Below are 576716 nucleotides of genomic sequence, written 5' to 3' on the forward strand. Positions count from 1 at the left end.
ATGGAGGCCATAGTGAATAGTGACTTTAGAACATGTGACTGCTCACCCTCACTTCTGGCACACACTGAAAGCAGTGTGGAAGCTGCCAAAAGTGACATCAGGCGAATTCAGTGCTGGACTGTCAGAATGCGTGTCTGACGATCCGGCAATGAGTTTACCTGAGATCATTTCTGGTGGTTCTCACTCATGGTACCCTGTGTCAGCCGTAAGCTGAGACCTTAGGTGGACGTGTCAGGTCTGCAGTGCAAAGGAAAACACTGTGGAAAAGAAGCGCAATAGGGTCTTACCCCAGAACAATGGGGGGGAGTCAAGGAGGGTGATCTTACTCACCTATAGGGGTTGTGAAAGTCACAACGCCTATAACAGCATATTAAGAAATCCAAGCCACGGCAGCGGACCCAAAAATGGCAGATAACAGAGAGTAGTAGATAGGGATATCAAACCGCGCCACTGACTCAGCCGATCCAGGAGATTATGGATTGATGTTGCTTTTATTCATTACACAGATCAAGTCAACGCGTTTCAGGAGTCACAGCTCCCTTCATCAGGACAGACTGGCAAGCAAAACAAATCTGTTTTGCTTGCCAGTCTGTCCTGATGAAGGGAGCTGTGACTCCTGAAACGCGTTGACTTGATCTGTGTAATGAATAAAAGCAACATCAATCCATAATCTCCTGGATCGGCTGAGTCAGTGGCGCGGTTTGATATCCCTATCTACTACTCTCTGAGGTCTGCAGTGCAGTCAGTCCTACCGTCTGGCACTGAGCACTCCGCCCTTCAGCCAGAGCATTTTTATTTAGTTTGATCCTAACTGCCTATTTGTTGTAGGTTTTTTTAAACCAGATAGAGGCGTATTAGGATAGAATCCTGACAAAGAGAGGTACGCCTTGATGTTGGCTGTCAGGCTTACACGAATTAGCCAATTTGTAAACCAAGTATCTCATTTTTTACAATAGCAGCAATGCACTGCCAAAATTCAGATATTTCATGTTTACAGATTTTAGCTTTTATGTTCACTGTGCTTGCCAATCACATTACTGCAAGTAGAAAAGATGGCTACAGATTTACTGTGACTGACAGGCAATCACCGCATGTTTAGTGGCTGAAAATCAGGTACCAGAAATGTGGGCAGGGAATTAGAACCTAGGCAAATACCAAAATACTCAACGAGTAAAGGAATATTCCGAATACCTCAATATTCGTGCCAGTAATGAATAGAACCGAATATATTCACTCTTCTCTACTCAGTAGTAAACTGTCATCTTCAGAAAACATCCTGGCAGTTAGGTTAAAATGGGGGAAAAGGTAAGGACAATATCTACAGAGTATACATCACTTCAGGGTAACTAGATTTAACTGTGCTGAATTCTGTTATATGGTTTGCAGAGTCCTTGTGTAGAAATAGTATTTATCAATATAAGGTCACTGTTTGGTGGTATCTTGCTATACCTTACCACAATGCTTATTTTCAAAACTCTTTGTTTTTCTGGCCTACAATAACTGGATAGTGCCATTGACACAACTAGTTCCAGCTACATGGTAAGCCCTTTTTTATACTTCCTCACACCTAAAAACCCTAGATTTTTTTAAGGAACCCACACCCTTGCCTACCTTCATATAGAGAGAGAGCTTTGGGTTTGGTAGTTGACTGTCATAATCCTGAACGGTCCATGATGGTTGGTTCTTCTTTGTTTCAACCTTATGCTCCTTCGGTATATCCTCATATAGTGGGTTACTTTTAATTGTAGATTTCAAGATTTCTGGAGTAAAGTGATCAACAAGTGTTTTGTCAAGTACTGTTGAGCTGTTCATTGTTGATGGCTGTGGAGGTTCTTTGACATTAGCGGTATCTCTCTGCTTTAAAATAAATATTAATGAATGCATGTCACTCTTGATATGGAATATTCTGTTGCAGTATCATATACATTAATACATGTAAAACATGGTTATCATTTCAAGTTATACTATGTTAATATGGTTTGCCTATATTTACAATAATAATATTTTTAAGATGTCCAATGGATAACTAAGGGTAGCTGTGTGTATATAATCCCCAAAAATATATCAGATCTGATTCTTTTTCAGCTTGTTTATCATAAAATCACATTTAGTAGTATAGTTTTATAGTCTCATCCCAATAAAAACAGGCCAAAAACATGCACATTATTTGGGTGTATATTTAGCCAAAACAATGGTCTGGGCTTTAAAATAATAACTCAGCTGTATAATTGAAGTTTTTTACTTGCATATTCAGTATATATCCATAACTATACTAAAATATTGAACTTACTTTGTTAGATCTATAAAAACAACTGTGGAATCATTGAGGTCTTATTTAATTATAATTTGCTTTATATATTTTTTTGTTGTTTATTTTTTATTTTAATTTGAATTGTGTCAGTACTAGAGATGGGTGGATCAATTCTCGGGACTCCGGTCCATCAGCTACAGCTGCAGTCTCTGGCTGCTTGAAATGAAGTTTGCGATTCTCTTACTTTCCAGGATTCCTAACACGGCTGTTGATTACCCAGGCTGGCACGACGTCGTCATTGTGACATAACACAAAGATGACGTTTCTCAAGCCTGCGTAATGAAGAGCCCAGGTAGAGATGCCAGAAGTTAAGAGTCTCTAACCAGGCTGTGTTTATTCTCCTTTATTGCTGGATCCTAGCTTCCCAGACATGTAGGTTTAAAAACAAGATAGAGGCATTTGAGTTAGGGTCCCGGTATATAGAGATATACCTTGTCACTGGTTACCGGGCTCACATACATTGACCAATACATAAGTTAAGTACTGTATCTTTTTTTTCAAATATTACCAAAGCAGTAATGCAATACCAGAGTTCCCTTATTCATTTTTAGCATTTTAGAGTGCAGCTGTATGTGTTTTGTAGAGGTTAAGTGTCTCCCATCTGGTGACCAAAGACTACAGACATGGGCAATGGTCCGAAGTCCTGCGAATCAATCCACCCATCTCTAGTCATTTCAAAAGTGGAATGTTTAATGCAATGGTTGAGGTTGCATTTGGAAACATATGGAAGTACACAGTCATATAGAGTATGGTTCCATACCTTTCAGCCATGCTTTTGAGGATTTAAAGGGAACCTGTCAGGTCCAATATGCACCCACAACTACGACCAGTTCTGGGTGCATATTGCTAATCCCTGCCTAATGGTCCCTGTATACACTAACATAGATAAAGAGATCTTTAGAAAAGTATTTCTAAAGATCTTTTATCGTATGCTAATGAGCGAGGGGACTAGTCCCCTGGGCGTTAGTTCCCCTGACTAGTCTGCTCCATTAGCATGTTAGTACGCCCATGTGGGTGTGCTAACATGCTAAGAATGTTAGCACACCTTATTGTATTTAATTTCAAATAAAGGATTTTTTGGTGTTTATGTTTATTTACTTTCACTTACAGTTTAGTGATGGGGGTGTCTCATTGACTCCTGCCATCACTAAGCTACGACTTAGTGGCATCTATGGTCTGCCATTAACTCCTTATTACCCCGATTGCCACTGCACCAGGGTAATCGGGATAAGCCAGGTAGAGTCCCGGGACTGTCGCATCTAATGGATTCGGCATTTTTGGATGGCTGCTGGCTAATATTTTTAGGCTAGGGGCTCCCCATAACGTGGGGATCCCCATCCTGAGAATACTAGCCCTCAGCTGTGTGGCTTTATCTTGGCTGGTATCAAAATTGGGGGGACCGCACGCCTTTTTTTAAATGATTTATTTATTTTACTGCATGATATAGACCCACCCACCGGCGGCTGTGATTGGTTGCATATATGAGATATCGGTCACTCAGCGTGGGGGCACTGTCTGACTGCAACCAATCATAGGTGCCGGTGGGCGAGGGAAGTAGTGAATATGAGATCAGTGGCATTTTCAGAAGCAGGATAGGCTGCGGAAGCAGTGTGACAGCTGTACAGCGCCGCACCAGTGATCGGTGGGTATGAAGAAGGAGAGAGGGAGATCGGTGTGAGAGAGAGAGATCGGTGTGGGGGGGGAGATTGGTGAGAGAGAGATTGGTGAGAGAGAGATTGGTGACAGAGAGAAAGATCGGTGAGAAAGAGACCGGTGAGAGAGAGAGATCAGAGAGAGAGTGAGACGGGGAGAAACCTGCGACACCTCGATCATTTCAATGGGTGGAAAATGCAACCAATACTCACTGAAGAAGTGACATGCTTTTTTTTTAGGCATCGATTTTGACAAATATTTGACAAACAAAACGCTGCCTAAAAAAAGCAACGTGCACATGGAATTTTCTGACTTTTCATAAAGTTCTCTGGGGAAGCACAACGCATGTATTTTGTTAATGACACAGTGCAGTTTTAAACGCAGCCAAAACGCAGGAAAAAGCACACGTGCGCACATGGCCTAAAGATCTCTTTATCTATGCTAGTGTATACAGGGACGGTTAGGCAGGGATTAGTAATATGCACCCAGAACTGCTCGTGGGTCTGGGTGCATATTGTGCCTTACAGGTTCCCTTTAAACATGTCATTAACTGGATTTTTGTAACAATTCCTATATTTAAAATTATAGAATTGTATTTTGCATTATGATATGACAGGATCAACATATACCGTACATAAAAATGTTAAAAAATATATGGCTCTGTCACATTGGTGTTGTAAACTTTTAGTGGGTTAAATGATGGACATAAAGGCAAAATTCCAATGAACCTCGGTGTGAATTGCATATTTCTATGACAGAACACAAAAATGGAAAGCACAGTGCAGTTATGATCAAAGCCTATAAAGCAAAATATACTATTATTTAGTAGTTCATCTGTTTTATTTATAATATACTAAATTGTACTTCTTACAACATGATGTACAGTTCTTATTCGCATGAGACTTATGGGACAACATTGTTATGAGTAATGATAACCTTTATTTTTACTTGGAGCGAATAATTTTTTTTTCTTACAAATGTAATGCAGTATATACTGTATATAAAAATGTGATATATGAGAAATACGTCCTTTTCCACAAGAGCTGCATAATTTTTTCTAGAATATATTTCTTAATCTTTTGTAACTTGGAAAAAATGTAATGTATATAAATACGAGCACATAAAATGTCTCGCTCTGACAGATTTCATGCCTGTAGCACCAGTAGATGATTAGGCTTAGTGATGACCTTTCATTTCACTGCCACATTTATGTATATAGCCACACTATATTCATTTCTTATTGTACTCACCTGTAGATAAACCCTGTTGTGCCATTGTCTTGCATGTAAAGCAGCAGAATTTGTGAATAAATTGTTCACATCCAAACGTAGGAATTTGTCTGGGTGGTTGTTGTTTGGCAGAACAGAGAGATCCATGTTTCCAGCTCATCGCATGAGGTACGCCATATAACCAGGCTACAGCTGCTGCAGAATACAGTCTGCATTCATTATTCATATGGGTTGTCATGGACAAGTTACACTGTAAACCATTGCTAGTCTAGATTCCACCCTGGATTAGTTTGTTTCCTAACACTAAGCGGTACTTTGCATGCTGCGACATCGCTAGCCGATGATAGCGATGCCGAGCGCGATTGTACCCACCCCCGTCGCACATGCGATATCTTGTGAAAGCTGCCGCTACGGCAGCTTCACACACACTTACCTGCCCTGCGACGTCGCTCTGGCCGGCGACCCGCCTCCTTCCTAAGGGGGCGGGTCGTGCGGCGTCACACGGCAGGCGGCCAATAGAAGCGGAGGGGCGGAGATGTGTGGGACGTAAACATCCCGCCCACCTCCTTCCTTCCTCATAGCTGGTGGAGGCAAGTAAGGAGATGTTCCTCGCTCCTGCGGCTTCATACACAGCGATGTGTGGTGCCGCAGGAACGAGGAACAACATTGTACCTGTCCCTACAGCAAAATTATGAAAATGACCGACACTACACAGATCACCGATTTACGATGCTTTTGCGATCGTTTATCGGTGCATCTAGGCTTTACACGTTGCGACATCGTTACTGGCGCCGAATGTGCGTCACTTTCGATTTGACCCCAACGACATCGCAGTAGCGATGTCGCAACATGCAAAGTACCCCTTAATGTTTCTAATAATGTTAATTTCATGTCACAATTAGTGGATAATTTAAGTAACGTGAACAAGTAAACCACAACTATAACTGGAAATTGGGTCGACTCTAGAGACTGATAAATTGAAATTTTCCAAAGTGTTCTTCAACACCAATTCTTTACCCAAACTCCAATCCTCAGGGCCCCAACAGGTCATGTTTTAAGAATTTTCTTAGTATTCCAAAGGGACAGAAAATGTGGCAATTTCGGATGTCCTGATAATAATTCCATGAACTGTTTGGGGTCCTGAGGACTACAGTTTGGGAAAAACGTATCTGTACTGTTCCCCAGGGATGTGCAAGCAGGCAATGAGTACACAAATGCAAATTAAATTAGGTCAAATCCCCTGAAATGTGCTGGTCCTGTTATATTTGAACAACTTGTGATCCAATTTGAGCAGGTAACATTTCACACATTGCTGAAAAGATAGCAAGCTCATACAGTATAACATCAGGTGTTGACATGTGGGCATCTCCATAATGCCTTGCAGCTAATATATTAAATGAAGAACAGCCTATCGGGGGGGACTATCAAAACCACTGTAAAAGATGTGAGCAGGGAAAGCAGTGGTCATATTAGGGTTTTATAACCTATGGATCAAGATGCACAGGTCATCATTACAGATAAAAGTAACAAGGCCTAAATCAAAGTGTGCTGTCCTATGTCAGGTCTGAATATCATAGATGGTAATAGTAGTTTCCGTCTGTGAATAATAATACATGGACTCAAGGGATATGGAGGTGCAGGACCTGCATTGTCAGTGAATTGATTGTTTGATCCATGGTGTCCTATGATGTGACAGATATGACGGATAGTATCATGCAGCATAGAAATTGGAGCATGTTTTACTTTTAAATCTGCCATTGGTACAGTAGGTGATGAAGGCTGCTTGTGACTTATTGAATGTCATGCTGAACAAAGGGCTGGTAAGACATAGTACAGCGTATTCCCCACTAGGTGGCATCAGAGTAGTGAAGGAGAGTCAAAGTAACACTGTAACAAAAAGGAGGCTGAAGTACAGCAGAGTAACTTCAACAGGTAGTTCACAGGTGAACCACCAGGGGGCAATAGAGTAGTCAAGCCCTCAGCTGTCTGCTTTACCTCAACTGGTTATGAAAAATAGAGAGGATTCCATTCAGTTCTTCAATTTGGCATGGGGTTTTTGATCACCAGCCAAGGTAAAGCAGACAGCTGGGGGTTGTATTTTAAAGCTAGGAAGGTCATTTGTTATTTGTCTCTTTCAAGCTTAAAAATAGCAGCCCGCAGCTACCCCAGAAGTGTTGCATCTATAAGATGCACCAATTCTGGTGCTTTGCCTGGCTCTTTCAAATTGCTTGTAGACGGAGTCACCTTGTGCTCTTTCTTGCCCAATTTTCAGGAGTATACGCTTTCTGCAGGCGGATACCCAGATGTAGTAAACTGGGAATATCAGCCTACAACTGTTGAGCTTTAAGCCTGCTTTACACGAGACGACCGATTGTGCGATAGCACGATCGATCGTACCCGCCCCCGTCGTTTTTGCATCACAGGCAATCAGTTGCCCGTGGCACACAAACTCGTTTAACCCCTGTCACACGTACTTACCTTCCGGACGACCTCGCTGTGGGCGACGAACGTCCACTTCCTGGAGTGGGAGGGACGTTTGATGTCACAGCGACGTCACATGGCAGCTGGCCAATAGAAGTGGAGGGGCGGAGATGAGCGGAATGTAAACATCCCACCCACCTCCTTCCATTAAGCCATCGGGTGCCGCGGGAGGCAGGTAAGCTGCTGTTCATCGTTCCCGTGGTGTCACACGGAGCAACGTGTGATGCCACGGAAACTAACAAGCGCCGCCATTTTAATTAAACAATTTTATGAAACCTAGCGACGAGTACACGACTCACGATTTGTGAGCAATATTGCATCACTAGGATGTGTTACACGAGACAACGTCGTGTACGATGCCGGATGTGCGTCACGAAAACCGTGACCCCGACGATGCATCGCACGATCATTTGTCTCGTGTAAAGCCCGCATTACGCTACATAGACACTACCGTTCTATTTTTGTAGTCCGCAAAAAACGACCCTGTTTTTTCACGGATGCATCGTGTGGCAACTGCATCCGTCCTGTTCCGTTCTGCATACGGTCTGTGTGTCATCTGTGTGACTTCCGTTTTTTTTTGCAGACTTAAAAAAACGGAAGGAGAGTTACATGCAGTCCAGGATATCTGGAGAGATGCTGGTCTGCATATAACGTCTATGGGGAACAGAATCTGGGGAAAAGGGGTAGGAGCAAGCACTACATAACTCACCGATCACCGGGCGGCTGTCACACTGCTCCCACAGCAGCTCTTTGATCTTCCCGAGCCAGCCGCTCATTAGGCTCATACATATTCAATCCTCCTCCTCTGTCATTGGTTACAGTCAGATGTGCCCCCACACTGAGTGACTATGTCTGACTACAGCCAATCACAGCTGCCGGTGGATGGGTCTATATCGTACATTACAATAAATAAATAAATAATTAAAAAAACAGCATGCACTCCCCCCAATTTTGATACCAGCCAAGATAAAGCCTCACAGCTGTTGGCTGGTATTCTCAGGCTGGGGAGACCCACGTTATTGGGAGCCCCTGATGTGCCCACCGAGGCCGTGGGGTTTTACTCGTTACCGGGCCGTGGCTTCTTTGCTCTTTGGGGATGTCACGGCGGCAAGCCCTGATTCCGTGATCCCGGTGGTGGTTTTTAGATTGGGGGTTATTTCCAGGGGAGAATAAAGTAGTAGTCTGTTGTGACACCACCTGTAGTACTCGGCCAGGGATAGCCGACGCTGCTGGATGGGCCTCGGGTGCAGATGGTGATGCAGCTTGGTTGGTATAGCTCTTCACAGGTAGACATTATAAAACATAATTTTCACACAATTAACTTTGGGGTACCACAGGGCTCTGTCCTGGGCCTGGTGTTGTTCAACATCTTTATCAATGATTTAGATGAAGGTATTAAGGGTAAACTGATTAAATTTGCTGATGACACAAAGCTAGGAGGAATAGCTAATACTAGAGAAGAGACAGAGGATTCAACAAGATCTAAACAAGCTGGAACAATGGGCAGCAACTAATAGAATGGTTTTTAACAGGGAGATATGCAAAGTCATACATCTTGGCAAGAATAATGAAAAGAGCATATACAGCATGGGAGGAATAGAGCTATCCAAAAGCATGTGTGAAAAAGACTTAGGTATACTAATAGATCACAGACTGAACATGAGTCAACAGTGTGACGCAGCAGCAAAAAAGGCGAACACCATTCTAGCATGTATTAGCAGAAGCATACAGTCTAGATCACGTGAAGTCATTATCCCCCTTTACTCCTCTTTGGTCAGACCTCATCTGGAATATTGTGTCCAGTTGTGGCACCACATTTTAAAAAAGACATCAACAAACTGGAGCAAGTTCAGAGAAGGGTGACCAGAATGGTGACTGGTCTGCAAACCATGTCCTATGAGGAACGATTACAGGATTTAGGATAGTTTAGCTTGCAAAAGAGAAGACTGATAGGAGACTTAATAGCTGTCAACAAATATCTTAAAGGCTGTCACAATGTAGAGGGATCAGTTTTATTCTCATTTTCACAAGGAAAGACTAGAAGCAATGGAATGAAACTGATGGGGGAAGAGACACAGATTAGATATTAGAAAAAAACTTTTGACAGTGAGAGTGATCAATGAGTGGAACAGGCTGCCACGAGAGGTTGTGAGTTCTCCTTCAATGGAAGTCTTTAAAAAGAGGTTGGACGGACATCTGTCTGGGATGATTTAGTGAATCCTGCTTTGAGCAAGGGGTTGAATTAGATGACCCAGGAGGTCCATTCCAACTCTAATATTCTATGATTCTAAGACCACGGTGCCAAGGTGCTTTGCACCACTCCTTTTATGTGCAATATTAGCAGCAACAAATAAAACTGTGTGGGGAACCTGCCACAAAGAAACCAGCCAACGTAGGCTCTGGGCGGGCCACAGTGCGTTCCTGATCACGCTTCATTACTTCTGCCATGCCAGACGGGTTTTAACTCCTATGGTCCATGAATTCTGCTAGAGGGCACTGTAACCAGTGCAACTATTTACAAGGGTAGTCCTGGTCACCCGTAGTCCAGTGACACTGTTGTCCATTTTCAACACACTCGAAACAAAACATTATTTGGAAACATATTAACTATTTTCAATAGGAACATGGTTACTTCTTGTCTTGGGCAGCTTCCCAGCTCAGGGCAGTCCATGTATCTTTGTACGCTGTAGCTCAGACCCAGTGTCTGTGTCCCCTGGTTGCAGGATGCCATGTTTTTCTTGCTGACTGGGGCAGATTCCTGGTCTGGTGTGCACTCCGGTGCAGCTTCCTCCAAGTGCTGAGTTTTAATATTCAGGATGTACCACATTCAGGGCGTACCAACCCCTTTCACCCTTATGTCTGGTGTAGATGACGGAGTCGTCCGGGTACAAATCCCGCTGGCGTAGCATCTTGTGGACGCTGCAGGACATCACGCCTTGGGCTACTTCATGGGAAGGCAGGACTCCTGGGTCATTTGGTAAGTTTGTTTCTCTTCTGCAGCTGAAGGGACGGGCACGGCTTTTCTCGCCGTACTGTAATCCAGCCCACAAAGGGCAGACGCACCCAGCCCTTTTGATTGCACATGGTGCCTGTTCTTTTTCAATGGCCGCCAGCACATAGTCTTTTTATATAGTCTTTTAAGGTGCACAGTACCTGTTGGAGTGGGCATGAAATCCTGTTTGTGACACCAAGCTGACGCGCCCACCAGGGCTGTGGGAATTTACTTGTTACCAGGCCGCGGCTTCTTTGCTCTTTGGGGATGTCACGGCAGCAGGGCCAAATTCTGTAACCCTGGCGGTGGGCGTTAGCTGGGGTATTATTTACAGGGGAGAATAAAGTAGTAGTCTGTTGTGACGCCACCTGTGGTACTCGGCCATGGATAGCCGACGCTGCGGGATGAGACCTCTGGAGCAGATGGTGATTCAACTTGGTTGGTGTAGCTCTCCACAGGTAGAGCTGGGCCCCAGGGTGGTTGGGGGTAGTAGTCTATGATGGTGGGGGTGCAGGACAGGAGGCGCAAGAGAATTACGGAGTGACACAGGGATGCAGTCTCAAAGTATTTACTCGCTGTAGCAGATTCCAAGGTTACACGACTAGTCAGTGACTGCCTTTGGAGTGCTTGGTTTCACTGTGATGGGCTCCAGTCAATCCCGGGTACTTCGGAGGTCAAGACCAGTGCACCTTTCTTATGTTCCTTCCCTGGTCATCTTCGGTGGTTGGTTCCCTGGCTAACTTCTCTCCTGCTTGTCCAGCACCTATGGACACAGTACCCTGAGCTGGTGCCCACGGACCCTATGGGTGGCTTGAATCTCTATCCCTTGGCCCTATGTGGACACCTTCCAGGGGATTTGTGTGCGGGTTTGGCTTTGGCCCTTGAAGTGACCTAGGCCTCCGGTTTTACTAGATGAGCACTTTGGTTCTTCTCCTCTAGTCTAGGGACCGGATCCCTATCTGCGGCCAAGTCCCTCCACTCCAATACGTCGTATGTGGAACGAGACCACAGGGGTATTGTGCACTTCCCGTGGGCTCTAGGACCCATTTTCTCCTGTGCCTTGAGCTGCACCAGATCCAGACGACAGGTCTTCACTCCTCCACTGCTCCTCCTTGACTCCCTGACTCATGACTCTGTCCTCTCACTAACTAGACTCCACCCCCAGGCTCTGTTGTATTAGGGGAGGGAAGTACCATCACCAGTGGTGGCTATACATAGCTTAAATGGCACCAAGCCCTAACCCTCACCCGGTGGGGATCTGCTAATTGAGAGTGTTGTGTGTTTTTTGTGCATACCGGTTGATGACCTCTTCCTTACCCAGGATGGGGCACCACATCTCTGGTTGAGATGCAGTACCTTTGTGGCGACTGAAGCCTCAAGGGTGCCACACCCCCCCAGCCTTAAAATATCAGCCAGCAGCCAGCCGGAATTGCCGCATCCATTAGATGCGACAGTCCCGGGACTCAACCCAGCTCATCCCGTTGCCCTGGTGCGGTGGCAAATGGCGTAATATTTGGGGTTGATACAAGATGTGTAATGTCACCTGGTATCAATCCCTGGGGTTAGTGATGTCACGGCATCTAACCCAGTCAGTAATAAAAAAATAGACAACAACAAATTTTGATTTGAAAGAACACTCCCCAACACATTGCCTCTTTCAACAATTTATTGGAAAGAAAAAACAAATCCAGGTCTGGCGTAATCCAATAAGTGGGTCCAACGACGATCCATACTCACTGTCCCCGTCAATGGAGAACATACTGATCCCCATTGGCTGGGAGAGCAGTGCAGTGACCTGAGCTAACATAATGAGGTCAGCCCAGGTCACTGCAGGGCATGACAAGCGCTTCAGGAGGTTAGCTAAGTACATTACTTGTGGTGATGGAAGCCGCTGGACTCCTAACATCAGTGCTCGTCACTGAGTTCAATGACTCAATGACTGCCGTGTTCACAAGTATCGCGAGCGGCCCGTGACATCACCGCTAGTCACAGTCTCGGACCGCCCTCGAGAGGATGCGGCGGGCATAGAAGTCAGTGACAAGCGCTGACGTCAAGAGTGGAGGACTTCATCACCGCAGGTAATGAACTTTACTAACCTCCTGACGGCAACGCTCATCATCGCCGTGGCTGCTCACACACTGCAGTACGGGCAGATGCTGACACTGCAGTGCGGGCAGCTGCTTACACACTGCAGTGTGAGCAGCCATGGGGCTGGTGCGGGAGCGGCGGGACACAGACTGCAAGGGCACCCGATGGAAGTCACACGGAAGTGCTTCCGTGTGGCTTCCGGGGATTTTGTGCACCCATTGACTTGTATTGAGTCACGGTCCGTTATTACAGAACAGAATAGGAAATGTTCTATAATACTGGAATAAGGCATCCAATGTGATTTTTTGTAGAATTGGATGCACACGGAAGTGTTTCTATGCGCCATCCGATCCTACACAAAAGACATTGAAAAGATGGTCCTGTCAGTAGGTCCGCAAAAAAACAGGAACTGACCAGGACAGACGGAACGGTCATGTGAATGAGCCCTTACATACAACTTTTTGATCTTTTTTTCCTATTTTTTATAGGTCAGAAGAAAAACTACATTATTGTTGAGATTTTATGTTTATACGGTGTTCATCATAGAGGATATACAATATGACAGTTTATAGCTCAGGTTGTTTCGGCAATGGCAATCTCAATAATGTATGTTTTTTTGTCTACTTTTTTAACACAAAAGTTAATTTTTTAAGGGCAAAACAGTTTTTGGCAATTTTTTTGTGCTTCTTAGCATATTTATTTTTGAAAAATTTTACAGATTATAATGACGTTTTTTTTTTCATTTTCAGAGTTTGCTCATATGTACATATATAAAATCACAATGATTCTCATCCAAAAAAGTAAAGAGATTGAAATCCATTTGGTATTCCATATGTCATACGAGTGTTATGCGAGTGTGAAATTTTCTTCTCAGCTAGCATCCGTATTACATCCGTATGACATCCGTATACAATGTCATTTTTTCTCAGCAACTATTATTCAACAAACTTTTACAGGGCCATTTAGCATACAGTGTCCTATGCTACAGAATTGTAATGTATCTGTAAAAAATGAACAGCATATGGATGGTCTGTGTGATGTCCAGTTTTTTTTCTCACACCCATTAACTTGCATTGGTGAGTCTCATCCAATATACATGACCATACGCAGCTTGCTGCAATTTTTGCTTGATTAAACCTGAGGAATAACTCGCAGTATAAGGCCAGAGACACACTAGCGAGAGACTTGCGCGAGTCTCGCATCTCATCATCCGGTAACTGTTACCCCAGACGATACGCATCAGGCTTTCCCTTCTGCCCATATTTTCATTTTGGCATATCTCAGCAGGGTGTTGCTTGCTTGCCAGACCGGTATGTTAACACTCTGTGTATTTCGGAGCCAAAGTTGCAAGAGACTAGCGCAAGTCTTGCATCGCATCACTTGGTAACTGCTACCCCTGACGAAGTCACAGCAGTGTGGCGATACACGTGGGGCATTCCCTTCTCCCCCATATTTTTGTTTTGGCATCTCTCAGCAGAGTGTTGCTTGCTTGTATGTTAAAAATCTGTGCATTTGTCTTCTGGTTCCAGTACATATTTGTGGTCTTACTCGAGACCTGAGACAGCATGATTATTTGTACATGATTTCATGGTGTTGTGTTTAAATCTTGTAGCTAACATCCTGCTATAGGTTTTCAGTATCTGCTTTATACTTCAGGAGCATTGGTTATTTCTGGCACTTGTTGATATTTTTCACATTATTTATCTTGTATTTTTCCTAATCCTATTATCATGGATGCCTAGGAATTGAGTGTGTGTTTTTTCCCTACAGGAACACACTTTGTTTTAGTTTTTTTCTGTGCTTGTAAGTGTTTTTATGTATATATATATATATATATATATATATATGTATCAACTGTTTCGTATTTCCCTGTTTTTTGCAGTTTTTGAATAAAATTATCTTTATTGATATTTCGGTGATCTCAAAAAGCTCTTTCTTGAGCACCACTTTTTTTCCTTTTCTTTATTGTTCTTGTGTGCAACAAAGTATTTTAGGGCCTCTCATTTAGGGCCAATTTTTTTTTTCATTTGGGCCGAACTTTGTCTAACACCAGCCATTTTAGTTGCATTAATCATTACGACTGGTCAATAGAGCAATGAACAAATAAATGGCCTGAATAAATATGTTCACAGTTTTCTTGGATAATTGAGCACTGTGCTATGTAGCCTTTCCAGTCAAGGGGTAAGTATTGGATTGAGCAATATGTTCATTAGCGCAATTCCTGATTGTCCCATCCAAAAATTAGATAAAAAAGGCCATGTGTAACTGGACCATTTGCTTGAAAAAAATACTGTGACTATGTGATGCCCTTGGACTAGTCAGGTCGTCACAGGGTACTGCACACTCTTTATCTCCCAGTGCAGGACTCAACCTCTCTTTGTTCTGGGTTTCCAACTTGCACTGCCTTAGCATCTAAAATCCCAATCACACCTCGCACCACACCCTGTCATGCACACCAGTGGGCTGCTAAGCTGGAATAGGGCCGCCCACCTAGGGGTCAGGCAAGGAGGTGGGAGGTGACAAGTCAGAGCAGTGATAGCCCTCGAGCAGTGAGGAGCTTGAGGAAGCTGGGAGTTGGAGCTCCCAGGAGAGAAGCAGATTGGGTTGCAGACAATGGTCTGGACCTGGAGGGGTTGGAGACCCGGTTGCGGGATATTGGGACTGGGTGCCTGGATAGTCGAGGAGGACAGTCGGCAGTTGCAGTCCAATAGCCAGTCTGGGGCCAAAAGCACGTCGGGGTCCTGGATCATAGGTTGGAGAGAGGCTTCAAGCAACACGGCAATTAACCTGTGGAGGATAGGGCCTTTATGGACTGTCCCCACGAAGCTCAGAGTTCGGGAGTACTAGCACAACGAGGGGGATAGGGCTTTCCAAACCAAGCAGCCCACTGAAATCCCAAGCGTGAGCTCCTGAGAGCAAGCTCCTTTATTACCCATAGTAGGGAGCGGGGCCCAGACAGCTTTAAGCTTATGGGCCACTTGAACACTTCTAAAATTCTGTGCACAGAGGCAGGCTCCGGACCATCAGGCAGTATTGCAGGGGACGGAACCTGGACGAGCTCCCCCAAGAGGGCAGCAGCACCCAGAGACTTGGACCCTCGAGCCACGAGTAGCAACACCCGGATCAGAGCGGTTCGACCGCTTCTGGGGCGGTACACGTCTGAAACAACTAAACTGCAAAAGTGGCAAAAAACTAACATAATAGTTTAGAATACAGTACAAAAGTGCCCAGGTCATGCTGTATAATGTAAAAAATGACCTTTATTATACTTGCCCTCAAAGTATAGTAGAAGATGGCCTAAGTGGCAAAAAATATACTTTTTGTATTATCTTCCTCATCTTTTTTTGTAAATGTTGCGCCTCCCTCTGCTGGAATGCCAAACGGCAACACAGGTGCTTAACCCATTTGCCCCTGTCCTGCGGACAATGCCCTTTGTCCCACGGACCTTGCCCCTTGTTTGATTTCAATGGACTTCACCCTTTGTCCTAAAGACTTTGCCCTCATTTTCACAAAGATGTTTATTTATCCCTGGTGCTTCAGGACATTGTAACCAGCACTGGCATCTGCAGAGAAAGAAGGAGATGGAGGAGACTTGTGGACAGAGAGGAGCAGCACTCTGACTGTTGCTTTTCCCTGCTGGAACAGGCAAGCGCATGGAACCAAGCCAATGATGACAAATCAGAAGCTATTGCTTGGTTGCAGTTTATGAATCATAGAATGGTAGAGTTGGAAGGGACCTCAAGGGCCATCGGGTCCAACCCCCTGCGAGTGCAGGTTTTCCTAAATCATCCCAGCTATATGTTTATCCAGTTTCCGCTTGAAGATTTCCATTAATGGAGAGCTGACTATCTCCCGTGGTAACATAACATAACTCACATCAAGAGCCATATGAAAATGAGCACCAAGCCTCCCTCAATTAGGCAGGAAAGGTGCCAGCACTACTCATAACAGGAATGAGAAACATGAGGACAAGAGTAAAGTGCAAATATTGACAATTTTTATTGAATACACAACAAGACATATATTACATTAAAATGATGCACTACCAGTACATCCTGGGGATGCCAACATAGGATAGACCAGTGTATATAGCTAGGAAAGGTCAAAAAGACAAACTAGTCACAGTCTATACATATGTGGCTACAACTAGCCTAAACAGGTCACAATAATTGGGAACATACCCAGTAACAAGGGAACTGTTGTAGGTCAAATCAAACCGTGGTTGCCCACCATAAAAGGGTGGGGAATCATGGTGATGTCGCTGGCTATGCTGCAAATAACCATAAAAGTACAGCAGGGAATAAACATGCAATAACCATATAACACAAGTGTGCAAATCGAAAGTATTCCCTTACCTAAAGTGCTGAAGTGCAGACTAAGCCAGTGCAGATCGGCCAGCCGTGGACGCAAACAGTTCCTATGGAGTGTGGGAAGGCATCCTCAGGTTTCAAAAGGTCTCCATCCAACGCGCGTTTCGCGGGGATAGCTTTTTCAAGGTGGAAAACCAAGGTTTTCCACCTTGAAAAAGCTATCCCCGCGAAACGCGCGTTGGATGGAGACCTTTTGAAACCTGAGGATGCCTTCCCACACTCCATAGGAACTGTTTGCGTCCACGGCTGGCCGATCTGCACTGGCTTAGTCTGCACTTCAGCACTTTAGGTAAGGGAATACTTCCGATTTGCACACTTGTGTTATATGGTTATTGCATGTTTATTCCCTGCTGTACTTTTATGGTTATTTGCAGCATAGCCAGCGACATCACCATGATTCCCCACCCTTTTATGGTGGGCAACCACGGTTTGATTTGACCTACAACAGTTCCCTTGTTACTGGGTATGTTCCCAATTATTGTGACCTGTTTAGGCTAGTTGTAGCCACATATGTATAGACTGTGACTAGTTTGTCTTTTTGACCTTTCCTAGCTATATACACTGGTCTATCCTATGTTGGCATCCCCAGGATGTACTGGTAGTGCATCATTTTAATGTAATATATGTCTTGTTGTGTATTCAATAAAAATTGTCAATATTTGCACTTTACTCTTGTCCTCATGTTTCTCATTATCTCCCGTGGTAGCGTGTTGCACTCTCTGACTGCCCTCAGTCAGAGTGCAGAGAGTTACATGCAAGGAAAGTTTTTCCTTTGCATGTAACTGTGTGTCCCCATCATATGGTATGGACCCTGGCCTATGGTTAATGTAGACTCTTAAGTGAATGCATGCTGAAAAAATACATCAGAAAATTACTTAGTAAAGTTCTGTCTGAGGACTGCCAAATTCAAAAAAGGAGGTGTGTAGGAGGTGGTCGAATCACCCCACTCCTAGGATGCATATATAATGCATATTAAAAGCTAATGTTTAATTGCTGCTGCTAGTGTGTATGGCTAAAGAGGTAGCAGAGCCGGAGCAGTGCAGCAATTGACGCCCTCTAGCGACCAACAGTTTTAAGTATTTTATTGCATATTGTATTTTACTGTATTTTAATATATAATGTGTATTCCACATATGACTAATGCATAACTATATAATGTAGAGCATAAGAATGTTAAATAGGAATGTTAGCAGATAAGTATTAGAGTAAGGAAGGGTTTTAGTATGCACAATATAGAGATATTTCCTGGTTGCTGAGGAACTGAGAGTAAGGATGGGAGGAGTGTCAGAGAGCACAGGATTGGATAGTCAAACAGGCAAGAAGGTAGTTCTACAGAGAGGATCCTGCGGATGAGCCTTGAACTAGGGTCCATTAGGGGACTCGGGAGGTCTCCTCTACTGTCCTGAGGCTAAGGCTTTCTTCATGTTGGGCAACCTAGATACCATCCAAGGCGGTAATAGGACATGGGAAGACAAGAATTGGGGAACGCAGAAGTTTAGATTCGGCTGCTGGAAGGGTAATATCCAGGGTGAGTGCTAGACAGGAAAGTACTCAACAGAAAAGAGGCAGCAGAACAGGATTGTAAGGCCATGTCTGTCCAGAAGATTGCAAGTCAAATCAAATGTTGTTGTGTTGCAAAGAATCTATCAGTGGTGTGTGTTGTCCTGCAATGTCTCTGATGTGGAACGGCAGTGGGGTGGTGGATATACCCCAGAAGTCTCAAGTAAGTATTGCACCCCACAGCTGGGGTGGAACACATGCACAAATTCAGACTAGTGAAGTTTAGTGGAGCCCAGTAAACTATCACTTGGCTCCTTCTTACATATGAAAAAAGTATACTTACTATTTAACTACTTACTGACCTGCCAATGTTTTAAAGTCTCATTTTGGGCCATATATGACACTTTCAAAAACAATTTTTTAATTTCATGGTTTTGCGTATTTTAATAATTTTGATTCGCAGTTCACAAAAAAAGCTTTACCGGGACTATTTCTCACATTCCTGAAGCATCAGCGAACAGGCAAATATCATTTTGTATTGTGCGCAGGCCTCCCAATAATACCCTGCTGCTATGAGATCCTACAGATTATCGATATCTTGCACAGTGGTGGTCAGTTTGCATAACAGACTCATTTTCATCTACAGAGTCACTGGGTAAATCTCTCTCTTCTGCATAGTATAAACTCTTATGGTCAGTGTCGTCCTCTCTCTCCTACAGAATATAAGCTCTAGCCAATGGGGTCCTCCCTTTCTGTCACCTATAAATTGTAAGCTCTTATAGTCAGCGGGGTCCTTCCTTTCCCACCTGTAAATAGTAAGATCTTATGTAGTGTTTCACTCTCACGCTTTCCTCTTCCCCACATGTATTTTTCAAGTTTTCCAGTATTGAAGTTTACACAAATTTATTTCCTGCTAATCTAATTTTTGGGGAACATTTGGCTAAGTTAATGCATTTGAATTTCAAATGACTCAATCATCTCTAAATGCACATATGCACAAACACACACAAACACGTATAAACACATACAACACACAAACACACACAAACATACACAAACATACACGCACAAACACATATTATGCTCACCTTACCTTCCGTTCCATCGCCGGCCTCCTGCGACTTACAGTTTGCCTGTACAGGATGTGTATCGGGCAACCATGCGACCGATCCACCACTGCCTAAATGACGTTTCAAGATGTCATAGCCATTAACACTAGCTTAATACTAGCCATTACCTTACTAAATGCACTCTAGGTTGGGACTTTGGGAAGCAAGTAGTCTCGGGACATACTTACACATGATAAGGAATGTTCTTAGCCTAGTTTCAGCTGTAAGTACCGGTCTATCATTAAGATGCCTAGGGCTTCAGCATGCTGTGGTGGTTAGAATCAAAGAACTGTATTAGGGAGAACAAGCAGTTGAGGTGACCAAAATGGTGAGTGCTGAGATGGGTATTATTTTTTGTTTGTTTCTTTAACTTTTGCTGGCCCTGTATGTGTCAGCAAAATGACAGTCAGCCGGCACCTATTTTCCTGAATTTATGCACGATGAACTAAATAAAATATCCATTTGGGAAAATTTAGATTTTTGTAAAATTTGAGCAGAATTCTATTCCACTTTAATAAATTTGCCCAACTCTAGTGACAGTATGTTTTAGAAAAAAAAAGGTGAGGAAAAAAAATAGGGAAAAATGTGAAAAACAAACTGGTATTTAACTATTTATTTACATTTACTCGAATATAGGCAAAAAATAAAAATCAGAATATAAATGTAACATAAAAATAGGGCCCCAAGTATCAAGACAAAAAGAGGCAAAAAATGCTTGAATAACAAAATGAGGAAACCCTTTAGAGTTCTTAAAACCATGGAAAAAAACACTATAAACATCGCTCTGATCAGCACAAGCGATCAGACTTTGCAGTCATAAATAGAGATGAGCGAACCGGTCCCGGTTCGGCTCGAGGTCGGTTCGCCGAACGGAGGTCCCGTTCGAGTTCGGCTCGTCGAACGTTCGACGAACCGAACTCGAACTGCATAGGAAACAATGGCAGGCAATCACAAACACAGAAAAACACCTAGAAAACACCCTCAAAGGTGTCCAAAAGGTGACAAACAACTCACAACACATGGGAAAGTGACAAGGACATATACTCATGCGAAAACAAAACAGCTGGACAAGGAAAAAGAGGAGGACACACAGATATAGGCATGGCACGCCCTTCTAAAATCATGTAAAACACCGCAAGGTGACTCCAAGCGTAGTCTCCCTTTTTTTCCAAAAATTGGGCCCCACACACACCCACCCATTCAGTGGCAGCAGTTGTGCCCCAGTTGTACAATTCACAGCTAGATTTGCATCAAGCACATTCAAAAATACGCCATAATTAACCGTCCCCAGGATGACACCGGGGTAGGTAGCAAAGTCTTTCCTGATCCCAGCTCTGTTCATCTTGGCTTCTTTTAAAAACAATGTAAGCAAGGGTTACTCCAAGTGGAGTCTCCCTTTTTTCCAAAAATTGGGCCCCACACACACCCACCCCTTCAGTGGCAGCAGTTGTGCCCCAGTTGGACACTTCACAGCTACATTTGCATCAAGCACATTCAAAAATACGCCATTCTTATCCGTCCCCAGGATGACACCGGGGTAGGTAGCAAAGTCTTACCTGATCCCAGCTCTGTTCATCTTGGCTTCTTTTAAAAACACAGCAAGCAAGGGTTACTCCAAGCGGAGTCTCCCTTTTTTCCAAAAATTGGGCCCCACACACACCCACCCATTCAGTGGCAGCAGTTGTGCCCCAGTTGTACAATTCACAGCTAGATTTGCATCAAGCACATTCAAAAATACGCCATAATTAACCGTCCCCAGGATGACACCGGGGTAGGTAGCAAAGTCTTTCCTGATCCCAGCTCTGTTCATCTTGGCTTCTTTTAAAAACACAGCAAGCAAGGGTTACTCCAAGCGGAGTCTCCCTTTTTTCCAAAAATTGGGCCCCACACACACCCACCCATTCAGTAGCAGCAGTTGTGCCCCAGTTGTACAATTCACAGCTAGATTTGCATCAAGCACATTCAAAAATACGCCATTCTTATCCATCCCCAGGATGACACCGGGGTAGGTAGCAAAGTCTTTCCTGATCCCAGCTCTGTTCATCTTGGCTTCTTTTAAAAACACAGCAAGCAAGGGTTACTCCAAGCGGAGTCTCCCTTTTTTCCAAAAATTGGGCCCCACACACACCCACCCATTCAGTGGCAGCAGTTGTGCCCCAGTTGGACACTTCACAGCTACATTTGCATCAAGCACATTCAAAAATACGCCATTCTTATCCGTCCCCAGGATGACACCGGGGTAGGTAGCAAAGTCTTTCCTGATCCCAGCTCTGTTCATCTTGGCTTCTTTTAAAAACACAGCAAGCAAGGGTTACTCCAAGCGGAGTCTCCCTTTTTTCCAAAAATTGGGCCCCACACACACCCACCCATTCAGTGGCAGCAGTTGTGCCCCAGTTGTACAATTCACAGCTAGATTTGCATCAAGCACATTCAAAAATACGCCATAATTAACCGTCCCCAGGATGACACCGGGGTAGGTAGCAAAGTCTTTCCTGATCCCAGCTCTGTTCATCTTGGCTTCTTTTAAAAACACAGCAAGCAAGGGTTACTCCAAGCGGAGTCTCCCTTTTTTCCAAAAATTGGGCCCCACACACACCCACCCATTCAGTGGCAGCAGTTGTGCCCCAGTTGTACAATTCACAGCTAGATTTGCATCAAGCACATTCAAAAATACGCCATAATTAACCGTCCCCAGGATGACACCGGGGTAGGTAGCAAAGTCTTTCCTGATCCCAGCTCTGTTCATCTTGGCTTCTTTTAAAAACACAGCAAGCAAGGGTTACTCCAAGCGGAGTCTCCCTTTTTTCCAAAAATTGGGCCCCACACACACCCACCCATTCAGTGGCAGCAGTTGTGCCCCAGTTGTACAATTCACAGCTAGATTTGCATCAAGCACATTCAAAAATACGCCATAATTAACCGTCCCCAGGATGACACCGGGGTAGGTAGCAAAGTCTTTCCTGATCCCAGCTCTGTTCATCTTGGCTTCTTTTAAAAACAATGTATGCAAGGGTTACTCCAAGTGGAGTCTCCCTTTTTTCCAAAAATTGGGCCCCACACACACCCACCCCTTCAGTGGCAGCAGTTGTGCCCCAGTTGGACACTTCACAGCTACATTTGCATCAAGCACATTCAAAAATACGCCATTCATATCCGTCCCCAGGATGACACCGGGGTAGGTAGCAAAGTCTTTCCTGATCCCAGCTCTGTTCATCTTGGCTTCTTTTAAAAACACAGCAAGCAAGGGTTACTCCAAGCTGAGTCTCCCTTTTTTCCAAAAATTGGGCCCCACACACACCCACCCATTCAGTGGCAGCAGTTGTGCCCCAGTTGGACAATTCACAGCTACATTTGCATCAAACACATTCAAAAATACGCCATTCTTATCCGTCCCCAGGATGACACCGGGGTAGGTAGCAAAGTCTTTCCTGATCCCAGCTCTGTTCATCTTGGCTTCTTTTAAAAACACAGCAAGCAAGGGTTACTCCAAGCGGAGTCTCCCTTTTTTCCAAAAATTGGGCCCCACACACACCCACCCATTCAGTGGCAGCAGTTGTGCCCCAGTTGTACAATTCACAGCTAGATTTGCATCAAGCACATTCAAAAATACGCCATAATTAACCGTCCTAAGGATGACACCGGGGTAGGTAGCAAAGTCTTTCCTGATCCCAGCTCTGTTCATCTTGGCTTCTTTTAAAAACACAGCAAGCAAGGGTTACTCCAAGCGGAGTCTCCCTTTTTTCCAAAAATTGGGCCCCACACACACCCACCCCTTCAGTGGCAGCACTTGTGCCCTAGTTGTACACTTCACAGCTAGATTTGCATCAAGCACATTCCAAATCCACAAGCATTTACTCTCCCCAGGATGACACAGGGGTTGTAAATTCCTTCTGGATCCATGACTTGTTCATTTTGATGAACGTCAGTCTGTCCACATTGTCACTGGACAGACGCGTGCGCTTATCTGTCAGCACACACCCAGCAGCACTGAAGACACGTTCAGAGACAACGCTGGCAGCTGGACACGACAAAATCTCCAAGGCGTAAGTTGCGAGCTCTGGCCATTTTTCTAGGTTTGAAGCCCAAAAGGAGCAAGGCTCCATTTGCAAAGTCATGGCATCGATGTTCATTTGGAGATACTCCTGTATCATCCTCTCCAGCCGTTGACTATGTGTCAGACTTGTTGTCTCTGGTGGCCTTGCAAAAGAGGGTCTAAAAAAATTATGAAAAGATTCCATAAAATTGCTGTTACCAGCACCAGATACGGTCCTACTGGTACGGGTAGACTGTTGAAGATGACGAGACCGTCCCATATTTGTCAAGTTACAACTGGGAGATTCCCTCCCTGCACCTGCACGGTTGTTTGGTGGAAAAGCCGAGATAAGATCGAGTAACAGCTTCTGCTGATACTCCTGCATACGTGCGTCCCTTTCTATGGCTGGAATTATGTCACAAAATTTGGACTTGTACCGGGGATCTAATAGTGTGGCAATCCAGTAGTCATCATCACTTCTAATTTTGACAATACGACTGTCATGTTGGAGGTAGTGCAACAAAAAGGCACTCATGTGTCTTGCGCAGCCATGCGGACCAAGTCCACGCTGTGTTTGTGGCATAGAGGTGCTACCCGTTCTTTCTTCCTCTGACATGTCCCCCCAACCTCTTTCAACTGAAATTTGACCAAGGTCTCCCTCATCCGCTGAGTCTTCCATGTCCATGGACAGTTCGTCCTCCATTTCTTCATGTTCTCCTGCACCTTCCTCAACATTTCGCCTGCTACTATGCGCCCTTGTCGATCCCTGTCCCCCATGGTCCCATGCCTGCTGCGTTGGTGATGATGAACGTCTGGACCTTGGTGATGTTGTTGTCCCTTGCTCATATGAATCCTCCTGTAGTTCCTCCCCTTCCTGTTGTCCCACCCCCTTACTCCGAATAGTGTTTAGCGTGTGCTCCAGCATGTAAATGACTGGAATCGTCATGCTGATAATGGCATTGTCAGCGCTAAACATATTCGTCGCCATGTCGAAACTGTGCAGAAGGGTGCATAGGTCCTTGATCTGAGACCACTCCATCAGGGTGATCTGCCCCACCTCTGCATCTCGTTGGCCCAGGCTATACGTCATGACGTATTGCACCAGGGCTCTGCGGTGCTGCCACAGTCGCTGTAACATGTGGAGAGTTGAATTCCAGCGTGTCGCCACATCGCATTTCAGGCGATGAACCTGCAGGCCGAAAGACTTCTGGAGCGATGCAAGTCGCTCAGCTGCGGCGCTTGAACGGCGGAAGTGAGCAGACAGTTTTCGTGCCCTGTTCAGAAGGCCATCTAGGCCGGGATAGTGTGTTAAAAATTGCTGGACGACAAGGTTCAACACGTGAGCCATACAAGGTACGTGTGTCACCTTGCCCAGGCGAAGGGCCGCACCCAGGTTTGCAGCATTGTCGCACACGGCCTTACCAGGCTGCAGGTTCAGTGGAGACAACCATTTATTAAACTCGGACCGCAGAGCTGACCACAACTCCTCAGCTGTGTGACTCTTATTCCCAAGACATGTCAAGCTAAAGACCGCCTGATGCTGTTGCGCTCTGCTGCCAGCATAGTAATGAGGGGTGCGTGATTCCTTCTGCGCAGTGAGAACGCTGGTGGCCTGACCAGGCAGGCTTGGGGCGGAGGTGGAGGACCCAGATGAGGTGGAGGAGGCAGAAGCAGTGGCGGAACTTGGACAGACAGAGGATTGACACACAAGTCGTGGGGACGGCAAGACTTGTGCAGCAGACCCTTCACCATCTATCACCATAGTTACCCAGTGCCCAGTCAGCGACATGTAACGTCCCTGTCCATGCTTACCGGTCCAAGTATCGGTGGTGAAATGCACCCGTTCACACACAGAGTTTCTCAAGGAAGCGGTGATGTTGTGTGCGACATGCTGGTGTAGCGCGGGCACACCTTTCTTAGAGAAGTAGTGGCGACTAGGCATCTGGTACTGGGGCACAGCGACAGACATAAGGTCTCTAAAATCCTGTGTGTCCACTAGGCGGAAAGGCAGCATTTCGGTAGCCAACAGCTTACAGAGGGATAGAGTCAACCTCTTAGCTTTGTCATGGGTCGCAGGAAGTGGCCTTTTATTTGACCACATCTGAGGGACAGAGATCTGGCTGCTGTGTGTAGACGGTGTTGAGTAGGGTGTCCCTGGAAAAATGCAGGTTTGTGAGGAAAGTGCAGGCGGAGACATGATGTTGCCTTCATCCAACGTTGGTGCTATCGATGTCTGAGAGAGCTGTACACACTCACTTGTTTCCCCTTCCAAACCAACTGACGACCTACCAAGCAAAGTGCCTGTTGCGGTTACAGTGGTGGAAGTTGTGCGTGGAAAAACAGGTGTGACAGCTGTCCCCACAGTCCTAGAAGATGAAGAGCGCGCGGATGCACTGGAAGGGGCAGGCCGTGGATGGTTCGCTCCGCTAGGCCGCATTGCAGCACAGTGAGCTTCCCACCGGGACTTATGATATTTATTCATGTGACGATTCATGGAAGAAGTTGTCAAACTGCTGAGGTTTTGACCTCTACTAAGAGAACCATGACAAAGTTTACAGATCACATAATTTGGGCGATCTTTTTCTATGTCAAAAAAGGACCAGGCTAGGCAAGGCTTAGAGGCCATGCGACCTGTTGATCCACCCCGAATAATGCTCAGAGGCAGAGTGGTGGCTGAGGATGCAGTTGTAGACGTGCTACCAGTGCTCCGACTCTGTCCAGGAAGGCGCAAGGTAACTTCGTCGTCGGTTGCATCCTCCTCCACCGCCTCTGTTGACCTCCTCGAGTGTCTGACTGGGGGTTGACAGTAGGTGGGATCTAGAACTTCATCATCAATTGTTGTGTTTGCACTCCCCTCCCCCTCAGACCGAGCCTCTTCTTGCCCTGACCGAATATTTAAGTTGTCATCCCAATCGGGTATCTGCGTCTCATCTTCATCAGTATGTTCCTCATTGTCTATAACCACAGGTGTTACAGTTTGTGACAAAGGGTCAACATTATGCTCAGAAACTTGGTCCTCACGGCCTGAATCAGAGTCACAAAGGTTCTGGGCATCACTGCAGACCATTTCCTGTTCTGTACTCACTGTAGCTTGGGAGCAGACCTCTGATTCCAAGGCTATAGTGTGACTGAACAGCTCTGCAGACTCAGCCATCTCAGTTCCACCATACTGTGCAGGGCTGATGGAGACTTCAGAGCTGGGAGAAATCAAGTGTGATTGGAATGACAACTCAGAGGACTGGTGTTTTTTGGATGCGGTACTTGAAGTGGCTGAGAGGGCACTAGTTGGACCACTTGAGATCCATTCAAGCATTTTCCTTTTTTGCCCATCATCTACCTTTCTTCCTGTTGTTCGTGTCCGTAAAAAAGGGAGCACATCGGATTGTCCACGGTAAGTAGTAGACATCTTACTTTTGCTGGTAGATGGTCTATCTTCAGCAGATGATAATGGAGCTTTGCCACCTTCCCCACAGACAAAACCTTTTTTGCCTTTTCCACCACGCCTCTTCCCCTTTCCACCAGCATCTGTCATTTTGCCACTCATGTTGATTGCGACAAGATTGTGGACTGAAAATGTGGTAGTAAAAATTGAGAGGTGGTGAAGATTGCAGTGGTGGTCTAGCTTTATTAACAGCAGAATAATAAAGAATAAATATCCCTGACAATGCAACTACGGCCCTTAAACTGGCAGCAAAAATTGCTAGTATAATGGCTTAGTTATATGAGTTGGAGTGTGCAACGCAGGCAGATGCGCTCTGCAAATGTCTTTGCACTAGTGGGACTATAGCAAAGTCCAATAGCCACAGATAGGATGCCACTAGGTACACTGAGTGTTTGCTAGTATAATGGCTTAGTTATGAGTTGGAGTGTGCAATGCAGGCAGATGCGCTCTGCAAATGTCTTTGCACTAGTGGGACTATAGCAAAGTCCAATAGCCACGTATAGGATGCCACTAGGTACACTGAGTGTTTGCTAGTATAATGGCTTAGTTATATGAGTTGGAGTGTGCAACGCAGGCAGATGCGCTCTGCAAATGTCTTTGCACTAGTGGGACTATAGCAAAGTCCAATAGCCACAGATAGGATGCCACTAGGTACACTGAGTGTTTGCTAGTATAATGGCTTAGTTATATGAGTTGGAGTGTGCAACGCAGGCAGATGCGCTCTGCAAATGTCTTTGCACTAGTGGGACTATAGCAAAGTCCAATAGCCACGTATAGGATGCCACTAGGTACACTGAGTGTTTGCTAGTATAATGGCTTAGTTATATGAGATGGAGTGTGCAACGCAGGCAGATGCGCTCTGCAAATGTCTTTGCACTAGTGGGACTATAGCAAAGTCCAATAGCCACAGATAGGATGCCACTAGGTACACTGAGTGTTTGCTAGTATAATGGCTTAGTTATGAGTTGGAGTGTGCAATGCAGGCAGATGCGCTCTGCAAATGTCTTTGCACTAGTGGGACTATAGCAAAGTCCAATAGCCACAGATAGGATGCCACTAGGTACACTGAGTGTTTGCTAGTATAATGGCTTAGTTATATGAGTTGGAGTGTGCAACGCAGGCAGATGCGCTCTGCAAATGTCTTTGCACTAGTGGGACTATAGCAAAGTCCAATAGCCACAGATAGGATGCCACTAGGTACACTGAGTGTTTGCTAGTATAATGGCTTAGTTATGAGTTGGAGTGTGCAATGCAGGCAGAAGCGCTCTGCAAATGTCTTTGCACTAGTGGGACTATAGCAAAGTCCAATAGCCACGTATAGGATGCCACCAGGTACACTGAGTGTTTGCTAGTATAATGGCTTAGTTATATGAGTTGGAGTGTGCAACGCAGGCAGATGCGCTCTGCAAATGTCTTTGCACTAGTGGGACTATAGCAAAGTCCAATAGCCACAGATAGGATGCCACTAGGTACACTGAGTGTTTGCTAGTATAATGGCTTAGTTATGAGTTGGAGTGTGCAATGCAGGCAGATGCGCTCTGCAAATGTCTTTGCACTAGTGGGACTATAGCAAAGTCCAATAGCCACAGATAGGATGCCACTAGGTAAACTGAGTGTTTGCTAGTATAATGGCTTAGTTATATGAGTTGGAGTGTGCAACGCAGGCAGATGCGCTCTGCAAATGTCTTTGCACTAGTGGGACTATAGCAAAGTCCAATAGCCACAGATAGGATGCCACTAGGTACACTGAGTGTTTGCTAGTATAATGGCTTAGTTATATGAGTTGGAGTGTGCAACGCAGGCAGATGCGCTCTGCAAATGTCTTTGCACTAGTGGGACTATAGCAAAGTCCAATAGCCACAGATAGGATGCCACTAGGTACACTGAGTGTTTGCTAGTATAATGGCTTAGTTATGAGTTGGAGTGTGCAATGCAGGCAGATGCGCTCTGCAAATGTCTTTGCACTAGTGGGACTATAGCAAAGTCCAATAGCCACAGAAAGGATGCCACCAGGTACACTGAGTGTTTGCTAGTATAATGGCTTAGTTATATGAGTTGGAGTGTGCAACGCAGGCAGATGCGCTCTGCAAATGTCTTTGCACTAGTGGGACTATAGCAAAGTCCAATAGCCACAGATAGGATGCCACTAGGTACACTGAGTGTTTGCTAGTATAATGGCTTAGTTATGAGTTGGAGTGTGCAATGCAGGCAGATGCGCTCTGCAAATATCTTTGCACTAGTGGGACTATAGCAAAGTCCAATAGCCACGTATAGGATGCCACTAGGTACACTGAGTGTTTGCTAGTATAATGGCTTAGTTATATGAGTTGGAGTGTGCAACGCAGGCAGATGCGCTCTGCAAATGTCTTTGCACTAGTGGGACTATAGCAAAGTCCAATAGCCACAGATAGGATGCCACTAGGTACACTGAGTGTTTGCTAGCATAATGGCTTAGTTATATGAGTTGGAGTGTGCAACGCAGGCAGATGCGCTCTGCAAATGTCTTTGCACTAGTGGGACTATAGCAAAGTCCAATAGCCACAGATAGGATGCCACTAGGTACACTGAGTGTTTGCTAGTATAATGGCTTAGTTATGAGTTGGAGTGTGCAATGCAGGCAGATGCGCTCTGCAAATGTCTTTGCACTAGTGGGACTATAGCAAAGTCCAATAGCCACGTATAGGATGCCACTAGGTACACTGAGTGTTTGCTAGTATAATGGCTTAGTTATATGAGTTGGAGTGTGCAACGCAGGCAGATGCGCTCTGCAAATGTCTTTGCACTAGTGGGACTATAGCAAAGTCCAATAGCCACGTATAGGATGCCACTAGGTACACTGAGTGTTTGCTAGTATAATGGCTTAGTTATATGAGTTGGAGTGTGCAACGCAGGCAGATGCGCTCTGCAAATGTCTTTGCACTAGTGGGACTATAGCAAAGTCCAATAGCCACAGATAGGATGCCACTAGGTACACTGAGTGTTTGCTAGTATAATGGCTTAGTTATGAGTTGGAGTGTGCAATGCAGGCAGATGCGCTCTGCAAATGTCTTTGCACTAGTGGGACTATAGCAAAGTCCAATAGCCACAGATAGGATGCCACTAGGTACACTGAGTGTTTGCTAGTATAATGGCTTAGTTATATGAGTTGGAGTGTGCAACGCAGGCAGATGCGCTCTGCAAATGTCTTTGCACTAGTGGGACTATAGCAAAGTCCAATAGCCACAGATAGGATGCCACTAGGTACACTGAGTGTTTGCTAGTATAATGGCTTAGTTATATGAGTTGGAGTGTGCAACGCAGGCAGATGCGCTCTGCAAATGTCTTTGCACTAGTGGGACTATAGCAAAGTCCAATAGCCACAGATAGGATGCCACTAGGTACACTGAGTGTTTGCTAGTATAATGGCTTAGTTATATGAGTTGGAGTGTGCAACGCAGGCAGATGCGCTCTGCAAATGTCTTTGCACTAGTGGGACTATAGCAAAGTCCAATAGCCACAGATAGGATGCCACTAGGTACACTGAGTGTTTGCTAGTATAAAGGCTTAGTTATGAGTTGGAGTGTGCAATGCAGGCAGATGCGCTCTGCAAATGTCTTTGCACTAGTGGGACTATAGCAAAGTCCAATAGCCACAGATAGGATGCCACTAGGTACACTGAGTGTTTGCTAGTATAATGGCTTAGTTATATGAGTTGGAGTGTGCAATGCAGGCAGATGCGCTCTGCAAATGTCTTTGCACTAGTGGGACTATAGCAAAGTCCAATAGCCACAGATAGGATGCCACTAGGTACACTGAGTGTTTGCTAGTATAATGGCTTAGTTATGAGTTGGAGTGTGCAACGCAGGCAGATGCGCTCTGCAAATGTCTTTGCACTAGTGGGACTATAGCAAAGTCCAATAGCCACGTATAGGATGCCACCAGGTACACTGAGTGTTTGCTAGTATAATGGCTTAGTTATATGAGTTGGAGTGTGCAATGCAGGCAGATGCGCTCTGCAAATGTCTTTGCACTAGTGGGACTATAGCAAAGTCCAATAGCCACAGATAGGATGCCACTAGGTACACTGAGTGTTTGCTAGTATAATGGCTTAGTTATGAGTTGGAGTGTGCAATGCAGGCAGAAGCGCTCTGCAAATGTCTTTGCACTAGTGGGACTATAGCAAAGTCCAATAGCCACGTATAGGATGCCACCAGGTACACTGAGTGTTTGCTAGTATAATGGCTTAGTTATATGAGTTGGAGTGTGCAACGCAGGCAGATGCGCTCTGCAAATGTCTTTGCACTAGTGGGACTATAGCAAAGTCCAATAGCCACAGATAGGATGCCACTAGGTACACTGAGTGTTTGCTAGTATAATGGCTTAGTTATGAGTTGGAGTGTGCAATGCAGGCAGATGCGCTCTGCAAATGTCTTTGCACTAGTGGGACTATAGCAAAGTCCAATAGCCACAGATAGGATGCCACTAGGTAAACTGAGTGTTTGCTAGTATAATGGCTTAGTTATATGAGTTGGAGTGTGCAACGCAGGCAGATGCGCTCTGCAAATGTCTTTGCACTAGTGGGACTATAGCAAAGTCCAATAGCCACAGATAGGATGCCACTAGGTACACTGAGTGTTTGCTAGTATAATGGCTTAGTTATATGAGTTGGAGTGTGCAACGCAGGCAGATGCGCTCTGCAAATGTCTTTGCACTAGTGGGACTATAGCAAAGTCCAATAGCCACAGATAGGATGCCACTAGGTACACTGAGTGTTTGCTAGTATAATGGCTTAGTTATGAGATGGAGTGTGCAATGCAGGCAGATGCGCTCTGCAAATATCTTTGCACTAGTGGGACTATAGCAAAGTCCAATAGCCACGTATAGGATGCCACTAGGTACACTGAGTGTTTGCTAGTATAATGGCTTAGTTATATGTGTTGGAGTGTGCAATGCAGGCAGATGCGCTCTGCAAATGTCTTTGCACTAGTGGGACTATAGCAAAGTCCAATAGCCACAGAAAGGATGCCACCAGGTACACTGAGTGTTTGCTAGTATAATGGCTTAGTTATATGAGTTGGAGTGTGCAACGCAGGCAGATGCGCTCTGCAAATGTCTTTGCACTAGTGGGACTATAGCAAAGTCCAATAGCCACAGATAGGATGCCACTAGGTACACTGAGTGTTTGCTAGTATAATGGCTTAGTTATGAGTTGGAGTGTGCAATGCAGGCAGATGCGCTCTGCAAATATCTTTGCACTAGTGGGACTATAGCAAAGTCCAATAGCCACGTATAGGATGCCACTAGGTACACTGAGTGTTTGCTAGTATAATGGCTTAGTTATATGAGTTGGAGTGTGCAACGCAGGCAGATGCGCTCTGCAAATGTCTTTGCACTAGTGGGACTATAGCAAAGTCCAATAGCCACAGATAGGATGCCACTAGGTACACTGAGTGTTTGCTAGTATAATGGCTTAGTTATGAGTTGGAGTGTGCAATGCAGGCAGATGCGCTCTGCAAATGTCTTTGCACTAGTGGGACTATAGCAAAGTCCAATAGCCACGTATAGGATGCCACTAGGTACACTGAGTGTTTGCTAGTATAATGGCTTAGTTATATGAGTTGGAGTGTGCAACGCAGGCAGATGCGCTCTGCAAATGTCTTTGCACTAGTGGGACTATAGCAAAGTCCAATAGCCACGTATAGGATGCCACTAGGTACACTGAGTGTTTGCTAGTATAATGGCTTAGTTATATGAGTTGGAGTGTGCAACGCAGGCAGATGCGCTCTGCAAATGTCTTTGCACTAGTGGGACTATAGCAAAGTCCAATAGCCACAGATAGGATGCCACTAGGTACACTGAGTGTTTGCTAGTATAATGGCTTAGTTATGAGTTGGAGTGTGCAATGCAGGCAGATGCGCTCTGCAAATGTCTTTGCACTAGTGGGACAATAGCAAAGTCCAATAGCCACAGATAGGATGCCACTAGGTACACTGAGTGTTTGCTAGTATAATGGCTTAGTTATATGAGTTGGAGTGTGCAACGCAGGCAGATGCGCTCTGCAAATGTCTTTGCACTAGTGGGACTATAGCAAAGTCCAATAGCCACAGATAGGATGCCACTAGGTACACTGAGTGTTTGCTAGTATAATGGCTTAGTTATATGAGTTGGAGTGTGCAACGCAGGCAGATGCGCTCTGCAAATGTCTTTGCACTAGTGGGACTATAGCAAAGTCCAATAGCCACAGATAGGATGCCACTAGGTACACTGAGTGTTTGCTAGTATAATGGCTTAGTTATATGAGTTGGAGTGTGCAACGCAGGCAGATACGCTCTGCAAATGTCTTTGCACTAGTGGGACTATAGCAAAGTCCAATAGCCACAGATAGGATGCCACTAGGTACACTGAGTGTTTGCTAGTATAATGGCTTAGTTATGAGTTGGAGTGTGCAATGCAGGCAGATGCGCTCTGCAAATATCTTTGCACTAGTGGGACTATAGCAAAGTCCAATAGCCATGTATAGGATGCCACTAGGTACACTGAGTGTTTGCTAGTATAATGGCTTAGTTATATGAGTTGGAGTGTGCAACGCAGGCAGATGCGCTCTGCAAATGTCTTTGCACTAGTGGGACTATAGCAAAGTCCAATAGCCACAGATAGGATGCCACTAGGTACACTGAGTGTTTGCTAGTATAATGGCTTAGTTATGAGTTGGAGTGTGCAATGCAGGCAGATGCGCTCTGCAAATATCTTTGCACTAGTGGGACTATAGCAAAGTCCAATATTATTATTATTATTATTATTATTATTATTTATTATTATAGCGCCATTTATTCCATGGCGCTTTACAAGTGAAAGAGGGTATACGTACAACAATCATTAACAGTACAAGACAGACTGGTATAGGAGGAGAGAGGACCCTGCCCGCGAGGGCTCACAGTCTACAGGGAATGGGTGATGGTACAATAGGTGAGGACAGAGCTGGTTGCGCAGTGGTCTACTGGGCTGAGGGCTATTGTAGGTTGTAGGCTTGTTGGAAGAGGTGGGTCTTGAGGTTCCTCTTGAAGCTTTCCACGGTAGTGGAGAGTCTGATGTGCTGAGGTAGAGCGTTCCAGAGTATGGGGGATGCACGGGAGAAATCTTGTACACGATTGTGGGAAGAGGAAATAAGAGAGGAGCAGAGAAGGAGATCTTGTGAGGATCTAAGGTTGCGTGCAGGTAGGTACTGGGAGACTAGGTCACAGATGTAGGGAGGAGACAGGTTGTGCATGGCTTTGTATGTCATGGTTAATGTTTTGAACTGGAGTCGTTGGGCGATGGGAAGCCAGTGAAGGGATTGGCAGAGTGGCGAGGCTGGGGAGAAGCGAGGGGAGAGGTGGAATAAGCGGGCCGCAGAGTTTAGGATAGATTGGAGGGGTGCAAGAGTGTTGGAAGGGAGGCCAGAGAGCAGGAGGTTGCAGTAGTCGAGGCGGGAGATGATGAGGGCATGCACTAATGTTTTTGAAGATTCTTGGTTAAGAAAAGCACGGATCCGGGAGATATTTTTGAGTTGTAATCGGCATGAGTTGAAGAGGGCTTGGATGTGTGGCTTGAAGGATAGAGCACGTATAGGATGCCACTAGGTACACTGAGTGTTTGCTAGTATAATGGCTTAGTTATATGAGTTGGAGTGTGCAACGCAGGCAGATGCGCTCTGCAAATGTCTTTGCACTAGTGGGACTATAGCAAAGTCCAATAGCCACAGATAGGATGCCACTAGGTACACTGAGTGTTTGCTAGTATAATGGCTTAGTTATATGAGTTGGAGTGTGCAACGCAGGCAGATGCGCTCTGCAAATGTCTTTGCACTAGTGGGACTATAGCAAAGTCCAATAGCCACAGATAGGATGCCACTAGGTACACTGAGTGTTTGCTAGTATAATGGCTTAGTTATGAGTTGGAGTGTGCAATGCAGGCAGATGCGCTCTGCAAATGTCTTTGCACTAGTGGGACTATAGCAAAGTCCAATAGCCACGTATAGGATGCCACTAGGTACACTGAGTGTTTGCTAGTATAATGGCTTAGTTATATGAGTTGGAGTGTGCAATGCAGGCAGATGCGCTCTGCAAATGTCTTTGCACTAGTGGGACTATAGGAAAGTCCAATAGCCACAGATAGGATGCCACTAGGTACACTGAGTGTTTGCTAGTATAATGGCTTAGTTATGAGTTGGAGTGTGCAATGCAGGCAGATGCGCTCTGCAAATGTCTTTGCACTAGTGGGACTATAGCAAAGTCCAATAGCCACGTATAGGATGCCACTAGGTACACTGAGTGTTTGCTAGTATAATGGCTTAGTTATATGAGTTGGAGTGTGCAACGCAGGCAGATGCGCTCTGCAAATGTCTTTGCACTAGTGGGACTATAGCAAAGTCCAATAGCCACAGATAGGATGCCACTAGGTACACTGAGTGTTTGCTAGTATAATGGCTTAGTTATATGAGTTGGAGTGTGCAACGCAGGCAGATGCGCTCTGCAAATGTCTTTGCACTAGTGGGACTATAGCAAAGTCCAATAGCCACAGATAGGATGCCACTAGGTACACTGAGTGTTTGCTAGTATAATGGCTTAGTTATGAGTTGGAGTGTGCAATGCAGGCAGATGCGCTCTGCAAATGTCTTTGCACTAGTGGGACTATAGCAAAGTCCAATAGCCACGTATAGGATGCCACTAGGTACACTGAGTGTTTGCTAGTATAATGGCTTAGTTATATGAGTTGGAGTGTGCAACGCAGGCAGATGCGCTCTGCAAATGTCTTTGCACTAGTGGGACTATAGCAAAGTCCAATAGCCACGTATAGGATGCCACTAGGTACACTGAGTGTTTGCTAGTATAATGGCTTAGTTATAATGAGTTGGAGTGTGCAACGCAGGCAGATGCGCTCTGCAAATGTCTTTGCACTAGTGGGACTATAGCAAAGTCCAATAGCCACGTATAGGATGCCACTAGGTACACTGAGTGTTTGCTAGTATAATGGCTTAGTTATAATGAGTTGGAGTATGCAGAGGACACGAGGGTACAGTGCCAGGATTTTGGGGCTCTGGGTAGAGGAATGGAAGCCTGCCTTTCTATCCCTCCTAATAGGGAAATGCAGGGAGGAAATCCCTGACCTTGGCTACACAGACGCTGGCGCTGTTTTCAGGACCTGTCACCTTAACTCTGACCCTGCCGGTTTGAGCCCTTAAAAGGACTGCTATAAAGTGCTCTCCCTAAGCTGTCTAACGCTGTGTATGCAGCGCATACAGCTGTATCGGCGATAGGACTCAGGAGGACGGAGCTGCGACAGTGATGTCTGACACCAAAGACGCAGAAGGCAGATAATGGCGTCCTGGAAGAAAATGTCCGGTTTTATAATGCAGGGACATGTGACATGGACATCCTATCACACATGCCGTTGCTTCTCTGGCTCAAAGTCCACTTAGCTGTGTGTGTGTCTGGGATTGGCTGACATGCTGGCCCGCCCCACAAGACGCGCGCGCTTAGGGAAGGAAGACAAGAAAAAAAAAAAAAAAATGGCGATCGCCATTATAGAAACAGCAGTGATCTGAAGGCGCTGTTCACGCACACTATACACTGAAATGTAATAATAGTGTGATTCACAGAGTGACTTACACTATTACAGCAGAAACCAAGCTAGGATTTAGCTGGTTTTTTGCTGCTAGAACCGTTCTCGAACGTTTCTAGAACTATCGAGCTTTTGCAAAAAGCTCGAGTTCTAGTTCGATCTAGAACAGGCCCCAAAATCACTCGAGCCTAGAACTGGAGAACCACGAACCACGAACCGCACTCAACTCTAGTCATAAAGTCTTCTAGGGGGATTAGTAAAATCAAGAAAAAAGATAAAAAAAAAATAAAAGACAAAAAAAACCTTAATGCTTATATTACATTCATTTTGCCCGCTTTGAAAATAAAACAAAATAATAATAATTATTAAAAAAAATACACTTATTTGATAGCCACTTTCAGAAATGCCTGATCTATCACAATGTACAATCAATAATTCTGATTGGTACACAGCGTAGAGATCAAAAAATTCCAAACGTCAAAAATTACGTTTTTTTTGGTCACAACAACATTGCATTAAAATGTAATAACAGGCAATCAAAAGATCACATCTATCCAAAAATATTATAATTAAAGATGCCAGCTCAACATGCAAAATAAGCCATCAGTAAGCCTCGGATTCCAACAAATAAGAACTCTCCGCGTCTCGCAAAATGGCAACAGAGCGCAATTCTTTTTTTTGACACACTTTTGAATTTTTTTTGCCACTTAGATAAAAGTAAAACTATACATGTTTGGTATCTATGAACTCATACTGACCTGGGGAATCATAATGACAGGTCAGATTTTAAAATAGTGAACGCGGTCGATAAAGAAAACAAAAACTACCGTGCAATTGCTGTTTTTTTTTTAAAATTTTACAGCAGTTGGATTTTTTCCCATTTTCCAGTACAATATGGGGCAGAATTAATGATTTTGTTCAAAAGTACAACTCACCCCACAAGAAAAGCTCTCATACGGCTATATTGACAGAAATATGAAGAAGTTATGGCTCTAGGAAGAAGGGAAGGAAAAAAATCAAAATGGAAAATAGCCTTGGGTTGAAGGGGTTAATTGTTACAAGAAAGATTGTTAGGATTATCCTCCAGTGTTTACCAGACTACCTGACCATCCACTGTCAGACACTGAAGAGAGGCAGGGATTGGAGTATATGGCAGGTAATACTGTAGCAGTGGAAGTGAAATTGAGGGAAGCTCTTCGAGGCCTTAACCATTAAGTGAAAAAAAAAATCAATGACCTGATTTGCTGTCACTTACACATTTTTATATTTATTTTGCATTTTTTTTAGAGTGTTTATTTACTAATTGTAACAAAATAATAATATTCTAGTAATTCTGAATGCTTTTCAATAGTGTTTCATTAATAAATTAACTATTAAGTATCTCAGAAGCTAGAGCCAATCTGGCAAAATCAAAGTCATATTCTTAATCAGTACCATAAACTTAATATAAAACTGTTCAGACATCGTTGGCATCAAAATCACTGTATACCAGTGTAATTTTTCCTAAGCATATGTGGCCCTGGGCCTAAGTTGCCAATTTTAGAGAGTGGTTTCTATAGTTAATCTAAGTAAAGCAACATATTATTTATTAAGAGTTAGACACTCCCCATGAAATGTACAGTAAAAATGTAAATATTTGTATTTTTTTTTTTAACCCCTTAAGGACGAAGCCAGTTTTGTACTTAATGACAGGCCATTTTTTGCAATTCTGACCAGTGTCACTTTATGAGGTCATAACTCTGGAACGCTTCAACGGATCCCGGTGATTCTGACATTGTTTTTTCGTGACATATTGTACTTCATGATAGTTATAAATTTAGAACGATATTTTTTGCTTTTATTTGTGAAAAAATCGGAAATTTGATGAAAATTTTGAAAATTTTGCAATTTTCAAACTTTTAATTTTTATGCCCTTAACCCAGAGAGTTATGTCACACAAAACAGTTAATAAATAACATTTCCCACATGTCTACTTTACATTAGCGCAATTTCTGAAACAAAATGTTTTGGGGTTAGGAAGTTAGAAAAGGTCAAAGTTCATCAGCAATTTCCCATTTTTTCAACAAAATTCACAAAACCATTTTTTTAGGGACCACATCACATTTGAAGTGACTTTGAGAGGCCTAAGTGTCAGAAAATACCAAAAGTGACACCATTCTCAAAACAGCACCCCTCAAAGTACTCAAAACCACATCCAAGAAGTTTATTAACCCTTCAGGTGCTTCACAGGAACTAAAGCAAAGTGGAATGAAAAAAAGCAAAAAATAAAATTTTACCTAAAATGTTGCTCTACCCCAAATTTATTCACTTTTAGAAGAAATAACACAACAAAATGAACCCCAAAACTTGTTACCCACTTTCTTATGAACGCGCCAATACCCCACATGGGGTCAGAAACCTTTGTTTGGACAAATGGGAGGGCTCGGAACAGAAGGAGCAATATTTGAATTTTGGAAAGCAAATTTGGCTGAAATAGATTGCGGGCACCATGTTGCATTTACATGTCCGCTAAGGTACCTAAACAGCAGAAACCCCTTACAAGTGACACCATTTTGGAAACTAGACCCCTTAAGGCTTCTATCTAGGGGTATAGTGAGCATTTTGGATCCACAGGTACTTCACACATTTTGATAACGTTACGTTGTCACATTGAAAATTTTCATTTTTTTCTCAAAAATGTTGCTTTAGCATCAATTTTTTCACTTTTTCAAGAGGTAATTCCAAAAATTTGACCCCAATGTTTGTTACCCACTTTTGTATGAGCGCGGTGATACCTCACTTGTGGTCTGAAACCTTTGTTTGGATAAATGGGAGGGCTTGGAACGGAAGGAGCAATATTTGAATTTTGGAAAGGAAATTTGGCTGAAAAAGATTGCGGGCACCATGTCGCATTTGGAGGACCCCTAAGGTACGTAAACAGCAAAAAAACACCACAAGTGACCCCATATTGGAAACTAGGCCCCTCAAGGAATTTATCTTGATGTTTGGTGAGTAAATTTACCACAAAATTGTTACTTCAACCAGGTAGCTTTTTTTTTCACAAGGGTAACAGGAAAAAAATCACCATGAAATTTATTGCGCAATTTCTCCTGAGTTTGTTGATATCTTGTATGTGGTGGAAATCAACTGTTTGGGCACACTACAGGGCTCAGAAGAGAAGGAGTGCAATTTGACTGCAAAATTGGCTGGAATCAATAGCGGACGCCATGTTGCATTAGGAGAACCCCTGAGGTGCCTAAGCAGTGGAGGTCCACCACAAGTGACCCCATTCTGGAAATAAGACCCCTCAAGGCTTTAATCTAGGTGTATATTGAGCATTTTGAATCCACGAATACTTCACAGAATTTGATAAGCTTAGGTTGCCATATTGAAATTTTCATTTTTTTCACAAAAATGTTGATTTAGCGACACATTTTTCACTTTTTCAAGAGGCAACAACAAAACGTGTACCCCACAGGTTGTTATCTAATTTCTTGTGAGCGCAGGGATACCCCACATGTGGCCAAAAACCTTTGTTTGGATAAATGGGAGGGCTTGGAATGGAAGGAGCACCATTTGAATTTTGGAAAAGTTGAAGTAAATTGCGCGCACCATGTCACATTAGCAGGGCCCCTTGGGCACCTATACATCAGAAACCCCCCACAAGTGACCTCATTTTGGAAACTGGAACCCTCAAGGATTTTATTCAGGAGTATAGTAAACATTTTGAATCCACAGGTACTTCACAAAACTGTTGCTGTAGCAATAAATTTCTCACTGTTAAGGGGGCTTTACACGCTGCGACATCGCTAATGCAGAGTCGTTAGGGTCACGGAATTGGTGACGCACATCCGGCCGCCTTAGCAATGTTGCTGCGTGTGACACCGATGAGCGATTTTGCATCGTTGCAAAAACGTGCAAAATCGCTCATCGGTGACATGGGGGTCCATTCTCGATTATCGTTACTGCAGCAGTAACGATGTAGTTCGTCGCTCCTGCGGCAGCACACATCGCTATGTGTGACGCCGCAGGAACGAGGAACCTCTCCTTACCTGCCTCCCGGCCGCTATGAGGAAGGAAGGAGGTGGGCGGGATGTTCCGGCCACTCATCTCCGCCCCTTCGCTTCTATTGGGCGGCCGCTCAGTGACGTCACTGTGACGCCACACGGACCGCCCCCTTAGAAAGGAGGCGGTTCGCCGGTCACAGCGATGTCGCCGGGCAGGTAAGTATGTGTGACGCATCTGCGCGATGTTGTGCGGCACGGGCAGCGATTTGCCCGTGTCGCACAACAGATGGGGGCGGGTACCCACGCTAGCGATATCGGGACCGATATCGCAGCGTGTAAAGTAGCCTTTAGGCTATGTGGCCATGATCCAGCGACACGGCGTCTAGTACCCAGTGTCAGCCTCCTGCAGAAATGTGAGTGTTGTCCACGGGAGAACGCAGCTGCCCATGCCCACGATTTGGGTTCAGGCTGCTGTGGAGCTCTATGCTACCTGCAAAGAACACTCATCTCCGCAGCATAAATTGACATGCTGAGGCTCGGGAAGCTGCGCCACAGGTCGGTTTATGCTGCGGAGAAAAGAAACACAGTGGGCACGGGATTTCTAAAAATCCTGCCACTGTGCTTCTACTGCACAACGCAGCGTTATGGACGCAGGGAAAACACTCTGCGCCCAAAACGTTGCAAACCCTGATTGTGGGCACACAGCGTAAAATGCTACAATGGATGAATGGATAGATGTCAAACATATATAACGTCCCACCCCCCTGCATATTCTAAGCTGGCGCCCTTTAGTGCCTTTCATGTGACACTAAAGGATGCCTAGCCTTGTATTTAGCCCAAAAAAAAAAGAATTAAAATAAATGACGTGGGGTCCCCCCTATTTTTGATAGCCAGCTAGGGTAAAGCAGACAGCTGTAGCCTGCAAACCACAGCTGACAGCTTCATCTTGTCTGGTGATCAATTTGGAGGGCTCCCCAAGCTGTTTTTTTTTTTTAATTATTTATAAATAAATAATTAAAAAAAAAAAACAAACGTGGGGTCCCCCCAAATTAGATCACCAGCCAAGGTGAAGCTGACAGCTGGGGTCTGGTATTCTCAGGATGGGAAGAGCCACGGTTATTGGACTCTTCCCAGCCTAAAAATAGCAGGCCGCAGCCGCCCCAGAAGTGGTGCATCCATTAGATGCGCCAATTCTGGCGCTTCGCCCCAGCTCATCCCGCGCCCTGGTGCGTTGGCTAACGGGGTAATGAATGGGGTTGATACCAGGTGTGTAATGTCACCTTGCATCAAGCCCAGCAATTAGTTATGTCACGGCGTCTATCAGATACCCGACATAACTAATTGACAGTAATAAAAAAAAAAATTGACAACAAAAAAAATTTTATTTGAAAAAACACTCCCCAAAACATTCCCTGATTGACCAATTTATTGAAAAGAAAAAAAAAAAAATCCACAATAATCCATTTGGACGTCCCACGTCGACTCTGGACCTTCTAGAATATGGGGGACACGTTCAGGGAACGTGTCCCCCATTTTCTAGGAGGGCAGACCCTCCATTTGAGGAGAGTGGGTGCAAAGAATCTGCACCCACCTTCCCTGGGTCACAGCTGCAGAGTGAGAGCAGCAGCCAGCGTCCTGAACACAGGAAGCTGTGAGCCGCGCTCTGCACATGTGACCGGCAACTGCTGAGAAGGAGCCGGAGGAGGGGGCCGCGGGGGATCAGCGCTCCGGTATGTATGACACCGGGGGACACCAGGGGGGGGTAGGGGGGGACCCGGCAGGGCCTAGGGAGCAGGTTTCTGTCGTATGTGTTATGGCACATACGACAGAAACCATAGGAACAGTGTAAATGCGGCCGGCGCGCTGCTGTGCTCGCCGGTGCGCGCGGCCATCTTGGATTTTCGGGAGGGGGTTGGGGGTCGGGGGGGCACTTTGGGGATACGGAGGGGACCGGAGGGAACCGGGAAAAAGATTTATCTCCCATCTGGCATGTTTGATCATGCCAGATGGGAGATAAATCATTTTTTACCGGCGCGGTCATTTACTATAACTTGATGATCGGTATACGGTGTATACCGGTCATCACGTGACTGGGGACCGGAAAAACCGGCCCGAATCATGATCTCCAGGGTCTCAGCTACCCCCGGCAGCTGAGACCCCGGAAATTTTCTGACTCTGGGGGGCGCTAGACCCTTTTTTCCGACCGCCGTTAAAAAGCGGCGGATCGGAAAAAGTACCCTTATTTACCGCCGTTAAAAGGTGTATCGGCGGTCGTAAAGGGGTTAAAGGGAGTCGGTCAGCAGGTTTTTGCTATCTCATCTCAGAGCAGCATTAAGAGCAGCATGATGTAGACAAGGAAATTCTGAATCTGAATCTATCATTTAGATTACTGGGTGCAGCCATGACACAATGTGCAGTTTTAGCTTTAGGGTACTTTCACACTTGCGTTCAGCGGAGTCCGTCACTATGGAGAATAGCGCAGTCCATTAACGCACTGCGCTATTCTCCATAGACTTGTATGGACAACGCACTGTAACACAAGTGTCAGCGTTGCATCCGCTGGACGACGCAGCGTCGTTATTTTGACGCTGCGTTGGGCGGAAGAAACGCAGTATGTAACTTTTTTTGAGCAGTGCAATCCATAGGATTTTTTTTTTTTTTTAAATCACAAACTTTATTTTGTCTCTCGGTGGCCGAACGTTCAGCTGAGCGCACGCCCCCTGCCGGCATGTGAGAGCACTCAGCTGAGTGACCGGCCGCCGGTATATGAGAGCGTTCAGCTGAGCGATCGGCTGCCGGCAAGTGAGAGCGCTCAGCTGAGCGACCGGCCGCCGGCATATGAGAGCGATCAGCTGAGCGACTGGCTGCCGGCATGTGAGGGCGCTCAGCTGATCATTCACAATAGTCTGCTGCTGGTAAAACTGTAAAGAAGAAAAATAAAAAAGCTTTCCGTTGTTTTGTACGATCCATAGCATTCGTTGTGCCACTATATGCAACGCATCCGTTGCATCCATCACACAACGTAATGCTACGGAAGTCGTTCAACGCAAGTGTGAAAGTAGCCTTAATCATGTAGCAAAGTCCACAGACCTGTCCTGCCTAAACCAAGATCTCTATAGAGATTGTGAGGTGTCAATCAGAGGAGGGGGTGAGCTGGAAAACATGTAACCAGCCAGCTAGCCACAGCAATGATAAGGGACCGACTTCTAAAACAAACATAGCAAATAAACAACAGATCGGACTGTGACAACACAGGTATGCCTGAACGTTCTGTCTTAACCCTTACAGCATGTTGGCTTCAGATTATGTAACAAAAATCTGCTGACAGATTCCCTTTAATTAAATGTTACGCAACAAACGTGGTGAGCGCGTTCCAACCAACAGATGTCTGATGCTCAACAAAAACACACTACAAACAAGGGGGACACAGGGAATACAATTAAAATGGTTGACCCTTGCTCTAGTTAGAGGGTAGATGGACACCTCCTACCTTTACCTGGCGCCTGTACCCTGCAGGCCTAGCCATATCCTATACAGGCTCCACACCAGTAGCCGAGCAGGAATACCTGAAGCCCTGAAAATTCTCTACTATAAACCTGGCTAGGGTGTGGAAGGTAAGGTACACTTGACCCATGGCTGCACTAGACAACAAGAGGGTAGGTGAGACAAACATTGGAAAAACAACCAAAATGGAGAAGATACAATATCCGGACAAATCCATGACAGCTCCTTCCACCAAGGTGGCTAGCATACAAGTGACTTTGTATAATCAGCAAGGTTTGCTGGGAAGCCTTGCTACTTAACACTAGAAGTCCCAGAAATGTCAAGCTCCTCCCTGAAGTCCCGAAAGAGAGTCAAATGACCCTTAGTCCAGACTGAATAGAACTAACTAGAAACTAAATGGCTAAACTCAATGGAAAACAACAACCTCCTGTGGTACGACAGTAATGGCCTTAATTACAGAACAAAAGACGGTGATTATAGGATGTTAGCTAAAATCCTTCAGGTCATTCGACCCGTCTCTGGGTTCCAAAGGTAGAAATGTTAAATGACCCCTCTCTGGGACTTCTAGTGTTAAACACCAAGGGGCGTGGCTACAGAGCAGCTACAGCTCATCTGCACTAGAGGACAGCTGCTAGCAGCAAATCTGCCATTAACTGTTTCTGCACCAAGAGAAATTAAACAACATTTAAATGAGTTCAGATAGAGATGAGTGGCTTCAGTGTAAAGCTGTCACTAGTCTCTAGTGACACCTTTAAACAACACAGGGAGACAACCATGGCAGTAAGCTTTTTTCAGTGGAAATCAGGCACATTCAAATTGTTTTTTATTTTCATAAATGTTTATTTTGTCAAATATTTCACATAGATTTTTTATGACCTTTTATTCAAAACACACAAGGCAGTATCAAATGGCAAGAGAAAGGAGTACAACAAAGCACTGTACAACTGCATTGATCAATTGACAGCTTTAAAAGTTATCTATCACTGGTGGCTAAAAACACAATCACTTTCTTATACTGTACATCATGAGTAAGTTGAAGAGAGAAGTTTAATTTCAGTGAAATAAATGTCCAGGCGTGATCTGTAATGAATTGACTATAACAGTGCAATAGTGATTCAGTGTAAACATATACAGTGTTTTTATTCAAGTTGTTGTGCGCAACGTTCTGTACTGTCCTGAGAAGAAAGCCGTTTGCATCTGATATGAGTAGAGAACTGGATTTTCATTTTGTCATTTAAGGTTCTTTTGGTCTAAAGAAAGTGTTTTCCTGTAAAACACATTGAAGGCACCTAAAATAACAGTCATTACAACAACATGGATTCCTGAAACTGAATAGTATAGTGAAGTCAACTGTAGAGTGGATGAAAAGTAAGCTATGAGCAGCACATTTTTGGATATACCATTGAATTAGCCAAATTAGCCGGCAGTTTTATGGCAGATAATATTTTTGATCACATCTCTTTTCTGCTTCTTAGTTGGTAGTATTCCCCATCATGTACTTCCAGCTGAAACTACCAATGTACATCACTAATACTCACACGTAAGCATATGTTGGCCTTTGACTCCCACTGTAAAAGGACTGTTTTTCAATATGCCTGTCACTCTTCCCTAAGACTTGGCTCGGAGTAGTACAGCGGAGTCACCACAAGGTAGCAGCAGAGTAGTCAGAGAGCCGAGTCAGCAACAGGAAGTCAAATCAATGTACGAAGAGTGAATGAAGCAATCAAAGGGTCAGGAGCTGAACAGTAACAGAGAAAGCCGAAGGGATAGACAGAGCTAAGTCAGGGACAGGAGCGTAAGTCAAGTACTGGGAAGTCCAAAATACAAACAAAGGTATGACGAGCGGGACAGAGTCGGGAGAGAGTAGACATACACATGTTAGGTGGGAAAGGGTGCAAGTCAGGACAGATCGCATACTTCAACAGAACCAGCTACACACACTATGAGACAGACTATCACTGGCGCTGAACCAGAGGTGCAGCACCCAAATAAAGCGTCCCGGAAACCAGAACGAGGCAGGGAGAAATTAACCACTGACATATGCTGGTTTCATAGAGGCCTGTGAAAAGATTCTAGGTGTGCCGTGGATTTCCCACGGGATAAGCCAAGAATGAAGAAAAAATAGTATTTGAACAGACTTTTCATATTCTTATGGTATGACTGCCACAATAATACTTCTATGGTATTCAGTAAAGTGTATAGCACCAATCCTGACTTGTTTGCAGTATTCAGGTGGAGACTTGAAATGAGGTTCACCACCCGAAAATAAATTATGGTGTAATGCTGGGGCTGATGTAGTTAGCCAACCTATAATCACGCCATTCACTATGCTCCAGATTTATCCAGTCTTTCATGCCTACACACATTTAACTTTGCCCTCTGATATGTTTTCTATAATGCAAGTTTTGAACATTTATGACAATTAGTCTGTCGTCCAGAGAGAAAACCGTATTCTTTCAGTTAATTTATGCACCAGTCTATTCAAAGCAAATCAATAGAAAAATCATTGGATGTCAGCATAACTTTAAGATTCTTTACACTAGGGCTTCTTCGCATGCTCACTCCACATTAAGATCGCAATGTATCGCCACTAAAATTGAAACTAATAATAGTGAATGTGATCACTTTTGAAAGCAGCAACATAACAGTGCAACATTGTAATCTTAATGGTGTGCGACCTAATCGTCATGCAGCCCTAGCCTTCTTCAGGCTGGAACTCACAATAAATTGATATTTCAACATCTGCCAAGGTATTTCCTCAGCTTCAAGTGATGCTGACATCCTTTTTTCTTTTGCAAAAATAAGCTGATTAGTACATATTCCATTACTGGGTCATCCATCTATAGTAAGAGAGAGAACCCAGGAACAAGTGTTCACTTTGTCAGCAGTGTCACAGTGCAGTTAAGCACTGGAAAATAAGATGTACATGATGGCCATCAAAATCAATGACCTGCAGTGTTATGCAGGAACATGGCAGATTTTCAAGTGAGAGGCTCTCTTAACAGTTGCTTTCTGTGTGGGCCAATAATGAAGGACTTGAACTGCAGTTGTCTTTTTGAAAAATATTGAAAAATTCTTATTTAATAGAAGTATTTTTGAATAACTGCTGTACATTCTAAGGCCTCGCTTCCACTTCCGATAAAAAATTGTATTGCACTCGCAGTGTCCATCTGCAAGGATTTTTCTCAGCTATAATCGGACTGAGGAAAAAAGTCACAGCATGGTGCGTATATCGCACAAGACTCTCCAATGCACGTCTATGGGTGCGAGAGAAAAATTGGAGGGCATACAGATGGTGCATGTGCAGTCTGATTTTTTTCTCACACCTATAGACTTACATTGGCCTAATAAGTAAGTAATTAAATAAATAATTTAAGAAAAAATATGCAGGGTCATCTTATTTTTGATAACCAGCAGAGGAAAAGCAGACAGTTGTGGGCTGATAGGCTCAGAAAGGCTATGGATAATGGGCCCTTCTCAGCCTAAAAATACCAGCCATCAGCCACTTAAGAAGTGGTGAATCACATTAGATGCAACAATAATAGCTCTTCACCTTGGCTCTTCCCAATTGCCCTGGTGCAGGGCATTAGGGGAATTGTTTTGGTGTTCATATCAGCTGTGTAGTGTCAGCTTGAAGCAAGAACATGGAGAAACAAATGTGTAATGAGTCTGGCACTGCAGCACAATGCTGTGCAGTGGAGTCGTACTTACAGACTTCAGCGATCAGCTGTTGAGAGGACTTCAGTGCCACCCCAGATGGTGCTCAGCTCACAGCGTGGTCAGAGTTCAAACAAATCCAAATAAAGGAAGAAAAGCGCGAAATGGCTGTCGTCTGCCTGCTGTTCCCGCACTCCCCTCTCTCCCCCACTTGATGATTTCTGTGTATACAGAATAAACATTGCATTTACCCCATGGTGAGCTGATGCTTTTCTTCCTTTATTTGGATTTGTAAGAACATGGAGGAACATTGTGGGAACCGCTAGACTACAGCAGAGCTTGGAACTTTGCTTTCAAATAAATTGGGGAACAAGGGACAGTCTCTTGTTTCTGTTTCTCTCTTTTAGGGTACGCTCACATGAGTGTATGACTAACACGAGAACAATGCAAGAAAATCTCACATTGCACTCTAGTCCAAGTAAGATAATTTTTGCAGCTCACATCTGCGAGTTTTTCGTCAGTCCTAATTTGACTGAGGAAAAATTCGCAGCATGCTGAGATTGTCTGCGAGTCTCGGATCACTCACATCCATACAAGTCTATCGGCGTGAGTGAAAGATTCGACTGCACTCAGATGATATCCGAGTGCAGTGCGATATATAATGGAGTAGATGAGAGATTACTCTCTCCCACTCACTCCTGATATTCGGCTCATGCTCATAACAGAGCAGGAGCCTAGGGTTATTAGCATGCCGCATGTGCTGCTCTCGAATCGGATGCCATATACTCCAGCATCAATGTCTTTTAGCTTTCCTTCCCTGCACTACATTGGATTCCTTGAACTACTTGGACCTGCATTTTTTTTTTTTTAATTTGTGAACCAGGGAAAGTGCTGGGCAGTTTTTTTTAAATAAATTACTTGTGTGTGTGTGTGTGTGTGTGTGTGTGTGTGTCTGATAGCTTACTCTCCATTACTAACACCAGGACTTGATGTTAGCCGACACTACATAGCTGACATCAATCCCAAAAACCATTACACAGATTGCAACCGCATCAGGGCAATCACTAAGAGCTGAGGAGAAGCACCAGAAGTGGTGTATCACATTAGATGCTTCACACTGCTATTATTAGGCTACGAAGGGCCCAATAATCATGGATCTTTCCAGCCTGATAATATCAACCCTCATCTGTCAGCTGGTTAGCAAAAATAGGGAGGCCTCCATGTTGTTATTTTTTACATTATTTATTTAATAGGTTAAACCATCCTAAACACTCTTTAATACCACATGAAAGGCACTAAAGTCTGCAAGTGTATAATATGTAGGGGAGTTGTGACATTATATACTGTAGCTAGAAAATATCTATCTATTGTTTAGATTGGAATGCTTTATTATTTCTGACAACTAGCTAGGATGTACATAAAGTATTCTGTATTGCATACAGATAGTATATGCATGTCATATGGATGCTAGGCGACAAACAAATCACACACTCGCATGGCATATGGAGACGTGCAGAACATGCGCATGACACCTGACCCACTTTTCTGGGTGAGTATCGTAGGGATTATTTATACGCTAGTGGGAGCGAGGCCTAAAAGGGATAATACAATGTCCTCAAACGACAAGCCAAAAAATAAAGATCACAGAATGTAAAAAGGTTACTTGTTTCTATGCAGTGGTAGGGTAGAGAAAATTGTCTGTCAATATATTGCAAATTGAAGATCTATTTAAATCATGTCTAAACTTTCATTTTTATTATTTAATGGGAGTTTAGTAAAATAAAAATTTAATATGTATGCACAGCTGGAAAATAATTGTTCTTTAAAATACTATTATATAATAAATTATATATCTTTTATATTGAAAGTCTGTAACCAAGTGTTTGGCATAAATCGCTCTACCTAATCATTGTGAAAACTGGATGGAACTAAATGATAAATGAACAGTAGCAAGAAAAGCTGAACGCAATATACACATCATGTTAAGTTTTTTGTCTGGGTGAATACTCTGCTAAAATTTTTAGCTGCACAGTTCTCTCTCTTGTCCTTCATAGCCTCTCTGATCAGTGTACAGTAGAAATAGAAGTAGAATAGGTTCTTTACTGAACAACCTAAGAGATTCTGTGGTGATAACAATGACAAGAATCTTTGTTGGGATCTGCAGGTTCTGTAATACAGATATATTTACAAAATTATGTACTTTAATTTGTTTTAAATCACAAGAATGTGATTTGCATAAATACAATCATGTGCCAACTAGATATGCGCAAGCTCGATCCATACAAAAGAATTGAGCGAAGCCAGATACATTTAGTCGGAATGTGGCCGGAAATACTCAAATCTCATTCTTGCAGTCACATGACCGCCTGCTCCCGTTGCTGGCACTGGAGATTGAGTCTCTTGACACTTTAGGAATGGACCATAAGCAAGTAAGCAGTGAATGTGAACTAAACAACATCAGGTCATGCTAAGATCACACAAGGACATTAATATAAATTTAGACATTTATTATAGATTGAAAGATGAAACCAGAAGACAAAAACAGCACACAGATGCTTCTGGTACAGCACCATAGTATGTGAGCAGCATGTTCTGCTACATCAGTACTCCGAAACTACAGTACACGGCGTATGCATTTTATACTGTGTTTGACATATTATTATAGCTGATATGAAAACTGCAGCCAGTTGTGAACAGCCACCAGTGGTGTAATATAGAGGTACAGACAGACGTTTCACCATTTCTTTTTTACGTAAAAATTGCCCTGATAAAAATAAAATGTTGAAATCTTTCAGGGAATTAATTTTAACATAATGGATATCCCACTTAACATGCCAGGACAGGTTTTCTTGTAAAAACAGCATAGTCATTCACACGAATGGACTTCTATGTGATAATTAAATAATTAACTCATTGATGAGCTTTACAATCTCCTTTTTATATAATGCCTCTATTAGATTTCAGTAGTGATCCTTTCCAAAAATTAACAAGTTTGCTTGGTGAAGACTCGTTTGTTGTAAGAGTTTGCAATCTTTTTCAATCTGTTAAAGGGAATCTGTCAGCAGGTTTTTGCTGTGTAATCTGAAGACATCATGTTGTAAGAGTTAACGTAGATTTTTTTGCCATGTGTCTCTTATCACAAAGTGTGTTTTTGTTCACCTGTAATGTTAGATAAGCTTTAGTAGCCTTATCATTAGTCTTTAAGGAGCACATGAGCTCAGGTCCAACTCCACCCGTTCGGTGATTAGCAGCTGCCATCTGTAGAAATGTACACTGAAAGCCTAATGTTAGTGGGGGTAGCTTTTTAAGATCTTCTGCTTTGCTAAAACTAAAATCTTTGATTGTGTAAGAACGAATGCACCCAGTAATCTAAGTAATACATTGTTGGATTCAGGATCTCTTTGCCTACATCATGCTACTCTCAGATGAGTTTTAGCCTGCTAACAGATTCCCTTTAAAGGATGGACATACTGCAATTAGCATAGGTCCCTTGTGCAAGAAAGGCATTTAAGCCTTATGGTATGTAATAGATAGGTGGAAGAAGCCTAGATATTAGATAGATAATGCCCTGTCTGCTCTAGCTATGATCAGAGTCAGTTGAGCTAGCACCGTCAGAAGTCAAAACCAGAAAACAAAAATGGAGGCAAATTTGTTTCAGGCATAGCACCGTATGATGTGAGCAGCATGTTCTACTACTTCAAAATCTTAAAAGTACAATATATAGTGTATAATTTATTGAGTTTAAAATATAATAGCATGTTAAGCTTAGGGGTAACAGATGTATGTAATGTTCCTAGCGCCAATGAAATGCATGGGTGCAATGGCCTGTCTGCTCTAGCTATTGTCAGTCAGTTGAGCTGGCACCTTCGGAAGTCAAAACCAAAAAACAAAAATAGAAGCAAATTTGTTTCAGGTATAGCACCATATGATGTGAGCAGCATGTTCTGCTACAAAACATGACTTTTCACAAAGGAAACCAGCACTAAACCTTTAATACCTATATAATAGCCACACCGTTATGCCCACAGAATATTTTGTTAAAAATTAAAGTGGACAAACCCTTCAACCTTATAATTTTACATTTGATGTAGAACCATGCCACAAATCCCATAAAACAATCAGAAAAAAATAGCACAGCATTCAGACCTATTCTTTTTGGTTAAATGATGGACACTATTGCAGAAATCTGAAAAATCCCAATATAGCCAATTGGATTCTTCAGGTACCAATGGTGTCCGTCATGAGATAGATGTTTCCTCTGCTTCGATTGCATGCATTTTCTGTTCTTAGTACTAGTAGTAAAATCCTTGTGTTTTACTTGATCATTTTTTATAACAAATTCAAGGAAACACCAGTGAATTGCAATGATTGATGTAACAAACAAACCTCAATGGAATGGAAAGAGCAAATTTTGTGTAATAATAATCAGATTTAGTTGTCCATTCACAAAAAGGTCCAGGTTGTGTCTTCTAGCAAAGTACACAACATTTTTATGTAATGCTGCACCGTTGTGATATAGAAACAACTAATTAGGACCATTTGTTGAAATGATAGGGTGGGCCATGTGAACAGTAATGTGGAGAAATAATAGCAGCAGAGCCTATTGGATTTGGAACAATTTCACAAATGATAATTGGGTAGTGCTTAGTACATTTTCCCAAGGGATCGTAATTTCATTTTGGACCAAAGAAGAACAGAACATTTTATAGGTATTAATTTTAAACCAAAACATAAAAAGTACAGAGCTGGAATAGAAATGTATAATAGTATATATGAAGCTGCAGAACAGTGACTGTCTACATTCTGAACACAGAAGATGTTACTGAATTGTACAAATGTAAGCTACTGTTATGTGTGAACACTGATGTATGACATGAAAAATAAAAATAAATTAAAATGATTAAATAATTTGAAATCTGTAAAAGTTTGGTTGTAATATGCTAGACATGTGTGTGTGTTTTAGATATAATATTCGGCATAATCCATGCAAAACCAAGGTCAACTCCTGTGTTGCATTTTCTGAGCATAAAAGTCCCTGCATGTTTCACAGCAGCGTTGGTACCACCTCATGTCTTGGCAGAGGTTTTTCTCTCGTATTACTTTACAATATACTGGCCACTGATCTTGAAGACATTTAAAGGTTAAAGCAGCTGAAAAAAAAACCCAAAAACAATAAATTAGATATCATTTTGAATCAGAAACTGTGATTTTTGTCTAAAATTGAGATAAAAAAAATAATGGGGCTTAATCAAGATGTTGTGCAGGACTTGTGGTGTAAAATATCTTAATAACTCATAATAACTTTGGGTAACTCATTTGCATTCCTGGCCAGGTACGCCAATATGGCTGGAGTAGGGGTGGACAAAGCTTGGCTACGCCCGCCCTTCAAATTCAAGAAAAGTTACTTCAGTGGTATAACTTACTCCAGAAGAAAACTCCATTCTCAACTCGATTCTCCATTAGACCACTGCGAAACCAGCTCTGTCCTCACCTATTGCACCATCACCCATTCCCTGTAGACTGTGAGCCCTCACGGGCAGGGTCCTCTCTCCTCCTATACCAGTCTGTTTTGTAATGTTAATGATTGTTGTACGTATACCCTCTTTCACTTGTAAAGTGCCATGGAATAAATGGCGCTATAATAATAAATAATAATAATAATTCTCTGTGAACAATGCCAGTGTTAATGAATGGTGGCCTAAAGGTACCGTCACACTAAGCAACATCGCTAGCAACATCGCTGCTGAGGCACAACTTGCTAGCGATGTTGCTTGTGTGACATCCAGCAACAACCTGGCCCCTGCTGTGAGGTCGTTGGTTGTTGCTGAATGTCCTGGACCATTTTTTAGTTGTTGCTCTCCCGCTGTGAAGCACACATCACTGTGTGTCACAGCGCGACAGAGCAACAACTAAATGTGCAGGCAGCAGTAGCCGGCTTCTGCGGACGCTGGTAACCACGGTAAACATCGGGTAACCAAGAAGCCCTTACCTTGGTTACCCGATATTTACCTTCACTACCAGCATCCGCCGCTCTCAGCTGTCAGTGCCGGCTCCCTGCTCTCTGCACACGTAGCCGGAGTACACATCGGGTAATTAACCCAATGTGTACTGTGGTTATGTGTGCAGGGAGCAGGGAGCCGGCACTGGCAGTGTGAGAGCGGCGGACGCTGGTAACGAAGGTAAATATCAGGTAACCAAGGGAAGGGCTTCTTGGTTACCCGATGTTTACCGTGGTTACCAGCGTCCACAGAAGCCGTCTCCCTGCTGCCTGCACACGAAGCAGAGTACACATCGTGTAATTAACCCGATGTGTACTGTGGCTAGGTGTGCAGGGAGCCAGCGCTAAGCGGTGTGCGCTGGTAACCAAGGTAAATATCAGGTTGTTATATAACAAGCCATGTCTTTTTCTTTATAGTATGGTAAATATCAGGTTGGTTACCCGATATTTACCTTAGTTACCAAGCGCAGCATGCTTCCACGTGTAGCGACGCTCCAGCGATCCCTGCCAGGTCAGGTTGCTGGTGGGATCGCTTGAGCGTCGCTTAGTGTGACATCTCACCAGCGACCTCCTAGCAACTTACCAGCGATCCCTATCAGGTTGTATCATTGTTGGGATCGCTGGTAAGTTGTTTAATGTGACTGGGCCTTTAGTCTCTACCTGATTTAACTGCTTTTCATCTACCAAATTTATAACTACCATGGATAAAACTGTACAACAGAAAAGTAGTAGAACAGCCAGTGCTGAAGCAGGAGGCCTCTTTGGAGTTGATGGCCTTTGGCAATCGTCCCAATTGTCCACCCTAAAGTAAACGCTTATTTCATGATATTGCTCAAAGGGGTGGTGTAATTTTTTCCTTAGTTTTTCCATCCTTCGATGTCAGCTCATCCTATCATTGCAAAGAAGAATTCACTAACTGGGAGTTGAATTTAGATCAATCTAGACTGGGAGCCCTTGCGGGCAGGGTCCTCTCTCCTCCAGTACAAGTCTATGCCTCACCCATCCCCTGTGAGCCCTTGCGGACAGGGTTCTCTCAACTCCTGTACCAGTCTGTGCCTCACCCATCCCTTGTAGACTGTGAGCGACAAGGGAGCAGGGTCATCTCTCCTCCTGTACCAGTCTGTGCCTCACCCATCCCTTGTAGGCTGTGTGTCCTTGGGGGCAGGGTCCTTTCTCCTCCTGTACTAGTCTGTGCCGCACCTATCTCTTGTAGGCTAGATTCTCTCTCCTCCTGTACCAGCCTGTGCCTCACCTATGCCTTGTAGGCTGAGTCCCCTCTCTTCCTGTACCAGACTGTGCCTCACCTAACCTTTGTAGGCAGTAAGCCCTCAAAGGCAGGGTTCTCTCTCCTCCTGTACCAGTCTGTACTGCACCTATCCCTTGTAGGCTAGGTCGTCTTTCCTCCTGTAACAGTCTGTGCCTCACCTATCCCTTTGTAGGCTGGGTCTTCTCTCCTCCTGTATCAGTCTGTGCCTCACCTATCTTTTGTAGGCTGTAAGCCCTCGGGGGGCAGGGTCTTCTCTCCACCTATCCCAATTTGTGCCTCACCCATCACTTGTATACTGTGATCCCTTGCGGGAAGGGTCCTCTCTCCTCCTTTACCAGTCTGTGCCTCACCCATCCCTTGTAGACTGTGAGCCCTCGGGGGCAGAGCCCTCTCTCCTCCTGTACCAGTCTTTGCCTTGTATTGTTCATGATTGTTGTACTTGATTTTATTATGTATACCCCTTTTCCCATGTAAAGCATCAGGGAATAAATGGCACTATAATAATAAATAATAATATTAATAATAATAACTATTATTATTATAATACTGTGAGATGGGTTAGTTTTACCCAACAGATGATGTTTTGGTACAATAGCTTGATAATTTTTATAATTTTGGCTGCATCCATTGATATGAGAGGCTCAGTGAATATGGATTTGCTTATACTGAATTGAACTCAATAAGAAATAATTATTTAGTTCAGTCCTAGTGGTGTCTGAAGGTATCTGATAAAATTGTTACTGCAAGCTAGGAAAGTAGTTTAGTGCCCGACTCTCCCTGCAACTACATACCAGGCACTGTGGATTGATCAACAAGCATTTGATTGTTTGCTGATGGTTTCCTTTAAGAAACCAACTGATCATTGCCATAAGCCTTCAGTTTACCAAGAATAACACAGCCCTTCCAATGAAGCAGTCTATATAAAATAGCACCTCATAGGAAAACGTGCCAAAAATTAAAGCTACACTTTTAAAGTGAGCCCTATTCTGAATACATATATATTGTACCTACTACATAAAGGAGATAATACCAAGGCTGAGCAGGCACTTCTCTTATTACTAACTCCAGGTCCAAAAGTTACAAATCACTTCATAAACGCTCTGTACTGTCTAGACATAGAAAAGAAGGATCCTGACCTGGAATAGAGTTACAAGAACCTAAGATGCATTTATCTGGTAATTGTGTTGTATGCTTACCAAGACGAGGCGAGGTTATTGTGTTAACATTTACTTTTTCATTACAGGCTTGTAGATGACACGGTCTATATGCTGCTGGTTTTTCAGATGAAAAGCATTCATTTCCATGCCTTCCAGTAATTCTGTGCATGCATTGAATTACTCTTGACTGCATGCCTTTTCCACAAGTCACGGAACACTAAGTACAATAAAAAATAGAAAAATATAAGTTAGAGCCTTATTCCTAACCTGCCGTGTAACGTACTATAAATAAGATTAACATACATGTTCACTGTGAGACTTACAAGCAAGAAGTCTGAAAATGATTGCCAAATATTTATATTCATCTACAATTTAAAATATTACAAACTTTCTTCCTTCCCCACAGGTTTTTTTGTTATGCATTTGTCCTCCGTTTCACTTTTGTTTGCTAATTACTTGGGGTTTATATGCCTGATATCAATTTTTAAGTAGCATAAATCAATGATCAACAAAGCATGAAACACAGAAATGATCACTACTGCAAGAAGAATATAATTAATACATTCATTAGTTCATTCATATTCATTAGAGTTTAAATCGTAATTGTGAAGCCAGGAAATATTAAAATTTATTATTTGGATTTTTTTTTAACTTTTTATAACCTCATTTATTACTCCATACTGTAAAATATTAGTCCCAATGTGTTCTCATTAGGAAATACAAATGATTATTAAAGAGAACCTGTCATGTAAAAAAATCCTCTATTTTTCTGCAGATATGGGGTTAATCTGCAAGTTAATAACGCTCTGAAGCTTCTTGGTACCAGCACTAAGAGCCCCGCTGCTGGAACGAAATTAAAATTTTTCCTCCTGGCACTGACTGAAAGCCAGCTTTAAAAGGAACCAAAAAAAAGGTGTTTCTGCACCTAAGAATTACATACAATATCCATCATATTTTAGAAAAAGTATCAAATTTTATTCCATCATAATTGAAATACAACATTATATTACTTTATTGAATGCTGGTATACACAGAATTAAAATAACCCTACCCCATAAAACCAAAGAAAAACAACTGGTGCATTGTGGAACAAGGCATAATATCAAAGAGTACATGCATCATACACATATATAAGTTCCTGGGTATGAGTAGGCACGGACACATCCAGTGATAGCCCACTACTATGTAAAAGTGCCAAAAGGGTTCAGATTATTTTATGGATCTAAAACCTGCAACTTGCATTCCATATTGCGGCCAAATCTATAACCGTACAGATGAAATAAGGCTATTTCCCACCTGGCAAAATTGAAATAATGCAATCCTTCTTGTTGGAAGGAAGAAAGGGGACTTTTCCAAATATTAATAAAATTGTATCATTACATAGAGCATGTCCCATCATTTAACAATATTGCATATTTTGTCGATTGGTATTTGCAGGTGAGCCACAACACCTAGCACCTCAATGTACATTGGCACATAATAAAACAATCATAATAATAGTGCTTCCCATATCACATATATAATTGTAAGTGACTAGGTACAATTGTAAAAAGGTGAGAACACCTCCGGAGATATCCCACAAGATTTTAAATTAAAGGCAAAAACACCTCCAATGAAATTTGGCACGGATCAAAGAGCCATGAATCATATACCCAGGTAGCAAGCCACAACGCCCAGCACCTCGACGCGCGTTTCGCCTCTCGCTTCGTCAGGAGGTGCTGGGGTAGCCGTGGGGTCACTCATATATAGTAGAAGCCCACCTGATGTCTTAATGCGGCGCACGCCGCACAGCGGAGACCGCATCGCCCACTTCATCAATAGTCAGTGCCAAATCCAAAATACATAATATATGTATATATTTGATCACGTCAAAGAAACCAACAAGGCATGGACAAAAATCAGCAGAACAAGGCAAGGCCACCTGGCGGAGAGGGAACTCAGGAGATCTTTCCTATAAGAGTAGGTTTGCCTTTGATTGTTGCCAGCACTTGTGCCCCCACCTAATATGGCCACTCGGCCACACTGACGTCAGAGCGCTCTGCGCATCGGAGACTGCCTCGCCCCCTCTGCCGGCGCCCAATTGTGGGTTGCTTTCTGCATATGCGCAGAGCACCTTCCGGGACGCCGGCGGAAGTGGGCGATGCGGTCTCCGCTGTGCGGCGTGCGCCGCATTAAGACATCAGGTGGGCTTCTACTATATATGAGTGACCCCACGGCTACCCCAGCACCTCCTGACGAAGCGAGAGGCGAAACGCGCGTCGAGGTGCTGGGCGTTGTGGCTTGCTACCTGGGTATATGATTCATGGCTCTTTGATCCGTGCCAAATTTCATTGGAGGTGTTTTTGCCTTTAATTTAAAATCTTGTGGGATATCTCCGGAGGTGTTCTCACCTTTTTACAATTGTACCTAGTCACTTACAATTATATATGTGATATGGGAAGCACTATTATTATGATTGTTTTATTATGTGCCAATGTACATTGAGGTGCTAGGTGTTGTGGCTCACCTGCAAATACCAATCGACAAAATATGCAATATTGTTAAATGATGGGACATGCTCTATGTAATGATACAATTTTATTAATATTTGGAAAAGTCCCCTTTCTTCCTTCCAACAAGAAGGATTGCATTATTTCAATTTTGCCAGGTGGGAAATAGCCTTATTTCATCTGTACGGTTATAGATTTGGCCGCAATATGGAATGCAAGTTGCAGGTTTTAGATCCATAAAATAATCTGAACCCTTTTGGCACTTTTACATAGTAGTGGGCTATCACTGGATGTGTCCGTGCCTACTCATACCCAGGAACTTATATATGTGTATGATGCATGTACTCTTTGATATTATGCCTTGTTCCACAATGCACCAGTTGTTTTTCTTTGGTTTTATGGGGTAGGGTTATTTTAATTCTGTGTATACCAGCATTCAATAAAGTAATATAATGTTGTATTTCAATTATGATGGAATAAAATTTGATACTTTTTCTAAAATATGATGGATATTGTATGTAATTCTTAGGTGCAGAAACACCTTTTTTTTGGTTTCATATATGAGTCATATGGTGGAATCTGCGTTGCTCAATGTGTAAACAGATATGGATCTTTGGTTCTTCTTTTTGGTTAATACTGTGTTCTCTTTTTTGGATCTAGATCTTAAAATGGACTATAAAAGTCGTGATGGTTGCTGGGCCTCACAGATCGGTGAGATATTTGGTGGCGGCACCGGACAGAGCAGTACTCAGTTTTCATTGCCAAATCGTGAGTTACAGACAAAAATTAAGGATCTGTTGAGGAGGCGGATGAGGGCATGGTGGAATAAAGCATCTCTGGAACAATATTTATCTCGAGGGATTACACCTAGGGGACTCAGAATTCAGGTTTTTCCATCATTTGAAATCTCAGATGATGTTTTTAAGAAAAGGTGGGAGGAAGCCTGTAGTCTTTGTTCTCGCACAATGCTTGAACTTTTGATCGGTCTAGACAAAAAGAAAATAGAATCCCTTGAAATCGAAATTGAACAAGTGAATAGTGAAATTAGATCTAAGATGTCCAAGGAGGCGATTGATGCTCTGGAGAAGGACATACACAAAGAAAGTGCAGAATGGGAGAATGACATAAAACAATTTAAAATCAAGAAGTTCCAGCGGGACATCACGGATCATGAAACTAATAATGTGTTCAGATGGCATCAGGCGAGGAGATTCGGCTCAAGACCTAGATCAAGATCCCAACAGAGAAACAGTTCTCTTTCTTCTGATGACCGCTCAAGGAGCCCACATCCCAATCTTGACCATATACCATCTAATGACCCCCCTGAGAGACCTGGTATGGGAGGAGTAATGACACGCAACTCTTCTAAGAAGAAGGCAAACTACCCGATGGGAGGCTTGAAGGATCCTGCTCCCAAGGATAACCTCAAGGTAATAAACCTTTCAGATAGATTACTCACTCAAGAACAACTTGAAGTGTTACAATTGGGACTCTCCTTTTCACCAGTGGCCAAATTTGACTGCTTTATGGCTATTAAGGATGTCCAACTGTTCAGCCGTAAGCTCCTATACAAAAAATATTTCGCAAGAAATAGGGATGGGGGAGATCTGGCTGGTCTATCTGAACAAGATAGAGAGATAGTCAGCCTTTTGGAATCTTTACTGGCTGAACAAGTTGAACCAACTGGGGTAAAATTTCCACAAACAGTCAAAAAGCGATCCACGGCCTTTCCCCCTTTGTCGTCCTGCCCCACGGTAGAACTCTTCACTAGATTAGTTGTCCAGGATTTGCGGAAACTTCCTGAGATACGATCATATGACAACTTGAATCCAAACCAACGAAAAGCAATTAACGAACTATCTAGGATGAGGGACATTGTGGTGAAACAGGCCGACAAAGGGGGCAACATCGTGGTTTGGCCTACTGCTAAATATGAGCATGAGGCATTCAGGCAACTGAACAACCGATTATGCTATCGGAAATTGGACAGTAATCCGACTGTTTCATTCTTAAATGAATTAGAGGGGATTTTGAAAAAAGCCCTTGAGGATAACATCATACCACAATCAGTTTTTGACGGATTAATTAACAGGTTGCCAACAACACCGACCATATACTTTCTACCAAAGGTACACAAGGACATTGAGAATCCGCCAGGCAGACCCATCGTTTCGGGCATCAATGGTCTATGTGAACCCATATGTGTTTTCCTGGATTATTACTTGAAGCCCTTAATGATGGATCTGCCCTCATATATAAGAGACTCCACTGACTTTCTGGTCCGCCTGCAGGAGTTACATCTGGACAGTGATACTATAATGTTCACTGCAGACGTGGAGTCTTTATATACGTCCATCTCTCATAGAGATGGGCTAAGGGCAGCAGAATTTTTTCTATGTACTACATCCCTTGACAGGTCGTTGATTGATCTCCTCCTCGCCCTGCTCAGATTCATCCTCACCCACAATTACTTCCTTTTCAGGGGGCGCTACTATCTCCAGGAGAGGGGCACTGCTATGGGGGCGTCTTGTGCGCCCTCGTATGCGTGCCTCTTCCTGGGGTATTGGGAGCGCCTGATACAATTCCCTGAGGAGGATTGTGGAACAGTACTAATGTGGGTGAGGTTTATAGACGATGTCTTTGCGATCTGGCAGGGTGAGCGGGAAAAGCTTGATTCATTCATGCTGGCATTGAATGACAATGCTTTCAACATAAATCTGACTTACCATTGCAGCATGGATTCTATTGAGTTCCTGGACGTAAGGGTTGTGAAGGATGAGGGCGGTCTAATAAGAACGGACATCTACAGAAAGAGCACGGCTGTGAATTCTCTCCTGAGCGCCAAGTCATCCCACCCGCCACAGGTCATCAACTCAATTCCAACAGGTCAGTTCCTTAGGGCCCGACGCATATGCTCAAATGTTGACCTGTTTGAGGGGCAAGCCCTGGATTTGAAAAAACGATTTAAGAACAGGCATTATACTAATAGGGCAATTCAACAGGGATATGACAGGGCTAGGGCGACCCCTAGAGATGACCTCCTGGTTCCATCAAAAAAGAACAAAGTGGATGACCAAGTGAGATTAATTACACCTTACCACTCTCAATGGCGCAAAATGAAGGAAGTTGTAGAGAGGTATTGGCCCATTTTACTGTCTGATAAAGATTTGAAATCTGTCTTATCAGATAGACCACAAATCACCCCTCGAAGATCTAAGACACTGGGGGATATGATAGTGAGGAGCCATTACACACCACCACCTTCGAATTTTCTGGAGAGGACTGGGGGTCCTAGATGGGGCTCTTTCAGTTGTGGAGATTGTGGGGCTTGCTCACAAATGGAGAGGACCTTCACCTTTCACAATTCTGCAAACAACAGAGAGTTTAAAATTGTCCATAATATCAACTGTAGGACAACGTATGTGGTGTACTGGGCAAAATGTCCCTGTGGACTCATTTACGTGGGGCTTACCTCTCGTGAATTTAGAGTGAGGATCTTGGAGCATATTAGGGATATAAAGAGGGCTGCTGGAGTGGTGAAACCGGAGGAACTTGAGTTATTGAAGAATATCCCGAAGCATTTTAGGGAGAGTCACAATTGCAATTGGCGGCTTCTCAAGTTTCGGGGGATCGATAGAGTATATCTGAGTCCCAGGGGGGGTGACCCTAAGAGAATCCTGGCGCAGAGGGAGGTCAGGTGGATCACGGTTTTGGAGACGGAAAAACCAAGGGGGTTAAATGATTCCATCTCCTTTAAGCCTTTCCTATAAGATCTCCTGAGTTCCCTCTCCGCCAGGTGGCCTTGCCTTGTTCTGCTGATTTTTGTCCATGCCTTGTTGGTTTCTTTGACGTGATCAAATATATACATATATTATGTATTTTGGATTTGGCACTGACTATTGATTTTGTCACCGGATTGCTTGCCACCTTATATCTTGCTTTTTAATATTGTTGTCTTGGTCACTCTAATTATGTTTTCTGTATATTTTTTGTCTTTCTTCTTTTTATGTTGAATGACCCGCATGCTGTATAGGGACGGAATGAAGTCATAATTGCATGAGAAGGTTTTTGTGGATCATGAGAATCATACCTTGAGGATGTATACATCGGGAAGCAAAAATCATCATCCCATTACATCTATATTGTGAACATTTTTACACATGTCAATGTGGTGGGTGAATACCTACTAATATAAGAGTTCTGGCATTTGTGTATTATACCCCCTCTTACCTATCACTGGAAATATTTTGATGTGGTTCAGGGGTTTGCCCACTAGAGGCTAGGTGTTTACAAACATGCTTTCCAGATAATCTATATTGAACTTGTTGTGGTTCTCAGGCTCCTCCTTCTTCTATGTGTTCAGATTGTATACAATTGGTAACCAAATTCGCCGCCCTAAGAGTTACTCCATACGTGTAGGTTTGCCTTTGATTGTTGCCAGCACTTGTGCCCCCACCTAATATGGCCACTCGGCCACACTGACGTCAGAGCGCGCTCTGCGCATCGGAGACTGCCTCGCCCCCTCTGCCGGCGCCCAATTGTGGGTTGCTTTCTGCATATGCGCAGAGCACCTTCCGGGACGCCGGCGGAAGTGGGCGATGCGGTCTCCGCTGTGCGGCGTGCGCCGCATTAAGACATCAGGTGGGCTTCTACTATATATGAGTGACCCCACGGCTACCCCAGCACCTCCTGACGAAGCGAGAGGCGAAACGCGCGTCGAGGTGCTGGGCGTTGTGGCTTGCTACCTGGGTATATGATTCATGGCTCTTTGATCCGTGCCAAATTTCATTGGAGGTGTTTTTGCCTTTAATTTAAAATCTTGTGGGATATCTCCGGAGGTGTTCTCACCTTTTTACAATTGTACCTAGTCACTTACAATTATATATGTGATATGGGAAGCACTATTATTATGATTGTTTTATTATGTGCCAATGTACATTGAGGTGCTAGGTGTTGTGGCTCACCTGCAAATACCAATCGACAAAATATGCAATATTGTTAAATGATGGGACATGCTCTATGTAATGATACAATTTTATTAATATTTGGAAAAGTCCCCTTTCTTCCTTCCAACAAGAAGGATTGCATTATTTCAATTTTGCCAGGTGGGAAATAGCCTTATTTCATCTGTACGGTTATAGATTTGGCCGCAATATGGAATGCAAGTTGCAGGTTTTAGATCCATAAAATAATCTGAACCCTTTTGGCACTTTTACATAGTAGTGGGCTATCACTGGATGTGTCCGTGCCTACTCATACCCAGGAACTTATATATGTGTATGATGCATGTACTCTTTGATATTATGCCTTGTTCCACAATGCACCAGTTGTTTTTCTTTGGTTTTATGGGGTAGGGTTATTTTAATTCTGTGTATACCAGCATTCAATAAAGTAATATAATGTTGTATTTCAATTATGATGGAATAAAATTTGATACTTTTTCTAAAATATGATGGATATTGTATGTAATTCTTAGGTGCAGAAACACCTTTTTTTTGGTTTCATATATGAGTCATATGGTGGAATCTGCGTTGCTCAATGTGTAAACAGATATGGATCTTTGGTTCTTCTTTTTGGTTAATACAGCTTTAAAAGGAACCTGTCACCAAATTTGGTGACTATTAGCTGCAGCAATCACCAGTGGGCTCTTATATACAGCATTCTAACATGTTGTATATAAGAGCCCAGGCCGCTGCGTAAAACGTAAAAATCACTTTATAATACTTACCTAAGCAGTCGGTATGGTGCAAATGGGTCAGATGGGTGTCTCCGTTCTCCGGGTGCGGCGCCTCCTCTTTTGGCCATTTTCATCCTCCTTCTTCTGAAGCCGGGTGCATGTGGCGTCCTACATCATGCACACGTGCCGGCATTGAGGACCTGCACAGACGCACTATAATACTTTGATCTGCCCTGCTCAGGGCAGATCAAAGTACGCCTGCACAGGACCTCAATGCTGGTGCGTGTGCATGATGTAGGACGCGTCATGCACCCCGGCATCAGAAGAAGGAAGACAAAGATGATCAGAAAACAGTGTAAGGAGCAAAAAAAATCAAATCAGCAGAACTGTTTTTTTTGGCCACAACAACAGGTAAAAAATGTAATATCAAGTGATCAAAACATCATATGTTTCCAAAATTATATCAAGAAACATATTGGCTCAGGTTGGAAAAGCATAAGCTTTTACAAAGCTCCCTAACCGGAAAATTTAAAACGTTACTGTTCTCTGAAAGTGGCAACAAAAGAAAAAATTGTATTTATTTATTGTTTTTTTACAAATTTCTGATTTTTTTTCATAAAGTATTGACCACCACTGTACAAGTTATGATAATCCATAAAAAAATCATAGTTGAAGAACATTATAGAAACATTGCAACAACACAAAATTATGTTATCCAGCTCAATGATGCTTCTATAGTGTGGGAAATGGATCTGGGGAAGTATTTTGTTTGCGAACAAGATGAATCTCAAAATCTTGAAATCAGAAGTTCATCTCAAACTAGATCCTCTGTAGATTGATTTACTCATCTCTACCTACCACAGTACTACTAAACTGATTATCTCTACTTACTCTAAGGTATGGATTGCCAGAAGGAATTACTATTCTGATGGTATTTCTTGGAAATGTAGGTATTGTATGTTCTAATTTTTTTTTTTTATTAAAATGTAAACTCTTACAGCCCCAAGCACTTTTTTTTGCTCTTTTGTTTTTTTCCTCCTTTTGTTCCAAGAGCCCTAACTTTTTTATTTTTCTGTCATCGCAAACAATTGATGGCTTGTTATTTTGCTAGAAGAATTGCAGTTTTAAATCACACAATTCAATTTAACCAATGTATTCAATTTAATACAATATGCTGTAAAACAAGAAAAAAATCAAAGTGCGGTGAAATTGTGGAAAAAACGCAATTTTGTCATTGTTTTTAGGGTGTTTGCTTTTACTTTACTCATTCTGCAGTTCAAATGAACTGGTAAAAAGATTCTCTATAAATATTGAAATTTGTAAAAAAAATAATTTTGTTTGTATCACCATTTTCTGAGTGCGTAACTTTTTTTTCTCCATTGACAGAGCTATGTGACTAATTGTTTTTTTTATCCTGAGCTGAAGTTTTTACTGACATCCTTTTGGGGTACATTTTTTGGGAAATTTGCACAAAGCGAATTATAAATAGTTTAAATTCACACAGACCTGAGTGTCATAAAATTTGACTGTATTCTATTTGGATGAATTTGGATCAATCATCTCTAGTCACTGGATTAATATTTGTTGTCACCTTTGCTATTTTCTCACCAAACAAAAGAGTAATTAATAGGGATGATCGAGTACCTCAAATATTCACAAATATTTTCCGAATAGGTCTCAGCTATTCAAGAATATTCGATGAGCAATGTAAGTCTATGAGAAACCCGAATAACAACTATTCGGAACTATTCGGGCTTCCCATAGACTTACATTGCGCATTTAATATTCACACAGCGGCGACCTATTCAGAAAATGTTCACGAACCCGAATATTTGAGGTATTAGATCATCCCTAGTAATTAATTATGGGATCTGGGCTTACTTTAGACCAATCTCCTGTTCTCCATATGTAGCACTTCGAGTAGTCTTCACAATCTTCCATATCGCGGGGTCTGGTGGACATTAGACATTTCTTACGAGGGTTTGTACATCTCACAGTCCGATGTCGTACACCTTTACCACATTTCAAGGAGCACTGAAAAAGATGAATCATTTTAAAGTTTTGTCTTTAACGTATGTCAGTTTTTTTTGCAGATAAAATGTAATAATTCTGTTACATAGTTACTTAGGTTGAAAAAAGTTCAACCTTTCTCCACGAATTATACATTTGTAATCAAGTCATTTATAACCAACAATGTTGTGTGTACTGAGGAAATCATCCAGCCCTTTTTAAGATTGTATTTTCATTTTGGAGCATGCAAATACGTATAGAACTGCTTTCTATTTGAAGAATATATACTCTAATAATGTCCATTAACCACTAATAGTTTTACTCATATCGTATGGCACATTCATGGTACCATATACAATGTAATTTGATGTATTTGATTTGATTTTTGGCTAATTACACATCCCAGAATCCATATATGTGTCATTATTTCATCCTATTTCTCAGGATAGAGTGTGGGATTATCCTAAATAATATAAGCATGGTGGAATACTGCAATAATAAATAGTATTTTAGAGTGCAGACATTTTGGAAGTAAGGTTCAAAGACCCACATTGACTATGATTCACCCAAACCATATCAATTTTTTAGAATTATACTGAATATAGTAGTAATGATTCTGTTCCACTCTATTGATCTCCTTCATGTGTATTACTACACCTCAGACCATACTCCGGCCTCCCACACTGTCATACAGTCCTGTCCCTCACAGCGCTGGTTTGAAGGAGGCTTGTATCCAGGACAGTCTTTTTCACGGACTGCGATCAGTGTTCCATTTCTGAGTTGTTGTGTACACGCAGTCTGCCGGGTCTGAGTCCCTTTACCGCATGTCCTTGAACATGGACTCCAATCAGTCATCATCCATCTAAATAGGAAATAATTTTAGAAGTAAAAAAACTTTATTAGAAAAAAGGTATTTTGTAGATGAATATACAGAATATTAAAAAAGTTTATAGTTCTCTATATAGTTATAGTTTATACAGGTAAAATAGAGCTTTGTACCATTACAGTATTAGCCAGTACATAGAAAAAAATTGTTTAAAAGAACTGAGAGTCCTTAGTGGTTGATACCTTTTAGTAGCTGTTAAAAGGTATCAACCACTGAGGACTCTCAGTTCTTTTAAACAATTTTTTTCTATAGTTCTCCATAGTATTTTGGGGGATATTTTTTAACTAATGTTGAAAGTAGTAACAGTACAAACAATTGTTACTTATATATGTTGTTATGTTTCCTGTGTTTCTGTTATAATGTGTACTTTATTAAATTTTAAGGGGTTTACAATAACAGGGGAGGGGGTTGTTATAATGTATTTGGAACAAATTAATAAAAGTCAATACAAAGGAAAAGTAGATGATGAGTCTATGTCAATCAGACTAAGGAAACTTACTATCAAAGGAGCTACTGTCATAAGGACACATAGTGTACTTCTCTCAGCTAAGGAGCAGCAATGATATGAGATGGAATAAATCTTTTTGCTGACTTCTCAGTGACTGAGATTTTCAATCATTTTTATTGTATTTTAAATTTGAACAAATAAAACAGAATTAATTTCATTAATAAATTTGTTCGACTACATTATGAATAAGTATACTTACATTAACCATTTAGTATATGTAGGGGGTAAGGAAGGAGGGGTTAGGGAGGATAAATTAGGGAAGAACAACTTTATTGGGGCAAACCTGGGAAAGATCAAGGAAAAAAGGTGGGAAGGGTAAGTAGTAAAAGGGAGAATTAACCTTAAGTAACGAAGGAGGGGAAAACAAAATAAATTATAAGAGTAAAGAAAAGAAGGAAAAGAGAAAAGATAGAAAAAGAGAGAGAGGGTTGGGTAGGGAGGAACAGAGGTTTTTGTATCTTTGGAGTAGAGTCTCTTTGAGAAAATCTATATATTTATAAGACTGTGAGAGAGTAGTAGAAGTCAACCTATATATTTGGGATTCAATAGTTATCCAGTATCTATTAAATTGTCTAACCATACTCCCCATCTTTTATGGTGAGAGCCGAATGAGTTATTAAATATAGCATGTTTCCTTTCAAATTTGTGATGTAGTATCAGCTTGTTGGTAATTTCCATTATATTTGGTATATTGTCACTATTCCAATTCCAGTGACTGAGCATGTATACTTATTCTGCTGAGCCATGAAGCTGGAGAAACCCTTGCCTTCCACTCATTCTCAGTGGGTGAACAGATTTATTTCATCTCATGTTAGTGCATCTTCCTGGATGAGAAAGGTATGTGTGCTTATGACAGCAGCACTTTTGACAGTTCAGATGTCTCAGGCTCAGCAATCATCCATCCAAACATGTGACTTGAATGACAGCAGACTGAATTAAATCAAAAGTTTAGCACATTCTCACAGAACAATTTATAATTTTTTGGCTTTACATTGAAAAGTGTGCACAATATTAAGGGTCCACTTACTCAGAACAGTATGATGTCCAAACCTCCTTTTTAAGGCTTCTATTAGCTAAGGGTACGTGTCCATGAACAGTGTTTGCAGCGTTTTGGAAGCAGCGTGTTTTCTCTGCATCCAAAATGCTGCGTTGCACAGTACAAGCACAGTGGATGTTATTTCTAGAAATCCCATGCCCACTGTGCGTGTACGGCTTGCAGTGAAAACTTACCTAGTGCGGCTTTCTGAGCTGCAAGCATGCCAATTCTTTGCTGTGGATTTGCATGCGTCCTCCGTAGGGAGAACACAAGCGAGAGATCACAGCACCTCGACTCCTGATCAGTGGCACGAGCAGCTGTGGTCTCCTGATTTCTCCTGTAGAGGAGACTCGTGGCCCCACAGGTCAGGACCCGCCACGTCCAGGACGCAGCTCATCCTGATCGTGGGTACATATAACATTTGAAAGCTGATAAAAAATATATTGATAAATTTAGTATTTTTTCCTGTAATGAACTTATGCTGATTTGCCACAATATTTATCCTTGAGAACTCTTGTTAAAATGTAGTTTTGCTTGACATACTAACCCAAAGTTTGTTCCTGCCAAGCAGAAATAAGTTACAACCTGAAAACATCCATCATATCTATCTGGAGCAGTGGTCTGCAGTAACACATCTGGAGGGAGGTGCCTGCTCTTATACAATGGAGGCCTCACAGACACCTGCTTCCCACACCAAAATCTTATGTTCTGATCCCTGTGGCTAGTTATCCTGACTTGATTGTAACATCTGCATAACACATTGAGGCTGCAGCAAACTCTGGATGATATTCTTAAATCCCTGTTCAGTTTTCACATCATAATCTCAAGCTGTTATATAGCTGTGTAGTGTAAAATCCACAATATCTACGGTTGTATAATTATCCTCTGTTTTATGGGAATATATATCTATAATAAACTCTGAAATATATATACATATATATATATATATATATATATATATATATGAGTCCAACAATGTAGACCAGCTCACTCCTGTGAATCACCTGTATCCTCAGCTCACCTGGTTAACTCCGTTGTGCCCGGATCAGGACGTAGGAGTCCATCCATACAAATGTGAACAACAACAAGGCAGAATCCAGCAATAACGTGAGCAATCCAGGATGCTGTTAAAAATTTTTTCCTTCTTTTTATTCATAAATTCATTAAAATATAATGGTCCAAGCAATTCAGAACAGCATTATCGCAGGAAAATAGCGCAGATAGGACTATCCTGTCCTATCTGCGCTATTTTCCTGCGATAATGCTGTTCTGAATTGCTTGGACCATTATATTTTAATGAATTTATGAATAAAAGGAAGGAGGGGATTTTTTAACAGCATCCTGGATTGCTCACGTTATTGCTGGATTCTGCCTTGTTGTTGTTCATATATATATATATATATATATGCTGTGACACTGCAATTATAACACTGAGAAGGAGAAGTTGTGCAACTATGGAAATGAAACTATTGTTACACATGATAATGATATTCAATAATTAAAAATGTGTAAGAGAGTGGAAGAATTACTGGCCTCCTTTGAAGATGTTATTAATATGAAGTGTTGTATCAATGTGTTTCCTATATGCTGGATTGTTTATGTGATTACACTGTGGAAATTACTACTAACTGAATTAGTTTTATGTAATACCCGACTGTCACTGATAACAGTGGGTTTTAGGAGATGCAGTGAGGCCAGTGTAGTAAGGGTTAAATTCAAACTCTGCTGTTATGCAGTGAATAGTGATGAATGAACTCGTGGATATTCAGGCTTGGCCAACCAGCATGGACTAAAAAAAATTGGCCTCGGCAGCCGAACTTGACCCCAAACTTTACCCCGGACTCGGAACCCTATATAAGTCTAAGGGACCTTAACTTATGTGTTATGAAATTGTGTTAGTAAGAGCTCAGGGGGCTGCAAAAGAGAGAAAGTAAGGAATAAAGCATAGTTATACTCACTGACCTTCCCCGGGGCTGTAACACTTCTACCGGGTCCAATCATTAGCTATCATGCATATTCACTACTTCCCCGCCCAACTTCAGTCCCAGCATCTGTGATTGGTTGCAGTTAGACCGCACCCCCACTCTGTGAGCTTTTTAACCAACATCTTTTATAATTGAACATTTTTCTGTTCAGAAAGGTTATACAGTCTTATACTCACTAGGTATTTTAGATTTTTCCATATAATAATTCTATTGCTTTGTGAGTGGGTTGGAACCGTTCTACCATCGCGGCACTTCATTTTGTGCCCGATTTAATTGTTGTTAATAAACATTTTTGTGTTATTTATGTTCATTTTTCATGGATTTTCAATAAAAATTGATGTTTTGTATTAGGGGTGTACCTTTTCTTACATAGTTTTGCTTTTTTCTCTAAGATTGCATATAAATCCAAGATGCTTTTCTTATCTAATTATGATATATAGCATGATTAACAAAGAAGTCAAGATTTAATTTCATGACTTTGAAATGTTTAGTTTTGGATTGATCATTATGGAGCTATTATTTTCTGAAGGAGTCTAGATTCAAATATCTTGCAACTTCCTTATTAACTGAATATAAGTTGTCTACAGACTGATAAATGAAATAGAGCAGCCTTAGAGATGGCTGATCTTGCAGATGTTAGGATTCGGCGGGTCCAGACAGACTAAAAAAAAGTCTGGTTTGGGATCAGACTTGACCTGAACTTGACCCCAGACGCCGAACCCCATAAAATTCTAAAGGGCCCAAACTTAAAGAGAGCCAACCACCAGGATTTTGCTATATCAATTAAAGGCAGTGCCATACTGGCACTAAGATGCTGAATCCAGGCAGACCAGTTGTAGAAAGATCTTATGCTTGGTTGATGAAATATCTTTAATCAAAGTTGCAGAAATACACTACACTTTGATTGACATGTGCAATCGGGGTGGGTCTTTGTGGCTTGGGTGCTCGGCGTTTATTTATCCTTGGGGGTCCTCATGGCTTGCCCCCTTTTCTTTATTTGCATTTCGCATCATGCCACCATTAATGTTGTTGGCAGTGTGTGCGCATTGCCACAGTGATTACGAAATGGTACTACTACTAGTACTAAAATGGCACCAGAGTCCTCGCATGTGGTACCAGAATCTCCAGCGCAATTTTAATGAAGACATTGCAGTGAAGACTATGAAAGGCATCAGCGCGTGCGCAGATGTGAAAAAAAAATGCGCATGTGCCAATGCCTGTTATGGTCTTCACCACTGTGTCTTCAATAAACTGGTGTTGGAGACCGCAGTGCGTAAATGGACGGACTCCAGCGCCAGAAGAGGATGAATAAACGCTGAAGACCCGACCCACAAAGGCCTTCCGCTGTTGCACATGGCAATCAAAGTGCAGTGCATTTCTGCAAGTTTGATGAAAGATATTTCATCAACCAAGCATCCAATATTTCTACAACAGGAATGCCTGTTATAACTTTTTAAGAGTTATATAATGCTATTAATAAGGGCTAGGGGGCTGCAACAAAAGGAAGCAAAACTGGAATTAAAGCAGGAGAATTATACTTATTGAGTTTCTGTACAGCTGTCACACTGCTTCTGGGTTTGCTTATTAAATCTCTTTAATATTAGCTGCTTCCCCTGCCCGCCCTCTGTGCAGCATCTGTGATTGATTGGCCAGCATGACAGCACCTGCTATAGGTTGCCCTCTCACTAAATGTCTGAGTCCTGAAGTGGAGTGTAAAAATAAATAAATAATTGGAAAACATAGCTTAAGGTCCCCATATTTTGATACTCAGTGCAGATAAAGCAGACAGCTGGAGGCTGCAGCCCACAGCTGTGTGCATTATCTTGGCTGTGTATCAAAATAGAAGGTATCCCATGTGGCTTTTTTAAATTACTTCAATAAATTATTTTGAAAAATGGCGTGCAGTCCCCCAAAAAAATGTTGATACCCAGACAAGATAAATCAGACAGAAGGGGGCTGGTAATCTCTGGCTGTGGAGACTCACAGGTATTGAGCCCTTCCCAACCTTAAACTAGCAGCCCACAGCTGCCCAGAATTGCTGCATCCATTAGATGTGCCAATCCTGGCTCTTTACCTGGCTCATCCCGATTACTCTGGTGCAGTGGCAATTGGGGCAAATCACAGCGGTTAATAACAGCTGTGATTTGTTAAAAAAATAACAGCTACCATGAAGCCCAAGGTTAGTTATGGGGAGGGATCTATGAGGTTTTTATTTTATCAACTAAAGGATATTTCTCTGAGTTTTATGTTTATTTCTTTTTACTTACACGATTAGCACCAGGATAGTAGAATATTACAAAAAGATCTGGATAAGATGTCAGAATGGGCAGATACTTGGCAAATAAGATTTAATGTTGATAAATGTAAAGTAATGCACCTAGGATGGAGTAATCCTATAACTGCGTATACATTAAATGGAAGTAAACTCGGGACTACAGAACAGGAGAAGGACTTGGGTATTCTCAATACAAATAAGCTGAGCAGCAGCACTCAATGTCAAGCAGCAGCTGCAAACGCAAACAAGATTCTAGGGTGTATAAGAAGAAAGATTAGATCCTATGATCCCAACGTATTGTTACCCCTCTATAAATCACTTGTAAGGCCACATCTGGAATATGGGATCCAGTTTTGGGCTCCACATTTTAAAAAGGACATTCAGAAGTTAGAGTCAATTCAAAGGCAGGCAACTAGACTACTACAAGGAATGGAAGGCCTCCCATATGATGACAGGTTGAAAAAGTTACATATGTTTAGCTTAGAAAAAAGACGTCTCAGAGGAGATCTCATTTATATGTATAAATACATGTGTGGTCAATATAAAGGACTGGCACATGATTTATTTCTTCCAAAGACAATACTAAGGACCAGGGGGCACTTACTGCGAGTGGAAGAAAAGCGATTCCGACAGCTAAATAGGAAAGGGTTCTTTACAGTTAGAGCAGTCAGACTGTGGAATGCCCTACCACAAGAGGTAGTAATGGCAGATACTATAACAGCTTTTAAAAAAGGGCTGGATGATTTCCTCAGTACACAAAACATTGTTGGTTATAAATGACTTAGTGACCAAATGTAGAACTGGTGGAGGAAGGTTGAACTAGATGGACCTAGGTCTTTTTTCAAACTTAGTAACTATGTAACTATGATAGCAATCAGAATGAGCTGGTTAAGTGCCAGGATTGGCGCATCTAATGGACGTGATTGTGTGCTGCAATTTTTGGGCTGAGGAGGGCCCAATAACCTCTACAGCTTGAGAATACCAGCCCCCAGCTGTCCGCTTTATCTTGGCTGGGTATCAAAATCGGGGGACACACCAAGCACTGATTTTATACATTATTTATTTCTATTAAAAAAAAGACTCTTGGGGTCCCTCGTATTTTGATACACAGCCAAGATAACAGTCACAGCTGGGGGCTGCAGCCTCCAGCTGTCTGCTTTATCTGCGCTGGGTATCAAAATACAGGGGACCCTACGCCATTTTTTCAAATGATTTATTTTTACACTCCAATTTGGGAACCAGACAGCTAGTGTGAAGGCAACCAATCACAGATGCTGGCACAGAGGGTGGGGGTGCAGTCTGACTGCAACCAATGACAGATACTTTCACAGAGGGTGAACGGGGAAGCAGTCAATATTCAAAAGGTTTAATTAGTGGACCGAGAAGCATTGTGACAGCCATGCAAAAACTCCGTAAGTATAGTAATCCCTGTTTTGCTTCCTTTTGCAGTCCCCTAGCCCTACCAACGCCATTTTGCAATTTTTTAACTCTTATGCCTGCTTTACACGAGTCGATCTATCGTACGATAGCACGAGCGATCGTACCTGCCCCCGTCGTTTTTGCGTCACGAGCAAATCGCTGCCCGTGGCGCACAAACTCGTTTAACCCCCGTCACATGCACCTACCTTCTGGACGACCTCGCTGTGGGCGACGAACGTCCACTTCCTGAAGTGGGAGGGACGTTCGGCGTCACAGCGAGGTCACATGGCAGCCGGCCAATAGAAGCGGAGGGGCGGAGATGAGCGGGATGTAAACATCCCACCCACCTCCTTCCTTCCACATAGCCGGTGGGTGCCGCGGGACGCAGGTAAGCTGTGTTCATCGTTCCCGTGGTGTCACACGGAGCAACATGTGCTGCCATGGAAACGATGAATAACCGGAGCCATTTTAAATAAACAATATTTTGAAACTGAGCGACGAGTACACGACTCACGATTTATGAGCGATACTGCATCGCTCAGAGGTGTTACACGAGACGACGTTGCGAACGATTCCGGATGTGCGTCATGAAAACCGTGACCCCGATGACGCATCGCACGATAGCTCGTCTTGTGTAAAGCACCCTTTAACTTCATGTTCCTAGACTTATATGGGGTTCAGGGCCTGGGGTTAAGTTCAGGTCAAGTCCGGCCCTAGATCGGACTTTTATTTTTTTTTTTTAAGTATGGCTGGACCCTTTGAACCCTGCTTTAATCATCATTATGCATCCTTTTTTATTTTTATCTGGGTGGCCAAACTCAAACAGTAACATGGACTTCCCTGAAAAGTCTGTGTTCGGGGTCTGTGCATGGACATCAAACATTACAGTTCACGTTTGCCCATCACTAAACAGTATCATATGAGTTCCATTTGCAATAACAGTTTTTGATCAAAAACCCTATCTATTAGAGGATGTAAAAGGCGACATGGACATACAGTTAGGTCCAGAAATATTTGGACAGTGACACAAGTTTTATTTTAGCTGTTTACAAAAACATGTTCAGAAATACAATTATATATATATATATAATATGGGCTGAAAGTGCACACTCCCAGCTGCAATATGAGAGTTTTCACATCCAAATCGGAGAAAGGGTTTAGGAATCATAGCTCTGTAATGCATAGCCTCCTCTTTTTCAAGGGACCAAAAGTAATTGGACAAGGGACTCTAAGGGCTGCAATTAACTCTGAAGGCGTCTCCCTTGTTAACCTGTAATAAATGAAGTAGTTAAAAGGTCTGGGGTTGATTACAGGTGTGTGGTTTTGCATTTGGAAGCTGTTGCTGTGACCAGACAACATGCGGTCTAAGGAACTCTCAATTGAGGTGAAGCAGAACATCCTGAGGCTGGAAAAAAAGAAAAAATCCGTCAGAGAGATAGCAGACATGCTTGGAGTAGCAAAATCAACAGTCGGGTACATTCTGAGAAAAAAGGAATTGACTGGTGAGCTTGGGAACTCAAAAAGGCCTGGGCGTCCACGGATGACAACAGTGGTGGATGATCGCCGCATACTTTCTTTGGTGAAGAAGAACCCGTTCACAACATCAACTGAAGTCCAGAACACTCTCAGTGAAGTAGGTGTATCTGTCTCTAAGTCAACAGTAAAGAGAAGACTCCATGAAAGTAAATACAAAGGGTTCACATCTAGATGCAAACCATTCATCAATTCCAAAAATAGACAGGCCAGAGTTAAATTTGCTGAAAAACACCTCATGAAGCCAGCTCAGTTCTGGAAAAGTATTCTATGGACAGATGAGATAAAGATCAACCTGTACCAGAATGATGGGAAGAAAAAGTTCGGAGAAGAAAGGGAATGGCACATGATTCAAGGCACACCACATCCTCTGTAAAACATGGTGGAGGCAACGTGATAGCATGGGCATGCATGGCTTTCAATGGCACTGGGTCACTTGTGTTTATTGATGACATAACAGCAGACAAGAGTAGCCGGATGAATTCTGAAGTGTACAGGGATATACTTTCAGCCCAGATTCAGCCAAATGCCGCAAAGTTGATCGGACAGCGCTTCATAGTACAGATGGACAATGACCTCAAGCATACAGCCAAAGCTACCCAGGAGTTCATGAGTGCAAAAAAGTGGAACATTCTGCAATGGCCAAGTCAATCACCAGATCTTAACCCAATTGAGCATGCATTTCACTTGCTCAAATCCAGACTTAAGACGGAAAGACCCACAAACAAGCAAGACCTGAAGGCTGCGGCTGTAAAGGCCTGGCAAAGCATTAAGAAGGAGAAAACCCAGCGTTTGGTGATGTCCATGGGTTCTAGACTTAAGGCAATGATTGCCTCCAATGGATTCGCAACAAAATATTTAAAATAAAAATAGTTTGTTTGGGTTTGGTTTATTTGTCCAATTACTTTTGACCTCCTAAAATGTGGAGTGTTTGTAAAGAAATGTGTACAATTCCTACAATTTCTATCAGATATTTTTGTTCAAACCTTCAAATTAAACGTTACAATCTGCACTTGAATTCTGTTGTAGAGGTTTCATTTCAAATCCAATGTGGTGGCATGCAGAGCCCAACTCGCGAAAATTGTGTCACTGTCCAAATATTTCTGGACCTAACTGTATTAATTTAGTTTTATTGTGTTCACATCCCTATGCAGAAATGCCCAAAGTTGTATGGAGATTAGCACAATGGAGCCATCCACCCATGTCCCAAAGATTTCTCTCTGTCATCTTTAAGCTCTGTACAAAATAGAGATTGCAACATGAACCTTAATATGGTGTTGACTTTTCTTGCAGAATACACAGTATGTCAGAAGAGAGAAAAGGAGAGGTTATAAATATATTTACCTTGTTTGACATGGTTGTTCGTTGCATTTTCTTATTTGAGCTTCCGGCTTCATCAAATCTTTACAGCTTACATTATCTACAATAGTTATATTTTTATTCATAATTTTCGTACATGACACAGTTGTTCTTCTTTCACCTAGTATGTAAAATAAATGCATAAATGCTCAACCAATATTGCATTTAATTTAATGACAGATATTTTGTAGTATTTTTATTACATTTTTCAAAAAACTTAAAATCAGTAGCACAACAGAGGAAAACATTATATTACAGTTATATATCTGATATTATTGAATATATTTATAGCCATAGCAATAGAAATCTCAAGGTCCCTTTAACCCTGACCCATCATAAAATTAATTGCACATAAAAGATCTAAAAAGGAATTTACTTGAGCTAAGAACACAACAAATAAAAAAGGGAGGATTTGAGAATTCTAGTAGAGCAGAGAGGAGGGTAACAAAAAATATAAGAAAACAAAAAAAAAATATTGGAATAAGGTAGCTATGGTCCACCAAGCCGGCAGGGTTGAACGCAACTATAAGTAATGACAAATGTTAGTATCAAGAGAGTAATCAGAAGCTTGTGTAGAGGAAATCTGTTGAAATTTGTCTTGTCAAACTAAAAGAATAGAGGAGGGTTTTTTTGACTCACCAGATATGAAGTGAGGTGCCTATCAAGTTTAGTGAAAGAAAGCTTATTACTTGTCTGGCTGTGAGATATTGTTCCTTAACTGGCAAAATACAAATGGTTAAAATTTGGAGTAGTTTTAGTATACCATCAATATATTTATTATCCAAAGTCTCTGATGGATACTTATACATTTTTGGTCCACATGTCTTTATTAACCTTATGATAAGTGCACCAAAAGTGAAGCATGTCCCGAAGGGCATAGGAACTTCAAGACAAATCAAAGAGTAGCCCAGGATGACATGGAGTAGGCTAGGATGGCATGAGAAATACTGCAAGGTATAACAAGGCATTTGTTAAAAATATACAGCACTTTCAGGTCCACAGTTGGGAGCATTGTGAATCAGCCAGGTTAAAACCCAAGTTCCGCTCTCATTTGTTCACAAAGAAATATTGGGAGTAGAATGGAGCATGGGTCTGACTCCCCAAAAATGTCTTTATATTAGACTTGGAGATTGAATAGACCTGACTCATTGTTCAAATGCTGTGAGCATTAGATGTTTGGGGGATGAGTAGACAAAAGAAAAGGTGCTTCAGTTAATTGAAAACTTCAAATAACAGTGAGCACAAATGCTCCCATAAAAAAGTGAAAGTTTTATTACCATAAGTGGTTAGACTGTATTATCGAGCCCTGGATGAAAAAGCAGAGGAATTCTCCATACTAAGAGGTAAAAAATGATTTGGACATAAAAATCTTAGTTGAAGGTAGATGGAGTAAAACCTAGATACATATTTAACCTCACACCGAATTCTTTGGGAATGTCAAAAGAAGGTATTTTAAAGCCAAGGTTGTGGGGCGAGCTGCATAATTTGTTATGGTAGATAGTATTTGGTGATATTTGGAACTCTCTCTTTGTTAGGATTAATGTTTATAGATAGTTGTCTTTTTAACCCTAAGAGGTTAATGGGTAACTCTTTGGATAGTGGAAAAGAAAATTCTGTTTAGTGAAGGACAGTAATTATGAAATTAAGGCTGAAAGTGACAACACCCCATCATAGCATAGCAGTATGACTAGAAAAAGAGTATCAAACCTAAATTCTATTGATATCAATTGATACTTCATTGAATTGAACCTGGCACTAGTGGAGCAATTGGCCTACCTGTCTGATATATTTGGAGCCTGTCTCAATGTGACAAAGGCAGCTTGATCCTTCCCTACTAGGTCTCCCAAAGCTTCCCAGTGTATGGATAGAATTGTATGTTGGCTAGAAGCTTAACATCTATGTTAATAAGCAAGACAATTAATGGAGGGTGGCCATGATCTGTACTTTCTTCTAATGAGTCTTTTGAGTGTCTGTTCTCAGAAAATGTGGTAACCCCGGCAGTCAGACTCCAAGCAATCAGCTAATTATCACTTTGGTCAATACTAGATGTATAAATCCTCCTACAGATACAGGTGCATCTCAGTAAATTAGAATATTATCAAAAAGTTAATTTATTTAGGTAATTTATTTAGGTAATTCAATACAAAAAGGGAAACACATATTATATAGAGTCACACACAGAGTGATCTATTTCAAGTGTTTATTTCTGTTAATTTTGATGATTATGGCTTACAGCCAATGAAAACCTAAAAGTCATTATCTCAGAAAATTAGAATATTATATAAGACCAACGCTACTGACGTTATATATTGGTGATGAGTGGCTTGACACATGAAATGCGACAGTTGTAGTCCATGTCCTGGATATGTCTGTGTGTGGTGGCTCTTGAAGCACTGACTCCACAAGCGTCCACTCCTTGTGAATCTTCTACAAATTTTTGAATGGCTTTTTCTTAACAATCCTATCAAGGCTGTGGTTATCCCGATTGCTTGTGGACCTTTTTCTACCACACTTTTTCCTTCCACTCAACTTTCCATTAATATGCTTGGATACAGCACTCTGTGAACAGACAACTTCTTTAGCAATGATCTTCTGTGGCTTACCCTCCTTGTGGAGTGTGTCAATAACTGCCTTAAGGACATGACATCTGTCAAGTCAGCAGTCTTTCCCATAATTGTGTAGCCTACCAAACCAGACTAAGGGACCATTTTAAATTCTTAAGGCCGCTTTACATGCTACGATATATCTAACGATATGTCGTCGGGGTCACGTAGCTAGTGACGCACATCCGGCCTCGTTTGACATATTGTAGCGTGTAACACAAATGAGCGTCCTTCTGTGCTCTGGTTACTCATCGTTCCCGAGGCAGCACACGTCGCTCCGTGTGACATCCCGGGAACGATGAACTGCAGCTTACCTGTGGCCACCGGCAATGCGGAAGGAAGGAGTTGGGTGGGATATTTACGTCCTGCTCATCTCCGCCTCTCCGCTTCTATTGGCCGGCTGCTGTGTGACATTGCTGTGACGCCGAACGTCCCTCCCCCTTCAGGAAGAGGATGTTTGCCGCCCACAGCGAGGTAGTTCTGGAGGTAAGTACGTGTGACGGGGGCTACCGAGTTTGTGCGACACGGGCAACAAATTGTCCGCATCACACAAACAATGGGGGTGGGTGCGATCGCACATGCGAACGCATGATACATTGATACTTGTAAAGCGGCCTTTAGGAAGCCTTTGTAGGTATTTTGTGGTAATTATTTTAATTTTCTAAGATAATGCCTTTTGGGTTTTTATTAACTGTAAGGGGTACTTTGCACACTGCGACATCGCAAGCTGATGCTGCGATGTCGAGCGCGATAGACCCGCCCCCGTCGCAGCAGCGAGATTTTGTGATTGCTGGCATAGCGAACATTATCGCTACGCCAGATTCACATGCACTCACCTGCCCTGCGACATCGGTCTGGCCGGCGAACCGCCTCCTTCCTAAGGGGGCGGGTCGTGCGGCATCACAGCGACGTCACAGGCAGGCGGCCAATAGCAGCGGAGGGGTGGTGAAAAGCAGGATGTAAACATCCCGCCCACCTCATTCCTTCCGCATTGCAGCCGGGAAGCAGGTAGGAGATGTTCCTCGCTCCTGTGGCTTCACACACAGCGATGTGTGCTGCCGCAGGAACGAGGAACTACATCGGACCTGTCGCTGCACCGGCATTATGGAAATGTCGGACCATACACTGATGATACGATAACGATGCTTTTGCGCTTGTTAATCGTATCAAAAAGGATTTGCACACTACGATATCGACTGCGACGCCGGATGTGCGTCACTTTCGATTTGACCCCACCGACATCGCACCTGCGATGTCGTAGTGTGCGATGGCCGCCTCAGCCATAATCATCAACATTAACAGAAATAAACACTTGCAATGGATCTCTCTGGGTGTAATGACTCTATATAATACATGTGTTTCCTTTTTTGTATTGAATTACTGAAACAAATTAACTTTTTGATGATATTCTAATTTATTTAGATGCACCTGTATATATCCAATTCTATCACTCACAATGGCACACACTGCCTATTTTCAAATACTTTGTATGCGCCTTCATATAGTACATTTTAGTGCTCATGCTGTTATTTACCTCCACCACAAACAGCATCACAGTCCTCCCAGCCTGAGTGTGTCCACATATACAAAGGTTCATTCACTTTTGCACTTTGGTTCTCTGGAACTGGGTTCAATGGTATTGTATATTCATAATGGAGCCCATAACTCTGGTCATGAAAGAGTAGCACCTGAAAAATAGACAGGATCAGGTCAATACAAAAAAAGAAAGAAAAACTAGTAAAGGATATGGAACATTGGCACGTGCTGCAAAGTACAGTGTTCTGATGTGTGGAAAATATGCTGGCATTTGCAGATGTCATTTTTTTCTTTCAGGAAAGGCTTTGAGACTACTGTGTATCTGAATGCATTTTATTGGGAGGTGGATATTTTTATTAAGTCAGAGTGTAATTTGGATCATAAAATCTCAGTCATTTCTAGGAAAGCAGTTGTTACTTTTGTACATATTTGCAAGTTAGCAGGTGGACATTAAAGAGTGGAATTTGCAAACAACCGTCCTCAAACACAGACCATTAAAAATAGGCTGTCACTGTTACTGTCAACAGTATTTTTCCATATGTTCTACATATTTTGTAGTCTAAATGAAACTTGGAAAAGTCCGACTTGCAGAAAGCAATGTGTATGAAATGCTTTCATTTTTCGCTTCACTCTATTTTCCTGGACACAATTCATTTTGGGCTTCACTGTCTAGAAACTAATATTGTCTACATGATATGCATGATCAACAAGTGAGTTAAATTCAATGCAGGTGTTTCTGTATTTTGGACTGGAATGGATTACAGCAAATACAGAGTATTTTATCAAGAAATTCTCTCAAGACTGAAAAGCGTTCTACTCCAGTGTTAACTCATTCTTCAACTTTTTTGCACATCTCATCACATCCAGTGGCACAAAAATGTTCACTGTAGTTACTACATTAATAGTTGAGTTAACACCTTAAATGTGTGGCCTGGTATGGTCCTTTAAGGGAAACTGTCACCAGGTTTTTCCCACTAAATCTGAGAGCAGCATAACGTAGGGAGGGAGATCCTGATTCCAGGTATATGTCCCTTATTGGGCTGCTTACTATAGTTCTAATAAAATCACTATTTTAGGCTATGTTCACACTAGAAAAATGATTTTTCTTAAGAAATTTCTTAAGAGTGGAGGATTAGGGCACCTGCGTTTTTGCCACGTTTTCGGTGCGTTTTTGGTGCGTTTTTACCGCTGGTTGCTCCCTGCGTTATTGTGCCAATTATCTATGGCAAATAACACAATTAGCTGCAGAAAAGAAGTGACATGCTCATTCTTTTTCTTAAGAAAATCTACTGAAAGAATTTTCTTAAGAAAAAAACACAGTGTGCGCACAGCTAATTTTTTTTGCCATAGGTTTTGCTGGGGAATGTCTGCAGAAAGGTTACAAGAATTTCTCAAGAAATTTCTGCAGCAAAAACGGACCAAAAACGCAGGTCAAAAACGCAGTGTGTGAACATAGCCTTAGTGATTAGTGCAGGAGATCATCACTAGAGGACTAGTAAACCTACTTCCATATAGTCATCCATATTCATGAACTCTGAATAATTCTGCCCTACCACTGTTTGGTAACTTTCTGCCTATGCACAGAGTAAACAGAAAGCTTCCAATCAGTGGTGTGGGTGGGGTTATACAGAACTCAGCATTTAGAATTAGTACTTCTGCAGCAGATAAAACTGATTTTATCAAAACTACAAGAAGCAGCTCAGTAACTGACACGTCGCTTGTCTCAAGGTTCCTACTCTTATATTATGCTGCTCTCATATCATATCATAGCACAAATCTAGTGACAGATTCCCTTTAAAGAGACTATGCCATCATGAAAATGCTGTCAGATTTATTGGCATCATACTATAGACCAGGAAAAGGTAAGGTAATTGATGTAAATATACTGGTGGTATCAGTAAATAAATGACAAACGAAAAAGCAGTTTGCATCACCTACGGGTCAGAAAACATGCAAATGTGTAAAAACACAACTTCAGAAAGTCAGGGGCTCACGTCCAACTTAAGGTATCCATTTGAAATTGACATCTGTGGGGGGAATTTAGCAGCACAGTTCCTTAAAAAGCATTCATACCCCATGAACTTTCCACAATACGCCCATATTAATGTGTTTTATTGAGATTTTATATAACATACCAATACAAAGTAGCAAGTATTTGTGAAGTGTAAAGGAAATGATACAAGGCTTTCTAAATAATTCTAAAATATAAATCTGAAAATTGTGACATATTTCTATTCAGCTGTTCAAAGACGTCTCCATCCAATCTCACTGAGCTATTTTGCACAGAAGAATGGGCAACAAATGTAGTCTTTAGATGTACAGAGTTATTAGGCACATATCCCAAATGACTTGCAGCAAAAATTGCAGTGAAACGTGGTCCTTCAAAGTATTGACTTAGGGAAGCTCAATACAAATGCACGTCATCATGTTCACATTTATATTGTTTAAATATTGGTAAAACCATGTGTCATTTCCTTTACACTTCACAAATACTTTGTGTTGGTATATTATATAAAATCCCACTAAAATACATTTCAGTTTAAGGGTGTAACATGAAAAAATGTGGAAAAGTTTGGCGGTATCAATATATTTTCAAGGCACTGTTAGTGCCACCACAGGAAAACTTAACCAACCTTTCAGAATTAACAGCAGAATGCCTGTGTCTGACTTTATTTCCTCTCTCTTCCCTTCTCCATAGAATCTTATTAGCACCAACTGTTAAGTCTTTTAAAAGTAATAAGAAAATCTGTTTTCGCTGAATACAGATTTTTCATGTGAATTGAGAATTTTAAGAGTGAATAATCAGTCCAGGAAAAAAAAAGAAGCATACTGTATTTATCTCATAAGATTATTACAAAGTTTCTTATCTTCTCATTAATTATTATTATAATTATTTGTACTAATTATTTGTGAAATAATAAAAATAAATAAAATGACAGTTACTCTTTAACCAGTTCAGCACGGGACCATTTTTCTCCGTTTCTGACCAGGCACATTTTCAGGTTTTATCGTACATGAGCTTTTAACGAATCTAAAAAAATGTTCTCATTTGGATAATTAAATAATTTATGCCTCTTATGTTTGGGGCTAAATTTTTATGGATAAAATAAGAGGAGGGTGTATATAAGGCACCAGTAATCCTGTAAAAAAAAAAATATATAAAGCGTATGCAAAATCAGTATTGTGAAAAAATACCTTTATAACTTAATTAAAGTGCACAGAAAAACATTAAAAACATTTAAAAAAGGCAAAAAAATTGGGAAATTTTTTCGTTTAAGAAAAATCCCTATTAATATGGGAACATCATCGATCTCCCAAGTAACCTAATAATATATGGCTAGATATAACAATGTTAAGACAAGTTGGTCTAAGTAGGACAGGATAAAATGAGCAATATTAGCAATAGAAAATATCCACAATAAATAGTAATGCATTTATCAAAATGTATGAAGCACATGTTATAGGGAAACCTGTCCTGACCACATGGAACATTGTAACAAAAAAGAGACAGTTGCACTCTGTAGTGGTAAGATATGTGCCTTGCCTTGCCATTGGCTGTTGGATTCACATAAAACTGGCCATTTTTTGTGCTAAGTATCTCATTTTTTACATGTCTTTTCATAACAGTAATCCATGTCTATATTCCCATATTTATTGTTCCACGTATCGTAGCACTGCAGTGTGCAACTGTCTCCTTTTTGTTACTAGGTTCATATTCAGTTTGCACCTGTTCATATTCGAAAGGTAGGATGTACTATCAGTCTTTTTCTTAGATTACATGGTCATGCCTTCTGATCTAGCACTTCTGCTCTTCGGCCTCAGGCGATTTTAATTCTCAATTTTCAGGTTCCTGTCTGCCCATACATTGTAGGTTTTGAGAGGCATTAGTTTGATAGGGACCCAACAAAAAGAGATCGCTTTGTCGTTGGCTTGTTGGGCTCACATAAAACTGGCAATTTTTGTGTGCTAAGTATCTCAATTTTTACATGTTTTTCATAGCAGTAATGCATGTCTGTATTCCCATATTCATTGTTCCACATATCTTAGCCCTACAGAGTGCACCTTTTTGTTACTATATTACAAGTTCAGTTTAGTAAAGTGAAGAAGAGCCCTGACGGCCATCACCTGGCTCCATTCTATACAACCACAAGAGGTTTAAATTAATAAATTAAAATTGAAACTTAATCTTTTCCTGCAAACCTATCATTCTGATCAGCTTGTCCTTCTCTGTACCATGGTGTTCACAGATCGGACAACGTGTAAAACGTAACATGTTCCCTTTAAGCATTGCTCAATTCTCATTGGCTACCATTTTCCACATGAGATTGAGATTCCTGAAAATGTAACGGTTACGTGGTATTAACTTCGACAACCCTAGAAATCGCCTATAAATATTTACATCTATTAATACTTTCTCTGATTAAACAATTCCAGTTCTTCTTTTAGTCAGGTTGCCAGGAACAAGCCAAAAGTTTATTTGAAGCAGAATTGTTTGGTGTCTATATTCTATTCCAGCCAAACTCTGATGGAAGAAGATCCAGAAGCTGGAGCAAAATAAATAGTAATACTGGAATAGTTATGACATTTTCTGTGAATTTCAAAATGTTGTTTTTGCCTCAGAATGGACGAGTGTGTCCAGGAAATTCAGCTCAATCACATCTCTTATTTTGTTGACCTTTTTTTCCTTCATTTTTTTAAAAGTTTTATTTCGGTATTAAGACAAAGGCCTCCTCCACACAGTAGTACAAACTATGAGGTGATGCTGCAAGTTCACAAATGTTCTTCACATGTAAGGGGGTGTGGGACCTTTGCACCCGCCCCTGAAAATCTCCATTGGTGTGTAGAATAGTGTATATAATGTTGATGTGTTCAAATCCCACCAAGGACAACATCTGCAGGGAGTTTGTATGTTCTCCCCGTGTTTGCGTGGCTTTGCTCTGGGTACTCCAGTTTCCTCCCATACTCCAAAGACATACAAATAGGGACTCTAGATTGTGAGCCCCAATGGGAATAGTGTTGCCGATGTATGTAAAGAGCTATGGAATTCATAGAGCTAAATAAATGAATAAAATTATTAATTATTATGTGTTTATGCTGATGTTGCACATGTGGCCATCTAGTGGCAGGCTTCAAGTACTGCTCCTTGTCAAAATGTTAAAGGTTGCCTAGCAATAGGAGTAGCCAGACAGAGAATAGTTAAGAACAATGTGAGGGGTTAGGGAGAATATATATATATATATATATATATATATATATATGTATATATATATATATATATATATTGTGAGATGCCGAGGGGAGAAGTACTAGAGAACAGGTATGTTTCCCCTCGGTTCATTTCATATGTCTCCACGTACTGACTGTGGAGCGGTCGGCCCATGCAAATGGGCTGGGAAAAGCTGGGAACATTATATCTGGCTCAGCAATAAGGTAGTCACTGAAGCCTGTTTATTTCAGTGTAATTTTGGGCTCGGTTTTTCCTGGAGCAATCAGTAGGAATGGCAGTGGGACTGGTTGCTCCCTTCTCCACATTAAATCCAGGTTTTGATCCCTCACTGGATCAGCTGAAATAATCAGGAGGCATTCAGTGAAAAAGAACCTGCTGAGGATAGCAGGAGAGGCTCATGGCTGCTGGGGCTGAGACTTTATACCTCCACTGGATGTGCTGAGGAACCCACACAGTAAGAGAATACTGTTTTGTTTGTTACATAGGTTTATTTTGTAGTTAGCATTCTGTTGTTAGTTAGTGGCCAGACGGCCTTAGACATTTATTTTCCTGTTTTTGTATGTGTAACACTGAGGCATAAGTATACACAATAAACACGGCAGTGGCCGTATCTGTTTGGAACCTGCCAGTCTGCCGCTGTCATCTGTGAATCCATAGCCACTCGCTTGGACCAAAGCAAAGATCCCAGCTGAGCTATATCCCCTGTCTCACAATATATATATATATATATACTAGAAGGTGGCCCGATTCTACGCATCGGGTATTCTAGAATTTACGTATTGTGTAGTTAATGTATGATTTTTGTTATATATATATATATATATATATATATATATATATATATATATAGATGTTGTTGTGTGCAGTTACCAAGTGTTTGTGTAGGGGCTGTACATGTTCTGGGTGTAACGGGGGGTGAGAGCGGTGTTGTTTGTGTGTTGCGTTGTGTGTCGTTATTTGTGGAGCGCTGTGTCTGTATCGTTGTGTATGTGCGTTGCGCGGTTTGTGTGGGTGTGTGTGTGTGTTTTGGGGGGAGGTATGTTTTGTGCAATGTGTGTGTTGTGCAGTATGTGCGTATATTTGTGTGTGCCGCGGTGTTTGTGTGTTGGGTGTTGTGTGTCTGCGGCGTTGTCTGTGTGTGTGGGTGTCTGTGTAGAACGATGTTTGTGGTTCCCAGTGTGTGTGTGTGGTGTGTTGTGCAGTGCGTGTGTGGCAGTGTGTGAGTGTGTTTTGGGGGGAGGTGTGCACCCTTCATCGTGGTCCACCCCCCATCGTGCTCCATCCCCCATGCTGCGCAGCCCCCATCGTGCTCCATCCCCCATGCTGCGCACCCCCCATCGTGCTCCATCCCCACTCCCCATTGTGCTCCATCCTCCATGCTGCGCATTCCCCATCGTGCTCCATCCCCCATGCTGCGCACTCCCCATCTTGCTCCATCCCCCATGCTGCGCACTCCCCATCGTGCTCCATCCCCCATGCTGCGCACTCCCCATCGTGCTCCATCCCCCATGCTGCGCACTCCCCATCGTGCTCCATCCCCCATGCTGCGCACACCCCATCGTGCTCCATCCCCCATGCTGCGCACTCCCCATCGTGCTCCATCCCCCATGCTGCGCACTCCCCATCGTGCTCCATCCCCCATGCTGCGCACTCCCCATCGTGCTCCATCCCCCATGCTGCGCACTCCCCATCGTGCTCCATCCCCCATGCTGCACACTCCCCATCGTGCTCCATCCCCCATGCTGCGCACTCCCCATCGTGCTCCATCCCCCATGCTGCGCACTCCCCATCGTGATCCATCCCCCATGCTGCGCACTCCCCATCGTGCTCCATCCCTCATGCTGCGCACTCCCCATCGTGCTCCATCCCTCATGCTGCGCACTCCCCATCGTGCTCCATCCCCCATGCTGCGCACTCCCCATCGTGCTCCATCCCCCATGCTGCGCACTCCCAAACGTGCTCCATCACCCATGCTGCACACTCCCCATCGTTCCCCATCCCCCATGCTGCGCACCCCCCATCGTTCTCCATCCCCCATGCTGCACACCCCCCATCGTTCTCCATCCCCCATGCTGCGCACCCACCACCGTGCTCCATCCCCCATGCTGCGCACTCCCCATCGTGCTCCATCCCCCATGCTGCGCACCCCCCATCGTGCTCCATCCCCCATGCTGTGCACCCCCCATCGTGCTCCACAGTCACACATCAGACAGTAAACACGCACACATCTGATCGCATACACTCACACACACACACACCACTTCTCCCTGTGCCCACCGGTGGGCGGTCCCAGCAGCTGTGCTGCACGCCGTGCTCCTCTGCCGACACTCACAGATCCAATCGCATACACTCACACACACACACACACACACACACTCACACACATCCGATCGCATACACTCACACACATCCGATCACATACACTCACACACAGACACTCACACACATCCGATCACATACACACACACACTGACGATATCGCACATATGTGCTGACACACTCACAACATCCGGAGATACCACATGCTTCCGGCCATTTGATCCTCCGGCAGGTCCTGGAAGATCACTGCACAGTATCACCGCCGAGAAGCAAGCGATATCACGGGATGTTGTGAGTATGTGGATGTGATCTGATGTGTGTGTGAGGTGTGTGTGAGAGTGAGTGTGATCTGATGTGTGTGTGTGTGTGTGTGTGTCTGTTCTTATGTGTGTGTGAGGTGTGTGTGTTCCGCCGCTGCAGAACGTGGATGCGATCTGATGTGTGTGTGAGGTGTGTGTGTTCCGCCGCTGCAGGACGTGGATACGATCTGATGTGAGTGTGAAAGTGTGAGTGTGAGTCTGAGTGGCGGCCAATCCGTGCGGGGGGGCGGATCCGAGCGAGGCGAGGCGAGCGGCCAATCCATGCGGGGGGAGGAGCCGAGGCGAGCGGCCAATCCGTGCGAGGGGGCGGGGCCATGGCGAGCCCAGCGGCCAATCAGCTTTGTGTCACCGTATGTCACCGTAAGGACACAATTTTGGAGCAAGACAGACAGACAGACAGACAGAATAATGCATTATATATATATATATATATATATATATATATATATATATATATATATAGGCAGAGATAAGGATTATGAAGACAGAGAATAGTGTAAAGTAAAAGTTCAGAGAGGATTGGTAGTATGCAAGTCAACAAATACATAGGTTCGAGAACGGGTATCCGTGGTGAGGCCCAAAACCAGAAACAAAACCTGTAATGTAGGAGGGAACAGCAGAGTGCTCTACCCCACTGAAGTGAGTACCAGACTCCAACCCAGGCATCCTGGGTCGCAACTGAATCCAGCGGTACAATAGTGCAATAATGGAGGGCTCAGATAGACTTGGGCGAACAGGTGTAATGCCTGCCTGGATCTAAAGACTCAGACGGGCTGTAATGGACAGGCTAGATGGAAGCCACTTACCAAGCAGGACCCCTAGAACCCTGAGACCATTTAACCCCTATTCAGGGATTTGGAATTACACAGGGCCCCGGTGATCACTATCGAACCGGGAAATGCAAAACAGGGACAGAATTGGCAGGCAAGGACGTAATCAGAAAAAAAAGCAGAGGTCAAATCCGGATCGGGCAGCAAGGTACATAAACAGCAGGCAGGAAGGTAGTCAGGAAACAAGCAGAAGTCAGAACACCATAATCACTAAACAGAACAGGGCGGGACAGGGCAGGACAGGAACCAGGAATACAGAACTACCTCTGGCAGTGGCCAGCAAACAGGAAAGGAAATAAGAAGAGTGTAGTGTCTTCCCATTAGTTGTAGCTGAATGATGGTATCTTCAGCTGGAAGACACACGTCACCTACAGTCAGCCAGTGGTATTCCAGATCCCAAGGAAACCCAGCTCAGTGGATGAGCGGAGCCTGTGACAACCAGCGCCACTGGCATCGACTTCTCTCCCATCACCAGCACTATCCACGGAAGGAACACGGCGTTGCCTGGTGATCGAAGTAGAAGTCGCTGGAGCGGACTCAGGTGAGGATGTAACAACAGGTTGACATGGAGAAGCTAAGTGAACAAAAGTGCAGATCGGCAAGAACCATTAGTGAACATGGCCACAAGAGCTGGGCATGACCATGGCCGAGTGGGACTTTATGACTTTACTAAGTGGAACTAGATGTCAGAAAGGGAAGGAAAGGACAGTGTAAGAGCAGCAGTAATACCTAGAGCCAAGGAGCATTCTGCGGTAGAGGTGTCTTTTGAAGTAAAGTGCTCCATACCTACAGTGTTCAAGTGTTGTGTCCACAGTAATGATATACTGTTGTGCCCACAGTACTGAAGTACTGTGCGCAACTGTTAATAAAACACTGTTGAATAAGAAAACTAAATAATATCAATCATTAATGGGAGCATCCTGGATTATTTGAGGACCTGCATAAAGGTATGGCTTGCACACACAAAGTCCACCCACCAAACCTGGACTCCAGCCAAACATAACTATCCCTTTGCTCTATAAAAAGGACCAGGGCACAGGCCAAAGTGAGAGAAAGGCCACATCACAGCAAAGGGACTGAGTCTCTGCCGTGCCCCTGGCCTTCCCGCTACAGATATGCCATACCAGGAAGATATTTTTTGCTGAAGGAAAGAAAAATAGTGCAAAAAAACCTGTAGAAACAGTCTACCACCAAAAAGGATCTATGCACATGACACCCTATGTACTGTACACAAGATGTTAGTAGATTGCCTGTTGTTGGTCAAGTTATACATTAAGCTTGGGGTTTTGCCAATCATGTTCATTTGTGCACACAAGAAAATATAGCTGACTTGTCATTTAATCTTACAAATCAGCATGCAACTTAAAGGGGTTTTCTCCCTTCAAAAAATCTTGGTCTCTGGGTAGAGTTCTGTTCTTATAAAAAAAATCCAATTCTTTACTTGTGCCGCCCCCGTGCCAGCAGCCGGATCTGCTCGGGTCCAGGCCTTCTGGGGTGGTGGCTCGAGGGTCTCTGGACCCGGAGGTCTCGCAGACACGCCAAATAAATGGGAGGACGTAGATGTACGGGCTAGGCCGTAGCAAGTTCATGATGCCACCCACGGTGTGTGGTGAGTTGGGACACCACCGCTGCAATTATGGGGCACCCGGGGGAGATGTTGTGCAGCAAGTTGTTAACACCTCCATGGGCAGGGATGGTGGCCCAAGACCCGGTGGCTTGATGCAGGGGATGGCGACCGCAGGGGGTGCTGGTGTACTCACTGTTAGTAAAACACAAGTCTCTGGGAAACCAAGGTGTTGATGGCCGGTGCCGCGGCCGGTTGCGTTAAGGTCCCTTCACCCGGCTGGTGGTCTCGATCCTTTTCCTGCACTGCTTTGTGTAAGGTGGACTTTCCTAGTGTGAAACTCAGGAGCCCGCTCCCAGCTGGATGTGGCCTAAGGAGCTGTGCCCGCAGACCCTGGCCCGTGGGATCAATGGGCCCTGGCGGTGACCTCTTATCCCTAATCGGTGGGCTGTTGTCTTCTATGAGGGACTTTGGGTGGGACAGGACCTTTAGTCCTGGCCTCAATCGGTTAATTAACCAGTCCGCTTGGTTCCGGTTTCTGGCTTCAGGGTCCGAGTACCCCCCTTTGTGCTATGGTTTCCGGGTCGGTTCCCGTGTCGGTACTGGCGGGCTACAACCCTGTCCTGGTCCACCTCGGTTCTGCCGAGCTGTCTTCCCATCTCCTGCTGACAGAGACCACCGTCTGCCTCCTAGCCAGTGGCACCAGAGCTCCTACCCTGGTACCGTTCAACTTGAACTCCCTGCTGGAGCTACACTTAGCTCAGCCCACACTCCTCTCCAAACTGAACTCCAAACACTATCTGACTGAGCTGAACTGCTTGTTTTCCCACCCTGGGCCGCCTAGACCCCTGGGTGGGTGTCTCTCAACCGCCTGGTCACGCCCACTGGTGTGTCTATCTTTCCCTAGGGGGTGACTAGGGTTTCTGGTTGGCTGTGTGTTTCCTAGCAAGGGAACGATGTAATGCGGGGGCCTAACTGTGACTAGCTGGTTTTGCCAGGGCGTCACATACTCACCATCTCCTGGTCCAGTGCTAAGTGTCTGGTGCTCTTCCTTGTTTCTAGTATTGGCTGCAGCACTAATGTCAGGTTGACAGCGCAGCAGCCAATCAGTGAGCCGCTGAACTCACTGATTGACTGCCACACTGTTGACTTTATGTCAGCACCATAGACAGTACTGGACTCTGGGAGGGTCACTGGTTGACTGCTGAGCTGTTGACACTGTGATGTCCGCATCATGGGTGGACACTGACAGCTTAGGGCCCTTGTGCAACAAAAGTGTTTAGGCCGCTCTCCTTTTATGATGACAATGCTACAGATTATGTACGATACCTTGAAAATTTTTCATACCCTGTGGACTTTTCAGCATTTTTTCACATTACACTCAGAAGCTTAAATGTATTTCATTTGGATTTTTTGTGATAAATTAACACAAAATAGCAAATATATATGAAGTTTAAAGGGATTGATGCATGGTTTTCTAAATATTTTAAAAATATAAATCCTAAAATTGTGATGTGCATTTGTATTCAGCCCCCTGTAGTCTGATATCCTTAACTAAAATCCGTAGTGACTAATTGCCTTCAGAAATCACCTAAGAAGTAAATTGAGTACACCTATGTGTAATTTAGGAAAAAACAAAAATATGAAACGGAGCATGAGTTGGTATGCATGCAACTTGTAAGCGCATGTTCAAACTGGGCATAAGATACAGAAAACCCAAGATGAAAATAATATAGACCTATACCCTGCTGTAAATAAGTAAAAGCAATAGAGCATATAAACATAGGGTACTTAGTAAACACTATTTTTGACGAAAAAAGCATAAAGCCATCTCACTGCAACAAGGTGTACCCAAATCAGGACGGTACCTAACACTCCCTAGTATTAAATCCTTACCATGTGTCAAAACAGACCTCAGTCTGAATAAGGGCACAGGCTATATTATTTTTATCTTGGGTTTTCTCTATGTGTAATTTATTACATTTGTTCTATGTGACGCCCAAGGGCTGTGGGGTACTTGGTCCCGGCGTGTGGTGGGCAGGGGGAACAGTCGTGGTCGATGCCCGTTCCATGACCCTGGGGTTCGCTCCGATAAAAGGGGGTGAAAAATGGAAAAAAAATAAAAGAGTTTTCGACTACGCCACTTGCGGTGTGCAGCCAGGTTATTAAAGCCGCTGCAGGGTCCTGCTGGAGCTGGTGAAGTAATGCAGTTTAGGTGTTTTGGGTCCTCTGCAAGCAGGACTATGCCCCAGCAGTGGATGATGAGGGGGCTGTAGTAGGGAACAGTCAGTGCATGTCTACGTTGGTGAGAAGGAAACAGTCCACACTGGTATTGCAGTTTCAACTTACCTTTTTACTTTGGCTTAGTACCTGGACGTGCTGGTGCCGGTTTCAGGTGTTCCCGCTCCCCTTGTTCTCTGTGCCAGCTGACCTGGGGTAGCTGTCCTCCATACATACTTGTTGTATTGGGCTCCCATGACTTAGGGGTACTTTGCACACTACGACATCGCAAGCCGATGGTAGCGATGCCGAGCTCGATAGCCCCCGCCCCCGTCGCAGCTGCGATATCTTGTGATAGCTGCTGTAGCGAACATTATCGCTACGGCGGCTTCACATGCACTTACCTGCCCTGAGACGTCGCTCTGGCCGGCGAACCGCCTCCTTCCTAAGGGGCCGGGTCGTGCGGCGTCACAGCGACGTCACACGACATGCAGCCAATAGAAGCAGGGGGGCGGAGATGAGCGGGACGTAAACATCTGGCCCACCTCCTTCCTTCTTCATTGCAGTCGGGACGCAGGTAAGGAGATGTTCCTCGCTCCTGCGGCTTCACACACAGTGTGAGTGTGAGGAACGAGGAACCACATCGTAACATCGGTCCTTCCGAAATTATGGAAATGACCGACGCCACACCGATCATACGATTTCGACGCTTTTGCGCTCCTTAATCGTAGTAAATAGGATTCACATACTCCGATGTCGACAGTGACGCCGGATGTGCGTCACTTTCGATTTGATCCCACCAACATCGCACCTGCGATGTCATAGTGTGCAAAGTACCCCTTAGAGCTTCTGGGGAACCCCTCCGTTTCAGTCTTGATCCTATTGCAGGCAGCCTGGACTATTTAATGGTGGACTTCTGACCTGATCCCAGGTCCCCTCTTTGCTGCTGATGCTTCAGACTCTTTGGTTGGTGAGAGACCCTAGAGATCCCCTCACCTGGCAGATTTAACAGTTGACCATAAAGTGTCCCGCTGTCCTAGTGTTTGCACACGTCTTGTGATGAGTCCTGTGAGCCTATGTTCTGTACTTCCACAGGTGCCCCGCGATTCCTGAAATATTATACTTTGTAGGTTTTGTTCGCTGGCAGCAAATAAACCGAACCTCCACATGTCCAAACTTTGCCAGATGAGGTTTGGATACACTAATTGGCAGTTTGAGTTTTCCTTCCACATGCAGCCAGCCATAAGCAGATCACTTCTGGCGTAGGGTGAGCAGGTATTTTCAAATTGTTGTTTGGGGGTGCAAACTACAGGTGATTATGCTGTTGTTACCCCTAGTGTGAGCCGTTTAAACACTGCCATTGGCTCGCAGAGGGCTGAGCACCAAGCATACCTGAGCACAGCATTGCACGTGTTAAGTTTACTTGTGGTTAAGTTTGCCATTGAAGCATTCGAACTCCGAAGGCGATCCCTGTTTTTTAAGTTGTTGCTTGGTTTAAAAAATGAACCCCAGGTTCCCTCATCTCTATTCCCAAGCAAGGAAAGCACCAATTAGAGAAACAGGAGGAGGGTGAATCTGTCCACAGGACAACTATTAAGGCCCAGTCACACTAAACAACATCGCTAGCAACATCGCTAGCAACATCGCTGCTAACGAACAACTTTTGTGACGTAACAGCGATGTTGCTAGTGATGTTGCTGTGTGACATCCAGCAACAACCCGGCCCCTGCTGTGAGGTCGTTGGTTGTTGCTGAATGTCCTGGGCCATTTTTTTAGTTGTTGCTCTCCCGCTGTGAAGCACACATCGCTGTGTGTGACAGCGACAGAGCAACAACTAAATGTGCAGGCAGCAGGATCCGGCTTCTGTGGACTCTGGTAACCACAGTAAACATCGGGTAACCAAGAAGCCCTTACCTTGGTTACCCGATATTTACCTTCATTACCAGCATCCGCCGCTCTCAGCTGTCAGTGCCGGCTCCTGCTCTGTGCACATGTAGCTGCAGTACACATCGGGTAATTAACCCGATGTGTACTGTAGCTAGGAGAGCAGGGAGCCAGCGCTAAGCAGTGTGCGCGGCTCCCTGCTCTCTGCACATGTAGCTGCAGTACACATTGGGTAATTAACCCCATGTGTACTGTAGCTAGGAGTGCAGGGAGCCAGCGCTAAGCGGTGTGCACTGGTAACCAAGGTAAATATTGGGTTGGTTACCTGATATTTACCTTAGTTACCAAACGCAGCATCACTTCCACGTGGCGCTGCTGGCTGGGGGCTGGTCACTGGTTGCTGGTGAGCTCACCAGCAACTCGTGTAGCCACGCTCCAGCGATCCCTGCCAGGTCAGGTTGCTGGTGGGATCGCTGGAGCGTCGCAGTGTGACATCTCACCAGCAACCTCCTAGCAACTTACCAGCGATCCCAACAATGATCCAACCTGATAGGGATCGCTGGTAAGTTGTTTAGTGTGACTGGGCCTTTAGGCTGGAGTCACTTTAGCGTATGGCATCCAATTTGAGAACGACATGCTAATGATCTTCGGCTCCTGCTAGTGAGCCGACTGTCATGGAACTGTTATACAATCTTATGTTCATCATTTTGTGGGGATGCTTTTCATCAATAGGGACTAGGAAGCTGATAAGAGTTGATGGATAGATGGAGGGAGCTAAATACAGGGCAATCCTGGAGGAAATCATGCAAGAGGCTGCAAAAGTCTTGAGAATTGGGCATAGGTTCCCCTTCCAGCCGGACAAAGACCTTAAACACACTGCCAGAGCTACAATGGAATCATTTAGATCACAGCATATTCATGTGTGTGAATGGCCCAGCCAGACCTAAATCCCATTGAAAATCTGTGACAAAACTTAAAAATTGCTGTACACAGACTCTCTCCATCTAACCTCATTGAGCTAGAGCTAGTTTGCAAAGAAAAATGGGCAAAAACATTAGCTTCTAGATGTGCAAAGCTGGTAGATACATACCCCAAAAGACTAATAGCAGTAATTGCAGCAAAAGGTGGCCCTACTAAGTGTTGATTCAGGGGGGCTGAATACAAATGCACATCACGATTAGTATATATACAAAGACACACAATATACAGTCCCTTGAAAACGTATTCATACTCAGAACTTTCTTGCATTTTTTTAAGTTACAGCCACAAACTTAAATCTATTTTATTGGGTTTTAAGTGATATAGCAGCCTAAGTAGCAAGTATTTATAAAGTGAAAAGGACATTTTACTTGGTTTTCTAAATTTATTAAAATATTTAAATCTGATAATTATCAAATGCATTTGTATTCAGCCTCCTTGAGTTAACAATTTGTAGGACCAGTTTATATACAGTTAGGTCCAGAAATATTTGGACAGTGACACAATTTTCGCGAGTTGGACTCTGCATGCCACCACATTGGATTTGAAATGAAACCTCTACAACAGAATTCAAATTCAGATTGTAACGTTTAATTTGAAGTTTTGAACAAAAATATCTGATAGAAATTGTAGGAATTGTACACATTTCTTTACAAACACTCCACATTTTAGGAGGTCAAAAGTAATTGGACAAATAAACCAAACCCAAACAAAATATTTTTATTTTCAATATTTTGTGCGAATCCTTTGGAGGCAATCACTGCCTTAAGTCTGGAACCCATGGACATCACCAAACACTGGGTTTCCTCCTTCTTAATGCTTTGCCAGGCCCTTACAGCCGCAGCCTTCAGGTCTTGCTTGTTTGTGGGTCTTTCCATCGTAAGTCTGGATTTGAGCAAGTGAAATGCATGCTCAATTGGGTTAAGATCTGGTGATTGACTTGGCCATTGGAGAATGTTCCACTTTTTTGCACTCATGAACTCCTGGGTAGCTTTGGCTGTATGCTTGGGGTCATTGTCCATCTGTACTATGAAGCGCAGTACGATCAACTTTGCGGCATTTGGCTGAATCTGGGCTGAAAGTATATCCCGGTACACTTCAGAATTCATCCGGCTACTCTTGTCTGCTGTTATGTCATCAATAAACACAAGTGACCCAGTGCCATTGAAAGCCATGCATGCCCATGCCACCACGTTGCCTCCACCATGTTTTACAGAGGATGTGGTGTGCCTTGGATCATGTGCCGTTCCCTTTCTTCTCCAAACTGTTTTCTTCCCATCATTCTGGTACAGGTTGATCTTTGTCTCATCTGTCCATAGAATACTTTTCCAGAACTGAGCTGGCTTCATGAGGTGTTTTTCAGCAAATTTAACTCTGGCCTGTCTATTTTTGGAATTGATGAATGGTTTGCATCTAGATGTGAACCCTTTGTATTTACTTTCATGGAGTCTTCTCTTTACTGTTGACTTAGAGACAGATACACCTACTTCACTGAGAGTGTTCTGGACTTCAGTTGATGTTGTGAACGGGTTCTTCTTCACCAAAGAAAGTATGCGGCGATCATTCACCACTGTTGTCATCCGTGGACGCCAAGGCCTTTTTGAGTTCCCAAGCTCACCAGTCAATTCCTTTTTTCTCAGAATGTACCCGACTGTTGATTTTGCTACTCCAAGCATGTCTGCTATCTCTCTGATGGATTTTTTCTTTTTTTTCAGCCTCAGGATGTTCTGCTTCACCTCAATTGAGAGTTCCTTAGACCGCATGTTGTCTGGTCACAGCAACAGCTTCCAAATGCAAAACCACACACCTGTAATCAACCCCAGACCTTTTAACTACTTCATTGATTACAGGTTAACGAGGGAGACGCCTTCAGAGTTAATTGCTGCCCTTAGAGTCCCTTGTCCAATTATTTTTGGTCCCTTGAAAAAGAGGAGGCTATGCATTACAGAGCTATGATTCCTAAACCCTTTCTCCGATTTGGATGTGAAAACTCTCATATTGCAGCTGGGAGTGTGCACTTTTAGCCCATATTATATATATAATTGTATTTCTGAACATGTTTTTGTAAACAGCTAAAATAACAAAACTTGTGTCACTGTCCAAATATTTCTGGACCTAACTGTAAATATCTAGTCTCCAGTCACTATATACATTTCCGCTGCTATTACATAGTGTCCTCTCTTGTGTACAGCACCATACCTTACATATAGGATTGTCTTATTTTTTGTTATTTAGTGTCCTGTCTTTATTTCATAGCATCCTATCTTTTTATATATAAAATAAAATGACTGCTCATTGAACAAGGTAAAGCTTCTTTTTAAGTGGAGGAGCCTGATGGACTGGTCTTCTTGTCAGATGCTGCTCCATCAATAGTAATAAATAGAGGATACAGAGAATAACAAAAATAATGAGTATACGCTCTGTAAGGGATAGTGTTAAATATAATGGAACGCTTCAAGAGGAACCTCAAGACCCACCTCTTCCAACAAGCCTACAACCTACAATAGCCCTCAGTCCAGTAGACCACTGCGCAACCAGCTCTGTCCTCACCTATTGTACCATCACCCATTCCCTATAGACTGTGAGCCCTCGCGGGCAGGGTCCTCTCTCCTCCTATACCTGTCTGTTTTGTACTGTTAATGATTGTTGTACGTATACCCTCTTTCACTTGTAAAGCGCCATGGAATAAATGGCGCTATAATAATAAATAATAATAATAATAATAATATGAGATCAGATGTAATAGTAGTATGGTGCTGTACATATTCGAGGATGCTATATAATAACGAAAGGCACCATACTTAACTAGAGAGGATGCTATCTAACAAGTGACGGTGTTAAACATAATAAAAGAGGAAACTATGTAATTAAGGCTGACGTTATATATACCTTCCTTCCTTCCCAATAAAGCATGATGTCCTCTTTTATAGCTGACTCAGGACCCAGCAGCTAACTTCAGCTTGAGTGCCATGGCACATGGCGCTAGCTGCCAGCCTTTGATTGGCTGTTTGTGTGTATTGCAGAGCAGAGACCAGGTGGAACTCTGTGTAGTAATACATTTCAGCTGAATGTGTGTCCTTGGACTCAAATCCAACTGACATAGTCGCCAGTATCAGCGGACCCGCTATACATCTGGGCCCGATGCAGCTGCACTAGCTGCACCGTAGGTATGTCAGTCCCTGGTCAGCACTGTAGCTAGTACTGGAGCAGCGCTAGAGACTCAGTGCTGACTAAAAGCTGGTGAGTATAAAGTGGATTATTTTCCTATAACAAGAGAACATGAATACCTAAGTCCATATTAATGCAGTAATCTCATGAAGAGTCACACAACTTTGAATTATATTCCTAAAAAAGACCTTCATATTCAAGAAAATATTCGAAAACACTATATTAATTCAATGCAGCATATATATATTTTATTTTTTAAATTCATACAAAATTTCTTTTGGGATACAAAAAAGAGCAGACAGAACCACAGACTGTGCAATTAAAATTTAGTAAAAACCGCAGGGGGGCGTGTGTCTAACATACAAGGTCTGAGCACAACATGATTGTATAAATGTGGGCAACATATTTGTAGATAGAAAAAAGCATGATTGCAACCAAGGTTTTATGACAGTATACAATAGATAATCCCAAATATCTTTGAGTAAATATCTCTATTCAAAAAAGGGATTCTCTATTCAGGAAAAAATTCTGTACACTGTGCAATATGCACTATTGATCACAGAATAAGGTTTTGTAAATACCTCAATTAGTACAAAGAATAGCTGGTGATCTTCATACATAAAAAACAATTGTGGCACAGAATTTTAACCCATGATGTTCAAGTGCACCTATTGGCACATAGCAGCCATCAGCATTTATAAAGAGACAATTTGCAAATCAGACTATACATAATATATGCGCATGTGGAGCGCCCAGAATAATTGGAGGTACAATGACCTTACCCAAGAGCAAAGAAGCGCTTACAGACACTGTATACACACACCACCCTGCACCTCGACGCGTTTCGCTATCGCTTCATCGATGAAGCGATAGCGAAGCGCGTCGAGGTGCAGGGTGGTGTGTGTATACAGTGTCTGTAAGCGCTTCTTTGCTCTTGGGTAAGGTCATTGTACCTCCAATTATTCTGGGCGCTCCACATGCGCATATATTATGTATAGTCTGATTTGCAAATTGTCTCTTTATAAATGCTGATGGCTGCTATGTGCCAATAGGTGCACTTGAACATCATGGGTTAAAATTCTGTGCCACAATTGTTTTTTATGTATGAAGATCACCAGCTATTCTTTGTACTAATTGAGGTATTTACAAAACCTTATTCTGTGATCAATAGTGCATATTGCACAGTGTACAGAATTTTTTCCTGAATAGAGAATCCCTTTTTTGAATAGAGATATTTACTCAAAGATATTTGGGATTATCTATTGTATACTGTCATAAAAACTTGGTTGCAATCATGCTTTTTTCTATCTACAAATATGTTGCCCACATTTATACAATCATGTTGTGCTCAGACCTTGTATGTTAGACACACGCCCCCCTGCGGTTTTTACTAAATTTTAATTGCACAGTCTGTGGTTCTGTCTGCTCTTTTTTGTATCCCAAAAGAAATTTTGTATGAATTTAAAAAATAAAATATATATATGCTGCATTGAATTAATATAGCGTTTTCGAATATTTTCTTGAATATTTTCCTATAACAATCTGCACACACGGATCAAGATCCAACATGGTTAGATTGAAACGAACTGTAATATAACACTCCTGAAACTTTAATTTTGTACATGTGGATTAACTGAAAAAATGCTGTGGCATGATTGAGTGCATAATCGAAAATAATTCTGCTGCAAATTTGCACCAAGATCTGGATGTTAGACATGTAAGACATGTCAGAGTCATAGTAATATAGCCTGCAGAAAGACATGCCTATAATATAGTAAAAAAAGGTATAATAGGCTGAATCGTCTCTGTATATTCATAGGAAAAAAGTTTAATATAGAAAAACAATTCAATCAAAGGGGAAATTAATATAAATCAATTGAAGGAAACTATCCTCATATAGCATAAAAAAAAAATCAGCAAGTAACAATAAACAAAATAAATTAGCAATTAGTAATAGATGCCACTTTTCTTTGTATATGTACAGTAGAGTGATTGATTTTTGTCAGAAACCCAAAAGGTAGAAATATAAATCTCTATAAATATTGCACTGTAGGAAACAAAGTAATGTATGACTTCAATGACATTCACCAGAAGTGGACATTAGGTAGTTATACTGTATATTACATTTATTGCTTCTTACCAGTAGATGGAGCGGTGTTGTAGTTGGGCCTTTTGCAGATATCTTCTCCCAGAGTCCTCTCCGAATGTAGTTGACTGTAGTTCCAGCCATATAGAAGTTTCCAGGCTCTTCAATCTTCCAGTCATCATTAATGGACTGTTTCCCGGTGTCTCTTAAAGCTGTTTAAGATTGCATTGGTTATGGAAACAGACGGAGTAAAAAAGGACATATTTTCTATATAGTTTTTTGCATTACATACTAGTTGCACATAATAATTTGGCTCTGTACACTGGTATAATGACTTCTATTTAAAATGAAGCTATGAAGTATTAATTAGTAAACATATACCCATGTATAGTGAAGGAAATTATTTGATCTCTTACTGATTTTGTAAGTTTGCACACTGACAAAAACATGAACAGTCTATCATTTTAAGAATAGGTTAATTTTAACAGTGAGAAATAGAATATCCAAAATAAATCCGGAAAATCACATTGTATAAATTATATAAATGTATTTGCAATTTACAGAAAAATAAGTATTTGATCCCCTACCAAGCATTAAGAGTTCTGACTCCTACAGACCACTTAGATGCTCTTAATCAACTCGTTACCTGTATTAAAGATGGAAATCTGTCTGGGATGATTTAGTGAATCCTGCTTTGAGCAGGGGGTTGGACTAGATGACCCAGGAGGTGCATTCCAACTCTAATATTCTATGATTCTATAAGACAATTGTCTTAAATTGTCACCTGTATAAAGACTCCTGTCCACAGAACCAAATCAGTCAGACTCTAACCTCTACAACATGGGCGAAACCAAAGAGCTTTCTAAGGATGTCAGGGACAAAATCATGGACCTGTACAAGGCTGGAATGGGCAAAAAAACCATAAAGAAGATGTTGGGTGAGAAGGAGACAACTGATGGTGCAATAGGAAGAAAATGGAAGAAATACAAACTGAGTGTCAATTGACATCGATCTGGGCCACCATGCAAAATCTCACTTTGTGGGGTATCCAGGAACATGAGAAAGGTATGAGATCAGCCTAAAACTACACGGGGGGAACTTGTTAATGATTTCAAGGCATCTGGGACCACTGTCACAAAGAAAACTATTGGTAACACAATACACTGTAATGGCTTAAATCCTGCAGTGCCCTTAAAGTACCGCTTCTCAAGAAGGTACATGTGCAGGCCCGTGTGAAGTTTGCCAATGAACACCTAGATGATTCTGAGAGTGATTAAAAGAAGGTTTTGTGGGCAGATGAGACAAAAATTTAGCTCTTTGGCATTAACTCAACTCAGCGTGTTTTGAGGAAGAAAAATGCTGCCTATAACCCAAAGAACATCCTCCCCACTGTCAAACATGGAGGTGGAAACATTATATTTTGGGGGTGTTTCTCTGATAAGGGCACACAGTGGCCATAAAGTGGCCTAGCCAGTCTCCAGACCTTAATCCTATAGAAAACCTATGAAGAAAGCTGAAGCTCAGAGTTGCCAAGCAACAGCCTCAAAATCTTAATGATTTAGAGATGATCTGCAAAAAAGAATGGACTAAAATTCTCCTCACATGTGCTCAAACCTCATCATCAACTACAAAAAACATCTAACTGCTGTGCTTGCCAACAAGGGTTTTGCCACCACGTATTGTCTTGTTTGCTAGAGGGATCAAATACTTATTTCTCTCTGCAAAATGCAAATAAATTTATATAATTTATACAATGTGATTTTCTGGACTTTATTTTGGATATTCTATCTCTCACTGTTATAAATAACCTAACCTTAAAATTATTGACTTTTCATGTCTTTGACAGTGGGCAAACTTACAAAATCAGCAAAAGATCAAATACTTATTTCCTTCACTGTACACTGGCATTTATTGCTGATTATAATTCCAGTGTTTTTGAAGGCAAAAATTGTAGTAGAAACTCCAGTCAGGGGCTCTTGCCAGGACCCATAAATGTTATTGTAAGGTCCTGAATCAAGGAAATATACATAAAAATGCTGACATGAGATATGCTGCACTATGAAGCAGCACATTAATAAGGTTATCCTTTACATTTTACCAAATATTTTGGTAAAATTATTTTTTGCCGCATATTATCATTTCTATATGACAGGTTCAGTGCTGATTTCCTTTGTCTTGAAGTTCCTCCACCTACTTGTGAATGCAATGTAAAGCGATATCCCCTTCTGCTGCTATTTTGCCAATTAAATACAATGGATACTCATTATCTTGGTTTCAAAAGTACCATAAAGTTTACTAAAAGTCCTTAGCACAATTTTCACTAAAAGCCACAAATCTCAGGAGTAGTACAATATGAATAAACAATACTCTGCTTTGTGAAGCATTGCTATATGATATACTATATGAAACAATTGCTATTTCCTGTGATAAATCCAAACATCTTTAGTGGGAAAAATCGAAATGGGCTTCTTTTTATACATTTAATAAACATCTGTGCTTTAAAATGCAGTCTTATATCTCCAGTGCGTCAGGCAAGCCCTTCTGTAAACTCCCCCTCTGCAATACAAATATATTTAGACTACAGCCAAAATATAGCAGCTCTGTTCCATCTGCACTATACAGCCAATAGATGACCTTTTCTAAACGGAGTCTGTCAGCACTAAATGACTGATCAAACCAAGCGCAGGTACTTGCTGCAACCTTAAGGTTGCTAAACAGTTCAGTGAATCTTCCCACCTACTTGTTTTTCATGCATATCTACCTATCTATGGCACCTGTAAAGCCACATCTGTCACTTAAGGAAGAAGGGGACATGAAAAACAAGTAGATGGGAAGGTGCAATGAACTTTTTGGCCATGGGAAGTGTGGATTGAGTGCCTGTGCTTAGTTTGATCAGTCATATTGGCTTCATTCCCTGGCCAGCCCAACCTCCCACTGCTTAATTGACAATTCACCGGCTGGTCTATAGCCTGCAAGCTCTAAGTGATGATCAACTTGCTTTATTGGGACATGGTGGCTTAGTGGCTAGCATTGCAGTCTTGCAGCACTGTGGTCCTGGGTTCAAATCCCACCAAGGACAACATCTTCAAAGAGTTTGTATGTTCTCATCATGTTTGCATGGGTTTCCTGCCACATTCCAAAGACATACTGATGGGGAATTTAGATTGTGAGCCCCAATGATTACATTGATGATGTATGTAAAATGCTATGGCATATGTTAACGCTATATAAAGATTATTATCATCACAGAAACAGCAGCAACATTTTAATCCGTTGTGTAAGTCTGGGTCTTTTTCAAGCTAATACAAGAGTGCTCAGCCCTTCTATTATACCCCCCTGCAAAACCAATCAGAACAACTGTACATATCCACCAATAAACACAATTCTTATAGCAAACATGTCATAAAACATTATAATAGCATTACCAATATACCATAGACATATATGTTCATTTTCAAGTGTTATTTAGTAAAAAGTAGTACAAATTAAAAGATAAAAATAAGAATAGATTTGTGAGAGGACTGCAACATGGGTACAGTCCGTAAAAATAGGCATTTTTTGCCCTGTGTGTAAACATTTTTTAAGGTGTCTGATTTTTTCAGCTGAAGACACATTCACAGATTATTTTGTCCACAATTATCATTTTACAGTTTGCAGTGACTGCAGCTGATGTCTGCATATCAGAACCATGGGCTGTAGACATTTATCACTTACAAATAGGTTGATTTATTACGGTTTTACAATAGGTCAGTAAAAAATATTTTCTGTCCGTGATTTTTTAATAAACTGTCGAGAAAAAAAATCTAAAAAGTCAAGTTGGCAATCATGAGGAATGTGTATGTAAACAAACCTGCTGGGAATGCTCAGAAAAATGTCCCTGAGTAGTTAATACTGCAGTGCTTACCTTCTAGCTTAGTAATGGGAGGTGTCATTTTATTTCAAATAAGGTTTTTTTTGGTGTTTGTGTTTATTTACTTTCACTTACAGATTAGTAAAGGTGGTGTCTCATAGACGCTTTCCATTACTAATCTAGGTGTCATGATCCAGGATTCTCCACTCTAGAGTTTCCCAGACCTGACCTAGTCATATCAGGGGTTAACTCCCATCAGCCTCATTCTGGTTTCAGGAGACACTATATCTGGTCTCTGCAATTGCATCTGTGATGCCCTGGCCTATCAGGTCATCACAGGGTATTGTGCAATCTGCCCTTCTGCACAGTATCCACCCTCCTTGGTTACGGGTCCGGGTTCTTTGGTGTTGCTAACAGCTGAGCCAATCAAAATCCTAGGAAAACTTTACACTATACCCAACAGACACACCATTGGGGGGCCTGAAGGGAATAGGGCCACCGACATGGGGGGGTTGGTGAGGGGAAAGTGAAGAAAGTGACGGTTGAGCTGTGGAGAGTGAAATGAGAGGTGGTGGAGTGGTGACCCTTGTGAGGAGAGGTCACGGAGCAGGGCTCCTGTAGATACTAGGTGGCAGATGTTGGTCTGGGCCTGGTAGGAGCTGGAACCCCGGTCGCAGGGGATTGTGTCAAGGGCCACAGACTGCTGAGGAGGGCAGCCGGCGGTCTTGAGCTATCACCGGGCAGAGGCCAGGACACGACGGGCTATGTGGACCCTAGGCCGGGAAGTAGCTTCACGCGTCCTGGTAATTTACCCGACAGGGCTGAAGACTTCAAGTGTCATCACCAACCCGTTCAAAAATTGGGGTACTAGCGCACCGATGGGATAGGACTTTCCCAATACAGTCCTCAGAAATCCTACGCGTGAATCCTGAGAGCAAGCTCTCTCTGTTAGCCATACGGGTGAGCTGGACCTGAACAGTTTCAGACTCGAGGGTCCAAAGAGAAACACAAGTGGAAAGGAAAGGGTCACAGACTAACCGCAACACCAAGGGCACGGACCCAAGCGTGCTCCCTCCAAGCTGCAGTGGTGCTCAGAACTCTGGTTTACAAGCTGTCGGTGTGATTATTTCCAGACTGAGTGAGTACACTAGAAACCGTTCTCCTATCCCCAACGGCACCCCACACGCCAACTACCCAACGGTCCCCGGGACACCCAAACCCCCTACCCACGGAGGGGTTAAACATCCAGCTGCTTCAACATCATCACCGGGCTCCCCAAAAGCAGCGGTGGTCTCTCACATTACCACGCACCGTGGGTGGCGTCATGAACTTTCAATCCCCCTTTACATACTACCCTTTTTCTTTTGACATTCGAGTCTCCGCGCGGACCCCCCGGTCTGGAGACCCCTCGAGCCACCGCGGCTCCGGATCCGAGGGGCTCGGTCGCTGTCGCGGGGGCGGTACACATCCTGGTGCTGGCTATAGTTTTGCTCTGCAGCCTGTGAGTAGCTCTGATGAGAATTCCTGTTTGATCTGATTCCTTGTTACCGTGCCCTGACCTGTACCCCTCCCCGTTCGTCCATCTGTCCTAGTCCCTGACTTTCTGCTCCTGTCTGTTGTTTATGTTTCCTTCTGCATACCTGATCTCCCGGCTTCTGACTCGGTTCTGTTTTCTAACTTGGTTTTGATCATCCCTTTGCAGTGACTCAACTTTCATGGTTTTAGACTCTGACTGACTACTCTTTTGTCCCCTGGTGGTTCGCCTGTTTACTGCTTGCTGAAGTTACTCTGCTGTACTTCAGCTGCCTTTCTGTTACTGTGTTAATTTGTCTGTCCTTCTCTCTGCTGCTACCTAGTGGGGAATATGCTGTACTACATTCTTTGTAAAGTGTGACACTAGGGCTTAGAGGCAGTTGTGAACTGTTATTAACCCCTGCTATTACCCTGATTGCCACTGCACCAAGGCAGTCAGGAAGAGCTGGGAAAAGCATCGGGCTTGTCGCATCTAATGGATGCAGGCTGCTATTTTTAGGCTATGGAGCGGCCTAACAATAGGCCTCCCCAGCCTGAGAATACCATCCCTCAGCTGTCGGGCTGCATATCAATATCAAAATTGGGAGGGACCGCACATCGGTTTTTTAAATTATTTATTTAAATAATTTACAAAAAAAAAAAAGCTACATTGTGTTCCTCTATTTTGATACACAACCAAGATGACCACACAGTTGGGGGCTGCAGGCTGTAGCCATGGGCTTTATCTGTGCTGGGTGCCATAATACAGGGGGACCCTACGTATGTTTTTTTAATTTATCTATATTTACTGTATGATATAGACGCACACAGCGCTTGTGATTGGAAGCAGTCAGCTGACACGCTGACACTCAGGGTGGGGGCGCATCTGACTACAACTAATCACAGGCATGGTGGGCAGGGAAAGCGGTGAATACTCAATGAGGGTTAATTATCGGCCCCGGAAGTGAATGCTTTGCCCGGAAGCAGTGTACCACCATGATGGATGCTCGATAAGTAAAGCGCGCACTCCTATACCCCTGTCCCTTCTACCAACATTTTTAATTGCTGGATTCTGGTCCACATAGACTTATATGGAGACTGGGATCTGGACCGGTACCAGATTTTAAAAAACAGATAACATGGACCCGCCGCTCCCTGTAATCTGGGAGTCCGCTCATCAGTACTTATGAACCAAAGGTAGAGGTACAAGTACTGCATTTATATGCTGTAAATTACAATTTTCATGTAATTAAATAGAAAACATCATGGGCAGAGAATGTATTGAAGTTTAAACTCAGTTTTCAGAGTGATCATGTCTTTGGTGTTGGCTCCCTAGCTACATATTCATATATAATAGAATACTGTAGCTTTTACTTTCTTCCATTTGTGATGTCATTTAAATGATTGTCCCATTGGATTTGTTGTCTCACTTCTTTACTACACATAGAACCATAAAATGTCAGTGAAATTCAACTAAGTAAAAGGTTTATGTTGTAAATCTATTAACAGTAAAAAATAAAAAAATTTTGTACTTTTTTTGTCATCTAAAATGCCAATACATGGCACCCGCCAAAAATGATTAAGGTCCCATGCAGACATACATTTTTGATGTACGTGTTTTATTCGTGGTTTTCAGTAATAGAACATGTACTCATTATAATCTATAGAGTTGTTGACATCTCTGAGTTGTTTTACAAATTGCATGTCTACAAAAAAATCATAGACATGTCCATATTTAATCAGCTTAATAGATCGCCAGATGGACCTGCCCAGCAGTAGCCAACATTGACCGTGACACTTTCAACAGTATCGGTATCTTCCTCTCTGATCTCCGAAACTGTTAAAAATTGTAGAGAACACATTGTGCCGCCTGCCCTCACACTGAGGCCGCAGTTGAGTTGTACATCAGTGTTCAATGTGGGCACGATACAAGGTGATTATTAGTTTATATTTATTCTTTAAACTGACACAGGGGAGGCAACTTGGGGAATCATTATCAAAATAGGCACAATGAGGGTCAATATCAAAAGGAAGAACGCTGGGGGTCATTATCACCAATAGACACTCTGGGAGGTCGTAGTTACATTAGTGTTATTATCATAAAGAGACACACTAGGTGTCATTATAAGTAGGGATGGGCGATTCCGAACTACTGTTCGTGCACACGACCCCAAACACGAGCTTTCTGGGACATTCGTGTGACAGTTCGTGTTACAGTTCGGGTCCAGGGGCTATTAAAAAAAAAAGCATGTTATTAAAAAAATGATAATCATACTTACAGGTCCCGTGATGCGTTCTGCAGACTCTCTCCCCCAGCGCTTCTGCTTCCACTTCAGTCCAATCATTGCTGTTCCCCCTGGTAAGCACCTTTGCCTAAAAGGACCTGCCATGACCATGACGTTATACCCATGTGACCAGTCACATGTGAATGTTGGATTACCTCATTGGCTACAGACTGGTCATGTGAGTATGACGTCATCGAAGGTCCTGGTGTGCCATGATGCGAGTGTCATCGCATCTCGGCACACATTCTCCCGACGGCAGCAGGGCAGCAGCATGTATTTCTACAGCTGAGGCACTGCTGTCGGGAGAGAGGGGTGATGCAATGCGAGACGCAAGTGCAATAATCCCCTCACTGTCAGTCTGCTATATCGCTCTGCTGCCTCCTGTCTATGGGAGGGGCTGCACTCAGAGTGCATGAAAATGGCTTTTTTTTTTTCATTACGTACTCTTTCTGCAGCGATTTGAAGTGCACGTGTGCTGTTCAAATCGCTGCAGAAATTTCTGCAGGGACAAATGCTACGTGCGCTCATAGCCTTATTGTTTATTCCGGGCTGTGGTCCATAAGTTGTAAGAGAACTGTTTTTGTTGTAAAAAAAAATTCTTGAGACTTATAAAGAAAATTGTTATTCACCATCTTTGTGTCCCTGGGTTTTCGATAGTGCCATCGTATCTTAATAGTCATAACGACCGTCATTCAGTCGTTACGGACACTGTCTGTGCACAGTCATGAAGCTGACATGGCTCTACCTGTGCATTACGTCGGACTAAGGATTTTTTTTATAATAAAGGTTGAGTCTCTAAATGTTTTTTTGTTTTATTTCTAATAAAAAAAATTCTCTGTGTGTTTTTTTTTTTTACTGTTTCCTAGAAATTCATGGTGGTCATGTCTATTTTGGCATGACACCATGAATTTCGAGCTTAGTACCATCTGAGACTACAAAGCTGGTATTAACCACTTTATTACCCAGCGAGCCACCGCCATCATGGCAGCTGGACGAGCTGGGTAAAGCACCTGGAAATGGCGCTAATAGTGATGAGCGAGTACTAAAAAGCTCGGGTGCTCGAAGCTGGGGCCGAGCCTCCCAAGATACTCGTGTACTCGGGCCGAGCAACGAGCCCAATGTTATCCTATGGGAGACCCGAGTATTTTTGTGAAATGACCCCCCGGCAGCATGTAGAAACCCTAAAAATGTCACAAAAGTCTCAGAAGAGTGCTCAAATGACATGGCAACAGCATGGGGAAGACCCCTTGAAGCATTTATCACTCAAAAGTCACAGCTGTGAACAATTTTGTCCGCGTTTCACGCCATTTTTACGGACTCACCAGAAAACCTTCCAAAATGACCCCAAAATGATTTTTCATGGCAGAAATGTTAAGGGCACATACCCAATAGTGAGATAGAGCTGGTGTATGTTACTTTTTGAGATTAATACATGAAAGATTTTACGTGAAAACATTGTGTGGCACTCCGATGTCCCTGAGAAGAGACGTACATGAAGGCCTCTTGAGTCTAATGTGCCCATTTTGAGGAAGTGAGTCTTTGTAGTATTTTCCTTTGCCAGGGCAGTCCAAAATTGTGAGGTTCACCAATGCCCCTGCATACAGACGTGCATGAGGGCCTGTAAACCTGAAGTGCCCATTGTAAGGAAGTGGGTCTATTGTAGTATAGCCCTTAGGCAGGGCAGCCAAAAATTGGGAGGCTCCACATTGTCCCTGGATAGAGACGTGCATGATGGCCTGTAAACCTGAAGTGCCCATTGTCAGGAAGTGGGTGTATTATAGTATAGCCCTTAGGCAGGGCAGCCAAAAATTGGGAGGCTCCACGTTGTCCCTGGATAGAGACGTGCATGAGGGCCTGTAAACCTGAAGTGCCCATTGTCAGGAAGTGGGTGTATTATAGTATAGCCCTTAGGCAGGGCAGCCAAAAATTGGGAGGCTCCACATTGTCCCTGGATAGAGACGTGCATGATGGCCTGTAAACCTGAAGTGCCCATTGGAAGGAAGTGGGTCTATTGTAGTATAGCCCTTAGGCAGGGCAGCCAAAAATTGGGAGGCTCCACGTTGTCCCTGGGTAGAGACGTGCATGAGGGCCTCAAAACATTAAGTGTCCATTTTAAGGAAGTGGGTGTATTATAGTATAGCCCTTAGGCAGGGCAGCCAAAAATTGGGAGGCTCCACGTTGTCCCTGGGTAGAGACGTGCATGAGGGCCTCAAAACATTAAGTGTCCATTTTAAGGAAGTGGGTGTATTATAGTATAGCCCTTAGGCAGGGCAGCCAAAAATTGGGAGGCTCCACGTTGTCCCTGGGTAGAGACGTGCATGAGGGCCTCAAAACATTGTTCCCATTGCAAAGGAGCGGGTCTCCTGTCGTTGTAATGTCCATTCTGCAAAGAATGGGCGAAAAAATTTACCACTGGGGGTATACCTGAAACAAAGGCCTAAGTATTGCAATTTGTAACGGTCATCATCATGGTGGCGCATGAGGAGAAGGAGGAGCAGTCCAGCGATTATCCAAAGTCCAGAAGTGTGTACCCATGGGTGAGTGGAGGTACATGGCAAACTTTAAATTCCACTCTCATTTGCTGGTGGTGTGGTGAAGTCTGGCCCAATCCAACCCTTGTTCATCTTGATCAGAGTCAGCCTGTCAGCATTTTCAGTTGACAGGCGGGTGCGTTTATCTGTAATGATTCCACCTGCGGCACTAAAAACACGCTCTGACAAAACGCTAGCAGCAGGGCAGGCCAGGACTTCCAAGGCGTAGAGAGCCAATTCATGCCACGTGTCCAGCTTGGATACCCAATAATTGTAAGGCACAGAGGAATGTCGGAGTACAGTTGTTCGATCTGCAAGGTACTCCTTCAGCATCTGGGCAAACTTAGGATTTCTTGTGGCACTACCCCGCACCTCAGGGGCTGTGGTACGTGAGGGGCTGAGAAAACTGTCCCACATCTTAAAGACTGTTCCCCTACCTCTGGCGGATTGGACTTGTGACTCTCTCGGCTGTACGCCTCGGTTGTCCACTGATTCCTGACCTATGCCGCTAGCGTTTTGTGAGGGGAATGCTTTGCCTACTTCCGTGAGTATGGCCTTCCGGAACTGCTGCATTTTGGTTGACCTCTCCTCCACGGGAATAAGAGACAAAAAGTTCTCCTTGTAGCGTGGGTCTAACAGTGTTACCAACCAGTAATGATTGTCGGCCAAGATGTTCTTAACGCGAGGGTCACGAGACAGGCAGCTTACCATAAAGTCAGCCATGTGCGCCAGACTCTTAACAGCCAGGACTTCAGTAGCCTGACCAACAAGATGACTGAACATGCTGTCCTCCTCCTCCTCCTCCTCCTCCTCCTCATCTACCCTGTCCTCTGGCCAGCCACGCTGAACCGAGGATATGACTGGTGTGCATGTCATATCCTCAATTTGGCCGGAGAGTTGCTCCATGTCTTCATCCTCCTCCTCGTCATAGTCCTCCACTGCACGTTGTGATGAGACGAGGCTGGGCTGTGTGTTATCACCCACACCCACTACTGTTTCTTGCTGCAACTCATCGCGCTCCGCCTGCAATGCATCATGTTTGTTTTTCAGCAGAGACCGTTTTAGAAGGCAGAGTAGCGGTATGGTGACGCTAATAATGGCGTCATCACCACTCACCATCTTGGTGGAGTCCTCAAAGTTTTGGAGGATGGTACATAGGTCTGACATCCATCTCCACTCCTCAGGTGTTATGTGTGGAGTTTGACCCATTTCCCGACGGCTTAGGTGATGCAGGTACTCAACAACTGCCCTCTTCTGCTCACATATCCTGACCAACATGTGCAGAGTTGAATTCCAACGCGTGGGGACATCACACACCAGTCTGTGAGCCGGAAGATGCAAACTGCGCTGAAAGCCGGCAAGGCCGGCTGAAGCAGTAGGTGACTTTCGAAAATGTGCAGACAGGCGGCGAACTTTTACCAGCAGATCAGACAGCTCTGGGTATGACTTTAGAAACCGCTGAACCACGAGGTTGAGCACATGGGCCACGCATGGAACATGTGTCAGCTGGCCTCGCCTCAAAGCCGCCACCAGGTTCCGGCCATTGTCACACACGACCTTTCCTGGCTTTAGGTTCAGAGGTGTGAGCCAGTGATCTGCCTGCTGTTTCAGAGCTGTCCACAGCTCTTCTGCATTGTGGGGTTTGTCACCTATGCAGATTAGCTTCAGCACAGCCTGTTGCCGCTTCGCCGAGGCAGTGCTGCAGTGCTTCCAGCTTGTGACTGGTGTGGAGGGTACAGTGGATGAGGATGCGCAGGAGGAGGAGGAGGCTGAAGAGCATGACATTCCGGAGCTGTAGAGTGTGGGTGAAACACTGACTGAGGTAGGGCCTGCAAACCTTGGTGTGGGAAGGACGTGTTCCGTCCCTCGCTCAGACTGGGTCCCAGCTTCCACAATATTAACCCAGTGTGCCGTCAACGAGATGTAGCGGCCTTGCCCACAAGCACTTGTCCACGTGTCTGTGGTTAGGTGGACCTTGGGTGAAACAGCGTTGTTCAGGGCACGTGTGATGTTTTGTGACACGTGGTTATGCAACGCGGGGACGGCACACCGGGAGAAATAGTGGCGGCTGGGGACCGAGTAACGTGGGACAGCTGCCGCCATCAGGTCATGGAATGCTTCTGTCTCCACCAGCCTAAAAGGCAACATTTCCAGCGCAAGCAGTCGCGAAATGTTAGCATTTAGAACTGTGGCATGTGGGGTGTTGGCAGTGTATTTGCGCCTGCGTTCAAAGGTTTGCTGAATGGATAACTGAACGCTGCGCTGGGACAAGGACGTGCTTGATGATGGTGTTCTTTCTGCGTAGGCAACTGCAGGTGCAGGAGTGGAGGAGGCTTGTTCGCAGGCAGCATGGACAGGGGATTGGCTCGCATGCACAACCAGCGAAGACGTAGCAGTGACATCAGCAAGCACTGCTCCTCGACTCTGTTGTACTTCCCACAAAGTCGGGTGCTTGGCTGACATGTGCCTGATCATGCTGGTGGTGGTCAGGCTGCTAGTTTTGGTACCCCTGCTGATGCTGGCATGGCAGGTGTTGCAAATGGCCTTTTTTGAATCATCTGGATCCAACTTAAAAAACTGCCAGACTCGGGAAGACCTAACATTTGTACAGGCACCTTGTGTCGTCGTGTTGTTCCGAGGAACGGTTGCCTGACTTCTGCCTGGGGCCACCACCCTGCTTCTTACTGCCTGTTGTGATGCTACGCCTCCCTCCCCCTGTGCACTGCTGTCCTCGCTCTGCATATCCTCCTGCCAGGTTGGGTCAGTTACTGGATCATCCACCACGTCGTCTTCCTCTTCCGCACCCTGCTCCTCCTCCTGACTTCCTGACAATTGTGTCTCATCATCGTCCACCACTTGTTGAGACACGTTGCCAACTTCGTGAGAACGTGGCTGCTCAAATATTTGGCCATCTGTACAGACGATCTCCTCATGACCCACTTCAATATGAGCTGGCGAGAGGCCAGAATGTGTGAATGGAAACGTGAACAGCTCTTCCGAGTGTCCAAGTGTGGGATCATTAATGTCCGAGGAGGACGTGTACTCAGCCTGGTGGTAGGAAGGAGGATCAGGTTCAGAAATGTGCGGTGCAGTATCACGGCTACTGACACTTGACCGTGTGGAAGACAGAGTGTTTGTGGTGGTGCCAATCTGACTGGAAGCATTATCTGCTATCCAACTAACAACCTGTTGACACTGGTCTTGGTTCAAGAGCGGTGTACTGCTGCTGTCCCCAAGAATTTGGGACAGGACGTGCGAGCGACTAGATGTGGCCCTTTGTTGTGGCGAAATTAGAGCTTGCCCACGACCTCGGCCTCTGCCTGCACCACCATCACGTCCACTTCCTTGTTCCTTGCCAATGCCCTTGCGCATTTTGCAATGCTGTGCACTGCTGACGTGTATATTCACTACTTGTGCGTTATATCAAAGTTTGTGGAAATTGCACACAAGTGCACCTGTACGCTGCCACCAACAGGCACACACGTGCGGTTTTAAAAACCAAGCACGGACGCAATAAGAACCTAACAGGTTTTTTTGGGGAGCGACAATTACAGACAAGTCAGACACTATCTGGACTGTTTTACACTGTGTACACCAGCCCCAGATATGATGAAGGCTGGTATACGGTCACCACTACCCTGCCTGCCTGCCTGCCTGTATACTGGTACAATAGTCCTGACAAGGACTCTTTCGGTCACTAGCCTGTATTCAGACCTGGCTATACCCTGCCTGTATATAGCAACAATAGTCCTGAGAAGGACTCTGCTACTGTACTCCGACCTGGCTATACCCTGCCTGCCTGTATACAACTAGAATAGTCCTGAGAAGGACTTTTGGTCACACTGTTTGCAGCCCTGCAACTGAAAAAGCTATAAAGGGCCGCAAAGCTTTCCCTGAATCAGCGACACTCTCCCTGCACTGACAGTCTGGATAGCTGTGAGCAGAGCACAGCGCGCCAGCCGATATAAAGGCTCGGTCATGCTGTGCAGGCCGGCCAATCACTGCAATTCCACAACTAACAGGGCTGTGGCATTGCAGTGGTCTGCCAGCCAATCCCTGCATGAGGGCTGGCTCTCAAAAGAGCGCCAACATGCAGAAATGAAGACCACGAGTACAGCACGAGTATCGCGAGATTACTCGGTCCCCGCCGAGCAGCCCGAGTACAGCGATACTCGTGCGAGTACCGAGTAGTTACAAGCATGCTCGCTCATCACTAGGCGCTAAGAAACAATGCACCATTTCCAGGGGTGGCTGTGGGCTGCCGAGAATCCCAGCCCCCAGCTGCATGGCTTTACCTGACTGGCGATCAAAATACGGCGTGAGCCAATGTATTTTCTTTTTTTAATTATTTTTTTTAAATTAAAAAAAAATAATCGCCTTCCTTGTATTTTGATTGCCAGCCAAGGTAACGCCAGGCAGATGGGCGTGGCAGCCCATAGCCGTCTGCTTTATCTGCGCTGAGAATCAAAAATACTGTGTCATTTTTTTAATGATTTCTTTATTATTACAGTACTGTGATGTCAGGCAATCAAACTACAAGGATGCCCATTTTTTTTGTTATTTAAATAAATAATTAATTAAAAAAAAATGCGTGTGCTTCCGCTGCATTTTTTGTATTGCTAGCTAAGGGTAATCCAAGCAGCTACTGGCTGCTAACCCCCACTGCTTCATGTTACCTTCACTGGCAAATCCAGGGAAGCCTTTTTTTTGCCAAAAAAAAAAAAATGACGTGAGCTTCGCCATATTTTTGTATGCTAGCCAGGTACAGCAGGCAGGTATGGGCTGCCCCAAACCCCCAGCTGCCTATTTGTACCCGGCTGAGAAACAAAAATATAGGGAAGCCCTTTTGTTTAATTATTTCATGAATTTCATGAAATAATTAAAAAAAACAACATGGGCTTCATCCCATTTTTGTACCCTATCACGTACAACTAGGCAGCTGGGGATTGGAATCCACAGCGCAGGTTGGCCCAAGCTTTCTGGGCCCTCCCCGCTGAAAATTGCAGTCTACTGCTGCCCCAGAAAATTGTGCGTTCATAGAAGTGCCATCTTCTGGCGCTGTATCCATCTCTTCCAGCGGCACGCTGGGTAATAAGGGGTTAATACCAGCTTTGTTTTACCAGCTAGTATTAAGCCAGATATTCTTAATGTCAGGCAAGTTTCACCCAGCCATTAAGAATCTCCAATAAAGGATTAAGACAAAAAACACCACACAGAGAAAAAATACTTTATTAGAAATAAATACACAGACGCACTCAGGGACTCCATGTTTATTACTCCCTCTCACCCCTCCACGATCCTGGTTTTCTGTCTTCTTTCTTACTCAACACATGCAGCTCTGCTATATCAGATAGCACAGGGGAGGAAGAATGCTGCTGCTCGCCTGTGCTGTGTAATCACTCAATGAGTGAGCAGAAACTGCAGGTTGGTAAGTGGTGACGTCACCGCTGACACCGTTGCCATAATAATCTGACAGGCGGGTTACTATTGCAACGGTGATCTCCAATCACCTGATTCCCGGCACTGCAATTCACCAGCTGTGGCAACCAATCCCTGTTTGTGGGCTGACACTGTAAAGAGCGCCGACATGCAGGGACAGGGAGCCGACCATGTGCCCGAGCATCTCGCCGGTACACGGCACTCGCCGATTATACTGAGTACTGAGATGCTCAGGCGAGTCCCACATACTGGCGAGATGCACTGACAGGACCTAGCATGACGTCATAGCCATGTAACCAGTCTGTAGCCAATGAGATAATACACATGTGACTGGTCATATGCTATGACATCACGGAAGGTCCTTTGGTTACCGGGCGGCACAGCGATGATCGTACTCGGAAGGAGAAGTGGCGGGAGACAGAGTCTGCAGGACACGTCGCGGGACCTGTAAGTATAATGACAATGTTTATTATTAACTGTATTCTTTATTTTACAGCCCCCTCGCCCCATCCCATAACTGTAAAGTCCAAGTTCGGGGTTCGGACGCAAGTTCGCGTTATATCAGAACCCGAATGCGGACTTTACAAAATGTTCAAGCGAGTCTCCCAAACACCGAACATTGGGGGGGTTCTCCCATCCCTAATTATAAGGGAACCTAAGTTCATTATCATAAGGAAGTACACTATGGTTCCTTATCAAAGAGGTACACTTAGAGTAAAGGCCCCGTTACACGCGTAGATTTATCGTGCGATCGCATGTGCGATTGCACCCGCCCCCATCGTTTGTGCGTCATGGGCAATTTGTTGCCCGTGTCGCACAAAGTCATTAAACCCCTGTCACACGTACTTACCTCCCGAATGACTTCGCTGTGGGCGGCGAACATCCTCTTCCTGAAGGGGGAGGGACGTTCGTCGTCACAGCGACGTCATGCAGCGGCCGCCCAATAGAAGCGGAGGGGAGGAGATGAGCGGGACGTAACATCCCGCCCACCTCCTTCCTTCCTCATTGCCGGCGGGATGCAGGTAAGCTGTGTTCGTCATTCCCGAGGTGTCACACAGAGCGATGTGTGCTACCTCAGGAACGATGAACAACCTACATCCAGGAATTGTGACCGATATTTTGAAAATGAACGACGTGTCAACGATCAACGAAAAGGTGAGTATTTTTGATCATTAACAGTCGCTCTTACTTGTCACATGCTACGATATGTCAAACGATACCGGATGTGCGTCACAGAATCCGTGATCCCGATGACATATCGCCCGATATATCGTAGCGTGTAACGGGGCCTTAAGACTGAAGTTCCACTTGCGTATGACTCGCGGGAGTCTCGCATCGTATCACCCGGCTTGGCTGCACACTCTCCGGACACGAAGGTTTCAGCTGCATAGAAATACAAGAAGCCCAACACTCCTGTCAGGAGAGTGTGCTGTGGCCCCAGGTGATGCAATGCAAGATTCGTGCAAGTCATAAGCAATTAAAGCTCCAGCCTAAGGGGAAGGCACAGTGGGGACACATTATCATGATACACTCTTGGTGGGTCATTATGAAGGCGCACTGGGGTGTTAGTATCCATAAGCAGGAACATTGAATGTGGACAGCATCACATGGAGGCACAGTAGGGAGTGCAAGGGAGGTTATTATTATAAGTAAGCACACTGGGTGTGCCATAATCATAGGAAGGTACACTAGGGGAGTCATAATCATAAGGAGGCACACTGGAAGTCATTATCCAAAGAAGGGGTGACACACTGGAGGGAACTATTATCATATGAAAGCACAGTGTGTGGGGTCATTATCATAAGGGGACACACTGGCAGTCATTAGCAAAAGAAGGGGTGATTACTGTAAGTGTGGCGGTTAATAAAAAAAAAGCTGGGAAGCACACTCTGGGGTCCTTATCATATAGAGACACACTGTGGAGGGCATTATGATAATATGGTACAGTGGGAGTTAATATGATGATAAAGAAGGCACACTAGGGAGTCAATACTATTAGGAGGCACACTTTTGAGTCATTATCATAAGGAGGCACAGTGTGGAGTCCTTGTCAAAAGGAAGTTACATTGGAAGTAAATATCAAAAGAAAGGGAGACACACTCAGGGAGGACGACCTTATCATCCGAAGGCACACATATAAAAAGAAAGGATCATCAGGATCATCATTATCATCAGGAGACAAACTAGGAAGTCATTATCAGCCATGTAAACTATATAGGAACAAGATGATTTTTAATATTACCATTCTGAACTAGAAATGAGTGAATCTGACAAAATTCGAGTATGACAAATTTGCTAAAAATTGGCAGAAAAATTGATTTGCATCAAATGTATTTAATGCAAATTAAATTGCTAGTAATATATTATTAATATGAATATTATTATTATGTTCTGAGGTCTTTGCAGACCTCAGAGTACAATACATGGACAAGTTAAAAAAACGAAAAGAAAACAGAAAAAAACATTATATTCACCCTCCCTCTCATTTATCTTGGTATCAAAGCTCCCTGGTGGCCATTTCTCTGCCTTGTTTCATTTCTCCAGTTGCGGAATAATTTACGTTAACTTTTGGTGCCTTCAGTACTACCTAGGCCTAAAGCGGGCTTTACACGCTACAACATATCTAACGATGTGTCGGCGAGGTCACGTCGTAAGTGACGCACATCCGGCATCGTTAGTGGTGTTGTAGCGCGTGACAGCTACGTGCTATTGAACGTAAAACCGTTCATCGCATACACGTCTTTCATTTGCTAAAAATTGCACGTCGGGTTGTTCAATGTTCCCGAGGCAGCACACATCGCAGTGTGTGACACCCCGGGAACGATGAACAGATCTGACCTGCGTCCCGCGGCTCCCGCCGGTAATGTGGAAGGAAGGAGGTGGGCGGGATGTTTACGTCCCGCTCATCTCCGCCCCTCCGCTTCAATTGGCCGGCCGCATTGTGACGTCGCTGTGACGCCGAACGTCCCTCCCACTCCAGGAAGTGGATGTTCGCCGCCCACATCGAGGTCGTATGGAAGGGTAAGTACGTGTGACGGCAATTAATCGTTTGTGCGATACGGTCAACAAATTGAACGTGTTGCACATATGATGGGGGCGTATCACATCGCATACAATATCGTATGCTTAATTGTAAGGTGTAAAGCAGGCTTTAGATGCCATCATAGCAAAGCAGGGCAACGCACATCGATTTATGACACTTCCCAAGGTTCTGTCTATACTGGCGGCACAGAAGATTGAAGACAGAAGTGAAAACCAGAGCTAGAATGATGGAATGCACCATCAGAGAACTGGATGAGTATAATGTTTTGGTTTAAATTTTTTGGGGTTTTTTTTAACGCTATCCTGTACATAAAAAAAATGGCAAGACAGCCACCATTTTGCTTGATTCTGGCAAATACATTTACTCATTTCTACTCAGTACTCAAATAGCAAATATGCTACCAGCATTATGTCCTCCTTACACAAGCAGCTGTACTGCTAAAAATGATGGTTTAATGTCCTACTATACAAAGAGCATATTGGCTGATCAGAGACATATTTACACAATCAGTGACTGAGGGAAGAATTGTTTGCTGAATATTGACCTGTAAGAACCTTTACACATAAATATAATTGAAAATAGTCCCTTATTCTTCATATACAGCCAACATTTACTTAATAGATCAACATATGAGCATTGCTTCTAGAAGAGAATATCAATTATTATTTATAAAGCCGTGTTGAAGAGCCCTAATAGTAGAGCTTGTCAAAACCGAATATGTGCAGGATTGAAATGTGTTGTGAATGCATATAACATGGCAATACTTTTCTTACCTAGATAACTGTGTGCTGGAGTTTCTTCTACCACTTTAATTCTTCTTGCTCCTGCTGGTATCACCAATGCCTCCACATAACCTGCATATTACAGATGAAATTATAGACTAAGCAGCATTATATTGCTATTTTTTTTAGATTGTATATCCAGTATATATACACTTCTCAGCATTGAAATTGCAAGACAAAGAGAAAAAGTTTGTAAAATTATAAAAATCATGGTAATGATATACAAATGATACCCAATAGGAAACAACATTTTAAAAACATCTTCATTTATTCACTAATAAGTATAAGCGCCCCCGGAGAGATATACTCACCTACATACCTTGGCATGCTATCAATGGGGTTTTTGTTGTTTGAGGAATGTTCTGTCACGCTGAATACATTTGGGCATGTAAATCATCAAGATCTATCTACTCCTCATAGCTCACTTTGCAATTGTCTACCGATGACTCTTTAGTTGTGATCCTAGGGAGATAAGTCTGGAGATAACAGGAGGTAGAGGAAAGCTTGCCACGCCTAATGAAATGAGTTACCACACATCCATGGAGTGCAACGAGTAAAGCTGGGGTCACACTAAACGACAGTGACAACGACGTCGGCTGCCTGCTCTCCTAGCTACAGTACACATCGGGTTAATTACACAATGTGTACTGCAGCTACATGTGCAGAGAGCAGGGAGCCGCGCACACTGCTTAGCGCTGGCTCCTTGCTCTCCTAGCTACAGTACACATCGGGTTAATTACACGATGTGTACTGCAGCTACATGTGCAGAGAGCAGGGAGCCGCGCACACTGCTTAGCGCTGGCTCCTTGCTCTCCTAGCTACAGTACACATCGGGTTAATTACACGATGTGTACTGCAGCTACATGTGCAGAGAGCAGGAGCCGGCGCTGGCAGCGTGAGAGCGGCGGAGGCTGGTAACGAAGGTAAATATCGGGTAACCACCTTGGTTACCCGATGTTTACCTTGGTTACAGCTTACCGCAGCTGCCAGATGCCGGCTCCTGCTCCCTGCTCGCTTCATTTTGTCGCTCTCTCGCTGTCACACACAGCGATCTGTGCGTCACAGCGGGAGAGCGACAACCAAAAAATGAAGCTGGACATTCAGCAACAAGCGGCGACCTCACAGCAGGGGCCAGCTCGTTGCTGGATGTCACACACAGCGACAGCGACGGGACGTCGTTGCAACGTCACAGAAAATGGTGACGTAGCAGCGACGTCGTTGTCATTGTCGCTGTGTGTGACACCACCTTAAAAGTCTGCCAAATGGACTATAACATGAAGAAGAAAAAGAATAATCGGCACATCCAGAATAAAATGTATTCTTGCTTTATTTCCACATAGAATTAATAAAAGTCCATCCAAAAAATGAAGACCCTGACATTTTTCTGACGCAGAAGAGTGTCCTTAATCAAGGATGCTCTTTTGCGTCTGAAGACTATCACTCGCGACTGAAGACTATCACTCCACACCATAATCCCAGGAGTGGTACCACTGTCACTTTCCATCTTGAAGCCCTCTTAATGGCTTTGCCCAAATATTATCATCAGATGCAAAGAATGGAGTGTGTGTAGGATCCATTCTGTACTGCAAGTTGAAATTAGACATCATATGTCAAGCTTAAGGCATCAAATAGTGTGTACAAAAAGCATTAGAGAATGTTTCCATTATATTGGACAACGAGCCAGATGTCCAGCTACAGGTGTTTCATTGGCTGTCATAATGAAGAGCAAGATCGCAGTGGAGGCTGCATTCTTCAGCGATGAGTCCAGATTTAGTCTTCTGTGCAATGACAGTGATTGGTTTGGAGACCACATGAGCAACACTATGAAGAGAACTTCACAAGGGAAAATGCCAAGCCACACGTTGTTAGTACTTCTATGAGCAGCCTCCATGACCTGAATTTTTTTTCCATCGGCTGTAGCTTCTTTGGATTTGCTTACTACGTAACAAAAAGGAATTGGATTAGCACATACATATGGATGTGCCAATTCAATTATTTTTTGTTACGTCATTTACTGTTTGTCAAATGGCATGGATTGATGCAGACACTGATGTTAGCACTCTACTTTCATTCACACAGTGAGGCTCTTTTTTTTTTCTTCATTGGACTTGTTTACCAGTCTCTTATCAAGGACATCTGTGACATCTTTGGTCAGAAAATGCAAATGGAACCGCCAGCAGTGGATCTTGATGATTTGGGTGTTCAAGCCCATTCAGTGTGCCAGAATATTTTTTAGTAAACTATTAATAACCTCATTGATAGAATGCCAAAGTGTAAGTGCATGTATTTAACTACGTGTGATGTTCATACCTGATACTGAATACATTCAAATGTTTTAAACAATTTATTTCCATTTTTTCATAATTTGCATGTCGTTCATAGAATCATAGAATAGTAGAGTTGGAAAGGACCTCAAGGGCCATCGAGTCCAACCCCCTGTGAGTGCAGGTTATCTTGAATCATCCCAGCTATATGTTTATCAATCATCAAACTTGTAATTTTCCATGACTTTTCACTCTTGTTGCAATTTCAAAGTTTAGGAGTGTATAGATGAATAAGTAAATTAATATTTTATCTCATGTTAATTTTTTATGATAGGTTGTAGATTATATTTGATACTGAATATGTCCATATATCTTTGCCAAAGACATTTGGCATGTAAAGAGTAGAACATCAAGTGATCAAGTTTCACATTACTTAGAGAGTTTATTACATAATGGAAAGATTTAGGTAGACTAAATTACATAAAAGAAAAAAAGATTGTCTCAATCTCTGAGTATAAAAATAGCACAGTAAAATAAACCTTAAAACAAAGGATAAAACATTTTGGTACTCTACAGAACAAGCTTCAGAACAAGAGCTGACATGTTGTTGAAAAAATATAAACAATATGTCCGACCTATAAAGTGGAAAATGTATTAGATGTGTAACATATTTCATCATTGCTTCAATGCAGAGCCCAGAGTTATAGAGGTTATAATAAAAAACACCTGTGCTATTATGAGTACTAAGTAGATATTTCTATATTCTTTTTTAAAAATATATTTTGTGGGAGTTTTATTTAGTGGCATCTTGTAAATATATTTTTGCTGTCATTTTTCAATTCCTATGGTGAAACCTGTGAAAAACACCAGAGAAAGCACCATACGTAGAGCATTCTGCATTTTGATAAAGAAAAAACAAATAACAGCAAAAAACATTGAACAATTTGCGATTTGATTTCTGTGAAATGTCTAAAATAGATGCCGCCATTTTACACATTTGAGCAGATTGCATCAGTCAAAGAATGCTCACATTACTCTGGGTGTGGTGGTCAGGGCTACTCAATAATGCCTCGCAGCTATCACATCCCATGGTGTATCACAGATAGTCAGGAGGCACTATCATAGCCTGGATAAAAGCAGAGGCAGGGAATACAGCGGCTATTTTGATATGAATTTGGATAGTGAAAGGATGTCAGTGGTCACACTTTATGCATAGAGATAGGAGACAAAGCTATAAAATGGTAAATAAACATTACAAAAAGTGTGTGAATGCACAGCAGTGAAGAACAGTTAACAGGCATTCTCCAATAGTCACATATGTTAAGGTCTCTTAAGGCTGTGCTTGCATTACAAATGGACATGAAATTAGTTGGATATAGTCTTAGGAGTAGTATACACATCTTTTCAGGTAATTGAATTACTTACCATTTGCTGTGAATCAAACTTTTTTGAAAAATTTAATGGAGTTTGTGAATTTGAGTTTCAATAAATTCGCTCATCTCTAATGGAAAGCAATTTAATTGAGAGTCCGTCATGAAATTCTACATTTCCCTTTGGACTTCCCTTCACAGTTACAGTTCATCAATAGGTCAGCTTTTGTTTAAAAAAAAGGGTTGTGATGATAAGGGTTATGGATTTCATGGAAACTATGTTTTAAACAACTCCACTATTACAGATTGATTGCAATTTATTAAGACCAGTGGTCTGCATGGAGATTCACTGTTAGATCGAATATATCCCCTCATCTACAGGGTCACTGAACAGGGACAAAGTAAACACTAAAACCTAGCTTTTATTGAAAAATAACCTAAAATTACTACAAAAATGCACTAAATAATTCACCTCTAATGAAAGAAAAGGAGTGACTATAATTGAAAAGCAAGAGAATTTAGATCAGCATTAAGATTGTGATTGAAAACTGATCTATGATTATTGACACATCATGAGTAGAGATGAGCCACCCCCCTAGAGTTCGAGTATGGTTCGGTTCGTCGAACGGAGGCTCCGTTCGGCGAACACCTTCGAACCCCATTGAAAACAATGGCAGGCAAACACAAACACATAAAAACACAGTATACATGTACACATACAGTTAATAAACATTGCCATAACACTTACAGGTCATCGCGATGCGTCCTGCACTCTGTTTACCGCCGCTTTTCCTTCCGATAATCGCTGTGTCCTCCCGGTAACCAGCACTGATGATAGGACCTTCTGTGACGTCAAAATAGCATGTGACCAGTCACGTGTGTATTATCTCATTGCCTACAGACTGGTCACATGGCTAGAAGTCATGCTAGGTCCTGTCAGAGCATCTCTCCGGTACGCGGTGCTCGTTTGTTTATCTCCGTGTACCGGCGAGATGCTTGGGCACATGGTCGGCTTCTCCGTTCCTGCATGTGGGCTGACTCTGTAAAGAGCGCCCACATGCAGGAACGGACTGGCTGCCACTTCTGGCGCTGTATCCAACTCTTCCATCTGCCCTGGTGACAGGTGGCTCGCTGGGTAATAATGGGGTTAGGGCTAGCTGTATATTATCAACTGGCGCTAAGTTCTAAGAAATTCATGGCGTCATGCCAATATTAAACATGGCCACCATGGATTTCTAGTACAGATAAAAAAACAACACAACACAGAGAAAAATATTTTTATTAGAAATAAAATACAACACAATTAGTGACTCCATCTTTATTGAAATAAAGAATCCCCCTCTGCAGTAATCCTGGGTCAAGGGTCCCACACCGTCCAATCCAGATCCAATATCATCTGATCGGTTTGCTGGAAGGCAAAGCGATCAGATGATGTGTCAGTTTCAAGGGCCTGAATCACATGACATAGCAGCTGATTGTATAAACGGCTTTTATACAATCAGCTGATGCGTCAGTGCAAAAAAACCCCCAAAAACTACACACTTCTGTGCAGACTCCTGTCTGACAGCAGCAGCTGATAGTTTAGCCGGCCGGGCAGTAAAAAGCCTGCCTCACCGCTCGACTTTTAGTGTCAGCTGATTCCATCAGGTGACTGCATCAGCTGATCATCGCCAAGTCTGAGAGAGAGAAAAGAGAAGAGAGAGAGGGAGAGAGAAAAAAGAGAGAAAAGAGAGAGAAAAGAGAAGAGAGAGGGAGAGAGAGAATAGAGAGAGAGAGAGAATAGAGAGAGAGAATAGAGGAGAGAGAGAAGAGGAGAGAAGAGAGAGAGGAGAGAGAAGAGAGAGAGGAGAGAGAGAAGAAAGAGAAGAGAGAGAGAATAGCAAAGAAGAGGAGAGGAGAGAGGAGAGGAGAGAAGAGGAGAGAAGAGAGAGAACGAAGAGATAGAGAAGAGAGAGAAGAGAGAGGAGAGAGAGAAGAGGAGAGAAGAGAGAGAGAAGAGAGAGAAGAGAGAGAGAAGAGAGAGGATAGAGAGAGAGAAGAGGGAGAGAAAAGAGAGGGAGAGAAGAGAGAGGAGAGATAGAGAGAGGAAAGAGGAGAGAGAGGAGAGAGAAGAGTGAAGAGAGAGAAGAGAGAAAGAAGGGAGAGAGGAGAAAGGGAGAAAGAGAGAAAGAGAGAGAAGAGAGAGAACGAGAGAGAACAAGAGAGAAAGAGAGAAAGAGAGAGAGAGAACAAGAGATAGAGAGAACAAGAGAGAGAAAGAACAAGAGAGAGCAAGAGAGAAAGAGGGAGAGAGGAGAGAGAGGAGAGAGCAATGCAGCCTCATTCCGTGAACTGCTCCGATTTTAGAGGTGTGGCCCGCGGTTCACAGCTGATGTCCGGCTCCTCCCCTCAGTGCATAATTAAATTAAATTAAATTATAATTATAAATAAATAATAATTATAATTTAAAAATATATTAAATTCTTTACCAGGGAGGCCAGGACTTGAACTTATGAACTAATGCTCCCTAGGCAGTAGCTTTAACCATTGAGCCACTGCCTCTAATGAGAAACATAGGAAGATTTGGTTATCTTGACCTCTGCATTGCAGAGTGAAGTCTCCTCTGACAGTGCGGCTCACTTCAGGTGCTGCGTGGAGAGGACACAGAGCGCTCGTGTTCTACGGGGCTCCCTGTCATCTTCATGTAGCAGAGCTGAAAGCGTCGTGTGGATTACTTCGGACCTGGATTGTTCTTTGGGGATTAATAATGAGGTAAATGAGTTTTTTTTTGTCTTTTGTTCCAAATAAAGGATTTTTTATTGTGTGTGTTTCTTTACTTTCACTTACAGGTTAATCATGCAAGGTATCTCGGGGAGACGCCTGCCATGATTAACCCCGTTATTACCCCGATTGCCACCGCACCAGTGCAATTCGGGATGAGCTGGGTAGAGTCCCGGGACGGCCGCATCTAATGGATGCGGCAATTCCGGGCGGCTGCCTGCTCATATTGTTAGTGTGGTGGGCTCCCCATAGCGTGGTGCTCTCCATCCTGACAATACCAGCCTCCAGCCGTGTGGCTTTATCCTGGCTAGTATCAAAATTGGGGGAAACCAAATTTTTTTTTTTAAATTATTTATTTATTTTACTGTACGATATAGAGCCACCCACCAGCGGCTGTGATTGGTTGCAGTGAGACAGCTGTCACTCATCGTCGGGGCATGTCTGACTGCAACCAATTATGGGCGCCGGTGAGCGAGGAAGGCAGGGAATACCTGATTGAATAATGAGCAGCAGCCATTTTCAAAAAACGAAAAACCGCCGGAGCTTTGTGACAGCCATGCAGCGAGACGCCCGTGATCGGTGAGTAGGAAAGAGAGAGGGATTGTGCTGGGGACGCAGGACGCATGCAGATACGCAACGTGCGCACATACTGTGAAAAGCCACGCTTTTGGTGATCGAACCGTTCTCGAACATAACTCGAACTGCCGAACTTTAAGCAAATCGTTCGAGTTCGTCGAACGACTCGAACACCCCCCAAAATCACTCGAACTTGAAATTGGCGAAGTGTTCGACTCGAACATCGCTCAACTCTAATCATGAGTCAGCAAATAATAAAAAAAAATCATCTGCTAATGGGCAAAAAACATGTGCCCTTCACTAAATCAAGTGTCCATATTCTAAATCCGATGACAGAATTGTTGTAATACATCAGGAAACTTTGTTATGCATATATAGCACCCCTGAAGGTTTCAGGGTGCTACAAAGACCTGCATCCTCTCCTTGGGTGCAGGGCCTACCCTCAAAGGTCCCAGGGAACTCAGTGCCACTACCACCACAACACAGAAAATCTCAGCTAACGCACCCAACCAGTGACTGCTGGTCAGATACTAGGGGGTTGCGCTAGCTGTCTATTAGGCCAACCCAGGGAGACTAGGAAGACTGGTGGGTGGGGACAAGTCAGTCAAGTGCAGAGCTCCAGAAAGAGAGGAGCTGGAAGTAGAGTGCAGAGCTCCAAGGAGTGAGGAGGTAGGAGGGGAACCTGCCAGCTGGGTGTGTAGCGGTGACCCAGGAGCAAAGCGGACAGTTGCCAGTCAGGGGTGACCTGTACCTGAGGTTTGCCAAGGACACTGTCTAGAGGGTGCAGTGGACGCCAAGACAGTGCAGCAAATCCCTCTGGAACTGTGCACGGACGGGGCACAGGGCCTTAGATCAGGGAAGAGCTTCAAGCGCCTTGATAATTAACCTGCCATGTACCAGCCCTACAGGGTCCATGCTGCCAGCTGGATGGATAATTGGGGTTGTAAAACAGCCGGAGAACCAAAAATTTCAGGCTTGGGATCTCACCACAGACTTCAACACAAAGAGCAAAGGTAGAGCAACTGGATCACACAGTGGTACTGACAGTACCAGGACCGCAACGGGCGTCCCAGAGCTCTGAGTGAGTAAGGACTTGGTTTACTAACTGTGAGTGGTTCCTGTCTCCTTCACCATCCCCCTCATTCAGCAACATGATAACCAGCAGTGTGTGTTCCGGTTTTCCTGCATTATCAACCCTATCCAGCACCACGATAACCAACTGTGTGTGTCTCTGTTTCCTGGATTGGGCACCTAATCAAACACCAAGAGGTCTCATAGACTGTTCCTGCACTATCCACCTCATCCAACACCACGAGAGCACTGGGGCCTTCCCTACCTGCGGAGGGACTCATATCTAGCTGCTCCATTCGATCAGCCCCGGCCTCCTTACACAGCAGCGGCGGTATACCTGTTACTGCAACCCGCAGGTGGCGTCACGAATACTTCTCCTTTGTAAATACACCCTTCATTGAGTGTCCACTAAACCCGGGTCCGAGCAGCTTGCCTGCCTAGTGGGGGCACACATAAATGTCTCGTCTCCACCAGAGTCCGCTCCTGCGACTTCTACTTCAATGATGAGGCTCCGTATTCCTGCTGTGGGCAGTGCTGGTGATAGGGGAGGAGTAGGATCAGTGGTTCTGCTTTGCATAGGCTCCGCCCATCCACTAAGCAGGGTTTGACTGGGACCTTCAGTACCACTGGCTGACTGTGGTGGTGTGTGCCTTCCAGATGAAGTTACCACCATTCAGCCACAGCCAAAGGGAAGGCACCACACCCTTCTCATTCCTCCACACGTCTGTTGGTTACCACCAGATAAAGGCTTGGTATACTTACTGCTGTGTCTCTGGTTCACAATTGATCCCTGTTTTTTTTACCTCTGCCTGATCCTTAACTATTCACCTGCCTGCCTGCCAGTTGTGTACCTCACTGTCATCTCCGGATTTTAACCCTAGCCTGATTTAGTGACCACTCTTTTGCCCGTTGATTTTTCCCCTATTGTACCTGATGACCATTCTCCTCTAGGCAGTGACCACCTGGACCTTGTAGTAATTTCAGATCCCTGTATAGGGGTTAAAAGGTTTCGGGGTTCTCAGGGTCCTGCAGAGTGGGTGGCTTGCCTCTAATCTGTCTGTAACAGTCACCCTGTGTCTGCAGTCCCAGACAGACATCACAATAAGTTTACCCAAGTGATTTAAGCACTTGGAAATCATTGAAAAATATTGTACAGAACAAGTAATACTTCAACAATTACCTGATCTACATAAAAGTTTTTATTGTAAACTGTATAAGAAACTGTAACAAAAGCAGGAGGACAAAAAGAGTAAAGTGCAAATAAATGTTTTATTGTTAAGGAACACCTCTCCCCCTGATGAAATGATCTTATTATCTTGATCATGAAACGTATATGTCGGGGCTTCTCCTCCAGGGGGTCCTCCTCGCTGCTTCTTTGGCCTTTGTGTAACCTTTATGGGTATGTTTATCTAACTGTTTGGGTCTGGCTGCTTCAACTGGGGTTCCTCATCCTTATTGTTTTTTACTTGGTACTCATTAGCACCACCCTGTGGATATTCTATGTACCCTTTTGTAAACATGGTTTTGCAGCTATAATGTTATCCTGCCACTTGGAGTCTTTATATCCCTTTGTACCATTATCCCTGTGAATTGCATTTCTGTGATCCTTGTGATATCATGTCTCTACGTATGAAACATTAACTTAAGAGTATGCAATTCTACTATTATGATGTACTTAGTACTGGTCTGTACGACTCTTTGTGCACACTAATTGACTTGCAAACCCTTGTATTCACTTTTTCTGTACCCGGGGTGCTTGTATTTGAATTATTTTACATGACCTATGTAGGACCCAGACTGTCAGCCTCTACCCCTTTGTATTCTAACTTGTAAATCTGCATTTTTACAACTATTTTCTACACAACTGGCTCAAATTGCTGCTGATCTCCTTTATGCCAGCTGTTCCTTAACAATAAAACATTTATTTGCACTTTACTCTTTTTGTCCTCCTGCTTTTGCTATGCCTTGAGTGTGCTATACAGGGGCCATGTCTTGGTTATCCTGTGTATTTACTTTTTGGTCAATTTTTGTACTGTATAAGAAACTGTAATGGCGCAATAAAACTTCAAAACCAGAAGGTTGCGATTTGTTCTGAATGTGTCATCATGCATTAGTTTGTTAAATTCCGGCCTTTATTTTAGCTTCAGTTTTCAGTGTGCTAAACATCTGAGTCAAATCCTGGAAACCATTTCCATTACTATCAATTGCAACTACAAAATGTTTTTATTAAACCATGGTTTAATTGAAGTGGTGGAAGATAAACTTGAAGTGGATCGACCGGTGATGTGTTGTACATTGTTCTGACCAACTGTGTGTTTGAATCTGAGAGGCCATTATCTCATATATTAATGATTGCTGTCATCCCGACTGTTCCATAGGCACAAGAAATACATACGCTTTGTGTACACTAGCTGTAAGGCAAGCAGAAGTGCTACCACTTTCAGTTCAGCACAAGTTTTTCATTTATGTTCTGAGTATTTCATCATTTTCAAATTTAACTCCATAAAAACATGGGTCTTATTCATTCCAATCATATGAGCCAATGGATGGTTTTTCCTTACTATTGTGTAACAAGACAGCTTTCAAACTCGTTTTGCTGGAGTCTATGAATAACCTACATTCATCAGAAACGTGTACCATCTAACTCCATCATAAGATCAATTTCATCAGTTCAGAAACAGCCATCGCTTTCCATTGCTTAGTATGCAGCTAACTTGGTGAGTCAATGATGAAAGTGTGAAACTGTGGTGCCTTGTTGTAGCAAATTCCATTCCCAAAGTCTAGAAGCTTGTAGTTCTGTTTTTTCTTTAGATAATGACAGATCTATTACCAGGTAATCTAAATATGATTGGCTTAGCAAGTGCGGCTGACCCACTGATTGTTCTGGATCAGGAAATACATCATGCAAATCAACATCATGTCAATCTTCATCTTCTTCATAATCAGGAACAGAACCATGAGTTTTAATTGCCGTTCCGGCAGGCATTGAATTCTCTACATTTTGGAGGACTGGTTTAAGAGCAGACTCACAGTTAGGATATTCAATCTGCGACTTGTTTTTCTTGAGAAATTCCATATTTCCCACAGACCGCGAGTGATCTATGGAGTCTCATTCTCAGAACATGCTCATAACGAAGCAACTTAGGAATTGATGGGTGTCATGGGCCATTACTCCATTCCATTACATTGTCAATTTCAGATTTTCTTATTAATAAATAAATTTACCCCAGCCAGAGCCTAAGTCCAGTGTTTCGCCTAGTGAGCATGCTCAGCCTGATTGTGCCATTCCTGAGGCTAAGTCTTCAGTTCAGGCTACTGAGCATGCTCCTACACATAAGGGCACTTTACACGCTGCGATATCGCTATTGACATCGCTAGCGAGCATACCAGCCCCCGTCGGTTGTGTGTCACGGGCAAATCGCTGCCCGTGGTGCACAACATCGCTTACACTCGTCACACGGACTTACCTTCCCTGCGACGTCACTCTGGCCGGCAAACCGCCTCCTTTATAAGGGGGCAGTTCGTGCGGCGTCACAGCGACGTCACACGTCAGCCGTCCAATAGAAGCGGAGGGGCGGAGATGAGCGGGCAGAATATCCCGCCCACCTCCTTCCTTCCTCATTGCCGGTGGACGCAGGTAAGGTGATGTTCCTCGTTCCTGCGTTGTCACACATAGCAACCAGCGGCATGCACCACCAACGATATTATGAAAAGGAGCGACGTATCAACGATTAACGATTTTTGACATTTTTGTGATCGTTGATCATCGCTCCTAGCTGTCACACGCTGCGATGTCGCTAACGACGCCGGATGTGCGTTACTAACGACGTGACCTGGAAGATATATCATTAGCGATGCCGCCACGTGTAAAGCACCCTTTAGTGCAAAAAGCCTCTTTGCACAGGTACTTGGACATCGTGCCGTGTGTAAGTCCTGTGTTGTGCCTACCGAGCATTCTCAGTCTGATTTCTGAGACTGTTGTTCAGGCTACTGAGCATGCTCAGGCCCTTAGTGTATTAGAGGCTAGGTCTTTTAAGGACCTCACTGGGCATGTCCGTGAGCTGGCAGGCCCTGATAGGCCAGCATGCATCAGGTGTCCTGATGATGTGGCCACTCTGGACTGGCTCGCGGAGGCCTGCCCCTTTGACATGGCATTTCACCATTGGTCGTCAGACGATGACTGGTGAGGTGTTTGGGGCGTGGCTGCCATGAGGTCATCAGTGATGTGGCAGTTCTGGATTGGCCGCTGGTGAGGTCACTGATGACGTGGCACTCCGCTATTGGACCCTGGAGGTGCCATTGTGGTCCACCCTGGGTTTTTGGGTGGACCCAGGTTATTGGGGCTGGAGACAACATGGAGGTGCGCAGTCTTCTCCTATGCTCAGAAAGAGCACACCTCCATGTTTAGAGCCTCATTGCGGCATAAGCCTTTAGATTGGAAGTGGTAGGTAGAGATAGGTGCCCGATGCCGGCCACGTCAAGACACCAGTGGCTGGCCACAATAGGGTCAGGCGCTGTGCTTCCCTCCTACTGTCCAGTCCTGCTAGTGCAGCCCAGTGGAGTAAACTGGGCTGCGGCTGCTGCGCCACCTGTCCTCTTCGAATCGGCTTCCCAGTCAATGCTACTGGTGTGACCACCTGGCCTGACGTGTCCTGTACACAAGTGGCCAGTTGAGAGCCCCGGTTTCCAGAAACGCTAATCGGGGGACCGCTCGGTCTGACGTGTCCTACACATGTGGCCGACAGGGCGCTTCGCGGTGGTCTTCCGGTCAATGCTACCTGGGCACTACCCGGCCTGATGTGTTCCCTGCACACGTGCTTGGTGTAGTGCCACAGGCACGCCAAAACGCTAACTGGGTTGTCATCCGGTCTGACGTGTCTCTACACACGTGATCAGTTCCCAGGTCTCCTGTGCAGTTAACAGGGGTGCCTCACTGTTAGGGGTGTAGCCCACACCCCTGCACCTCGTGGTTCTGTATTCTCTGCCTAACCTTCGGGTTGCCAGCAGCTCCTTTTCCATCTGGGAACACAGTGGACCCCGACTGGCGATTGGGAATACACTACCTTATCCTAATCTGCCAGTTCCCCCCGTAACACCATCTGTCTCTGAAACTTCCTGATATTTAATAGTGAACATAGGTAGTATAAGTAAAAAAAACATCATTACAGCCATTTATTTGCCAAATGTTGAGAAGAGGCCCCATCTTGTGCAAAGTGCTACCATTGAACTTCACTCCCCAAAATCAGTGTCTTGTACAATTGCGGTTTCTTTTACCCCATCTGTCTTATCCTCTCTGTGTCTTTAACCTAGCGCGAGACTAGCGTTCCTCTGACATGTGGACTAGACAGGGTTGTGTTTAGGGAAAGATAGGGAGAGGAATATGATTGCCACACAATTGAAAGAACTCATTATCTTGACACCAAAATTATCATTATCTTGACAAAATGACACCAGAATCACTGCATGCACTTACCTGAATCTCTGACGCCATTTTATTGAAGACCCAGTGGAGACGAATATGAGTGGTGGCGGCTCATGCACAGATACACTTTTTTTCTCCATCAGAGAATTTGTCCCCACTGCTCATAGTTATCTCCATAGTTTCCTCAGTAAAATGGTGCAGAAGATTGTGGCATGCGCATGTGCTGATTCCGGCACCATTTTATTGAAGACAACATCACAATAGCAATGCACATGTGCTGCCAATATTAATAAAGGTAGTGGCAGTGTAAAATTTAAATAAAGAAAAGGGGGAATGATTACAGTTCACCCCCCTCACAAAGTCACGCTGTAATGCTCAAGCCACTGCACCAATGACATCACGTCTCAAGGTCGAATAAGGATTATTGTGCAATCAAGCCATGAATTTATTATCGAAAGCGGGCTTTACATGCTACAACATATCTAGCGATGTGACGGCGGGGTCAAGTCATAAGTGACAAACATCCGGCATCATTAGTGGTGTTGCAGCGTGTGACAACTACGTGCGACTGCAATTGAACGTAAAACCGTTCATCGCATACACGTCGTTCATTTCCTAAAAACTGCACGTCGGGTTGTTCAATGTTCCCGAGGCAGCACACATTGCAGTGTGTGACACCCCGGGAACGATGAACAGATCTTACCTGTGTCCCGCCTGCAATGCGGAAGGAAGGAGGTGAGTGGGATGTTTACGTCCCGCTCATCTCCGCCCCTCCGCTTTTATTGGCCGGCTATCGTGTGACGTCGGTGTGACGCCGAACGTCCCTCTCACTCCAGGAAGTGGATGTTCGCCGCCCACAGCGAGGTCGTATGGAAGGGTAAGTACGTGTGACAGCTTTTAATCGATTGTGCGACATGGTCAACAAATTGAACGTGCCACACATATGATGGGGGCGTGTCACATCGCATACGATATCGAATGCTTAATTGAAAGGTGTAAAGCAGGCTTAAAAGTATCATTTTAATTTGCATCCTAGGGCCATTATTGCACTGCCTCTAATTTATAGGGCAAAAAATGGTGGTTGGTTCCCTTTAAGTAGTTTGTCTGATCTGCTAAACTCTGCATGAAAAGGTGGAAATCAGCTGTTCTGAGTTTCCCATTTACCTCTGCTATAAAAACATTTCCAGCTCAAGGAGTTGCTGGTAATAGCTCTGCTATAGCTGGCCTCTAAAGAGAACCTGTGAGTTGTCGACCAGGAAGTCATTTTGGAAGCTGTAGCTGGAAGTTGCTGTATGGAAGTTGTGTTTGTGTTTTCCTTTTCTTAATCCCTTTTCAGTTTGTCTTATTGATTGATCCATTCCCCTTTACTCCTTCCTGTAGTTTGGAGTATTTTGTACGATTGCTGTTTCTTTTACCCCTGCCTGTATTATCCTCTCTGGGTCTTTATCCTAGAGTGGAACTAGTGTTCCTGCTGCCCTGCACATTAGACAGGGTTCTGTTCAGAGAAAGACAGGGATAGGAATGTGATCGCTGCACAGGGTGAAGGAACCTATCCAGTGATGTCAGGGATCAGGGAGCCCAAGGCTTAGTCACTTAGTCACACCCCTCTCAAGGTAAGCCTGGTTCTGGGACATTGGGCCCAGGTCCCTCTCTCCCCTCCATCACTATATCGTGACACCCAGTCTGTGGCTAGCCTTTAAAGGAGACCATGATTTTTTCTACAGCTGAAACCAGAAGTGTACATGCGCTATCTAGACACATCTGCATGTTTTTGCTCGCACCTACCTTTTCAACTTTGCCCATAAATTTTCAATAGGATTTAGAAAAGGGTTTGTAACGGCCACTCCAAAACATTGAATTTCTTATCCTTAACCCTAGAACGCATACCTGGGGCCTCGCAGGCCTGCTAGGTTACTTGTTTTCTATGGTAGATTTCTATGGTTGCGCCTTCTAGGGTTAAGCCACTTTGTAACCAGTTTGGCAGTATGCTTCGAGTCAGGGGTACTTTGCACACTGCGACATCGCTAGCTGATGATAGCGATGCCGAGCGCGATAGTACCCGCCCCCGTCGCACATGCGATATCTTGTGAAAGCTGCTGTAACGAACATTATCGCTACGGCAGCTTCACACGCACTTACCTGCCCTGCGACGCTCTGGCCGGCGACCCGCCTCCTTCCTAAGGGGGCGGATCGTGCGTTGTCACATGGCAGGCGGCCAATAGAAGCGTCCCTTCCGCATTGCCGGTGGACGGCGGGCGCAGGTAAGGAGATGTTTTTCGGTCCTGCGGCTTCACACACAGCGATGTGTGGAGCTCCAGGAACGACAAACAACATCGTACCTGCGGACGCACTGACATTATGAAAATGAGTGACGTGACACAGGTCACCGATTTTTGACTGTTTCACGCTCGTTCATCTTTTCTCCTAGGCTTTACACGTTGTGACGTCATTACCGGCGCCAGATGTGCGTCACTTTCGATTTGACCCCGATGATATCGCAGTAGCGATGTCGCAATGTGCAAAGTACCCCTTATTGTCCATTTGGAAGACCCATTTCCGCCCAGGCTGATGTTTTGAGATGTTTCTTCAGTATTGCCACATAATCTTCTTTCCTCATATTGCTATTTTGTGAAGTGTACCAATTCCTCCTGCAGTAAAACATCCCCACAACATGATGCTGCCACCCCCGTATTTCACAGTTGGGATGGTGTTCTTAAACTTTAAAGCTTCTCTCTTTTTCCTCCAAACTTAACATTCCTGAGGAATAGGACAGCACAGTCCTTGAAATGCATAGTGCAATAAAATAAATTATTCCTTCATTTATGGTCTGCAGTGCCCTGTTACATACCGTTTCCTATCTCTTTGCATATTTGCAATTGAAAAGGTGTATGGTGCAGCAGCAGAGCAGGAAGGATCTATCCACCTCCATCACAGGAGGGGATTGATTGCAAATACACCAGCTTCCCTGCCCGGCCAGTCACCTGACCACATCTATTGTTACTCACCCGACTACAGCAGCCTGAAGAGGAACTGACAAACCTTCCCTGTCACATGTGGAGACACTGCTCCACCAACAGCTATAGATCTCTCTGTGTGCCAGTGTCTGAGTCCAGGCGCTCACTGTAGTTGTAGTACCTCGCATTTACTTTATGCTCACCACTTTTAGCAGGTTGATACAGGAGCGCACCCTGTTTTTTTTATTTTTACATTCAATGAAGTATCATGGCACTGATAATAAAATGCACAATAAGTATATAAACAAGGCAGTGTCCACAGATAAATAATATAATTCCAAAACGCACAATACCTAGCTGTAGAGCCTCACCTTAAGGCCTGTTTCACACGTCAGTGATTCTGGGACGTTTGTGCTTTTTTTTAAACGTACCAGAATCACTGACATACGCAGACACATTATAATGAATGGATCTGCTCACACGTCAGTGATTTTTCACTGCACGTGTCTCCGTGCAGCGTACCCGCATGTCCGTGATTGCCGCACGGAGACATGTCCATTTTTTTCTGGAATCACTGATGTCCCACGGACCACGCAATGGTGTGGTCCGTGAAACACGTGCCAACAAAAAACGTGCTTTTAAAATAAAAATCATTTTTACTCACCCGGCTCCAGCGATGTCCTCTGCAGCCCGTGCAGCTTGCTGCTTCTGAGCCGGCTCAATTCTGTCGCACATATTCATGATGCATGACACAGCCGACCCGGAAGCAGCTGCTGCGGGGCTCAGCGCTTGTCGGATGCTGCACCGCGGGAGCGCTCAGCACCATGGACAGCGGGAGCGGGCGCAGGTGAATTAATCTCTAAGTGCAATCACGGGCCACGGAGAACGGAGCCCGGATTGCACTTAGATAACCCACGTGTGCCGTGAATCATGGCACACGGAGGGACATGTGCGTGTTTTTACACGCCAGTGAAAAACGTCAGTGTTTTTCACTGACGTGTGAAACGGGCCTTAGGGTAATGTGGCAGTGAGTTATTAGAGGGATGTTTTTCGTTGTCATTATGATTTAGAAAGAGAAAACACAGTAGTTTGACAATAAATGGCTTCACCCAACCACTAACCAGGAGTGGGAAAAAAGTTTTTGTGTTATCATTCACATTCTCTGAAAAAAGGCCAAGAAAGCAAAAAATCTGGTATGTAATCTTTTGAGCACAACTGTATACATGTTTGGTATCTAAAAACTCATACTGACCTGGGCAATAATAATGCTAGGTCAGTTTTACCATATAGCGAACATGGTAAATTAAAAAAACACTTGGAATTTTTTTTCTCATTTTTCCAGTACAATATGTGGGAGAATGAATAGTGTTTTTAAAATGTGCAACTCGTTCTGCAAACAACAAGCCCTCATATGGCTATATTGCCCAAAAAAATAAAAAAAAGTTAGAGCTTTTGGACAAAAGGGAGGAAAAAAACAAAAAAATAAAAATGACTGTGTGGGGAAGGGAATAAACAATAAAAAAAACAAGCATTAGCAATAAAAAATGTTAATAGAAATGTCCATATAAGTGTGCACTTAATGTATATTCATATAGCTGCTTAACAGGTAAAGTCAATAGATGCAGGCTTGCAAGGTGAATATCGCAATAACATCTTAGTTCATGGTATCAGAACTAAAATTTTAATTGCGATATTCACCTTGCAAGCCTGCATCTCTGGACTCTACCTGTTAAGCAGCTACATGAATGTACTTTAAATGACGCACATTTATATGAATGATTGCTAATGCTTGTAAGTTTATTGCTTGTAAGTTTGTTTAATGTTTGATATATAGGTGTTTTAATATACAGTTTTATTGTGAAACCTACTTTGTAGTGCATACTGTGTCTATTTCAAATAGTGCAAATTAAGATGTTTTATGTAGGATTTGCAGGTACGGGGTTTTTTTTGCGTATATCTTTTTGCAGCTTGTTGAGATAATAGCACTCTTGACATTACACTGGACTCACGCGAACGTATGGCATCTGATGCGAGAGCATCGGATGCGATATGCTAATGACCCCCAGCTCAGGCTCTGCTGCGAGCATGAGCCGAGTGTCATGCGGCTTGCGATCGGGTCACAGCTGCGAAGCTGAGGGTGGGTGCTGCAGAGGAAAGGGAGGGGTTAACCCCCCCTATCTCCTCCATTATCAGCCTGTGCTTATATCGCACTGCACTGGGATAGCATCCGAGTGCAGTCCGATGTTTCTCTCGCACCCATTCACTTAAATGGGTGCGAAAGATACGGCTCTCGCAGAATATCGCATCATGTGCGACTTTTCTCGCATCCAGAATCTGAATGCGAGAAATACTGACCACTGCTCTCCCTCATTGACTAGCATTGGTCAGAGTGCAATGCGAGATTTTCTCGCATTGCATTCATCCAATTTCAACGCTAGTGGGATCGTACCCTTATACCCATTATGGAAAAGACCATGTGGCCACAGCTGATATCAAATAAGCCCCCTCTCTGGCTTTATGCAGTCTTTTATCAATGTGTGAAAGGCAAACTTTATTTTAGCAATCTACACCAATCAAATTGCAAATTGTTTCAACTCACAAGGATTTGCAAATTTCATGTAGTTTAACCCTAAATCGATTTTCAGTGGATCGATGCGATCATCTCTAGTGTTAATATGTTCACATGGGTATCTGCGCTGCAGAAATACTGTAAATCACAATAATCTTTGTAATGTTATAGTTTTTTTTATATTTGGCTTGAGAAAATATTAGCTGTCTATCCATGTTGAAGTCATCCTTTTCAGGTGAGTATGCTCTGTAACTTGCTCAGAAATGTAAAAAATAATATATATGCATGTCATTGTAAAAAAAACATGTGCATATGTTCAGTTTTATGACGTTTTTTAACTGCTTGAGGTTTGTAAAGATGTAAAAAGGTTCTTAAGGCAACTTCCACCCGGAAGGTGCTCACTAGTTAATACATACAAGACAACGTAAGGCTAAGTTCACATGTTCGGTAGTCATCCCTTAGAATGGATCTGTTGGGAAACTGATTTCTGTTGCTTCCGTTTTTTTTTAACATGGGAGTCTATGGATCAGTTGTTTTCTTAATGGATACGTTACAAATGGGCCATCAATAGCAATCCATTAACGGATCCACTGTCCATAGACTCCACATGTTAAAAATGGATCCGGCTGACTTCCGTTATTCAACCACTGACTAAAAAGTTGTGTTTGCACAACTTTTTTGCAAATGGATCTCTAACAGATCCATGACTACAGAACATATGAATCTAACCTAAAAAGGGCACCGGCGCCATTAAATGCTACAAAAACACTCCAATGAAGATCCTTCAGGGAAAACATCATTACTGCTTTCCTACAGCGTCTTTGTATAGCAAAACGTAACAAGTATGCTGGTGTCTAAAAGACATCATGTGCACATACCCTAAGGGTGATTAAGGGTAAGTATATATGTATACATAATCCATAGGTAAATAAAATGATAATGCACTGTTTTATATTCAAAAAGCTTCTAGTTTACTATACCAGAATGCTCTGGAAGTCACACTTCACCGAGGGTAGATAGATTGATTAGATTTATAGCATAATGCTATCACATATGAGAGTAAAATAAAATTACCTGCTCCTTTTGTGTGATTGAAGTCCCCTTTAATTACTCTGCATGATTTGCCATTTCCATTGCAAACACCACAGTGATCTTCCCTAGACAAGGAGCCCAACACTCCATCGCAGCCAACTTTCTTTTAAACAAAAAAACACAAAATTTTACTAAATCTTTACATTATAGAATGTATATAAGCCTAGAATATAAAATATGCACTGTATATTGTGTATAAAAGAGATCACATATTGTTCGATATTTGTGACTCATAGACCGATTAATGAGCAGATGAGGCATTAATAAGCACTTTGGTAAAAATATGTTATAAATGTATTTGTGACATTTCTCTTTTCTTATCGAGAAGTGAATTGACTGAATAACACATTTCTAGCTCTGTCTCCTCAGAAGTGGTGGAGAAAGTGCCATGGAGTGATAAAGTTCATAGCTGTAAATGTACTGGTATGTAAACCAATGTGATTATTATATGTGCAGGATAGATTCTTATCCACTTGGAGTAGTTACTGCAAGCAAAGTCCCCCTAAAATTAACAAACGTAAAGAAAGCTGATATCACCATTACTATAGGATAGCAGGGAACTGGGGCTCCTAATCTATCCCTTATGCTAGGTAGGCCCATGCTATCCCTAATCTCAGGGATACTCTTGATGGTAGAGATACCTGAGTCTCCTTCCTGGCCCTATTCCTGACTAGTCTTGATCTGATTCCTCCTCTCCCCCAGGGAGAGATAGGACAAAAGCGTAATGAAACTCACAGATGAAGACAGACAAGGGTAAACAAAAACTCTGTCAAACAGAATATACACACACACACACACAATAAAACAATAAGAGATACAGGAGGAAAACAAGACCAGGAATGAAGCTACAAAACAACAGGGATAAACTCCACACCCGCACCAATTAAATAAGCACAATTTTCACCGGACAGTCTGGGATACCACACCTCACAGACCAACAAATAAAAAACTATAGCTGACATGGGTGGAAGGATTCAATCAGCATAAGTAGAAGGGCAGCAGATGTGATAGGCCTCCCTACAACATGTGATCAAAGGAGCAAGCAGATCAAGAGTGATTAACTCTCTGCAGCCTGCCAATGAATCAGCACACAGCAGGTCGATGCCCAAGTCTGCCTGTGTTGATCCAAGATATCAGAGAAACCAGTGTCAGAATCTGCAACCTGAGCTGAGGCCAACGCTACCATGATAGTTGGGGAAGTTTGTGCAATTTGTGTAATTTACCTTATACAATGAAAAAGCTTCAATTTTAAAACCAGATTTTCTCTTTAATTAACAATTTTGAGAAAGGAATGAATCTATCTTCAAGTAATTCTGTTTTATGTGGGAAATAGTATTGTAATGAAACATGTAATTCTCTGTAAAAATATTGTTTATTGAATGTACTTAAAAGTTACACCAAAGAAATACAGTGAAAAAAGGGCAAAGACTAGCAAAAATATATTAATATATTAAAAAGGAATGAACCCAGTAGAAACACATCTGTACGGAAATAATTCCTGCACCGAGTATGTCTAGCAGATATAACGACTTATGCAAAAATTTGTAAAAATGTTGAAAAAAAATTGAGCCTCTGACACACAATTTCTAAATGACATTTGGTCCCCAATTCATCAAAGCTTTTACACCAAAAGTGTGGCATAAAAGCGTTCAAAAGCTGCAAAATATTAGCACAGTTCGGAGTTGCACAAAAAATCTTCTAACTTTTGGTATTCTCATGTCAATTTCTCCAAGCTCTACCACAATGAACAGAGTTGGGGCAGGACGGAGGCCTAGCAGTGGTGTGATGCCAAAGCCTGTTTAAATCACGAAGAGCTGTGGCATTCCCTATGCATTCATTCCCTGGAGTAAGTTTTGTTGGGGCGCATGGAGGAACACGCCACTTGTCAGATGCTCCAAATTCATGAAAAGACAGATCTTCATGAATTATTAGTATCTGCCTCCACAATGCCCCCTCATCAAGACTGGTGATAAAATCACCAGCCTTGATGAATCGGGGATTTGGTTTGGAGCGCCTGAACACTATGAGAGTGATCAGTGGAGGTGAATTCCTAGCTTTCACACACGTTGAAAGAAATATTGTGTTTAATTGAGTTTTAAAATAGGGTTTAATACAATACAATTCCATCTTTTTTTTTTTTTTTTAAATGTCACCAGTTAGGTATTAGTAATGTGTGTTCCATGTGTGCTGTAGAATATGTACCAATCACAGTTTTCAACTGTTTCTGCTATATCCCGCACATCTCCAGTCCCTCTTCACCATCTTGTGACCGTGGTTCTGACTGGCTGGAAATTAGTCTAAAGGCCCCTTTACACACTGAGACTTTCAGCGATCCCACCAGCGATCCCAACCTGGCCGGGATCGCTACAAAGTCTCTGGTCAGTCTCTGGTGAGCTGTCAAACAGGCAAACCTGGCCAACGACACAATAGCGACACGGACCTGCAGAACGACCTAGCTAGTCAAACACTGGAAACGAGTGATGTGTCACAATATCTGTCAATCACTATTCTCTGTCAGTCGGTCTCTCCCTCTCGGTCTCTGTTCTCTCTCTGTCGGTCCGTCACTATCTCTGTCCCTCTCTCACAGTCTGTTGGTCATTTTCCCCTCCTCTCTCATACTCACCGATCCCCGGCGCAGCGCTGCACGGCATTCACACTGCTGCGGCGGCTTTTACTATTTTGAAAAAGCCGGCCGCTCATTAAACAATCTCGTATTCCCTGCTTTACCCGCCCACCAGCGCCTATGATTGGTTGCAGTGAGACAAGCCCCACGCTGAGTGACAGGTGTCTCACTGCACCCAATCACAGCAGCCGGTGGGCGGGTCTATACTGTGCAGTGAAATAAATAATTAAATAATTTAAAAAAACGGCGTGCGGTCCCCCCCAATTTTAATACCAGCCAGATAAAGCCATACGGCTGAAGGCTGGTATTCTCAGGATGGGGAGCGCCACGTTATGGGGAGCCCCCCAGCCTAACAATATCAGTCAGCAGCCGCCCAGAATTGCCGCATACATTATATGCGACAGTTCTGGGACTGTACCCGGCTCTTCCTGCTTTGCCCTGGTGCGTTGGCAAATCGGGGTAATAAGGAGTTATTGGCAGCCCATAGCTGCCAATAAGTCCTAGATTAATCATGTCAGGCGTCTCCCCGAGATACCTTACATGATTAATCTGTAAATTACAGTAAATAAACACACACACCCAAAAAAATCATTTATTAGAAATAAAAAACACAAACAAATTCCCTCATCACCAATTTAATCAGCCCCAAAAAGCCCTCCATGTCCGGCGTAATCCACGGACCTCCAGCGTTGCTTCCAGCTCAGCTACATGCAGGTGACAGGAGCAGCAGAAGACACCGCCGCTCCTGTCACCTCCACGCAGCTAATGAAGACAGCCGCGCGATCGGCTGAGCTGGCACTGAGGTTACCCGCTGTCACTGGATCCAGCGGTGGATCCAGCGGTGGATGCAGCGGTGGCCGCGGGTAACCTCAGTGACAGCTCAGCCGATCGCGCTACTCACCGCCGCTCCGGTCAGCTCCACACAGCAACTGAGGTGAGGAGCGCGATCAGCTGAGCTGTCACTGAGGTTACCCGCGTGGATTACGCCGGACATGGAGGGCTTTTTGGGGCTGATTAAATTGGTGATGAGGGAATTTGTTTGTGTTTTTTATTTGTAATAAATGATTTTTTTGGGTGTGTGTGTTTATTTACTGTAATTTACAGATTAATCATGGAAGGTTGCTCGGGGAGACACCTGACATGATTAATCTAGGACTTATTGGCAGCTATGGACTGCCAATAACTCCTTATTACCCCGATTTGCCAACGCACCAGGGCAAATCGGGAAGAGCCGGGTACAGTCCCAGAACTGTCGCATATAATGTATGCGGCAATTCTGGGCGGCGGCTGACTGATATTGTTAGGCTGGGGGGCTCCCCATAACGTGGAGCTCCCCATCCTGAGAATACCAGCCTTTAGCCGTATGTAGAGTTGAGCGCGGTTCGAGGTTCTCCAGTTCGCGGCTCGAGTGATTTTGGGGGCTGTTCTAGATAGAACTAGAACTCGAGCTTTTTGCTAAAGCTCGATAGTTCTAGATACGTTCGAGAACAATTCTAGCAGCAAAAAGACCAGCTAATTACTAGCTGGCTTTCCGCTGTAATAGTGTAAGTCACTCTGTGACTCACACTATTATGAAATTTCAGTGTATAGTGTGCGGGAACAGCGCATTCAGATCACTGCTGTATAGATAATGGCGATCGCCATTTTTTTTTTTTTTCCATGTCTTCCTTCCCTAAGCGCGCGCGTGTAGTGGGGTGGGCCAGCATGTCAGCCAATCCCAGACACACACACAGCTAAGTGTACTTTTAGCCAGAGAAGCAACGGCATGTGTGATAGGATGTCCATGTCACATGTCCCTGCATTATAAAAATGAGTATCTGCCCGTCCGGATGCCATTATCTCTTCTGCGTCCTTGGTGTCAGTCACCGCTGGCGCAGCACCTATCTCCGATACTGCTGTGTACGCTCTATACACAGCGCTGTACAGAATAGGGATAGCACTTTCTATCAGTCCTTTTAAGGGCTAATACCGGCAGGGTCAGAGCCATAGGTGACAGGTCCGTGAAAACAGAGTTTAACAGCTACACAAGATGACAGCATCTGTGTAGCTAAGGTCAGGGATTTCCTCACTGCATTTCCCCATTAGGAGGGATAGAAAGGCAGGCTTCCTTTCCTCTACCCAGAGACCCACAACCCTGCCACTGTACCCTCCTGCCCTTTGCACACTCAAACTCATTGTTACTAAGCCATTATACTAGCAAACACTGAGTGAACTTAGTGGCATCATAAAAGTGGCTGTTGGACTTCTGTATTGTCCCACTAGTGCAAAGATATTGCGGTGTCTGTGTGGCCCAATTTTTGGAAAAAAGGGAGACTCCGCTTGGAGTAACCCTTGCTTGCTGTGTTTTTTAAAAGGAGCCAAGATGAACAAGTCATGGTTCAGCAAAGACTTTGCTACCTACCCCGGTGTCATCCTGGGGACGGTTAAGAATGGCGTATTTTTGAATGTGCTTGATGAAAATCTAGCTGTGAAGTGTACAACTGGGGCACAACTGCTGCCACTGAAGGGGTGGGTGTGTGTGGGGCCCAATTTTTGGAAAACAGGGAGACTCCGCTTGGAGTAACCCTTGCTTACAGTGGTTTTAAAAATGAGCCAAGATGAACAGAGCTGGGATCAGGAAAGACTTTGCTACCTACCCCGGTGTCATCCTGGGGACGGTTAAGAATGGCATATTTTTGAATGTGCTTGATGCAAATCTAGCTGTGTAGTGTACAACTGGGGCAAAACTGCTGCCACTGATGGGGTGTGTGTGTGGCCCAATTTTTGGAAAAAAGGGAGACTCCGCTTGGAGTCACCTTGCGGTGTTTTACATGATTTTAGAAGGGCGTGCCATGCCTATATCTGTGTCTCCTCCTCTTTTTCCTTGTCCAGCTCTTTTGTTTTCGCATGAGTATATGTCCTTGTCACTTTCCCATGTGTTTGTGTTGTGTTGTGAGTTGTTTGTCACCTTTTGTACACCTTTGAGGGTGTTTTCTAGGTGTTTTTATGTGTTTGTGATTGTCTGCCATTGTTTCCTATGCGGTTCGAGTTCGGTTCGTCGAACGTTCGACGAACTGAACTCGAACGAGACCTCCGTTCGACGAACCGAACTCGAGCCGAACCACGACCGGTTCGCTCATCTCTAGCCGTATGGCTTTATCTGGCTGGTATTAAAATTGGGGGGGACCGCACGCCGTTTTTTTAAATTATTTAATTATTTATTTCACTGCACAGTATAGACACGCCCACCGGCTGCTGTGATTGGGTGCAGTGAGACACCTGTCACTCAGCGTGGGGTTTGTCTCACTGCAACCAATCATAGGCGCCGGTGTGCGGGGAAAGCAGGGAATACGAGATTGTTTAATGAGCGGCCGGCTTTTTCAAAATAATAAAAGCCACCGCAGCAGTGTGAATGCCGTGCAGCGCCATGCCGGGGATCGGTGAGTATGAGAGAGGAGGGGAAAATGACTGACAGACTGTGAGAGAGGGACAGAGATAGTGACGGACCGACAGAGAGAGAACAGAGACCGAGAGGGAGAGACCGACTGACAGAGAATAGTGATTGACAGATATTGTGACACATCACTCGTTTCCAGTGTTTTAAGTCCCCTTTACACACTGAAACTTTCTAGCGATCATGCTGCACAGCAGGAAACAAAGGACCAAAGAATGGTCCTGAACGATTTGTAGCGATCAGCAACTTCACAGCAGGGGCCAGGTCGCTGATGTGTTTCACACACTTCAATGTCGCTGGGGAGTTCGCTATTACGTCACAAAACCGGTGACGTTACAGCGATGTCGTTTGCGATGTTGCAGTGTGTAAAGCCACCTTAAGAGAGCCTCATTCTAAATCTCATAAATTTACAAAGAGACTTAACTTCTTGTTTACACAGCAAACACTGGAGTAAGTTGGCAGGTCACAACTGCGGTCACCTGGTCCAGAAGAGTGCTGAAGCAGCACTTGAAATGGTAGATGTTAAAAAGTTTGTCATTTATATTGCACACAGGATGCAAGTGTAGAGTTGCTTCAGGCGGCAGTCATGGGCAAGGAATTGAATCCAGACATCCCGAATAGCTACATAAAAGACAGTCATAGCTGGTTGTGTGGACTTGTATCATGTGGACTGTTCCTCAAGTAGGCCGCATGTTGCCGTTGGCTGGCCAGGACCAAATGGCAACTTGCTTTCACAAGAGATCACAAGTTCAGTTTTGGGTTCAGTCGATGGCCATGCTGAACTCATTGTGGCTGCCCTCGTCGGATCGCAGACGTTACTTAGTTTGAGGCCTGGCAAGTGCCAATGTTTGAAAAAATGTATACATCTTGAGCCATCCAGACACACTTACTAGCTTACGTTTAGTTTTGAGCATTGTGAGCTCACATTCCTACAGTTTCTGACAGGTGGTAAGCCATACAAAAAAAAAAATCTGAGCACATTTGCATTATAATCAAGAACTGTACATATCTGCCATATAACACAATGGGAATAGGAAAGGTAGAAAATATTTACTCCTTTCAAGTTTAAATTTACAAAAGAGCAAAAACTGTGAAACGTTTTGCATCCAACTATTTTATGAAATAGATCTTAATATTGGCTTTCATCGGTATACACTTGGCAACTCACTCTAATTTGTTTTAGAGATTTTATGCTACTTTTTGAAAATGTATTTTTCAACCCCTAACATTTTTGGCCCTAAAGGAGAATTTTTATTTTTATGTTTAGTTTCCAACTGTTGTAACTTTGTCCTATTTCCTATACAAAGCCTTGTTTTCTTGTTCATTTATGTTTTATGGCATTATTTTTACAGAATCTCTAATTTTTGCTTTTTTTTCCAAAACCTCATTCAGACATCAGTGATTTTTAGATATGGAAAAATTCAGATTTTCATCCTTTCTTTTAATCTGATTTTCATCAATATTTGGTCAGTGTATCAGATTGAGGAATGAAAAAAAAATGCAAAGCTTTTCCTATACATTGCAATGTTAATCATGGACAGGAATGGATGGCACACTGATGACATTTTGTGATGTCAGTGATTTTCCACACACCCGTATACATGTATGGAAAATGTAGTTCTATGAATTGAATAAAACATGGGCTCCATATTTCTTTTTGGACCCCTATGGCTGAAAAAAATATGGAAGTGTCAACAACACATAAACTATAATCAGTACACGTTGTATCTTTAAGATTCACAGAAAAGACAGACATGTAACTCATGTCTGAATGAGACCTTAAGAATGATACTACAAAATTCTCATAAAGACAACAAGACAACATTTTCACTAATCCCCAACATAGCATTTACGGTAATGATACTACCTCCTTTGGATCCACATGCATGGTGCTGAACCCATATTTTAGCCACCAAGTCAGGTACACAGACGGCATATCCCTCTAATATCAGTGATGTGAGCGAAGTCTGATTACTGCCATTTTATCATTTAAATGCTGCTGTCATAGCAAAATTCATATGGGCTGATTGCCACTACATGTGAGCACTAGCTCCCATTGCTTTCCTGCAACACGATTCCAGGGTGATGATGATTTGACATGGCAGCCTCGGGCAGCTAGCTGAGTCCTCCTGTGAAGCCTCGGGTGCATAGGAGAATGGCATTTTCTCTATAGACTACAAAACTGTAGGTCCCAGGATGGCAAGCTTAAGTCCAATAAAAGGACTTAACATGACAGTTAACAATAAAAACAAAATGACATTTAAAATATAAAAAAATAAGAAAATATGCATGTTTGAGCGTAAGTAATGTGTTTTATTCATGAAATGTACTGTCTTTATAGGTACATTTTTATTGATCTTGTAAAATGTTGTCAATGTAACAGCATTTGTGACAACCAAAAATGTAAACAAAAACTCCATGAAGCACTATGGAATTGTTTTTTTAATCTCCAAAGCTCTGTGTGTACAACAATCTTACAATAGCTGGCTATATAATGGCATAAAGAGGGCTTAGTTCTTCTCAATGGAGTCATTAATATACAAGTTGTGTGTGAAGGTTTTGATCCAAGGAAGCCATTTTTTTGTATTTTTCGTAGTTCTTCTCTTAGAGACAAATTATATTCAAATGTATTGTGCAGGGAAACTCTCTCCACTAGGTCCTGTATTTTGGGGGGGAAACACCTGTTTCCATCTTAACGCTATAAGATGTTTTATGGTTAGTAAAATATGGCAGATGATATGTCTAAATTTGTTTAGAATGTCTTCAAGACCTATTGGGAGCAGAATTAGCTGTGGAGTCAGCGGGATATTTAGATGAGTAATTTTTAATGTAAGGCTTTGTGTGTCCAACCTCAAATTATCAAAGATTGGGAAGTTCCAAAATATATGGGTTAGGCTACCTTTTTGCCCACAATTCCTCCAGGAGAGCGTGATTTTTTCTGCTTAAATCATGTTTAATTTTTGTGAAGTGAAACACAACTTAGAGAGTACCTCATAGTATGTTTCTTGAACAGTATCGCAGGGGGAGTTGATGTATACAGTATCTAGCATTTGTTTTTGAAAAAAAAAATTGTAATTCAATTCACAAAGAGTGCAAAAAAAACACCTAACACCATTTCACAAACTGCTGAAGCATCAGCGAGCAGGCTAAAGATTAGTAAACAAAAAAGAGATGGAGGTGAGAAGAGGTAAGATGCGGTTCACAGGGCTCCCATCCAGTGGCAACCAATTAGTGACTTGGCCAACGGATTGGATAAGGCAAATTGATCTGCAACTCTATTATTCACCCTCCCCATGTTCAGTGCTTTCTATTGCATCTATTGAGTCCAAAAATAAACTTTTCTTTACTAAACAACTTGGTGAGAAGTAATCCACAGGCAGGAATTTTACAGTTAAAAATGTCAGTACTTTACTTTTATTGCATGTTCCATAAGACCAGCAATACGAGGGCCGCACAGGTCAAGGTGTATCGCTAAGGCCCCTTCCAACTATTGCTAACTTCCAATTGGCATGCCACTGTATTTGAAAGTCTCCAGAGGAGCATACGTGTCCCACACTGGCCAATTTCTCCTCTATGACCCTCAGGTATGGCTACACTTCCATGTCTTATCAAATCCAAATACATTTTGCTGTAGGCTCCACTTGCTTGAGATAAGACATCCTTCTGCCAATTAAACCTTACTTCAGGTCCCCTTGCATGCGTTAAGGAATACTTCCCTCCCTTTGTCCTCTTTTCCTTAGAACACAATATTCAATATGGTCGCCCCCCTTCTTGGACACAAACACCCGTTTCAATGCAGGTCTGCAAGCAACAGGACTATAGGTTTGTTAACTTCTCAATATTCTCTCTCTCTCTATCTATCTAACAAGCAGGATACAACTTCCTATGCCATGTAACCACCATGAGCGGTTCCAAAAAGTTAATCTTGTCTGTAGCAAACCATTAAATAGATAAAACACATTTTTTACCATAGCAGTGCATTATATAACTATAAGATCTTAACCTCTTCACGACACATGACATACTGGGTACACCATGGATCATGTGAGGTTAATCCCTGCACATCTCAACTTATTTCAACAATTCCACCCGCGCCTATTAACCCCTTACATATCACTGCCAAAATCTGACAGCAAGATGTATCAGCGCGCTGCCATTAGCATAACTTACCCACCCCCATTGGAAGTCACATGATGTGATCACGTGACTTCCGGTGGTTGCCATGGCATCATGAGTCACTCTGCCGGCAGAGGGCAATGTGTGAAAGTAAAGCACCATATCTGCAGATCTCAGCTGTGTAGCTGCGATCTGGATATATGGAAGAGCGATCAGATTGCTGATGGTTATAGTCCCCTAGGGGACCTAGTAAAATACAAAAAAGTTAAGAAAAAATTTAACAAAATTTTAAAAAAATAACAAAAACCTAAAAGTTCAAATCAGTCCCCATTCAGCCCATTGAAAATGAAAGGGTTAAAAAAATAAAAAATATACACATACTTGGTATTGCCGAGTTCAGAAATGCCTGATCTATCAAAATATAAAATCAATTAATCTGATCAGTAAATGGCGTAGCAGCAAAAAAATTCCAAACTCCAAAATTATGTTTTTTTGGTTGCCAGAAATTTAGCGCAAAATGCAATAATAGGCGATCAAAACATAGCATCTGCGCAAAAATGGTACCGTTAAAAACGTCAGCTTGAGATGCCAAAAATAAGCTATTACTGAGCCATAGATCCCAAAAAAGTGAGAACACTATGGGTTTTGGAAAATGACACTAAAAGTGCACCACTTTTTTTGGACAAACTTGTGAATTTTTTTTAACCCCTTAGATAAAAGTAAACCTATACATGGTTGGTGTCTACAAACTGTACTACTACTTTTATCATATAGTGAACATGGTGAATAAAATATCCCAAAAACTATTGTGCAATCCCACTTTTTTCCAGTTTTTTTACACTTGAATTTTTTTTCCTGTTTTCCAGTACACTATATGGTAAAACTTATGATTTCATTTAAAAGTACAGCTCGTTCTGCAAAAAACTAGCCCTTATATGGCAAGATTGACAGAAAAATAAAAAAGCTACGGCTCTCGGAAGGAAGAAGTGGAGCAATACTACTGGGCACAAAAATGGGGCACAAAACTACTAGGCACAATACTACAAGGATGGGCACACTACTACAATCATGAAAACAATACTACTGGGCACAATACTACAAGGATGAGCACAATACTACAGGGCAAAAGGATGGGCACAATACCACAAGGATGAGCACAATACTACTAGGCACAATACCACAAGGATGGTCACAATATTACTGTGCAGAAGGTTGGGCACAATACTACAGAGCACAATACCACAAGGATGGGCACAATACTACTAGGCACAATACCACAAGGATGAGCACAATACTACTAGGCACAATGCTACAAGGATGAGCACCTTACTACAGGGCACACGGATGGGGACATTACTACAAGATTTTAGCTAAAATTACTATATGATGCTGATAATTGTAAAACAATATTACAAGAAGGTGATAAAATGTAAAAAAAAATTCAAAATAAAGCATGAACTTTTTTTGCCTTTAAAATTGCTTTTTTATAAATAACCTTAACTAAACAGATAAGTGCAGGTTTGTTATAATAAACAAGCAAAAAATGTTAAAAAAAGTGATCTAAAGGTGTGTAGAAAAAAAACATGGAATTATTAAAAATGTCACTTTGTCCTGCAAAGAATGCGGCCCCTCTCAATTTTTTTTTCTATATGCGGCCCATACACCCAGCTGACTTTGAAACCCCTCCTCTAAAAGGTCCGAATATACCAATAACAGTAGATATAATATTAAATGCAATAATTCAAATAATAAGTAAAAAGGTTTCATATCCAGGCACTTAATAGCATATAACATATGTAAAAAAATTTCAAAAGTACAAATTGGAGGGAAAAATGTCAAAAATACAAAATGGTGTTTTTGTTTTCCCTTTTTTTCCTTCTTTTTAACATATTTTACATACTATTAAGTGCCTGGATATGCAACCTTTTTTTACTTATCGATTTTTGCTTTTTGTATTTAATATTGTATGCACTGTCATTGGTATATTTGGACCATGTAGAGGGGCATCTTCTTTTTTACCTTGCTTATTTTAAGTTTTGAATTAATAACATTATTTTAATATAGGAAACGCTATTGCATCTGTTTTTATAATGTAGATGTGACGACATGGACTCTCATGGGTTAACGTTTCTTAAAATCCAGCCAGACAGCATGATAGATTGTCTATAGATGGGGGAGAAGTCCCTCATTGTTTTTACAAGACTCTTGTTGACTCAATGTAATTGTGTTGGCCACTGAAAGCTAGACTATTGTTCTCCAGACATTTCCAGTAACCATTGTATTGTAGTTGTGTATTGATAATGTAATTACCTTAGTAGCCATTGTCTAGTCAGTGGCTCCCAGTTTACATGTACACCCTCAGCCTTTCTAAGCACATCATTTGAATGAGCATTGTCCATGTAGCTTGAAATTCGTCCAATGGGAGAAGCAATCTTGTCCAACCAATGGATGAGGACGCAGTGTGTCCAGGGGGAGGGCTGTGGCTATAAGAGAGGACTTCTTTAAGCCACCAGGTTGTTGATGGTTGATGGATTCAGTCTAAGCTCTTTGGAGCTGACTGGAGGATCAGGACATCTTATGGCTTCAATCTAGGGACTCCGGATCCGGTTGGGGACCATATCCACAGCCTAGGGATTTCGACTCCGGCTGCCAGGATTGTAACATCAAACCAGGACTACCTAAGGAGGACACGCAGGTTGGGACAGTTCAGTCACCTGTTATAGACTTTGCAGACCTCAGACAGCTTGGAACCTGTGAGGCATGGACATTCTAATCCCTGGTGAGCCAGCGGAAGGGTGAGACTCTGTTGCCTGTTACATTTGTGTGTTTTGCTGGTTATGTGTTATGTGCCGTTAATTGTTTGAGGATCCAATAAAGTCTAATTATTGTGGTTCCCTCACCCTGTGTTGTCTGAGTAGTGTTACGCCCACGGTTAGGGAGGCCGGCGTTCAGTTGGGATGAGCCCTGAGCCACGCTGTCTTTCTAAAGGCGGCGGGTTTTAGTGGACGAGAGCGCCCACTGAGCCCCGTGTCTCCACAATTGGTGGCAGCAGTGGGATACTACTCAGCCTGGTTTACTCAGGGGAGCTGCAGTGGACTGGTGTTTTCGGACACCGTCCAGGGCTCAACAACCAGGGAGGCACATAAGCATACCCAGCAGGCCATAGGGGAGGCATTCAGGTTTCGGACACTGCCATGTCCAACCCCACCAGCTCAGCCATGGGACAAGGACCAGAGAGGAGTTACGACCGCTGCAGTAAATGGATGCTACAGGATCTGTGCCAGAGGCGAAAGATTATCTACTGGAACGCTGAGACTCGGTCAGCCTTGATCCAGAAATTAGTCCGTTGGGATGCCCAGAATGATGCAGAGGACGATGAGGATCCCGCCGATATTGACCCAGAGGATTTAAACTATGTGCCACATCATGGATCTAGTGACAATCGGAAATCAACTTTGTCCAAAATGGCCCAAGCCACAGCGTTGTTGGATGCATTGGGGCCTAGATCCTCAAGAGAAGAGAGGGCTTGGGTTATGGAATATGTTTATGGGATTCCAGCTGCCGTACTGCTAGCACCAGCCGGTCGAGAAGGATGGTCCCGCTACCCAGCAGAAGCTGCACCAAAACAAAGAGGCCGCATGCTTGGAGCCCATCTGCCAGTCCAACCAGTCAACATATGCCGAGATGAACCAACGAGACCTGAGGAATGCTACTCCCAAGAAACACCAATAGCTGAGGAAGTGGTTTATCCAGTCCACACCCTACGGCAGGCCGGACACCGTACACCAGCCAACCTCCATCCCCACATCCAGACGGTCAAGGTCGGTGATATACAGGCTCAGGGACTTCGAGACATTGGATCTTCCATCACTCTGGTAAGCCCAGTTATTGTTTCCCCAGAAGACCCTGTACCAGATTCCCAATTATCCATCTCCCTGGCTGAGGGCCAGCGCTCAGACATTCCTCTGGCATGTGTGCAGTTGGACCTAAGGACCGACCAGGGAGAGGTCGAGGTGGAGCTTGTGGACAGCCTCCCCACACCTGGTATTTTGGGGACCAACCAGGAAGTGATCGATGTGGGGATTGTGAACAGTCTCCCCATTCCTGACATTGTGGAGACTGACCAGAGCAAGGCTGATGTGGAGCTTATGGACACCGTCCCCACACCAGTTATTTCGGGAAAGGACCAGGGAGAGGTTGATGTGAGACTTGTGAACAGCCTCCCCACACCTGTCATTGTGGAGACTAACCGGAGCAAGGCTGATGTGGAGCATATGGACACCGTCCCCACACCAGTTATTTCGGGAAAGGACCAGGGAGAGGTTGATGTGAGGATTGTGAACAGCCTCCCCATTCCTGACATTGTGGAGACTGACCAGAGCAAGGCTGATTTGGAACTTATGGACACCATCCCCACACCTGTTCTTTCAGGGACTAGCCAGGAGGAAGTTGAAGTGGGGTTCATAGATGGCCCCACCAAGCCTGTTGTTTCGGATACCACTCAAAGGGAAGTGAAAGTGGGGCTTGTGAATTACCTGCTCACACCAGTCATTTTGGAGAATGACCTAGGACAAGGACTATGCAGTCAGTTTGAAGAAGCCATCACCCACCTCCAAGCCAAGCAGGACCCTGATGTGGATCTTTCTAACATCTTTTCCAGGGATGGTTTGCATTCCCGGTCTCCATCATCGACTTCTGAGCCAAGAACCGTGAGTAAGCCTAACCACACTGTGGCTATTGACTGGGGGAGGATTGATAGTGGGAGATTTGTGCAGGCCCAACTCATGGACCCCACCTTAGTGCTTGCCCACAATATGGCTGCTCAACTTGGGGGAGGTAATCCGGGGGAGGTGTATAGATGCAAGCCTCTGTTGCTGACCTCACCATTAAAAAGGACAATGCCGTCAAGAGGAGAAGGATGATCGGAAGCCTATCATGTCTGGCTAATATTAAGAAGGGGGAGGAATGTGACGACATGGACTCTCATGGGTTAACGTTTCTTAAAATCCAGCCAGACAGCATGATAGATTGTCTATAGATGGGGGAGAAGTCCCTCATTGTTTTTACAAGACTCTTGTTGACTCAATGTAATTGTGTTGGCCACTGAAAGCTAGACTATTGTTCTCCAGACATTTCCAGTAACCATTGTATTGTAGTTGTGTATTGATAATGTAATTACCTTAGTAGCCATTGTCTAGTCAGTGGCTCCCAGTTTACATGTACACCCTCAGCCTTTCTAAGCACATCATTTGAATGAGCATTGTCCATGTAGCTTGAAATTCGTCCAATGGGAGAAGCAATCTTGTCCAACCAATGGATGAGGACGCAGTGTGTCCAGGGGGAGGGCTGTGGCTATAAGAGAGGACTTCTTTAAGCCACCAGGTTGTTGATGGTTGATGGATTCAGTCTAAGCTCTTTGGAGCTGACTGGAGGATCAGGACATCTTATGGCTTCAATCTAGGGACTCCGGATCCGGTTGGGGACCATATCCACAGCCTAGGGATTTCGACTCCGGCTGCCAGGATTGTAACATCAAACCAGGACTACCTAAGGAGGACACGCAGGTTGGGACAGTTCAGTCACCTGTTACAGACTTTGCAGACCTCAGACAGCTTGGAACCTGTGAGGCATGGACATTCTAATCCCTGGTGAGCCAGCGGAAGGGTGAGACTCTGTTGCCTGTTACATTTGTGTGTTTTGCTGGTTATGTGTTATGTGCCGTTAATTGTTTGGGGATCCAATAAAGTCTAATTATTGTGGTTCCCTCACCCTGTGTTGTCTGAGTAGTGTTACGCCCACGGTTAGGGAGGCCGGCGTTCAGTTGGGATGAGCCCTGAGCCACGCTGTCTTTCTAAAGGCGGCGGGTTTTAGTGGACGAGAGCGCCCACTGAGCCCCGTGTCTCCACAGTAGAGATGGAAGTTGTATTCACATAACGCTTTAACAATTGCAGAAGTATTTTGCCCAATTTTCTACAAGGATTCCGGGTCTTAATTGTTCTAAAAATAAACTATTAATTTAGGATGATACTAAAAAAGGATGAGAAACTACAGCACACTGTTTACAGAATAATCAGCACCATTTCATATTTAATAATTAGTTTTACCTGGCATCTACCATTTGAGCACATGTCCATGCCATCAGGTCCACACGGTGTACCATCTAGCGCTTTTTCTGCAACTAGAACAGGTTGATCCTTTCCAAGGGCAGAGCAGAATAGTGCACAAGGTTTCTCTAAAGTAAAGAGGAGATAGTGTAAATACATGTAAACATGATGAGTCCGGGATATGAGCAAAATAAGATCTACTATAATGACCCTTAAACGGAAGTGATCAGCTTGGATATTACTTTTTATGAAGCAGAAGTTGAATAGTTTGATATATTGTTTTGTGAGAAAATAATTTTTATAGCTTGCATTTTATTCCTGAATATCTCTGCTCATTCTGAGTTTAGGACTAAAGCTGGGTTCACACATAGCGACAGCGACAACGACATCGCTGTTACGTCACCATTTTCTGTGACGTAACAGCGACCTTGTAAGTCGCTGTTATGATCGCTGCTTAGCTGTCAAACACAGCGACGCAGCAGCGATCATAACGTCGCTACATGTGCAGAGAGCAGGGAGCCGCGCACACTACTTAGCGCTGGCTCCTTGCTCTCCTAGCTACAGTACACATCGGGTTAATTAACCCGATGTGTACTGCAGCTACATGTCACAGTGCAGAGAGCAGGGAGCCGCGCACACTGTTTAGCGCTGGCTCCTTGCTCTCCTAGCTACAGCACACATCGGGTTAATTAACCCGATGTGTACTGCAGCTACATGTCACAGTGCAGAGAGCAGGGAGCCGCGCACACTGCTTAGCGTTGGCTCCTTGCTCTCCTAGCTACAGTACACATCGGGTTAATTACCCGATGCGTACTGCAGCTACATGTGCAGAGAGCAGGAGCCGGCACTAGCAGCAAGAGCGGCGGAGGCTGGTAACGAAGGTAAATATCGGGTAACCAGGGAAAGGTCTTCCCTTGGTTACCCGATGTTTACAGTGGTTACAGCTTTCCGCAGCTGCCAGACGCCGGCTCCTGCTCCCTGCTCGCTTCATTTCGTCGCTCTCTCGCTGTCACACACAGCGATGTGTGCTTCACAGCGGGAGAGCGACGAGGAAAAAATGAAGCAGGACATTCAGCAACGAGCAACGACCTCACAGCAGGGGCCAGCTCGTTGCTGGATGTCACGCACAGCGACAGCGACGGGACGTCGCTGCAACGTCACAGAAAATGGTGACGTAGCAGCGACGTCATTGTGGTCGTCGCTGTGTGTGACACCACCTTTAGTGATTGTCAGACTTTCTCATATCAGATACAGATCATTGTCAATCAGTAAATAAGACCACCTACTTGACTCCTAAATCCAAAATGAGATATATTGAATATTTTCTTGAAACCTCTATGTCATTCTAATCTGCTAATCTTGCTTATATATAAAATGTTGCTGGCTGATCAGACTTCATGCTTATGGCTTAATCTTGAAAATCAGATAAGATCAAACTTCCCAAACCACATATATAGGTAACAGTTTGAAATGAAAATCTATCAACACCTTTACATCTTTGATCTGTTGCTAAGAAATTAGCATTTTAATGTATATGCAAATTAGGAGTTAGAGAGGTTGTCCACAACTAATGTGACCCCCTTTCATTTGTCCTAACTCTTCCTAACTAACACTTTCCCAGTATACTTTTGCTACCTTCCCTGCTTCTGTAAGCTTATCTTTCTGTGGCACGAATATACGTTTATTGTAGCTTTGATCCTTCTGGTCTGCAGACCAGAATCAGCCAAACTGAGCAGAGCACGTCACTGATGGGGTAGGGGCTACCTCCCTGTCAGTAACAGCAGTCTGGGCACACATGCCCAGATCACCCTTCACTCTTCTCTCAGCCTGCTTTACAATACAATGATTTCATGTGACAAGCGCTGCAATGTTACGATCATTTGATAGTATATCACAATTTCAGGGTGATATTAATGATTGGCACATTGCAGCGCTTGTCACATGAAAGCACTGCTGTACAGTAGGCTGAGAAAAGTGTGATTTGTATATATCACGAAACAAGGAAAGAATTCACCGTTCCTAATAACAATGTAATTAATATCAGGGGGCGTTGAAATGCTAAGTAAATGATTAAGAGCAATGTAAAACAGCACTTAGCATATAAGAATAGCACTCACTCCAGGCAATAATAAAAAAAATTTGAACATTTCAGTATTTTGTATTATTGCCTGGAGTGAGTGCTATTCTTATATGCTAAGTGCTGTTTTTCGTTGCTCTGAAGTGTGATCTGGGCATGCGTGGCCACACTGGTGGAGATGCATTTACATTTCTAAGACCTGTATTCCCATATATGTGACCTGAGGTTTGATCTTACTGAGAGAGTCCCTTTAAGAGAATACATCTTCTATTCTGACAAGTCTGCTTGAGTAAATTCTTGCATTCCAAACTGCATATCAATGCTGGAAATATTTTTCCTCAAATTCTATTTTGTGCCATTTCTTCATTATGTGAATGTCAATGTCAATGAATAAATTGACATGTGAGTTTTACCATTCGCATGTTAATGGAATAGGCCCCCACACACTTTAACACTGTCCAATCAACATTGACAGTGCCAGACTATGTCATGGATAGACGCCATTAAAAAAAGCGATGTTGTAAAATATGCAAACACTTCAAGGAATAAAAAAACCCAAATGAATGTCACCACTAAGGGAAAGAAAATGTGATAGTTATTTTATGGGGCTTACAAATATTTACTAAAAGAGACATGCATGGAGATCTGAAGGTCATCTTTAAAAGTGCAGTTTGGATGATTTGGAATGTTTTTTCATATACACTTTATTCAATAAAAAGTACAGATGTAGCTCACATGTTAATGCATTTAACCTTAACGCTGCAAATGACCTCTAATTAGTTTACTATATACTGTAGATATTGTAAATGTAAATCCATTTAATTGTATGTACAAGGCTGTTACATGAAGCCCTCACAGTCCCCAGGGTACACTGACTAATGCACAATAAGAACATTGTAAATGGTATTTTATTTCAACCACTTTTAACATATCTATTGTTAGAACTTTTTTATAAACCAGATGGTCAAAAGAAAGGATAGTATTTTCTAGGATAGCCAGAGAACGTGGACCCTTACACACAGTCCAAAGGGCTCTAGTTTCCACTTTTTTACCTGAACAATGTCACTGACTTTGGTGGACAAAAATTGATAAAATGTAACATTTATTAAGGGATATTAACATTGTATATACATCTCCACCATATAAAAATATTTAAAGCCTATCAAAGCCAATTTATTGCAAAACATTTGGATACAGGAATAGGATGTATTGTGGAATAAACTCTCTTTTATAGAATACCAATAAACGGGACCAGCTATTAAACCGTGCACAATTCAATACCTAATCCAAATTAATTTTAAAAGGTATACTACCCAATTTGAAAAAAGTCCAGCTCACCCACACCTGGTCTCACCGTGCCTCAGTCTCGGATATTGGCCCTGCCCTGGCCACACAGCAATAGAAAGGAAGAGTAATCCAGCTGAGTGTTCACGGTGATTTATTAGTACAATACAGACAGTGCACAGAAGACGTTAACGGGTTTCTGGCTTGACGCCTTTAATCATAACCATGATAACCATGGTTATGATTAAGGGCGTCAAGCCAGAAACACGTTAACGTCTTCTGTGCATTGTCTGTATTGCACTAATAAATCACCGTGAACACTCAGCTGGATTACTCTTCCTGTCTATACTACCCAATATTGATGATAGGAAGGTACTTATATGTGCCATAGGAGCCCTGATTGAATAATATATAAGTTAACACGTCTTAATTCCTCACATAGTAGTGAATAGTGGACCTTTTAATACTCCAAGTCTGTATTACACTTGATGTCCTAAAAGAGTCCTAATACAAACATTTTTTATTGATTTTCTGGTATCCCAATTTCGGAGCATTGAATTAGACTGTTTTTATTTGCAATTATTGCCTTATAATTTTTTCAGACAGAACTAAAATTACTGTGTCGATTAATTACGCCTCGTTCCTTATTGAAGTATTGTTAAATTCCCAAACTGATTCTACTGAATATTTGGTATATTGTTTAACCAATGATATTTTCTAACTATTCCATGGCACTATCTCATTTAAAAGGCTACCAAATAGACCATTCTCTGTAATATAGCAGAGGATCAAAAAGGAGCCGACCCTTTATTATGCTCCACAACTAGGTCACAAAAACTCACTTGTAATAATAAATGTGCATCTACTGGAAAAAACCACATCAAAACCGCATTGCGTTTTGATGAGTTTTTTTTTGGCAGAATATGTAGATATGATGCAGAATTTGGTGTATAAATTTTAGCACCAGATCTGCATCTCCTGCGGAAAAAACGTAGTTTAGGTTTGGTTTTCTGCCAAGAGATGCATATTTGTTACAGAAATGTCTGCTCCAGATTTCTGCACAAAACTTGCTTCTCCTAGCAGAATACCACATATTACCGGCATCAAAATGGCATTATTTGTGTGGGTTTTCTGCCAGGTGATGCAGATTTGGTGCTGGAATTTATACACCAAATTCCTGCACCAAATCTGCATCTCCTGGCAAAAAAACCCCACATCAAAACCACATTGCATTTTGATGCATTTTTTTGCCATGATATGCAGTATTGGTGCAGGAAATCGGTGATTCATCTACATCTCTTGGCAAACAAACCCACAGTTTTCTGTCAGGAGATGTGGTCTCATTGAGTTCAATGAGTTTAGCTGAGGTGAGTTTACCTGCGGTCAAAGGTGTGGAAATATCTATGTGACCTCAGGTAAACTCAGATGTCACCGCTCACAGCTGTGGCTTAGTCTGTGTCTGCCTGAAGCCATAGCAGGCAGTCTCTAATGTGTCCGCTTGCTGAAACTTCAGTATGTTGCAGAGCTGGGATCATCGTGGGACGTTGTGGTGTGGATTATGTTGGCCCATGGGGTAAAAATAACACTACTTATTCCTATAATTATAATAATAATAATAGGAATTTCCCACCCTCCCTTCCCCAGAAATGATCTTTTTATAGCCGGCAGTATGGGGCAGAGACTCAAACTGCCCAATTAGTGATTTCTATTGTGGGTAAGGTCATGTCCAGGTCCAAACCGAACTTTATCTAAAGTCCGACTGAACCCATAGAACCAAACTTCCACGGGTCTGCTCATTAGGACAAAAGTGTCATTAAAGCTTTGAAAAATTGCAACTGCATCTGCCACTTTTGATATTTTCAGTACACTTTGGATTAGCTCCACTGAAATGGGCAGAGCTGGGGAGGAGCCGAGGTGAGATGGGTTTGATTCATGAAAAGTGGCAGCGTTTCTTACGTCAGAAATGCTACTCCAGTACCACTCGATGAATTCAGTGCCTCTTCTACTCCATCAAAATTGGCACCGTGTGAGTGTGTGCTATGCCAGTCTTGATCAGCCCTTATGTGTTGCTTAGTCCATTGCTATATGTGTAGATCCCAATTGGGATTTTTTAATAGCATAGAACTGTATCTTATACAATATACAATCTCCATTTTTATTGCAGGTTTCTTTCACTGCTATTTTCATAGACACAAAAACTGTATTGTAAGACAAATAAAACTCCTCTACGCTGTTAAGGTGAGGAAAGGTTCAGTATTGTGGGTAAGTGCTACTAAAAATACTGGAGGCTTAGCAATTACTATTGTTTTACAATGGTTAATGGTGATTGTGCTCATGAATGTAATTTCAACTTGTGTTGCACATTTTCCAGATGATTTTCTTTTCTTAAGCAGTCAGGTCTGAGTAAATACAACATGCACCATTCATTACACAGATCGGCAAACGGTCTGACCAGACTGCTGAGCTGAAAATCTCTATTATGTTCCATTACTTAGTTTATTACCCTTCAGTAATTCATCTAGGTCTGCTTAATATCATGTAAAGGGAATTCCGCTTGGTATATATGTGCACTAAAGTACCAGACAGAGGTAGTAAACACAACCTACATAGCGGGTGTGCGGAAGGGATCAACAGTATAACTGTTCATTTTATTAACGTGAGTTCTTATTCTATGTCTTTCTATAAATATATCTGCTAATTTTGTACAATTTTATAGCAAGCGAGGCTGTAATGTTTAGCTCTGGTGTTTAATTGGCTATGTAAAATTTTAAAAGTGAAATCTGGTTTAGGGGATTCATTATTTTTAAAAGGAGACCACACTGCATACAACCTCATTAATAATGGTGACGTTAGTAACTGTGAATCTCTTGCTCACCTTTCCTGGCTATAGCCATAGGCTTTGTGTCCATCTCTTATGGCAGGCTCCCTCTGTGCTAGTCTGCGGCAGATTACTATAGTATCCCATAAAGCCCTTTGATGCCATCATCTCAGGCATTTTAAGGACAGCTACCTTGTGCTTTCCAGGAATAAAGCTATTCTTTCACTTGGCTCTTCTCCAGCCATGGCTCATTTTCCTCTTACAGTAGCTGCTCCTGACTGCTATAACTACAAGCTCTGTTCTGCTAATCCTGGTGCTGTCCACACACCCATCTCTGCTAACAAGGTATCTGATAGCAATCGTGTCACTGCTATTTCTGGTTCTGGTCATACCTTCAACTCTGCAACAATGTACCGCATAATGAATTTGTCTATAATATTCTTGGTGCTGTTTACACCTTCAACTCTTTTGGATCAACATTCCTAATAACAAACTTGTGCCTCTTATTCCTTGTGCTAATACATCCTCAGCTCTGTTGTTTCAAATTACTCAATAATTCCCATTTCCTGATGCTGGCCACATAATCAACTCAGTGCAAACTTATGGGGCAGTGTCTATCTGCGATTGAGTTCTCATGCCATATCGGCCTGAGAAATGAATCGCAGCATGATACGTTTGGCAGCGAGTCTCGGCTCACATACCCCCATACAAGTCTATGGGTGCGTGTGAAACATCGCACTGCACTCGCATGTCATCTGACCGCAGTGCGATGTAGACAGAGACAGGTCGTAGAGGAGAGGGAGAAAGTGCTTCCGCTCTCTCGTTCGCAACTGTGATGCGATCGCAAGATCGGATCACAGTTGCATGACCCTCGGCTCACACTCACAGCAGAGATTCATTAGCATATCACTTCCGATGCTCCCGAATCGGAAGCTCTGCGCAAGTTGTACTGAGGCCTTAGGCGGCTGATTTTCTCTTCAGCATGTGGATAATATGTTGTAAAATCCAATGGACCGTCCTGGATGCTGGTGCTGTGTGTTGACCATCCCTGTGGTGGTTTTGTGTCAGTGGGGTGGTGGGACCTGGAGCCATGTTGTTGTGAGGCACCAGGTCCCATACCCTGCTGGTGCACTGTTGTTACGGCATTGGTGAGCGCATGGCTCCAAACCTTTAAGGTTTAAAATAAGTTAGGGACCCACTCAGAGGTTCGCCGTGATGTGGCAGTGGGCTTTATACAGTCTGATCAGAATGTTAAACCAAGAGCCTCATGTTTAAGAATATAAATTTTTGCCTGGCGGCATTAGATCAATGTATGATTTTTGGATGTGTGGTTCATGTCTTTTTCTACAGTTATTGCATATCGTCCCATTACTATAATACGCTGTGTTTGTTCGCCCAGAAAGATATACAGTGTATTGTTATTTATCTATGATTATCTGGTGTCTATAAACATCCAGAAGAACTGGATTAAAGGTAATGTAGTGAGTGCATTTAGAAAAAAAAATCAAGCTCTGATGTTTAGATTAAGGTTTTCTATAAATACCTTCATTAATGACAGCATGCCAGCGGTTCTTTTGCTTCAGGTAGGAAGATCGGAAGCTAAAGGTCTGACACTGCCAGTTTCTAAAATCAGGCACTCCAGGAGGACAACGTAGATTCTCACATATTTTGTATTGTATTTTTGGATCATTGCATTGCAGACCCTCAGTGCTTTGACTATAAGAGAAAAATATTACTATTTATCTATAAAACAGCAGGATCTAGTATATTATAGATCAGCATTATAGAGGAAAGACAAGTGAAGAGATGAATAATGTAAGTACAATCATTTTACCTAAGACATTTCCGCTGTCTGCTGCGAACTCCAGCTCCACATGTTCGGCTGCAAGAACTCCAAGAACTCCACTCTCCGGACAGGTGCTCAGAAGATGCGGTCATACTGCTGCATTCTCCAACTCTGCACCACTGTGTGTAAACATCACTCATTAATTTTATTATACCAGAGTTTTTTATTTCAATATTTTTTAAAAAAGTAAAGCAAATCTTTTTTGGGGGGGATTGTGAATGGAAATTTTCAGTGGTAAATTAATAGATTTCCCAATCCAAGACTTTCTGATGCACCAGCTGACGCTTTCTTTTCTAATAAAAATCATACATGTAACAATGGCAGTATCATAGCTAATAATTTTTATCCAAGACATGATAATTGCTAATTGAAAGGGGGTGCCTGAGAATTTAGGATGATCATCAATGCCTGATTGGTGGGGTTGTGACACCCGGTACCCTTGCCAATTAGCCGTTCCTACTACTGCTCAGAACTACTCAGTTGTAAACGGCCAGAACTACTCAGCTCCATCAGCTGTATAGTGGCCGCGGTTGGGTATTGCACATCTGCCCTTTTTATGAATAAATAGGCGGCAGATGTGCAGTACCAGTAGCGGTCAGTGTTCTGCCAACTGAGTTGTGCTGTGCAGTTCCAAAAATGAGTAGTTTCAGCCGGTGGCCATATAGGTAATCAATATTTAAGTCCCAGACAAGATCTTTAATGATTCATAATTTACCAATGCAATGTGTAACTCTTAAGGCCCCATCACACACGGAGATAAATCTTTAAATCAAAAAAGTCCCTGGAGCCTCTGTTAGGAGTCTCAACACAGAAACCAGCCAGATATCCCTCCGGGAAGGACCCAGCCACGGGGTGGCTCTTTTTAGGAGACCACCATAACCACCATTTTAAGTGTCCCTTTTAGTCAATATCCAACTTTTTGACAAGTTTAAAGATATGACAAGGGAAATACCAAGGCCAGGTATCCATCCACAGACAGCTGTTTTGGGGTATTGCCCCTCATCAGTGTGGAGTAGGATTCTGGCCAGGTTGGAGCAATGCCTAGTAGACCAACAAGACAAAACAATCACTGATCACTAATCCTACTCCACACTGATGAGTGTGTTAAGAAATCAGGGATAGATGGTGGTGGAAGTGTCATGGTTTGGGGAATGTTTTCTGCAGCAGGAGTTGGACCTCTCGTACAGCCACATGGCAGAGTGAATGCAAGTGTGTATCAGAACCTTCTTCAACAACACGTGGCTCCTTACTTGCGTTCATCACTCAATCAGTCAGCAATTGTCATGCAGGACAATGCACCCTGTCATACAGCAAAACTGGTAAAGCAGTTCCTTGAAACAGAAAACATTGAAACAATGAAATGGCCAGCACTAAGTCCAGATCTAAACTCAATAGAAAATTTCTGGAAAATCATTGCTGACAAAGTTATGGCCAAGAAAACCACAACAGTCAAAGAGCTGTGGAAAATACTGGAAGAAGAGTGGACCAAAATCACACCAGAGCAGTGTGAAAGACTAGTGATGTCCTGTGGCCGCAGATGTGCTAGTCATTCAAAGCAAAGACCTGTACACTTCCTACTGATTGGTGACTGTTGTTGCCTTCAGAAGATTTAATTATAATCTTTCTCTGTGCTACAGTCATTGCTGTTCTCTAATTATGATCATCATGCTTTGGGCAAAATAAAAGTTTTATATTGATAAACTTTGGATCTTTTGTAAAACACTGTTGTATGTCATGGTGTACCCCTTAAAAAAGCCTTCAAATGTTCATCAATGTAGAAATCATTGTTTTTGAAAAAAGCAAGTGATCATACATTGTCCTCTAAATTTGATCTCCAGTGTATTTTATTCAGGGCATTTAACTCCCTTACAATATTAAAAAGCAGTTACTTAATATGAAACATTTCTGCCTCACCGAGTCTACCTTTTATAAACTTTTATTTTGACTAAACAAACTTTCATGTAGATTGTATGTCATTATGAATGTTTGTGTTGGAAATCTTGAAAACAGTATGGCGGTCCAGCCGACATTTGGCTTTGTGTTTTGAGAAAAAGAGAGAATTACACATAGAATAAAATATATTTGCTGTCAGCATATTTCTATAGAGTGTTCTATTTTAATTGTCTATTTCATGTGAGAAAAATGCCCATATGGAATTAATGGAAACTTTGAACTCAATTCTGATAGCACAAAATAAACTCTGGAAAGAGACTGGAAACTGTTGACTGACACTGAACAGAGTCCCCATTATGGATGAATCTATTCTCCGTATATTGTAACTAATTGATGGTATAATAACTTTAAGTAAGAATATAATGTATTGGAAAATTTCTAAAACAGTCATGAAAACAGTGTATATATTGGTACAAATAACACCATATTAGTGTCTCATATTATTTTACATTTAGCTAAATATACAAATTTTCAATTATATTTCTCAAATAACATAAATAATACATTACACAATGTATAAAGAGGGAGAAAGGCCATTAGATAGTCTGAGCCAAGTGGAGTAGCTGATGACTTCACGTATTATTTTTTGCATATTCTGCCACTGAAGAGATTAATCATGAAGTCACTAAACTTATTCTCACAGGTATTAAGGCTCTGAAACAATGCACTTAAAGCTATTAGCCTGGAAGTGCATCTATACCTCCAGGTTTATCACATCCCAGGAGATATATACTGTATTTGTATTTTAGTGCTAGATGTTCCTAATAAGTGCTCTAACACTCAACTTTCCACATTCAGGAACACTAGCTCCACTTATTCCTGAACATTTATGAGGTGGCCCCCACTGATGGCATTCTTCTGAAGGGCCTATGTTTAGTTGGTACTAGTGATTAGTGATGAGCGAGTATGCTTGTTACTACTCGGTACTCGCACGAGTATCACTATACTCGGGCTACTCGGCGAGGACCGAGTAATCTCGCGATACTCGTGCTGTACTCGTGGTCTTCATCCCTGCATGTTGGCGCTCTTTTGAGAGCCAGCCCTCATGCAGGGATTGGCTGGCAGACCACTGCAATGCCACAGCCCTGTTAGTTGTGGAATTGCAGTGATTGGCCGGCCCGCACAGCGTGACCGAGCCTTTATACCGGCGGGCGCGCTGTGCTCTGCTCACAGCCATCCAGACAGTCAGTGCAGGGAGAGGGTTGCTGCTTCAGGGAAAGGTTTGCGGCCCTTTATAGTTAGTTCCGGAGCAGGGCTGCAAACAGTGTGACCAGAAGTCCTTCTCAGGACATACAATAAGTTGTATACAGGCAGGCAGGGAATAGCCAGGTCGGAGTACAGTAGCAGAGTCCTTCTCAGGACTATTGTTGCTATATACAGGCAGGGTATAGCCAGGTCGGAATACAGGCTAGTGACCAGAAGAGTCCTTGTCAGGACTATTGTAGCAGTATACAGGCAGGCAGGCAGGGTATATAGCCATTCCTAGTGGTGACCGTATACCAGCCTTCATCATATCTGGGGCTGGTGTACACAGTCTAAAACAGTCCAGATAGTGTCAGACTTCTCAGTAATTGCCGCTCCTAAAAACCTGTTAGGTTCTTATTGCGTCTGTGCTTGCATTTAAAAACCGCACGTGTGTGCCTGTCGGTGGCAGCGTACAGGTGCACTTGTGTGCGTTTTTCACAAACTATTATATAACGCACAAGTGTAGTGAATAATACACGTCAGTCAGCATTGGCTGATAGTGTCAGACTTCTCAGTAATTGTCGCTCCTAAAAACCTGTTAGGTTCTTATTGCGTCCGTGCTTGCATTTAAAAACCGCACGTGTGTGCCTGTCGGTGGCAGCGTACAGGTGCACTTGTGTGCGTTTTTCACAAACTATTATATAACGCACAAGTCTAGTGAATAATACACGTCAGTCAGCAGTGTCTGATAGTGTCAGACTTCTCAGTAATTGTCGCTCCTAAAAACCTGTTAGGTTCTTATTGCGTCCGTGCTTGCATTTAAAAACCGCACGTGTGTGCCTGTCGGTGGCAGCGTACAGGTGCACTTGTGTGCGTTTTTCACAAACTATTATATAACGCACAAGTGTAGTGTATAATACACGTCAGTCAGCAGTGGCTGATAGTGTCAGACTTCTCAGTAATTGTCGCTCCTAAAAACCTGTTAGGTTCTTATTGCGTCCGTGCTTGCATTTAAAAACCGCACGTGTGTGCCTGTCAGTGGCAGCGTACAGGTGCACTTGTGTGCGTTTTTCACAAACTATTATATAACGCACAAGTCTAGTGAATAATACACGTCAGTCAGCAGTGTCTGATAGTGTCAGACTTCTCAGTAATTGTCGCTCCTAAAAACCTGTTAGGTTCTTATTGCGTCCGTGCTTGCATTTAAAAACCGCACGTGTGTGCCTGTCGGTGGCAGCGTACAGGTGCACTTGTGTGCGTTTTTCACAAACTATTATATAACGCACAAGTGTAGTGTATAATACACGTCAGTCAGCAGTGTCTGATAGTGTCAGACTTCTCAGTAATTGTCGCTCCTAAAAACCTGTTAGGTTCTTATTGCGTCCGTGCTTGCATTTAAAAACCGCACGTGTGTGCCTGTCGGTAGCAGCGTCAGGCTCCATATTGTCCCTGGATAGAGATGTGCATGAGGGCCTCAAAACATTGTTCCCATTGCAAAGGAGTGGGTCTCCTGTCGTTGTAATGCCCATTCTGAAAGAATGGGCGGAAAAATTTACCACTGGGGGTATACCTGAAACAACGGAATAACTATTGTAACGGTCATCATGATGGCGCATGAGGAGAAGGAGGAGCAGTCCAGCGATTAGCCAAAGTCCAGAAGTGTGTTACCATGGGTGAGTGGAGGTACATGGCAAATTCCCGTTACAAACTTTAAATTCCGCTGTCATTTGCTGGTGGTGTGGTGAAGTCTGGCCCAATCCAACCCTTGTTTATCTTGATCAGAGTCAGCCTGTCAGCATTTACAGTTGACAGGCGGGTGCGTTTATCTGTAATGATTCCACCTGCGGCACTAAAAACACGCTCTGACAAAACGCTAGCGACAGGGCAGGCCAGGACTTCCAAGGTGTAGAGAGCCAATTCATGCCACGTATCCAGCTTGGATACCCATTAATTGTAAGGCACAGAGGAATGTCGGAGTACAGTTGTTTGATCTGCAAGGTACTCCTAGAGCATCTGGGCAAACTTAGGATTTCTTGTGGCACTACCCCGCACCTCAGGGGCTGTGTTATGTGAGGGACTGAGGAAACTGTCCCACATCTTAAAGACTGTTCCCCTACCTCTGGCGGATTGGACTTGTGCACCCTCTCGGCTGTACGCCTTGGTTGTCCACTGATTCCTGACCTATGCCGCTAGCGTTTTGTGAGGGGAATGCTTTGCCTACTTCCGTGACTATGGCCTTCTGGAACTGCTGCATTTTGCCTGACCTCTCCGCCTCGGGAATAAGAGACATAAAGTTCTCCTTTTAGCGTGGGTCTAACAGTGTTACCAACCAGTAATGATTGTCGGCCAAGATGTTCTTAACGCGAGGGTCACGAGACAGGCAGCTTACCATAAAGTCAGCCATGTGTGCCAGACTCTTAACAGCCATCACTTCAGTATCCTGACCAACACGATGACTGAACATGTTGTCCTCCTCCTCATCATCTACCCTGTCCTCTGGCCAGCCACGCTGAACCGAGGATATGACTGCATGTCATATCCTCAATTTGGCCAGAGAGTTGCTCCATGTCTTCATCCTCCTCCTCGTCATAGTCCTCCACTGCACGTTGTGATGAGACGAGGCTGGGCTGTGTGTTATCACCCACACCCACTTCTGTTTCTTGCTCAAACTCATCGCGCTCCGCCTGCAATGCATCATGGTTGTTTTTTGAGCAGAGACCATTTTAGAAGGCAGAGAAGCGGTATGGTGACGCTAATAATGTCGTCATCGCCGCTCACCATCTTGGTGGAGTCCTCAAAGTTTTGGCGGATGGTACATAGGTCGGACATCCATCTCCACTCCTCAGGTGTTATGTGTGGAGTTTGACCCATTTCCCGACGGCTTAGGTGATGCAGGTACTCAACAACTGCCCTCTTCTGCTCACATATCCTGACCAACATGTGCAGAGTTGAATTCCAATGCGTGGGGACATCACACACCAGTCTGTGAGCCGGAAGATGCAAATGGCGCTGAAAGCCGGTAAGGCCGGCTGAAGCAGTAGGTGACTTTCGAAAATGTGCAGACAGGCGGCGAACGTTTACCAGCAGATCAGACAGCTCTGGGTATGACTTTAGAAACCGCTGAACCACGAGGTTGAGCACATGGGCCACGCATGGAACATGTGTCAGCTGGCCTCGCCTCAAAGCCGCCACCAGGTTCCGGCCATTGTCACACACAACCTTTCCTGGCTTTAGGTTCAGAGGTGTGAGCCAGTGATCTGCCTGCTGTTTCAGAGCTGTCCACACCTCTTCTGCATTGTGGGGTTTGTCACCTATGCAGATTAGCTTCAGCACAGCCTGTTGCCGCTTCGCCGAGGCAGTGCTGCAGTGCTTCTGTGTCGCCCTGGACAAGCCAGGGGCCACAGAGCACAACACTTACACACCCCACACTCCCTGCAGGCATATCATAGTCAAAACACAAAATCCTTGTTGCCTTCCCCAGGGGCTGTTGTCCACACCAGGGGGTGGAGCCAGGCGGTTGGTCTCCACCCACCAAGGAGGAGGGAAAACACAGGCAGTGAGAGTTAAGCTAAGGAAGTGGAAGGAGGAAAGTAGTAGAGAGGAGAAAAGTGACAGCAAAGAGCCTGAAGTTGGTCCGGGTGTGTGGCCCGGACAGGACAGCAAGGTTGGCAGGATGTGGTGACCGTCTGCAGTGGAGGCCGATTGGAGTCTGCCGTAAGGACCGTGGACGGGTGGTGACCCGGCCGTACCGGACCGGTATACAAAGAGAAGCCAGCACCATTGGCAGGGGCCTTTCGGATCCCGGCAAGGCTTGGTGTCACCGTGAATTTGCCAAATCCGTTAGTGAAGGGGACCTCAGGGTTTCCAAACAGCCAAGTCCCGATAGAAGGCAACCGTCCAACCGTGAAGGGGAGACACCGCCACCGCCAAGGGCAACCGTCTCCCAGGGCCAGCGCCTGTGGGCAAAAGGGGCTCCTCCGGCCCATATTCAGGTCGGGGAGCGGGTTACCGGTGGGAAACCATCACTACCAACACTGAACTTAGGTGCAGGGAGAGACAGTCATCACTAACCTGCAGGGAGGAACAACCGCAGCCGTCCGAGGGACCCGTCCATCCAGCCACTTGTTTTACCGTGAACTGTGTCATCATCATTGGGCTGAGTGAGTACCTCTGTGCCGTGCGGCACAGCGCTGCCCCTGCGACCCTGCACCTCATCAGGCCCCGCAACCCGCCTGTCATCCATCTCTACCCCATCACCGGGCCCCGGGACAACCAACCCCCCTACCCACGGAGGGGAGAAATAACAACAAAGCTGCTCCCTGTCACAGGCTCCCGGGATCCCCGTCCAGAGCAGCGGTGGTGTCCACACAATCACCACAACCGTGGGTGGCATCACGGACAATATCCCCAAAACCCAAACGACCCCTTTTCACTCACGGGCGATGAGCGCCGCTCGAGTCCCCGGGATCCGGCTATCGCTCGAGCCACCGAGCAGCAGCAGCCGTAGAGCAGCGGCAGCCGGACCCGAGCAGTGGGAGAGCGCAGCGTCCCCTCCTCCGCCCGCGACACTTCCAGCTTGGGACTGGTGTGGAGGGTAAAGTGGATGAGGATGCGCAGGAGGAGGAGGAGGCTGAGGAGCATGACATTCCGGAGCTGTAGAGTGTGGGTGAAACCCTGACTGAGGTAGGGCCTGCAAAACTTGGTGTGTGAAGGACGTGTTCTGTCCCTCGCTCAGACTGGGTCCCAGCTTCCACAATATTAACCCAGTGTGATGTCAACGAGATGTAGCGGCCTTGCCCACATGCACTTGTCCACGTGTCTGTGGTTAGGTGGACTTTGGCTGAAACAGCGTTGTTCAGGGCACGTGTGATGTTTTGTGACACGTGGTTATGCAATGCGGGGACGGCACACCGGGAGAAATAGTGGCGGCTGGGGACCGAGTAACGTGGGACAGCTGCCACCATCAGGTCGCGGAATGCTTCTGTCTCAACCAGCGTAAAAGGCAACATTTCCAGCGCAAGCAGTCGCGAAATGTTAGCATTTAGAACTGTGGCATGTGGGGCGTTGGCAGTGTATTTGCGCCTGCGTTCAAAGGTTTGCTGAATGGATAACTGAACGCTGCGCTGGGACAAGGACGTGCTTGATGATGGTGTTATTTCTGCGTGGGCAACTGCAGGTGAAGGGCCGGAGGAGGCTTGTTCGCGGGCAGTATGGACAGGGGATTGGCTCGCATGCACAACAAGCGAAGACGTAGCAGTGACATCAGCAAGCACTGCTCCTTTGACTCTGTTGTACATCCCACAAAGTCGGGTGCTTGGCTGACATGTGCCTGATCATGCTGGTGGTGGTCAGGCTGCTAGTTTTGGTACCCCTGCTGATGCTGGCACGGCAGGTGTTGCAAATGGCCTTTTTAGAATCATCTGGAGCCAACTTAAAAAACTGCCAGACTCGGGAAGACCTAACATTTGTACAGGCACCTTGTGTCGTGTTGTTCCGGGGAACAGTTGCCTGACGTCTGCCTGGGGCCACCACCCTGCTTCTTACTGCCTGTTGGGATGCTACGCCTCCCTCCCCCTGTGCACTGCTGTCCTCGCTCTGCATATCCTCCTGCCAGGTTGGGTCAGTTACTGGATCATCCACCACGTCGTCTTCCTCTTCCGCACCCTGCTCCTCCTGACTTCCTGATAATTGTGTCTCATCATCGTCCACCCCTTGTTGAGACACGTTGCCAACTTCGTGAGAATGTGGCTGCTCAAATATTTGGGCATCTGTACATACAATCTCGTCATGGCCCACTTCAACAGGAGCTGGCGAGAGGCCAGAATGTGTGAATGGAAACGTGAACGAACAGCTCTTCCGAGTGTCCAAGTGTGGGATCAGTACTGACACTTGACCGTGTGGAAGACAGAGTGTTTGTGGTGGTGCCAATCTGACTGGAAGCATTATCCGCTATCCAACTAACAACCTGTTGACACTGGTCTTGGTTCAAGAGCGGTGTACTGCTGCGGTCCCCAAGAATTTGGGACAGGACGTGCGAGCGAGTAGATGTGGCCCTTTGTTGTGGCGAAATTAGAGCTTGCACACGACCTCGGTCTCTGCCTGCACCACCATCACGTCCACTTCCTTGTTCGTTGACAACGCCCTTGCGCATTTTGCAATGCTGTGCTGATGTGTATTCACTAGACTTGTGCGTTATATCCAAGTTTTTGCAAAACGCACACAAGTGCAGCGGAAAGCTGCCACCAACAGGCACACACGTGCGGTTTTTAAATGCAAGCACGGAGGCACTAAGAACCTAACAGCTCTCTATCCAGGGACAACGTGGAGCCTCCCAATTTTTGGCTGCCCTGCCAAAGGGCTATACTACAATAGACCCACTTCCTTACAATAGGCACTTCAGGTTTACAGGCCCTCATGTACGTCTCTATCCAGGGACAACGTGGAGCCTCCCAATTTTTGGCTGCCCTGCCAAAGGGCTATACTACAATAGACCAACTTCCTTACAATGGGCACTTCAGGTTTACAGGCCCTCATGCACATCTCTATCCAGGGACAACGTGGAGCCTCCCAATTTTTGGCTGCCCTGCCTAAGGGCTATACTACAATAGACCCACTTCCTTACAATGGGCACTTCAGGTTTACAGGCCCTCATGCACGTCTGTATGCAGGGGCATTGGTGAACCTCATAATTTTGGACTGCCCTGGCAAAGGAAAATACTACAAAGACTCACTTCCTCAAAATGGGCACATTAGACTCAGAGGCCTTTATGTACGTCTCTTCTCAGGGACATCGGAGTGCCACACAATGTTTTACGTAAAATCTTTCATGTATTAATCTCAAAAAGTAACATACATTAGCTCTATCTCACTATTGGGTATGTGCCCTTAACATTTCCGCCATGAAAATTCATGTTGGTGTCATTTTTGAAGGTTTTCTGGTGAGTCCGTAAAAATGGCGTAAAACGCGGACAAAATTGTTCACAGCTGTGACTTTTGAGTGGTAAATGCTTCAAGGGGTCTTCCCCATGCTGTTGGGAGACCCGAGTATTTTTGTGAAATGACCCCCGGCAGCATGTAGAAACCCTAAAAATGACACAAAAGTCTCAGAAGAGTGCTCAAATGACATGGCAACAGCATAGGGAAGACCCCTTGAAGCATTTATCACTCAAAAGTCACAGCTGTGAACAATTTTGTCCGCGTTTTACGCCATTTTTACGGACTCACCAGAAAACCTTCCAAAATGACACCAAAATGAATTTTCATGGCGGAAATGTTAAGGGCACATACCCAATAGTGAGATAGAGCTGGTGTATGTTACTTTTTGAGATTAATACATGAAAGATTTTACGTAAAACATTGTGTGGCACTCCGATGTCCAAAACGCACGTTTTGTGCTTTTTACTAGCGATGTCGGTCATTTTTTTTTCATTCTATCTCCCGTCGGACGGTCTCGCTCTGTCGGTCTCTCTCTGTCTTGTCTGTCCCCCTCTCACAGTCTGTCGGTCATTCTCCCCCCTCTCTCTTACTTACCGTTCCCCGATCACTGCCGCGGCGCTGCACAGCTGTGTTCACTAAACTCCGGTGGCTTTTCCTCTTTTGAAAAAGCCGGAGATGAAACAATCTCGTATTCCCTGCTTTCCTGCTTTTCGGCGCCTATGATTGGTTGCAGTGAGACACGCCCCCACGCTGAGTGACAGGTGTCTCACTGCACCCAAACACAGCAGCCTGTGTGTGTGTGTATACTGTGCAGTGAAATAAATAATTAAATAATTAAAAAAAACGGCGTGCGGTTCCCCCAATTTTAATACCAGCCAGATAAAGCCATACGGCTGAAGGCTGGTATTCTCAGGATGGGGAGCTCCACGTTATGGGGAGCCCCCCAGCCTAACAATATCAGTCAGCAGCCGCCCAGAATTGCCGCATACATTAGATGCGACAGTTCTGGGACTGTACCCGGCTCTTCCCGATTTACCCTAGTGCGTTGGCAAATCGGGGTAATAAGGAGTTAATGGCAGCCCATAGCTGCCACTAAATCCTAGATTAATCATGTCAGGCGTCTCCCCGAGATTCCTTCCATGATTAATCTGTAAATTACAGTTAAAAAACACACACACCCGGTGTGCGGCGGTGTATTCTGCAGCTCCTGTCACCTTCATGCAGCACAGCTGGACGCGACGCTGGAGGTCCGTGGATTACGCCGGACATGGAGGGTTTGTCGGGGTTAATAAATTGGTGATGAGGGACTTTGTTAGTGTTTTTTATTTCTAATAAAGGATTTTTCGGGTGTGTGTGTTTTTTAACTGTAATTTACAGATTAATCATGGAAGGAATCTCGGGGAGACGCCTGACATGATTAATCTAGGATTTAGTGGCAGCTATGGGCTGCCATTAACTTCTTATTACCCCGATTTGCCAACACACTAGGGTAAATCGGGAAGAGCCGGGTACAGTCCCAGAACTGTCGCATCTAATGTATGTGGCAATTCTGGGCGGCTGCTGACTGATATTGTTAGGGTTGGGGGCTCCCCATAACGTGGGGCTCCCCATCCTGAAAATACCAGCCTTCAGCTGTATGGCTTTATCTGGCTGGTATTAAAATTGGGGGGACCGCACGCCGGTTTTTTTAATTATTTATTTATTTATTTTACTGCACAGTATAGACATGCCCACCGGCTGCTGTGATTGGGTGCAGTGAGACACCTGTCACTCAGCGTGGGGGCGTGTCTCACTGCAACCAATCATAGGCGTCTGTGGGCGTAGAAAGCATGGAATATGAGATGGCTGTGTGCAGAGCACAGCGCGCCCGCCGGTATAAAGGCTCGGTCACGCTGTGCAGGCCGGCCAATCACTGCAATTCCACAACTAACAGGGCTGTGGCATTGCAGTGGTCTGCCAGCCAATCCCTGCATGAGGGCTGGCTCCCAAAAGAGCGCCAACATGCAGGGATGAAGACCACGAGTACAGCACGAGTATCGCGAAATTACTCGGTACCCGCCGAGTAGCCCGAGTACAGTGATACTCGTGCGAGTACCGAGTAGTAACAAGCATACTCGCTCATCACTAGTTGGTACATGTTGGATTCATTTTTAATCCAGCTTTTTTCCTTTTGATACACTCGTTACCACACCAATCATAGCACCTACTACAACCTCACAATGAAAACTGGTGGTTGTCATAAGCCAAGGAGAGTAGACTGATATTGATTGGAAATTAGGACATAGGATTGATCTTATTTCTCCCAATTTATTGCTTACCTGAATACCTCAGTGACAAGATCGGTAAAGATGTAAACATTATGCACATTCAGCATAACCCCAATATTAAGATGTTAACACTTTAGGACAGCCTATGGCTCTGTGCACACTACATCTGACCCATACATGTAACTCCTGGCACATAGAATAAATGTAATCATAGATCATTTATCTGAAAGAAGGGAAAATAGCTATTTTGGCCTTTGTCCAGCAGCAAAGCAATAGCATGCCTTCATTTTTACCTATACATGAAAGCACAGCAGACCAGGTGTAGAACTAGAAGAGCCAGGGTCCCATAGCCTACCTATCAATATATCCTCCCACCAGTTGTCAACACCAAGCCCTCTTGCTCTGCTGTCCACTATGAAACTTAGCTCCTGGTGTTTTACTGCTGGCCTCTACGATTCTACTCCCTTCCCACTCATTACCACCTGACCCACCTGCAGTGCTACTGCTCTGACAGCACTGTGGACGCATGGTGAGTGGCACTGCACAAGGCCCTAGTGGTGGCCTAGCCATTCTGCTTTATTTGTTCTTCTGGCTGGGACCTCCATACTGTGTTTCTAAACAGCTGTAAATTCACAGACATCCCATAAAAAAAGGGGTGTTTCTTAGTGATGAGTAAGTGCTACCATGCTCGGGAGCTTGGTACTTATAACGAGCAGTTGGATGGTTGGATGGAAACGACGTGAGTACTCAAGTATAATGGAAATCTATTGGGGACTCAAGCATTTTTTTGGAAATCTTCTGCAAAAATGCTTGCGTTTCCCATTGACCTTCATTATATACTAGAAGGTGGCCCGATTCTATGCATCGGGTATTCTAGAATTTACGTATTGTGTAGTTCATGTATGATTTTTGTTATATATATATATATATATATATATATATATAGATGTTGTTGTGTGTAGTTACCAAGTGTTTGTGTAGGGCGCTGTACATGTTCTGGGTGTTGTCTGGGTGTGGCGGGGGGTGAGAGCGGTGTTGTATGTGTGTTGCGTGTGTTGCGTTGTTTGTGGAGCGCTGTGTGTCTGTAGCGTTGTGTGTGTGTGTGTGTGTTGCGCGGTTTGTGTGGGTGTGGTGTGTTTTGGGGGGAGGTATGTTTTGTGCAATGTGTGTGTTGTGCGGTATGTGCGTATATTTATGTATGCCGCGGTGTTTGTTTGTTGGGTGTTGTGTGTGTGCGGCGTTGTCTGTGTGTGTGGGTGTCTGTGTATGGCGGTGTTTGTGGTTCCCAGTGTGTGTGGTGTGTTGTGTGTGTGTGTGTGTTGGGGGGAGGTGTGCACCTCCCATCGTGCTCCATCCCCCATGCTGCGCACCCCCCATCGTGCCCCATCCCCCATGCTGCGCACCCCCCCATCGTGCTCCATCCCCCATGCTGCCCACCCCCCATCGTGCTCCATCCCCTATGCTGCGCATTCCCCATCGTGCTCCATCCCCCATGCTGCGCACTCCCCATCGTGCTCCATCCCCCATGCTGCGCACTCCCCATCGTGCTCCATCCCCCATGCTGCGCACTCCCCATCGTGCTCCATCCCCCATGCTGCGCACTCCCCATCGTGCTACATCCCCTATGCTGCGCACTCCCCATCGTGCTACATCCCCCATGCTGCGCACCCCCCATCGTGCTCCATCCGCCATGCTGCGCACTCCCCATCATGCTACATCCCCCATGCTGCGCACTCGCCATCGTGCTACATCCCCCATGCTGCGCACTCCCCATCGTGCTACATCCCCCATGCTGCGCACCCCCCATCGTGCTACATCCCCCATCGTGCTACATCCCCCATGCTATAATAGTTCTCCTATTATACTCAGAGAGGAGTATAATAGGAGGACTATAATAGGAGGAGTAGTCCTGGGGGAAGAGGAGTATAATGCCGGCTCCCTGCACATGTGTACCGGGAGCCAGCCGGTGTACGCTGGTAACTATGATACACATCGGGTAACTAAGGGACCTTAGTTACCCGATGTGTATAATGGTTACCAGCGTTCACCGGCTCCGTCAAGATCCCAGCATCGCAAGGTTATGTCTGGCGCTGCTGGGATCGTGACGGAGCCAGTGTACACTGGTAACTATGATACACATCAGGTAACCAAGGGACCTTAAGTTACCCGATGTGTATAATGGTTACCAGCGTTCACCGGCTCCGTCACGATCCCAGCAGCGCAAGGGTATGTCTGGCGCTGCTGGGATCATGACGGAGCCGGTGTACACTGGTAACTATGATACATATCGGGTAACCAAGGGACCTTAGTTACCCGATGTGTATAATGGTTACCAGCGTTCACCGGCTCCGTCAAGATCCCAGCATCGCAAGGTTATGCCTGGCGCTGCTGGGATCGTGACGGAGCCGGTGTACACTGGTAACTATGATACACATCGGGTAACCAAGGGACCTTAGTTACCCGATGTGTATAATGGTTACTAGCGTTCACCGGCTCCGTCACGATCCCAGCAGCGCAAGGTTATGTCTGGCGATGCGTGCGGAGGGCCGGGGCGAGCAGCCAATCCATGCGGAAGGCGGGATCAGGCCGAGGCGAGCGACCAATCCGTGGGGGGGTGGAGCCGAGGCGAGGCGAGTGGCCAATCCGTGCGGGAGGCGGGGCTATGGCGAGCCCAGCGGCCAATCAGCTTTGTGTCACTGTAAGGACACAATTTTGGAGCAAGACAGACAGACAGACAGACAGACAGACAGAGACAGACAGAATAAGGCAATTATATATATAGATGGGAACTTAAGCTGCACCCATCCAAGCATTACCTGCTTGTTATGAGTACCGAACATGGTAGTGCTCACTCATCACTAGTGTTTATTTCTGCTGGCCGTATTCAGCATGCTGTCTGTGATTTAGTAGTGACTAGAAGGCAGCCAGCATTGGGTGATCTGAAGGACAGCCGAGTACTATTGGGTATACGGCCCTCATCCAATGACTGACATAGACTGATTGGAGCTTATTGTAGGGTGAAGAAAGGTAATATAATAGGCTTACTAGATGTCATATGCTGGACTGAAGCATTTTAGAAATCGTCCTCCATTCCTACAAATCCTCACACACATTAGTCAGTTATTATTCATGTAAAAATGCATGTCTCGACCGAAATCTGATCCTATGTCTCTATTACACGATCCCACTGTTGGTGCATTCTGGTCGACTGACTTGGGTATGTATACAGCTTTTTCTTCAACTCTTCCCAAAAGTATTTAATTGAGTTGAGGTCTGCGGACTGTGGGGACCAATCTGTGATGCCCTGGTCTATCAGGTCGTCACAGGGTATTGTTCAATCTGCCCTTCTGCACGGTATCCAATCCTCCTTACTTACGGGTCCTGGTCCTTTGGTGTTGCGAAGAGCTTAGCCAGTCAACCCTAGAAACACTTTACATCCTACCCACCAGACACACCATTGGGGGCCTGAAGGGAATAGGGCCGCCCACTTGGAAGGGTTGGTAGGGGAAGGTGCAAAAGTGAAAGGAGAACTGAGAAAGGAGTGGAAGGAGTAGGAGGTAGAGTGGTGACTCTCTGAGAGGGAGAGGTCACTGGGTTGGAGCAGGGCTCCTGGAGTACTAGGTAGCAGACGTTGGTCTGGGCCTGGTAGGAGCTGGAACCTCGGTCGCAGGGGATCGTGTCAAGGGGCATGGATTGCCGAGGAGGGCAGCCGGCGGCCTTGAGCCATCCCCGGGCAGGGGTCAGGGCACGACGGAGTACGCGGACCCTAGGCCGGGAAGTAGCTTCAAGCGTCCTGGTAATTTACCCGACGGGGGTGAAGCCTTCAAGATTCATCCATCACCCGCTCCAAAATTGGGGTACTAGCGCACCGATAGGATAGGACTTTCCCTGACACAGTCCATCAAGTGTGAACTCTGAGAGCAAGCTCACTCCGTTAGCCATACGGGTGAGCGGGACCCAACTAGTTCCACATTAAAGGGTCCAAACTGTGAACAAGGTGCCACGGAAAAGGTCACAGGCTAACAAGCAACACCAAGGACACAGACCCAAGCGTGCTCCCTCCTGGCTGCAGCGGTGCTCCGAATTCTGGTTTACAAGCTGTTGGTGACAGTATTCTTGGACTGAGTGAGTACGCGGAAATCCTTCCTTTTCCCAACAGCACTCCACATCTGTACTACCAACACTGGGCCCCGGGGCACAAACCCCCTACCCACGGAGGGGTTAAACACCTTGCTGCCGCACCATCGCCACCGGGTTTCCCCTTTCCCCAGCAGGAGCGGTGGTATACCACCTTACCACGCACTGTGGGTGGCGTAACTAACTTCTAACTACCCTGTACATACTCCCCTTTTCAAACTCGAGTGTCCGCACAAATCCCCGGGTCCAGAGACCCCTTGAGCCACCGCGGTTCCGGATCCGAGCGGCTTGGCTGCTGGCACAGGGGCGGTTCAAATCCAGTAACTCTACCAGGGTGCTGGGAGGAGAACAAGGTGTACAGGAAGGAGGAGCTATCGACGTAATCACACAGCTACAATACAAAGGGCTGTGTCAGGCAAACCCTGCGTGTGGGTATGGTTGCACAATAATAAAGTGAATTCAATTTTTTTTAAAAACATGAGCTAGAGGTTTAAAGCAGTGCATCGATGATCCAGGGCCAGGGCTCCTGATCTAAATGCCCAGAGAAGGCCCTGGCTGTGTGTTGAGTTATTTAGAGGACACATGAAGTTTACACTGTTATGCAAGCTGTACACTGAGTACTTTACATTGTATCAAAGTGTCATATCTTCAGTAGAGATGAGCGAACCGATCCCGGTTCGGCTCGAGGTCGGTTCGCCGAACGGGGGCCCCGTTCGAGTTCGGTTCGTCGAACGTTCGACGAACCAAACTCGAACGTATAGGCTATAATGGGAGGCAATCACAAACACATAAAAATGCATTATAAATGTACACAAACAGTTAATAAACATTGCCATAACACTTACCGGTCCTCGCGATCCCTTCTGCACTCTGTCTCCTGCCGCTATTCCATCCGATGATCGCTGAATCCTTCCGGTGACCTGCACTGCCAGCAGAGATGCAGGACCTATCGTGACGTCAAAATAGCCATGTGACCAGTCACGTGGCTATTATCTCATTGGCTACAGACTAGTCACATGACTATGACACGTCATGTAGGACCTGCGAGTGCATCTCTCCGGTACACGGTGCACATATGTGTATCGCCGTGTACTGGCGACATGCTCTAGCACACTGTCGACTCCCCGTTCCGTTAGGGACCGGCTGACACAGCCGGTCATTAACGGAGATCACCGTTGCCATAGCAACGCAGTTAGCGGTGACGTCACCGCTAACCGCGGCTCCGAGAGCACCGTTGCTATGGTAACGCGTCTGTCAGCGTTACCGCTGTTACCGCTGACAGCCAGCAGTGATCACTCACGGAGTGAAGGCTGCACGCTGCTTCCCGATTGTAGTGAGGATTGTACTGAGGATGAGGTTCCCCAGCCCATGATGGGCTGGTGCACCTCATCCTCACTACAATCGTCACTACTACTACACTATTGAGGATTGTAGTGAGGATGAGATGCCTCAGCCCATGATGGGCTGGTGCACCTCATCCTCACTACAATCGTCACTACTACTACACTAGAAAGAAAGAAGACAGAAGAGCAGGATCGTGGAGGGCTGACAGGGGGTAATAAAGATGGAGTCTCTAATGTGTCTGTGTATTTATTTCTATTAAAGTATTTTTTCTCTGTGTGGTGTTTTTTTAACCCTTTATTGGAGATTCTTAATGGCCGGGTCAAACGTGCCTGACATTAAGAATCTCTGGCTTAATACTGGCTAGTAAAACAAAGCCAGTATTAACTCATGATTACCCAACAAGCCACCCGGCTCCAGGGCTGTTGGAAGAGTTGGATACAGCGCCAGATGATGGCGCCTCTATGAGAGCGCCATTTTCTGGGGCGGCTGCGGACTGAAATTCGCAGCAGAGGCGCCCAGAAACCTCGGGCTAACCTGTGCCGCGGATTCCAATCCCCAGCTGCCTAGTTGTACCTGGCTGGACACAAAAATGGGGCGAAGCCCACGTCATTTGTTTTTTAATTATTTCATGAAATAAGTGAAATAATTAAAAAAAACGGGCTTCCCTGTTACGAGGGGGACCCAGGGAAGCGTGCCAAGATGGGAAATGGACTGCTTCCGCCGGTCAAGGTCCACTGTGCGGTGTAACGGACCGCCGCTATGGTGGGTGAAGAGTGAGCGGGTTGCTGCTAGCGATCGTCTGGAATGTCACAGACGATCTATGTACACCGATCTGCCCTAACCCGTGAGGGTTGTATGGCACAGATCTCACGACTCGGTGTACCTGTTGCACGGGGAAGCACAGAGGTGCCCACGCACGTGTGCCAGTGGAAGTCACGAGAATATGGCACGAGGGTAGCACAGAGGTGCCCACGCACGTGTGCTTTCAATAACCAGGTGAGTCCAATGGAGACTTGAGGAGCTCACCTGGGACAGGAACACGGCCTGTTGACGGGGGTACTGCCGGAGCAGCAAGGCAGGAACACGGCCTGCAAACGAGGTACTGCCGGAGCAGCAAGGGCCAAGCCCACAAGAGACAGTAATGCCTGAGCAGTGGCGTGGCAGCACGCTGCCAGACATCCAAACATAGAAGGACGGTCGCGCGCCGCCATGATGGCAGGGGGAGCTTTTAAGGAGGTGCAGCTCCACCCGAGGGCGGGCGCGAGGCGGAGATGACGGACTTGACCCAATCACGGTCCACGACGTCCCAGCCTGGCCAGTCAGGATTCACCACGTCACCAGCCTTGTCATCAAGCCGTGTGACGTCAGTGAGCGAATCAGAACCCACCACGCATTGCACATGCTCACCCTCCTGCCTCTGGGAAATAGAGGCGGGATCCTCGGTCTCACAATGTGGAGAGATAACGGGAATCTCACTGCTTCCCTGAGCAGTAAACCTCTGCACATTGCGCAGCCTCGCAGACCTTCGGGGCCGCTGAGCAGGAGAGTCTGCGGCAGGCCAGGAATGGGAGACAGCTTCACTAGTTGTAACAGGAGAACCACTAGGTGTCACCCTTCTGCTGCCTCTCTGAGAAGGTATCTCCTGCACACTGCGCAGTCTGGCAGACCTTCGGCGCTGCTGAGCAGGAGTGCTCGTGGCAGGCAAGGAATGGGAGACTGCCTCAGTCCTTGCCTCAGGAGAGCCACGAGATGTAACACTTCCCTATATTTTTGGTTCCCAGCCGGGTACAAATATGCAACTGGGGGTTGGAGGCAGCCCGTGGCTGCCTGCTGTACAAAAATATGGCGAAGCCCACGTCATTTTTTTGGTGGGCAAAAAACCTGCATATAGTCCTGGATGGAGTATGCTGAGCCTTGTAGTTCTGCAGCTGCTGTCTGCTCTTCTCCATATAGACAGACAGCAGCTGCAGAACTACAAGGCTCAGCATACTCCATCCAGGACTGTACGCAGAAGTTTTTTGCCCCCTGAAAAAATTATGTGGGCTGCGCCATATTTTTGTATGCTAGCCAGGTACAGCAGGCAGGTACGGCTGCCCCCAACCCCCAGTTGCCTATTTGTACCCGGCTGGGAACCAAAAATAAAGGGAAGCCCTTTTTTTATTATTTCATGAATTTCATGAAATAATTAGAAAACAAATGACGTAGGCTTCGCCCCATTTTTGTGTCCAGCCAGGTACAACTAGGCAGCTGGGGATTGGAATCCGCAGCACAGGTTGGCCTGAGCTTTCTGGGCCCCACTGCTGCGAATTGCAGTCTGCAGCCGCCTCAGAAAATGGCATTTTCATAGAAGCGCCATCTTCTGGCGCTGTATCCAACTCTTCCAGCACCTGCCTGCTATACCTGGCTAGCATACAAAAATATGGCGAAGCTCACGTCCTTTTTTTGTAGTTTTTTGGCAAAAAAAAATAAAAAATGCTTCCCTGGATTTTCCATTGCCAGTGAAGGTAACAACCAAGCAGTGGGGGTTAGCAGCCAGTAGCTGATTGGATTACCCTTAGCTAGCAATACAAAAAATGCAGCGGGAGCCCATATATATTTTTTTTAATTATTTATTTAAATAACTAAAAATAAAATGGGCTTCCCTGTATTTTGATTGCTGGACATCACAGTGCTGTAAAAATAAATCTTTAAAAAAATGACGTAGCGCTCTGCGGTATTTTTGATTCTCAGCGCAGATAAAGCAGACAGCTATGGGTTGCCACCCCCATCTGCCTGCCGTTACCTTGGTTGGCAATCAAAATACAGGGAAGCCCATTAATTTTTTCTATTTAAAAAATAGTTAAAAAAAAAATGACGTTGGGTCCCCCCATTTTTGATAGCCAGCTAGGGTAAAGCAGACGGCTGTAGCCTGAAAACCACAGCTGGCAGCTTTACCGTGGTTGGGGATCCAATGTGGAGGTCCCCTCAGGCTCTTTTTTATAATTATTTTATAAATATTAATAATTACACAATAAAAGTAGGGTCCCCCCCAAATTGGATCACCAGCCAAGGTATAGCGGACAGCTGTGGTCTGGTATTCTCAGGGTGGGAAGGTCCATAGTTATTGGGCCTTCACAGCCTAAAAATAGCAGGCCGCAGGCACCCCAGACGTGGCGCATCCACTAGATGCGCCAATCCTGGCGCTTCACCCCAGCTCATCCCGTGCCCTGGTGCAGTGGCAAACGGGGTAATAAATCGGGTTGATACTAGCTGTAAAGTAACCTGAGATCAAGCCCAGCAGTTTGTGATGTCATGGCGTCTATTAGATACTCAACATCATAAACTGTCAGTACTAACAAAAAAAAAAAATCGACAAAAGAAATTTATTTGAAAAAACAGTCCCCAAAACATTTCCTCTTTCACCAATTTATTGTAAGAAAAAAAATAAAGGGGTCCCACGACGACTCTGGACCGTCTAGAATATGGGGGGAGACACTCAGGGAACGTATCCCCCATTTTCTAGGAGTGCGGACCCTTCATGTGAGGAGTGTGGGTGCAATGAATCTGCACTCACTCTTCTCGGGTCCACAGCAGCAGAGTCCATGTCGTAATGGTTGCTACCAAAGCTGCAATGCCCTGCTCATGAGGTAAGGGCATGCCTAATCAGGAGAACTACTGTAGGTACTGTAGGTACTGTATATAGGTGCTTAGAGGTAATAATAGATAAAATTAGTGAGTAACCTCGGCACTCTAAATCTCCCAGACTAAGTCAGTAAGTCACAACGGATACTAATGCAAAATCACTCTTTATTGGTCCGTATTAGGAAAAAAAAATTTTTCATAAGCATATATGTTTTTGTCCAAAACAAGTTACAAATGACGTTTCGGCCTGAGCCTTCGTCAGATTGGACTTATCTGCATGTAATTATGAAAAATGACAATAATCAGTATCACATAAGAGTGAGAGAACAATAACATAAACTCGAACAATGTAGAGGTAAAATTGGGATGCAGCAAAAAAATTGCAACACAGCAAGAAATGAAACACATGATACAAATGTCATAATACAGTACAAGGACAATATAGTAATGACAAATATGGGGTCAGAGTAGACTTAGACAGCTCTGGTACGAAAGAGATGTCAATCATAAAGTAACATGTGCAGTAGGTGTAGAGCTACAGTATGCATGGCAGAGCTAATGGGTAGACCGACCATAGAAAAAGAATGGAGAAAAAGTGGAGAAAAAGTGGAGAAAAAGTGGAGAAAAAATGGAGAAAAGTGGAGAAAAAGTGGAGAAAAAGTGGAGAAAAAGTGGAGAAAAAAGTGGAGAAAAAGTGGAGAAAAAGTGGAGAAAAAAGTGGAGAAAAAGTGGAGAAAAAGTGGAGAAAAAGTGGAGAAAAAGTGGAGAAAAAATGGAGAAAAAATGGAGAAAAAGTGGAGAAAAAAGTGGAGAAAAAAGTGGAGAAAAAGTGGAGAAAAAGTGGAGAAAAAGTGGAGAAAAAGTGGAGAAAAAGTGGAGAAAAAATGGAGAAAAAATGGAGAAAAAATGGAGAAAAAAATGGAGAAAAAGTGGAGAAAAAATGGAGAAAAAGTGGAGCACCCTTTGGTGCCTTTCATGTGGCACTAAGGGGTGCTTAGCTTTGTATTTAGCCAAAAAAATGAAAAAAAAATGACGTAGGGTTCCCCCTAGTTTTGTAGCCAGCTAGGGTAAAGCAGACGGCTGCAGCCTGCAGACCACAGCTGGCAACCTCACCTTGGCTGGTAATCCAAAACTGAGGGCACCCCACGCTGTTATTTTAAATTAAATAAATAATTAAAAAAAAAACACGTAGGGGTCCCCCAAAATTGGATCACCAGCCAAGGTAAAGCAGACAGCTGGGGCCTGATATTCTCAGACTAGGGAGGTCCATGGTTATTGGACTCTCCCCAGCCTAAAAATAGCAGGCCGCAGCCGCCCCAGAAGTGGCGCATCCATTAGATGCGCCAATCCTGGTGCTTCGCCCCAGCTCATCCCGCGCCCTGGTGCGGTGGCAAACGGGGTAATATATGGGGTTAATACCAGATGTGTAATGTCACCTGGCATCAAGCCCTGGGGTTGGTGAGGTCAGGCGTCTATCAGATACCCGACATCACCAACCCAGTCAGTAATAAAAAAAAATAGACGACAAACACATTTTTATTTGAAAAAACACTCCCCAAAACATTCCCTCTTTAACCAATTTATTAGAATGAAAAACAAATCTAGGTCTGGTGTAATCCTAAGGGTTGCCATGACGATCCACACTGTCCCAGTCAATGAAGAGCAGGAGGTTCCCCATTGGCTGGGAGAGCAATGCAGTGACCTGAGCTAACATCAATGGGTCAGCCCAGGTCACTGCAGGGGATAACAAGTGCTGCTGTCAGCGAGGTACATTACCTGCGCTGATCTCCAGCACACTGACAGCCCCTGTCACTGAGTTCAATGACCGGCGCCTTCACACCAAGTATTGCGAGAGGTCCGTGACGTCACCGCTAGTCAGTCTCGGGTCGGAAGCGAGAGGTGATGTGACAAGCGGCGGCCATGGAGGACAGTGACAGCGCTGAGGTCGGGATGGCGGGACTTCATCACCGCAGGTAAGCTGAGCGGGACCATGTGTGTGTGTGTGTGTGTGTGTGTGTGTGTGTGTATGTATGTGTACATGCCGCGGGCAGGAGGGGGCGGAGCGAGCTGAGCGGGGAAGTGTGGGCTTCCTGCACGTAACTAAGATAAACATCGTGTTACTAACCAAAGCGCTTTGCTTGGATACCCGATGTTTATCTTGGTTACCAGCTTCTGGCAGGCTGCCAGCGATGGCTCCTGCACACTGTAGCTGTAAAAAGCCCTGCTTTTTGCTACTAGAACCGTTCTCAAACGTATCTAGAACTATCGAGCTTTTGCAAAAAGCTCGAGTTCTAGTTCGATCTCGAACAGCCCCAAAAATCACTCGAGCTTAGAACTGGAGAACCTCGAACCTAGAACCGCGCTCAACTCTAATCTTCAGTGTTGTCCTATGAAAAGATATACGTAGGCCCCTTTCACACCTCAGTGATTCTGGTACGTTTGTGCTTTTTTTTTATATGTACCAGAATCACTGACATACGCAGACCCATTTTATTTAATCAATGGATCTGCTCACACATCAGCGGTTTTTCACTGAACGTGTCTCCATGCAGCGTGCACCCTTGGCCGTGATTCTGCACGGAGACAAGTCGGTTTTTGTCTGGCATCACTGATGACCCACGGACCACACTATGGTGTGATCCGTGTGTGATCAGTGAAACACGTACGAGAAAATCACGGACATATTAAATATTAAAATATTTCAACTTACCTTGCCTGCGATTCGCTCTGCAGCCTCTGCTTTCGGCAGCTCCTGCCTGGCTCATGAATATTCATGAAAGCAGAAACTGCCGACCAGGAAGTAGGTGCTGAGAGCGGCGGGCAGACGCTGCAGAGCCAGAGACTTCAGCACCATGGACAGCAGCATTGAAGGCAGGTGAGTAATGTCCATATGCAATCACGGGATCACGGATCACTGATCACGGATTGCACATGGACAACCCACATGTGCCGTGAATCACGGAACACGGAGGGACATGTGCGTGTTTTACACATCAGTGAAGAACATCAGTGTTTTTCACTGACATGTGAAACGGGCCATAAAAATATATTTACAAAAATGTGAGAGGTGTCATGATCCAGGCCGGCTTTTCCTTGCCCTGGTCATGTCAGGTGTTAACTTTCCCTGCCTCGCTCTGGATCCCAGGACACTACATCTTGCAGCTGCACCTATGGTTCAGCTCCTGTGATATTTCTGCTTTGCAACGTGTATACTAGTTCTGGTGAATGTTACCGATCTGTCCTGCCTCCCTGCTACTGTGTCCTGACTTGTACAAATCCCCGTTGGTCTGGTCATCCTGGGCCCTGACTACGCATGCCTGTCTGCTGTTTTCCCCTGTCCTATCCGGTTTGCCTTCCTCCCTTATCTGTATTTGGCCTTCCTGGCTGCTGACCTGTATCCTCGCTCCTGACTCAAGCATTCATCTATCCCTTTTGGTTTGTATGCTTCTCTTCAGCTCCTGATTCTTTGCTAGCACCTGACCATGATTTGTCTCTCCAAGTGCTTCTGTCTTAGACCTGTTGCTGCTGACTCGGATTACTGACTACTATGATGACCCCTAGTGGTTGCTTACTAACTACATTACCTGTGGCTTCTGTAACTTCAGTAGTAGAGCCTCACAAGAGGAGTATATAATTTTCTGATCAATTGTAAGATAAAAACATATGTGACGCCCTGGCCTATCAGGTCGTCACAGGGTATTGTGCAATTTGCCCTTCTGTGCGATATCCACCTCCTTCTTGGTTACGGGTCCCCAACTAATGGTGTTGCCAACATCAGCCAATCAAAATCCTAGGAACACTCTGCACCACACCCACCAGACACACCAGTGGATGCCCTGAGTGGAATAGGGCCGCCCAATTGGGGGGTTGGCAAGGGGAGGTCAGGAGTGTCAGGAGTAAGTTAGTAGGAGAATGAAGGAGAGAGGAAGTGTAGGAGTGAAGGAGAGAGGAGGACAAGAGCCGGGCTCCTTGGAAGTTACTAGGTAGGAGACGGTGGTCTGGGCCTGGTAGGAGCTGGACCCCCAGTCACAGGGGAACGTGACAAGGTGCACGGAACTGTCGAGGAGGACAGCTGGCGGCCTTGTACCATCACCAGGCTGGGACCAGGGCACGACGGGGTATGTGGACCCTAGGTCAGGGAGTAGCTTCAGGCAACCTGACAATTGACCCGACAAGAACGGAGCCTTGAAGATCCGCTCTCCACCCAATCCAAAATCAGGGTACTAGCGCATCGGGGGGGGGATATGACTTTCCACTAAAATGGTCCAGGAAATCCCAAGCGTGAACCCTAGGAGCAAGCTCTCTCAGTTAGCCACACTGGGGAGCGGGACCTGGCTAGTTCTACACTACAGGAGCCAACTAGCAAGAGACCTTAGTGCCAAGAGGAAGGTCACAGATCATCAGGCAACACCAGTGGGAACGGGACCCAATTGTGCTCCTCTCAGTGGCAGCGGTGTCCAGAACTTTGGTTTACTAAGTTGTCTGTGTCAGCTTTATGGACTGAGTGAGTATGCAAGTGACCCTTTCACTCCCAACGGCACCCCCCAACATCATCACCGAGTCCCAGGGCATCCCCCTTACCCGTGGAGGGGTTAAACACCTAGCTGCCCACTCCATCGCCCCCCCTGGTACTCCCAGCTGCAGCATTGGTACTCCACCTTACCACACACCACGGGTGGTGTCACGTACTTTAAATATACAATCCCTCTGTAAATACCCCCTTCATTTGAGTGGCCGCACGACCCCCAGGTCCGGACGCCCCTCGAGCCACCGCGGATCCGGATCCGAGCAGCCCGGCTGCTGGGGCGGCACACATGCATATCTGAAGCTCAGTAAGATATGTACACATTGGGGTACATAGTGCTCTGCCCTGATTGCAGGTAATTATTATTCTGTCCTGCAGCAGCTTCTCTCTCCCATTAATTGAAAAATCACATAGATTTTGGCAAGTTGACCTTGTCTTGTGTTGCAGTATTTGTGGTTTATCGCAGCTACCTTATTTCATGAAGTGTTTTTTTGGGTCTGTTTTGGGGTCATAGCATTGAGGCTTAGTCACTATAAAGGGGCAGAGCTGTATATATCTTTAAAAGTGTTGGCCCTTTAGGGAAACTTTTTTGTCCAGTGGTCTAGAAAAAATTGCAGAGGAGATTGGCAACCCTGGCCACTAGGAGCTTTAATGGCTACTTTGGCTATAGTTCTACCTCTGCAGCAGATTTTACTATACAGAGGTCAAACATAAAATGTGAAATTTGCATTTTCTAAAGGAATGACAAAATAGTCACCTACCTTTTCGTTGCCACATTCTGTGCCATCCATTGGTGGATCCAGTCTTGTTCTGCACTCTTTTTCACTCTCCAACTTACACCAAAGTCCTGTACAAATAACATGCTAAAAAATATGTTAAAAATGGCAGGTACATATTTAAAGCGAATCTTTAAAAAAGATTGTACAAGTCATAAATATATTTTTCATATAAAACATGCTCAAAGCCATTACAAATTAAAAATAACTAGTGATGAGTGAGCGCGCTCAGCTTTGCTTGGTACTTGATCAAGCATCGGAGTACTCGAGATGCTCGATACTCAGTAAAGTATCATGTACTTGGGCACCATGCTTGAGTTTACCCCATCATAATTCTTGTTTATTTTTTCAGCCACTAAACATGTGGGGATTGCCTGCCAATCACGGTAATGCTGTGGCCATGTTGACTACTGGTATTACTGTGATTGGCTGGCCATATCGCATCATCGTGTCTATATAAAATCTGGTGACACCATGCTCCATGCACTGTACATGGAAATAGTGTAGGCAGAGGTTCTGCTGGAGAAGGAACAGTGTGTTATAGTGTGACGGTACCTATTGATGCAACATTAAATCAACAGTTTTTTTCAGGACTAATTCTATAATAACACTCCTCTAAACTGCATTTAATGTAGGGCAAGGTGATGGAGAAGGGATAGTGTATTAGATGTCTGTAGGCTGTCATTCTGGCCCTTCAGACTTTGCTGCTGTATGCAAATGTAGCATCCTTGGCTACAAGCACTTATTCACAAGTCGGTGGTAATGTGGACCTTCCCAGTAACTGAGTCGGTAAGGGCATGAGTGATGTTATGGGACATGTACTGGCACACCTGGAAAAATAGTAGCTGCTGGGAAACAAGTACCGAGGGCTGGCTTCTGACCTTCTAAAAATTACTAGTGGGGTCCGGGTGCTGGCTAGAGATGAGCGAACCTGAGGTTTGAGGTTCCAGTTCGAGTTCCAAAACCAACTTTCCATAAATCAAAGTTCAGGTTTAAAGTTCAAGTGAGTTACGAGTGCAAAACACTGAAGCGAGTAGTGCTGTGCTTGGGTATGAGTGATGATCAGCCCTGTGCGAGCCACTTGCAGTGTTTGAACGGCTCACATTTGGGGTAAAATCAGCGTGATCAGATATAGCGTGCACACAAACAAAAAAAAATTGAAAAACTCTGGCTACCTCCCCCGGATGTGTTTTGCTTACGGTTGGCTGCATGTGGGCGAAGTTACAAACTGTCCAATTACTGACTTCCATTGAGGTTTGGTTGAAGTCAGGGTCACAATCTAAACCTTATCTAGGGATCAAGTGCGCCCTGCAAACTGAACATGCAATGGTTTGCTCATCTCTGCTGCTGGCCATCTAAAAATTATGAGTGAGGGACGGCTGCAGGCCCTCTAAAAATCAAGTGAGGCTTTGCTGCTGGCTTCTAAATATAATGAGTTATGTCTGGCTGCTGGCCCTGTAAAACTTGTGAGTGAGATCTTATGAGAATCTTATCTTATGAGATTGCACGTAGGTCGTTCATTTGCTGTCACACGTGCGTTAGTAGTCTATGTTAAATTGATCAATTTTATGTGCGCTCCTTTAGATCATGTGTTCTGTGACGTATGCATTGGGCACCTTTTTTTTTTTTTTTTTTATTTATTGACTTGACAAGCGTGTGTAATGTGTAGGGATGCGTTTTTACTATGTCATCTGCCATTCAGCTCTGCTACATGGCCGCTGACAGCAGACACAGACAGCCATGTAGCAGAGCTGAATGGCCGATGACAGCAGACACAGAAAGAGCCGCACGATCAGAATGAACTCGGGTGAACTTCACCCGACTTCATTGTCATGCTGCGGCTCTGTCTGTGTCGCCTCCTGATTAGCCGTCACCAGTGAAGGACTCACCGGTGACCGCTAAACTCCTGAGTAACTGAATTGAGCAGCCTTCTCTCATATACTCACCGATCCCCGATCCCCGGCGCGGCGCTGCACGGCATTCACACTGCTCCGGCGGCTTTTACTATTTTGAAAAAGCCGGCCGCCCATTAAACAATCTCGTATTCCCTGCTTTCCCTGCCCACCGGTGCCTATGATTGGTTACAGTGAGACACGCCCCCACGCTGAGTGACCGGTGTCACACTGCACCCAATCACAGAAGCCGGTGGGCGTGTCTAAACTGTGTAGTGAAATAAATAATTAAATAATTAAAAAAAACGGCGTGCGGTCCCCCCCAATTTTAAAACCAGCCAGATAAAGCCATACGGCTGAAGGCTGGTATTCTCAGGATGGGGAGCTCCACGTTATGGGGAGCCCCCCAGCCTAACAATATCAGCCAACAGCCGCCCAGAATTGCCGCATACATTAGATGCGACAGTTCTGGGACTGTACCCGGCTCTTCCCGATTTGCCCTGGTGCGTTGGCAAATCGGGGTATTAAGGAGTTATTGGCAGCCCATAGCTGCCAATAAGTCCTAGACTAATCATGTCAGGCGTCTATAAGACACCTTCCATGATTAATCTGTAAATTACAGTAAATAAACACACACACACCCGAAAAAATACTTTATTAGAAATAAAAAACACAAACATATACCCTGGTTAACCACTTTAATCAGCCAAAAAAAGCCCTCCATGTCTGGCGTAATCCAGGATGATCCAGCGTCGCTTCCAGCGCTGCTGCATGGAGGTAACCGGAGCTGCAGAATACACCGCCGCTCCTGTCACTTCCACACAGCAACTGAAGACAGCCGCGCGATCGGCTGAGCTATCACTGAGGCTACCTCTGTCACTGGATCCAGCGGTTGCCCGCGGGTAACCTCAGTGACAGCTCAGCTGATCGCGCTACTCACCGCCGCTCCTTTCACCTCCACGCAGCAACTGAGGTGAGTAGCGCGATCAGCTGAGCTGTCACTGAGGTTACCCGCGGCCACCGCTGGATCCACCGCTGGATCCAGTGACAGCGGGTAGCCTCAGTGACAGCTCAGCTGATCGCGGCTGTTGGCTGATATTGTTAGGCTGGGGGGATCCCCATAACGTGGAGCTCCCCATCCTGAGAATACCAGCCTTCAGCCGTATGGCGTTATCTGGCTGGTTTTAAAATTGGGGGGGACCGCACGCCGTTTTTTTTAATTATTTAATTATTTATTTCACTACACAGTAAAGACACGCCCACCGGCTGCTGTGATTGGGTGCAGTGTGACACCTGTCACTCAGCGTGGGGGCGTGTCTCACTGTAACCAATCATAGGCGCCGGTGGGCGGGGATAGCAGGGAATACGAAATTGTTTAATGGGCGGCTGGCTTTTTCAAAATAGTAAAAGCCGCCGGAGCAGTGTGAACGCCGTGCAGCGCCGGGGATCGGGGATCGGTGAGTATATGAGAGAGGGGGATAGACTGACATGGACAGAGAGTGAGGGACAGAGATAGTGACCGACTGACAGAGATTAGTGAATGACAGACATTGTGAGGTGCTTCAGAACGGAGCTTTTCAGCTGCGCTCTGAAGCGGACCTTTTTTAAGCTGCGGTGCAGAGCGCACACCTGCGCACATAGCATCAGACACCAAAATCGTATGAGGGATGTCACACGTTACAATTGACTAAGTTCGTGCAACAAAACACTCAATTCTAGACAAAGATACGATGTGTTTGCGATTAACGGTTTTGCGTTCAATCCTGATCGCACGTAGATGTCACACGCAGATACCTCACAAACGATGCCGGATGTGCGTCACTTACAACTTGACCCCAACGACGGATTGTGAGATATATTGAAGCGTGTGTAGCGGGCTTTAGAGACCCATTCCTTCCGAATGGGGAAAAAATGTTTCTGAGGCCATCCTCTACATGTATTCCAGGGTGTATTTCAATCGCTCCTTTCAATTTTTGATAGGCCTTGCACTTAGTGCATAGGATCACAAGTCTAGGAGTCACACTCCTTACAAATTGGAAAAAGAATTGAGAAATCTCATGCACAAGATTCCTCTATTTTCTGACTAAATTGGAAAAATGCTGCATTTTTGAAAGAAGGAGCAAGTCAATGCTTTTTTTGCATTTTTTTCATCATTGAAAGCTAAGAGAGTGCAAGAATGGATATAGAATCCCTTTTGAAAGTTTAATCTCAATATCTACCCATCTAGCCTAATTGACAGCTCCTCTTTCCTTCCTGCTACTGATAATACCTTCCACTGCTCAGTACAAGCGGCCATTGTATGTCAAGATTGGTGAGTAGAGATTCAATACACTTGGACTTGTCTTATTTCTCACTTTATAGTGGACTCAAAATTCCTATTTTAATATCAGTATTATAAAGCCATTAAGGCAAGAATTTTAAAAAAATTATTACACTAGCCTCAAAAGGCCTAAGTGATCTCTTTAATAATATACCCAGTCCCTCTTGTAAATCTGGTGACAGTCCCATTTTAATGACTTCAGGATCCTATAAAAACAGTAAAGTTACATTTACACTGCTAAATTATTGTGAATGAGTGTGGTTTAAAATGCTTGTTTCATGATTATCTTGCTGTGTAAACAGGCTGTCAGACACCCGATGAGCAAGCCAAATTGTCGTTGATAAGGTGAAATGATCATTTTGCAGCACAAAAGATCATCGTTCTTGGCAGCACAGGTCTCACACTGCTGAGAACCAAGGCAATGAGTGCGGACTGACCTAGTACAGATTGCTCAGCGTGCATTGTTCGGTTTGCTCTGTCTGTATAAATAGGCATTTAAACAACCGCCAATCAGTAAAAGGTTACTAATTGGCGGTGGCATTGTGCCACCAGTCAGTCCATGTAAACGGTCCCTTAGGACAGGTTTCTGTTTCTTGTGTTGGCCACATATGGAACTAAAGAACTTTAGAGAAAAAATGGAATGGAAATCCATCTGAATACAATCTGTTACATTCGGTAATGGTGCTGTTTGTTCAGTCTTATTTACTGACATTATTTACTCAACAGTTAACTGAATTTTTGCCATTGTCTGACCTCAACTCAAGTGACACATGAATGACCCTGATTTTTTTCGTAGTTTGTTAAAGAGTTTACGGAATTTTTTCACATTTTATAGCATCTCTCTGCCAAGACATGTGCAATGCTTACAGCTGGAGTAAGTCAATCATATTTAGCTTGTATAAAATCAATAAACAATGAAAATTTCATCCAAAAAATAAGCCGCTGTTAGCAGCCAGGACACGTATACAAGCAGATCTGCACTTCAGGGTGAGAAAACAAGAGTCCAGTACACAAAAAGTGTTTACTTACAGAATTAATTGACCATCTGTTATTCTCATTGTTATGTAAAAATATATACATGACCTAACATTATTAATTATAATATGCAGTTGGACAAGATGGCTAAAATTACGGCAAAAAAAACAACATTTACCTCCAATTGCAAGTTAATGTTAAAGAGTTTTTCCAGTACTAGGATATTGACAACGTATCCCCAGTGGAAGTCATCAATATCATATTGGAGGGGTCTGACATATGGCACCTCCACCGATCCGCTGTAAATTGTGAACTGCTCTATCACACTGTTTAGTGGCCACTACCAGGTATTGCAGATCAGCTCCATTTAATTGGCCTATGCTAAGGATAGATCATCTCATTTAGGATTCTAAACCTTACATTTGAACCTACACTGTGAAAACCAGAATGCATTTGATGTTCCCTCATATAGTAAATTTAGAATCTTTCTCATGGCTGTCATCAAAAATCAGCACAGGGTAACCAGCAAAAATAATTCAATGCAAAATGTATATAATCTGTGAATTTCATTTGTTCTATAGATCTTTGTCAATAGTATACAGTCTGGTCACAGTAAAGTAAGGAAATCTGAAGATCGCCAATCTAAATAATGTGAAAATCTGTCTTCACAGAACACAGATTTTACCACTGAATATGTAGTTTACAGAGTCAAGGATCAGTCCAGAGGAAGAAGCAGATTTCTCTGATCACTGCAAATTTGCTTATTTTCATCTATACTATTGATTTATGAAATTAAAACAACAGTTTCTCTTTAGGGGGGGGCATTATATGCAAATTACTTAAGCAATTTCTAATACAGTGAACACTAAAGGGATTGTCCACTACTAGGGCAGGCCCTTCTGATTCCACGTTTCCCCCAAGTAAAATAAAAACGCCTATACTCACCTACATGGTTCCAGTGGTGTCCAGGTTCGCATTTCCTGGGCTTATGTGACATTGTGAAATCACATGAGCCCAACCTCAAATCTGCACCCAGCTTCTGTCTCCCTGCTTTCGGATACAGGAGCAGTTAACAGGATGTGAGTGGCAGTGCAGGGCTCACTTCCTGTTAATTAACTTGTTTCGTTTGTTGTTCTTCTGGCGGAAAGACAGAAGACAGCACTGAATGGACGCGGGTCTCACATGATGTCACAACATCACATAAGCTCAGGGAATGCGAGTCCGGACACTGCTGCAACTGTGCCGGCTGTGTAGGTGAGTATAAATCCAGATCCATAAATGTCTGATCTATTAAAATATGAAAATGATTAATTGCGTTTTTTTGGTTATCACAACTCCACAAAGAAAAGAAAATAAGAAGCAATCAAAACGTACAGTGAGGAAAATAAGTATTTGATACACTTCCAATCTTGCAAGTTTTCCCAATGGAGAGGTCTGTAATTTTTATCATAGGTACACTTCAACTGTGACAGACAGAATTCCCCCCTCAAATAATCCAGAAAATCACATTGTATAATTTTTTCGATAATTAATTTGCATTTTAATAAACTAAATTTTTGATACAATAGAACAACAGAATTTAACATTTGGTAAAGAAACCTTTGTTTGCAGTTGCAAAAGGGGTCAGACGTTTCCTGTAGTTCTTGACAAAGTTTGTACATTCTGCAACAGCAATTTTGGTTAACTCCTCCATACAAATCTTCTCCAGATCTTTCAGGTTTTGAACTATCACTGGGCAACATTGAGTTTCAGCTCCCAAAGGTTTTCTTTTGGGTTCAGGTTTGAATACTGGGTAGGTCACTCCAGGACCTTGAAATGCTTCTTATGGAACCAATCTTTACGTGCGCTGGCTGTGCATTTCAGGTCATTGTCATGCTGGAAGACTCAACTATGACCCATCTTCAATGCTCTTACTGAAGGAAGGAGCTTGTTGGCCAATATCTCACAAGAGATGACCCCCTCTATCCTCCCGTCAATATGGTGCAGCCGTCCTTTACCCATTGCAGAAAAGCATTCCCAAAGTATGATGTTTCCATCCTCATGCATTACGGTTTTGACAATGTTCTTGAGATTGTACTCATCCTTCTTCTTCCTCCAAACAGCAAGTGAAATTGATAGGAATTTTTTTTATTTTGGTTTCATCTGATCACATGACATTCTCCCATGCCTCCTCTGGTTCAGACAGATGGTCAATAGCAAATTTCAAATGGGCCTGGACATGTGCTGGCGTGAGCCACTTAAAAAAACCCCTTTGCAAGTTTTGTTGGTATTGGTGTAATCAAGCTGACCTGAAAGATCATATTTCCAGGTAATTTTTAATGCACATTGAATGCCTTACAAGAAAACCCGAAAAACAAAGGTGGAAATGCAATTTTTTTCTTTCACATTTTTGCCTCATTTGGAATTTTTTTTCCGTTTTGCAGAACATTGTATGACAAATACATGGTGTCGGTAAAAAGTGGATAAGAAAGGTATTAGTCCAGCTTCAAGAACAATCTTCTATTTAGTGTAAATACAAAACGGTTGACAGTTTAAAAACATTCATGCAGGTAACATAAGTAGATCAATGCTTGATGTTACTTATATTACCAGCATGAAGGTTTTAAAACTATCTTTTGACTTGTACTTACATGAAATAGAAGAAGACTGTTCATGGAGCTGGCACCTTATCTGCTATTGCCGCATCTGGGCAGAGACGTTGTCTGTGCTCCATGTGGCACCTGGATTCCACAATGGTGAGCTGGATCCTTCTATGTAAATCAAAAGTACAATTCATTCTGAAAAAAACCCTCATCCTATCACTATGTTGGTGGAAAAATAAAAAAAGTTATGGCTCTTGGAAGAAGAGGAGGAAAAACAAACTCAAAAAATGGCCTCAGGTTACAATATGTTCCACTTTGCTTATGCCATTGTAATATGAAGCTTAATTTAAGATACAAAAACACAAATCTCTGTGTTACATGTGATTGACTACAATGACCAAGCCAATTGTCACGGCCATGTCACAGGTAAAAAAAGGTAATAAAATTCATGCATTGATAGAAGAAACATCTCTCTATATATAATATCAAACTCTGTTTTGCGATTTATCAGTACCAGTAAGAGCATCATATGAGACACCATGACATTTTGTACTATACAGGACAAAGCCATTGTCCTAGATCTCTAAGGCTGGGTTTAAGCAATTGTAGTTTCTCCATCCAATCAGGCTCTGATCAGTTTGACCAAAGTGGGTCTCATTTTTCTCGGAAAGTGGAGAATAAAAAACAAAGTTTCTCCATCTTCTCCATTCTGTCAGTCCGTATGCGATCTGATTTTTTCATGGACTCATAGACTTGAATGCTCAAGTGCCAGTTGAATCTCAGCGCCAAATCGGGCATGCTGTAATTTCCTCCTTGAACCATTTGGTCCAAGGTAATAATTGGTGGTGTGCACTGCCTGAGTAACAATGGCTTGAGTATGATCTGATGTTTTCACAGACAGCAGTAGGGCCGAGAATTTGGTCGTGTGCACGAGCACTGAAGCGAAGTTCACAAGACTATAGTTTCGGCCCAAGTGGTGAATGTGAAAAAATGTACATAATATAGACAGCACTAAGACCGGTATTATTCAATGGGACAGTGCAGATGAGCATTTTTGTTTTCATGGAATGACTTTGTGCATGAAAAAAAATCTTATTCCATACTAACCACTGATTCTTATGTATACATTGTTCTTTTTTAACATAGGAAATTGTATTTAGCCTCTTAAATTTGTAATAACTGCTGCCATTTGTAAACAGATTGTAGAGAAATCTGGAGAAACAATCAAAGCGCAGTAGAGTCTTAGCCAATGATAGAAATAATGTGGTAAGAGGAGATGTTCACCTGATGAGGTTATGCGATGCACAATGCTATAATAGTTCTGCATATCAGCTGCTGCAGACTCATGGGTAAAAACAATGGATAACAATGGTGATGGATAAAAAAATGGATTATCTGCGCTGCTGATGAAGGGTTGAGTGAGAACTCCAGGAAACATGGATGAATTGCTGTGTACATTAATGTCAATGCATTTCAAAGTAATCTGATTACTTCATCAGGACAAACCACAAAGATCACTCTGCCCCTGATGGGGCTGCAGATGTCTTTAAATGATTGACAGCATGTCTGAGCATCAGTATTTGGTGCTTGTTCTAAAGAAGTGGGGTATACTTCGAAACGCGTAGATAAAGCACCTCTGCATTCATCCCACGTTTTGAACCTTCAATATATCACACAACCACACAAGATTTTTGCTCTTTCATTCATTTCTTTTATATTGGGTTAGACCTTATTGAGCTGTTTTCTCCATAGCATTGCATATTCTAATGGCAAGCACATCGTAGCACTTTTCAATTAAAGGGCAAGGCTCCAAACCATCTGCAGGAGCAGGACAGAGCATAGTGAAGTCTGTCTTCTGAGCCTGCATGCTCAGGCAGCCTCTCATTCATTTAAATGCATCTCTGCCACCATCAGTAGCAGAATTACGTCATTTTCTCATTGTGTCCGAATGCTTTGTGCAGATGAGTGGCAGATCAGATGTGACCGACAGGATATTTTTTTCCTGTGGATTTTTTTCCATAAAAGCAATTTTAAGGGGGAAAATCTTCATATATAACTCCGCATACCTGCAAGAGAGATTGACATAAAGAACCACAGGACAGTTTATGCTGCATAAAAAAAGAAGCACAGTACGCAGGAGATTTCTATAAATACCATCCAACGCTGTTGGAACTGTGTTTATTGCGCAGAAGATGCTGCGTTTATTGTGCAGTTAAAATATGAAGAGTAAAGAACTCACCAAAACTCATTGTGTAACTTAAACTTAAGGGAATTTGTCAGTAAGATCAACCCTTCGAACCATTTATATGGGCATGCAGGTCTTTGAATACTAAATTCATTGACACCTTTAAATTACCTGTGTGACATCAGGTGCCATGCAAGCATATTAGACAGTGTGCTATCAATCAAGCTGAAAAGGTTGCGGCTTTGAAAGTGCTAAGACACCTAACGCCTCATGATTTAAAACGCTGATTTTTTTATGAATGCAGCAACAACAAGGAGACATAAAAGTGTCAATGGATTTAGCTTTCAAAGACCTGCATGTCCATGAATCCTATCTTGACAGATTTACTTTAAAGGTAATCTGTCACAAGATATTTGCTTCCCCATCTGAGGGCAGCATAATGTAGAGAAATAGACCCTGATTCTAGCGATATGTCACTTTCTGAGCTGTTTGCTGTCATTTTGATAAAATCACTGTTTTCTTTGCTGCAGATCTAGCAGTTATAGAGAGCTCATGAATATGCTGGATTACCTGTCAGCATGCCAGGTAGTCCTGTAATGATAATCTACTGCTGATTAAACAGTAATATTATCAAAACTACACTAAGCAGCCCAGTAAGGGACCCATGTCTGGAATTTGGGTCTCTGTCTCTACTTTATGTTGCTCTCAGATTAGGTGGCAAGAAAACCTGGTGAAATATTCCTTTTAAGGATAGATACTAAATCAGAAATGTTGTGATCTGCTTTGTCCAAACTCATTATAATGGCAACTATTATGCTGATCTGTACAGGCCTTTGATAGCACAATGCACAACATGGCATTATGTAATGCATCACCCAAGGTACTGATTAGTCCCCAGGTGATACACGTCATGACACCACTACATATGTTATGACATCAGATACTAACTCAGTGCTGGAAACCCCGGTGCTGAGTAGAGATGAGCCACCCCCCTAGTGTTCGAGTTCAGTTTGGTTCGTCGAACGGCGGGTGTGTTCGTCGAATGTTCGACGAATGTTCGACAAACACCTTCGAACCCCATTGAAAACAATGGCAGACAAACACATACAAAAACCTAGAAAACACCTTCTAAGGTGTCCAAAAGGTGACAAACAACTCAGAAGACACTACAAACACATGGAAAAGTGACAAGTACATATACTCATGCTGAAACAAAAGAGTTGGATTTGTAAAAGGAGGAGAAGACACAGATATAAGGCATGTCATGCCCTTCTAAAATCATGTAAAACACAACAAGGTGACTCCAACCAGTCTCCATTTTTTCCAAAACTTGGACCACAGACACCACTTAAGTGGCATCAATTGTCCCACAGTTGGAAATTTAACATGTTGATTTACATGAAGCACAATTAAAAATCCACAAGCCTTTACTCTCTATAGGGTGACACAGGGGTAGAAAAGTCCTTGCGGATCCATGACTTGTTCATCTTGATGAACGTTAGTCTGTCCACATTGTCACTGGACAGACGTGTGCGCTTATCTGTCAGAACACACCCAGCAGCACTGAAGACATGTTCCGAGAGAACGCTGGCTGCGGGACACTACAAGATCTCTAAGGATCTACAACCTCATCATCACCCTGTGTGTTTGCACCCCCCTCATCCTCAGAGCCAACCTCTTCCTGCCCTGACCGAATACTTAAGTTTTCATTCCAATCAGGTATCTGAGTTTCATCGTCATCAGTATGTTCCTCATTGTCTCCACCAAGAGGAGTTACAGTTTGGGAATGAGGGTCTACATTATGCTCAGAACCTTCTTCATCTAGGCCTGAATCTGACTCAGAAAGCTTTTGGGCATCAGTGCAGATCATTTCCTTGTCTAGACTCACTGCAGCTTTGGAGCAGACCTCTGATTCCAAGGCTATAGTGTGACTGAACAGCTCTGCAGACTCAACCATCTCTGTTACCCCATACTCTGCAGGGCGCGTGGAGACTTGAGAGCTGGTAGAAAGCAAGTGCGATTGGGGTGACAGCTCAGAGGACTGGAGTCTTTGGGATGTTGAAGTTGAGGTGGAGGAGAGGCCACTTGATGGAGCACTTAAGATCCATTCATGCATTTGCTGTTTTTGTGCCTCATCTACCTTTGGTATCTACCTTTGGTAGCAATGGTCGTTTCCATAACAAAGGGATCATATCAGATTGTCCACGGAAAGTAGTAGGCATCTTACTTTGGCTGGAAGATGGTATTTCTTCAGCAGATGTTACTGTTGCTTTGCCACCTACCCCACGGACACAAACGTTTTTTCCATTTCCAACATGCCTGTTCCACTTTCCACCAGCATCTGACCTTTTGCCACTCATTTTGTTTGTGAACAAATTGGACACTGTTTGTTGCAGAAAAAATTTGGATTGTAGAAATGGAGAGGTGGTGTAGAATGCAGAGGTGGTGTAGCTTTCTTGACAGCAGAGGAACATCACTGTCTATCCCAGACAATGATACTATGCCCAAAATAATTGCCTGCACTTTTTGCAGTTAAAATAGTGTAGCAGAAATGGAGAGGTGGTGTAGAATGCAGAGGTGGTGTAGCTTTCTTGACAGCAGAGGAACGTCACTGACTATCCCAGACAATGATACTATGCCCCAAGGAATTGCCTGAGCGGATTTAGACAGACGCTGTGAAAAACCCTTGCACAGCACTGGCACAGACCTGCCTAGCAAAAATGGCTATGAACTGCTCTAATCTGAAGGGCTGAAATTAAAACTAGTCCCTACTCCTTAAACCGATGTCTCGATTGCACTTTATAGCGCCCACAGCAGCAGCGGGAGCGGTGACTGTCACACACCCGCAGCACTGAGAGAATGACGGCGATGGGGAAAATGGCTGGGTCTTATAGGGCAAGGACATGTGACATGCACAGCCAATGAAACAAGCCCTTGCTTGTCTGACAAAAATCCACTTTGCTGTGTGTGTGTCTGGGATTGGCTGACAGCCGGCCCGCCACACTGTACGCGCGGTTAGAAAAAAAAAATGGCGATCGCCATTCTTTCAGCACTCAGCAGCACTGATCTAAACCCCGTCCCCCCCGCACACTATACACTGAATTTTGATAATATCATTAGTAGCAGTGACTGACAGTATTACAGGTACGCTTTTGGTGATCGAACCTTTATCGAACAGTAACTCGAACTGTCGAACGTGAAGCAAATCATTCGAGTTTGTCGAACGACTCGAACACCGCCCAAAACAACTTGAATTCAAATTGGCGAACGGTTCGCTTTGAACACCGCTCATCTCTAGGGCTGAGTGGAGAATGAGGTCTCCTCGTGTAAAAGTAAATCTGCTTGTAGGGGTGGCAAGACAGGTGACTGACAAGGTGGGTATTTCTTCTTCACTCAATGTCAATTATGCTCTGAGGTCTTCTGAGATCCCAGAACATATTAAGGAACTTTTGATTTCCAACACATAACTTGAATTGAATTTCCAGGTCAAATTTGAGAAAAGCGCTGTTTTCAAATTCCAGCAGATTTGCTCATTTCTTTACTCATGCTGTTTCATTTTTGTTGGGACTAAATATTTTTTGCATTATTTAATTTTATTTTATTCTATTCTAATATTGAACTTATGTATTCACATCTAAATAATCCATAGACTTTGAAATTAACAATTAAACAGTATGCTTGATCTCTAAATACTAGACCTAAATGAACAATGCAGGGACCCACCCATTAAACATTATACCACATTATCTCAAGGAGAAACTGGTGCACAACAACCCAATTAATGAAATATAATATTTTATTAATTAAATATTCAGACATACAATTAAAAAAGCAAGGGGACCTGTGACAAGGACCGACCTCACACACAGAATAATCGATTCCACTTAATTATGTACATTTATTCCAAAATAAAAAGTGATATGTGCTGGGATGTCAAGAGAATGGTACTAGATAAGGGATATTATATATATATATATATATATATATATATATATATATATATATATATATATATCTCATACACTACCATATTTATCACAGAACATTATTAATGAAAAAAAGAAAAAAAAAAGGCCAGGGTAAATATGGATAATACTGCAAGGTAATACAGACTGCTCTGCTAATCAAAAGTATTACATTTTATACATGGCTAGATACAAGTATATCCAACCAATCACAATTATATATGTTATTGATAGGTAGAGCCCCAAGTATTGATGGATAAAGCGCAAAGTTCAATACCCCACATATTCCAAACCAGTAGCTATAAGTCAGGTGATGTAACATTCAATCTTGTGTTGCAAGCCACTGAAGATGTTGTTAGAATACAGGAGTATAAGCACATAGACTGTCCCTATGAAACTTAAATACTTTCTTAAATCACTTAAAACCACAACGTGATTACTAAAAGTGCACAGGATAGATTGCTAGCCCTCAATAGCTGCACCTATCTGTGCACTGCCTAACAGTGGGGGTTGGCACCCTAAAAATGCGATATGGCGCCCCCACTCTGCGACGACTTTCCCTGCTGCCCCTGAAGTCAGGTGCAGTGCCTGAGATAAGTGCAACAAACAAATTGGTGTGGCAGGTGGACAGTAGGGAGGAAAATTCAAAAACGTATCTCATTGATGTAAATAAAATGGTAATTTCAAGCCTCAACGCATTTCTCCCAGAAGTGGGTTCCTCAGGAGGTCAATAGTAAACTACAATGGTGGTTCAGAAAAAACCCTCTGTAGCCTAATGGCTGATCCAAAGAGGGGATCATGTTAATAAATAGCACATTGCAGATGCAAATAGTGCTGGTGTTCAAGGGAAAACACCCTATTCAATGAGATCACCTGGTAGTTTGTTGCACTTATCTCAGGCACTGCACCTCTTTCCGGCAGGGACTTCAGGGGCAGCAGGGAAAGTCGTCGCGGAGTGGGGGCGCCATATCGCATTTTTAGGGTGCAAACCCCTGCTGTAAGGCAGTGCACAGATAGGTGCAACTATTGAGGGCTAGCAATCTATCTTGTGCATTTTTAGTAATCACGGTGTGGTTTTAAGTGATTTAATAAAGTATTTAAGTTTTATAGAGACAGTCTATGTGCATGTATTTTGTTATTCCCTAGTTGTTATCACATATATGAGTCTTGTAAAACAGAAGTACAACCACAACAACTAACTCATGTGCAATGTATCATACCCACAGACAATCAGTGTACAAACCTGTGTGTAGTACGGTGTGTGGTTGCCCGCGTCCCAACGTGCGTTTCACCCACTTTCTTCAGGGGACGTATTACTTTAGATTTTGCAATTAATGTACAGAATTCTGTGTGTGAGGTCTGTCCTTGTCACAGGAGCCCTTGCTTTTTTAATTGTATGTCTCAATTTTTAATTAATAACATATCATATTTCATGAATTGGGTTGTTGTGCACTGGTTTCTCGTTGAGATGATGTGGTATAATTTGAAATGAATAAGTATAATTTTGCTAATAAATATATGAAACAACTTTAGAGTAAGTTTCATAGAAAGCTAATACATACATCAACATGTGTCAAATATATAAATACTTTAAATATTTAGATTATACAGAGGTACAGGGAATGTGTAAATTAGAAATCAAAGAATTAATTAGATAAATGTGATAAACTGAACTTTACAACTGAGTTCAATCGTGATATAAACTTCAGAAAGATCTGGAGAGACTCCCCAGAAAAAGATCTGGAGAGACTCCCCAGAAAAAGATCTAATTTGGAGCTGTTCCCAGTGCTTGGTATTCACTTTCTCATCACCTTTACTGATCCAGAAAATTATCTGTTTCAGCACAGTTTATGTCCCAACACTAAATTCTAATGACCTACCCGGCATTCTTTATATTATCTGCTTTGGTTAGATTTTATGACTCACAACTGAAAATATGTAATTATAATATAATTTTATTTAGTTAAATTATGCAAGAAATCTAGCATATCAGCATAGTTTTAGTCTGATGTAAATTTGCTTTTCTGGATTATATTGTTCATATGCACAAATGGGATTTATATAAAGACTTAGCAGATTGTGTTATTTCAATAATTTTCCAAGATCGCACTTAGAAAAGCATTGCCTTAAGAAATTACATTATAACAGATGTTACCTTTTCTGCACTTAAGTCAATACATCTGTGGAAAATAAGTATGTCTGCACTGTAGAGTAATCACAAGTGTTTGGTTGTATCAGATCAAGGAACTTTTCAAGACTTATCTTCCCGGAGCTATAAACTTTTTTTTAACGAAAACACAACTTCAGACACAAGTCTACTTACAACATTGCTCTCAGTGCTCACTTACAAGTTTCTTGATATCTGTATTTTCCTTATTTTATCTATCCCAGCTGTACTCAACTCATGGAAAGCATGATAGGCCATTACCCATCCCTCATTGCTTATAAAAGTTCTGTACGGTACAATATGCCAGAACACTGTCATCAGCAGAGTATTAAGAAAACATTTTGTTTGGGCTTGGTTGTGATTCAAATACAAGTTCAACATATGTAATGTATCTTGACCCTGTCTGTAATATAGCCCATAGACAAATGACCCTCATTTTTCTCATGACCACAAAGATCAGAAAACTCACTATGTAATTTATGAAATCACAAATATAAACAGTTACTCCAATGGTCACATGGTTGTCAGGATAACTTCCACTCCATTGGTAAACCATAAAAGACCCGATGAAGGTCTTACAGGAAGATGTTTAACCTGAAATAACCTGATGTACCCTTCCCTGTTTTATTATGAGGAACACTTCAATTTTGAACTATGGCCATACATACTAGAAGACAGGTGGCCATTCTCAAAAAGCCTTTTGACTTTAGGTCTTTTCGTAAACATATATTTGTACTATAGCCAGAATGTGAATATTTATGTCATTCCAGCTGGGTGGGGAGAAGGCAGCCAAACAGTTTGCTTGGGGTTGGCGTATCTGAGGTGGATAATAGCAATTAACCCAAACTTTCAACTCTTAGTCAGCTGCTACTTTCACTAAGATGAAAAGGCTGATATATGGGAATAATGACTGCCAGATCAGTAGAATCAACATTAATAAGTGCATTAATCAGAGATGTTATTGCAGTTTAATATTCAAAAAGATATTTTTTTGAATTTTATAAATTTCTATGTTATGTTTGTACAGAATTTACATGCAGTAACAAAAACCCCATACTTTTTCTACATTTTCACTTAACTAAAGAGAAAGAACAGAAGATGAAGAAGTAAGGGCTATATACAGGGTCGTAACGACCGCGGTCGGAGAGGTCGCTAGTGCGACTGGGCCTGTAGGGTTATAGGGGCCCGGCAACCGCTCTGCAGAGCCGGCTGCCAGGCCCCTATGTGTAGTGCCGTTGTGTAGGGGCCGACTGCGTGACCGTTAGGGGGCCGGCCTGTGAGTCAGGGGGGCCCGGTGTCAGCACGGGGGGCAGAGGGGCCCCTGACCTGGAGAGGCCCACCAGGCGTTCCTGACCTGCTGCAGAGCAGAAGCGCTCCTGCACGGCAGATGTAATCCATCCCTACCAGGACCTGCGATGATGTCATGTCCATGTGACTGTGTGGGAGGAGACACAGGATTGCCGGGGAGAAAGCAGGAGAAGATACTTTGGACACATGACTGGTAATGAGAAAAGAGAGAACATGAGGGGAAGGGGGGTGCAGGGTGAGTGGGATATGAGGGCTGCAGACTGTGACACAAGCATGTGAAGGGTGCAGAGTGTTTGAGAGGGGTAAGTTGGGGTACAGGCAGGGTGAGATATGTGGGTCAGGGTGTGTGAGATATGGGGGTGTAGTGTGTGCGTGTAATATGGGGGGGTGCAAGCTGTATGGGGAGCAGGGTATGTGACATATGGGGGTGTAGTGTGTGCGATCTGGGGGGTGCAGGCTGTGTGGGGAGCAGGGTGTGTGACATATGGGGGCAGGGGCGTAACTACTGCGGTCACAGGGGTCGGAAGGAGAAGAGAGGTACTTGTTATTTTATATTGCTTGATGCATGACACATATAGGCCCAGGGGAACCTGGCTGCATGACACATGGAGGCCCTGGGGGGCTGGCTGCATGACACATAGAGGCCCTGGGGGGGCTGGCTGCATGACACATAGAGGCCCTGGGGGGGCTGGCTGCATGACACATAGAGGCCCTGCGGGGGCTGGCTGCATGACACATAGAGGCTCTGGGGGGGCTGGCTGCATGACACATAGAGGCCCTGGGGGGGCTGGCTGCATGACACATAGAGGCCCTGGGGGAGCTGGCTGGCAGGCTGCATGACACATGGACGCCCTGGGGGGGGGCTGGCTGCATGACACATAGAGGCTCTGGGGGGGCTGGCTGCATGACACATAGAGGCCCTGGGGGGGCTGGCTGCATGACACATAGAGGCCCTGGGGGAGCTGGCTGGCAGGCTGCATGACACATGGACGCCCTGGGGGGGGCTGGCTGCATGACACAGAGGCCCTGGGGGGGCTGGCTGCATGACACATATAGGCCCAGGGGAAGCTGGCTGCATGACACATGGAGACCCTGGTGGGGCTGGCTGGCAGGCTGCATGACACATGGAGGCCCTGGGGGGGCTGGCTGCATGACACATAGAGGCCCTGGGGGGGCTGGCTGCATGACACAGAGGCCCTGGGGGGGCTGGCTGCATGACACATAGAGGCCCGGGGGGGGCTGGCTGCATGACACATAGAGGCCCTGGGGGGGCTGGCTGCATGTCACATAGAGGCCCTGGGGGGGGACTGGCTGCAGGACACATAGAGGCCCTGGGGGGGCTGGCTGCATGACACATAGAGGCCCTGGGGGGGCTGGCTGCATGGCACATAGAGGCCCTGGGGGGGCTGGCTGCATGAAACATAGAGGCCCTCGGGGGGCTGGCTGCATGACACATAGAGGCCCTGGGGGGGCTGGCTGCATGACACCTTGGGGGGCTGGCTACATGACACATGGAGGCCCTGGGGGGGCTGGCTGTATGACACTTTTGGGGGCTGGCTGCATGACACATGGAGGCCCTGGGGGGGCTGGCTGCATGACACATGGAGGCCCTGGCTGCATGACACATGGAGGCCCTGGGGGGCTGGCTGCATGACACATGGAGGCCCTTGGGGAGCTGGCTGCATGACACATGGAGGCCCTGGGGGGCTGGCTGCATGACACATAGAGGCCCTGGGGGGGGGTTGGCTGTATGAGACATATAGGCCCGAGGGAAGCTGGCTGCATGACACATGGAGGCCCTGGTGGGGCCGGCTGCATGATACATGGAGGTCTATGGGACTGCATAATAAACATGAAGGACACCTTATACATGGACTATAGGGGTGCATTGTACATGGAGGAGTATGGGGCTGCATAATACAAAATGAATGACACCTTATACATGGAATATAGGGGTGCATTGTACATGGAGGAGTATGGGGCTGCATAATACAATATGATGATTCATGGGGCTACATTATAATATATGGAGGACTATGGAGGCTACCTTACACATGGTCTGTGGGGGTGCATTATAAAACATGGAGGACTATGTAATGCAGTATAAAATATGGAGAACTATGGGAAATGCATTATAATACATGGAGGACTATGGAGGTGCATTCTAATATATGAAGGGTTATGTGGGACCCTTTATACTATATGGAAGGCTATGTGGGGGCCATTATTGTATTTGGAGAACTATATACAAGGTGAGACAAAGATACAAGTATGGGAGGGTAATGTTTTGGGCTGAGGGAAAAAGGCTCTTTCCCTCAGCACCCAGCTTTCCCATGCTCTGCTATAATTCTCTCAGCACCCAGCTTTCCCATGCTCTGATATGGGAAAGCTGGGTGCTGAGGGAAAGATGTATCAAAGTTATAGGGTATTTTTATGCACTCAGCTGAAGTATGGTTTCATTAGAGGTGCTAGTGTGAGGTCAATAGTCCCAGAATGTATTATATAATAGACACTGCACTCTCTTGTTGATAAAATGAAGACAAAAAGTTTCTTTCTTTGCAAAAAAAGTGATTATTTATTTGATGGCGACAAAAGATGGTGGATGTTTCGGCTCAACGGCCTTTATCATGTACAGTCGCTGCACAAGAGGGCTATTTCAGAAGATTAGAAGAAAATTATGGAGCAGGATGGAAGGAGTACCACCAAGAATAGTTTATGATACAAGATTTTCCAGAGGATGAAGTCTGGGAGTAAGTTAGATTTCCTTTGGCTGGAAGGAATTAGTGTACATGTATTCCAATGGAAAAGATTTCTAGCTTTTATCTTTATATATTCATGTGGATCACATAGAAGTTTGGGTGGTTGTAAGAGGACATGTAAATAAGCACTATCTGATAGAGGCTCCTGCAGACTTCTCTCATATGGAGGAAGAGTTTTTAGGCATTGGTGGGGTGGATATTTTCCTTCTGTACTGTACGCCACATTCCCAGGATCTGGCTGTCAGAGGGAAAGATGTATGACAGAGCATGGGAAAGCTGGGTACCGAGGACAAGATGGATATCAGATCATGGGAAAGCTGGGTGCTGTGGGTAAAAGCCAAGTGTCAGAGTCATTATCCCATACCCTAAAGGGGGCTTTACACGCTACGATATTCCAAGCAATTGCTAGCGATATCGAGCATGAAAGCACCCGCCCCCGTCGTGCATGCGATATCGTGTGATCGCTGCCGTAGCGAACATTATCGCTATGGCAGCGTCATACGCACATACCTGGTCAGCAATGCTGTGTGTGCCTTCCTCAAGGGGGAAGTGCGTTCGGCATCACAGCGGCGTCACCGCGACGTCACTAAGCGGCCTGCCAATAGAAGTGGAGGGGCGGAGATGAGCGGGACGTAACATCCCGCCCACCTCCTTCCTTCCGCATTGCCGGTGGAGGCAGGTAAGGAGATGTTTGTCGTTCCTGCGGTGCCACACGGAGCGATGTGTGCTGCCGCAGGAGCGACAAACAACATCGATAATCAACCATTACCGATTTTTGGTTTTAGGACGACCTCTCCATGGTGAACGATTTTCACCACTTTTGAGGTCGCTTAAGGTCGCTGGTAAGTGTCACACGCTGCGATATCATTAATGACGCCGGATGTGCATCACTAACAACGTGACCCCGACAATAATTCATTAACGATATCATAGCGTGTAAAGCCCCCTTAAGTGTCGGTGTACATGAAGGGGGGCCCCAGTCCAAATTTTGCACCAGGGCCCATCAAACTCTAGTTACGCCACTGGTTCTATAGCAAAATTTACAATGGATCCCTTTCATACAATGACTCCTACCATCACACACCCATCATTTGGAGTCAAGATTATCCACTGCTTGTTTGCCAATATACCAATGCATTACTGGAAAGAAGGGAAATAGAAGCTTTCTATGATTTGGTTTCTTCTTCACATGTGTTACGGTTGCAGGGTCATGGAACAGGGCTAACACTGACCGAAATTACTATAGCCATTGGGGAAAACATGATCTGGGCACATTCTGAAAGAATCCATAGTGGTTGCATGGGTTGTGCTATAGTATGTATTCCTTTGGTTAGACAGTGCTTAAAACAGTCCAGTGATACCACTATTCAATGGAAATGCATACACTTTTGTATATCTAAAGATATTGTTTTTATATATCTTGAGATCATCGCAAAGAAATACAAAGTCACAAACGTAAATTTTGTGAAGTGGTCGATCATCCCCAAGCAGTGCTCATAGCCATTATGATTTGAACCAATTATGAGGTAGTCAACCATCAAGACCTTGAGCAGCTGAGATGTTCTAATTACTTGTTCGGGTGGCTTGGTTAGTTCACACTGCCAGCATCATCGACATTCTTCTTTCACTCCCTGCTGTTATTGAGTCCAATATATGAGTCTCTGCAACAATCAAAAAGTTCTCTCCACCCCAAATTGTGCATCTCCTTCATGCTCCCCTTTTGACAGAATTGCTTGCATACCTTCCGGTATCACCACCTGCCTTGTGATCCCAAATTTTGAAGGCAGCTGTATTTTTTGAGTACAATAAATCATTGTGCATGGTGAGCCAAAATGTCATTCGGTTGAACTCAAATTAGCCCATGGGAGATGAAAGCTATAGTCAGATGATCTTGTTCAGCCATGGGTACCTTCTAGCAACTGCTAACTAGATCAAGAGAGGAGAAGTATTTAGCTTTTCCCAGAGCAGACAGCGACTCCTTGATCCTTGCAGGGGATTGGAGTCCGAATTCATACAGGCATTCCACTGGTGGTTGTATACACAGAATCTCAGTGTTCCATCTTTCTACCAGACCAACACAATTGGTGCAGCCCAGGGTCTCTGCATCTCTCAAATCACTCTATTTCTCAGCAACTGTGACAATAGGGCTTTCACCTCTTAGTACATATGAGGCTGGATCTGCCGGTACCTTTCCCAGATGGGAACAGTGTTCCCTTTTGGGATTTCATGTTGGATGGCCTTGCTGCAGTTGAAGTAGTCATCATGGTGGGCAAAACACCTCCTGATACAGCTTCAGTAGCTCTTCCACTCTTGTTGAGAGGAAAATTCTGCGAAGTTGGCTTCCATTTGCTCTAGAATGTCCTGGCCACCTCTCGCCTTGTCTCCCCAATGTTTATTATGAAAAATCATGGGTCTCCCTTCACTCGTGTCAGTTGTATGGCATCCAACCTGGTGAGATCTTCTGGCATTACGTAAACTCGGGCCACCTTTTTTTTTGTTAGCTGCAAGATTGTTCTACTCATGTTTAGGCATCTCACCAGCACATGTCTTTGATGCACAGTGGCCAGCATGCGAGCAACTAAGATTCCAGGTATCTATTTCCTTTATTCTGGAGGCTCAACCTGTACCTCCACTCCTTCCAGTGGTTCCACACCTCGGACCATCATAGTAGGTATGCTCTGTCCCAGGGAAGCATCAAAGCGAAGTTGGAGGGCACCACCACTTTTCGTAGAGTTTGGAGGCAGCGGGTAACTTTTGGATCTGGCTGACCTGGTACTGGTGATAAGGTGCTGGAAAGAGTTTATTTTTGTTCAAGATTCTGGTCACAAATATGTATCTTCATTGACACCACCCTTGCAATGTGGATAGGCAACTGGTTAGTAGTCATCATCAGTCATATGGTCGGCTCTTTTCTCAAATGGTCAGCATTTGTGAAATGTTGTTGGAAGTACTCTTCAGGCATGGTGGTCACCTCGGAGCCTGTATCTATCAAACACCGGATTCTCTGTCCATTAAATTCAGCCCATGTTGTGGGTCTCTTAGAAACTAAATCTTTGGAGTCTTCATACCTCTCTCTAGGAGTATGGAAACTCACAGTGTGCTCCTTGACTGTATGACACATTTATTTAACAATCGCCCTTTGGTTTGGGCTGCTTCTGGAGATATTTCCTCTTCCTCCACAAGCCCAACATTCATTTCCGCTCTGAACTCAAAGATCTAAGACTTTTTCTATTTACACAAACTGCATTTTCCTTTCTTATATTGTTTACAAATGTATTTTAATCAGTGTTAGTGAGCACTGCTCCTTTGCCTTGATAATCGAACCACCTCACCGGTGTGGCATATCAAGGTGCTGTTAAACAGCATGATTATTGCACAGGTGAGCCTTGTGCTGGCCACAATAAAAGCCCGCTGCAAAATATTCAGCTTTAAAGTATTGAGATTGGGGAGGGGGGAATGAGTCAGAATCTGGCTGTACAGTGAAGACTCTGATGAGGATGACAAGCATGCAGATGAGCTTCCTTGAGACGGATTCTGACAATTTGTGCAAAAATTCTTTCATTATGCAAACTGATTGTTGCAACAGTTGTTCGGATGGCTGATCTCAGATGATCATGGCTGGATGTTGACGTCATGGGCTGGTGTGATCACAAGTGGTCTATGGTTGTGAGGCCATTAGGATGTGTGACGCCCTGGACTAGCTAGGTAGTCACATACATACCAACACACACACCCCCACCCTAGGCAGATACACCAGCCAAACCAAAAACCCTTGTTGCCTCCCTCCAGGGTCTGATGTCCACACCAGGTGGGGCGGAGCCAGGCAGTTGACCCCACCCACCGAGGAGTTCACAGGCCTGGAGGCGGGAAAAGTGAGAGTTCAGTCTTGGAGGTGAAAGCGAGAGGCGTGAACACTTGAAGTGTCTGGGTTGGAGCCCAGACACTGACAGCAAGGTTGGCAGATGGTGGTGGCCGTCTGCAGGAGTTATTGGAACTCCGCAGAGCCGTAAGGACCGGGGTCGGGCGTCGGCCCGCCGGTACCGGACCGGGGAACGGAGTGAAGCTAAGCACACAGGCAGGGCCATCGGACCCCGACCAGGCTTGGAGCCGCCGTCAATAGTCAAATCCGAATGTGACAGGAACCCCAGGGGTTTCCTAACAACCAAGTCCCGATTTAAGGCAACCGTCCACCCAGAGAGGATATACAGCCACCGCCACAGGCTAGAGATCCAAGGGCCAGCGCCTACGGGCAAAACGGGCTCCTACGGCACCTATATGCTGGGGAGCGAACTACCGGTGGGCAACCACAGGAGTCAAGAACTTTCTAAAAGGTGCAGGGAAAGACAGCCACCATCAGCCGTCCGGGGAGAGCACAACAACAACAATGCAGCCGGCTGCGCGACCCGTCCATCCAACCGTTTGGTTTACCAGAGACTCTGTCGTTGTTTATCTGAGTGAGTACACCAGAGCCATCCGGCACCGCGCTGCCCCTGCACCCTGCACCCCAGCCATCCGGCCTCCCCATTACTACCACCTGGCCCCGGGATCACCAACCCCCCTACCCACGGAGGGGACAACATCTCAGCTGCACCCTACCATCTCTCCCGGGATCCCATTTATCAGCAGCGGTGGTGCCATCATCACCACGTCCCATGGGTGGCTTCACGAACAATCTCCCTAACCAAACCACCCCCTTTTCACTCACGGGTGAGGAGTGCTGCTCGAGTCCTCGGGTCCGGTCCACTGCTCGAGCCACCGAGCAGCAGCAGCAGAAGCCCCGGACCCGAGCGTGGTGAGCGCATCCCCTCCGCCCACGACAGATGTACTACAAAATTCTCTGAAACACCTTTTGTGATGGCTTATGGTAGAGAAGTGAATATTTAATTAATGGGCAGCAGCTCTGGTGGACATTCCTGCAGTCAGCATGCTAAGTACATGCTCCCTCAAAACTTGAGACATCAGTGGCATTGTGCTGTGTGATAAAACTTTACATTATAGTGGCCTTTTATTTTTGCCAGCCAAAGGCACACCTGTGCAATAATCATGCTGTCTAATTAGCATTTTGATATACCACACCTGTGAGGTGCATGGAGAAGTACTCACTAACAGATTTAGACAAATTTATGAACAATATTTGAAAGAAAACAGTCTCTTATGTACATAGAAAAAAGCCTTAGATCTTTGAGTTCAGCTCATGAAAAATGGGAGCAAAAACAAGTGTTGTGTTTATATTTTTGCTTTGTATATATATATATATATATATATATATATATATAAACTGATCAATTGCAGGCTTTAAGTCAGACATTCACCTGGTGAACTACTAGTAAAAAAAAGTGGTTTATTTATTCACGCTTACCATTTTAGCGCAAATGTATGGGACTTTTAATTTTGTTTACATGGATATGTTTCTTATATGTATGACAATTAAAATGAACATCTTACACATCCAGTTCTTTCATATCAGGCAGGCAGAGTGTCAAAAAGGACTATACTGGATTTCTACTGTAAGTACACTAGCCTTGACAGGTCTATTCAACCCCTTAACAACATACGCTGTACATGTATGGCGCAAGTCTATTTTGATAGTGGGTGTATGGAGCAGGCTTATGGGGTGACATTGCCCCATACTCTGAAGGTAATGGCTGTATGTAACAGACAGAATATGGATCTAACAGCCATGGGTGGAACCAGTGGTTGTTAACCTGTTGAACGCTGCTCTCAGTTTCTGACAGCGGCATGAACAGCATGCCTTTATGGTGATGCATCTTTGTATGCACTACTTGGTGCTCCTGTGATGTACTTATGATGTGCCCACAGGGTCTTGGGGGGCTTACTCGTCGCCTGGCCAGTGTAGATTTGGGATGTCACAGTGGCCTGGCCCGTGACCCCGACGTTGTCAATAAAGATGGGAATTTTGAGTTATTCGTGATGCCACCCTGTGGTGTGCGGCTATAATGGGAGCTGTCACTGCAGAGATTTTACCCTGGGGGCAGATGGTAGTGCAGCTAGGTACAGCTCTCCACAGGCAGAGCTCAGGCCCACAGGGAGGTTGGGAGTTGTAGTGTCCTGCTGCTGTGCAGCTAAGGCGCTGGAAGTATTGGACAACACAGGGGTTGCAATCAAAGTTCTTTACTCACTGAGATGTCACCGCCTTTAGACTGCCGGACTCTGCTGTAATGGGCTCTAGCCGATCCCTGATAGTTCGGAGGTCAGAACTGTTTTTTTTTTCTGTGAGTCCTTCCTCCCTGCGCTGGGTTGTGAGTCCATGCGACTTGAAGCTACGGTGGGACCCGAGTCCTTGGATTGGCTCTGTTCCTGTCCTGTATAACAGGCAGCAGGAATCCGTTACTTGGCCGCTCTTGGTCGCGACTTCTGGCTCTATATGCTACTGTGCCTTGGGCACATTGTGTGGGCCAGAAGACTTGAAATCCTCTGCCTGGCTAAATCTGCTAGCAGGACGTGCAATGCCCGCCAGCCTAGGGCTCCGCACCCTGTTCCGTGCTCTCGGTCCTGAGGGAGCGATGGCGCAGCTCTCCCCTCAGCGACCGTGTTCTCTTACATCTCACTTGTTCCCCGTCTCTCACTGTTCTGTCTGAGTGTGGGTGTGTCCTTACTCACCAGGTGTCACTCCTTCCCCTGTGTTGCTGAACTAGTTCATGGGAGGTCCCATACCTTGTGGTGACCATCCTAATGACCCTACCCTAACCCAGTCCCGGTGAGAGGCAACTAACTACGTGTTTTGGTGGATTGGTGGTTTACTGGCAATGACCTCCTCCTTACCCGGGATGAATACTGCACCTCTGGTGAGGTAATTGCATCATTTGTCCTTATATCTACCCCTTAATTGCATAGGAACCACACCTGATATGTATATATACCACTAAAAATGACTTGGGATGGTGCATTTCCTTAATAACAATACTTTATTAGATGCAAAATTTAAAAATATTTTTCATTAACATACATATGTGTAAACAAGGTCACAAAGAGTTCACACTGGACTTGCTCCAATACCACTGTTTTAGGTTTTATTGCTGCACTGACATGTCATTAGCGTTTATCATGACCGTTCTGCATAAATTGGTAGAATTTTCTCCTCCATGTGGATGCTTAAATGTACTATTTCCTGCTCCCTATTCCTCCCATGTGCTATGAAATTTGCACTGCATGCTAGTGATTCGTGGGGAGGTTGGTAAGCCTGGGAGATAATACTGTCAAGCGCAGCTTTTACTGACCTGTTTAATTCTTGATGTGGTTGTGCTGTCCTTAGTCCCGACGCGCGTTTCCCACTTCTTCAGGAGACGGTCATGATAAACGCTAATAACATGTCAGTGCAGCAATAGAACCTAAAACAGTGGTATTGGAGCAAGTCCAGTGTGAAATCTTTGTGACCTTGTTTACACATATTTATGTTAATGAAAAATATTTTAAAATTTTGTATCTAATAAAGTATTGTTATTAAGGAAATGCACCATCCCAAGTCATTTTTAGTGGTATATATACCTCTGGTGAGGTGCAGTACCCTGTGGCGACTGAAGCCTCAGCGGCGCCACACTTACAACATGCCAATGGGTTGCTATGACAGTTAAGTGTCTGTTGAAGATCTCTGTCCTTGTCATTACAGAGCGACCTTGAAACCCAGCCAGTGGTTGTGCTTCAAAGGAGACTGTGATTTTTACTACATGCAGCAATACTGGGGTTGCTGTGTATAGTACACGCAATCATTTGATTGCAGGTTCATGTCCTCTAAGGGGACTAATAAATACAGTGAAAAGTAAAACAAAAGTTTTAAAAAATGTGAAAAACATACACATCAATAGCGTATAGTTACATGTATAGAAGTTTTGTAATTCAATCTGGACTGTGATATAAGAGTTGGGTCGCCTCAGATTCTAAGCATTGTTCTCCACTCACTGATTATATTGCGTTATGAATCAATGCCATCAAATCAAAAATGATACCCATATGTATACAATCTAATTCTCATCACTTAACATCCATTACGTGAAAAATTCTGACAGTCTAGCCCTTGTCTCTAGCTCAAAACTGCCAGATAATCTGGAATCTCATAAAACCTAGAGCTGTGGAATGAGCAGCAATAACTAAGGTTAAGCTTCTCCTTGCACTTTTTTTTTAGTACATTTGGGTCAGGTCCACATTGAAGTTTTTGTTTCCATGCTTTGATGTTTTTTTTGCTGAAAGTCCTGTAGATAGAATTCATTCATTTCTATCGCATATATTCACATATTTTGACACCTTTTTTATAAGATCGTAAAGGCAAGAATCCTTTGACAGATTCCATTAATTTCAGTGGGATGCAGAGTGATGTGAAAAAGTATCAGAATGTTTAGGTCTGTATCAGTCGTGAAGAACTGCTGGTCCATTGACACAGTCTAATATTTTTTATGGGATTGAAGCCAATGTCCCAATTCAATTGGTTGAACTGTTTTATCTTGACTATTTATAACATCGATTAGAGATATATAAATAGATATATTATTTTTATTAGATAAAAAACGGTTAATGCGCGGTTTTTAAAATCAATGTCCAGTTATAGAGCCATTTTCAGGGCATGTGACCCAGGACTCAATTAAGTTTCCCCTTTCTATGCCCCCAATGTAATCTATACTGGAGAGTCCTTCCTGAATAAGGAGTAACAAGACTGCAGATCACCACAACATCCCCTATGTGTTTCATTGTAGAATATAAAGGTTGTGTGGCTGTATAGTACACATCTTATGATGCCACTTCCATAATAAGACCGTCAAGATCTGTTGATACAGTCAAAAATGACTGCAGGGACAATTTAAAATGGATCTGTCACCAAATTTAATCTACTCACCCTGACTGACACCTGCAGCTTGTACTGAGCAGTGTGAGATCTCAGCAGGGAGGAGGAACACTGAGACATGGTCAGGTGGTCTTTGTGGGTGCAGATTACACTTTCATAAAGTGTTATACAGCCATTCTGACATGGATTTTCAAAAGAATGATTAGCATATTTACATTATCTGCATTTTATATTTTGCTGTCTCTGTAGTTTTGCTATTTTTGAACTGTTATAAACAGTCTTCAGCCTTCAGCTGACATCTGTTTAAACTTTCTTGTATTACTTTATTTGGGGGGACTCTTTTTCACCATTGATTTATATGCAAAAGAACAGTTGTAAAATCTACAGACTATTGAGCTGTCCTGATTCAGATTAAACCATTGATCAGCCCCAGAAAAATCAGTTGATTCATCCAACATTAATGGAACAGGAGTGTTTATTTTGACAAATAAGGTGAAAGAAAGTAGAAAGGGTTGTGGAATTGTTGAATGCACATGTGGTGGAGTGCTCAGATGAAGTCCGCCAGGGATGACATAAACCTCATTGAATTAGCAAATCCGGCACATCCTGTACAGTTAAAGTATCTTCTTCTTTATCCAAAATATAGACAAAAATTGACGGCACCATGTTTTAAAATTTTGTCTATGTTTTCAATAAAGAAGAAGATACTTTTTGTTAACTATACAGGATGTGCCGGATTTGCTAGTTTTTGATGTTTTTGACAAATAAGATTTTTGTTTAATGTATAATGCTAAATGTTAAAATTGTAAAATGTTAAATGGAAAGGTACCACTAGGGGGCACTGGGACTCAGGTGGAGGAAGAGCTCCTGAGCGCAGGAAAACAAAGGCCCACTAGAGGTCGCTAAACATAAGTGCAGGGATAGTCAGTCAGGAAAGGTCTGAGCCGGGATGTCATGTATGTACCGAGGAATAAGCAAGCCAAAATCCAAGAACAAAACCGAGGTCAGATGCCGAGAGAACAAGTAAGCAGAGGGGTGGAAGCAGAGGTCGGGACATGGATCAGGACCAGGGTCAGGGAGACAGGGAAGACAGACCGGGCAGGAGGGACAGAGGTCAGGAAAAAAGGTACGCACTGAGGAGGGAGTGGAGGTGAGGACACAGAATGGGATCAGGATCAGGGGGGTAGGGAGGTTAGGCCGGACAGGAGAGACGGTGGTCAGGGAGAACACCCTGGGTAGCAATACTTGATCAGAGTACACTCAAAGGAACCAGTTGCACACTGCACAGCAGGAACTATTTCTGGCAGTGTCCTAGAGGTAACAACACCAAGATATGGCGGCGCAACCTCCAGAACGAGGCATGACCGAATAGGCCCCTCCTCTCGGCTCTAACCTCGGAGACAACATACATGCACTGGCTCTGCAAGGTCAGAGAAATGCAAAAATCATGACATTGAATATTTATACTTTTATCTACTGCATTAGGATGAGAAATGGAGCCCCCCATCTTACCACCGATCTTTACCAAATGAGTGCCCCAATCAATTCCAGCTATATGATTTATATGATTCTCATGCTTAACATTTTGAGCAGCAAATACTTTCCTTGTATTACTTTTTATAACCAGTATTTTTAACACTTCTCAACTGTTGGTATGTCTGTGCTTAAAAGTAACCAGCATGACATAAATACCATAACAAACTGCATATCATTTCAGAGTGCTTACTGAGCATATGTCTTATAAAAATATCTTTTTATTTTGTACTGTACCTGCATTTCTTGACAAAATGAAGCTGTAGGTCCAAACAAGATCTGACATTGTTCATCTGCTGTATACGTCATGCCTGGCAGTTTGGAGGGAATAATCACAGAGCTGATGCTTTGGGGATTTGTCTGCAGCAAACAGTTACTGGCTTTTGACCTGGCAACATACACAGACTTTAAAAAGTGGAACAAAAAGAGAGGTGCTTATGACTAAACTGCTATAAACATGCATATTACGGTACAAGTAAGGAAAGAGCGCACACCATCACAATTGGATTCTGACTTTACACTGGAGACCAAGTCACTGTTTATTGTCCACTCTGTGTTTAAGTGTCCAGATCCAAAATATTTGAGTAACCTTTCCCTCAATGATTGTGACTCTATTTATTAATCTCCAGATGTTGGACGACCATTACGAGTTTCCAGGGTCAGTTCCAGTTCCTGAAGATTAATGTTGTCATGTGAATGATTGATGCTGATGGAAAGCAGGTTAATGCGATGCCCTTCCACTAGCAAATGAATTGCATAGTTTTACTGCTACAATATACTCTTTGCCCGTTGCGTTTCAGGAAAAAACCTATACACAACACACACATCTGTCTATGTCTTTTTGCTGCAAATAAGAGGCATATGATATCAATCAGTGCACGTAAAGAAGCACACCGATACTGCTAGAAAAGCTTTCTAAGAACTGACGTGTGAACTAGAAATTAAGATTACTCCACGGAATTTAAGAAGGAGGCAGCAATCTTTGGCGTTAATCCAAGGGGTTCACATCAGACTCACTGCGAGACAAGTTGGCAAAAATAATAACGATGCCTGGCACCTAACATTATATTGTCTACTAAAGCAATGCACTGCAGATGATGAGCTCATGGCAACTCTTCTTTTAAAGGGAATGTATCATTTTGTTTTGTTTCATTAATTAGATTCAATTCTGGAGAAGAAAAGATTTATTATTTCTGTCTGTAATTTAGATATCTTTAGGGGTGCTTCACACACAGCGAGCTCGCTGCCGAGATCGCTGCTGAGTCACGCTTTTTGTGACGCAGCAGTGACCTCATTAGCGATCTCGCTGTGTGTGACACTGAGCAGCGATCTGGCCCCTGCTGCGAGATCACTGCTCGTTACACACAGCCCTGGTTCGTTTTCTTCAAAGCCGCTCTCCCGCTGTGACACACAGATCGCTGTGTGTGACAGCGAGAGAGCGACAAATGAAGCGAGCAGGGAGCAGGAGCCGGCGTCTGACAGCTGAGGTAAGCTTGTAACCAAGATAAACATCGGGTAACCAAGGTGGTTACCCGATATTTACCTTAGTTACCAGCCTCCGCAGCTCTCACGCTGCCTGTGCTGCCGGCTCCGGCTCTCTGCACATGTAGCTGCTGTACACATCGGGTTAATTAACCCGATGTGTATAGCAGCTAGGAGAGCAAGGAGCCAGCGCTAAGCAGTGTGCGCGGCTCCTTGCTCTCTGCACATGTAGCTGCATTACACATCGGGTTAATTAACCCAATGTGTACAGCAGCTAGGAGAGCAAGGAGCCAGCGCTCAGTGTGCGCGGCTCCCTGCTCTCTGCACACAGCGCTGGTAACTAATGTAAACATCGGGTAACCATACCCGATGTTTACCTTAGTTACCAGTCTCCGCAGCTTCCAGTCGGCGGCTCCGTGCAAGCGCAGCGTCGCTTGCACGTCGCTGCTGGCTGGGGGCTGTTCAGTGGTCGCTGGTGAGATCTGCCTGTTTGACAGCTCACCAGCGACCATGTAGCGATGCAGCAGCGATCCTGACCAGGTCAGATCGCTGGTCGGATCGCTGCTGCATCGCTAAGTGTGAAGGTACCCTTAAAGTAAGTTCACACAGTGCGTTTTTCGCGGCATTTTTGCGCGTTTTTCGGGTGCGTTTTTGCTCAGAAAACTGCATGAATTTGCTTCCCCAGCAAAGTCTATGAGTTTTCATTTTTGCTGCCTGCACACAGCGTTTTTTTTAGCTGCGTTTTTGTGGGCACCACAAAAACGCAGCATGTCAATTATTTTTGCATTTTTCACTGCTTTTTCCACCCATTGAGTTCAATGAGATGTTCAAAAAGGCAATGAAAGCCGCAAATTGCAAATATAGCTGCGTTTTAGTGCGTTTTTATGACTAAAAACGCAGCTATAAACGCAAGGGGTGGGTACTAACTGACATGTACAGGAAAAGGAGTCCTTCTGTCAGTAAACACAGAAGCGTGAATCCTCCCGGTACCGCCATCGCTGCTTCCATTTCCCGCCCGGTGCCATGTCTGCTCCCGTGCAGGAGGTGGAAGCGGCTGCTAAATCAAAAGTGAACAGTAGAAAAATGTCATACTCACCTGTCTGCAGACTCCCGGTGCCATGCTCCCAGCTCCTCTTCCCGGTACCGCCACCCCCGCTCTGGCTGTGTGCCGGCTCCCAGGCACGTACAATAGCTGCAGGACCTGGCGGTGATCACCTGATGTGGTCACCTGATGCATCAGCTGATCGTAAGTCTCGCAGTGACGGATTCCCCGGCGCTTGCAGTCAGTTCATGACAGCTGCAGACAGGCCGGGGTGATCTCCGGAGTTCAGGTGAAAGCACTGGAGATTAGCCCGGGATGTCTGCAGCTGTCATGAACTGAACCGCAAGTGCCGGGGAATCAATCAATCACTCGGCGCTCACTATAAAGTCCAGGCTGCACGCCGGAGCTCAGGTGAGAACTCCAGAGTGCAGTGCAGGTACCTGAATCCAGGCCTGGCATTACTGGAGTTTCCTCCAGTAGCCAGTCCGATGCTGCACAGACAAGTGTAGTTTTTTTTTTTTGTTTTGTTTTTTTCACTGATGCATCAGCTGATTGTATAAAAGCCGTTTATACAATCAGCTGCTGTGTCATGTGATTCAGGCCTTGAACCTGACACATCGTCTGATCGCTTTGCCTTCCAGCAAACCGATCAGATGATATTGGATCCTGATTGGACGGCGCGGGACTCTTGACCGAGGATTACTGCGGAGGGGGGGGTTCTTTATTTCAATAAAGATGGAGTCACTAATTTTGTTGTGTTCTATTTCTAATAAAAATATTTTTCTGTGTGCTGTGTTTTTTTTTATCTTTACTAGAAATTCATGGTGGCCATGTCTAATATTGGCGTGACACCATGAATTTTGGGCTTAGGGCCAGCTGATAATACACAGCTAGCCCTAACCCCATTATTACCCAGCGAGCCACCTGGCATCAGGGCAGCTGGAAGAGTTGGATACAGCGCCAGAAGATGGCGCTTCTATGAAAGCGCCATTTTCTGGGGAGGCTGCGGACTGCAATTCGCAGCGGGGGTGCCAAAAAAGCTTGGGCACCCTGCATTGTGGATTCCAATCCCCAGCTGCCTAGTTGTTGTTGGCTGGACACAAAAATTGGGCGAAGTTCACGTCATTTGTTTTTTAATTATTTCATGAAATAAGTGAAATAATTAAAAAAAAGGGCTTCCCTATATTTTTGGTTCCCAGTCAGGTACAAATAGGCAGCTGGGGGTTGGGGGCAGCCCGTAGGTGCCTGCTGTACCTGGCTAGCATACAAAAATATGCCAAAGCCCATGTCATTTTTTGGTGGGCAAAAAACTCCTGCATACAGTCCTGGAAGGAGGATGCTGAGCCTTATAGTTCGGCAGCTGCTGTCTGCTCTCCTGCATACACTATTGGATGGAGGATGCTGAGCCTTGTAGTTCTGCAGCTGCTGTCTGCTCTCCTGCATACACTATTGGATGGAGTATTCTGAGCTCTGTAGGTCTGCTCCCCCTGACTCTCCCTCCAGCATTCAGCCCTGGATGGAGCATGCTGAGCCTTGTAGTTCTGCAGCTGTCTGCTCTCCTGCATACACTAGTGGAGAATGAAGAACATATTGAAAAAGGAAATGACATCAGACCTTTTTTTCTTGTTTTTTTTCCAACAATCTTTAATGGCAATGTTCACTGATAAAAAAAACGCATAAAAACGCAGTGAGCAAAAACGCAGGAAAAAACGCACCAAAACGCGGCAAAAACGCATGCGTTTCTGCCTCTTTTTTTTGCCGCGGGTGCGTTTTTGTGCGTTGTTTGCGTAAAAAAACGCAGCGTCAAAATAACGCACTGTGTGAACTTAGCCTATCATAGTTATATAAGTTGAAAAAATAATAGATCCATCTAATTCAACCTTCCTCCACCAATTATATATTTTGGCATTAAATCATTTATAATCAATAATGTTGTATGTACTGAGGAAATCATCCAGTCCTATTTTAAAAGCTTTTATAGTATCAGCCATTACTACCTCTTGTGGTAGGGTATTCCACAATGTGACTGCTCTAACTGTAAAGAACCCTTTCCTATTTTGCTGCCGGAATCGCTTTTCTTCCATTCGGAGTGAGTGCCCCCTGGTCCTTAGTATTGTCTTTGGAAGAAATAAGTCTTTTTTCTAAGCTAAACAAATCCAACAATTTCAACCTGTCATCATATGGGAGGCCTTCCATTCCTTGTAGTAGTCTCGTTGTCCGCCTTTGAACTGTCTCTATCTTCTTAATATCCTTTTTAAAATGTGTAGCCCAAAACTGGATCCCATATTCCAGATGTGGCCTTACAAGTGACTTATAGAGGGGCAACAATATGTTGGAAACACAGTATTTAATCTCTTTTTATACACCCTAAAATCTTGTTTGCTTTTGCAGCTGATGCTTGACATTGAGTGCTGCTGCTCAGCTTACTAGTCAACAGAATCCCCTAGTCTTTCTCCTGCTCTGTAGTCACAAATTTAGTTCGATTTAATGTATATGCAGCTATAGAATTACTCCACCACAACCACTATGAAGGCTTAAAAAATGGCTGCTGCAGTCTTCAAGTGAAATGATCACAGAGTAAGAAAGGATGGGGTTAACACCGCATTGCCATGGAGAGAAAACCGAGACACACAAATTGTACCGGATGGTGATCTTTAAATTTGCTCCTTTCGGAGATAATATCTCTTTCTTCGGGAATATGATCACAGATGCACATCAAGCCACAGCAATCAAACACGTATATATAGAGATAATTACATTTTGAAATTCAAAAAAATTTGTGCAGGTAACGATCAGATCACATCACATGATAAATGCTATCCCACAATGAGAACTACACAGAAAATACAATGAATTAGATGTTGTGATTACATTGATCTTTACAGTTGCTTTAATGTATAATACTTATAATACTTATGGCAAAAAAGAGATATGAAAAAATAAAAATAAAAAATGAAAATAAAAAAATTAGAATTCAAAAATGTCATGAGTGAGTGATTCTTTTAGCTTAATGGCAGCAGAAGAGTGATTTAGTGGTGTGAGCCAATCATAGGAGAGAAGAAACATAAGTTATGTTATGTGAAGTTTAAGCTAAACCTGTAATATACATTGCTAGAGCGACTAGAGCTAGTGACTGACTGACAAAAGAGGAGAATCACCGGTGGAGTCTGTGGGACACAGGAGTCTATATGGTCGCTGAGGGGTCAACTTGATAGCTCCCTCAGGACCGGAGCTGTCAGGGTGTAGAGCCCTAGGGTGGCGTACACTTCCCGTTGCGCCATCAGAATCCGCCGAGCAGGGGGATTGCAGGTCTCTTTGCCCCCCCAAGTTCCTGGAGCACAGCAGCAGATAGAGCCAGGAGTTGTGATTATGGTCCAGCCCAGCACGGACTTGCACTGCCTGCTATAAGGGAAGAAAACTAACAACGGAAACAGGAGTTCCTGCGGGACTACAGGTCCCAGGAATTCCTCTTACATTGTACAGCAAGGGAAAGGCTCACACTTCACAACACTGGTTCTGGCCTCTGCAATATCCAGGATCGGCTGGTGCCCATCGTAGTGTAAATCGGCACTCCAAGGGTGAAGACAGATGCAGTGAGTAAAGAGAACTTTAAACCACAGCCTTTCTGTCGTCCCGTCTTACCGCGCCTTGGTGCCATCGGCTACTACCACCTCCATCATTCTTCCTGGGGCCTAGCTCTACCTGTGGAGAGCTGAAACATACTAGCTGCATTACCATCCATCCCGGAGGAGTGAGACATCCTGCAGCGGCGGCTCCCCTCATTGCCGCATACCACAGGTGGTGTCATGAGACAACTACCCTTACCATCGCCCCTTCCTTCACATCTCCCTTTCGTGAACACCTTGCGGCCATTAAGCCGGGCCAGGCCACCGTGACATCCCCAAAGACCACTTCATCACTGGTCCAGTGACGAGTAAAAGGAACCCTGGCCCCATATACGTGCGTGATTGCTGTGCTTTAAGGTTAGAGATGAGCGAACCGGTCGCGGTTCGGCTCGAGGTGGTTCGCCGAACGGAGGTCTCGTTCGAGTTCAGTTCGTCGAACGTTCGACGAACCGAACTCGAACGTATAGGCTATAATGGGAGGCAATCACAAACACATAAAAATGCATTATAAATGTACACAAACAGTTAATAAACATTGCCATAACACTTACCGGTCCTCGCGATCCCTTCTGCACTCTGTCTCCTGCCGCTATTCCATCCGATGATCGCTGAATCCTCCCGGTGACCTGCACTGCCAGCAGAGATGCAGGACCTATCGTGACGTCAAAATAGCCATGTGACCAGTCATGTGGCTATTATCTCATTGGCTACAGACTGGTCACATGACTATGACACGTCATGTAGGACCTGCGAGTGCATCTCTCCGGTACACGGTGCACATATGTGTATCGCCGTGTACCGGCGACATGCTCTAGCACACGGTCGACTCCCCGTTCCGTTAGGGACCGGCTGACACAGCCGGTCATTAACGGAGATCACCGTTGCCATAGCAACGCAGTTAGCGGTGACGTCACCGCTAACCGCGGCTCCGAGAGCACCGTTGCTATGGTAACGCGTCTGTCAGCGTTACCGCTAGGAGCCAGCAGTGATCACTCACGGAGTGAAGGCTGCACGCTGCTGCACGATTGTAGTGAGCATTGTAGTGAGGATGGAGGTTCCCCAGCCCCAAGTGATGAGCTGGTGAATCTCATCCTTCCTCACTACAATCGTCACTACTACTACACTAGAAAGAAAGAAGACAGAAGAGCAGGGTCGTGGAGGGCTGACAGGGGGTTATAAAGATGGAGTCTCTAATGTGTCTGTGTATTTATTTCTATTAAAGTATTTTTCCTCTGTGTGGTGTCTTTTTTTTAACCCTTTATTGGAGATTCTTAATGGCCGGGTCAAACGTGCCTGACATTAAGAATCTCTGGCTTAATACTGGCTAGTAAAACAAAGCCAGTATTAACTCATGATTACCCAACAAGCCACCCGGCTCCAGGGCTGTTGGAAGAGTTGGATACAGCGCCAGATGATGGCGCTTCTATGAGAGCGCCATTTTCTGGGACGGCTGCGGACTGAAATCCGCAGCAGAGGCGCCCACAAACCTCGGGCTAACCTGTGCTGCGTATTCCAATCCCCAGCTGCCTAGTTGTACCCGGCTGGGCACAAAAATAGGGCGAAGCCCACGTCATTTGTTTTTTAATTATTTCATGAAATAAGTGAAATAATTAAAAAAAACGGGCTTCCCTATATTTTTGGTTCCCAGCCGGGTACAAATAGGCAACTGGGGGTTGGAGGCAGCCCGTGGCTGCCAGCTGTACCTGGCTAGCATACAAAAATATGGCGAAGCCCACGTCATTTTTTTGGTGGGCAAAAAACTTCTGCATACAGTCCTGGATGGAGTATGCTGAGCCTTGTAGTTCTGCAGCTGCTGTCTGCTCTTCTCCATACAGACAGACAGCAGCTGCAGAACTACAAGGCTCAGCATACTCCATCCAGGACTGTATGCAGAATTTTTTTGCCCCCTGAAAAAATTATGTGGGCTTCGCCATATTTTTGTATGCTAGCCAGGTACAGCAGGCAGGTACGGCTGCTCCCAACCCCCAGTTGCCTATTTGTACCCGTCTGGGAACCAAAAATAAAGGGAAGCCCTTTTTTTATTATTTCATGAATTTCATGAAATAATTAGAAAACAAATGACGTAGGCTTTGCCCCATTTTTGTGTCCAGCCAGGTACAACTAGGCAGCTGGGGATTGGAATCCGCACCACCGGTTGGCCTGAGCTTTCTGGGCCCCACTGCTGCGAATTGCAGTCTGCAGCCACCTCAGAAAATGGCATTTTCATAGAAGCGCCATCTTCTGGCGCTGTATCCAACTCTTCCAGCACCTGCCTGCTATACCTGGCTAGCATACAAAAATATGGCGAAGCTCACGTCCTTTTTTTGTAGCAAAAAAAATAAAAAATGCTTCCCTGGATTTTCCATTGCCAGTGAAGGTAACACCAAGCAGTGGGGGTTAGCAGCCAGTAGCTGCTTGGATTACCCTTAGCTAGCAATACAAAAAATGCAGCGGGAGCCCATATATATTTTTTTTAATTATTTATTTAAATAACTAAAAATAAAATGGGCTTCCCTGTATTTTGATTGCTGGACATCACAGTGCTGTAAAAATAAATCTTTAAAAAAATGACGTAGCACTCCGCGGTATTTTTGATTCTCAGCGCAGATAAAGCAGACAGCTATGGGTTGCCACCCCCATCTGCCTGCCGTTACCTTGGTTGTCAATCAAAATACAGGGAAGCCCATTAATTTTTCTATTTAAAAAATAGTTAAAAAAAAAAAATGACGTTGGGTCCCCCCATTTTTGATAGCCAGCTAGGGTAAAGCAGACGGCTGTAGCCTGAAAACCACAGCTGGCAGCTTTACCGTGGTTGGGGATCCAATGTGGAGGTCCCCTCAGGCTCTTTTTTATAATTATTTTATAAATATTAATAATTACACAATAAAAGTAGGGTCCCCCCCAAATTGGATCACCAGCCAAGGTAAAGCGGACAGCTGTGGTCTGGTATTCTCAGGGTGGGAAGGTCCATAGTTATTGGGCCTTCACAGCCTAAAAATAGCAGGCCGCAGGCACCCCAGACGTGGCGCATCCACTAGATGCGCCAATCCTGGCGCTTCACCCCAGCTCATCCCGTGCCCTGGTGCAGTGGCAAACGGGGTAATAAATCGGGTTGATACTAGCTGTAAAGTCACCTGAGATCAAGTCCAGCAGTTTGTGATGTCATGGCGTCTATTAGATACCCAACATCATAAACTGTCAGTACTAACAAAAACAAAAAATCGACAAAAGAAATTTATTTGAAAAAACAGTCCCCAAAACATTTCCTCTTTCACCAATTTATTGTAAGAAAAAAAATAAAGGGGTCCCACGACGACTCTGGACCGTCTAGAATATGGGGGGGAGACACTCAGGGAACGTATGCCCCATTTTCTAGGAGTGCGGACCCTTCATGTGAGGAGTGTGGGTGCAATGAATCTGCACTCACTCTCCCCGGGTCCACAGCAGCAGAGTCCATGTCGTAATGGTTGCTACCAAAGCTGCAATGCCCTGCTCATGAGGTAAGGGCATGCCTAATCAGGAGAACTACTGTAGAGGAAGCTCTGCTCACTGGTATATAGGTGCTCAGAGGTAATAATAGATAAAATTAGTGAGTAACCTCGGCACTCTAAATCTCCCAGACTAAGTCAGTAAGTCCCAATGGATAGTAATGCAAAATCACTCTTTATTGGTCCGTATTAAGAACATTTTTTTTCATAAGCATATATGTTTTTGTCCAAAACAAGTTACAAATGACGTTTCGGCCTGAGCCTTCGTCAGATTGGACTTATCTGCATGTAATCATGAAAAATGACAATAATCAGTATCACATAAGAGTGAGAGAACAATAACATAAACTCGAACAATGTAGAGGTACAATTGGGATGCAGCAAAAAAATTGCAACACAGCAAGAAATGAAACACATGATACAAATGTCATAATACAGTACAAGGACAATATAGTAATGACAAATATGGGGTCAGAGTAGGCTTAGACAGCTCTGGTACGAAAGAGATGTCAATCATAAAGTAACATGTGCAGTAGGTGTAGAGCTACAGTATGCATGGCAGAGCTAATGGGTAGACTGACCATAGAAAAAGAACGGAGAAAAAGTGGAGAAAAACTGGAGAAAAAGTGGAGCATAAGAGGAGAAAAAGTGGAGAAAAAGTGGAGAAAAAGTGGAGAAAAAGTGGAGCATAAGAGGAGAAAAAGTGGAGAAAAAAGTGGAGAAAAAGTGGAGAAAAAGTGGAGAAAAAGTGGAGCATAAGAGCAGAAAAAGTGGAGAAAAAGTGGAGATAAAGTGGAGAAAAAGTGGAGAAAAAGTGGAGCATAAGAGGAGAAAAAGTGGAGATTAAGAGGAGAAAAAGTGGAGAAAAAGTGGAGCATAAGAGGAGAAAAAGTGGAGAAAAAGTGGAGCATAAGAGGAGAAAAAGTGGAGAAAAAGTGGAGAAAAAGTGGAGCATAAGAGGAGAAAAAGTGGAGAAAAAAGTGGAGAAAAAGTGGAGAAAAAGTGGAGCATAAGAGGAGAAAAAGTGGAGAAAAAGTGGAGAAAAAGTGGAGCATAAGAGGAGAAAATGTGGAGAAAAAGTGGAGCATAAGAGGAGAAAAAGTGGAGATTAAGAGGAGAAAAAGTGGAGAAAAAGTGGAGCATAAGAGGAGAAAAAGTGGAGAAAAAGTGGAGAAAAAGTGGAGAAAAAGTGGAGCATAAGAGGAGAAAAAGTGGAGATTAAGAGGAGAAAAAGTGGAGAAAAAGTGGAGCATAAGAGGAGAAAAAGTGGAGAAAAAGTGGAGCATAAGAGGAGAAAAAGTGGAGAAAAAGTGGAGAAAAAGTGGAGCATAAGAGGAGAAAAAGTGGAGAAAAAAGTGGAGAAAAAGTGGAGCATAAGAGGAGAAAAAGTGGAGAAAAAGTGGAGAAAAAAGTGGAGAAAAAGTGGAGCATAAGAGGAGAAAAAGTGGAGAAAAAGTGGAGAAAAAGTGGAGCATAAGAGGAGAAAAAGTGGAGAAAAAGTGGAGCATAAGAGGAGAAAAAGTGGAGAAAAAGTGGAGAAAAAGTGGAGAAAAAAATGGAGAAAAAGTGGAGAAAAAGTGGAGAAAAAGTGGAGAAAAAGTGGAGAAAAAGTGGAGCATAAGAGGAGAAAAAGTGGAGAAAAAGTGGAGCATAAGAGGCGAAAAAGTGGAGATTAAGAGGAGAAAAAGTGGAGAAAAAGTGGAGCATAAGAGGAGAAAAAGTGGAGAAAAAGTGGAGAAAAAGTGGAGAAAAAGTGGAGCATAAGAGGAGAAAAAGTGGAGATTAAGAGGAGAAAAAGTGGAGAAAAAGTGGAGCATAAGAGGAGAAAAAGTGGAGAAAAAGTGGAGCATAAGAGGAGAAAAAGTGGAGAAAAAGTGGAGAAAAAGTGGAGCATAAGAGGAGAAAAAGTGGAGAAAAAAGTGGAGAAAAAGTGGAGCATAAGAGGAGAAAAAGTGGAGAAAAAGTGGAGAAAAAAGTGGAGAAAAAGTGGAGCATAAGAGGAGAAAAAGTGGAGAAAAAGTGGAGAAAAAGTGGAGCATAAGAGGAGAAAAAGTGGAGAAAAAGTGGAGCATAAGAGGAGAAAAAGTGGAGAAAAAGTGGAGAAAAAGTGGAGAAAAAAATGGAGAAAAAGTGGAGAAAAAGTGGAGAAAAAGTGGAGAAAAAGTGGAGAATAAGAGGAGAAAAAGTGGAGAAAAAGTGGAGAAAAAAATGGAGAAAAAGTGGAACACCCTTTGGTACCTTTCATGTGGCACTAAGGGGTGCTTAGCTTTGTATTTAGCCAAAAAAATGAAAAAAAAATGACGTAGGGTTCCCCCTAGTTTTGTAGCCAGCTAGGGTAAAGCAGACGGCTGCAGCCTGCAGACCACAGCTGGCAACCTCACCTTGGCTGGTAATCCAAAACTGAGGGCACCCCACGCTGTTATTTTAAATTAAATAAATAATTAAAAAAAAAAACACGTAGGGGTCCCCCAAAATTGGATCACCAGCCAAGGTAAAGCAGACAGCTGGGGCCTGATATTCTCAGACTAGGGAGGTCCATGGTTATTGGACTCTCGCCAGCCTAAAAATAGCAGGCCGCAGCCGCCCCAGAAGTGGCGCATCCATTAGATGCGCCAATCCTGGTGCTTCGCCCCAGCTCATCCCGCGCCCTGGTGCGGTGGCAAACGGGGTAATATATGGGGTTAATACCAGATGTGTAATGTCACCTGGCATCAAGCCCTGGGGTTGGTGAGGTCAGGCGTCTATCAGATACCCGACATCACCAACCCAGTCAGTAATAAAAAAAAATAGACGACAAACACATTTTTATTTGAAAAAACACTCCCCAAAACATTCCCTCTTTAACCAATTTATTAGAATGAAAAACAAATCCAGGTCTGGTGTAATCCAAGGGGTTGCCATGACGATCCACACTGTCCCAGTCAATGAAGAGCAGAATGTTCCCCATTGGCTGGGAGAGCAATGCAGTGACCTGAGCTAACATCAATGGGTCAGCCCAGGTCACTGCAGGGGATGACAAGTGCTGCTGTCAGCGAGGTACATTACCTGCGCTGATCTCCAGCACTGCCGACAGCCCCTGTCACTGAGGTCAATGACCGGCGCCTTCACATCAAGTATCGCGAGAGGTCCGTGACGTCTCGGGTGGGAAGCGAGAGGTGATGTGACAAGCGGCGGCCATGGAGGACAGTGACAGCGCTGAGGTCTGGATGGCGGGACTTCATCACCGCAGGTAAGCCGAGCGGGGGGGGGAGGGGGGGTGCGTGTGTGAGAGTGTGTGTGTGTGTGTGTATATGTATGTATACATGCTGCGGGCAGGAGGGGGCGGAGCGAGCTGAGCGGGAAGTGTGGGCTTCCTGCACGTAACTAAGATAAACATCGGGTTACTAACCAAGCGCTTTGCTTGGATACCCGATGTTTATCTTGGTTACCAGCTTGTGGCAGGCTGCCAGCGATGGCTCCTGCACACTGTAGCTGGGGGGAGGGGGTGTGCGTGAGTGAGAGTGTGTGTGTGTGTGGATATGTATGTATACATGCCGCGGGCAGGAGGGGGCGGAGCGAGCTGAGCGGGGAAGTGTGGGCTTCCTGCACGTAACTAAGATAAACATCGGGTTACTAACCAAGCGCTTTGCTTGGATACCCGATGTTTATCTTGGTTACCAGCTTGTGGCAGGCTGCCAGCGATGGCTCCTGCACACTGTAGCTGTAAAAAGCCCTGCTTTTTGCTGCTAGAACCGTTCTCGAACGTTTCTAGAACTATCGAGCTTTTAGCAAAAAGCTCGAGTTCTAGTTCGATCTCGAACAGCCCAAAAATCACGCGAGCCTAGAACTGGAGAACCACGAACCACGAACCGCGCTCAACTCTATTTAAGGTACATCTCTGATCATATTCCTGAAGAAGGAGATATTCTCTCAGGAATGCATAGAAGTAATGATCACCATCCGGGACAATTTGCGTGTTCCGGTTTTCTCTCCACGGCAGTGTTTACCCTTTCCTTTCTTACTCTATGATCATTTTAACTAGACCAGACAGGCAGAAAATGCACAAACTTTATCAAGGTGGCAGAATCAGTTTGATAAACTTTTTGCACCTTGATAGACATGTTAAATAGTGATGAAGTAGCATGCCCGGCACTGCTCGATACTCGTTCATGCATTGGGGAGCTTGGCTACTCGTGGAGCTCGGCTGAATATTGTGAGTGGTCGGGTATTTTGTTGTGAAACAACGAACACAATGCACAGACTTGCTTCACTGTATGAAGTGTGCAAGCACCCTGGGGAGAGCCATGTGTCGTCTCTTAATTGCTCTCACTGGGGATATAACACAATTTCTGTGTTTTTTTTGTCAACCGGCTTTTTGAAGATTGATCACGTTTTCATTAAGATTTGTGGTTATGGACCAAAAATGTAAATGTTTTGTTCAAAGAGACATTTAACTATCACTTTTGCCTTGTGAGATGTTCTCCATCATCCTGGAAAAGGCACTGTTCATCACCAAACTGATCCTTGATCATTGGGAGAAGACACTCTTGGACAATGTTTAGAAACCATTCTTTATTACTGGCAGTGCTTTTAGGCAAAATTGAGAATAATCTACGCCATTGGATGAAAATTTATCCCCCACACAAATTGACTCAGCATTCTTTACTAGCATGACATAGGACTTATGGTAGTGCTCACCTTTTCTTTTCTGGACAATAATTTTTGCAGATGTCATAAACAGTCTGTAGGGGGCTCTAGCACCGAAAATATCTTTACCTCAGTCTTTTGCAGTTCAATCCCTGCACTCCCTGAAGGATGTCAATGTGTTTTTGATGGGTTTTTTTTTTTTTTTGTGAAAAGTAGCTTCTTTGCTGTCCTTTTTGTCACCAGGCCAGCATCCAAAAGCTATCAACTGACTGCATGCAGCTTCGTTGATACCTGCTTACTGCCAATTCTAAGCAAGCTATGCATTAGTGATAAATCAATACTGTAGATGAATCCTCTTTAATAGATGAGCCTGACATTTGCTAGACCTTTTTAGGCACCCTGAACATCTTAACAGCAATTGGACCTCTATGTTTGTAGTTCTTGATGATCCCATAAATGGTTGATTTAGGATTACTCCTAAAAGCAGCAGTGCCTTTGCTTATAAAGATTTTTGAAACAAAACAATGATGACTGTACATTTCCATGGAGGAAACCATGGGTAACCAAAGAAGACAATGCTTTCAATCACTATCCCCGTTTAAAGCAACCAGTCAGTTCTTAAACAGTAATTCGATGACCATGACAGAGTCATAGCAGGAAGGGTTTACTTTGTCTTAGCCGGGGGGGGCCTATATGTTAAGTAATTTTTCAATTTTAACTCTATTCATATTATGTCTAAGATTGTCATCTTATTTTCTGATGATAAAAATGAATGATATGATTTTTGCAATTTTAGTTATTTATTCTAAAATCAATATGTACTGAGAATCCTTTAGAATCTCATATTTTAGTCCGATTTAAGCTTTCTCATAATTTAAATCATGTGTTATTTCTGAATTTCTTTATTTCATAACTGAATTATGTATTTTCTCTGTTACCATATGGTTGTATGTAAATATTTGTATATATTTCTTTATCGTATTATACTGTATGGCACACCACTTATATTTCTCCTCTATTACAGCAACTTCATGACTAAGGGTACCGTTACACGTAGCGACGTTCCAGCGATCCCAACAACGATACGACTTAGTCAGGATCGCTGGTACGCCGCTACATGGTCGCTAGTTAGCTGGCAAACAGGCAGATCTAATTAACGACGCAGCAACGATACGGTGATCTGTATAATGACCTCGGCAGTCGTAGGGACCCTGTCACACAGCAGCTATTCTGACGACTCAGACCTCGATAGAGGCGTAGTGTTTCCACCCAGGCGTGCCAATAAGGTCACTCGTCGTTGTTATGGCGTAAAACACAGCGATGCATGCTGCCCAGCGGGACACCAATGATCAAAAAATGAACCGGGTATGATCGGCGATATCACAGCGGGGGAGGGGGAGGAGTAGTCGCTGCTATGTGTCACACATAGCGAGATCATTAGCGAGATCGCTGTTGCGTCACAAAGCCTGTGACGTTTCAGCAATCTCGCTAACAACATCGCTATGTGTAACGGGGCCTTAAGACCTGGGACAGATTGACTTATCTTCCTTTTGTTGCTTTTCCATATTCAATTTCCCTATTTATCTTAATACTACGACCTAATCCTCCTTCATCCCCTATCACTACTCGAGTGCAGACCAATACCTTTATTAAGAAATGGAGTTATAATTACACAGATCAAAGGCTGTGGGCATTGGATCTCTGCATGTGTGACGCCCCTGGACTATCAGGTCATCACAGGGTATTGCACAATTTACCCTCCCGTGCAGTATTCACCTCCCTCATGGTAATGGGTCCCTAACCAAATGGTGTGGCCTACAACAGCAAATCAAATCCTAGATACACCCTGCACCACACCCACCAGACACACCAGTGGATGGCTTGAGTGGAATAGAGTCGCCCACCTGGGGAGTCAGGGAGGGGAGGTGAGGAGTGTAGTCAGTCGGTTAGAGAGTTGGTTAGTGAGTGGTGGTGAGAGATTAGCCCTCGAGCTGTGATGAGGTCGGGAGCGGTGACTCCCATAAGGAAACTGTTTAGGTTGCAGATGGTGGTCTGGGTCTAGAGGAGTCTGACCGGTCGCAGGGGATCATGGCAAGGGGCTCGGGTCTGTTGAGCAGGACAGCCGGCGGCCTTGCACCATCACCGGTCCGGGACCGAGGCACGACGGGGTACGTGGACCCTAGGTCGGGGAGTAGCTGCATGCAACCCGATAATTTACCCATGGAGAACAGAGCCTTCAAGATTTGTTTCCAACTGCTCCAAAAATTGGGGCCTTAGCGCAACGAGGGGGATAGGACTTTCCACTCAAAAACGGTCCAGAAAATCCCAAGCGTGAGCCCTGAGAGCAAGCCCCAACACTTAGCCACAGTGGGGAGCGGGACCCGGCAAGTTTCACATTCCCGGGACCACCAGAGAAGTAAACTTAGTGCCAAGAGGCAGGTCACGAATCACCAGGCAGCACCATTGGGGATGGGACACGAACTAGCTCCCCTCAGTGGCAGCGGTGTCCAGAGATTTGGTTTACCTGGTTGTCGGTGTCTGCTTAATGGACTGAGTGAGTACAAAAGTGATCCCTGCACCCCACGGCCTTATCCTCCCACTGAGTCCCGGGCATTCCCCCTACCCGTGGAGGGTCACAACACCTGGCTGCCCGCCCCCGGTCATAACTCCGGGTACTCCCCAACGGCAGTGGCGGTATTCACTCCAGTTACCATGCACCACGGCCCCCTTCATTTGAGTGGCCGCACGAACCACGGGCCTGGAGACCCTCGAGCCACTGAGCACCTGGATCCGAGCAGCTCGGCTGCTTCCACGGGGTCGGCACACATTTACCCCCCCATCCCCTGCTATGAATAGGTAATGGAAGCAGGCTATCTGACAGACAGCAGAAATAGAGTCTATATACAGGATGATTAAAAAAGCAGCTGACAGTTGTTGGAAGGGCAAATATTGACTGTATACATCCTAATTACAAAAGAGGTGTAAATCAATGTAAGGTAAAGAATACTGCCCAGAAGTCAGACATCAAGACTCCATATCTGAGGCCTCACATGACAATGGAAGCACAATATTTTCTAATACATATCTATAAAATGCTAGTTTTACAGAATCCATGGATATATCCATGATCTGGGAGCATATTCACATCTGTTGTCAAAACTGCAAAATGTTTGTTAGCTGGCAACCCACAGGAGTGCAGTGTCTCCCAGAATTATGTAAATCAGGTAAAGGAAATGCAGATATGTTGTGCTGCTGGTAGATATTCAATGAAGATGTCCAGGGAGTTTAAAGTATTGTGGGAAGGGTGCAGTTAATCCCCAAAAGAGAATAAATTACACTCTTAGGGGTACTTTACATGCTGCGACATCGCTGCCAATATATCGTCAGGGTCACGTCGTTAGTGACGCACATCCGGCGCCGGTAGCGACATCACAGTGTGTAACACAATTGAGCGACGATCAACGAGCGCAAAAACGGGCAAAATCTTTGCTCGTTGACACGTCGTTCATTTCCATAATATCGGTCCTGCTGCAGGTACGATGTTTGTTGTTCCTGCGGCAGCACAAATCGCTATGTGTGACACCACTGGAACGACAAACATCTCCTTACCTCCGTCCACCGGAAAAGGAGGAAGGAAGGAGGTGGGCGGCATGTTCCGGCCGCTCATCTCCTCCCCTCCTTTTCTATTGGGTGGCGGTTCAGTGACACTGCTGTGACGTCGCTGTGACGCTGAACGAACTGCCCCCTTAGAAAGGAGGTGGTTCGCCGGTCACAGCAACATCACAGAGCAGGTACGTGCGTGTGACGCTGCCATAGCGATATTGATCGCTACGGCAGCGATCACCACATATCAGCCGTGCAACGGGGGCGGGGGCAATCGCGCTCGACATCGCTAGCAAATGCTAGCAATGTTGCAGCATGTAAAGTACCCCTTATTTCAATACCCTGAATTATCTGGATATCTGCATGTAATAGCTACCAGCAGCTTCGAATATCCGTATCCCCTTTAGCTGATTTATACATTGGATTCTTCAACCTGCAGAGCACTAAAAGCTGAAGCTATACATTGAGCCTTCAAAACAGTTATACTTTCTCACAGTTTCGTCAAGTGAGCAGGGCCACATCACGTAATAACTAATAAGGCTGTTGTGGACAACGGCCTATTGCATTTGTTTGTGTATAGCAATGCAACGGGGTAACATACAGGAATAAAAGTTACATATCCTGAAAGGGCTGCCCAAGGCCCATTTCAGGATACTATTATACCATAGTATGGTATGCAACTAAAGCCTATTTTTGGAGTAGGGCTTATATTATAAGCATACTCCAAAAAGGCTTGAAAAATCCTGCTAGAGCTTATTTTCGGAGTAGCTTTTATTTTCATGGAAACAGTGTACATATAGAGATAGAATCTTGGAGATCAGACTACCACTTTAAGGAAACATATAGTGCTTAGAATTAGGTACATTATCGTATACTGTAGGTTTCTCAAAATGTGTAGTAAGGGAGTCAGTCAATGTAAGACCAGCCCTTTGTATTTTATACTGTGGTAAGATCTACCTCTCAAATTATTTAATGTATAAATCTCCATAATAAACAAACTCTAAAATATTACCATATTTGTCACGGAAGTGTTTGTCTTTGAAAACATATGCCACACAAAATATAAAAATAACATAGTTTTAAGTCACTACTACAACAGAAGACTGATATTAAAGGCAACCAATCACCAGGATATTCGTATTTAAGGTAAAGCCAATGCTATACTGGCACTATCAGGCTGATTCTATACATACCTGTACTGGTCAGCTCGAATGTCTAGGTTTTGAAATCCAAAAAAGAAAAGTTTATAAAATTAGCTGCTTGTTGAGTGACAGCAGCAAAAGAGCAGATAATATATTCATAATTATCCCCTCCCCCTGTTAGAATTAGCATAAGTATTATACAAACGATTCACTTTGTCTGTTGCAGGACCTATGAGGTCATACCCATGTGACTTGGAATCCAGCTTTGGTGGCTGAGGTCCAGCCCCTTCTAATCACATTGGTATGATCTCACACAGGTCCTTCAACAAATAAAGTGAATCATTTGTAGTATTATTATTATTTATTATTATAGCGCCATCAGTTCCATGGCGCTTTACATGTGAAAGGGGTATACATAATAGGGCAAGTACAATAATCATAAACAATACAAGACACAGACAGGTACAGGAGGATAGAGGTTCCTGCCCGCGAGGGCTCACAGTCTACAAGGGATAGATGAGGATACAGTAGGTGAGGGTAGAGCTGATTGTGCGGCGCTGCATCAGACTGAGGGTTACGGCAGGTTGTAGGCTTGTCGGAAGAGGTGGGTCTTCAGGTTCCTTTTGAAGCTTGTCAAGGTAGGCGAGAGTCTGATGTGTTGTGGCAGAGCATTCCAGAGTATGGGGGAGGCACGGGAGAAATCTTGGATGCGATGGTGGGAAGAGTAGATGAGAGGGGAGCAGAGAAGGAGCTCTTGTGAGGATCGAAGGTTACGTGCAGGTAAGTACCGGTATACTAGGTCAGAGATGTAAGGAGGAGACAAGTTGTGGATGGCTTTGTAGGTCATGGTTAGGGTTTTGAAGTGGAGTCGTTGGGCAATGGGAAGCCAGTGAAGGGATTGGCAGAGAGGAGAGGTCGGGGAGTAGCGGGGGGACAGGTGGATTAGTCAGGCAGCATAGTTTAGAATAGATTGTAGGGGTGCGAGACTGTTAGAAGGGAGGCCACAGAGCAGGAGGTTGCAATAATCCAGGCGGGAGATAATAAGGGCATGTACTAATGTTTTTGCAGCTTCTTGGAAAAGGAGTGTTCGGATCCGTGAAATATTTTTAAGTTGGAGGTGGCAGGACGTGAAGAGGGCTTGGATGTGTGGCTTGAAAGAGAGATCAGAGTCTAGGAATACTCCCAGGCAGCGAGCACAAGGGACCGGGGAGAGTGGGCAGCCATTGACATTGATGGATATGTCAGGTGGGGGAGTTGAGTGATGGGGGGGAAAGACAATGAATTCTGTTTTGTCCATGTTCAATTTTAAGAATTGGGCAGAGAAAAAGGATGAAATAGCAGACCGACATTGTGGGATTCTGGTTAGTAGGGAGGTGATGTCAGGTCCAGAGAGGTAGATCTGCGTATCATCAGCGTAGAGATGATACCGAAAGCCGTGGGACTCTATGAGCTGTCCCAGGCCAAGGGTGTAAATGGAGAACAGCAGGGGTCCAAGAACTGAACCTTGGGGGACCCAGACAGGTAGGGGGCGAGATGAGGAAGGGGTGTGAGAGTGGGAGACGCTGAAAGTTCGGTCGGTTAAGTATGAGGAGATCCAAGATAGCGCCAAGTCTGTGATGCCCAGAGACGAGAATATTTGTAGTAGAAGGGAGTGGTCTACTGTGTCAAAGGCAGAGGACAGGTCCAGATGGAGGAGGACAGAGTAGTGTCGCTGCATAATGCTTATGCTAATTCTAACAGAGGGAGGGGATAACTATGAATATATGATCTGCTCCAGTGGAACTGCCACTCAACAAGCAGCTAATTTTATTAACTTTACTTTTTTGGATTTCAAAACTTAAACAACTGAGCTGACCACTACAGGTATGTAGAGAATCAAAATGATAGTAACAGTATAGCACTGGCTTTAAATTATATATGAAAATCCTGGTGACTGGCTCTCTTTAACCCCTTCACGACCATGGACGGAAAGATCCATCCTTGTGCCCTGGGCCTTAACGACCAAGGACGGATCTTTCCGTCATGGTGGAATCGCGGCACCGGAGCCTCCGGTGACTGCAATATGTTAACATAAATCGCAGATTCGGGGAGGAGGGGACCTGTTCCTGACCTCAGGAGGGGTGGTGCCTCCTCCCCGGACCTACGGAGGCTGTGATTGGCTGACGAACGGCGCTCAACCAATCACAGCCACTGTAATGTTCCAGCCATTTAAAATGACTGAAACATTGAAATCCAGCCCTGGCCAGTGAAGCTGTAGCACTGGCCATTGGCTGGAGCTGGGTGACCTCACTGGATCACCCTCCCCCAGCTCCAGTAGCTCTGATTGGAGAGATCGGCCTTGTGACCGATTTCTCCAATCACAGTGGACGTGTTACCGGTGACCGCCCCCATCAGCTTCACTTGTCGTCCCTGCAGCATGCCAGCACAGTGAGTGTACACAGTGCAATGGCAGGGCGACAAGCTCCGGTCCCATGCTGTTATGAGACCGGAGCATGTGATGTGCTGCGCGATCCCTGTCCTCCTCCATCTGTCATAGTGCCACCGCTCCCTCCGATCTGCTGCCCGGCCCCTACCCCTCGTGATCGGTGCCCGCCCCCTCCCCTCCGTGATGTGCTTCTCGCCCCCTCCCCTCCGTGATGTGCTGCTCGCCCCCTCCCCTACGTGATGTGCTGCACGCTCCTCCCACCTCTCACCCCCCTGGTCAGCTACCCCCCCCTCCCCTGTCACCCCCGTGTTGTGTGCTCCCTCCCCTGTCACCCCCGTGATGTGCGCTCCCTCCCCTGTCACCCCCGTGATGTGCGCTCCCTCCCCTGTCACCCCTGTGATGTGCGCTCCCTCCCCTGTCACCCCCGTGATGTGTGCTCCCTCCCCTGTCACCCCCGTGATGTGCGCTCCCTCCCCTGTCACCCCCGTGATGTGTGCTCCCTCCCCTGTCACCCCCGTGATGTGTGCTCCCTCACCTGTCACCGCCGTGATGTGTGCTCCCTCACCTGTCACCGCCGTGATGTGTGCTCCCACACCTGTCACCGCCGTGATGTGTGCTCCCTCCCCTGTCACCGCCGTGATGTGTGCTCCCTCCCCTGTCATCCCCGTGATGTGTGCTCCCTCCCCTGTCACCCCCGTGATGTGTGCTCCCTCCCCTGTCACCGCCGTGATGTGTGCTCCCTCCCCTGTCACCCCCGTGATGTGCGCTCCCTCCCCTGTCACCGCCGTGATGTGTGCTCCCTCCCCTGTCACCCCCGTGATGTGTGTTCCCTCCCTTGTCACCCCTGTGATGTGTGCTTCCTCCCCTGTCACCCCCGTGATGTGTGCTCCCTCCCCTGTCACCCCCGTGATCTGTGCTCCCTCCCCTGTCACCCCCGTGATCTGTGCTCCCTCACCTGTCACCCCCGTGATCTGCTGTCCACTCTCCCTCCACCTCTCACCCCCGTGATCTGCGCTCTGCTCACCTCTCACCCCGTGATCTGTGCTCTGTTCACCTGTCTCCCCCGTGATCTGCGCTGCGCTACCTCTCCCACCTCTCACCCTCCCCGATCTGCTGCCTCCTTCATCTCCTGTGATCCTGCTGCCTTGATCCATCCTGTAGGGTAACTATCCCCAATCTCACCTCCCACTCCCCTTTCCTGCCATCACCCCTTCCCCCCCATCCTCTGCCGCTCCTGCATCCACTGCGCCGTCTCCCATCCGCCCCCACCCTATCCCAGCCTCCGCCGTCTCACATTCACAGATGCTCCCTTTATATGCCGCTGCCCCCCCCATCTGCCGCCCCCCAATCTGCCGCTGTTCTGATCCATCCTGTAAGTATTGTTCGTGGCTCTTTTCTAACTATCCCCAATCGCATCTCCCACTCCCTCCCCTCCCCCACCTGCCTGCCGCCAAGTGCTGATCAGCTGCGTGATTGGCTGATCAGGTACGTAATTGTTGCTTTAGTTTTTGCTTTTTTTTGTGCACCCCAAATAAAAAAAACAAAACAAAACATGTACAACTAGGTACCTGATCAGCAATCGTCCTGCAGTTGTACTCGACTTTGGACAGGACTTCTTTTTTCCATCCCACCTAGTCCCCCCCCCTTTTTTTGCAGAACATTTGTGCGTGCACCCTATTTTTTTTTCTATGCCATGGGGGTCTTGTTTCCAAAATGGGGTCATATGTGGGGGAGCTCCAATGTTTTGGCACCTCAGGGAGTCTCCAAACACAACATGGAATACGCTAATTATCCCAGACAATTTTGCGTTTGAAACGTCAAATGACGCTCCTTGCATTCTGAGCCCTGCTGTGCGCCCGAACATTTCATTTCCACCACATATGAGATGTCTGTGTACTCAGGAGAAATTGCACAATACATTTTATGGTGCAATTTCTCCTGATACCCTTGTGGAAAAAAAAAGCTACCTGGTTGAAGTAACAATTTTGTGGTAAAATTTTTTTTTTATTATTTTCACGGCTCAACTCTATTAACTTTTGTGAAGCCCCCAGAGGTTCAAAGTGCTCAATAAACATCTAGATAAATGCCATGAGGTGTCTAGTTTCCAAAATGGGGTCACATATGGGGGAGCTCCACTGTTTCGGCACCTCAGGGGCTCTCCAAACGCAACATGGTGCGGCTAACGATTCTAGCTAATTTTCTGTTCAAAAAGTCAAATGGCGCTCCTTCCCTTCCGAGTCCTGCCGTGTGCCCAAACAGTGTTTTTTCGCCACATATGAGGTATCTGCGTGCTCAGAAGAAATTGCCCAACAAATTTTGGGGGTTCATTTAATCCTACTACCCTTGTGAATATGCAATATTTGAGGCTAAATTAACATTTTTGTTGCAAAAAGTAAAATGTTCATTTTTTCCTTCCACATTGCTTTATTTACTGTGAAGCACCTGAAGGGTTAATAACCTTCTTGAATGTGGTTTTGAGTAGCCTGAGGGGTGCCGTTTTTAGAATGGTGTACTTTTGGGTGTTTTGTGTCATGTAGACCTCTCAAAATCACTTCAAATGTGATGTGGGCCCTAAAAAATGTGGCTTTGTAAATTTTGTTGTAAAAATCAGAAATTGCTCATAAACTTTGAACCCCTATAACTTCCTTAATTTTTTTTTTCCCCCCAAATTGTTCTGATGTAAAGTAGACATGTGGGAAATGTTTTTTATTAATTATTTTGTGTCATATGTCTCGTTGGTTTTAGAGCATAAAAATTAAAAGTTTGAAAATTACAAAATTTTTGCGAAATTTCTGTTTTTTTCACAAAGAAACGCAAAAAATATCGGCCTAAATTTACCACTAACATGAAGCCCAAAATGACACGAGAAAATAATCTCAGAATCACCGGGATCCGTTGAAGCGTTCCAGAGTTATAACGTCATAAAGTGACACTGGTCAAAATTGCAAAAAATGGCCTGGTCTTTAAGGTCAAAATAGGCTTGGGGCTGAAGGGGTTAAATAATTATGCAGCAAGTTGTGTTTTAACTAGTGATGAGCAAATAGTAAGGGGTCAGATTCGTACTGAATACTTAGTACTATTCCAGTGTTCGTCACAAATAATGAACCTAATGCAAGTCAATGGGGAACCCGAGCATTTTCTTGAACATTTCCCAGAAAAATACTTAAATTCTCCATTAACTTGCATAAGGTTTGTTATTCGTGACAAATACTGGAATAGCAATAGGTATTAAGTACGAATAATCCGAACCCGATTATCTTACTATTCGCCGATCACTAATTATAACTAAGAATCAATTTGTTAGAATTAATTTGTTACCTGCTTTGGACTGTACTATATAAGACAATCTAATTAGGCCATGTCAGGTAAAAATCGTACAATTTATAATGTTATATTTATATTGCTCTCTGAGCATCACTAAGTTTGTGTTCTACGATGTAGTCAGTAACACTACTCATTATTACTTGTTACTCTACAATAACATTACAACAGACTTTCGAACACATTACTTAACATATTGTTTCATCATAAGTTAATTACCTTAGGAACTTTTCAAGGTCTTCCCGGCTACATCTGGACCATGAAACATCGCCAAGATTCTGCCCCTTGATCCATTCTCCTGACATAATATGAAGACCATCTGCACAGGATGGGTGGTCATTGTCATGGTTTATACCCATGCTGATTTCATAACATGTAAGAGAAAAGCAAACTCAAAAATTAAAAATAAATATCTCATAACAAAACCAGAACTTTTTCCTATATAGTTATTAGACATGAAAAGAAAACTTATTTAGACTCTTTGTAGAGTGTTTTATATGTTAAACCATCGAAAAGATTATTAATTGCAGTTGTGTTGCGAACATATTTATCTCATACCACTATATTGTCTGTAAAGACATTAAAAAGTGACTTATCAGAAAAAGCCATTCTTTGTGTGAGCATACATTATTATTAGCAATCACATGACATAAACTCGCCTATTACATCTGTGAGAGGAAACAGGCTCAAAAAGGCTATGTCAGACAGATTTGGCACAAGCCAATCTGTCTGGAAGATCCTAGAGGAACCTTTATCCTGGTCTTCATCCTAAACCCTGTAAAGGAATGTGATCTTACAATTGGGTCCACTGGATTACTTCCATGGAAGGACTGTTGATCGGAGGAGTGAACCAGAGGCAAGAGGGATCATCATGCAAAGTCAATACTGAGAAGTCGACAGGAACAAAATCAGAATTCAAGTGGGTGATTAAAATTCAAGCCAGGGTCAGACAATGGGAAATATAAAATAGCATAGAGGAGCAAAGTAACAAAGAGAACAGGTCTAGCTGAAGTAACTAATCAACTGAAGCATGAACAGCCCCTCCTCCCTATCTGCATCTCAGCTTCTATCTCTAACCAACTCCCTTGGCCTCTCACAGCTCTCATCCTCTGAGACACATGAAGATGGTAACACCCTTGACCTGGTCTTTTTCCGCTTCTGTTCAATCTCTCACTTTGATAACTCACCTCTTCCCCTCTCTGACCACAACATCCTCTCCTTCAAGCTCACAAACCCTCATCCGCCCCAGCATGCTCCCACCTATCACACTTTCAGAAACCTACAGGCCATTGACTCTCAGACACTTACAGACTCTCTACACTCATCACTATCCCCCATCTCCTCACTTTCCTGTCCTGATCTGGCTTTAAACCACTACAATGAAACACTCAGAAGCACCCTGGACCAAGTAGCACCCCTCACTCTCAGAACCTCCAAACACTGAGTAAAACAGCCTTGGCTCATATCACAAACTTGATTTCTCCAGCGATGCTCTAGGAGTGCCGAACGCCTATTGAGGAAAACCCGCACACCAGAAAACTTCATCCACTACAAGTTCATGTTAAGGACCTACAACTCTTCCCTTCACCTTGCTAAACAGACCTACTTAACCACCCTTATCTCCTCACTATCCAAAAATCCAAAAAAGCTCTTTGACACCTTTCACTCCCTCCTCAGTCCCAAAGCACAGACCCCTATCACAGACCTTCATGCTGATGACCTGGCCTCGTATTTCACAGAGAAAATAAAAAACATCCGCCGCGAGATCAGCTCCCAGCCACCAAGCTTTGTGAATCACATCCCTCCCCATATCCCATCCAGCTCACTTTCCACATTTGACCCAGTCACAGAAGAGGAAGTCTCCAGGCTCCTCTCTTCTTCTTGTCCTACCACTTTCCCTACTGATCCCTTTCGCTCACACCTACTCCAGTCCCTCTCTCCGGTTGTCACTACTCACCTAACTAACATCTTCAATCTCTCTCTCTCTTCTGGTATCTTCCCCTGTTCCCTCAAACACTCTGTCATTACTCCATTATTAAAATAACCTTCTCTTGATCCATCCTGCACAAGCAACTACAGACCAGTCTCCAATCTCCCCTTCATCTCCAAACATTTGGAGCGCCTGGTCTACTCTAGTCTCACCCGCTACCTTTCCACTCACTCTCTTCTAGATCCTTTACAGTCTGGCTTCCGCCCTTTACACTCAACAGAAACTGCCCTTGTCAAAGTGACCAATGACCTATTTACAGCAAAACGTAATGGTGACCACCTCTCTGCTTATCCTTCTTGACCTTTCTGCCGCCTTCGACACTGTTGACCACCATCTCCTTCTCTCTATGCTCAATTTTATTGGCCTAAAGGACACTGTGCTTTCCTGGTTCTCTTCCTATCTTTCTGGCCGCTCATTCAGTGTATCATTTGCTGGCTCCACATCTGCTCCTCTTCCTCTCACTGTTGGGGTCCCTCAAGGTTCAGTCCTCGGCCCTCTTCTTTTCTCCCTCTACACTGCCCCAATTGGAATGATCATCAGCAGATTTGGCTTTCAGTACCATCTTTATGCTGATGACACACAGCTATACACCTCATCCCCTGAGCTCACCCCCGCTGTACTACAGAACACCAGTGATTGCCTGACTGCAGTTTGCAATGTCATGTCTGCTCTCTATCTGAAACTAAACCTTTCCAAAACTAAATTTTCTTCTTTTCCCTCCATCTTCCAACCTTCCTAAACCTGACATCTCCCTCTCTGTGTGTGGCACAACGATAAGTCCTAGGCAGCAAGCCCGCTGCCTGGGTATTATACTTGACACTGATCTCTCCTTCACCTCTTACATACAATCTCTTGCCTGTTCCTGCCGCTTGCACCTCAAGAACATCTCTAGAATCTGCCCCTTTCTCACAATGGAAACAACAAAAACCCTCACTGTGGCCCTGATCCACACTCGCCTTGACTACTGTAACACTCTATTAATTGGTCTCCCCCTAACTAGACTCTCTCCTCTACAGTCCATCCTCAATGCAGCAGCCAGGGTCACTTATCTGGCTAACCGCTACTCGGATGCCTCTGCTCTGTGCCAGTCTTTGCACTGGCTGCCCATATATCACAGGATCCAATTCAAACTGCTTGTTCTCACCCACAAAGCTCTCCACAATGTGGCACCCCCCTACATCTCCACCCTCCTCTCTGTCTATCATCCCACCCATTCTCTATGCTCTGCAAATGACTTTCGACTAACATCCACACTAATTCGAACCTCCCACTCCCGAATCCAAAACTTCTTCCGAGCTGCACCAAACCTCTGGATCGCTCTACCCCCAGAAGTTAGGACGAATCACAACTTACTCAGCTTCAGACGCACCCTAAAAACGCATCTTTTTAGGGTGGCTTATCACAATCCCTAGCCAAACTAATTTCACCTAATCCCTCCAACTTCTCAGAAACTTACCCCACATCAAACTCCATGGCACCCAAATGCATCTCAAGGCTCTGGCCAACTGATCCAGGAAGCCATTATCTATCCCCCATTTTCTTGAGATGGCTGGATTGTCATTGTAAATAAGCACTTGTACCTTGCCCCCCTTCCCCATCTCATTGTAGATTGTAAGCTCTCACGAGCAGGGTTGTCTTTTTTTCCCTTTAAATATTGCATTTTTTATAACTGTTACTTGTTTGTATATGATCCTCCTGAATTGTAAAGCTCTGCGGAATATGTTGGCGCTATAGAAATAAAGATTATTATTATTAACTGACCGCTAAAGAATAGCTGCTAGGATTCATATAAAAGAGAGCCCTGCCCATGGATCCCAGCAGAGAGCTAATTAGATTACCAGCTCAATACAGCAAAATTGAATAGGCTAAAAGTACATATCCAGCTTCAAGATTGATTTAAGCAGTTTTTAAAAGTAATGAGTTCAGAAAGACGGTGGACGTTTCCTAGTTTTTTGTGGGGGCAATGAAGTGATGGAAGATAGAGATATAGATATTTTTTGCAAAAAGGTACTAAATATTGCAAATAGGGATGAGCGAACCTGAATAGTAAAGTTCAGGATTCATAATAGACACCGGATGTCAGGTGCTCGGACTTGAACACAGACGTTTACAATACGTCAGTGTCTGACATCGCTTTTTGGGTACTGTTCGTATGTTAATAAAGTTTGTTGAAAGGCTGTAGTGCAGCTAATCAACAAGCACTATTGCATGTGGAAGTTGCCTGTACGCTGCTGTGAACAAGAAGGTAAAAAAAAATGACTATTCTTTATAACCAGTGCAGGTAAAACAGACAACTACGGGCTTCAATTCTCAGCTTTCTGCCTTTACCTTGGCCAGTTATCAAAAAATATAGGGGAATCCACATCATTTATTTGTCAGCTTAACCCCTGCGCAACTGAGGATGAACTGATATGTCCTAAATCATGAAAGTGTAATTACCGCCGGCTGCTGCAGTGAGCCAGTGGTAATCCCTGCACATGTCTGCTGATTTGAACAGCCGACATATTTGGCTAACAGTCTCAGGTGGATCCGTTGATCCACTGGCATCTGTTAACCAATTAGATCACATTGTCAAAATGTGACAGCACAATTTAAATGTCTGTGGCAGGGAAATCGCCTTTCCTCGCCACCATGAGGCCCTGTGACGCAATCATGGGGAGTTGATGGTTGTCAACAGAAATGAATCAGAGATGAGACTGCTGATCCTTATACTCCTCTAGGGGGACTAGTAAAATAAAAAAGGTAGAAAAAAGTTTTAAAACATTTAAAAAAATGAAAAAACCTTAAACTTCAAATCATGCCCCATTCGCCCCATTGAAGGTTAAATGGTTAAAAAAAATATATATATATACATACACATTTGGTATTGCCGCATTTAGAAAACCACGATCCATCAAAATATGAAATCAATTAATCTGGTAAACGGCGTAGCGGTAAAAAATGGAAACCTCAAAATTACATTTTACAATAACAGGCGATCAAAATGTAGCATCTGCATAAAAAGGGTATAATTAAAAATATCAGATCGAGATGCAAAAAATAAGCTGTCACTGAGTCCAATATCGCCAAAAAATGAGAACGCTACGGGTTACAGAAATTGCGCAAAAAGTGTGTCACTTTTCTGGGACAAACTTCAGATTTTTTTCACCTCTTAGATAAAAGTAAACCTATACATGTTTGATATCTATGAACTCGTACTAATCTGACACATCACAATTACATATCAGTTTTACTGTATAGTGAACATGGTGAATAAAATACCCCCAAAACAATCGTAAAATTGCACTTTTTTGACAATTTTTCCATCCTTTGAATTTTTTTGCCATTTTCCAGTACACTATTTGGTAAAACTCATTGTTTAATTTAAAATTGCAACACGTCACAAAAAAACAAGCCCTCATATGGCAAGATTGACTGAAAAATAAAAAGTTATGGCTCTCGGAAAAAGGGGAGCAAAAAACAAAAACGAAAAAATGGAAAATCACCTGGGGGTGAAGGAGTTAAAGACTGGTGCCAGCAATTGACAGTGACATATTAGGGGTTAAACAGCAGAGCTCTATATTTTCTACAAAGACATAGAATTAGATATAAATATACTTGTAAGGAAGGTGACCTATATATTTTCTAAGTAAAACTCATGCCTCCTCCTTTCAAGACTTTGTTCTCTGAAAGGCTGACTTGTACTTATTCCATTCAGCCTGCACATTAATGCCCTAATTCATCATTTGTGGGGTGTTTTTATGTCAATTTCCTTTTTTGCCTTGTGGTATTAGTTTAAATTTTTGGTACCAAATTTTTCAAAATGCCATACACAATTCCTGAATTTGGTGTGAAGTCAAAAACAGTCTTTTTTTCTGTCTTCTCCAAAAGTTTAAAGGGAACCTGTCAGCAGAAATTTCGCCCAAAACCTAAAAGATTCCCCCTCTGCAGCTCCTGGGCTGCATTCTAGAAAGGTCCCTGTTATTATTGTGCCCCATGTGAGACCAAAATAAAGACTTTATAAAGTGGTACCTTTTTGTATTCAGCTACTGTAAATGTGACACGGGGGCGGGCTCTCTGGCGTCCCTTATTCTGCCTCCTGGTCCTGTATGCCGCCACTATCGCTCCTTTCCATAGCTGATGCACCGCCCACTGCTCCAGCCATCCCCGCGCATGCCCAGTGCCAGTCTCACGGGACTGAGCAGTGTGACCGCTGGTGACGTGTCCGCAGGCAAGTGATTATGGGCGAGGCTGTGATTGTTATCAGCAAGTACCCGCCCATAATCTCGTGAGCGCGCAAACCTCACCAGCGGTCACACTGTGCTCAGGGTAGTGCTAGACTGTATGGGCTGCTTTCAGGGATGACGTCCCTTTTGTCACGTGATAGTATTTTGAACACGCCCCTATCACGTGACAAAAGGGAAGTCATCCCTAGAAGCAGCCCATACAGTCTAGCACTACCCTGAGCACAGTGTGACCGCTGGTGAGGTTTGCGTGCTCACGAGATTATGGGCGGGTACTTGCTGATAACAATCACAGTCCCGCCCATAATCACTTGCCTGCGCACACGTCACCAGCGGTCACACTGCTCAGTCCCGTGAGACTGGCACTGGGCATGCGCGGGGATGGCTGGAGCAGTGGGCGGTGCATCAGCTATGGAAAGGAGCGATGGGGGCGGCATACAGGACCAGGAGCCAGAATAAGGGACGCCAGAAAGCCCGCCCCCGTGTCACATTTACAGAATCTGAATACAAAAAGGTACCACTTTATAAACTCTTTATTTTGGTCTCACATGGGGCACAATAATAACAGAATGCATAATTCTAGAATGCAGCCCAGGAGCTGCAGAGGGGGAATCTTTTAGGTTTTGGGCGAAATTTCTGCTGACAGGTTCCCTTTAAGCCTGACTTTATCTAGAAAGTTGTGCCCTTTGGGGGGACATTAGAGAATGTTCTGAGAACTTGTGTCAAGAACTTTTATTTAGAAAATTACCAGTCTGAATCTGTCCACCATTTTATTAAATAAAACGGGCAATTCTAGACTGATGATAGATCCTTTTTAGTTTTGTATAATTGGAGACTTGGGTCTTTAAAATAAATACAGAATTTTATTGCTCTTTTTTTCCTGTAAAAAGCCACGGGCAAATAAACTCATTACAAGTTGAACACATGGTTGTCAAGTCAACAAAAATATTTTTAACTTATAAAACCTTTGTAAGAAAGCTGCTGCCAGAAAATGTTGTGATCATCTCGCAAAAAAAAATTGATGCCAATTGTAATGGAGTTTAAAGATGAACTCTTCTCAGTTTGTCTAGCAGAACTCTGCCAAAAGGGCTTTCAGCTTTGCATCTTACAATACTAGACACTACATTGAGTTATTTATCACCTCATATCAACTAAACACATATGAATGAACCAGGTGTAATCAAAACACTTTTTTGGCTTTTGAAGTGAAAATAAACACTAGTGTAAAGCTATGCAGGCAGCTCAAGACCAAAATGATTTGTTCTTAAATGATGTATATAATGGAAACTGTATGTATAGTAATTTTGTATAGGAAACTGTCATTTTTCCACTGCTTTCAGTACAAATGTTTCCTGGAAAGAACTTTGCTAGAATGAAAAAAATAACTTCAATGCTATTTGCTTTCTCTTTATTGGTTTTTGAGGAATTTTAATTATTTCACCTAATATTAGACATTTTTAGTGTTACCAGGTATCTTTATGCTATATTAACCCATTGACCAATTACTGGCTTCAATATTAAAAAAAAAATGTGTTTCAACTTATATCATAGCTTCCCATTCCTACAGATTATAGCTACAGTAGCTACAACCTTCATAAAAAGTTGAAAAATAGTATTACAAATTAATGTTTCATAAAGTTTTTTTTTTTTACACTGATCATTAAAGGCCCCGTCACACACAGAGATAAATCTTTGTCAGATCTGTGGTTGCAGTGAAATCATGGACATACTGTTCCATTTGTACACAGCCACAAACCTGGCACTGATTGTCCACAATTTCACTGCAACCACAGATCTGCCACAGATTTATCTCTGTGTGTGACAGGGACATTAGAAAAACATGCTCCTTTCCAAGCAATAATTCAGCATACGTGTATTCTTCCTTGAAAAAGATTTTAAAGCTGTTTAAAATGATTGTCGACTACTTCTAAGGGGTACTTTGCACACTACGACATCGCAGGTGCGATGTCGGTGGGGTCATGTCGAAAGTGATGTACTTCCTGCGTCGCTCTCGACATCGTAGTGTGTAAATCCTAGATGATACGATTAACGAGCGCAAAATCGTCGTAATTGTATCATTGGTGTAGCGTCGGCGAATTCCATAATTACGCTGACGCGACAGTCCGATGTTGTTTCTCGCTCCTGCGGCAGCACACATCGCTGTGTGAAGTCGCAGGAGCGAGGAACATCTCCTACCTGCGTCACCATGGCTCCCGTCGGCTATGCGGAAGGAAGGAGGTGGGCGGGATGTTTACATCACACTCATCTCCTCCCCTCCGCCGCCCCTCCGATCCTATTGGCTGCCTGCCGTGTGACATCGCAGTGACGCCGCACGACCAGCCCCCTTAATAAGGAGGCGGTTCGCCGGCCAGAGCGACGTCGCACGGCAGGTGAGTGCATGTGAAGCTGCCATAGCGATAATATTGGTAACAATATGATAACAATGATATTGCAGCTGCGACGGGGGCAGGGACTATCGCGCTCGGCATCACATCATCGGCTTGCGATGTTGTAGTGTGCAAAGTACCCCTTTGTCTACAATCACACAGAGTGAATGCAGACCTTTGGATTTGGGCTGGACAGCCCCTTTAATATCCAAACATGCCCTGATAATAAAATATATTTCATAGCTGTGTTTTCCTGCCAACCACTGAAAAAATTTGGAGAGATGTAAATTAATTTTTAGAATGATTTAATCAAAATTAGTTAATTTTAGTAAACAGTAAGTAACTTACTTGTGACCCATTTCATGAGCAATAGTAAAGGCAAGGTTTAGTCCATTATCTTCAGCAATGATGCATTTTCTTTTGTCACTGCACATTCCATTTAGATAAGCAATGCCTGAAATTACATAATTGCTTGATAAGAAATGGTGCATTTTTAATCGTACAATCATATACAAAAGAAATAATTCAATTAAGCTCCCAAGGGATAGTACAGTGGCTGACTTGCAACTTAAGGGTTTGCTCACAATGCCATATACATCGGACGAGTGCTGTCTGATGTATTATCGGATAGCACTCGCTTCTATGTTATACTATGGGGCAGTACTGACCAGCAGTTTTTTACACAAGCAGATTCAACATGAGAAAAACATTGCTGCATGACTCTGGCAGCTTATATAAGACAGCGTGCATGCATTCAAGACAATGAGTGCATGAAAAACATTGGACTGCACTTGGGCATCATCCGAGTGCAGTATGATATACTCCGACACAGACAATGAAGAAGATGGAGACATTCAGCTCTCCCTCTTCTCACCTGTGCTCCGATTATCACATGCAATAGAACTGGATCACAGTAAACTAACACTTGGCTCATGCTCGCTACAGAGTTTGAAACGAGTGTCATCTACATAATTCATCCACATGTGAGAATCATCACCAGTATGAGCGAAATCCTCAAAACCCTTAAAACTATAGCCTTTATTTTCATTCGAAGGAATTAATTTTTACGCACTTTTTAACATTTTACATGAAGTATCTTTAACACGAATAAAAACAAATTTGGGCAATTTATCCCGGGGTTGCCAAATTCAACGATAATATCAAACACTCAGAAACAGAACAAAAAAAAATCTTATGTAAAGTGTATTCACTATTTATTTATAATGTAGACTTACAAAGAATTAATAGATAACTATGCATGTCCCCAGAAAATTGATTTAAATGGATACTATACTTTAAAGTACATTTTCAGAATTAACAGTAATATATCTGTAATGCAGTGGCTTGCAGTATTGATAGCCTGTGAACATTTCCACATTTTGTTGCCTTTAACCCAAAAACTTAAATATATATTATAGGAAATGTATGTGACATACCAACATAAAGTAGCAGGTACAATACAATGCTAATTAATTATTTAAAAATCATACAATGGCATTTTTTGGATTTTTTGGGGATTCTGTCTGGTATAGTTTAAGTGTACCTATAATAACAATTACAGACTTCTCCATTCTTTGTAGATGGAAAAGCTTGCAAAATCATCAGTGTATCAAGCACTTATTTTCCTCACTGTATTTCTAAAGTGTATTGGGAAGGATAAAAGACCAAAAGGATATAGTATCAGCGGTATCAACTAATTAAACCAAACAAAAAAAAACTCCTAATAAAAATGTATACTTTATTTCTATATCAATTAAAAAAGTTATATTCATTCAACCAGAGACACACAATGTGCATAAAGTGTTAAGGCCATGTCACACTAAGCAACATCGCTAGCAACATCGCTGCTAAGGAACGACTTTTGTGATGTAACAGCGATGTTGCTAGTGATGTCGCTGTGTGTGACATCCAGCAACAACCTGGCCCCTGCTGTGAGGTCGTTGGTTGTTGCTGAATGTCCTGGGCCATTTTTTAGTTGTTGCTGTCCCGCTGAGAAGCACACATCGCTGTGTGTGAAAGCGAGAGAGCAACAACTGAATGTGCAGGCAGCAGGAGCCGACTTTTGCAGACGCTGGTAACCAATGTAAATATCGGGTAACCAAGAAGCCCTTTCCTTGGTTACCCGATATTTACCTTCGTTACCAGCGTCCGCCGCTCTCACACTGTCAGTGCCGGCTCCCTGCTCTCTGCACACGTAGCCGGAGTACACATCCGGTAATTAACCCGATGTGTACTGTGGCTAGGAGTGCAGGGAACAGGGAGCTGGAACTGGCAGTGTGAGAGCGGCGGACGCTGGTAACGAAGGTAAATATCGGGTAACCAAGGTAAGGGCTTCTTGGTTACCCAATGTTTACCGTGGTTACCAGCGTCCGCAGAAGCTGGCTCCCTGCTGCCTGCACACGTAGCAGAGTACACATTGGGTAATTAACTCGATGTGTACTGTGGCTAGGTGTGCAGGGAGCCAGCGCTAAGCGGTGTGCTCTGGTAACCAAGGTAAATATCGGCTTGGTTACCAGATATTTACCTTAGCTACCAAGCGCAGCATGCTTCCACACGAGAGATCTGCCTGTGTGACAGCTCACCTGCAACCCGTGTAGCGATGCTCCAGCGATCTCTGCCAGGTCGTGTTGCTGGTGGGATCGCTGGAGCGTTGCTTAGTGTGACATCTCACCAGCGACCTCCTAGCAACTTACCAGCGATCCCTATCAGGTTGTATCGTTGTTGGGATCGCTGGTAAGTTGTTTAGTGTGACTGGGCCTTTAGATACACCAGATGGAAAGTGTAAGGGTAATTGCATCTAGGGGCTGTGCAGATCAATGATAAATAAACCTAATGGATTCAGATGCTGGACCCTAGGGGATATGACTCACCCTTAATTGGTCCCTGCCTAGCAATAGGGCTTTAAGCACCCAACTTTCTTGGTGCCCCCATTCCACGGTGGCTGTCCCAATTGTATCCCTTACTAACTTGAAGATAACCATCACCAAATTTACCAGCATAAAGTGCAAAGTGCAAAACCACATATACACATACAACAGACACAAATTAGTAGAGCGGTTGCTACCCAAAGAGTCAACTACAATAAATATTTACACTAGGTGACACCTAAGTTACCCAGGACTGGTATCATCAGTAATTCACTGGATCTATTGAAATTGAACAATATGAGATCAAGGCACTCTAGATTGTCCCTCATTAAATTCACTAGCAAAGAAAGAGATGCAAAATAACATACAGCTCACTGGTTGAATGTCTACAATCCAGGGATTACAGTTCAGGATAAAGCACCATACTCCATTATTCCAAGGATAACATGTCCCCAGAAACATCCCTAGAAAGATCCCTAGAAAGAGGCATGAATCATATCAGATGACTATAGATAGGTGGGTGAGAAAAAGGAATACACCCATTGAGTACTTTACGATTTGTTGGTAGGGCCTCCAGGTCTACTGTCGAGGCATGCATGTCAGCAAAGAATGACAATTCATATGTCAGCAACGCTCAGTTGTGTCTTTGACCCCCCCTTCTTCTAACGCGTTTTCCCCCGACAGACACCTGGCTATGTGCTCCTGTGATCTACATGCTATACCCCACGTTGTATTAATACCAGGTATATATTTCTTGAACTGTTTGGAAACCACGACGGGATGTGACTTTCTCCCCTATTGTCAGCTTTGATCCCCTGAGGAACTCCATGCACAAATGGGGGGAAACGCATTGGGAGAAGGGCGAGGTCAAAGACACAACTGAGCGTTGCTGACATATGACTTGTCATTCTTTGCTGACATGCATGGCTCGACAGTAGACCTGGAGGCGCTACCAACAAATCATAAAGTACTCAATGGGTGTATTCCTTTTTCTCACTCACCTATCTATAGTCATCTGATATGATTCATGCCTCTTTCTATGGATGTTTCTAGGGACATGTTATCCTTGGAATAATGGAGTATGGTGCTTTATCCTTTATATGTGAACTGTAATCCCTGGATTGTAGACATTCAACCAGTGAGCTGTATGCTATTTTGCATCTCTTTCTTTGCTAGTGAATTTAATGAGTGACAATCTAGAGTGCCTTGATCTCATATTGTTCAATTTCAATGAATCCAGTGAATTACTGATGATACCAGTCCTGGGTAACTCTAAGGTGTCACCTAGTGTAAATATTTATTGCCGTTGACTCTTTGGGTAGCAACCGCTCTACTAATTTGTGTCTGTTGTATGTGTATATGTGGTTTTGCACTTTGCACTTTATTCTGGTAAACCTGGTGATGGTTATCTTCAAGTTAGTAAGGAATACAATAGGGGCAGCCGCCGTGGAATGGGGGCACTAAGAAAGTTAGGGTGCTTAAAGCCCTATTGCTAGGCAGGGACCAATTAAGGGTGAGTCATATCCCCTAGGGTCCAGCATCTGAATCTGTTAGGTTTATTTACCATTGATCTGCACAGCCCCTAGATACAATTACCCTTACACATTCCATCTGGTGTATCTAACACTTTATGCACTTTGTGTGTCTCTGGTTGCATGAATATAACCTTTCTAATTGATATAGAAATAAAGTATACATTTTTATTAGGAGGGGTTTTTTTTGTTTGGTTTAATGTATTGGGAAGGATACATGGTTTTCTAAATGTTTTAAAAATTGAATTCTGAAAATTGTGACTTGCATTTGTAGTCAGCCCCCTGCAATCTGATACCCCTAAATAAAATTCAAAGTGACCAATTGTCTCCAGAAGTCACCTAATTAGTAAATTATTTCAGAACATGAGAGATCAAACATGAAAACCAAGCTACACTCCAGACAGTTCAGGGATAAAGTTGTGGCAAAGAGTTAAGCAGAGTTAGGTTATAAAAATAATGGCCCAAGCTCTGAACCTCTCACAGAGCACTGTTCAATCAATCATCCAAAAATGGAAAGAGTATGGCTCAACTGCAAACTAACCAAGTCATGGCCGTCCATCTAAACTGAATCTAACTAAACCCATATCTACAGTAAAAAATATTTCTCCCTTTCCCTTATTGATAGAGTGGCATGGAAAAGTTTGGGCACTCCTGGTCAAAATTACTGTTATTGTGAACAGTTAATCAAGTTGAAGATGAAATGATCTATTTAAGGCATTGAGGTAAAGATGACACATTTCCTTTGTATTTTAGGCAAACAAAGAAATTATTTTTATCTTTTACATTTTCGATTTAAAAAAAGAAAAAGGGGGGAAGCAAAAGTTTGGATAGCCTTGGAGATTTATATGCTCAGATAACTTTGACCAAGGATTCAAACCGTAATTAGGCATATGGCTTGTTTGCTATCATCGTTAGTAAAGGCTAGATGATGCAAATTTCACAACTTTATAAAAATCCAGCCTCTTCTAACCTTGTGCCAAAGCCAGCAGCCCTGGGCTCCTCTAAGCAGCTGGCTAGCACTTTGAAAATGAAAATGGTGAAGGCCAACAAAGCAGGAAAAGGCTACAAGAAGATAGCAAATGCATTTTCAAATTGCCCTTTCCACAGTTTGAAATGTAATTAAGAAATGGCAATTAATAGAAACAGTGAAAGCCAAGATAAGGTCTGGAAGACCAAGCAAATTTTTTGTGAGAGCTGCTCGTAGGATTGCTAGAGAGGCAAATCAGAACACCCACTTGACTGCAAAAGACCTTCAGGAAAATTTTACAGACTCTAGAGTTGTGGTATATTGTTCTACTCTTCAGAGACATCTGCACAAATATGGTCTTCATGGAAAAGTCATCAGAAAAAACCTCTTATTCATCCTCACCGTAAAATTCAGCATCAAAAGTATGCAAATGAACATATAAACAAGTATTTTTCATTTTACATTTTACACAGTGGACCATTTCCTCCTACTACAGATTCTCTCGTCTCTGGGCATCAGAGACTTGGCCCTATCTTGGAACTCTTCATACCTAACAGACCAGACATTCCGCATCTCCCACTCTCACACCACTTCATAATCTTGCCCCCTATCTGTTGGTGCTCTCCAAGGTTCTGTTCTTGGACCCCTCTTCTTTTCCATCTACATCTTTGGCCTGGTACAGCTCATAGAGTCTCATGGCTTTCAATATCACCTCTACGCTGATGATACTTAGATTTACCTCTCTGGACCTGACATCTCCTCCCTACTAACCAAAATCCCACAATGTCTCTCTGCTATTTCATTCTTCTCAAAACGATTTCTAAAGCTTAACATGGACAAAACTGAATTCATTGTCTTTCCTCCTCACTCAACTCCTCCAAGAAGCTTATCAATCAAAGTTGATGGCTACTCACACTCACCAGTGTCGCAAGCTCATTGCCTCGGAGTAACCCTCGACTCTGCTCTATCCTTCAAGCCACACGTTCAAGCCCTCTTCACTTCCTGCCGACTAGAACTCAAAAATATCTCCCGGATTCATGCATTCCTTAACCAAGAATCAACAAAAACACTAGTGCATGCCCCCATTATCTCCCGTCTTGACTACTGCAACCTCGTGCTCTCTGGCCTCCCTTCTAACACTCTTGCACCCCTCCAATCTATCCTAAACTCTGAGGCCCGACTAATCCACTTCTCTCCCCACTATTTCCCAGCCTCACCACTTTGTCAATCTCTTCACTGGCTTCCCATTGCACAAAGACTCCAGTTCAAACACTAACCATGACATACAAAGCCATCCACAACATGTCTCCTCCATACATCTGTGACCTAGTCTCTCAGTACCTACATGCATGCAATCACAGATCTTCACAAGATCTCCTTCTCCACTTCATTTTTATTTCTTCTTCTCTTCTTCCCACAATCGCATACAAGATTTCTCCCGCGCCTCCCCCATGCTCTGGAACGCTCTACCCCAGACTCTCAGCTACCATGGAAAGCTTCAAAAGGAACCTGAAGACCCACCTCTTGTGACAAGCCTACAATAACTCTCTAACCAGCACACCACTGCGCAACCAGCTCTGTCCTCACCTACTGTACCCACACCCATCCCCTGTAGACTGTGAGCCCTCACGGGCAGGGTCCTCTCTCCTCCTGTACCAGTCTGTGCTTTGTATTGCTCATGATTATTGTACTTGATATTAATGTATGCTCTATTCACTTGTAAAGCACCAAGGAATAAGTGGTGCTATAATAATAATAATAATAATAATAATAATTTTAGAAACAAATCCTGTGGACCTATAAGGTTAAAATAGAACTCTTTGGCCACAATGATCAAATGTATGTGTGGAGAAAAAAAGGACACAGAAAAGAAAAAAATAATATCTCACCAACCATTAAACATGGGGGTGTATCAATCATGCTTTGGGGCTGTGTTGCAGTCAATGGCAGTAGGAACATTTCACGGGTAGAATGGATTCAATGAACTTCAACAAATCTGTAAAAAAGCTGAAGTTGAAAAGTGGATGGCTGCTACAAATGGATAATGATCGCAAACACACATCAAAATCCACAATAGACTACCTCAAAAGATGCAAGCTGAAGGTTTTACAATGCTCCTCAAAGTCTTCTGATGTGTTCTGATCTGAACATCATTGAAAATCTGTGGTTAGACCTCAAAAGAGCAGTGCATGCAAGATGACCCAGGAATCCCAGAGAACTGGAAGACTTTTCTAAGGAAGAATGGATAAAAATCCCTCAAACAAGAAGTTAAATTTGCTTGGCTGGCTACAAAAAGAGTTTACAAGCTGTGATACTTACCAAACTGGTTACTACTAGGTACTGGCCATGAACGGTGGCCGAACGTTTGCATCACCCCATTTTCCTTTTTTGTTAATTTTAAAATGTAAAAATTGAAAATATTTGAAAATATATATATATATTTTTTTGCCTAAAATACAAAGCAAATGTGTCATCTTTAATTGTATGCCTTTTAGATACATATCATTTCATCTTCAACTTCCTCAACTGTTCACAACAGTAATTTTGACCAGGGGTGCCCAAGATTTTTAAATGCCACTGTAGTTCTGCTTTACATCACTTGTCTTATTTACTGCATTATTCTATGTCCTGTTGTGTAAAAACATGTGACACTTCAGATTTTGTGTTATACGGTACCTAATGAAGAGACTTGAGTAGTAGTCTTGAAAGCTTGCTATTTATTACAATTACCACTGAGGGCTCTCAAATTATACAATTTTTCTATACACTGGCTGAGATGGTACAAACATATATGTCCTGTATCAAAATTAAGAGACACATGCTACTTAACCCCTTCAGCCCCCGGGCACTTTCCGTTTTTGCGTTTTTGTTTTTTTCTCCTTTTCTTCCGAGAGCCGTAACTTTTTTATTATTCCATCAATCTTGCCATATGAGGGCTTATTTTTTGCGGGACGAGTTGTACTTTTAAATGAAACCATAGGTTTTACTATATATTGTACTGGAAAACAGCAAAAAAATTCCAAGTGTGGAAAACTTGCAAAAAAGTGTTATCACACAATAGTTTTTGGGATGTTTTATTCACCGTGTTCACTATATGATAAAACTGATGTATCTATGTGATGCCTCAGGTCGGTGCGAGTTTGTAGACACCAAACATGTATAGGTTTACTTGTATCTAAGGGGTTAAAGAAAATTTGCAAGTTTGTCCAATAAAAGTGGCGCACGTTTTGCGCCATTTTCCGAAACACGTAGCGTTAATATTTTTTGGGATCTATGGCTCAGTGATGGCTTATTTTTTGCATCTCGAGCTGACGTTTATAATGGTACTATTTTTGCGCAGATGCTACGTTTTGATCGCCTGTTATTGCATTTTGCGTAAAACTTTCGGCGACCAAAAAACGTAATTTTAGTGTTTGGAATTTTTTTGCCACTACGCCGTTTACCAATCAGATTAATTGATTTTATATTTTGATAGATCGGGCATTTCTGAATGCGGCGATACCAAATATGTGTATATTTATTTATTTTTTAACCCTTTAATTTTCAATGGGGGGAAAGGGGGGTGATTTGAACTTTTTAGGGGTTTTTTTTTATTATTTTTTAAAAAAAATTTTTTTTACTTTTTTTTTTTATTTTACTAGTCCCCCTAGGGGGCTATAGCGATCAGCAATCCGATCGCTATTATCTATCTGCTGATCACAGCAATACAGCTGTAAACAGCAGATTCAGTCACTTTGATTTTCCCTCTGCTCTCGGCCGAGGGAAAATGAAAGTGAAATATCATAGCTGCAGGCGTCATCACATGACCCTGTGCTACGATGGCAACCACCGATAGTCACGTGATAACACACGTGACTTCCGGTGGGGGCGGCGGCAAGTAAAAAACATGGCCGTGCGCATTTAGATCTTGCTGCCAGAAGCGATTCCACCCGCGGCTAGCAGGCACACATGTCAGCTGTTGAAAGCAGCTGATATGTGTGCCGATCCACGCCGCCTGCCCGCGGCAGGGGGCGGGGCTTAACGGGACACGATCCTGGATGGATAGATCCGCCCAAGGTCGTGAAGGGGTTAAAGGGAGCTAATCACCAGGATTTTTGTATATAAGCTAAAGCCAGTGCTATACTGGTGCTATCAGGCTGATTCTATACATGCCTGTAGTGGTCAGCTCGGATGTATAGGTTTTCAAATCCAGGAATGTAAACTTTAAAAAATGGTCAGCTTCTTGAATGACAATTGCATCTGAGCAGATAATCTCTGGGTGGGTATTCATATGGATTCCCACCCCCCTGCCTGTTGTTCCTCCCTCTCTCTGTTCTCTATGGTAAGTGGGATGCAAACAATTCACTTTTTTGAAGGACCTGTGTGAGGTCATACCCGTGTGACCTGGTATCCAGCTTTGTTGGCTGAGGCTCCACCCCTTTTGGTCACATGGGTATGACCTCACACAGGGCCTTTAAAAAAGTAGATTGTTTATATCATATGTCCATTGGTGTGCCTATGACTTAATCGCAGGACGTCGATGAGTTGCTATGACAGCTGGGAGTCTGCTAAAGACCTCTGTGCTTGTCAAGGTGATTCTCCTGGTAAATCCAGTGCTTGATTTTATATTTTGATAGATCGGGCATTTCTGAACGCGGCGATACCAAATATGTGTATATTTATTTATTTTTTAACCCTTTAATTTTCAATGGGGGGAAAGTGGGGTGATTTGAACTTTTAGGGTTTTTTTTTTATTATTTTTTAAAAAAAAATTTTTTTACTTTTTTTTTATTTTACTAGTCCCCCTAGGGGGCTATAGCGATCAGCAATCCGATCGCTATTATCTATCTGCTGATCACAGCAATACAGCTGTAAACAGCAGATTCAGTCACTTTGATTTTCCCTCTGCTCTCGGCCGAGGGAAAATGAAAGTGAAATATCATAGCTGCAGGCGTCATCACATGACCCTGTGCTACGATGGCAACCACCGATAGTCACGTGATAACACACGTGACTTCCGGTGGGGGCGGCGGCAAGTAAAAAACATGGCCGTGCGCATTTAGATCTTGCTGCCAGAAGCGATTCCACCCGCGGCTAGCAGGCACACATGTCAGCTGTTGAAAGCAGCTGATATGTGTGCCGATCCACGCCGCCTGCCCGCGGCATTGGGCGGGGCTTAACGGGACACGATCCTGGATGGATAGATCCGCCCAAGGTCGTGAAGGGGTTAAAGGGAGCTAATCACCAGGATTTTTGTATATAAGCTAAAGCCAGTGCTATACTGGTGCTATCAGGCTGATTCTATACATGCCTGTAGTGGTCAGCTCGGATGTATAGGTTTTCAAATCCAGGAATGTAAACTTTAAAAAATCGTCAGCTTCTTGATTGACAATTGCATCTGAGCAGATAATCTCTGGGTGGGTATTCATATGGATTCCCACCCCCCTGCCTGTTGTTCCTCCCTCTCTCTGTTCTCTATGGTAAGTGGGATGCAAACAATTCACTTTTTTGAAGAACCTGTGTGAGGTCATACCCGTGTGACCTGGTATCCAGCTTTGTTGGCTGAGGCTCCACCCCTTTTGGTCACATGGGTATGACCTCACACAGGGCCTTTAAAAAAGTAGATTGTTTATATCATATGTCCATTGGTGTGCCTATGACTTAATCGCAGGACGTCAATGAGTTGCTATGACAGCTGGGAGTCTGCTAAAGACCTCTGTGCTTGTCAAGGTGATTCTCCTGGTAAATCCAGTACTTGCATTCATAAGAGACCATGATTTTCCTTCATACATAGTAGTGCTGATGCACTTGTCTGTATAGTTCAAAAATATGATTTTTTCATTTACAAATTTAAAAATTCAAATGACCTACGTTTCACCCTACTAAAAATTAACGCAATTAAAAAAATACACATATTTGGTATTGTTGAAGTTGTAAAAGTTCAATCATTCAAAATATGTAATAAATTAACCTGATTGGTAAACAATATAATAAGAAAAAAAATTGAAATTTTAAAATAACGTTTGTTTTTTTTTACCACCGTATTATTATAATAAAATGCAATAAGATTTCATCAAATAATTATATCTACCTCAAAATGGTATGAGTAAAAATGTCTGCTCAGGGCACAAAAAAACAAGCCCTCTTACAGCCCCATATGCTGAATATTAAAAATGTTACATTTCTCGGAAGGTGAAGAAAAAACAAACATGAAAAGATGGATATAGGCCTCGGCTTGAGGAAGTTAAAATGCTTAGAATTACCTGTTATTCATATGTGAATTTTCAAAATAAGCCGTAATTATAGTATTTCTGTCATTAATGCTTATTTGTGTACAGTATTTTTTAGTAGTTTTCACCTTTTTAAGCTAGTTTTTTCTAGATTTGATTCACAGAAAAGGACATAAATTAAAAAAAACTTTAAAAAAAATCTCCAAAAACAGCCATTAGCCAACATGACACAGCAAATGCACTAGCAGGATGCAGCCAGCCCCCTATGATAAAGGTGGGGGCAACACAGGTACAGAATACCGATGAGACAACAACTCACAACCTACCATATCATGGAGGGGGTGGTTGCTGGTATTAAAAATGTACACAGATGGGATTTGCATAGGGCGCCAGTCACACAAGTATGTGCGATGTACAGTGTCTGGCTTACAGCCTATTAATGACGCCCATACTATTAGATCAGGCGAGCTGCCCAGCACTATATATATAAGTGCCTCAACACACAGGAAAGACACCCCAAATAGTAGACAGAGTTTCACTTCACAACATATTTGAGTACAATTTTGCAATAGGGACAGTTTAAAAGATATATATTAAGGTGGAACTTATGGATCAATAGGTTCACACCAAATTTAGGTATTAACACTAGTTTAGCCAATAAACTCATTAAGTCATCTGTATATTCAGATGGTTTAAATATGTGTGCTATGGTATTATTGATCATTTCATATGTAACTGCTTCCTGTATGATATTCCTCCTAATAATAGCCCCTACATTCCTCAAATATAAATAATTTTGGTTTCTAATTGAGCTAAAATGGGAAATGTTTATTCTGATTTCATGTCAGATAGTGAGAAAAACATGCAGATGTGTCTTTTTAGATAGTATATGTAAACGTCTGGTTTCAACTGTATATGAGGGTTGACACACGTATGCTTCCTTATAGATGAATTAGAAACCTTGGCGGGTATGCCTATTCTACTATTTTCATCTACTTTTGTGTGTGTGGTTGTTTTTGTTTTTCGATACACAATTGTGGTTTTTAAATGAGTTATTAAAGGTTATACTTTAAGAATATATCTTCCCGTTGCATCATATAAAGTATTGATTCAGTGGACTGAATACAGATGTAAGTCATAATTTTCAGATTTATATTATTAAAATATTAAGAAAACCAAGTATCATTTACTTTACACTAAATAAATATTTGCTGCTTTGTGTTGAAATATGACATAAAATCCCAATAAAATACATTTAAATTTGTGGGTGTAACATGAAAAATTTGGAAAAATTAACAGAGTATGAATATTGTTTTCAAGGCACTGCACATAAAATTTCCTGTTGATCATTAGCATGTCGTGCAGTAACATCAAACCAAAAAGTGTTTTAAGGATCTTGTGAAATATTTCTTGTTTTTTCACAAGTACTTTGTAGATGCTCTTTTTGGCAGCTTGGATCTGGTACTTGTTAGATATGAAGCAGTGTATGTGTGACTGCCCTTTTAATGATAAGATATATTGCGAACACATAAAAGGACACTTCAAGAACACTTCATAAAAATAGTTAGGCATTGTGCCACATAAACCTTAGAACAGTTAATCATGAAAGGGTTCATCGGTATTTTAAGCACATGTCATTCAATGGAAATTTGTATTAGCAATCAGAAGTTTCCCAGGCCATATTTCATTACAATGAAAAGAGTCACAAACCAATTTAATCAGTAAAGGAGAATCAAGAGTTTTAAAGACGCTGGTGTAAGATAGTGGTCTGTAATGGGTTAAACCACCATGTGTGTTTATGCCACCATTAGATTTCACCAGTTCTGGGTTCCCTAGTTCTAGGGGCAAGATTAGGTTTTAGGACCAGGGACAGGGGTGGCAAAGTTAACGTTAGAAGCCAGTCCACAATGAGGGGAATAGAGTGAAGAGCATTTCCTTTTTTAGGCAGTGTTATTTTGGGAAAGCAAAGGCAGAAGTAACATGCAGATGGACACAGAGGTGACCAGAGTTGGATGGTAGCTTAAGCTCCATGGAGGCAAATTAAGGGACAAGAGAGAAACTTCCTTCCCACCAAGTAGGCAAGTGCGAATAATGCGGAAAGTGGCAGATCAGCTTGTTTTAGGGACCCTTTAGAGAACAGATAGCGGCCAACTGACTGAAAATTACTGGCACAAGGGAAGAGAGGGAGGGCCCACAGAGAAGTAGCATAGCCATGGAGAGCATTCTAATCACAGCGATACGCATTGACTCGTGTGGTTAGATACCCAGGGACAGAGACGGACCAACCTTCCCCTCTAGCCGGTGTGCACATGACTGCAGCCATAACAGAAAAGCCAGACTGTGTTAAGATGTCAATGTCTTGAAAAAAAACAAGTTTGAAACGTGTTGCAAGCCAAGTGGAATGGTATATGAAATGCGTTGCCAGTAAAGTGGGTGCAGTTTTTAACCTTTGTGGACTCATCTTTAATGACTGTGAATATGGTACAGTAAGTAACAGTGCGACACAGTAAAGCTTCCACACACACACAACCCCTGTCTATAGCATGCGGGAATGAGGACACAGAGCCCCTCGCCCATGACTGCCACCACGAGCACACTTACACTGGACACCATGATTATGTAAAAAATAATTTCTATATTCACTATATTACTGTTAACCTTTACCTAATAAAATTGCACTAAATTCTTATCTACAATCTTCATTCATTTTAATACCTCTTAATGTGTACTTAGCAAGCTAAATCAAGTTTCTGATTTTTATTTATTTTTTGAGTGTGCTTCTCTCTGTAACACACATGCTAGATGTAATGTGTATTCCCTGTAACACATGCTAGATGTAATGTGTATTCCCTGTAACACATGCTAGATGTAATGTGTATTCCCTGTAACACATGCTAGATGTAATGTGTATTCCCTGTAACACATGCTAGATGTAAGGTGTGTCTGTATTCGGGCTACTGTAGTCTTCACTAGAGTTGAGCGCGGTTCGTGGTTCGAGGTTCTCCAGTTCTAGGCTCGAGTGATTTTGGGGGCTGTTCGAGATCGAACTAGAACTCGAGCTTTTTGCAAAAGCTCGATAGTTCTAGATACGTTCGAGAACGGTTCTAGCAGCAAAAAGCAGGGCTTTTTACAGCTACAGTGTGCAGGAGCCATCGCTGGCAGCCAGCCACAAGCTGGTAACCAAGATAAACATCGGGTATCCAAGCAAAGCGCTTTGGTTAGTAACCCGATGTTTATCTTAGTTACGTGCAGGAAGCCCACACTTCCCGCTCAGCTCACTCCGCCCCCTCCTGCCCGCGGCATGTACACATACATACACACACACACACACACACACACACACACACACACACACATGGTCCCGCTCGGCTTACCTGCGGTGATGAAGTCCCGCCATCCCGACCTCAGCGCTGTCACTGTCCTCCATGGCCGCCGCTTGTCACATCAACTCTCGCTTCCGACCCGAGACTGACTAGCGGTGACGTCACGGGCCTCTCGCGATATTTGGCTGTGAAGGCGCCGGTCATTGAACTCAATGACAGGGGCTGTCAGCAGTGCAGGAGATCAGCGCAGGTAATGTACCTCGCTGACAGCAGCACTTGTCTACTCCTGCAGTGACCTGGGCTGACCCATTGATGTTAGCTCAGGTCACTGCACTGCTCTCCCAGCCAATGGGGAACATCCTGCTCTTCATTGACTGGGACAGTGTGGATCGTCATGGCAACCCCTTGGATTACACCAGACCTGGATTTGTTTTTCATTCTAATAAATTGGTTAAAGAGGGAATGTTTTGGGGAGTGTTTTTTCAAATAAAAATGTGGTTGTCGTCTATTTTTTTTTTATTACTGACTGGGTTGGTGATGTCGGGTATCTGATAGACGCCTGACCTCACCAACCCCAGGGCTTGATGCCAGGTGACATTACACATCTGGTATTAACCCCATATATTACCCCGTTTGCCACCGCACCAGGGCGCGGGATGAGCTGGGGCGAAGCACCAGGATTGGCGCATCTAATGGATGCGCCACTTCTGGGGCGGCTGCGGCCTGCTATTTTTAGGCTGGCGAGAGTCCAATAACCATGGACCTCCCTAGTCTGAGAATATCAGGCCCCAGCTGTCTGCTTTACCTTGGCTGGTAATCCAATTTTGGGGGACCCCTACGTGTTTTTTTTTTTAATTATTTATTTAATTTAAAATAACAGCGTGGGGTGCCCTCAGTTTTGGATTACCAGCCAAGGTGAGGTTGCCAGCTGTGGTCTGCAGGCTGCAGCCGTCTGCTTTACCCTAGCTGGCTACAAAACTAGGGGGAACCCTACGTCATTTTTTTTTCATTTTTTTTGGCTAAATACAAAGCTAAGCACCCCTTAGTGCCACATGAAAGGCACCAAAGGGTGCTCCACTTTTTCTCCATTTTTTTCTCCACTTTTTCTCCACTTTTTCTCCACTTTTTCTCCATTTTTTTTCTCCACTTTTTCTCCACTTTTTCTCCACTTTTTCTCCACTTATTATCCACTTTTTCTCCACTTTTTCTCCATTTTTTTCTCCACTTTTTCTCCACTTTTTCTCCACTTTTTCTCCATTTTTTTCTCCACTTTTTCTCCACTTTTTCTCCATTTTTTTCTCCACTTTTTCTCCACTTTTTCTCCACTTTTTCTCCACTTTTTCTCCACTTTTTCTCCACTTTTTCTCCATTTTTTTTTCCACTTTTTCTCCACTTTTTCTCCATTTTTTTCTCCATTTTTTTCTCCACCTTTTCTCCACTTATTCTCCACTTTTTCTCCACTTTTTCTCCATTTTTTTTTCCACTTTTTCTCCACTTTTTCTCCATTTTTTTCTCCATTTTTTTCTCCACTTTTTCTCCACTTTTTCTCCACTTTTTCTCCATTTTTTTCTCCACTTTTTCTCCACTTATTCTCCACTTTTTCTCCACTTTTTCTCCACCTTTTCTCCACCTTTTCTCCACCTTTTCTCCACCTTTTCTCCATTTTTTTCTCCACTTTTTCTCCACTTTTTCTCCATTTATTCTCCATTTTTTTCTCCACTTTTTCTCCACTTTTTCTCCACTTTTTCTCCACTTTTTCTCCATTTTTTTCTCCACTTTTTCCCCACTTATTCTCCACTTATTCTCCACTTTTTCTCCACTTTTTCTCCACCTTTTCTCCACCTTTTCTCCACTTTTTCTCCACTTATTCTCCACTTTTTCTCCACTTTTTCTCCATTTTTTTCTCCACTTTTTCTCCACTTTTTCTCCATTTATTCTCCACTTTTTCTCCACTGTTTCTCCATTTTTTTCTCCATTTTTTCTCCACTTTTTCTCCACTGTTTCTCCATTTTTTTCTCCACTTTTTCTCCACTTTTTCTTCACTTTTTCTCCACTTTTTCTCCATTTTTTTCTCCATTTTTTTCTCCACTTTTTCCCCACTTTTTCTCCACTTTTTCTCCACTTTTTCTCCATTTTTTCTCCACTTTTTCTACATTTTTTTCTCCACTTTTTCTCCACTTTTTCTCCACTTTTTCTCCATTTTTTTCTCCACTTTTTCTCCATTTTTTTCTCCATTTTTTTCTCCACTTTTTCTCCACTTTTTCTCCCCTTATTCTCCCCTTATTCTCCACTTTTTCTCCACTTTTTCTCCACCTTTTCTCCACTTTTTCTCCACTTATTCTCCACTTTTTCTCCACTTTTTCTCCATTTTTTTTCCACTTTTTCTCCACTTTTTCTCCATTTTTTTCTCCATTTTTTTCTCCACTTTTTCTCCACTTTTTCTCCATTTTTTTCTCCACTTTTTCTCCATTTTTTTCTCCATTTTTTTCTCCACTTTTTCTCCACTTTTTCTCCACTTTTTCTCCACTTTTTCTCCATTTTTTTCTCCACTTTTTCTCCACTTTTTCTCCACTTTTTCTCCACTTTTTCTCCACTTTTTCTCCATTTTTTTCTCCACTTTTTCCCCACTTTTTCTCCACTTTTTCTCCACTTTTTCTCCATTTTTTCTCCACTTTTTCTCCACTTTTTCTCCACTTTTTCTCCATTTTTTTCTCCACATTTTCTCCACTTTTTCTCCACTTTTTCTCCACTTATTCTCCACTTTTTCTCCACTTTTTCTCCACTTTTTCTCCACTTTTTCTCCACTTTTTCTCCACTTATTCTCCACTTTTTCTCCACTTTTTCTCCATTTTTTTCTCCACTTTTTCAACATTTATTCTCCACTTTTTCTCCACTTTTTCTCCATTTTTTTCTCCACTTTTTCTCCACTTTTTCTCCACTTTTTCTCCATTTTTTTCTCCACTTTTTCTCCACTTTTTCTCCACTTTTTCTCCACTTTTTCTCCATTTTTTCTCCACTTTTTCTACATTTTTTTCTCCACTTTTTCTCCACTTTTTCTCCACTTTTTCTCCATTTTTTTCTCCACTTTTTCTCCATTTTTTTCTCCATTTTTTTCTCCACTTTTTCTCCACTTTTTCTCCACTTTTTCTCCACTTTTTCTCCATTTTTTTCTCCACTTTTTCTCCACTTTTTCTCCACTTTTTCTCCACTTTTTCTCCACTTTTTCTCCATTTTTTTCTCCATTTTTTTCTCCACTTTTTCTCCACTTTTTCTCCACTTTTTCTCCACTTTTTCTCCATTTTTTTCTCCACTTTTTCTCCACTTATTCTCCACTTTTTCTCCACTTTTTCTCCACCTTTTCTCCACCTTTTCTCCACCTTTTCTCCATTTTTTTCTACACTTTTTCTCCACTTTTTCTCCATTTATTCTCCATTTTTTTCTCCACTTTTTCTCCACTTTTTCTCCACTTTTTCTCCACTTTTTCTCCATTTTTTTCTCCACTTTTTCCCCACTTTTTCCCCACTTTTTCTCCACTTTTTCTCCACTTTTTCTCCATTTTTTTCTCCACTTTTTCTCCACTTTTTCTCCACTTTTTCTCCATTTTTTTCTCCACTTTTTCTCCATTTTTTTCTCCATTTTTTTCTCCACTTTTTCTCCACTTATTCTCCACTTTTTCTCCACTTTTTCTCCATTTTTTTTTTCCACTTTTTCTCCACTTTTTCTCCATTTTTTTCTCCATTTTTTTCTCCACTTTTTCTCCACTTTTTCTCCACTTTTTCTCCATTTTTTTCTCCACTTTTTCTCCACTTATTCTCCACTTTTTCTCCACTTTTTCTCCACCTTTTCTCCACCTTTTCTCCACCTTTTCTCCATTTTTTTCTCCACTTTTTCTCCACTTTTTCTCCATTTATTCTCCATTTTTTTCTCCACTTTTTCTCCACTTTTTCTCCACTTTTTCTCCACTTTTTCTCCATTTTTTTCTCCACTTTTTCCCCACTTTTTCTCCACTTTTTCTCCACTTTTTCTCCACTTTTTCTCCACTTTTTCTCCATTTTTTTCTCCACTTTTTCTCCACTTTTTCTCCACTTTTTCTCCATTTTTTTCTCCACTTTTTCTCCACTTATTCTCCACTTTTTCTCCACTTTTTCTCCACCTTTTCTCCACTTTTTCTCCACTTATTCTCCACTTTTTCTCCACTTTTTCTCCATTTTTTTCTCCACTTTTTCTCCACTTTTTCTCCATTTATTCTCCACTTTTTCTCCACTGTTTCTCCATTTTTTTCTCCATTTTTTCTCCACTTTTTCTCCACTGTTTCTCCATTTTTTTCTCCACTTTTTCTCCACTTTTTCTTCACTTTTTCTCCACTTTTTCTCCATTTTTTTCTCCATTTTTTTCTCCACTTTTTCCCCACTTTTTCTCCACTTTTTCTCCACTTTTTCTCCATTTTTTCTCCACTTTTTCTACATTTTTTTCTCCACTTTTTCTCCACTTTTTCTCCATTTTTTTCTCCACTTTTTCTCCATTTTTTTCTCCATTTTTTTCTCCACTTTTTCTCCACTTTTTCTCCCCTTATTCTCCACTTTTTCTCCACTTTTTCTCCACCTTTTCTCCACTTTTTCTCCACTTATTCTCCACTTTTTCTCCATTTTTTTCTCCACTTTTTCTCCATTTTTTTCTCCATTTTTTTCTCCACTTTTTCTCCACTTTTTCTCCCCTTATTCTCCACTTTTTCTCCACTTTTTCTCCACCTTTTCTCCACTTTTTCTCCACTTATTCTCCACTTTTTCTCCACTTTTTCTCCATTTTTTTTCCACTTTTTCTCCACTTTTTCTCCATTTATTTCTCCATTTTTTTCTCCACTTTTTCTCCACTGTTTCTCCATTTTTTTCTCCACTTTTTCTCCACTTTTTCTTCACTTTTTCTCCACTTTTTCTCCACTTTTTCTCCACTTTTTCTCCACTTTTTCTCCACTTTTTCTCCACTTATTCTCCACTTTTTCTCCACTTTTTCTCCACTTTTTCTCCATTTTTTTCTCCACTTTTTCTCCACTTTTTCTCCATTTTTTTCTCCACTTTTTCTCCACTTTTTCTCCACTTTTTCTCCACTTTTTCTCCATTTTTTTCTCCACTTTTTCTCCACTTTTTCTCCATTTTTTTCTCCACTTTTTCTCCATTTATTCTCCATTTATTCTCCACTTATTCTCCACTTATTCTCCACTTATTCTCCACTTTTTCTCCACTTATTCTCCACTTTTTCTCCACTTTTTCTCCTTTTTTTTCTCCACTTTTTCTCCACTTTTTCTCTACTTTTTCTCCACTTTTTCTCCATTTTTTCTCCACTTTTTCTCCACTTTTTCTCCGTTCTTTTTCTATGGTCGGTCTACCCATTAGCTCTGCCATGCATACTGTAGCTCTACACCTACTGCACATGTTACTTTATGATTGACATCTCTTTCGTACCAGAGCTGTCTAAGCCTACTCTGACCCCATATTTGTCATTACTATATTGTTCTTGTACTGTATTATGACATTTGTATCATGTGTTTCATTTCTTGCTGTGTTGCAATTTTTTTTGCTGCATCCCAATTGTACCTCTACATTGTTCGAGTTTATGTTATTGTTCTCTCACTCTTATGTGATACTGATTATTGTTATTTTTCATGATTACATGCAGATAAGTCCAATCTGACGAAGGCTCAGGCCGAAACGTCATTTGTAACTTGTTTTGGACAAAAACATATATGCTTATGAAAAAAAATTTTCTTAATACGGACCAATAAAGAGTGATTTTGCATTACTATCCATTGTGACTTACTGACTTAGTCTGGGAGATATAGAGTGCCGAGGTTACTCACTAATTTTATCTATTATTACCTCTGAGCACCTATATACCAGTGAGCAGAGCTTCCTCTACAGTAGTTCTCCTGATTAGGCATGCCCTTACCTCATGAGCAAGGCATTGCAGCTTTGGTAGCAACCATTACGACATGGACTCTGCTGCTGTGGACCCGGGGAGAGTGAGTGCAGATTCATTGCACCCACACTCCTGACATGAAGGGTCCGCACTCCTAGAAAATGGGGGATACGTTCCCTGAGTGTCTCCCCCCCATATTATAGACGGTCCAGAGTCGTCGTGGGACCCCTTTATTTTTTTCTTACAATAAATTGGTGAAACAGGAAATGTTTTGGGGACTGTTTTTTCAAATAAATTTCTTTTGTCGATTTTTTGTTTTTGTTAGTACTGACAGTTTATGATGTTGGGTATCTAATAGACGCCATGACATCACAAACTGCTGGGCTTGATCTCAGGTGACTTTACAGCTAGTATCAACCCGATTTATTACCCCGTTTGCCACTGCACCAGGGCATGGGATGAGCTGGGGTGAAGCGCCAGGATTGGCGCATCTAGTGGATGCGCCACGTCTGGGGTGCCTGCGGCCTGCTATTTTTAGGCTGTGAAGGCCCAATAACTATGGACCTTCCCACCCTGAGAATACCAGACCACAGCTGTCCGCTTTACCTTGGCTGGTGATCCAATTTGGGGGGGACCCTACTTTTATTGTGTAATTATTAATATTTATAAAATAATTATAAAAAAGAGCCTGAGGGGACCTCCACATTGGATCCCCAACCACGGTAAAGCTGCCAGCTGTGGTTTTCAGGCTACAGCCGTCTGCTTTACCCTAGCTGGCTATCAAAAATGGGGGGACCCAACGTCATTTTTTTTTTTTAACTATTTTTTAAATAGAAAAAATTAATGGGCTTCCCTGTATTTTGATTGCCAACCAAGGTAACGGCAGGCAGATGGGGGTGGCAACCCATAGCTGTCTGCTTTATCTGCGCTGAGAATCAAAAATACCGCGGAGCGCTACGTCATTTTTTTAAAGATTTATTTTTACAGCACTGTGATGTCCAGCAATCAAAATACAGGGAAGCCCATTTTATTTTTAGTTATTTAAATAAATAATTAAAAAAAATATATATGGGCTCCCACTGCATTTTTTGTATTGCTAGCTAAGGGTAATCCAAGCAGCTACTGGCTGCTAACCCCCACTGCTTGGTGTTACCTTCACTGGCAATGGAAAATCCAGGGAAGCATTTTTTATTTTTTTCGCCAAAAAACTACAAAAAAAGGACGTGAGCTTCGCCATATTTTTGTATGCTAGCCAGATATAGCAGTCAGGTGCTGGAAGAGTTGGATACAGCGCCAGAAGATGGCGCTTCTATGAAAATGCCATTTTCTGAGGCGGCTGCAGACTGCAATTCGCAGCAGTGGGGCCCAGAAAGCTCAGGCCAACCTGTGGTGCGGATTCCAATCCCCAGCTGCCTAGTTGTACCTGGCTGGACACAAAAATGGGGCGAAGCCTACGTCATTTGTTTTCTAATTATTTCATGAAATTCATGAAATAAAAAAAAAGGGCTTCCCTTTATTTTTGGTTCCCAGCCGGGTACAAATAGGCAACTGGGAGTTAGGGGCAGCCGTACCTGCCTGCTGTACCTGGCTAGCATACAAAAATATGGCAAAGCCCACATAATATTTTCAGGGGGCAAAAAACTTCTGCATACAGTCCTGGATGGAAGTGATTAAGGGGTTTCACCAGCACAAACTCCAGGCATCTTGTTCTTTAAAATAAAAACTTCTTTATTTTCTTATCATTAAAAAGTCCATGCTATAATGGTTAGCCCATGTCAGAGAGGACGCGCTTCGAACATCCAGTTCTTATTCAGTCTCTGAGAAATAAAGAAGTTTTTATTTTAAAGAACAAGATGCCTGGAGTTTGTGCTGGTGAAACCCCTTAATCACTTCCTATGCATATGGACTGGCTCTCCAAATCTCTTCTCCGTGCACAGCCCAGGATTACTGGCTTCCATTGCACAGGTGAGCTGGGCAAAAACTTTTTTACTATTAGTCCTGGATGGAGTATGCTGAGCCTTGTAGTTCTGCAGCTGCTGTCTGCCTGTATGGAGAAGAGCAGACAGCAGCTGCAGAACTACAAGGCTCAGCATACTCCATTCAGGACTGTGTGCAGAATTTTTTTGCCCACCAAAAAAATGACGTGGGCTTCGCCATATTTTTGTATGCTAGCCAGGTACAGCTGGCAGCCACGGGCTGCCTCCAACCCCCAGTTGCCTATTTGTACCCGGCTGGGAACCAAAAATATAGGGAAGCCCGTTTTTTTTTAATTATTTCACTTATTTCATGAAATAATTAAAAAACAAATGACGTGGGCTTCGCCCCATTTTTGTGTCCAGCCGGGTACAACTAGGCAGCTGGGGATTGGAATCCGCAGCACAGGTTAGCCCGAGGTTTGTGGGCGCCTCTACTGCGGATTTCAGTCCGCAGCCGTCCCAGAAAATGGCGCTCTCATAGAAGCGCCATCATCTGGCGCTGTATCCAACTCTTCCAACAGCCCTGGAGCCGGGTGGCTTGTTGGGTAATCATGAGTTAATACTGGCTTTGTTTTACCAGCCAGTATTAAGCCAGAGATTCTTAATGTCAGGCACGTTTGACCCGGCCATTAAGAATCTCCAATAAAGGGTTAAAAAAAAGACACCACACAGAGAAAAAATACTTTAATAGAAATAAATACACAGACACATTAGAGACTCCATCTTTATTACCCCCTGTCAGCCCTCCACGATCCTGCTCTTCTGTCTTCTTTCTTTCTAGTGTAGTAGTAGTGACGATTGTAGTGAGGATGAGATTCACCAGCTCATCACTTGGGGCTGGGGAACCTCATCCTCACTACAATCATCACTACAATCGGGAAGCAGCGTGCAGCCTTCACTCCGTGAGTGATCAGTGCTGGCTGCTAGCGGTAACAGCGGTAACGCTGACAGACGCGTTACCATAGCAACGGTGCTCTCGGAGCCGCGGTTAGCGGTGACGTCACCGCTAACTGCGTTGCTATGGCAACGGTGATCTCCGTTAATGACCGGCTGTGTCAGCCGGTCCCTAACGGAAGGGGGAGTCGACCGTGTGCTAGAGCATGTCGCCGGTACACGGCGATACACATATGTGCACAGTGTACCGGATAGATGCACTCGCAGGTCCTACATGACGTGTCATAGTCATGTGACCAGTCTGTAGCCAATGAGATAATAGCCACGTGACTGGTCACATGGCTATTTTGACGTCACGATAGGTCCTGCATCTCTGCTGGCAGTGCAGGTCACCGGGAGGATTCAGCGATCATCGGATGGAATAGCGGCAGGAGACAGAGTGCAGAAGGGATCGCGAGGACTGGTAAGTGTTATGGCAATGTTTATTAACTGTTTGTGTACATTTATAATGCATTTTTATGTGTTTGTGATTGCCTCCCATTATAGCCTATACGTTCGAGTTCGGTTCGTCGAACGTTCGACAAACCGAACTCGAACGGGACCCCCGTTCGGCGAACCGGCCTCGAGCCGAACCGGGACCGGTTCGCTCATCTCTAGTCTTCACTTGCTTTCGTAAATTAGCACCCCTATCCTGCGCCTGTTAAGTCCGCTTTACACGTTGCAATTTCGCATACGATCTTGTATGCGATTTGCAACGCCCCCATCGTATGTGTGTCACGTTCAATTTGTTGAACGTGCAACACATATGAGTAACCCCCCCGTCACACGTACTTACCCGTCCATACGACCTCGATGTGGGCGGCGAACGTCCACTTCCTGGAGTGGGAGGGACTTCGGTGTCACATCGACGTCACGCGGCAGCCGGCCAATAGAAGCGGAGGGGTGGAGCTGAGCGGGACGTAAACATCCCGCCCACCTCCTTCCTTCCGCAGTGTGGGCCGGGAGCCGAAGGACGCTGGTAAGATCTGTTCATCGTTCCCGGGGTGTCACACACTGCGATGTGTGCTACCCCGGGTATGATGAACAATCTGACGTGCAATTCTAGAGACAGGTACGATGTGTATGCGATGAACGTTTTAACGTTCAATCGCAATTGCACGTACCTGTCACACACTGCAATGTAACTTACAATGCGGATGTGCGTCACTTACCACGTGACCCTGCCGACACATTGTAAGATATATTGCAGCGTGTAAAGCAGGTTTTAGCCACACATGTCTGCTGATTAGATCAGCAGACTTGTGCGGGGACTACCTCGGGCTTACTGCCAAAGTCTGCGGTAACCGGGGGAGGCAACCAACGACATAAAATATATATACTTGGTCGTAAAGGCATTAAATATAGTAATATAATAATAGCATGTGAATAATATTGTGTTTATATCTTGTTTATCTGTATTGCTATATTCCTTATTATATCATAATCTTTTGTAATGTCACCAAAGAGGCTGTCCTTTGACCTCATGCCAAAGGCACCTTTTCCTTCTTTCTCTAAAATAAATTATGGTAACTGTTAGTTCAGTCACCACTGTTTCCTCAATATCTGCAATGTTGCATCTTCCTACCTGTTTACTCATTTTTGGGTATACATACATATGTAACAGCTATCTATTCAAAGACAAAAACAGTTTTTATTTTAGTGCCAAATAACTACAGACATGGCCGAAAGTGTTGGCATCTTTGCAATTATTCCAGCAAATTAAATATTTCTCCCAGAACATTATTACAATTACACATGCTTTGACATACACATGTTTTCTTTTTCTTTTGTGTGTACTGGAACAATACAAAAAAACAACTGCAAAAAAAGGCAAATTAGACATAATTTCACACAAAACCCCCAAAATGTGCAGGGGAAAATTGTTGACACAATCAACTTATTTGGTTGCACACCCTTTGGAATAAATTACTGCAATCACATCCTAAAACCATCGACAAATTTCTTGCACACCTCACTTGAAATTTTGGACCACTCCTCTTTTGCAAACTGACCCAGTTCTATAATGTTTGTCTGGATTTGGACGGCAGAGAAATGGTATGGGTTGTAAACTTCTTGATTACGTTGTGGACAAATGAACATCAAGAACTCCAAAGACAAACTTCCAACTTTGAGATTGTTGATATCTTTCAGCAATTTTGGTTTTCAAGTCCTCAGATTCTCCTCTTTCTGTTCTCCATGCTTAGTGTAGCAAACATAGGCACACAATGCAAAGACTGAAACAACTTCTTCCCTTTTTATCTGGTCTCAGGTGTGATTTTCATATTGACAACACCTGTTACTTGCCACAGGTGAGTTTAAATGAGCATCACATGCTTGAAAAAAAAATGTACTCACAGTTTTATAGAGGTGCCAATGTGACGCCCTGGCCTATCAGGTCGTCACAAGGGTGCCGTGCAATTTGTCCTTCTGCATGGTACATGCTCCTCCTTGGTTACTGGTCCTGTCAATTTTGTGTTGCTACCAACAGGTATACCTAAATCCTGAGGAACACTCTGCACCACACCCACCAAACACCCACTGGGCAGCCTGAGGGGAATAGGGCCACCCAGATGGAGGGATGGAAGAAGGAGGGCAGAGATGTCCGTTGAGTAGTAGTTGAGCAGTGAGACAGCGGTGACAGGACAGGTCACGCTGTGGAGCTGGGCTCCTGTACCTGTCCCAGGTGCCAGATGTTGGCCTGGCCAGAAGGAGCTGGAACACCGGTTGCAGGGGGTAATGACAGGGGGCACGGTGCTGCTACAGAGAGCAGGCCGGCTGCCTTGTGCTAAAACCGTGCAGGGGTCAGGGCACGACGGGGTACGTGGACCCTAGGCTGGGAAGAAGCTTCATGCAGCCCAGTAATTCACCCGACGGGAATAGAGTCTTCAGGAACCGTTCCCCACCTGCTCCAGAATTGGGGTACTAGAGCAACGAGGGGGATAGGACTTCTCACAACCGTCCAGAAAAACCCAAGCATGAACCCTGAGAGCAAGCTCACCCTGCTAGCAGGTGAGCGGGACCCAAGTAATTTTAAGTGAAAGGGATCCATACGAGGGACACACAGCGCCAAGGGACAAGGCTTCAGATCAACCGGCAACACCAAAGGGGCACGGACCCAGCGTGCTCGACCAACGGAGACGGAGCATTCAAGAGTTTGGTTTCAGTGACTTTGGACTGTGTGAGTACCCGATATCCCTTCACCCCCAACGGGCTCCCAAATCCATCCATCACTGAGTCCCAGGACACCACTCCCCCTGCCCATGGAGGGGTTAACAGTTCGAGCTGCCACGCCATCGTCCCCGGGCTCCCCCCCAACCGGCAGCGGTGGTTCCTCATGTTACCACACACCATGGGTAGCGTCACGAACATTATCCCATTCACCACCCAAAACATTACCCCTTTTTATTCCGGGTAGCCGCACGACCCCGCCTCGGATCCGGAGACCCCTCGAGCCACTGTGGATTCGGGTCCGAGCAGCCCATCGGCTGTTGCGGGGGCGGCACCAACAGTTTTTTCTTGCTTAGTTTTGGATGTTTGTGTGAAATGTCCAACTCTTTTTTCAGTTTTTTTTTTTTTTTTTGTGTTGTTCCAATACACACAAAGGAAATAGTCATGTGTATGACAAAACATGTACCTGCAATAATTTTCTGGTATAAATACTTATTTTTCTGGAACAAATTTAAGAATGTCAACACTTTCAACCATGACTGTATTTAGAGAACATTGTAAATTTCCTTTACACTTCACAAATACTTGCTACTGTATGTTGATAACATGCATTTAGGTTTGTGGGAGTAATGTAATGTGAAAAAATGTGCGAAAATTCACAAGTTATGAATACTTTTTCAAGGCACTAGACAACAACACTATAGTATCACTGTACATAATGCAGGCGATACTGGAAAAAAATATGGGGTCCGAGGTGGAGTAGGGTTGGCGGTGCAGCAGATGTCCCAGATGCTCGCTGTGGGCACTGTGAGGCAAGAGGACCATCCAGAAAATGTGGGTGGTGCGGGCTTCAAGAAAACGGTGCCTGGAGATGGCAAGATAAAGATAAAGCTCTCGGCTCAATGACAAACCGAGATCTCATCTGCGCATTACTGGGTACCATTTTCCTCATGTCCGCTGCAGGGAATCAATGGGCTGGAGGCAGCATGAGCGCATCTGAGATTTTGAGTCGAGAGTAAGCCCGCAGCCGGCAGCATCTCCCTGCCTTCTGTGACCCAACCCTACCACCCCCGGTAAGTTACATTCGGATTATTGCACCCCTCATTTTCCTCCCAAATTTTTGAGAGGAAAAGTGCATCTTATAATCCAAGAAATATGGTAAATTACCCATTAATAAATATATCCATTAGCATAGCGGGCAACTGCAATAAGCAGAATTTAGGCTACTTTTTAAATATTTCAATTATTACTTTACTTTTTGTTAATTAAACCACAGATTAAATTGATATGTAATTCATTTTCTCTGCATAGGCACTACTGTATGTGTGTACATTAAAATAAATAAATGTCTTCAGTAAAGCAGATGTTCTTGTTTAACGTTACGTATTCAGTTATGAATGCAATTTGCTATGTATTAGGCAACTTCCTGTAAATTTATTAATTTATTAAAATGAGGGCAACCCTAAAGAACAAAGCTTCTTAAAGAATACACAAATCTATTAACTATGGTTTGTTTTGTATAGATGGCTTTATATTTATTGTTTACAGCTTTATTGCATATTTTACAAAATTGCCTATTAACCCCTTTACCACCTGGCGATTTTCTGTTTTTTGTTTTCATTTTTTCCTCCTTTTCTCTCAAGAGCTATAACTTTTCTAGCCATAGGAGGGCTTGTTTTTTGTGGAATGACCATTCATCTGCCATGTTTTGCACTGGAAAATGGAAACAAATTCCAAGTGCAATGAAATTGCAAAAAAAAGTGCAATTCCACTGTAAATAATGAAGCGTTGATGACAGAAACACAGTAATTCTGGCTTATTCTGAAAATTTGCATTTGAATTTTAGGTAATTCTAAGCATTTTAACCCCCTCACGCTGAGGCCAATTTCCATTTATTTCATTCTTGTTTTTTTAACTGCCCTTCAGAAAAGAGCCATAGCTTTTATATCTTTCCATCCACATAGCTGTACGAGGGTTTGCTTTTTTGTGGGACAAGTTGTACTTTTGAATGACACCATTCATTTTATCATGTGATGCACTGGAAAGCAGAGAAAAAAAAATTCACGTGCGTTCAAATTGCAAAAAAAGTACAAGTCCAGAATGTTTTTTTATTTCCCATGTTTACTATACGGTAAATTTAACCTGGCAGTATGATTCTCCAGGTCAGTATGAGTTTATAAATAACAAATATGTATAGTTTTGTTTTTATTTAAGTGTTAAACTTCTGAAATTTGTCAAAAAAAGAATGGCCCTTTTGGTGCCATATTCCAAGAGATGCAGTGTTCTATTTTTTCCCCAGATCTGGGGCTGTGGGAGCTGTAAATTTTTGCACCCAGAGCTGACGTTTCTAATTATACTATTTTGGGTAGGTGTGATGTTTTGATTGCCTCTTATGGCATTTTATTGCAATGTTGCAGAGACCAAGAAACCGTAATTCTTGCGTTTTTTTTTCTAGTTACGCTCTTTATTGATCAGATAAATTGATTTTATATTTTGATATATTGTGGCCATACCGTATATGTGTATTTTGTATTATTTTATTTTCAAAGGAAAAAAGGGGGTGATTGAACCCGTTTTTCTTCATATTTTAAAAACTTTTTTTAAAACTTTTTCCTGTTTTTATTAGTCCTCTTAGGACTTAAAGCTGCAATACTTGGTTGTATTGTGGGGTAGCAGGGGATAACAGGAGTCTGGGACTCCTAACTGGCCCTCAAGCTAGGGGGCCCTATCTGTCCCTGATCCCAAAGATATATCTGAAGATAACAATGTCTGGGCAATCTTCCTACACCTGCTCCTGACAAGCCCTGATTTAGTACCCCCTCCCTCCCTACCTCAGGGTTTGGTGTGACAGGGGCATGTAAACACCAACAGTGATAAACAAAAAGGGAAAACCAAAACACTATACTCTGTACACTAAACAAAATGCAGTAAATCACCAGACTGGAAATGACAGTACACTGACCGGTTTAGGAAAAGTTATAGTTGGCACTGAAAGACTAATTCCTCTTTCTTAAAAGGGTGGTGAGTACCTGTGATAGGTCTCCCACAACTGGTGATCACAAATGTAACCAGCAGGCTAACAGAAATTAAATCCAGCTAATCCAATCACTAATGAGCACACAGCTGGTCGACACCAGAGCCTGTCTGTGCAACTTGGAAGCACAAGAGAAAGTATAGTGAAGAGTGTCCAAGTCTGTGGTCTGTGGTCTGAACAGAGCCAGTGAGAGTCGGGAATAATACTCTCACTTCTGGTGCACGTTATATCCCACTATCAGATCATTCGACATTTGCAGGGAAACATGCATGCTTTACACGACTTTAAACATATCTTTACGTCCAAGGTCATAAAGGGGTTAATGAATCTAGGTTTATATAATATAATGTATATTAGACTATAGTTCTTACATTGTGAGTTTTTTATGTGACTATCCATGTAAAATAGTTTCCGAATAGATAGCACAGCACACAAATGCCATTTGCTTTTTTCTAAGCTCATATCTCAGCATTGTTGTGTAGAAGTGGACAGAGTCATCTTATTATCATTAGACATTGGGACACATTGTGCATCTGTTACACTGCTAGAAGACTAGATACAAATTACAATTACATATACAATCACTGAATGCACAGATAAGGCACTGTTGGCATTTTCCTTTCACTCTGGTCTCTTGAGGATACACTATGCTACATTTTTTTCCACAATACTGTATTAGATTATGAACATATTTCTGACTATTATTTGCAGATGCCATAAAACAAAAGCACCTTTATGCACTATGTATACAGACAATATAAGAAGGAGGTGTGCATTTCTTATATGTTTGAATGGAGTATATATATTATCTGTATAGGTGATCATTGCTGGATCAAATATGCATTTTCCAGTCTCCCATGGTTTTCTCCTGGCCACAAGACTGAATGCAGCGTCTAATTGCTCTTACTGCCTTCCACTCCTTACTAAGTATTTTTTTGTTAAGATAGGCAAACACACCACCGCAATAACTTATCTTTATACTTTTAATGCAAGGGACTAAAGATGGCCGTGCCAATTAGATGGGAGAAAATATGATTGGCAGTGCGAAATCGGCCATGCCCAATTGAGATTTATCCCGATGATCAGTCAGCCGGTGTCCCTATACATATTGGATTATCACTTGGACCTGTCTAATGTGTATAGGGGCTCTTAGAATTGATTTAAAGGGCATATATGCAACCTAACATCTAGATGCTATTTAGTGGTCTGGGGAAGAAAAGGTGATGAAGATCTCCACTCTGGTGTTTTGTATGGTACCAATGGATATATGATACATGATATTTTATCATTAAATTAATGTAGACCAAGAAACCATTTTAATTAGATTTCTTTTTTAATGTAAATGGTAATTGTGGGAAGCCAGATAGCAAAAGCCTTACAATAGGGCCTATTTGTGGAGCAATATTATGCATGTGGAGAATCTGAATAGAAGAAAAAAAAAGTAAAAGAATCATACATGTGATGTATAGACAGGATTTTGTTAAAGTAAATCCTGCCCAATCCACGAGCAGCATGTATCAGACACTGGCTGCACAACTTCAGCCATGTATGTTTAACTCTGAAACACTTCGGCATTCAGAGAAAAACATACTTTAAGAGCCGCTGGAGACCGAGCCACACGGGACACTTATTTGTAAAGACTGGTTATCGGCCGCCTTCCCCTCCCACTGCTCTGGAGTGACAGGTCTCTTCCTATACACTCATATAAGGAGAGACCTGTCACTCCATGGCAACTGGCAGGTAAAAGCCACCAGAGACCGACAAGGGTCAAACTAGACTCTCATGTGGCTCAGTTTCTGGCAGCTATTAGACTATGTTAAGAATACATAACAGACATTATGTAACCAGTGCCTGATACATGATGCATGTGGATTGGGCAGCATTTAAGTAGAGTTTATATCAAAGAGAAAGAAGAGTTCTTCATTGGGCAACACAGCATGGCACAGAGTGTGGGTATTCTCACGTCTTCCAGTCCCTCTTATGTGCCCCTGTTTACTTGGTCATATTTTGCTTTACTTCTGAATACATAAAGCTTCTGCCAGCAACCTTCTGCTAAGAACCAAATGGTCTGTGAGTGTAGATCAAGATAATGGTAAATGTGAATGTTTACATCATGCAAAACTGCTTGAAGAAGAAACCAAAGAAAGTTGTTCCCAGTTGGAAGGCTTTATTATATGTACATTAATGCATTTCCGGGTCACACCAACTCCTTCATCAGGATAATTCAGAAACATGCTGCCGAAGAGGTTGGTGCTACCCTGAAATGCATTACTGTACATATTACAAAGCCTTCAAACGGTGAATCATTTTCATCAGCATCTTCTGTAAGCAGTGCTGCATGATCTCACATTTACTATTATTTTGCACTGCACAATTTATTGTCATTTCATGCAATGTAAACATTCATGTACATGATTTCTCTGCCTAGAAGATAAACAGTACTACCATGGAAATACAATATTTCCAACTACCTCCACAGAGCTGACATTCTTAGTGAATCTTTCTCACAGTCCTATACTCACTAAGGAAAACACTGGATCAGAAGCTTTAGAATTTACTGACATAGTTATGGGATGCAGAAGAATGGCAAGGACAGATGGTCGCCTTCTGTGATGTGTTATTATGGTGCTCCTTGATGGGCCATGGTAATGACATAAGATGCCTTAGAAGTGATATTTTTCCCCACATAATACTTACATTTTAATGTTTTACATCATATCAGTCTGACTAGTTTTTTTGCTAAATTATGGTATATCTGTGGTGATCTCATCTATAGTTCAGAAATGTATTGGATACAATGAATCAGACTACATTCTCACCTAATTCAACCAAGAATACAGCTGGGAGAAGAGCAGCTGTAATTGAAGCCATAACTATACTGTGATGTAACCGTGCAATGCTTTATCATTGCTTACCGCATCTCACTTCAGGATGTCTTGTTTAATTACAATATTTGCTTTTGATATTCAGTATTAATCCTTAGTCTATACCATGGTACACATATGTACTGCAGATGGAAACACATTTCAGTCAATGCATTTGCTTAGCTGGAGCCATGTATCAACCTCTTTACAATTTCACACTTTGCAAATATATAACTATATTATGGATGTGATGGAAGCCGAACTGGTCATATAAGCCTCATGTGGGAAGGCAAAAGTTTATGATGATGAAAATAGGAAGATTAAGGACAAGAAAATACTAAGGGTATGTGCCCACGATCAGGACTCATTACGCCCCGGACGCAGCGGGTCCTGACCTGCAGGTCCGCGAGTCTCCTCAGCAGGAGAGCACAAGAGACCGCAGCTGCTTGTACTCATAATCAGGGTTTGGGTGCTGTGGTCTCTCACTTGTATTCTCCCTACAGAGGATGCATACGAATCCACAGCAAACAATTAACATGCTGCAGCCTGGAAAGATGCACCGCAGGTCAGTGTTTGGTGCGGAAAAAACAAGCACAGTGGGCACGGGATTTCTAGAAATCCATCCACTATATGCTTGTACTGTAGAACGCAGCGTTTTGGATGCAGCTGAAGCATGCTGAGTCCAAACCGCTGCAAATACTGATCATGGGCACGCACCCTAATTCCATGTGTAGACTATTCTGAAGTTTGCATATAATAAAAACATTGCAAATGATTTGCCTAAAAGGGGGATCTGGACATGGCTCGTTAGTGATTTCTTGCCATACTAATTCAGAATTTCTGACACTTTCCATGTTCCCTACCAGTTTCTGCGCATCCTGCTTCATCTGGAAAGACATGTGACTACAACAGCTAATCAGTAACCGCAGTGGTACCCCATAGTGATTGACTGCTGCAGTAACATGTCTGTGTACATGGAGTAGGAACTACAGAGACCACTTGGGTATTCGTAAAGTGGTGGAACAGGAGCAGTAAGGTGAGTATTACTTGTTTTATTATTTTACAGACATTAAAGTGGCTAACCAACCCTTTTAACTTATAATAATCCTAAATTTTATTATTGGAGAATTACAGTATATCACAAAAGTGAATACACCCCTCACATTTTTGTAAATATTTTATTATATCTTTTCTGAAGATTCGACACTTTGATACAATGGAAAGTTGTCAGTGCACAGGTTGTATGTATAGCAGTGGAAATTTGGTGTGCCCTCTATATAACTCAGTACACAACCATTATTGTCTAAACTGCTTAAAACAAAAATGAGTACACCCCTAAATGAAACTAGCCAAATCGTGCCCAAATTGTCAATATTATTTGCCACCATTAGTTTCAAGCACTCCATTAGCTCTTTTGGGCAAGAAGTTCACTCCTTTTCAACTCCCCCATGATGACATCATGGAGCTGATGGATATTAGAAACCTTGTGCTCCTCCACCTTCCATATGAGGATGCTCCACAGATGCTCAATAGGGGTCAGGCCTGGAAATATGCTTGGCTAGTCCAGCTCCTTTACTTTCAGTTTCTTTAGCAAGTAAGTGGTCATCTTTGAGGTGTGTTTGGGTTTGTTATCATGTTGGAATATGTAGGGAGGGGATCATGCTCTGATTCAGTATTTTATAGTATATGTTAGCATTCATGCTTCCCTCAAAGAACTGTAGCTCCCCACAGCTGGCAGCACTCATGCAGCCCAAAACCATGAAACTCCCACCACCATGCTTTACTGTAGGCAAAACACACTTGTCTTTGTAATTCTCACATGGTTGCTGCCACACACATTTGACATTATCTGGACCAAATAAGTTTAACTTCTTCTCATCAGACCACAGGACATAGTTCCAGTAATCCATGTCTTTAATCTGCTTGTTTTGAGCAAACTGTGGACTTTTTTGAGCATCATCTTTAAAAGAGGCTTCCTTCTGGGATGACAGCCAGGTAGACCAATTTGATGCAGTGTTCATCATATGGTCTGAGCATTGAAAGGCTGACTACCCCATCCCTTTAACCTCTGCATTAATGCTGGAAGCACTCATACGTCTATTTTGAAATGACAACCTCTGAATATGATGCTGAGCATGTGTAAATCAACTTCTTTGGTTGACCATTGCGAGGCCTGTTCTGAGTGGAATATGTCTTGCTAAACTGCTGTATGGTCTTGGTCACCGTGCTGCAGCTCAGTTTCAGGGTGTTGACAATCTTTTATAGCCTAGGCCATCTTTATATAGAGCAAAAATTATTTTTTTCAGAGAATTCTTTGTCAAGAGGTGCCATGTTGAACTTCCAGTGGCTAGTATGAGAAGAGTGTGTAAGTAATGACACCAAATTTAACATACCTACTCCATATTCACATTTGAGACCTTGGAACACTAATGAGTCACATGACACCAGGTAAGGAAAGTGGATAATTAGTCACAATTTGGCCATTTTTACTCAGGGGCATACTCACTTTTGTTACCAGCAGTTTCAACATTAATGACTGTGTGTTGAGTTATTTAGGGGGGGCATCAAATTTAAACTAAACTAAATATTTTTCATTTGATCAAAGTCTTACCATATTTTTCGGATTAGAAGACGCACTTTTCCTCCCAAAAATTTGGGAGGAAAATGAGGGGTGCATCTTATAAAGCAAATGTAGCTTACCAGGAGGTTGAGAATGGGCGCTGTGCTGACTGTGGTGGGGGCTGTATGAAGAAGGGCGGTGTGGCGGGTGAGATGCTCTGTCAGCAGTGTGGGTTTCAAATAATGGCGACCGGAGTCGGCGCATGTGCAGGTGGAACTCTCGGCTCAAGATCTTATCTGCGCACATGCCACCTCTAGCCCGTTGATCTCCCAGCAACAGACATAAGGAAAATGGTGGCCACAGGTGACCCTTGCACAGATGAGATCTCGGCTTGTCATTGAGCTGAGAGCTCAATCTGCGCACATGCCGACTCCGGGTGCCATTTTTTGAAGCCTGCACCGCAGACACAACATATGTCACACCCACCATGCTCCATACAGCCAGCATGATGCCCACAGCCAGCACAGCCCCCACCGCAGCCAGTGTAGCCCCCACTGCAGCGCCTGCAGCATCGCCCTACTCCAGCACCGTTCTTTGCTGCTGTGACTCTGCTCCACCACCGCTGCAACTAATCCTCCAGTAAGACACCACCGGAGTATAAGATGGACCCCTTTTTTATCTCTAAATTTGGGGATGCGTCTTATAATCTGGTGCATCTTATAAAATGAAAAATACGTTATATCTTTTGTGTTGTCCCATGAAAAGATATAAAATATTACAAAAATGTGAGGGGTGTACTCACTTACTCACCTTTGTTATATACTATATCAGTACTTGTGCATTGCATGAGATATGGGCCAGTACCAGCTCCAGAGCTAAAAATAAATCCAGGTCAGAGTTTCATTTTTTTTTCCAATTAATCTATTTAAAGTGGTAAAAAATAGAAAGAAATATAGAGCACAAAGTACAATCTTGTTGCCTATTTACTTGTCCAGGCATTTATTGGTGTGTTTGGGCAAAACACCATATTTTTAAATGTTTTAAAAATAGAAAACAGGCTTAAACAAATTACCAAATTTAAATGTATACAGTAGTTGTTACCCACAGGTAAATTTACAAGTTTGCAGTTTGATCGCTCAATATTGTTTATTTAATGGTATTGTAATTACAATTACATTCTTTGCAATGCTTCATAGAAAATAAATGGAACTCTGGAAAGATCATGAAACAATAAAGGTTTGTAGGTTAGGATGCTATAGAAGGGCTTGTTAGGATTCGCCTAATGAAAAGGAGATGCATTTAAATCAGAGTGAAGCTCGGGTCTGAAATATAGACTGTAATTCCAGCTTAGAATGCCAAAACTAAAAATAACATTACTTATAGGGGGTCTTTAGGATTAAGGAGAGATCTTGCTCCAAATCAGCACAGAGCCTGACCAAATGAATGTTCTGCCATCGACATTTGTATAGCTGCTTGCATGGCTTTACATAATCATTACTTGATTTCCAGCAGAGCTCAACTTTCCTGCAAAAAAGAAAAGCCCGGACGCCTGCCCTGAAGGGGCTCAAGGGAGGGCAACATGACTGAGGAGGGATGCTAGGCCTGAGGGTTAGCAAGGGGTTAAGGTGTAGGGCATTTTGTGTGGGAAAAGTGGGAGGTGGAGTTATGAGGGGTATAGGGCCATGTAATTGGTCAGGGTGAGGTCAGTTATAGGGGAGTGTATATATAGGGCCTAATTATGAGGTGGGAGGCTCATTCACTACCTGGAAGACGTCCGGAATTGTCGTTGTACCCAGGACGGTCCGGAGAAGAAGTTCCTGTCTCACAGGAGGTCGTCTATAGCGGAGCGGCGTGGGTAGCGCTGGCTCCAGGGGACGCAGCGGCGGTGGACGGTGGATGATCAAGCGGCGGAGGTGGCCGAGCTCCCGGTGCCTCCGAGGGGGGGTCAAGGCCCTCGCAGGAGTTGGATTCAGATGGGCCCCGGGACCCCTTCGGTGCTGGCAACAGCATCGTAGGACGTCTGGGGAAGCAACGGAGATTTCAGCAGCAGCGGGGCGGTGAGTGACGTCACCGGCCTCCTTCTTCTGTGGTGTTGCGGTGCGGGGTCGGCATAGTGATGTGGGCGGCGTGATCATGTGACCCGGGGCGTGGTCACGTGGTCTGGCGTCGTGGTCACATGGCTCCGGCGTCCTGACGTCATGGTCACATGGCCCTGCGGTGCAGTCATGTGACCGAGCGTTGAACCCGGAAGTGCGGCCTGTGCAGCCGTGCAGGCCTATACGGGATCCCGGGTAGCGGCGGACATTACCGGATAGGGGTGAGGACGGCACGGCCATGTGACCTGGTGCACGGTCGCATGGTCCGGCATCGCGGTCACGTGACCATCCTGCAGCAACCAGGAGGAGCAACCGGCATATCCATGCAGGGCCTGGGCAATGGACTGGCATCGCAGCAGTCATTCACCACGGTGGTCGGGGGTGAGTGACGTCTCCGCCCCTTCTCCTTCCATCCAGTGCGGCACGGGAGTCAGCGTAACAACGTGGGTGGCGCGGCCCTGTGGCCGGAGGCGCAGGTTATGGGGTCCGGCATTGCAATTACGCGCCCCCGGCATCATGGTCACATGAGGTGAGCGGCTACATCTGCCAGACAGTGCGGCCTGCGCAGCCGCAGGGCCTAGGCAACGGTTGGGCAGCAGTGGTGAAGTGAATCATCCCTGCCTCAGTTGGATAGCGGTGCATGGGGTTGGCGTGACGACACAGGTGGTGCGGACACGTGACCCGCGGCGCGACCGGTCCGGTCCGCTGCGTTACGTGCACTTGGCGCTATGTGCAGATTCCTGTTGGCGGCTGTGCGACCGGAGTGCTCCCTCCCCCCCCAGTAGTGGCTCCGGGTCAGTGATCATCGCGGGCAGCGTCCCAGGCTGACCAGCGGGTCTGGGGTGACTACTCTATGGCCCAGGAGGACTACAGCTTGGGTCGTCCACGAAGAAGATGGCAGTGCTCATCGCGGAGGACATGTGATGGCTGTTCCGTGGGATACCTCGGAATCAGCCTGGTAAGATAAAGGTTCACTTATACCTCATGTAATGCTTTGATTATAGGGGTTGGTAGGGGTGGTATTATGGATGGCTTTTGGGTGCACTAAGGTGGTGGTGTGTCTTGTCAGGGGATCTGGGACCGGCAGCTGGCTGGTCAGGAGGGTGGTGGCCCTGTGGCGGACATTAGAATTTAGCGGCATTTTGGGCAGCTGGCAGGGAGTCCAAACAGGATTGCAGGTACTATTGTTTTGCGCAATATGCGTTTCATGGGTGTTTCGTTTTTCATACTGTTGTATATGTTTATAAGGGGAATGAGTTGTTTTGGTCAGCGTAATGTTCCTCAGGCTCTTTAGAGGATTATGCATACTTGGTGGTAGTGTTAATCGGCGCTTCGCGAGTCGCTCATGTGGACGTTGGCAGTGGGGCGGAGCCTGAGGCGGGGTGAGGGACATTGGCGACGCGGCAGAGGATAGCCGTGAAGATGGAGTTTTGGGGTTTGTTTTGGTGGTACTGGGGGGCTGTCGGTGGGGGGTTTCCACTGCTTCCTCGGATTGGATAAGGAATCCAATGGTAGTTCAGTGACATGAAGATCTGTTCTGGGGGGTGCATTTGGTCAGCTTCAGTGTGATTGTTGCTGTCGTTTTATGAGGGTGCGAATTTTATGCCTATGTCCATGACAGGAGCTTCCAAAAAGGGGGCTGCAAGAGTCATGGGTGTTTCCTGGGGAGTTTTAGGTCCGCTTGGCAGCTACGGCGTGGTTTGTTGAGGTCAGACGAGGTCAAGCTGCTTTGGACAGCAGGTTTTTGTAGGCTCCTTCCTGCATTGCAGTGAGAGGATACCTCCCTTTGGGCCTTGGATTAAGATATTTACCGGATTTGGGGTCCAGGTCAGTTTTCTTGAGAGGGACGTTGTTGGTGGTTTTCAAGGTGGTACGGTAGTTCCTTTGTTGGAGATTGAGGGCCATTCTTTTCGTATCGGGAGATTACATTTTAATGACAAGTTGTCGGGTGCGCATATGCAGCCTGTGGGGCTGGGCACTTTGTAGTAGCTCCATTGACTGGGTGGCTTTTGGTTGGCTGTTTGTGGCCGTCGGGACGATCGACAGTTCGGTACCGGGAGGGGTCTCGTGCTTAGTTTCCAGTACATGGGCCAGCGAAGGGTGCTAAGAGGTTTTCTTAATGTCCAGGGTGTTTTGTTGGCCAGCATATGTTTTGACAGTCCGACGGCCCTCATTCATCTGGGGGCTCGATGTCTGGGTATGTTAACAGGTAAATGTTTGATTTCAGCATTATATCAGACGGGTGTTTTAGTGGTCCAGTTGGTTGATCGGTCTGGGGTCATATGTTGCTTGGGGAATTTAGCCCCAAGCAACATATGACCCCAGACCGATCAACCAACTGGACCACTAAAACACCCGTCTGATATAATGCTGAAATCAAACATTGAAATCAATCAAGCTGTTGGATGGGCAGTTACTTCGGGGGGGGGGGTTCTAGAGGCTGCGGGGAGTACCTATACCACGGTATTTTCAATGGTTTGCACGCGGGGACGGGTATGTTCTCCCCACGGCATTTAGTATGGTTCCAGTCAGTGCAATCGGAGGACTGTATTGGGTGGTATTCATTCCTGGCAGTTGGTCCTGGGCCCTGCAGGAGGTTGGTACAGGGTGGAGGTGGTTTTGAGGTCACGACGGACAGAGGGTTTTATCGGTGGGGGGGGCAGCTTGTTCTGCTTCCCAAGAGGTTTTATTGGCCTTGGTTATCTCGGTAGGTTTGGTTAGCTGGATTTCCTCTTTTGGCCTCCTAGACGACCCGGGCTTGAGGTATGTGTCGGTTAAGGAATGGTGGGACAGTTTGGGGCAAGCGGCCTTTTGTGTTGACAATTGGGATCGGGTGGCCGCTGCTGTTGGTGTATGGTTTTTGCCTGATTGACCAATGTGGATTTTAAGGCAGGTTCCATTTGTTGGGACTGTTATTTAGAGTGTGGGGGTGTCCTTTGTCTTGTTGTACGCGTGTTTCGGTCTTACTTGGTGGTAGCCCCTGTGGCACCATAGAGCCTTGAGGGCCAACTGTTCCCATGTATCTGTGAGTCCTGCCCGTTATTTCGTGAACATAACTGTTCATGGTGCAGCCTGGTAGAGAAACAGTTGACAGTGGCGTATGAGAAACCGACAGGCGGGGGGTGGCATGTCATGGAAGTGGACTTTAGGCGCTGTACGCTGAAAGTTCGTTGGCTGAGTGGTGCGCAGGCACACGGTAATTGAGGGGGTTGGGCCCCGTTTTGGGGCGTCGGAAGAGTTATTTTGTCGTGTGGGGACTGCTTGATATTGGTATATGCTCAAGGTAGCATCGGCCGTGGCCCCTCCTCCATCCAGTAGTGGACCTCTAAGATTGTGGCAGTGGCCTCAGGCTGATCTCGGGGTTATAACACGGCAGGCAACATTTTAGGTTAATAGGGTCTTATGTTGCTGGTGGTGTTTTTCAGGCCGAGGGGTGGACATGTAGTGGGCAATGGGCACCTGATTGGTGTGCAGTTTTGACAGTAGGCTGGGTCATGGCGCCAACACTGTGTGTCTGAGTTCTTTTTAGACTTTGGGATGGGGGGGCGTTGCCTCTATTTCAGTCTGAGTGTTTGGTGGACCCATTTCAGCGGATTGCGTGGGGAGTGCATTTTGTTAAGTGTGTCACACAAGCAGTGGTGGTTGATTCTGGGTTGTGCACGGGAAAGGGGCACTGTTAGTGGTGCTCGTCTGGCGACTTACTAGGGTGAGTTCAACCCTTATATGGGCCACGGGTTAGGATGCGGTTGTTCGAGGGGTGTACTCCTACCTGGATGGTTAGGACTGCCTTTGGCGGGGTGGCTGGAACACATGGATACATTGTGAATGGTGCGATTTTGGTTTGCAGGCCAGTGGTCAGCTTGATGATCGTAGTTTGGTGTCGTTGGGATGTGGTAAAATCTTAGTTTGGGTCTGATGGCCCTGGGTGAGTTTTGAAGATTGGTGCTATTATGCAAGATGACAGGACCACCAGAGGTTTTGGTACTGCACACGGGTGGAGAAGGTGTGGTCGCTGGGGCATCCAGAGGCTTGATCCGTGACATCTGGCCTGAATGCTTTGGGCCCTTGTCTTCCTGCCCAGTTGTGGTGCTCGATTGGTGCCCAGATGTGTGTCGTGCGATCGGTTATAGGGGCTCCGGTGTTTGGATGCATAACTAGATCATCAGGGCACGTTTGCAGGGAACTGTCACAGGTTAGGGGAGCCGGTGCAGGTCTTTGCTTACAATTAGAATGGTTGACTTTGTTGAATTAACAGTTGGTATAATTTTCGGAGGCACCTGCAGTGTTGCGGTCCTAATGAGTCGCATGCCATCCCTTCAGGGGGGCGACGATTCAGGCGGCTCGTTGGGGACTAGTCGCGCAGGCGGTGCATTGGATCAGAAGGTGGAGTCGGCTAGGTACAGCTTTTATGTGCAGCTGGCTGTGGTGAAGGTAGTTTTGGTGCAGGTGAGTTGCGAGGCTAATGGGGGTTTGTTTTCGCCTGTTTGGTATCGATGTCAGAGCGTTGGTTACTAAAGCCTTTGAAGTGGCTCTGGTTGGTTTTGGTGGTGGGGCTCGTACGTACAAGGTGTCATACGTGCTCGCTGTAGCGTAAAGAAGGGGGGTATTTGAAGTCGGTGGATTGCACAAAGAGCGGGGGCGAACCCAGTGCAGGAACGGGTTACCTCTCGTGGTGCAATGGTATGGTTGGTGGGTCCCTGCTGTGCTCAGTCACAGTGGGACATGTTAACGTGGGACCCTGCTGTGCTGGGTCACAGCAGGGCATGTTAATGTGCTGGGTGTCCTCGAGCCGGTGTGGTGCGGCTGAGGGCACATGGTGGAGCAACACTCGGCTGGGTGTCCTCGAGCCGGTGTGGTGCGGCTGAGGCACATGGTGGAGCTGGTGTTGCAATCTGTGTCTTATTTTGGTTGAGAAGCGGTAAAAGGTGGATAACTGGTTTGGGTCAGTACGGCAAGATAGGGCTGTCAGTCAGACTTTCCTAAGTCAAGAACTTTTAATTACTAGACAGTAGAGAGCTGAGCTGTGTTTGTTGCCTGATGCTGAGCCATTGATGTCAAACTCAAAATGCTGCTCTGTTGATGCATATGACAGATTATTATCTTCTATTATATACCGTACATAGATTTTTTTGCACTGCCTAGTAATTTTACAGGGAATCTGTCAGGTGCAACATTCACCCAGAACCATGAGCAGTTCTGAGTGCATATTACTAATCCCTGTTTAGCAGTCCCAGCCTATAGTAGCATAAATAAAGAGCTCTTTACAAAAAGTATTTCTAAAGCTCCCTTATGATATGCTAATGAGGCCAGTGACACAAGGGCTTTAGTTCCCTTGGCTAGTCGGCCCCTTAGCATGTAAGCACGCCCCTGTGGGCATACTAACATGCTTACGAATGTGCAGCGGCAGAGGATGATCATGCTCACCTCTCTGCTGCCATCTTGTTTGACTCCTGGATTTCGGCTCAGTGCATATGATCCCAAACCTTTGGTCATGCACACTATGATGCTGGGTGTACGGGTCCTGGCTTCAAACTCATGTAATGTGCATTACCAAAAGTCCGGGATCATGCGCACTGAGCCAAAATCTGGTAGTCAGATGAGATGGCAGCAGAGAGGTGAGCACGACCATCACCTGATGCTACGCATTTAATTGCATGTTAGTATGCCCACACTAGAAACAAGCCATCAATGATGTAAAATCACAAAAGCAGCTATACTGATATAGATGGCAGAAGATAAAATCAGTCAGGCAGAGTACTGTACAGGAGCATGCAGTGCACAGAAGGCACAGAAGCATAGAGTATATTGTAAAGATAGAATACACGCAATGTGAAAGGTGAAGGCAGGAAGCCAGATGACAGAGATTGCACTACACATAATCAACCAGGAGCAGTGGAACTACAGCAATGATCCAATGGCAACTAGAGACTAAACAAAGCCTGGACTAGTGGTGAGCCTTTTGGGTATTGGCAAGGGTGGGAAACATATGCAAAACCAGACAGATTTAAAAATAACGTATATAGACAGAAATTAATAAATACTGTATATGTGTAGATTACATCATACAACAATGATTTTGCTACTAAGAGAAAAACAAGTACTTTATACTAAATTGAAAATGCCGATTCCAAATATGAACTCCAAATTTGCCTAACACGTCTAGATTTTAGTTATACATGCAAAGCCTATTAAGTTATAATATGAATGAATTATGTATTGGAAATATTCTATCAAAAATAGCAACAAAAAGGGGAGATAAAAACTCCCCCAAAAATGTAATATAATATATCTTTTGCACCTTTTCTATACGGGGTGCAGCCGGGTCTCTTAATACAGGCCGTGCGTAGTGGAGTTTCTGTCCCTTGTGTGCTGCAGTGAGTAGTGTCCGAGTAACCCGCCTAATCTAATAGTAAGGGCGTGGTAATAGGTTGCTGGCTGGACACCATGTGCATACGAGTGTGAACAGCGCCCTATGCACGTCACTAGTGTGCAATTTAATTTTCACCTGTGAAGTGTCCATCTTGTTGAGAGGTTTGTCTGCATCCTGTGGTGCAATAGATGTGTTGGCCTGGGCTAACTGGACTGGTTGCCCTCTTTTCTGCTGTGAGTATATTGGAAATATTCTAATGCACATGCCCAGATCAGTCCAGACGCCCTCAGTCTGGTCTATCGGCTGATGCAGTAAGTATATAAGGTAAGCTAGACAGAGTTCGATAATGTGATCTGTCATAGTGTGATCAGAATAGAAACATAAGATGGATAGACACAAATGTGTTAATTTCTGCTGCATATGTAGCAAATACACTACTTATGATCAGCACAAGAATCTGACAAAGCGAGTGCGTATTGATTACAAGTACTATTTTGACTGTCAAATTGGTGACCAAGAGAAAACCTGGGCACCTCATGTTTGTTACACTGTGTTATTCTGGGCTAACACAGTGGTTGAAATATTAAAGAAAAGGAAAGACTTTTGCAGTGCTAATAGCTGGGCATGAGCAGAAAAATCAGCATTCAGACAGTTTTTTTGAATGGCTAAAATCGCCGGATATTCAAAGAGAAACAAGTCACAAATTGTGTCCCCTGACTGGAAATCTGCTTTTAAACCAATACCATATGATGTAGAGCAGGGTTCCCCAACTCCAGTCCTCAAGGGCCATCAACAGTGCTTGTTTTCAGGATTACCTTAGTATTACACAGCTGTTGGAATCATCACCTCCACAGGTCATCACCTGTGGAGGTGATGATTCCAACAGCTGTGTAATGCTAAGGAAATCCTGAAAACATGCACTGTTGGTGGCCCTTGAGGACTGGAGTTGGGGAACCCTGATGTAGAGAATCCAGCCTGGCGTATTTCCTGATCAAGAACAATCATAGGGTCAGACGCACTTGCTGATTCAATCAGATTTAGGTGATCTGGCAAGAGATTTGTCATTATCTGAAACTTCTAGCTTTTAGACTTTAGGAATGGAATTTGCTACAACTTCAAGCTTTTGTCATCGACACAAGTCAGCTGTATACGATGCAATGGAAAGTAATTTCTGTTTCTGTACTGATATAAATGGTCTTATGATGGAGTCAGATTGTACACATGTTCCCGATGAATGGAGGGTATTCATAGACTCTAGAAAAATGAGTTTAAAAGCTGTTTTGTTGTACAATGGTAACAAAAAAAATTCTGTTCCATTGGTTCATGCGGTTGGAGTTAATTTGAAAAATTATCAAATACTCAAAACATAAATGGAAAATTTGTGTTGATCTGAAAGTGGTAGGACTTCTGCTTGGCTTACAGTTATAATACCCAAAGCATATGTGTTTCCTGTGCTTATAGAACAGTCGTGAAGACAGAAAGCTTTACAAAATGACACAGTGGTCTTTCAGTATTGAGCATCGAGCACAGTTGGTCAATACAATGTACAATACAAATCACTGGTCGATCAACTTCAAGTTTATCTTCCACCACTTCAGATTAAACTTGGTTTAGTAAAAAAAAATTGTAGTTGCAATTGATGGTGATGGCAATGATTTCTAGTAATTGAAGGACAAGTGAGATGTGCCGCCCCCGTGGAAGCAGCCGAGCTGCTCGGATCCAGGTTCACTGTGGCTCGACGGTCTCCGGACCCGGGGTCGTGCAGCAACTCAAATGAAAGGGGGGTATTTACAGGGGAGTTGATGTATAGTTTGTGATGCCACCTGTGGTGTATGGTAATTTGGGATGACCGCCGCTGCCGTTGGGAGTACCCGGGGTGATGAAATGGGGCGGCAAGGTGTCGTAGCCCTCCACGGGTAAGGGGGATGCCCCGGGACTCGGTGTGGGGTGCCGTGGGATGCAGGGGTCACTCTTGTACTCATTCAGTTCATAAGCAGATGCTGACAATCGGGTAAATCAATTCTCTGGGTACTACTGCCACTGAGGGGAGCTCGTCTGGGTCCTGTTCCCAATAGTGTTGCCTGGTGATCCGTGACCTGCCTCCTGGCACTAAGTTTAACTTCAACGTGGTGGCCCACTAGTATGGAACTTGCCGGGCCCCACTCCCCACTGTGACTAAGTGTGGGAGCTTGCTGTCAGGGCTCACGCTTGGGATTTTCTGGACCTTTTTGGACTGGAAAGTCCTATATCCCTTGTTGTGCTAATGCCCCGATTCTGGAGCGGGTGGAAACAGATCATAAAGGCTCCATTCTCCTAAGGTGATTTGTCGGGTTGCCTGAAGCTACTCCCCGACCTAGGGTCCGTGTACCCCGTCGTGCCTTCGGTCCCAGACTGGTGACAGTGCTGGGCTGCCGGCTGTCCTCCTCAACAGGTCCAGGCACCTTGCCATAATCCCCTGTGACCGGGGGTCCGACTCCTCTAGGCCCAGACCACCATCTGCAACCTAGATAGCTTCTCCAGTAGCCACTGCTCCCGACTTCCTCTCTCTCACCCACTCTGACTACTCTCCCACTCTCTACTGACTACACTCTCCCCTCCCCTCCCTGACCCCCCAGTTGGGCGACTCTATTCCACTTAAGCCGTCCACTGGTGTGCCTGGTGGGTGTGGTGCAGGGAGTATCTAGGATTTAATTTGCTGTTGGAGGCAATACTATTAAGATAGGGACCCAGAACCAAGAGGGAGGTGGAATACCGCACGGAAGGGCAGTTTGTGCAGTACCCTGTGACGACCTGATAGTACAGGGGTGTCACAATAGCACACTTAAAAGCTGAAAAAAAATAAAGGCTGGAATTTTTAATGGCCTCAAAATAAACAAACTAATGCATGATGAAACATTCAGAACAAAACTCAAGCCTCTGGACCTGCAGCTTGTGATGCAATTGTGCTAGTAGTCCAGAACTTTATGAGAATAGGTGACGTAAACTATGCTGAACTAGTAGACAACATGCTTAAAGCATATGAACAACCTGGCAGCCGAATGCCATTGAAAATGCATTTCTTATATTCCCATCTCAACTTTTTTCCACCCAACTTGGGATGCGTAAGTGATTAACATGGAGAGAGTTTCCATAAAGCTATCTCTAAAATAGAGAACAGAAATACAGGCCACTGGAATCCCAAAATAATGGGGGACTACAGCTGTTTTTGCAAAAGCAAGTTGCCTGAAGAACTTTTAACAGTACTGGGCCTTGATCAAATAAGACTCTAAAATTAGAATTGAATTTTGTTATTCCATTACATTATTATATACTGTGTAATATAAAAACTTTGTTGTAGATCAGGAAATTGTTAGAGTGAAACTCTGTACAAAATTTTTCAATGTTTTCCAAATGCTTAATTCTTTTAGTCAAACTTATGCATTACAAAGTTTCCTGATGTGTTACAATTCTGACTTTGGATTTGAAATATGCAAAGTTTAGTGTAGGATGCATGTTTTTTGCCCAGTACCAGAAAAAAAAATGTTTTGGGGTTGTGCTATGTTCGTATAATCGCACAATTGACTTTGGAAATAACAAGTAAACCAGGCCATATTTAATCATTTTAAACAAAACCACCTAAAAAATGTTGCATTTGTATTTATCATCTCAAATCAGGTCTTAAGTATTCCTAACACCAAAGTCAGACATAGGCAATAGATAGTTGTCTGAACCTGTTAACTTTTGTGGAATGCAGTTTGGTATTACTTATTTGGTATTATTTGGTCTTAGGCCCCTTTCACATGTCAGTGATTCTGGTACGTTTGTGCTTTTTTTAAAACGTACCAGAATCACTGACATACACAAACCCATTATAATCAATGGGTCTGCGCACACATCAGTGATTTTTCACTAAACGTGTCTCCGTGCAGCGTTCACGCTTGGCCGTGATTCTGCATGGAGACAAGTCAGTTTTTTTCTGGCATCACTGATGACCCACGGACCACACTTTGGTGTGATCCATGTGTGATCAGTGAAACACATACCAGAAAAACACGGACATATTAAATATTAAATATTTTCAACTTACCTTGCCTGCGATTCGCTCTGGAGCCTCTGCTCTCGGCAGTTTCTGCCTGGCTCATGAATATTCATGAGAGCAGGAAAACCCGACCAGGAAGTAGGTGCTGAGAGCGGTGGGCAGACGCTGGAGACCCAAGGAGATCAGCACCATGGACAGCAGCAGTGAAGGCAGGTGAGTAATGTCCATATGCAATCACGGATCACGGAATGCACATGGACAACCCACGTGTGCCGTGAATCACAGAACACAGAGTGACATGTGCGTGTTTTACATGTCAGTGAAGAACATCTGTGTTTTTCACTGATGTGTGAAACGGGCCTAAGGCCTGTTTCACACATCAGTGAAAAACACAGACTTTTTCAATGACGTGTTAAAAACACATATTTCTCTCCACGTGCTGTGATAGTGCCACCATAGTGTGGTCCATGGGACATCAATGATACCAGAAAAAAACGGACATGTCTCCATGCGGCAATCACGGACACACGTGTACACAACATGGAGACACGGTTGGTGAAAAAAATCACTGATGTGTGCGCAGACCCATTGATTATAATGGGTAGGCGTATGTCCGTGATTCTGGTACGTATAAAAACTAGCACATACATACCAGAATTACTGACGTGTGAAAGAGGCCTTATGTGCCTCCTGCAGTGAAATAGATATATATAATTCATGAAATAGGATGGCAGAGATACCTGTTGTTAGGCCTAGAGTTAACTAATGTGTTTGCAAGAATAAACTCCTACATTGCTTAATAACTGGTGTAATCCGATAAGAGACATGTCAATTGGGTACTTCTATTTGACATTGAATGAATCAATGAATGAATCATTGAATGGATATTTGTTAGGCATTGTCATGTTTACCCTCAAATACATTTTTTTTAGGAGTGAAATAAAGGGGCATCAGCTCTCCGTCACTTTCTACATCTGCAACTGATATAAGCCGGGAGGAAGTAAAGAGCTATTGTCTTTCAAGCTTTCTCCTACTTTGCCCCATATTAAAATTAATGGAGCATGCAGCTGACAAGCAAATAAATCTACCAGACAGCATAAATTACTATAATATACATATCATACATAAAGGTTTAAAGTTCCTTTACGCAATATAATAGCTCAGTAATCAGATAAAGGTGTTTGTCATATATGGTAAAAAATATATTCATTTAAATCTACTAAAAATAATATAATACTACAACCAACAAAAATAAACAGTCTGGAATGCTATTAGATATTTATAGAATACATAAATGATATGTCAATGTAGATAATACATATAAAAAATAAATAGTGATAGTATAATTGTAACTTTTGTTCCATTTTTGTAATTTGAAACAATGTATATAACCACAGCTGGCCATCAATCTCACTGAACCGTTACGGGTTCTGTTTTGTACAGAAGCACATGTGTTCTACACCTGTGCACGGTCGATGAGAGATAAAAGATAACCTAAAGCAATCCTGACTACAAAGAAAAGTAACAAGTTTCAGGTGTGTACATGGTTAAAGGCATACATTATTTCCCCTATGTAGCAAACTGCGATCATGTCTCAAGAGAGAAGAATATTTCACTCAGCCCTTGCGTTTAAAACAGACGAGTGCAATCTGATAAAAAAACAGATTACACTCACTCCAATGTTATTCAATGAAGCAGTTTTTCCTTCTGCTGTAACCGGGCAAAGAAAAAATTTGCATCATCAGACTCATGAGTGGTGCTGCTCAAAGTCTATGAAACCTCATTCTGAGGCACCATGGCTTTTGATCCGTAATCAAGGAACATTGTGGGAACTGCTGGACTATGTCCGAGCTGGGAACTTTACTTTCTAATGAATTGGTGAACGAGGCACAGTGTCTTGTTTTGATTTCTCTCTTTTTATGTCCTTCAGGTTTCCTTCCCTGTACTACATTGGATTCCTTAAACTATGGTAGACTATGGACTACCTGCATTTTTTTATTATATCAGATGTTGGCAATAAACCTATCAGAACCTTCCAAAGATATGACCTAATCATATGGGTTGTCCCATATTATTTAATAGTACTCTTAAGGGTGCTTTACACGCTGCGACATCGCTAGCGATATATCGTCGGGGTCACGTCGTTAGTGATGCACCCTCCGGCGCCGTTAGCGACATCGCAGCGTGTGACACCAAGGAGCGACGATCAACGAGCGCAAAACATGAAAAATCGTTGCTCGTTGACACGTCGCTCCTTTTCCAAATATCGTTACTGCTGCAGGTACGATGTTGTTCGTCGTTCCTGCGGCAGCACACATCGCTATGTGTGACGCTGCAGGAACGACGAACATCTCCTTATCTGCATCCACCGGCAATGAGGAAGGCAGGAGGTGAGCGGCATGTTCCGGCCGCTCATCTCCGACCCTCCTCTGCTATTGAACGGCTGCCATGTGACGTCGCTGTGACGCCGCACGAACCGCCCCCTTAGAAAGGAGGCGGATCGCCGGCCAGAGTGACGTCGCAGGGAAGGTAAGTCCGTGTGACGGGTGTTAGCAATGTTGTGCGCCATGGGCTGCGATTTGCCTACGACGCACAACCGACTGGGGCGGGTACGCTCGCTAGCGATATCGGTACCGATATCGCAGCATGTAAAGTGCCCTTTAGTATAGGTAAACTTTTGACTTTGCCAAATGCCAGAATAATGAGAGTGAGAGAATATTTTTAGGCATTTTTATTACCTTCAGCAAATATAAATAATTTTGGTAATTATAATGGTCCTAAAACGGGAAAGGTTTATTCTGATTTCATGTTAGACAATGAGGAAATACATGCAGATGTGTCTTTTTAGATAGTGAATGTAAACTTCTGGTTTCAACTGTAATGAAGTTAGATGTGCAGTATGATTGGTAGGAGGAGTAGGTGGCCTTCTAGCATTATTATAGGGTTGTTATTATTATTATTATTATTATTATTATTATTATTATTATTATTATTAATTTTTAAAAAATAATTAATTCCATGGTGTTGTATATGTGCACAGATTTACAAACTGACAGACTGGTAGAAAGGGTAAGAGAAGAGGCTTACAATCTATAGGTTACAACCCTCTCAACCATTCTTGGCTCTATGCTCTGGCTGCAGGTCTTTATACTAGAGATGGGCAAACTTCTCAGTGCTCGGTAAGCCAAACGAGCATTTTGATGCTCGGATGTATGGTTTACAGAGTATAAAGGAAGTCGTTGGGGAACGCGAGCAATTTTCCAAAAAAGTTCAGTTGAGTTCCCATTGACTTCCATTATACTTTGTAAACGAGTATCGCGTCTCCGGGCATCAAAATGCTCATTAAGCTTCCCGAGCACCAAGCAATGTGCTCATTCCTAATCTTCACTTAAAATGTAACCATTATTTTCATTTTTATTTCATAAATCAATAGTGCACATGAAAATAAGCAATTTTGTACTATATCTTATCAGATACATTTTCTTATTTCTCTGCCAGAAATGATCAGTCACAACCAATATTCTCAATTCTGAGGTAAAATCTGTATTCAGTGAAGACTTTCCCATTACTGAGATAGGAAATAGCAGTTGTCACTGATGAGATTCTATATAGATAGAAGAGGGAGGAGGGGGTGGAGCTCTGACTCTAGCTCCTCGCTCTGTCTATAGCTCCTGCGTCTGCCTCTAGCTCCTCCCTCTGTCTATAGCTCCTGCGTCTGCCTCTAGCTCCGAGCTCTGCCTATAGCTCCTCCCTCTAACACTAGCCCCTTCTTCTGTCTGTAGCTCCTCCCTTCTCCTGTCATCATAGACTCTCCTAAGTAACAGCCGCCATCTCTTATCTCAGTAATGGGAAAGTCTTCACTGATTACAGATTTTTACCTCAGAATTGAGAATTTTGATAAAGACTGATCAATTCTGGCAGAGAAAGAAGCAGATTTGTCTGATAAGATATATTACAAAGTTGCTTATTTTCATGTGTACTATTGATTTATGAAATAAAAATGAAAATGAAGGTTACTCTTTAAAGCGAATTTGTCACCAGGTTTTTGCTACCCCATCTGAGAGACGCATAATATAGAGATAGAGATACTGATTCCAACAATGTGTCACTTACTGAGCTGTTTTCCGTCATTTTGTTAAAATCAATGTTTTCTTTGCTGCAGATTTAGCAGTTATACAGAGCTCACGAATATGCTGGACTACCTGGCAGAACCCCAAGTAGTTCGCTAATGATAATCTACTGCTGATTAAACAGTGATTTTTATCAAAACTAGGCTGGTTTCAGACGTCCGTGTTTTAGGTATGTCTGACATCCGTTTTTAACATGGATGTCACACGTACCCATGTTACCCTATTGTGCACTCTCACACGGCCGTGTTTTCACATGCAGCAGCACAGATGTCACACGGACCACACACTGATGTGATCTGAATGGGATCAGTGTGACACGTACCAGAGAAAACACGGGTTTTAAAATAAAAAGATTTTCTATATTTACCTGTATCCAGCGATTCTGTCTCCGACTCTGCTGCGTCCTGCTCCTGACCCCCGCTCATTATTTTCATTGATTATTCACCGCGTTGAGCAGCTGAGAGCAGCGGCATCGCGGTGACAGCAAAAGAGACAGCCCCTCCGAGGACAGCACCGCCGAGTGACAGGTGAGTATCCTGCCAGCAGTGTGTGTTCAGGGACATCCAGGAGGTCATCGGATTTCCCAATGAGCTCTGATGACCTCCTGATGACACCCCTGAGACAACTGCGTTACAGCGAGTGTCACGATGGTGACTTCCAGGGGTTCATGAGAGTTCATTGGAAACCCTGATGAGTCCCTGGATGTCACTGCACAAACTGCTACAGTGCCTACAAGTAGTATTCAACCCCCTGCAGATTTACCAGGTTTGATAAGATGCAAATAAGTTAGAGCCTGCAAACTTCAAACAAGAGCAGGATTTATTAACAGATGCATAAATCTTACAAACCAACAAGTTATGTTCCTCAGTTAAATTTTAATAAATTTTCAACATAAAAGTGTGGGTCAATTATTATTCAACCCCTAGGTTTAATATTTTGTGGAATAACCCTTGTTTGCAATTACAGCTAATAATCGTCTTTTATAAGACCTGATCAGGCCGGCACAGGTCTATGGAGTTATCTTGGCCCACTCCTCCATGCAGATCTTTTCCAAGTTATCTAGGTTCTTTGGGTGTCTCATGTGGACTTTAATCTTGAGCTCCTTCCACAAGTTTTCAATTGGGTTAAGGTCAGGAGACTGACTAGGCCACTGCAACACCTTGATTTTTTCCCTCTTGAAGCAGGCCTTGGTTTTCTTGGCTGTGTGCTTTGGGTTGTTGTCTTGTTGGAAGATGAAATGACAACCCATCTTAAGATCCTTGATGGAGGAGCGGAGGTTCTTGGCCAAAATCTCCAGGTAGGCCGTGCTATCCATCTTCCCATGGATGCGGACCAGATGGCCAGGCCCCTTGGCTGAGAAACAGCCCCACAGCATGATGCTGCCACCACCATGCTTGACTGTAGGGATGGTATTCTTGGGGTCGTATGCAGTGCCATCCAGTCTCCAAACGTCACGTGTGTGGTTGGCACCAAAGATCTCAATCTTGGTCTCATCAGACCAGAGAATCTTGAACCAGTCTGTCTCAGAGTCCTCCAAGTGATCATGAGCAAACTGTAGACGAGCCTTGACATGACGCTTTGAAAGTAAAGGTACCTTACGGGCTCGTCTGGAACGGAGACCATTACGGTGGAGTACGTTACTTATGGTATTGACTGAAACTAATGTCCCCACTGCCATGAGATCTTCCCGGAGCTCCTTCCTTGTTGTCCTTGGGTTAGCCTTTACTCTTCGGACAAGCCTGGCCTCGACACGGGTGGAAACTTTCAAAGGCTGTCCAGGCCGTGGAAGGCTAACAGTAGTTCCATAAGCCTTCCACTTCCGGATGATGCTCCCAACAGTGGAGACAGGTAGGCCCAACTCCTTGGAAAGGGTTTTGTACCCCTTGCCAGCCTTGTGACCCTCCACAATCTTGTCTCTGATGGCCTTGGAATGCTCCTTTGTCTTTTCCATGTTGACCAAGTATGAGTACTGTTCACAAGTTTGGGGAGGGTCTTAATTAGTCAGAAAAGGCTGGAAAAAGAGATAATTAATCCAAACATGTGAAGCTCATTGTTCTTTGTGCCTGAAATACTTCTTAATACCTTAGGGGAACCAAACAGAATTCTGGTGGTTTGAGGGGTTGAATAATAAATGACCCTCTGAATAAACTTTTCACAATTTAAAAAAAAAAAGAAATAACATTCTTTTTTGCTGCAGTGCATTTCACACTTTCAGGCTGATCTACAGTCCAAATGTCACAATGCCAAGTTAATTCCGAATGTGTAAACCTGCTAAATCTTCATGGGGTTGAATACTACTTGTAGGCACTGTATATACTCACCTGTCACCGGCGATGTCCCCGGTGATGTCCCCAGCGGTGCTGTCCTCGGCTGTGCTGTACCCAGCCTGTCCCCGCGATGTTCCAGCTTCCAGATCCTCAGGCAGTGAATAATCAATGAAAATAATGAGCGGGGATCAGGAGCGGGACGCAGTAAAGTCGGAGACAACATCGCTGGATACAGATAAGTATATAACATCTTTTCATTACAGAGACATGTGTTTTACCCGGTACGTGTCACACGTATGCAAACATGGATGTCACACGTGTGACACACGTGTAACACACGTATGACACACGTATGACCATAACCATGCATGTGACTGGTACCTGATTAAACACGGACGTCTGAAACCAGCCCTAAATGAAGCAGCCCAGTAAGTGACACATTACTGTAATCAGGTTCTGTTTTCCTACATTATGCCGCTCTCAGATTAGGTGGCAAAAACCTGGTGACAGATTCCCTTTAAAGGGGTTGTCTCATCTTATTAAATGTTTCATCGTATTAAATTGCAAAGTGCTTGTAAACATAAGCAACCCTGAAATGCAGCTTTTATTTAAAATTCTCTCAGTTCTCAAGAATAAAGCTGTTTTTTTAATTCTATAGGATACATATGTTGCCAGAGTAAAAGGGGTGTTACACGCAGCGATATCGCTGGTGAAAGCACCCACCCCCGTCGTTTGTGCGTCACGGGCAAATCGCTGCCCGTGGCGCACAATATCATTCGGAGCCGTCACACGGGACTTACCTGACTAGAGACATCGCTGTTGCCGGCGAACCGCCTCCTTTCTAAGGGGTCGGTTCATGCGGCGTCACAGCAACGTCACTAAGCGGCCGCCCAATAGAAGCGGAGGGGTGGAGATGAGTGGGACCTAACATTTCGCCCACCTCCTTACTTCCGCATTGACAGTGGCCGCAGGTAAGCTGCAGTTCGTCGTACCCGAGGTGTCACACGTAGCGATGTGTGCTGCCTCGGGAACGACGAACAACCTGCGTGCTCAACAATCAACGATTTGGTGAGTATTTTCCATCGTTAACGGTTGTCCGTGCGTGTCACATGCAACGATGCCACTAACGATGCCGGATGTGCATCATGGAATCCGTGACCCCGGCGATATATCGTTATATGTTGCTGCGTGTGACGGGGCCTTTACTGGTCATCTCAGAGGTAGCCAGTCTGATCGGCAAGATTTGCACACTTGCTAGCTGAAAATCTGGCCAGAAAACTAGACCCGGCCAGCCTCAGTGTCCCATTGCTTCTCCAATACTGCACGGGTCATTGTGCCACTGCTTGCAATGTGGGAGAACACTCAGTTAGGCCTAATGGCTTACTCAACCATGCCACCAAACCAGAACGTCAATATTCAGGAGCTCACTTCTCTTTTAGAGGGGGGAAGCCAGGGGGGCAGGAAACATTGCACTCCTCAAGATAGGAACATGAGATAATTCTTTTAAACCCTTTACATATGTAGATCTTGGAATAAAAGTTGCTTTAAAAAAACAGTGAAAAACACATGTGGTAGCAATGCTGAATACTGTATGCAGTTTTCAATTGGAATAATTTCATTTCTAAGAATATTGTACATTGACAAGCACAAACTATACAAAATAAGTTACAAAGTCAACTCCGGCCCACGCTGGTATAACACAACATTCCGATAATATGAACCAGTTCTGTGATCTTCATTATTTGACAGACCAAGAACATCTGACTTTCTGGGTCAAATATGAAACAAATTGCAGTTTTCAGTCTGTTTGTCCATCAATGCACACAAGTCAGGTATTATTGTTATTATTCTGCTCCCCACAAATGTGTTTGAACTTTCAAGTTGTCGACATATGTGAATGTTTGACTTGAGAAAGCTGTTTTTCCTTTAGAGAACATTAACCCACAAGTATCCCTAAGAAGTTTACTACTATGGAAAATAGCTGCATGTAAGTGATATAACTAAATGGATGGTGCTCCCTTTGTCTTCTGACCACTCTGTCCCCCTGTGATGCATCTGGTAAAACGCTAAGATTAGGGTAATCATTTACACTTCTAGTCTTTTTTTGCTTATTTCCAAAACCATACGAGTTAGGCTATGTGCGCACGCTGCGTTTTTTTGACGCTGCGTTTTTGTGCGTTTTTGGCCGCTAAAAACGCACAAAAACGCACGTGCGTCGAAAAAACGCATAAAAAAATGCATGCGTTTTTACCGCGATTTGGTGCGGTTTTGGCTGCGTTTTGCTGCGTTTTTGATCTCTGCGTTTTGCTGCGTTTTTCCAATGCATTGCATGGGCGGAAAACGCAGAAAAACGCAGGAAAGAATTGACATGTCCATTTTTTTTTTCAAGCTCAAAAACGCAGCTTAAAAAACAGTTGTGTGCGGACAGCAAAAATGAAAACTCATAGACTTTGCTGGGGAAGCAAAGTCATGCAGTTTTGAGGCCAAAAACGCACCCAAAAAACGCGCAAAAACGCCACGAAAAACGCACTGTGCGCACATAGCCTTACAGCGCCAAAGTGTTATGAAAACCGTGGATAATTTTCACTCCACCAACTGCACCTTGTACAATGTGAATCTGAATGTGAAATAACAGTGTCTGTCACTACCAAAAAGTTCATTTACATTACCCAGGGACACTAAACAACCATCAATCAGCTACCTATTTGCTGATTGGTGGTCACTTAGCCTGTTTACACAAGCTGACCGTACTTCAGAAGCAATGCAGCTCATGTTTCCACAGTACAATGCGCTGTCGAGAACAATGATCCTTTGTGCAAAACAAGATGCTTTTACCTGAGTAGTGACCATTTTGCTCAACTGAGTGATTAGCATTACAGATGAGCGAACCTGAGGTTCGATTTTCGAATCAAACCCCAAATTTAAAAATCAAGGTTCAGGTGCGGATGCTTTACGCGCGAACAATACTCATGCGAGCAATGCTGTGCTCAGGTACTCTTGGTGCTCAGCCCTGTGAGAACTGCTTGCAGTGTTTGAATGGTGCACACTGGGGGTAACAACAGCATGATCGGATGTAGTGTGCAACAAATAAAAAGTTTGTAAAAGACCGCCCACCACCATCCTCCGGAAGTGATCTGCTAATGGCTGGCTGTTTGTGGACGGAAACTCAAACTGCCAATCAGTGACTGGATCTGGGGTTGGGGTCAAGCTCGAGACTGTGGAGCTAGGTTTGTTTGCTGCCGGAAAACAGAGCCTCAACGGAATCACTCATCTCTAGTTAACATACGTAAAGCACCCAAACTCCGAACTCGAACACTGATTTTTATTAAAGTTTGTATGGTACGAACCCTGAACTTCATAGTTCAGGTACGCTCTTCTAATAGAATAGAATAGAAATGAGAGGATCACGCAAAATTAAAATTTTACTGTTGGCATATTTTTCTCCCTGGAAATTCAATTCACTGAGGAGTTAATCTCCATGAGTTTAATACTACTTATTATTGTTGTTGTTAGTATTATTATTATTATTATTATTATTATTATTATTATTATTATTATTATTATCATTATCTACAGATCCCAGAGCATCATAACCATTATATATATACATACAGTACAGACCAAAAGTTTGGACACACCTTCTCATTCAAAGAGTTTTCTTTATTTTCCTGACTCTAAAAATTGTAGATTCCCATTGAAGACATCAAAACTATGAATTAAAACATGTGGAATGAAATACTTAAAAAAGTGTGAAACAACTGAAAATATGTCTTATATTCTAGGTTCTTCAAAGTAGCCACGTTTTGCTTTGAGTACTGCTTTGAACACTCTTGGCATTCTCTTGATGAGCTTCAACAGCCTTGAAGGAGTTCCCAGAGATGCTTTGCACTTGTTGGCCCTTTTGCCTTCACTCTGAGGTCCAGCTCACCCCAAACCATCTCAATTGGGTTCAGGTCTGGTGACTGTGGAGGCCAGGTCATCTAGCGTAGCATCCCATCACTCTCCTTCTTAGTCAAATAGCCCTTACACAGCCTGGAGGTGTGTTTGGGGTCATTATCCTGTTGAAAAATAAATGATGGTCCAACTAAACGCAAAGCGGATAGAATAGCATGCCGCTGCAAGATGCTGTGGTAGCCATGCTGGTTTAGTATGTCTTCAATTTTGAATAAATCGCCAACAGTGTCACCAGCAATGCACCCCACACCATCACACCTCCTCCTCCATGCTTCACGTTGGGAACCAGGCATGTAGAGTCCATCCGTTCACCTTTTTTACAAAGACACGGTGGTTGGATGCAAAGATCTCAAATTTGGACTCATCAGACCAAAGCACAGATTTCCACTGGTCTAATGTCCATTCCTTGTGTTCTTTAGCCCAAACAAGTCTCTTCTGCTTGTTGCCTGTCCTTAGCAGTGATTTCCTAGCAGCTATTTTACCATGAAGGCCTGCTGCACAAAGTCTCCTCTTAATAGTTGTTCTAGAGATGAGAAGGTGTGTCCAAACTTTTGGTCTGTACTATATATATATATATATATATATATATATATATATATATATATATAAATAAATACACTTTACACTTAATCAACTGCTCAGCCCCAATCCGTGCAGAAACAAGTTGCAAAAAAATTTGCATTATAGTAAATGTAGATTTTTGCAAAATTAGAGTACAAGTTGCATTCTACTCATATTTTAGATAATGGCTCCACTCTTTATTCGCTCATCTCTAACAGCACGGTTATTGTGAAATCATTCTTAAGAATGCTCGTTCATGATAATGATGAAGTGTAACTGGACTTTTATAGAAAAGAGCATCAACCTGGTGACAAATTTGCTTCAACAAAAGACTTGCAGCAGGAATTGCAGCAAAAGGTGATCCTACAAAGTACTGTTGACTCAGGGGGGTTGAATACATATGCACATCCCAATTTTCAGATTTAAATTTTTAAAATATTTAGAAAACTATGTATCATTTCTTTTAGACTTCCCAAATACTTGCTACTTAGTGTTGCTATATTATGTAAAATCCCCCAAAAATAAATTTAAGTTTGTGTATAATATGAAAAAATGTGGAAACATTTAAGGGGTATGATCATTTTTTAAAGACACTGTATTACCTTCCCCTTTTTATAGTTTTACACTATTGTCCTGGTAACAATCTTTATTCTCTTTCTCTGACATGTAATCTTAAATTACCAATTTATTATTTTTTTTATGTGCTGAGTGGTTTAGCATTGTGGCTGAATTGCAATGCCCCGGTGTTATAGTGGAGTATTATAATTCACTTGTGGTTTATTTCTATCATTAACAATTAAGAAAAGATTGAACAGCCCAGATGGCTGCCGTGCATTTATTTGCAGACAATTTTGATAAAACTGTTAGGAAATTGCTTGAAAGAAGTGAATTGGTTTATGGACAGTGATTTGAGACATGTGTCCAGTAGGTCTAAATGCTTCTTTTTGTTATTTTTAATGAAACATTCACCTGAATATAAGGTTAAAGAAACAATGTGTAAGTGTACGAAAGAGAAACCAGGTTTAAATAGTTTTAATATAATTGTGTAACTACGACATTAAAAGAGGAGAGAGACAGATGTAGGGAGGGAGAGTGAGTGCAAGTCATTTTACTATACAGATTAAAACCACTTATGAAAAGAGATCTACCATTTGTGAACTTCAGGTATTACACTATGTATTAGCCCTTGTATATTTTGTAATTTAAAGCTAATTTTTGTGTAGTAAAAAGTTACTTGTAGATTTATAGGCTTTAGAAACTTTTGCATTACATATTTTTATAGTGTTCGTTTCCTAAACATACAATTAAAATTAATAGTTTAATTTTCAAATGTTTCACTATTTTTCTGTTGTAGAGTCTGTGTAACTTCCTCAGCTAGTTGGCTGTCCCTTAGCTTCTGACAGGGGTTTCACATCACAAGGCTCTAGGTAGTGCTTACCCTCTCTGCAACCGCCTTCATTTTTCAGTGTTAGAGATAGCAGCAGGAATGTGGAAGAGGTTATAAATATGCCAAATGTGAAATATTAGGAAATCATAAAACAAACAGCATGAAGTAAGGTGTGAAATAGAGAGTGAGTGCCTCATCTTTTACTGTGGAGAAGAAATCCCTCATGGGATGTAGAATCATAGATTAGTACAGGGACAAAGCTATACTTTTATGAGTGTCACGAATGCCTCCCATTCTTGGGAGACTTGTGCTAGCTCTTGGAACTGAGTCTCACATTACCTTGTGAGACTCTAGGTTTTAAACATATTTGCTTTCTTTCAGTGCAGCAAGGGTTAAGTACACTTTCCTTGCTGGTAGCTTTTTGTTAGTTCATCTCAGGTGCAGCCAGTTTGTGACCACTCCCCTCCACCTTAAATAGTCACATGTTCCATGATGCCAGTTATAGAGATTCATTCTAAACTGACCACCTTGGATGAAGGAAGCTTCTTGTAATGCTGAAGTCCTGTTACCTGCAGCACTGGGGTTTGGCTGCAGATTTGAAGTATATCCTTTATGTATATATTCTGTCTGTCTACCTTCCCTTACCTTGTCGGACTAATGTAATGGTTTAGTCAAGTGCACTCAGCAGCTTTCATTTTAGCCAGGGTGAGTGGACAGACAGATAAGGACTGACATGTGACGGCAACAAAGGGAAGGACTCTTATATGGACGTTAGTGGAGCTCAGGGTTCAAACACAAGTTAGTGTCAGGAGGTGTCATGAACCCTGCTCCCTATCGTCAGTCCCTTCTGCTCCATTTCCATCTCTATTGTACCTCTGTGTTGCATCGTGCACTGGACATCCCCTTGTCCAAGTGTAACAATGAGAGGCAAAAGCATCATGGAAAAAAAGTCTTCTTATCCAACTTATATTAATGGGAGACACTTCCACAAAAGAAAAGTGCATACCAAAAAAGGAATTAAGATTGTAAGCTGAAATTTTTAAAGTTAATGTAACCAAACAAGTTTTTTCTCATGTCAAATTTCGGCTCATCCAGAAATCCACTACCCTAGGGATATGTGCACACAACCCATTTCAGATGCCAAGATTTTCCTAGGCAAAAAAACTTTAGGAAAAAGCCAGCTTTCTTTTTCCTGAAGTGGCTCTACGCCAGTTCTCCAGTAAATTTTGTTGGCTCCGCTGTCAGTGTCTTTTTCCTAAACTTTCAAATAGAAACATGGAGCAGCTTCCAAACAAAGTCAAAAGGAAGAATAAACATGTCACTTCTTTTAGCTGCTGCATGATTCCTGAATCCTGAACTCTGAAGTGGTTAAAAAAAGTAACAAAATACTGAACATATGCACAGCAATGTCATATTTACATTGCTTTAATATGTCATATGAGCGCAGTCTGACTTTTTGCACAGACTCATTCACTTACATGACCAAGCGTAATATGATTTTAGGAGGCAACTCAGGCATGCAGCAATTTTTTTTTCTAAACTAGCTGTTGTTTTCTAAAGTGGCTCCACTGGCAGTTTTCCAGTAATTTTTTTTGGCTTCAATATCAGTGTCTTTTTTCTAAACTTTCAATTATAAACATGGAGCAGCTTCCAAACGAAGTCAAAGGACGAATAAACAGGTCACTTCTTTTAGCTGCTGCATCATTTCTGAACTATGAAGTGGTTAACAGCAGTAACAAAAGACTGAACATGTACACAGCAATGTCATTTTTACATTGCTGTGCATTATGTTCATTTTTTTTCCTACTTTATTGCTGCACTTTTTTGAGGTTGTTTGGTTGAAAATTGCTTGCTTACTCTTCAACTCAACCATATTATGACATAATGATGATCATAAATGAAAACTGAGCTACTTGGTAGTCAATTACTTCTTGTTTTATCAGTGCCACAAGCTCCTGCTGTAACCCCCCCTATGCTTTTATACTGCAGCTCACTGTGTACAGATTAGCTGCTATGTATAAGCTCCTTGAGAAGTTAGAATGCAAAATAAGATTTACATAAAGGATATGCTAATTACAAACTAAAAGAAACCACAATAGAAAATAAATAGTAGACTAAAAATTAAAATAGTAATAACACTAATAATAATAATAGTTACGAGTGAAAAATTCCAACTATGGCAAGTTGAGAAAAATAAAATCTCATTCTTCTACAATATTTAACAAAAAAAATAAAAAATGTATGTATGTATATATATATATATATATATATATATATATATATCAAAGCTGAATGCCATTGTAATGATTTTGATTTGATACATCATTTACATTTATGTTAAGCATATTGAACCCAGCTATTAGAAATACATGCTGCAAATCCATTTTACTCACCCACTGTATCACATGGTTCATCTTTATGGACACAGAAATCCGTCCTAGGAGAAGGAGGGGAAACAACTACACATTAATCACAATCAACTCTGTCAGACTAGTAATAATTATGTGACCAATTTGCACAGATTTAATATGCCTCAGTTGGTAGAAACAAGAATCCATTATTGTAACCAAGACTACAGAAAAGTAAAGATTTGGATTAGCTAATAGGTATTGCAAACTTTATCTAATTCTGCAAGAGGCTTGGTATTGGGAAGGAGAAATAAGCATCTGATAGCTAATTTCATTATGTGTATGAATGTGAAATTGATTTACACATACAAAATTTTGTTGGAATTAATGAAATGTATTATTATTTTCATGTAAAACGGATTACTAGAAAAAAATCAAATTAAGGTCTAAAAAGTGTATTTCAGTCAATGTAGATTTATACTATTAGAATTCCAGCTTGGATACATTGTAGCCATTACTGCACTGGTAATTTGTGGTAGTCTGCAATGCTCTGTCCTTCTTCCATGCAGGTCTGTGTGCTTGGATAGATAGGCACAGACCCAGCACATGATGTTGAGATATTTATTTTACTGCACTAGGTAATGTACTAAAAACTAAAAGTATTAAAAAGGATATTTGGCTTTAATTAGCAAAAATAGACCCCAGCAAATGCAGCTGTTTCACAGTGTTTGTCCACTTTAGGCTATGTACAGCTGATCACTTTTATCTCATCTGATAAAATTGGATCAACTATGCTAATCATGTTCTGATCGGTGTGTGTGATCAGAGTGTGATCCGATTTTGTCACATGTGGAAAAGCTAGGGAAAAAAATTTCTGTCCTTTCCATTCTGTAAGATGGTAAAAATCACATCAGTAATCTATATATATAATTGCCTTATTCTGTCTGTCTGTCTGTCTGTCTGTCATGCTTCAAAATTGTGTCCTTCCGGTGACATTGTGTCCTTACGGTGACACAAAGCTGATTGGCCGCTGGGCTAGCCATGGCCCTGCCCCCCCACACGGATTGGCCGCTCGCCCAGGCTGCGCCCCCACACGGATTGGCCAGCCGCTCGCCCAGGCTCCGCCCCCCCACAGATTGGCCTCTCGCCCCGGCACCCTGTAGGCATTGGCAACTCGGCCACGCCACGCCCCGCCCCCCTCACGCAATGGACACTAGCTCTGCCCCCTCCCCCCTCCCGCGCATTCCCCGAACTGACACGGTCACGGCTCCCAGGTGAGTACTGTACAACCCACAAACCCCCCCCAACGGGAGCCCACATCAGCGTACGCCGCCAACCCAGCCGACACTTACCCTCGCATTGCTGGCCTTGCCGCCGTATGCTGGTGTGGGCTCCCGTGCGAGTGGGGGACGTGATGCGCTGGTAACCATGGTAGCATAGTTACCAGCACATCAACGTCCTGCAGCGGCGGAAGATCCACACGCACACACATAACAGCACACACACACACACACATACACACACATCAGATCACACTCACTCTCACACACACTTCACACACACATCACATCGCATCCACACACTCACAGCATCCGGCGATATCGCTTGCTTCTCGGCCTCGATACTGTGCTGCTGTGACCTTCCAGGACCTGACGGAGGATCACATGGCCAGAAGCATGTGGTATCTCCGGATGTTGTGAGTATCAGCGCGTATGTGCGATTTCGTCAGTGTCTGTGTGTGTGAGTGTATGCGATCGGGTGTGTGTGAGTGTATGCGATCGGGTGTGTGTGAGTGTATGCGATCGTGTATGGGTGGGTGGGTGTGGGTGAGTGTATGCGATCGGGTGTGTGTGAGTGTATGCGATCGGTTGTGTGTGTGAGTGTATGCGATCGGTTGTGTGTGTGAGTGTATGCGATTGGGTGTGTGTGAGTGTCGGCAGAGGAGCACGGCGTGCTGGAGGAGGCTGGGAGCAGAGAGGCTGATCTTGGGGAAGGCTGGGAGGAGGAGGCTGATGCTGGGGGAGACTGGGAGGGGAAGGCTGATGCTGAATGAGGCTGGGAGGAGAGAGGCTGATCCTGGGGAAGGCTGGGAAGGGGAGGCTGATGCTGAAGGAGGCTGGAAGGAGAGAGGCTGATGCTGGGGGAGGCTGGAAGGAGAGAGGCTGAGGCTGGGAGGACAGAGGCTGATCCTGGGGAAGGCTGGGAGAGGGAGGCTGATGCTGGGGGAGGCTGGAAGGAGAGAGGGTGATGATGGGGGAGGCTGGAAGGAGAGAGGCTGATGCTGGGGGAGGCTGGGAGGACGGAGGCTGGGAGGAGAGAGGCTGATCCTGGGGAAGGCTGGGAGAGGGAGGCTGATGCTGGGGGAGGCTGGAAGGAGAGAGGCTGATGCTGGGGGAGGCTGGAAGGAGAGAGGCTGATGCTGGGGGAGGCTGATGATGGGGGAGGCTGGGAAGAGAGAGAGGCTGGGAGGAGAGAGGCTGATGCTAAGGAAGGCTGAAAGGAGAGAGGCTGATGCTGGGGACAGAGAGGAGAGGCTGATGCTGGGAGGAGAGAGGCTGATGCTGGGATGAGAGAGGCTGATCCTGGGGAAGGCTGGGAGAGGGAGGCTGAGAGAACAGAGGCTGATGCTGAGGGAGGCTGAGGCTGGGGTAGGCTGGGAGGAGAGAGGCTGATGCTAGGGACAGAAAAGGCTGATGCTGGGAGGAGAGAGGCTGATGCTGTGAGGAGAGAGGCTGATGCTGTGAGGAGAGAGGCTGATGCTGGGAGGAGAGAGGCTGATGCTGGGAGGAGAGAGGCTGATGCTGTGTGCAGAGAGGCTGATGCTGTGTGCAGAGAGGCTGATGCTGTGTGCAGAGAGGCTGATGCTGCGGGCAGAGAGGCTGATGCTGCGGGCAGAGAGGCTGATGCTGGTGCAGCATGGGGGATGGAGCACGATGGGGGGTGCGCAGCATGGGGGATGGAGCACGATGGGGAGTGCGCAGCATGGGGGATGAAGCACGTTTGGGAGTGCGCAGCATGGCGGATGGACCACGTTTGGGAGTGCGCAGCATGGAGGATGGAGCACGTTTGGGAGTGCGCAGCATGGCGGATGGACCACGTTTGGGAGTGCGCAGCATGGAGGATGGAGCACGTTTGGGAGTGCGCAGCATGGCGGATGGAGCATGTTTGGGAGTGAGCAGCATGGCGGATGGAGCACGTTTGAGAGTGCGCAGCATGGTGGATGGAGTACGTTTGGGAGTGCGCAGCATGGCGGATGGAGCACGTTTGGGAGTGCGCAGCATGGTGGATGGACCACGTTTGGAAGTGCGCAGCATTGCGGATGGACCACGTTTGGGAGTGCGCAGCATGGCGGATGGACCACGTTTGGGAGTGCGCAGCATGGCGGATGGAGCACGTTTGGGAGTGCGCAGCATGGTGGATGGAGCACGTTTGGGAGTGCGCAGCATGACGGATGGAGCACGTTTGGGAGTGCGCAGCATGGCGGATGGAGCACGTTTGGGAGTGCGCAGCATGCCGGATGGTGCACGATGGGGAGTGCGCAGTATGGCGGATGGAGCACGTTTGGGAGTGCGCAGTATGGCGGATGGAGCACGTTGGGGAGTGCGCAGCATGGCGGATGGAGCACGTTTGGGAGTGCGCAGCATGGCGGATGGACCACGTTTGGGAGTGCGCAGCATGGCGGATGGAGCACGTTTGGGAGTGCGCAGCATGGCGGATGGAGCACGTTTGGGAGTGTGCAGTATGGCGGGTGGAGCACGTTTGGGAGTGCGCAGCATGGCGGATGGAGCATGATGGGGGGGTGCGCAGCATGGGGGATGGAGCACGTTTGGGAGTGCGCAGCATGGCGGATGGAGCACGTTTGGGAGTGCGCAGCATGGCGGATGGACCACGTTTGAGAGTGCGCAGCATGGCGTATGGAGCACGTTTGGGAGTGCGCAGCATGGCGGATGGAGCACGTTTGTGAGTGTGCAGTATGGCGGGTGGAGCACGTTTGGGAGTGCGCAGCATGGCGGATGGAGCATGATGGGGGGGGTGCGCAGCATGGGGGATGGAGCACGTTTGGGAGTGCGCAGCATGGCGGATAGAGCACGTTTGGGAGTGCGCAGCATGGCGGATGGACCACGTTTGGGAGTGCGCAGCATGGCGGATGGAGCACGTTTGGGAGTGCGCAGCATGGCGGATGGAGCACATTTGGGAGTGCGCAGTATGGCGGGTGGAGCACGTTTGGGAGTGCGCAGCATGGCGGATGGAGCATGATGGGGGGGTGCGCAGCATGGGGGATGGAGCACGTTTGGGAGTGCGCAGCATGGCGGGTGGAGCACGTTTGGGAGTGCGCAGCATGGCGGATGGAGCATGATGGGGGGGTGCGCAGCATGGTGGATGGACCACGTTTGGAAGTGCGCAGCATTGCGGATGGACCACGTTTGGGAGTGCGCAGCATGGCGGATGGACCACGTTTGGGAGTGCGCAGCATGGCGGATGGAGCACGTTTGGGAGTGCGCAGCATGGTGGATGGAGCACGTTTGGGAGTGCGCAGCATGACGGATGGAGCACGTTTGGGAGTGCGCAGCATGGCGGATGGAGCACGTTTGGGAGTGCGCAGCAAGCCGGATGGTGCACGATGGGGAGTGCGCAGTATGGCGGATGGAGCACGTTTGGGAGTGCGCAGTATGGCGGATGGAGCACGTTGGGGAGTGCGCAGCATGGCGGATGGAGCACGTTTGGGAGTGCGCAGCATGGCGGATGGACCACGTTTGGGAGTGCGCAGCATGGCGGATGGAGCACGTTTGGGAGTGCGCAGCATGGCGGATGGAGCACGTTTGGGAGTGTGCAGTATGGCGGGTGGAGCACGTTTGGGAGTGCGCAGCATGGCGGATGGAGCATGATGGGGGGGGTGCGCAGCATGGGGGATGGAGCACGTTTGGGAGTGCGCAGCATGGCGGATGGAGCACGTTTGGGAGTGCGCAGCATGGCGGATGGACCACGTTTGGGAGTGCGCAGCATGGCGGATGGAGCACGTTTGGGAGTGCGCAGCATGGCGGATGGAGCACATTTGGGAGTGCGCAGTATGGCGGGTGGAGCACGTTTGGGAGTGCGCAGCATGGCGGATGGAGCATGATGGGGGGGTGTGCAGCATGGGGGATGGAGCACGTTTGGGAGTGCGCAGCATGGCGGATGGAGCACGTTTGGGAGTGTGCAGCATGGCGGATAGAGCATGATGGGGAGTGCGCAGCATGGCGGATGGAGCACGTTTGGGAGTGCGCAGCATGAGGGATGCAGCACGATGGGGAGTGCGCAGTATGGCGGATGGAGCACGTTTGGGAGTGCGCAGCATGGCGGATGGACCATGTTTGGGAGTGCGCAGCATGGCGGATGGAGCACGTTTGGGAATGCGCAGCATGGGGGATGCAGCACGATGGGGAGTGTGCAGCATGGGGGATGGAGCAAGTTTGGTAGTGCGCAGCATGGCGGATAGAGCACGATGGGCAGTGCGCAGCATGGCGGATGGAGCACGTTTGGGAATGCGCAGCATGGGGGATGCAGCACGATGGGGAGTGCGCAGTATGGCGGATGGAGCACGTTTGCGAGTGCGCAGCATGGCGGATGGACCACGTTTGGGAGTGCGCAGCATGGCGGATGGAGCACGTTTGGGAGTGCGCAGCATGGGGGATGCAGCACGATGGGGAGTACGCTGCATGGGGGATGGAGCACGATGGGGGGTGCGCAGCATGGGGGATGGAGCACGATGGGAGGTGCACACCTCCCCCCAACACACACACACACACGCGCACTGCACAACACACACACTGGGAACCACAAACAACGCCCTACACAGACACCCACACCCACAGACAACGCTGCACACACACAACACCCAACACACAAACACCGCATCACACACAAATATACGCACATACCGCACAACACACACATTGCTCAAAACATACCTCCCCCCAAAACACACCACACACACACAAACCGCACAACACACACACACACACAACGCTACAGACACACAGCGCTCCACAAACAACGCAACACACGCAACACACATACAACATAGCTCTCACCCCCCGCCACACCCAGAACATGTACAGCGCCCTACACAAACACTTGGTAACTACACACAACAACATCTATATATATATATATATATATATATATATATAACAAAAATCATACATGAACTACACAATACGTAAATTCTAGAATACCCGATGCGTAGAATTAGGCCACCTTCTAGTGAAGAGAATAAGGGGTTAATTCGGCACTGTCACCAAAGAGTCAATGGAAGGTACAGTCATATCCATGCTACATTATATAAGAACAAATGACTTGCATGACAGTCAAGGAATAGTGAAGATTAATGATGTTTGTGACTAGGTTGGATCATTATACTTTTATTTGTGATAGTTTTTTTTAAATTATTAAAACAAATTTTCACTTTGGTGCGACACCTATGCATAAGTACTTAAGGATTCATCCACGTCTGTTAGCTGCACATGTCTGTTGATCAGATGAGGAAACGTGTGGAGAATAATTTGGGCTCACCGCGTGAGCCTGCATTAAAGGAATAGACATGACCAAGTATGTATGGCAATAGGTTTTGGAAAGGTGTTTCCTGTCCAGCAACATGTACAGAGATGGTTTGATTAAAATTTCATTTTATTTTAGAAAAAACATAAAACTAACATGACTTTAGATGGAGCCACACTGGCTTGAAACGTGTAAGGGTACTTTCACACTTGCGTTGAACGGTATCCGTTGCATTGCGTTGTGTAACGGATGCAACGGATGTGTTGCATATAGTGGCACAACGGATGCAACGGATGCTGCAAAACAACGCAATTCGTTTTGATTTTTTTTTTTTTTTACAGTTTTACCAGCGGCAGAGTATTGTAAACGATCAGCTGATCGCTCCCAGTAGCCGGCTGCCGGGTGATCAGCTGATCGCTCCCTGCAGCCGGCCGCCGGGTGATCAGCTGATCGCTCCCTGCAGCCGGACGCCGGGTGATCAGCTGATCGCTCCCTGCAGCCGGCCGCCGGGTGATCAGCTGATCGCTCCCTGCAGCCGGCCGCCGGGTGATCAGCTGATCGCTCCCTGCAGCCGACCGCCGGGTGATCAGCTGATCGCTCCCTGCAGCCGGCCGCCGGGTGATCAGCTGAGCGCTGTCACTTGCCGGCGCCCGGGCATGCCGGCGGGCGGGCGCTCAGCTGAGCGCTGTCACTTGCTGGCGCCCGGGCATGCCAGCGGGCGGGTACTCAGCTGAGCGCTGTCACTTGCCGGCGGCCGGGCATGCCAGCGGGCGGGCGCTCAGCTGAGCGCTGTCACTTGCCGGCGCCCGGGCATGCCGGCGGGCGCTCAGCTGAGCGCTGTGATTTGCCGGCGGCCGGGAAGTCTATGGGAAACAGCGGAATCCGTTAACGGATTCCGCTGTTTTCCAAAAGGGCGGATTGTAACGGAAGGAAATAAACGCAAGTGTGAAAGTACCCTAAGACATTTTTTATCTGCTTTGGATTTCCATCTAACATCATGTTAGTTTTATGTTTTTTTTTAAATAAAATGAAATTTTAATCAAACCATCTCTGGACGTGTTGATGGACAGGAAACACCTTTCCAAAACCTATTGCCATTCCACTCCTGAACACGGAGCCCACCTCCTTGCACCGTCCTGGACAGAGGAATCAGTACTACTGATTACCGGGGTTTGCTGAAAAAACTTTTTTACCTTTATGGCCAAGTATGTATATAAACGTCCTTGGTCATGAAGGGGTAAAGTTTATTTTTTATTTTTGTGAAAATATCTGAAATTTGATGAAAATTTAGAAAAAATTATTTTCAATGCTTTTATTTTAAAACAGATAGTCATACTACACAAAATAGTTATTAGATAACATTTCTCATATGTCCACTTTATGCCAGTATCATTTTACAAACATCTTTTTATTCAATTAAGCTGTTTGAAGCTTTAAAATTTAGCAGCAATTTTTCTTTTTTTCTCAAGAAAATGTACTAATACAATTTTTTTTGCAACCATATTAAGTTTTGAAGGGACTTTGAGGAGCCTATATATTGTTACCCCCCAGGAGTGATATAATTTTAAAATCTGCACCCTTCAAATTATTTTACACAGCTGTAAGTCAATTTATTAACTTTTCAAGTGCTACACAGAAATTAAGGCAAAGTAGATTGAAAAATGAAAAATTAATATATTTTTCCACATAAATCTTGCTTCAGCTGCAAATTTTTCATTCTCACAAGGAGAAAGATGAGCCTCCTAGGTTGAACTGTACTCAACAAGCTACTGGGGTGAAGCTGATGGTTGACCTGAGTATGATCAATGCTAATAATGCGCTAGGATCAAAGCTACAAGGTTGTCTTGGTGCTCATGTCACTTTTTTTTCGAAAGGAAAGATCAAAAGCTGTAGAAATATCATCAGTTTTGAGACTTGGAATTTACAAACCATATACAAAAACAAATCTAAACATTACCAAAATGGACAGGACAGAACTTGATTTACTTGGAACTACTGAACTAAGATGGACACAATCCAGACAGTTCCAGTCAAGTGAACATTGGGTGTACTATTCTGGCAACAACCAAAGATGAAACAGTGTCCAGGAAGCAAAATTCTACAGCAGACACCATCCAATTTTCCAAAGTGCTTTATTCCATCATCATGTGCAGTTAAAAGTAGCGGGAAGAAAGCCGAATGCAGGCCCCCTAATGGATGACGGCCGTTTTGCACGTCCTTGTGCTTATACGGGTACAATGCAATGGTCGAGATGAAACAGTGTTGATTTTATTCTCAACCAAAAAAGTCCTGAAGTACAATACAGTCAGAAATAGAGTCATCTCTATACGACTGCAAAGAGCACCAATCCATGTAATAGTCAGAAAAGTCTGCTCACTAACAACAGATGCCAAGGAGGAGTGTTACATCTCGTGGCTCTCCTGAGGCAAGGACTGAGGCAGTCTCCCATTCCTTGCCTGCCACGAGCACTCCTGCTCAGCAGCGCCGAAGGTCTGCCAGACTGCGCAGTGTGCAGGAGATACCTTCTCAGAGAGGCAGCAGAAGGGTGACACCTAGTGGTTCTCCTGTTACAAGGAGTGAAGCGGTCTCCCATTCCTGGCCTGCCTCAGACTCTCCTGCTCAGCGGCCCCGAAGGTCTGCGAGGCTGCGCAATGTGCAGAGGTTTACTGCTCAGGGAAGCAGTGAGATTCCTGTTATCTCTGCACATTGTGAGACCGAGGATCCCGCCTCTATTTCCCAGAGGCAGGAGGGTGAGCATGTGCAATGCGTGGTGGGTCCTGATTCGCTCACTGACGTCACACGGCTTGATGACAAGGCTGGTGATGTGGTGAATCCTGACTGGCCAGGCTGGGACGTCGTGGACCCTGATTGGGTCAAGTCCGTCATCTCCGCCTCGCGCCCGCCCTCGGGTGGAGCTGCACCTCCTTAAAAGCTCCCCCTGCCATCATGGCGGCGCGCGACCGTCCTTCTATGTTTGGATGTCTGGCAGCGTGCTGCCACGCCACTGCTCAGGCATTACTGTCTCTTGTGGGCTTGGCCCTTGCTGCTCCGGCAGTACCTCGTTTGCAGGCCGTGTTCCTGCCTTTCTGCTCCGGCAGTACCCCCGTCAACAGGCCGTGTTCCTGTCCCAGGTGAGCTCCTCAAGTCTCCATTGGACTCACCTGGTTATTGAAAGCACACGTGCGTGGGCACCTCTGTGCTACCCTCGTGCCATATTCTCGTGACTTCCACTGGCACACGTGCGTGGGCACCTCTGTGCTTCCCCGTGCAACAGGTACACCGAGCCGTGAGATCTGTGCCATACAACCCTCAGGGGTTAGGGCAGATCGGTGTACATAGATCGTCTGTGACATTCCAGACGATCGCTAGCAGCAACCCGCTCACTCTTCACCCACCATAGCGGCGGTCCCTTACACCGCACAGTGGACCTTGACCGGCGGAAGCAGTCCATTTCCCATCTTGGCACGCTTCCCCGGGTCCCCCTCGTAACATTAAGGTCGCGCCAAAGGTCTGGCTATGGCTGAAGAGCAGCAGCAGTTGCTGCGTTATGTGCAGCAGTTGGAGTCACGATTGGCAGCAGTGGAGCAGTCTTCCTCCGATAAGACTACTCTGACGACAGTCGCCACCCAGGCGGCTACCCAGGCTGTGCTATTGGGCGGAAGGTCTCCTCGCCTTGCGCTTCCAGAGCGCTTTAGCGGCAACAGCTCTGAGTGCCGTGGGTTTATAAACCAGGTTACCACCTACTTAGAGCTGTCCGCGACTCTTTACGCTACCGAGAAGGCGAAGGTAGCCTTCGTCCAGTCCCTGCTCACAGGGAGAGCGCTGAAGTGGTCCACGCCGTTGTGGGAGCGCGGAGATCGTGTGGTGAATAACTTAGCAGCTTATCTTGGGGCCATGAGAATGGTGTTCCTCGGGCCTCAAGTCACCCACGATTCCGCGCTGCGCCTCCTACGACTTCGGCAAGGGTCTGCTTCAGTCGGGGACTTTGCTGTACACTTTAGGACACTGGCCGCAGAGCTGGACTGGCCGGATAAGGTCCTTGTCCCTGTGTTTTGGGAGGGCCTGGCAGGGTTTGTCAAAGACGCACTGGCCACACGTGAGGTGCCTGCCACTTTAGAGTCCTTGATTCATGTTGCCTCTCGCATAGACATCCGCCAGGCGGAGCGAAGGCTCGAGGTCTCTTCAGCACCCACGTCTTCTCGGCCTAAAAAGCGTCTGACTCCCGTCTTCCATCAGACAGGTCCCCCAGCCAGTCCTGTAGGCGACTCCGTGGAGTCAATGGAAGTGTCCAAGGTGGTCTCCTCTGCCCCAGGTTCTCGGTCTTGTGTCATCTGCTTTTCCTGTGGGCAGAGGGGACACATAGCTACCCTATGTCCCAAACCGTCGGGAAAAGACAGCGTCTAGTTTCTATCAGAGGGGGGACTCTAGACGCTACTTCTCCCTCTAGGTTGACTATCAGCGCCCAGTTGCAGTTCGGCACTACTCTCTTCTCTGCCCTGGCTTGCTTGGACTCAGGCGCTGAAGGCAATTTCATCTCGACCTCCCTGGCAACCCGATACTCAGTTCCCCTGGTTCTGTTGCCCAAGCCACTCAGGGTCCGGGTAGTCGACGGGTCCATACTACTCGATCCTATCACCCAGATCACCATCCCTCTCAGGATGGATGTACCACCGGGACACCATGAGCAGGTGTCCTTCCTGGTGCTTCCAGGGGGGACGGATGAGATCCTACTGGGTCTTCCCTGGTTGAGACAGCATGCTCCTATACTCAACTGGGCAACAGGGGAGATCTCATCCTGGGCAGGATCCTGTAGAGAGCACCTCGTGACTACCGAACCACCCGCTACCATTAGGTCGGTTGGGTCCTCAGGGAATACTGAGGGGCCGGGTTTACCGACACCTTATGAGGCCTACAGGGATGTCTTTTCCAAAAGGGCCGCAGATACTCTTCCTCCCCACCGGCCATATGATTGCCGAATAGACCTGAAGCCAGGCTCCGAGCCCCCTAGGGGCAGAGTGTATCCACTCTCTGCTCCAGAGACGGAGGCTATGTCCAAATATATTCAGGACAGCCTGGCGAAGGGGTTCATTCGCAAGTCTATTTCACCGGCTGGTGCAGGGTTCTTTTTTGTGCAGAAGAAGGAAGGGGATCTGCGCCCCTGTATCGATTACAGGGGATTAAATGCAATCACAATCAAGAACAAATACCCTTTGCCCCTCATTACTGAGCTATTTGATCGATTCCGCGGGGCAAAGGTCTTCACAAAGCTGGATCTACGCGGGGCGTATAATCTAGTGCGAGTCCGAAAGGGCGATGAGTGGAAGACCGCCTTTAACACCAGGGACGGTCACTACGAGTATCTAGTAATGCCCTTCGGACTCTGCAATGCCCCCGCCGTATTTCAAGACTTTGTGAATGACATTTTCCGGGATTTGTATCTTTCCGTGGTTGCATACCTGGATGACATTCTTATCTTCTCCCCCGATCTTACCACCCATCGGAGGGATGTCATCCGAGTACTTAAGAGGCTCCGCACCCATTCGTTATATGCTAAGCTGGAAAAGTGCGTTTTTGAACAGGAATCCTTGCCGTTCCTGGGGTACATAGTGTCCAGTCAGGGGTTAGCAATGGATCCGGGGAAGTTGGAGACAGTGATGAACTGGCCTGAGCCCCGCTCGCTGAAGGCGATCCAGCGATTCTTGGGGTTTATCAATTATTATCGCCAGTTCATTCCCAACTTCTCGACGGTGGCAGCACCCATCATTGCCCTTACCCGCAAGGGCGCTAATCCCAAAGCATGGACACGGGAAACGGTTGAGGCATTTCACACTCTCAAAACTCACTTCTCCAGAGCTCCCATCCTTCATCGTCCAGACATCTCCAAACCCTTCCTACTGGAGGTAGACGCCTCTTCGGTCGGTGCAGGTGCAGTCCTGTACCAGAAAAACGAACGAGGAAGGAAACATCCGTGTTTCTTTTTCTCCAAGACCTTTTCTCCGGCCGAGAGGAACTACTCCATAGGGGATAGGGAGTTACTGGCGATGAAACTAGCATTCCAGGAATGGCGGCATCTCCTGGAGGGTGCGAAGCATCCATTTGAGGTTTTTTCTGACCACAAAAACCTCACATACCTCTAGACAGCACAACGCCTGAACCCAAGGCAGGCCCGTTGGTCTTTATTCTTCTCCCGGTTCCGCTTTATTATCCGCCACCTGGCCGGTGAGAAGAACGTACGGGCCGATGCCTTGTCACGTTGTATGGTTGTGTTGGAGGAGGACGAGGAGGAGCCTCGTCTTATACTACCCCCGGACAGCTTGAGGATGGTCACTCCCACTTCTTTGGACCAGGTGCCACCTGGCAAAACCCTCGTTCCCCCTGAACTACGGAACGAGGTGCTATCGTGGGCCCATGCCTCCAAGGTCGGGGGTCACTTTGGGGTCAAAAGGACCAGAGACCTGGTGACCAGGCATTATTGGTGGCCGAGACTACCCCAGGACATACAGGAATATGTGGGAGCCTGTATGTCGTGTGCTCGGAATAAGCCGTCCCGGCAGAGACCGGCAGGTCTTCTTCACCGACTGCCAGTGCCGGATCGTCCCTGGGAAGTGGTAGGGATGGACTTCCTGGGAGATCTGCCCAAGTCAGCAGGGCACAGGGTCGTATGGGTCATCACGGACCACTTCTCTAAAATGGTCCACTTGGTGCCTCTCCCACGACTCCCGACGTCACGTGCTCTCGCCACCTTGTTCATTCGGCATGTATTTAGGTTGCATGGCATGCCTGACAAGGTGGTGAGCGACCGGGGTCCCCAGTTCGCGTCTCGCTTCTGGAGAGAGCTCTGTAAGCTCCTGCAGATAGAGTTGAACATCTCCTCCGCATACCATCCCGAGACCAATGGACTAGTGGAGAGGACTAATCAGACCTTGGTAACTTACCTCCGCCATTTTATATCCGCGCACCACGACAACTGGGCTAACCTCCTTCCTTGGGCCGAATTTGCCATTAACAATTCGGTCCATGAATCCTCTGGCCAGACTCCGTTCCTACTCAATAACGGACAACATCCCAGAATCCCGGTTCCGATGCCCATTACGTCACCCGATACTAGAGTGGAGGATTGGGCGACCAAGGCCCGGGAGATCTGGGATGACACCCAAGAGGCTCTTAAAAGGACCAAAGACCGGATGGTGACAACGGCTGATGTTCGCCGCCGCCCTGCACCATCCTTCGCCCCTGGTGACCTAGTATGGCTGTCCTCTAAGAATGTTAACCTACGGGTACAGGCAGCCAAATTCGCCCCTAGGTATCTGGGTCCGTTTAAAGTACTACAGCAGGTAAACCCAGTGGCATATCGACTCCAGCTCCCTCCACGCTGGGCTATAGCCAACACCTTTCACGTGTCCCTCCTGAAACCCGTACGACTTAATAAATTCTCGGGGTCCCTGCCGGCTCAAACCGACTCCCCGTCCGACGACCCTGAGGTGGCAAAACTTGTGGAGACAAAAGTCATACAGGGCAAGAGGTACTACCTCGTGGAGTGGGCCGGCCGTGGTCCGGAGCATAGATCCTGGGAGTTGGAGGATCATATCCGCGCCCCGGGTTTGATAGCGGCCTTCGAGCACGGACAGGGGGGGGGGCCTAGACGGGGGGGGTAATGTTACATCTCGTGGCTCTCCTGAGGCAAGGACTGAGGCAGTCTCCCATTCCTTGCCTGCCACGAGCACTCCTGCTCAGCAGCGCCGAAGGTCTGCCAGACTGCGCAGTGTGCAGGAGATACCTTCTCAGAGAGGCAGCAGAAGGGTGACACCTAGTGGTTCTCCTGTTACAAGGAGTGAAGCGGTCTCCCATTCCTGGCCTGCCTCAGACTCTCCTGCTCAGCGGCCCCGAAGGTCTGCGAGGCTGCGCAATGTGCAGAGGTTTACTGCTCAGGGAAGCAGTGAGATTCCTGTTATCTCTGCACATTGTGAGACCGAGGATCCCGCCTCTATTTCCCAGAGGCAGGAGGGTGAGCATGTGCAATGCGTGGTGGGTCCTGATTCGCTCACTGACGTCACACGGCTTGATGACAAGGCTGGTGACGTGGTGAATCCTGACTGGCCAGGCTGGGACGTCGTGGACCCTGATTGGGTCAAGTCCGTCATCTCCGCCTCGCGCCCGCCCTCGGGTGGAGCTGCACCTCCTTAAAAGCTCCCCCTGCCATCATGGCGGCGCGCGACCGTCCTTCTATGTTTGGATGTCTGGCAGCGTGCTGCCACGCCACTGCTCAGGCATTACTGTCTCTTGTGGGCTTGGCCCTTGCTGCTCCGGCAGTACCTCGTTTGCAGGCCGTGTTCCTGCCTTGCTGCTCCGGCAGTACCCCCGTCAACAGGCCGTGTTCCTGTCCCAGGTGAGCTCCTCAAGTCTCCATTGGACTCACCTGGTTATTGAAAGCACACGTGCGTGGGCACCTCTGTGCTACCCTCGTGCCATATTCTCGTGACTTCCACTGGCACACGTGCGTGGGCACCTCTGTGCTTCCCCGTGCAACAGGTACACCGAGCCGTGAGATCTGTGCCATACAACCCTCAGGGGTTAGGGCAGATCGGTGTACATAGATCGTCTGTGACATTCCAGACGATCGCTAGCAGCAACCCGCTCACTCTTCACCCACCATAGCGGCGGTCCCTTACACCGCACAGTGGACCTTGACCGGCGGAAGCAGTCCATTTCCCATCTTGGCACGCTTCCCCGGGTCCCCCTCGTAACAGAGGAGGACATTGAATCATTCTTCAATCAAGTTCAAGAGGAAATTGACAAAACAAGTCTTACTCATTATCATCAGAGAGGGAGACGTAAATGCCAAAGTGAGCCACAACAAACATAAAACCGTTATTGGAAACTTTGGACTTGGTGAATGAAACAAGACTGTTGTGTAAGATTCATTGACTTTTGTACAACAAATCAACTGTCCGTCATGAACATATTCTTCCAAAATTACAAATGGAAATTCTACACTTTGACGTCACTGTGTGGGGCTTATAAGAATCGTATGTGTTTGCCAAAGATGGAGGTAATCTATCATCTATCATTACTGTGAAAATAAGGCCAGAAGCTAACTAACTATGGAATTAATCATGAACTTTTGACATCAAGTTTTAGACTCAAGTTGCACAAACAAACTTAACAGTAGGCTGTTTCCAACTTCAATGTCACCAATATAACTGAAGATTTTTGGACCACTCTGCACAACCGATTTATGTTACTGGACACGGATGAAAATAGCCTGAGGAACTATGAACACATAAAATAAATATAATTATTACTGATAAATCCCTTAAGACAATAAACAAAAGGCAGAAGAGTCCCACACAGCTATGGCTAATAGAAGAGGCTCTAAAGATAATTGAAGAAAGACGAATGGCAATGGCAAACGGTAACAAGCAGGCTGCAGATAACATGAATAAAAGACTAAAGAGAGCCACTCGAGCAGACAAAGAATGTTATTACCAAAATATATGTACAAAGTTAGAAAGCAAACATCTAAGGAGCAAGACCAGGAAGGCATACCTAAAGATCAAAGATATACTGTATATTGAAAGTTTCAACCAAAAACAGACATGCTAAAAGACACCAACAGGAACAAACTAATTGAGCCAGAACAGATCAAGGAAAGATGGAAAGAGTACACATAGAATCTTTACATGAGCGACTTGGTGAAACATGAAGAAACTGAGAGTGGAAATGATAGATAGCCGACCATCTTGAAAGACAAAGTTCTTGCCGCGATAAAGCTTTTGTCATAACAAAACACCTGCATATAAAAATATTTCAATAGAGCTAAAAAGTCCTCTGATGCAGTAGTTGATGTCATTACTTGCCTACGTCAACAGATATGGACAACTGGTAAATGGAACAAGGACTGGAAAAGATTAGTGTTTATTCCTATTCTGAGAAAGGGAGATACTACTGACAGTGAAAACAATTGAACTATTGCGCTCATGCCTCATGCCAGTAAAATATTACTGATCCTACAAAGTTGGTTAAAACTAGAGCTGGGTGGATCCAAACTGTAAAAGTCCAGATCCACGTGGTTTCAAAGATTTTCGGGTGCCGGACCCAGATCCGGTATTCCGGATGCACGATCCAGATCTGGCACTGGGGAAAATAATTGAAAAATAAAGAAAAACAGAAAAAAACCAGCGTTTCATACTTACCGAGACTCAGTATCATTGGCGGCACACTGCTTCAGGGTCGCGCATTCACTTCCGTACTGTGCATCATATAGACACAGTTTTCCATGTTTTCCCCACCCACCGGCCGTCTTCTTGTTTGTGATTGGTTGCAAGCACATGCGCCCCCAGCCTGTGACAGTATCTGCCTGCTGTGCAGTAATCGCGGCTCAGTCATTGTCTGCACAACCAGCGGTCGTACTCAATGGCCGCTGGCTGTGTTATGTAGCAGAACTGAAGCGGCTTGGGACCTCGTGTGGATTACGCTGGACCTGCAGGGTATTGGGGGTTAATAACGAGATCAAGGAGGGTGTGTGTTTGTACTTTATTCCAAATAAAGGATTTTTTCTGTGTCTGTGTTTATTTACTTTCATTTAAAGGTTAGTGTGATGCAGGTATCTCATAGACGCCTGTGCCACCACTAATCTAGGGCTTAGTAGCAGCTGTGCGCACCTATTAATCCCTCATTATCCTGATTTCCACCGCTCCAGGGAAATGGGAAGAGCCGGTAAAGCACCGGGATTTTCACAACTAATAGATGCGGCAATACCGGGCGGCTGCGGGCTGAGAATACCAGCCTCCAGCCAGCATTATTATGGCTGGGGATGAAAATTAGGGGGGATTGCACTTCGTTTTTTTTAAATTATTTATTTAAATAATAAAAAAGCCGCATCAACGGCACAGCTGCACACTTCTGACAGGAGCGTACATGTGTTTCTGAAAGATATGCACGTTCACCATACTGACCCGAAGACACCGGCGGGAGAGCAAAACAATGAATATTGAATTGTTGGCTCTGGAAGGGAAAATCGTGACCCGGAAGGAGTTTGCTGCCATGACACAGCCTCAGGTGAGTACACCACATTCGCTCCTACCCCCGTATCCCTTCTACAAATGTTTATAATCCCCAGATTCTGGTCCCCATAGACTTATATGGGCACTGGAATGCGGAGCGGATCCTGATTTTTTTTTAAATCCGGCAACAATCCGCTGTTCTTGAATTTTGGCAGATTCGATCAACTCTAGTTACAACCTTATTTTGACAAAGAGGTGCTAGAAGAACAAGCAGGATTCAGAAAGGGCAGAGGAAGAGATGTGATTGCTAACAATAGTTGGATAATGGAAAAGGCCAAAGAATACAATAAGGAGCTCTGTTTTTGTTTCATCAAGTACTGCTAAGCCTTTTACTGTGTTGATCCTCAGAAACTTTGGAATACCATGAAGGATATGGGTGTGCCATACCATGTGATCAGCCTTAATAGGAACCTTTACACTAACAAAAGAAACAATAGTACGAATGGAACAAGGTGACATATGCTTCAAAGTAGAGTGGGGCATCACACAAGGCTGATGGCAACAAACATAGATGGCATGAAGGACTTATCATGTAGTGTCAAGTTCGAACATAGGATGGCTACTTAACATATAGAAGACAAATATATATTGACTACTGCCAGGTATGACCGGGACACATTTTAGATGGATGGCGATGAACCGTAAGTTGTAAAGAACTTCAACCTACTCGGGCCGATAATCCCACAAGATGGAGCGATGACAACAAAAGTCAATTTGAGAATAGCTAGAGGGAAATAAAAAAATGAAGTGATTGGGCAAGGTTTTCAAATTGAGGAACATTTCTCTGATGACTAAGGCCCATTTCACACATCCGGCATTTCTCCGGATTGCCGGATCCGGCACACTCCAGTACAGTGTTAATACTATACAATGGCATCGTGGCAAGCTCCAGTAACAAACTACGGTCACATGACAGCATGTGACCGGAACTTGCCACGATGCCATTGTACTGTATAACACTGTACAGGAGTGTGCTAGATCCAGCAATCCGGCGAAATGCCGCATGTGTGAAATGGCCCTAAGACACAGTTCGAACATAGTTTGGTCTTTTCTGTGGTAACCTGGAAGATAAAGAAACAAGACAGAAGAAGAATTTCCGCTTTCTAAGTCTGTTGCTGGAGAAGGATGTAGTTAATAATATGGATGGCAAGAAGAACAAACAAATCAATTTTGGAATAAATTAAGCCATACATCACCAAGCTACAACTTGCCTTCTTTGGACATACCATACAAAGAGAGCAATCACTAAAAGGACATAATGGTTGTAAGAATAGAAGCAAAAAGGCAAGGAGAAAGACCAGCAACCTGATACTTTGATACAAAGTAACAATGAAGAAGGCACTGGTTAACTTATCTAGAGCTGCAAAAGATTGATCTTCCTACAAATCGTTCATTCATCAAGTAGCCTTAGCTCGAAATTGAGCCAAATGCCATTAAAAAAAATTGACCCTAAAATTTATTACACAATTTTTACCAAAGATGGCAATTTCCATTATATGTGGTCGAAAATTTCTCTTTGGGCACACAGCAGGGCTCAGAAGGGAAAAAGTGCTATTTGGTATTTGGAGCATTCATTTTTCTGAAATCGATTGCATACACAATGTTTCATTTATCAAAAAAAATCTCAAAATATTGCTAACCATAGTAGCAACTAGTATGCAAGAGTAAGGTTGGACCAGTGCAATGCACTACTCAATATAAGCAATAGACATATAAATTGAGGTAAATTCCGATGCCATTCAAATAAGGGGAGATTTCCCCTATCTGATGCAGAAAGAGAGGAGAATTGTTATTTTCAGTATTTATGCCATTATTGCTTATGTTCCCTGTTCCTATTTTTCCACCCTCCCCCCTCATTTTCTGTCATGTGTACTCCTAATAGTCTAGTACACTTACCTTGACTCTATTAACTGTCACATCCCCTTTTCGTGCTTGTTCTTAATACACTGTGATTTTAATGTTTCTGTGTTTGATCTACAACCCTTGGCAAAAATTATGGACTCTCACCTGGCTCTGAGAATATTCATTCCGTTGTTTACTTTTGTTTAAAAAAAGCAGATCACAGACATGGCACAAAACTAAAGTAATTTCAAATGTCAACTTTCTGGCTTTAAGAAACACTAAAAAAATCGTGAAAACATAATGTGCTAGCCAGTAACGGTTCCTTTTCAAAACCAAACAGGGGGAAAACATTATGGAATCACTCAATTATGAGGAATAAATTAGGGAATCATGAAAAACAAACAAACAAAAGAACACTGCAATACATCACTAGTATTTTGTTGCACCACCTCTGGCTTTTATAACAGCTTGCAGTCTCTGAGGCATGGACTTAATGAGTGACAAACAGTACTCTTCATCAATCTGGCTTCAACTTTCTCTGATTGCTGTTGCCAGATCAGCTTTGCAGGTTGGAGCCTTGTCATGGACCATTTTCTTCAAATTTGATTAAAGATTTTCAATTGGATTGAGATCCGGACTATACAGGCCATGTCATTGACCTTATGTGTCTTCTTTCAAGGAATGTTTTCACAGTTTTTGCTCTATGGCAGGATGCATTATCATCTTGATAAATAATTTCATCATCCCCAATCATCCTTTCAATTGATGGGATAAGAAAAGCGTCCAAAATTTCAATGCAAACTTGGGCATTTATTGAAGATGTAATGACAGCCATCTCCCCAGTGCCTTTACCTGTCATGCAGCCCCATATCATCAATGACTGTGGAAATTTACATGTTCTCTTCAGGCAGTCATTTTTTTATTGTTTAGCTTTTCTGTATGGAAATCCCATTTTCTTTAGGCGGTTTCTTACAGTTCGGTCACAGACATTGACTCCAGCTTCCTCCCATTCGCTCCTCATTTGTTTTGTTGTGCATTTCCTGTTTTGGAGACATACTATTTTAAGTTTTATGTCTTCCTTGGTCTACCAGTATGTTTGCCTTTAACAACCTTCCCATGTTGTTTGTATTTGGAACCGATTTTAGACACAGCGGACTGAACAACCGACATCTTTTGCAACATTGCGAGATTATTTACCCTATTTTAAAAGTTTGATTATCTTCTCTTTTTTTTTCAATTGACATCTCTTGTGTTAGAGTCATGATTCATGTCAGTCCACTTGGTGCAACAGCTCTCCAAAGTGTGATCACTCCTTTTTAGATGCAGACTAACAAGCAGATCTTATTTGATGCAGGTGTTAGTTTTGGGAATGAAAATTTACAGGATAATTCCATCATTTTTTTTACATAATTGAATGATTCCATAATTTTTCCCCCTGTTTGGTCTTGAAAAGTAACTGTTGCCGGCTAGCACATTATGTTTTTATTATTTTTTTTTTAGTGTTTCTTAACACTAGTAGTCCCAGAAATTTCGAGCTCCTCCCTGAAGTCCCGAAAGAGGGTCAAATGACCCTTAGTCCAAACTGACCTAACTAACTAGAAACTAAATGGCTAAACTCAATGGAAAACAACAACCTCCTGTGGTGCGACAGTAATGGCCTTAATTACAGAACAAAAGACGTTGATTATAGGATGTTAGCTAAAATCCTTCAGGCCATTCGACCCGTCTCTGGGTTCCAAAGGTAGAAATGTTAAATGACCCCTCTCTGGGACTTCTAGTGTTAAAGCCAGAAAGTTGCCATTTGAAATTACTTTAGTTTTGTACCATGTCTGTGATCTGCTTTTTTTTAAAGAAAAGTAAACAACTGAATGAACATCCTCAGAGCCAGGTGATTCCATAATTTTTGCCAGGGGTTATATTTAAATTGTTTCTGTTAATAAAATATTGTTATCGTTGCATATTATACTCTTGTCCTCTTGTATTTACAATATTTCATTTGCTGAGCGCCCTGGTACCAAAACAGCAGAAACCCCAACAAGTTACCACATTTTAGACACTAAAACTCTAGATCAGTGTTTCCAAAACTCCAGTCCTCACGGCCCCCAACAGGCCATGTATTCAGGATTTCCTCAGTTGCACAGGTGATGTCTTTTTAATGATCCAATCACTTATTTAATGTTAAGGAAATCCTGATAACATGGCCTGTGTGGGGCCGTGAAGACTGGAGTTTGGGAAACACTGCTCTAGCTGAATACATCTTTAGGTGTGTTGAGTATTTTTAACCCACAGATGATTCACAGAACTTTATAACATTTGGGTATGATAAAAAAAAACTACAATTTTTCAGTATTTTAGCTCAAGATTGTAATTTTAGCAAGGAGTAACAGGAAAAAATGGACTACATAATTTTTTGCACAATTTCTCTTGAATGTAGGTAGCAATATGCCATACAACATGTGGTCAAAAACTGATGTTTGAGCATGGCAGGGTCCAGATTGGATAGAGTGCTATTTGATTTTTGCAATGCACACTTGGTTGAAACAGATTGTGGACCCTATGTCTGAATTGCAAAATCCTTCACATGTCAAAACAGCAAAAAAAAAAAAAAAAGTGACCCAATTTTAGAAACTAGATCTATCAAAGAAATCATCTAAGGATGTATTGAGCATTTTGAACCCATTCGTACTTTGCATAACTTTTTAAACTTTGGATGTGAAAATAAAAATTATTCTTTGACTCTAATTTGTTACATAATTTCAAGCTGCAAAGGGGAGACTAATGACTAAAGTTGAGTGATGTTCGATTCGAGCCGTTCGCCAATTTCAAATTCGTCTGATTTTGGGCGGTGATCGAGTCGTTCGACGAACTCAAACGATTTGCTTCAAGTTTGGCATTTCGAGTTATGGCCCCGTCAAACACAGAGATAAATCTTTGGCAGATCTGTGGTTGCAGTGAAATCATGGACATATTGTTCCATTTGTACACAGCCACAAACACACAGTGGCACAGTGGCACTGATTGTCCACAATTTCACTGCAACCACAGATCTGCCGCAGATTTATTTCTGTGTGTGACAGGGGCTTTACTGTTCGATAACGGTTCGATCACCAAAAGCGTAGCTAGTTACTAGCTGGCTTTTCACTGTAATAGTGTCAGTCACTGTTAATAATGAAATTATCAAAATTCAGCGTATAGTGTGCGGGGGGGGGACGGGGATTAGATCAGTGCTGCTGAGTGCTGAAAGAATGGCGATCACCATATTTTTTTCCTAGCCGCAATCACAGAGACACACACAGCAAAGTGGATTTTTGCCAGACAAACAAGGGCATGTGCCATAGGCTGTGCATGTCACATGTCCTTGCCCTATAAGACCCGGCCATTTTCCCCTTCGCTGCCATTATCTTTCTGCTGCGGGTGTGTGACATTCACCGCTCCCACTGCTGCTGCTGATGTGTGCGCTATAAACTTATACAGTGCAATCTACACATCGGTTAAGGGATTAGGGACTACTTGTAATTTCAGCCCTTTTCAGGGCTACATTACAGCACTTCATAGCCATTTTTGCTAGGCAGGTCTGTGGCAGCACTGTGCAAGGTTTTATCACAGCGTCTGTCTAACTCAGCTCAGGCAATTCCTTGGGGCTTATTTTCATTGTTAGGGATAGTACGTGAGGGTTCCTCTGCTGACAACCAAGCTACACCACCTCTGCATAGTACACCACCTGTCTATATTTGCTACACAATTTAAACTGCAAAAAGTGCAGCCAGTTTTAGAGGCATAGTTTCATTGTCTGGGATAGTACGTGAGGTTCCTCTGCTGACTAGCAAGCTACACCACCTCTGCATTGTACCCCACCTGTCCATTGTTGCTACGCAATTTTAATTGCAAAAAGTGCTGCCAGTTTTAGCGGCATATTTTAATTGTCTGGGATAGTACCTGAGTGTTCCTCTGCTGACAAGCAAGCTACACCACCTCTGCATTGTACCCCATCTGTCCATTTTTGCTACGCAATTTTAATTGCAAAAAGTGCTGCCAGTTTTAGGGGCATAGTTTAATTGTCTGGGATAGTCAGTGTTGGTTCTTCAGCTGTCAATAAAGCTAGACCACCTCTGCAATTTACACCACCTCTCCATTTTTGCGACGACATTTTAAGTGTCCAATTTGGTCACAAAGAAAATGAGTGGCAAAAGGACAGATGCTGGTGGAAAGGGGAACAGGCGTGTTGGAAAGGGAAAAAAAGTTTGTGTCCGTGGGGTAAGGGGTAAAGCAACAGTAACATCTGCTGAAGAAAGGCCATCTTCCAGCAAAAGTAAGATGCTACTACTTTCTGTGGACAATTTGATGTGATTCCTTTATTACAGAAACGACCAACTCTACCAAAGGTAGATGATGCACAAAAAAAGCACATGCTTGAATGGATCTCAAGTGCTCCATCAAGTGGCCTCTCCTCCACCTCAACTTCAACATGCAAAAAACTCCAGTCCTCGGAGTTGTCACCCCAATCGCACTTGCTTTCTAACAGCTCTCAAGTCTCCAACCGCCCTGCAGAGTATGAGGTAACAGAGATGGTTGAGTCTGCAGAGCAGTTCAGTCACACTATAGCCTGGGAATCAGAGGTCTGCTCCAAAGCTACAGTGAGTCCAGACCAGGAAATGATCTGCAGTTATGGCCAGAAGCTTTGTGATTCAGATTCAGGCCCCGATGAAGAAGTTTCTGAGCATAATGTAGACCCTCATTCCCAAACTGTAACTCCTCTTGGTGGAGACAATGAGAAACATACTGGTGACGATGAGACTTAGATACCTGATTGGAATGAGCACGTAACTATTCGGTCAGGGCAGGAAGAGATTAGCTCTGAGGACGAGGGGAGTGCAAACACACAGGGTGATGATGAGGTTGTAGATCCCACTTACTGTCAACCCATAGTCAGGCAGTCGAGGTCAGTGGAGGCGGTGGAGGAGGATGCGACTGACAACGAGGTTAGCTTGCGCCTTCCTGGACAGAGTCGGAGTACTGGAAGCATGTCAACAACTGCATCCTCAGCCACAACTCTGCCTCTGAGCACAAGTCGGGGTGACTCTGCAGGTCGCATGGGCTCTAAGCCTTGCCTAGCCTGGTCCTTTTTTGACATCACAAAGGATCTCCCAACTCATGTCATCTGTAAGATTTGTCAGCAATCTCTAAGTAGAGGCCAAAAGCTCACTAGTTTGACTACTTCGTCCATGAACCGTCACATGGATATGAAGCATAAGTCCCAGTGGGAAGCTCAATGTGCTACAATACGGCCTAGCAGTGCGGGCCAACCACCGTCTGCCCCATACAGTGCATCCGAGCACTCTTCATCCTCTATGACTGTGGGGACAGCAGTCACACATGCTTTGCGACGCAGACCTTCCACCTCTTTAACCGCAACAGGCAGTGTGATTGGCAGGTTGTCAGTTGTTTTGGAAGTGGAAACAGCTGCTGGTGTTGAGATCTCTCAGACATCGAGAGCACCAACTTTGGATGAAGGCAACATTATGTCTCCGCCTGCACTTTCATCACAGACCAGCAGTTTTCCAGGGACACCCTACTCAATGCCGTCTCAGCACAGCAGCCAGCCCTCGGTCCCTCAAATGTGGACAAGTAAAAGACCATTTCCTCCTAGCCATGATAAAGCTAAGAGGTTGACTTTCACCCTCTGCAAGCTGTTGGCTACAGAAATGCTGCCTTTCTGCCTGGTGGACACAGAGGATTTTCGAGACCTTATGTTCATTGCAGTGCCCCAGTACTAGATGCCCAGTCGCCACTACTTCTCCAAGAAAGCTGTGCCTGCGCTACACCAGCACGTTGCACACAAAATCACCGCTTCCTTGAGAAACTCTGTGTGTGACAGGGTGCATTTCACCACCGATACTTGGACCAGTAAGCATGGACAGGGGCGTTACATGTCACTGACTGGGCACTGGGTAACTATGTGGAGAGATGGAGAAGGGTCTGCGGTACAAGTCTTGCTGTCCCCACGAGTTGTGCGTCAATCCTCTGTATGTAGAAGTTCTTCCACTGCTTCTGCCTCCTCAACCTCGTCTGGGTCCTCCACCTCCACCCAAAGACTGTCTGGTCAGGCCACCCGCGTTGGAACTGCTCTCAAGGAATCCCGCACATTTCCTTACTATGCTGGCAGCAGAGCTCAACGGCATCAGGCGGTCTTTACGTTGAAATGTCTGGGAAATAAGAGTCACACAGCTGAACAGTTGTAGTCAGCTCTAGAGACCGAGTTTTGTAAATGATTGTTTCCACTCAACCTGCAGCCAGGGAAGGCCGTGTGCGACAATACTGCAAACCTGAGTGCAGTGCTTTGCCGGGGCGAGGTGACACATGTGCCTTGTATGGCTCATGTGTTGAACCTTGTTGTCCAGCAATTTTTAACCCACTAACCCAGCCTAGATGGGCTTCTGCACAGGGCACGGTCACTATCTGCTCACTTCCGCCATTCAAACGGCGCAGCTGACCGACTTGCATCGCTCCAGAAGTCTTTCGGCCTGCCGGTTTACTGCCTGAAATGCGATGCGTCGAAACGCTGGAATTCGACTCTCCACATGTTGCAGCGACTGTGGCAGCACCGCAAATCCCTGGTGAAATACATTATGACGTATAGCCTGGGCCAACGAGATGCAGAGATGGGGCAGATCACGCTGATCAAGTGGTCTCAGATCAAGGACCTATGCACCCTTCTGCACAGTTTCGACATGGCGACGAAGATGTTTAGCGCTGACAATGCCATTATCAGCATGACAATTCCAGTCATTTTCATGCTGGAGCACACTCTAAACAGTATTCGGAGTCAGGTGGTGGGACAAGAGGAAGGGGAGGAAGTACAGGAGGATTCATATGCGGAAGGGATACTAAGATCTACAAGGTCCAGACGTTCAGCATCACCAAGGCGGCAGGCATGGGACGGTGGGGGAGAGGGATTAGCAAGGGCGCATGGTAGCAGCCAAACTGTTGAAGGTGCAGGAGCCCAGGATGAAATGGAGGACGAACTGGCAATGGGCATGGAAGACTCAGCAGATGAGGGAGACCTTGATCAAATTTCGGTTGTTCGAGGTTGGGGGGAGACCTCAGAGGAAGGAAGCCCGGTTATCACCTCGCTGACACAAACACAGCAAGGACTTGGTCCGCATGGATGCACAAGGCACATGAGCGCCTTCTTGCTGCACTACTGTAATGCCTGCCTGGATCCACAGACTCAGATGGGCTGTAATGGGGAGGCTAGAGGGAAGCCACTCACCAAGCAGGACCCCCAGAACCCTAAAACCCTTTAACCCCTCTACAGGGATTTGGAATTGCACAGGGAACTGGAGATCATACCTGTGGAAGGCTGCAGTCCGATGAGAGTAGTAGTCAGGCAGGGTCAAACCAGGAATTGTGGAACAGGGACAGAATAGGCAGGCAATGAAGTAGTCAGCAAACGTAGCAGAGTTCAAATCTGGATCGGGCAGCAAGGTACAAAAATAGTAGGCAGGAGGGTAGTCAGAAAACACGCAGAAGTCAACACACAGGAATCACCAAACAGAATAGGACGTAACAGGAGCCAGGAAAATCAGAACTATCTCTGTCAGTGGTCATGTGACAGGAGGGGGAATAAGAAGGGTGTGGTGTCTTCCCATTGGCTGTAGCTGAACGCTGGCAACTTCAGCTAGAAGACACATGCCACCCACAGTCAGCCAGCGGTACTGCAGATCCCAAGCTAACCCAGCCCAGTGGATGATCGGAGCCTGCGCCCACCGCTGGCATCGACTTCTCTCCCATCACCAGCACCATCCACGGCAGGAACACGGCGTCGCCTGGCGATTGGAGCAGAAGTCGCTGGAGCAGACTCCGGCGGTGACGTAAAACCTGCCTACAACATGACTCTCGGATTGTCCGAATTAGAAGTAATGCTGACTACTGGGTTGCCACACTGTTAGATCCCCGGTACAAGTCAAAATTGGCGAAATAATTCCAGCCATAGAATGGGACGCATGTATGCAGGAGTATCAGCAGAAGCTGTTATGCAATCTTAGCTCGGCTTTTCCACTAAACACCAGTGGTGCACAGAGTGAATCTCACAGTTGTAACTTGCCAACCATGGAACTGTCGACTCATCATCAGTCAAACCATACCATCAACATCGTATTTGGTGGTAACAGCAATTTTATGGAATTGTTTCATGATTTTATTTTAGACCATCCTTTGCAAGGCCACAAGAGACAAGAAGTCTGACACAGAGTCAACGGCTGGAGAGGATGATACAGAAGTATCTCCAAGTGAATATAGATGCCATGACTCTGCAACTGGAGCCTTGCTCATTTTGGGCTTCCAATCTGGAAAAATTGCCTGAGGTCGCCACTTATGCCTTGGAGATCTTGTCGTGTCCCGCAGCCAGCCTTCTCTAGGGACATGTCTTCAGTGCTGCTGGGTGTGTGCTGACAGATAAGCGCATGTGTTTGTCCAGTGACAATGTGGACAGACTAACTTTCATCAAGATGAACAAGTCATTGATCAGCAAGGACTTTTCTACCCCTGTGTCATCCTGGGGAGAGTAAAGGCTTGTGGATTTGGATTGTGCTTCATGCAAATCAACATGTCAAGTTTGCAACTGGGGGACAACTGATGCCACTTAAGTGGTGTCTGTGGCCCAATTTTTTGGAAAAAAGGGAGACTCTGGTTGGAGTCCCCTTGCTGTGTTTTACATGATTTTAGAAGGGCATGACATGCCTATATCTGTGTCTCCTCCTCTTTTTAGTCGTCCAGCTCCTTTGTTTTCGCATGAGTATATGTACTTGTCACTTTCCATGTGTTTGTGGTGTCTTGTGAGTTGTTTGTCACCTTTTGGACACCATAGAAGTTGTTTTCTATGTGTTTGTGTTTGCCTCCCATTGTTTTCAATGGGGTTTGAAGGTGTTCGTCAAACGTTCGCTGAACTGAGCCGAACTGAGCTGCCGTTCGACGAACCGAACCGAACTCGAACAGTAGGGGGGTGGCTCAACACTACTAATGACTAAATAGAATAAAAGTTATGCAATGGCCAGAAATATTGTTATTCTCATGTTTACACACAAGAAAGTACAGATACCCTTGTAGAATCTTATGTATAGAACGATTTATTTTACCTGATCTATACCCAATTCTTCCATAATAAATAATAGTTTTTTTTCCAATTGATCACCAAGTCCAAATCCTACCATACTAAACCAATTACTTTTGCAACCTCTCCTAAGGATCTATGTTAGTATTGCTCAACTCCAGTCCAACTCAAGAATCACCAACAGTGCATGTTTCAGGATTAGCATTGAACAGGTGAAAATTCCATCACCTGTGAAATATTAGGGTAATCCTGAAAACATGCTCTGGAGTTAGGGAACACTGGTCTATGTCCTTAAACCTACCACCTGATTATTTAGGCCCTGTGCGCACTAGAAAATGTCTTTTTCTTAAGAAAAATACGCACCCTCTGAAAGAATTCCGCAGCTGCGGCAAAAAAATGCACCTGACATCCGCATGCGGTTTTACCTCGGTTTGCTACGGATTTGCTTCGGTACATCCCTGCGTTATTTTGATAGCACAGGGAGATGCTCACCTGTCCCCGCTCCTGCTGTCGATGGTGCTGAAGCCTCCTGCGATGCTGTTTCCCGTGCGTCTGTCTCCTGCGCTCTGCTACGTATGAGTCAGCTGTGCAGTGCATAACTGCATATGCATGAGCTGGCCTGGAAGCAGGAGACCAGCGTCCGGAGGCAGCCTCGCTGGAGGAGGTGAGTATAAGATCAGCAGTGACTTCAGTCAGCTGATGTGCAGTGACAGCTAGAGTCCTCCACCTGTCACTGAAAAGCACATGAGGTGAAGTCACCACTGATCCCACGTGGTTCATTTCATGTGAGGCCTGACCCTCACAGTGAGCAGTCATGGTCTATGGTGCTCACTGTGAGTATCAGGTGTAGCAGAGCTGGAAGCGTCATGGGACCTCGTGTGTATTACGTCGGACCTGGATGGCTGTTATTGGGGTTAATAAAGTGGTGAAAGAGGGAGCTTTTTTGTCTTTTATTTCAAATAATAGATTTTGAGGTGTTTGTATTTATTTACTTTCACTTACAGTTTAGTGATGAGGGGGTGTCTCATAGACGCTTGCCATCACTAAACTGGGACTTAGTCGCAGCTATGGGCTGCTGCCATTAACTCCTTATTACCCCTATTGCAACCGCATCAGGGCAATGTGAAGAGCCGGGAAAAGTCCCTGGACTGTCGCATCTATTGAATGCTGCAATTCCGACCGGCTGCTGGCTGATATTTTTAGGCTGGGGGGCTCCCCAGCCTGAGAATTCCAGCCCCTAGCTGTGAGGCTTTATCCTGGCTGGTTATCAAAATTGGGGGGACCACACGCCATTTTTTTTAAATTATTTATTTATTTTACTGTATGCTATAGACCCGCCCACTGGAATCTGTGATTGGTTACAGTCAGACAGCTGTCACTTAGCGTTAGGGCGGGTCTGACTGCAACCACTCACAGCCACCGGTGAGCAGGAAGGTGTGAATATGTTATGAGACTAATGAGCGGTCTGCTCTGGAAAATGCCGTGGGAGCAGGGTGACAGCCAACTGGTGATCGGTGAGTATGAAGCGCTTGCTCCTACCCCTTTGCACCAGATTGTGTTCCTCATAAACATTATATGGTAAGCAGCATCTGGCCAGATACTGGGGATCAATCCTCCGCCGACCCAGAGTCAGCGGGGGATTGATCTGCCAGCCCTCCAAAATGCAGGGACCTGCGGAAAAGAAGTGACATGCTACTTCTTTTCCGCTGGGGAAATTCCACAACAAAACCTTTTGGTGAAAAAAATACAGAGTGCGTACAGCATTTTTTTTACCATAGGTTTTCCTGGGAAAGGACTGCAGCAAGGTTATGAACATTTTCTGCAGCAAAACATGCAGCAAACCCGTGGCAAATTTGTGGTAAAAAATGCAGTATGCGCACAGGGCCTTAAATAGTTTTTTTTTTCTCTTAGAACTTCTATAATAAGAGCAAATAACATTTTAGTCTCAGTAGAGCACATTATACTTCAACAATAGCATATTTTATATGTGAATTTTAGGATGAAATATCTGTATAGGGATTGGGAATCCACTGGTACTGCTAATCCTTTGGTTTTGGTTGTTTGGCTGCACTGGATGCCTCCTATAGATGGCATAATTGTAAAGGACCATTTACACGCTGCGACATCGCTATCGCTATATCATCGGGGTCACAGTGTTTGTGACGCACATCCGGCGTCGTTAGCGACATTGCAGCGTGTAACACCTATGTGCGACCTTAAATGATCGCAAAAGAGGCAAAAATCGTTGGTCTGTGATATGTCGTTCATTTACCAAAAATCGTTGTCTGGTCAGTAGCGAGGTTGTTTGTCGTTCCTGCGGCAGCACACATCGCTATGTGTGACACTGCAGGAATGAGGAAGAACCTCGTACCTGCGGCCGCCCGCAATAAGGAAGGAAGAAGGTGGGCGGGATGTTCGTCCCACTCATCTCCGCCCCTCCACTTTTATTGGACGGCTGCCGTGTGATGTCGCTGTGACGCCGCACGAACCGCCCCCTTAGAAAGGAGGCAGTTTGCCAGCCACAGCAAGATCGCAGGGAAGGTAAGTCTGTGTGATGGGTGTAAACAATGTTGTGCGCCACGGGCAGTGACTTGCCCGTGACGCACAACAGACGGGGTCGGGTACGCTGCATGTAAAGCACCCTTTAGTCTTTCTTCTTATAGACAATCATTTAAGCAAAACCAGGTTAAAAGGGTTGTCTGGTACATTAACAACATCAATGTCTGATTGGTAAGGGTCACGTCTGCCAGTCAACTATTCTCTTTGCCGACGCCAACAGGAAATACTCAACTGCGAAGTGGCCCAACCCAGCCATGTCACCAATATAGTGGCTACAGGCTGGGTACTGCATATCCACCCCCTATTTGAATCAATAGGGGGCAGATGTGCAGTACCTAGGTGCAGCCACTATTTTGTTGTCGGAGCTGCAGAGCTGTTCTGTGCCGCTTCGCAACTGAGTAGTTCTTTCTGGCAGCGGTACTGAGAATAGCTGATTAATGAGGATGCCAAGTGCTGCATCCCCACTGGTCAGACATTGATAACCTATTCTAAGGATAAGTCATCAATGGTAAAAATCTGGACAATCCGTTTAATTGTAGACCAAGTAGACACTGATCAGTGTTGGTGACTGAGTTCTCTGACCCGACTGAATTCATATTGATGGACTATCCTAAATATAGCAGACATCGGTTTCTTCTCTTTCTCTTCTCTCTATATGTAATGGATGTAGTATGGAAGAATTCTGGGCAATATTTAGCACGGGGCACATTGACAAGTAGCCATACTAACCAATAATAAGAATTATTTAGATTATTTTATCACTACATCTGACATTCAGTATTTTAACACATTTCTTAAATTTGCAAGCTTAAAAATAAAATTAATCTGCATCATAAGTGATATGTTTGTGCTGTAGATACAAACCATAATACTCACAGACAGTTTCAATAGCTATAAACTAGTAACATTGAAAAGCTACTTTAATTTTCACAATATTCCACATGTTGAAGCTAACAGGGAAGCTAGTTACTTACATTCCAGGCAACATTCACAAAGCAACACATGCGTTGGCTTTCGTTCGGATCACTTACATAATTACCTTCTCTTCAAACCTTAACAAAATGATGAGAAATGATCTGCATACCATAAGGCATTAAGTGTATCCCCTCCTCGGAGGAAAAGCCAAGGAAACATGATTCTTAAATAAGACACTAAAACATAAGTGTGACAAGTAGGAGTTATTATTTGCAGGAAATGTCAACGTAGGTTTTGTTTTTGGTGCTAGTCTTGTCTGAGGATGGTCTAAATTACGTCTACCTAACTATAGGTAAATATTGCTTTTTAACAAAGAAATCATACAGAGAATTTTAAAGTCTTCTGCAAATCTTCCTACCCAATCTCTAAAACAAGAAGATATTTGCTAGGTGAACAGTGGGCATCTCTCCCTAATGTATGAAGGCTAACATGTTGGCTGCAAACATGATTACAACCCACCAATCCATGTGAAATACAGCAAGAGATTTTTCCCTTGCAGGAGCGTGGAGACCTGATGACAGCACTTAATGGCAGCTTCATCTTGTGCTAAATCTAAATATATTTAGTCAAAAAGCTAGCAAGCAGCACGCACACATTATTAGTTAAAAGAGATTTGTTATGTCAGGGTATAGGCGATATCTAAAGGTTATGCCATAAAAGCCTGATATTTATGATTTCACACTTTCTATTCAGTTTAATAAAAAGGTGGACACATCCATTTCTTTATTCTGCTTCCAAGGATTTCAATAGAAAGGGCTGTGTGCAAGTGCAATCACATCTCCATTCAACTGTATAGAAATTGTCGTGATCATGAATTAGTGAATGGGGGTGAGCCTCAGAACTCCAGAAAAGGAAGGGTTCTGGATAAAGGATCCGAGTTCACCAAGAATTTCTGCCAAATCCTGTGAATATCAGTAACCAAAACGCAACTTTCTCAGCAAGCGCAATGCATTTCTCTACAAGTCGTCTCTTGGTCTTCTAAAGCCTGCTTTACACATTTCAATATGTCGTGCGATCGCATTTGCGATCGCACCCGCCCCCATCGTTTGTGCGGCACGGACAATTTGTTGCCCATGTCGCACAATGCTGTAACCCCCCGTCACACGTACTTATCTTCCAAACGACCTTGCTGTGGGTGGCGAACATCCACTTCCTGAAGGGGGAGGGACGTTGGGCATCACAGCAACGTCACACAGCAGCCGGCCAATAGAAGCGGAGGGGCGGAGATAAGCAGGCCGTAAACATCCCGCCAGCCTCCTTCCTTCCACATTGCTGGCGGGACACAGGTAAGATGTGTTCATCGTTCCCGGGGTGTCACTCGGAGTGACGTGTGCTGCCTCGGGAGCATTGAACAACCGGACGTTCGATTTTTAAAAAATGAGCGACGTGTCAACGATGAACGAGAAGCTGAGTATTTCTGCTCGTTCATAGCAGTCACACGCTATGATATCACTAACGATGCCGGATGTGCGTCACTTACGACGTGACCCCGCCGACATCTTATTAGATATATCGTAGCGTGTAAAGCCCGCTTAAGTCACATTGTAACTAAGGACAAGCACAAGTTGATTTCCTCTTTAAAAATGATTAAATATTGCATAAACCTATATTTAAAGGTCAATAAATTGTCTTTCACTATATTTACTTAATGTGCATGTTGAACCAGAATCGGCTTTGTTATATTCCAAGAGCAATCAAAAAATCATGTTAGGACAGTGCACTGCAGGAAACAAGTTTTCAAACCTACCTCTAGTTTCTTCAAGTATGCACAATGTTTTCTAAGTTCAGATTAAAGGGGTTATCCACTACTCAGAAAACCCCTTCTTAAATACCATAGTCCCCAGTGTAAAAACAAAACAAAATAAAAACAAATATCTCCTATACTGGTGTCATTCCAGCCATGTCTGCAATGAATCTTCCAGGGATTGCATGATATTGTTATGCCACATTAGCACTGCAGCCAATCATTGGCCACTAATAGGCTGCTATACAAACACTTCCTTCAGATGTCTTATAAAAATATAACATATCAGCATAAAAAAAGCCAGAGAAAATATTATGAAAAATAACACACACACACACACACTATTAACCCCTTCACCCCCAGGCCTAAAAACACCTTCATGAGAGGACCATTTTTTATGATTCTGACCAGTGTCATTTTGACAGGTTATAACTCTGGAACGCGTCAACGGATCCCGTTGATTCTGAGAATGCTTTTTAGTGACATATTGTACTTCATGATAGTTATAATTTAGGCCAATATTTTTGCGTTTATTTATGAAAATCTTGGAAATTTGGCAAAAATTTGTGTAAACTTTGCAATATTCAAACTTGTGTCACACGTAGCAAGATCGCTAGGGAGGTCGCTGTTGTTTCACAAAACCTGTGACGTTTCAGCGATCTCGCTAGCGACATTGCTATGTGTAACAGGGCCTTTACAGAACATTTTCATGCTATAGAAATGAAATTATTATTAATGATAATGATTAATATTAAATGCATTTCAAAATAATTTTCAAGACTTGCATAACTGTATAATTATAATAAAAAACTAAAAGAGAATCCTCAGAATAAAAAGTAATATGACTATTGCATTGGAAATTACCAATAGTTTAAGAAAAGGCATTTCTTACATCAGCCAACAATTGTTTCTCCTTTGAACCTTATCATTCATTATATGTACTGTAGCCGATATAAGGGAATGCTTAACATGAGACTTAAGTAGTCACTAATTGTCCCTGTGAGTCTTAGAGCCCTTATGCGTGACAGTATGGGGCACATTCTTACATATATACTAAATTATATATGATGTCCAAACTCAAAAATTGTAACCTTATCCTGCGTAATAAACTACTTCTCTGTTGGGGGTTACACAGTGAATTAATTTACACTGCTGTTAGAGAGGAACCTAAGACATAAGAAAGACTGCGAAATATCAATACTTAAAACATTCATTGGTATACAGTGCCTTGAAACAGTATTCATAACCTGTGAACTGTTCCACATTTTTTTGTGTTAAACCTACAAACTTAAATGTTTTTTTATTGGCATTTTATGTGATATACCACTATAAAGTAGCAAGCATTTGTGAAGTGTAAAGGAAGTAATATATAGTTTTCTAAATTTTTTAAATATATAAATCTGAAAATTCTGACATGCATTTGTATTCATCCCCACGGCAATAATAATAATAATAATAATAATAATTATTCAATGCTTTGTAGGACCACTGAATGCTGGGTGCCGGAGATGGTAAACAGCAAGCAGAAAGGACCCACTGGACCACAGGGGGACCCCAGCCTTGCCTTTAGTGGGAGGGGTTTGATTAAGTGCTTACCGAGAGGCAGACTTACAATCTATGAGAAAATAAGGAAGCCAAAAAAGGTATATGTTAAAAACTGCTTGAATCGTATGGTCTAGTGATCAATATAATAGGGGATTCGCATATCGCTGCATGAACCCATCACCAGCCAGTATGTGTGTACAAGAACAGGTACATATTACTATTGTATTCATGGAGACTTTGTAAACAGATGATAAAAAGTATCAGATTTTGAATAAAATATGGTAAGGGCAAAATGGGTATAGTTAGAGAAGTGAGGTGAGGTGATAGGCCAGTCCAATTAAATATGTTTTTAGGGCACGGGTACCTTTAAAATCACATGGCTCTGAACTTTTACAGGCCAGGTCCGCTCATCACTAGTTACAATATAAACTGTCTTTTAATATCATCAAATGTGGTACATTGTTTATAGGATGTAAATGTATATTTTTTCATAATCAATTACAAGAGATCTGCTATGACAAACATGCAATCTACAAATTCATATGGTCACTTTTTAAATTCCAGTTCAGTAAACCATTAAATAAACACTGTTGTTTCAATAAACTTTGCATATATCAAAAGTACAAGAAAATAAATCTTGTAATATATTTTATCAGAGAGACCCTTCCTCTCCTTCTCCCGACCTTCTGAACTTATCATTTACTGAGAAACTGCTAAATTCTGTCTTGCTCCAATCAAGATGGACTGTCAGCTCATTGAGGGATCAGATTAACCACTTCACCCCTGGGCGATTTTCCATTTTTCCATTTCTTCCCCTTCTTATTAGAGCAATAACTTTTTTTTATTATTCTGTCAATATAGCCATATGAGGGTTTTTGTTTTTTTTGTGAGACGTGTGCACTATTTAAATGGTGAAAAAATGATGATCACTTCTGCTGTTTAAAATATTTTATTTTCAATAATTAAGAAAGGGAAAGGGGGAGGAGGAATTTGATACTATTTCATAGTAGAATATGATTGAATACAACATAGATAACAAAAGACTTTTATATCTTAAAGCTTCTATTAATGGTTAAGTACAAGATAGGGATGGGAAGGACGTAGGGAAGATTGGGCTGTGGAAAGTCGTGTGATTTAATTGGGGAAACAGGGACAGGAGGAAGGAAAAATTCGGGTAGAGGGTAAGGGAGAACAAGGCTTAATCAATCATTAAATATAACTAAAACATATATGTAAATTACACACGATTGAATAAATGATCTTATCTGTGATGACAAATTAAATGACCATATATATTCATGAGTTGGAAGAAGATACCCCTACGTGATGTATATTATGATGCACAAATATTTGTTCACGTGATCCCTTCTCGGAATTGGTTCCATGGATTCCATCATTTGTAATATGGGGCGAATAATAAATTATTTGTAATAGCATGTTTTTAATATTTTTCATGAAGAGCGAGAGTTTGAACAATTTGTGATATATTGGGGACGTCAATTTTCTTCCAATTGGCTGCAATTAGGTTTATAGTAGTGAGGAAAATATGGATAATACTGGGTCTGTATAAGGGATCTATTTCTTTTAGTTCTAAAGAGAGAAGGGCTTTTTGAGGGGTGAGAGCAATGTTTGAATGACTGATGTATTGATTTTGATACTTCCGACCAGAGTTCCTTTTGTGCTGGACACTTCCAAAAGACATGCATTAAGTCACCAATCGCACCACAATTCCTCTAGCAAGCAGAGGTGACATCTTTGTTAAATTGGTGAATTCTTGATGGAGTAAAGTACCACCTCATTAGTATGTTTGTATGTTTCTCTAGAAGAGTCGCACTAGAACTAAGAGTTTGTTGCTTTTAAGCTTTCTTTCCCCATTTCCTCTGAGATCTGTTGCTTAAGTTCCTTTTCCCAAGCAAGAACATAGTTGTTTTTTCAAATTTAGTATCTTTTATTATATGATGATATAACTTGGTACTACTCCAGATTGCACTGTTGGTTGGGTTACAGAATAGGAGATCTATAAGTTCAGGTAAGGGTTCTTATTTTTAAGTAGATTATGCAGGGTTTCTCTAATAGATATTAAATTTTAAAATCAGTATCGGGAATTTTATATTTAACTAGAAGGTGGCCCGATTCTAACACATCGGGTATTCTAGAATTTATTGTGTAGTTAATGTATGATTTTTGTGATATATATATAGATGTTGTTGTGTGTAGTTGCCAAGTGTTTGTGTAGGGCGCTGTAAATGTTTTGGGTGTTGTCTGGGTGTGAGGGGGTGTGAGAGCGGTGTTGTTTGTGTGTTGCGTTGTGTGTGTTGCGTTGTTGAGCGCTATGTGTCTGCAGCGTTGTGTGTGTGTGGTGCTGTGTGTGTTGTGCGGTTTGTGTGGGTGTGTGTGTGGGGTGCGTGTGTGTGTTTTGGGGGGGTATGGTTTGTGCAGTGTGTGTTGGAGGAGTAGACCTAGGGGGAGAGGAGTATAATAGAAGGAGTAGTCCTGGGGGGAGAGGAGTATAATATGAGGAGTAGTCCTGAGGGGAGAGGAGTATAATAGAAGGAGTAGTCCTGGGAGGAGAGGAGTATAATAGGAGGAGTAGTCCTGAGGGGAGAGGAGTATAATAGGAGGAGTAGTCCTGGGGGGAGAAGAGTATAATAGGAGGAGTAGTCCTGGGGGGAGAGGAGTATAATAGAAGGAGTAGTCCTGGGGAGAGAGGAGTATAACAGGAGGAGGAGTCCTGGGGAGAAGAGGATAATAGGAGGAGTAGTCCTGGGGAGAGAGGAGTCTAATAGGCGGAATAGTCCTGGGGGAGGAGTCTAATAGAAGGAGTAGTCTTGGGGGGAGAGGAATCTAATAGGAGGAGTAGTCCTGGGGGGAGAGGAGTCTAATAGGTGAAGTAGTCCTGGGGGGAGGTGTATAGGTGCCCAATGTGTGCGGGGGGTGTGGCCGAGTGAGCAAAGTGTGTGGGGGGCGTGACCGAGCGGGAAAAGTGTGCGGGGGGCGTGGCCGAGTGGGCAAAGTTTGTGAGGGTGTGGCCGGGCCAAGCCAAGCAGGCAAAGTGTGCAGGGGGCGTGGCCGATCAGGCAAAGTGTGCAGGGGCGGGCCGAGCGGCCAATGCGTGCAGGGGGTGGGACAGGGCTGAGCTGAGCGGCCAATGCATGCGGGGGGCGGGGCCAGGCCAAGCCGAGCGGCCAATGCGACGGTTGTCACTGTAATGACGTCATTTTGGAGCAAGACAGACAGAGAGACAGAATAAGGCAATTATATACAGTGCCTACAAGTAGTAATCAACCCCCTGCAGATTTAGCAGGTTTACACATTCGGAATTAACTTGGCATTGTGACATTTGGACTGTAGATCAGCCTGGAAGTATGAAATGCACTGCAGCAAAAAAGAATGTTATTTATTTATTTATTTATTTATTTATTTATTTATTTTAAATTGTGAAAAGTTTATTCAGAGGGTCATTTATTATTTAACCCCTCAATCCACCAGAATTCTGTTTGGTTCCCCTAAAGTATTAAGAAGTATTTCAGGCACAAAGAACAATGAGCTTCACATGTTTGGATTAATTATCTCTTTTTCCAGCCTTTTCTGACTAATTAAGACCCTCCCCAAACTTGTGAACAGCACTCATACTTGGTCAACATGGGAAAGACAAAGGAGCATTCCAAGGCCATCAGAGACAAGATTGTGGAGGGTCACAAGGCTGGCAAGGGGTACAAAATCCTTTCCAAGGAGTTGGGCCTACCTGTCTCCACTGTTGGGAGCATCATACGGAAGTGGAAGGCTTATGGAACTACTGTTAGCCTTCCACGGCCTGGACAGCCTTTGAAAGTTTCCACCCGTGCTGAGGCCAGGCTTGTCCGAAGAGTCAAGGCTAACCCAAGGACAACAAGGAAGGAGCTCCAGGAAGATCTCATGGCAGTGGGGACATTGGTTTCAGTCAATACCATAAGTAACGTACTCCACCGCAATGGTCTCCGTTCCAGACGAGCCTGTAAGGTACCTTTACTTTCAAAGCGTCATGTCAAGGCTCGTCTACAGTTTCCTCATGATCACTTGGAGGACTCTGAGACAGACTGGTTCAAGGTTCTCTGGTCTGATGAGACCAAGATCGAGATCTTTGGTGCCAACCACACAAGTGACGTTTGGAGACTGGATGGCACTGCATACGACCCCAAGAATACCATCCCTACAGTCAAGCATGGTGGTGGTAGCATCATGCTGTGGGGCTGTTTCTCAGCCAAGGGGCCTGGCCATCTGGTCCGCATCCATGGGAAGATGGATAGCACGGCCTACCTGGAGATTTTGGCCAAGAACCTCCGCTCCTCCATCAAGGATCTTAAGATGGGTTGTCATTTCATCTTCCAACAAGACAACGACCCAAAGCACACAGCCAAGAAAACCAAGGCCTGGTTCAAGAGGGAAAAAATCAAGGTGTTGCAGTGGCCTAGTCAGTCTCCTGACCTTAACCCAATTGAAAACTTGTGGAAGGAGCTCAAGATTAAAGTCCACATGAGACACCCAAAGAATCTAGATAACTTGGAGAAGATCTGCATGGAGGAGTGGGCCAAGATAACTCCAGAGACCTGGACGATTATTAGCTGTAATTGCAAACAAGGGTTATTCCACAAAATATTAAACCTAGGGGTTGAATAATAATTGACCCACACTTTTATGTTGAAAATTTATTAAAATTTAACTGAGCAACATAACTTGTTGGTTTGTAAGATTTATGCATCTGTTAATAAATCCTGCTCTTGTTTGAAGTTTGCAGGCTCTAACTTATTTGCATCTTATCAAACCTGCTAAATCTGCTGGGGGTTGAATACTACTTGTAGGCACTGTATCTTCATTGTTATTCTCTTTAAAATATAATTTGATAATGTTTTCTATCTGTGACTTATATAAGGGGTTATTAATTATTGCTGGACCACATTTCCAGAGCATACGTTTCTGGGCATTGTAATTTAGTTGTATTTCTCCTAATATGGGTGAGTGGTCCGAAAATGATTTATTCTATTGTGTTACTTTTTTAAATTTAGAAATCGATTGGGAAGTGGTAAAGATGCGGTCAATGCAGGAATACGTTTTATTAATTTCTGTGTAGTATGAGAACTCAAGGGATGTGGTGTTAAGACAATGAAATGTGTCTAGGAGTTAATTTCTTAGCAGCCAATTGTGAAGGGTTTGTTTTTTATAGTGCGAGTGTGCTGTCGAATCTAGATCCCAATTTGGTATCATATAGTAATCTCCCATCATTAGTAGGTCGCCAATTTTTATTTTATCTACTTCTTTCAGCAATTTTTCTAAGAAATTAATTTGTCTAGTATTAAGGCCACTTTAAACACACAGATAAATCTTTGGTAGATCAGTGGTTGCAGTGAAATCATGGACATTTTGTTCCATTTGTACACAGCCACAAACCTGACACTGATTGTCCACAATTTCACTGCAACCACAGATCTGCCGCAGATTTATCTGTGTGTGTAAAGAGGCCTTTAGGGGCGTAAATATTAACAATAGTGCATGAGCAGTTATTGATTTTACAGGCAAGAATATGAAACCGTCCTATGCCATCTTTATTTTCTTGAATGAGGTGGAATGTGACCGTGTTTTTAATAAAAATTATAATGCTTGCTTTTTTCAGTTTGTTAACCCTAGAACGCATACCTGAGGCCTCGCAGGCCTGCTAGGTTACTTGTTTTCTACGGTAGATTTCTATGGTTGCGCGTTCTAGGGTTAAGGGAGCTGAACTCATTTCAAAAGTCTTTGTGTGCAAATTTGGGATGATTGGAGTCCACCAGTTAACCTTCTTCTAGGCAGATGATAGATGCTCCTGTATTCAGAATCTCCCTTCTTTTCAGACAATTAAGTCCTCTGACATTAAAAGTCAAGAGTTTCGTGGTCATTTGAAGCTAATACAATAGTAAACAATAATGTCATTTGTTGAAAACAAAACAATCTACAAAACTACAAACAAAAATCTATACTATAAAGTTAAACAGTATGGTCTTACCAAGTTTTCTTCTTAGCTTAAGTTAATCACCTAAATTGTGTAAAAAAAAAAAAAAATTGTATTCTGAGGTTAAGATTGTTTAAGGACCTTTGATGGCTTCACAGTCATGTGACCAAATGTCCCTTAATTGCAGGAGTCTAAAAGGATTGAACAGGAGACAGGCTAGTATGCAGGATTGGCATTGGGGGAAGAGAGAGTAAACTGGGCAATTTCATATTCTCCTAGGGAACCCAGGATTTATATTCTGCTGATAACACTGCTTCAGGACCTTTGTGACATCACGTCATGTCACCATAAGGTCTCCTATCTGCAGGAATCTAAAACTGAAAATGGGACATGCTTGTATGTATCTACTGTGTGTGTGGATGGATGGATAGATACATAGATAGATAGATAGATAGATGGATCGATGATAGATATTTGATGGATAGATAGATATATATTAGATGAATAAATATTAGATAGATAGATAGTAGATGGATAGATGATAGATATTTAATGGATAAATATTAGATGGATAGATAATATATACATAGAGAGATAGATAGATATGTTCATGTTCTCGAATGCAATATAACTATATCGGAAGAAATGTTGATCTTTTTTGTTCAAGAGAAAATGTGGATTGTTGTTCATGTAAAAAACCATAAGACATCTCCTGAAAATAAGCCCTAGCCCATCTTTCGGAGCAAAAAATAATATAAAACCATAAACCCATTTCTTATTTTTAGGGAAACACAGAAGCAATAACTCTTACAGTATATTTATACCTCTTGGGTTATATGTAATCAGGTTATGTATCTAAGTTGATTTATGTATCAGTTACGGAAGAAGGATCCTTTGAGAACCAATATATGGATAAATACTATCAACTCCAACTAGGGATCATCTTTCATAATGAGGAGGGATGATTGTTCTAAACATCTATCCCTGGCTTCATGGGTATTAGTCTATAGACAATTCTCCAATATTACTTTTTGTTGTAACCAACTGGGAAATAGGCAACTGTACTTTGTCATTGATGTTTTCAATTAACCAAATTAAAATCGGACTAGAAGGACACTACAGAGACTAAACACAAGTTACAAAGCTACAGTAAATTTGCTTCTAGCACCTTACTAGCTGCATTCCAAGAAATGCGTTTAAAGAAAGTGAGATTACACTGTAAATACACAAAGATTGTTTCACAGAAGTCTTAGTAAATCATGTCAGTGGTCACAGAATTTTTCCTATCCTCAGGCAGAAACAGGAATGCATAAAAAAGTTTCTTGCCTATTTCATAAAAAACTTGTCAAATGTATATAAAAAAAGTAAATATACGTCTGATTTTTCCTTACTCCTTTAGTTTCATTATATTGCTAGGTTATCTTTTTACTACACACATTCCATTTACTGAAATTTATATTTTCACACTGCTTGCATAAAATACATCAATCTAACTATACGGACAAGTAACTTAGTGTAAGAAGTTTAATGTGTGTGAGGTGTGAAAAGAGCAGAGATCACTATATGTTCACACGCGGCATCTATTTTTTACCACAAAGATGCAGCGTTTTTGTTCCAAAAAATGCACCAAAATCGTACCGTGGCTAAAATGCATCAAAAAACGCAATGCGTTTTTACCGCGTTTTGCCCAATACATTTTTTAAGTCAAATCTATTGACTGGAAGGGCTCAAAAACGCTGCAAAAAATGCAAAAAGAATTGACATGCTGCATCCTGGGTGCATCTTCAATAAAGCAGCCAAGATACAGCCAACAAAAGATGCCCAGTGTGGACAGCAAAATCGAAATCTCAGACTTTGCTGGGAAAAGGAAATGCATGCATTTTAGTGCATGTTTGTATCCTCAAAAACGCACCAAAAATGCAGCAAAAGATGCCCTGTGTGAACTTAGCATATGAGTCTACAGCTGAATAGGTGACATGTTTGACGTATTGATGAGTTCATGCCTGTATATAAATTGTTACAGTTTTGAAGGGTAATTTCTGTAAAATGACTGGATTATCACATGTTTTTGGTTCAAACCAGTAATTTGGGCAATTTGTTAGCACATGACTGTCATAAATGTTATTCAGTATGTCATACTAAAAAGATTCCCAAATGAAATGTTTGTATTTTTGTGGGGTGTTTTCAATTAATGGCAGTGTGTTTTTTTTATTGCAAATGTGAAAATTGACAATATGCAAAAACAAATCTCATATAAATGAATAAATATGTGTAGAAGGTAAAAAAATAATACTCGTCTCTCTGCCCACATGTCCCGCCTCTGCATCCCCCTCATCGCTCCTCCATGCAGCTTCAAAGATTTTCTATTGGGTTCAAATCTGGAGACTGGCTAGGTCACTCCAGAAACGTGAAATGCTTTTTGCAGAGCCACTCCTTAGTTGCCCAGCCTGTGTGTTTTGGATCATTGTCATGCTTGAAGACCCAGCCATGACCCATCTTCAAGGTTCTTAGTAAGGAAAGGAGAATGTTGGCCAAAATCTCGTGACACCTAACCCCATCCATCTGCCTTTCAATATGGTGCTGTCGTCCTGTCTCATTTGCAGAAAAGCACCCCCCAAAATATGACGTTTCCACCCTCATGCCTCATGGTTGGGATGGTGTTCTTGGGGTTGTACTTATCCTTCTTCTTCCTGCAAACATGGCGAGTGGAGTTGATACCAAAAAGTTCTATTTTGGTCTCATCTGACCACATGACCTTCTCCCATGTCTCCTCCAGGCCATCCAAATGATCATTGCTGAACTTCAAATCGGCCTGGATATGTGCTGGTGTGAGCAGGAGAACCCTGTGAGTCTTGCAGGATTTTAAGCCATGATGGCGAAGTGTGTTACTAATGGTTATCTTTGAGACTGTGGTCCCAGCTCTCTTCAGGTCATTGACGACATCCTCCCATGTAGTTCCAGGCTGATTCCTGACCTTTCTCAAAGTAATACATAGCCCACAAGGTGAGATCTTGTAGGAAGCCCCAGACCAAGTAAGATTGACAGTCATCTTGCGTTTCTTCCATTTTCTAATAATTGTGCCAACAGTTGTTGCCTTTTCACCAAGCTATTTGAATATTATACTGCTTATCCCAGCAGGGCGAAGGTCTACAATTTTGTCCCCGGTGTCCTTAGACAGCTCTTTGATCTTGGTCATGGTGGAGAGGTTGGAGTGTGATTGATTGAGTGTGTGGACAGGAGTCTTTTATACAGGTAATGAGTTCAAGCAGGTACAATTAATACAGGTAATAAGTGCAGAATAGGAGGGCGTCTTAAAGAAAAAAACAGTTCTGTGAGAGGCAGAATTCTTGTTGGTTGATAGGTGATCAAATACTTATTTCATGCAATAAAATGCAAATTAGTTATTTAAAATTTATTCAATGTAAATTTCTTGATATTTTTTTCTGTCTGTCACATTTGAAGTTACCTACCATAAAAACGACACCTCTCCATACTACAGTCATATGAAAAAGTTTGGGCGTCCCTATTAATGTTAACCTTTTTTCTTTATAACAATTTGGGTTTTTGCAACAGCTATTTCAGTTTCATATATCTAATAACTGATGGACTGAGTAATATTTCTGGATTGAAATGAGGTTTATTGTAGTAACAGAAAATGTGCAATCCGCATTTAAACAAAATTTGACCGGTGCAAAAGTATGGGCACCTCAACATAAAAGTAACATTAATATTTTATAGATCCTCCTTTTGCAAAAATAACAGCCTCTAGTCGCTTCCTGTAGCTTTTAATGAGTTCCTGGATCCTGGATGAAGGTATATTTGACCATTCCTGTTTACAAAACAATTCCAGTTCAGTTAAGTTTGGTGGTCGCCGAGCATGGACAGCACACTTCAAATCATCCCACAGATTTTCAATGATATTCAGGTCTGGGGACTGGGATGGCCATTCCAGAACATTGTAATTGTTCCTCTGCATGAATGCCTGAGTAGATTTGGAGCGGTGTTTTGGATCATTGTCTTGCTGAAATATCCATTCCTTACGTAACTTCAACTTCGTCACTGATTCTTGCACATTATTGTCAAGAATCTTCTGATATTGAGTTGAATCCATGCGACCCTCAACTTTAGGCCCGTTTCACACGTCAGTGAAAAACACAGACGTTTTTCACTGGCGTGTAAAACACGCACATGTCCCTGCGTGTGCCGAAAATCACGGCACACGTGGGTTGTCTAAGTGCAATCCGGGCTCCGTTCTCCGTGGCCCGTGATTGCACTTAAAGATTCACTCACCTGCGCCCGCTCCCGCTGTCCATGGTGCTGATCGCTCCCGCGACGCAGCATCCGGCCGGCGGTGACCCCTGCAGGAGCTACTTCCGGGTCGGCTGTGTCGCGCATCATGAATATGCGCGACAGTAATCAGCCGGCTTAGAAGGAGCAAGCTGCATGGGCTGCAGAGGACATCGCTGGACGCCGGGTGAGTTAAAATGTTTATTATTTTAAATGCACGTTTTTTTCTGGCACGTGTTTCACGGACCACACCACTGCGTGGTCCGTTGAACATCAGTGATGCCAGAAAAAAATGGACATGTCTCCGTGCAGCAATCACGCACACGCGGGTACGCTGCACGGAGACACGTGCAGTGAAAAATCACTGACGTGTGAGCAGACCCATTCATTATAATGGGTCTGCGTATGTCAGTGATTCTGGTACGTTAAAAAAAAAGCACAAACGTACCACAATCACTGACATGTGAAAGGGGCCTTAACAAGATTCCCGGTGCCGGCTTTGGCCACACAGCCCCAAAGCATGATGGAACCTCCACCAAATTTTACTGTGGGTAGCAAGTGCTTTTCTTGGAATGCCGTGTTTTTTTGCCTCCATGCATAACTCCTTTTTGTATGACCAAACAACTCAATATTTGTTTCATCAGTCCACAGGACCTTCTTCCAAAATGTAAATGGCTTGTCCAAATGTGCTTTTGCATACCTCAGGCGACTCTGTTTTGGCGTGCTTGCAGAAACGACTTCTTTCGCATCCCTCTGCCATACAGCTTCTCCTTGTGCAACGTGCGCTGTATTGTTGACCGATGTACATTGACACCATCTGCAGCAAGATGATGCTGCAGGTCTTTGGAGGTGGTCTGTGGATTGTCCTTGACTGTTCTCACCATTCTTCTTCTCTGCCTTTCTGATATTTTTCTTGGCCTGCCACTTCTGGGCTTAACAAGAACTGTACCTGTGTTCTTCCATTTCCTTACTATGTTCCTCACAGTGGAAACTGACAGTTTAAATCTCTGAGACAACATTTTGTATCCTTCCCCTGAACAACTATGTTGAATAATCTTTGTTTTCAGATCCTTTGAGAGTTGTTTTGAGGAGCCCATGATGCCACTCTTCATAGGAGATTCAAATAGGAGAACTACTTGCAAGTGGCCACCTTAAATACCTTTTCTCATGATTGGATACACCTGCCTATGAAGTTCAAAGCTCAATGAGGTTACAAAACCAATTTAGTGCTTTAGTAAGTTAGTAAAAAGTAGTTAGGAGTGTTCAAATCAAGAAATTAATAAGGATGCCAATACTTTTGCACTGGTCAAATTTTGTTTCAATGCGGATTGCACATTTTCTGTTAGTACAATAAACCTCATTTTAATCCAGAAATATTACTCAGTCCATCAGTTATTAGATATATGAAACTGAAATAGCTGTTGCAAAAACGCAAATTGTTATAAAGAAAAAAGATTTACATTAATAGGGGTGCCCAAACTTTTTCATATGACTGTATGTAGGTGGAAAAGTGTGCAAAATCGACAGTGGATCAAATACTTATCTTCCTCACTGTATGCTTAGTATCTCTGTAATCATAATGACCTGGAGAATCATATTGACTGGTGAGTTTTACCATATAGTGAACATGGTAAATAAGAAAACACCTTGTGAAATTTCACTTTTTTGTAATTTTAATATACTTGGAATTTTTTTTCCACTTTCTAGCACATCACATGATAAATTGAATGGTGTCATTGAAAAGTACAACTTTCTTTGCAAAAAAATAAGCCCTTATATGGTTATGTGGATGGAAAAATAAAAACGTATAGCTCTTGGAAGAAAGGGAGGAAAAAAAATGAAAGCACAGTAAATGGAAAATTGCCGGTTGTGAAGGAGTTAATGATATAGAAAGTGGGATTAATAGTTTTGTCATTATTTTTGCAGTTGACAACAAACTATGCAGTCTATGGTGAACGTTCATAAATTATTGTCTGAAGTTGACAAACTAAGTTTGTTTGCATCCACTTGGCAGATGAGATTCAATTAGGAGAAATGTAAAATGCACATAGGCACTAGTGGACACAGACAGAAAATGGCCTCTTGGCAAAAACAATATATGGGTCCTGTGCAATCCTGCAGCTCATCATAATGCACAATTCTACCTGTTTTGGAGGTACAGATGAGCTTTACCTCGTGTCCATGTGCGGCTGTTCAGGTTGCACCAGTGATATGTCACATAGGCACTAAAAATATGTTGTTAAGAAATAAAAATTTGAAGTCACTTGTAGAAAAGAATTTGAGCGACTGTGTTTTTTCTGTAGATCTCAAACTAAATAAGTAAATATAATTTATTTAGTCTGGAGAAGAGATATTCGAGGTCTTTCATTTGTCTAAGTATAAATAAATATATATATATATATATATATATATATATATATATAATACAAAATTTTGCTCAAAAATTGTTTCATGTAAAACCCATTCAAAAAACTAAAGTAAACTCCCTCCATCTGAAGAAAGACATGTTCAGTGACAAGGCTTCTTTACCATAAGAGCTATTATTCTGTACAATTATCTACCACAAGAGCTGGTCATGATGGGAATATGTAACAATAAAGTTGGAGAGCAGGGGACAGGGTGCCTAGACTGGCCCTCAGGCTAGAGAATCCTAGCTATCTCTAATCTAAGAGTTCACCTCTGATGGTGAGGATATCTGGGCTGCCTTCCTTGCTCTGTTTCTGACCAACTCCAGGGGAGGGCCAGAGCAGGACTGATAAAGCCAACAGAAGGAGACAAACAAAAAATCAAATCTCTATCTTACAGCACACACACACACACAGATGTATAAAAAAGAGCTTAGGCAAAAAATAAAAGCAGAGAGGAAACAACAAGATAACGGGAGAACTCCACAACTACATGCACAAAGTATTATAATCACCAGCAGGACTGGTATACAACAGCACATGGACCGGTTTATAAAACGCTATAGTCGGCATGGGAAAACAAGCTCTACCATATTGAAAAGGCAGGGGGAGTGACTGTGATAGGTCTCCCATAAAATGTGATCCAAAAGATAACCAACAGGCTAGCAGAAATTAACTCCTGCAAGCCCGATCACTAATGAGAATGCATCTGGTCAATACCTGTGCAACTCATAAGCACCAAAGGAGGCATAGTGTGGAGTGTCAGATTCTGCAGGGAGAACAGCGTCAGATGCTGCCATGACACTCGGTGAGTTTAGAGTCAAACATCGTGCAACAAACTCGTTGATTGTTTTAAAACAAGCTTAAATGGCTATTTTTTCTTTTAAATAAAATAAATAATTATGTAAATTTGGAAAGTTTTTTTCTGAAAGTTTGGTTCAGTGGATCGAAAATTGGGATAAGGATAGAAAGATTAGTTCTTTAGTGTGGAGTGGATCATGCATAATAGTGCTACATAAGCCAGATTCATATTATCATTTTCCATCCCAATGCTGAACTTGTTGGACATTTGTCTTTTTTTTAAAAACTATTAACTATGTAACTATGTTGAAGCATTACAAAGTTAAAAAGTGGTTCTTCAACATTAAGGTCAAAATTGACTGTTACTAAAAGGAAAAATTATACTGAGTATTTTGCCCCTAAACTATATATTACTAAACTTTATGTATTCCTTATGAAAAGTTATCCAATGCTGCAAGTTGAAAGTTTACATGCTGTTATCATTTGGCTTTACCTTGTTATAAGAACTGCAGCATCTACTGCTGAATATTCATCACCCCAGCTTGTAGACATCTCCATGTGGACATCATTCTTCTTTCCAAATTCATCAAGCTGCCATTTACAAAAGCTTTCCAACATTTTTTCTCCATGGTGTCCTATATACATATCTGCCTATAAAACATGAAAGTATCATAGGTTAGGAAATTATTTTTCCTTCTCATTTTGTCCAGTATGTTAGATCTCTTTGAACTATTATTGGCCTTATTTTTATGACTCCAGACTTTAGAATTCTTAAAAATGTTAATAGTACTGATTTAATAAACATGCTATATCTATACCTAGAGTTATTCCTGCAAGATTGTCTTGCAATTGGGTAAATTAATCTATTTTAATTTTCGAGTATTGAATTTTTTTATCTTATGGTGTGGAAAATTACAAAGTAGAACTTTTGTAACATTTATGTAGCTTTTGACAAACATTACTGTAATTAATAACATTTTTATTAGAAAAATATTTTAGATTACTACTTACTGGTGTTTCATGAAGAAGAATCAATTTTGTAACTCGGAGATTCATATGTATTCCAAGACTTTTGTGCTGAAAAAGATTATATACCTAAAGGAAAGACATTTTTTTTTATCAATAACAGTTTAACACTATATGATCTGTACATTTTCTGAGCTTGTATATGCGTGTGTGGATATGGATAGGGAGAAAGAAATAAGCCAGTAAGTAACAAATGCCTTTGGTCATGAATCCAAAAGATCAAGGACATCAAAATTCAGCAATTCAGCATGCTGATACATCCCCCCTATCCTTATATGTCAGGAAAGGCTTAGAATTCATATAGTTAATCATCTGGAGTCATTTTCACTTTTGAGGGGATATACAGTGGGTATGGAAAGTATAAAGACCTCTTTAAATTTTTCAGCCTTTGTTTCATTGCAGCCATTTGGTAAATTCAAAAAGTTCATTTTTTTCTCATTTATGTACACTCTGCACCCCATCTTGACAGAAAAAAAACAAACAGAAATTTTTGCAAATTTATTAATCAAGAAAAACTGAAATATTACATGGTGATAAGTATTCAGACCCTTTGCTCAGTATTGAGTAGAAGCACCCTTTTAAGCTAGTACAGCCATGAGTCTTCTTGGGAATGAGGCAACAAGTTTTTTTCACACCTGGATTTGGTGATCTTCTGTCATTCTTCCTTGCAGATGCTCTCCAGTTTCGTCTGGTTGGATGGTGAATGTTGGTGGACAGCCATTTTCTGTTCTCTCCAGAGATGCTCTATTGGGTTTAGGTCAGGGCTATGACTTAGCTAGTCAAGAATGCTCACAAAGTTTTTCTGAAGCTACTCATTTGTTATTTTAGCTTTTTGCCTAGGGTCATTGTCTTGTTGGAAGGTGAACCTGCTGCCAAGTCTGAGATCCAGAGCACTCTGGAAGGGGTTTTCTTCAAGGATATCTCTGTACTTGGCCGCATTCATCTTTCCTTCAAATGTAACTGTTACATCTCGTGGCTCTCCTGAGGCAAGGACTGAGGCAGTCTCCCATTCCTTGCCTGCCACGAGCACTCCTGCTCAGCAGCGCCGAAGGTCTGCCAGACTGCGCAGTGTGCAGGAGATACCTTCTCAGAGAGGCAGCAGAAGGGTGACACCTAGTGGTTCTCCTGTTACAAGGAGTGAAGCGGTCTCCCATTCCTGGCCTGCCGCAGACTCTCCTGCTCAGCGGCCCAGAAGGTCTGCGAGGCTGCGCAATGTGCAGAGGTTTACTGCTCAGGGAAGCAGTGAGATTCCCGTTATCTCTGCACATTGTGAGACCGAGGATCCCGCCTCTATTTCCCAGAGGCAGGAGGGTGAGCATGTGCAATGCGTGGTGGGTCCTGATTCGCTCACTGACGTCACACGGCTTGATGACAAGGCTGGTGACGTGGTGAATCCTGACTGGCCAGGCTGGGACGTCGTGGACCCTGATTGGGTCAAGTCCGTCATCTCCGCCTCGCGCCCGCCCTCGGGTGGAGCTGCACCTCCTTAAAAGCTCCTCCTGCCATCATGGCGGCGCGCGACCGTCCTTCTATGTTTGGATGTCTGGCAGCGTGCTGCCACGCCACTGCTCAGGCATTACTGTCTCTTGTGGGCTTGGCCCTTGCTGCTCCGGCAGTACCTCATTTGCAGGCCGTGTTCCTGCCTTGCTGCTCCGGCAGCATCCCCTTCAACAGGCCGTGTTCCTGTCCCAGGTGAGCTCCTCGAGTCTCCACCGGACTCACCTGGTTATTGAAAGCACACGTGCGTGGGCACCTCTGTGCTACCCTCGTGCCATATTCTCGTGACTTCCACTGGCACACGTGCGTGGGCACCTCTGTGCTTCCCCGTGCAACAGGTACACCGAGCCGTGAGATCCGTGCCATACAACCCTCACGGGTTAGGGCAGATCGGTGTACATAGATCATCTGTGACATTCCAGACGATCGCTAGCAGCAACCCGCTCAGTCTTCACCCACCATAGCGGCGGTCCCTTACACCGCACAGTGGACCTTGACCGGCGGAAGCTGTCCATTTCCCATCTTGGCACGCTTCCCCGGGTCCCCCTCGTAACATTACGGTCGCGCCAAAGGTCTGGCTATGGCTGAAGAGCAGCAGCAGTTGCTGCGTTATGTGCAGCAGTTGGAGTCACGATTGGCAGCAGTGGAGCAGTCTTCCTCCGATAAGACTACTCTGACGACAGTCGCCACCCAGGCGGCTACCCAGGCTGTGCTATTGGGTGGAAGGTCTCCTCGCCTTGCGCTTCCAGAGCGCTTTAGCGGCAACAGCTCTGAGTGCCGTGGTTTTATAAACCAGGTTACCACCTACTTAAAGCTGTCCGCGACTCTTTACGCTACCGAGAAGGCGAAGGTAGCCTTCGTCCAGTCCCTGCTCACAGGGAGAGCGCTGAAGTGGTCCACGCCGTTGTGGGAGCGCGGAGATCGGGTGGTGAATAACTTACCAGCTTATCTTGGGGCCATGAGAATGGTGTTCCTCGGGCCTCAAGTCACCCACGACTCCGCACTGCGCCTCCTACGACTTCGGCAAGGGTCCGCTTCAGTCGGGGACTTTGCGGTACACTTTAGGACACTTGCCGCAGAGCTAGACTGGCCGGATAAGGTCCTTGTCCCTGTGTTTTGGGAGGGCCTGGCAGGGTTTGTCAAAGACGCACTGGCCACGCGTGAGGTGCCTGCCACTTTAGAGTCCTTGATTCAGGTTGCCTCTCGCATAGGCATCCGCCAGGCGGAGCGAAGGCTCGAGGTCTCTTCAGCACCCACGTCTTCTCGGCCTAAAAAGCGTCTGCCTCCCGTCTTCCATCAGACAGGTCTCCCAGCCAGTCCTGTAGGCGACTCCGTGGAGTCAATGGAGGTGTCCAAGGTGGTCTCCTCTGCCCCAGGTTCTCGGTCTTGTGTCATCTGCTTTTCCTGTGGGCAGAGGGGACACATAGCTACCCGATGTCCCAAAACCGTTGGGAAAAGACTGCGTCTAGTTTCTATCAGAGGGGGGACTCTAGACGCTACCTCTCCCTCTAGGTTGACTATCAGCGCCCAGTTGCAGTTCGGCACTACTCTCTTCTCTGCCCTGGCTTGCTTGGACTCAGGCGCTGAAGGCAATTTCATCTCGACCTCCCTGACAACCCGATACTCAGTTCCCCTGGTTCTGTTGCCCAAGCCACTCAGGGTTCGGGTAGTCGACGGGTCCATACTACTCGATCCTATCACCCAGATCACCATCCCTCTCAGGATGGATGTACCACCGGGACACCATGAGCAGGTGTCCTTCCTGGTGCTTCCAGGGGGGACGGATGAGATCCTACTGGGCCTTCCCTGGTTGAGACAGCATGCTCCTATACTCAACTGGGCAACAGGGGAGATCTCATCCTGGGCAGGATCCTGTAGAGAGCACCTCGTGACTACCGAACCACCCGCTACCATTAGGTCGGTAGGGTCCTCAGGGAATACAGAGGGGCCGGGTTTACCGACACCTTATGAGGCCTACAGGGATGTCTTTTCAAAAAGGGCGGCAGATACTCTTCCTCCCCACCGGCCATATGATTGCCGAATAGACCTGAAGCCAGGCTCCGAGCCCCCTAGGGGCAGAGTGTATCCACTCTCTGCGCCAGAGACGGAGGCTATGTCCAAATATATTCAGGACAGCCTGGCGAAGTGGTTCATTCGCAAGTCTATTTCACCGGCTGGTGCAGGGTTCTTTTTTGTGCAGAAGAAGGAAGGGGATCTGCGCCCCTGTATCGATTACAGGGGATTAAATGCAATCACGATCAAGAACAAATACCCTTTGCCCCTCATTACTGAGCTATTTGATCGATTCCGCGGGGCAAAGTTCTTCACAAAGCTGGATCTACGCGGGGCGTATAATCTAGTGCGAGTCCGAAAGGGCGATGAGTGGAAGACCGCCTTTAACACCAGGGACGGTCACTACGAGTATCTAGTAATGCCCTTCGGACTCTGCAATGCCCCCGCTGTATTTCAAGACTTTGTGAATGACATTTTCCGGGATTTGTATCTTTCCGTGGTTGCATACCTGGATGACATTCTTATCTTCTCCCCCGATCTTACCACCCATCGGAGGGATGTCATCCGAGTACTTAAGAGGCTCCGTACCCATTCGCTATATGCTAAGCTGGAAAAGTGCGTTTTTGAACGGGAATCCTTGCCGTTCCTGGGGTACATAGTGTCCAGTCAGGGGTTAGCAATGGATCCGGGGAAGTTGGAGACAGTGATGAACTGGCCTGAGCCCCGCTCGCTGAAGGCGATCCAGCGATTCTTGGGGTTTATCAATTATTATCGCCAGTTCATTCCCAACTTCTCGACGGTGGCAGCACCCATCATTGCCCTTACCCGCAAGGGCGCTAATCCCAAAGCATGGACACGAGAAACGGTAGAGGCATTTCACACTCTCAAAACTCACTTCTCCAGAGCTCCCATCCTTCATCGTCCAGACATCTCCAAACCCTTCCTACTGGAGGTAGACGCCTCTTCGGTCGGTGCAGGTGCAGTCCTGTACCAGAAAAACGAACGAGGAAGGAAGCATCCTTGTTTCTTTTTCTCCAAGACCTTTTCTCCGGCCGAGAGGAACTACTCCATAGGGGATAGGGAGTTACTGGCGATGAAACTAGCATTCCAGGAATGGCGGCATCTCCTGGAGGGTGCGAAGCATCCATTTGAGGTATTTTCTGACCACAAAAACCTCACATACCTCCAGACAGCACAACGCCTGAACCCAAGGCAGGCCCGTTGGTCTTTATTCTTCTCCCGGTTCCGCTTTATTATCCGCCACCTGGCCGGTGAGAAGAACGTACGGGCCGATGCCTTGTCACGTTGTATGGTTGTGTTGGAGGAGGACGAGGAGGAGCCTCGTCTTATACTACCCCCGGACAGCTTGAGGATGGTCACTCCCACTTCTTTGGACCAGGTGCCACCTGGCAAGACCCTCGTTCCCCCTGAACTACGGAACGAGGTGCTATCGTGGGCCCATGCCTCCAAGGTTGGGGGTCACTTCGGGGTCAAAAGGACCAGAGACCTGGTGACCAGGCATTATTGGTGGCCGAGACTACCCCAGGACATACAGGAGTATGTGGGAGCCTGTATGTTGTGTGCTCGGAATAAGCCGTCCCGGCAGAGACCGGCAGGTCTTCTTCACCCACTGCCAGTGCCGGATCGTCCCTGGGAAGTGGTAGGGATGGACTTCCTGGGAGATCTGCCCAAGTCAGCAGGGCACAAGGTCGTATGGGTCATCACGGACCACTTCTCTAAAATGGTCCACTTGGTGCCTCTCCCACGACTCCCGACATCACGTGCTCTTGCCACCTTGTTCATTCGGCATGTATTTAGGTTGCATGGCATGCCTGACAAGGTGGTGAGCGACCGGGGTCCCCAGTTCGCGTCTCGCTTCTGGAGAGAGCTCTGTAAGCTCCTGCAGATAGAGCTGAACATCTCCTCCGCATACCATCCCAAGACCAATGGACTAGTGGAGAGGACTAATCAGACCTTGGTAACTTACCTCCGCCATTTTATATCCGCGCACCACGACAACTGGGCTAACCTCCTTCCTTGGGCCGAATTTGCCATTAACAATTCGGTCCATGAATCCTCTGGCCAGACTCCGTTCCTACTCAATAACGGACAACATCCCAGAATCCCGGTTCCGATGCCCATTACGTCACCCGATACTAGAGTGGAGGATTGGGCGACCAAGGCCCGGGAGATCTGGGATGACACCCAAGAGGCTCTTAAAAGGGCTAAAGACCGGATGGTGACAACGGCTGATGTTCGCCGCCGCCCTACACCATCCTTCGCCCCTGGTGACCTAGTATGGCTGTCCTCTAAGAATGTTAACCTACGGGTACAGGCAGCCAAATTCGCCCCTGGGTATCTGGGTCCGTTTAAAGTACTACAGCAGGTAAACCCAGTGGCAGTGTATGTAAGGGAGAAAAAAAATGAACTTTTTTCAATTTACCAAATGGCTGCAAGGAATCAAAGATTGAAAAATTTAAAGGGATCTGAATACTTTCCATACCCACTGTATGCTTTAATTATGCAGTCATGGTCGAAAGTGTTGTGACCCTTGAAATTGTTCCAGAAATTTTTTATTTCCATTTACTGTAAAAACACAAAAAAAACAGAAGAAAAAAGGCAAATCACATATACAAAACTCCATAAATGGGCCAGGCGAAATTCTTGTGACTCCTAACTTAATATTTGGCTGCACACCCTTTGGAATAAATAACTACAATTAATCGCTTCCTATAACTGTAAACAAACCTCTTACACCTCTCAACTGTCTTCTTTTGCAAACTGCTCTAGGTGTTCAATGGGATTTAGATCTGAACTCATTGCTGGTCACTTCAGAACTGTCCAGTGCTTTGTTTCTATTTATTTCTGGGTCCTTCTTGAAGTATGTTTTGGATCATTGTCCTGCTGGAAAACCCATGGACGTAGGACACAAACCCATCTTTCTGACACTGGGCACTAAATTGTGACCCAAAATCCTTTGGTAATCTTCAGATTTCATGATGCCTTGCACACACTCAATGCACCCAGTGCCAGAGGCAGCAAAACAACACCAAAAAAATCATTTAACCTTCATCATACTTGACTGTACGTACTATGTTTTTTTCTTTGTAGGCCTCATTCCTTTTTTGGTAAATGATGTGCTTTACTAAAAAAAGCTCTATGTTGGTCTCATAAGTCCACAAGTCACTTTCCAAGAAGGCTTTTTTTACTCATGTACATTTTGGCGAACTGTAGTCTAGCTTTTTTTTGTCACTGTGTCAGCACTTGGGTCCTCTTGGGTCTCCTGCCATAGCATTTAATTTAATTCAAATGTCGGCGGATAGTTTGCACTGACACGGAACCTGCAGAACAGCTTTAATAATATTGGAATTTGAATGGAGCTGCTTATTCACCGTTCGGACTGTCTTGTGTTGCAATGTTTCATCAATTTTTCTCTGCCATCCACAACCAGGCAGATTAGCTACAATACCATGGGTTGTAAACTTCTTGATTATGTAGTGCACTGTGGACAAAGGAACATCAAGATTTCTGGAGATGGACTTGTACCTTTGAGATTGTTGATATTTTTCATCAAATTTCCAAGATTTGTGTGAAACTATGTCCATTTTGCCTTTTTTATTTGTTTTCCTCCAATACACACAAAGTAAATCATCATGTATATGACAAAACATATGTAATTGCAATAATTTAATTGGTGAAATACTTCATTTTCTGGAACAATTTTAGGGCAAGTTCACACAGTGCGTTTTTCGAGGCGTTTTTGCGCATTTTTCAGGGGCGTTTTTGCTCAGAAAACTGCATGACTTTGCTTCCCCAGCAAAGTCTATGAGTTTTCATTTTTGCTGTCTGCACACAGCGTTTTTTTTTAGCTGCGTTTTTGTGGTGCCCACAAAAACGCAGCATGTCAACTATTTTTGCGTTTTTTACTGCATTTTCCACCCATTGAGTTCAATGAGATGTTCAAAAACGCAATGTAAACAGCAAATTGCAAATATAGCTGCGTTTTAGTGTGTTTTTTTTACTAAAAACGCAGCTATAAACGCAAGGGGTGGGTAGTAAAGTGACATGTACAGGAAGAGAATTCCTTCTGTCAGTAAACACAGAAGCGTGAATCCTCCCGGTACCGCCACCGCTGCTTCCATTTCCCGCCCAGTGCCATGTCCGCTCCCATGCAGGAGGTGGAAGCGGCTGCTAAATCAAAAGTGAACAGTAGAAAAATGTCATACTCACCTGTCTGCAGACTCCCGGTGCCATGTCCGCTCCCAGCTCCTCTTCCCGGTCCCGCCACCCCCGCTCCAGCTGTGTTCCGGCTCCCAGGCGCGTCCGATAGCTGCATGACCTGGCCGTGAGGACCTGGCAGTAATTACCTGATGCGGTCACCTGACGCGTCAGCTGATCGTAAGTCTCGCGGTGACGCCGGATTTTACCGCCGAGTGACTGATTCCCCAGCGCTTGCAGTCAGTTCATGACAGCTGCAGACAGGCCGGGGTGATCTCCGGAGTTCAGGTGAGAGCAGCGGAGATTAGCCCGGGATGTCTGAGCTGTCATGAACTGAACGGCAAGTACCGAGGAATCAGTCACTCGGCGCTCGCTGTAAAGTCCAAGCTGCACACCAGAGCTCAGGTGAGAGCTCCGGAGTGCAGTGCAGGTACCTGAATCCAGGCCTGACATTACTGGAGATTCCTCCGGTAGCCAGTCCGACGCTGCACAGAAGTGTTTTTTGTTTTTTTTTTTGCACTGATGCATCAGCTGATTGTATAAAAGCCGTTTATACAATAAGCTGCTGTCTCATGTGATTCAGGCCTTGAACCTGACACATCATCTGATCGCTTTGCCTTCCAGCAAACCGATCAGATAATATTGGATCCGGATTGGACGGCGCGGGACCCTTGAGCCAGGATTACTGCGGAGGGGGGTTCTTTAATTAAAAAAAGATGGAGTCACTAATTGTGTTGTTTTATTTCTAATAAAAATATTTTTCTGTGTTGTGTTTTTTTTTTTTATCTTTACTAGAAATTCATGGTGGCCATGTCTAATATTGGCGTGACACCATGAATTTCGGGCTTAGGGCCAGCTGATAATACACAGCTAGCCCTAACCCCATTATTACCCAGCGAGCCACCCGGCATCAGGGCAGCTGGAAGAGTTGGATACAGCGCCAGAAGATGGCGCTTCTATGAAAGCGCCATTTTCTGGGGTAGCTGCGGACTGCAATTTGCAGCGGGGGTGCCCAGAAAGCTTGGGCACCCTGCATTGCGGATTCCAATCCCCAGCTGCCTAGTTGTACCTGGCTGGACACAAAAATTAGGCGAAGCCCACGTCATTTTTTTTTTTAAATTATTTCATGAAATTCATGAAATAGTAATAAAAAAAAAATGGCTTCCCTGTATTTTTGGTTCCCAGCCGGGTACAAATAGACAGCTGGGGGTTGGGGGCAGCCCATACCTGCCTGCTTGTAGCATACAAAAATATGGCGAAGCCCACGTCATTTTTTTTGTTTGGGGGGGCAAAGAAATCCTGCATACAGTCCTGGAAGGAGGATGCTGAACCTTGTAGTTCGACAGCTGCTGTCTGCTCTCCTGCATACACTATTGGATGGAGGATGCTGAGCCTTGTAGTTCTGCAGCTGCTGTCTGCTCTCCTGCATCCACTAGTGGATGGAGTATGCTGAGCCTTTTAGGTCTGCTCCCCCTGACTCTCCCTCCAGAATACAGTCCTGGATGGAGCATGCTGAGCCTTGTAGTTCTGGAAGAAGGAAATGATATCAGACCTTTTTTTTTTTTCAACAATCTTTAATGGCAATGTTCACTGATAAAAAAAACGCAGAAAAACACAGCCAAAAAACGCACCAAAACGGAGTAAAAACGCATGCGTTTTTCATGCGTTTTTTTAAAGACGCTGCGTTTCTGTGCATTTTTAGAGCTAAAAATTGCACAAAAATGCAGCGTCAAAAAAACACAGTGTGTGCACATAGCCTTAAGTGCGCCAACACTTTTGGCCATGTCTCTGTCTACTCTTGAGTAGATATTAGAATTTTATGCTTACACTATTAGCACATTATAAGCAATATGTGAGTAGGAGGGATTTAGGAATTTTTCAAAGCAATATACTGTAAAGTAAATACTTACCATGTTGAGAATTGTAAGAATAAATTTCCTAGTTGCCTCTGATCCATGGTAGGAAACCATTGCTGGGTCAGCAACCACCACAGTTTCTATGTTGTATTCTTGGTTTTGCTTGAATGAGTATCGTTTTCCTCTTCCTGTTGCAGTTCTTTTATAGGTTTTTGTCCTTCTTTTATCTAGGAAATAAATAGAAAAATAGTAAATAGCTATAGCATAAATTATGTGCAATATATCTTATTTAATCAGTTTAGGACAAGACACATTTACAGATGTTTTCATATATGCGCTTTTTAAAGGCTCTAAAAAATATTTCCTGCTCAAATATATAAATATTTTTTTTTCTCTTCTTTTTGTAATTACATGGATCTAAAGTTTTAAGTCATTATTATTATTGTCAGGAAAAAGGTTAAAAAAATAGAAAATACATATTTAAAAAAAAAGTCAATCATAAATTACCTCAAAAATATTAAATTGCATTCTTTTGTCAGTATAAATAACTTTTATATATATTGGACATATTGGACATATTTTGTTTTCAAAACAGTGATTTACGCTCACAGTATTTATATTTTATAGTTTTTCTTTTATCTATTTTTTCTCAGCTTTTTTTCTGTATTTAAATAATCATTTCTTTTGTACATTGTGCAATAACTTAAAATATTGTATTTTTTATAATAGCTTTTAATTTTTTTGTACTTTTTCAATTTTTGTAATTGGATTTGTTGTTATTGAGCACTTTGCAACTGTTTTTATTATACATTTTGTGAGACTATTTTTGCCCTAATTTTTGTTTTTTATCAATTACATTAATAAAATTGATTATATTTTATTTATTTGTTTGTCATTTTTTTCTGTAATACCTTATTCTGTGTTTTGGGTCCGGTGGTCATTATGGTGTTGGTGTAATCACACCCCTGAGCACATATACGGTAGGTTTATTCCCATTATTACTTACATTTTTGTGATGTAGGGGTTTTTTTTGCTTGTACTTTCTTTATATAACTTCAGTATGTAGCAGAGGCGGAATTGTCGTTGGACGTCGCGGTGTGGATTACGTCGGACCTTGGTGTTTTTGGGGGTTAATAAATTAAAGAAAGAAGGTGTTTTTTAATGCAGCATTTTTCTCTGTGTTTTGTGTTTATTTCTTTTGACTTACAGGGTTAATAATGGGGGGACTCATGGACCCCCAACCATTACTAATCCAGGGTTTAGTGGCAGCTGTGGTTTGTCAGCTATCATTAATCCCTTATATTACTCCGATTGCCAACACATCTGGGCAATTGAGATGAGCCAGATAAAGTGCCAGAATGGTGTCATCTAATGGATGCGATAATTCTGGGTGGCTGAGGGCTGCTATTTTTAGACTGGAATCTCAATACCCATGGGCCTACCAAGCCTGAGAAATCCAGGCCCCAGCTGTCAGCTTTATCTTGGCTAAGAATCAAAATTAGGGGGGACTGCATGTGGTTTTCTTAAATTATTTATTTAAATAATTTACATAAATCTGCATGTGGTTTTTTGTATTTTTATACACAGCCAAGATAACTACAGCCTGTAGCCATCTGTCTTATCAGCACTGGATATCAATATACGATTCACCCTACTTTTTTTATTTTTTATACACTCAATAGGGGACCCAGACAGCCTTTGTGAGTGCAACCAATCAGAGACTCTAGCATGTCGGCAGTTTGACTGCAGCCAATTCCAAATGCTGTCACAGATGGTGGGCAGGGGAAGCAATGAATATGTATGAGATATAATGTGCAGACACAGAAGCAGTGTGACAGCTGCATGGGAGGCTCGGTAAGTTTAATTCTGCTGCTTTAATATCTATTTCCATTTTTTTAACTGTTTAAAAAACAAAATTGATGAGAGTGGCCAAATCAGAAAAGTATCCCGTAGAAGTCCATGCTCAGGGTCCGGGCATGGTCAGTAGGTGTCTGCCCCCGAACTTTACAGTTCACCCATCACTAGTGCTATTCCTTTATACAATATAATTTTCTTCAAAACTGTATGGCAAAGGTGAGGCGTACTAAGAAAAAATGCATGGTGCTGAAATGTCTGCACCAGATTTAACAACCAAATTTGCAACTCCAGTAAGAAAATTGCACCGAAAAAGCGACAAAACCGGCTTTGTGCATTTTTTGCCAAGAGGTACAGATTTGATGCTGTAAATGTTACACTGTATTTCTGCACCCAATCTACATCTCCTGGCAAAAAATTACATCATTCCATATTTTGTAGTGATGCTTTTTTTGCCATATTACAGCAACAAATCTGCATCTCTTGGCAATAAAACACAGTCTTCTGCCAGGTGATGCAGGTCTGTGAACTCAGTGAGAGTTCATTGAGGTCACCTGTGGTCACCTTACCTGCAATCACAGTTGGAGGGCCTTGGGAACCTCCAGCTGTGACCGCAACTAACCTGAGTGACATCACCACTGATCACGCGGCTCAATCATTCTAATCCTGAAACTCACAATGTTCGGTCATGTTCCTTGATCACACAATGTGCCTTCAGTAACGTAGCAAAGCTGGAATCGTCGTGGGACCTCATAGTGTGGATTACATTGGACATGGGTGGTTTGGGGGTTAATAAATTGGTGAAAGAGGGTCCTTTTTAGTCTTTTATTTCAAATAAAGGATTTTTGGGGTGTTTGTGTTTATTTCTTTTCACTTACAGATTAGCAATGGGGTCCATTGATGCCTCCTATCACTAATCCAAGGCTTAGTGGCAGCTATGAGCTGACATTAACCCCTTATGACTCCAATTACCACCGCACCAGGGCAATAGTGAAGAGCAGGATAAAGCACTGGGACTGTCCCATCTAATAGATGCGGCAATCCTGAACAGCTTCAGAATGCTATTTTTGGGCTGGGGGGCTCCCAATAAGCACCGGTACGCCCAGACTGAAAATAACAGCCCCCAGCTGTCAGACTTTATCTTGGCTTGGTATCAAAATTGGGGGGAACCACATGCCATTTTTTTTAAATTATTTATTTAAATAATTTTAAAAAATGTTCCTCTTGTTTTAATTCACAGCCAAGAAAAGCACACGGCTGGGGGCTGCAGCCTGTAGCCGTGGGCTTTATGTGTGCTTGTACCAATAGATGGGGTGGACCATACGCCAATTGTTTTATTTATTTATCACAATTATAAGGAGACAGACAGCAAGTGTGATTCCAACCAATCACAGATGCTGTCTCAGAGAGTGGGGGCGTGGTCCAATGGCAGCCAATCAGAGATGCTGATGGAACGGGAAATCAGTGAACATGCATTAGTTATAATCGGCGGACCCGGAAGTAATGCTGCTGACACGGGGAGACTTGGTAAATCTGTGCTGCTTTAACCCTTTTTTATTTAAATTCGTTTACAGCCCCCCACACCCTTTTACAACACATTCCTTTTGAATCCCATTGAATTTAATAGGCTTGGCTAGGATCGACGATCGGATTGCTTAGGATCATCAATCCGTTAATGATCTCAGGCGGGATCGGCGATCCTTAACCAACCGATCCTTGGCAGGATTGCTCATCTCTACATATCAATAAATTTATGCATGCACATATATATTTTTCTTACCAACATCTAGTGAAAAATTCACATCAATAGCACCTATACAAGTATTTTTACTTAGAAAATTAGTGATGTGTTCAGTGCATATTTTACCCACTATAATTTTGTGTAGTTAGATAGATTGCTCCTACTCTGCATATATATACTGTATATGTGTATATATATATACATATATATATATATATATATATATATATATATATATATATATATATATATATATATATATATAAATGTTATGATGAACAATCAACAAGTGGGACACAATTACGAAGTTGAACAAAATGTATTGCTTATTTTAAACTTTTGTAAAAAAGCATAAACTGAAAATTGGGTCGTGCAATATTATTTGGGCCCTTTACTTTCAGTGCAGCAAACTCATTCCAGAAGTTCATTGAGGATCTCTGAATGATCCAATGTTGTCCTAACTGACTGATGATGATAAATATAAGCCACCTGTGTGTAATCTAGTCTCCGTATAAATTCACCTGCTCTGTAATAGTCTCAGTGTTCTGTTTAAAGCACAGAGAGCATCATGAAGACCAAGGAACACAACAGGCAGGTCTGTGATACTGTTGTGGAGAAGTTTAAAACCGTATTTGGTTACAAAAAGATTTCCACAACTTTAAACATCCCAAGAAGCACTGTGCAACTGATAATATTGAAATAGAAGGAGTATCATACCACTGCAAATCTACCAAGACCCGGCCGTCCCTCAAAAATTTCATCTCAAAGAGAAGACTGATCAGAGTTGCAGCCAAGAGGCCCCTGATCACTCTGGATGAACTAAAGAGATCTACAGCTGAGATGGGAGAGTGTGTCCATAGGACAACAATCAGTCGTACAATGCACAAATCTTATGGAAGAGTGGCAAGAAGAAAGCCATTTCTCAAAGACATCCAAAAAAAGTGTTGTTTAAAGTTTGCCACAAGCCACCTGGGAGACACACCAAACATGTGGAAGAAGATGCTCTGGTCAGACGAAACCAAAATCGAACTTTTTGGGCACAATGCCAAATGATATGTTTGGCGTAAAAGCAACACAGCTCATCACCCTGAACACACCATCCCCACTGTCAAACATGGTGGTGGCAGCATTATGGTTTGGGCCTGCTTTGCTTCAGCAGGGACAGGGAAGATGGTTAAAATTGATGGGAAGATGGATGGAGCCAACTACAGGACCATTCTTGAAGAAAACCTGTTGGAGTCTGCAAAAAACCTGAGACTGGGACGGAGATTTGTCTTTTAACAAGACAATGATCCAAAACATAAAGCAAAATCTATAATGGAATGGTTCACAAATAAACGTATCCAGGTGTTAAAATGGCCAAGTCAAAGTCCAGACCTGAATCCAATCGAGAATCTATGGAAAGAGCTGAAAACGGCTGTTCACAAATGCTCTCCATCAAACCTCACTCAGCTCGAGCTGTTTGCAAAGGAAGAATGGGCAAGAATTTCAGTCTCTCGATGTGCAAAACTGATAGAGATATACCCCAAGAAACTTACAGCTGTAATCGCAGCAAAAGGTGGTGCTACAAAGTATTAACTTAGAGGGGTTTAAAATAAGCAATAAATTTCGCTCAACTTCACAATTGTGTCCCACTTGTTGTTGATTCTTCCCCATAAAATTAATTTTTTTTATCTTTATATTTGAAGCCTGAAATGTGGGAAAAGGTTGAAAAATTCAAAGGGGCCAAATACTTTCGCAAGGCACTGTATATATATATATATATATATATATATATATATATATATATATAATGTAAACCTTCATGGGCAGGGTCCTTTCTCCTTCTGTACCAATCTGTTTTGTATTGTTCATGATCATTGTACTTGTTTTTTTAGGTATACCCCTTTTCACTTGTAAAGCACCATGGAATAAATGGTGCTATGATAGTAATAGTAATAATAATAGTAATAATAATAATAATAATAATAATAATAATGGGCGCACGGTGGCTAAGTGATTAGCACTACAGCCTTGCAGCGCTGGGGTCCTGGGTTCGAATTACACCAAGGACAACATCTGCAAGGAGTTTGTATGTTCTCCCCGTGTTTGCGTGGGTTTTCTCCGGATTCTCCGGTTTCCTCACACACTCCAAAGACATACAGATAGGGAATTTAGATTGTGAGCCCCAATGGGGATAGTGTTCCTGATGTATGTGTGCCACCCCCGTGCCAGCAGCCGATGCTGCTCGGATCTAGACCCACTGCGTGGCTCGAGGGATCCTCCGGACCCGGGGGTCACGTGGACATGCCGAATGAAAAGGGGGATGTAGTTGTACGGCCTGGACCGTATTTGGTTCGTGACGCCACCCATGGTGTGTGGTGAAGTGGGACACCACCGCTGCTGTTGTGGGATACCCAGGGGAAGTGTAATGGCAGCCGGATGTTAACCCCTCCGTGGGTAGGGATGGTTTCCCCGGGGCCCAGTGTCTCTGTGCAGGGTATGGCAATGGCAGGGGCTCGTGTGCCCGGATGTAGCAGGGGATGGTTGGTTACTCATGAGCAAATGAATCACACGAGTCTTTTGGTAAACCAAGGTGCTGGTGGCTGGCCGCCGCGGCCAGTTGTACTCCGGTCCCCCACCCGGGCTGGTGGTCGCTGTCTCTTCCTCTGAACCGGTTATGGTTGTGTGTTTGGACTTCCTGGTGTGGAACACGGGAGTCCGCTCCCAGCTTTCTGTGTGCCTGAGGAGCCGTGCCCGCTGACGCTGACCCGTGGGATCTATGGGCCCTGGCGGTAGCCCTATCCCTCTTTGTGGATGGTTGTCTGTCTGTGGAACTTTGGTTGGGACAGGACCTATAATCCTGCCCTCAATCGGTTGATTAGCTAGGCCGTTGATTTCAGTCCTGGCTTCAGGGTCCGAGTACCCCGTCTGTGCACGGTTTCCGGTCGGGTCTCCGGTGTCGGTACCGGTGGGCTCCAACCCTGCTCCAGTCCTCCTCGGATCTGCCGAGCCATCTTCTCGTCTCCTGCTGACGGAGACCACCGTCTGCCACCTAGCCAAGGTACCAGGGCTCCGACCCTGGCACCATTCAACTTGAAGTTCGCCTCCGCTGGAGCTACACCTAGCTCCAGCCCACACTCCTCTCAACTTGAACTAAAACTTATCTAATTGTTTTTCCCTCCCTGGGCTGTCTAGACCCCTAAGTGGGCGTTTCCCAACCACCTGGTCCCACCCACTGGTGTGCCTGTCTTGCCCTAAGGGGTGGTGACTAGGGTTTCAGGTAGGCTGTGTGTGACCTAGGTGAGAGAAGGTGTTATGCGGGGGCCTATGTGTGACTACTTGGTTTTGCCAGGGCGTCACATTTGTAAAGCACTGCGGAATATATTAGCGCTATATAAAAATTAAGATTTATTTTTTATTTATTTTTATAAAAAATATACATTGTATATATGATGAACAAAAGGGTGATTCAGTGGCCTAGTATGTCTCTTGATCCCAACCTAATCAAACACCTAGGGAGAAATTTGAAGAGACAAGTTGAGCATCACTTTCCATTCCGCATCAAGGCTATAAAACACGTTCTTTAAGAATGGAAAAATATAGATGTTGCAATCTGTTTGTAACGTCTTCATTCCATGCCTAGAAGACTTGGTGCTGTCCTTAAAAGTTAGAGAGGTCATACAAAATACTAGATGTAGTAGTTTTGATATGGGTGTATTCTTTCTGCATCAATTAATTTTAGTAAGACTGAACATTTTCTAGTGAAAGTCTTAGTAAAGGGGGCTTTACACGCTACGACATCGCTAATGCGAAGTCATTGGGGTGACGGAATTGGTGACGCACATCTGGCCGCATAAGCGATGCCGTTGCGTGTGACACCTATGAGCGATTTTGCATCGTCGCAAAATCGCTCATCGGTGACATGTCCATTCTCAAATATCGTTACTGCAGCAGTAACGAAGTTGTTCCTCGTTCCTGCGGCAGCACACATCGCTCCGTGTGACGCCGCAGGAACGAGGAAGCTCACCCTACCTGCCTCCCGGCCGCTATGCAGAAGAAAGGAGATGGGCGGGATGTTGCGTCCCGCTCAGCTCCGCCCCTCCTCTGCTATTGGGCGGCGGTTCAGTGACGCTGATGTGACGTCGCTGTGACACTGAACGAACCACCCCCTTAGAAAGGAGGCGGTTCGCCGGTCACAGCGACGTCGCCAGGCAGGTAAGTATGTGTGACGGCTCTGGGCGATGTTGTGCACCACGGGCAGCTATTTGCCCATGTCGCACAACAGATGGGGGCGGGTACCCACACTTGCGATATCGATACCGATATCGCAGTGTGTAAAGTGGCCTTTAAGGGGACTTTACACGCAACGACATCGCTAACGAGATGTCGTTGGGGTCACGGAATTCGTGACACACATCCGGCTTCGTTAGCGACGTCGTTGCGTGTGAAATGCATGAACGACTGTTAACGATCAAAATTACTTACCTTATCGTTGATCATTGACACGTCGTTCAAATTCCAAATATTATTGCTGTTGCAGGACGCAGGTTGTTCGTCGTTCCAGTGGCAGCACACATCGCTACGTGTGACACCGCAGGAATGAGGAACATCACCGTACCTGCGGCCGCCGCCAAATGAGGAAGGAAGGAGGTGGGCGGGATGTTCCACCCGCTCATCTCCGCCCCTCCGCTTCTGTTGGGCGGGCGCTTGGTGACGTCGCTGTGACACCACACGAACCGCCCCCTTAGAAAGGAGGCAGTTCGCCGGCCACAGCGATGTTGCTAGGCAGGTAAGTAGTGTGACGGGTCCGCACGATGTTGTGCGCCACGGGCAGTGATTTGGCCGTGACGCACAACCGACGGGAGAGGGTGCTTTCACCAGCGACATCGCTAGCGATGTCACTGTGTGTGAAGTGCCCTTTACTTTCAAGTTATGGGTTAAAAAATTGTTCTATTATACACACTTAAAATAATCTTTGTGTGGAAGCCTGGTCAAGTGACAGATTTGTTATCATTTTATGCTACAATTAAACATATTGAAAAAGTTATTAAACCAGCTAGCAAAGATATTGCCTACTAATTAAAGACTATCATATTATGAAATGTTTTGGAATACAGCAGATTCTTTAAGGGGTTGTTCCCTTTTGTGAAATATTGGTATGGAACTACAAACTGCGCTATACTCACCCTCCTCGGGTGTTGTCAGTATCTTACATTGGCTGTGACACTGATGTCACACCAGTCAGTGATCATAGCAGCTGTTCCAGTGTGGATGGAGCCGCAGAGCTTAGTGATTGCCTACTGATGTGACGCCATTGCTGTAGCCAATGCCAGACATTGGGAATAGCACTAGAGACTCAGCCCTGGACCCAGGTAAGGCAAGTATAATACAGTTAGTTTGTTTTTTTTTACCAAACTTCTCAAAGTGAAAAATATTTCCTGAATGGAGACAACTCAATTAAACTGTTCTTAGCATAAAAATACAAATGGTCTAGCTTACAACCTAATTATCTAATGTTTCAATTATTTATAGTCAGTTTCCTCTAAATTCCTACAGCTACTCTTGTCCTCAGCGCTCCGAGCAATTTAGCTTTCTGCCTCTTTGTCCCGGTAGAGCTAATTATGTAAACTACTAATTTTACCAATTGATTTCTTCACTTTTATTGTTGAGAAAATATTATATTTTTTTAAAGAAATGCTTTGTAACAATAGATTCTTAGTAAATCTAACAAGTATTGTAATTTGGATATTAGTGTAGAACTGGTGGAGGAAGGTTGAACTAGATGGACCTAGGTCTTTTTTCAACCTAAGTAACTATGTAACTATGTACATATTTATATTTTCATTTAAATTATTCTGAATATTTTTTTCTTACTTTTGGTTTCTGCATTAGACTCATCATAGAAAGTCTAAGAGCTTGGTCACATGCTGTGTTTTTTTTCAGCGTATTTTTCAATACAAAACAATGCACTTTACATTACCAGTAAAGAGAAGTAGATTTCTGAAATTTCATAATCATGCTGTTTGTTTTGTCCTTGCAAATTTAAATAATCATTTCTGCAGCATGTCAAGTCTTTGAGAATATATTTCATATGTTCCAATGAACAGGAAATGTAATTTTCAGATGTGCAGACTAAGGGTTTAAAAGTCAGGAAAAGAATCCTGCTATGAATCAATTGTGTTGACTATGATCAGTGAGAAACAACTGTGTAATTTTTCAATATATGTATAGCAAATATTCACACGTGTGTTTTTCAACATACTAGTGTTTGCTGCAGGTGATAAAAGTATAGAAAAACACTGGCTGCAGGGAGGAAGTGAACTTTTTCTCCCTGCATCCTCAGCAGGCTGTAACCACTGACTGATTGATATCCGGATTCAATACTGATGGATTGGTGTGGTTACAATTATCCACTCACTATGCACCTGAATGGTGACTGAAGCCGTATTGGCTGCTCCTTGTTACATCACCACTGGAGTCTGCTCCAGCGACTTCTGCTCCGATCACCAGGCGACGCCGTGTTCCTGCCGTGGATGGTGCTGGTGATGGGAGAGGAGTCGATGCCAGCGGCACCGGTGGGCGCAGGCTCCAATCATCCACTGGGATGGGTTATCTTGGGATCTGCAGTACCACTAGCTGACTGTGGGTGGCATGTACCCTTCTGCCTGCTGTTTTTGTACCTCACTGCCCGATCCGGATTTGACCTCTGCTACGTTTTCTGATTACATCCTTGTCTGCCGATTCTGTCCCTGTTCTGCTATTCCTGGTTTGACCCTGCCTGACAACTACTCTCATCGGACTGCAGCCTTCCACAGTTAGTGATTTCCAGGGCCCTGTGTAATTCCAAATCCCTGTATAGGGGTTAAAGGGTTTCAGGGTTCTGGAGGTCCTGCTTGGTGAGTCGCTTCCCTCTAGTCTGTCCATTACATCCCACCTGAGTCTGTTGATCCAGGCAGGCGCTACACTCCTCTATAATTGAAAGTCCAAGGTTGCTTGGAGGATTAAAGTTAATATGCTCTTGGCAGCTGGGCTTTCGTTGTGGTGGTTGCACAGCTTTAATATGCTATTAACCTGCAGATTAACCCCATTTCTGCATGTTAATAGAATTTGGCGAAATGACATGTTCCGTGTAATAAATCAACAGCAACAGTATATTTGGTAAATTGTCCCTATAAACAATTTTAAGTTCCTTGGATAAATCACTTACTAGATCAATCATAGGTACTAGCAAGCAATACATATTCTACAATATGATATAACTAAAAGTGCAAGTGTGTGGGTCAAAATACACAAAACTAACTAATCTTCACAGTTCAACACAGCAGTATAAGATAGATATTGTCATGTCCATTGATAGCTCCAAGATACTTATGATCAACAATCAACAATCAACGTGTTCAGCCACAGACTCACTACAGACTCTCGGTCCTGACAGTATCTTTCCTAAAGTCTAGGGAACTTTAGAATTAGGTTTTTTAAGGAATGCTTAGAGAAAGTACAGATGCATTCACTTCTATTCTAACATCCTGCAAGTCACAACACAATCATTTGGACACACATAGTCAATTATACTACAGACATGTCACTAGAGATGAGCAAAGCCGAGGTTCAGGGTTTAATGCTCATACCAATCACAGACTTTAAAAAAGAAAAAACAGAGTTCGGGTTCAGAGTTTGAGTGCTTTACGTATGCAAACTACTCAAGTGAGCACCGCTGTGCTAGGAAACGTTTGGTGCTCAGCCCAGCATGAGCTGCTTGCAGTGTTTGAACGGCTCATACTGTGGGGTAAAAGCAGTGCCATTTGATGTAGTGTGCATCCAAAAAAAAAGGAAAAAAAATCCTGCTCACCCTTCCTCGGAATTGATTTGTTTATGGCTGGCTGAATGTGGGCGGAGACTCTAACTGCCAATTAGTGACTTCCATAAGGGTTAAGGTCAAGTACAGGTCCCAAACCAAATTTCATCTAAAGTCTGGCTGAAGCCACCAAACCAAACTTCCACGGGTCCACTCATCTCTACATGTCAGTAAATAGTCATTTTTGTTTAAAAAAAACTGGTAATTTTTCAACACAAATCTCAGTATGTATTGAATGTAATGAAAAGGTAAGATACGACCCATCCGTAGGATCAAAATATGTTAGTAACTACATTCTTAGTCTCATGGAGATTTTTGTAATTTTCTTATAGACAAAATAGTTCTAGTAAAGATGCATTAATCTAGTCACCACAGTGGGAGAAAAAAGTATTTAATCAGGCACCAATTGTGCAAGTTCTCACTCTTAAAAAGATGGGAGCGGCCTGTAATTGACATCATAGGTAGACCACAACTATGAGAGACAAAATGAGAAAACAAATCCAGAAAATCATCTTGTCTGATTTGGCAATATGTTTTTGCAAATTATGGTGGAACATAAGTATTTAGTCATCTAAAGACATGCAAGATTTCTGACTCTCAAAGACCTGTAACGTCTTCTTTTAGAGGCTTCTCTGTCTTCCACTCATTACCTGTAGTAATAGCACCTGTTTAAACTTATTATCAGTATAAAAGACATCTTTCCACATCCTCAGTTATACTCCAAACTTCACTATGGTGAAGACAAAAGAGCTGTCAAAGGACACCAGAAACAAAATTGTAGCCGTTTACCAGGCTGAAAAGACTGAATCTGAAGATGGAAGACCACTGATAATCTCCCTTGAACTGGGGCTCAACTCAAGATCTCAACCCGTGGAGTCAAAGTGATCACAAGAACTGTGAGCAAAAATCCCCAAACCACATGGCTGGACCTAGTGAATGACCTGCATAGAGCTGGGACTACCGTAACAAAGGCTACCATCAGTAACACACTACGCCACAAGGGACTCAGATCCTGCAGTGCCAGACATGTTCCCCTGCTTAAGCCAGTACATGTCGAGGACTGTCTGAAGTTTGCTACAGAGCTTTTTGATTATCCAGAAGAGTATTGGGAGAATGTCATATGGTCTGATGAAACTAAAGTAGAACTGTTTGGTAGAAACACAACTCGTTGTGTTTGGAGGAGAGAGAATGCTGCATTGCATCCAAAGAACACTATACCTACTTTGAAGCATGTCGGTGGCAACATCATGCTTTGGGGCCGTTTCTATGCAAAGGGACCAGGACAACTGATCCGTGTACATGAAAGAATTAATGGGGCTTCCATCAGCAAGGGCATTGAAGATGAAACATGGCTGGGTCTTTCAGCATAATGATCCCAATCACACTGCCAGAGCAATGAAGGAGTGGCCTTTAAAGAAGCATATGAAGATCCTGGAGTGGCCTAGCTAGTCTCCAGATCTCAACACCATAGAAAACGTTGGGAGGGAGTTGAAAGTCCGTGTTGCCTAGTGATAGGCCCAAAACATCACTGCTCTAGAGGAGATCTGCATTGAGGAATGGGCCAACATACCACCAACAGTGTATGCCAACCTTATGAAGATTTACAGACAATGTTTGACCTCTATCATTGCCAACAAAGGACATATAACAAAATATGGAGATTAACTTTTGTTATTGACTAAATACTTATTTTCCACCAAAATTTGCAAACAAAATCTTGCCAAATCAGACAAGGAGATTTTCTGGATTTGTTTTGTGACGCCCCTGGACTATCAGGTCATCACAGGGTACTGAAAAAACTGCCCTTCCGTGCAGTATTCCAAGTCCCTCAGGGTTCTGGGTCCCTATCTTATGATGTTTCCCCCAACAGCAAATTGAATCCTAGATACACACTGCACCACACCCACCAGGCACACCAGTGGACGGCTTGAGTGGAATAGAGTCGCCCACCTGGAGGTGGGGGATCAGGGAGGTGAGGTGAGTAGTGTAGTGAGTCTGTCAGTGAGTGGAGAGTTGGGAAGTAGCCCTCGAGCTGTGAGGAGCTCAGATGAGGTTGGGAGTGGTGGCTCCCAAGAGAAGCTGCCTAGGTTGCAGGCGGTGGTCTGGACCTAGAGGAGTCGGACCCCCAATCACAGGGGATTGTGGCCAGGTGCCTGCACTTGTCGAGGAGGATGGTCAACAGCCTGGCACTTTCACTGGTCCGGGACCGAAGGCACAGTGGGGTACACTGACCCTAAGTCAGGGAGAAGCTTCAGGCAACCGGACAATTCACCTGAGCAGAACGGAGCCTTTATGATCTGCTCCCACCTGCTCCAGAATCGGGGCACTAGCGCAACGAGGGGGATAGGGCCTTCCAACCAAAACGGTCCATAAAATCCCAAGCGTGAGCCCTGAGACCAGGCTCCCACAAGTTTCATACTACTGGGCTACCACGTTGAAGTTAAACTTAGTGCCAGGAGGCAGGTCATGGATCACCAAGCAACACCATAGGGGAATGGACCCGGTCGTGCTCCCCTCTAGCAGCAGCTATACCCCGAGATTTGGTTAACCCGGTTGTCAGCGTCTGCATATTGACTAAGTGAGTACCTGAGTGACCCCTGCATCCCACAGTATCCCACAGAGTCCCGAGGTCTACCCCTACCCGTGGAGGGCCACGACACCTTGCTGCCCTACTCCATCATCCCGGGTACTCCCAACGGCCCTCGAGCCACAAACAATCACCCCTGGATCCAAGCGGGTTGAACCGCTGCAGGGGCGGCACAGTTTTCTCAATTTGTCTCTCATAGTTGTGGTCTACCTATGATGTAAATTACAGGCCTCTCTCTTTTTAAGTGGGAGAACTTGCACAATTGGTGGCTGATTAAATTTTTTTTCCCCACTGTATATTGAAATGCCCCAAATTGTCCTGGCCTACATCCTAGATTTCAACAAAGTTACACCCACCAAACCCTCCAAGCCTGATATCTAAGCCTCAGTGTCTGTCACATAAATTTTGGAGTCAGTTTGAAGAATTAGGCAAATACACAGACTTTTAAATTAAGGAATTGATTCCTTAAGAATGGTGTAGGCGCCCAGTAGTGTAGCTACCAGGGGAAGAGGCACAAGAGGTGGTCGCTTTGGGCACCATGCTCACAGGGGCCCACTCAGAGCTACCACTACTACAAACTGTATTGGTGTGCATAGCACCAATACAATTAAGCTCTGCGATAGACATCAGTGCCCTCTAATACCACTCTCCATTCTGTAGACCTGAAGTCTATATACAGTTAGGTCCAGAAATATTTGGACAGTGACACAATTTTCGCGAGTTGGGCTCTGCATGCCACCACATTGGATTTGAAATGAAACCTCTACAACAGAATACAAGTGCAGATTGTAACGTTTAATTTGAAGGTTTGAACAAAAATATCTGATAGAAATTGTAGGAATTGTACACATTTCTTTACAAACACTCCACATTTTAGGAGGTCAAAAGTAATTGGACAAATAAACCAAACCCAAAGAAAATATTTTTATTTTCAATATTTTGTTGCGAATCCTTTGGAGGCAATCACTGCCTTAAGTCTGGAACCCATGGACATCACCAAACGCTGGGTTTCCTCCTTCTTAATACTTTGCCAGGCTTTTACAGCCGCAGCCTTCAGGTCTTGCTTGTTTGTGGGTCTTTCCGTCTTAAGTCTGGATTTGAGCAAGTGAAATGCATGCTCAATTGGGTTAAGATCTGGTGATTGACTTGGCCATTGCAGAATGTTCCACTTTTTTGCACTCATGAACTCCTGGGTAGCTTTGGCTGTATGCTTGCGGTCATTGTCCATCTGTACTATGAAGCGCCGTCCGATCAACTTTGCGGCATTTGGCTGAATCTGGGCTGAAAGTATATCCCGGTACACTTCAGAATTCATCCGGCTACTCTTGTCTGCTGTTATGTTATCAATAAACACAAGTGACCCAGTGCCATTGAAAGCCATGCATGCCCATGCCATCACGTTGCCTCCACCATGTTTTACAGAGGATGTGGTGTGCCTTGGATCATGTGCCGTTCCCTTTCTTCTCCAAACTTTTTTCTTCCCATCATTCTGGTACAGGTTGATCTTGGTCTCATCTGTCCATAGAATACTTTTCCAGAACTGAGCTGGCTTCATGAGGTGTTTTTCAGAAAATTTAACTCCGGCCTGTCTATTTTTGGAATTGATGAATGGTTTGCATCTAGATGTGAACCCTTTGTATTTACTTTCATGGAGTCTTCTCTTTACTGTTGACTTAGAGACAGATACACCTACTTCACTGAGAGTGTTCTGGACTTCAGTTGATGTTGTGAACGGGTTCTTCTTCACCAAAGAAAGTATGCGGCGATCATCCACCACTGTTGTCATCCGTGGACGCCCAGGCCTTTTTGAGTTCCCAAGCTCACCAGTCAATTCCTTTTTTCTCAGAATGTACCCGACTGTTGATTTTGCTACTCCAAGCATGTCTGCTATCTCTCTGATGGATTTTTTCTTTTTTTTCAGCCTCAGGATGTTCTGCTTCACCTCAATTGAGAGTTCCTTAGACCGCATGTTGTCTGGTCACAGCAACAGCTTCCAAATGCAAAACCACACACCTGTAATCAACCCCAGACCTTTTAACTACTTCATTGATTATAGGTTAACGAGGCAGACACCTTCAGAGTTAATTGCAGCCCTTAGAGTCCCTTGTCCAATTACTTTTGGTCCCTTGAAAAAGAGGAGGCTATGCATTACAGAGCTATGATTCCTAAACCCTTTCTCCGATTTGGATGTGAAAACTCTCATATTGCAGCTGGGAGTGTGCACTTTCAGCCCATATTATATATATAATTGTATTTCTGAACATGTTTTTGTAAACAGCTAAAATAACAAAACTTGTGTCACTGTCCAAATATTTCTGGACCTAACTGTAGTCCTGCAGGCTACAGAACAGCAGGAAACAACATGAAGACTCACAGATGAGGCAGATACGTAGAGTAGCATGATGATATAATCATGCATATACTTGGCCGGCCCCAGTAAGATGACATCACCTTGTCGGTCCACCCATACCTTGGTCCTGACTGCCGGATGACTCTTCAAGATCCATGGGTAGGTGAGTATAAGATGTGGCAAGGTGGTCGCATCATACAGTGTAGGGGAAATACTAGGGGTCATATTACAATTTGGAGGAAATACTGGGGACCATCCATACAGTGTGGAGGAAATACTGGGGGCCATATTACAGTTTGGAGGAAATACTGGGGGCCATCCATACAGTGTGGAGGAAATACTGGGGGCCATATTACAATGTGGGGAAAATACTGGGGGCCATGATACAGTGTGAGGGAAATACTGGGGCTATGTTACACTGTGGGGGAAATACTGGGGACATATTACAATGTGGGGAAAATATTGGGTGCTATGAAAAACACTTCTGGAAAAATTGCTTCCTAAATGACTTCACAGAAAAGAAAAACTCTTCTAAAAACTCTCCTAAAAAAGGATAGTGGGCTTAAGCAGCTTCCACAGGCAAACTCATCATTTTTTGACCACCACTTTGTGTACATAACCAAAGAAAATGGAAGCAGACTCTCCTCATCAGATACAGGGGTGCATGATACAGTGTGGGGGAAACTACTGGGGCCATATTACAGTGTAGGTAAATACTGAGGCCATATTACAATGTGTGGGAAATACTGGGGGCCATGATGCAGTGTGAGGGAAATACCAGGGTTAAATTACAGTGTGGGGGAGCTACTGAGGTCCATCCAAACAGTGGGGGGGAGATACTGGTGGCCATCCATACAGGGTGGGGAAAATCATTAGGGGCATCATACAGTGTGAGGGAAATACTGGGGGTTATATACCAGAATGTGGGAAATACTGGGGGCCATAAAAAAATCTCTTCGAAAATGACTTCACAAACAGGAAAAACTTCTTCAAAAACTCTCCAGAGAAGGACAGTGGACTTATGTGGCTTTTTGACCGCTACTGTGCAAACATAACCAAAGGGGATGGAAGCGGACTCTCATCAATCAGATATGGGGATGCATAATACAGTGTGGGGGAAAATACTTGGGGCCATTTTACAGTGTGTGGGAAATACTGGGGGCCATATTAGAGTGTGTGGGAAATACTCAGGGCCATTATGTAGTATGAGGGAAATACTGGGGGCCATATTACAGTGTGGGGGTAATACTGGGGTCCATCCATACAGTGTGGGGGAAATATTGAGGGCCTCATAGAATGTGACTAGGGCTAATGAGGGCCATTATATAGTGGGAGGGTCCTACTGTGGGGCTAATCATGATGTGTATAGGGAACTGTGTATCATGCTGTGTATCATGGATCTATGGAGGGAATCATGCTGTGTAGAAGGGACCTAAATATAGGGGGACTCAGGAGACATTATTAGTTGTTAGGAAGCATTACTGATATTGGGGCACTCAGTGTATTGTGATTGTGAAATGGTTATACTGGGTGCATTATTACTTTCTGGGGGGCAAAATGTGGACACTCTTTTCAAGTGTTCTTGCACAGGGCATTATTACTTTCTAGGGGACAGTTTTACCACACAGGCATTTTACTTTGTAAAAGGCACAGTGGTGGACATTATGTGTGGTAGTAAGAGAATCAGAAATAGGGACACATACGGGAGCAGCTGCTTAGCATTGGGGTGACAGTAGGATGAAGAGGTTGTGCAGGTTGGGAATATATGGGGACAGTGCTGGAAATGTGAAATGTCAAATGTGTCTTCCTTGTAATTAGCGCTGGGTGGACTGCTCTCTTTTAAAAAAAAAAATGGATCTGATTATGAATCCGCCCCATATAAGTCTATGGGGATAAGAATCCGGAGATTAAAAATGGTGGTAGAAAGATGTGGCGCCCCTGACCTGGTCAGGCACCACTGAGTACTGCACCCATGCTGGGGACAGTACAAAACAGGTAATCCAGAAGGCTGACCGAGGTGTGACTACACAGGCGCATAGTGATCAGGTCTCACACATTTACCTTTGAGAGGACCCCTGGGGATCCCAGGAGGGGGCGAAGCCTCCATCTCCACTCGAGGGGTGTGGTAGAGAGCCTGGTTGCTAGGTGACGTAGGCAAGAACAGGAGAGGAGGGAAGAGTGAGCCGAAGACAGTTGAGTGGTGAAGTTCAGGGAGGGCAGAAGCAGACCCTGTAGCTCTACACAATTCTGACAACGTACGCGCAGTGACTACCGACGGGGGAGAACGGTCACCTGGTAGTGCTGCCCGAAATCCACACACGGCTAAAGAGAGAGCAACGGAGTGGAAAGTAAGGAGACTGTCAGGGAGATACCAGGCCCAAACGGGTAACAGGTCCCAGTGCAGGGATAGATCCACCTGTCCTTTGCCAAACCTGCATGAGGGGGCACTTTACACCCCCAAGACAACACCACAGAGTCCGCAGCCACGTAGCCAAAGTGAGGGCCCATAGCTCACAGGAGGCAAGCAGCCGGAGTGACCTGGTCCAGGCTACAAGCAAACGGGCCAAAAAGAAGGGGAGAGAGGCACCAGCAACTTCCCTGGGCGACCCCAGCAGGGCTTCAAGCAGGGGTTACCCCAAAACACAACGGGCTAAGGAAGGCGAGTTGGTAGCCACCCTCACCAGTCAGCCTGAAGGACACCTGGTTCCAGCCTGGTTCATCCCAGCTACGCCCGGGTTACTCACCCTGCCACCATCAGTGAGTAAAAACCCCTGAAAGACATCCTGCTTGTGCGTGTGAGTCATTCTGCGACTTGTAGTTCCACACACCTACACGGGACCCTGGGGCATGCCTCACTCTCAGGAGGCTATTACAACTGACTGCACCTACTACCAGCCCCAGGCACCCCTAACCTGCAGTGGCGGTCTCCACTGACCGCAATTCTGAGAGTGGCGTCACGACAATCAAAACAGAGGATTTCCTACCTGTGACAAGATCCAGCCGCGTGGAGTCCCTGAAGGTAATGCACCGCTGCACCGACACCGAACCTCGGGGCCCCACAAAGAATAGAGGAATAGGAATGTGTGCGGTGGACTTACCAAGGCTCCAGCATAGCAGTACGCTGCTTCTAGGCTTTGCATTCACTTCCTGGGCTGCTGATTACAGTCAGACACACACACCCCCACCCTGTGTCAGCGTGTCAGCTGACTGCATCCAAACTCAGGAGCCAGGACAGCCGGTGGGCGGGGAAAGCAGTGTAACTGAAGGAGCACATACACTCTAGCATCTACCGTGAGCCTATGGGCTCATTCCAGGTTAGTGGGCGTGACTGGCTTGGTTAGTGGGCATAGTGACGTTTCCTCTCATTCACCATAATCATGCAAAGGGGGGATTTGCCCCCTCTGCACTCCCCCTATCTGGGGGTCTCATCCCCAGAACCCGGCTTCTATTATAAACAGCTCAATGCCCATGTGGACTTAGAAAAAGAATGTTCATTCTAGCTGGGAACATCGGACGGCATTTTGAACATACCCATATCATGTGATAGGGGCGTGTTGAAATGACGTATTCCTGGAAAAGAGCCCATACACGCTAGCATCTACCATCAGTATCATGGTATAAAAATAAATAAAACAAGCCCTGCGTTTATCTAGACTCTGTGTATCAAAAGAAGAGGAACCGCATGCGGCTTTTTTTTTTTTTTTTTTTAAATACCAGCCCCCAGCTGGCTTTATCATGACTGGGTATGAAAAATGAGGGGGGACCACATGGCAGTTTTTTTAATTATTTATTTATTTAAATTAAATAATAAAAAGCATTCCTCTTCTTTTGATACATAGCCAAGAAAAGCGCAGGGCTTGGGCTGTAGCCATGGGCTTTATCTGTGCTAAGTATAAAAATACTAGGGGACCTTGCTCCAATTGTTTTATTTATTTTTATACTTTAGTACTGACCCGCAGACAGCGCCTGTCAGTGATTGCAGGCAGGCAGAGTTACACAGGCTGGGAGCACATCTTACTGCAACCAATCACAGCGGTACAGGAAGTGAATGTGTGACCTGGAAGCAGTGTGCCACCATGACACGAAGTTTTGGTTAGGATGAAGCGCTTGCTTTATTCTTGTTTTCTTTATTTTTCCTTTATTTTTTTTATCTTCTCTAGTGACGAATCCGGATCAAACACCCAGAATCCCGGGCCTGAGTCCGGCACCCGGGCATCTTTGAAGCCATGCAGATTTGGACTTTTACAGTCCGGGTCCACCCAGCCCTAATAGTAATCTCTGCAGACGAGTTGTGAATGTAAGAAGTTGTTGTGTCAGTCTGGGAAAAATGGAAAAAACGGGAAAAGTGGACCCCTCAATAAGATAGAACATTAGTTATAAGTCATCATCAATAACTGCACTGTAATCTATTATATGTTCTACAGGACAGGTATCTACCACTAAATTGTTACTATATGGCAGTAATATTGGTGTTACTCTTTGTATAGTGATTTTCAGTAACAAAGCAGTCATTTGCTGATGTTCCCCTATACCTATGATTAAGCTGTGCTACTGTAATTGTAACCGGTATTACCTGATTAGACTCAGATGTTTTGCTCCACTGAGGTAAACCCTTAGCTATGCCACTGCATAGTGCACAATCATGCTACATCAGTCTTGCAGAAATGGAAGGCATCAGTTTCATTAGGATGTGCACACCAGTTATTGAATTTGGCGCCTCTCCAAAATGGTCTGCACCTCCATGCGCAGCATCAGAAATGCTACTCCAGTCAGGAACTGGAGTAGCATTTCTAACATACAAAATTTGGCACTTTTCTTGAATTTGATGGGCAAGCGGAGTCACAATATTGTGCAGCCCTGGATTTTTCTGGGCTTTGGCTATAATGGCGGAGACAATTCAAACTGGAGCTAAATGTTGCAACATCATTACATAACCATGCATTGCGCAAAACTTTTGCAAATTTTCACAGCTTTTACGCCACTGATTTTTTCCATCACTAAAAGAATAAAAAAAAAACTGGACACGCTTGGTATCACTGTGATTGCACTGATGTGGGCAATCTTAATGTGAGGTTATTTTACCACAAAATGTACACCTTAAAAACATTTCCAAAAAAATTTCAGAATTGTCTTATTTACATTTTTTCCGCATTTGGAATTTTTATTTTCATTTTTACAGTACACTATACTGTAAAATGAACGGTCTCATTCAAAAGTACAACTCGTCTCTCAAAAATTAAGACCTCATATCTCTATGTGGACAGAAGAATTAAAAAGTTATGGCCTTGGGAAGAAGGCTTTGTCTGCTCCATGGGGTTTTTGCCTTCCTCTGGATCAACATGTTAGGTTAGGTCATAGGTTGAACTTGATGGACCTAAGTCTACTTTTCTACCTTCATTCTTAAACACTGAAACTATAAGGGGAGGATAATACCAAAATGAAAAAATGGAAATTGGTCCCATCATGAAGTGGTTAATGCTTAATGCTTGCCCTTAGATTTCACCTTGACTTGTGATATTAACATATTCTGACCTTTGCTCTCTCATCTTTCTTTTTTAGATCTGTTATGTCTGTATAGCTGCCCATACAAAAACCTATACAGTTAACATTGATCTGTCTTACAAAACCTGTGAGACAAATGAATACAATATGGTACAATATTAATGGGGGCATCAAGAAAAAGAACATACCTGTAACTCCGCAGTATGATTGATGACTACTGGTTCTATTTCCTATTTTCTCATCTGTAGTTCTTTTCCTTCTATATACTTTATGAGCATTACTCGCTGCTGCAAGTGTCCCATTTATTGGTTCAATGTAGATAAAATCTTCAGACATTTGTATGAAGCCCATCTAGTGAAAAAATAAAATATTTTTGTCAAATTCCCAAATAATGAAATAGACATAGTAAACATATAGATAGCAGTCATATTATGTAAAATATAATAATACTTAAAAAGGCAGGTTTAATACATAAAGGTATGGACTTTTGGACTTTTCTGGTTCACACAATTCTCAATCATTTTTGTATTATACCATGTGAAATGTAACAAGTTATATTTGTACGTTGACTGAAATGCATATTTGCACACTTAGTTACATAGTTATATAGTTACTTAGGTTGAAAAAAAGACCTAGGTCCATCTAGTTCAACCTTTCTCCACCAGTTCTATATTTTGTCCCTAAGTCATTTATAACCAACAATGTTGTGTGTACTGAGGAAATCATCCAGCCCTTTTTTAAAAGCTGTTATAGTATCTGCCATTACTACCTCTTGTGGTAGGGCATTCCACAGTCTGACTGCTCTAACTGTAAAGAACCCTTTCCTATTTAGCTGCTGGAATCGCTTTTCTTCCACTCGCAGTGAGTGACATATAAATGAGATCTCCTATGAGACATATGTTTTCTAAGATAAACAAATCTGACTTTTTCAACCACTCATCATATGTGAGGCCTTCCATTGTAGTAGTCTAGTTAGCCGCCTTTGAACTGACTCTAAAGGGGGCTTTACACGCTGCGACATCGCTAATGCGGAGTCGTTGGGGTCACGGAATTTGTGACGCACATCCGGCCACATTAGCGATGCCGTTGCGTGTGACACCGATAAGCGATTTTGCATCGTTGCAAAAACGTGCAAAATCGCTAATCGGCGACATGGGGGTCCATTCTTAAAAATTGTTACTGCAGCAGTAACAAAGTTGTTCCTCGTTCCTGCGGCAGCACACATCGCTCCGTGTGACACCGCAGGAACGAGGAGCCTCTCCATACCTGCCTCCCGGCCGCTATGCGGAAGGAAGGAGGTGGGCGGGATGTTACGTCCCGCTCATCTCCGCCCCTCCGCTGCTATTGGGCGGCGGTTCAGTGACGTTTCAGTGACGTCGCTGTGACGCCGCACGGATCGCACCCTTAGAAAGGAGGCGGTTCGCCGGTCACAGCGACGTCGCCGGACAGGTAAGTATGTGTGATGTGTCTGGGCGATGTTGTGCGGCACGGGCAGCGATATACCCGTGTCGCGCAACAGATGGGGGCGGGTACCCACGCTAGCGATATCGGGACCGATATCGCAGTGTGTAAAATAGCCTTAACTTCTGAATGTCCTTTTTAAAATGTGGAGCCCAAAACTAAATCAGATATTCCAGATGTGGCCTTACAAGTGATTTATAGAGGGGTAACAATACGTTGGGATCACGGGATCTAATCTCTCTTTTTATACACCCTAGAATCTTGTTTGCTTTTGCAGCTGCTGCCTGACATTGAGTGCTGCTGCTCAGCTTATTTGTAATGAGAATACCCAAGTCTTTCTCCTGTTCTGTAGTCCTGAGTTTATTTACATTTAATGTATATGCAGCTATAGGATTACTCCGCCTTAGGTGCATTACTTTACATTTATCAACATTAAATCTCATTTGCCAAGTATCTGCCCATTCTGACATCTTATCCAGATCTTTTTGTAATATTGTACTATCAAGGTCAGTTTTTAATATCCTACATAGTTTGGTGTCATCAGCAAAGACTGACACTTTACTATCAATCCCATCCACATTGTCATTAATAAAGAGATTAAAAAGAATTGGTCCTAGCACAGATCCCTGCGGCACCCCACTGCTGACTATGGCCCATTTAGAGAATGTTCCATTTATGACTACTCTTTGTTTCCTATCTTTTTGCCAATTCCTTACCCAGTTGCATATAGTTTCACCTAGTCCTTGCTTCTGGAGCTTTAGTATAAGGCTATTATGTGGTACAGTATCAAATGCTTTTGAAAAGTCTGAATCAATCACATCAGCTGCATTACCAATATACTTCTAAATATGATTAAGAGAAAAAAATTATATTGATTTCCCAGGTTTTTGCCATTATAGTTCAAAGAAGGAACAAACTTAGATAACTGAATTATAAAAGTCACAAACAATACTTTTAACTTGACACTTAACATATCATGTCATCGAAATAAATAATGTGTAACTTACTGAATGTCATGTAACACTTTGTTACATCTGTGTCAATATCTATACATCATTCAGCACTGCTGCTAATAATTACATATACATTATTTGTTTTGCATATAATTAAATATGTATAGTTTTAAAAAAAATAAAAAAAAAATAAATATATATTACATATATATATATATATATTTTTACATATATATATATATATATATATATATATATATATATATATCTAATATATAAAGCTGAATGTGTGTATGTATGTATGTATGTATGTATGTATGTGTGTATGTCCGGCATTGGCATCTGCACCGTCGCAGCTACAGCCACAAAATTTTGCACACTCACACGTCTGAACCTCGAGAGCGTCATAGGCTATGTTGTGAGGCGAAATTTTAACCCCGCGCATTCCAATTTACCAATGAATTTTGCCCCTATCTACATAATGGGGAAAAGTGAACGAAAAGTGTATCCGCACTGTCGCTTTTACAATCACGAAATTTTGCACAGACACCTCATGTGACCCAGGGAACGTAGACTATGTTTTGACAGGAAAATTTAACCCCGCGCTTTACAGTTACTCTCCAAAAAACATGCCTCCATTAAAGTAAATGGAGCCTGGAACTACAGGTTATTAGTAGGAGCTGTGATTGGTTGCTATAGGAACAAAAGATATTCATAGTTTAAGAAGCTTATATGTTAGGTAATAAGATGCCTGTGGGGAGACGGATAGAGAGAGACAGACAGGAAAAGAGACAGAGAGATAGAGACAGACAGGGAAAGAGACAGACCTGGAAAGAGACAGACCTGGAAAGAGACAGACCTGGAAAGAAACAGACGGGGAAGGAGACAGACAGGGCACATTACTTGGCCAATTTAGTTAAATCTGTGTGGAATATCTGTGGTGTTGAAATATATGTTGGGAAATGCTTCTATTAGCTTAGTTTTTGCCTTTTAATAATTACATTTCTATCTATTTGTTTTGTTGTTTTTGTGTGCAGAATACATTTTTGTTAATACATTCTATTTTGTTAACAGCAATTATTAACCCGGGCGTATGTGTGTATGTACCGTGTTTTTCCAAAAATAAGACCTCCCCCAAAAATAAGCCCTAGCAGGGATTTTCAGCATTTTCGGAGCAAGGCTTAAATATAAGCCCTCCCCCGACAATAAGCCCTAGTCGTGGATCTATAATGAAGTGTCTGTGCAGCTAAAAAGGTTACAGATACTGCAGGACACTTCATTATAGACAGCGGGCACCCCGCAATTACACTCACCCGACACTGAGTGGCAGGACCTGTAGCTATCGCACACCCGCACACATCAGCTCTCACACACACACACACATGGCTGTGTGTCGGCTGTGTGTATCTGTGATCGGCTGCGTGTGCCTGCGATCTGCTGTGTGTGTGTGTGTGATCGGCTGTGTAAGTCTGCGTTTGGCTGTGTGTATCTGTGATCGGCTGTGTGTGCCTGCGATCTGCTGTGTGTGTGTGAGTGACTGTGTGTGTGTGTGTGATTGGCTGTGTGTGCCTGCGATCTGCTGTGTGTGTGTGTGTGTGTGATCTGCTGTGTGTGTCAGTATGTCAGCTAGCAGCAGGGTAGGACGGCGTGCAGCACCAACCGGAGATCACAGGGACGGCCTGGGAGCCACGCAGAACTCCTGGTCTGGTGAGTATGAGTCTCCTGGGAAGTGGGGGGGTCTGCTTTTTTGGGGGGGTAAACTTACCCCCAACCGTGTTTCTCCAAGAATAAGACCTCCTCCAAAAATAAGCCCTAGTGCTTTTTTGGGGGGCAATAAAAAATATAAGACAGTGTCTTATTTTTGGAAAAACACGGTATGTGTGTATGTCCGCTAAAGGAATTTGCACCGTCGCATTTACAATCACGAAATTTTGCACAGACACTCCATGTGACCCAGGGAACATCATAGACTATGTTTTGACGGGAAAATTTTACCCTGCGCTTTACAAGTACTATCCAAAATCCTGCCTCCATTAAACTGAATACAGGCTACAGCCTATTAATAGCAACTGTCAGTTGTTGCTATAGGAACAAAATAAACTGTTAGTATAACAAGCTTATGTGTGAGGTAATATGTGTCGGTGGGGAGACGGATAGAGAAAGACATAAAGAGAAAGACGTGGAAAGAGACAGACAGGCAAAGAGACAGACAGGCAAAAAGACAGACCTGGAAAGAGACAGACCTGGAAAGAGACAGCCCTAGAAAGAGACAGATGGGGAAAGAGACAGACGGGCAAAGAGACAGCCCTGGAAAGAGACAGCTGGGCAAAGAGACAGCCCTGGAAAGAGACAGACAGGCAAAGAGACAGCCCTGGAAATAGAAAGCCCTGGAAAGAGACAGGCCTGGAAAGAGACAGTCCTGGAAAGAGACAGCCCTGGAAAGAGACAGACGGACAAAGAGACAGATGGGAAAAGAGACAGCCCTGGAAAGAGAAAGCTCTTGAAAGAGACAGCTCTGGTAAGAGACAGCCCTGGAAAGAGACAGCCCTCGAATGAGACAGCCGGGCAAAGAGAAAGCCCTGGAAAGAGACAACCCTGGAAAGAGACAGACGGGGAAAGAGACAGCCCTGGAAAAAGACAGCCCTGGAAAGACACAGCCTGGCAAAGAGATAGATGGGCAAAGAGACAAACGAGGAAAGAGACAAACGAGGAAAGAGACAAACGAGGAAAGAGACAGACGGGGAAAGAGACAGACAGGCAAAGAGACAGCCCTGGAAAGAGACAGCCCTGGAAAGAGACAGCCCTGGAAAGAGACAGCCCTGGAAAGAGACAGCCGTGGAAAGAGACAGCCCTGGAAAGAGACAGCCGGGTAAAGAGACAGCCGGGCAAAGAGACAGTCCTGGAAAGAGACAGCCCTGGAAAGTGACAGACAGACACACATATAGAGACAGACACAGAGATAGAGAGAGACAAACAGACACAGAGATGAAGACAGATAGACTAATACAAATACAGATACAGAGATAGAAACAGACATAGACAGACACAGACAGAGAGACAGACAGACAGCGACACACAGACAGAGACTGGGAGAGAGACAGTTACTATCCCGGGCAACGCCCGAGTACTATATATATATATATATATATATATATATACGTACAGTATATATATATATATATATATATATATATATATAGATATATGTTAGTGTGCTGGTGTTAAACCTAGATGTGAAAAATTTAAGGTCCCGATTCATTTAGGCAATTTCACCAGAATTCTGGAGTAAGTTGCTTTGAAAAGTCATAAACTTGTGGAGCATTTCATAGTTGCCCAAACATTGAGCAACGTTTGGTGTTTTGCTGCCATGTTTCTCCCAGCCACTCCAAAATAGTTGGAGCTGTAGTGTGACAAGGCTCAGTATGTGCATGGCGCACATTTTTGTATAATTCATCGTCAGGGGGTGGCAAGATGTAACAGGGGAATGGGGCTTCTAGACTTGGACCTCAGGCTAGGGGGCGCTGGCTGCCTTTATTCTTTACTTTGTGCCTGCTTTTTAATCAAGTTTAGTGCGTTTTTTTGTTTTTCACCCAATTCAGTATTATATTGTATTTGGACCTTTTTTGAAGTCTATTTTATATCTGCTCATCTGATGTTATTTTGTTAGTTTGTTTTTCCACTTTGTGAGCAAAATTTTGCAATGTTTTAGACTAATTCACCAATCACAACTTTTTAAACAGTCGCAACATTCGTTGCAATATCGCTACACTCACCTTCTGGTGTACATTTTAGAACACCAGCCTTTTGACTCAATTATTGCAGTTTTTCGGCACCATAAAGTCATAAAACCAGTTTCAGGACAGGAAGAAAACCTAATTTTGACTTTCCAACAAATTCATGAATCACGTACGCCATGTTCATTAATTTGGTGCCAAAAACGTAAACTAACAGCACAAGAAAAAAAGGAAAGTGTCTTAAAAAAATACAAATGATGAATCGGAGCCTATGAGTACAAAGTAAAAAGTCATATGATAAGAAATATCATGTGTACATAAGAAGCATATTAAAAATTATCAGTAAGAATTAAGTTGGCATAACAAAAAACAAAGGAGTTACACTTTTATGGAAATTTCCATTATATCTTGATCGCTTTAAGATGTCAGGAATCACGGGAAAGAACACATGAAAATCTTCATATGGAAAGAGCAGGAAACATCTGGAGGAGGCTACAAAACATTTTAATTCTATTTACTATCAGGAAGTATTAAATTTGCAGCACTATGGAATAATGTAGACTATTAAAAGCTTATTTTTATGAAACTAACACAGGTTATTTATTCTTCTTCCATAACATGCCTGACTGCTCAAGACATTGAATAAAGGACAGGAAAGCAAACATGAGACTTGATTCACACACATCACTTAGGGAAGGTTTTCACTCTATTATGGTGGCTAAAAACCAGATATATGCTGGCAATGAGTGCGACAATATAAAATAATCTAAACAGTACACACCGCTCTATGACACTTACTACCATTCTTATGAGTAATCTCATCAAATGCTATTTAGCGAACATGAAATCATGAAGACATTTTCCATAGACGTAAGAAAGGGCAATTGTCTCCTGCACTATTGTATAATCAGTAAGTTGTGCTCAGAACAATGAATTTATATATATACAGTACAGACGAAAGGTTTGGATACACCTTCTCATTCAAAGAGTTTTCTTTATTTTCATGACTCTGAAAATTGTAGATTCACATTGAAGGCATCAAAACTATGAATTAACACATGTGGAATGAAATACTTAACAAACAATTGTGAAACAACTGAAAATACGTCTTATATTCTAGGTATAAAAGTAGCCACCTTTTGCTTTGATTACTGCTTTGCACACTCTTGGATATTCTCTTGATGAGCTTCAAGAGGTAGTCACCGGAAATGGCTTTCACTTCACAGGTATGCCCTGTCAGGTTTAATAAGTGGGATTTCTTGCCTTATAAATGGGGTTGGCACCATCAGTTGTGTTGTGTAGAAGTCTGGTGGATACACAGCTGATAGTCCTACTGAGTAAACTGTTAGAATTTGTATTATGGCAAGAAAAAAGCAGCTAAGTAAAGAAAAACGAGTGGCCATCATTATTTTAAGAAATGAAGGTCAGTCAGTTCGAAAAATTGGGAAAACTTTGAAAGTGTCCCCAAGTGCAGTGGCAAAAACATCAAATGCTACAAAAGAAACTGGTTCACATGAAGACCGCCCCAGGAAAGGAAGACCAAGCATCACCTCTGCTGCAGAGGATAAGGTTATCTGAGTCACCAGCCTCAGAAATCGCAGGTAAACAGCAGCTCATATTAGAGACCAGGTCAATGCCACACAGAGTTCTAGCAGCAGACACATCTCTAGAACAACTGTTAAGAGGAGACTTTGTGCAGCAGGCCTTCATGGTAAAATAGCTGCTAGGAAACCACTGCTAAGGATAGGCAAAAAGCAGAAAAGACTTGTTTGGGCTAAAAAATACAAGGAATGGACATTGGACCAGTGGAAATCTGTACTTTGGTCTGATGAGTCCAAATTTGAGATCTTTGTATCCAACCACTGTGTCTTTGTGCGACGCAGAAAGGGTGAACAGATGGACTCTACATGCCTGGTTCCCAATGTGAAGCATGGAGGAAGAGGTGTCATGGTGTGGGGGTGCTTTGCTGGTGACACTGTTGGGGATTTATTCAAAATTGAAGGCATACTGAACCAGCATGGCTACCACAGCATCTTGCAGCGGCATGCTATTCCATCTGGTTTGCGTTTAGTTGGACCATCATTTATTTTTCAACAGGACAATGACCCCAAACACACCTCCAGGCTGTGTAAGGGCTATTTGACTAAGAAGGAGAGTGATGGAGTGCTTTGCCAGATGACCTGGCCTCCACACTCACCAGACCTGAACCCAATCGAGATGGTTTGGGGTGAGCTGGACCGCAGAGTGAAGGCAAAAGAGCCAACAAGTGCTAAGCATCTCTGGGAACTACTACAAGACTGTTGGAAGACCATTTCCGGTTACTACCGCTTGATGCTCATCAAAAGAATGCCAAGAGTGTGCAAAGCAGTAATTAAAGCAAAAGGTGGCTACTTTGAAGAACCTAGAATATAAGACATATTTTTCAGTTGCTTCCCACTTTTTTGTTAAGTATTTCATTCCACATGTGTTAATTCACAGTTTTGATGCCTTCAATGTGAATCTACAATTTTCAGATTTATGAAAATAAAGAAAACTCTTTGAATGAGAAAGTGTGTCCAAACATTTGGTCTGTACATATATATATATATATATATATATACATATATATATATACATACTGTATGTAGAGACACAGTGTATATATATATATATATATATATATATATATATATATATATATACATATATATATCACTTTTTGCAAGTTTATACTGTTATAAAAAGGAAGAAAAGGATTTACAGCAATGCTCATGTCTGAATTCTAGTTAATCAACATATTCAGGCATGGTCTGCTCAATTTGCTTGAGCACATATCTGGTGGTATTCACTTCTTGATCCTACAGTGGTCACCTGCTCATGCTCTTTCCGGCACTTTAACATGCCATAGACAGAACTTCTGTTGAGTTTTAAAGTTGGCCAATAGCTGGTTTGTTAACCAAAATTGTAAAAAACAAGTGTTTATTTTATTCCATCCATAGTGGCTATAAAAAAAAAAAACAAAACCAAAAAAACCTTTCTTGATTTTCTTTGTTTCGCCGTAGTTTGTGCTTCACATGTAACCTGAAAAGAAGCAGGTAGGAAAAGGACTTCATGAATCACCGCTTGGTGCCCATGTCACAGGATTCTCCAAGCTTTTGCCTTTGAGATAAAGAATCAACCATGCAGTCAAGCTACGATTCATATTGCCTGAGGATTAGGTAGCATGACACTACTGATTCTATTTAACCCCTTCAAGACCTTTGCCATAAATGTACGTTAGAGTCATAATCCTGACGCCAAGCCTGCATAATCAGCCATCATATGCCTTTAACAGCCGCAGTTATAGCAAAACTCTGCCTGTGGCTGTTAACTTGTTAAATGCCACAATTGTGGTTTTTCCTGAAGAAGCCAGAAGGCTTTGAAAAGCATAGAAATAACCCACTTCCTTCTACTGATGTGTCCTGGATCTTTCCTATAGAGGTTTCTTCATGTCAGTGCAGAGTGAGCACGTGTTTCCTTCAACTACTGAGAGTGGGAGAGGGGAAAGTGGGAGAGAGAGAGAGAGAGTAGGAGAGAGGGAGAAAAGGAGAGAGTAAGAGATGAAGAGTGGGAGGGTGGGAGAAAGGGAGAGTGGGGGAGTAGGAGAGAGAGTGAGACTAAAGTGGGGTTTACATGCTACAATATCGTTAATGAATTATCATCGGGGTCACGTTGTTTGTAACGTCCTGAAATAAAAAATCGTTTTCTTTTTTTTAGCGATGTTGTTCCTCTTTCCTGCGGCACCACACATCGCTGTATGTGACACTGCAGGAGCGACCCACATCTCCTTACCTGCTTCCACTGGCAATTAGGAAGGAAGGAGGTGAGCGGGATGTTACATCTCATCTCCGCCCCTCATACAGCCCCTCCGCTTCTATTGGACACCTGCCATGTGACGTCGCTGTGACGCTGCACGAACCACCCCCTTAGAAAGAGCGACTTCGCAGAGCAGGTATGTGCGTGTGACGCTGCCGTAGAGATAATTTTCGCTACAGCAGCGATCACACAATATCGCACGTAAAACGGAGGCGGGTGCTATCGCGCTCGACATTGCTAGCCGATGCTAGCGATGTCGCAGCATGTAAACCCCACTTTAGTTACTGCCCCAGGCAACCCCGGGTACTAGAGCTATTATTTAATATAGAAGATATAGGCTGCTGGCTACATATATATAATATAACGGATAAAGGCTCCTGGCTGTGAAGTGGAATCTGATTGGTTGCTAAGGGCAACTGAGTCAGTTTCACTTTACACCATGTTTGATAACCCTACTACACATATTGTCCACCTACGTTTGGACCACCCTGTATGTATATATATATATATATATATATATATACATATATATACAATATAAACTACAAAGGTAACTAGCTGTGTATATATATATATACATATATATATATATATATATATATATATATATATATATATATATATATATATATATATATATATATTACAGAGGATATAGGCTGCTTGCTCTGTATGTATGTCATACAGTGGAAACAGGCTGCTGGCTGAGTATAAAGCACTTCTCATCGTTATTGGCACCCATGAAGTTTAAGTACATGGTGTGGAATATCTACTACAAAAATGAATCAAGAGAAAAAGCTTTTTTCTAATGAGCATGCGCGTTAAATGCAAAAGAGGAAATGATAAACATCAATATAAAACAAAAAGAAAGAAAAATAGAAAAGCCAAAAGCTTGCTGTGACATTGGCATTGGCACCCTTTACTTTAAATTAGAATGGAAACACATTTTGACTTTTGATAAATTGTCAGTGACCGTGAAATGACTTAGCCAATGAATGATGACTTCAGTGTTTTTAAAAGCTACATGGTAGGCCCTGTTCCTTTGTCACAATGGTGAAGTCAAAGGAGCTCTCTGAGGACATGAGAACTACAATTATTAGCAAACACTAGCTTTTCAAAGGGTATAAAGCCATCTCCAAAGACCTTAGTATCCCAATTTCAACAGTTTGCAATGTTATTCAGAAGTTTGCCAAGCATGGAACTGTCAAGAACTTAGCTGGACATGGGGGAAAGAGGAAAATTGACAAGAGATGTTTATGAAGATTTGTACATATGGTGGAATAAACACCATGTCAAACATTCAAAGATCTGAAGGCCAACCTCGAACAGTCTTGGGTCATGGCTTCAACAAGTACCATACGCCTCACAGTAAACCAAGCAGAGCTTTATGGACGAATGCTAAGGAAGAAAGTATTGCTGAAGAAAAGCCATGGACTGTTTTAAAATGGCCAGCAATGCGGTGATGGGTGGACTCGCAGATAACAAGGACCGGCGGACCTAACCAGATTTAATAAAATCAAGACACTACCCGACAGTTGGGGGCTGGTATTCCCAGGCTGGGGAGACCCATGGTTATTGAGACCCCTAGAGAAAAAATAGCAGCCTGCTGCCATACAGAATTGTTGCATCCATTAGATATGACAATCTCAGCACTTAACTCGGCTCTTCCCGATTGCCCTGTTGCGGTGGCAATCGAGGTAATAAGGGGTTAATCACATATAACCGCTATAACTAAGCTCTAGATTAGTAATGGGAGGCATCTATGAAACCCCATTACTAATCTGTAAGTGAAAGTAAATAAACACAAACACTGCAAAAATCCTTTATTTGAAATAAAACACAAAAAACACTCTCTTTCACCACTTTATTAAGCCCCAAAATACGCCTGCATGTTCAACATAATTCACACGAGTTCCCATGATGATTCCAGCTCTGCTACATCTGAATTCACAGTGAGCAGCATAGAACATGGCTGCCTGCTGTGAGCTTCAGATAAAGACTGACTGAGCTGTGCAATCAGCGCTGACATCACTAAGGTAAGTTGGAATCACAGCTGGAGCTTTCCACGGTCCTCCACCTGTGTCCCCAGGTAACCTGACAATAGTTGACCTCAGCAAAGTCAGTGACCTCACCTGAGGGCCTTCAACTTACTTCATTGATTCAGAACTGGTTTTGAGACTAGGATTAGAGACAGATAGATTAGAAGGACCCATTCAAGTTGTTGCCATTGACCGGATGCAGTTACTCCAAAACCTTCTGTAGTGGGTAACTGTAGAATTCACACTCAGAGTGGGAACGAGTCTTCACACTGAGTCCATTTCATGTTATGCATTGGATAACTTACCTGCGGGATTGGTGTTGGAAATTCCATGGCTGTGTATTGATAATCTTCTCATTCATTGCTGTCATAGGGATATTGTTAAGTGAATTCCCTATTGTCAAAATAAATGTCTTAATTCTGTACATGTTTTTTCTGCTAGTCTGGATGGTTTGAAGCTGTACCTGAAGTATTTTGGAAATATTTTTTCAGAAAAATAGGCAGGTATATTTTGTTCCTATCGTCCTTATGACTGTGCTATCAATCTTATTCCTAATGCCAAATTACTGAAGGCTCACCTGTATAATTTGTCGGGCCCTAAATTGTCTGCCATGAAAGAATATGTAAATAAAAGTTTACAGAAGGGTAATATTCGTCGTTCCTCCTCGTCTGTTGCTGCTGTATTTTTTTTGTTAAAAAGAAAGACAGGGGTCATCTTCCATGCTTCAATTTCCAGGAATTAAACAAAATTACGGTTAAGCATACTTGCCCACTTCCCCTTATCCCTGACCTATATATCAGCTTACGGGGGCTAAATGGTTTTTCAAACTTGATCTTTAAATTTGATACGCATCTGGATGGGTGATGAATGGAAGATGGCATTTTCCATATCCGACTGCTTATTTCAAAATATTGTCATGCCTTTTAGATTAATCTAAATGACAGCAGTTTTTCAAACCTTTCTAAATTATACTTTTTTTGATTGCATTGAAAGGTAATGGTAGTCTATCTGGACGATATTCAATTATTATTTTTTTGCCTGATCTGGATTCACATAATAACCATGTTTTACCAAAGTCTAGAGAAAATTCTTTGTTCGCTAAGTTGGAAAAATGTATTTCTTCTGTGCAAGAAATATCGTTTCTGGGGTTCATTGTTTCAGCTGAAGGCTTTAAGTTGGATCCTTGGAAGATGCATGCTAAAGGTGAATGGATTCAACCTCGGGACCTTTAAGCAATGCAATGGTTTCTAGGATACGACAATTACTACAGAAAATGTATTAGGGTTTTTTCCCAGATCATTAAACCTCTCACTGATTCTATATGTAAATGGATGGATTTGGTTGCCAGATGCTATTGGGAACTTTAATGAATTGAAAAAGTGTTTTATGTCCGCTCCTGATTTTATCCAACCTGATCTTCAAAATCTGTTCAAGGTCGAAATTTGATGCTTCTCAAATAGGGGTAGTGATCTTTATTGTCTCAAAGTCCCAAAAATGTTGACCAACTTGTGGCCATGTGCCTTTTTATCTAGGAAATTCTCGCTTGTTGAGAGAAATTATGATGTTGGGAATTATGAGTTGTTTGCTGTCAAATTAACTTTTGATAAATTGAGACATTTTCTGGAGTGATGTATTCATCAAGTCATGGTTGTGATGGATCATAAATATTTAGCTTATATTTAATCAGCCAAGTGGTTGTCCCCAACACAGCGCAGTTGGTCTTTGTTTTTCTGTAGATTAAATAATTCTATCACATTCAGGCCAGGGTCTAAGAACATGAGAGCTGAAGCATAACCATGTAGCCTTGATTCTGTTTATCCTCCAGAACCTTCATCCTCTATTCTTCCTCTGAGTATTGTGGTTTCTATGGCATCCTCAGAGTTGGAAGCATAGATCCAGGAAGCCCAGGTGTTGGCTCCTTCCACTACTCCAGAGTCCAAACTGTTTGATCCTGTGTAGTAAGGATCACAGCTACTCAGAAAGCTATTGCTGCTAGATTCTTTTGGTGAGCATCCATGCATAATAATGTTAAAGATTTTGTACCTGCTTGTGAAACTTGCACAAGCACTAAAGTCTGTCATAAATGGCTGGCTGGGGAATTGGCTTAATTGTTAATTCCCAAAAGACCATGTGCTCATTTATCCATTGATTTCATTTATGATTTGCCTTTGTCTTGTGGGAAAAATTTGAGTGGTAGTCGAACGATTTAGTTAAACAGGCCCACTTTGGTCTGTTAACAGTGTTACCTAATACCGAGACACTTTCAGATTGTTTATTAATCATGTGGAAAGATTGCATAAAATCTCTCTCAACATTGTATCTGATAAGGGATTCAATTTGTCTCCAAATTTTAGAAAGTGTTTTGTAAAAAAATTGGAATTCATTTGTCATTTTCCTTTACTTATCACCCTGAAAGCAACAGACAGAGATAACAGATCAGTCTTCGCAGCAAATTTTAGGATGTTTTGTTGTAGCTCAGCAGGAAGACAGGTCCTCATTTTGTGGAGATCATCTTTAACAGTAGGGTCAATACCTCTCCTGGAATCTTGCCTTCTTTTGTAATTATGGTTTTTGTTCTCATTTTGATGAATTTTCTACAAAAAGTTTTGGGTGTTCTGGAGTAGAGGTAGCCATGCAGAAACTCGGGGATGTCTGGAGGGAGGCACAAAACAATATTGGTGTTGGCCCAACTTCTTAACTAAAGGCCGATAGGAAGTGTTCTGCTGACCCCATCAACATAGTAGGGGAAAAGTTCATAAACCTACAAAGCTTCTCCAAAAAGGAGAATATGGCCCAATACCACAGTATAAACCTAAAGAAGGGGATTATCCCAATTGTGAGGTAGCAACAATCAGCCAGAGAGAAACCGAATAAAAAGGACCAAGAAATGTAATGAAAGGATTTAATACTTTACTACATAAATGACAAGGTGAGACAGACAACAATCAGTGGGGGTGAAAAGATGAAAAATTTACCCAGAGACAAACAGAGTAAAAAATTACCAGCACCAAAGCATATAATAACCAATTGTAGAACATAATGCCACAAATATCAAAAGAAGTGACACAAGAGACTACAAATATAGGTAAGTAACAATATTCATCCACAGGTTAGGAATAGGCATCCCACCCCTATGGATATGCATACCCAAACCCCGAGTCTGTGAAGGAAGCGCACTCAAATAATGAGTGCAGTGAACATAATTAACACAAAAGCAGCCGTGTCAGCTAGAAATTACCTTGAGACATGGTGGTAAGAGGTGCAGACTGGTATGGTCCAGTAGCTAAATGCGCCTCCGTGATCTGAGAAGAGATCCTGGGTTACAGCTCATTCTGTGAAGGCCGATCGATTGGTCAGGGCCTTCTTATTGGGAAACCTGGAGGTCCAGTGGTCCCCCAAGAAGAGCGTGTATTATCAAGATTCCTCTTCTCAGTGCGTATTGGATGCAATGAGTGACTATTTGCTGTACTATGGAATTAGGGCGTGCTGAGCTGTCAGTTTGGTCAGTGATATCTCAGTTGTTCAATGTGATACTGGGAGGTGCTGAGTTTCCTCAGTTGTTCCCTGTTCTCTTTGATTGCCCAGCTACTTAGCTGAGCAGTTAATCTCAAAACACTGCCAGTCGTAGCATTCTGCTTAGTGGTGCTTGTTGGTCTAGTTCATCTTTGCTTTGTGTTTTGATCTATTGCTGCCAGACTTTGGACCTCATCTGACCTTCCATTTTCCTTATCCCTTTGATCTGATCCCCTCTCCTCCAAGGATTGTGTCTCCGGACCATGACCTGACTACGCCTCTTTCTATCCCCTTAATTCTTTAGATTCTCTTTTGGTATCTCATCATCTTGTCCATGTAATGACTAGCGTCACAGTTAACTTCAAAGGACAATTATTTCTAGCACTACTCAAAGGAGGTTTTTTCAGATGGAAGTAGTGGTTGTCACAGTGTTAAATATAAGTAATGATACTGAATAGTTCTTTATCAATAAGGATAATAAGGATATAATCTCAGTTATTAATCAAAGTTATTATCTAACTTTGATATAGAAGTGAGATTGTATCACTATTGATAAATTATAATTGAGTATCATTACTTCTATTTATCACTGTGACAACTGGTTCCATTTGAGCAAACTTTAATTGAACAGTGCTAGAAATAATTGTCTTTTGAAGTTAACATATTGACATGTCGTACTGTGTTTTGACACTTGGTTCCTTCTATGTTAATTTTTGAATATATTGTTTCCAAAAATTCCTTTGTTTGGGGTAGTTTTGAAATGTCCTTTTGAACTGAAATATTTTGGGATTTTTTCATGGTAATAAACATATGCAAATTTGTAATAGGGACAGCTCAGGGTACAGTAATTGAGGAGGGGGCACCATTGTTGTATCCTTAGGGTGTCAACCTCCGCTGGTAGGCATGCAAAAGAACATAGGGCAGTTACAATTACATGTTTTAGTTTTTCAAAAATACACCTATTAATGGTGTGTCATGATCATTTTTCTCTATTTTTTTTTCATTTTTTTATTAAAGTTGGCCATTTAGCGATTTGTATTGTACACATACTATGGTTCTTTTAGAACCTACAACAATTTCATAACAAAGCCCGATTTTTTGGATAGCAGTTCTGTCACATTCTCTTTTATCCTTAGGCTAAAGGCCCCGTCACACACAGAGATAAATCTTTTGCAGATCTGTGGTTGCAGTGAAATCATGGACATATTGTTCCATTTGTACACAGCCACAAACCTGACACTGATTGTCCACAATTTCACTGCAACCACAGATCTGCCGCAGATTTATCTCTGTGTGTGACAGGGCCTTTTGGCTACAAGGCCAATCCCCATATTGGATTCCATTCTGAGCCCTGCTGTGGTCCCAAAGAGTAGTTTTCCACCACATCTGGGGTATTGGTATGCACAGAAAAAATTGCAAAACAAATTCTATGGTTCATTTTCTCCTGTTACCTTGTGAAAATGAAAAATGTAGGATTAAAACAACATTTTTGTAGTAAAAATATAGCTTAATTTTTATGGCTAGACTTAATAAAATTCTGTGAAGCACCTGTGGGTTCAAGGTACTTACCACACCTCTAAATAAGTTCATGGGTGTAGTTTTCAAAATAGGGTGACTTTTTTTTTTCACTGTTTAGGCACATCAAGAGTAGAGATGAGCGAACCGGTTGCGGTTCGGCTCGAGGTCGGTTCGCCAAACGGAGCTCCCGTTCGAGTTCGGTTCGTCGAACGTTCGACGAACCGAACTCGAACTGCATAGGAAACAATGGCAGGCAATCACAAACACATAAAAACACCTAGAAAACACCCTCAAAGGTGTCCAAAAGGTGATAAACAACTCACAACACAACACAAACACATGGGAAAGTGACAAGGACATATACTCATGCGAAAACAAAAGAGCTGGACAAGGAAAAAAGGAGGAGACATAGATATATGAGTATATGCAAGGAAACATCGATGCCATTACTGTGCAACTTGAGCCCTGCTCATTTTAGGCTTCCAATCTGGATAAATTGCCTGAGCTTGCCACGTACGCCTTGGGGATCTTGTCGTGTCCTGCAGCCAGCGTTCTCTCGGAACCTGTCTTCAGTGCTGCTGGGGGTCTGCTGGCAGATAAGCACACGTGTCTGTCCACTGACAATGTGGACATGGCTCTCAGAGGACTTTTCTTCCCCTGGGTCAGCCAGGGGACGGGAAAGGCACGCGTATTTTTGAGAGTGCTTCATGCCAAGCATCCTTTTTCATTTTGAAAAGGGGGGTCAAGTGATGCCAGTCAAGTGGGGTGTGTGTGGTCCAATTAGTGGCAACGAGGAAGACTGTGGTTGGAGTCCCCTCGCTGTGTTTCTAAAAGAACCAAGATGAACAAGTCATGGCTCTCAGAGGACTTTTCTTCTCCTGGGTCATCCAGGGGACGGGAAAGGCACACGTATTTTTGAGAGTGCTTCATGCCAAGCATCTTTTTCTTTTTCAAAAGGGGGGTCAACTGATGCCAGTCAAGTGGGGTGTGTGTGGCCCAATTAGCGGCAACGAGGGAAACTGTGGTTGGAGTCCCCTCGCTGTGTTTCTAAAAGAACCAAGATGAACAAGTCATGGCTCTCAGAGGACTTTTCTTCCCCTGGGTCATCCAGGGGACGGGAAAGGCATGCGTATTTTTGAGAGTGCTTCATGCCAAGCATCTTTTTCTTTTTCAAAAGGGGGGTCAACTGATGCCAGTCAAGTGGGGTGTGTGTGGCCCAATTAGTGGCAACGAGGGAGACTGTGGTTGGAGTCCCCTCGCTGTGTTTCTAAAAGAACCAAGATGAACAAGTCATGGCTCTCAGAGGACTTTTCTTCCCCTGGGTCATCCAGGGGACGGGAAAGGCACGCGTATTTTTGAGAGTGCTTCATGCCAAGCATCTTTTTCTTTTTCAAAAGGGGGGTCAACTGATGCCAGTCAAGTGGGGTGTGTGTGGCCCAATTAGTGGCAACGAGGGAGACTGCGGTTGGAGTCCCCTCGCTGTGTTTTACATGATTTTCGAAGGGCATGACATGCCTAAGAGGTTGAGTTTCATCATCTGCAACTTGTTGGCAACAGAAAGGCTGCCTTTACACCCTTTTGAGACCGAGGATTTTCGAGACCTTATGCCCATTGCAGTGCCCCAAGAGCCAAGGGCCAGTCGTCACTCCTTCTCTAAGAAAGGCGTGCCCGCGCTACCACAGCAGGTCGCATACAACCTCACCGATTCCTTGAGAAACTCTGTGTGTGACAGGGTGCATTTCACCACAGATACTTGGACCAGTAAGCATGGACAGGAGAGTCACATGTTGCTGACTGGGCACTGGGTAACTATGGTGAGAGATGGAGAAGGGTTTGCTGTACAAGTCTTGCCGTCCCCACGACTTGTGTGTCAATCCTTCCTCTGTATGTACAAGTTCCTCCACTGCTTCTGCCTCCTTAACCTCGTGTGGGTCCTCCACCTCCGCCCAAACCCTGTGTGGTCAGGCCACCCTTCTTTGTAACTGCGCCCAAGGAATCCCACACACCTCCTTACTATGCTGGCAGCAGAGCTCAAGGCCATCAGGCGGTCAAATGTTTACTTTGAAATGTAGGGGAAATGTGAGACACCGCTGAGGAATTGTGGATGGTTAGCTCTGGAGAGTGAGACCGAGTTTCATCAATGGTTGTCTACACTCAACCAGCAGTCAGGGAAGGTCGGGTGTGACAATGATGCAAACCAGTCTGCGACCCTTCTTCAGGGCAATGTGACACACGTGCCTTGTATGGCTCACGTGTTGAACCTGGTTGTACAGCAATTTTTAAAACACTATCCCGGCCTACATGGCCTTCTGCAGAGGGCACGGTGTAACGCCTGCCTGGATCGACACACTCAGATGGGCTGTAAAGGATAGGCTAGAGGCAAGCCACTCACCAAGCTGGACACCCAGAACCCTGAAACCCTTTAACCCCTATACAGTGATTTGGAATTACACAGGGCCCAAGTTGATCAATACCTGTGGAAGGCTGCAGTTCCAGAGAATAGTAGTCATTCAGGGTCAAAAACATTAATTGAGGAAGAGGAACAGAATGGGATGGCCAGGACTTAATCAGAAAACAAGCAGAGGTGAAATGTGGATCGGCCAACGAGGTACATAAACAGCAAGCAGGAAAAGTAGTCAGGTAACAAGCACACAAACTCATAAAACTGAACTGGGGGTAACAGTAACAAGAGGTTCATAGCTTTGTCTGGCAGTGGTCTGCAGACAGGAGGGGCCTAAAAAAGGGTGTGGTGTCTTCCCATTTGTGGTAGCTGAATGATGGTACTTCATCTGTGAGATACCCACCACCTACATTCAGCGTGTGGTTCTGTATCTGTCAAGGTAACGCAACCCAGTGGGTGACCATAACCTGCGTCCACCTGCGCCGCAGGCATCGACTTTTTTCCCATCATCAGCACTATGCATGAAAGGAACACGTTGTCACCTGGCGACCGGAGTACAAATTGATTGAGTGGACTACGTTTGTGACTTAACAGCCGTGGGCGGCAATGATGCAAACCTGTCTGCGGCCCTTCGTCAGGGCAATGTGACGCACGTGCCTTGTATGGCTCACGTGTTGAATCTGATTCTCCAGCAATTTTTAAAATACCATCCCGGCCTACATGGCCTTGTGCAGCGGGCACGCTGCTATGTGCTCACTTTCATCCTTCGCACCCAGCAGCTCAACAACTTTCATCGCTCCTGAAGTCTTAGGGTCTGGCGGTTAAACGCCGGAAATGCCATGTTCCGACACGCAGGAATTGTAATCTGCACATGTTGCAGCGTGTGTGTCAGCACCGCAGAGCCCTGCTGAAATACGGTATGACGTATACCCTGGGCTAACTTTATCCAGAGGTGGTGCAGATCACGCTGCTGGAGTGGTGTCAGATCAAGGACCTATGCACCCTTCTACACAGTTTACAAATGTCGACGAAGATGTTTAGCACTGGCGATGCCATTCTCAGCGTGACAATTCTGGTTATCTACAAGATGGAGCACACTGTAAGCATTATTCGGAGTCAGGTGTTGGTCCAAGAGGAAGGGGAGGAAGTAGAGGAGGAGTCATATGCAGAAGGGATAATAAGATCTACAAGGTCCATACGGTGAGCGGCACCTAGGCGGCAGTCATGGTGGGGGATAGGGATTAACAAGGGCACATAGTATCAGCAAAAATTGTTGAGGAAGGTGCAGGAGCCCATGAAGAAATGAAGGACGAACTTGCGATGGGCATGGAAGACTCAGCTGATGAGTGAGAGCTTGCTCACATTTCGGTTGTGCGAGGTTGGGGGGAGAAGGCAGAGGAAGGAGGCACGATTCTCACCTCTCTGCCACCAACACACCAAGCACTTGGTCCTCCTGGATGCACAAGACACATGAGTGCCTTCTTGCTGCAGTACCTACAACATGACCCTCGGATTGTACGAATTCGAAGTAATGCTAACTACTGGGTTGCCACACTGTTAGATCCCCGGTACAAGACAAAATTTGGCGAAATAATTCCTGCCATAGAAAGGGACGCACGTATACAGGAGTATCTGCAGAAGGTGGTACGGATTCTTAGATTTGCTTTTCCAGTAAACACCAGTGCTGCACAGAGTGAATCTCAATGCTTTGTCATGGATAGGAGGAAATGGTCTTTTACTTGTCCACATCTGAGGGACCGAGGGCTGGCTGCTGTGCTGAAATGGCATTGAGTACGGTGTCCCTGCAGAGTTGCACTTTTGGTCATATACCAAATGAGTTGAAAAAGGACAAATGCTGGTGGAAAGGGGAACAGGTGTGTTGGAAAGGGGAAAAAAGTTTTTGTCCGTGGGTTTGTTGGTTAAGAAAAAGTAACATTTGATGAAGAAACACCATCTGTTACGGTGGGACTGGCAGATTTGGATAAGGTGGTATATACTATGTTACCGCTATATAACGAAAATTAATAAGAAAAGAAAGAGAAAAGTATATATCCCCATCAGCAGTCAGTGTCCACCGTGCTCCCAGATGGAAAAGGAGAGGATGGCAACTGGAAGGTTAGGTGGAGGATACAGAGCTGTGTGGCTATGAAACTAATAGTAGCCTGAACCGAATTAGACGCCACTCGGATCTGGAGACTGGGAGCCCTGTTAGCGTCACAGGGTCTACACGCCCACCCAGCCCAGGAACTCCCTGTTAACATCACAGGGGCCATTCAGTACGCTGACCGTGTGCATTGGGGCCACACCTGTGGACAGCAGGCGCATCAGCAGCAGCAGGCCTGTTAATGCCACTGGGCTGCACAAGCAGGACTTGTAGGACAGGAGCTGGTCTTAACCGTTCTGCGTTACCAACTGTGGTGGTGGCCTGCATCGACGCCCTATCCCTGCCTACCTCTGGCCTAAAGCCGCAATGGGTTCAACACATGGAGGTGTGCTCTTTCGGAGCATAATAGAAGACTGCGCACCTCCTTGTTGGCTCCAGCCCGTTTTATAACCTGGGTCCGCCCCAAACCAGGGTGGACCACAATGCACCTCCTGGAGACAAAAGCAGAGTGACACGTCATGAGTGGCATAACTAGCGTCCTATTTGGAACCGCAACTTCAATAATGACCTCATGGCTGCCACGACACAAACACCTCACCAGTCATCGTCTGACCATCAATAATGAGGTGACAAGTCATAGGGGCGGGCCTCTGCAAGCCATTTGGGAGTGGCCTGGCCACATTGTCAGGACACCTGATGCCCTGTGGTCTATATGGGCCCCCCACATCAGGGGCAGGGCCAAAGAGTTCATTACCGGACCTAGTCTCTGATGCAGTAAGTGCCTGAGCATGCTCAGTAGCATGAAATACAGTCTCTGAAAAAAGACTATCAGCTTTAGCATGGTGTCTAGGCACAAAACAGGACTTAGACCCGGCACGGAATGCAAGTACCTGTGCAAAGAGGCTTTTGGCACTAAGTGTGGGAGCATGCGCTGTATCCCGAAATGAAGACTTAGCCTCAGGAATGGCACAGTCAGGCTGAGCATACTCACTAGGCGAAACACTGTAGTTAGGCTGCAGCTGGGGTAAATCGGCACACGCATGCGCACTAGCTGCCTCTCCACACTTACACGTGGAGGAGAAATTGCTCTTCGGGTGTGGACTTGGAGATGCTGTCTATGAACAGAAGGAAAAGCTAAAGGAAGCCTCACTTTCTATCCCTCCGAATTATCAAATGCAGCAATGAATTCCCTGAGTTTGCTATAACATTAGCGTAGCAAAATGTGCATGAGGGTGTCATGCAGAGTTGCTGCACATAGATTTGCACCAGTGGGGCACTAATGCAGTCCAACAGCCACTTCTTGTATGCCACTAAATGGCAGCATTTTTTGCTATCATTATAGCTTATTAAAAACAGGGCAGGTGGGTGTCATGCAGAGGTGCTGCACATAGATTTGCACCTGTGGGGCACGAATGGAGTACAACAGCCACTTTTAGGATGCCACTAAGTTCACTCAGTGTTTGCTAGTATAATGGCTTAGTTATAATGAGTTTGTGTGTGCAATGCAGGCAGACGTGCTGCAAATATCTTTGCACTACTGGGACTATACAGAAGTCCAATAGCCATGTTTAGGATGCCACTAAGTTCACTCAGTGTTTGCTAGTATAATGGCTTAGTAACAATGAGTTTGAGTGTGTAATGCAGGCAGACATGCTGCAAATATCTTTGCACTACTGGGACTATACAGATGTCCAATAGCCACGTTTAGGATGCCACTAAGTTCATTCAGTGTTTGCTAGTATAATGGCTTAGTTATAATGAGTTTGAGTGTGCAATGCAGGCAGACGTGCTGCAAATATCTTTGCACTACTGGGACTATACAGAAGTCCAATAGCCACGTTTAGGATGCCACTAAGTTCACTCAGTGTTTGCTAGTATAATGGCTTAGTAACATTGCGTTTGAGTGTGCAATGCAGGCAGGCGTGCTGCAAATATCTTTGCACTACTGGGACTATACAGAAGTCCAATAGCCACGTTTAGGATGCCACTAAGTTCACTCAGTGTTTGCTAGTATAATGGCGTAGTAACAATGAGTTTGAGTGTGCAATGCAGGCAGAGGTGCTGCAAATATCTTTGCACTAGTGGGACAATACAGAAGTCCAACAGTCACGTTTAGGATGCCACTAAGTTCACTCAGTGTTTGCTAGTATAATGGCTTAGTAATAATGAGTTTGAGTGTGCAATGCAGGCAGACGTGCTGCAAATATCTTTGCACTACTGGGACTATACAGAAGTCCAATAGCCACGTTTAGGATGCCACTAAGTTCACTCAGTGTTTGCTAGTATAATGGCTTAGTAACATTGCGTTTGAGTGTGCAATGCAGGCAGGCGTGCTGCAAATATCTTTGCACTACTGGGACTATACAGAAGTCCAATAGCCACGTTTAGGATGCCACTAAGTTCACTCAGTGTTTGCTAGTATAATGGCGTAGTAACAATGAGTTTGAGTGTGCAATGCAGGCAGAGGTGCTGCAAATATCTTTGCACTAGTGGGACAATACAGAAGTCCAACAGCCACGTTTAGGATGCCACTAAGTTCACTTAGTGTTTGCTAGTATAATGGCTTAGTTATAATGAGTTTGAGTGTGCAATGCAGGCAGACGTGCTGCAAATATCTTTGCACTAGTGGGACTATACAGAAGTCCAATAGCCACGTTTAGGATGTCACTAAGTTCACTGAGTGTTTGCTAGTATAATGGCTTAGTTATAATGAGTTTGAGTGTGCAATGCAGGCAGAGGTGCTGCAAATATCTTTGCAATAGTGGGACAATACAGAAGTCCAACAGCCACGTTTAGGATGCCACTAAGTTCACTCAGTGTTTGCTGGTATAATGGCTTAGTAATAATGAGTTTGAGTGTGCAATGCAGGCAGATGTGCTGCAAATATCTTCGCACTAGTGGGACAATACACAAGTCCAACAGCCACGTTTAGGATGCCACTAAGTTCACTCCGTGTTTGCTAGTATAATGGCTTAGTAACAATGAGTTTGAATGTGCAAAGGGCAGGAGGGTACAGTGGCAGGGTTGTGGGGCTCTGGGTAGAGGAATGGAAGCCTGCCTTTCTATCCCTCCTAATGGGAAAATGCAGCGAGGAAATCCCTGACCTTAGCTACACAGACGCTGTCATCTTGTGTAGCTGTTAAACTCTGTTTTCACGGACCTGTCACCTATGGCTCTGACCTTGCCGGTATTAGCCCTTAAAAGGACTGATAGAAAGTGCTATCCCTATTCTGTACAGCGCTGTGTGTAGAGCGTACACAGCAGTATCGGAGATAGGCGCTGCGCCAGCGGTGACTGACACCAAGGACGCAGAAGAGATAATGGCGTCCGGACGGGCAGATACTCGTTTTTATAATGCAGGGACATGTGACATGGACATCCTATCACACATGCCGTTGCTTCTCTGGCTAAAAGTTCACTTAGCTGTGTATGTCTGGGATTGGCTGACATGCTGGCCCGCCCCACTACACGCGCACGCTTAGGGAAGGAAGACAAGGAAAAAAAAAATGGCAATCGCCATTATCCATACAGCAGTGATCTGAATGCGCTGTTCCCGCACACTATACACTGAAATGTCATAATAGTGTGAGTCACAGAGTGACTTACACTATTACAGCGGAAAGCCAGCTAGGAATTAGCTGTTTTTTTTGCTGCTAGAACCGTTCTGGAACGTATATAGAACTATCGAGCTTTTGCAAGAAAGCTCGAGTTCTAGTTCGATCTAGAACAGCCCCCAAAATCACTCGAGCCGCGAACTGGAGAACCACGAACCGCGCTCAACTCTAATCAGGAGCTTTGCAAATGCAACAAAATGTCCGCTGTTAGAGATGAGCAGACCCGCGGAAGTTCAGGTTCTGTGGATTCAGCCAGACTTTAGATAAGGTTGAGTACTGGACCTGAACTTGAGTTAAATCTCTTTGGAAGTCATTGATTGGGCAGTTTGGCTCTCTAGTCTCAGCCATAAACAGAACACTTTCAGGGGAGGGAGGGTTTTTTCATATTTTTTTTGTGCACACTACATCCAATAATGTTGACTGCACCCCAAACACTGCAAGCGGCTCACACTGGGCCAAGCACCAGGTGTACCTGGGCACAGCGATGCTTTCTCGAGTGGTTTGCATATGTATAGCATCTGAACTCTGACTTCGAACACTGATGTTTTTGGGTCTGCTCAACTCTATCCCTTATCTATTCCAGGCAATTATGCATTCCAAAAGTCAAATTATGCTCATTCCCTTCCAAACCTTGTCATGTGCCCAAACAGTAGTTTTCCATCACATATGGGTTATCTATGTACTCAGGACATATTGCACATCAAAATTGTATGGTCAATATTCTCTTGGTACCCTTGTGAAAAAAACTTTGTGGGAAAATGTATTTTTTTTTTACATCTTGACATTATAAAATTATGTGAAGCACCTGTGGGTTCAAAGTGCTCACCACCCCTCTAGATAAATTCCTTGAGGGGTTTATGATCTAAAGGTGGTCACTTTTGGGGTGTTTCCATAGTTTAGGCACATCAGTGGTACTGCAAATATGTTATGGCATCTGATACTTATTCCAGCCAATTTTGTGTTCCAGGTATAGACTGTGCTGCTTCTCTTCCGAGTCCTGTCGAGCGCTCAAACAGTAGTTTTCCCCCACATATGGGTATTAGTATACTTAAGAGAAATTGATCAATAAATTATATGGTCCATTTTCTCTTGCTGCGCTTGTGAAAATGAAAAAATTGGGACTAATACAACATTTTTGTGTGAAAAATGTGATTTTTTTTTATTTTCACGGCTTAACATTCTAAAATTCTGTAGAGAAACTGTGAGTTCAAGTGTCACAATAGGTATGGGTTAGCAGGGAACTGGGTTCCTAAGCTGTTACTTAAGCTAGGAGGCCCTATGCTTTCCCTATCCTCAGGATACTCCTGTTGGTGGAGAGGCCTGAGTCTCCTTCCTGGCTTTGCTTGTGACCAGTCCTAATCTGATTACCCCCTCCAAACAAAGGGATGAATGGGACAGGAGTATAATGAAATCTCACAGATAAAGACAGACAATGTGTAACCAAAACTCTTTCACACATCACACATACACAAAGGTAAAGACAATAAGAGGTCCAGGAAGAAAAACAAGAGCAGGAAGAAAGCTACAAAACAACAGAGGTAAACTTCACAATCGCACTAAGCAATGAGCACAACTTTCATTAGAGTGTCTGGGACACAATACCTCACAGACAAATATAGAATAAACTATAGTTCTCATGGGTGGAAGGTTTCAACCAGGATAAATAGTAGGGAATCAGATGTGATAGGCCTCCCCACAATATGTGACCAAAGGAGCAAACAGACTAGCAGAGAATAACTCTTGTTAGCCAGCCCAACAATCAGCACACAGCAGGTCAATGCCTGAGTCTGCCTGTGTTGATCATAGACACCAGGGAAACCATCTTGCAGAGCGTCAGAATATGCAATCTTAACAGAGCCCAATTCCGCAATGACAGTTGGTGACGTTTGTGCAAAACTCTGTGTGACATCAAGGTGCTTATCACATATTTAGATGAATTCCTTGAAAAGTGTAGTTTCCAGAATAAGTTTGTTTTTAGAGGGTTTCTATTGTTTAGGTACATCAGAGGCTTTGCAAACACGATGTGGCATCCACTCTCTATTCCAGCAAATTTTGCGATACAAAAGTCAAATGGTGCTCCTTCCTTTTGAATCCCTGCAGTGCGCCCACATAGCAGTTTTCCTTCACATTAGAGTATTAGTGTAATTGCACAACAAATTGTATGGTTCATTTTCTACAGTTAACCTTGTGAAAATAAAAAATATGGGGCTAAAGCAACATTTTTTTGTGGAGAAAAAGAAAAAATATAATTTTGTTCCTTTACATTGCTTTAATACCTGTGAAGCACTTTAGGGGTTAATGAGGTTCTTGAATATGGTTTTGAACAATTTGAGGGGTGCAGTCTTTAAAATGGTGTCACTTTTAGTGATTTTCTGTCATATAGGCCTCTCAAAATCATTTTAAATGTGACATAGTCTCTTAAAAATTTGGTTTTATAAATTTTGTTGGGAATATGAGAAATTGCTGATAAACTTTTAACTTTTCTTACTTCCTAATAAAAAATAAAAAATGCTGTTGTAAAATAAACATGTGGTAAATGCTATTTATTAACTATTTTTTTGTGCTATACCTACCAGGTTTAAGGGAATAAAAAATAAAAGTTTGAAAATTGCATAATTTTCTACATTTTTTTAATAAAATTCCAATGTTTTCACACAGAAACAGAACAAATAACTACCAAAATGTACCACTTACATAAAGTACAATGTGTCATGAAAAAAAGTCTCAAAGTCACTTGGATATGTTTTAACATTCCAGAGTTAATACCACATAAAATGACACTAGTCAGAATAGTAAAATTTTGCCTGGAAGGTAAAAACAGGCTTGGGGGTGAATGGATCAAAGAAAAATCTTGCCATGTTCACAGGAGTCAGAAAGTTTAATTTAAAGTGTCTACTTGGATATTAGTATCAATAGCTTGCTCTAAACTGGGCAAAAGTTATTGTAAAGTGAAGTCGAGACGACAAACAGTAATATCATCTATTATATATGGTGGATCTTGCATTATCTAATATGTACAGAATTAGTGCATTTCATTGCTATTTGGCTGCAATGATAATGAGACTGCTGAAAACTCTTCTATACAAATTAGGAAATAAGTCTGATTTAAACCTAGAGGATAAGTAAAATTGCAAGTTTTCCAATTTTTAAGCTTAGATAATGATATAAAAATTTAGAAATAAACATTATGAAAAATAAAGAAAAAAAAAATACAATTGAAACTACAAATCTTTTTCCGATGGCAAAATTTAATTAAAGGGAATCTGTTACAGGACATTTTCCTAGAGCAGCATAATGCAAAAAAAGAAATACTATTTTCAACAATGTTTCATTTAGTTTACTGGATGCAGCTGTTGTAATACAATCAAACATTTTAGATGTAGCATGTAGCATAGCTCAGAAAGCTACAGGTTTCTATGTATATTGTCTATTGACAGTGAGCTGCTTATCACAGGAAATGGCGTGGACAGACAACTGTAGCCCTTGAAGTAATCAGTGATCAAAGCTATATTGTAAGTAAACAGCAGCACACAGTCTGATAAATGACACATCATTGAATTCAGTGTTTTAACCTCTACCTCATGCTGTCCTCATATCACATAATAAAAACCTGCTGACAAATTCTCTTTAAGAGCAAAAAGCATTTTTGTGCAAAAGAAGCTATCCATGGAAAGGTAATGAAAGTGCATGAGAGCAATGCGAGATAATTTTAACCAAGGTTCTATTAACATGTTGTTTTGTTGTAGAATTGTCTGCAACTAATCTGCGACATGTAAGTATACCCTATACCAGGGGTCTCAAATATGGCCCCTCAGGCTGCTTCGTGCGGCCCCCAGGCCCGTGTCCCTGTTCACTATCACAGCAGGTGTAGGGGCCGCAGCCACTGTCAGTGATTTATGTCAGATGAATGTTTTGCTGCGCTGCGCTCTCGTGCCAGCAATACAATCATCTGACATAAATCACTAACAGGGTCTGCAGCCCCTGAACCGGCCGCGATAGTGAACAGGGGCATGGGCCTGGGGGCCGCACGAAGAAGAGGTGAGGCAGCCGAGGGAGCGCGGGACAGGGAAGAAGAATGGTGTGGGGGGTTTTTTTGTGTGTGTGTATGTCTGTGTGTGTGTGTATATGTGAAGGACAGCATATTAACCCCTTACCGACCTATGACGTAGTGGGTATTTCATGGCTCCCTGGTACTTAAGGACCCATGACATACCCAGTACGTCATGGTGAAATCGCAGCCCCGGTGGCTGCGATCGCTTTGCAAACACCTTAGATTCGGGGAGGAGGGGCCCTCTGCCTGACCTCAGGAGGGGTGGTGTCTCCTCCCTGGACCTATGGAGGCTGTGATTGGCTGAGCAGCGTTCGTCAGCCAATCACAGCCACTGTAATGTTTCTGCCATTGAAAATGGCTAGAACATTAAAATCCAGCCATGGTCAGTGCAGCTGTAGCACTGACCATTGGCTGGAGCTGGGTGACCTCAGTTTCACCCACCCCCAGCTCTGATTGGAGAGACCGGCCTTGTGACCAATCTGTCCAATCACTGTGGATCTGGGGCCGGAGACCGCCCCCGCCTCAGCTTCACGCCGGAGTTTGAGGAAGGTGAGGGAAGCGATTGGTAAGTTATAGCCACTGCCCCCCCATTACTACAGGATGGGGACAAAGTGCGCACATTACTATGGGATGGGGATAAGGCTGGGGACATTACTATAGGATTGGGACATTACTATAGGATTGGGACAAGGTAAGTACATTACTACAGGATGGGGACAAGGTGGGCACTTTACTATTGGATGGGGATAAGGCTGGCGACATTACTATAGGATTGGGACATTACAAGGATGGGCACAATACTATTGAATGGGGACATTATTACTATAGAATGGGGACAAGGCTGGGGACATTACTATAGGATGGGGACAAGGTGAGCACATTACTATAGGATGGGGACTAGGATGGGCACAGTACTACAGGATAGGGACATTACTACAAGGGGACAAGGATGGGAAACATTACTATAGAATAGGGATAATGCTGTGAACATTACTATAGGATGGGGACAAGGTTGGCACATTACTATAGGATGGGCACATTACTATAGAATGGGGACATTATTATAGGATGGGACAGTACTATAGGATGGTGACATTGCTACAAGGGGACAAGGATGGGTAACATTACTATAGATTGGGGACAAGGATGAACACATTAGTACAGGATGGGCACATTACGATAAGATGGGGACAAGACTAGGGACATTACTATAGGATGGGGATAAGGATGGGCACATTACTATAACATAGGGACAAGGATAAGGCACATTACTACAAGATGGGGACAAGGATGGGGAACATTACTTTGGGATGGGGACAAGGATGAGCACATTACTGTGGGATGGGGACTAGGATGGGGCACAATACTACAAGGCGACAAGGATGGACAGGTTACAACAAGATGGGGAACATTACTAAAAGATGTTGGTCAAAATTTCTATTTAGTACTAATTGTAAAACTATTAGTTACAAGAAAGGAATAAAAAGTAAAAAAAAAATATATATTTTTCTTATTTTATATTTAAACAAAGAATGTGCACATTTTCTATAATAAAATGTTCAAAATCAGTGATTTAAAAGGTGTGTAAAAAAAAAAATGATTATGTATGGTACAAATAAAAATGTCACTTTGTCCTGCAAAGAATGCGGCCCCCCAAATTATTTTTTTTCCTCATTGCGGCCCATACACCCAGCTGAGTTTGAGACCCCTGCCCTATACCCTTACAAACATCCTTCACAAAGATGCGAGAAACTGTATACAAATGCTGCCCAGGTACTTCACCAGTCACATAGAAAGTTAAATGGTTATTATTACTAGAGTTGAGCGCGGTTCGCGGTTCGAGGTTCTCCAGTTCGCGGCTCGAGTGATTTTGGGGGCTGTTCTAGATGGAACTAAAACTCGAGCTTTTTGCTAAAGCTCGATAGTTCTAGATACGTTCGAGAACGGTTCTAGCAGCAAAAAGACCAGCTAATTCCTAGCTGGCTTTCCGCTGTAATAGTGTAAGTCACTCTGTGACTCACACTATTATGAAATTTCAGTGTATAGTGTGCGGGAACAGCGCATTCAGATCACTGCTGTATGGATATATGCTATACATATGCAAACCACTCGAGAAAGCATCGCTGTGCCCAGGTACACCTGGTGATTGGCCCAGTGTGAGCCGCTTGCAGTGTTTGGGGTACAGTCAACATTATTGGATGTAGTGTGCACAAAAAAAATATGAAAAAAACCCTCCCTCCCCTGAAAGTGTTCTGTTTATGGCTGAGACTAGAGAGCCAAACTGCCCAATCAATGACTTCCAAAGAGATTTAACTCAAGTTCAGGTCCAGTACTCAACCTTATCTAAAGTCTGACTGAATCCACAGAATCTGAACTTCCGCGGGTCTGCTCATCTCTAACAGCGGACATTTTGTTGCATTTGCAAAGCTCCTAATTAGAGTTGAGCGCGGTTCGCGGTTCGCGGTTCGTGGTTCTCCAGTTCGCGGCTCGAGTGATTTTGGGAGCTGTTCTAGATCGAACTAGAACTCGAGCTTTCTTGCAAAAGCTCGATAGTTCTAGATACGTTCGAGAACGGTTCTAGCAGCAAAAAACCCAGCTAATTCCTAGCTGGCTTTCCGCTGTAATAGTGTAAGTCACTCTGTGACTCACACTATTATGACATTTCAGTGTATAGTGTGCGGGAACAGCGCATTCAGATCACTGCTGTATGGATAATGGCGATCGCCATTTTTTTTTTTTCCTTGTCTTCCTTCCCTAAGCGCGCGCGTGTAGTGGGGCGGGCCAGCATGTCAGCCAATCCCAGACACACACACAGCTAAATGGACTTTTAGTCAGACAAGCAACGGCATGTGTGATAGGATGTCCATGTCACATGTCCCTGCATTATAAAAACGAGTATCTGCCCGTCCGGACGCCATTATCTCTTCTGCGTCCTTGGTGTCAGTCACCGCTGGCGCAGCGCCTATCTCCGATACTGCTGTGTACGCTCTACACACAGCGCTGTACAGAATAGGGATAGCACTTTCTATCAGTTCTTTTAAGGGCTAATACTGGCAGGGTCAGAGCCATAGGTGACAGGTCCGTGAAAACAGAGTTTAACAGCTACACAAGATGACAGCGTCTGTGTAGCTAAGGTCAGGGATTTCCTCGCTGCATTTCCCCATTAGGAGGGATAGAAAGGCAGGCTTCCTTTCCTTTACCCAGAGACCCACAACCCTGCCACTGTACCCTCCTGCCCTTTGCACACTCAAACTCATTGTTACTAAGCCATTATACTAGCAAACACTGAGTGAACTTAGTGGCATCCTAAACGTGGCTGTTGGACTTCTGTATTGTCCCACTAGTGCAAAGATATTTGCAGCACGTCTGCCTGCATTGCACACTCAAACTCATTGTTACTAAGCCATTATACTAGCAAACACTGAGTGAACTTAGTGGCATCCTAAACGTGGCTGTTGGACTTCTGTATTGTCCCACTAGTGCAAAGATATTTGCAGCACGTCTGCCTGCATTGCACACTCAAACTCATTGTTACTAAGCCATTATACTAGCAAACACTGAGTGAACTTAGTGGCATCCTAAACAATGCTGTTGGACTTCTGTATTGTCCCACTAGTGCAAAGATATTTGCAGCACGTCTGCCTGCATTGCACACTCAAACTCATTGTTACTAAGCCATTATACTAGCAAACACTGAGTGAACTTAGTGGCATCATAAAAGTGGCTGTTGGACTTCTGTATTGTCCTACTAGTGCAAAGATATTTGCAGCACGTCTACCTGCATTGCACACTCAAACTCATTGTTACTAAGCCATTATACTAGCAAACACTGCTGCCAGTTTAAGGGCCGTAGTTGCATTGTCAGGTATAATTATTGTTGTTTATTCTGCTGTTAATAAAGCTAGACCACCGCTGAAATCTACACCACCTCTCAATTTTTACTACCACATTTTAAGTGCACAATGTTGTTGCAATCAAAATGAGTGGCAAAATGACAGATGCTGGTGGAAAGGGGAAGAGGTGTGTTGTAAAAGGAAAAAAAGGGTTTGTCCATGGGGAAGGTTGCAAAGCTCCATTAATATCTGCTGAAGATAGACCATCTTCCAGCAAAAGTAAGATGTCTACTACTTACCGTGGACAATCCGATGTGCTCCCTTTTTTACGGGCACGAACAACTGGAACAAAGGTAGATGATGGCCAAAAAAGGAAAATGCTTGAATGGATCTCAAGTGGTCCAACAAGTGCCCTCTCCGCCACCTCAACTACCGCAACCAAAATACACCAGTCCTCTGAGTTGTCATCCCAATCAAACTTGCTTTCTCCCAGCTCTGAAGTCTCCATCCGCCCTGCACAGTATGGTGGAACTGAGATGGCTGAGTCTGCAGAGCTGTTCAGTCACACTATAGCCTGGGAATCAGAGGTCTGCTCCCAAGCTACAGTGAGTACAGACCAGGAAATGGTCTGCAGTGATGCCCAGAACCTTTGTGACTCTTATTCAGGCCGTGAGGACCAAGTTTCTGAGCATAATGTTGACCCTTTTTCACAAACTGTAACACCTGTTGTTATAGACAATGAGGAACATACTGATGACGATGAGACGCAGATACCAGATTGGGATGACAACTTAAATATTCGGTCAGGGCAAGTAAAGGCTCGGTCTGAGGGTGAGGGGAGTGCAAACACAACGATTGATGAGGAAGTTCTAGATCCCACCTACTGTCAACCCACAGTCAGGCCCTCGAGGAGGTCAACAGAGACGGTGGAGGAGGATGCAACTGACGACGAAGTTACCTTGCGCCTTCCTGGACAGAGTAGGAGTACTGGTAGCACGTCTACAACTGCATCCTCAGCCACCACTGTGCCTCTGAGCACTAGTCGGGGTGGATCAGCAGGTCGCATGCCCTCTAAGCCTTGCCTAGCCTGGTCCTTTTTTGACATAGCAAAAGATCGCCCAAATTATGTGATCTGTAAAATTTGTCGTGATTCTGTTAGTAGAGGGCAAAACCTCAGCAGTTTGACAACTTTTTCCATGAATCATCACATGAATAAATATCATATGTCCCGGTGGGAAGCTCACCGTGCTGCAATGCGGCCTAGCGGAGCGAACCATCCACTGCCTGCTCTTTCTAGTGCATCCGCGCGCTCTTCATCTTCTAGGACTGTGGGGACAGCTGTCACACCTGGTTTTCCACGCACAACTTCCACCACTGTAACCGCAACAGGCAGTTTGCTTGGTAGGTCGTCAGTTGGTTTGGAAGGGGAAACAAGTACGTGTGTACAGCTCTCTCAGACATCGATAGCACCAACTTTGGATGAAGGCGACATCATGTCTACGCCTGCACTTTCCTCACAAAGCTGCATTTTTCCAGGGACACCCTACTCAACACCGTCTACACACAGCAGCCAGATCTCTGTCCCTCAGATGTGGACAAATAAAAGGCCATTTCCTGCGACCCATGACAAAGCTAAGAGGTTGACTTTATCCCTCTGTAAGCTCTTGGCTACCAAAATGCTGCCTTTCCGCCTGGTGGACACACAGGATTTTAGAGACCTTATGTCTGTCGCTGTGCCCCAGTACCAGATGCCCAGTCACCACTATTTCTCTAAGAAAGGTGTGCCCGCGCTACACCAGCATGTCGCACACAACATCACTGCTTCCTTGAGAAACTCTGTGTGTCAACGGGTGCATTTCACCACCGATACTTGGACTAGTAAGCATGGACAGGGACTTTACATGTCGCTGACTGGGCACTGGGTAACTATGGTGATAGATGGTGAAGGGTCTGCTGCACAAGTCTTGCCGTCCCCACGACTTGTGTGTCAATCCTCTGTCTGTCCAAGTTCCGTCACTACTTCTGCCTCCTCCACCTCATCTGGGTCCTCCACCTCCGCCCCAAGCCTGCCTGGTCAGGCCACCAGCGTTCGCACTGCGCAGAAGGAATCACGCAGCATCCCTCATTACTATGCTGGCAGCAGAGCGCAACGGCATCAGGCGGTCTTTAGCTTGACATGTCTTGGGAATAGGAGTCACACAGCTGAGGAGTTGTGGTCAGCTCTGCGGTCCGAGTTTAATAAATGGTTGTCTCCACTCAACCTGCAGCCTGGTAAGGCCGTGTGCGACAATGCTGCAAACCTGGGTGCGGCCCTTCGCCTGGGCAAGGTGACACACGTGCCTTGTATGGCTCACGTGTTGAACCTTGTTGTCCAGCAATTTTTAACACACTATCCCGGCCTAGATGGCCTTCTGACCAGGGCACGAAAACTGTCTGCTCACTTCCGCCGTTCAACCGCCGCAGCTGAGCGACTTGCATCGCTCCAGAAGTCTTTTGACCTGCCGGTTCATTGCCTGAAATGCGATGTGGCGACACGCTGGAATTCGACTCTCCACATGTTACAGCGACTGTGGCAGCACCGCCGAGCCTTGGTGCAATACGTCATGATGTATAGCCTGGGCCAACGAGATGCAGAGGTGGGGCAGATCACCCTGATGGAGTGATCACAGATCAAGGACCTATGCACCCTTCTGCACAGTTTCGACATGGCGACGAACATGTTTAGCGCTGACAATGCCATTATCAGCATGACAATTCCAGTCATTTACATGCTGGAGCACACGCTCAACACTATTCGGAGTCAGGGGGTGAGACAACAGGAAGGGGAGGAACTACAGGAGGATTCATATGCGCAAGACACAACAACATCTCCAAGGTCCAGACGTTCATCATCACCAACGCGGCAGGCATGGGACCATGGGGGACAGGGATCAACAAGGGCGCATGGTAGCAGGCGAAATGTTGAGGAAGGTGCAAGAGAACATGAAGAAATGGAGGACGAACTGTCCATGGACATGGAAGACTCAGCGGATGAGGGAGACCTTGGTCAAATTTCTGTTGAAAGAGGTTGGGGGGAGATATCAGAGGAAGAAAGAACGGTTAGCACCTCTATGCCACAAACACAGCGTGGACTTGGTCCGCATGGCTGCGCAAGACACATGACCGCCTTCTTGCTGCACTACCTCCAACATGACCCTCGTATTGTCAAAATTAGAAGTGATGATGACTACTGGCTTGCCACACTATTAGATCCCGGGTACAAGTCCAAATTTTGTGATATCATTCCAGCCATAGAAAGGGACGCACGTATGCAGGAGTATCAGCAGAAGCTGTTACTCGATCTTAGCTCGGCTTTTCCACCAAAAGACCGTGCAGGTGCAGGGAGTGAATCTCCCAGTTGTAACTTGACAAACATGGGACGGTCTCGTCATCTTCAACAGTCTACCCGTACCAGTAGCACCGTATCTGGTGCTAGTAGCAATTTTATGGAATCTTTTCATAATTTTTTTAGACCGTCCTTTGCAAGGCCACCAGAGACAACAAGTCTGACACATAGTCAACGGCTGGAGAGGATGATACAGGAGTATCTCCAAATGAACATTGATGCCATGACTTTGCAAATGGAGCCTTGCTCATTTTGGGCTTCAAATCTTGAAAAATGGCCAGAGCTCTCAACTTACGCCTTGGAGATTTTGTCGTGTCCAGCTGCCAGGTATTGTCTCTGAACGTGTCTTCAGTGCTGCTGGGTGTGTGCTGACAGATAAGCGCACGCGTCTGTCCAGTGACAATGTGGACAGACTAACGTTCATTAAAATGAACAAGTCATGGATCCACAAGGAATTTACTACCCCTGTGTCATCCTGGGGAGAGTAAATGCTTGTGGATTTGGAATGTGCTTGATGCAAATCAAAACATCCTGTTTGCAACTAGGGCACAAGTGCTGCCACTGATGGGGTGTCTGTGTGGCCCGATTTTTGGAAAAAAGGGAGACTCCGCTTGGAGTAACCCTTGCTTGCTGTGTTTTTTAAAAGGAGCCAAGATGAACAAGTCATGGTTCAGCAACGACTTTGCTACCTACCCCGGTGTCATCCTGGGGACAGTTAAGTATGGCGTATTTTTGAATGTGCTTGATGCAAATCTACCTGTGAAGTGTACAACTGGGGCACAAGTGCTGCCACTGAAGGGGTGGGTGTGTGTGGGGCCCAATTTTTGGAAAAAATGGAGATTCCGCTTGGAGTAACCCTTGCTTGCCGTGTTTTTTAAAAGGAGCCAAGATGAACAGAGCTGGGATCAGGAAAGACTTTGCTACCTACTCCGGTGTCATCCTGGGGACGGTTAAGAATGGCGTATTTTTGAATGTGCTTGATGCAAATCTAGCTGTGAAGTGTACAACTGGGGCAAAACTGCTGCCACTGAAGGGATGGGTGTGTGTGGGGCCCAATTTTTGGAAAAAAGGGAGACTCCGCTTGGAGTAACCCTTGCTTGCCGTGTTTTTTAAAAGGAGCCAAGATGAACAGAGCTGGGATCAGGAAAGACTTTGCTACCTACCCCGGTGTCATCCTGGGGACGGTTAAGAATGGCGTATTTTTGAATGTGCTTGATGCAAATCTAGCTGTAAAGTGTACAACTGGGGCACAACTGCTGCCACTGAAGTGGTGGGTGTGTGTGGGGCCCAATTTTTGGAAAAAAGGGAGACTCCGCTTGGAGTAACCCTTGCTTGCTGTGTTTTTTAAAAGGAGCCAAGATGAACAGAGCTGGGATCAGGAAAGACTTTGCTACCTACCCCGGTGTCATCCTGGGGACGGTTAAGAATGGCGTATGTTTGAATGTGCATGATGCAAATCTAGCTGTGAAGTGTACAACTGGGGCACAAGTGCTGCCACTGAAGGGGTGGGTGTGTGTGGGGCCCAATTTTTGGAAAAAAGGGAGACTCCGCTTGGAGTAACCCTTGCTTGCTGTGTTTTTTAAAAGGAGCCAAGATGAACAGAGCTGGGATCAGGAAAGACTTTGCTACCTACCCCGGTGTCATCCTGGGGACGGTTAAGAATGGTGTATTTTTGAATGTGCTTGATGCAAATCTAGCTGTGAAGTGTACAACTGGGGCACAAGTGCTGCCACTGAAGGGGTGGGTGTGTGTGGGGCCCAATTTTTGGAAAAAAGGGCGACTCCGCTTGCAGTAACCCTTGCTTGCTGTATTTTTTAAAAGGAGCAAGATGAACAAGTCATGGTTCAGCAAAGACTTTGCTACCTACCCCGGTGTCATCCTGGGGACGGTTAAGTATGGCGTATTTTTGAATGTGCTTGATGCAAATCTAGCTGTGAAGTGTACAACTAGGGCACAAGTCCTGCCACTGAATGGGTGGGTGTGTGTGGGCCCCAATTTTTGGAAAAAAAGGATACTCCGCTTGGAGTCACCTTGCGGTGTTTTACATGATTTTAGAAGGGCGTGCCATGCCTATATCTGTGTTTCCTCCTCTTTTTCCTTGTCCAGCTCTTTTGTTTTCGCATGAGTATATGTCCTTGTCACTTTCCCATGTGTTTGTGTTGTGTTGTGAGTTGTTTGTCACCTTTTGGACACCTTTGAGGGTGTTTTTTAGGTGTTTTTATGTGTTTGTGAATGCCTGCCATTGTTTCCTATGCGGTTCGAGTTTGGTTCGTCGAACATTCGCCGAACTGAACTCGAACGAGACCTCCATTCGACGAATCGAACTCGAGCCGAACCACGACCGGTTCGCTCATCTCTGATTATTACCAAAATCCTACAGCACCTGTTGGAAAGTACTGCAAACTGCAAATGTCATCTTTGCAAAATAGGTGAAAAAATGATGAGGTGGCGTGCAACCTCTTAACGTTGGAGTACAAAAAATCTTTCTTAGGTCAGAGAACCCACTGAGTTTTTGAAGAATATAGAATATGACCGTGCAAGAAACCATGTTTTTTGTTTCGGGGGTTTTTTTGGGGAAGGGGGGGGGTTTAAAATGTTCTTTCATGCAATTTTTAGTTAGTTCCTGATTGCTTATTCAACATTTTTGATCTTCGGCTGTTTTTTTTAGTGTGCTTCTGTATTTTTTGGGGCATCTTTCTTATTGGCATTTTCTGAATGTTTTTTTTAACTCCAGTCAACACCAGACATAAAGCGCTTGTGATTTTTGAAGCAAAATGTGTAGAAAGTGCTCCAAAAAACGTCCTGGCATCTTTTGAACCTTCTCATTCTCTTGCACTGTAAAGTATATAGTGTCTTCATAGCAGAAAACAGACGAGGTTGGTCAGCCTCTAATGCCCGCTTGGCGTCTTTGAAAACCTGGAGTAGTTAAAACATGATCAAAAGACTAAACATATGAACAGTGAGTCATTTTCCATAGAAATGCATATGTTAATTTTTTTTCAGCATTTTTTCTCATGGGTTTCTAAGCAGAATCCAGTTGAAAAAGACTTTGTGCGAGCATACCCTTAGTGCTCAACATACCCTTAGAGCCCAAAACAGGTGTTTAAGAACATGCCACCATTTTTGATCAAAAAAGTATAATGTGATACCTAATGAATGTACAATAGTTCAGTCCACAGCTATCAGCCATGTTTTCATTGATAACATGCATGTATGCCTCTGCTGAGCAAGACATGGACAGGTCTGACACAGAAATATCTGCTCTGTATTAGCAGCCCTAGCTCACGGGGGTGCTCCAAGCAGGGAATTATGACTTCAATATCAGCCATATGGAAAAAGGTTGTTTTGATGAGACCGCCACTTTATATTACATATTCTTATGATCGGTGACCAAACTTTGTTCACATTCTTCCAGTCTGAGCATACAGGTTTTCTGTTACAAAGATATGTTCTCATATGACAGGTAATGACATTCTCCACATGAACCTCAACAGCAGTTTTAATATATTGTAATAACGATTCAGGCAATATTCTTGTATGAACATGCAGATCGGAAGTTTACTTTTTACAGAAAAGTACAGAAAGATTATATATCATCAGAATAATTCCTTTAGATTTAACCAAAATATGTAGTAAACCTTTAAAAAAGTAATTTCCATTCATGAAAAGAACATACTTAACAGTGACACTTTTTTTTGTTAGAGAAATGCTCACTTATTACTAAATATTCATTTGTAAGTCAAGCTAACTCCACAGAATTTTGACTCTAAGGCCATCTTTAACTCCATTACCCAGGTGTACTGCTATACTATAAATTAAAGTGACTACCCAATAAAATAAAAACTAATGCCCCAATGCATGAAGGTGTTTACATCAGTTTTCTGATCTAAAACACCTTGAAAGGATGCAAACATTTTGTGACTTTAATATTTTTATTCTCCTGTTAATAAATTAGTTGCATCTTGTCTCAGTGGCCCCGTTCATTAAAACCAGCATGTAAAGTCTTAACTAATCAGATACTATGGCTGCAGTTTCCCTGAAAGACAAAGTGATTGTCCTGGGAAACAGTGGAAAGACCAAAGTGGCACAGGGCTGTGTGAACACAGTTTAAAGGTCCAGTCACACTAAGCAACTTACCAGCGATCCCAACAACGATAGGAATCGCTGGTAAGTTGCTAGGAGGTTGCTGGTGAGATGTCACACTGCGACGCTCCAGCGATCCCACCAGCAACCTGACCTGGCAGGGATCGCTGGAGCGTCGCTACACGAGTTGCTGGTGAGCTCACCAGCAACCAGTGACCAGCCCCCAGCGCCGCGTGGAAGATGCTGCGCTTGGTAACTAAGGTAAATATCGGGTAACCAACCCGATATTTACCTTGGTTACCAGCGCACGGAGCTACACGTGCAGAGAGCAGGGAGCAGCGCACACTGAGCACTGGCTCCCTGCTCTCCTAGTTACAGCACACATCGGGTTAATTACCCGATGTGTGCTGCAGCTACATGTGCACAGAGCAGGGAGAGACACTGTGCATTTCACTCATTATATGATGGGCTCCCAGTGCAAGCCTTATTAGTGTGCATGTTTTATGCTAAGCAGCCGCCCCTCCCCCCTAGTGTGGAGGTTGAGTGGCTGTGACATCAGCATCTTGCACCTCGGCTGCAGCCATCTTTATGAGGAAGGCTCACCACATTCTGTGTGTGCACATATCATTTGTCTTGGCTCCTTTTTGGTGTTTTTTTGATATAGTTCTTTGTGGTTTTTCTAACTAATTCAGTGTAGGGACTCGCAAGTGTGAGAATCCTTGACGAACGGATTGCGAGCTTACATATTTTGGGCCAAAATATAAACTAATATCTCACTATTTGAGGTATGGCACATTTTATCCATTTTTGCAGGATGTGTGTGGACCTTTTGAATTCAGGTGGTTAAATGGTGAGCCTGTCATGTGTTATGTACTCATAGTGCTAACTGACCCGCCTGGACCTGGTGTTGTGCGTCATTTATAGGCCATTATTCAGACACTGTGCGTCTCGTGTATCCGTGTGAGATGCACCTATATAGTGCTGTTTTGCCCGCCTGACCTGGGTTTCTGGCGTCATTTATAGGTCATAGTTCAGACACTGTGCATTTCACTCATTATATGATGGGCTCCCAGTGCAAGCCTTATTAGTGTGCATGTTTTATGCTAAGCAGCCGCCCCTCCCCCCTAGTGTGGAGGTTGAGTGGCTGTGACATCAGCATCTTGCACCTCGGCTGCAGCCATCTTTATGAGGAAGGCTCACCACATTCTGTGTGTGCACATATCATTTGTCTTGGCTCCTTTTTGGTGTTTTTTTGATATAGTTCTTTGTGGTTTTTCTAAGTCAAGCTAACTCCACAGAATTTTGACCCTAAGGCCATCATAACTCCATTACCCAGGTGTACTGCTATACTATAAATTAAAGTGACTACCCAATAAAATAAAAACTAATGCCCCAATGCATGAAGGTGTTTACATCAGTTTTCTGATCTAAAACACCTTGAAAGGATGCAAACATTTTGTGACTTTAATATTTTTATTCTCCTGTTAATAAATTAGTTGCATCTTGTCTCAGTGGCCCCATTCATTAAAACCAGCATGTAACGTCTTAACTAATCAGATACTATGGCTGCAGTTTCCCTGAAAGACAAAGTGATTGTCCTGGGAAACAGTGGAAAGACCAAAGTGGCACAGGGCTGTGTGAACCCAGTTTAAAGGTCCAGTCACACTAAGCAACTTACCAGCGATCCCAACAACGATAGGAATCGCTGGTAAGTTGCTAGGAGGTTGCTGGTGAGATGTCACACTGCGATGCTCCAGCGATCCCACCAGCAACCTGACCTGGCAGGGATCGCTGGAGCGTCGCTACACGAGTTGCTGGTGAGCTCACCAGCAACCAGTGACCAGCCCCCAGCGCCGCGTGGAAGATGCTGCGCTTGGTAACTAAGGTAAATATCGGGTAACCAACCCGATATTTACCTTGGTTACCAGCGCACGGAGCTACACGTGCAGAGAGCAGGGAGCAGCGCACACTGAGCGCTGGCTCCCTGCTCTCCTAGTTACAGCACACATCGGGTTAATTACCCGATGTGTGCTGCAGCTACATGTGCACAGAGCAGGGAGCAGCGCACACCGCTTAGCGCTGGCTCCTTGCTCTCCTAGTTACAGCACACATCGGGTTAATTACCCGATGTGTACTGCAGCTAAATGTGCACAGAGCAGGGAGCAGCGCACAATGCTTAGCGCTGGCTCCCTGCTCTAGCTACAGCACACATCGGGTTAATTAACCTGATGTGTCCTGCAGCTACATGTGCACAGAGCAGGAGCCGGCACTGACAGGGAGAGCGGTGGAGGCTGGTAACAAAGGTAAATATCAGGTAACCAAGGACAGGGCTTCTTGGTTACCCGATGTTTACTGTGGTTACCAGCCTCCGCAGAAGCCGGCTCCTGCTGCCTGCACATTTAGTTGTTGCTGTCTCGCTGTCACACACAGCGATCTGTGCTTCACAGCGGGACAGCAACAACTAAAAAATGGCCCAGGACATTCAGCAACAACCAACGACCTCACAGCAGGGGCCAGGTTGTTGCTGGATGTCACACACAGCGACATCACTAGCAAAATCGCTGCTACGTCACAAAAGTTGTTCGTTAGCAGCGATGTTGCTAGCGATGTTGCTTAGTGTGACGGGGCCTTAAGAGGCCCCCTTCACACATACATCGATATCTTCAGAATGGCCTGTGCCTAGCAGCCCGCCTGCCGCACAGAGCTCTGCTGCCCGCCTGCTGCACAGAGCCACACAGAGCAGGGTTGCCCGCTGCACAGAGCCACATAGAGCAGGGCCATCCGCCGCACAGAGCAGCGCTGCTGAGAGCAGCGCTTGCAGCACAGCATTGTCCTGTCTCCTGTGACCCCTTTCCATCACCCCCCGGTAAGCTAGATTCAGATTTTAAGACGCACCCCTCATTCTCCTCTTAAATTTTTGGGAGGAAAAGTGCGTCTTATAATCCGAAAAATACTGTTTCTTGTTCAACACTTTTATCCTTTTTCAAAATTAAATAATGGTTTTATGACAATGTCGATTGCTGAATCCCTTGGTTTTCCTGTTTCCTGCTGGCACTACCAGAATACGCTGCAATTCATTGCTAAACGGTAAGTTCACTAAATTCCTTTATGTTCTAACTTGGGATATCATTCAGGTTTAACGGGTCAAAAATCAGACATACATAACAATATACTGTATGCTTATGTTCTTTTGGTGGACAAAAACCTCTATCAAGTTCTATAATACATTCATTGTTCCCTTATATAGTTCTAACAGACAAAGAAAATATAATAATATTGAATAGTCATTAGTAAATCTTTTGAAATCCAAATTCTCCAGTTTTCCTGAATTTTTCCACACAATTTGATTTGCAGGTAAACAATTTGCCATGAATTGCAAGTTCCGAAAAGCCTTGGATTAAACTGAAAAAATGCATAACAATTGTAGATCTTTTTGTTCAGTACCAAGCTCTCTTTCGGCAAAGACAAACTAATGTCAGAGTCATCTGAACATATATAGTTATGGCTATGGTTAATGGATGGTAACTGGTTGTAAGAAACAGCCTTTTTATTAACACATGGCACTGACAGAATTTTTATGCTTTTTAAAATGGTCCAAAAATAATCATTTTTTTGGAGCAGATGATTATACACAGGCAGAGTATTTGGTAAAAACATGTTTTTTTAACTAGTGTTCTAAATATTATTCCTATTTGGGGATTTGTAACAGATTTGTTGTTTGGGAATTTAAAAGCAATAGCTTTTCAACAAGCGTTCCAAAAATTATCCATTTTTTTGGAAGAGCAAATGGTTTACTATTTGGAAAGTGAAGAAGAAATACTTTTTAACCCCTTCATGACCTAGGACGTAATGGTACATCCTAAATCATGAAGGGGTGATAACCGCTGGCAGCTCCAGTGAACTGGCAATGATCCCTGCACATGTCTGCTGATTTGAACAGCAGACATGTGTGCCTCACAGGCGCAGGTGGATCTACAATCCACCAACATCTGTCATCTCCTTAAATTGCGTTATCAAAATGTGAAAGCATGATCTAAATCACCACAGCGGGGAAGAAGCCTTTCCCCACTGCCATTAGAGGCTCCGTGTTGAGGTTACGAAGAACCGACAATTGTCATGGTAGCGACAGATCATGTGATGACTCCTGTCACTATCATGATGTAGTTCCTGTTACAGCTGGCAGAGCAGCAGCTGGAACAAGAACGCAGCATTTCTGCTGATCAGAGCTGTACTGCTCTGATCAGCAGAAATTAATGAGCGATCAGACTGCTGATCCTTATAGTCCCCTAGGGGAACTAGTAAAATTAAAAAACAAAACTTAAGAAATGTTTTGAAAAATAAAAAATCTAAAATATAAATTCAAATCACCCTTTATTTGCCCCATTACAATTAAAGGGTTAAAAAAATCAAAACATATACACATATTTGGTATCACCGCTTTCAGAAATACCTGATTTCTCAAAATATAAAATCAATTAATTTAATTGGTAAACGGGATAGCGACAAAAAAAATTCCAAACGCCAAAAATTACATTTTTTTGGTTGTTTCAAATTTGCGCATAATGCAATAACAAGTGATCAAAACATAGCACCTGCACAAAAATAGAAGCATTAAAAACTTCAGCTCGAGATGCAAAAAATAAGCCATCACTGAGTCTCATATCCTGAAAAATGAGAATGATATGGTTCGCGGAAAATGACGCAAAAAGTGTGCCACTTTTTTGGCCAAACTTTTAAATTTTTTTAAACCCTTAGATAAAAGTAAACCTGTTCATGTTTGGTATCTACAAACTCATACCAACATGAGGTATCTTACTAATGCATCAGCTTTATCATTTAGAGAACACAGTGAATAAAATACCCCAAAAACCATTGTAAATCGCACTTGGTTTTGCAATTTTTCCATGCTTGGAATTTCTTTGCTGTTTTACAGTACACTAAATGGTAAAACTTATGATTTCATTTAAAAGTACAACTCGTCCCACAAAAAATAAGCCCTGGTATGGTAAGATTGATAGAAAATAAAAAAGTTATGGCTGAGGAGCAAAAAAACAAAACAAAAAACAGAAAATCATCTGGGGGTGAAGGGGTTAAAAGGGTTTGAAAAATATCTCTTTTTGGGAAGCAACCACAAGTTTTCAGCTTAGAAAACGAAGAACACTGGCATTTTACCAAGACTTTTAAATTCTATGGTTTTGGAGAGCAGCAACAGGTTTCCTGTTTACAAACTCAAGAATTAAGGGCTTTTCAGAAATCCATGCAAAAATTTCCCTTCTTTGGAAGCGGATTCAGGCTTCTTTAGGGCTCATGTGCCATAACTGCTGAATATTCTGCAGTGATTTGACAGCACATGTATCGCTGCTGAAACACTGCATGATGGCTGCAGTTTTTTTTGTAGAAAAAAAGCAGATTTCATGTGCTATGGCTGCTGCCCCCACCATAGACAGAGTGGGAGCTGCATCCAAAGCGCACATAATCGACATGCTTATTTTATGAATGCATGGATTTAGGTCAAAATGTTAGCACTCAAATCGCTGTGTTCATAAAAGCATCGTGCGCATGTATCATGCACAATCTACATAGATTGTGCAGGGAACGCAGGATGCATGCATTTACGCTGCAGTGCTATACGCAGCATAAATGCATGCAATTACACAACGTGTGCATGAGCCCGTAAGGTACAGTCACACATAACAAGATCGCTAGAGAGATCGCTGCTGAGTCACGGTTTCTGTGATGCAGTGCGATCCAGTTAGTGATCTCATTATGTGTGACATCTACCAGTGATCAGGCCCCTGCTGTGAGATCGCTAGTTGTTGCAGAATGGTCCAGGCCATTTTCTTCAAAGGTGATGTCCTGCTGGGCAGGACACATCACTGTGTTTGACACTGTGTGACAGGGTCACAGTGACTGCTGAGATCGTTATACAGGTCGCTACTGCGACCTGTATCGTTCCTGCATCATCATCATCTGTAAGGTCTGACTGTGTGACATCTCACCAGCGACTTACCAGCGATCCCTATCAGATCGCATCGTTTTCGGGATCGCTGGTAAGTCATTGTGTGTGACTGGGCCATTACATGGTAGGGTTCCCAGGAGAAGTACAATATAGCTATATAACAGAATGGACAAGCAGGAGATGTGGACTGTCTATCAACAATGTCAGTGGAAGTGTTAGCAGCAACAACGTCACAGTATAGACTATGCTGGAATAGGATAGAATTCCAGATGTGTAGAGCTACAATTGGCAGCCCTGAAAGCAGCAGCACAGGAAAGATAAAGAACACAATGAACAGGCAGGAGATGTGTGGCTATGTATCCACAGTGGCAGTGGCAGCAGCAGCAACCATATAATATAGAAAATGATGGTACAAACAAAGAGTTATGCAACTATGTAGTAACAGCACTGGCATTCCTGACTGCAGAAGCATACTAACGATATAATATGACAGATAGGCAAAGAGGAGATCCAGGTGTGTCAGGGCATCGAACTGGGGACAACAATTGTCAGGTAGACAGATGCTCCAGCTGATGTAGTAAATTAGACAAATGTAAGGAGTTTCCCATTTGCAAATGACAGTCTGGTCAACAGGGGCATACCAGCCATTTACAACACTAAATACTCCCTCTGAACGAACACTGTAGGCTGGAAACAACAATATGCCCATGGCACATTGGGTCAGTTGTTCTCACTTGTTTAATCTGCTAACCCAGATGTCTTTGGAATTGGGGCTTAGGGTATGTGCCGAAGAAAAGTCACAATCCAAGTACACCTGAATTTAGCTGCTCAGGGCGTGCATTTCTGTTGCTGATATGCACCAGGTTGGCACAGTAGCAGATTCAATATTTGATCCATCATCTCATATATACTGTAACTGCAAGTGATCAATTGGCTAGTTTTTGTCGCAATAGTGCGGGTACAAGTGGAGGAGTGGTGACTTTGCGAGGAGCTGAGAAGTGTCAGACATGTGGTTGACAGGTGTCTGCTCAGAAAAAGATTTGTTGAGCAGGGAACAAAGCCTATCCTTGTAATGTGTCAATTTTGATTTCCATTTGTATGCTAGAAAAAAATACCCCAACTTCGCTAGTAACATGAAGATTAGAGATGAGCAAACCGGTCCCGGTTCGGCTCGAGGCCGGTTCGCCGAACGGGGGTCCCGTTCGAGTTCGGCTCGTCAAACGTTCGACGAACCGAACTCGAACGTATAGGCTATAATGGGAGGCAATCACAAACACATAAAAATGCATGATAAATGTACACAAACAGTTAATAAACATTGCCATAACACTTACCGGTCCTCGCGATCCCTCCTGCACTCTGTCTCCTGCCACTATTCCATCCGATGATCGCTGAATCCTCCCGGTGATGGCACTGCCAGCAGAGATGCAGGACCTATCGTGACGTCAAAATAGCCATGTGACCAGTCACGTGGCTATTATCTCATTGGCTACAGACTGGTCACATGACTATGACACGTCATGTAGGACCTGCAAGTGCATCTCTCCGGTACACGGTGCACATTTGTGTATCGCCGTGTACCGGCAACATGCTCTAGCACACGGTCGACTCCCCGTTCCGTTAGGGACCGGCTGACACAGCCGGTCATTAACGGAGATCACCGTTGCCATAGCAACGCAGTTAGCGGTGATGTCACCGCTAACCGCGGCTCCGAGAGCACCGTTGCTATGGTAACGCGTCTGTCAGCGTTACCGCTGTTCTCGCTGACAGCCAGCACTGATCACTCACGGAGTGAAGGCTGCACGCTGCTTCACGATTGTAGTGATGATTGTAGTGAGGATGGAGGTTCCCCAGCCCCAAGTGATGAGCTGGTGAATCTCATCCTTCCTCACTACAATCGTCACTACTACTACATTAGTGATGATTGTAGTGAGGATGGAGGTTCCCCAGCCCCAAGTGATGAGCTGGTGAATCTCATCCTCACTACAATCGTCACTACTACTACACTAGAAAGAAAGAAGACAGAAGAGCAGGATCGTGGAGGGCTGACAGGGGGTAATAAAGATGGAGTCTCTAATGTGTCTGTGTATTTATTTCTATTAAAGTATTTTTTCTCTGTGTGGTGTTTTTTTTTAACCCTTTATTGGAGATTCTTAATGGCCGGGTCAAACGTGCCTGACATTAAGAATCTCTGGCTTAATACTGGCTAGTAAAACAAAGCCAGTATTAACTCATGATTACCCAACAAGCCACCCGGCTCCAGGGCTGTTGGAAGAGTTGGATACAGCGCCAGATGATAGCGCTTCTATGAGCGCGCCATTTTCTGGGACGGCTGCGGACTGAAATCCGCAGCAGAGGCGCCCAGAAACCTCGGGCTAACCTGTGCTGTGGATTCCAATCCCCAGCTGCCTAGTTGTACCCGGCTGGACACAAAAATGGGGCGAAGCCCACGTCATTTGTTTTTTAATTATTTCATGAAATAAGTGAAATAATTAAAAAAAAACGGGCTTCCCTATATTTTTGGTTCCCAGCCGGGTACAAATAGGCAACTGGGGGTTGGAGGCAGCCCGTGGCTGCCTGCTGTACCTGGCTAGCATACAAAAATATGGCGAAGCTCACGTCCTTTTTTTTGTAGTTTTTTGGCAAAAAAAATAAAAAATGCTTCCCTGGATTTTCCATTGCCAGTGAAGGTAACACCAAGCAGTGGGGGTTAGCAGCCAGTAGCTGCTTGGATTACCCTTAGCTAGCAATACAAAAAATGCAGCGGGAGCCCATATATATTTTTTTTAATTATTTATTTAAATAACTAAAAATAAAATGGGCTTCCCTGTATTTTGATTGCTGGACATCACAGTGCTGTAAAAATAAATCTTTAAAAAAATGACGTAGCGCTCCGCGGTATTTTTGATTCTCAGCGCAGATAAAGCAGACAGCTATGGGTTGCCACCCCCATCTGCCTGCCGTTACCTTGGTTGGCAATCAAAATACAGGGAAGCCCATTTAATTTTTTCTATTTAAAAAATAGTTAAAAAAAAAAATGACGTTGGGTCCCCCCATTTTTGATAGCCAGCTAGGGTAAAGCAGACGGCTGTAGCCTGAAAACCACAGCTGGCAGCTTTACCGTGGTTGGGGATCCAATGTGGAGGTCCCCTCAGGCTCTTTTTTATAATTATTTTATAAATATTAATAATTACACAATAAAAGTAGGGTCCCCCCCAAATTGGATCACCAGCCAAGGTAAAGCGGACAGCTGTGGTCTGGTATTCTCAGGGTGGAAAGGTCCATAGTTATTGGGCCTTCACAGCCTAAAAATAGCAGGCCACAGGCACCCCAGACGTGGCGCATCCACCAGATGCGCCAATCCTGGCGCTTCACCCCAGCTCATCCCGTGCCCTGGTGCAGTGGCAAACGGGGTAATAAATCGGGTTGATACTAGCTGTAAAGTCACCTGAGATCAAGCCCAGCAGTTTGTGATGTCATGGCGTCTATTAGATACCCAACATCATAAACTGTCAGTACTAACAAAAACAAAAAATCGACAAAAGAAATTTATTTGAAAAAACAGTCCCCAAAACATTTCCTCTTTCACCAATTTATTGTAAGAAAAAAAATAAAGGGGTCCCACGACGACTCTGGACCGTCTAGAACAGTCATGGCGAACCTTTTACAGGCCGAGTGCCCAAACTGTAGGCCTAAACCCAATTTTTTTTCCGAAGTGCCAACCAATCCTATTATATAAAGAATTGATTTTAATCTTACCTTTGCTGTCTTCTCCTCAGCAGGGGGCATCACGCTCATGCTTATCACACATTGAAGCTGAGCCCCTGCCCTTTCCAGACACAGCAGTTGGATTGATCTTTCTGGAAAAAAATTGCAGCATATTAGACAGAGATTTTAGCCTGGAATGCAATCAGATGTCACCCTGTAATCCACATCTACATTTCAAAGTCTGAACATCTCAAAATCCCATAAAGACGTACGAGTGGCTCCCCTCCCCTTTCATTGTGTAGTTCTGTCCCCCTTCCTGGGCCACTTCCTGGTAAATATGTCCCCCATCCTGATATAGATTTCCTACATTCTGGTATATTTGTCCCCATCATGGCCCCATCCTGGTAAATGTTACCCATTCTGGCATGTTCCCCCATGCTGGTAAATGTACCCCATCTTGACATATTGCCCATCCTTGTAAATGTTCCCCCATCCCGGCATGTACCCCATTCCTGGTAAATGTTCCCAATCCTGGTTAATTTACCCCATCCAGGTAAATGTACCCATTCCTGGTAAATGTACCCTATCGTGGCATGTTTCCTCATTCTGGCATGCATGTTTCCCCCCATCCTGGCATGCATGTTTTCCCCATCCTGGCATGCATGTTTCCTCCATCCTGGCATGCATGTTTCCTCCATCCTGGCATGCATGTTTTTCCTATCCTGGCATGCATGTTTTTCCCATCCTGGCATGCATGTTTTCCCCATCCTGGCATGCATGTTTCCTCTATCCTGGCATGCACGTTTCCTCCATCCTGGCATGTATGTTTTTCCTATCCTGGCATGCATGTTTCCTCCATCCTGGAATGCATGTTTTCCTCATCCTGGCATGCATGTTTCCTCCATCCTGCCATGCATGTTTCCTCCATCCTGCCATGCATGTTTTCACCATCCTGGCATGCATGTTTTTCCCATCCTGGCATGCATGTTTCCTTGTGCGCTCCCCCTCTCCCACCCCACGCTGCCATGTGCGCTCCCCCTCTCCCACCCCACGCTGCCATGTGCGCTCCCCCTCTCCCACCCCACGCTGCCATGTGCGTTCCCCCTCTCCCACCCCACGCTGCCATGTGTGCTCCCCCTCTCCCACCCCACGCTGCCATGTGCGCTCCCCCTCTCCCACCCCACGCTGCCATGTGCGCTCCCCCTCTCCCACCCCACGCTGCCATGTGCGTTCCCCCTCTCCCACCCCACGCTGCCATGTGCGTTCCCCCTCTCCCACCCCACGCTGCCATGTGCATTCCCCCTCTCCCACCCCACGCTGCCATGTGCGCTCCCCCTCTCCCACCCCACGCTGCCATGTGCGCTCCCCCTCTCCCACCCCACGCTGCCATGTGCGCTCCCCCTCTCCCACCCCACGCTGCCATGTGCGCTCCCCCTCTCCCACCCCACGCTGCCATGTGCGCTCCCCCTCTCCCACCCCACGCTGCCATGTGCGCTCCCCCTCTCCCAGCCCACGCTGCCATGTGCGTTCCCCCTCTCCCATCCCACGCTGCCATGTGCGTTTCCCCTCTCCCATCCCACGCTGCCATGTACATTCCCCCTCTCCCAGCCCATGCTGCCATGTGCGTTCCCCCTCTCCCAGCCCATGCTGGCGCTGCCGCACACGAGTTATAAAAAAAAAGCAACACACAACTTACCTGCACCCGCTCCCCCGCTGCGCGCTGCTGGGTCCTCAGTTCCCACGCAGCCAGCAGACGGCGCCGGCGCTGCTCTCTGACGCTCCTCCGTCTCCTAGGAAACCCACTGCAGCCTGGGGGGGGAGGAGTGTCAGAGCGGAGGAGAAATGTCTCCTCCGCTCCAACACAGATTTGATCTGCCGGCGCGACTGCACTAGCAGATCAAACCTGCAGCATCGGGCGACAGCACGCGTGCCAACAGAATGGGCTCAGCGTGCCCCTGGTGGCACGCGTGCCATAGGTTCGCCATCACTGGTCTAGAATATGGGGGGGAGACACTCAGGGAACGTATCCCCCATTTTCTAGGAGTGCGGACCCTTCATGTGAGGAGTGTGGGTGCAATGAATCTGCACTCACTCTCCCCGGGTCCACAGCAGCAGAGTCCATGTCGTAATGGTTGCTACCAAAGCTGCAATGCCCTGCTCATGAGGTAAGGGCATGCCTAATCAGGAGAACTACTGTAGAGGAAGCTCTGCTCACTGGTATATAGGTGCTCAGAGGTAATAATAGATAAAATTAGTGAGTAACCTCGGCACTCTAAATCTCCCAGACTAAGTCAGTAAGTCACAACGGATAGTAATGCAAAATCACTCTTTATTGGTCCGTATTAAGAAAATTTTTTTTTTCATAAGCATATATGTTTTTGTCCAAAACAAGTTACAAATGACGTTTCGGCCTGAGCCTTCGTCAGATTGGACTTATCTGCATGTAATCATGAAAAATGACAATAATCAGTATCACATAAGAGTGAGAGAACAATAACATAAACTAGAACAATGTAGAGGTACAATTGGGATGCAGCAAAAAAATTGCAACACAGCAAGAAATGAAACACATGATACAAATGTCATAATACAGTACAAGGACAATATAGTAATGACAAATATGGGGTCAGAGTAGACTTAGACAGCTCTGGTACGAAAGAGATGTCAATCATAAAGTAACATGTGCAGTAGGTGTAGAGCTACAGTATGCATGGCAGAGCTAATGGGTAGACCGACCATAGAAAAAGAACAGAGAAAAAGTGGAGAAAAAGTGGAGAAAAAATGGAAAAAAAAATGGAGAAAAAGTGGAGAAAAAGTGTAGAAAAAGTGGAGAAAAAAATGTAGAAAAAGTAGAGAAAAAGTGGAGAAAAAAATGGAAAAAAAGTGGAGAAAAAGTGGAGAAAAAGTGGAGAAAAAGTGGAGAAAAAGTGGAGAAAAAAATGCAGAAAAAGTGGAGAAAAAAATGGAAAAAAAGTGGAGAAAAAGTGGAGAAAAAGTGGAGAAAAAAATGGAAAAAAAGTGGAGAAAAAGTGGAGAAAAAGTGGAGAAAAAGTGGAGAAAAAAATGGAAAAAAAGTGGAGAAAAAGTGGAGAAAAAGTGGAGAAAAAGTGGAGAAAAAAATGGAGAAAAAGTGGAGAAAAAAATGGAAAAAAAGTGGAGAAAAAGTGGAGAAAAAGTGGAGAAAAAAATGGAAAAAAGTGGAGAAAAAGTGGAGAAAAAAATGGAGAAAAAGTGGAGAAAAAAATGGAAAAAAAGTGGAGAAAAAGTGGAGAAAAAGTGGAGAAAAAGTGGAGAAAAAGTGGAGAAAAAAATGCAGAAAAAGTGGAGAAAAAAATGGAAAAAAAGTGGAGAAAAAGTGAAGAAAAAGTGGAGAAAAAAATGGAAAAAAAGTGGAGAAAAAGTGGAGAAAAAGTGGAGAAAAAGTGGAGAAAAAGTGGAGAAAAAAATGGAAAAAAAGTGGAGAAAAAGTGGAGAAAAAGTGGAGAAAAAGTGGAGAAAAAAATGGAGAAAAAGTGGAGAAAAAAATGGAAAAAAGTGGAGCAAAAGTGGAGAAAAAGTGGAGAAAAAGTGGAGAAAAAGTGGAGAAAAAAGTGGAGAAAAAGTGGAGAAAAAAATGGAGAAAAAGTGGAGAAAAAAATGGAAAAAAAGTGGAGAAAAAGTGGAGAAAAAGTGGAGAAAAAAATGGAAAAAAAGTGGAGAAAAAGTGGAGAAAAAGTGGAGAAAAAAATGGAAAAAAAAGTGGAGAAAAAGTGGAGAAAAAGTGGAGAAAAAGTGGAGAAAAAGTGGAGAAAAAAATGGAAAAAAAGTGGAGAAAAAGTGGAGAAAAAGTGAGAAAAAAATGGAGAAAAAGTGGAGAAAAAAATGGAAAAAAAGTGGAGAAAAAGTGGAGAAAAAGTGGAGAAAAAAATGGAAAAAAAAGTGGAGAAAAAGTGGAGAAAAAGTGGAGAAAAAGTGGAGAAAAAAATGGAAAAAAAAGTGGAGAAAAAGTGGAGAAAAAGTGGAGAAAAAGTGGAGAAAAAGTGGAGAAAAAAATGGAAAAAAAGTGGAGAAAAAGTGGAGAAAAAGTGGAGAAAAAGTGGAGAAAAAAATGGAGAAAAAGTGGAGAAAAAGTGGAGAAAAAGTGGAGAAAAATGGAGAAAAAGTGGAGCAAAAGTGGAGAAAAAAATGGAAAAAAAGTGGAGAAAAAGTAGAGAAAAAGTAGAGAAAAAGTGGAGAAAAAGTGGAGAAAAAATGGAAAAAAAGTGGAGAAAAAATGGAAAAAAAGTGGAGAAAAAGTGGAGAAAAAGTGGAGAAAAAAATGGAAAAAAAGTGGAGAAAAAGTGGAGAAAAAGTGGAGAAAAAGTGGAGAAAAAAATGGAAAAAAAGTGGAGAAAAAGTGGAGAAAAAGTGGAGAAAAAGTGGAGAAAAAGTGGAGAAAAAAATGGAGAAAAAGTGGAGAAAAAGTGGAGAAAAAGTGGAGAAAAAGTGGAGAAAAAGTGGAGAAAAAAATGGAAAAAAAGTGGAGAAAAAGTGGAGAAAAAGTGGAGAAAAAGTGGAGAAAAAGTGGAGAAAAAAATGGAGAAAAAGTGGAGAAAAAGTGGAGAAAAAGTGGAGAAAAAAATGGAGAAAAAGTGGAGCAAAAGTGGTGAAAAAAATGGAAAAAAAGTGGAGAAAAAGTAGAGAAAAAGTGGAGAAAAAGTGGAGAAAAAAATGGAGAAAAAGTGGAGCAAAAGTGGAGAAAAAAATGGAAAAAAAGTGGAGAAAAAGTAGAGAAAAAGTGGAGAAAAAGTGGAGAAAAAATGGAAAAAAGTGGAGAAAAAGTGGAGAAAAAGTGGAGGAAAAAATGGAGAAAAAGTGGAGCAAAAGTGGAGAAAAAAATGGAAAAAAAGTGGAGAAAAAGTAGAGAAAAAGTGGAGAAAAAGTGGAGAAAAAGTGGAGAAAAAAATGGAGAAAAAGTGGAGAAAAAGTGGAGAAAAAGTGGAGAAAAAGTGGATAAAAAGTGGAGCACCCTTTGGTGCCTTTCATGTGGCACTAAGGGGTGCTTAGCTTTGTATTTAGCCAAAAAAATGAAAAAAAAAATGACGTAGGGTTCCCCCTAGTTTTGTAGCCAGCTAGGGTAAAGCAGACGGCTGCAGCCTGCAGACCACAGCTGGCAACCTCACCTTGGCTGGTAATCCAAAACTGAGGGCACCCCATGCTGTTATTTTAAATTAAATAAATAATTTTTAAAAAAAAACACGTAGGGGTCCCCCAAAACTGGATCACCAGCCAAGGTAAAGCAGACAGCTGGGGCCTGATATTCTCAGACTAGGGAGGTCCATGGTTATTGGACTCTCCCCAGCCTAAAAATAGCAGGCCGCAGCCGCCCCAGAAGTGGCGCATCCATTAGATGCGCCAATCCTGGTGCTTCGCCCCAGCTCATCCCGCGCCCTAGTGCGGTGGCAAACGGGGTAATATATGGGATTAATACCAGATGTGTAATGTCACCTGGCATCAAGCCCTGGGGTTGGTGAGGTCAGGCATCTATCAGATACCCGACATCACCAACCCAGTCAGTAATAAAAAAAAATAGACGACAAACACATTTTTATTTGAAAAAACACTCCCCAAAACATTCCCTCTTTAACCAATTTATTAGATTGAAAAACAAATCCAGGTCTGCTGTAATCCAAGAGGTTGCCATGACGATCCACACTGTCCCAGTCAATGAAGAGCAGGATGTTCCCCATTGGCTGGGAGAGCAGTGCAGTGACCTGAGCTAACATCAATGGGTCAGCCCAGGTCACTGCAGGGGGGTGACAAGTGCTGCTGTCAGCGAGGTACATTACCTGCGCTGATCTCCAGCACTGCCGACAGCCCCTGTCACTGAGTTCAATGACCGGCGCCTTCCCCTCAAGTATCGCGAGAGGTCCGTGACGTCACCGCTAGTCAGTCTCGGGTCGGAAGCGAGAGGTGATGTGACAAGCGGCGGCCATGGAGGACAGTGACAGCGCTGAGGTCGGGATGGCGGGACTTCATCACCGCAGGTAAGCCGAGCGGGGGGGGAGGGTTTTGTGTGTGTGTGTATGTGTATGTATGTGTACGTGTGTGTGTGTGTACATGCCGCGGGCAGGAGGGGGCGGAGCGAGCTGAGCGGGAAAGTGTGGGCTTCCTGCACGTAACTAAGATAAACATCGGGTTACTAACCAAAGCGCTTTGCTTGGATACCCGATGTTTATCTTGGTTACCAGCTTGTGGCAGGCTGCCAGCGATGGCTCCTGCACACTGTAGCTGTAAAAAGCCCTGCTTTTTGCTGCTAGAACCGTTCTCGAACGTATCTAGAACTATCGAGCTTTTGCAAAAAGCTCGAGTTCTAGTTCGATCTCGAACAGCCCCAAAAATCACTCGAGCTTAGAACTGGAGAACCACGGACCGCGAACCGCGCTCAACTCTAATGAAGATCCCTTGTTTGATGCTAACAATATGCCTGTCATTTCAAATGCAACTGAGCATGCATTTTTCCATGCTTGCCAGCATGACAGATTTACTTTGGGAACACAACTGCAATGGTTGTTCCTCCTAGCCAACGTAGTCATCAGACATATCACACTGACTGTGAGTCTCGTCCTTTGCCTGTCTCTGAGATAACACCATATCCCCCTACACATCTAACTGCTGTTTGCTCTTTCTCCTTTTTCCCCTCCTCCACATCTTTTTGCCTGCAATATGGTCTTTGATGATCTCCAATAACTCCATGAACATGTAGAAGTTTCTGTACTTCTTCCATCCCTGTAGCATCTTTGTGAGTGTTTTTAACAATATAATTATAAGGATGGTGACATTGTTTATGTCACAGTTATCCCTACTAACAAATTTAGTTACTTCTTCAAATAGTCTCAGTAGGTGACACTCATCCTTCATCATCTGCCATTGGCAGACTTCAAAGTAACCCAAGAAGTTTTCCTGCTGTATGATATAATGAGCCATCCCTTTATGTTGCTCATTAGAGATGAGCGAACCGGTCCCGGTTCGGCTCGAGGTCGGCTCGCCGAACGGGGGTCCCGTTCGAGTTCGGTTCGTCGAACGTTCGACGAACCGAACTCGAACGTATAGGCTATAATGGGAGGCAATCACAAACACATAAAAATGCATTATAAATGTACACAAACAGTTAATAAACATTGCCATAACACTTACCGGTCCTCGCGATCCCTTCTGCACTCTGTCTCCTGCCGCTATTCCATCCGATGATCGCTGAATCCTCCTGGTGACCTGCACTGCCAGCAGAGATGCAGGACCTATCGTGACGTCAAAATAGCCATGTGATCAGTCACGTGGCTATTATCTCATTGGCTACAGACTGGTCACATGACTATGACACGTCATGTAGGACCTGCGAGTGCATCTCTCCGGTACACGGTGCACATATGTGTATCGCCGTGTACCGGCGACATGCTCTAGCACACGGTCGACTCCCCATTCCGTTAGGGACCGGCTGACACAGTCGGTCATTAACGGAGATCACCGTTGCCATAGCAACGCAGTTAGCGGTGACGTCACCACTAACCGCGGCTCCGAGAGCACCGTTGCTATGGTAACGCGTCTGTCAGCGTTACCGCTGTTACCGCTGACAGCCAGCACTGATCACTCACGGAGTGAAGGCTGCACGCTGCTTCCCGATCGTAGTGAGGATTATACTGAGGATGAGGTTCCCCAGCCCATGATGGGCTGGTGCACCTCATCCTCACTACAATCGTCACTACTACTACACTAGAAAGAAAGAAGACAGAAGAGCAGGATCGTGGAGGGCTGACAGGGGGTAATAAAGATGGAGTCTCTAATGTGTCTGTGTATTTATTTCTATTAAAGTATTTTTTCTCTGTGTGGTGTTTTTTTTAACCCCTTATTGGAGATTCTTAATGGCCGGGTCAAACGTGCCTGACATTAAGAATCTCTGGCTTAATACTGGCTAGTAAAACAAAGCCAGTATTAACTCATGATTACCCAACAAGCCACCCGGCTCCAGGGCTGTTGGAAGAGTTGGATACAGCGCCAGATAATGGCGCTTCTATGAAAGCGCCATTTTCTGGGACGGCTGCGGACTGAAATCTGCAGCAGAGGCGCCCAGAAACCTCGGGCTAACCTGTGCTGCGGATTCCAATCCCCAGCTGCCTAGTTGTACCCGGCTGGACACAAAAATGGGGCGAAGCCCACGTCATTTGTTTTTTAATTATTTCATGAAATAAGTGAAATAATTAAAAAAAACGGGCTTCCCTATATTTTTGGTTCCCAGCCGGGTACAAATAGGCAACTGGGGGTTGGAGGCAACCCGTGGCTGCCTGCTGTACCTGGCTAGCATACAAAAATATGGCGAAACCCACGTCATTTTTTTGGTGGGCAAAAAATTCTGCATACAGTCCTGGATGGAGTATGCTGAGCCTTGTAGTTCTGCAGCTGCTGTCTGCTCTTCTCCATACAGATAGACAGCAGCTGCAGAACTACAAGGCTCAGCATACTCCATCCAGGACTGTATGCAGAAGTTTTTTGCCCCCTGAAAAAATTATGTGGGCTTCGCCATATTTTTGTATGCTAGCCAGGTACAGCAGGCAGGTACGGCTGCCCCCAACCCCCAGTTGCCTATTTGTACCCGGCTGGGAACCAAAAATAAAGGGAAGCCCTTTTTTTATTATTTCATGAATTTCATGAAATAATTAGAAAACAAATGACGTAGGCTTCGCCCCATTTTTGTGTCCAGCCAGGTACAACTAGGCAGCTGGGGATTGGAATCCGCAGCACAGGTTGGCCTAAGCTTTCTGGGCCCCACTGCTGCAAATTGCAGTCTGCAGCCACCTCAGAAAATGGCATTTTCATAGAAGCGCCATGTTCTGGCGCTGTATCCAACTCTTCCAGCACCTGCCTGCTATACCTGGCTAGCATACAAAAATATGGCGAAGCTCACGTCCTTTTTTTGTAGTTTTTTGGCAAAAAAAATAAAAAATGCTTCCCTGGATTTTCCATTGCCAGTGAAGGTAACACCAATCAGTGGGGGTTAGCAGCCAGTAGCTGCTTGGATTACCCTTAGCTAGCAATACAAAAAATGCAGCGGGAGCCCATATATATTTTTTTTAATTATTTATTTAAATAACTAAAAATAAAATGGGCTTCCCTGTATTTTGATTGCTGGACATCACAGTGCTGTAAAAATAAATCTTTAAAAAAATGACGTAGCGCTCCGCGGTATTTTTGATTCTCAGCGCAGATAAAGCAGACAGCTATGGGTTGCCACCCCCATCTGCCTGCCGTTACCTTGGTTGGCAATCAAAATACAGGGAAGCCCATTAATTTTTTCTATTTAAAAAATAGTTAAAAAAAAAATGACGTTGGGTCCCCCCATTTTTGATAGCCAGCTAGGGTAAAGCAGACGGCTGTAGCCTGAAAACCACAGCTGGCAGCTTTACCGTGGTTGGGGATCCAATGTGGAGGTCCCCTCAGGCTCTTTTTTATAATTATTTTATAAATATTAATAATTACACAATAAAAGTAGGGTCCCCCCCAAATTGGATCACCAGCCAAGGTAAAGCGGACAGCTGTGGTCTGGTATTCTCAGGGTGGGAAGGTCCATAGTTATTGGGCCTTCACAGCCTAAAAATAGCAGGCCGCAGGCACCCCAGACGTGGCGCATCCACTAGATGCGCCAATCCTGGCGCTTCACCCCAGCTCATCCCGTGCCCTGGTGCAGTGGCAAACGGGGTAATAAATCGGGTTGATACTAGCTGTAAAGTAACCTGAGATCAAGCCCAGCAGTTTGTGATGTCATGGCGTCTATTAGATACTCAACATCATAAACTGTCAGTACTAACAAAAAAAAAAATCGACAAAAGAAATTTATTTGAAAAAACAGTCCCCAAAACATTTCCTCTTTCACCAATTTATTGTAAGAAAAAAAATAAAGGGGTCCCACGACGACTCTGGACCGTCTAGAATATGGGGGGGAGACACTCAGGGAACGTATCCCCCATTTTCTAGGAGTGCGGACCCTTCATGTGAGGAGTGTGGGTGCAATGAATCTGCACTCACTCTTCTCGGGTCCACAGCAGCAGAGTCCATGTCGTAATGGTTGCTACCAAAGCTGCAATGCCCTGCTCATGAGGTAAGGGCATGCCTAATCAGGAGAACTACTGTAGAGGAAGCTCTGCTCACTGGTATATAGGTGCTCAGAGGTAATAATAGATAAAATTAGTGAGTAACCTCGGCACTCTAAATCTCCCAGACTAAGTCAGTAAGTCACAACGGATAGTAATGCAAAATCACTCTTTATTGGTCCGTATTAAGAAAAAAAAAAATTTCATAAGCATATATGTTTTTGTCCAAAACAAGTTACAAATGACGTTTTGGCCTGAGCATTCGTCAGATTGGACTTATCTGCATGTAATTATGAAAAATGAAAATAATCAGTATCACATAAGAGTGAGAGAACAATAACATAAACTCGAACAATGTAGAGGTACAATTGGGATGCAGCAAAAAAATTGCAACACAGCAAGAAATGAAACACATGATACAAATGTCATAATACAGTACAAGGACAATATAGTAATGACAAATATGGGGTCAGAGTAGACTTAGACAGATCTGGTATGAAAGAGATGTCAATCATAAAGTAACATGTGCAGTAGGTGTAGAGCTACAGTGTGCATGGCAGAGCTAATGGGTAGACCGACCATAGAAAAAGAATGGAGAAAAAGTGGAGAAAAAGTGGAGAAAAAATGGAGAAAAAAATGGAGAAAAAGTGGAGAAAAAGTGGAGAATAAGTGGAGAAAAAGTGGAGAAAAAGTGGAGAAAAAGTGGAGAAAAAGTGGAGAAAAAGTGGAGAATAAGTGGAGAATAAGTGGAGAAAAAGTGGAGAAAAAAATGGAGAAAAAGTGGAGAAAAAGTGGAGAATAAGTGGAGAAAAAGTGGAGAAAAAAATTCTCCACTTTTTCTCCATTTTTTTCTCCACTTTTTTTCCACTTTTTCTCCATTTTTTTCTCCACTTTTTCTCCACTTTTTCTCCACTTTTTTCTCCACTTTTTCTCCACTTTTTCTCCACTTTTTCTCCACTTTTTCTCCATTTTTTTCTCCACTTTTTCTCCACTTTTTCTCCACTTTTTCTCCATAAGTGGAGAAAAAGTGGAGAAAAAGTGGAGAAAAAAATGGAGAAAAAGTGGAGAAAAAGTGGAGAAAAAGTGGAGAAAAAGTGGAGAAAAAGTGGAGAAAAACAATGGAGAAAAAGTGGAGAAAAAGTGGAGAAAAAGTGGAGAAAAGTGGAGAAAAAGTTGAGAAAAAGTTGAGAAAAAGTTGAGAAAAAAAATGGAGAAAAAGTGGAGAAAAAGTGGAGAAAAAGTGGAGAAAAAGTGGAGAAAAAGTGGAGAAAAAAATGTAGAAAAAGTGGAGAAAAAATGTAGAAAAAGTGGAGAAAAAAATGGAGAAAAAGTGGAGCACCCTTTGGTGCCTTTCATGTGGCACTAAGGGGTGCTTAGCTTTGTATTTAGCCAAAAAAATGAAAAAAAAAAGACGTAGGGTTCCCCCTAGTTTTGTAGCCAGCTAGGGTAAAGCAGACGGCTGCAGCCTGCAGACCACAGCTGGCAACCTCACCTTGGCTGGTAATCCAAAACTGAGGGCACCCCACGCTGTTATTTTAAATTAAATAAATAATTTAAAAAAAAAACACGTAGGGGTCCCCCAAAATTGGATCACCAGCCAAGGTAAAGCAGACAGCTGGGGCCTGATATTCTCAGACTAGGGAGGTCCATGGTTATTGGACTCTCCCCAGCCTAAAAATAGCAGGCCGCAGCCGCCCCAGAAGTGGCGCATCCATTAGATGCGCCAATCCTGGTGCTTCGCCCCAGCTCATCCCGCGCCCTGGTGCGGTGGCAAACGGGGTAATATATGGGGTTAATACCAGATGTGTAATGTCACCTGGCATCAAGCCCTGGGGTTGGTGAGGTCAGGCGTCTATCAGATACCCGACATCACCAACCCAGTCAGTAATAAAAAAAAATAGACGACAAACACATTTTTATTTGAAAAAACACTCCCCAAAACATTCCCTCTTTAACCAATTTATTAGAATGAAAAACAAATCCAGGTCTGGTGTAATCCAAGGGGTTGCCATGACGATCCACACTGTCCCAGTCAATGAAGAGCAGGATGTTCCCCATTGGCTGGGAGAGCAGTGCAGTGACCTGAGCTAACATCAATGGGTCAGCCCAGGTCACTGCAGGGGATGACAAGTGCTGCTGTCAGCGAGGTACATTACCTGCGCTGATCTCCAGCACACTGACAGCCCCTGTCACTGAGTTCAATGACCGGCGCCTTCACACCAAGTATCGCGAGAGGTCCGTGACGTCACCGCTAGTCAGTCTCGGGTCGGAAGCGAGAGGTGATGTGACAAGCGGCGGCCATGGAGGACAGTGACAGCGCTGAGGTCGGGATGGCGGGACTTCATCACCGCAGGTAAGCCGAGCGGGGGGGGGGTGTGTGAGTGTGTGTGTGTGTGTGTGTATGTATGTGTACATGCCGCGGGCAGGAGGGGGCGGAGCGAGCTGAGCGGGGAAGTGTGGGCTTCCTGCACGTAACTAGGATAAACATCGGGTTACTAACCAAAGCGCTTTGGTTGGATACCCGATGTTTATCTTGGTTACCAGCTTCTGGCAAGCTGCCAGCGATGGCTCCTGCAGACTGTAGCTGTAAAAAGCCCTGCTTTTTGCTGCTAGAACCGTTCTCAAACGTATCTAGAACTATCGAGCTTTTGCAAAAAGCTCGAGTTCTAGTTCGATCTCGAACAGCCCCCAAAATCACTCGAGCTTAGAACTGGAGAACCTCGAACCGCGAACCGCGCTCAACTCTATTGCTCATACAGATGTTCCAAGGTATCCCATTACATTGTCACAAATCAGGCGGTGCGGAGGAAGACCATTGTGCTTTTGCATAACCTGGAAAGTGTGATTCACCATGTAAGAACAGTAGAAGTGACCAGACACTCGATTGGCATCTTCATCTTTATGAATGTTTGCACAATTAAATATAGTACCTGTGTCATATAGGGAGCATTTTTTACTTTACCGAAAGGCATTGCAGCTACAATATTTCAGTGATTTGCTTATGACAATATCCAATTGCAGTTTAACCATACAGAGCGAGATTTGCTGGTTGGTTCAGATCAGCAAGTCTTCCATCGCATGTCTTTTGTTAGGCATGCTTACAAAACTGTAACTATAAGCTTACAAGAATGAAGAAACTAGTCAGGGATGGGATGCAATGCTGTGCCATATTGCTGTTGGGGATGAAGTCATGTTCATTGATGATGATGCAGAGAAGGTGGATAAATGCCCCCTAATGATGAAACTAGACATAGCGTCCAACCATTGAGGCTTCACAACCTGTCTTGGTTGTGGTGTTACATTGTTGTCACTGAAAATATTCACCCTGTGTGCCATGAAATACATGTCCCTGTCCAAAATTGCTGTCTATGTATCAAAAGAGCAGTTCACTTTTAGCTCAAAGCCAAGTCTACAGGGCGACCAACATTCTACTGCATGTGAAAGCATGAAGAGGGGTGATTTTCTGTCAGAAATAGTGACAAGTAGGCATCTCCAGTGAAGCTGATCACACTTCATCATATCTTGAAAGAGTAAAGTCCATTAGGTGGAACGTAAGCAAATGCAAAAACAGCAATTTGATCATGTGAGAATTTAGTTGTCATAAAATAGGCTGACTAGGAGCAGATACTTGTATCTTGGCGACACAATCTGGCAATATAGTAGAAAAAAAGTGAAGTAGTCATACTATGACACGCAGTATATGAATATGGTGACACTGACCGCTTTTACATGTGGCTTGCTGTAGGACGAGCATCAGATGGAAGGGTAGAAGGGCAGCTTGTTTTTCCCACATGAGCAGGTGATGCTCCTGCATATGATGATAGAGAACATAGTTCCTACTATACTGCAGCCTGGACATTCACAGGTTTTTTTCTGCTACAGAACCTGTTCATTGCAAAAGTTTCATTGGCTGGAAAATTGGAAAATAATTCCCACACCCAAAATGCGTGCACAATTATTAGCATACCTGATCTGGCTGTCCTGAGATCCTTGCATCCTCCTCTTGATACTTGCCTCTAGATTAGCCCTAACTCAGATTGCTATTGCCACCTCAGGTGCCACTGACAGTGCCTGTCATGGCTGATAGAGCCACCTACAGAGCTAAGTATTTAAATCCAGCCCCCCATCTCCTCCACACCCATTTCATCTCAGTTAGATTAGGGGATTAAGGGGCGGAAAAGATAGAGGTGTCATTGATGGAATTGAAAGTCAGTAAAGTAAAAGATTAACTCTTATGAGGAGGATGACTGTGCATAACACTGACTTAAATTGACAGTGTCACTGTCAGAGGTAACATCATCATGCTGTGACTGGGACAATTGATGTGCCATATATTCCACATTGTCCTCTGCTTCCTCCCCATTATTATGCTGGCCAACTACAAAGTAAGCTAATTTTGACCTGAGTAGGCTGTACTATTGCCTGGATGGCTGGTGCCAGTAGTGGTACTGCTACTGCTACATGTAGCTCGCACATTATTATTGCCATGAGCATGTGGATTTTTTTATGTTACCTTGTTCATTGCTACTTTTTCTTTAAACATACATTTTATAGTACACTATATTTAACTTTTGCCTCTGTTTTCAATCCCAATTATTGCCACCAAAGGCCTGAAAAAGAAATGCTAGGTACATACCCAAAAAGCCAGAAAAGGCAATATGCCGCATAATTGTTATATTGTTTATGGATATTAAAGTATACAAAAAACATTAGCTTGTTAGATACGTACTCTGAAAGGTAGAAAATCAGTTCTTTTTAGTTTTAGAAAAAAGTGGGGGGTTTCAACTCCTTCATGCTATGGCCATTTTTTGTTTTTGTGCATTGATTTTTTTCCCTCTTTCTTCTAAGAACCGTGACTTTTTTTTATTAATTCCTGATGAGTTTCTTCCTCTATTCTGAGAATTAATCAGGGGATATACTGGAGGACATCATCCTGTCTGCTACTGATGAACATGGTTCCCCTGATGTATTTTAAGCCCTTCTCCAGTACATCCCCTGATGAATCCTCATGATGGTGGAAGAAAATGCTTCAGGGAGCTATTTGAGGTACTGGATAACATGAGTGGCAGTTCTATACTCAGGTACTGCCCTTGTAGGGGTGGAAGCAAATACACAAGCTCGTAACATTAGGCAATATACAGCACTAACCGTCAAGATCCCCTTCATGCATCTGGACATCCTGGAAATTGGGTGATCCATGAGCACCTTTATGCACATTGTTGGCCTGATTTTGCTGAAACTGATAGCCACAGTGTGTTACTATGTGAATCAGCCCCTTCTGGGAACACTGGATTAGTCACTTTTAACCCTGTCTGTATCTCCTCATGGGCCTCAAAGGTTTATTTTTTTTTATTCTGATGTACATTAAAATGTAACACTTCTCTCCCTGCTAACTACAAACATTATAATAGTTCCTCCTGATTAGCTGTGCTATAGCTTGTAATGTGATAGCCGTAGGTATTATGAGGAATCTTGTTCAACAAAGTTCCTAAGGCTAGTTTCCCACATCCGGCTTTTTGCCGGTTTGCCAGATTCGGCGAACGCCAGTACAGTGTATACAGTACAGTGGCAGCACGACAAGCTCCAGTCACATGCTGTCATGTGACCGGAGCATGTGACCCGGAAGTTACAGCGCTGCCACTGTACACACTGTACTGACATGCGCGGAATCCGGCAAACTGGTGAAAATCCAGATGTGTGAAACTAGCCTAAGGGGTACTTTACACGCTGTGACATCGCTAACAATTTATCGTCGGGGTCACGGTGTTTGTGACACACATCCGGCATCGTTAAAGACATTGCAGCGTGCAACACGTATGAGCGACCTTAAACGATCACAAAAGAGACAAAAATCGTTGGTTTTGGAGAGGTCGTCTAAACACCAAAAATCGTTGTCTCGTACGTAGCGATGTTGTTCCTTGTTCCTGCGGCAGCACACATCGTTATGTGTGACACCGCAGGAGCGCCGAACATCTCCTTACCTGCCTCCACCGGCAATGTGGAAGGAAGGAGGTGGGTGGGATGTTACGTCCCGCTCATCTCCGCCCCTCTGCTTCTATTGGCTGGCTGCTTAGTGACGCCGCAGTGACGTCACTATGACGCCGAACGCACCTCCCCCTTGAAGGAGGGATTGTTCGGCGGTCACAGCGACGTCGCTGAAGAGGTATGTGCGTGTGACACTGCCATAGCGATAATGTTTGCTATTGCAGCGATCACCAAATGTCGCACATACGACAGGGGCAGGTGCTATCGCGCTCGACATTGCTAGCTGTTGCTAGCAATGTCACAGCGTGTAAAGTACCCTTAAGACTCAACATGAATTCAATTCACATTGAATCAATTGGATCAATTCAACGTGTGATCTTACTCTGACGGATGCATTCTCTTAAAAAAGTATAAAATGACCGCAGCCATTTAAGATGATTCACACATAGCAACATGCATATTGTTTATGCAAATCTGGGTTGAGTAAATTTCTTAAAGTTAGACACAAATCTGATTTGCAGTGAATTAATTTGCTCATCGCTAATATTGAATAACCATCATCACAATTACCAACATGTAAAGGACCAAAAGAATGTCTGTTAAGATCCAGATGCTCTTTAAAGCTCGACTTATGTTTCATCTGTGATTTCTCAATCCTGAATATTTTACATTGAGTGATCAAATATTCATCAAATGCTTTTGGTTCTATTTATGATTCTCCATTGTTAATCCAATTCATCTAAAACATGTTAGCTTTACATTTTTCATCTGAACTTACCAACCCTCCACATGTGCTGAAAGAAGCAAATGATCCTTGATGTCCAAGAACAGTGCCGCTATAAAAGCAGTCTTTATCAATATTCCCAGTATTCAACGATTCCTTCCTGTCTCTCTTTCTCTCTTCAACCACAAAGCTTGGAGACAAAAAGCGATTATCCTTTTTCAATAAAAGATACAGGTCCTTCCCAAAGGCAGAAATCCTAACCTTCATCTTTCCATTGTCATCTACTGTTTGGCTTGTAGAATTGTTAATTTTTCCAAAACGGGATGTTAAAGTGGGTGAAGACATACTGGGGGGAAGGGAATGCATTGATTTTGACAGCCAAGGAATATGAGCAAAATGGTAAAGCTCATGAGACTCATGTTCTTCATATTGTTCCTCATTCTGATCCATCTGTTGGGGATAATAACTTGGAGTAGATGAAAGAGAAGATACAGAACGAACTTCCCGAGAACTAATAGCAGCCTGATTATTTGATGAATGAAGGTCCTCAGTGCTATGATTTCTGTAGACATCTTGAACACCTGACTCTACAACAGTCCTTCCATCTTGTCCTTTTTCCTGTGAGCCCCATAAAGATGGAAACACAACTTCCCATTCTTCATCCCACTGGAAAGATGAAATAAGTCCTTAAAAATATAATGTAAAAGCAGACGATTAGCTGAAAGGCAGTGGCCCTATTGATGTAAGACAGTAAACATAAAGTCTAGAAATACAGTATAACAACTTTTATGTTAATATTAAAGAAGTTGCACCAAGTTACCAGCACAAGTATCCAGGATTGGTGCCTGGTATTGCAATTATTCTCTGTTGAATTGAACAGGGATGAGTTTCAATATCAGACACAACCTGAGGGTGCATTACATTTCTGGAAGATTGCAACTAATGATTTTTTTATCCCTCTTTAAGGTTCCATGCATACTGTTCCAAGGATAGCATCAAATCTTTTTCAGGGCGATCAGGTAGGCCTTTCATAAAGCCTTATTATGGGAACTGCTTGTCTAATCTCCCAGAACATAATGCCATTCCTTCCTTCACATTGGAAATATGGTAGTATTTTCAAGTGCATCAACTGTAAAAAAGTGGACCTAGTTTTTAATATTACTAATATTAGTATAATAATATCAATATAATATACATTATTTTTCAGATTACAAGATGCACTTTTCCTCCCAAAAATTTGGGAGGAGAATGAGTGGTGCGTCTTATAACCTGAATGTAGCTTACCGGGGGGTGGTGGAGAGGACTAGCAGGATGTATGGGCAATACTGCAGGCTGCTGGGGCCACTGTGCTGGGGGCTGCTAGGGGCCTCTATGCTGGGGGGGTACTGTGCTGGGGGATGGTGAGGCAGGGGCCATCCTTAGGTCAGCGGTGCGGCTTCAAATAACGGCGCCCGGAGTTGGCATTTGCGCAGATGGAGCTCTCGGCTCAAGGTCTCATCTGCACACGTGCAGCCTCCAGCCCAGCAGCGGACTTAAAGGAAACCTATCAGGTGCAATATGTACCCAGAACCACAAGTAGTTCTGGGTGCATATTGCTAATCCCTGCCTAACTGTCCCTGTATCTAGTAGCATAGATAAAGGGATCTTTAGAAAAAGTATTTCTAAAGATCTTTTAAGTTATGCTAATGAGTGCAGGGACTAGTCCCAAGGGACTAGTCTGCCCTCTTAGCATGTTAGCACACCCACAGGGGCGTACTAACATGCTATTCAATGCAGTATCACCAGCGGTGCCGTGCGTACCTGTGTTCACCGTGACCACGCTTCTGGATGCCTGGCACTTCCAGTCATGTTCAGCAGACCGTTCTGAAGCTGGGACGAGTACACCCGGATTTATACTGCACATGACCGGAAGTGCCCGGCATTCAGAAGTGCGGTCACAAGGAACACAGGTACGCGTGCCACCGCTGATGACGCTGCATTGAATAGCATGTTAGTACGCCCCTGTGGGCATGCTAACATGCTAAGAGGGCGGACTAGTCAGAGGATATAACACCCTTGGGACTAGTCCCCCCGCTCATTAGCATAAGATAAAAGATCTTTAGAAATATTTTTTTCTAAAGATCCCTTTATTTATGCTAGTGTATACAGGGATAGTTAGGCAGGGATTAGCAATATGCACACAGAACTGCTTGTGCTGCTGGGTGCATATTGCATCTGACAGGTTCCCTTTAAGGAAAATGGCGCCTGGAGATGGCGAGTATGCAGACGAGATCTTGGCTTGTCATTGAGCTGATAGCTCATGCACCGACTCCGGGCACCATTATTTGAAGTCACACTGCTGACCTAAGTATGGTCGCTGCCTCACCGTCTCCAGCACAGCGGCTGCCAGCAGAGCACCAGCAGCCCCCAGCACCTAAGGATGGACCCTGCCTCGCAGCCAACAGCACAGCGGCCCACAGCACAGCGGCTTGCAGCCCACAGCAGTTTCTGGATCTTGCCTGCCTCAAGCCATCTGAAGCGAGCATTTGGGATACCCACCGCACCATCGTCCTGCTCCACCACTGCCCCTGCCTCCTGTGACCCCATTCTTTTTTTTTTCCTTTTTTTTCTCTAAATTTGGGGTGCATCTTATAATTCGGTGCAACTTATAAATCGAAAAATACAGTATTTTCACGTTACTGATATGTCCATCATCAATATTCTTGTAGACTTCTGATAAATTTATATTTATAAATACAAATGTAGATAATAGCATACATAATATAGATTTAGAATATAAAATAAAATGGATGAACACAATTTATATTTAATATTTGCTATGAAAAATGGTTGATATCTGCAGTATCATCCCTCTTGCTAAAGGACCTGAATTCACCTCACTGGGATGTAGAGATATGACCTCATGCTTACTAAGCAAATTACTTGGGATTTAAATTGTTCATAGAGAAACCCTCTTACAACATTTTAACACAAAAGGTGTGAACTACACAAAAAAACACCACTGATAATGAGTCAATCAACATTCATGATGACCCCACAGCATACTAAATTGTCTAAATACTACGGTGGCAAAGTAGTGAATCAAGACTAAACAGAATTTGCTAAATTTGCATTTTACTAATAATCCCTTCATCAACTTATATTGAGTTATGATTTTAAGTAATAGAAATATATTATTAATCAAACTTTTGATTATTAATTTAAAGATTTTGCAGAACCCATGTGCATAATGACAAAAAAGTGTTGCCCCCTCTTAGAAAACTTTACGCCATACACTGAGATAATTATAAAACAACAAATTGTGTTTTTCTTACCCTCCCTGAGCTTAGGGTCAGATAATTATAAAACAACACATTGAGTTTTGCTTACCCTCCCCTAGTCAGTTCTACGTCTATAGATTCAACCAATCGGTGAGCTCAGCGGCTAATTTAATATCACTACAGTATGAAGTCTTTCTTCAAGACAGAACATTAGTTGTTAAAGGGAACCTGTCACCAGGATTTTCCCCTATAAGTTGTAGCCAGCACCAGTGAGCTCTTATATACAGTATTCTAGAATGCTGTATATAAAAGCCCAGGCCACTGTGTATAACATAAAAAACACCTTTATTATACTCACCTAGGGGGTGGTCCGGTCCAATGGGCGTCACTGCTCACCGATCCGGCACCTCCTCTCTGCTGCAATCGCCGTCCTCCCTCTTTTCAGCCTCGTGTGGATGACGCGTCTTACGTCATCTACACAGCCCGGCAATTGCAGTCCTGCACAGGTGCACTTTGATCTGCTCTCAACAGGGTAGATCAAAGCACTGTAATGCGCAGGCACGTGGAAGGGTCAAAGACTCAGCGTCTCAGCACTACAATACTTTGATCTGCCCTTGGCAGTGCAGATAAAAGTGCATCTGCGCAGGACCGCAATGCTGGCCTGTGTGGATGACATAAAACGCATCATCCACATGAGGCTGAGAAGAAGGAGGATGGCGAACTCAGCAGAGAGGATGCATCGGACTTGCAAGCTGTGACGCCCATAGGACCGGACCACCCCCTAGGTGAGTATAATAAATGTCTTTTTTACGTTATACAGAGTGGCCTGGACACTTATATACAGTTTTTAGAATGTTGTATAGAAGAGCTCACTCATGGTGGCTGCAGCTTATAAGGGACAAACCTGGTGACAAGTTCCCTTTAAATCAAGAAAATAGGGTGCATGCTGCATTATATACATTACCATGCTGTATAGTGTTTCACCTTTTATTTATGTGCTTAGCTACTTGGCAATCGTTACCTTAATAACCACATGTAACATGTGTTACGTGACTACCAATCTAAGATGGTCTTCACACCAGTAGTGATTAACTAATTTGTGTTGGGTTAAGGCACACCCAGTCCTGCTCAATCCTTGGTCAAACCAATTTTAATATGATTGGTAAGGATAAGCGTTTCTCAGTCTTATGTACTGTAAAAACAGGCTATTTATTACATGGTGTCTAGTCTTACTATGTATAGGTTATTTTGTGTTTCAATTTCTCACCATTATTAGAATCTGTTTAATTTCAGTGCTTGGCAATATACTTTTTAAATAGAAACTGTCAGATGCTCAAAAATGTATTTATATAACTTCTAAAAACCCATGCGCTCACCTGATTCTACTTCTGTTTTCCATTTAGCACTCTCATTTTATTGCAGAGACTTTCACATTTGATATTTTGGAGTACAGATTGTGAAATTTCTGTTTGCAGACCAACTTGGTTTTTCTTTAAAGGGTTCTCAGAGAGCATGCACTTTCACCACTCCCTCCCAGACACTGTTAATCACAGCTAGACTTATGCGGGCGTCACACGATACGATCTATCCTGTGATCGCATGAGCGATCGTACCTGCCCCTGTCGTTTGTGCGTCACAGGCAATTAGTTGCCCGTGGCGCACAAAGTTGTTAAACCGCTATCACACGTACTTACCTGCTGAGCGACGTTGCTGTGGGCGGCGAACATCCACTTCCTGAAGGGGGTGAGACGTTCGGCGTCACAGCGACGTCACACAGCAGCCGGCCAATAGCAGCAGAGGGGCGGAGATGAGCGGGTCGTACACATCCCGCCCACCTCCTTCCTTCCGCATAGCCAACAGGAGCCGCGGGACACAGGTAAGCGGTGTTCATCGTTCCCAGGGTGTCACACGGAGCGATGTGTGCTGCCCCTGGTACAATGAACAACCGTTGCAAAGAAAAACTAACGACTTTTTAAAAATGAGCGACGTGTCAACGATTCACGATTTGTGAACGTTCTGCGTCGCTCATAGGTGTCACACAGGACGACGTCGTAAACGATGCCGGATGTGCGTCACAAAAACTGTGACCCCCGACGACATATCGCACGATAGATCGTCTCGTGTGCCTCCCACATTAGACTGGTAGATCAGCGTCAAGCTGTGATTTGCAGCATCTAGGGAACAGGAGTTAAAGCGCACCCCCCCAATCTGAATAAAAGCCCAGCAGGCCTGCAAAGCAAAAAATTCACATATTGAGCTCCAAAATCAACAAATGTGAATATCTCTACAATGGTATGATGTAGTGCAAAATGGAAAAGAGCGTCAGAATCAATGGACAGAAGGGATTCTTAGAAGTTATTAAAATAATGTTTTTGAGCATGTGACAGGTTATTTTAAGAAGCATATTGTAATGCACTGAAAACATATTTGATAATGGTGGGAAATTAACAATAACATATACTAAGTAGTATACAGCAAATACCCTTAATTAACACAAAACATATCCAACCACTTAACTCAATCAATCCTATTAAAATGGGTGTGACTAAAGATTGAATGGGACTGGGTGTGCCCTAAGTAAAAATTGAGGAGTCAGTCACTACTACCATGAAGACCTTCTTAGCACTGTAGCCACTAAACAATTGGTACATGTTATTAAAGAGAATTTGTCAGCTGGTTTATGCTATGTAAACTGAGGACAGCATGCTGTAAGAGGTAAAGAACAAAAAGCAACTGTGTTTCTCTTATCTGTGTGTGAGATATTGTTTATGTAAACTAAACTGTTTATTACCTTGTGATCAGCATTACAAGATTAGAAATTCATGTCATGGCAGTCAGACATGCCCCCTGCTGTGATGACATCTCATAGACAATGCACAATCTTCATTGAGAGCCTGATGTTGGCAGGGGCAGCAATCTCAGCTCTGGTGTTTTCCTGAATCTAAATACTTTGTTTCAGAATGACTGCAGCCAGTAATCTATGTTATACACATTTGGATTCAGAATCTCTTTACCTACATTATGTTACTGTCAGATGAGGTAGCAAAAACCTGCTGACAGATTCCTTTTAAGGTAACTATTGACAAGTAGGTAAGCACAGAAATAAAAAATCAAATACTATATATCATTATAAAGTATATAATTTATTGTGTATCCCAATATTTCCTAGATTTAAAGGCTGTTTAGTCACTGTAGTGATAATAACTGTTTTTTCACACTGTGTGGATAAGAATCACATCAAGACCTCTACATACATTTTTATGATTTTCCCTAATTTTCTTCCAAGTGTAAAATATAGCATACAAAAATCACGGTAAAACTGTTATCATAGTCAGACACATATGCAGTGGTGTGGAAGGCTCATACAAATTGAAATGTCTTTTTCCATTTGGCACTGATTAACACAACTACACATCCCATCACCTGGGATAGACCCTTTTCTACAGTAGCAGATACATAATATTTCACTATCGTAGACATGCCTGTACTGTATATTACTTATGCCATATAGATTCCTAGAATGAACAATCAACTAAAGAATATATTATAAAATATATCCACATATTGCATTTGTGTTGCTCCGCCCCAGGTACTGGACATCTCAACTCTACACGAGTAAACTAAATATATTGAAAATGATATATGCATCTGTATTATCTGTCCCTAGACCTAACTTATTCATTTGAAATGTATCTACCTGCAACTGTAACTCTTCTGAATCTTTAATAGCAGCAGTTCAGATTTCATTCAACGTTAACGACTCTCATTTGGGTCATTGACAAACTACCCAACTATCAGCAATTTGACACAGCTACTATAGCAACTCCATGTGTATTTTGCCTTCAGCACAATCTATGAATAGTCATGTCGACCTGGGAATCTGATCATACAGTTAGGGAAATGAATTGGTGTTACGAATGTTCAGATGATACATTCTACGCATTTTTTAAACAGTTTGTAAAAATCAGGTTCAAGGCAGGATTGACCTTCGGAAAGTTACCGATATATATATATAGTCCAATAAGGTATCAAAATATTGTTATCAAACTTTTTGAAGTTAAATTTTTAGTGTTAAGCTGAGTTTATATAGTATATAGTTGGCATTATATGGATATACTACTAAGAGCTACGTTTAATTATAAATGTGATGCACAACTTATTACGACATGGAATGTATCTAGTCACACATCAATGGAGTAATCCAACTGACAGAAGACCTTAAAGGCTGACCTTAGGAAAGGGTTTATATCTCCAGTTGTCTAAGTAGCCAGCAATGGTGAAAATGTATGTGAGCGGGATAAGACATAAAGTAACATGCACACCACAGAAGCATTCCACCTACCTGTACTGATCCCACATGACAGGATACACAAGAACAGATAGACAAGGCAGCAGTTGCAGTGCAGTCCCATCCCTTTTTCTTGCCCCATCCACTTAATGGTCTAAACACATGGAACAGACGCTGAAAGAGTCTTAAATCTGCCAATGTGTGTTGCTTGCTTCCCCAGCTTTTTTTTTCCAGCAAAGTTAGTGAATCACTGCCCAGAGAACAACTTTGCCTTTTTTTTCCACCGTCGTCTGTGTGGATTTATTGAAGGGGGGCAAAAGAGGGAAAATTATAACTTTAGGTTCAAGTATTTCTTCTGTAATGAAAGAGTGAATATTGAGTGTTATTGGTGCAAAATCAGATTCCTCAAAGGCACAATCAAAGTAAGAGCTTCCTACTAAAGGAACCCAGTGAATTGGGAGACAGATGAAAGAAAAGAGTTTTTGTGCAGGAAGAGAGAAATATAAAGCAGCTGCAAAGCAGACAAAAGAGGGAAAGAGATCAGATCTCCCTTGCAGTCACACACATGCACATGCTGTACTGAATACTGCACACATTATCTTTGCCTCACACAGTTATAAGAGCAGTAGGAGGGGAGGAGAAGCAGGGAGAATGCTGGAACTAGCTAGGTGGCTGTACAAGCTCAGACATTCAGAGGAGGGGGCTCTCCTTCCAATGACACTGGATTGGCTACAAGCAATGAATTATTAGCATAAATTGCACGTGAAATGGGAGCAGGTAGGACTTCAGAGGCTCGCTAGAGAGCCGTGAACTTCCAGATCAACAGTAGTAGGAACTCTGGACCAGTGCCACTGCCAATGCTTTCTAGGCACTGTGATGTTCCTTTCATATTGCAGCACACCACTACACTACTACAATTCATTCATCTGAACTGCATTTTGTTGCTTTCTTGATTGATTCGGACAAATCTAATGTGTTTGAGACAGTCGGACATTCTTGAGACCATTTCTTTCGTGGAAGCTATTATTTTAAAGGCTTTGCCTGTCCAAAATAGGTTATTATCACCCATTCATAAGATATAACACGCAGATTGCTACGGTAGAATAGATGTAGAAACGTGGCACTCAAGATCAATGTGAATAGTGGTTTTTATCTTGAAGAACTTGTAGGACCAGCAGAAGCACAGACGTTTTGGTCAAAAGACCTTCATCAGTGTGCATGCAGAGGGTCCTTAGATAGTATAGTAGCATAGCGAGCAGGGTATGTATGTAGCTGGGTATGATGCGGTGTCCACCGCTGTCTATGTGGCACTGTGACTGAAACGTCTGTGCTTGCTCTGGTCGTACAAGTTCTTCACATTAAAAAAACACTATTGACGTTGATCTTGAGTGCCAAGTTTCTACATGTACTTGAGACTGTTTTGGACCCTACTTGTGCACCACCCTAGAAGTGCCGTGTGTATCAACTTGCTGCGGAAGAATGGCACACTTTTATCAATGTTTCAAAATGGAGCAGTCGATCTGATGCCCCACCGCTGCTCTATTCATTATTAGATATTGGAAAAAGCTAATCCCAGCGCTTGGCTGCCTCATTGTGAAAAAACGGCGCATTAGTGGAGTATCTGCACTGCCACTCCATTGTAATGGGCAGATAGTGCTCTATTCTGCTGCTCAGTATGGACCCCAGCTGTTAGACCCCCACGACCAATAAATTATCACCTATCATATGGATATGCAATAACTTGTTTTCCCCAGACAACCCCTTTAAGTTACTGTTTACACCTCAAGTCTGTACAGACCAGTGATCTCTAACCTTATGACCAAGGTTAATTCATGAACATTTTCCAATCCAAAGGAAAAGATACTTCAATATATTTCAAACGTAGGCTTAGTGTATTGGCATTCATTTACAATTCTTTTCTAGTGCTTTATTCTGGCCAGGATGAGTAGAGCATCGAGAGCAGGTTGAAATGATTTTGCCATTTCTACTGTAAAAGTGACAGGGGCATGACCTCTGGAAATGGAATGGACACAGATTTATTAGCTAATGACCCAAACTACATAGAGCAATAAAATAAAATATAAAACACGTTATTTTTTGGTGTAAAATTGCACAGCTTTTATTTAAAATCACATGAGTATAGCAAGAGTAAAGTGAAAAGCTAGGCAAGTGTATTTTGAGATTCACAGTTACAGTGAGATCCTTGAGCTGCCAGCCATACAGCAATTGGCAGGCAGCAATCCAGAGGCAGCACGCTTTGACTTGCCATGGTAGCAAAGCTAGTCCACTTCAAGGGCTCTAATAAACCTACCAAAGATCTTCATTCCTGTGCTTAAAAGGTAAGCCACCCTTGAATGATGTTATAATCACAACCTTCAGGCTGGTAATGGCTACTATTAAATTGAAATTAGTCCACCATAACTTGCCGGCCACTTCCGCCTGACTCCCCAACTGCAATATCATAGCTGTGACATTAATATACCAATCTAATTTTATTTCAATCGTTTTTCATTCTGACATTTTATTTATATATATATATATATATATATATATATATATATATATATATATATATATATATATATATATATATATATATATATATATAATGAATTTCTTTACAGTGGCCTCCATCATCCTTAAATGGAAGAAGTTTGGGACCACCAGAACTCTTCCTAGACCTGGGCATCAAACCAAACTGAGCAATCGTGGGAGAAGAGCCTTGGTGAGAGAGGTAAAGAAGAACCCCAAGATCACTGTGGCTGAGCTCCAGAAATGCAATAGGGAGATGGAAGAAAGTTCCACAAGGTCAACTATCACTGCAGCTCTCCACCAGTCAGACCTTTATGGCAGAGTGGCCCGATAGAAGCCTCTCCTCAGTGCAAGACATATGAAAGCCCACATAGAGTTTGCAAAAAACACATGAAGGACTCCCAGACTATGAGAAATAAGATTCTCTGGTCTGATGAAATGAAGATAGAACTTTTTGGGATAATTCTAAGCGGTATGTGTGGGGAAAACTAAGCACTGCTCATCAACTGCCCAATACCATCCCAACAGTGAAACAGGATGGTGGCAGCATCATGCTATGGGGGTGTTTTTCAGCTGCAGGGGCAGGACGACTGGTTGCAATTGAAGGAAAGATAAAGGTTGCCAAGTACAGAGATATCCTGAAAGAAAACCTCTTCCAGAGTGCTCTAGACCTTAGAGTTAGCAGAAGGTTTACCATCTAATAATAAAATGACCCTAATCACACAAATAAAATAACAAAGGAGTGCCGTCAGAACAACTCTGTGACCATTCTTGACTGCCCCAGCCAGAGCCCTGACCTAAACCCAATTGAGCATTTCTGGAGAGACCTGAAAATGGCTGTCCACCAAAGTTCACCATCCAACCTGACAGAACTGGAGAGGATCTGCAAGGAAGAATGGCAGATGATCACCAAATTCAGGTGTGAAAACCTTGTTGCTTCATTCCCAAGAAGACTCATGGTTTTACTAGCTCAAAAGGTGCTTCTACTTAATACTAAGCAAAGGGTCTCAATAGTTATGACCATGTGATATTTCAGTTTTTCTTTTTTAAAAAATGTTCAAACATTTCTACATTTCTGTTTTTTTCTGACAAGATGGGGTGCAAAGTGTACATTAATGAGAAAAAATTAACTTTTTTGAATTTACCAAATGGCTGCAATGAAACAAAGAGTGAAAAAATTAAAGGGGTATGAATACTTTCCGTACCCACTGTATATAATTATTTTTAAGAAAAGAAAAGAATATATAAAATTTATAGAAAGAAACAAAATCCCCGAATCTCAGAAGAGTCATCCTTCAGCACTAGGAGAGGAGAAACATTTAGGTAGCCATGACTGAAGAGTTGCCCTCCCTTGGGCTTAGAGCGTTAATGCCAATCAACATGTTTTTTTTGTTTTTATTATTATTATTATTATTATTATTATATGAAACATGAACAAAGGAAGTTTAGAGATAAAGGATACAATGATACATAAAGTTAACCTAAACATGGTAAGCAGTCAAGTAAGATATCAAATATACACAGGAAAACAAAGGAAAAGAGGCCTGGTGGGTGGGAAATGCTTCTGCCATCTATTCTGGAAGGGTAAAGAGGAAGAGACAGTGAAACAGGAAGTTATATTTTCCTAAACTTCTCCCAGTCATGAGAAACCAGGCACACTAATTGACTCCTGTTTCTAAAAGGGGAAACACCCAGCCTATACAATTAATATGAATATATATATATATATATATATATATATATAAAATAAAAACTCCAAGCGTTGAGGGTCCCCTCCTTCCTGCAGTCATGTGTCCCCTACTTCAGGGAGTTCATGATTTCTTGATATGCGATGGACCCTGATTTATTAGCACATGAGCTAAACTACATAGTCCAGTAAAATAAAGTACACATGTTATTCTTGGTATCCAAAAGGCCACAGCTTTTATTTATAATCACATGAGTATAGTAAGAGTCAGATGAAATGCCAGCAAGTACATTCTGAGATTCACCGTTACCGTAAGATCCCCGAGCTGGGGCTCTAATGGGTTCCAATGATCCTACCAATGATCCTCATTCATTTGATAAGCCGATCCTGGATAAAGTTACAATCCCATCCCTCAGAATGGCCACCAAAGCTCAGCCTATTCACCACCAATGTGTAACAGCTTTTATTAAATTCAAATTATTCCACCATAGTTTGCTGGATATTTCTACCTGACCACCCCAACCTCCACAGGAGAGGCCATTTGACACCTTAAATGACTCAACCCTCTACCAAATTAACCAATTTTAATTCCAAATGATAACTATGTTATCTGTAATACTTTATTAACTGTAATGAAAACATACAAGAGCTCCAAACCTGATTATTCCTAAAGTTTAACCCTTCACAACCAAGGATATTAATAAGGCTATATCCTTGTTGCTGACATGACTCACTTCCTGTGAATGCCGGCAGAGTGTTAGCATTGACAAGGTATCAGCATTTCTGCTGATCAGAGCGATGCTGAATTTTACTAGTGCCCTTAGGGGACTTTATGCATAAAGTATAAAGTTCCCTAAGGGCACTAGTAAAATGAATAAAAAAATTAAAAATGTGAAAAAAAACCAAAACCTAAAAGTTCAAATCACCCCATTTTGCCCCATTGAAAATAAAAATATACAAAATAAATAAAAGACATATTTGATATTACCACACTCAGTAATGCCCAATCTGTCAAAATCTAAACTCAATTAATCTGATCGGTAAATGGTGTAGCGAGAAAAAAAATAAAAAACTCCAGAATTACTTTTCTTGGTTGCGGCAACATTGATTAAAATGCAATAACAAGCGATCGAAACAACAAATCTACGCAAAAATGGTATAATTAATAATGCCAGCTCAAGATGGAAAAAATAAGTTGACACTGAGCCCCAGATCCCAAAAACTGAGAAACTCTATGGGTCTCTGTTTGTAAATAAACTGAATACTGGGTAGGCCAGATCCTTGGCAACTGTGGCTCGATTATTGAGCTTATTGAACTGCCAAAATTGCTAAATTAGATAAATGTCTTCATGCATATGCCAATATGCACAAATATGTGCAGAGTTAACTTTCTCCACGAGTAATAAAACCTCCAAACAGCTGCAGTGGTGTACAATGGGTCCCGCTAAAACATCAGCCATCACTCCGTATAATCTGCCCTTAAATGAGATATATCCATATGCAGAGATATGAACAGAGTTAAAGTAACTTCCACCATTAAGGGTACTTTACACACAATGATATCGCTAACGATATATCGTCAGGGTCATGGTGTTTGTGACGCACATCCAGCACCATTAGCGATATCGTTGTGTGTGACTAAAAGGAGCGACGATCAACGATCACAAAAACGTCAAAAATCGTTGATCGTTGACACGTCACTCCTTTTCATAATATAGTTGGTGGTGCATGCCGCTGGTTGTTCGTCCTTCCTGCGGCATCACACATCGCTATGTGTGACACCGCAGGAACGACAAACATCTCCTTACCTGCGTCCACTGGCAATGAGGAAGGAAGAAGGTGGGCGCCATGTTCCAGCCGCTCATCTCCACCCCTCCTCTGCTATTGGGCGGCTGCTTAGTGAGTCGCTGTGACGCCGAACGGACCCTCCCCTTAAAGGAGAGATTGTTCAGTGTCTCCAGCGACGTCGCTGAACAGGTATGTGCGTGTGATGCTGCCGTAGCAATATTGTTCGCTATGGCAGCGATCACCCCCAAAACAGTGAACGCGAAACAGTGACGTGGGCGGGTGCTATCATGCACGACATCGCTAGCTATTGCTAGCGATGTCGCAGCGTGTAAAGCACCCTTTAGCCTCTAAAATCACCTCCAGCTACAATGATATACAATTACTTACTCAAAAACATCAGCCATCACGCCCCTAAGAGGAGATATGTCCAGGTGAACAGAAATGTACAGTTAGCCTTCACCATTAGCCTCTAAAACCAACAACAAGCTAAAATGGTTATACAAAGGTTTAAAAACATCAGTTATCACTTCCCAGGGTCCACCCCTTAGAGGAGATAACCATTCATTATGGTAAGTGAAACAGTAACGTCATTGAACAATTTTTTGTCACCAAGAACCCACCACAGTATGTGTAGGGCCCCACGGGGCACGCGGTCAGCCTACTTGTCGCCGGGCCGTTTTGGGTTAGGTCGGGCGATGTCGTGGGATGGCCTTGCCCGGTTCTGTTACCCCGAGGTGTACAGTTTAAATGGTGGGGGAGGGAAGCTGGGTGTTTGGAAAAGAGGTTGTCGTGACGCCACAGGTGATACGCGGCCAGGAAATAGCCGCCGCTACCGGGTTCTTCTCCGGCGCAGGTGTAAAGGCAGCCGGGATGGTATCACTCCCCACAAGTGGAGCAGGCTCTGGGTGGATGAAGACGGAAGGTAAAGGCTGTTGACGCCTAAGTGCTGGGCGGCGGCGGTGGTAAGGACGAGCTAACATAGTCTCTTCGGGTTCAGGGTGTAGTTTACTCACAACTTTAGCTGCTAGCCTGGCGCCACTGGTCACTGCCATGATGGGCTCAGGTCTTTCCCGAATCCGCGGGAGGTCAGAATCAGTCCGGTAGTCCATGGGCCTTTCCTCACTGCACTTTGTAAAGCGGGACCCTGTGGCTTGAAGCACTTAGAGTCCCTTCCGTATTAGGTAGAGTACTGTTCCTTATGCCAGTAGTAGGGATCCCCTTGAGTCTGACCGTGATCTAGGACCCTGGAGTCCTATATGCCACTTGGCTCTGGAAACTTGGGTGGTCAAAGAAGCCTGGAACTTCTCCGTCCAGCAGAATCTGATGATGCAACGTGGAATTACACCACCATAGGGTGCTGCACCCTGAACAGCGCTGGTCCTGGGGGAACTGACATAGCATCCTCCTCAGCGACCGTTGAACTCCTATGTCCCACAGGAGCTACCAGGAAAGACGTCTGCTCACTGTCACTCCTGCTGAAGATCTCTTAGAAAAAGTGTAAACTGCGTGCGTGACTCCAACTCCCCCTGGTGGCCGGTCCTCACCCTACCCAGGTCCCAAGCTAGTGGATTGGGGACGCTGTTGTGATGGCATCCTATAAATGCCCCAAACTGTTGGAAACCCCTTTTACACCCGACCCAGCCCAGTCCCCAATGGGGAAGGAGCAACCCATGTGTGTAAGTGGTTGTGGATGATGAAACCGACGCCAACCTCCTTTTGGATCCATGATCAGCACCACACCCTGAGTGGGTTGTAGTACCCTGTGGTGACCCGTGCCTCAGGGGCACCAAATATGCATGCTTGATTAGGTAAAAAAAAAAAGAAATAAGCCTAATTATTATTATTTATTTTTATTATTTTTTTTAAATGATAGCTTATAGAAGCAACAAACCACTAGTTGCAAACCAGCCTAGCTATTGGTAACACCATGGTATTTAGGTATTGCAACCTTTACCCGAAATCTGATAAAGCATTTCTTGTAGCTATGGTATGGCTACAGTCGCTACCTCAGCACCAAAAATCTGCTCACAATCAGGTCTGGTTGCCAATAGAAGGCTGAATATGATCCACACCATTTATAGGTTCTGCACATAAACTTTGAAAATGGACTGTACCTGCAAGTAAAAAAAACACAGAGACGATGGCAGGATCTTCACCAATTTCAGCTCTGAACCCTATATTTAACTGTCCCCCGTTCATTAGATTGCTGTATTTACTGAATGTGCTGATTAGTGTTGAGCCACCCCTAGTGTTCGAGTTCGGTTCGGTCCGTCGAACGGCGGCTCAACTCGGCGAACGTTCGAAGAACGTTCGACAAACACCTTTGAACCCCATTGAAAACAATGGCAGGCAAACACAAACACATACAAACAAATAGAAAATACCTTCTAAGGTGTCCAAAAGGTGACAAACAACTCACAAAACACCACAAACACATGGAAAAGTGACAAGTACATATAATCATGCTGAAAGAAAATAGCTGAATGAGTAAAAGGAGGAGGAGACACAGATATAGGCTTGTCATGCCCTTCTAAAATCATGTAAAACACCGCAAGGTTACTCCAACCAGAGTCTCCCTTTTTTCCAAAAATTGGGCCACAGACATCACTTAAGTGGCATCACTTGTCCCCGAGTTGCAAACTTGACATGTTGATTTGCATAAATCACATTCAAAGATATGCCAGCCTTGACTGTCCCCATGATGACACAGGGGTAGCAAAGTCTTTGCTGAACCATGACTTTTAAAATCTTGGAACATTTTTAAAAAAACAGCAAGGGGACTCCAACCAGAGTCTCCCTTTTTTTCAAAAATTGGGCCACAGACACCACTTAAGTGGCATCACTTGTCCCTCAGTTGCAAACTTGACCTGATGATTTGCATCGAGCACATTCAAAAATACACCAGCCTTTACTGTCCCCATGATGACACAGGGGTAGCAAAGTCCTTGCTGAACTATGACTTGTTCATCTTGGAAAATTTAAAAAAAAAACAGCAAGGGGACGCCAACCAGAGTCTCCCTTTTTTCCAAACGTTGGACCACAGACACCACTTAAGTGGCATCACTTGTCCCCCAGTTGCAAACTTGACATGTTGATTTGCATCAAGCACAATCCAAATCCACAAGCCTTTACTCTCCCCAGGATGACACAGGGATAGAAAAGTCCTTCCGGATCCATGACTTGTTCATCTTGATGAACGTTAGTCTGTCCACATTGTCACTGGCCAGACGCGTGCGCTTATCTGTCAGCACACACCCAGCAGCACTGAAGACACGTTCCGAGAGAACGCTGGCTGCGGGACACAACAAGATCTCCAAGGCGTAAGTGGCGAGCTCAGGCCATTTCTCAAGATTGGAAGCCCAAAATGAGCAAGGCGCCAGTTGCAGAGTCATGGCATCTATATTCACTTGGAGATACTCCTGTATCATCCTCTCCAGCCGTTGACTATGTGTCAGACTTCTTGTCTCTTGTGGCCTTGCATTGGATGGTCTAAAAAAATCATGAAACGTTTCCATAAAATTGCTTTTACCACCACATACGGTGTTGCTGGTACGGTTTGACTGATGATGACTCGACAGTCCCATGGTTTGCAAGTTACAACTGTGAGATTCACTCTGTGCACCACTGGTGTTTATTGGAAAAGCCGAGCTAAGATTGCATAACAGCTTCTGCTGATACTCCTGCATACGTGCGTCCCTTTCTATGGCTGGAATTATTTCTCCAAATTTTGACTTGTATCGGGGATCTAAGAGTGTGGCAACCCAATAGTCAGCATTACTTCTAATTCGGACAATCCGAGGGTCATGTTCTAGCTAGTGCAGCAAGAAGACACTTATGTGTCTTGCGCATCCATGCGGACCAAGTCCTTGCTGTGTTTGTGGCGGCGAGGTGATAACAGTGCTTCTTTCCTCTGACCTCTCCCCCCAACCTCGAACAACCGAAATTTGAACAAGGTCTCCCTCATCTACTGAGTCTTGCATGCCCATCGCCAGTTCGTCCTCCTTTTCTTACTGGGCTCCTGCACCTTGCTCAACAGTTTGGCTCCTACCATGCGCCCTTGTTAATCCCTCTCCCCCACCGTCCCATGCCTGCCGCCTTGGTGATGCTGAACGTCTGGACCTTGTAGATCTTGGTATCCCTTCCACAAATGAATCCTCCTGTACTTCCTCCCCTTCCTCTTGCCCCACCACCTGACTCCAAATAGTGTTTAAAGTGTACTCCAGCGTGTAAATGACTGGAATTGTCATGCTGATAATGGCATTGTCAGCGCTAAACATCTTCGTCGCCATGTCGAAACTGTGCAGAAGTGTGCATAGGTCCTTGATCTGAGACCACTCCATCAGCGTTATCTGCTCCATCTCTGCATCTCGTTGGCCCAGGGTATACATCATAACAAATTGCACCAGGGCTCTGTGGTGCTGCCACAGTCTCTGCAACATGTGGAGAGTCGAATTCCAGCGTATCGGCACATCGCATTTCAGGCGGTGGACCGGCAGGCCGAAAGACTTATGGAGCAATGCAAGTCAGTCAGCTGCATCATTTGAACGGTGGAAGTGAGCAGATCATGACAGTGCCCTGTGCAGAAGCCCATCTAGGCCGGGATAGTGGGTTAAAAATTGCGGTACAACAAGGTTCAACACGTGAGCCATACAAGACACATGTGTCACCTTGCCCCGGCGAAGGGCCGCACCCAGGTTTGCAGCATTGTCGCACATGGCCTTCCCTGGCTGCAGGTTCAGTGGAGACAACCATTGATGAAACTCGGTCTCCAGAGCTGACCACAACTGGGCAACTGTGTGACTCTTATTTCCCAGACATTTCAACGTAAAGACCGCCTGATGCCGTTGAGCTCTGCTGCCAGCATAGTAAGGAGGTTTGCGGGATTCCTTGTGCACAGTTACAATGCAGGTGGCCTGACCAGACAGGCTTTGGGCGGAGGTGGAGGACCCAGACGAGGTTGAGGAGGCAGAAGCAATGGAGGAACTTCTACATACAGAGGATTGACGAACAACTCGTGGGGACGGCAAGACTTGTACAGCAGACCCTTTTCCATCTCTCACCATAGTTACCCAGTGCCCAGTCAGCAACATGTAACGCCCCTGCCCATGCTTACTGGTCCAAGTATCTGTGGTGAAATTCACCCTGTCACACACAGAGTTTCTCAAGGAAGCAGTGATGTTGAGTGCGACATGCTGGTGTAGCGCAGGCACACCTTTCTTGTAGAAGTAGTGGCGACTGGGCATCTGGTACTGGGACACTGCGTCGGACATAAGATCTCAACCACCAGGTGGAAAGGCAGCATTTCTGTAGCCAACAGCTTCCAGAGGGTGAAGGTCAACCTCTTAGCTTTGTCATGGCTAGGAGGAAATGGTCTTTTATTTGTCCACATCTGAGGGACCGAGGGCTGGCTGCTGTGCTGAGATAGTGTTGAGTAGGGTGTCCCATGAAAACTGCTTGTCTGAAAATGCAGGCGGAGACATAATGTTGCCTTCATCCAAAGGTGGTGCTCTCGATGTCTGAGAGAGCTCTACACGAGCAGCTGTTTCCCCTTCCAAAACAACTGACGACCTGCCAATCACACAGCCTGTTGCGGTTAAAGAGATGGAAGGTCTGCGTGTGGATTTAATAGAGAAAAATAATCAACCATGCCATGATTTTAAACCATTTACCGATCCCCAAAATGTAGTCTCATTGCTGTGTTGTTCAGGTCATTACGATTACAGGGACACAAAATATGTCCATGTTATTATTGTCATTTTTTTACTACATTTTCTATTAATTTAATAGGAAGAAAAAAACTCTTATTTTCCCTTTAGAATACAGGTACATAGAGATGCACTGCTCTGTCCATTTTATCTCTTTGTACCAGTGTAATATGTGGAGTCAGAGCCTGCAGCTTCATGTATGCAAAATTCTACCAAGTGGCATCATTGGAGCCTATAAATGTTTAGCACCTACTGAAATGGTCGAAGGTTGTTGGCTCAAGTCCAAAAGAGGGGGTAATAAAACAAACAATAGTTTTGTAATTATTTCTTAATATTTTATAGTAGTTTTATAGACAAAAAAAATCAGACTTTTTCTTCACCTTTAGAATGCAGGGACATAGAGATACACAGCTATGTACAGATGTATTTCTATGTATCTCTATATTCTGCTTCTGAGTTCCCTGCCTGCAATGCAGATCAAGATTACCTATCTCTCTCACTGTAGCTAGTGGCTTAAGCTGGTGTCACACATAACGACGACGACAACGACGTCGCTGCTACGTCACCATTTTCTGTGACGTTGCAGCGACGTCCCGTCGCTGTCGCTGTGTGTGACATCCAGCAACGACCTGGCCCCTGCTGTGAGGTCGCCGGTCGTTGCTGAATGTCCAGCTTCATTTTTTGGTCGTCACTCTCCCGCTGTGACACACACATCGCTGTGTGTGACAGCGAGAGAGCGACGAAATGAAGCGATCAGGAGCCGGCACTGGCAGCTGCGGTAAGCTGTAACCAGCGTAAACATCGGGTAACCAAGGGAAGCCCTTTCCCTGGTTACCCGATGTTTACGCTGGTTACCAGCCTCCGCTCTTGCTGCCAGCGCCGGCTCCTGCACTGTGACATGTGGCTTTCAGTATGCATCGGGTAATTAACCCGATGTATACTGTAGCAAGGAGAGCAAGGAGCCAGCGCTAAGCAGTGCGCGGCTCCCTGCTCTCTGAACTGTGACATGTAGCTGCAGCACACATCGGGTTAATTAACCCGATGTGTGCTGTAGGAGAGCAAGGAGCCAGCGCTAAGCGCGGCTCCCTGCTCTCTGAACTGTGACATGTAGCTGCAGCATACATCGGGTTAATTAACCCGATGTGTGCTGTAGGAGAGCAAGGAGCCAGCGCTAAGCGCGGCTCCCTGCTCTCTGAACATGTAGCACAGCGACCTTATGATCGCTGCTTCTGCTGTGTTTGACAGCTAAGCAGCGATCATAACAGCGACTTACAAGGTCGCTGTTACGTCACCGAAAATGGTGACGTAACAGCGACGTCGTTGTCGCTGTCGTTTAGTGTGACACCAGCTTTACAGTTAGAGCTACTAATGAACAAGGAGTTCATAAGTTCAGCTCTCAGGGAGACCAGAGTAAAGGAGAATTGTTAATTTAATTTATGCACTGAGAATTGCCGCCCTGCCCCCTCAAAAGGTGTAGCAAAGAGGAGGCGAGAGGAAGCCAGGACAGAAGCTCTCACTCTGGGACAATTATTATGGTGAATTCTAGCTCAACTGCCCGTGGTGGTGCTCAAAATTTAAAAATAAGTCCCAAAATAAATTAGTAGACTTCGGCACACATCACACATCTTATTGTGGTCAAAACTAGAAAAGACAATAGTTCTTAATTCAAATTGCTTTTAAAAGGATTGTGTGCGTAAGGCACAAACAGGTGGATACAGATTTCATCCAAAGTTTCGGCTCCCGATATGAGCCTTTTTCAAGGATATTTAGAGGAAATATGCTTTGATAAGTGTGAGATCTTAAACCGCTAAGCCCCTTTTGGTCACTTGTGAACAGATTGCACCCTGATATACGTATTGGGATCCATATGGGAAGATGCCTACTGTAAGAATAGCGATGTGTCCTTCACAGTATAGGGATTTGGAAGCATAAACTCAGTGTGCCCGTTAGTGGAGGTAGATCTGGCAAACGTGCCAGTGAAATGGCCAGTGGAAATTAAGAATTGCCCTGAAGGAGGCCTGTTAGTGGTATGCATGTCTTGGCAGTGGTAGAGACCTCCTCACAATAAGTATATCAGTAGGCCATTTGGGCTGTACCATACTACGAGGGGTTGCTGATAAGTCTTTGGCTTTACCCAGATAGAAACGAGATAGGATGATGAAACTTTACATTTTAGTACACATATTCTCCACTGATGTCAACATACTTATTACATCAGTATTTCAAGTTCTGTAAGCCTAGCAAATAGAAGGAGTTTTATCGTGGTCGCTTGTGCAGTGTAAGCGGAGGCATTGTCTTGAAAAAACAAGATTCCTTTGGACAGCTTGCCATGCCTTTTGGCCTTCAGAGCTGCCTTCAATTGATCCAAAAGTTTAATGTAATACCTTGCATTGATGGTGGAACCATTTTGAAGGTAGTCCTCTAGCAGCACGCTTTCCTATATCCTAGAACACAGACACCATCACCTTAGTGGCTGATTTTTGAACACTGAACTTCTTTGGATGAGGAGAACCACTGTGCCTCCACTCTTTTGACTGCTCCTTGTTTTCAGGGTTGGTCATACAAATAAATCCAGGTCTCATCCATATTGATCAGTCGATCCAGGAAGTTCTTATCAGTCCAGAAACACTGACAAATGGATCTGGAAGCTTTCACTCACATGCTTCTTTGATCTGTTGTCAAACATTTGGGGACCCACTTTGCAGATAGCTTGCTCATGTCCAAATGTTCATGGTTAATGACACAAACATATTCATGGGAAATCCCCATGATGTCTCCTATTGCTTTAGCTGAAATTCGTCGGTTCTCCAGTATGAGGTTGTGCATAGCATCGACGATCTCCGGAACAACAGCCACTATTTGTCGTCCAGGACGCAAAGTAACTCATTTTTTCCCACAAAACGTTTCATGTTTTCTTGGCAGTAATGCATATTCACTTTCAATGTTCACTACTTACATCCTTCAGTTTTTTTCCATCCCCTTTACTTGAGTGTAACTGTTATTTTGGATAACTAGAGAGGTGTGCACCAACACTCCACAGGCCAACGGCTTACTGTAGAGAAATTAACATTCAATTCATGGACAAAAGCTCTGGTGGACATTCCTGTAGTCAGCATGCCAATAGCACGCTCCCTCAAAACTTTCAACACCTGTGGCATTGTGCTGTGTGATAAAACTGCACATTTTACAGTGGTGCTTTATTGTGGCCAGCATAAAGCTGGGTTCACACACGACAGCAACAATGACGTCGCTGTTACGTGACGATTTCCTGTGACGTAACAGCGACCTTACATGATCGCTAGTTAGCTGTCAAACATGTAATTTTAAGCAGCAGTGGAGCAGCGATCATAGTGACCTCGACGGTCGTTGGAACATGTCACACGCGTCACTGTGCGATGACTCAAACCTTGATAGAGGCATGGTGTTTACTAGAGATGAGCGAACCGGTCGCAGTTCGGCTCGAGTTCGGTTCGCCGAACGGAGGTCCCGTTCGAGTTCGGTTCGTCGAACGTTCGACGAACCGAACTCGAACTGCATAGGAAACAATGGCAGGCATTCACAAACACATAAAAACACCTAGAAAACACCCTAAAAGGTGTCCAAAAGGTGACAAACAACTCACAACACAACACAAACACATGGGAAAGTGACAAGAACAAATTCTCATGCGAAAACAAAAGAGCATAACGAGGAAAAAGAGGACGAGACACAGATATAGGCATGGCACGCCCTTCTAAAATCATGTAAAACACCGCAAGGTGACTCCAAGCGGAGTCTCCCTTTTTTCCAAAAATTGTGCCCCACACACACCCACCCATTCAGTGGCAGCACTTGTGCCCTAGTTGTACACTTCACAGCTAGATTTGCATCAAGCACATTCAAAAATACGCCATTGTTAACCGTCCCCAGGATGACCCCGGGGTAGGTAGCAAAGTCTTTCCTGATCCCAGCTCTGTTCATCTTGGATCATTTTTAAAAACAATATAAGCAATGGTTACTCCAAGCGGAGTCTCCCTTTTTTCCAAAAATTGGGCCCCACACACACCCACCCCTTCAGTGGCAGCAGTTGTGCCCCAGTTGTACACTTCACAGCTAGATTTGCATCAAGCACATTCAAAAATACGCCATTGTTAACCGTCCCCAGGATGACCCCGGGGTAGGTAGCAAAGTCTTTCCTGATCCCAGCTCTGTTCATCTTGGATCATTTTTAAAAACAATGTAAGCAATGGTTACTCCAAGCGGAGTCTCCCTTTTTTCCAAAAATTGGGCCCCACACACACCCACCCCTTCAGTGGCAGCAGTTGTGCCCCAGTTGTACACTTCACAGCTAGATTTGCATCAAGCACATTCAAAAATACGCCATTGTTAACCGTCCCCAGGATGACACCGGGGTAGGTAGCAAAGTCTTTGCTGAACCATGACTTGTTCATCTTGGCTCCTTTTAAAAAACACAGCAAGCAAGGGTTACTCCAATTGGAGTCTCCCTTTTTTTCCAAAAATTGTGCCCCACACACACCCACCCATTCAGTGGCAGCACTTGTGCCCTAGTTGTACACTTCACAGCTAGATTTGCATCAAGCACATTCAAAAATACACCATTGTTAACCGTCCCCAGGATGACCCCGGGGTAGATAGCAAAGTCTTTCCTGATCCCAGCTCTGTTCATCTTGGATCATTTTTTAAAACAATGTAAGCAAGGGTTACTCCAATTGGAGTCTCCCTTTTTTTCCAAAAATTGTGCCCCACATACACCCACCCATTCAGTGGCAGCACTTGTGCCCTAGTTGTACACTTCACAGCTAGATTTGCATCAAGCACATTCAAAAATACGCCATTGTTAACCGTCCCCAGGATGACCCCGGGGTAGGTAGCAAAGTCTTTCCTGATCCCAGCTCTGTTCATCTTGGATCATTTTTAAAAACAATGTAAGCAAGGGTTACTCCAATTGGAGTCTCCCTTTTTTTCCAAAAATTGTGCCCCACACACACCCACCCATTCAGTGGCAGCACTTGTGCCCTAGTTGTACACTTCACAGCTAAATTTGCATCAAGCACATTCAAAAATACACCATTGTTAACCGTCCCCAGGATGACCCCGGGGTAGGTAGCAAAGTCTTTCCTGATCCCAGCTCTGTTCATCTTGGATCATTTTTAAAAACAATGTAAGCAATGGTTACTCCAAGCGGAGTCTCCCTTTTTTCCAAAAATTGGGCCCCACACACACCCACCCCTTCAGTGGCAGCAGTTGTGCCCCAGTTGTACACTTCACAGCTAGATTTGCATCAAGCACATTCAAAAATACGCCATTGTTAACCGTCCCCAGGATGACACCGGGGTAGGTAGCAAAGTCTTTGCTGAACCATGACTTGTTCATCTTGGCTCCTTTTAAAAAACACAGCAAGCAAGGGTTACTCCAATTGGAGTCTCCCTTTTTTTCCAAAAATTGTGCCCCACACACACCCACCCATTCAGTGGCAGCACTTGTGCCCTAGTTGTACACTTCACAGCTAGATTTGCATCAAGCACATTCAAAAATACACCATTGTTAACCGTCCCCAGGATGACCCCGGGGTAGATAGCAAAGTCTTTCCTGATCCCAGCTCTGTTCATCTTGGATCATTTTTTAAAACAATGTAAGCAAGGGTTACTCCAATTGGAGTCTCCCTTTTTTTCCAAAAATTGTGCCCCACATACACCCACCCATTCAGTGGCAGCACTTGTGCCCTAGTTGTACACTTCACAGCTAGATTTGCATCAAGCACATTCAAAAATACGCCATTGTTAACTGTCCCCAGGATGACCCCGGGGTAGGTAGCAAAGTCTTTCCTGATCCCAGCTGTGTTCATCTTGGATCATTTTTAAAAACAATGTAAGCAAGGGTTACTCCAATTGGAGTCTCCCTTTTTTTCCAAAAATTGTGCCCCACACACACCCACCCATTCAGTGGCAGCACTTGTGCCCTAGTTGTACACTTCACAGCTAAATTTGCATCAAGCACATTCAAAAATACGCCATTGTTAACCGTCCCCAGGATGACCCCGGGGTAGGTAGCAAAGTCTTTCCTGATCCCAGCTCTGTTCATCTTGGATCATTTTTAAAAACAATGTAAGCAATGGTTACTCCAAGCGGAGTCTCCCTTTTTTCCAAAAATTGGGCCCCACACACACCCACCCCTTCAGTGGCAGCAGTTGTGCCCCAGTTGTACACTTCACAGCTAGATTTGCATCAAGCACATTCAAAAATACGCCATTGTTAACCGTCCCCAGGATGACCCCGGGGTAGGTAGCAAAGTCTTTGCTGAACCATGACTTGTTCATCTTGGCTCCTTTTAAAAAACACAGCAAGCAAGGGTTACTCCAATTAGAGTCTCCCTTTTTTTCCAAAAATTGTGCCCCACACACACCCACCCATTCAGTGGCAGCACTTGTGCCCTAGTTGTACACTTCACAGCTAGATTTGCATCAAGCACATTCAAAAATACACCATTGTTAACCGTCCCCAGGATGACCCCGGGGTAGGTAGCAAAGTCTTTCCTGATCCCAGCTCTGTTCATCTTGGATCATTTTTAAAAACAATGTAAGCAAGGGTTACTCCAATTGGAGTCTCCCTTTTTTTCCAAAAATTGTGCCCCACACACACCCACCCATTCAGTGGCAGCATTTGTGCCCTAGTTGTACACTTCACAGCTAGATTTGCATCAAGCACATTCAAAAATACGCCATTGTTAACCGTCCCCAGGATGACCCCGGGGTAGGTAGCAAAGTCTTTCCTGATCCCAGCTCTGTTCATCTTGGATCATTTTTAAAAACAATGTAAGCAAGGGTTACTCCATTTGGAGTCTCACTTTTTTTCCAAAAATTGTACCCCACACACACCCACCCATTCAGTGGCAGCACTTGTGCCCTAGTTGTACACGTCACAGCTAAATTTGCATCAAGCACATTCAAAAATACGCCATTGTTAACCGTCCCCAGGATGACCCCGGGGTAGGTAGCAAAGTCTTTCCTGATCCCAGCTCTGTTCATCTTGGATCATTTTTAAAAACAATGTAAGCAAGGGTTACTCCAATTGGAGTCTCCCTTTTTTTCCAAAAATTGTGCCCCACACACACCCACCCATTCAGTGGCAGCACTTGTGCCCTAGTTGTACACTTCACAGCTAAATTTGCATCTAGCACATTCAAAAATACGCCATTGTTAACCGTCCCCAGGATGACCCCGGGGTAGGTAGCAAAGTCTTTCCTGATCCCAGCTCTGTTCATCTTGGATCATTTTTAAAAACAATGTAAGCAAGGGTTACTCCAATTGGAGTCTCCCTTTTTTTCCAAAAATTGTGCCCCACACACACCCACCCATTCAGTGGCAGCACTTGTGCCCTAGTTGTACACTTCACAGCTAGATTTGCATCAAGCACATTCAAAAATACGCTATTGTAAACCGTCCCCAGGATGACCCCGGGGTAGGTAGCAAAGTCTTTCCTGATCCCAGCTCTGTTCATCTTGGATCATTTTTTAAAAACAATGTAAGCAAGGGTTACTCCAATTGGAGTCTCCCTTTTTTCCAAAAATTGTGCCCCACACACACCCACCCATTCAGTGGCAGCACTTGTGCCCTAGTTGTACACTTCACAGCTAGATTTGCATCAAGCACATTCAAAAATACGCCATTGTAAACCGTCCCCAGGATGACCCCGGGGTAGGTAGCAAAGTCTTTCTGATCCCAGCTCTGTTCATCTTGGATCATTTTTAAAAACAATGTAAGCAAGGGTTACTCCAATTGGAGTCTCCCTTTTTTCCAAAAATTGGGCCACACAGACACCCCATCAGTGGCAGCACTTTTGCCCTAGTTGCAAACAGGATGTTTTGATTTGCATCAAGCACATTCCAAATCCACAAGCATTTACTCTCCCCAGGATGACACAGGGGTAGTAAATTCCTTGTGGATCCAGGACTTGTTCATTTTGATGAACGTTAGTCTGTCCACATTGTCACTGGACAGACGCGTGCGCTTATCTGTCAGCACACACCCAGCAGCACTGAAGACACATTCAGAGACAATGCTGGCAGCTGGACACGACAAAATCTCCAAGGCGTAAGTGGAGAGCTGTGGCCATTTTTCAAGATTTGAAGCCCAAAATGAGCAAGGCTCCATTTGCAAAGTCATGGCATCGATGTTCATTTGCAGATACTCCTGTATCATCCTCTCCAGCCGTTGACTATGTGTCAGACTTGTTGTCTCTGTTGGCCTTGTAAAGGAGGGTCTAAAAAAATTATGAAAAGATTCCGTAAAATTTCTGTTACCAGTAGCACCAGATAGAGTGATACGGGTACGGGTAGACTGTTGAAGATGACGAGACCGTCCCATGTTTGTCAAGTTACAACTGGGAGATTCACTCCCTGCACCTGCACGGTTGTTTGGTGGAAAAGCCGAGCTAAGATCGAGTAACAACTTCTGCTGATACTCCTGCATACGTGCGTCCCTTTCTATGACTGGAATTATGTCACAAAATTTGGACTTGTACCGGGGATCTAATAGTGTGGCAAGCCAGTAGTCATCATCACTTCTAATTTTGACAATACGAGGGTCCTGTTGGAGGTAGTGCAGCAAGAAGGCACTCATGTGTCTTGCGCAGCCATGCGGACCAAGTCTATGCTGTGTTTGTGGCATGGAGGTGCTAACCGTTCTTTCTTCCACTGACATCTCCCCCCAACCTCTTTCAACTGAAATTTGACCAAGGTCTCCCTCATCCGCTGAGTCTTCCATGTCCATGGACAGTTCGTCCTCCATTTCTTCATGTTCTCCTGCACCTTCCTCAACATTTCGCCTGCTACCATGCGCCCTTGTTGATCCCTGTCCCCCATGGTCCCATGCCTGCCGCGTTGGTGATGATGAACGTCTGGACCTTGGTGATGTTGTTGTGTCTTGCGCATATGAATCCTCCTGTAGTTCCTCCCCTTCCTGTTGTCCCACCCCCTGACTCCGAATAGTGTTTAGCGTGTGCTCCAGCATGTAAATGACTGGAATTGTCATGCTGATAATTGCATTGTCAGCGCTGAACATATCCGTCGCCATGTCGAAAATGTGCAGAAGGGTGCATAGGTCCTTGATCTGAGACCACTCCATCAGGGTGATCTGCCCCACCTCTGCATCTCGTTGGCCCAGGCTATACGTCATGATGTATTGCACCAGGGCTCGGCGGTGCTGCCACAGTCGCTGTAACATGTGGAGAGTCGAATTCCAGCGTGTCGCCACATCGCATTTCAGGCGATGAACCGGCAGGCCGAAAGACTTCTGGAGCGATGCAAGTCGCTCAGCTGCGGCGGTTGAATGGCGGAAGTGAGCAGACAGTTTTCGTGCCCTGGTCAAAAGGACATCTAGGCCGGGATAGTGTGTTAAAAATTGCTGGACAACAAGGTTCAACACGTGAGCCATACAAGGCACGTGTGTCACCTTGCCCAGGCGAAGGGCCGCACCCAGGTTTGCAGCATTGTCGCACACGGCCTTACCAGGCTGCAGGTTGAGTGGAGACAACCATTTATTAAACTCGGACCGCAGAGCTGACCACAACTCCTCAGCTGTGTGACTCCTATTCCCAAGACATGTCAAGCTAAAGACCGCCTGATGCCGTTGCACTCTGCTGCCAGCATAGTAATGAGGGGTGCGTGATTCCTTCTGCGCAATGAGAACGCTGGTGGCCTGACCAGGCAGGCTTGGGGCGGAGGTGGAGGACACAGATGAGGTGGAGGAGGCAGAAGCAGTGGCGGAACTTGGACAGACAGAGGATTGACACACAAGTCGTGGGGACGGCAAGACTTGTGCTGCAGACCCTTCACCATCTATCACCATAGTTACCCAGTGCCCAGTCAGCGACATGTAACGTCCCTGTCCATGCTTACTGGTCCAAGTATCGGTGGTGAAATGCACCCGTTCACACACAGAGTTTCTCAAGGAAGCGGTGATGTTGTGTGCGACATGCTGGTGTAGCGCGGGCACACCTTTCTTAGAGAAGTAGTAGCGACTGGGCATCTGGTACTGGGGCACAGCGACAGACATAAGGTCTCTAAAATCCTGTGTGTCCACCAGGCGGAAAGGCAGCATTTCGGTAGCCAAGAGCTTACAGAGGGATAAAGTCAACCTCTTAGCTTTGTCATGGGTCGCAGGAAATGGCCTTTTACTTGTCCACATCTGAGGGACAGAGATCTGGCTGCTGTGTGTAGACGGTGTTGAGTAGGGTGTCCCTGGAAAAATGCAGGTTTGTGAGGAAAGTGCAGGCGGAGACATGATGTTGCCTTCATCCAACGTTGGTGCTATCGATGTCTGAGAGAGCTGTACACGCACTTGTTTCTCCTTCCAAACCAACTGACGACCTACCAAGCAAACTGCCTGTTGCGGTTACAGTGGTGGAAGTTGTGCGTGGAAAACCAGGTGTGACAGCTGTCCCCAAAGTCCTAGAAGATGAAGAGCGCGCGTATGCACTGGAAGGGGCAGTCCGTGGATGGTTCGCTCCGCTAGGCCGCATTGCAGCACGGTGAGCTTCCCACTGGGACATATGATATTTATTCATGTGACGATTCATGGAAGAAGTTGTCAAACTGTTGAGGTTTTGCCCTCTACTAACAGAATCACGACAAATTTTACAGATCACATAATTTGGGCGATCTTTTTCTATGTCAAAAAAGGACCAGGCTAGGCAAGGCTTAGAGGGCATGCGACCTGCTGAGCCCCCCCGACTAGTGCTCAGAGGCAGAGTGGTGGCTGATGATGCAGTTGTAGACATGTTACTGTTACGGTTGCTGCGAGCACTGGAGACTATGTCCAGATTTCTTGCTACTGCACATGTGCGAGCGCTGGAGACTAAGTCCAGATTTCTTGCTACTGCACATGTGCGAGCGCTGGAGATCAAGTCCAGATTTCTTGCTACTGCACATGTGCGAGCGCCGGAGACTAAGTCCTATCTTGGAGCCATTGCACATGTGCGGGTGACATCATCACTGACACGAGGTCACATGTCTCTGACACCTTCTATGCCGATTGGTCGCTGGTCATGTGCTTGTGACACCTTGCTCGGTGATAGGCCAGCATGACGTCACTCCTGTCGTTCTGGCAGCGGATTGTCTCTGGTGTCCTCCATCTTGGATGAGGCACAGAGTCTATATAAGACCCTGACACACGCCGCATGGCGCTCAGTCCTTTTGGTTCATGCATAAGAGTAGACGCTCTGTGCGCGTTCCTCTAGGCATTCCTCTGTCTATGCTAGGTGAGCGCTACCGGCAGGGTAGCGTTCTTATACCTTACAGCTTCGGCTGCTGTCCGTATCCTTACCTCTTAGGGGAGCGGACATAGGCAGGTGCCTGAGGCACATGGTCTGGCTGGGCCTTATGATTCGACTCGTAGGTGGACGTTGCCGCTAGGGTAACGTTCCTTATACTGCGTCTGGCAGTTGTTCGTATCCTCGCACACTAGGGGAGCGAACAGAGGTAGGAGCTTTGTGTGGCTTACGCTGCTGTTCGTCTCTTTTGCACCACTAGAAGAGCGGAGCTAGGCAGGTGCCATATCTAGTGGTTCGTGTCCTCGCACACTAGTGGAGCGAACGCAGGTAGGAGCTTTGTGCGGCTTACGCTGCTGTTCGTCTCTTTTGCACCACTAGAAGAGCGGACCTAGGTAGGTGCCATTTCGCACACATTGCCTTTGTCTCTGTGATTATTAACAGAGATCATTCCACACACCCTCCAAGTAAGGGAGGAATTGCTTTACTTACTTATTATATCCTTCTGTGAGTTAACAGAGGTATTGCACTCTGCCATAGTCTGCAGCAAAGTCTTTGCACAGTGGACCCTGACTGTCTGATACTCATTTAGGTTATTATCAGACAGCCCCCCGTAACATTAGGACTGAGCCAAGGGTCTGGCAATTATGGCAGAATATCAGCAGTTACATCGTTACATACAAGTACTTGAGTCACGGCTCAAGAGTATAGAGGATAAACCTCAGACCATGGTGACAGCTGCACATGATCCTCGACTTGCTCTGCCAAACAGATATTCTGGCGATGCCAGATCATGTCGTAGTTTCATTAGTCAGTGTCAGATACACCTAGAGGTCAACTCTTCTCGCTTCTCTACGGAGAGGTCCAGAGTAGGCTTTATCATCTCCTTACTTCAGGACAAAGCCTTAGAATGGGCGACTCCCCTATGGGAGCGCTCTGATGTGGTTACTCTGAGACATCAAGACTTTCTTGATGCTCTTAAGGCGGTATTCATGGGTCCGCAGGTTACCCATGATGCGGCCCTGAGACTGTTAGATCTATCTCAGGGTTCGTTATCCACTAGTTCTTATGCCATTGCTTTTAAAACTCTGGTGGCAGAACTAGATTGGCCAGAGAAGGTGTTGATTCCTATCTTCTGGAGCGGGTTGGCAGGCTATGTCAAGGATGCTCTTGCTACTCGTGAGGTCCCTGCTTCTCTGGAGGACTTGATCACAGTAGCAACGAGGATCGATGTACGCCATAAGGAACGAAGACTCGAGGTCTCTTCCTCACGCCCTAAGCATCGGGCTATTCCAGTTGTTGAGGGTCCACTACCATCTTCCTCAGCATCTGAAACATCTCCCACTCCTATGGAGTTAGGTCATACGTTCTCCAGACTACTCTCAGCTGCCAGGTGAGTTTCCCACCTCGATTGGGCCAAGATCCACGACCTTCCCCCCCTTGTCTCTGTGCCCGGCGGTGGAGATCTTTACTCGCCTCGTTACTGAGAACTTGCGGGGTATCTCCACCCGCCGATCACAGGACAATTTAACTGTAGTCCAGAGGAAAGCCTTGAGAGAACTGGGCAATATGAGTGATGTTATATTCAAGGCCGCAGACAAGGGGGGCAATGTCGTGGTTTGGCCGGTGGACCTTTATGAGAGGGAGGCCCACAGGCAGCTGAGAGATAGAGAGACGTATAGTAGATTGGATTCCTCCCCTTTGATTTCGTTCTCTGCCCAACTATACCTCATCCTCAATGATGCCCTAGACCAAGGAATTATTACCAAGAGGGTCTTTGATGGGTTATTTGTGAAGTATCCTAAAATTCCAACTTTTTACTTGTTGCCCAAGGTCCACAAGGACCCCATCAATCCACCCGGTCGGCCCATCGTTTCAGGGATGGAGGGGTTATGTAGTCCCATCTGTCAATTTATTGACTATTACTTAAAACCTTTGGTGGAGACCCTTCCATCCTACGTTAGGGACACGACCGAGGTTCTTAACAGACTTGATGGGGTTCATGTGGACCCAGGGACCCTCTTGGTGGTGGCTGATATAGAGTCTTTATATACATGTATCAGCCATGACGATGGCCTGAGAGCAGCTCGTTTCTTTTTGAGCATGAGCAATTGGGATGGACGAATTTGTGAACTGGTCCTTGAACTTCTTGACTATGTACTCACCCACAACTTCTTCGTCTTCAAGGATAGATTCTATCTGCAGAGGCGGGGGACCGCTATGGGCACGGCCTGTGCACCTTCGTACGCAAACCTCTTTCTCGGTTTTTGGGAGAGGGGTTTGTTTGTTGACGGAGGTGCATGGGCCGCCCCCATGGTGTCTATGTGGGTGAGATACATTGATGATCTACTGATCATCTGGCAGGGTACCATCTCTCAACTCAGGCTTTTCATGGACCAGCTCAACACAAACAATTATAACATCAAATTGACATATAGCTTTAGCGACAGTGGAGTTGAGTTTTTGGACATCAAGATTACTGCAGATGAGTTTGGGGCTTTACAGATGGATGTGTACAGAAAACCGACGTCTGTGAACGCCTTACTCCATGCCACCTCTGCCCATACCAACTCCACTGTACGCGCCATCCCAATTGGTCAATATCTCAGGGTGAGACGACTCTGCTCTCAGGACAACGTTTTTAAACAGCAGGCAGATGATTTGAGGATGAGGTTTAAAAACAGAGGTTATGGTAACCGTACTCTGAAACAAGCTTACCAGAGAGCAAGATCGGTGTCTAGGGATGATCTGTTACACGGGAGGAGAGGTGAAACCAAACCTGTGGAAAATATAAGGTTCATCTCCACATTTAATGCCAAATGGCAGGAGATGAGGGAAATTCTAACCAAATTTTGGCCGATCCTTCAATCGGATCCCACCTTGAAGTCACGTCTACCCCCTGTACCTCTGATGACCGCCAGACGGTGTAGAAGCCTCAAGGACTACTTGGTCAAAAGTCATTATATACCACCTGTGACCAGTAGTCCATTTGGCTCGTCTGGACCTATTAAAGGTTGCTTCCCTTGTGGCCGTTGTGTTTCCTGCCCGAATATCTCTCGCTGCTCCTCCTTCCATGCCAGTGATGGGATGAAAAACTTCTCCATAAAAGAACACATTTCCTGTACTACCATCAACGTCATCTATCATGCAACATGCGATTGTAATAAGATCTATATTGGTATGACGTCAAGGGAATTAAGAGTGAGAGTAAGGGAGCACGTGAGGGATATTCGGGCGGCAATCACAGCGACCAATGTGGCAGAATTAAAAAATATCCCGCGCCACTTTAAGCTGGTCCATGGATGCAACCCTAGATCTTTCATGGTCAGGGGAATAGACGTGATTCACTGTGGGATAAGGGGGGGGAATGTTAAAAAACTTTTGGCCCAACGTGAACTAAAATGGATTACCATTTTGGACACAGTAACACCAAAGGGCCTTAATGAGGCTCTAAACTTTGCCCCTTTCTTATGAGGAACTTTTTTCTATGTACTGCACCATTCCTTCCCTTTTTTTAATTTAGGGTATTTTTTTACAAACATTTTTTAATTGGTTTCTTTTGTCCCCATTACTTATTTCCAGTGTTCTAAATTCATTTCTTTTGCCTTCATAGGACTTTGTTACATTGATAATCCATTGTGGTTTGCATATTGGACTTGGACCTGACATCGGTTTTGGAAAATTGTTCAAATATGATTCTCCTATGATATGGATGCACTGTCACTTTAAGAAGACTTCTTCATAATATTTCCCCTGTTCTTTTGCTTTGTGTATTGTTTGTTTGTTGATGTTATTGTTATCCATGCCATCGTAGTATTCCTTATGGGATGGCATGGGTATTTATTTATTGCCCGCTTCGGCTCTTTTACATTTTCCCAGCCATTTGCCCGTCCCGCCCTCTGGTTGCTGTGCGCGCATCCACCGCGCGGTGATTTGTCCCCACTGTCTGCCCAGCGTCCTTTGTGAGTTCGGGGGGGATGCTGTGGACCCCTGGGCCCGGGGGCCCGCTGCGTCCCTCCTCGCTGGACTGCCGGGGACCGGGTGTGGATTTTCGCCGCGCGTTGTTTGTGCGCCGTCATGGCAACCCGACCGGCTGATTGACGGGCTCTGGCGTTGAGCTGTGTCCCGCCCTCTGATCCCCGTGACCCATGCGCGCCGCTCGCTGGCCTTGCCCGCCCCCTGGCCGTCCTTCTGATGGGTGGGGGTGGCCTCGGAGTACAGAGTTTACTGTGCTCCGGGCCTCCTCTTTCATTGGACGGCTGTGGGGCGTGTGATGCCGGGCGCGCGGTGCGCGTGCGTGCTAGCGGGGATCCGATTGGTCGGGACACATTCTCTAGGTCCTGGTCTGCCCAATGAGGTCATGTGACCTCTCATTTAAGGTCCTTGAACAGCATTTTCCGTACACCTTCCCTGATGAAGCCAGACATAACCCGTGTTGCGAAACGCGCGTAGGAAGGCTCCTTTTCACTGGTGTGGGACGCTCTGGTGATCACCTCCTTTGCCATGTGTAAGTTATGGGACTATTACTGGATCTTCTTTATGTGATTGGTCTGTTCTCTGGTGCCTCTGCCCTGTTTAACGGTCTGATGCCGATTCGGCTATACGTTTCTATATACCATGTCAGGACAGAGGCGCCATATTTGTTAGCCAGCCATCAATGATTATTCATTACTTTTTGTCCCTGTTAAGATTACTTCCCCACTTGGGGTGGCTGTCACCTTTGCTCCCCACTTCTATGTGGTTTTTCACCTTGTCCGCTATTAGCACCTTTATATTATCTGTAATGATTGAAACCCAATTTTAAATTTATACATAATAAAGCTTTTTCATGTTTTACAAAACAGCCTTTTGAAAGCTCCAGTTCTTGTTTCTCCTATGTTCTCCAGACTACGCAAGCCTGGTCCTCCTATATGTTACGTATGTCGTCAGGCTGGGCACTATGCCAACAAGTGTCCTAGTCGTCAGGGAAACTCCCTGGCCTAGTAACCATTAGAGGGGGGTTACTAGAGACGTCTTCTGCACCCTCTAAGTGTTGTATCCCAGGTCAGCTCTCGTTATCTGAGAATACATGGCCTATTATGGCTTTTGTGGATTCCGGAGCTGACGGGACTTTTGTGTCTTCAGGATTTGTAAAGAGACACAATATTTCCTCTATCATGTTAGAGGCGCCTATTCCTGTCCGTGTTGTTAATGGAACTATGTTGTCTGACTCCATTACATTGAGGACAGTTCCCTTGCGCCTTTCCCTGTCTCAGGGTCACATAGAGGAGATTTCTTTTCTTGTTTTGCCTGAGGGTATAGACAACGTCCTTCTGGGTCTTCCATGGCTTCGGACTCATGCTCCTCACATTGACTGGGAGTCTGACAGCATTATTAGTTGGGGTTCGAAATGTCAGTCCCGATGTCTTCCCTTACCACCTAAGGTCGTTGCGGTTGCATCAACTGATCTCTCTCCCATACCTACACCCTATTTGGATTTCGCTGACGTGTTCTCCAAACAGGGTGCTGAGGTTCTTCCACCCCATAGGCCGTATGACTGTGCCATAGACCTTATCCCAGGTTCGGTTCCACCTAAAGGCAGGGTTTACCCCCTGTCGATACCTGAGTCGGAGGCCATGTCGACCTATATAAGAGAGAGTTTAGAGAAGGGGTTCATTCGTAAGTCTGTCTCTCCCGCGGGAGCTGGGTTTTTCTTTGTTCGGAAGAAAGAGGGTGATTTGCGTCCCTGCATAGATTACAGGGGTCTCAACGCAATCACAATAAAGAACAAATACCCATTACCTTTAATTTCGGAGCTCTTTGACAGACTGAGAGGAACTCAAGTTTTTACGAAGTTGGATCTGCGGGGTGCGTATAACTTGGTACGAATTTGAAAAGGGTGACGAATGGAAGACCGCTTTTAACACCTGAGATGGTCACTATGAATACCTCGTCATGCCTTTTGGGTTATGTAATGCACCCGCAGTATTTCAGGACTTCGTAAACGATGTGTTCAGGGATTTACTGTTATCCTCAGTAGTGGTGTATCTGGACGACATCCTGATTTTTTCTCCTGATCTGGAGACTCATCGTCAGGATGTCGTTCGTGTCCTTTCCCGTTTAAGGGAGCACTCATTGTTTGCTAAACTCGAGAAATGTGTATTCGAGCAGTCCTCATTGCCTTTTTTGGGTTACATTATCTCACAAGAGGGCCTGGCTATGGATCCTGCGAAGCTCTCTGCTGTCCTGCAATGGTCCGAACCTCATTCCTTGAAGGCGGTGCAACGCTTCTTAGGATTCATAAATTATTACAGGCAGTTCATACCCCATTTTTCTACTTTGGTGGCCCCTTTGGTGGCCTTGACTAAGAAAGGTGCTAATCCCAAAGCCTGGTCTACTGAGACATCTCAGGCTTATGAGGCAGTAAAAAGACACTTTTCAAATGCTCCCATTCTTCAAAGACCCGATGAGAGTAAGCCCTTCCTCTTAGAGGTTGATGCCTCTTCAGTGGGTGCTGGTGCGATCTTGTATCAAAAGAACGGTGCAGGTAGAAAAAGGCCGTGTTTCTTCTTTGCTAAAACCTTTTCACCGGCAGAGAGAAACTATACCATTGGGGATAGGGAACTGCTCGCCTTGAGATTAGCCTTGGAGGAGTGGCGTTACTTGCTGGAAGGAGCGAAACATCCTTTCCAGGTCTATACAAACCATAAGAATCTGACGTACTTACAAACCGCTCAGCGTCTGAATCCTCGCCAAGCCCACTGGTCCTTGTTTTTCTCCCGCTTTCACTTCTCCATCAACTATCTGTCTGGGAGTAAGAATAACAAGGCAGACGCCCTGTCTCGCTCTATGCTTTCTACCCAGGAAGAGATTGACGAACCTCGTCTTATCCTTCCCTCCAGGGTTTTTCATACGCTCTCCCCTGTGACTTTAGACCAAATCCCACCGGGCAAGACCTTTGTTTCGCCTGATCGACAGAATGATATACTGTCATGGGCCCACACCTCAAAGGTGGGTGGGCATTTTGGTATTAAGCGGACACGGGAGTTACTGGAGAGGTGGTATTGGTGGCCACACTTAGCCAGCCACGTCAAGAGATATGTCGGTTCCTGCTACTCGTGTGCTCGCAACCGTCCATTACGGCAGAGACCGGCTGGGCTCTTGCATCCTTTACCAGTGCCGGATAGACCATGGGAGGTGGTAGGCATGGACTTTGTGGGTGATCTTCCATGTTCACAGGGACATAGATTTGTGTGGGTCATTACGGACCATTTCTCCCGGATGGTTCATCTCGTACCGTTATCGAGAATCCCATCTTCCAGGGTACTAGCCAAACTATTCCTCAAGCATGTCTTTAGGCTTCACGGGATGCCAGATCGTATCATTTGTGATAGAGGCCCGCAATTTACTTCCCGTTTCTGGCGAGATCTTTGTAGCCTTCTGCAAATTGAGTTGAATCTCTCTTCGGCATACCATCCGGAGACCAATGGTTTGGTTGAACGTACCAATCAATCTATGATTATATACCTTCGACACTTTGTTGCTGAGAACCACGATAACTGGTCCTCCCTCCTACCCGGGGCAGAATTTGCCCTTAACAATTCGCTGGCTGAGGCCACTGGGCAGACACCGTTCGTACTCAATAATGGGCAACACCCTAGGGTACCGGTACCGTTTCCCGCTGCTGCACCTCCTCCTCTTGTGGCCGACTGGGCAACTAATGCCAGAGAGGTTTGGGATCGGACTCAAGAGTCGATCCAAGCAGCTAAGGACCGTATGAAGACGGTGTCCGATCGGTTTCGTCGCCCGGCTCCTGTCTTTTCTCCAGGGGACTTTGTGTGGCTCTCTGCAAAACACGTGAAACTTAGAGTGAGCTCTGTCAAATTTGCTCCTCGCTTCCTGGGTCCTTATGAGGTTCTTCGACAGGTAAATCCTGTAGTCTACCAATTGAAGTTACCTGTCCATCTTAGGATTCATGACAAATTCCATGTCTCACTGCTAAAGCTGGCTATTTTACCTCACGCTCGTGAAGTGCACTCTCCTGCCTCTGATTCCTCTCGCTCTAGCTATGAGGTACGAGCCATAGTTGGTTCTAAGATGGTTAGAGGGCGCAGGTTCTTCTTGATAGATTGGGAGGGCTATGGCCCGGAACATCGCTCTTGGGAGCCTGAGGAGACTGTCCATTCTCCCGACTTAGTTGCCGATTACCTGCGTCGCCGGGAGGGGGGCCCTTGAGGGGGAGGTACTGTTACGGTTGCTGCGAGCACTGGAGACTATGTCCAGATTTCTTGCTACTGCACATGTGCGAGCACTGGAGACTAAGTCCAGATTTCTTGCTACTGCACATGTGCGAGCGCCGGAGACTAAGTCCTATCTTGCAGCCATTGCACATGTGCGGGTGACATCATCGCTGACACGAGGTCACATGTCTCTGACACCTTCTATGCCGATTGGTCGCTGGTCATGTGCTTGTGACACCTTGCTCGGTGATAGGCCAGCATGACGTCACTCCTGTCGTTCTGGCAGCGGATTGGCTCTGGTGTCCTCCATCTTGGATGAGGCACAGAGGCTATATAAGACCCTGACACACGCCGCATGGCGCTCAGTCCTCTTGGTTCATGTATAAGAGTAGACGCTCTGTGCGCGTTCCTCTAGGCATTCCTCTGTCTATGCTAGGTGAGCGCTACCGGCAGGGTAGCGTTCTTATACCTTACAGCTTCGGCTGCTGTCCGTATCCTTACCTCTTAGGGGAGCGGACATAGGCAGGTGCCTGAGGCACATGGTCTGGCTGGGCCTTATGATTCGACTCGTAGGTGGACGTTGCCGCTAGGGTAACGTTCCTTATACTGCGTCTGGCAGTTGTTCGTATCCTCGCACACTAGGGGAGCGAACAGAGGTAGGAGCTTTGTGCAGCTTACGCTGCTGTTCGTCTCTTTTGCACCACTAGAAGAGCGGAGCTAGGCAGGTGCCATATCTAGTGGTTCGTGTCCTCGCACACTAGTGGAGCGAACGCAGGTAGGAGCTTTGTGCGGCTTACGCTGCTGTTCGTCTCTTTTGCACCACTAGAAGAGCGGACCTAGGTAGGTGCCATTTCGCACACATTGCCTTTGTCTCTGTGATTATTAACAGAGATCATTCCACACACCCTCCAAGTAAGGGAGGAATTGCTTTACTTACTTATTATATCCTTCTGTGAGTTAACAGAGGTATTGCACTCTGCCATAGTCTGCAGCAAAGTCTTTGCACGGTGGACCCTGACTGTCTGATACTCATTTAGGTTATTATCAGACAGCCCCCCGTAACAGCTACCAGTGCTCCGACTCTGTCCAGGAAGGCGCAAGGTAACTTCGTCGTCGGTTGCATCCTCCTCCACCGCCTCTGTTGACCTCCTCGAGTGCCTGACTGTGGGTTGACAGTAGGTGGGATCTAGAACTTCATCATCAATTGTTGTGTTTGCACTCCCCTCACCCTCAGACCGAGCCTCTTCTTGCCCTGACCAAATATTTAAGTTGACATCCCAATCTGGTATCTGCGTCTCATCGTCATCAGTATGTTCCTCATTGTCTATAACCACAGGTGTTACAGTTTGTGACAAAGGGTCAACATTATGCTCAGAAACCTGGTCCTCACGGCCTGAATCAGAGTCACAAAGGTTCTGGGCATCACTGCAGACCATTTCCTGGTCTGTACTCACTGTAGCTTGGGAGCAGACCTCTGACTCCCAGGCTATAGTGTGACTGAACAGCTCTGCAGACTCAGCCATCTCACTTCCACCATACTGTGCAGGGCTGATGGAGACTTCAGAGCTGGGAGAAAGCAAGTTTGATTGGGATGACAACTCAGAGGACTGGTGTTTTTTGTATGCGGTAGTTGATGTGGCTGAGAGGGCACTTGTTGGACCACTTGAGATCCATTCAAGCATTTTCCTTTTTTGGCCATCATCTACCTTTGTTCCTGTTGTTCGCGTCCGTAAAAAAGGAGCACATCGGATTGTCCACGGTAAGTAGTAGACATCTTACTTTTGCTGGTAGATGGTCTATCTTCAGCAGATGTTAATGGAGCTTTGCCTCTTCCCCTTTCCACCAGCATCTGTCATTTTGCCACTCATGTTGATTGCGACAAGTTTGTGCACTTAAAATATGGTAGTAAAAATTAAGAGGTGGTGTAGATTGCAGTGGTGGTCTAGCTTTATTAACAGCAGAATAAACAACAATAATTATCCCTGACAATGCAACTACAGCACTTAAACTGGCAGCATAAATTGCTAGTATAATGGCTTAGTAACAATGAGTTTGAGTGTGCAATGCAGGCAGACGTGCTGCAAATATCTTTGCACTAGTGGGACTATACAGAAGTCCAATAGCCACGTTTAGGATGCCACTAAGTTCACTCAGTGTTTGCTAGTATAATAGCTTAGTTACAATGAGTTTGAGTGTGCAATGCAGGCAGACGTGCTGCAAATATCTTTGCACTAGTGGGACTATACAGAAGTCCAATAGCCACGTTTAGGATGCCACTAAGTTCACTCAGTGTTTGCTAGTATAATGGCTTAGTAACAATGAGTTTGAGTGTGCAAAAGGCAGGAGGGTACAGTGGCAGGGTTGTGGGTCTCTGGGTAGAGGAAAGGAAGCCTGCCTTTCTATCCCTCCTAATGGGGAAATGCAGCGAGGAAATCCCTGACCTTAGCTACACAGACGCTGTCATCTTGTGTAACTGTTAAACTCTGTTTTCAGGGACCTGTCACCTATGGCTCTGACCCTGCCGTTATGAGCCCTTAAAAGGACTGATAGAAAGTGCTATCCCTATGCTGTACAGCGCTGTGTATGGAGCGTACACAGCAGTATCGGCGATAGGAGCTGCGCCAGTGATGACTGACACCAAGGACGCAGAAGGCAGATAATGGCGTGCTGGAGGAAAATGTCCGGTTTTATAATGCAGGGACATGTGATATGGACATCCTATCACACATGCTGTTGCTTCTCTGACTAAAAGTCCACTTAGCTGTGTGTGTGTCTGGGATTGGCTGACATGCTGGCCCGCCCCACTACACGCGCGCGCTTAGGGAAGGAAGACAAGGAAAAAAAAAAAAATGGCGATCAATGGCTACTCGGACACTACTCACTGCAGCACGTAAGGGACAGAAATTCCACTATGCACGGCCGTATTAAGAGGCCCGGCTGCAGCCCGCATAATCAAAGTGCAAAAAATACATATAAAATATATGTGAGGTATTAGTTTGTAAATTGGCCAATGTACGTAGCCCACAATCCTCATCACGGATCCTCACGCTTGCGGGTCCCTACACTGATAAATATCAAAAATAGCAACAAGAAGAGGAGCCGAGTAGCCCGCCTAATCTAATAGTAAGTGCGTGGTAATAGGTTGCTGGCTGGACACCATGCGCATACAAGTGTGAACAGTGCCCTATGCGTGCCACTAGTGTGCAATTTACCTTGCACCTGTGAAGTGTCCATCATGTTGAGAGGCTTGTCTGCATCCTGTTTGTGCATTAGATGTGTTGGCCTGGGCTAACTGGACTGGTTGCCCTTTTTTTGCTGTGAGTACATTTTATAATACATTTTTGGGGGAGTTTTTATCTCCTCTTCTTGTTGCTATTTTTGATATTTATCATATTATTATTAAGAGGAGCTCGTCCGGGTCCCGTCCCCTACAGTGCTGTCGGTGGTCCGTAACCTGCCTTCTGGCACTAAGTTTTAGATTGTCCGTTGTGGCCCGGTAGCTTGGAGCTATTCGGGCCCCGCTCCCCACTGTGGCTAAGTGAAGGAGTCTGCTCTCAGGAGCTCACGCTTGGGATTTCAGTGGGCTGCTTGCTAGGAAAGCCCTATCCCCTCATTGCGCTAGTGGCCCCGATCTCAGAGCTGGTAGGAACAGTCCATAAAGACCCTGTCCTCCGCAGGTTAATTGCCAAGTTGCCTGAAGCTTCTCCCCGACCTATGGTCCGTGTACCCCGTGGTGCCTTCGGTCCTGGACCGGTGATAGGACCAGGCTGCTGACCGTCCGCCTTCACAGGTCCCAGGCACTTAGCCTCAATCCCCTGCCACTGGGGGTCCGACTCCTCTAGGTCCAGACCACCGTCTACGACCTAGTTTACTTCTCCACTGGGAGCTCCAACCCCCAGCTTCCTCAAAGCTCCTCACAGCTCGAAGGCTACCATTTAACTGACTTGACACCTCCCACCTCCCTGTCTGACCCCTAGGTGGCGTCCCTATTCCTGCTTAAGCAGCTCACTGGTGTGCCTGACAGGTGTGGTGCAAGGTGTATCTAGGACTTGTGAATGCTGGTGGAGGCAGCACTGCACGATAGAGACCCAGGACCATGGGGGGTTGAATACAGCGTGGGGAAGGCCGTTTGCGCAGTACCCTGTGACGACCTGAATAGTCCAGGGGCATCACACTTCCATTAAGCAGTCTCCTTTTTACAGTAATCTGGGGTATCACCCTAACATCTTTCTTCAGCTTCCCATAGATATGCCTTTACCAGCTGTAGCCGAGAGAATCTCTTCTCTATGTCGGAACCTTGATCTTCTAAGAGAGAACCTGAGAGCAGCTCCAGAAAGGTATAAGAGAGCAGCCAATAAGTTTCGTACACCTGCACCAGCCTTCAAGGTAGGCGATATGGTCTGGCTGTCAACCAGAACTTAAGTTGAGAATTCCATCATCTAAATTCGAACAAAAATATGTTGGACCCTAAAAGATTAATAAGATTGTAAGTATCGTTGCTTGTCATCTACTAAAAGCAGCAGTACCCAATATGTTTCCTGGATGTTGTTCTTCCCCTCCTGATACAGTGCTAATTGATGGTCAGGAAGAATTTGTGGTGGAAAGGATCCTGTACTCCAGGTGGCACAAAAATCAGCTACAATGCCTGATTAAGTGGCAGGGCTACTCATCTGAAGAGAACTCTTGGGAGTCAGTCAACAGCATCAATGCTGCTCACTTAAGCCAGCTTTACACCTTACAATTAGGTGTGCGATCTGACACGCCCAGGTCGCATATGCGATTTAATGAGATCGCACGTAGGTCGGTCATTTGCTGTCACACGTGCGTTAGTAGTCTATGTTAAATTGATCAATTTTGTGTGCGATCCTTTAGATCATGTGTTCTGTGACGTATGCATTGGGCAAACTTTTTTTTTTATTTATTGACTTGCCAAGCGTGTGTAATGTGTAGGGATGCGTTTATACTATGTCATCTGCCATTCAGCTCTGCTACATTGCTGCTAACAGCAGACACAGACAGCCATGTAGCAGAGCTGAATGGCAGATGAGAGCAGACACAGACAGAGCCGCACGATCAGAATGAACTCGGGTTAACTTCACCTGACTTCAATGTCATGCCGCAGCTCTGTCTGTGTCGCGTCCTGATTAGCGATCACCCGTGAAGGACTCACCGGTGACCGCTAAACTCCTGAGTAACTGAATTGAGCAGCCCTCTCTCATATACTCACATAGAAGACACCGCCGCTCCTGTCAGCTCCACGCAGCAACTGAAGACAGCCGCGCGATCAGCTGAGCTGTCACTGAGGTTACCCGCGGCCACCGCTGTATCCAGTGACTGCGGGTAACCTCAGTTACAGCTCAGCTGATCGCGCTATTCCCTTAATTAGCTGCGTGGAGCTGACAGGAGCGGCGGTGTCTTCTGCAGCTCCGGTCACCTTCATGCAGCAGAGCTGGAAGCGACGCTGGACCATCCTGGATTACACCGGGCATGGAGGGCTTTTTCGGGCTTATTAAAGTGGTGAACCAGGGTATATGTTTGTGTTTTTTATTTCTAATAAAGGATTTTTTCGGGTGTGTGTGTTTATTTACTGTCACTTACAGATTAATCATGGAAGGTATCTCGGGGAGACGCCTGACATGATTAATCTAGGAGTTATTGGCAGCTATGGGCTGCCATTAACTCCTTATTACCCCGATTTGCCAACGCACCAGGGCAAATCGGGAAGAGCCGGGTACAGTCCCAGAACTGTCGCATCTAATGTATGCGGCAATTCTGGCTGGCTGCTGGCTGATATTGTTAGGCTAGGGGGCTCCCCATAACGTGGAGCTCCCCATCCTGAGAATACCAACCTTCAGCCGTATGGCTTTATCTGGCTGGTATTAAAATTGGGGGGGACCGCACGCCGTTTTTTTTAATTATTTATTTATTTCACTGCACAGTATAGACACGCCCACCGGCTGCTGTGTTTGGGTGCAGTGAGACACCTGTCACTCAGCGTGGGGGCGGGTCTCACTGCAACCAATCATAGGCGCCGGTGGGTGGGGAAAGCAGGGAATACGAGATTGTTTAATGAGCGGCCGGCTTTTTCAAAATAGTAAAAGCCGCCGGAGCAGTGTGAATGCCGTGCAGCGCCGCGCCGGTGATCGGGGAATGGTGAGTATGAGAGAGGGGGTAAGAGGGATAGACTGGCCTGGACAGAGAGAGAGGGACAGAGATAGTGACGGACCGACAGAGATTAGTGAATGACAGACATTGTGAGGTGCTTCAGAACGCAGCTTTTCAGCTGCGCTCTGAAGCGGACCTTTTTTAAGCTGCGGTGCAGAGCGCACACCTGCGCACATAGCCTCAGACATCAAAATCGTATGAGGGATGTCACACGTTTCAATTGACTAGGTTCGTACAACAAAACGTCCAATGTATGAGGATTAAACGACGTGTATGCGATCACCGTATTTGCGTTTAAACTTGATCGCACGTAGGTGTCACACGCAAATACGTCACGAACGATGCCGGATGTGCGTCACTTACAACTTGACCCCAACGACGGATTGTGAGATATATTGAAGCGTGTAAAGCGGGCTTTACTCAGCCAGTTCCATCAGAGGTACCCTGACAAGCTTTGTCTGGGGTCATCAAACGGCCGTCCCTAAGAGGGGAGTAATGTAAGGTTCTCAGACCTTTTGCCATGTCTGCTGTCATTTTTGCTTGAATCTTATTTTTCCGTAGGCCATCTTGTCGCCTGTGATGCTGCATCCAACTTGCCCTCAATCACTATGGAGCCCTCAAATGCTACAGTACACACCAAAAGTTTGGACACACCTTCTCATTCAAAGAGTTTTCTTTATTTTCATGACCCTGAAAATTGTAGATTCAGATTGAAGGCATCAAAACTTTGAATTAACACATGTGGAATGAAATACTTAACAAAAAAGTGTGAAACAACTGAAAATATGTTATATATTCTAGGTTCTTCAAAGTAGCCACCCTTTGCTTTGATTACTGCTTTGCGCACTCTTGGCATTCTCTTTATGAGCTTCAAGAGGTAGTCACCAGAAATGGTCTTCCAACAGTCTTGAAGGAGTTCCCAGAGATGTTTAGCACTTGTTGATCCTTTTGCCTTCACTCTGCGGCCCAGCTCACCCCAAACCATCTCGATTGGGTTCAGGACTGGTGATTGTGGAGGCCAGGTCATCTGGCGTAGCACCCCATCACTCTCCTTTTTTGTCAAATAGCCCTTACATAGCCTGGAGGTGTGTTTGGGGTGATTGTCCTGTTGAAGATGGTCCAACTAAACGCAAACCGGATGGAATAGCATGCCACTGCAAGATGCTGTGGTAGCCATGCTGGTTCAGTATGCCTTCAATTTTGAATAAATCCCCAACAGTGTCACCAGCAAAGCACCCCCACACCATCACACCTCCTCCTCCATGCTTCACGGAGGGAACCAGGCATGTAGAGTTCATCCGTTCACCTTTTCTGGGTCGCACAAAAACACGGTGGTTGGATCCAAAGATCTCAAATTTGGACTCATCAGACCAAAGCACAGATTTTCACTGGTCTAATGTGCATTCCTTTTGTTCTTTATCCCAAACAAGTCTCTTCTGCTTGTTGCCTGTCCTTAGCAGTGGTTTCCTAGCAGCTATTTTACCATGAAGGCCTGCTGCACAAAGTCTCCTCTTAACAGTTGTTCTAGAGATGTGTCTGCTGCTAGAACTCTGTGTGGTATTGACCTGGTCTCTAATCTGAGCTGCTGTTAACCTGCGATTTCTGAGGCTGGTGACTCGGTTAAACTTATTCTCTGCAGCAGAGTTGACTCTTGTTCTTCCTTTCCTGGGATGGTCCTCATGTGATCCAGTTTCTTTGTAGCGTTTGATGATTTTTGCCACTGCACTTGAAGACACTTTCAAAGTTTTCCCAATTTTTCGGACTGACTGACGTTCATTTCTTAAAGTAATGATGGCCACTCGTTTTTCTTTACTTAGCTGCTTTTTTCTTGCCACAATACAAATTCTAACAGTCTATTCAGTAGGACTATCAGCTGTGTATCCACCAGACTTCTGCACAATACAACTGATGGTCCCAATCTCATTTATAAGGCAAGAAATCCCACTTTTTAGACCTGACAGGGCACACCTGTGAAGTGAAAACCATTTCCGGTGACTACCTCTTGAAGCTAATCAAGAGAATTCCAAGAGTGTGTGTGATGCCCTGGCTGGACGGGACGCTGCTGCAGCCTGGTCTGGTCTGGCTGGACGGGGCTTTGCTGCGGCCTGGTCTGGTCTGGCCGGGCGCGGCATTGCAGCAGGGGTCACAGCGGGGATCACCTCTGGTATCAGCGTCGGCAGGGTCAGCACACCCGATCGGACAGGGGCAGCGTGGGACTCACCCAAAGGCATCAGCAAGGGGGTCTGGGTGGTCACCTCCCGGTGTGGCACTCGTCGCGCGGTCCACCTCTCATAGAACCGAACTGCTGCAGCCAGCTCCCGTAGCTCTGAGCGCCCTTCCTTCACCTGCTGGAGCATCTGCGTTTGCAGCCAGTCACAGGACTGGGCGAGCTCCCAGTCCCACCAGGCAGCGAAGCCTGGTTCTGGTTCACTGCGTGCGGACACCATTCTCTCTGCGTCGCTGCTCACCAAGTTCTTTCTGCACTCTGAGTTTCGCTTATTGCAGCAGACTCGTGACTTCCCGCCGTCTCTGGACAGATCCGCCCTCATCTCTCTTGCTCGCGGAGTTCTCGGATCACCACACCTCTTCATGGGCGGTTACTTCTTCTTGCGCGGACTGCTGCTGTTTCTTAGCGCGCTTGGCAAAATGGCGGTGCTTCTAATTTTTCAATCGGACCACCAAGGCGCACGGTCACCTGTCTGAACAGGCCTAGTCCTGATTCTGTTTGTGACGCCAGATGTGAAGCTCTCTCGCCTTCAGGTCGCCTCAGGGTCTTCACGTGTTGGAAATCTTCTGGCCACAGGTATGTCAGGTTAACGTCAATAAGAATCGTGACGCCACTCTCGGTAATTGTGGTCAGGGGTGACCGCCACTGCAGTTTAGCAAGCGTCTGGGGCTGATGGTAAATGCAGTCTGTTGTTATGGCCTCCCGAGAGTGAGGCCGGCCCCAGGGGCTCAGTGTAAGTGTGTAGTACCACAGGTCGCAGAAGAACTCACACGCAGGCAGTAATGTCTTTCAGGGTTTTTACTCACTTTTTGCTGGCAGAGTGAGACAACCCGAGCGATGCTATGATGAACCACATGGAACCAGGTAACCCTCCGGCTGATATAGGAGTGACTGCTGACTCGCCTTCCTAGCCTTTCTAGTTCTTGAGGTGACCCCGACTTGGAGTGCTCTGGAATCACCCAGGGAAGTTGCAACTGCCTCTTCTCCCTTTTCTGACCCGTTTGCTGACAGCGTGGACCAAGGATAAGACGGCTCCAGGGTCGATCCTCCTTATGGGCCCCCTCGTTGCTGTTGATGCTGCAGGTTCTGTGTGGTTCGGTGAGGTACATCCAGCACCCTCACCAGCAGGTTTAGCAGGCCGAGTAGATGGGTTCCTGCTCTGGGGACCTGTTTCCCCATGTGGGCCTGGCCTACCAGTAGTCTCCTTACTCAGCCACCTCTTCACTAGGTGGATTTTAGGCAGCCCCACTGGGTAGCCGCTCTCCCCTGCCAGCAGCCACTACAGGTGCAGGGTCTGACAGTGTCCTGCTCTTCTGCTCTACACCTCAGATGCGGCTGCTCCACTCCTACTCCTCTGACTGCCACTGCACAACTCTTCGTTTCCAGTCCCACTACCCACCACTAGCTGGGATGCGAGGGCTACGCCCCCTCCTTGGGTTTGCCCAGGGGTCCCCTCTAAGCTGTGTTTGTGTCCTGGTTACTTCGTGTCTGTGTAAACACACCTCAGTCAGCCTTTGGGATTACCTGTTTGTACTGACCCAGCATGGGTGCAGTACTCAGAGGTGCCTGACCAGGTCAGGGGCGCCACACTAGCCACGCAGGTGAGCGGGACCCGAGTAGTCTTAAGCCAGCTTTACACATTATAATTAGGTGTGCGATCTCGTATGCGATGTGACACGCCCAGGTCGCATATGCGATTTAATAAGAACGCACGTAGGTCGTTTATTTGCTGTCACACGTGCGTTAGTAGTCTTTTTTTAATTGATCAATATTGTGTGCGATCTTTTATATCATGTGTTTTCTGACGTATGCATTGTGCACCCTTTTTTTAAAATTTAAATTACAACCATCAATTGACGCAATTACGTTATTTTTTTGTTTTATAAAATACACCAGAACTATGTGCGTTGCATTCAAGACTATTAAAGGCTTGCAATGCATGTTTAATCTGGAAACCCACTATAAAAATATCGCACGTGCGTTAAAATTGCAAATTGTTTGTTTGTTTTATTTTGTTTTTTTTTCTTTGAATTGTCATTCTTGTTTTTGTAACTTGCTAGGTAATGGCTTGATTTTAATAATGTTTATGAATCATGGCAGTGTTTCAAGGCATTGCAGGATGTCATTTAAAGAGAGAGTAACGCAAGTGCGATTATTTAAATGTATGGGAATGGGCGTAAAAACTTGACGTTCAACAACACACCCGCACAGCTTCTGACGTATAAAAGTTGGATTTGCAAAACCGTATGATGGTTGTGACACGTTTCAATTGACTAGGTTCGTACAACAAAATGTCCAATGTATGAGGAATAAACGACATGTATGTGATCACCGTATTTGCGTTCAATCTTGATCGCACGTAGGTGTCACACGCAAATACGTCATGAACGATGCCGGATGTGCGTCACTTACAACTTGACCCCGACGACGGATTGAAAGATCTATTGAAGCGTGTAAAGCAGGCTTTAGGCGAAAGGGATCCACCAAGTTACACACAGTGCCAAGGGACAAGGCTTCAGACCAATCAGCAACACCAAATGGGCACGGACCCAGTGTGCTCAGTCAAGAGAAACAGAGCATTTAAGAGTTTGGTTTACCTGGTGTCAGTGTCAGTGACTTTGGACTGTGTGAGTACCCAATATTCCCTTCATCCCCGACGGGTTCCCCACTCCATATATCACCAGGCCCCGGGACACCAAACCCCCTATCCACATCCTGCTGCTTCAACACCGTCACCGGGCTCCCCAACAGCAGCGGTGGTCTCTCACATTACCACGTGTGACGCCCTCGACTATCCAGGTCGTCCCAGGTAGACACAACAACACTACACACACCCCCTTCCAAGTTAGGTAACAGCAGTCAAACTAAAAGCCTTATCACCACCCTCCAGGTTTGATGTCCACACCAGGGGGGGTGGAGCCAGGTGGTTGGCTCCACCCACCAAGGAGTTCACAGGTCTGGAGGCGGGAGAAAGAGTAGTTGTAGTTGGAGTTGGAGTTGTGAGGAGAGAGAGTAGGAGTCAAGTTCAAGTCCAGAAGCAGACCTTTGCTCAGGCCTGCCAAAGACTACTCCAGTGGCTGGGTTGGAGCCCAGTCACCATTGGCAAGGAGGCAGACGGTAGTGGCCACCTGCAGGAGACCGGGAAGACGAATCGGGGAGCCAACTGGATACCGGAGAACCAGGCAGGTTAATCAGACCCCGAACTAGGCTAGAAGCCACCACCATAGTCAAATTAACTGATTGCGGTCTGGACCTCAGGGGTTCATTCCCACCTAAGTCCCGATTGAAGGCAACAGCCCAACTATTCTGGATAAGTGCCACCGCCAAGGGCCAGAGATCCAAAGGGCCAGTGTCTGCGGGCAAACGGGCTCCTACGACAGATACACGCCGGGGAGCGGACTACCGGTGCCTAGGCACAGGAGTCAAGATTCACATATATAGGTGCAGGAGAAAGGCGGACATTACCAACCTAACCTGGGAAAAGCTGTAGCCGGCTGCGGGCCCCATTCATCACTCCGTTTGGTTTACCAGTGACTCCAATGTCTTGTGTCAGAGTGAGTACACCAGTGCCATCAGGCACCGCGCCGCGCTGCACCGCAACACTACACCCTGCACCTGGGCCTCGGCCCACCGGACCCCGGGACCAACTACCTCTACCCATGGAGGGGTCAACACCTAGCTGCGCCATTACACCGCTCCCGGGATCCCCGTACCTTCACCACAGCGGTGGTGTCCACAATCACCACAACCAGTGGCTGGCGTCACGAACTATCACCTCAAATCCAAACACCCCAAATCCCCACGTGTAGCGCCAACTCCCTTGCAGAGCGATGTGACCCTCGGGTCCCTGAGAGGCTCGAGCCACCACCCGCAGTGTGAGAACGGATCCGAGCGGCTTGGCGGTCGCAGCCGAGCCCGTGGGGCGGTACAAATGCTCCATGGGTGGCGTCACGAACATTATCGCATTCACCACTCAAAGCAACAATCCCCACCTTTTTATTTCCGAGGTGGCCGCGCGACCCCGCCTCGGATCCGGAGACCCCTAGAGCCACTGTGGATCTGGGTCCGAGCAGCCCGTCGGCTGTCGCGGGGGCGGCACACCTTAGGACAACTTGGTGTCATGAACAGGATGCGAGCAGGACCCACTAACCTGGGTGACGTGCGGTGAAGTGAAAATCACAATCCAAAATCCCGTTTTCTGCGACGTCCGCTATTTTTCCGCTGTTTTCATGCCAAAAACGCTATCTTCTTGGAAAAGGGCGGATCCAGGTCCGAGCAGCCCGTCGGCTGTCGCATGGGTGGCACATTTGCAAAGCAGTAATCAAAGCAAAAGGTGGCTACTTTGAAGAACCTAGAATATAAGACATATTTTCAGCTGTTTCACTCTTTTTTGTTAAGTATTTCATTCCACATGTGTTAATTCATAGTTTTGATGCCTTCTATGTGAATCTACAATTTTCAGAGTCATGAAAATAAAAAAAACTCTTTGAATGAGAAGATGTGTCCAAACTTTTGGTCTGTACTGTACGTTCTCGCACTGTTTTCCACCAGTTGCCTATTTAAGCAGCCTTAGCAGTTAATCAGTGCTTCTGAATCCTGTTTCCAGCCTGTTTGTAACCTGGTGTTCTGAAGTCTTTTGACTACCTTACAGCCATCCTCTGCTTCGGATCTCAGGAACTCATGTCTACACAGAAACCCTTCTGCATTGTCACCGATACATACAAGGAAAGTATGAGAGACTGTAGAATATTTCTAGAGACGTCTGCTGAACTTTGAGGATTCATTCCTGCTTGCCTTGTTTCCAGCCTCTGCACCCTGCAATAGTGTTTAACCCTTTTCCTGTTTTGTGCACCTATTTGTATGAAATAATACAAGAACTCTGGCAAACCTGTGTCTCCTGTGTTCCCTTGCACTCATGCACTAGACTCTATACAAACAGTATTTAAAATCTTACAGCAGTAGTGTTTGGGCCTGTGGATGAGTGGCTGTGTATTTCCCCTTTGCATTTCTAAGGCTTGGAGCAGAGACAGCTGGATACTTTGCTGGGACAAGGAAGTGGACATGGTTGCTGATGATGTTTGCAAATGTGCATAGACAGTTTCAGGGCAAGAGACATCCATGCCTGTGACCCGGACAGAGGTTTGACCAGCATTTTGCATAGGGGAATGGATTGTGGACCCAGGCATTTGGCCCATTTAGGGGTACTTTGCACGCTGCGACATCGCAAGCCGATGCTGCGATGCCGAGCGCGATAGTCCCCGCCCCCGTCGCAGCTGCAATATCATTGTGATAGCTGCCGTAGCGAACAATATCGCTACGGCAGCTTCACATACACTCACCTGACCTGCGACGTCGCTCTGGCCGGTGACCCGCCTCCTTATTAAGGGGGCGGATTGTGCGGCGTCACTGCGATGTCACACGGCAGGCGGCCAATAGGAGCGGAGGGGCGGAGATGAGCGGAATGTAAACATCCCGCCCACCTTCTTCCTTCCGCATAGCCGACGGGAGACGCGGTGACGCAGGTAGGAGATGTTCCTCACTCCTGCGACATCACACACAGCGATGTGTGCTGCCGCAGGAGCGAGGAACAACATCGGACCGTCGTGTCAGCGTAATTATGGAATTTGCCGACGCTACACCAATGATACGATTACGACGCTTTGCGATCGTCAATCGTATCATCTAGAATTTACACACTACGATATCGCCTGCGACGCCGGATGTGCGTCACTTTCAATTTGACCCCACCGACATCGCACCTGCGATGTCGTAGTGTGCAAAACCCGCCTTAGTTGTGTGCTTGGATGACATGTGCCAGAGCATGCTCGTGGTGCTTAGGCTGGTAGTGGCCTGGCCCCCACTGACATTGAAATGGTACAAGTGGCAAATTACTTGTTTCATGTCTTCTGGACTTTCTGCAAAAAAGCGCCAGACTGGGGAACACCTAACCCTTCGCCTGGGCTTATGTGGGTGTTCTGGGGAACAGTTATCCGCCCTCTTCCTCTGGCGCTCCCACTGTCTCTTCCTGCCTGTTGTGGTGCTGTTCATTACTCTCTCTCTGCTCTGCTGTACTCACTCTGCATGCCATCTTGCCAGGTTGGGTAAGTGACTTCATCGTCCATCACCTTGTGTTCTACTTCCGCACTCTGGTCCTCCTACTTGTAGACTTTAAATGACTTGTAGGTAATTTTGTTTCATCATGGCCAATATCTTGAGACAGAAATTACCATTCCCCACCTTTGGCTTCTTCTGACCATGGCTACTCAAATATTTGGGCATCAAGGTACACAATTTCCTCATGTGACTCTTGAAACGTGCTCGTGAAAGGCCAGAAGAAGCCATAAATGGAAAGATAAAGAGCTCTATGGAATGTCCAAGTGTGGGGTCACATATCCCCACATGTCCTTGGATTCGCCATGGTAGAAAGAAGGAACATAAGGGTGGTTCAGCATTATGTGTTTCTGACTCTTGATTAGTCAAACTGGACCGCATGGAAGAAAGGATGGTTCTGTTAAACAGACTAAAAGCATTATTTGCCATTCAGCCCACAACCTGCGTACGCTGTTCTGGCTTAAACAGTGGTTTCCCATACTGCCCTGCAAACTGAAGCAGGAAGCTAAGTCTAGATGATAAGTTTTCTTGTAGTGCTCCTGCTGAAGGCCCAATTTTCCCTGGCTCATGGCAACAACTTCTACATGCACCACCATTAGTGGAACATTCACTTCCTTATCCCTTACTGCACATCTGGCACATGTAAAGTTATGTATGCAGCTAAGAGTGGTATTAATAGTGAACATAGTCTAAACCATGTGGGCTGGAAAACATCTTTCAGTTTTAAGTTGCAGTACTAACAACTGTAAGGAAAGAAACCTTGCATGTATGCCGATAATGGTAAACTATGCCTTCTTCAGTCGTTAATCCTACAGAAATAAAACCTATGCATTAAGTGCAAGGGCTGCCAAAAATTAGGAGGGATTTAGATACACTCCATCTCTTCCAGGATGTATCTGAGTGCTTCCTTCTAATTTTTTGGCAGGCCTTCAACTTTGTGTATAGGCTTTATTACTGTAGGTCTAGCTGCTAAATAAGTGATAGTTTACTATTATTGACATATAGGCATGTAGGCAAAGTTTCTTTCCTTACAGTCCTTAATTATGCAACTAAAAATTGAAAGATATTTTCAGGCTTACATGTATTTGATGCTATTACTAGTGCTGAGCGGGCCCGGACTGTAAATGTCCGGATCCAAGCGGTTTCAGCACTATTCCCGGGCCCGACCCGGGTGCGGGATTCCGGCTGCACGATCAGGAATCGGCAATTAATAAAAATGAAAAAAAACAATAAATAAATGAGCATTTCATACTTACCGAGACTCTGTCATGGTGGCACACTGCTTCCGGGTCGCGCTTTCACTTTCTGTGCTGTGCACACAATCACACAGCATTCCATGTTTTCCCCGCCCACCGGCCGTCCTCTCAGCTGTGATTGGTTCCTAGCTGACGCGCCCCCAGCCTGTGACAGCTCTGCCGTGCAGTCATTGCTTATCTCGGTCAGTACTACGCTGCACTTAGAGCGGGCAGTCGTGCTCTATGGCTGCTCACTCTGACATGTAGCAGAGCTGGATGTGTCTTCGCTGGATCTCGTGTGGATTAAGTCGGCGCTGGAGGGCTGTGTTGGGGTTAATAAAGTGGTGAAGGAGGAGGCTGCATTTGTATTTTATTCCAAATAAAGGATTTCTCTGTGTCTTGTTTATTCACTGTCATTTACAGGTTTGTGATGCGGATATCTCACAGACGCCTGTGCGATCACAAACCTGGGGTTTAGTACCAGCCGTGCGCTGTTATTAACCCCTGCTGTTACCTTGATTGCCACCGCACCAGGGCAATCAAGATGAGCCGATATTGCCCCAGAATGGCCACATCTAATAGATATATACCGGGCAGCTGCGGACTAAGGATATACTAGCCCCCAGCCGGCGTTATCATGGCTGGGAATGAAAATTGGGGGGGACCACATGTCGTTTTATTTTTTTATTATTTATTTAAATTTTAAAAAAAAACAAAAACGCATGTGGTTTATTTTAGGCAGCACTCACAGCGAGGGACTCTTACAAGTCTGACATCGCAACACAGCCGCACACACATCTGACAGGAGCGTGCATGTGTTTCTAGGTACATGCACACTCATGATCACACAGTGGCAGGCTGTGCTGTGTGATGTCATGTCAGACCCGCACGAGTCTGACATTGCATCACCCACGCACACATCTGACAGGAGTGTGCATGTGTTTCTAGGTACATGCACGCTCATGTTCAGACAGTGGCAAGCGGTGCCGTGTGAAGTCATGTCAGACCCGCACGAGTCTGATATCGCAGCACAGCCGCACACATCTGACAGGAGCGTGCATGTGTTTCTAGGTACATGCATGCTCATGCTCACACAGTGGCAGGCTGTGCTGTGTGATGTCAGACCCGCACGAGTCTGACATTGCATCACCCACACACGTCTGAGGGCTCTTGTACACTTCCATACCGCTTTTGATGCGACAGCATTAAAAGCGATATGCAAATGACCCTCTGCTGCGGGTGTCAGCCGAGGGTCATGCAACTGTGATGCGATCTTGCACTCGCATCACAGGAGCGGAGAAGATAGAGGGAGCACTTTCTCCCCATCTCCTCCGCTATCTGTCTCCGCGTGCACCGATGCGATTTTACACTGGTGCGATCCCATCCCATGACACACGGCTCACGCTGGCAGTACAGCAGAGCCGAGTGTCTGCGAGTGGTCCTGCTACTGCTAGAGGTCAGTGAGAGCGGACCCGTGCTGCGGGGGGCGGGCCGGCACTGAGGAGGGGCGGGGCTGGAGCTGCGGAGGAGACAATGTCACAGCCCAGCCTGTCACAGCCGCTCAATCAGTGGCTATACTCAGAGCTGGCAGCCGTGCTTTACGGCTGCTAGCTGTAACATGTAGCAAAGCCGGATGTGTCGCTGGATTACGCCGGAGCTGCAGGGTGTTGCGTAATAAAGTAATGAACGAGGCTGCGTTTGTACTTTATTGTAAATAAAGGATTTTTCTCTGTGTGTTTATTTACATTCATTTGCAGGTTTGTGATGCAGGTATCTCACAGACGCCTGTGCGATCACAAACCTATTACCCAAACTGGCATCGCATCACGCCTCTGGGAAGAGCCGGTAATGTACCGGTATAGCCGCATGTAATACATGCGGCAATACCGGGTGGCTGTGGGCTGAAATACCAGCCCCCAGCCGGCATTACCATGGCTGAGGATGAAAATTAGGGGGGACCGCACATCGGGTTTTTTAATTATTTATTTAAAATATATATATATATATATATATATATATATATATAATATTATATATATATATATATATATATAAAAAAAAAGCCGGAGTCACAGTTGCGACGGACACACTACTTTCCCCGCCCACCGGCCGTCCTGCCGCCTGTAATTGGCTGCAGTTAGCTGACACGCTGTCACTCAGGGTGAAGGCGTGTCTAGGTGCAACCAACATGCGCTGGTGGGCGGGGAAAACAATGAATATTGAATTGTCGGCTCCAGAAGGTAACAGCGTGACCCAGAAGGTAACAGCGTGACCCGGAAGGAGTGTGCCACCATGACAGCGCCTCGGTAAGTATGCCGCGCTCGCTCCTAGCCCCCTAGCCCCTCCACAAACATTTTTAACCTCCGGATTCCGGTCCCCATTGACTTATATGGGCACCGGATTCCGGAGCGGATCGGACTTATTTTTAAGTCTGTTAATGATCCGCCAGCCCCGGATTATTGGCATCCCACTCAACTCTAGCTATTACCTATTAATATCAGTTAACTGCATCTGTAATTAAATCTGCGCCAGCCATGCAGTAAAGGACGGGGAAGTTGGCATGCTGATGATGGTGCACACACAGGTCGAGATCATGGGGCAAGTGAAACTGTGCCTGCAGAGAGAGAAAAACAAAAATACTCATCCATGAGACCTACTGTTTCACTTTGCAGGGGGGGGGCGCAAGACAACACTCCTCAAGGCAGAACAGTGTTAACAAGATGTCGGTTGGATAGCAGATAATGTTTTTCAAATTACCTCAGAATTTAATCAGAGTCTCTCCTCTATGTCTCTTGCTGTTTGTACAATCCATCCTTGGAATTCTAGATAGTCAATGAGTGCACAAGCTGTTCCAGGGTAGGAGTTTGAATCTTTTCAGAATTTACACACAATTTAGTCCAAGGCTCTCCTTTCTGTCTCTTGCTCTGTGTATTACAATCCATCCTTGGAATTCTAGTTAGGCCTGGCACTGAGTGCATAGACTTTGCCATTTGCGGAGTCAGATACTTTGTAATATCATACTGGAAATGAATCGGAGTCTCTCCTTTACGTCTCTTTCTGGCAATATTGCCGCCTCTTTTAATTTTTGGCAGCCCTTGCATTTAGTGCATAGCCTTTATGAGTGTACCAGTCCCACTAGATAACAATTTTAACAGAATGTGTATGAGGCCCTCCATTATGTCTAATACAGGGTGTATCGGAGTCCCTCTTACTTTTTTTTTTTTTGCCAGTTCTTGCATTGTCTGCATACATAGCCTTTGTAAGGTTGAGTCCCTATTTCATAAATTAAACAGGATTTGTCTGACCATGTCACATACACTACATGCCCAGATAATGTAGTAAAATATTACAATTACATTTACCAGTGATTAACGGCGGCTATAGTTTTATTTGCCACTATAGTTTGTCATCTACTGTAGTCATAGGGGACAGGAAAATACGGCGAAAGATGGCCCGGCTGTTAAGGCTATGTTCACACATTGCATTTTTGCAGAACTTTTTTGCTTCGTATTTAATGAGATTTCTAAAAAATGTAAAGCCAATTTTACAGCCCCAGCAAAGGCGATGAGATTTCATAAAGCTAATGCAGAAGATTGTTAATTTTTTTTGACTGAACTGTGAATTTGTGAAAGAACGCTGTGTGAATATAGCCAAAGGGGTGTAGGAGGCTGGTTTTTTTTTTTTTAATTATTTTTAATTATTTATATGTCACTATAAAGTAAAGAAGATGACTTATTCATACCTTTTACTGTCCGAAACGCGTCAAGCCATGACGTTGTTATGGAACCATTGAAATTTTAAAATGTTTGCATAAAGGTTTCTACGTTTTATACCTCCTTGGATATTTTTTTCTATCCTGGCATCGGTGCTGAGTCCCTACCTCCTTCTGTTCTACACTCCTATGTATTGAACCACAGTTATCTGCCGTACTTTTTAATATACTTAGCTACTCGTCAGGATATATATACCAGTGGTTGGGAGGATCCACGGGGACCATTGTATGTATCACTTCCGAATTAATGCTTCTCATTATTATATATAAATTTTGTAACTAATTTTGTATCAATAAACTGATTTATTCACCGCACGTATTTACTCCTTCCCTTGCTTTGCTTAACTCCTATGGACCTGCCTGTCTGGTGGACTGCGTGCAACCCATTCATACACGGGTGAGATGAATTTTTCTTTTTTTTTCATAAAGTAAAGAATCTGTTCTTTAAAGCATAACCATTTTTATTTTATTTTTTTAAATCTATAGTACAAATGAAATTCATATCTTGTCAGACTATCATTACTGAGATAGCAGATGAGACCTGTTACTGATAAGATTAGATTTAGATAGAAGAGAAATGGATGGATGGTGGATCTACTGGAAATATGCTTGAGTTTCCAACTGACTTCCATTATTTGAGGCGAGCACCCGAGCATTAGAAATTGCTTGATTAGACTAACGAGCACCCAAGTATTTACATTAAGGTGATAGCTAAACTAGAGTGGCTGCAGAGAAGCGCAACCAAGGCTATTAACCCCTTCAGCCCCGGGTGTTTTGTGTTTTTCCGTTGGTTTTTTTGCTCCCTTTCTTCCAAGAGCTGTAACTTTTTTATTTTTCTGTCAATCTTGCCATATAAGAACTTATTTTTTGCGAGACAAGTTGGACTTCTAAATGAATCCATAAATTTTACCTTATAGTGTACTGGAAAATAGAAAACAAATTCCAAGTGTGGAAAAACTGCAAAAAAAGTGTGATCGCACAATAGTTTTTGGGATATTTTATTCACCATGTTCACTATATGGTAAAACTGATGTGTTGTGAATGATGTCTCAGGTCGATGCAAGTTTATAGACACTAAACATGAATAGATTCACTTGTATCTAAGGGGTTAAAAAAAAATCACAAGTTTGTCCAAAAAAAGCGGCGCACGTATTGCGCCATTTTCAGAAACCCATAGCGTTCTCATTTTTCAGGATTTATGGCTCAGTGATGGCTTATTTTTTGCATCCCAAGCTGACATTTCTAATGGTACCATTTTTGCGCAGATGCTACATTTTGATCGCTTGTTATTGCAAAACTTGCAGAGGCCAAAAAACGTAATTTTCGCGTTTGGAATTTTTTTGTCCCTACGCTGTTTACTAATCAGATTAATTGATTTTATATTTTGATAGATCGGGCATTTCTGAACACAGCGATACCAAATATGTGTGTATTTTTTTATTTTTTTAACCCTTTAGTTTTCAATGGGGCGAAAGGGGGGGTAATTTGAACTTTTAGGGGTTTTTTTTATATTTTTAAAACTTTTCTTTCAAGTTTTTTTTTACTTCACTAGCCCCCTTAGGGGACTATATGGATCATCAATCTGATCGCTCTTCCATATCTTCAGAACTCAGCTACAGAGCTGAGATCTGCAGATATGCTGCTTTACTCTCAGTGCTGGGATTATGTTGGCACTGAGAGAAAGTGACTCATGTTAGCTACAAGCATCATTACATCACGCTGTGCTACCATGGCAACCACCAGAAATCACGTGATCATGCACGTGACTTTTGGTGGGGGTGGGGTAAGTAAAAGTAATGGCCGCACGCATATTCATCTCGCTACCAGATTTTAGCAGCGAGATGTAAGAGGTTAAAAGTTGCGGGTGGAAAGCAGACACACGTCAGCTGTTGAAATCAGCTGATATGTGTGCGGATCTCCGCGGCCTGCCCGCAGCAGGCTGTGGCGCTGATAGTGACATGATCCATGACGTACCCAGTACGTCATGGGTCTGTGAGGTAGCATGGTCGGCTGCGCAGCAGAAGACACGGGATCCAGGCATTAAGGTTCACAGCACACGGTTTAATGTCCAAACAAAAGTCCACAACAATATACATGTGCCTCTCCAGCAGAGAACTCAGGGAGTTTTGTTCACTCCCTCACACCCGGCACACCTGCCCTTGTTCCTGTTTCCATTTAACCCTTCCTTCAGCCTGTAGGGAAACAGCATTAACCCTAGAGTGGATTTACTTTCTATCATGGAGTGAGCACAACCGGGGCGAGACATACCGGCCGTCATAGATAACCCCGGTCACAGTCTCACATACCCCCCCCTCAGTTCAAGCATGCGGGGTTGAACTCCCGCCATCAAACACGGGCCGCGGGACAAGGCATCGGCGTTGCCCTGCAACCCACCAGCCCTATGTTCAACCGTAAACCGGAAGTTCTGCAGAGAAAGGAACCACCGGGTAACCCGGGCATTCCGTTCCTTGGCGGACCTCATCCAGACCAGTGGAGAGTGATCCGTCACCAAGCGAAACTGCCGTCCCAGCAGGTAATAGCGTAGGGACTCCAAGGCCCACTTGATCGCCAGGCACTCCTTCTCCACTACGCTATAATTCCGCTCGGGAGGGGTGAGCTTCCTACTTAAGAAGGTGACGGGGTGTTCCTTCCCCTGAACCACCTGAGACAACACTGCCCCCAGGCCGACCTCTGAGGCGTCAGTCTGTACTATAAACTCCTTCCGGAAATCAGGGTGTACGAGAACGGGCTGTCCGCACAGGACCCCCTTCAGGGCCCGGAAGGAGTCCTCGGCCTGCGGAGTCCAGCGCACCATGACGGACTTCTTGCCTTTGAGAAGGTCCGTCAATGGGGCTGATAGTCCCGCAAAATCCTTTACAAACCTCCTGTAGTACCCCACGATACCCAGGAAGGCCCTAACCTGCTTCGTGGTCAGTGGTCTAGGCCACTTCTGGATCGCCTCAACCTTGTTAATTTGGGGCTTAATCACTCCTTGGCCTATCACGTAGCCCAAGTAGCGGGCTTCCGTGAGTCCCAACGCACATTTCTTGGGATTGGCTGTCAATCCGGCTGTTCGAAGCGCGTCCACCACCGCTTGTACCTGTTCCAAGTGGGTCTGCCAATCGGAGCTGTAAATAATGATGTCATCAAGGTACGCTGATGCATACGCCTGGTGGGGTTCCAGCACTAAGTCCATCAACCTCTGGAACATGGCCGGAGCGCCATGTAACCCAAAAGGCAAGACAACATAGTGGAAGAGACCCTCCGGCGTAACAAAAGCGGTTTTCTCCTTGGCGGACTCCGTCAGTGGCACCTGCCAGTACCCCTTGGTCAGGTCGAGCGTGGTAAAATACCGTGCCTGTCCCAGCCTATCAATCAGCTCATCCACCCGGGGCATGGGGTAGAGATCGAACTTGGATATTTCGTTCAATCTCCTAAAGTCATTGCAGAACCTTAAGGAGCCATCGGGTTTTGGTATTAGGACAATCGGACTAGCCCATTCACTCCGGGATTTTTCTATGACCCCCAGGTGTAACATTGTCTTTACTTCCTCCGATATGGCTTGTCGTCGAGCCTCTGGTACCCGGTATGACTTCAGGCGTACCTTCAGGTGGGGCTCGGTGACAATATCATGTCGTATCAGACTGGTCCTACCGGGCAGCTCGGAGAAGACATCGGGGTTCTGCTGAACCAACCGTCTGGCCTCTCGCCTCTGAGTCTTGGTGAGGGCTTCTCCAATCCTTACTTCCAGTTTGTCCTCTCCGGAGGTCGCTGGAGCCGGATGTGAACGACCCGAAGAGGAGGGAGATGGGGAAAAAACAGCCATCAGGCTTTCCCGTTCCTAACAAGGTTTTAATAGGTTGACATGGTATATTTGTTCAGGTTTCCGCCTACCGGGCTGCAATACTTTATAGTTAACCACCCCGACTCTTTCCTTTATCTCGTAGGGGCCTTGCCACTGAGCCAGGAATTTACTCTCCGCTGTGGGGATTAATACCAACACCCGATCCCCGGGTTTAAAGGTCCGCACGGTGGCTTGTCTATTGTAGCGGCCGCTTTGCGCGGCCTGAGCCTCCTGTAAATGCTCCTTCACAATTGGCATGACCGCGCTTATGCGGTTCTGCATACCCAAAATGTGTTCAATCACACTTTTATGGGGGGTGGGCTCTTGCTCCCATGTTTCCTTTGCCAGGTCCAACAATCCCCGGGGATGTCGCCCGTATAACAATTCAAAAGGCGAAAACCCCGTGGATGCCTGTGGCACCTCACGGATGGCAAACATCAAATAGGGAAGCATCATATCCCAGTCTTTCCCGTCTTTTGAAATTACCCTTTTGAGCATGGTTTTCAGGGTTTTATTGAAACGCTCGACTAAACCGTCCGTTTGAGGATGATACACAGACGTACGCAACTGCTTGATCTGGAGTAGCCGGCATAGCTCTTTGGTCACTTTAGACATGAATGGGGTCCTCTGATCCGTAAGGATCTCCTTGGGCAACCCCACCCGGCAGAACACAGCAAACAACTCCCGAGCTATAAGCTTTGCTGCAGTATGTCTGAGAGGTATCGCCTCGGGATACCGGGTGGCATAGTCAACGATCACTAGGATGTGTTGGTGCCCTCGAGCGGACTTTACGAGGGGCCCCACCAGATCCATCCCTATCCGTTCAAAAGGGACTTCTATAATGGGTAACGGTACCAACGGACTGCGAAAATGGGTCAGGGGTGCGGTAAGCTGACACTCCGGGCAGGTTTCGCAGAACCGTTTTACCTCCCCAAAGACTCCGGGCCAATAGAACCTTTGCAATATTCGCTCCTGCGTTTTCTTGACCCCTAGGTGGCCACTCATCAGGTGTTTATGAGCCAAGTCGAGGACCCGCCGACGATGCGGCTGGGGCACCACCAACTGCTCTACCCCCAAGCCCCGTATTTCATCTACCCGGTAGAGTAAATCCTGCTTAAGAGCGAAATGGGGGTACCTTACCTGGGCACCGGGCAGCTGTGCCACCCCGTCAATTACTGTCACCCGACTCCGGGCATGTATTAATGTAGGGTCCTGGAGTTGGGCAGTCCCAAACGTATCCGGGGACGCCTCCAACTCCGGGATGGGTTCGACCGTCTCAGCCTCTCCTGCCAATACCTCTAGGGGCGACCTATCGGGTTCACATTCTGTCCCTATCATGGGGACCCCTACGGCAGGTGTCCCGGATTCAGGATTGTAGGGCTCAGGTCCCGGACTGACCAATATCTGAGGAGACTTAGGGGGTCCCTTCCATAAAGTCCAAAAATAGGGCAGATCCCTTCCTAGGATCACGTCATAGGGAAGAGTGTTAAGAAGTCCCACCTCATGTTGCACCTGACCGCAAGGTGCTGTGATGGTGACAATCCCTGTGGGATAGTCTCGGCGGTCCCCATGTATGCAAACCACCCCCACGGTACGTCCTGTGGCCTTTACTTTAGCCCTCAAGGTGGATCGCACAAGGGTCACTAAGCTTCCGGAATCCAACAATCCTGTAACCGGACATCCATTCACCTGTATTTGGCACAAGTGGGGCTCCGTCTCTGGGGAGACCAGGTCAGCGGTACACACCACCTGAGCATACATTGAACCCCGCCGGGTAACCCCACAATCCATGGGCTCCGTGGTGAGTGGACACTGGGCTTCCATATGTCCCACCCGCTGGCATCGCCAACATCTAATGGGGACGGAAACCCCCTTGATGGGTTGTCGTTTAGGGTACAGAACCTTCCAGACCTCAGGAATGGCGGCCGCGGCCTCAGACGGGACGGTAGGGGACTCCTGCACCGTTGTCAGCGGTGGGTCCTTGGCCCTAGGCTTGGAGGGGCCGGACCGACGGGCGGTACGCAAAGTCTCAGTGTCCCGTATCAAGTCCTGCGTAGCCACATGCCGCTCTACCAGGGACACTAATTGGTCCAGGGTACTCGGGTCACCCTGTCCTACCCACCGTTGAACGGTGACGGGTAAAGTGCGCACAAAACGATCCACTACTACCCTTTCCACCATTTGCGCCGGGCTCAGAGTGTCAGGCTGCAACCACTTTTTTACAAGATGCAACAAGTCATAGGCCTGGGAGCGTACGGGTTTGGCTTCCTCATAGAACCACTGATTTACCCGCTGAGCCCGTACATAGGTATTCACCCCCAACCGAGCCAGTATTTCGGCTTTCAGGGTCACATAGTCAATGGCGTCCTCGGTACAGAGGTCCAGGTACGCTTTTTGGGGTTCCCCCGTCAGATAGGGTGACAATACCTCAGCCCACTGGGGGGTCGGCAGCTTTTCCCGCTCGGCCACCCGCTCAAACACCGCCAGGAACGCTTCCACATCATCCCCCGGGGTCATCTTTTGCAACGCTTGTCTCACCGCTTTCCGGACGCTGCCGTCGTCACCCGGTCCTGGGGTTGTTGCTGCCGATCCGGCCCGGATCGACTTGGCCAGGAGAACCATCTGTTCTTGATGTCTTTGTTCCTGCAATTGCAAGGCTTGCTGCTGACGTGCATTGGCCTGAACCAGCTGTTCTTGGTGCCTTTTGTCCTGCCCTTGCAAGGATTGCTGCTGACGTTCCAACGCCCGGAGCAGGTGTGCATTGGTCTGCTGCTGCTGTGCATTAGCCTCTTGTAGCTGTGCATTAGCCTGTTTTTGCTGTGCATTAGCCTGAGCCAGCTGCTTTAGTATGTCCTCCATGGCGTCACCGGGTTTGGGCTGTAGTATAGCCGCTCGAATCCAGGACATGTGCTACTGGGTCACCAGGGATGGATGCTACACCTCACCGGCTGGCATGCCCGCCGATTCTCCACCATATGTGAGGTAGCGTGGTCGGCTGTGCAGCAGAAGACACGGGATCCAGGCATTAAGGTTCACAGCACACGGTTTAATGTCCAAACAAAAGTCCACAACAATATACATGTGCCTCTCCAGCAGAGAACTCAGGGAGTTCTGTTCACTCCCTCACACCCGGCACACCTGCCCTTGTTCCTGTTTCCATTTAACCCTTCCTTCAGCCTGTAGGGAAACAGCATTAACCCTAGAGTGGATTTACTTTCTATCATGGAGTGAGCACAACCGGGGCGAGACATACCGGCCGTCATAGATAACCCCAGTCACAGTCTCACAGGTCTTTAAAGGAATAGATGGACATCTTGCAATATCAAGACAGATTAACAAATTTAGGGTTCCTCCTTTTGGAAAAATGAAGGAGTAGGATCTGTACGATATTATTACAAGATACAAATCCAGTATAAAAAGCGACAGTACAGAGATCTTTGAAATGATCTTTGTATGCCTGGACCTGCAATGGTCACAGTTGGGCTTCCTCTATGATTAGAGTAAATAAGCTTTAATCATCTTCATAGATGTAGATTCTGTACTGGACAAGTAATAAAGCTATGGACCTGTTTGCCACAACATGTTGTAATAGTCGATTCACTAAACAAGTCCAAAGAGGGTGCCTTTTCAGAAAAATGTATTACAGATTATGATAGTACATTTTGGAAAAAGGTCCTGGATCCAGAAAACTAGTATAATTACCCTATCCGGAGTTGGCAAGAGATTTTTTTTCTCCTACATGGGGCAATTAGCATATTAGGCCTATGGAGTTTTTGTTATCCTCTAGATCAGTGTGTTAGATTGCAGGTTAAACTCCGTGGATTTCTTCTTTCAATTTTAAAACTATTAAAACTAAGAAATATCTCAGATCATCCTAGTAGTTTTATTCTAAGATGAAAACAACATAAGTAGCCACAAAACGTGGCTTTTGTATGATCATTCCATTTATTAGAGATAATAATTTATTCAGAACCTGTGTCGCACACATGAAAAAGTAATTGGCCCTAAACAAACTTGCATCACCTTTGGCAGTAACAACTACGGTCAAACATTTGTGAGAATTTATTAGTCTTTTACATAATTGTGGAATATTTTTTTAAAATTTGCCTACATTGGAGAATGTTAGAGCAAGAACTGACTATTAAAATCTTACCAGAGTATCTTTATGGTATTCAAGTGTGGATTTTAACATGGCAACTCCAAGACCCATAATTTTTCGTCTTTGAGGTATTCAGAGGTGGACTTGCTTATATGCTTCAGATAATTTTCTTGTTGCATTACAGGTCACAAATCTACAGGCAGACATTCTCCTTCAGGACTTTTTATGATAAAATGCATTGTTCTATTAATTATGACAAGGCCAGGTCCTGCAGAACCAAAGCAGCACACTACCACCTCCTGATTTGACTGTTGGTATGATGTGGAATACGGTATCAGCTTTACACCAGATAACAGAATCCATGAGTTCCAAAATGATCTACTTTCGACTTACTAGTGCACAGAATATTATCTCAAAAGTTTTAGATGCCATGTAGATGTTGGGGAGGGCAAAAGCAAAACAAGCAGGCATAGGTTTTTTTGGTCAGCTGTGGTCAGCATATTGCAGTTGTCGTGGGCGGAGGGGACGCGCTCGCCACGCTCAGGTCCGGGGCTTCTGCTGCTGCTCGGTGGCTCAAGTGGTGGGCCGGACCCAAGGACTCGAGCAGCGCTCGTCGTCCACGAGTGAAAAGGGGGTGGTTTGTTTTGGGAGATAGTTTGTGACGCCACCCACGGGTCGTGGTGATAAAGGGCACCACCGCTGCTGGTGACGGGGATCCCGGGAGCGATGGTAGGGAGCAGCTAGGATGTTGTCCCCTCCGTGGGTAGGGGTTGGTGATCCCGGTGCCCGGTGGTGTAACAGGGAGGTTGGATGGCTAGGATGCAGGGTTGCAGGGGCATCGCAGCACGGTGCCGGATTGCACTGGTGTACTCACTCAGGCAGTCAATGACAAAGTTTCTGGTAAACCAAACGGCTGGATGGACGGGTTCAGCAGCCGGCTGCAGTGTTTTTGTGCTCTCCCGGGACGGCTGATGGTGGCTGTCTTTCCCTGCACCTGTTAGAATGTTCTGACTCCTGTGGTTGCCCACCGGTAGTCCGCTCCCCAGCGTATAGGTACCGAATTAACCCGTTTTGCCCACAGGCGCTGGCCCTTGGATCTCTAGCCTATGGCCGTGGCTGTATATCCTCACGGTGTGGACTGTTGCCTTCTGTCGGGTCATTGTTGTTAGGAAACCCCTGGGGTTCCGGTCACACTCGGATTTGACCGTTGTCGGCGGCTTTAAGCCTAGTCGGGGTCCGATGGCCCTGCCTGTGTGCTTAGCTTCACTCCACTCCCCGGTTCGGTACCGGCGGGCCACCACCCGACCCCAGTCCTACGGTTCTGCAGAGGTCCACTAACTCCTGCAGACAGCCACCACCGTCTGCCAACCTTGCTGTTTGTGTCTGGGCCCCTACCCAGACACCGACAGTTTCTGACCTCTCACTTTCACTGTCTACTCAGATCTGTCACTTTCCCCGCCTCCAGACCTGTGAACTCCTCGGTGGGTGGGGCCAACCGCCTGGCTCCGCCCCACCTGGTGTGGACCTCAGACCCTGGAGGGAGGCAACAAGGGTTTTTGTCTGACTGGTGTGACTATCCAGGGGAGGGGGTGTGTGTGGTGTTTTGTCTGTGACTACCTGGCTAGTCCAGGGCGTCACACAATTATTCCATAAGTGCCATTTTTTTCTTAGTCCTTCTTATTGTAGAATCATGCATATTGACCTCAGCTTAGAAAAGTGAGACCTCCATTTTTTTATGTTAATTAGGGTTGTATTAAGACTTCAATGCAATCTAAAATTTTCATGGACAAACCACTAATAGGAAGGCTCACCACTGTGCTACGTTTTATTTACTTTGTGGATAATGGGTGCCAGTGTGGTTTGCTGCAGTTCAAGAACCTTAATAATTAATTTGTAAATTGGTGAGTTCACAGATTGTAAAAATTCTGTAACTTTTCTCACATCTGTATTTTAAACTCTTTAGAATGTTGTTTTGTCAGTAGCTTTTGAGACCTTCTAGCTCGTTTCACATTGCCATACAGTTTCTAAGTGATAAGTGATGTTTACAGTCAAAGGTTTAGAAGTAAAAATGGCTGGTGTGGCTAGTAAAATTGAATCCAGTCACCAATTAAATTTGGCTAACTGACTTTTCTATTGGGGCAATTACTTTTCCCACAAAGGGTCGGATAGGAACAGCATTTTCATTTATTTTTTTTTGCATTAAATTAAAATACTAATGTAAAAACAGCATTTTATGTCATAAAAAAGTATGATCTAAAACATGTGTCAAATATACATAAAAAAATATGAAATTGGGGAGAAAATATTTTTTTACAGCACTACAAGTAAGGCCCCTTTAATATTGCGTTCAGGGGGTTTGCATGGGAGCCCCAACGAGACCACTGAACGGAGATCAGAACACAATGTGAAAGCTGCCTTATGCATTGCACTTAAAATGTATTATTTTTATATATAGACAGTGAAATAGTGTTAAAGGATGATTACATATTGAGTGGCAAATTATACAATAAGATGTAACTAAGTTTTTATACATGAGACAATTCACAGTGCTGCTTATTAGTGTGGACCGGGTCTTGAGTAAAGATGAGCGATGTTCGAGGTTCGTCACTTTCATGTTCGAGTGATTTTGGGGGTGCTCGAGATCGAACTCGAGCTTTTTGCTAAAAGCTCGACAGTTCGAGCTACGTTCGAGAACGGTTCGATCACCAAAAGCAGGGCTTTTTACAGCTACAGTGTGCAGGGAGCCATCACTGGCAGCCTGCAGTAAGCTGGTAACCAATGGAAAGTAGGATTTTTGTGTACTCACCGTAAAATCTCTTTCTCGGAGTCTTCATTGGGGGACACAGGACCATGGGTTATGCTGCTGTCACTAGGAGGCTGACACTAGGTAGACACAAAAAGTTAGCTCCTCCCTAGCAGTATACACCCTGAGCCGGAGGCGGACCCAGATCAGTTTGGTGCACAAGCAGTAGGAGGAGTACCAGAATCACCATACATAAAACAAGGTTATAACTAAAATAATGCAGCCGTGCGAACAAGTGGTCTATGAACATAAGACCGCAGAAAATGGCAGGCAAATGCAATTAAACAACCAAAAACACTAGCAGGGTGGGTGCTGTGTCCCCCAATGAAGACTCAGAGAAAGAGATTTTATGGTGAGTACACAAAAATCCTACTTTCTCTATCGTTTCATTGGGAGAGACAGGACCATGGGACGTCCAAAAGCAGTCCCTGGGTGGGAATACATAAGCAGCGCAGATAGGAAGAAAAAAACGACCTCCCTCGGCGGGCTTGTACAATAATCGAATGCTCTCACCCTGTTACAGGTGTGCAACTGCCGCCTGCAAGACCTTTCTCCCAAAACTGGCATCTTCCGATGCTTGGGTGTGAACATGGTAGAACCTAGTAAAGGTATGCAGGCTAGACCAGGTGGCGGCCTTGCAAACCTGGTCGGCCGACGCCTGATGCCTAATCGCCCAAGAGGCTTCCACTGCCCGGGTAGAGTGCGCCCTTACCCCCCGCGGCGGAGACCTGTCCCGAATCCGATAGGCCTCAGATATGGCGGAACGGATCCATCTGGCAATCGTGGCCTTGGATGCAGACGTACCCCTCTTGGGACCAGAAAGAAGGACAAACAGACCATCCGACTTACGGAACGGCGCGGTCCTGGAGACGTAAATTCTGAGGGTGCGCACCAGGTCGAGGGTGTGCAAGGACCTCTCCAGGCTGTGAGAGGGGCCAGGACATTAGGACGGAAGGACAATTTCTTCGTTTAGATGGAACGGTGAGACCACCTTTGGCAGAAAGGAGGGATCTGGCCGGAGAACCGCTTTGTCCTGGTGAAAAACCAAAAAGGGGGCACGACAAGAGAGAGCTGCCAGCTCTGACGTCCTTCAAATAGAAGTGATGGCAACGAGGAACACCACCTTCCAAGACTGGTGAGAAAGGGAAGAATCCCGCAAGGGCTCGAAGGGAGGACCTTGAAGTGACCCTAGGACTAGATTAAGGTCCCACGGCTCTAGAGGCCGACGATACGGCGGAGCCAGGTGGGCAACTCCCTGGATGAAGGTCTTAACCTGTGGGCGAGAGGCGAGTGGCTTCTGAAACAGGATTGACAGAGCCGATACCTGGCCCTTTAGTGTGGCAAGCGAGAGACCCGCATCTAGGCCTGTCTGCAAGAATGCCAATAATGACGGAAGGGAGAAGTCGAGAGGAAAGAAATGCTGTGTTCCTCACACCACCTGAAGAAGACTTTCCACGTGTGGTAGTATATTCTTGATGAAGATGGGTTCCTGGCCCTAATCATTGTCTGTATCACCCTAGAAGAAAAACCAGCTTGAGCTAGAACCCAGGATTCAATAGCCAGGCCGTCAAATTTAGGACCTTTGAGTTCTGATGGAAAAGAGGTCCCTGCTGCAGAAGATCTGGACGGTCTGGAAGGCGCCACGGAGCGTCTGCGAGGAGCTGAGTGAGTTCCGCGAACCATGCTCGCCTGGGCCAGTCCGGAGCCACCAGAATGACTGGTATTCCTTCTGCCTTGATCTTCTTGAGGACCCTCGGGATCAGAGGGAGCGGAGGGAAGATGTACGGGAGACTGAACTGGCTCCATGATAGGGTGAGGGCGTCGACTCCTAACGCCAAGTGGTAGCGGCACCGCGCTACAAATTGCGGAACCTGACAGTTGAACCGGGAGGCCATTAGGTCCACATCCGGAACTCCCCATCTGTCGCAGATCTGGTTGAAGACTTCCCTGTTGAGGGACCATTCGCCGGAGGCGAGGCCTTCCCTGCTGAGTAAGTCTGACGCCCAATTGTCCATGCCGGGGATGTGTACCGCTGAGATCAGGGAGTGATGACACTCGGCCCAGTGCAAAATCTTCTTGACTTCTCGCATCGCCCCGACACTCTTTGTGCCTCCCTGGTGGTTGATGTACGCCACCGCCGTGGCATTGTCGACTGGATTCTGACCGGGCAACCCTGTACTAGGTGCCGAAACTGCTGCAAGGCTAGCCGGATGGCTCTTATCTCCAGAATGTTGATCGGGAGACAACTCTCTCGTGGCGTCCATCGCCCTTGCGCTGTGTGATGCCGGAACACTGCCCCCCAGCCTTGGAGACTGGCATCGGTGGTCACTATTTTCCAGTGGAGCGGGAGGAATGACCTTCCTATTGCGAGGTTGCGTTGATTGATCCACCAACGAAGCGAGTGGCGGGTCTCCGGCGAAAGATGAAACCTGCGGTCCAGAGAAAAGGGAGATCTGTCCCGCTTCATCGGCAAGGCCAGCTGGAGAGGCCGAAGGTGGAACTGGGCAAAGGGTACCGCTTCCATCGCCGCCACCATACGACCGAGGACTCGCATGCCGAACCTGATGGAGATCTGGCGCTGACGTCGGAGAACGCAGAGGCCTCGTTGCAGGGAGGACATCTTCTCCTGTGTGAGGAAAACCCGCCCTTGGGTGGTATCGAATACCATGCCTAAAAAGGTGATCCATCGGGCCGGGGTCAGAGAGGACTTCTTCCGATTTATCAGCCACCCTAACCGTGAAAGGGTGTCTATCGTGACCTGAACCCCAAGATGACAGTCCTCGAAGGAAGAACCTTTGATCAACATATCGCCCAAGTACGGAATGACCATGACACCTCTGGAATGTAGGACGGACATGGCAGCCGCCATGATCTTCGTAAGACTCTGGGGGGGGGATGCGAGGCCGAAAGGAAGAGCCGTGAACTGGAAGTGATCCTCCGCTATCGCAAAGCGGAGGAACTGTTGGTGAGAGGTGGCTATAGGGACGTGAAGATAGGCATCTTGAATATCCAGCGACGCCAGGAATTCACCGACCTCCATGGACGCGATCACGGAGCGGAGGGACTCCATTCGAAACGGCCGAGGCCTCACTGACCTGTTGATGAGAAGCTTTAGGTCGAGAACGGGGCGGACAGAGCCATCCTTCTTGGGGACCATGAAAAGGTTGGAATAGAACCCCTTGAAACGTTCTGAGGGAGGGACTGGTACCACGACTCCGGCTTGAAGGAGGGATTCTATGGAGTGAAAGAACGCGCGAGCCCGCGCGGGAGACTCGGGAGGGCGAGATTGGAAAAAACGTCTCGGTGGCTTTGAATCGAATTCTATTTTGTAGCCTGAGACGATGATCTCTCTGACCCAGGCATCCACGGTCAGGGGGATCCACACATGCTGGAAACGAGACAGACGCCCTCCCACGAGTCTGGTGTTGTTGCGCGCCGACCGCGAGTCACTTGGAGGAGCGACGACGGTAACCGGAAGAGGACTTCGTGGCCTGGCGGGGACGTGAACGCCAGGCTGGATTGGTCTTGAATGACGGGGTCCTCATGTCTCTCGGAGGAGAGCGGCTTTTCCGAGGCTGGGGTGGGTTGTTGAAGCTGCGAAAGGGCCGGAAATGAGCGGTGGGGCGCCGATTCTGGACGCGCTTGGGGCGAAATTGGGGGAGGGATGTACTCTTTCCTCCCGTCGCTTCGGAGATCAACTTGTCCAGCTTATCTCCGAAAAGACGTTCCCCCAGGAAGGGCAGGGAAGTCAGCGATTTCTTAGAAGCCGCATCCGTGTTCCAGGACCGGAGCCAGAGGGCTCGACGGATGGCCACATTGTTGCTGGAGGCCTGGGCCGCGCACTTGGCAGATGCCAGAGCTGCGTTGAGCAGGTACTCACCCGCGAGTTAAATCTGCGAAGAGATGTGGACCAGATCCGGATTTGGCAGAAATGGTGCGGAGTCCGCAGCGTAGCGTGTCCGCCCAGGACATCAGTGCCTTCGCAACCCAAACCGAGGCAAAGGGCGGTGAGAGGGATGTGCCCGCTGCCTCGAAGGCGGAACGGGCCAACCTGTCAATAGTACGGTCCGTGGGGTCCTTGAGAGATGTACCGTTAATGAGCGGAAGGACTGTGTGAGAAGACAGGCGGGAGATTGGGGGGTCGACCACAGGGGAGCCTGCCCATTCCTTTCGAAGCCCTTCAGGAAAGGGATAATGTAAATCAATGGACTTACCGCTGGTAAATACCTTGTCCGGCTGTTGCCTGTGGTTGCGCAGTAACTCAGCGAATTCTGGATGTCCGCTGAATGCGCTCTGGGCCCGCTTCATCCGCTTAAAAGAGACCTGGGTGCTCTGGAAGGAGATGGGGTCCACCTGTACCTTTAGGGTCTGGTTTACTGTTTCTACCAGGCTATTCACCATGCGCCGAACATCAGCTGCCTGCTCTGAATCCAGCAGGGGTGCTGCATCTGAATCATCATTGGAGCGGTCGGAAGACTCCTGGGAGGAATGATAATCTGGACCTGGGGATGAAGGTGAAACCTGAGAAGACGCTGAAGACGAGACCTGGCGGGTCCACTTCTGAGCAGCCGAGGAGGTACCTGCGACGGGGCTCACCTGCTCCGGAGGCGATTGCGTCGGGTCTGCGGGAGTCTGGGCGAGCGACGGCAGCAGGCGCAGAACTTGCGCAATGGTCCGAGAAGCCTCAGGGAGGGAATCTACGGACTGAGACAGGGACGCCAGCCAGTCGGGGGGGGGCGGGACGCAGGGCCCTGTAGCATCTGGCGCTGCGGCGGCTGCGGTATCAAAAGCATTGGCCGAGGAGTCCTGCGGAGGCTGCGAGTCTGCAGAACAGCTGGAGCATAGCGGGGCGTCCTAGCCTAGGGGAAATTTGGTTTTGCAGGAGGAGCATGCAAAAAATAAGGCAAAAGGGGCCTGCTTGGGTCGGGCGGACTTAGCATGAAAAAAAGTACTCCCCCTGGGGCTGCTAGGAAGGAGACAGGAGAGGGTTAAAATCGTCCCTAAACTAAGTGAATGCTACCTAGTGAGGGCTACTCCGTAGGAGCAGAGCTTAACCAGGTCCTGTGTGCTGCCCACCAGTCCAGAAGAGGGAGTCCAGGATTGAGCATGGCCAGAGAGAGAGATCGCCAGCGCGCTGCAGCCTCAGGAGACCAGGAGCAGGCTAAAATGGCGAGGGGACGCTGGAGGAGGCTGGGGGAGGGGCCTCGTTAAGGCGCAAAAAAAAACGGAGTATCCACAGCCCCCACTATAAGCCAGGAGGCTGAGCGGTGGGAGGAGACTGAGACTGACATCCGGCGGCCAATAGCGCTGCAGTGGGGGGGCGTGGCTAGGACGCAGGAGCGACTAGGCCGAGACCGGGGCCTAAATTTTGGAGCAGCCAAGGGAAGAAGGTAGGAGAAGGTCGGTCCTACCTGATCTCGGCGTCGCCGGGCCCAGCGATGGATGCGGTGCAGGCAGGGTGCTCTGCCCCTGCCTGTGTGCAGCGCCCTGTCCTGGAAGACTGCGAGCTCTGGGGGAGCAGCGTGCTGAGGCAGGGAAGTGGACATCAGGATGGGGAAAAGGAGCCCCCCTGCAGGAGAAGGCAGCGATGCGGGCCCCATCGGATTCCAAAAGCGCTGCGGAGGTCCCGTCCCTGCTGTATGCCCCTGTACGCCCTTTGGGGTGATACCGCAGGGCGAATCAGGGGTGCCCACGAGGTTCTGCCCACACGCGCAAACCCGGGAGTGGTACCATGGGGATGGATGGGGGAGAGGGCCCGAAGTCTCAAGCCCCTGCGACCCTAGGGAGTGCTACCCACAGGGCTGCAGAGGATGAGTGATGAAGAGAATACCTGCAGAAAACGAGAAGACCGGTATGAGAGCGATGAGCGGCACCGAAATAAAGGAAAAAAGCGCAAAAATCAAATGGCTGATGGGGGCCGAGACGGCCCACATCAGCCTCCTACGACACTAAGCAAAAAACTCATCTGGGTCCGCCTCCGGCTCGGGGTGTATACTGCTAGGGAGGAGCTAACTTTTTGTGTCTACTTAGTGTCAGCCTCCTAGTGACAGCAGCATAACCCATGGTCCTGTGTCCCCCAATGAAACGATAGAGAAATATCGGGTATCCAAGCAAAGCGCTTTGGTTAGTAACCCGATATTTACCCTGGTTACGTGTGCAGGGAGCCGACACTTCCCCGCTGGGCTCCGCCCCCTCCTGCACTCGGCATGCACACACACACACTCACACTCACCTGTCCCCAGCCATGCAGTCCCCAGCACTGACGTCCTCAGCGCCACATGGCCCCGCTAGGCTCCACTCACCCCGCACTCCACCGCCTGCACACATGGCCCCGCTAGGCTCCACCCACTTCGCACTCAGCCGCCTGCACACATGGCCCTCCTAGACTCCACCCACCTCGCACTCCGCACACATGGCCCCACTCTGCTCCACCCACCTCGACTCTGCACACATTACCCTGCTTGGCTCGACCCATCTCACACTCCGCACACATTACCCCACTTCGCTTCACCCACCTCGCACTCTGCACACATTACCCCGCTAGGTTCCACCCACCTCGCACTCTGCACACATTACCCCGCTTGGCTCCACCCACCTCGCACTCCGCACACATTACCCCGCTAGGTTCCACCCACCTCGCACTCCGCACACATTACCCCGCTTGGCTCCACCCACCTCACACTCCACACACATTACCCTGCTTGGCTCCACCCACCTCGCACTCCGCACACATGGCCCTGCTTGGCTCCACCCACCTTGCACTCCACACATATTACCTCGCTTGGCTTCAGCCACCTTGCACTCCGCACACATTACCTCGCTTGGCTCCACCCACCTCGCACTCCGCACACATTACCTCGCTTGGCTTCACCCATCTCGCACTCCGCACACATTACCCTGCTTGGCTCCACCCACCTCGCACTCCGCACACATTACCCTTCTCGGCTTACCTGCGGTGATGAAGTCCCGCCCTCCCGACCTCAACGCTGTCACTGTCCTCCATGGCCGCCGCTTGTCACATCTCCTACTCTCGCTGCCGACCCGAGACTGTGACTAGCGGTGACGTCACAGGCTCCCGCGATACTTGGCTGTGAAGGTGGCGGTCATTGAAGTCAGTGACAGCTCTGCTATCAGCAGTGCAGGAGATCGTCACCGCAGGTAATGTACCTTGCTCCTGACAGCAGTACTTGTCATGCCCTGCAGCGAACTGGGCTGACCTATTGATGTTAGCTCAGGTCACTACATTGCTCTCCCAGCCAATGGGAAACATTCTGTTCTTCATTGACTCGGACAGTGACTATGGTATGGATCGTCATGGGAACCCCTTGGATTACAACAGACCGGGATTTGTTTTTCTTTCTAATAAATTGGTGAAAGAGGGAATGTTTTTGGGAGAGTTTTTTTAAAAAAAAAAGTGTTTGTCGTCTATTTTTTTTTTATTACTGACTCAGTTGTTGATGTCGTGTATCTGATAGACGCCTGACCTCACTAACCCCAGGGCTTGATGCCAGGTGACATTACACATCTGGTATTAACCCCATATATTACCCCGTTTGCCACCGCACCAGGGCACGGGATGAGCTGGGGCGAAGCACCAAAATTGGCACATCTAATGGATGTGCCACTTCTAGGGTGGCTGCGGCCTGCTATTTTTAGGCTGGGGAGAGTCCAATAACCATGGACCTCCCTAGTCTGCGAATATCAGACCCCAGCTGTCCGCTTTACCTTGGCTGGTGATCCAATTTTAGGGGGACCCCCACGTGTTTTTTTTCTTAAATTATTTATTTAATTTAAAATAACAGCGTGGGGTGCCCTCAGTTTTGGATTACCAGCCAAGGTGAAGCTGCCAGCTGTGGTCTGCAGGCTGCAGCCGTCTGCTTTACCCTAGCTGGCTATCAAAAATAGGGGGAACCCTACGTCATTTTTTTTTAATTTATTTATTTTTTAGCCTAAATACAAGGCTAAGCACCTCTTAGTGCCACATGAAAGGCACCAAAGGGTGCAAATTTACAAAATTCAGGAGAGTGGGACATGATGTGTCTGCTATTATAATGACAGAAAAGACTGATATGAAGTGTACAAGCACAGGAAAATCACAGGAGCGCTCTACACTGTGAAAAGCAGTAGAAAATGGCACTGGAGTGAACATGTGACCGCCTCATGTAGGTTGATGCTATGGATCCTGGGTAAATTTATGTATTTTCCCTCCTTCAGTTTTCTTGCAGTACGCAAAAAAAATGGAAGGCACATGGATGACAAACAGATGACATACGGACCGTATACGGAACGGAAACGGATGTCACACGGATGCACCCGTGAAAAAAACAGACCATTTTTTGCGGACCGCAAAAACGGATCAATCGTGTGAATGTAGCCTTATTCTGATCTGCCGTTTATAAACAGCAGGCAGAAATAAGTGAATAGCGCTCCCAAGCGTCAGAAAATCTCCGGGGTTTCAGGGGGTAGCTGAGACCCTGGAGATCATGATTCAGCCCGTTTTTTCCGGTCCCCGCTCACGTGATCACCGGTATACACCGTATACCGATGCTCACGTTACAGTAAATGACAGCGCTGGTAAAAAATTATTTATCTCCCATCTGGCATGAACAAACATGTCAGATGGGAGATAAATCTCCTCCCCGGTCCCCCGGTGTCGCCAAAGTGCCCCCCCGACCCCCTCCTGGAAGTCCAAGATGGCCGCACGCACAGCAGCGCGCCGGACGCATTCACCCTACTCCTCTGATTTCTGTCGCATGTGCCATGACACATACGACAGAAAACTCCTCCCCAGGCCCTGCCAGGTCACCCGCTATAACCCCACCGGTGTTCTCTGGTGTCCCACGGTATCTGTGCAGCATTGCTCCCCCGGCCCCCTCCTTCACAATAGACATTGCCGCATGCACAGAGCGGCTGTCAGCTCAGCTTCCTGTGTTCAGACACAGTGAGTGGTGGTAACCATGCATCTGTAAGCTACTGCAATGCCCTGCTCATGAGGTAAGGAACATAGCTAATCAAAAGAGCTACACTACATTACCAAATGGAGGTATTTGATTTTATAGTTGCCCTGCTGTACGACTACCAAACATGAGAGTCCGTTATACGCCACAAGAGAACACATCTAAATAGCGAGCTCTGTTGTTTAGTATTCATTCAGCTGGATAACTGGACTTAAAGGGGTATTCCATCTCCAAGATCCTATCCCCAATATATAGTAGGTGGAATAGCAATAATATCAGCAAATACCAATATTTGGAATGTAGAATAGTTCTCCTGATTAGGCATGCCCTTACCTCATGAGCAGGGCATTGCAGCTTTGGTAGCAACAGTTATGACATAGACTCTGCTGCTGTGGACCCGGGAAGAGAGGGTGCAGATTCCTTGCACCCACACTCCTCACATGGAGGGTCTGCACTCCTAGAAAATGGGGGATACGTTCCCTGAGCGTGTCCCCCCCATATTCTAGATGCTCCAAAGTCGTCGTGGGACCCCCTTATTTTTTTTTCCTTACAATAAATTGGTGAAAGAGGGAATGTTTTGGGGAGTGTTTTTTGAAATACATTTTTTTTTTGTCTATTTGTTTTCTTAGTACTGACAGTTTGTGATGTCGGGTATCTGATAGACGCCATAACATCAGAAACTGCTGGGCTTGATGTCAGGTGACCTTACAGCTAGTATCCCATTTATTACCCAGTTTGCCACTACACCAGGGCACGGGATGAGCTGGGGTGAAGCGCCAGGATTGGCGCATCTAGTGGATGTGCCACTTCTGGGGCGCCTGCGGCCTGCTTTTTTTAAGCTGTGAAGTGCCAATAACTATGGACCTTCCCCCCTGAGAATACCAGACCACAGCTGTCCGCTTTACTTTGGCTGGTGATCCAATTTGGTGGGGACCCTACTTTTTTTGTAATTATTATTATTTATAAAATAATTCTAAAAAAGAGCCTGGGGTGACCTCCACATTGGATCCCCAACCACTGTAAAGCTGCCAGCTGTGGTTTTCAGGCTACAGCCATCTGCTTTACCCTAGCTGGCTATCAAAAGTGGGGGAACCCCACATCATTTTTTTTTTTAACTATTTTTTTAATTAAAAAAAATTAATGGGCTGACCTGTATTTTGATTGCCAGCCAAGGTAACGCCAGGCAGATGGGGGTGGCAACCCGTAGCTGTCTGCTTTATCTGCGCTGAGAATGAAAAATACCGCAGGGCACTACGTCATTTTTTTTAATGATTTACTTTTACAGCACTGTCATGTCAGGCAATCAAAATACAGGGAAGTCCATTTTTTTTAGTTATTTAAATAAATAATAAAAAAAAATATATGGGCTCCCGCAGAATTTTTTGTATTGCTAGATAAGGGTAATCCAAGCAGCTACTGGTTTCTAACCCCCATTGCTTGGTGTTACCTTCACTGTCAAAGGAAAATCCAGGGAAGGATTTTTTCTTTTTTTTCCCAAAAAACTAAAAAAAAAAAAATTGACGTGAGCTTTGCCATATTTTTGTATGCTAGCCAGATACAGCAGGCAGGTACGGGCTGCCCCCAACCCCCAGCTGCCTATTTGTACCCAGCTGGGAACTAAAAATATAGGGAAGCCCTTTTTTTTAATTATTTCATGAATTTCATGAAATAATTTAAAAAAAACAAACACGTGGGCTTCACCCCATTTTTGTGTCCAGCTGGGTACAACTAGGCAGCTGGGGATTGGAATCCGCAGCACAGGTTAGCCCGAGGTTTCTGGGCACCTCTGCTGCGAATTGCAGTCCGCAGCCGCCCTAGAAAATGGCGCTTTCATAGAAGTGCCATCATCTGGTGCTGTATCCAACTCTTCCAGCTGCCCTGGTGACGGTGGCTTGCTGGGTAATTATGAGTTAATACTAGTTTTGTTTTACTAGCTAATGTTAAGCCAGAGATTCTTAATGTCAGGCACGTTTGACCTGGCCATTAAGAATCTCCAATAAAGGGTTAAAAAAAGACACCACACAAAGAAAAAATACTTTAATAGAAATAAATACACAGACACATTAGAGACTCCATGTTTATTACTCCCTGTCAGCCCTCCACGATCCATGGTCTTCTGTCTTCTTTCTCTTTCAACCCATGCAGCTCTACATCAAGCTTCACTGCATGGGAGAAAGACGCTGCTGCTCCGTGCAGTCTAACCACTCAGTGAGAGTGACCACAGGCTGCCGGCTGTTAGCGGTGACTTCACCGCTCACAGCCGGGTTACCATAGCAACGGTGCTCCGATCACGTGAGTCCCGGTGCCGCTATTCACCGGCTGTGACAGCCAGTCCTTGCATGTGGGCTGACTCTGTAGAGAGCGTGCCATGCAGGAACGGGGAGTCGTCAGTGTGCTAGAGCATGTCGCCGGTACACGGAGATACACAAACGATCACCGCGTACTGGAGAGATGCACTGACTAGGACAGGACATGACGTCTAGCCATGTGACCAGTCTGCAGCCAATGAGATAATAGACCCGTGACTGGTCACATGGCTATTTTGACGTCACGATAGGTCCTGTCATCACTGCTGGTTACCGGGAGGACGCAGCGATTACCATTGGAAAAGCGTCGGGAGACAGAGTGCAGGACGCATCGCGGGCACCGGTAAGTGTTATTGCAATTTTTATTTACTGTATGTGTACATTTATAATGTGTTTTTATGTGTTTGTGATTGCCTTCCATTGTTTTCAATGGGGTTCGAGAGGCTCGTGGAACGGCTCGTCGAACGGCTCGTCGAACAGGGCACCGTTCGACGAACCGAACCGAACTCGAACTCTAGGGGGGTGGCTCATCTCTAGTCTTGAGACCCCCACCAATAAATCAAAATACTGCTCTGATGTTTGCACCGCAGCTACTAGATGAGCTGCATTCACAGAACAGTGTACGGGCTCAATAGAAAGTGTATGAATCTGTAAATTCATTCCCCTATTCATAATTTGCATTCTTTTTAAGCCTTTTTTTGTCTTGTGGTATTAGTTGCCAATTTCATCAATATTTTGACCATGATTCACAATTTTGGTGCAAAGTCTAAAAATATTTTTTACAGTCTCAAATTGTTTGTGCGTTTGGCGCCAAAAGTTGCACGTTGGCACCAAAGGTTGCCAAACTTGTACCAAGATTCTGACATACTTAAAAATACACTGTGAGGGAGGGGAACTGAAATGAAGTTGTGCCAAGGTTTGCAAATTTTTAAAAAGTCAAAATTAATGAAAACATTTGGAATTGCTAAACTACACTCACAAAGGGGAAAAAAATAGAAACCACATGTAGAATTGACTTAAAAAAATAGAATAATTAATTTTGCGTCAGCAAAAAAAAGCACAAAACTAGACTAAAACAAATACGAAGGCAATGATGAATCGGAACTTTACTGCTCTGTCCGTGGATCCATAGACTTACTATTGTGGTCATAGACAGCTGTGCACTTGCAGCTCATTCAGGAACTACAGACTTCAGAGTGGTTTTTGACTGATTGATGGGGAACTGGACCCACAATGCTAAGTAGCACTCTGCACTAGTTTCATTTTAAGCAACTAATGTCTAGTCCCTTCCATACAGGTAAATTAATACTAGTGTGAAACTAGCATGGTGTTACCATTGAAATGTGCCATGTACCATTTCCTCAGGTCCTATTATGAGCCTATTACCATATAAATACTAAACTTTGTGCAAGAACTGTGGACTTCTAACAAGGCTGATGTCACCCTTGTGAGTGCCTCACGTGTATCTCGCGCCAGTCTCGCGGTGCATCACCCGGCATGGACTCATGCTCTCCTCACAGGAGTGGGTCGGTTGCATGCATCTCTATGCAGCTGAGATGCTCCTGTGAGGAGAGTGTCAGTTCGTGTCGGGTGATGCAATGAGAGACTCACGCGAGATACATGTGAGGCACTCGTAAGTAGAGATGAGCGAAGCCCTAGAGGCTAGAGTTCGGTTCGGTTTGGCGAACCGTTAGATGAACCTCTCGAACCCCATTGAAAACAATGGGAGGTAATCACAAACACATAAAAACACATAGAAAAAACCTTCAAAGGTGTCCAAAAGGTGACAAACAACTCACAAGACAACACAAACACATGGGAAAGTGACAAGGACAACAAAAAAACTGGACGAGGAAAAAGAGGAGGAGACACAGATATAGGCATGTCATGCCCTTCTAAAATCATGTAAAACACAGCAAGTGGACTCCAAGCATAGTTTCCTTTATTTCCAAAAATTGGGCCCCACAGACACCACTTCAGTGGCATGACTTGTGCCCTAGTTGCAAACTGGACAGGTTGATTTGCATCAAGCATATTACAAAATACGCCAGCCTTAACTGTCCCCGGAATGACACCGGGGTAGGTAGCAAAGTCTTTGCTGATCCCAGATCTGTTCATCTTGTATCATTTTTAAAAACACTGCAAGCAAGTGGACTCCAAGCAGAGTCTCCCTTTTTTTCCCAAAAATCGGGCCACACAGACACCACTTCAGTGGCATCACTTGTGCCCTAGTTGCAAACTTGACAGGTACATTTGCATCAAGCCCATTCCAAATCCACAAGCCTTTACTCTCCCCAGGATGACACAAGGGTAGTAAAGTCCTTGCGGATCCATGACTTGTTCATCTTGATGAACGTTAGTCTGTCCACATTATCACTGGACAGACGCGTGCGCTTATCTGTCAGCACACAACCAGCAGCACTGAAGACACGTTCAGAGACAACGCTGGCAGCTGGAAATGACAAAATCTCCAAGGCGTAAGTGGCGAGCTCAGGCCATTTTTCAAGATTTGAAAAGTCATGGCATCGATTTTCATTTGGAGATACTCCTGTATCATCCTCCAGCCGTTGACTATGTGTCAGACTTCTTGTCTCTGGTTGCCTTGCAAAGGATGGTCTAAAAAAATATGAAATAATTCAATAAAATTGCTGTTACCAGCACCAGATACGGTGCTGCTCTTGCGGTTAGACGGTTGATGACGAGAAAGTCCCATGTTTGTCAAGTTACAACTACGAGATTCACTCCGTGCACCACTGTTGTTTGGTGGAAAAGCCGAGATAAGATTGAGTAACAGCTTCTGCTGATACTCATGCATACGTGCGTCCCTTTCTATGGCTGGAATTATGTCACAAAATTTGGACTTGTACCGGGGATCTAATAGTGTGGCAAGCCAGTAGTCATCATCACTTCTAATTTTGACAATACGAGGGTCATGTTGGAGGTAGTGCAGCAAGAAGGCACTCATGTGTCTTGCAGAGCCATGCGGACCAAGTCCACGCTGTGTTTGTGGCATAGAGGTGCTAACCGTTCTTTCTTCCTCTGACATCTCCCCCCAACCTCTTTCAACTGAAATTTGACCAAGGTCTCCCTCATCCGCTGAGTCTTCCATGTACATGGACAGTTCGTCCTCCATTTCTTCATGTTCTCCTGCACCTTCCTCAACATTTCGCCTGCTAACATGCGCCCTTGTTGATCCCTGTCCTCCATGGTCCCATGCCTGCCGCGTTGGTGATGAACGTCTGGACCTTGGTGATGTTGTTGTCTATTGCGCATATGAATCCTCCTGTAGTTCCTCCCCTTCCTGTTGTCCCACCCCCTGACTCCTAATAGTGTTTAGCGTGTGCTCCAGCACGTAAATGACTGGAATTGTCATGCTGATAAATGGCATTGTCAGCGCTAAACATATTCGTCGCAATGTCGAAACTGTGCAGAAGGGTGCATAGGTCCTTGATCTGAGACCACTTCATCAGCGGGATCTGCCCCACATCTGCATCTCGTTGGCCCAGGATATACGTCATAACGTATTGCACCAAGGTTCGGCGGTGCTGCCACAGTCGCTGTAACATGTGGAAAGTCGAATTCCAGCGTGTCGCCACATCGCATTTCAGGCGATGAACCGGTAGGCCGAATGACTTCTGGAGCAATGCAAATCGGTCAGCTGCGGCGGTTGAACGGCGGAAGTGAGCAGAGAGTGACCGTGCCCTGTGCAGAAGCCCATCTAGGCCAGGATAGTGGGTTAAAAATTGCTGGACAACAAGGTTCAACACGTGAGCTATACAAGGCACGTGTGTCACCTTGTCCCGGCGAAGGGCCGCACCCAGGTTTGCAGCATTATCACACACGGCCTTCTCCGGCTGCAAGTTGAGTGGAGACAACCATTTACGAAACTCCGACCGCAAAGCTGCCCACAACTCCTCCGCTGTGTACTCATATTTCCAAGACATTTCAAGCTAAAGACCGCCTGATGCCATTGAGCTCTGCTGCCAGCATAGTAAGGAGGTGTGCAGGATTCCTTGTGCGCATTTGCAACGCTGGTGGCCTGACCAGGCAGGCTTGGGTCGGAGGTGGAGGACCCAGACGAGGTTGAGGAGGTAGAAGCAGTGGAGGAACTTTGACATACTTTGACGCACAAGTCTTGGGGATGGCAAGACTTGTTCAGCAGACCCTTCTCCATCTATCACAATAGTTACCTAGTGCCCAGTCAGCGACATGTACCGCCCCTGTCCATGCTTACTGGTCCAAGTATTGGTGGTGAAATGCACCCGGTCACACACAGAGTTTCTCAAGGAAGCGTTGATGTTGTGTGCGACATACTGGTGTAGCGCAGGCACACCTTTCTTGGAGAAGTAGTGGCGACTGTGCATCTGGTACTGGGGCACTGCGACGGACATAAGGTCTCGAAAATCCGCTGTGTCCACCAGGCAGAAAGGCAGCATTTCGGTAGCCAAGAGCTTACAGAGGGATAAAGTCAACCTCTTAGCTTTGTTATGGCTCGGAGGAAATGGCCTTTTATTTGTCCACATCTGAGGGACCGAGATCTGGCTGCTGTGTGGAGATGGTGGTGAGTAGGGTGTCCCTGAAAAACTGCAGATCTGTGAGGAAAGTGCAGGCGGAGACATGATGTTGCCTTCATCCAAAGTTGGTGCTCTCGATGTCTTAGAGAGCTGTACACCAGCACTTGTTTCCCCTTCCAAACTAACTGACGACCTACCAAGCAAACAGCCTGTTGAGGTTAAAGTGGTGGAAGGTCTGCGTGGAAGAACAGGTCTGACAGCTGTCCCCACAGTCATAGAAGATGAAGAGCGCACGGATGCACTGAAAGGGTCAGGCGGTTGATGACCCGCTCCGCTAGGACGCATTGCAGCATGGTGAGCTTTCCACTGGGACTTATGCTTGTTATTCATGTGACGATTCATGGAAGAAGTTGTCAAACTAGTGAGGTTTCGGCCTCTACTTATAGATTTCCGACAAATTTTACAGATCACATGATTTGGGAGATCCATTGCAAGGTCAAAAAAGGACCAGGCTAGGCAAGGCTTAGAGGACATGTGACCTGCAGAGCCACCCCGACTTGTGCTCAGAGGCAAAGTGGTGGCTTAGGATGCAGTTGTAGACGTGCTACCAATACTCAGACTCTGTCCAGGAAGGCGCAAGGTAACTTTGTCGTCAGTTGCATCCTCCTCCACCGCCTCTGTTGACCTCATCGAGTGCCCGACTGAGGGTTGACAGTATGTGGGATCTAGAACTTCATCATCAAGCGTTGTGTTTGCACTCCCCTCGCCCTCAGACCTAACCTCTTCCTGCCCTGACTGAATAGTTAAGTTGACATCCCAATCTGGTATCTGCGTCTAATCGTCATCAGTATGTTCCTCATTGTCTCCACCAACAGGTGTTACAGTTTGGGAATGAGGCTCTACATTATGCTCAGAAACTTGGTCATCAGGGCCTGAATCTGACTCACAAAGCTTCTGGGCATCACTGCAGACCATTTCCTGGTCTGTACTCACTGTAGCTTGGGAGCAGACCTCTGATTCCCAGCCTATAGTGTGACTGAACAGCTCTGCAGACTCAGCCATCTCTGTTACTCCATACTCTGCAGGGCGGGTGGAGACTTGAGAGCTGGGAGAAAGCAAATGTGATTGGGATGACAACTCAGAGGACTGTTGTTTTTTGGATTTTGAAGTTGAGCTGGAGGAGAGGCCACTTGTTGGAACACTTGAGATCCATTCAAGCATGTGTTTTTTTTTTGTGCATCGTCTACCTTTGTTCCAGTTGTTTTGTTCCGTAAAAAAGGGAGCACATCGGATTATCCACGGAAAGTAGTAGACATCTTACTTTTGCTGGAAGATGGCCCATCTTCAGCAGATTTAATGTACCTTTCCGACCTTCCACAAGGACACAAACCTTTTTTCCTTTTCCAACATGCCTGATCCCCTTTCCACCAGCATCTGTCCTTTTGCCACTCATTTTGTTAGCGACAAGATTGGCCACTTAAAATGTGGTAGCAAAAATTGAGAGGTAGTGTAGATTGCAGAGGTGGTCTAGCTTTTTTGTCAGCTGAAGAACAAACACTGACTATCCCTGACAATGCAACTATGGCCCTAAAACTGGCAGCATTGTTTGCTCTAAAAATATATTAGCAAAATGTGCTGGAGGGTAGAATGAAGAGGTGGTGGAACTTGCTTGCCACTAGTGGGACACAAAATTATTATAGCAGACACTTTGTGGATGCCACTTATGTTCAGCACTGTTTGCTATAAAAATAGCGTAGCAAAATGTGCTGGAGGGTAGAATGCAGAGGTGGTGGAATTTGCTTGGCACTAGTGGGACACAAAATTAGTATAGCATACACTTTTTGGATGCCACTAAAGGTGGCTTTACACGCGGACGATATTGCTAGCAATTGCTAGCTATATCGAGCGTGTAAGTTCCCGCCCCCATCGTGCAAGCGATATCGTGTGATCGCTGCCGCAGCGAACATTATCGCTCCAGAAGCGTCACACGCACGGCGTCGGCGCTGTGACTGCCGAACAATCCCTCCCTCAAGGGGGAGGGACGTTCGGCATACACAGCGACGTCACCGCGATGTCACTAAGCGGCCGGCCAATCAAAGCAGAGGGGCGGAGCTGAGCGTGATGTAAACATCCCGCCCACCTCCTTCCTTCCGCATTGTGGCCGGTGGCAGGTAAGGAGACGTTCCTCGCTCCTGCGGTGTCACACACAGTGATGTGTGTTGCCGCAGGAGCGACGAACCACAACGAAAAACAACCCTTACCGATTTTTGAGTTTGGGACGACCTCTCCATGGTGAACGATTTTCACCATTTTTTAGGTCGCTTAAGGTCGCAGGTACGTGTCACACACTGCGATATCTTTAATGACGCCGGATGTGCGTCACTAACAACGTGACCCCGACGATAAAACATTAACGATATCGTAGAGTGTAAAGCCCCCTTTAGTGTCAGCACTGTTTGCTATAAAAATAGCGTAGCAAAATGTGCAGGAGGGTAGAATGCAGAGGTGGTGGAACTTGTTTGCCACTAGTGGGACACAAAATTAGTATAGCAGACACTTTTTGGATGCCACTAAGTGTCAGCACTGTTTGCTATAAAAATAGCGTAGCAAAATGTGCTGGAGGGTAGAATGCAGAGGTGGTGGAACTTGCTTGGCACTAGTGGGACACAAAATTAGTATAGCAGACACTTTTTGGATGCCACTAATTGTCAGCACTGTTTGCTATAATAATAGCTTGGCAAAAATGGGCAGGTGGGTACAGTGCCCGGCTTCTGTGGGTACCAGGACAGGAAAGGAAGCCTCACTTTCTATCCCTCCTAATGATGAAATGCAGCAAGGAATTCCCTGAACTGAGGTACACACACGCTGTTATCTGAATCTGTATAAAACGCACGGACCAGCCTGTCAGCTGTTATGATCCGGAACCATGGAAGACCACCATAAATCATTGGTAAAAGGTGAAAAGAGCATTGGCAACTAATCTGGCCGCCATCCCCTTACTAACTATCAACACTAGAAGTAGCCGAGGGGTGAACTTACATCCTGTGCACTGCGAACCCAGCCGGAGAACTAGCTATCCTAAAAAAAGGAAAGATAAATAACTCTCTGCCTCAGAAAATAGATAAAGAATAGCAAGCCCCCCACATTCAAAGACTGTGGTGATATAGGAAAACACAATACACAGACAGATGATAGGATTAGCAAAAGGTGAGGCCCTACTGACTAAATAGGATAGGATAGGAAAGGGACTGATGGTGGCCAGAGAAAAACCCTGCAAAAATCCAAAAACCTGATAGTACAAACAGCCCTCAGATTGCTAGATCTGAACTCCGTCCTATACCAGGCGCTTTTGTCGTACCAATGAACAGAAAGCAGGAATCATTACAAATTCAAGAAGCAACAAACACATGGTCTAATAGGAGCAACACTCCAAACATAGCTGCAGGGAGCTTCCCTGCTAAGCAACTGAGAGGGAAGATCCCTGCATGCAAATAAACTGAAAACGCCCTTTGCTCAACACACCTGGTCTCTGACCAAACCATTCCTGGCCACAAGAGGGAGCCTCACAGCAGCAAAAGCATAACTGACATTCACAACAGTCAGCTATGGCTTTGAGCGCCTGGAAATCAGCCTTGGAAAAGGCTGAAGAAAACTGTAGTCCCTAATCTGTACAGTGCTGTGTGTACAGCGTACACAGCAGGAGTGGCGGCAGGAGCAGCGTGAACGGTGACTGTCACCCACATGCAGAAAGCAGATAATGGCGGTGTGAGGGAAAATGGCCTTATTTATAAGGCAAGGACATGTGACATTCACAGCCTATAACACATGCCCTTGCTTGTCTAGCAAAAAGTACACTTAGCTGTGTGTGTGTCATCCTGGCCCGCCGCACTGCACGCGCGCTTAGGAAAAAAAAAAAAAGGCGATTGGCATTATCTTAGCATTCAGCTGCAGCACAGATCTAAACCCCGTCCTCCCGCACACCGTATGCTGAAATTTGATAATAGTGTGAATCACAGTGACTCACACTATTACAGTGAAAAGCCAGCTAGTAAATAGCTAGGCTTTTTGCTGATCAAACCGTTCTCGAACGTAACTCGAGCTATCGATCTTTTAGCAAAAAGCTCGAGTTCGATCTCGAGCACCCCCCAAAATCACTCGAACATGAAATTGGCGAACCTCGAATATCGTTCATCTCTACTCGTAAGTGTGACACCGGCCCAACTACTATGGGTAAAAAGGATACACCATATTTAGTTGTTAACTTAACCAACATACTAAATACTATATTTTTCAAGACATATACAAAACATCCTTATCGTTTGTCTTTGGATTTTCCTATTTTTTTATTTTCAGGGAAAAAATGTGAATTGTTTTATCAGAAAGTTTTATGGTATTTAAATACATTTACTAAATCTAATTTTCCATCATGAAAAATTATCATTTCAAGGCAAGAGTAAAGCCACATTTCACAAATGAAATTCTATATATCTCTTTTGTTTTCCACCTGCTTTATACATCAAGTGGCTACAATTGTGCTCTGGTTTTAACCATGTCATTGCCACCACTCTGCAAAACTCATGTTTTTACAAAATTGGTATTATTTTAAGACTTAAATATATACATGTAGGTAAAATTGTTAAATTCCCATTATGTAATAATGGAGACATAAGATAATAAATGCATATTGTGAGCATGGTAATGAGAAAATAAAGAATACATTTGAGAATATATGACTGGACAATATTTGTTAGAATACAGGTTCATCCAGTAGGGTCAAGGGGCTCAATACCCACATAGGAAATCTGAAAAAGTACTTTTATTCCCAAAGGAAACTAAATGAATCGAACAGTGTTAAAGCAGATAGCTTTCTGGTTTCATGTTCGACCTTTAAAATAAATGTTACAATCCACCATATATCAGTGCAATGATGAACTTGACATGAGACTGGCGGTATGTCTATGTATCCCAGGCTATAGTCAATTAGATCAAAAACTCAATGGGTAATTCTGTTTGGAAAACGTATACAATTTTTGCAATATACTTTTTGCATATACTTCTATATTTTTTGTTGACATGTATTGTACTCCCAATGGTCATGTGACAAAGATATGTGTAAAATAAAAGTCTTCGGAACCCTGTTAAAATGCCAGGTTTTTTGTCAAGTGAAAAAATCGTATCAAGAATTTTTTTCAGAACTTTTTCCACCTTTTAATGCCACCGATAATAATTATACAAACATTCTGAAATCACTTTGATGGTGAAATAACAAAACTAAAATAATGTGGATGCATAAGTGTGAACACCCATTTATAATTAGAGATATGTTGTGTTTAGAATAAGTACACAGCTGCCATCATTTGAATTCATTCTGTTTAACTCCATATAAAGGTTTGCTGTTCTAGTTAGATTTTCCAGACTTTTTCTTAGTTGCATTTTCCAGTAAAAGCCATGGTCCATAAACAGCTTACAACACAGAAAGGGATCTCATTATTGAAAGTTATGAATCAGGAGAAAGGTATAAAGGTTCCTTATCTATAATGTGATATTGAAAGGTGTTATGAAATATTCCTTCTTCAGCTGACATCTGCATGCAATATATCTTTATACAAAATTGCTAAATTATTGAACACAAAATTAAAATGAGTCACGTATTAATTTTATCTTTTTTTTCATCAAATATTTTGGCCACAGGAAGTAGTGGCATCCATTTAACAGTTTATTTGTATCACAGCTTGTCATTCTACACTGCACAAAAGAGGGGAACCTGTAATAGTTGTGACACAAGTTCACCAATTTACTGAGCTACCAAGACAGTTGACTGACAGATGTCTGCCTATTCACACACATTGGGAAAAATCTGACAGTCATGGGGAGCAGGCCTTGGAGAATTTGCTGAAACATAACAAGGTATCTTATTTACAAAGTTTCCTGGATTACATTTTCTCCAAAACTCTGCAGCATTTCAGAGTGAGATATACAGGGATTCAAGCAGAAATTGGAAGTCCTTACTTTAGTGATATATTTCTGTGCTGGTTGGTGTGGAACCACTATGCCATTGGCCAGGCTTACCCTGGAGGAGTATGACTAAGTGACTACCGGGTGTTCACTAGAGCCTCTGATGGTGAGGTACCACTCTATGACAGTCCCTGGGGCTGCAGCAGCAGGCTGGAAGGTCAAAAATATGAGTGCTAGGCATAGGCAGGCAAAGGCAATGGCGTAGTCAGACAATCCAGGGTCAGGGTGGGCAAGACAGATTCAATATACAAAGCCTAAGTCAAGAGCTGAGAGGGTGGGATATGCCAGTAGGCAAGCCAGATAATAACAAATGGAATAGACAATACAGGAAGCACCTTGCAGTAATCCAGGCTGAATTAGAAGATAGATCAGGAGAGGAGTGATCGGAAGAGCTGCCTTCAAAACCCCCCGCTGCTTTGTAATATTTCAGGGAACTAAAACTCGGTGGGGTTAAAAACCAGCAGTAAATGAGCAAGCCTCTCTGTAGCCAGGTGAAACTCATTAGCAGCAGGAGGATGCAGCAGTGCGGCAAGGTTACAGGAGGCAGCTCAGAGAGAGAATTTGAGACTGTTGAGAGTAGAGGTGATGGCAGTGAGTAGAATGGTGTCTACCACCTGTGCGAGTCACCAGAATAACAATATCCCCCTTTTACACCCATGTTTTTTTTTGCTAGACTATTGGAGACATTTTTCAAGAATAGCAGGGGTGAAAATGTTCTCTTTAGGTTCTGAAGACCTCTCTATGTGAAGAAAACCCTTTGAATCAAACAGAAGGACTTCCCCAGATGGTCTTAAAGTCCAAGATGTCGTGAACTTCTAACCTCTAACACAAGTAAGTGACCTTTGGGAATGGACGCTGAGAGTGGAGTATGGATCTTGGAGAAATGATTTAGGGTAACAGGATTTGAGAGAAAAGCGTGAAAAAATTTGGGATATGAAGACTGAGAGGTAGATGAAGTTTATAGGACACAGCATTAATCTGCCTGATAACCTTGCATGGTCCAATGTATCTAGGGGCACACTTGTATGAAGGCACTTTCAGCCAAATGTTCCAGGAAAACAACCAAACCTTATGTCCAGGATGATACTGAGGCAGGGAAACTTTCTTCTTCTCCACATGATGGACCACCAATGGCAGGGTGAACAGAGCGATCCTCGATGGAGCATGTTAGATCACGCTGTCAGAGTTTGACAGCGCAATATAAGGGGTTAACACGCGTGGTTAGCTGCACGTCTGCTGATCAGATCAGAGAGAGACGACTACCTTATCTGAACACGTGATGTGTGTGACATGGTCTGACACATCCTGTTTAGTTTATGAAGAGGGACTCAAACTCTCAAAGCCTATGCAAACAATGCAAGAATTACCAAAAATTAGAAGGAAGAGGAACTCCAGTACACTCTGTGTTAGACATAAAGGAGAGCCTCATACATAGTGTTAAAATTATTAGGTACTCCTAGACTAATAAAGCTTATGCAATAAGTGCCAGTTCTGCCAAAATTTAGAATGACTGACTGTAATACACCCTGTAAGAGATGTAGAGGAGGTCTCAGAAATCCTTTTTTTTTCCATTTTTAAGAAGTGGGACTTCTAGACTGATAAAGCCTATGCACTACATGTAAGGGCTGAAAAACATTTACCACTGGGAGTATGTGCCGCCCCTGCAGCGGTCGAACCGCTCAGATCCGGGGGTTGCTGTGGCTCGAAGGTCTCTGGACCCGGGGGCTCGTGGTCACTTCAAATACAAAGAGGGTATTTACAGGGAATAAGAGTTCGTAATGCCACCCGTGGTTTGCTGTAAGGGGAGTACTGCTGCTGCCGATGGGAGTACCTGGGGAAGTTGGAGTGGGGCAGCCAGATGACATTCCCTCCACGGGTAGGGATGGCCCCGGGATTCTGGATGGTGGAGGTGTTGTAGGGGAGCATGGTGCTGGTTGGAAGCAGGGGAGGACAGCGTACTCACTTAGGCAGTGTTGGTAGTGATGCAACCGCAGAGCAGACGCTGACACAAAGGTAAACCAAGTCTCTGGGTGCCGCTGCCGCTTCAGGGGAGCCCTTCCGGGAGTCCGCTCCCTTGGGATTGCTGATGATCTGTACCTTGCCTCCATGCACTGTATTTTAGTGTTCGTTGTGACCCCTATGCTTGATGCTGTCCCACTCCCCACGGTTAAGTAGTGAAGCTGTGCTCTCGATGGCTGACACTTAGGATTTCAGTGAGCCACATAAGCTGGAAAGGTCTTTTCCCCATCGTTGTGTTGATGCCTTCGATCTCTGAGCTCTTGGGGAAAGTCCATGAAGAAACTATCCTCCACAGGTTAATTATCAGGTTGCATGCAGCTACTCCCTGATCTAAGGTCCAGTACCTCGCTGTGCTCGGTACCGGTTCGGTTACTAGGTACTTTGGTGCCCACCATTCCCCAAAACTAAGCCTGGCACCTTTCTCCAATACCGTGCAACCGGGTCTCTGACTCCTTCGGTCCCAGACCACCGTCCGCGACCTAGCCAAAAGTCCCCAAGGAGCTCCAACTCCCAGCTCCTCACTCTTTGGGAGTTACTACTAATCTGACTAAGCTTTGCTCTGACTTCCTCTCTCTGACTTCCTTCCTCCCATCAGTCTGCCTGACCCCTAGGCGAGTGGCCCTTTTCCAGCTTGACCACCCACTGGTGTGCCTAACAGGGTGTGGTGTAAGGTGTGACTAGGATTTTAATGCTGATGGAGCAATACCAAAGATTAGGATCCCAGAACCATGGGGAATTGAGTCCTGCACCAGAAGAAGAAGAAGTGCAGTACCCTGTGACACCCTGACTAGTTCAGGGGCGTCACAAGTATACATGTATGTATGTAAAAGAATTGTAGAGGTAGGCCATCCTGAAAAAATTATGAAGGAGGGCATCACACACACAATTAAAAAATGAATAGCGAGAGTCGCATGATGACCCTCTAAAAAGTTTGAGCTAAGACTGCATGATGACCCTATTCATATGTTGGAGGAGGAAAAGATAAAGAAGAAACCATAAACTGTAATCCATCATTTGGGTAGGAAGAGAAGCATGGGAATACACTAGTAAAAAGAAACATTCAAATTGGCTTTAGGTTTTGCTCCTATCATCCAGTGGGGATGAGAGGCCTTGTTCATTTTGATAAGATTCAGCCTGTCAGCAGTTTCAGTTGACATCCACATGCACCTATCATATATCATGCCCTCGGTGGCAGTAACAAACTACTCTAACAATACGCTAGTGGCAGGGCAGGCCTGTACTTCCACGGCATGGAGGGACAGTTCATGCCACGAGTCCAGCTTGGATACCTGATAGTTGTACAGCAGAGCGGTATCACAGAGGGCAAAGGTACAGTCAGCGATGTACTCCTTCACCATCTTCCAAAACTTTTCCCTCCTCATCAGACTACCCCACGAAATCAGGGCCTGGGCACTGAAATGGTCTAATGAAACTGTCCCAGACCTTAGGGAGTGTTTCCCTGCCTCTGTTGGACCTGGTTTGTGTCTCCCTTGTCTTTCCTCTTTGGATGCGAAAGGAACTATCACCTCTGCCACCAACATTGTCAGACATGAAATTTTGTAGTAATTGTACAATTAGGGCCTTCTGGTATTGCACCATTTTACAAGTCATTTTCACCACAGGAAGGAGACATGGCACATTCTCTGTGTAGCATGGATCAGGAAGGGTGAACAACCAGTAATCTGTGTTGGCCAAAATACATATAAAGATAGGGTTACGGGAAAGTTTATAGCATTGGGACGTGAAAATGAGAAATTATATTATTTCCACAAAAAGATTGTTTTATCCCCAAATGTTTCCTTTTCACAACAGTAGCAGGAGAAAATGGACTGCAGAGTTTTTAAACCAATTTGTGTTGAGTATGGAGTTATATCATATGTGGTTGGAAACCACTATTTGGCACACAGCGTGATCCTGAAGGGAAAGAGCAGCATTTGATGTTTGAGGCTCAATTTTGGCTGAAATTGATTGTTGATGCCATGTTGTATTTATAGAGCCGTCAAGTTGCCAAAAAAACCTTGTTCACAATTTATTATAGATTAGTAATAACTTTTTTTTGACCCACCAATGATTAACAATGTTGTTAACGTTGTTTAAAACATTAGTAAGTTAAAATGAAAAATTATTTTTTTTCTACAAAAATGTTTTAGCCACAAATTTTTCATTTTCACAGTGCTTAGCCCAATTGATTCTCCTGAGGAATCCATGACAAGTGTGGTATACAAACACAAAAGAAAAGGGATTTACCAGAGGACTCATGGCAGCGATTATTGATAGCAAACTTTTCAAGAGGAATGAACAAGTAGGACCACTCCTCCTGATTATCAGAGACAAAACAGTGCAAATACTGCTCCAAGATTTGATTCATGTGCTCGGTTTCTCCATTCGACTGCAGACGGAGCGCCAATGAGTGAGACAATTTAATTCTTAAGCGAGAGCAGAAAGCTGTGCAAAAATTGGCAATAAATTGAGAACCTCTATCAGAAATAATATCAGACCGGACTTCATGGAGTCTGACGATTTCATGTATAAATACCTGAGCCAAGGTGTGTAAGATCTGTGATAAAGTTTATGGAAATGTCTGTCCAAGGCTTGCTAGGGACCCTCAATGGCTACCAACAACCTGATGCACGAGAGTGTGAAGGCTTAGGGGCCCTTTGCACACTACGACATCGCAGGTGCGATGTCGGTGGGGTCAAATATATAGGGACGCACTTCCAGCATCGCTCTCGACATCGTAGTGTGTAAATTAAATCGTTTTAACTAAGATGACCGAGCGCAAAAGCGTCGGTATCATATGATAGGTGTAGTGTCAGTCATTTTCATTATTTTGGCTGCAGCGACGGTACGATGTTGTTCCTCGTTCCTGCGGCAGCACACATCGCTGTGTATGAAGTCGCAGGAGCGAGGAACATCTCCTACCTGGGTCCCGTCTGCAATGCAGAAGGAAAGAGGAGGGCAGGATGTTTACGTCTCGCTCATCTCCGCCCCTCCGCTTCTATTGGCCGCCTGCCGTGTGATGTCGCTGTGATGCCACATGACCCGCCCCCTTAGGAAAGGAGCGACGTCGCAGGGCAGGTAAGTGCATGTGAAGCTGCCGTAGCGATAATATTCGCTACGGCAGCTATCACAAGATATCGCAGCTGCGACAGGGGCGGGGACTATCGCGCTCGGCATTGCAGCATCGGCTTGTGATGTCGTAGTGTGCAAAGAACCCCTTACAGGTTGCACCGGTGGCACATGTGGACACACAAGACATCGCATCCCTCCAGATTTTGGACCATCAGAAATGACACAATAAGAGATCCAGAGAACCTTTAACCCCAAGGTAACCAGCCAGGATGGAATCCTAATGTACCCCCAGAACTTTAAGGTGAAGATTCAGGGGAACAAATGATGTGTTAGCTGGGTGCCTCATCCTGGGCCTTCACAATCTCAGTTTCAACCTCAGTACTGATTGTCGACACCACCACTCCCTTCTGCAGAATGGCCACTGGTTCCTTACAAGGTTCTTCCCCTGGAAAACTCCTGGACAATGCATCAGCCTGTGTTTTTAGACGCTGGGCAATAAGTTATGAAAAAGTTAAACCTGTTGAAAAACAATGACCACTGAGCTTTTTTAGTAAGACATTTAGCTGACACGAGGCACAGGAGATTTTTATGATCAGTAATAACAGTAACAGGAGAATAGCTTCCTCCAAAGAGTGTCGCCACTCCTCAAATGCTAATTTGATGGCGAGTAGTTCCCTATTACCAATGTCATAATTGCGTTCGGACATACATAACATTTTGGAAAAGAAGGCACAAAAATGCAGTTCAACAACAGACGGACCTATAGACAATACAGCTCCCACCTCCACTTCTCATGCGTCAACCTCCACCATGAAGTAGAGACACATCAGGTTGCATTAATAAGGGTGCTGACACAAAGTTTTTTTTAGACAGTCAAACGTGTGTAAATCACTCTCAGACCAGTTACAAAAGCCTGTACCTTTTTTAGTCATGTCGGTCAGAGGTCTTGCAATGGCAAAATATTTTTTTTAATAAACTTCCAGTAGTAATTAGTGAACCCCAAAAAACATTGCAATGCTTTACGGTTCTCAGGACAGTCCCATTTTTACATATCCTGTAACTCATAGGTATCCATCCTAAAACTGGAGGCAAAAATTATATAACCCAAAAATGAAAGTTTTTGAATGGCATATACACACTTTTCTAATTTAGGCAGAGGCGTAGCTAGGGGTTCGGCTCAGAGGGGGCGAAAGTTTGGAGTGGGCCCCTAACTGGGTAACCATATTTACAACTATGGTGTCACATTCTAATAGCTTGTGTAGACAATCATATTTTTGGTCCAAGTGCGATCCAACAAAATATTAGATCCCAACCTACCCATCTCTCAAACACCCTGAACCCACATATTACACAAACCCTGCATCCAGGGTCGGCGTCAGCATCCGACACACCCGGGCAAATGCCGGGACCCTGGACAGCTGGGGGGTCCCACTAGCCATCTTCAGTCCTGCAGGCCCCTGGCTGAGTTCCAGGGGCTGCAGTGCTTGGGTTGGCAACTGCACTATCCTGCATCCTGGATAGTGCGGCTGCCGACCCTTTAATCCACACTGGCTCACAGCATTCACTGTTGAATGCTCCATGCACCTCCTGCATTGAAGTTCATCTGTGGGCCCCAACTCCTGAGCTGTATGGGCCCTCTCAGAGCAGTAGGTGTCCCCTCTTGAGCTGTATGGGACTGCCAGAGCCATATGTGCTGCCACCCCAGAGCCGTATGCGCTAGCTCCAAAGAGCTGTATGCACTGACACCCCAGAGCTGTATGCCACCCACCCCAGTAATGTTTATACTTCCCAGAGTTGTATACTACCCCAGTAATATCTATGCCCCCCAGGAATAAGAATGCACCTCAGTAACATGTATGCCCCCCAGTAATGTCTATGAACCCAGCCTCTCCTGTCATTTATATACTCTATCCCCCAGCCCTTTCTGTGATGTATATACTGTAGCACCCAGCCCCTCCTGTGATGTATATACAGCAGTCTGTGTGCACTGTGCGCGGCCACGTCTGTTAGTGACGACCATCTCAGATTGCAGCACAGATACCTGCCCAGGAGGAGCTAGAAGGAGACAAGCAGGTGAGATGAGTGAGGTTGCTGCCGGCTTCCCCATATTATTACCTCTAATGTGTCTGTATGTGTATGATGTGTATCTATGTATGTCAGTGTATATGACTGTGTATGGATTTATGTCTGTTTATATGTATTTTCCTTAATTTGTCTTTAAATAACGTAATTTTCATTTTATAAGATGCAGCGGATTATAAGACGCTCCCCAAATTTGGAGTAAAAAAAACAATGGGGTCTGTATTATAATTCGGTGGTGTCTTACCAGGGAGGGGGGATGGCAGAGGAGCAGGGGTCACAGGGGCAGTAGTGGAGTACAGAGATGCTGTGAGTGGTACAAAGGGGGGCCCAGATACTCACTGCATGGCTGCTCTGTACTGGACTGCTCTGCTCACCACGGCTCTGCTCTGTGTGGGGCTGCTCTGCTCGGTTCTGCTCTGCGTGGGTCTGCTCTGCTCTGTGCGGGGCTGCTCTGCTCGGCGTTGGGCTGCTCTGTGTGTCAGGCGGTAATGCACTGGCTATTCTGAAGATGTTGGCGGTGAGGGCGTCTTCAAATAATGGTGAGTCTGCACATGCACTGATGAGAGCTTGAGCTAAGAGCTCCATCTGCGCACAATCTGGCATTATTTGAAGAAGCCCTCACCACCGACATCTTTAGAATGGCCGGTACCTTACCGCCCGCCACACAGAACAGAGCCGCGCAGAGCAGAGGCGCGCCGAGCCGCACAAAGCAGAACAGCCCTGCACAGAGCAGAGCCCCTCTGCACAGAGCAGAGCCGTGCCGAGCAGCCACACACAGAGCAGAACAACGGCGAGCAGAACAGAGCAGAGCCGTGCCAAGCAGAACGGCCCTGCACAGAGTAGAGCCGCTTCGCGCAGAGCTGCGCCGAGCAGAACAGCCCCGCGCTGAGCAGACCCACGTAGAACAGCCCCGCACAGATCAGAGTTGCGCCGATCTTCCCCGCTCAGGGCAGAACTGCGGCAAGCAGAACAGAGCTGCACAGAGCAGAGCCGCACAGAGCACAGCTACTCCGCACAGAGCCGCGCCAAGCAGATCAGCCCCGCACAGAGAAGAGCCGCTCCACACAAAGCAGAGCAGCACCAAGCATCCCCGCACAAAGTAGAACAGCGACGAGTAGAACAGAGCCACAAAGAGCAGAGCCGCTCCGCACAGAGCAGAGATGCGCCGCCCCGCACAGATCAGAACCATGCCAAGCAGAGCCGCACCGAGCAGCCCCGCACAGAGCAGAACCGCGGCGAGAACAGAGCTGCACAGAGTAAAGCCACTCCTTACACAGCAGAGCTGTGGCAAGTAGAACAGCCCCGCACAGAGCAGTCCTGTGCAGAGCATAGCAAAGCAGAACAGCCCCGCACAAAGCAGAGCTGCTTTACACCGAGCAGAGCCACACACAGCAAAGCTGCGGTTTGCAGAATAGCCCCGCACAAAGCAGAGCTGCTCCGTACAGAACAGAGCCGTACCGAGCAGAAGAGTCCTGTACAGAGCAGGGCCACTCCGCACAGAGCCGCGCCAAGCAGAGATGCCTGTCTGTGTATGTATCTGTGTATGTGTGTGCCTATGAGTGAATGGGGCCCACTGAGACTCTTTTGCCTGGAGCCCACAAAAACCTGGAGCCAGCCCTGCGTGCATCCCTATATGTCACACAGCCTGTACCCCAACTTACTCCTCTCTCAAACACCCTGCACCCGTTCACGTCCTTCTGTCGCAGTCTGCAGTCTTCATATGCCACTCACCCTGCAACCCACTCTTCTCTCTCTCACGCATTCCCATCTCCTTTAGGAATCAGTATCTCCTTGCTTTGTAACCGGCCAAACTGTGTCTCCTCCCACTCGGTCACATGTGCATGACATCATCGCACGTCCTATCTACATCACTAGGATCTATTTTCGTCATCTGGGCAAGAGATTCTGCTCTCCCCCCGCAGCACTGACAGTTGAAAGCGCCTAGTGGGCCGCCACTAAGCACGGGGCCCGGGGAAACCGCTCCCTCAGCCCCCCCGGTAGCTATGCTACTGAATTTAGGGTATAACTTGTTGTTTCTGAGAATTTGCAAAACCTGTTTAACATGTTTCAAATGTGACCCAAAATCCTGTGAATAAATGAGAATGTCGTCTACATAAATGGTAACAAATTTCACCAACAAGTGAGCAAATATCTAATTAACAAAGTGTTGAAAAGCAACAGGTGCATTGGTCAGGCCAAACAGCACCCCCAGATTTCTGAAGTGACCTTCTGGCGTTTTGAATGTTTTTTTCCACTCATCCACCTGTCGGACTCAAATCAGATTATAGGCCTTCTTGAGATGAAGTTTGGAGAACCATTTGGTATCGGTAATCTGATAGAACAGGTGAGTTGGCATAGTATGTGGGTTAACCGTAATCTGGTTAAGCTCACAGAAATCCAAACATGTATGCAGGCCGCCGACCTTCTTTTTGACAAAGAAGAAACCCGCAGCCACAGGGGATGCAGATGGCCTAATGTGACCATTAGCCAAACTCTGTTATGTATTCCCTAAGAGCTTGTCTTTCAGGACTGAACAGATTATACAGTCTGCATTTGGGCAATTTGGCCCTTGGCTGGCTTCAATCTTATGTGCAGTCATAAGGTCTTTGTGACTGCAGTCCTGACCACATCGCGGCAGCGCCGTCGCCCCAAGCAGCCTGCTGTGGTTCCTGCTACACCAAGGCGCTGGCCGCTAGTTTTGGCAGTGCCTCGGGTCGTCCAGTTGGCTGCAACTTCCTCCACATTTTAGTATGGGGAGGCGGTTAGGGAGCATGCGCGTGCCGATTTGCCCCAGCCTGAGCCTAAGTTCAGTGTTTCGCCTAGTTAGCATGCTCAGCCTTTTAGTTTAGTTTCTGATGCTAAGTCCTCAGTTCAGGATACTGAGCATGATCACACACTTAGTGCGAAAAGCATCTTTTCCCAGGTGCTTGGACTTCGTGCTGTGCCCAAGTCCTGTGTTGTGCCTACTTAGCATGCTCAGCCTGGTCATGTTCAGTCTTATTTCTGAGGCTAGGCTGTCTGTTGTTCAGGCTACTGAGCATGCTCAGGCACTTTTGCATTTTCTGAGGCTAAGTCCAGTGCGGATTTCACTGGGCATGTCCGTGAGGGGGCAGGACCTGATTGGCCAGTCAGCGGCAGGTGTCCTGATGATGTGGCCACTCCGGACAGGCTCGTGGAGGCCCACCCCTATGACCTGGCACCCCATCTTTGGTCATCGGACGATGACTGGTAGGGTGTTTGGGGCGGTGCTGTGCTTGTGTCATCAATGACGTGGCGGTTTCGGATAGGCTGCTGGTGACGTCATTGATAATGTGACACACGCTATTGGCCCCTGGGGGCACCATTCTGGCTTGCACTGGGTTTGGGGTGTACCCTAGTTGTTAAAAGGGCCTGGAGAGTGCACCACAGTGCGCAGTCTTCATATATGCAAAACTCTGTAGCCACAGCAGAGCTTGTCAGCCACATTGTGACTAGAGCCTTAGTACTGGAAGTGGTAGGTAGGGTTAGGTGTCCGGTGTGCATTGTGCCAAGATCTGAGGTGAGGCACGGTAGGGCTAGTCGTCCTGCTTCCCCTCCTACCATTCCAGTCTTGCCATAGCAGCCCAGTAGTGTTAACTGGGCCGCGTCTTCTGCATTGACTGTCCAGGTGTGCCCACTACATGCATGGACAGTGATTACCAGGACTCCCTGTTTGCTTCAGAACTATTATCTAGAAATACCTTAATAGGGATGTCTTAACCCCTTATTTTAACCCTTGCAGGCATAAGACACTGAGACACCATGTTGGAGGAAATACATAAACCCAGAGTGGAATTCCCCAACCCACCATGGTCTAAAGGTTTTTTCGACTGCTGTTTTTTCTTATACGCCGAGGGACAGATGCTAATAAAGTGTCCCTTTTTACCACACTAAAAAGAGACTCCTCCCCTTTTAGAAGTAGGGAATTTTTTTCCCTCCTGGGACATCACCTTGTGGGCTAAAGTAGGTACAATAACCCCCGCCCAGAGGATCTTGGTATTATGAGACCTCAGTCGGAAATGGAGATTAATACAGATTACAAGAGACATGGCACACTCAAACACCAACTTAACCCTCTCAGACACACCCTGAGCAAATTGTTTTTTGAAGCAGGGTTGTTCCACTGAGTGTGCATGGACCAGCACCCGAAATCAGAGCAATAATCCTCTGCTGACTGATTCCCCTGGTTCAGTGAATGGATTTTACACTCAGCTAAAGATAGCCTATCTGGGTCATTATAAATAAGACTGAGAGCTGAGAAAAATCCATCCACTGACACAAATACAGGTTACTCAGGGGTAAAAAAAAAACACTCAGGCTTGTGGATCTCCACTCTGGAGCGAGACCACAATTCCCACCCACTGCGACTCCCTACCAAATGAGTGGGGACAAAAGATAGAAATGTACCGCCCCGCGCTCGGCTGCAGCCGAGCCGCTCTGATCCGGGCTCGTTGGTGGGTGGCTCGAGCACCTCCGGGCCCGGGGTCACTTCGCTCTGAAAGGGTGCTGGCACTACTTATGGGGTAGGTAGGTAGGTAGGTGTACGGCCGGAGCCGTGTTTGAGTTTGTGACGCCACCCACGAGAGGTGGTGAAGGTGTAAACACCACCGCTGCAGTTACGGGGCACCCGGGGGAGATGGTTATGCAGCAAGCTGTGCGCTGCCGGATTGCACTGTTGTACTCACAGTTATTGACACACACAAGTCTCTGGTAAACAAAGTTGATGGTGGTTGGTGCCCGCAGCCGGCTGTCTCTGGTCCCCCACCCGGTTCGGTAGTCTTGGCCTTTCTCCTCCACCGTGTTGTGTTTGTGTAGACTGCCTGTGCTTCAGCAATGGGAGTCTGCTCCCCGGCTTTGTATATGTCGGAGGAGCCCGTTTGCCCGCACACGCTGGCCCATGGGATCTCTCCAAGTGCACTTGGGGGCACTTTCAAAGTTTTCCCAATTTTTCAGACTGACTGACCTTCATTTCTTAAAGTAATGATGGCCACTCATTTTTCTTCACTTTAGCTCTTTTTGTCTTGCCATAATACAAATTCCAACAGTCTTTTCAGTAGGACTATCAGCTGTGTATCCACCAGACCTCTGCACAACACAACTGATGGTCTCAACCCCATTTATAAGTCAAGAAATCCCACTTATTAAACCTGACAGGGCACACCTGTGAAGTGAGAATCATTTACGGTGACTACCTCTTGAAGCACATCAAGAGAATGCCAAGAGTGTGCAAAGCAGTAATCAAAGCAAAAGATGGCTACTTTGAAGAACCTAGAATATAAGACATATTTTCAGTTGTTTCACACTTTTTTGTTAAGTATTTCATTCCACATGTGTTAATTCATAGTTTTGATGCCTTTAATGTGAGTCTACAATTTTCAGAGTCATAAAAATAAAGAAAACTCTTTGAATGAGAAGGTGTGTCCAAACGTTTGGTCTGTACTGTATATATACAAGGATGGGGATTATATACAAGGCAGGAGGATCATTGCCAAGATGGGGTACCTTAGTAGAGATTTTGAGGACATTACCCCCATAATAGTGTCAGCAGCAGATCCTCACCCCATAACAGTGTGTCATGACCACATTTTTTGCTTAAAATTTTATTTTCCTATTTTCCTCCTCTAAAACCAGGTTTGTCCGGTGCATTTTATAGTCCGAAAAATACGGTAGTTGAAACCAGAAGTTTACATACACTATCTAAAAAGACACATATGCATATTTTTCTCACTATCTGACATGAAATTAGAATAAACCTTACGTGTTTCAGGTAAATTAGGATTACCAAAATTATTTATATTTGCCAAATTCCAGAATAATGAGAGAATGTTTTAAGGTCTTTTTATTACTTTCTTCAAAGGTTTACATACAATAACAGTAGTATGCCTTTAAACACTTTGGGACAGCCCATATGATGATGTCATGTCTTTTGAAGCTTCTGACAGGTTAATTGGCAACACCTGAGTTAATTAGAGACACACCTGTGGATGTACTTTAATGTGAACCTGAAACACATTGCTTCTTAGTGTAGCATCATGGAAAATGCAAAAGAAATCAGCCAAGATCTCAGGAAGAGAATTGTGGACTTTGCACAAGTCTGTTTGATCTTTGGGTGCAATTTCCAGATACAAGATGGTTGCTTCATTCATCTGTACAAACAATTATACACTAGTACAAACAAGGCAGGAATGTCCAGCCATTATACCACTCAGGTAGGAGATGGGTTCTGAGTACCATAAATGAACGTGCTTTGGTCTGACATGTGCATATCAACCCAAAAACAAATGCAAAAGACGTTGTGAAGATACTGGTGGAAGCTGGTAATATTGTGTCATTATCCACAGTGAAACAAGTAGTGTATCAACATGGGTTGAAAAGCCACTCTGCCTGGAAGAAGCCTTTACACCAAAAGAAACATTTGTTTTAACAGCTGATATTAAGCCCGAGAGTCTTAATGTCAGGCCAAGTATGACCCGGCCATTAAGAATCTCCAATAAAGGGTTAAAAAAAGATACCACACAGAGAAAAAAAAACTTTATTAGAAGTAAATACACAGACACACTTTAGGGACTCCATCTTTATTACTCCCTCTCACCCCTCCACGATCCTGGACTTCTGTCTTCTGTCATCGATCTAGCTCTGCTATATAAGAAAGCACGGGGGGAGTAAGATTGCTTCTGCTTCCCGTGCTGTCTAATCACTCAATGAGTGAGCACAGACTGCAGGTTGGTAAGCGGTGACGTCACCGCTGCCACTATTGCCATAGTAACCTAACGAGCGGGTTACTATAGCAACGGTGATTTCCGATCACGTGATTCCCAGTGTCGCAATTCACCGGCTGTGGCATAACAGTGTGTGGCAGCAAATCCGTGCATGTGGGCTGACTCTGTAAAGAGCACCAGCATGCAGGGAGGGGGAGCTGAGCATGTGCTCGAGCATCTCGCCGGTACTCGCCGAGTATCTCGAGTGTTAAGATGCTCGGGCGAGCACGGAGTACCGGCGAGCATGCTCACCCATCGCTATCCACTGACACTACAGGACCTTCCGTGACGTCATAACCATGTGACCAACATGGTTATGACGTCACGGAAGGTCCTGTAGTCAGCGGGGCTTATCGGGAGGGCACAGCTATGATCGGAATCAGAAGCAGAAGCGGTGGGAGACAGAGTCTGCAGGACACATCGTGGGACCTGTAAGTATCATGACAATGTTTATTATTACCTCTATTCTTTATTTTACAGCCCCCTCCCGCCCCATCCCATAACTGTAAAGTCCAAGATCGGTGATTGAATGCAAGATCATGTTATCTTGTTCCTGATCTTTACAAAATGATTTATCGGGATATCGCCCATCACTAGCAATCATCTGATTGCTTCTGCTAAATACTGCAATGATGCCATCACAGAAACACAGTTTTCTTTGAACCCCACAGACAGGTTTTCACAGTTGACGCACACAAAGCCAAAAGTTCCAGCAAACCGATCAGATGATATTGGATCCGGATTGGATGGCGTGGGACCCTTGACCCAGGATTACTGCGGAGGGAAGTTCTTTATTTCAATAAAGATGGAGTCACTAATTGTGTTGTGTTTTATTTCTAATAAAAATATTTTTCTGTGTGTTGTGTTTTTTTTTATCTGTACTAGAAATTCATGGTGGCATTGTCTAATATTGGCGTGACACCAAAAATTTCGGGCTTAGGACCAGTTGATAATATACAGCTAGCCCTAACCCCATTATTACCCAGTGAGCCACCCGTCACCAGGGCAGCTGGAGGAGTTGGATACAGCGCCAGAAGATGGCGCTTCTATGAAAGCGCCCTTTTCTGGGGCGGCTGTAGACTGCAATTCGCAGCAGGGGTGCCCAGAAAGCTTGGGCATCCTGAGCTGCGGATTCCAATCCCCAGCTGCCTACTTGTACCTGGCTGGACACAAAAATTGGGCGAAGTCACGTCATTTTTTTTTAATTATTTCATGAAATTCATGAAATAATTAAAAAAAAAAGGGCTTCCCTATATTTTTGGTTCCCAGCTGGGTACAAATAGACAGCTGGGGGTTGGGGGCAGCCCGTAGCTGCCTGCTGTACCTGGCTAGCATTCAAAAACATGGCGAAGCCCACGTAATTTTTTGGGGGGCAAAAAACTCCTTTATACAGTCCTGGATGGAGTATGCTGAGCCTTGTAGTTCTGCAGCTGCTGTCTGTCTGTATGGAGGAGAGCAGACAGCAGCTGCAGAACTACAAGGCTCAGCATGCTCCATTCACTAGTGTATGCAGGAGAGCAGACAGCAGCTGCAGAACTACAAGACTCTGCATATTCCATCCAGGACTGTATGCAGGAGTTTTTTGCCCCCCCAAAAAAATGACGTGGGCTCGCCATATTTTTGTATGCTAGCCAGGTACAGCAGGCAGGTACGGCTGCCCCCAACCCCCAGCTGCCTATTTGTACCCGGCTGGGAACTAAAAAAATAGGGAAGCCCTTTTTTAATTATTTCATGAATTTCATGAAATGATTAAAAAAAAAATCGACATGACCTTCGCCCCATTTTTGTGTCCAGCCAGCTACAACTAGGCAGCTGGGGATTGGAATCAGCAGCACAGGTTAGCCCTAGCTTTCTGGGCCCCTCTGCTGCGAATTGCAGTCCGCAGCCGCCCCAGAAAATGGCGCTTTCATAGAAGCGCCATCATTTGGCGCTGTATCCAACTCTTCCAGCTGCCATGAAGCCGAGTGGCTCGCTGGGTAATAAGGAGTTAATACTAGCTTTGTTTTACTAGCTAGTATTAAGCCAGAGATTCTTAATGCCAGGCAAGTTTGACCCAGCCATTAAGAATCTCCAATAAAGGGTTAAAAAAAAGCACACCACAGAGAGAAAAAATACTTTAATAGAAATAAATACACAGACACACTTAGAGACTCCATGTTTATTTCTCCCTGTCAGCCCTCCACGATCCATGGTCTTCTGTCTTCTTTCTCCTTCAACCCATGCAGCTCTGCTACATCAGACAGCACAGCATGGGAGGAAGAACGTTGCTGCTCCTGTGCAGTCTATTCACTCGGTGAGAGTGAGCAGAGGCTGCGGGCTATAAGCGGTGACGTCACAGCTGATAGGCGGGTTGCTATAGCAATGGTGATCTCCGTTATTGACCGGCTGTGGCAGCCGGTGAATAACGGAATGGGGAAGCAGAATGGGGAAGCCGACCATGTGCCAGAGCATTTCGGAGATGCTGGATTGATCACCGTGTACCGGAAAGATGCAATGACAGGACCTAGCAAGACGTCATAGTCATGTGACCAGTCTGTAGCCAATGAGATAATAGACACGTGACTGGTCACATGCTTTTTTTGACGTCACGGAAGATCCTATCATCAGTGCTGGTTACCGGGAGGATGCAGCGATAATCGGAAGGAAAAGCGGCAGGAGACATAGTGCAGGACGCGTCGCGGGGACCTGTAAGTGTAATGGCAATGTTTATTAACTGTATGTGTACATTTATAATGTGTTTTTATTAGTGATGAGCGAGCATGCTTGTAACTACTCGGTACTCGCACGAGTATCACTGTACTCGGGCTGCTCGGCGGGTACCGAGTAATTTTGCAATACTCGTGCTTTACTCGTGGTCTTCATCCCTGCATGTTGGCGCTCTTTTGAGAGCCAGCCCTCATGCAGGGATTGGCTGGCAGACCACTGCAATGCCACAGCCCTGTTAGTTGTGGAATTGCAGTGATTGGCCGGCCTGCACAGCGTGACCGAGCCTTTATACCGGCCGGCGCGCTGTGCTCTGTACACAGCCATCTCATATTCCCTGCTTTCCACGCCCACAGGCGCCTATGATTGGTTGCAGTGAGACACGCCCCCACGCTGAGTGACAGGTGTCACACTGCACCCAATCACAGCAGCCGGTGGGCGTGTCTATACTGTGCAGTAAAATAAATAAATAAATAATTAAAAAAACGGCGTGCGGTTCCCCCCAATTTTAATACCAGCCAGATAAAGCCATACAGCTGAAGGCTGGTATTCTCAGGATGGGGAGCCCCACGTTATGGGGAGCCCCCCACCCTAACAATATCAGTCAGCAGCTGGCCAGAATTGCCGCATACATTATATGCGACAATTCTGGGGCTGTACCCGGCTCTTCCCGATTTACCCTGGTGCGTTGGCAAATCGGGGTAATAAGGAGTTATTGGAAGCCCATAGCTGCCAATAAGTCCTAGATTAATCATGTCATGCGTCTATGAGACACCCTCCATGATTAATCTGTAAGTTACAGTAAATAAACACACACACCAGAAAAAATCCTTTATTAGAAATAAAAAACACACACATATACCCTGGTTCACCACTTTAATCAGCCCGAAAAAGCCCTCCTTGTCCGGCGTACTCCAGGATGATCCAGCGTCGCATCCAGCGCTGCTGCATGGAGGTGACCGGAGCTGCAGCAGACACCGCCGCTCCGGTCACCTCCACACAGCAAATGAACACAGCCGCGCGATCAGCTGCTGTCACTGAGGTTACCCGCTGTCACCGCTGCATCCACCGGTGGCCGCGGGTAACCTCAGTGACAGCAGCTGATCGCGCGGCTGTGTTCATTTGCTGTGTGGAGGTGACCGGAGCGGCTGTGTGTGCTGCGGCTCCGGTCACCTCCATGCAGCAGCGCTGGATGCGACGCTGGATCATCCTGGATTACGCCGGACATGGAGGGCTTTTTCGGGCTGATTAAAGTGGTGAACCAGGGTATATGTGTGTGTTTTTATTTCTAATAAAGGATTTTTTCTGGTGTGTGTGTGTTTATTTACTGTAACTTACAGATTAATCATGGAGGGTGTCTCATAGACGCCTGACATGATTAATCTAGGACTTATTGGCAGCTATGGGCTGCCAATAACTCCTTATTACCCCGATTTGCCAACGCACCAGGGCAAATCGGGAAGAGCCGGGTACAGTCCCAGAACTGTCGCATATAATGTATGCGGCAATTCTGGGCGGCTGTTGGCTGATATTGTTAGGGTGGGGGGCTCCCCATAACGTGGAGCTCCCCATCCTGAGAATACCAGCCTTCAGCCGTATGGCTTTATCTGGCTGGTTTTAAAAATGGGGGGAACCGCACGCCGTTTTTTTTAATTATTTATTAATTTTAATTATTAATTTTAATTATTTATTAAATAATTAAAAAAAAACGGCGTGCGGTTCCCCCCATTTTTAAAACCAGCCAGATAAAGCCATACGGCTGAAGGCTGGTATTCTCAGGATGGGGAGCTCCACGTTATGGGGAGCCCCCCACCCTAAC

General features: G+C 44.6%; 2 protein-coding genes across 3 annotated transcripts in view; both read right to left on the bottom strand.

Annotated features, from left to right (window-relative positions):
* Positions 1-5355, bottom strand: part of MINAR2 (membrane integral NOTCH2 associated receptor 2) — a 10052-nt gene extending 4697 nt beyond the window's left edge. Inside the window, exons 1-2 of one of the 2 annotated variants that reach the window (XM_075341864.1) lie at positions 5215-5355; positions 1612-1854 (exon numbers count right to left, since the gene is read on the bottom strand). In XM_075341864.1, coding sequence (XP_075197979.1) covers positions 1612-1854; positions 5215-5340 — 369 coding nt within the window. In that variant the 5' untranslated portion in view covers positions 5341-5355. Of the gene's footprint in view, positions 1-1611; positions 1858-5214 lie in introns of both variants that reach the window. The other variant, XM_075341863.1, reaches the window with a different exon arrangement.
* A 47577-nt stretch (positions 5356-52932) lies between these two features.
* ADAMTS19 (ADAM metallopeptidase with thrombospondin type 1 motif 19) lies at positions 52933-475144 on the bottom strand. Its single transcript, XM_075341865.1, has 24 exons — positions 475057-475144; positions 474149-474154; positions 467509-468140; positions 400644-400806; positions 378639-378811; positions 368986-369069; positions 368468-368625; positions 319191-319234; positions 257017-257122; positions 248288-248428; positions 223551-223701; positions 192819-192920; positions 166078-166208; positions 165787-165959; positions 158065-158192; positions 141771-141891; positions 121702-121782; positions 102323-102480; positions 81671-81824; positions 77519-77654; positions 67190-67394; positions 66404-66556; positions 56396-56573; positions 52933-53084 (listed from the first exon to the last, which is right to left on the bottom strand). The coding sequence occupies exons 1-24, from the start codon at positions 475142-475144 to the stop codon at positions 52933-52935; spliced, it is 3618 nt and encodes a 1205-aa protein (XP_075197980.1).
* Between the last annotated feature and the right edge of the window lie 101572 nt (positions 475145-576716).

Source organism: Anomaloglossus baeobatrachus, chromosome 1 (genome assembly GCF_048569485.1).
Source record: "Anomaloglossus baeobatrachus isolate aAnoBae1 chromosome 1, aAnoBae1.hap1, whole genome shotgun sequence".
Classification (NCBI taxonomy): domain Eukaryota; kingdom Metazoa; phylum Chordata; class Amphibia; order Anura; family Aromobatidae; genus Anomaloglossus; species Anomaloglossus baeobatrachus.

Coding starts and splice junctions, on each gene's coding strand:
- ADAMTS19 (XM_075341865.1), bottom strand. CDS start 475,144: ATGGGGCAAGAAAAAGGGATGGGACTGCACTGCAACTGCTGCCTTGTC. Junction 102,481..121,701: donor TCCAGCACACAGTTATCTAG/GTAAGAAAAGTA, acceptor AATCTTAAACAG/CTTTAAGAGACACCGGGAAA. Junction 66,557..67,189: donor AGGCCGGAGTATGGTCTGAG/GTGTAGTAATAC, acceptor CATCTTTTTCAG/TGCTCCTTGAAATGTGGTAA.